General features: G+C 37.6%; 3 protein-coding genes, 4 long non-coding RNA genes and 3 pseudogenes across 29 annotated transcripts; 5 read left to right on the top strand and 5 right to left on the bottom strand.

Moving 5' to 3' along the window:
- Positions 1-14,260: 14,260 nt before the first annotated feature.
- On the bottom strand, positions 14,261-46,673 carry LOC118534507 (uncharacterized). Its single transcript, XR_004916716.2, has 3 exons — positions 46,531-46,673; positions 29,498-29,576; positions 14,261-16,311 (listed from the first exon to the last, which is right to left on the bottom strand). It is a non-coding gene; the product is annotated as an uncharacterized LOC118534507 (long non-coding RNA).
- Positions 46,674-59,042: 12,369 nt separating this feature from the next.
- Positions 59,043-59,353, top strand: LOC144381544 (acyl-CoA-binding protein pseudogene; annotated as a pseudogene).
- A 49,199-nt stretch (positions 59,354-108,552) lies between these two features.
- SLC38A11 (solute carrier family 38 member 11) lies at positions 108,553-161,653 on the top strand. Of its 3 annotated transcripts, XM_036090444.2 has the most exons (12): positions 108,553-108,686; positions 109,189-109,306; positions 111,476-111,550; positions 117,601-117,735; positions 118,627-118,692; positions 121,889-121,995; positions 124,201-124,280; positions 144,668-144,738; positions 145,820-145,981; positions 149,221-149,333; positions 151,881-152,012; positions 160,624-161,653. In XM_036090444.2, the coding sequence occupies exons 1-12, from the start codon at positions 108,648-108,650 to the stop codon at positions 160,915-160,917; spliced, it is 1,392 nt and encodes a 463-aa protein (XP_035946337.1). In that variant the 5' UTR covers positions 108,553-108,647; the 3' UTR covers positions 160,918-161,653. The 3 variants fall into 3 exon arrangements, with proteins under 3 accessions (XP_035946337.1, XP_035946341.1, XP_035946340.1); XM_036090448.2 differs by lacking the exon at positions 109,189-109,306; XM_036090447.2 differs by lacking the exon at positions 145,820-145,981.
- On the bottom strand, positions 157,153-235,960 carry LOC118534506 (uncharacterized). 2 transcript variants are annotated; one of them, XR_013447194.1, is made up of 5 exons: positions 235,485-235,960; positions 200,422-200,687; positions 190,607-190,742; positions 188,651-188,770; positions 157,153-158,347 (listed from the first exon to the last, which is right to left on the bottom strand). It is a non-coding gene; the product is annotated as an uncharacterized LOC118534506 (long non-coding RNA). The 2 variants fall into 2 exon arrangements; XR_013447195.1 differs by lacking the exon at positions 200,422-200,687.
- Positions 178,107-178,238, bottom strand: LOC118534513 (U4 spliceosomal RNA; annotated as a pseudogene).
- On the bottom strand, positions 223,617-225,077 carry LOC118534509 (complement component 1 Q subcomponent-binding protein, mitochondrial pseudogene; annotated as a pseudogene).
- Positions 234,187-393,859, top strand: COBLL1 (cordon-bleu WH2 repeat protein like 1). Of its 12 annotated transcripts, none has more exons than XM_078070908.1 (16): positions 234,187-234,274; positions 235,296-235,413; positions 332,832-333,017; positions 346,348-346,549; positions 348,626-348,854; positions 349,878-349,916; positions 354,601-354,698; positions 354,811-355,047; positions 371,215-371,368; positions 371,878-371,952; positions 373,112-373,249; positions 377,443-377,677; positions 378,713-378,807; positions 383,105-384,666; positions 386,562-386,738; positions 392,571-393,859. In XM_078070908.1, exons 2-16 carry the CDS (start codon positions 235,346-235,348, stop codon positions 392,655-392,657), a joined length of 3,582 nt encoding a protein of 1,193 aa, XP_077927034.1. In that variant the 5' UTR covers positions 234,187-234,274; positions 235,296-235,345; the 3' UTR covers positions 392,658-393,859. The 12 variants fall into 12 exon arrangements, with proteins under 12 accessions (XP_077927034.1, XP_077927032.1, XP_077927031.1 ...); XM_078070906.1 differs by lacking the exon at positions 234,187-234,274 and adding an exon at positions 234,343-234,585 and having other exon boundaries at positions 373,130-373,249; XM_078070905.1 differs by lacking the exon at positions 234,187-234,274 and adding an exon at positions 234,343-234,585 and having other exon boundaries at positions 383,108-384,666.
- Positions 393,860-422,716: 28,857 nt separating this feature from the next.
- On the bottom strand, positions 422,717-454,774 carry LOC118522298 (uncharacterized). Of its 6 annotated transcripts, none has more exons than XR_013447191.1 (4): positions 454,683-454,774; positions 453,509-453,564; positions 424,910-425,003; positions 422,717-423,453 (listed from the first exon to the last, which is right to left on the bottom strand). It is a non-coding gene; the product is annotated as an uncharacterized LOC118522298 (long non-coding RNA). The 6 variants fall into 6 exon arrangements; XR_013447190.1 differs by lacking the exon at positions 454,683-454,774 and adding an exon at positions 454,566-454,648 and having other exon boundaries at positions 453,509-453,568; XR_013447192.1 differs by lacking the exon at positions 454,683-454,774 and adding an exon at positions 454,266-454,402 and having other exon boundaries at positions 453,420-453,568.
- Positions 454,497-567,755, top strand: GRB14 (growth factor receptor bound protein 14). Of its 4 annotated transcripts, none has more exons than XM_036071207.2 (14): positions 454,500-454,865; positions 456,168-456,300; positions 524,395-524,551; positions 542,815-542,936; positions 544,882-544,956; positions 547,983-548,120; positions 552,627-552,737; positions 552,930-553,025; positions 558,490-558,570; positions 563,484-563,600; positions 563,691-563,763; positions 563,911-563,998; positions 566,155-566,248; positions 567,512-567,755. In XM_036071207.2, exons 1-14 carry the CDS (start codon positions 454,675-454,677, stop codon positions 567,656-567,658), a joined length of 1,623 nt encoding a protein of 540 aa, XP_035927100.1. In that variant the 5' UTR covers positions 454,500-454,674; the 3' UTR covers positions 567,659-567,755. The 4 variants fall into 4 exon arrangements, with proteins under 4 accessions (XP_035927128.1, XP_035927100.1, XP_035927159.1 ...); XM_078070916.1 differs by lacking the exons at positions 454,500-454,865; positions 456,168-456,300 and adding exons at positions 513,188-513,230; positions 515,191-515,883; XM_036071235.2 differs by lacking the exon at positions 566,155-566,248 and having other exon boundaries at positions 454,497-454,865.
- LOC118522303 (uncharacterized) lies at positions 509,766-512,041 on the top strand. The gene is made up of 3 exons (XR_004910564.2): positions 509,766-510,440; positions 510,936-511,022; positions 511,883-512,041. It is a non-coding gene; the product is annotated as an uncharacterized LOC118522303 (long non-coding RNA).
- Positions 567,756-568,947: the final 1,192 nt, after the last annotated feature.

Genomic DNA, 568,947 nt, shown 5'->3' with positions numbered 1-568,947 from the left:
AATTACTTCCCTTGGCTGTAAGCATTTTAATCTCAACTCCTCTCAGTGTTATTGATACCATCGCCAAATTTCTTGGTAGGTAGCAAAGGTTACATACTTTGTCATTTAAATGTGTTTTATGAACTCCTATTTACATATAAAGTATTAATGATGCAGTGATTGAGAATTTATGTTAACTTTTTTTTTCAGGGCCCTTGGATTTATGTCATCTCAAAACAAAATGTTTATTCTCAGTGGAAAACCCCTGTTGTTAAGGCGAAGTAGATCTAAATATGCATTTCATGATTTCCTCAATGTAAATGATATAAACTGACTTCAGAGGAATTCATTGGTTTCTTTCTGCTAAAGTCAATTTTCAGATCTCACCAACACCACAGAGAAGCCAAGTATAACTTTGCAAAACCCTTAGCCTTTTTAGGCATCCCATCATATAACCTTAGCCAAGTATTCTATTAATTGATATGCATTATAGCTAAATGATTATCTTCTAAAATAATCACAAGAGCCTTCAGCTGAAAAAAAAATACTTTAAAAAATATACCTATCTAGCTAACAGATAATCTGAAAATACTGTTCAAATATAGAGCTGTTAATATAGTTTAATAGATTTTTTAAAAAACTAATTCCACAAGAAAAATCCTTCTATTATTGAACTTCATGACAAAATTGTTTAAAATAACATACTAGAAAAAAATTTAAAAATAAAATAACATACTAGAAATAATCAACTTAGACATAGAAATAATAATACTATGAAATTAAGGAAACTTAAACTCACCAATAAGTGATACTGAATGGCTGCCCTTTAGTGAGGGAAGAACATTTGTATGGAGGAAGAAAATGGGCATTCCAGTTTTTAAATATTATAGCCAAAAGATAATGGCTATATAAACTTATATGTTTACTAATTTCCAAATAACTAGAATACAATAAAATAACATGAAAATCACTCTTGTGCATTTCAAACCATTCAGTAGTAATCATAAAGAAAGTTCTTGCTGACCACTTTTGCAGAAATGGAAAATACCAAAAAGACTGAAACAAGAGTTCCAACACTTGTCTTTCAATATCAGTTCTGGCATCAAATTAGCAATGTTAATTCAGACAAATCAAATTCTGGCCCCTCAGGTTCCTCCTCTGTTGAATGAGGCTATTGTCTCTAATAGGTCTTTAATTCTAAAATCCTATGTTCAAAGTCAACTTGTCTATTCAAAGTGATTAATCTTCCCTATACGGGTAATACTTAAGGAAAAAAATATGAATTGTCAATAAACCTTTAAAATATTATTCAGATAAGCTTAAATAGACAGAAACACATTTGGCTTTGACCTTAGCCCCATTAAGAAGAAAGTTTTCTTGTCCTCAAAGATTTTATGCCACAAAGTGAAGGATGCGTTAAATAAATGAAAGAACGGCTATCATTTCTTCTTTATGGTGTTATAGATTTTTAAAAGACAACACCTGATATATAACAAAAATGAGGGGCACCTGGGTGGCTCAGTCAGTTAAGCGTCTGCCTTTGACTTGGGTCATGATCTCAGGGTCCTGGGATCGAGTCCTGCATGGAGCTCCCTGCTCAGTGGGGAGTCTACTTCTCCCTCTCCCTCTGCCACTCCCCCTGCTTGTGTTCTCTCACTCTCTCTCTCATATAAAAATATAAATAAAATCTTTATATATATGTGTATATATAACAAAAGTGATTAAAACAAAGCTACTAAAAATTTACAACTTTACTTGTAAAATTGTCTAGAACCACAAGTGTACTTGCTTCTTGTCATTAACATCTGCCACAAAACTTCAAGACGGGCTTAAGTCTTATATTCCCTAGAGTACTGTTTTTATTACAAAAGAGTAAAAGACACACATCATTTTCTTATACTAACATCTAAAACATTTTATTTTTTTCAAAAACTTTTGTTGTTACTGAGTCCTATGGATCCTTTTGTCAGCAGAGTTTCTCCCCTCCTCTTCTCTGCAGAATCTCTCTGTTCTCCATAATTTAGCCAGATGACATACTGAAGTACATATCTGAAATCTAAACCTGACAGCACCTCATTGCTCAGAAAATCAACTTCCCCTTCCATTATGGAGTAAAAACAAACAAACAAATCCCTGTGTAATCTACCCCTTACCTATTCTACTGTAACATCCATCATTGGCCACCACTCAACAACTCATGCCTCCTACCCCTCAGAATCACACACTCTCTAGTTACATAATGTTTTGACATCTCTCCTGTCTTGGACATCTGTCTACTGTCTTTGCCTGAAATGTCCTACCTTCTCTTTTTTCCCCTGGCAAATCATTGCTTATCTTTCAAGAACTGTCTCAAGTATCATCATCATTTAGGAAGCTTCCTCAGAGTTCCCCAAGTAGAAATAAATCATTTCTCCTCAGATTTCCTAATGTGATCATACTGTGCTGTATTACCTCCTTTACATTTATCTCTTCTTAATAGATTGTAGCATATCCAATGTATGGGACACATGTCATTAATTTCGTCACCTTTCTTTCCTTTAGGACTAGCAGAATATGTGACTATCAATGTTCAGATATATTGCTAGTATAATTGATTCTTGCAGAAACACACAAATATATTTAAGTGCCAAACAAGAAATACTAATAAACTTTTTCAGGCCTTATGGAGGACAATTCTCAAATTTAGTAACATGTAAATTCAGACAATCCACCTTTATAATCAGCTAAATATATACAAATATCTTGGAAATACCATACACCTAGTAACTATGTTTACAAGTAATGTTTTTTACCTAACAAAAACTACTGAAACAAAAACTCTTATCAGTGAAATAATTAACTCTATCAGTGAAATAATCTTATTGAGTTATCTTCAATAGATACATGTTGCATAGATAAAAACAGACTCAGGTTTTATCTCACTATCTTGATGTAGATAATCTTAACTTTAATAATTCATGAGTACACTGGTAATACACTAATAACTTCAGGAATTTGCTGGATATATGTATATTTCACCATATATTGGGACAACTATCCTAACCTCCCCCCATCATAAAATATCTAAAAATGGAGGGTAAAATATTGTTAAAAGACCATTTTTAATGTACAGTTGGGCTTACAAGAAAGCAAGGGAAATTCCCTGGGGCTAATGGAGAAAGGCAAGCAAACACTGAAGTCAAATGACACTTGGTGGGCTTCTATTGATCCCAGTGACCTACAGCTTGGTTTAAATTGCCTACGTACAAGAAACAGAACACAAAGATTTGGCTCCAGTATGGGTTAGAGATCCTGAATAAATTCAAGGCACATAAAAGCTACACGCTTTTTTTCCCCAAAAGTTACACACTTAATAAAAGCATTTTCAAAAATCAATATTGCAAAAGCAGACAGGAAGGCAACTTGGCAAGCAAATTTTTCTGTCTTGCCTTAGCTCTGAGTTTATGCAGAAGAGCCTCTCTTCAGACTCGTAGCTATTGGTCCAGAATCCACCTGGGTTTATGGCCCAAATTTATATTATCTGCCTAGTACAGAATACTACAAGCCAAAAATTCAAGTTGCTAGTGGTGCCAGGCTTCTGTGAGAAACTAACTGAAATCCTTTCTGAAAGACCACACCTCAGCCCAGACCTCAAAGATTTCCCACAAATAAAAGTTCAAGAAACATGAAATCACAGTAAGAGAAATAACCAAACAATGAGAAAACAAAGCTGCCAGATGAGAGACGGAGAACTTATCAACAAATTCTTCAGATATAGGATATAAGTATATTTAATAGCATTTTAAAAAGAGGAATTAGGGGCGCCTGGGTGGCTCAATCAGTTAAGTGTCTGCCTTTGGCTCAGGTCATGATCCCAGGGTCATGGGATGGAGCCCCACATCAGGCTCCCTGCTCAGCGGGGAGCCTGCTTCTTCCTCTTCCTCTGCCTGCTGCTCTGCCTACTTGTGCCCTTTATCTATCAAATAAATAAAATCTTTAAAAATAATAATAATTAAAAATAAAAAGAGGGATTAAAGTATGAATAATGGTGAGAAATAAAATTTATAAGACATACTTGAATATTATGCCATTTCTAGAAATAAAGAAAGTAAAACCATCTGTAAGACTTAAATATCGGGTTACATGGAACTGAAGAGAGAAATCATGAATTAGAATCTGAAAAATTTACAAGCAAAACAGCAGAGGCAAAAAGGTAAAATGTATGAAACCCTTAAGAGAATTTCGGTAAAGGTGAGAAGGTACAAAATACCTGGAATTCCAAAAGAAGAATTAACATATTAGGTAGAAGTGAGTATTTGATTACAAAATGATTAAGAATTCCTTATTATTGATAATGGACACAAATCCTAACATTCAGGAATCACAAAAATCCTAACTAAAATAAAAGAAAACCATATCCAGGCAACTCTTAATAAAATTTCAAGACAATAAAGTACAAGAGAAAACCTTAAAACTAAATAGGATAAGAAGACACAACAGAACAATTCAACTATAACAGCAATAACAAAAATATTGTAAGAAAATGTCTGTTAAAACTAGTATTTTATGCCCAGAAAAAAAATATCTTTAAGAATAAAAAAAGAGGGGCGCCTGGGTGGCTCATTCAGTTAGGCGTCTACCTTCGTCTCAGGTCATGATCCCAGGGTCCTGGGATCGAGCCCCACATCAGGCTCCCTGCTTGGCCGGGAGTCTGCTTCTCCCTCTCCCTCTGCCCCCTCTCCACTCACGCTTTCTCTCTGTCTCTCTGTCTCATTCAAATAAATAAATAAAATCTTAAAAAAAAAAGAAATGAAAATATTTGTTACTGGGAGTTCAAGAATTCTAATTGTATTGTTCAGGAGGATGATAAAGATAGTAACTTTTAATTTTGCTTAGAATGCTTACTAAAATTTCAAGGGTATACATGGAAAGATAAATGGGATAAAATCATTAAAAGGGTACAGAAGAAAAATGAAATAGCTTGACATTTAATAAACTTAAAAGCACAAGGAGGAGAAAAATATGAAAAATAAGACAAATGGAAAGTACACAATAACCTGGTAGAAATTAATAATAGCCCATTAGGAGTGCTTACTATGTTCTAATCATTTTTTCAAATACCTTACATGATAATTCTCACATTATCCCTATTAAGATAAGAACTATTTGAAGAAACTAAGACATGGAATATTCTCAAATTGCCCAAGGGATGCATTGCTAGGAAGAAGAACAATAGGGATATTAATCCAGGAAATTTGGCTCCAGATACAATCTTTTAATCACTGTATCATAGTACTTGACACCCAGAATGACTGTGTTACACAACTCTACATGAAAAATCACACTGTAAGGGATGCCTGGGTGGCTCTGTCGGTTAAGCATCTGCCTTCAGCTCAGGTCACGATCCCAGGGTCCTGGAATCAAGTCCTACATTGGGCTCCTTGCTCAGTGGGGAGCCTGCTTCTCCCTCTGCCTGCCACTCCCCCTTCTTATATGCTCTCTCCCTCTCCCTCATACACAAATAAATAAAGTCTTAAAAAAAAAAAAAGAAAGAAAAATCACACTGTATTTTAAAAATGGTACACTCTGGAGAACAGCTCCAACACAGAATACAATGTAACACCATGGCATTGGTGATATCTATAAAAACATATCAATAATATGCCAATAATTACTAGTAAGTACATTGAACTGTTCAATTAAAAGGCAAATCAGGTTGATTTTTACAAGGCAGCTATTTAAAACAAATAAACCTAAAACATAAAAATTCAGAAAAGTGAAAAAGTAACAGGATTGGAAAAATATCAGACAAATACTAACAAATATACTAAAGAAATTGAGAAAGACACAAAGAAATGGAAAAACATTCCGTGTTTGTTTCTTTTGCTCTGCAAAAGCTTTTTATTTTGGTGTCATCCCAGTAGTTCATCTTTGCTTTTGGTTCCCTTGCCTTAGGAGACATATCTAGAAAAACGGTGCTATAGCCAATGTCAGAGAAATTACTGCCTGTGCCCTCTTCTAGGATTTTTATGGTTTCAGGTCTAATATTTAGGTCTTTAATCCATTTTGAATTTATTTTTGTGTATGGTGTAAGATGGTGGTCCAGTTTCATTCTTTTGCATATAGCTGTCCAATTTTCCCAACACCATTTGTTGAAGAGACTGTCTTTTTCCCATTGTATATTCTTGCCTCCTCTGTCATAGATTAATTGACCATATAGTCATGGGTTTACTTCTGGGCTCTCTATTCTGTTCTATTTTTTTTTTTTTTAAGATTTTATTTATTTATTTGACAGAGAGAGAGAGAGACACAGCGAGAGAGGAAACACAAGCAGGGGGAGTGGGAGAGGGAGAAGCAGGCTTCCCGCCAAGCAGGGAGCCCGATGCGGGGCTCGATCCCAGGACCCTGGGACCATGACCTGAGCCAAAGGCAGACGTTTAACGACTGAGCCACCCAGGCGCCCCTCTATTCTGTTCTATTGATCTACATGTCTATTTTTGTGCCAGTATCATATTGTTTTGATCACTACAGCTTTGAAGTGTATCTTGAAATCTGAGATTGTGATACCTCCAGTTTTGTTCTTCTTTTTCAAGACTGCTTAGTAATTCCCCTACTGGGTATCTTACCCAAACACAAATTCAAAAAGATACATGTACCCCTATGTTTACTGCAGCATTATTTACAATAGTCAAGATATGGAAGCAACCCAAGTGTCCATTGACACATGAATAGATAAAGAAGATGTGGTATATACATACAATAGAATATTACTTAGCTATAAGAAAGAATGAGATCTTGCCATTTGTAACAATATGGATGGATCTAGTGGGTATAATGCTAAGTGAAATAAGTCAGTCAAAGAAAGATGAATACCATATGATTTCATTCTATTGTGGAATTTAAGAAACAAAACAAAGAAAGAAAGAGAAAAAGAGACAAACAAACAAGACTGTTAAATATAGAGAACAAACTGGTGGTTGCCAGAAGTGACATGGGTAAGAGGATGGGTGAAACAGGTGAAGGGGATTAAGAGGACAATTATCTTGATGAGCACTGAGTAATGCATAGAATTGTTGAATCCCTATATTATACACCTGAAACTAATATAACACCATATGTTAATTATACTGGAATTTTTTTATTAATTTTATTTTATTATGTTATGTTAGTCACCTAACATTACATCATTAGCTTTTGATGTAGTGTTCCATGATTCATTGTTTGCATATAACACCCAGTGCTCCATGCAGAACGTGCCCTCCTTAATACCCATCACCAGCCTAACCCATCCCCCCATCCCCCTCCCCTCTAAAACCCTCAGTTTGTTTCTCAGAGTCAACAGTCTCCCACAGTTCGTCTCCCCCTCCTGTTTCCCCCCCTTCATTTTTCCCTTTCTACTATCTTCTTGTTTGTTTTTTTTTTTAACATATAATGTATTATTTGTTTCAAAGATACAGGTCTGTGATTCATCTATACTGGAATTTTTTTAAAAAGTACAAGTCTTATTTACTAAAATTTACACAACATTGCTGAAAACAAAGAGGATCTTAGTAAAAAATTTAAAAATTTTTAAAAATGAAAGCTAGAAAATAGAGTTTGATAATATAAAATTACTACACAATAGTAATTGTGAAATGAAGCTAAAGTGGTACTTAAGAGATAAATTTATAAATAGAAATCTTTTTGTTAGAAAATAAAGATGGCTAAAACTTAGTGAGCTGAGGAATAATTTTAAAACAAGGGAATAATTCCAAGGCAATTAGAAGCAAGATGACTGACAGATAGATAGAAAGAAAGAAAACTTAATGAAATACAAAAAAAAATATGTATTAAAATGAACAAAAATAAAATTGGTTCTTGGAAATAAAATTAATATAATTTAGGGCGCCTAGGTGACTCAGTCAGTTAAGCATCTACCTTCAGCTCAGGTCATGATCCCAGGGTCCTGGGATCGAGCCCCACGTCGGGCTCCTTGCTCAGCGGGGAGCCTGCTTCTCCCTCTCCCTCTGCCTGCTATTCCACCTGCTTGTGCTCTCTCTCTGTCAAATAAATAAATAAAATCTTAAAAAAAAAGTAATATATTTTAAACCTCTGGCAAGACTGACCAAAAAAGGTAAATGATATGAGGAATAAAAAAGGCACAAAATCACAGGTATTGCTGATATTAAAAATAATAATAATAATGGAAAAAAATGCAATAGACTGCTTTATACAAAAGTTTTGAAAAATAGGCAAAATAAATACATTCTGAGAAAATTAGCACACCAACAGTGAAAATAAAATAGTAACAAAAAGTTTTGTAAAACTTCTAATTTTTAAGAAGTTTAATAGTTAAAATCATTGCCCCCCCCAACCTACAAAGAGACTAGACACATATGGTATCAAATTTCAAGTAAAAGATAATCATATAAAAACTCTTCCACAGATTAGAAAAAGAAAAAAACATGCCCAAACCCATCCTAGAAGCTAAACTAAATGTTGATACCAAACCTAGACAAGGACAGTAGCAGAAAGAAAAATTACTGGCCAATTTTACTCTTAACATAAATGAAAAAAAAATAAACACACACACACACACACACACATATATATATATACATATATATATATAAAATCCAAATGCATCAATATATTAAAAATGTAAAATAGATGCATCTTTTAGAATGGCAGAGTAAGAGACTCAGAGGACTCTCTCACCAGCAAAACAACTATTTAAGTGGTGAAAATTATTAAGAACAATTATTTAACTTCTAGAAATTCTCTTAAGAGTAAGTATACAGTGAAGTGAGAAACATTTCTTCAAGAAAATCTACTAAATATCGTTAAGAACAGTGAGGGTCTGTGGCATTTGAGCCACAACTCACTGTCTTCCCCTGCTCTCAGTTCCATGTTACAAAAGCTTTATCCTGGGCACTCCAAGAACACAGGACTCCCTCTGCCCCAGTGCCCGGTCAGAGGAACAAGCTGCCTTTATTTCTCATCCCCACCCCCATTCCCACCCCCCAGCCACATACTGCAGAAATTCTATTCCAAATAGGCCTAACTGAGAGGACTGGATAACTCTTCCCCAACCCAGTCCCATCTGCAGAGTGGAAGTGCTACCCCATGCTTGGCAGGCCAAAAATCCTGGTGTCCCAACAGCCCCCACTACAGCTTATTCACAGGGCACTGCTTCCTCTCCAGGTGGGGTAAATCTGTAAGAGGGGCTGCCACTCACCATAGAGTGCCCACTCCTCAAGCAGGACTCTGCCTCCAATTCAGTTGCAGTGGTATGGGGATTCTGTCCAGAGGAGAAGGCAGGCCATAGGAGACAAAGAGCTCCACAACATTCCTGAGAGGACTGACTTTATTTGGAACAGAAAGTGCAGAACTCCATGTCTAAGAGTGTTATAGAAAACAATAGAAGATTATCTTGGTGGACATTTATTAAGAGAATGCTAGTAGCTCCGTGTTATTAGAAGTTAATTGGACAGTTAGGTAGTCAGGGCCAGGGTCCCCAGCAAGAAAATATGGAGTCAGGACAGCTAAGATAAAACAGCACTAACATCCTGTTTTACAGCTAAGACAGGACCACACTAGAGTTCTGTTTTGCAGCCTCTGCAGAAATGACTTGTGCAAAACATCCTAAAAGAAGACAATTAACCGCAAGGCATTTGTCCCTGTCACAGGCAAGGGGCAGTTAAAAGACATAAACCCCCAGATGACAGCAAAAAAGACCATCAGCACGTCGACATTAACCTAATAGGTAGACAGATACCTGACCAAAACCCTGATAGCACAACTCAGCACACCCTGATTGCTTAAGATAGTTCCGCAAAAGAGCTCATAAAAACCCCTACGCTTAGAAAATCCAAGGGCAACCCTCTCGGGCGCCCCGCTCCCTCTCCAGGAGCTTTATACTATCCCTCAACAAACTTTGCTTTGCTGCCCACCACTCTTCATCTGGTCTACCTCTTCATTCTTCAAAGCAGCGGCCTGACCAAGAACCACCCCCACTAAAGGCACAGAGTTCCTGCAACAATGTTACAAGCAAAACAGCAGAACAGCCAGAAGTTTAATAGAGTGAACCAAGGAAAAGAAAGCTGAAAAGAACCCTCTTGAGGTCACAGCCAATTCTGTGGGTCAAGAAGGCTATATGCATGCACTAGGCTTCAGCCATTCAGGAGAAACAGAACAAGACATGAGGCACACATTAAAGCCCCCAAACTACACACAAACCCATCAACACAGGACAGAAGGCTCACCTGCATAAGGGTTTTAAATAAAACCTCTGACCAAATACCGAACAATATTCTAACCCAAGGGTGACTCTTATTTACTAAAAATAAATTCAGAATCATTCCTAGCAGTCTGAAAGACTGTGTGCATGTCCAAGGTTGTACTCCCTCAGGAGCAGAGAGGAGAATTCCAAGTTACTAGTCCCTGTCTGAACATGAAGCCAAAACCCCAAATTCCCCGAACGGGGACAACAGCCTCCAAGCTACATTCAATGGCAAAAAGTAAAAATCTAACAGGATAAGGGGGCTTAACTACAACCTTTAACTAATAAGTAGTTAATGCTGACCCAAGGGCAACACCTACGTATCCAGGCTAAGAGAGAAAAATAAGGGAAAACAATCAGAGCCTCACACTATAGAGGAAATAGACTTTACAAAACTTGTTCAGCCAAATTTTAAAAATTAAAAAACAAGCAACCAAACAAACAGTAACAACAAGCTCAGAGGGTAGGAGGGATCAGAAATTCTAGAGTCGAAAGGCACAATAACTACAGTGGAAAAAATATTCAAGGGGTTCAACAGTGAATCTGAGCTGGTAGAACAAAAAAGTCAGCAAAGATTAAAGATTAAAGATTAAAGTGAGGGTCTGTGGCATTTGATTAAAGATTAAAGATTAAAGATTAAAGATCAGTAGCAATTATACAAACTGAAGAACAGAGAGAGAAAGAAATGAAGAAACATAAACAGCCTCAGAAAAATGTGAGACACCATTAGGCACACCAACATATGTGTAATGGCAGTGCCAATAGGAGAGAAGAAAGAGAAAAAGTAAAAGTATTTGACGAAATAATGGCTGCAAACTTCCCAAATTTGATGAAAAACATTAATCTACACATCCAAGAAGACAAGTATTGGCGAGCACACAGAGAAATTGAAACTCCTGCACAATATTGGTGGGAATGCAAAGTGGTGCAGCGGCTATGGAAAATAGCATAAGGTTCCTCAGAACATTAAAAATAGAACTACCGTAAGATCCATCAATCCCACTTCTATTTACCCAAAAGAATTTAAATCTGGATCTTAAAGATATTTGCACTCCCATTTTTATTGAAGCACTATTCAATATAGCCAAGATGTACAAACAACCCAAATGTCCATTGACAGATGAATGGATAGAGAAAACGCGGTATATAAATCCAATGTAATACTATTCAGGAATTAAGTTCTGCATTATGAGACAACATGGATGAACCTTGAGGACATCACACTAAGTGAAACAAAGGCAGTCACAGAAAGACAAATACTGCATAATTCCTCATTTATGAGGCACCTAAAAATAATCAAATTCATAGATTCAAAAATTGGAATGGTGGTTGCCAGGGTCTGAGGGAGAGGAGAAATGGGGAGTTACTAATCAACAGGCATAGTTTCATTTAAACAAGATGAATAAGCTCTAGGAATCTGCTATACAACACGGTACCTACAGCCAACAATAATGTATCATACACTTCAAAATTTGTTAAGCACACATATCTCACGGTAAGTGTTCTTACCCCAATAAAATAAAAATTTAAAAATAAAGCTTGTTGAGACTTTATAAATGACATATACACTTGACCCTTCAACAACACAGGTTCGAACTGCGTTGAGTCCACTTATATGCATTGTTTTCTTGTTAAATACAGTATAGTACTATATATAAATGCATTTTCTCTTCCTTATAACTTTCTTAATACCATTTACTTTTCTCTAGCTTACCTTATTGTAAGAAGACAGTATATAATACCTATAACGGGCGGTTTTATGTTATCAGTAAGGCTTCCAGTCAACAGGAGGCTATCAGTAGTTAAGTTCTGGGGGTATCAAAGTTACACACACACACACATGACTTGGGGGGGGGTGTCAGGGACTCTAAGCCCAGAGCTCTTCAAGGGTCAACTATGGTCTTTTTCAGTAAGTGATCTGTATATATTTGAAAACAATGTCTATTCCGCTATGGTCTATTCTGCTCCGGTGAGGTAGTGATCTATATATTTAGCGTTTAATCATCTCTGTTTTTGCTTGGTTTTTGTCTGCTTATTCTATTAGTTACAGAGAAAAACAGGTTAAAAATTCCTATGCAATTATGGATGTCTATCTCTCTTTTAAATTTGGTCACACGCACCTGGCCCAGGATTCAGAAAAGCCAGAGGAGAAGCTCCAGATGGTGGGTGAGATGTGGGAGAAGCGAGCCCCCTGCGACACGGAGATGCATAATCAGCCTGGTCCAGAACCCAAAGAAGGTGAAGAAGGAGACTGCCGGTGGCTGGAGGCGTCACAGGCCCCAGGGATACCCTGCGCCCACGAGTCGATCAGCAACACACACAATTTGGCCCATTGCTCCAGGCCATCCAGCGCCCTCAGAGCAAAATCCGGCAGCCTTCCGTTTGCGCGTGCGCAACGCTGAGCCAAGGGCATACGGAAAAGGGCATTCTGGGAAACGTAGTTCTACCTTATCTAAACTCATTCTGCATAAAGCCACTGTACCCAGCTAAGGAAGGATCCAGGACAATTATGATACAATTGTAATTCATTTGATTCAGGATGCTAGTTGAAAACCACAAAACTATAAGAGACTGTTTAGAGACAAAGTATAAAGAACAGAGAGGCAGGAAAAAAGAACAGAGGGAAGATTATGGTACCAGCCCACGACAATTACCAGCTATAGCCACAGGGGGGAAAAAAAACAAAACCCACAAAAACCAAAAATCTTATTTTCTAGGAACAGACCTTATTTAAAGGAATAAGGATATATCTAAAATGTTGCTGACAATTTGCAGCAAATGTAAATCAAATACACACCCCTAATGAACTAACTTGATAAATTTAGGCGTGATATAATGCATAGGGCATACATCTATATTGTCTAATGGTAAAACAGATTTTTTTGTGAGGGGCTACAATTTACAATTATGCTGGTAAGGCCGTTAAAACAAAGAGCAAAGAAAGAAACATTTTTCCCTTTCAAATATTCATAATGTATAGCAACAATATTCCCAGGCTAAGGCAGTGTTTGGCTTTCCAAAGATCATTAACATTTAGATCATTTCAGGGAATTGGAGAACTAGAGACAAAGTTAAAAAGTTAACACAAAAGGGGTGGGGGAATGTGAAACTATGTACCAGATGCTAGAAAAATCCTTGTGATGTGGGCATTTTTGTTAATAAAATAAGGTTTTCGGTGTGTGGCTTTTGGGTATCAGCATTATGTAGAAACACAGTAAAAAAAGAGAGACAGACAGACAGACAGACCGACAATTAAGCAAATTACGCTGGAAAGAGGGAAAATGAGGTGAGAATTTCCTCAGAAAAGGCCCCTCCCCCAGCTCTCAGAAGGTCTTTAGCTACGAGCAGCTTCCCGGAGGACGTAGGGTTGTCATGGAGACAGAAGAGGCTTCCTCCTCTGCCCTGGAGCAGAAGCAGCAGGGCTGGTTGAACAAGCAAAGGAACACAGTGGTGAGCCCTTTTCGCTGCTCGCAGTGGACATCAAGCAATAACCTAATCCACTGAAAGAGAGAAACGAAAAGGTATCAAATTCCACGTCCCCCTACCCCCAACACACACGTCCACACGATGATATTAGGGACAATAAGGATACTCTTTGATCACCTATTTACTTAGCTAAAATTTAAATAGATCAAAAAGCTGTTTTTAGAAAAGTCATTTATTTCTTCTAAGGTTCAATAAAGGCAAAACTATTACTATTCCAGTATAAATCAATCTTTCTCTATAATAACAATAGTTACTGGTAATAAGAATAAACAAATAATGTTATAATAACACGTAAATTCTTCAAGAAAGTTGTATACCATTTTAGTTACAGGAATCTTTTGGTGAATACCAGTAATGTGTACAAAAAGATAAGCACAAGTTAACAAATTTCTTAAAATTAAAAATGACTAAAACAGGCACAAATAGAATTATAGAATCCATCAATATTTATAAAGAATCTGTTCTATTTTATAAGATTGCCCTATTTATATTATAAAACAGAGCAAATTAATTCAACTGGAATTCAAAATGTAATTAAAAGTGAAAATATGAGTCAGTGATCTATAATAGCATTCTTTATATTTCAATTGTCTGAATGAACAAATAACATTTCTTCTTTTATTCTGTAGTTTTATTAAATACAAAGCACAGTTACTTTGTCTAGAAAATCTATAGTCACACCTTCAATTTATGTTGATATCTTGTATTCTTTAGCAGAGAATGAAAACAGGAAAAAAAGTATGTAAATGAAAAAGTTAATAATAAACAATAAATTTACATGTAAATTATTCTTGCAAGCTAATTCCCTTGAGAAAATTTACAAAAGAAAATGAACACAATCACATTCTTGGAATTTTTAAGTCCTTATATAAAAATGCTGTGAATGCCTTGGTTTATGTATTATTCATGAACTATATACAACATTACAGTTACCAGTGTGTTTTTTTAAAACATTTACATGATGGATAATACAGATGGAATTTTTGACCTTTATATAAGGAAACAGATATTTATTCACTGGAGAGTTTATGCCTCTGGATTCTGAGAGCACAATCAAGCATGTAAATAGAAGAATTTATAACATAATGCCATTCTGTTTGTTTCTGGGGAAAAAAACATGGGAAACAAACCAGAAATGAATAAATGTTACATAAAAATGTATCTTAAGCTATATGAAAAGGCAAAATGCGCTTCTTAAGGGATACTCATTCTTGCCTAACTTTCTAAAAAGGGATCTCCTGATCAATATTTAAGTTCTTCATGACTTTGGTGACATGACAATAATGTTAATCATCACAATAAAAGATCCATGTAAATAGATATGATGATGGCAATTTATCTTCAGCAAATTAGCTGATGTTCCTGGACTTTTAGGACTACCCTAACTTTTTACTCTGAAGCTTGAAACAATTGAAAATTTTCCTTCTATTGTCTGTTTATTCCCTCTGTCCCCCTTTTTCTCTCATAAGGAGTATGTGTGTGTATGTATACATCTAAACATTAAAGAGAAAATACATGTATGTATATAAACATGTATATAATGTGTGTATATAGAGAGAGATTACACAAAAATATGTATTACACAATAGCGTTAGGCAATATAACACACACACACAGGCTTCTCGTGTTTTCACAGAGGAAATTCCAAACCATTCTCCCTGAGGGAAAAGTGTGGAAAGAGTATTGCTCTGTTCACTTCTTTATTCCTTCCAGGGGAGGAGGAGTGAGATACCTGATAGGGGTTTAAGAGAAGAAACCATGAAAATGTGCTTCCACCTTCTGGGCTCTATTTCTTGGTCTTCCTGCCTGCAGGGAGATGGTCTGATGTGCTGTGAGCTGCAGTAACCCTTGCGGGCTGGCTTTGTTCCAGCCAAGAAGACCTGCGACTGTCCAGCTGTATCTGTGACTGAGGAGAGCAAATTTGGCCCCGAAACGCAAATGTGTGTGTGTGTGTGTGTGTGTGTGTGTGTGTGTGTGTGTTATTTTCCTCTCTTTATTTTCAAATTGCACTTCAAGAAGTGAACCCAGCTTCAAATATTTAACGATTTCTCAATTTGTAGTTATCATACAGGGAACAAAACAGCAGAACTTAATCAACTCTCCCAGATTCTATTTTTAATTAATTCTGAAGCAGAGAATGCTATAGAAATTTGAACACTAGAATTAGGCTAGTTGTTTTGCTTGTATTATGTGCAAGATTATTTTGAGTTCTAATTTCCTCATTTACATGGAGATGTAACGATAAAGCTCAAGAACCAGATTTTTAAAGGCAATTCCTTTCCAACCTAGGTCTCCACTCCAAATAACATGATTTCAATACTGCTTTTTTAAAAAATAAAAGTACATATATTAAAAGACTTCATTTCCAACTTTAAATATTGTGCTTTGAAAAGTATATCATTAAAGCAATCATTTTCCTTAAAATAAAATGACATATCCTACATTCCAGTTTAAAGTGGCCGACTCTCTTTAACTTAAAGAGGAATTTCTGCAACTCATTTTGGATTGGAACTTCTTAGTGGCCAGCTGATCGAAAGCAGGCTATTTGCAGAGCTGTATCCTTCTGACGTTCTGGTCCGGTCTCCGGATTTCTCCATCTCTGGAAGCTGCAACATAAAATTCACTTGTTTATTGTACATACTCCTATATGCCCAGAATTATAAAAACCTGGAAGGCTTCTATATTTATTTAATATCTCTTTCTTGTAAAAGGAAGTAAACCAATAAATATATAGGCACAATATACGAATGTGAAGAATCTCTTATTTTATCTTAATAAAGACTATAAATTGGTCAGAAAGAAAATAGTAAAACAAATACTATAGACCACCGTACTATATGCCCCATGTTTATCAAATTTTATCCTATTTGTTCCTCATAAGACCCCCAATGAAGTGAGTTGTATTAGTCCCATTTTAAAGATGGAAAAAACTGAGGCTCAGGATCACAAAGTCAATGTCAGCGCCAACATTCAAATTTAGGTTGGCTGATGCCAAACCTGCCCAAAACAAGCTCTACTTAGTATATTGCCCTATTAGACATGTTTGCTTTTCCACTGCTAGCTCCAGTCAATATTTTCTCTGAAATCACGTTTTCTATTACTTAGTATTTATTGCATATACTGTTACGTAGAGAATCCAAAGGTGTGAGAGAAGAAAAAACTGTAGTTCTGCCCTTGAGCTTAAAATAATTTAATTTCAGAACCAGTTGTTCTGAGTTTAAAGCCTTGATCACATGAACTGTTCTGTTCTGGACATGGGAAAAGACGGATGAAATAGACAGTGTCTTACCCAATTAGGGTCAGGTGGCATGGACATATACACAGAAGAAATCATTAAACACAGGCACCAGAAAATGAACCAAAAATATAAATAGGAACAGTGGAGAGGTCAAAGCAAAATTCAGGCAAGCTGGTCACTGATTCAGTTAACATATATATTGCACATCTACTGTGCCTGGCACAGCGCTAAATGCTGACGAAAGATCAGCCAGGGATATACACCCCCTGCTCTCACGGAGTTTACTGACTAGCAGGGGACACCAAGGCAAACAAGCAATGTCAGGGCGGTGTGATGAAGGTAAAGGGGGCCTTACAGAGTGCTCTGTGAGCAAAAAGTGGGCACTTAAGCCATTCCTCACTGGTTTCCTGTACCAAGGGAAATGTAAGCGAACTTGAGGGATAAAAAGGAGTGAACTAGGTGGCAAGGCTAGAAGCGAGGGAACAAACCATATAATACCACAGGGCCCAATTCCTGGCCCAAAGTAGACATTTGTGACTCACCAAACTACCCCAATAAGTGAAGAGGGAGATAATCTCGATTCAACCAAGGAAGGAATGATAAACTGCTTGCTGTAAGAGCTTAGGTTTGAGGAGACAGTGCTAAAAGATTATGTTTTAAATCTACTTGTGATATTTTAAACTCAGAATAATTAGCTACCTTTTCCTACTACAAACAATGCTGCAATGATTAATCTTGTACATAGGTAATGATGTTCTTCTGCAGGATATCTGTAGGATAAATTCCTGACAGCATATATGTTTCAATAAAACAGGCAGGGTATAAAATAATATTACTTTATGATCAGAGTCTGGCAAACAAATGCACATAATTTCTGCCTTTGTGTACAGAAACATACATAAGCACAAACATTCATGTACATGAGAATATCTGTGGATCGGGATTTAAAAGAAACTGGTACTATTAGCACCTACAGGTTTACAAGAGTTATTTTTTCATGTTTATTTCATATTTCTGATTTTTAAAAAATTCCGATAATGAGGCTCCTCAAAACACACATTCACACAGAAGATGTATTCAGATACGCATGCTGATATTGATGAATCATGATAAACAGTCTGCTGAAGAAGAAATATATTCACTCAATTTTAAGGTTTTAGTTAAATTAAATAATATAAATGCCTCCTTTTCTGACAATGATTATTGTAATTGTATATAAGAAAGGGAAAACTATCACTGATAAGCGTATAGAAATGGAGGTATTCCACATTCAACTTCAAAATTATCTTACTTAGTGTTTTAATTTTGTAAGTTTGCCTAGCTAACATGTAGGTCCCAAATCCATACACTTGGTGCTCTAAATGAATTAAGTTAATTCTCATAGCAGCCACATGACAGAGGCACTATTTTTATCCCCACTTCACAGATATAGAGACTGAGGTTTAGGTTTAGAAACAGAACCAAGATCACATAATCACTGGAGGGCCGGTATTTAAAGCTAGGTGTTTCCTGAGCCCATGGTTTTAACCACCAGACTAAACTGCATCTTTCAGCTTTCTCATAATGCTGTAAAATTAATTTGACAAGATATAAAGTAAAACAAATTGTGCTTCGAAGTGCATAGTTTATGCCATCTAAGATAATGTCTGCTTTTATCTCTGTATCTTAAGGAATGTATTTAAGAAAATGCCAATTAAAGGGGAAAATAAGATAGCATTTAGTGTTTTTAAGTAAAGACTTAAATCTGGATTAAATCAACTTGATTTCATCATATTTGCCCTATATGTACTGAATATATGTATATATATGCATACATATATATACACACATATACATATACACATAAGGTCAGCATGCCAATCAAACAAGATTTTCATTTGATTGTTTGCAAGTACCTAGTCTTAGAAACTGTCATCTAAGTTCTGTTACACTTTAAATGAAGACTAAATCACATTCTTAGAAGATAGATAAATCCACTCCAAGCTACTAGAGAAGTAGAACAAATCTTCTAAGAGCATTCTTTCATTTGACCAAGCCCAGTACCCCTATTATCCTAATTAACAACTTCCCAAGTGTGAGAGATCTCTTGGTAATACTTAAGCACCCAAGAGTGTGAGATGGCAACAGAAATGGGATGCATGCCTACAGATGGTTTCTGACTATTTGTGAATATCCAAAGGTTGGCATCTAAATAGAAAAAGATTTATTAGCTATTTTTCAAATAGTGGAAGACTATTATAACTGGTGACACTGTTAAGAAGGAAACCAAGATTATATATTCTGGAAACATTTTCAAAAGTTGCTTTAACTGACGGGAAGTTTTCCTAACAACTGTGGTTGTTTTTCACTACCCAAATAAGGGCCAATTTGAAAATTAGAATTACTACTACTAATACATACAAATGACATTTCCATTAAAAGTCTATTCTAGGAAAGGAAATCTTACAGTAGAGGCTGGGTGCTGCCTTGCCAGTTGGCAAGAAGTCGAACATTTTAGCCTTGGATTAAGTATTAAATGAGACCTGGAGCGGATGGTGCTTGTTAAGCCACACTCATCCCTACCATTTGGACCAAGGTTAGTAAAGATGCACTGGAGCATATTTTTGAAAGGTAGTGATATTCTTTTATTCTATACAGTTTCTTCATTGCTTATGAATCACAAATTTTGTTTTGAACATTTTGCCAACATTTACATTCTGCTTTTGTCTCTTCATGAAAGAAGAAGTACAAACTTAACCGTACTTAGAGATGTAGTGCTCAAATATACCAATGAAAGTGGTAAGAGTTATTTTGTCCAGCAGAGGAAGTTTAAATGGGTTGTTTCCTATGTTTTTCAGTTTTGAAAAGATGCTTTATCCATCCTGGTTTGTCACTCACACACGGTGCAAGACTTGTTCTTCACTTGATTTTGGAGCTTGTAGGAAAGGTTAAAGAGCAGAAAGAGGCTGCTGAGTTGTGGTATGTTAGCATCATACTGTGAAATGGCATATTAATAATAAAAATTAGGATTAAAAAATATAATGATAAGGGCATTCTTGGGAGGGTTGTCCCAAGAGGGCAAGAGGCATCATATACAAGCTCTAGCCCGCTAGTCTACAAAGTTTATGATTGGAAACTGACCCAGGCAGCAGTTTCTGGACAGAGACCCAGTTTCTATTTAAAGGTTAATACAAGGTCACCAACAGTGAAGTGCCACCTGGAGAGAAGCCTGTTCTCCTGCATTCCAGCCCTCCTCCGTATTCTGTATCTCCACTGGAATAACTGGTATAGAAAACTGATGTGACCGTGACAGCTGAGCAAAGGAAGAAAAAGTTCAATTCCAAGAAGCTCAAGCTGGTGAGATTTTAAAAGGATAAGCTGAATTGAAACCATAGAAAATATTGGCTAATTTTTGCCTAGTGGGAAATAACAGTATAAAAATAGTAACAGTAAAAATGATTATAATATCTAACACTTAATGAACTCTACGACTTGGGAGGCACCATGTTAAGGCTGGTGTAATTGGGTCATTTAATCCTTGTAGAGACCCTATAAGGTAGGAGCAATTGCAACCTCCATTTTACAGACAGGGAAAATGAGATTTGGAGAAATCTAAGAAGTCACTCTCTAAGATCACACTGTGATGAAGACAAATTCCTTTCACTCCTCCCATTGAGAAGTGGGTCTATGAATCTGTATGGGTTCTGCGATTGCTTTGCTCAGTAGATCACAGCAGAAGTGATATGGTGCCAATTTTTGTACTGGAGCTCACATTCCTGTCTCTTAGAAAACTCTTTCCAGGGAAAGCCAGCCACCCTGTAGGAAAACCAACCACCCCAAGACCATTATGCTGTGAGGAAGCCCAAGCTAGCCAAGTGGAAAGGCCACAATGAGAGCAAGATCTTCAGTCGTCCTTCAGCTGTTGCAGCCCAATCACCTCAAGCAGACATGTGAGGGAGTGTGATGGTTAACGGTCTGTGTCAGCTTGACTGGGCAAAAGGATGACCAAATAGCTGATAAAACATTATTTCTCAGTGTGTCTCTGGAAGAGATTAACATTGGAATCAGCAGACTGAGTAATGAAGGTCCCCTCACTAATTCGGGTGGGCATCATCCAATCCATTCAGGGCTTGAATAGAGCAAAAAGGCAGAGGAAAGGTGAATTCTCTCTTTCTTCTTGAGCTAAGATGGCCGTCTTTTCCTGCCCTCAGATGTTGGTGCTCCTGCTTCTCAGCCTTTCAAACTCGCACCAGGACTTATACCATCAGACCTCTGATTTTCACAGACTCTGACTGAATTTCAACACTGGCTTTTCCAGTTTTCCAGTTCACAGGTGGCAGACTGTGGGACTTCTCAGCCTCCAAAGCACGGGAGCCAATTCCTATAACAAATGTCTTCCTACATATATCTATACATATCCTACTGGTTCTGTTTCTCTGGAGAATCCTGACTAGCACAGAGAGGAAGTCTTTGGATGACTCTGCCCTAGCTGATGACCTCAACCATTTTAGAAACCTTAAGTAAAACCCTCCCTTCTGAACTGAATTGATTCACAGAATTATGAGAGAAAACAATAAATTGTTGTTTTAAGCCACTAATTTTTCAGGTAGTTTCCTACATGGCAATAGATAACAAGAACACTGTTATTAAGTGGTAAATTTAGACAGTAGCACGCAAGACCTCTGCAGGTCTACCATTTTCATAAGAATACTAAGTCACCCAATAATATAAGATGGTATTTGCCTTTTTCACCATGTTGACATTTGCACTGATGGTGCCAAAGCATTGGTAGATAAAATTGGGGGCGTCGTAGCCTGAATCAAGGGAGTGACACCAAATAACATGAATAGGCATTACATTCTCACTCAGCCACACACAATTTTTTTTTAAATCCAAGTTTACTTTAAAATGTGCTAGATGAAGCAGTAAAAATTATTAATTTTATATAATCTTGACCACTGTGTATATGCATTTTGAGTATTGTGTGACAAGATGGGAGGACACAAAAAAACCTCCGCTTTTTACCTGCCATTTTGAGGAAAAGCAATTGGTGATTGAGCATGGAGATAAACTAGCTGCATTTTTCATGGAACACCATTTTTACTTGAAAGAACAACCGACAGACAAGCTATGGTTATTCAGGCTTGGGTATTTGACAGGCATTTTCTTGGAAAGGAATGAAATAAGCTTGTCACTTCAAGTCAAATAACTGACACTATTTTTGCCAGTGATAAAATTCAAACTTTCAAGCAAAAATAAAAATTTTGAAAAACTTATATCTGCCACAGTGAACTTGACAGTTTCACAACACTTAAAAACTTTTCTGATGAGTTCAGTGATGTTATAAACACATGTAATTTTTCTGTATTGAATAATGGAATGTGTTAACATTGGGAAGGTCTGCGTAATTCAGTGAAGTGATATTTCCAGCTGGCCAAACCCCCCCAAAAAGCAAAAAAAAAGTCACATAGGAGTTAAGATACATTCAAAGTATAACAACTTTTAAATGTCAGAGAGTGGGGTGCCTGGGTGGCTCAGTTGGTTAAGAGACTGCCTTCGGCTCAGGTCATGATCCTGGAGTCCCTGGATCGAGTCCCCGCATCGGGCTCCCTGCTCGGCAGGGAGTCTGCTTCTCCCTCTGACCCTCCCCCCTCTCATGTGCTCTCTCTCATTCTCTCTCTCTCAAATAAATAAATAAATAAATAAATAAATAAATGTCAGAGAGTGTGTAAAATTTACTGACTTGTTTTCAGAGCCCACATTGCAACTAACCATAAGAAATACCCACTTGTTGAGTTTTAATGTAGTATCAAAGAACAATGTCCATGATTACCTGTTAAAACATTCCTTCCCTTTCCAATTATTTATCTATGTGAGGTCACACTCTCCATACACTTCAACCAAAACAACAGATTGCTATAGATTGAATGTAGAAGTAGATGTGGGAATTTAGCCATTTTCTATTAAGTCAGGCATTAAAAAGATTTACAGAAGTTTAAAACAGCGCCACTCTTCTCACTGAATATCCTGTTTTGGAAAATAGAATTGTTTTCACACACATAACACACACGCACACAAATATGCTATTTATGTTACCATGTAACTGTTTTATTATAATTATTTAAAAATAAATACATATTTAAAAAATTCTTAGTTTTAACTTCTCTTTTTTCTTAGTTTTAACTTCTAATATGGTAAATAGCAATACCTATATAACCCACATAAGTGAAAACACATTGGGGTTTTCAGTAACTTTTAAGAGTATAAAGGAGTCCTGAGATCAATTTGAGAGCCACTCCTCTAAAATAAAACATCACTTCACTCCACACACACATTGATCTGATTACACATCTACTATGAGGTAAGAGATCATATGGCCCAGGCGGCAAAGAAATGGGCCAAGAATCAGAAACAGGCCTATTAAAATCATCTACAGATGGCATCATAAGAAAAATTACAAGCATATTCAATGTAGAATGGCCTGATGGTCACATATCAGAGGCACACCCATAGTAGTGCTTTTTTAATTGTTGCATTTACGATGCTCTTTATTGCTGATAAGCCCTTTGTACTAATTATACCCAAAGACTTCACAATTTATATTTATACCCAGAAACATACAGTATTATGTCATGGAGTTGTTATCAGATGTTAACATAGAAATTTTATCTTTTGTTGTACCCTATTGTCACTAAGCAAGAAAACTAGATAATAAACCTCTGCTCCACATTTATAACAATGTCATTCTTGGCTTGACAGCATGTCTCCTGAAAAATGTCACTGTTAGTTCCTGTCTGGAGAGTGGATTTACTATTCTCTGGGTTCAGACACTTAATGCTCCATAACAACATCCTTATGACATTTTTACAATCTTACTATTACATGAATGGCAAGAGTAAGACTACCAGTAATAGGATGTATGGGGGGGGGGATTAAGTAATTAGAGAAAGATATTAGAAAAGGTGCAATTCTGTGTTATGCTTGGATTCTTTTTTAGAAAAATTTCCAACACAAATTTTCATCTGAAGCTTTTCTGGAGCAGGGCCCTTGGTGAAAATGCTGTTGGTAACTCTGCAATCTATTTTTAGTCTGAATTATAGATAATCCCTTTGTTCTGTTTACAGCCCACACATTCATGAAACATTCCCTCTTTTCCTAACACAAGAATCAGTTGAGGCAGTGCTCTGGGAGGAGAGTCGTATTGTCACTACCGGAAGTATGACTCATTTTGATAAGGAGTCTGCAGCATTTCATCAAGATAGTGTTGCCATGGCAAATAGGTACAGTATCTAGTTCCCTGTGAATCAAGGAGAATAGAATTAACACTTCAAGTTTATATGCAGTTATATTGATATAAATGCATGCATGCATGCTAAGTCAAATACTACTGGAGTTATGTCTTCCTTCTCTAAGGGGCTTATAGGAAATGCTATAAAAACATTTTTTTTTTCTGGTTGTATGAGGAGGGTCAACTGTTTTCCAAAATGACAAAATAACACTATTTTAAACATACATTTTCTTACTCCTTCTGGCAAGTAAAGAATATTTCTTACTAATGGTACTTTCACAGATATAGGGAATGACATACTTTTAAATACTTTATGCTCCTTAAAAATTCCCATGGCTACATCACCTACTCTGTTTCAAATGTGTACTACTGAAAGACCCTAAGGCTTTAGGCTAAAAGCTATACTAATTTAAAAAAGAGTTTTCCATTTTTTTCATGAATAAAAAAATGTTTATGAGAAAGCACTGACTAAATTTGTGCTCAAAAAGAACTGTATATTAATTATGAAAAATTGGTACTGTATATAACCTAAATGTTTCTTTCAGCTCATTGTAAGTATTAGCCCCTTGTCCCTTCGTATCTACTTTCCCACAGGGACATCCACAGACACTGGAAATTGAATTTGGTTCCCTGGGGATGTTAAATAGATCCAACAATGACATGGTTCAGATTATCTAAGGAAGTAACATGTGAAGTAATAAAATCCCAAGGGGTAACTTTCTCCATTAAAAACATTGCTTTTAATGTAAATAAAATTGCTACATTTTGAAATTAAGTTTGTCTCAGAGAAACAGTAATATAGTCAGTTCTTGATTCACTGGGGTAATGGCTATAAGGGGGAGGTGGAATAAGAAGGTATAAGAAGGTAGGTATAAGACCAAATCAGAGTTAAAATATGAACAGATTTAACGTAAATACATTTGGTTAAAATGACATATATCATTTCAAAATGCCTTTACAGCTCTATAAACATTACACCAAAAAATAAAAATAACATGGAGGTTTAAGTACACTCATTAACACAGAAATTATTTTAAAAATGGCCAAAAGCTTACTACCTTGTCACAACTATTCTGTCACCATTTTTTACTTTTTAGCTTTCTTTTTTTCCTTATGGGTCCCACTTTGGTCCCAGGCAAATTACCTTTCCTCAGCCTTTTCTCCAGAGCCTAATTCCCCTGTCCTGACTCTGCAGTGTTTGTATGCACAAAAACACAAGCTCTCCTTTGCCTTGAACATGCATTCAGTTCCAGGGTCTCCCAAAGACGGTGTTGGCCCAGAGCAGAAGCTGCTCAGCGGCTACTAATTTGGCCAGAGAATGACAAGTCTGTGCTGCGGTAAACATAATGTGGCATCTGTTGATCACTCTCTAGTCCCAAGCAACAGATACATCTTCAGTTATTGATGATTTGGGGTCTTAATTTTAAATGATGTGTCCCCAGATCGTTGGAATTAAACCCCAAACAGTGCATGCCATTAATTCACTCATATGTTCATTCGGCATTTACTGAAGGCCTATTACACGCCAATCACTGACTTCAATGACTTCATAGGTAAATAAGAGACCCACACATGAATATTGATCATTTTAGGTAATGTAGTTTGAGCGTCATATTTAAGGGTTTTTTGGTTTTGGTTTTGGTTGCAGAATAATGGCAATCAATTTCGGATAGCTCAAGCAAAAAAAAGGGGGGGGAATTGGAAGCATAATGAAGTGGCTCATAAAATTAAAAAAGAAAAAATCTTGAACAAGCAAGCTTAAGAAAGTAGAGAAACCAGAATATCCCAGTAACCAGCGGAAGTGTACAGATGTCCCTTCGAGTCAGCAGCCTCTGCCTCTCATAGTTCAAAATATCCCATTTCCAGGAGAGAGAGGCTGATTATCTTACTTGAGTGGACAAGGTCAGGTTGTACAAGCACAGCTGTTAAAAACTCATCTGGAGGACCTAGTTGTATCTGGCCATGATCCCTAAATGCAAAGTAGACACTTTAAGATCAGAACTAGCCCTGGACAAAAATCAATACACAGAGAAAAGCCACAAACAACTCAGCCTGGGAGCAGGGGCTGGGGGCAGAGGAATTGGTTAGTAAAACGACTGAGTTTAGAAACACTGCTGGTTGAGTAGTAGTTTGCTAGATGGTTCATGACATTAAAAAAAAAAAAAAGCATTGAGAAAATGAAAAAGGTAGCACTTCTGGGAAAACTTGGTTCATTGTATCTACATGGAAGAGTACTTGTTGAAAAAGTTGGGAGATCCTTAGGATGGATCATCATTAGGATGGAAGGATTCTGAATGCTATGAAGAAAGTCTAAATTATATTTGCACATCCTAGTGCATTTGCCCAGAATATACTTGAAAGAATCCTCTAACCCATCCTCTTGGGAAACTTCAGCTAATCTTTGAAACCAGATGGAAATCCTCGAACTGTGTACTGGCTTCACAGATAAGCTATGTGCTACCTATATATATTACTCATTCATACCTTTTATTGCACTTATTTTGTTTTATTGTTATAATTTTGTTTATATGTCAGAGTAAACTATGGATATGTGAATGGCCCCGCATCTAACTTAATTTCTTGTATACAGAGGTACTCACCTAAAGTTTTCTATAAATGAACTGAAGGCAAAGGGGAAATCAAAGGATTTTGAGCTGGGTCTGACAGAGTCAGATTTGTGTGATGTTCTGTAATCATAGATTAGAGCAGGGTAAGACTAAAGACAAACAGGTTATTGGAAGAGGCTGCCTAAAAACGCTACGAGCAGCTATGAATGCAATGGAGAAGGGTGAATTGTGAATAAATCATATTAAAACTTAAGAGGTAAAGAAATGCAGGCTTGAAGATGAGTTTCAGATTTCAGAGTTGGTGAGTGGATAAAAATGGCAGTAACAATGTTTAAAGTAGCAAATATAAGTAAGGGGGAATGTTGATGCGGAAAGCAATAGGTTTCATTTAGGAAATGTTGTATGTGGGATATAACTGGGACATCATAGTAGATTCAAACCCAGACCAACTGGCTCCAGAGGGTGTGCTTATAACCCCTAAACTGTGCAGTTTAACTCCTAAGGGATGTTGTGAGCATTAAATGTGCTAACAGTTATAAAGGACTTAGTACAGAGTTAAGGAATTGTCGAATTTGCTGTCATTGATCTTAAGAGTGGGAGGCTGTAAATCTTCACCAAAAATATCAAGATTGTGTTTCCACTGCTCAAAGCCAGCTTTTGATGACTTTGATCAACAAAGGGCATGATGGGACTTCTTTAAAATCTGGCCCCAGCATACAGCTCAAAAATGCTTTCTCTTTTACCTTAAGTTAGATCCATCTTCAAGGACAATGAAAAGTTTATCAGGTCAGAAGGTGTGACCAGAAAAAGAAACTCTAGAAATGATGAAGTTATTTTTATAAAACTTTTCCTTACATGATATTTCTATTATATTCTAGAAACAGGAGTATTAAGCAGTTAAGCATAAACATTCAAATATAAGATCTGGGAATGTGGCTCAACTAAAATTTTCAAACTTTTATGATCATTAGTTTGTACTGAGCTTCTATTTCACATTTATAAAATTCAATGACGAAAAATCAAATGAATGATTCGGTCAATCTTTCCTTGGAAGCAAGGCTTATGTGTTATTCATATTAGTAATTCTAGTGTTGGCACATGGTTATCACATAGTAGGTACTCAAAAAATTGTCTTTGAATTAAATTAATAGTATAAATTAGAAATATTTTTGAAAAATCCTTTAAAAAGTATATTTAGTTAGCTAATTTGTTATGCCCTGCTTTTACTGAAATTTTCTCTGAAAAGTATAAAAGTTCAAATAATTTAAACACATAATAACTGATAGTATAACTTTGTTTGACAACCTGCTAAAAATTATCTAGTTAACAGGGGACTCGGGCAAATTCACGTATTCCTGCCATTGCTGTGGCGCTCACATAAGAATAAATAAAAACAGGCAAAGAAATACTAATAACTAATAAATGATAAACATAATAGGCCATGTCCAGTTTGGTCTGACATTGATCACAAAAAGAAAGAAATTTCTCTGATTTTGCTCTCTTCTTGCCCCACAGATATTAATAAAAGAAAAAGATGGTTAATCAAAATGGGTTGGCTTAATATAAAGGAGGCAGCTGAAAGCTATAGCCTTCTGCAGGGCCATATAAGGAAATGAGTTCAAAGTCTACATTTTCAATTAACAGCTCTAGCAATTATTCATGAAACCTGAGTTCTGAACCACCTGAACCAAAGCAGGCACCAAAAAAGAAATAATCCATAAAATGTGATAAACAGGATTAATCCATTTTATTTAGCATAATAATTCTCTGGCGCATTTTTATTGACTTGCTAAGCAATAGGAAAAAAAAGACTATTTACATCATTTCTCATAAACACTGATGTACAGTCCTAGTGATAGAGTTTGTGCACTCTGATGACCCAGATTTTCAGATCTGCAAATCTTAACTACAAGCTTCTTTCTTCAAAATGCAATAAAAATTTAAATAAACATGTGGAAATATGCCCTTTTGCTTTTCACTTTCTGCAAAACACTGTGGTATGAACAGTCTAATATTCAATGCGCATTCATTTCACAATCTAAAATAGCCAAATGCAATTAACTCTAATATGTTTGGTGAAGGGTTTCCCAAGAGAAACAAATATCATCCTACAGATTAAGGGATGTAAAATGAACCACCAACCCTACACAGAAATACGCTGATTTGATTTTTTTTAAAGTTTAATGGCATTTTATTGCAATACTAATCCTTGTTCCTTTTATTACCTTTAAATATTTAACTGTCTTCCATCATGAGCTCTCCAATTTCTTTCAGCTTGGCCTCAGCACAGCTGGGCCACTCTAAGAGCTCCCAGTTGTATAACTAATGAATAAAAACCATAGGAACAATGATCTCGAGAGTATATTGGGCTGCTGAATAAAGGAAATAGTCTCAGGGTCTCTAAGGACCTATCTCCCTTCCATAGTACTTTCTGGACTATTATGTAAAGAAGAAATTTAGGTTTAGAACATGGAGTTCAAAGGAATCCAGGCCAGGCCACTGTCTCCAAAAACCCTGCACTTCCTATCTATTTGCCTATATGTATTTCTATCTTATGTCGTCATCTCTCTATCCGTAGAACTACTCTACCACCAGAGTTTCGATATTTGACACATTATGGGACAAAGCCTATTATACAGACAGACAGGTATTAGGTAGATACTAAGGTAAATAAGATAGTCTCTGCCATAGATGGCCAGTGTTTAATGTGGAAAACTCACGTAAAAAAAGTCACAATACTCTACAGGATGTAAATATAGGCTTTATTGTGTCCCAAAGGTATCCATCTTTCTTCTCATCCTAGAAAAACAAAACAAAACTAACATCATCTACAAAGTCTTCCTCATGAAAGAAAAAGAAAAGTAAAAGTTCTCCCTAATCTAGTGACCCATCCACCTCTCACCAAGATTTTAATCACTCAACTAAACACATTGATATTCATGGCTTTATTAATTCAGCTCTTGGTTGTTTGGTTCTGTGTATACTTTTACTCTGTAGGCTTTTTGGTCTTATTTCATAGTTGCTCACTGTGCATGTGGCATATACATAGCATGACAGTTAAAAACGGAGTCTCTGAAGCTTTCCTCTCTGGTTTGAAACCCAGCTTAACCATTTCCTAACTGTGTTCCCTTAGGAAAATGACAGCATTTCCATGCGTCCATGCTCATCTGAAAGTTTGTGTAATAGCAATTCCTACCTCATGAGGTTGGGTGTTAATCGTATTCTAGAAAACATTTTCAGTATTTTATACTTTGACATCTTGGGACCTTGGGGACCCAGGAGGGGACTGACTCTCCTAAGGTTAGCTAATTCTCTGAGAGGAAACAACTTGCCTGCGAGCACAACTTTGATATGCAAACCAGCAAATCACAAATCCATACCTCCACCCACCTCCTTTGATCAGGCTCCTGCAGTCCAGAGCACTATCTGCCTGCCTTAAAACACCACAGGGCCAGGTCCTGAACAACTAGGAATCACCCCTAGAGCCCAGAGCCTACAGAAATTATTCAAACTCTCCAATCCTAAACCTGCTCGGTCTGTTTTACCTTGCCTCGCCGATTCCTTCCTGTGAAAACCATGATAAAAGCTGTTGACCATGCTTTCCCTGCACCCCTCTGCCTCCTGACTGACCTTTGTACCATCTCATAGGGCCCTAAGTGGCATTGTGTGTCCCTTCCTCCTGGGAACTGTGGGTAACCAGTTATATTATCAATGACAGTCTTCTGATCTGTTGGCTTCACAATACCTGAATAATAATAAAACCCACATTTTAAGTAAGTTGTTACAAATATTCAATTATATATTATATTCATTGCATATAAACGTCTTAGGACAGTGCCTCACATTATAAACACTCTAATATCAATTATTTTGTTTGGTCTTATTTTCATAGAAGTACATGCATATAGACATTAAATAGCCAGCACTTACTTTCATTTATTCAACTTACATTAATTCAACATTTCCTATTGCCAAAAATTATGTTAGACATGGAGGCAAAACATTGAACACAGAGTATGGTCCTTATCCACATGCTTACAATCTTGTTAACAAACGTAATACTCTACGCTGTTTCCTCTTGTTCTTCAGGAGTAATTACAACTGTTGGGTTGATAGGCTATGCTTAAAAACTTTTTTAAAAATCAAATCAACTTTAAAGCTTACATCTTTCTAAATATTCTTCTTCGCATTATTCTAAGTACAGTTTTCACAGTATTAATTTTTGTTATTCATCTCTACATCAGTCTTTTCTCTTTTACCATTTGATGATAAGGAGAGGAGCCTAGAGCATTATGGCAAATGATGACCATGGGAAGTAGTTACATAACATCCTCCCACTCACATATTTCAGACATTGAACTTTCAAATGGCAGCATCACACCACTGACTCGCAGCTAGTCATCGAATAGAATCCAAATAATTTCAAGCCCTCATTTTTGCATGGTCAGTCAATCTCCATCTGTATAGTTTGCTTTTTGTTTTTAAATGTCTGCTACATATCTGTGAACTTCTCAGCTCCTCCTATCTGGTTACCAACATGTTAAGTATACTTGAGAGTATCTGCCATGCCATTCCCAATGTCACTAAGTCTCCTAAGCAACTGTCACTCCTGCTGAGTAAGCCTCACACCCAGTAACCCTGACACCTCCATCCGCAGATACAAAAACATAATGCAAGAGTAACCAAATCAGAACCTTTCTCTTCTCTCTCCCTCTGTCTCACACATACAAAGACTACAGCCCGTTGGTTCTGGGTAATAATGATGAGTAGCCCCTAGACTGGTAACCATGTTCATTTATTCAAAAAGATTTACTGAGCACATAAAGCAACAAACAACACATGAGCCATCCAAAAGCCTTCCTGGTGAAGGAGTGTGATCATAAGCAAACAACTGCATGAGGAATTATTTCCAAATCTAGATGAGGCTTTCCTTTTCTAGGACCTTGTACCGGAGAAGACTAAGAAGGGATGTAAAAGGACTGGACGTGGGATATGTTCTGCATTCATGCCTATGTGTTTTGAGGGAAGGAACTATAGAGAAGGGGTCCCTCAAAGAAGTAACTCCAAACTGCAACTTGAAAAATAATTAGTTGGCCATGCAAAGGGGGAGGGAATAAATAGTTTAGGCAGGAGGCACCAGATGTGTAAAACCTCTGAGATAGGAAGGAGTTTGCAACAGGAGTAAAATGGAAGACCAGGAGGCTGGACCCTGGTGAGGAATGGGAAGAGTAGGGTGGACCAAGCCTTGAAGGCAGACAGGGGCCAGATCATGACCAACCTTATAAGCTATCGTAAGGAATTGGAACAATGTATAAATAAAATGAATCAGTAGAAAGAGAACAAGGAAGAATGAAGCAAAAATAAGAGACCATGGGGCCCCTGAGCCATGCCCAGTTTCAGTTCTCTGCAACCTCTCTCCTCTTCAATCTACCCTCCATGCTACCACTACTGTGATCTTTGTTAATACACATTTTTTTCTTTTAAGATTTTATTTATTTATTTATTTGTCAGAGAGATAGAGAGAGCACAAGCAGGGGGAACGGCAGGCAGAGGGAGATGCAGGCTCCCCGCTGAGCAAGGAGCCTGATGCAGGACTTGATCCCAGGACCCTGGGATCATGACCCAAGCCGAAGGCAGACGCTCAACTGACTGAGCCACCCAGGCACCCCTGTAAATATACATCTTGTTTTACCACTTCCCTGTTTAAAAAAGTATGATGACTGTCCATGTCTTAAGGATATAACCCCAGTATACAATATACTTTTCTAGAATCATCTTCTGCCACTTCATCCCATACACCCTGCATTTTAATCATACCAGACTATTCATTGTTACTTAAAAATGGCATTATATCTCCTTATTTTTGCTTATGTCCCTTCTCTTGTATGTCTTGTCTGCATTGGAAATTATCTGCAAGGTTCAGATGGCATCTCATCCGTGAAGTCTTCTCAGACTATATTTTCTGTACTCCAATAGCATTTTATCCATGTTATTTATATGAAATACAGCATTTTAATTTTTATTTGTGCATTCTACCCTCAAACTATGAGTATTGTATGTGTATTTCATGTTGATTTTTCACTGTACCTAGTAACTAATACATAGTACCCAAAATGCTTAATGAATGAATACAGATATTATGTTTTGGTTAAAACCAAGACATTTTATTGCACTCCCAAACTGAATTTTACATATGATTAATGGTCTTTTTTCCACTGAGTCATCCAGTCACTAGACATTAAGATGCAATAGAAGAGAGCTCTAAATTATATATTACAAATACATAATTTTTACTAGTTATAGATTTTTCTTACCTAAACTATATGACTACATTGAAACTATTTATATACTTAAAAAGATGAGGTAATATATGAAAATGTTAATGAATCCTTTTCTTTAAAATAAGTGGTTCAAGGAAAGTAGTGAAGCAGAAGACAGGTAAGAGATAAAGAAAATCATTTTCCTTTTATATTTAAGTGACAGAAACAACAGGCTATCCTAGGGAACTTTAAAGTCAATAAAAAGCTACCTGTCCAAAATAATCTTAGGAAACTTCTACTAATGGGAAATAAAATGAAATAAATAACTTTTAAGGAGTCCTAGCAGGCCTCTGATACTCAGATTGTGATCCCTTACAGAAATCAAATACTGGGGTGCCTGAGTGGCTCAGCTGGTTAAGCATCTGACTCTTGATTTCGGCTCAGGTCATGACCTCAGGGTCGCGGGATCATACCCTATGTCGAGCCTCACGATGAGCCCCATGTTGGGCTCCTTGTTCAGCAGGGAGTCTGCTTCTCCTCTCCCTCTTCCCCTTCCCACCTATCCCCCTCCTGTTCGTCTCTCTCTCTCTCTCTCTTGCTGAAATAAATAAATCTTGGGGGCAAAAAAGAAATCAAATACTGTCAGAACCAGGAGGCTTTATTCTGGACACAGTTCTGATACATATAAACTCCTGGATCTTGGAGTTCACCCATCTTTCTTGGACCATTTGTCTATTTGCTAAATAATGAAGACAGATTACACAAAATTACTTGTAGTTCTTATATAGTCTATGATTGTACATCTCAAAGACAATATTTTTGTAAGACCCAAATATAAACTACTCTCCATTAAAATGCTGATAAAATTGACCGTAGGATATTGTGATACTGTCTTACACATATGGATGATATTGACACTACCCTTTTTTAAAATTGACCTTCTTTGGCATCATCATTCCACACTCTGCTAATGCCCACCGGTTGTAACATAAACAAACATGCTGGCACTTACAGTATGCTCGGGCAAGCTGTTTCCCTAAGAATGGCTCCTGGGAGCATTTGTGCCAGGATTATAACTCTCTTTGCAGAATTCCAACAGCAAATTTTCCTTCCGGCTTAGCATCCTGCTGACCCAGTTTTCCACACAATATTGCCCGCAGCTCCAGACAGTCTGCTGAAATAATGATTGCACCTCTATCACCTTTCCCCTACTAGGTGAGGAGCTCCCTCTCTGTGAGGATTGCTGTTAATGAGAGGTAACGACGTGCATATGTGCTCCCGCTTCCCACAGCCCAGGCCAACATCTTTAGTCGATCTTTAACAGAGAACTATACCAGACTCACAGTTCTCCTTAGCAGAGCCTTACACAGAGCCACTAATAATCAATTAGGGTTGGGATCTGAGATGGAACTTGCCACCCTAGGCCAGATGGTCTCAACATCTACCTCCTACCTTTAATATAAAATAACCGGAGAATATATTTTAGAATCTATTCTAAAATCACTGAACAAGTTCAGAAATATGTAGAAAAAACTAAGCCTAATTTGAGCTGGTTCTCCTGGTTTCATTAAATGTGTATAATTAGAGCTTATAGGATATTAAGAAATTTTAAAAAGGACTATCTTTTCATCTTATAACCCGGACTCAGTATTAGAGGAAGATAAGATCCAATTGCCTTCATTTCCTTCTTTAATGATACTGTTATTGACTATATAACGTGCGGGGTTCATAGGTCTAAGGCAGAATTTCTAAAATTTAGCAATGACTAAGGAAAAGCTTGGCAAGTTTCTGATATCCATTAGGATCACAAAACAAATATCTCTATGACCTAATCCTAGTTGTCTGGGGTATAGACAACTGATGTCAAAATTTGAAAGCATTAAACTTAAGCTACCACCATTTTGTATTTCTTGTTGTGATTAAAAACCTCTTGAGCAAACAGTGTTTTCAGACCAAAAAAATAAAAGGATGACCGAAGAATCAAGGTTGCTCTCTAGCCCAGAATAATTTGTAAATACAGGCTATGTTTAAACCATTCATTTTTTTCCTAAGATTTACTTATTTATTTATTTTAGAGAGAGAAAGAGAGAGAGAGAGAGAGAACCCATGAGTGGGGGGAAGGGCGAGAGAGAATCTCAAGCAGACTCTCCCCCTGAGCAGGAAGCCCAACACAGGGCTCAATCCCAGGGCCCTGAGATCATGACCTGAGCGGAAATCAAGATAATCAAATTATCTGACTTAGCCACCCAGGAGCCCCTACGTATAAACCATTTAAAAACAAGTGAGCAATAAAAAAAAGCCACAGGCTTTCCTAGCTGTATGCATTTTGGCTTGGTTTCTCTCAGCAAAATGGTTGAATAAAACCTTACATATACACCAAGTTGTTGATCAATGTTGTGGATAATCCCAAATATGAGATAAACTAACATCCTTTTACTTCATCATCTAACTACAATATCTGACTTCACAAAGAACTCACAGATTTGGAAACTTTGAATGAGTATGTGAAATAAGAAAGAGGAAAAATTATCATCGTCTTCTTGGCAGAGAAAAGAACCAATTTTGGGAGGTACCTATCTCTTTGACTTATTCCAGCACCAGTCTAATGCTGGGCTGTCCAACATGGTAGCCACTAGCCATCTGTGGTGACTGAGTTCTTAAAATGTGGTGAGTACAAATTACATGCGGGACATATAAGATACACACTGGATTTTGAAGCCTTATTACAAAAACGAATATAAATAATGGAAAACACTTAGGTTTTAAGATCATATGCTACATACTTGTCAGATCTTCTCAACAACCCTGTAATAGAGTGACCAGTGGTCCCAGTTTGTCTGCACTGAGGGGTTTTTAGGATGTGAAACTTCAGGTGCGAAAAACCTGAAAACATACAGAGGAAAACAGGATGAGCTGGTCACCCTACCTATATATTAAATATCAATAACCCCATTCTACAGATGAAAACAATTGAGGTTCAGAGAGTTCCAGTAATTTGTTCAAATTCACACTACTAAAAAGTGGCAGAGAAGGGATTCATGTTGTGCCTGGTCTGCATTACACAGTATAAAAAGTGTATTCTAGGGGTGCCTGGGTGGCTCAGTCGTTAAGCGTTTGCCTTCGGCTCAGGTCATGATCCCGGGGTCCTGGGATCCAGCCCCGCGCGGCGGGCTCCCTGCACAGTGTGGAGTCTGCTTGAGATTCTCTCTCCCTCTGCCGCTCCCTCTGCTTGTGCCCTCTCTCTCTCTCTCAAATAAATAAAAAAATTTTTTTAAAGTAAAATAAAATAAATAAAAATAAAATGTGTATTGTACTCTCTTCCCATCAGAGAAGATTGTTATGTGGTTTTTTTATTCATTTCTCTAATTTACACACGTAAAATATATCATAGTAAGTGTTATTTCGAAGTCTGAAATAACAATAGCTAATGTCAGTGTCTGTTGACTTATTTACTTCTTATTAACTCTATGAGACAGGTACTGCTATTACCCCCATTTTACAGACAAGGAAACTAAGGCAGAGATAGGTTAAACAACTTTCTCATATAACCAGATTTTCGGCAACTGGACTTAACCAAGCCAGTCAGGCTTCAGTGTTGTTAAGCTGTGTTGTTAAGATGGCCCTTCTGAACGGCTTGTCAGTGAACATTGCAGGTGCTTCAGATTTCCTGGTACTGGAAAGGGATAGGAAGAGCTGGGGGGAGTACGGAGAAGTAGCACGCTAACCGGGACTCCAAATCCACCTGTAAACACTAAATTCCACAGGATTAATATATTCGGACTCCACAAAGAGTAAAGGTCGGGCCCTAAATACTTTTCATGTAACATTGTCATTTTTGAATTCTTAATTTTTGATTTGTCTTCTGGTTCACTGATGTGTATTTTCCTGTTACTTTTAAAAATACATGGGTGATATATTTTCTGAGAATTTCCTTATGTAAAAATAAATTTTGCTGTCTTTATTCATAAAAGAATTGGTTTTCTATAAAATTTTTGAATTAAATCTTTTTCCCCTCTGAGTTTTATAGAAAATTAGTACTAAGTTGGTTGTTTCATTATCTTTCTGCCAATATGTACATAGTGGAGGAGTCATCCAATGTCATCATGATTTTTTTCTTTTCTTTTTATTTAAAACCAATTAATTAACATATAGTTTCAGAGGTAGAGTTCAGTGATTCATCAGTTACTTATAACACCCAGTGCTCATTACATCACGTACCCTCCTTAATGCCCATCACCCAGTTACCCCATCCCCTCAGTTTGTTTCCTAGAATTAAGAGTCTCTTATGGTTTGTCTCCTTCTCTGATTTTGTCTTATTTTATTTTTCCTTCCCTTCCCCTACGTTCATCTGTTTTGTTTCTTGAATTCCACATATGAGTGAAATCACATGATATTTGTCTTTCGTGATTTTCATTATTACAAAGGAGCTGCTTTTTATGACCTCAATGTTTTTGAAGTATTTTATAAATCTACTGGGAATTTTTTTTAAAGTATTACCAAAATGTGCCTACCTATAGATCTCTTTGTGTTGATTTTTGTCTGGAACATAGAGAACCCCTTTAACTGCCATTATCAACCCAGGACATTTTTCAACAATTATCTTTTATGGGTGCTTCTGATCCAATTATTCTAGTCTCTAGAACATGTATAATCTTGAGATTGACTTTCCATTTTTGGCTTGTCAGATCTATCATTGCCCTCCTCATCTTTTTTTACTATTTTGCCTTTTTCTGTACATTCTGAGAAAGTTACTCATTGTTCACATTACTAATGCAATTTTCTGCAGTGTCAAATCTGTCTTTTACTGTCTCCAGTGTGAATTTTAATCCAGATATTGAATTATCATTTCAGCTTGCATATATATGAGCAGGTAGCCCGATGCGGGGCTCCATCCTGAGATCCTGAGATCATGACCTGAGCCAAAGGCAGACGCTTAACTAACAGAGCCACCCAGGTGCCCCTTTTTCTCTGAGGTCTTTCTTTCCCAGGTAATTTTTCATAATTTCTAAGATGGATTTCTTTTTCTCTTCAGTTATTCAACACTGAGTAATTCATGCCTGTCTAGATTTTCAACATTTATTGATAGAAAACATTTAGTGATGGCAAATAAGCAAATTAACCCTTGCCCCCACCCTCAGCTCTGTCCTAATACAATCTCTCTCTTATGATCTATAATGTTATGGCAAGTAAATAAATATGTTCTCAGACCCACTCTCGGTATACTAGTAGCTTTTAATCTAGTGAGATCCCTCTGCATTGAAGTGGGACTTTCCACTACCCATCGTGTTCACTAGCTCTCCCATCCTATTCACAGTGGAGTCGGGACACTACAGGTCACAGAAAGGACTGATACCAGGGCTCCAGGCATCCTCTCTACAGGACTTGACTTGTATGGAGCATGGTTGCTAGAATGCAACATGAAATCTCCAGTAAATACTCTACACAACCACCCTCCTCCTGCCTAATATCCCCTCGACTGCCTTTACCGTGTATATGGGACTTGGGGGGAGACAAGAAGAGCAGTTTAGTCCTGCCCCAGGTTTTTGTGGGTTCAGACCCTCTCATGTGAGTGCATCTGGAGGGAAGAAGTGACAAGGTGGCCTCAAGAAGAAAAAAAAATCATTTTTCTACCCCTTTCAAGGAGATAAAATCATAGTAAAACATCATAAAAGTAGGAGTCTATTTCTCGCACTTTAAAATCCCTTTTCGGACGCCTGGGTGGCTCAGTCAGTTAAGCAACAGACTCTTGGTTTTGGCTCAGGTCATGATCTCAGGGTCATGAGATCAAGCCCCATTTTGGGCTCCCGGCTCACTGGGGAGTCTGCTTCGCCTCTCTCTCCCTCTGCCCCTCCACCTGCTCCTGTGCACGCACGCGCACACTCCCTCTCTAAAATAAATAAATAAATCTTAAAAAAAAAAAAAAAACTTTTGTGTTTCAAAGGTCAGCATCAAGAAAGGGAAAAGACAGGGGGCACCTGGGTGGCTCAGTCGTTAAGCGTCTGCCTTCGGCTCAGGTCATGATCCCAGGGTCCTGGGATCGAGCCCCGCATCAGGCTCCCTGCTCAGTGGGGAGCCTGCTTCTCCTGCTCCTTCCCGCTTGTGCTCTCTCTCGCTCTCTCTCTCTCAAATAAATAAATAAATATTAGAAAAAAATAAATAAAATCCCTTTTCACCGTTCTTCCAGTTACCAAATCTTCCTCTCAGATTTTGGCACTAGGTTAAGTTTTGGTTTCATACTGTGGTGGCATTGTGAGAATTCCTCTTCATCTGCATCTTCACAGGGACTGAGAGTCAGGAGCATCGCAGGGAGGATGAGCTGGAGAACTTTCAAACAAGAAAAGCTTTAGTTCAGCCGAGACTTTACGCCTTCTATTTTTCAAGAGTTCCTGGTATTAAATATAAAATATTTTTCATTTAACTTTCTTCATGATTTTTTATTAATCTTTGAAGTTCAGTAGAATAACCAACTCACAATGCTTTTGATCTCTGATGTGGCTGCATAGTGACTCTTTGAACACGCTGAGCTAGGTAATTTACATATCAACCTAAAGAGCATCAAAGATTCATGAAGCAGTTTTGAGTGTTGTACAGGCAGTTTATGTGGTTTTGACACCTCTGCTGAGTCACCTAACAGGTAACTGGGTTACCTGAAAAGGACAATGGTGACATTTGACCCTACCGCTGTGTTTCATAGGACAATCACATCAGAATAACTACCTTCTACATTAAAGCACTATTGCATTTGACCCAACAACGTTAAAGCAGTACTGTATGAACAAAGCCATCATAAGCGGACTTCAGGAGTCTATTTTGCACTGGCAGGAGATGATGTAACAGGACATTTCCATCTCTGCTATTACAAATAAAATATTTGCATTAGCAACATTATACATGCAGATTCCAAAACAAATTCAGTTTAAAGATTCATCATAATTGGAGGCACTGTGTTATTAACTACTGTAATTTCCTGTAAATTCTCTATAATTCAGCCTAGATACTACTTCTAAAATATTGTCCTTTTTCCTAAGTCAGCTGTACCTCTAGCACTGCCATCCTAATGATCCTCTGATGAAATCTCTTCTTGAGAATATGTTTAAACATCTAATTCCTAGAATCAAGGTACATTATTTAAAAATGTTTACTTTGTACTATCATTCTTATGTAGTACCTCCCTTGTGAGACCAGACAGCATTTTCTCCAACTTCTCACTTCACTAACACGAAGTTTCCATGAATTGAGATCCCAGTACCTCAACCACAAATACCAAATAAATCAGGATAATAAGTCAATGATAAAGGCTTTAATTCTATTTTCTTCTAATTAAATTGGTATATAAATAGGTTTTTTGTTTTTTGTTTTAAAGAAAAGGAGCACAGAGAAAAACTCACAGGTTAATTGTGGTCAGTAGAGCTATAATATTTCTAATAATAAATTGAACAAAAATTCAGGTGGTTTTTGTAATATGCTTGCTGATGCATATCTAGTGCCAGTAAAAATATTATGAACATCATAAATTCAGAATTTTCCTAGCTACACTTTAGAAAATTGATAAATTTCATATGTATCACTACACTAAGCAGCCTAGGAGACTGAAGAAATAAATTTTAAACAGCATATACAATGCAAATGTCTGAATTTAGTTCAAAGACCTACTTGTTTGGAGCATTTTTATGACTACATTTCTATTTGATATATGGGATAAGTGTACCATTTAGAAAATCTGAAAAATAATGACAAAATGAAAAATAAAATCACCACAGGGAGATAATTACAGTACATACTTAAACTATGAATTATAACAGGTAAGACTATACAAAAAGTTCCCATTACAATAATGCACTTCTATTAACCACATATTTTATTTTATACATAGGTATATCTCAGATACATGGATCTGCATAAGGTTTTTAAATCTTCTAAATGTTTTGCAGTGTTTGAAAGTCCTTTGTATGATGAACCAATGATTTACATAGAGATGAAATGGATGACTCCTGTGTGTTTATAAGTTTCAGACAAGCTTCCCACTCCTACCCATCATGCTCCTTACTTACCTACCTCTACTGCCCAGCTGGTGGATACTTGGGAAATAAAAGTTAATTTTAAAATTTACCTTAGCAGAGCATTATTGGAAAAAGAGATCTGCCAACAAATTCATAAAGTATGCCCAAAGAAGTTTTGAGTTAGTCACTACTATTTCAAATTATATATTTCTCTCTTAATAAGTAATCTTTCCATTTTAAGACAACTGACGGCTTATGGAGATGTCAAACATTAATTTCACATAATAGTTTGAGTTTAAGTAGCTCATTTTATCAGCAAATCAAGATTATTTTTGCCATTAGACAATAAAAAAGAAGATATTTTATGGTTTATACAATTTTTATCATTATTGTATAAACGCACCTTCTATCAAAATCTTATTTATATTTTCTTTTCAACATCTGCTTCTAGAATATGATCAAATCTTAATTTTTGCCTTCATTCTACTAAAATTTTAGCAAAACGTAGAATGTAAAAATGTTGAAGATAGTACAAGAGTATTACTTTTTTGTATTAATCTCTGGATTTTTATTTTCTGAATTTCTAATGCTTTGACATCTTGCTGACACTAAGGGAACTGATCTTTGAGGGTTAGCTAATTCCTAGAGATAGCGAACAATTTGCCTGGGACATGCCTTTCATAGGCAAACTAACACATCCAGTGTCCATACCCCAACTACCTTCTCTATTGGCTTTCCCATTCTGGGCCTCTATCCGCCCCCCCCACCCCCACCCCAGGGATATCCCCTACACTTCAGGGCCTGCTAAAACCATTCAAACTAACCCATCCTAAGCCTGCTTACCCTGCCTCACCTATTTCTTCCCAAAGAATCTAAAAAAGCCTCTTTTTAGAATCTAAAAAAGGCTCTTTTTTTATATATATAAATTTGATTTATTTATTTGACAGAGGGAGAGCACAAGCCCGGGGGAGGACAGAGGGAGAGAGAGAAGCAGCTCCCCGCTGAGGAAGGAGCCTGACGACGTGGGACTCATCCCAGGAAGCCGGGATTATGACCTGAGCCGAAGGCAGGCGCTTAACAGACTGAGCCACCCAGGTGCCCCCTAAAAAAGGCTCTTGCCCACATTTTCCCCTGCTCCCTCTGCCTCCTGACTGACCCCGTGGCTTCCCCACGTGCCCTCTCCTCTTGGAAACTGAGTAATTATCCTTTCAATGACAATTGTCTCCTGAACTATTGGCCTGGCTATACCCGAGTAATAATAAAACATGCACATTTTGAAACACATTTCACCTACGTGTAAGTTTTTGTCTATAAAAATTTCCTGTTAGTTAAGAAGCACATAATGTGAAATCTGGCTCAGTCATTAAGCGTCTGCCTTCGGCTCAGGTCATGATCCCAGGGTCGTGGGATCGAGCCCCGCATCGGGCTCCCTGCTCAGTGGGAAGCCTGCTTCTCCCTCTCCCACTCCCCCTGCTTGTGTTCCCTCTCTTGCTGTCTCTCTCTCCTTGTCAAATAAATAAATAAAATCTTAAAAAAAAAAAAAAGATCTTCAAGGGGTCAAACATTCCCCATCTTAATTCACTGCGATCAACAAGTCTCAACACTATTTGTACTCCCTATCAAAACAGGTGATTGCCACTCTGCTGACAGCATGTCCTTACTCTAATTCAGATCTGTACACTAGAGTTTCTCAACTAGTGTGAAGCTAACGGGTTATGGTCTGAGAAGGGATCCATCTCTTTACCCCTCATGGCTCCCAAAGCAGCCAGGACTCCTGTGCTGGTGACCTCTGGCTATCAATACCCTGCCCAGGCTCTCCCAGTTTGCTATATAAATATTATTATTTAATCTGTGTGTAGCATCTTGAAAAAATTGGCAGCACTACTTTTAAACTAATAATCATTAAGGAGTTTGGACTGTGGCGTCCACTTCCAGGTGATCCCCAGGCAGATTTAAAATGTAGACTCCAGGGGCGCCTGGGTGGCTCAGTCGTCAAGCATCTGCCTTCGGCTCAGGTCATGAGCCCCATGTTGGCCTCACTGCTCAGTGGGGACCCTGCTTCTCCCTCTCCCACTCCCCCTGCTTGTGTTCCCTCTCTCTGTGTCAGATAAATAAATAAAATCTTTAAGGAAAAAATAAATAAATAATAAAATGTAGACTCCAGTGTATTTTCCATTTTCATTTTAAATATTGAACCACAATAATGTTTCCTTACCAACACCAATGCCCAACCAGATTTTTTATATTAGACTGAAAATCTCTCAGGATGCCTTTCCACATACAAGATAAACTGAAACTCCTTATCATGGCCCAAAAGGCCCTTCACAGCACCATCCCTGTTTTTCTTTGCAGACGCCTCCCAGCAAGCCCCAGCATTTACTCTTTGCTCGACCTATACCGAACCCCTAACATTTCATAAACATACCATGCATGCTCCTTTTGTCTTTGCTGCTCGCTTTGCCTAAATGTCCTGCTCCTTTGTTGACCTGACATTTTCCTATATATTTTTCAAGATTCAGTGTACACAGAAGTATCACTATATAAAGGCTTCTTAGCAACAACTCCCTCCTCTTCCCTCCATGTACACTTCCTCTCACTTCCTATCTCCCTATTCCTAGGAAAGTTGGTTCACCTTCTCTAAAGTCCCAGATAACTATGTGAAAACTTTAATTATTGTACAAGTGCACTGTATTAAAGGTATCAGTTTATAAACCTGTTGTCATGAGATGTTCCGCTCCTTATAGGCCCGGAGTATGTCTAACCCACCTTTTTCTCAAAGTACAAGGCAAATGATGGAGCAGTGGTTACTTCTAGTTTTATTTGCTTCGTACTCCCCTCCTTGAAATCCACTGCACCACCATATTCCTCCACCATTGCAGAACTGCTTTCTTTCATTTCTCTGCTCTCATGGCCACAAGATTTGGTTTTCGAGGATGTATGTGACCTCAGATTATCTTTCCTGGGATATAAATATTAGTCACTTAGAACACTTTCCTTTCTGTTTAAACTAGGAAGATATGGTCTAGGAAGCTACTGAGAGTCATGGGTACAGACACAGACATAAAGATAGGGTAGGAGAGTGAAGCACGATCACAGAAGCAGGAATGAGAGAAGGAGAAAAAGCCCTGAGGCACTGCAGACCCTGGTTTGGGGTTATTCAGGTCTACCATAAACAAACCTTTTTTTTTTTTTTTTTGCTTAAGTTGGTTCAACTGGAGTTTTATTATGACCCCAAAATGCTAACTAGCAGAGAAAGAAAATCAACAAATGTGAGGGAGCTGACAGATGAAGGAGGGAGGGAAAGAAAATTAAAAAGCCAAATGTCACAGGAAATCCTTTCAACTTCACTCAACTCACTCAGTATGCAAGAGTTTTTCAAACTTCTCGTGAGAATTATTAGCGTTGGGTGGCAATCATATGTCAAATCTCCAGGATGAAAGATAAAAATCTTTGTAATAAACACAAGAATCTACTCTGCAAATCATACAATAACAATGAGAACAGAACTTTAAAACTCCTTGGTTTTAAGTTAAAACTTCTCTATTTATAAATTTAGAAATCTTCCAGAAAAAAAAAAAGATTAATAGTATGTGGTTATGTTAATTTGGCCACTAATTTCCAAAAGTTTGTGACATTATTATGAGATAAGAATAAAAGCAAATTGCAAATTTTGCTCTCTAAATTGACCAACAATTTAAAATATTGAAAAGTTAATATAAAAGGCTTTTAGAGTCTGATGGATATTTTGCAGTTTTGAAAAAGATAATTATTCTATATTGATTTTTTAAGTTTTAGAGTCTAACAAACCATGTGTAGGATTTTCAGTACCAACCTGTCTACACTTCCTTTAAAAAATACATATTCTTTGAATATTGGCCCATCAAATTGACAACCCATTAGATTTTATCATCATGGAATATGCACTAAGAGCAATATGCTAGGTGCGGCCTAGAAGCTGCCGATCCGAAGTAATTTTTCAAATGGAAATGAATTCAGCAATCTAGGGAAATACTACCACAAAACAATGCCTTACTGAATCTCATTAAATCAATTTGGAAAGGCATATGGGTGGAAAGGTAAAAATAAATCAGCAAGATTAAAAAGGAAGTATATTGCTTTGTAACAAAGAGAGAGGAGGTGTAGCATCTGGTTGCCAAGTAACAGGATTTTAAGTAGGAATCATTTGTCTTCCTTATAGAATAAGGCAATTTTGAAGATTAGAGCAAAATACTGTTTGCATATGGTCCAGTTCACACAAATGGCCTTTCCCTCAACAAGACCTACTCCATCTTTCAGGAGGGAGATGAGCTTTCGCTGGAGGAGCTATTGCCTAGCAACAAGATGCTAAGAAGGCGAGCTGAGTCCTCTCCAGAAAGAGCTCCCTCTCTCTCCCCACTGCACTGCAATGACCTCTAGCACAGACTGGTGCCCTTGAGAGAACCACCTTAACAACCAGAAAGCTACGGGAGAAGAGCTTTGCTAAGATCACTACAAGGTCTAAGCCGCTGCTTTTCTTTTTAAGCAGATCACAGTGCTCATGCTTCTGTGCTTAGAGCTACACAAAGCATTTTCACAGACATGCCTTCACTTCGTTTAAGCCCCTGGCTCTCATCGGGATTGAGGCACATGACTAACTACCTGACTGACTCCAGGCCTCAGGTCTAGCTGGTCTTACCTGACTACCAAATGTTTGCTGAAAAGAACTGAAGGAACTCCATCATCTTTGCCAGGGGCTCGGGTGTTAAACCCACCAGCCCCACCCTACCAGACGCAGGGTCACAAATCCTCTTTGAACCTCTTCTTCCCAGTGTGACTAGTCCTTTGCTCCTTTAACCCTTCAATCTCACCTCCTTGATAACGATTTTAAGTTTTTTTTTTTTTAATTGGGCCCTAATAAGCACACAGTGCTAGGTGCTGGAGATAAAATTAGGAACAAGACATAGTTCCTGTGGGAGCTTATAGGACCCCATGGGCAGGCTGCCTGGAGATAATACCTCCACTGAGGAAGCTAGTGGGGCAAAAAGGTGGGAGTGGCTGGAAAGCGAGGTGGAGTGGAGGCGGGGAAGAAATCGGGCAGAGAGAACAAAGGCAACAGGAAACAGGGATCCTGAAGCCAGGGGACTATGTTACCCTCTATCCTTATAGCTCAGTATTTGTAAATTTTTAGTTACGAGTCAGATTGACTCAATAACTTCTTCTTGCAACCTAGCCTACAACCAAAAACAGCTCACACGTCTATTACAAACACTGTCGTATTTCACCAGTCTCCTATTCAAATTACATTTAATCAAAATGGACATCCACATGTTTCCAAACAGGGGACAGGGCTTGGAATGCACTCAAAATAATCATTCTTAAGGCTATAGGACAGTACAATAGAGTATTTACTTGTAAATCTTTTGTCACATTGCAAATATCCGAGAAAAACCAAGAAATGTATTCTGAGCCATCCGGGTACTACCCTTGCAAATGTCTGTATTCACATGTACTCACCTGCTCCTAGATGCAGGTCTTATTTTTCTTTCAAAGGAGAAAAAGAGGCATGCCAATTGGCTATGCTTGTTTCAAAAATAAAACGTTTAATTTCTGAAGCAGTGTTTCTGAAAACACTACGCCCAGAACTAGAGCTTCAGGCTTCTCGGATTTGCTCTTTAGAGCTGGGCGTCTACTCTGCCTCTCTGCTGCCCCCGTGTGCGTTGACAGAACAAAGCAGCACAGCAAACCTTGTCTCAGAACAAACCTGCCAAGCCGTAGAACTTCAAGAAAGGAGGCACGATGCGAACAAGCACAAGTTTTCTCGCAGATTCCAGGAATCCGGATTTGTTGTGACTCAATCACTGTGCAGATGGGTATCTATTGACTAATATTTTCAGGACTTGTTTCGAAGAGAGGAGAATTTTTTCAATATCGGAAGACAGCTCAAGATATATATTTAAATCATATGAAGATCAAGAAAGGAGGATTTAATTGGCTAATTAAGGCTCCAGCTTGTACAATTACAGAACAATTACTGCTCAGCCGAGAACCAAACTTCACTGGGGTTTTTTTTTTTTTCACCTTAGAAATGCTAAACCATTCCTTGCTAGTGGAATGGTATACATCAAGGACTTCATCAAGCTTTCTTATCTTACTAAAGCTAACTATATGTATTTCCTTTAAAAATAAGCTATTTTCAGAAAGTTGTATTACATACAAAATGTGAAAGAAAATTTCTATTCTGGGGCTAACTTTTCTAGAGTGCCCTTCAAATATGCCAACCCTCTCGTCTTTATTTCTATTCTGTGCCTTAGAGATTACAAGTATTCCTATACCTTCACCTATCATTCCTCGGCAGATGGTTTGCAAATGGTTCCCTAGCTTCTCTTATATACTAGAAATTAACCTTTCAATGTTTCACCCGTCTCAAATTAAAAGGATAACTTCTTCTGCCCCCAAACTTTCTTCCATACTGATTTTCCTATATTTGGGGTTTTCTTACCATCTTTCCAGTCTTAACACTCAAAATTTATTTTTGAATCCCTTTCCCTTTCCTCTGTATTCATTTTCAACCTGTCAATGCTAGGAACCCCACCACAAGCCTGCTTACCACTAGCTGGAGGCTCCTGGTGAAAAGTAGATGCTTAATAAAGATTTATAGATGGATTTTTGATGGATGGATGGATTGATAAATGGATTGGGAAAAAAAGATATTAGACAATCAAAATTTTGGGTGAAAAAAAGGCTGAAAGGATAGGTATGCTATAACAGGGAGATGGAATCTAATTCAAGGTACAAAAGGGATAGGTTATCATGATGTGATTTTAAAGCTAATCTTTATAAGATAAGAAATGGTTAATCAAGTAAAAAGGAGAAAAGCATTCCAGCCTGAGTGGTGTTCTTAACCTCTGAGGTAGGAACGAGCCTGACATCTTCATATAATTGCAACATGCATAGAGGAGAGAGGAGGGCAAGATGATGAAGTATCCAGAGTGGAATGCTGGTTGAAGGTTTTTTTAATCCCCCTTTGGCATATTGATAGCTTTTTTTAGCAGGTGAATCATGCATTCATGCCAACTGCCTGTTCCTCATTTGAGATTTGAAATTTGAGATTGAAATTGGGTCTTACAGCACATGTGATTAGATTTTTATCCTAAGAGCAAAGAAAGCTGTGGAAGAGATTTAACCAGGGAAGTGACACATTCTGATCTGAGCATATAAAATACACTAGAACCCTTCCATAACACAGTAAGTGTGGTCCAAAATGCTCACTGCCACGAAATGTGTTGTTGTGTTATGGTTAGGTTAATGAAGTGACCAGGATGAGCCTACTAGGACAGAGTGGGAGTCCAGAAGTGCTGTCCAAATTTCTCCAAGTCAGGGCCCGGGTTCCAGCCTCATTCAGCACCACCTTGTGGCAGCTGTTCGTCTAGGTTAAATATTGGTAGGAATGATTCTGAGTGCTACAGCTGGGATTTCCAAGACAGTGGCAGTAATATCAAGAATCTCATGTCTTGCTGACACCATGTAGGGAAACTGAACTGGAAGAAAACTGAAGACATGAAAGTTCCTCATCTACTTCCCAAGACATGAGTTCCTGGTATTTCCTCAATGGGCATTACCTTCCTTTCTTTGGGCCCCTGCACCAAAAGATGACAACTTTGGCCTCCTATTTGGGAGTGGGGGGAAGATAGAGAATAACAACCAATCACAAATTGCATTATATCCAATTTCTCTTAATTGTTGGTGGTTGTCATGGACTTTTATGGTAACATTCCAACTGTTATATGGAAACTGGATTATAGGTGGAAAAGAGGTGGTTTAGTTAGCAGATCAGTAGGAGGCAATTGCAAAAGCTCAAATGAGAGATGAAGGTTTCTTTTATTTTAACACTTTTTTTTTTTTTGAGTAATCTCTATGCCCAACATGGGGCTCGAACTCAAGAGTCACATGTCCTACCAACTGACCCAGCCAGGAGCCCTGACAGATGAGAGTTTCTTAAACTAAAGTGGCAGCTGCAGAATGGAAGTAAGGGGGCATATCTGAGGTATTTAGGAAGCAGAATCAGCTGGCTCAGTGATTGATTGGATGTCAGGGAGTAGAGGAGTAAAGTGTCAAGAAAGACCTGTGATCACCCAGGTTTCCTCCATGAAAATATGGGCAGATGGTGGCTTAGTATATGGACATACTTGGGCGGAAACATTTTCAGGAAGAGATCACGAGTTCAGTTTTGAACATATGTTTGACCCGAGACACTGAAGTGGATCTGTTCCTTAAGCAAATGTCTCTGCATGTCTTGATCTCAAGCAAATAGGTCTGACTAGAGGTAAAAATTTGGGACCTATTGCTGTGAAGGTGGCAATTGATGTGATTGGAAAGAATATGATTGCATAGGGAAACAAGGTAAATTAAAAAAGAAAAAAAAAGGGACTAGGACTCAAGAATGAGAAAAGTAGGGAGAATGTGGTGGTATCGAAGCCAGAAGAAGGAAATGTCTCAAGATGGGATGAATAGGAAACCATGCTGAAAGCTGTTTTGAGGTCAAGCAAATCAAGACAGAAAATGATCTGACCCATCGATTTGGAGAGCAGGGTGACCTTAGCAAGAAGAGTTGTGTGGAAGAAGTCAGAATAAAAACCAGACTGGAGTTATTTGCTAATTTATTGAGAAATTTTAAAAGGCAAAGTGGCATGTTTAATTTTTTATGATTGAGGAGGTATAAGCAGTTAGCCTAGATATTTCTTTGAAACAGTTTAGTAGTAAAGAAAAAAAGAGACAGGGCTATAGGTGAGAGGAAATTCTGTTTTTAAGATGGGATAGATTTGAGAATATTGAGAGGAAGGTGCCAAGAATGATGGAGGAAGCAATGACAGAGGATAGGGAAAAGATCCAAAATGTAAGATTCTTGAGGAAGTGAGAATGAGTGGCATTGAGAATACAGGAGAGGTTGACCTTCGATCAGAGGAGGAAGAGTTCCACTGTTGCCTAGGACGGGTCGGGGGGCGGGTGTTGCCAATGATGGCGTTCTCACAGATTCTGTGGTTGGAAGTTCCCACAGCCTGGGTTTACACTCTTTTGTTAACCTCCAAACCGGTCACCCTGTGTTGGACCACTTTCTACTCCACAACATTCAGCACAGTTTGGCAAATGACATATCATAAAGAACTACTTCAATAAGGTCACTCCTCCACTTAAACATCTTCAGCCACTACAAAGAAGGATCCGGGAGAGGAGGTGCTGGATGCTGAGTTAAAACCAGGTCAATATAAAGGACCTGGCCTTAGCTCAGCTGTATATTCATGCAAATCTTTTCACTCCTCTGTCCCTGTCTTACAAACTCCTTTCTTTACACATCCTGGCTTCCCTGAGTTGTTGCCACTTACATCATGACAGATCATCAATGATCAAGTTTCGGTTCCTTTTTATTTCCTCCACAACTTACACCAATGACTCTCTCGTAAGAAGCCTGCAACACTCATTTGGTTCTCTTCCTGTACTAATTTATATTGCAGTTGAAATTCCCATGGCTTTACCCAAGGCTTCACAGACAGGCACCATTGGTGGTTATATCTAAGAGACACTAGCAGAGTACTTTTTGCATTACACACACACACACACACACACACAGATTTGTAATATTTTGCAACAGTCATAGGAAACAGACATAGGAAAGGAAAACAAGAAACGAGACAAGAGGTCTTCAAGAAGTCACTTCTGCCACAGTATCATGCTAAAACTCATAGTCACATTTCCACACGAATGTTCAAAGCATATTCTCAATGGAAATATGCTCAAAAGAAGCCACTTCAGAAAGTCAGAAAAATTAAATCGAGTCTAGTGCCCTAATTGTTTGACTTTGAGCAAGTCATTTCCCCTTTGGGTCGCAGGGTCCTCATTTGTACAAAAAAAGGGAGAGAAACCAAATAATCTCCCATTTTTCTTCTAGTTATAACATTCTATAAAGCCCTTTTTGAGAATGAGGCTGATTATGGCTGAATAGGCATTTTAAGATTACAGAGATAGCTACCACAGAGTGATGATCTTACAATTCATAGTCCTTTCTTTGCATTTACTATGGAAGGAAAAAAAAGTGCTGAGTGGTGTTTTCATTCTCTCTGAGCCACATCGTCCTTCCTAGGGAAAGCCGACTACCACATTTAGAATATGAAGTGATTAAACCATAACACTCTTCAAGTGCTTGCAATTTGAGGCAATGTTTGATGATGAATGATTACACAGATAGCCCCACGGTACAACCTAATATGAAAAATTTGCTTTTAGGTCAGACTCTAAGCATCAAACTATTCCCATAAAGAAAAACAATTCAATGTCCTTACTGTTAAACAGCAAATAATGACTCTAGCAACAATAACAATTATTTCACCCTTGCAACTTAGAGCAATTTCTGTGTAAAATAATCAGCTAACATTTTCCTGAGTTTCTTGAAAAGAAGCAACACTTTCAAATAAAACACAGACATAAGACTCAGTTTATTGATTACATGAAGGAATGGACTCTTGAATAAATACACAGAGCTAAACTCTATTCATCTATTCACTAATAAATACGTAAACAAAGACTAAGATTAGTCATTGTGTGGTTAGAAATTAAGGTCCTGGTTCAAAGAGCAATAGCACCTGAAGGAGGAAGGTCCTTCTTCTAGTGCGGTAGGCATAATAATGGCCTTCTAAAATGCCCACATCCTAATTCCTCGAATCTGTGACTATGTTACCTTCCATGATAAAAGGGACTTTGCAGATATGATTAAATTTAAAATTTTGAAATGAGGGGTGCCTGGGTGGCTCAGTCAGTTAAGCGTCTGCCTTCAGCTCAGGTCTTGATCCCATGGTCCTGGGATCCAGCTCCAGGTCGGGCTCCCTGCTCAGCAGGGAGCCTGCTTCTCCCTCTCCCTCTGCTGTTTCCCCTGCTTGGGCTCTCTCTCTCTCTCTCTCTCTGTCAAATAAATAAATAAAATCTTTAAAAAATTTTTTTTGAAATGAAGAGATTATCCTGGTGGTTCCAACATATTCAAAAGGACCCTTATAAGAGCAAGGTGAGAGGGTCAGAGTCAGGGAAGACACTGCACCAGTGGAACTAGAGGTCAGAGTGATGTGGGCGCATGAAACAATTATTTACCACAAACTGTTTTATTCTCCTTCTGTATCAATTCTACACACAGCTTTTAAAAGAGGTAAAGGAGCAAATGCAAAATTACATGAATATATTTGTATTACTTTTTAAATGGCTCTGATAAGTCTTTTCATGGTTTACTTTTAGGTAAACATACTAGTTTCCTCTTGTTGCTATCACAAATCGCCACAGACTTAGTGGATTATGAATACTGTTAAAGATTTTCATGGAAAGAGTCATAGTGTTTTTCACTGTGTGTGTATGTGTGCCTAAGTTAACTGAATAGAAAATGCCTAAAGTTCTCACAAGTGTGGTTCAGTCCATCTCAACAAATTCCTTCATCGTTCTTATAATATGCTGAATTAAAGCCTCCTCTAGATGTTGTTAAATAGAGAAAAATGAGCCATTCATGTCCACTTATCACCAATAAATAATACGCAATTTTCTTCTGAATAGAAATAATTCACAGCTATCAATTTCTGATGGGATCCCACGTTGTGGTTGGTGCCGCGCACAGCACTGGGAACTCAGAGACAAGGATGATGTCACCGCTGGTCTCAAGGAACTCAGGTCACCCTACAGGAGGGGGTGATTTCAATTGTTTTATAATTTTTTATCAGGCTAGTGTATCAAGCTATTTCTACCCAACAACAGGTAACATTTTATCTGCCTCAAAATATCCTATGTGCCATTGTTTCAATAATACAAGTCCACTTGGACTATTTTATTTAGAGACACACTGTATCTTTGAATAAAAGATTATAGCTCCTAATAAAGATGTAATATTTATAGAGCATTAATTTTGAAAATGCTTCTTGACAGTGCATGACTTTCTTGCATGGCTGGATATGGAACTCATGTTAACGCCTCATTTAGTCTCCAAACTTACAGTGGAAAATATTTATTTTACTTTTTTCACTGAAACCATAAAATTAAGCATTGTTAAATGTTAGCTGCTGAGAGATTCTATGTACCAGATCACCCAAAGATAGGAGCTCTCTCTCATTTCCGTGGAGCCAAGGGTCTTAGGGAATCCAGGAATCTGTAGAAGAGTTTCAAGGAATTTGTTAACCCCTGGAAACGGCAAGCAATGGGGTGTGTGTGTCCTACGTACACCTGTGCACCTGCATTCTTTCAGTGATAGGGTCCGTAAATGTCATCAGCGCTTAAAGGGGTCTAAAAAGAGAAATATTGCCTCTCGGTGGGCTAACTTCAACAGGCTTCAAAAGGTTAGATATTTGCAGTTTCCATTCTTACCCCAATTACACCACCCTCATTATACCATGGTCAAATCATTGCATCTTTCATTGCTTCACATTTTTACTTCCTAAAACAGGGCTAAATCTGATTCCCTTCAGCCCCATATTATTCAGGGCTCCACTTGGAGACAGAGGGAGGGAATAAATATCCAGACCTCACTCTCTTCTCCCTCTGACCTCATGCCAGACCTCTCAGCAGCTGAACCTAACTGTAAGCCAAAGTGCAAAGTTGCTTGGTGATATCCTCCTCATAGCCTATCCTTGCACAGAAAAAAGAAGGGTGGAGATGCATAGAGAGTAGATCCTGGGGGATGAGGCATGGTGAGTAAAAGCAAGCTATCTGGCACATGCCCTTAGGTATGAAGTTCTTAAAGTGACATGTACTGAAATGTGGTTTTACACTTGCTCTTTCACTTCTTCAGGTTCTTATCATATGCCACCTCTTCGGTGAGACCTTCTCTCATCACCCTATTTGAAGTAGCAAGCTGCCTTACCCCTGCCTCTGACTCCCCATCCCCCTGCCCTGCTTGGAGTTTGATGGGAGCACTATCATCATGACACAGGCTGTGCACCTCACTTTTGTTGTTTTTTGTTTTTTTGGTCAGCCTTTCCCCCACTAGGCCATAAGCTCCAACAGCCTTTCCCCCACTAGGCCATAAACTCCAAGAGCCTTTCCCCCACTAGGCCATAAGCTCTGTCTCTTAGAACACTGGCTATCTTCACTGCTGGCATCAGCAATATCCTATACCCAATAGATACTCAGTATATACTTATTAAACAAATGAAGGAAAGTATAAACCAACTTCGGAAAGAAAATCCTCGTGCTGTGTTTTAAAAATGGAAACAGGCCTATTAATAATAAAACTGTTTTTCTTATTTCAAAATCACTACAGATGCCTACTGCTAGTTTTCATTATCTGACCTTGATTTCCTAAATCATTCCTTTTCCAAATTTCACTTTCTTTCTTTAAACAGCTCAGATATCCTTTTCTATGTAGTCTTTCCTGTTTTGTCAAAGGTGATTGTTGTGTCTGATGAGCTTAGGAGGAGAGTATCTCTAACCTTTATAACTCTCCTCACAGTTATTTGCATGCATATCTTACCAGCAAAACTGCATTCCAAGTTCTTCAAAGGGTTTGTGATTTGAGCAACGTCCATATTCTACAGCCCTGAGCACAATCCGCTGCCTGTAACGTGTTGAAGAGCATTAGCCCTGGAGTCAGGGGACCTGCATTTAACTCCTGCCTCTGTGCTCGCCACAACATGCTGCCATTTAAGGTCTCTAAGCTATGTCATGGGGTAGCTACAAGGGTTAAATGAGATGATACATTTAAACCATTAGCCAATAAATGCTCAATAAAGCATATCCATCATTAGCTTAGTGTGTGTTCAGTGTCTGTTAAACAAACGAATGGTTATAGTAGGATGTGGAAGAATGAAATCTGTACAAGATATAATCTTCCCATGGCCTTGTTTAGTGATGTATGGTGGGTCCTTTATGTGAGCTAGAAAAGAAATCAGGGTCAAGAGTACAGGTTCTTGAGTCAGATTGCTCAGGATCAAACCCATCCTTACTATCTGTGTGACCATGACCAGTTATTTAACTTTTCCACCCTTGAGTTTTCTCACCTATGTAACCGATTGAGAACAGAGCCTGGAAGTAGTAAATGATCAATATCACTAATTATTATAGACATTAAAAAGGACACCACACTGAAAAAAAAAAGTTTTCTTTTAATCTGATAGGCTGTTAGACATTCACAAATTTTATGAATTTAGTTTGCATGCTAATAAATAAAGAGCTATAATTAATCTTTTTGGAGCCTCTCATTGCCATGGTCTTTTCTTTTCAAGATAGGATTATACCATAGACATTTAAAGAGAAAATTACTTCAAAACAAGCAATGTTCCAAGGAGGTAAAATATATCTTCAAAAATCCTTTTATGTATTTGTTAAAAGTAATCCTCAAAGCAGCTGTTATTAAAACTTTCTACATTCTATCATCCAACAGGGTTATTTCACAATCATTAATAATTAATCATAGGCTTCTGATTCATTCTTGTATACTCTAAAAATAGATACCACGAATAGGCTTAGAACCTTAGCAACAGAATATTGAGTATGCTATCAGCCTAACCTAGGTACCTACTCACATTTTGCAAACAGATCTGTCTCAGAATTGCTAAACTGCAAGGTATTTCGTGGCAAAATCAGACAACATGTTTTTCCTATTTGCAGTTATTTCAAACTCATCTCACTAAAAGCCTCAACATTTCTTCTGCTCTCTATTTGCCTGGCAGTAGGGAACAAAGAGCTTGTGCTACCATCTTGAGACCCTGAACATGGATCCCATCACATATGAAGCCTACTAAATCAGTACCAACCTGGCCAGTCACCTGATGGTGTTTCTGATGTCTACCACGTGACAGATACTTGAACAAGCTCTGATGAATGAGAAAATGTCATTAATACTGGTAGCATCTAATCTTTAATTAATTTTAATTTAACTTGTTCAATAAGCAGTGTAAAGCATTATTCTATATATTTTACAACTATGAGTTCATTTAACCTTCATAACAACCCCATGGGGAAACTAATACAAAAGTTAAGTATGCCTCCAAGAGTCACACTTCTAATAAATGGGAGATCCAGAATTGAAACTCAGGCAGCCTGAGTCCTGAATCCAAGAAACCTAGGCCTTAAACAATCCAACAAACCAGTAAACTAAAAGTCTGGTTAATAAATTTCTAGATAGCTCTTGACTTAACATCAGGACAAATATGGGGATGGATTTGGTGTGTGTTTCATGTGAGTATATGTGTTCCTTAACTTAGTTTCAAAATACTCAACCAACCAAGTGATAGTCTACGTATGGATTTCACTAATATGAAAGAGTGCAAAGAGTTAAACATAAAGGTGGATATCATAGTCTGATACAAAGCTGCAGAGGCAACAACTGAAAAGACTCAAAACTTTACAACAAGTAGTCCTGAGCTCACCTAAGAGTAGAAAATAGCATTTCCTCTTTTTTCCTTATGAAAAAGTAGTCACTTGCTCTTTCTCAGATAGATGGATAGATAGATAGATACGTAGATACATAGATGATAGATAAATAGATAAACAGATAGATAGATAGAGTTGCTCAGGCCATTCACCACATGCGGCTGGTAGCCATCATTGGACAGCACAGATACGGAGTATGCTCACCACCATAAAAAACTTCTTCTCTAGAGAAAGATGGGGGCCACTATCAGTCCCATCCCCTGAAAGTGGTACTGATTTATCTTTTCTGATTTACTTTATTTTTGTGTCCTCACAGAGCCACACAATTAAGTTTAAGAAACCATCTACTGTAAACATTGAAATTATTTGGCAACATTTACTTTATCAGATACTTCGTTCAGTCTGCCAACATTCTCTGATGAAAATCATTGGCGAGGTTTCATGGATTTTTTTTTTCTTATATGACATCCTTCCAAGTAGCTGAAAGTAGAGAGCTTAATATATGTAATTTTTTAACCAAAGAAAATACAATGCATAGCTTATTGTTTTCTTTACCTAAAAGTTTCATCTAGCCTCATTCATTATTAGGAAAGAAAATCACCTCTACCATGTTGTCTATCCTGACTTGTGCTCACCTCACTCTGTCTCTCAGAATTGTATCCAAATGCATGAAACGATTTCTGTATTTAACTTCCATAATATATCACTGATAGACTGGCAACAATTAAGCCACTGAGTTAGCAACTAATAAAATTTAGGCATGATTATTTTACCATAAATATTAGAGTAGTTCCTCCATAATTTCTTTTGTTAAAGTAAAGTGAATTATAATATCTATTAATACATTCCTCCATCAGATACTTAATTATCACTTATTATATGCCTGATAATGTATTAGGTGTGCCCTCAAAGTTCTTACAACACAATTCAACTCAAATTACTGAAATAAAAAAGTGGTATCTGTTGCGCTTTGAGTTCCCATAGGATGATGGTGATTGCCTAAATTCAAATCTCTGCTCACTTTCTCCAAAACCACACAGATCCCAAAAGGGAGCAAATAAAACTAGCCATAACCCATGCCTACCACATGACTGGGAGACAGAGATTGCGACAAATATCAATTTACATGGAAGTAGGGTCTAAGCATCCAAAGCTGGAGAACCACTCCAGGGCCTCGGCCAGATCAAAAACAAGGAGAAGAGAGTGGGGTACAGCAGCAACAGAATCCACAACGATATAACATCACTCCCAGGAGGAGAAAGTTCCACATGGACTGGAGAAATGCCGGGAATAAAGATAAGACCTGCTAGATCAGAGCACTGGCTCCTGGAGAACTGAAAGGAAGGGGCAGAAAAGTGCACAGGAGTGGAAGCAACAGTCCCGAAAAAGGTACGGCCTCTGGGGGAAAGAGAGAGCTCTTGGTGGACACATCCCTTGGAGGCTAGGTGGTAAAGGGAGCAGCAGGTGTTGAGATTAAGGAGAACTAATAAACCAAAGAGACTGAGAATCAGAAGATACACCAACTTGCTTCTCCACAAAGAGGAAATTGTACTTCTCTGTCCAACAGAATAAGCCATTCTCAAACCAGAAATCTCAGTGAGCCTCTCCAATATCTCACCTTTGCATGGGGAACCAAGGGGATAGAAAACAACTTCAAACATGTAACAATCCAGAGAATACAGTCCTCATGAGGCTTCCCTGAGGAATCTACTAGAGGAAGACCTTCAGCCAGCTTGATAGGAATTGAAAAACTTCAACAAAAGGACCTTTGGTGAGCACTGAAGATATTTAATATACATATTTATTTATTTTTAAAGATTTTATTTATTTATTTGACAGAGAGAGCGAGAGAGCACAAGCAGGGGGAACAGCAGAAGGAGAGGGAGAAGCAGGCTTCCCGCTGAGCAAGGAGCCCGATGCGGGGCTCTATCCCAGGACCCTGGGATCATGCACTGAGCCGAAGGCAGACGCTTAACCATCTGAGCCACCCAGGTGCCCCTTTAATATACATATTTAATTACAGACTTAAGACTATAATAAAGGTGGGGCAAAGAGATGAAAGAATAGTATGTACCTGTTAAATATTCTGACAGAATTTAAAAATATAGCTAAGTAAATGGGAGGAAAAACAGGAAAAGGAAGGAAAAAAATGAAACACATTTTCTGAATACTGTATACTGAGACCATCTTAAGCTGACAAATCAAATAGTAGAAGCCTAAATAAGGAATAAAGGGACTAAGGTAATAAAGGTAATCATTAGAAAAAATACAAATTTTCCTAAACCAAATTAAATACTCTGTCCACTCCAGACCCCTTAAAAAACAAAAAAGCAAGGAAACAGACCACATGGTGAATCATAGTAACTATCACAATATGTACAGTAAATATAAAAAAATAATAAGAGTTCATTACTGATGTGACCAAACATATTAGTCATATCAATGTATGTCAATGAGGTTAATTTACTTATTAAACAGATTTTCAGATTGATTCACAAAGTAAAACCCAACTCTATGCTACATACTATCAACATCCTTAAGGGGTTTAAGGAATGTTAAAAATAAAGAGATGGACAAAGTTTTATCAGACAAATATAAATAATAAAAATGCAGGGTTCCCTGGAATCCTTGCAACCCTGCCAGCATGTCTCAGGCTGAGTTTGACAAAACTGCTGAGGATGCTAAGCACCTCAAGACCGAGCCAGCAGATGATGAGATACTGTTCACCTACAGCCACTATGAACAAGGAACTGTGGGTGACACAAACACAGAGCAGCCTAGGCTGCTGGATTTCAAAGGCAAGGCCAAGTGGGATGCCTGGAATCAGCTGAAAAGAATTTCCAGGGAAGATGCCATGAAAGCTTCCAACAACAAAGTAGAAGATCTAAAGAAAAAGTCTAGGGGCACCTGGGTGGCTCAGGTCATGATCTCCAGGTCCTGCGATTGAGCCCCGCACCGGGCTCCCTGCTCAGCTGGGAGCCTGCTTCTCCCTCTTCCCCTCCCCCTGCTTGTGCTCTCTCTCTCTCGCTCTCAAATGAATAAATAAAATCTTGAAAGAAAGAAAGAAAGAAAGAAAGAAAGAAAGAAAGAAAGAAAGAAAGAAAGAAAGAAAAAGAAAGAAGAAAAAGTATTGAATATAAGAGACTGGATTTGGCTGCTAGCAGTGCATTTCATCTAAACTGCTATAATGCCTTGTTTTCTAATACTGTGGATGACATGAAATAATGAAAATAACCTGTTAACCTAGATCCTGAAGACTGTACAGGATATGGGTCTAACAGAGTAGGAACTGAAATGGTTACTGACCTTCGCTGAGTAGTTTTTATCTGTAGATCAAAAGTGCATTTGTTACTTTAAATACATACACACATACATATATAAATGCAAGGTTGACATCTTGATATTGGACAAGGTATAAATCATCACAAAAAGTATTAAATGAAACAAGGAAAGACATGTTAGAATAATAAAGATCACAATTCATAACAAAGATAATATTCTTAAATAGCCATGAATACAACTACCACATTTATAAAACAGAAACTCCAGGAAATGCCAGGAGAAACATTCAAAAACAAAATAATATTATAAGACTTTAATGTATCATTCCCAGACCAAGAAAATCAAGTGGACAAAAAACAAGAAAGGATAGAAGACACTTCTCACATCATGAATAAAGTTGATCTTATGAATCTATATTGAATTTTAGCACCAATAATAATTTACATACCTTCTTCTCAAAGGCATATGGAACATTCACGTAAGTTGAGCATATATTATATCACATAGAAATCCTCATTTTCATAATAGAGAAATAATTCAAATAACATTCTCTGATCAGAGCACAGTATTAATAGAAATTAACAAGAAAATATCTAAAGTGTCTTTTCCAGCTGAAAATGTAAAACTTTCTATTGAACAACTCTTTGGTAAAAGGAAAATGCTAAATTAAATGTCAGAATTTCTTTTAAAAATAATGATAATAAAAACAGAATGTATGGGATATAATAAAAGCTGTGATTCAAGAAATTCATAGCCTTAAGCACTTAACATCAATAAAAATGAAAGGATAAAAGTAAATGAATTAAAATCCCAACCTGAAATCCTAGGACAAAACAAACACACAAACATTGTAAAGCACAAGAAAGGAAATGGTAAAAATAAAGCAGAAAATAATTATTAGAAAAATATTAGAATTAATAAGTTAAAATGCTGGTTCTTCAGGGTAGAAATCACTTGGTAACTTACTGAGGGATAAAAAAGGGTAAAGGGAAAGCATAAATATACACAATAAGAAATAATCACTGAAAGAGAAGAAATTAAAATACTGAAGAGAATATTTTATACAACTCTATGCAAATAATACAGAGATGAAATAGTAATTTCCCAGTAAGTTTAATTGATCAAAACTGATACCATTAAATAGAGGTGGCTTAAGTAGATTAATTTCCATAGGAAAAAAAAAAATAGAAAAATTATCCAAATCCTACCCCCTTAAAAAGGCAACAGGCCCAGACGGCTTCACAAGAGAATTCCACCAAACCTTCAAACACCAGATGATTCTAATTATGCTTAAATTATTCCAGAACACAGAAAAAGAAAGCATACTTCCCAACTTTTTTTTTTTTATAAAGCAAGTAGAACATTGCTAATTAAACCTAATGAAGATGATACCAGAAAAGCACAATTAAATCCCTCACAGCCACGAACACGAGATTGTACTTTCCCAGCCCCAAGGCTTGGAGAAGGAAAAGTATGGAGAGCTCTGAGGTCAGCTGCCCACAAGCACTATCTTGTATCTACAGGTATCTACACTGCCCTTGCTTTTCCTGCTGGGGAGACCTGAGCCAGCTTTCAGTTGCTGCCAGCACAGGGCCTGGCATTGCAAATCCCAAAGGAAATGAAGGGAAAAGTTTTTATTTTAGCCTCCTACAACCAGGCTGAGTTGCCTTCTGCCCCAGGCCAGAGCTACCATCCACATGTGTTCCAAACAGCTCCCTTTTCCCCATCCCTCGACTCAGGGCTTGCTCACCATTTTCTCCATATTTTTCTCTCCCTTGTTCTTCTGGAGAGGGGGAGGGATTTCGGAAGCGGAAGGGGAAGAGCCAGTAGTCTACTAGGTCCACCTCTTGGGTGGAACTAGAACTTCAGCAGAAAGCGGACATTTGACTAGTTTGACTAAAACTCAGAGTTCTTGAAAGGGAGTGGTGGAAGATAGAAAGTTTTTTTCAAAATTAGGAAGGCAGTGAATGACTTGATTTGGGCTTTAAACTAGACTTGGTAGATCCCTGAAGGTTTTCCAACAAAGGAAGACTTTTATTAAAATCATGTTATAGAAAGATCAATCTAATGATAATCATTTAGGGGGATGTTGCAGTATTCCAGTGTCCCTTCCTAGTCAAAGCACAGGCTTCACGCCAACAGCATCGGCATCACGGGGAACTTGCTACGGTGCAAACTCTCAGACTTAGGGAGTCAGAATCTGCGTTTTAATAAAATCTTCAGGAAATTTATGTGTATGTTAAAGTATGAGAAGCAGTGTCCTAGACATCATAAAACACCACCTGAAAAAAGAAGGGGTAGATGCCGGGGAAATTGTACTTCAAAAAAATGGTTAAGATCAGAAAGACAATCAGGTTTCAAGATTGGGTCACAGTTGATATGTGAATCCTGGCCCCAAGAGCAAATTCATAATGACTTTGACTGTAGTTAATGGCTTACAGCTGCATCTCTGCTTATTTTCAAAATAACTGAAATTGTTAAATTATAGTAATATTTCAATTTGGAAAAAAATCAATAGAAATCCTGCTATTATTCCTTTAACTCTCGAAGATTTTACACGGCTGTGTTTTTAATGAAGCTATCCATCTGATTTTCCATTTTCTCTCTTACATTCTGGTAGATTTAGAGTCTTCCCCCAAAGTTCCCTTTGTCACTAACCTGGGCATTTTTCCAAGCCCAAAGATAGTAGTGAAAATTATAGGCTCTTCCTACATACTTTCCTTTTTTAAGCAACTAGAACTGGGTTCCATATTAGCAAGCCTCAATCTTTCCCTATTTGTAGAGTTTTTTTTAAAACATCTCCTTTTTTTAAGCACCTCCACAGTCTTGATCAAAACACAAAACCTTCCAAAGAAGCTAAGTTCAATAGTGTGCAATTAAGGGTGTTGGTTTATATAGTTTCTATAATTTCTTACTGAATATGCATGCAGTTTTATAAATATCATAATAGAATTACAGAAATGTGAAATCATCTTATACAGTCAAGAGCTGAAAAAGCTACTCATTAATACAGAATGCTATTGATTTGGTTAATATGATATCAATAATATAGAAGTAACAATATAGAAATAGAAATAATAATCATGATGAAAGCTGAGTCCCTCTGTGTAACACAAATGTACTCTTGGAATGCTGTACCTCCATGCTAAAGTTAAAATTAAGAAAATTATTTGACCTCAGCAACATCCTGGTTCACTCTCAACAACAACAGAAAACTTACCTACAGACATGTTTAATAATTAAATATAAGATTATAAACTGAATAGTAATAGAAAAAAAAGTTTTAAAAGTATCTCAGTATTTTTAATGCCCTTCAGAAGAGAGAAAAATTTCTTGCAACCTAATAATTTTTATGTTTTAATAATGACATATTCTCTTCCTTTGGAATCTTAACCTTGCTCTTAAAGTGTCTATCCTTTTTTTAAATTCAGTGTAGAAAGCTTTAATATGAAAGGTGATTCCTCACTTAAAAACAAACTAAAATTAAAAGTTTCTTATGTATTCTTCCAGAATTTTTTTCTATGCATATACTGGTGTCTACATAAAATGTCTATTTTTTTTTCTCTGAAATTCACTATCACTTCTACACTCCTCTTAAGCCTCTGCACCTCTTTTTTTCCCCTCATTTTGTGTTCATGATCCACAGCAAATACATTTTCATATATCTCTCTGATTAAAAACTTAATTTCCAATATTTCCAGTTTCAAAAAACTAAAAAAAAAAAATAGGTGCATGGAGAGTGTTCAAAAACTCTGTTGGTCTCTGTAGTTCTTCTACATAATTAATCTTATCACTTGTCTAAACAAAGTAGGATACATGAGGATACATGATCTTTTCTCCCTGAGAAACTGATGGGCACAAACTCCTTCTTTATCCCTTATTCATGAATTTTTCTCAAAAGCGTACATGTGCACATCCCATTGGGATATACTGCTTCAGAGCAATTATGAAGACTCTACATGGAATAGCTCATTTTCCCTTATGCTGATTGCTCAGACTTTACATTGCTTTTGGACTATGTTAATGTCTTTACTTCACAAAATTCTTTGCTGTACAATATTAAAGAGACACTATCAATTCAAACGTTTGTTATTAGAACTGCAATACTCTTACAGAATGATTGTGACTATAAAGGAGATGGTTTTGAAATTACAGTTAAACAGTTGTTACCAGAATAGACTTTGCTCCTAAATTATGCAAAATAATTAACTTCGTCATATAAAAATCTCAGTGGATTCCGGAAGTTTTAATTGGTCAAGGCAAAGAAAAAAATAAACGAAGCAATATATTCTGGATGGGAGTCCTGGGACTTGTCTGTTGGATAATTAATTTTCAATTAAACAGAAAGCAAAAGAAATGCTATTGAAATCCAACTGGGTCAATAGGGGAAAGGATTCAAAGTGTACATTTATGCTGACATATGCTATGATCTTAGAGAATGAGCCAATTATGAGCAGGTTATTTTTTATGGTCAGTGATGTAGGTATTTCATAAATAAATAACTTTTTAAAAAAGATTTTATTTATTTATTTGACAGGGAGAGAAAGCGAGAGGGAGAGCACAAGCAGGGGGAGTGGCAGGCAGAGGGAGAGGGAGAAGCAGGCTCCCCACTGAGCAGGGAGCCCAATGTGGGACTCGATCCCAGGACCCTGGGATCATGACCTGAGCCAAAGGCAGACGCTTAACCAATAACTTTTTATCAATCTCAGTGGAATGGATCTAAATAGGAGCCACTCTCACTCTCTCTCTTATCCCAAATGAAGTATTAATCTCTACAACTCTGTGCTTATCATGAAATGTGTGTGGATGTACCCTCATATTCAAGCAACCTAAAACTTTCCCTCTAAGTTTAATTTCCTTGGTTAATTTTAAAGATTTTATTTCTGTAAAGAAAACTATGGTGGTAATTGTCTTTATCTGGTTAGTTCTTATTCATGTTTCCTACAAAATTACCTTGTGAAAATGGTCTGAGGCTTAGCACTTTCTGAGGAAAAATAAACATGCCCCTTTTCAATTATGCCCTACTTGTTTTTTTAGGGCAGAATGAAATTTGAAAAAAAATTTAATACTAGCAAATGTAATATCCCTTCACATTCTTTTTAGCACATTAACACAATTATATTAAAATAAATTGCATTTTAAAATCTTAAAATCAGATAATCTGTTTATTATTTAAACCATTCCATACAACAGAAAAAGACAGTTCCTCCAAATTATTTTATGAAGATATGGTAATCTAAATTTTAAAATTCTGATAAAATAGTTTTCAAATGTGTAGATCAATGTCTCTTATAAATATGGATGCAAAATTATAAATGAAGCAATAACAAGTCAACTCAGCAGTATGTTAAAAGACTAATATGATGATAAAGTAGAATTTCTATTAGAAATAAAAGTATTGTTCATAACTGGAATATGTAATAGTACATACACCAATATAAGCAAAAAAGCTTATGACCTTCAAATTAGCAACAATTAAAAAAATAAAATGTAACATCCCCCCCCCCCCCCAGTGCTGGCAAGGATGCAGGGAAATAGAATCTATTTACATCAAAGCTGAGAGTTTAAATTACCTCAAACATTTTAGGAAGAAATAATAAATTATCTATTAAAATTAAAACTTCACATACTTTTGAACCAGAAATCCTATTTTTAATGTAGTTGACCCAAAAAAAGCATCATTGTAGTGGTATTTGTATAATGATGTTTATTGTAGTAGTATTTATAGTGATACAAATAAAAACTGAACAATCAACCCTCTAACACCAGCCCAGTCAGAAGAGATACCAGCCACCCAGCCATAAACATCTGTTTGAAACTGAGAAATATCAGCCCTTCCTAAAGCTTAAATATGCTGGCACATTATATCTTTTGAAGAATTCAAATATTTAATGGGTATCTGGGTGTCTCAGTTGGTTAAGCTTCTGCCTTTGGCTCAGGTCATGATCCCGGGGTCCTGGGATCAAGCCCCGTGTCAGGCTCCCTGCTCAGCGGGCAGTCTGCTTCTCCCTCCCCCACACTGTGTTTTCTCTCACTATCTCTCTCTCTCAAATAAATAAATAAAATCTAAAAAAAAAAAAAGAATTCAAATATTTTACCTGAAAATCTTGCACCCCACTAAATCCAATATCCTACTAATTAAATCACTTTTTTTTTAATGAATCACTTTTGACAAATGATTTGGTTGCCACTAAGAGCCTAGCTGCTAATGGATATGGCATCATAATATTTATTTGACAAAAATAATACTAATAGTAGAATTTAACTGACTTACAAAACAAAGTGCTTTTACGTATAGAACAAGAAATATATGCATCTACTCCACAGATATTTATTAAATGCTTCCTACTTGTCAAGTAGGTACTCCCCTACCTTCTGAGCATGTTGCAAAAACAGATTTGATGCTGACCTTCAAGTTCATGATCATGAGCAAGACAGACATCAATCAAGTAAACAAACAGATGAGTGTGTACACAATTAGAAATTGTGAACAGGATGCTATGAAACAGAATAATGAGGAGGGGTTTCATTCTATAGTTTAGGGAGTCAGGAATGGCCTCTCTGGGAAAATGACATTTCATCCACTAGGGTTGAGAAGTCAGCCTTACAAAAGTAGGGAACAAGTCCTCCAGGCAAGTCAAATAGTCTGTTATTTATTTATGAGACTGGATCGTTTTTCTAAATGAATCACAATGTCTAATTGGTACTTCATTAGTGCTCAATATTTACATGCTGAATCCAACCATGGATGCATGTTATTCCATCTCTCTTAGCAAAGGGCTATGTGTTGAATAATGGTACAACGGGGCACATAAGAAACACTAAAATATTTTGAAAGTGAGTACCACATATTTATTTGCCACTAACACACTGATTATAAAAGATCTAAGGCATGCGTACAAAAATTGACATAATTACACATATATACAATTAACCCTTTATATAGCCATGTCTTTGTGGCTCCCATCTCTTCTTTCCCCATGTCCATAATAGCCAACGGTTCAAAACCTCCCCCTCCATGTCATCTCTAACTACATGGAATGATTCCCATCTGGGAGAAGGAGTTGTGAGGGTTCATAGAGGCCTGAATCAGAATGAGTGAGGATCCTCTGAAGTTTGAAAAGTATTCCCCAGTTCTAGGGAGCATATCCTTCTTCCCCCTCCCTATTTAAGAATAAATAAGGTGTTTTATGATCACTATCATGCAACTCAGTTCAATGAGTAGAGCATTCATTGTGTGCGTCCCACATGCTTAACACTGTATCTGGCTCTGTGGGGAATCCCAAAGCATGTTTATTCTCAGCTCACTACGAGCCATGTTCTATGGCTCTTTGGAATCTGGCCTTCTAGTTGCATAATTCCAAGTCTTACCTTTCCTCTCAGACCTCCTGTTAATGGAGCAATTTTGACCATGCCTTCCTCTTAAATCTATCTTCTCCCTTAACCACAGTCCTGGACACTTTGCTTTTCTGGCTTATCTTCCTCTCCTCACCCTATAAATCGCTTTCCCCAAAGTTTCATAAGTGGTCATTTAATGTGGGCCATCTAAACCCACTTGGAATTTCTACCATCAAGCTCAGATGGGTCCCAACGCTGTGTCTCTGGCCCAGATCTCTCTCCAAACTCCACATTCTGATCTCCTACACCCTCCTGACATGACATGGATGTCTTACAGACAGCTCATGATAAACCCAGACTCTTTCACTTGGCCCCGGATCTGTTCTTCTTCTGTTTCCTGTACTCATAATGACTCCTTAAACCATTCAAGAATCTGGAAGTTTAGTTTCTTCCCTCTTTTTCACCTTCCATAACCAAATTGATCACTAGATCCCGACAGTTTTGCCCTCTTAATATCCCTCCATTCTTCTCTTCCTCTCCTTGGTTGTTAGGCTCTTAGATCTTGCATGGAGAAATTCAATAGTAATTATTTAACTCATCTCTGCCTTCCCTTTCACTCTCTCCACAAACCATTCAATGTATCCGCCATAATTCCATCAAAACAGCTGTATTAGAATATCAAAGTACAGTATCAAGTTAAATGTAGTGTTTAATTACAATTGTAAGAGGTTAAGAAATTCAGGAAAGAGAAAAATATATCCATTTTCCTTCCCATGGACTCCCTCTGAAAGCCTTAGGTTTCTAAGAAAACATGTCACCTGAAATATCTCACTTGTGAACTCTCCAGAAATTTTAGCCAAGAAATTCCCATCACTAGGATTGGCTATTTGGAAGGGCAAAGATGTAGAGAAGAGGACAGTGTATCTAGTAATTTACAGGAAATCATACAGGTATGTTTCAGGACTAGTTTCCCCACTAGTGCCCTAATTTGGGTCCTGATAAAATGAGACACAAAACAGGAAAATTGGAATAGTGATAAAGAATGGCAAGAACAGGCTCTAGGAATGGAAATCAGGGTTTTACATATAAGGTTTTTCCCAAAGATATCCTTCAGGTAATTTACCAATAACTCTGTGCTTGTCCTACTGGTATCACCTCCCACTTCATTTGATTGAGAAAGTTTCCATGGAACATCTCTTCTATGTCCTATCGTGAGCACTGGAGGGTATGAAAAAGTAATGTAAAACACAGCCCCTGTCCTTAGGGGCTTACATTCTAACTGCAGAGATAACACATGCAAACAGCCATGAAAATATACTAAATGAGAAGCTACAAAAATAAATGGTAACAGGGGCGCCTGGGTGGCTGTCGTTAAGCGTCTGCCTTCAGCTCAGGTCATGATCCTAGGGTCCTGGGATCGAGCCCCACATCGAGCTCCCTGCTCAGCGGGAAGCCTGCTTCTCCCTCTCCCACTCCCCCTGCTTGTGTTCCCTCTCTCACTGTGTCTCTCTCTCTCAAATAAATAAATAAAATCTTTAAAAATAAATAAATAAAATAAATGGTAACAGAAAGTAGGCAAGTGCAGTAACATGGAGAGAGAAGAGGCTGAGGTAGGCAGGGTCCACAGGCAAGTCTTGGTGAAAGGGAATGGGGCCTATTGTTGCCAAAAGATTTTGTAATAGATACACATTTGTGTGTGCAGCGTGTTAGAAGTGCCCCCACCCCCAGAAGGTGATAATATAGGCCCGAAAAAAGTGCATAAAAAATGTACTTAAAAGCAAATCTGGGGCACCTGGGTGACTCAATAGGTTAAGTGCCCAACTCTTGATCTCGGCTTAGGTCATGATCTCAGGGTCATGAGATCGAGCCCCACGTTGAGCACAGAGCCTGCTTAAGATTCTCTCTCTTCCTTTGCCCCTCCCCTGCTTTCTCGCTCGCTCTCTCAAAAAAAAAAAAAAAGCAAATCTTCACGTGGGGCTCTGTAAGGGATACATTTAAATCCTGAAAACTTCTCAACCATGAAGACAAACAGCTTGGTCAAATTCTCTCCCTAAGGATTGGTGAGTCACATGGAATCATTTCTTCAGCTCTGTGAAGATCAGTCAGGGAATGGCGGGTTTCACGGCAAATATCTGAAGATTTTCCGCACCCACAAAGCCCTCGAGCTACAGCTCAGCATTTTGTCCAGCAGGACCTTCGATCTTAAAAAAAGTAAAACACTGCCCTCTAGTGTCCAATGTCCAAAACTGAAAATTCAGCATGCTCCTTCCTGTTAACTCAACGGCAGCCATGGCCTAGGCCGAGAGCAGTATCCAGTTTTCAGGTTTTAAATGGGTTTGCAATGAGTAGGACTAGAGCAGCTTGATATGATACAAGTAAATCCTTCAGGAAATGAAATTCAGACTCAGACCAGATTACAGTGTTTCAAAATGGGGCCTCATACTCTAATTACCACCGTGACTCTGCACATATGCAAATTTTTCCTCTAAGGTGTTCAAAATTTGACTTGAAATCCAGAAATCGTGATTTCTGGTGCAATCCTCACCATCTAAAGAAAGAACGTTCATTAAGACTAACTTTTCAGTAGGAAATTTATTAGAATCCACCTCTTCTTGCCCACAGCCTCATGTGTTTTTTCCTGCTCCGAATTCCAAGAAGACTCGACGTTACATTTGTTCAGGTCTTGTTTCCTGATGGTAAGGAATATTTTTAGTCGCTTTGTGGCCCCTGGGGTGGGCATGGCATTTAAAGTGTGCTTAATAAATATTTGAATGCATGAATGAATGAATAAATGGGAATTGAATAATGAATAGAAGATGGGTATGTGATAGGTGGTACAATAATCGCCGTTATTTAAAGCAGAGGAAAAAGAAATACTACTCATTGTGCAAATACAAATACACCCACAAAGCTCACTGCATTGGCTCAGAGGCCAGAGCACGCAACTAGTAAAAAATATCAGGAAGGCAAGAATGGCTCCAAATCAAGCCTGGGAGCACTCCTGGACTCTGTGGCACCAGAAACGGACACTTGGGCTCTGCTGCTCCTGGTGTAGGCCCTGTAAGCCTTACACAGATGCTTGAGCACAAAAGCAGGAGAGAAGAAAACTTGAGAAAGTTGGAGCAGGTTCCTCACCCCGCTACTCTCAGGAAATGTTCTTCGGTGGACCGAGAACGAAACACACAAGTCAAGGCTCCCTTGGAGCTGGGTAGAAGCGTCATAAACAATGGCTCCTGTCGGCACCACAGAATCAAGCAATCCTTGAGTCTGGTTCAGTCACTATTTCTGGTTTAGGGGCTCTGTGAATGCTGGCTGGGAATGGTCAGTGATGTTGGTGGTTGAGATGTAAAAACGCAATAATATTAGATGCCTGCCTGGTTCAGACTCTTGAAATGCTCCCCCGCTTGCCCTTAAGGAGCAAGCCGAGGAAGTGTGAATGTATGCAGTAGGTATTTATAGTTGCCTAGAGACCTCTCCAGACAAGCTCCCACCTGGTGAGCTGCTCAAAGCTCTCTGCTCTTCATTCCTATTCCTCCAAGCGGTATACCTCCACTCTTGTTTTCTGAAGAGCTCTTTTACAGGTACCTTGACTCAGTCATAACATGATAGACTTTGGACAAATGCTTGTATCTACTTCTGCCTTCCAGGACCATGAGTGTGAATAAGGAACTTACCGCGGTGCTCTGTTTGGGTACCCTGACGATTAGATGACAGGCCTGCCTTTTGGCCAGGATTCCATTTCCCTAGAGAATAGGAGGAAATGGAAGAGGTAGGAAATAAGAGGCAAAAATAAAGAAACTAAGGGAAAGTGAACTACACTCACAACACCTACAAAACAAGCAGCAGACAGACACGAGTGCGATTCTAACTGCCAAACTCTCCTCTAAAGGATGTTCGAGACCGGCGCCATTTTCTTACCATGTACTAATTCCCTGAGCTCTTTTTACCACAATACTCAGACCTCTCCCTTAAAGAACTCCAGTGATCTCCTCAGTGAATACCAGGACCTTTTCTCAGTGCTTATTCTCTTTGGCCTTTTTCAACTTCTGACATTTCTGATATTTTTGATTACCTATTCCTAGAACAGTCTCCTTCTGATTTTCTTCCCAAGATTATCATTATTTAGTGGGAATCCAAGCCACTTCCTTTTTTTTTTTTTTTAAGAATCCGAACATTTTGGAATGTTTTAAATGTGTACTGTTACTAAATTAAAATTTTAATACCTACTCACAAAATATGGTGATTTCACTTAGAGAGCATGTCAAAAATCTAAACTTGAAGCTACGTGTGACTGTGGGGGTCCACAGTGGTAGGACAGTGACAGGCTTTTCCTGCCTCTCCACCTGGCTTCTACATCTCTTTCATCAACCCCTCTTCCTCTTCTTGCTGCAAGCTTCAGTCTTCAGTCCCAATACCTCTCCACTTACTTTCCTTTGGCCTCCTGATCCTGTCTCCTAAGGCCAATTGTCATTTTATATTAATAATTACCCACCTGATTTCCCAAACCTATTCCAAGTCTGCTACCAATACCTCCAGTGTCCTGCAAAACATCTAAATCTTTCCATCTGCAAACTGAACACATCACCCTCTCTCTGGGTAGCAGACTAGCTTTATTCTTTCTCCTGTCTTAAATCTCATTTCAGCAGAAGCTGAGGGTTCCATATAGGCTAGCTCCAGAGAAGGTGCCCATCCTATCTGAGCTTTCAGAACTGGATATGATGGTCTGAAACTGAGGTTAATCTGAAGGAGTTTGGCAGATAAAGCTAGTTATAATGTGATGGATAATAAGCTGTTATGCCATTCTAGCACAAGAAAAACCTCAAAGTAAAGGACAGACTCTGAGCTTTACACAGAAACTGGGGTATATGGGGCACCTGGGTGGCTCAGTAGGTTAAGTGGCTGCCTTCAGTTCAGGTCATGATCCCAGGGTCCTGGAATCGAGTCCTGCATCAGGCTCCTTGCTCAGCGGAGAGCCTGCTTCTCCCTCTCCCTCTGCCTGCCTCTCTGCCTACTTGTGCTCTCTATCTCTCTACCAAATAAATAAATAAAATCTTAAAAAAAAAAAGAAACTGGGGTATATGTTATGGGTAGAAAGGAAGTCTTTAAGGTTGTTCAGCTTAGACATTTCCTTCATGCCATAGATCTAAGTCTTATTCATTAGTTACATGCATATCATGGTAATAAGCTGAAAAATATAATTTTTAAGTTACATTTAATTTTTGTTTATTCTTCCATAAATTATTGACTTTTTTGTAGGCAATTTTTAATCCCAGTATTACAATGGTCTCTCAGGGATCTCTTTATGTTCTAAGATCATCCATAGCACCATATACAATCTGTCCCTCTATACATGGAATCAACCAGTATGGATCCATGGCATTGATCCAACCAGTGGATAGCTTTTCTTAAGCAAGTTATTACAGCCACCTGAGTGTTTTCATGAAAGACATGCCACGCATATTACAAGGAAGGAAATTATGATAATTTGGCAACTTCCCTGTGAAAAGCCATCCTTAGTTTAGGCATTATGATTACTTGCATTCTGAGGCTTGTATTTAATAGAAAAATGTGTTCCTTAAAGTCCTAATGAGTACCCCAAAGGAAGTAAGATGATCATGATTAGACATCACCATTGGACCACAATTTATGTCCTAAGAAAAGTAATGAGAGAGGTCAGAACTTCCCCATTTTAGAAGAGTCACCCGGTCTTACTGTTAGAAACCCAGCTGTAGGAAGTGGACGCTCTTTGTAATCTGCCCCAAAAGTGGAGTGTACTAAAGCACCAATGAGATAAGAATCCAGACTATTCAGATAATTGGTGACTCCTATTGTCACAGAGGCAGCAGAAGCAGTGCATGAAATGTCTGAGAAGGACACGACATTGCATTTTGGAGATAAGGGTCAACTGAAACCTTTGTAAAGTCTCTATCTCTCAGTGGACTGGAATTTCTTTATTCCGTTGTAATAAAACAGATCTGAACCAGAGAAAAAAGTCACCCTAAATTTGGGCATTTCCTAGGGCACCTGGACTGATGTTCCCCAGCCAAGGAGGGCTACATCATCATCATCAGTTGCTGTATAATTAAAAGCACAACAACCTTTAAGTATGAGCAAGATATGATTATGAAGGGGAATTTCCTTTTATATATGACAAATTAGTATGTTCTATTTCAACACTAAAGATAATTTATTTTTAAGCTGTCCATGTTTTCATGCTCTGCATAAATCTCCCTGTAGTACAAAATTCCAAAATATAAAGCATTGATTCTATTTACAAAGCAAATATACTACTATATTAAACATATATATTTAATATGCAGGAATATGAACTGAATGAAAATCAAATTTCACTTTTATTTTTTAAAAGATTTTATTCATTTATTTGAGAGAGAGAGAGAGAGAGATCACGAGCAGGGGGGAAGGGTAGAGGAAGAAGCAGACTCCCCGCTGAGCAGGGAACCCGGATGCGGATCCAGGATCATGACCTGAGCCAAAGGCAGACACTTAACTGACTGAGCCACCCAGGCGCCCCTCAAATTTCACTTTTAGACAACAGATATTTTTCCAAGAGACTTATCAGGATTACAGAGAGGGTTAAGTGCCTGGATTCTTCTAGAAAATGGTGTTCTATTCTCACAAAATTTCTATCAAGGAATTTTTGTTTTGTCTTTATTCTAACCTTAGCAAATTTGTAACTCAATTTCCATCACAAATCGGAAAGAAGCTGTGGTGGATTTACCTTTTAAGAAGAAAACTGGTAAAAAGAAAATAGTATTATATAATGCATAATTTAACATTTGCCAGGAAAATTCTGTAAATTCATTCTCAACTGCATTATATATTATCAGCTCGAATATGTTTTTCTTTACTCTTCTATTTTTTTCCTATTCTTAATATAACTTATTCCTGCAAATATGCCCAAATCTCCACCAGCCAACCTAAAATGGTTTCTTGACACTATCTTAAATTGCCATTTTATCCTCATTGATCTCATCATATGTAAACTTTTGCAAAGATACTGACACTTCAGGGGCGCCTGGGTGGCTCTGTTGATTAAGCGTCTGCCTTCAGCTCAGGTCACGATCCCGGGGTCCTGGGATGGAGTCCCATAACGGGCTGCCTGCTCAGGGGGAGGCCTGCTTCTCTCTCTCCTCCCTGCTCATGCCCTCTCTTGCTATCTCTGTCTCTGTCTCTCTCTCAAATAAATAAATAAGATCTTAAAAAAAAAAAAAAGAGATACTGACACTTCACATTTCCTTCCTCAATTTCTACAGTTCCCTTATTCCCTGGTCTGCACTCTTACAATTCATTTGAAATTTGTGCAGAGCCCGACAACCTTATCTCTAATTTCATCTCAGTCGATTTTAATCGATATTTGACCCTATTAATGTCCTCCTTCTCCTTGACACTTTTTTTTTTTTTGGCAGTTTTATTCTGGCCAATCTCCTGCATCTTTCTGATAGCAACCCAAATGTCCATCAATGGATGAATGGATAAATAAAATACGGCATATACCTACAGTGGAAATCACTCAGCCTTAAAAAGTAAGGAAATTCTGGCACATGCTACAACATGGATGAACCTTGAGGACATTATACTAAGTGAAATAAGCCAGTCACAAAAGGACAAGTATTGTATGATTCCACTTACATGAGATACCAAGGGTAGTTAAACTCATAAAGCCAGAAAATAGTGATGGTTGCTAGAGGCTGGAGGGAAGGAGAACTGGGAAGTTGTTTTTTAAGATGGACAGTGGTGATGGCTGTACAACAGTATGAATGTACTTAATACCACTGAACTATACACTTAAAAATAGTTAAGATGCTAAATTTTATGTTACGTGTATTTTACCACAATAGAACAAATTGGAGGAAAATTATTCTGGTGCCGTATTACTCATCCTAGGACAGGTATATATCTTTCCTTCCCAATGCAATGTTTTCTCATAATACTAAAAAGTACTCATCTTCTCAAACACCCATTCACGCTGCATAATCTTGGTTATTTCAAATATAATCATTCCAGTGGTGGATAATAGTTTCAGTTAATTCCACCTGCTACAGGTTGAAGAGATGGTTTACCAAACCTTCAGATAACAAAAGAAAAGCAGCAGAATCCTAAAAACCTAGCTGGTGATCACTTGCCCACCTGGTGTTTATGTTTACTCACCTCACTGACTAGCCATCTGTCTTTTGTCTAATGAACCTCAGCCTTGTTAATCCACCTAGCAGTAAATATGCTCACAGCCGGCTCTCATCAAAAGGTGCTCCAGCTTTAACAAGGCAGTCTGCATTTGTACAGAGCGGTAGGAGTCCAGACCTATACTTGGAAGCCACTCTACTATATGGGAGACACAAAAAACACTTTTAAAAATATAATTTATATTCTCAACAAACTGAGGGTTCTAGAGGGGGGGAGGGGGGTGGGAGGATGGGTTAGCCTGGTGATAGGTATTGAGGGGGCCACGTTCTGCATGAAGCACTGGGTGTTGTGCACAAATGATGAATCATGGAACACTACATCTAAAACTAATAATGTAATGTATGGGGATTAACATAACAATAAAAAAATTTTAAAAATATATAATCTATATTCTCAACAATATATTAATATTAGTTACAATTGCATTACAAAGATTTGAGAATCACTAAACCTTTTTAAAGAAACATCTGAATCGTGAAGATGAACTTCCTAAGCGGAAAAAATGTGTATATCAAATTTAGAAAGCAAACAGCAACAATGAACAGTAAATTGAGTCCTTTAAAAGAAAAAGGGTGTGGGTGGGTAATTTGCAAAGTCAACTTGAGAAATTCTTTGAGAACTAAAAGGATAGAGAATGCGGTTGAAGATAATAAAGAAGTTCAGAGCCTCGCCAGACTGTGGTACATCCGTACTTGGGAAGACTATTTAGCAACTTAAAGGGAATGAGCTGTTAACACCTCATGGGCAATTCAGATGGATCTCAAGGGCATTACGATGAGTGAAATAAGCCCATCTCCAAAAGTCACATACTATTTGATTCCATTTATATAACAATCTCAAATTACAAAATTACATCAGTTGAGAACCAGTTAGTGGTTTCCAGGGGCTAGGGATGGTAAGGGGTCAGGGGCATGACAATGAAGAGAGGGAGATCTCTGTGTAGATAGAATAGTTCTGTATCTTGATGGTGGTGGTGATCACACAAATCCATGCATGTGCCAGAATGGCACAGAACTATGCATACTCCCTGTACCAAATTCCTGGTTTACTACTGTAATACAGTTAAGTAAGGAATAACAGCAGGGGCATATGGATGAAGCACACAGGACACTTCTCTGTTCTATTTTTTTTTTTTTAAGATTTTATCTATTTGACAGAGAGAGAGCACAAGCAGGGGGAGCGGCAGGCAGAGGGAGAGGGAGAAGCAGGCTCCCCGCCGAGCAGGGAGCCTGATGCGGGGCTCGATCCCAGGACACTGGGACCATGACCTGAGCGAAGGCAGATGCTTAACCGACTGAGCCACCCAGCCATCCCATCTCTGTACTATTTTTGTAATACACTGTGAATCTATAATGATTTCAAATAAAAAGTATTTAAAAAAGACATGTTCAGTAAATGGAAAAGATCCAATATGTACATAAAGAAGGAAGAAGGGGAAGAAAGTAATAATCAGGAAGGAATAGAAAAAAATATGCTAAGCCAAAGAAATATTTGTTTCTATTTTGAAAGGGCCAATCAGGCAAAACCAATGTAGTATATAGCCCACAGCTACAAATATCTTTGAAATTTATGGTTTTCAAGGATAATAAAAAGCTGTATAGGCAGAAACTACAAATAATATGCAAAAGGAAAAATAGTTGGAGTTAAAATTACACTTTCTTTTTATAATACTAAATTTTGGTAGTGTCAAGAGTGATTTCTATGCAAATAGTTCTGAAAATGTGAAATTACTTCAAAAGCTTTTTAAAATGCGTATTCCTGGACCTTATCTCCACAGATTCTGAGGCAGATGGCCCAAGAATCACATTATTTGAGTAAGACTGGTCTACTGAATTTTGCAGAGAAAAGATTTAGGGTGAAAAAATCTTAACCTAGCCAAGCTTTTATTAAAGTGAGAAGGAATCAGAAAGTGTAAATTTCCATTGACCCTTTTTTGGGGAAAAAGGTACTTATATCTGAAAAATACTACAACTGATGAAAAGAATACCTAAAAATTATAAAACCTCAAGAAGAGATATGGTATTAAAAAATCGGTGATGTGTAATGCACCCATTACAATTAGCATTAAATTTTAATCAGTAGTTTTTAACACAGCTACGTTATACAATTTATCTATCAGAAATATTTCTTGGGGGGTGCCTGGGTGGCTCAGTCACTGGGCGTCTGCCTTCGGCTCAGGTCATGATCCTACCCTGGGATCGAGCCCCGCATCAGGCTCCCTGCTCCTCAGGAGGCCTGCTTCTCCCTCTTCCTCTCCCCCTCCCCCTCCTTGTTGTTCCCTCTCTTGCTGTGTCTCTCTCTGTCAAATAAATAAATAAAATCTTAAAAAAAAAAAAGAAAAATATTTCTTGGGAAAGAAAATACACAATATAAAAAAAGGAAGTCTTAATATCAAAGAATTTAAATAAACCTCAATTAATTAATTAATACATGTTGGGAGGGAGGAGAAAAGGGAAAAGTAAGTATTACGAGTCTCATCTGATACAGGAGAATCAATAGTATCATATTTTTGTCATTAGTTTAAAATTATACATATATATAGGAAACTAATGCAACAGTGTGTATCAATTATACTTCAATAAAAATTACATATTTTGGGGACGCCTGGGTGGCTCAGTCGTTAAGCATCTGCCTTCGGCTCAGGTCATGATCCCGGGGTCCTGGGATCCAGCCCCGCATCGGGCTTCCTGCTCCGCGGGAAGCCTGCTTCTCCCTCTCCCACTCCCCCTGCTTGTGTTCCCTCTCTCGCTGTGTCTCTCTCTGTCAAATAAATAAAATATTTAAAAAAAATAAAAAATAAATTACGTATTTTGTCTATTGACCTGTGTATGTATTAAGTTATACATGTATATAATATGTATAGAATATGTATACAATATATGTATTTATAACTATTCATATATTAAAGCTAAATACTATAGAACACAAATGAGACAAATGTACTGTACATTCTATAAATACTTGTAGGACAAGAATAACTAAAAGGAAAAAAGAAAATCCTCAATGATGTATATAATGCATAGGGGAGAAGAAAATAAGTATAAACCAGAAATTATAAAATAAAATGGCAAAAGAAGATCATATATCACTTTTTATGGTAAATGTAAATGACTTAAAAGGAAAATACCATCAGATTGGATCATAAGAGAAATCACAGTCACTGCTTCTTAAGAGAAGCATACACATAAACAAATCAACAAAGAAATGTTGGAAATAAAGAGGTTCAGAAAGTATCTCCAGTCAAAATGGATACTAAAAAGTCAGAGGAGCAGGAAGGTAGGAATTAGAATCAAAGAATCATGTATGTGGCAAAAAAATATGAAATGGAATAAAATAATTATTATACATCTATGAAAGTCAATGCAAAATGCAAATACAACAATTATGAAAAACACATATAGCAGAAAAATATATAAAATATATTAGGAAAGAAAGGAAAAATTCACTTAAAATTTAACATAAACGTTGAGGTGCCTGGGTGGCTCAGTTAAGCATAAGGCTCTTGATTTCAGCTCAGGTAATGATCTCAGGTCCTGGAATCAAGTGCTGTGTAGAGCTCTGTGCTCAGTGGAGAGTCTGCTTGAGGATTCTCTACCTCTCCCTCTCCCTCTGTCCCTCCCCCTGCTCGTGTACTCTCTAAAATAAATAAATAAATTTAAAAAAAAATTTTTTTAACATAACTGTTAACTTTTAACAGGTACATGAAGGAGATGAAACAGAATTTCAAAAGAATTATAAAAATTGTAAGAATTATAAAATATCATTCATAGGCATGATTAAACTTTATATAGAGAACACACACTTTTCTACAACATCCACAGAACAAATATTAAAATTGACTCCATCAGTTTTGATAAAATAGTATTTTTACTCAACCACCCCAAAGGGTATATTCTTTCCATATCTAGTATGCAATCCAGGATGTTAAGAAGTAATCAATATTCTCTAATTCTTAAAAATTCTTAGCCCTATGGATAGGCGTTATACCTGATTTAGTCACTGTCTCATAACAGTGTTAGAGACTTACAAATAAAACCTTCAGCCTCTCTATACACTTTACCTCACTATACTAGGCTGAGTAAAGGCCTCCAAATATGCTCCAATCCTAATTCCTGAACCTATAAATCACCCTATATGGTGAAATGGACTGTGCAATTAGGATAAAGGATCTTGACATGAGGAGATTATCCTGGATTGTCCAGGTAGGCCAGAAATGCAATCACAAGTGTTCTTATAAGAGGAAGGCAGAAGGAAATTTCACCACAGAAGAGGAGAAAGCAATGTGACCATAGAGGCAGAGACTGAAGTGGTGTGGCCACAAGCCAAAGAATGACACAGCCACCAGAAGCCAGAATAGACAAGGAATAAATTCTACCCTAGAGCCTCCAGAAGGAGCATGGCCCGGCTGACACCTTGATTTCAGTCCAGTGAATAACTTCAGACTTTTGGCCTCTAGAATTGTGAGTGAATAAATTTGTGTTATTTTAAGCCGTCAGGTGTGTGTTTTAAACCATCTGCCAAAGGAACTAGGACACCGACATTCTCAGTATGCCCACCTAGTTCCCTCTCTGGGACTCTCAATGTATCAGCAATGGTACCATTATTTTCCTTGTCAGCCAATCACCATGAATTTCTCCCCTTCTTACAACTATATCCAAAATGTGGGAGAGGGACGAAACAAGTCAATTTTTATCTCATCTCCAAATTAAAGAATATCTCCACAAGAGAAGTATAACTACATACCATTTTAAAGTAAAATTACCTCAGTTTATATTCTTGTCCTCTCCTGATGCAACTGCTAGAAATGAAGAAAGTATCTCAGCAACCTATAGGCAATGGAGATAAAAGAAGTGTCAGAAGAGCACAGTGCCTAAGCCAAGTCTTTTTTTTTTTTTTTTAAAGACTTTATTTATTTATTTGAAAGAGAGAAACACAGCGAGAGAGGGAACACAAGCAGGGGGAGTGGGAGAGGGAGAAGCAGGCTTCCCGCTGAGCAGGGAGCCCGATGTGGGGCTCGATCCCAGGACCCCGGGACCATGACCTGAGCCGAAGGCAGACACTAAACGACTGAGCCACCCAGGCGCCCCTAAGCCAAGTCTTTTAAAAAAGATTCCTGGGGGCGGCTGGGTGGTTCAATTGGTTAAGTGTCCGACTCTTGATTTCAGCTCAGGTCTTGATCTCAGGGTCTTGGGTTCAAGCCCTGCAAAAGAGCTCTGTACATCTCTTTCTCTTACCAAAACTTTAAGTTGCTAATATATTTTTCACCATAATTTTATTTTTAATTAGTACTCTTGGTGGAAAAGTAATGCATTTGATTTAAGTAGAGGCTATAATAAAGTCATTTGTCCTAAGAACCATGCAGTTCTTCCTTAAGGAGTTCTCCCACCTTGATTTACAATGGGCCTTAACTTTCAGGAGATTCAACATGGCAGCTTCAATAAAAAAGTAGATCCTGTAAGTCCCTCAATATTTGACCCGAAGGGACATTAAACATTTCTTGTGAGGCCAATGTCCACTGTAGGAACTAGACTGGGCCAGTTAATGTTTCCATGCTTATGTTTTTCTTCCTCAGTTTTTAAAGCCCTTTCACTGCTCTTGAGCAAATAGGAAGTAAACACTATGGACTGTCATGGTCTAGCTACGAAAACAGAGATCATGTCCAGTGTTCACAGAAGAATGGAAAGCACAGTTGGTCCATGGAGAATGGAGAGGCTAAGAGTTGCACCGGGAACTGTAAAATAACCCTGGACATTGGCAATAGCAGGAAGTCCTTATCATCCTGAAGCTGGAGGGACCATGGGAAAACATGCAATTACTGGAACCAAGAGGCCAGGACAGCCCTATGGAAACTAGAAATTACTGTGCATCTGGATATAGTGGGGGCTGGAGCCACAGAGCAGATAAAGCTGCAAGAGAAGCCATCCTAGGCTGAGGGGGGAGAGTATCTTGATTTCCCCCTCTCCCTTCTCATGCCCTCCAGTCTCCCAAAACCGACTTAATCCTGCTGATACTAAGCCTGGAAAAGTCAATCTGCAGAGGATTATCTGCACCCTCATAGTACAGAGCAGAGCAGGAGAGAAGCAAAGGACAGATCTGAGGGCGATCAGGCCCAGAAGCAGGACACTCTCAGATAAGATGATTTTATAGTGTTAGATAATGTGAAATATAATTTAATTCAACCTTTCCGTTTTACACAGAGGACATGAGGTCCAGAGAGATTAAACCATTAACCTAAATGCACACACACAGCAAGCTTTTAGGTCTCAGCACACAGCGTGCTTTTATTAGGAAACCATTTATTGTGAAACCATTCTCTGTTTAATTTAAGCCACATTATGAAGTGCGTGGTAGCTGGGTCCATTTCATATTCATTCCCAGTGTACGATTCAGTATTTGGTGACTGGAAAACACTCAAGAAAATATGTATCGAACTGATACAAATTGAAAGAGAAAACATAGCCCATAACTGATTTAAAGTAGCTTTAAATAATTTCCAGTCAAATATGGGTCACTGAACATGTTAAACAAAGGAGACTGCTAAAACAATGTCTCGTAAGTGTTTTAAAAGAAAACACACTTTCTCATTGGCCTGTGGTGGTTTACACTCTCTACCATTCAAAATGAGGCAATGATATGATCCTCTTTCAACTATCAGACGTTCTTTCATTTGAAACAATTGATAAACAAGGCAATGCAAGGCTGTAGAGGGTGTATAGGACAGATACACAAATAAAAAACTAATAAATAATTTATGTGGTTATGTGTGGAAGACATTGCCTAGAGCATTTCCTCCACAGTCATGACTATGGAGCAGAAAAGGAAACACAGGAAAAAATATACCCAAAGAGGGATATTTAAATAGCATGGTGGGCAGCTGGGGGAGTGATGACTAATCCTGCTGCTAGTAGTGGTTTAGAAACAAAAGACACAAGTTGGCTAGAGATCTTCTGTTTTCTTCTGTTACCATTCCTCTTTGAAGCTAATGCAGGAAGGGAGGGAGTGGGAGAAGGATAGATGGAGGGAGAGAAATCAGGGAAGGGTAGGCATTAGAGAGAATGCAAGCCAAAAACCCATGTCTTGTCTTTGCTAAACAGAATATACATGTTTAAAAGCTCATTTAGAAGGCAACCCAATGGGAGCGCCTGGGTGGCTCAGTTGGTTGGTAAAGTGTCTGCCTTCGGCTCAGGTCATGATCCCAGAGTCCCGGGATGGAGACCTTTGTGTGGCTCTCTGCTCAGTGGAGAGCCTGCTTCTCCTTCTGCCCCTCACCCTGCTTGTTGTTCATGCTCTCTCTCAAATAAATAAATAAAATCTTTAAAAAAGAAAAAAAGGCAACCCAATGTAAGTGGAATTAATGAAACTTCTACATTACTTAAAATTTGAACATTAGCTCCCTTCCCTTATCCATAAAAACTTAACATGCATTGAACTAATATAATAACATCTGATGGAAGTCAAAGAAACTACAGTTCAAAATTTAAAGGAAAAGAAACTATCAAATAATTTGAAGTGAAGAGAACCTGAAAGATGAAGAGAGAATGGCTAAATAAATAGAAAGGGTTTCCTTAGAAATTTACAATTATTGGGGACTATTTTTCAGGAAACATCCTAGGGATGAGAGAAGCTTTGACTCTCCCCCCCCCATCATTGGCCACCCAAACAAAGGCTGCTAATTTAGGGTGAGTGGAAAAGAAAGAAAGAAAGAAATATGTAAGAAAAACACTAAATTTTTTTAACTGAAGACTATTTTTCTAGGTGTCTAAAATAATATGAAATTTTAAGTAGTTTAAATGTTAAGTAAGTTTGTTTTTAGCAATTTATGTCAGTGGATTTGTGTCAGACGAATATACATAATGGGATTAAACAGAAGGAAATTAATATTAGACCTCAAGGTACAGTACAGGAGATGAGTAACTTAGGGCAATTTCAGCCAAATCAGAAAGACTTTCCCTTTCTTTTCTTATGAATAAGAATATAATTTTATTATCCTGTACACAGGTAAATAAACTTAAAAAAAATCAGGAGAGAACATTTAAAATTTGCATAAGATAGAATAAATTCAAGTAAAAAAAAAAGTATGTTCATATTTCATTTGAGTGCTAACCAAAAGATAATGGCATTTCTTAGAAGAAAGGCAATATTAAAATTTAAAATTGTAGAAGTCTATATTAGAATGATACATCATCATTGTAGTATTTTCACCCAAAATATTTTGTCTAAATGTAATCTTTAAGAAATAACCAGACAAATCCAAATTAAAAATTAGCTGTAAAAGGAATAACCCAGATTCTTTGTTAATATAAAAAAGGTAGAGAAACTGACTCCCACCTGCCCCCTTGAATCCATACGGTAGGACTGAATTCCCTTGGCTCTTGTGTGGGTGGGGCTAATCCTAGCCAATCAGTGATGAGTAGAAGTGACAAGCCACTTCTCCACCAGAATATTTCATTGTGGAGAAATCCACCAGTCTTCTGTCTTCCCCACAGTAGACCTGTAATTCTCTAGGTAGTAACTGCCCTATCAAATTAGTTCCTGATTAGTTCCAATATGTCAGTTCTGAGCAACTAGAAGATATACTATTTATGAATATAGTATCTCAAAAGGAAAAGGAAAAGTTCTATTTTTTTTTTTTATTTTTTTATTTATTTGCAAGAGAGAGAATGACAGACAGAGAGCATGAGAGGGCGGAGGGTCAGAGGGAGAAGCAGACTCCTTGCCGAGCAGAGAGCCCGATGTGGGACTCGATCCCGGGACTCCAGGATCATGACCTGAGCTGAAGGCAGTCGCTTAACCAACTGAGCCACCCAGGCGCCCTGAAAAGTTCTATTTTGTAGAAGGTATTAGTCCCTTTGTCGATCAAATGAAGATAAATTATTCATTAGAATTTAATCTAAAGGAATCCAAGAACTAGAAGCTAATGGACAACATGTGACTAACGAATAAATTAGCTGAGCTTTATTCCAAGAGTTGCCACCAAGAACTGTAATTTTTGCCAGGTCATCCAAATGCTTTGAATTTTTTTCATGTGTGGATAAGATTACTTCAGGACAATGAGGCCTAAAAGAAGGATCAAACCCTTGTAGTCTTTTTACCTAAAGTGCAAAATTACCATGTTACTTGGATTATTTATTTATACTCCCACTTTGTTTCAAAAAATATTTAAAGTAGATTCCATATTATTATTTTATTAACACATTAAAAATCCCTGAGTAAATCCATGAGGATTATAGAGGTTTCCCCCTTTATACTTCTCAAGGTATTTTAAGCATATTGTAGAATTTCTCTCATGAATTTTATACAAACTGAAGTGAAAATCTCTTCTCTAGAATCCCATAGTACTTAGAAAGCATAGCAACAAAGAAAGAGGAAGATCATAATTAGAGGAAGTAAGTGTGTGTTTGACTTCCAACATGACAAGTTTTCTGATGCCCTGTTCTAAATATCAAAATAGTTGCATTTACTCAAATATAAAATACTCAATCTATGTATTAAGGATTATGATTTAATTGTATGTATCTTAGATTATTATAGAGTATGTGTGAATTAATGATATCTTTTTTACCAACTAGTAGAAAACATTTAATATCTGTTATGGTTTTAGCCTTCCAATGTATATGTATATGATCTAAAATATAAAAATATCATCACTAACCTTACACTATAATTAAATATAAAAGTTGATTAACTTTAGCCAAATACATTTTAACAGCCTAATTTTAACTCCTCAAAAACTAGATAAATATTTGAAAATTATTCTTTTTTAAAGTACAATTTTATAGGGTGTTACTAACTAAAAATCTCTTATACTTATGGATTTTCAGAGGTCTTCGCAAGTATTAAACCATAAATTATTGTGGATTTCCCAATTGTTAAATGTTTCCTTTCATGAGGTATTTTGTAAATTTTGACCAAAAAATTGTATTGGATAGAGCATGGGCTTCAGAATTAGCCAAGCCTGGGCTTATCAGTGATGGGGTTCAGGACACACTACCCCAAATTATGGCATCTTGGCATATTGAATATCTTAAACCGAAGGAGTTTGAGAAAATGGCAGAAGCAGGAAGGTACTTGGATCTCCCCACCACCTCACCCTTCTTCCCTGAAACAGGTCATAAAACTCCCATGTGGAAGATACCCTGCCTGTACCAGGAAGAAGGAAGACATTCTTATCACCAAAGATGGGTAATTGGGGGCTGAGAAATCCATATAAATGAACCTTGTTAAACTAACCGTTATCTTCCTAGTTACTTCTTTACCATTTGTGAAGACTCCCATGTACATGTAAAAATTCAGTAAAACATATATGGTTTTCTCCTGTTAACCTGTCCTTGTCAGTTTAATTTTTAGAGCCAGCCTGGGACCCTAAAGTCCAGGAAAACTTTCCTGTCTCCTAAACCAGCTTAACTAAGCAAATATTGTATAACCCTGGATTATTTATCTACGTAAATTGAAGAGCTTCGTCATCATTATTTCTAAATTGGGGTGGTATTAACTACCTTTAAAAGATATTGTAAACAATAAATGAGGCTATTCAATTGCATTCAATAAGTGAACAACCACACTGTAAAAAGTGCCCATGATTCAACAGTCAAATTATATAGGTAAAGTGCCTACCAGAAATCAAGCAACTGCTAATTAGGTGTTGCTTCCCCTTTCCTCAACCCAAAGTTCTAGTAAATGTAAAGAGAAACAGGCACATTTAAAGAAATTTTCTTCAACTAATATAAAACAGAGTATTTGAGGATTTGCTCATTTATCTTAGTCTATAGCTTGGCCCACAACTATTTTCATGACTAAGGATACCAAAACTAGACATTATTTTTATCTCTAAATTTCAAGTCAGTTGTTAAGAGTTGTGATTAGACCACTCAAGTCAAAAATCTTGGAGGAATAGTGAACACTGACTACAAATTAAACTGATTATCACATATTCTATCTGGTGATTTGAGAGTCCACTTCTCATTGTACACTGTAATTCAATGAAAAGAGAGAGTACAAAACAAAACGAGTACTTAGGAGTAAGAAAAATTCAGACTTCAAACAGGCTGTCAGTATAATGTGCCATGTTAGAGATGAATAATAATTAAAATGTGCCTCAAGGGCTCTTTCCCTCCCTCTTTTTTTCTGTTAAAAATACTACAGAGGAGGGTTTTGGGTTGTTTTGTTTTGTTTCGTTTTTTTGATAAACAATTCAATCAAAATGGCCAAATCAATGATGCTTACAGGAGTTTCCTGTTCTTGACATCTAAGCCTTATTATAATGCTCTATTTCCGGTATTTCCTTGCTTAAACAGAATCTTGCTTCAGGCCACTTTTTATCTGAATTTCTGTGTGTAGAAACCAGGGACTCTTATTGAATTGTTTCTCCCTGGCTACTTGATCTTCACAAAGCACTGAAACGGGACTGATGCCCTGGGTTGTGCAATGGGGTGTCCCAGCCTATCAGTCAGCTGCACACCGCACACACACAGCTCACGTGCGTCAGGGCTAAATGCAATTAGAGGACCCAGAGCTAATACACAGAACACTTCTCTTTTAGCAATTCACCTCTGAATACATTAACCCTTCACTCTTTATAAAGCAATAACAAAGTAGGAAACAAAGAGAGTACCTAATATGTAGGTCTCCCAAAATAGATACTGGTTTAAAGGTGCATTTTTTTCAAAAAGTTACCTGGAACCTTCTCAGGAAGGGAAAGAAGTCTTGAGCAATGGTTACTTTTATCACAGAGCTAAAGTTGCAATAATAAGCAGAAAGAAATAACTGTAACAAAACACTAACTGAATAAAACAGAAATTCAATAAAATGATACAGAAAAATCAGTATTTTAAATTTATCCAGATTTAAATGTAAAGAGAATTAAATTGAGCATGAGAACATGTGGTTTCTAATCTTTGTTCTGCCACTAACTACTAATGTTGCCTTGAGCAAGTTGCCTGAAATCATATTTGGGAAACATGAGAATGAACAAGTTCTCTTTTAAATTCTTGAGAATTATTTTTTAGCTCTCCCTTTCGAAACTTGCTGAGTAAATTCTCTCATAAATATGAGGGAGTTATTTAAACTTAACTCAAATCCTTTATGAGCTATATTTTCTGTATCTAACTTTTGTAAGTTCAGGAAATATTTATTGATATTTTTTGACAAATCATAAATTCTTGTGGAATTCCCAATTGCTAACTGTCTCCTTTCATGAGATATTTTATAAATTTTTGTGATGGTGTCTTGGACAGAGAATTACCTTCCAAATGAGCCAAATCTGGGTCTACCAGCTTAATTAAATACACTTGTATAATCTTGGATAGTTTATCTACTTAAACTGAAATAGTCCTTTTAATTCCTTTTTTAAAATTCTGGGTCTTTTGTATCGTGAGTACTGTAGCTGGGTAAAATATTTTAAAAGGTACTTCATAAAAGAAGATACGATGCTCAGTATCATAGTCATCAATAAAATGCAAATGACAATCAAAATGAGCTATCACTTTATATCCACTAGATTGTCTAATATTTAAAAAGCTGTCAATATCAAATATTGGGGAGGATGTAGAGCACCTGAAACACTCATGCATTGTTGATGGGAGAGTAAAACATTGCAACATTTTATAAGGCCTCAACATACATTTACCATATTACCCAAAATTACCAACTGTTCACTAAGAATAAACAACTGCCTACACAAAGACTTGTTTATGAATGTTCACAGATATTCAAAATAGCTGAAAATGGGAATTAGCCCCAATAATACAAGCAAATAGATAAACAAATTTGCCCTATCAATTGAATGGAATACTCTTCAACAATAAAAATGAATGAACGAATAATACACATATTGATATGGATGTATCTCAGAATCATTATCCTAAGTTAATGAAGCCTGGCACAACTAATCACATACTCTATGATTTCATTTGCAGGAAGTTTTATAACAGAAAGCAGATTAATGGTTGCTTGGACTTATGGGTGGAGGGAGACTGACTATAAAGGTGCACAAGGGAATTCATTGGGGTGATGAGAATATTCTGTATCCTAATTGGAAAGATGGTTATAGGGTGTATATCTTTTTCAAAACTCATAGAGCATAGACTTAAAAGTGGACCGCCAGATTGCCAGGAGCTTCTGAGGGAGTAAACAACCTTGAGTAAAATGATCAGAACTTGAACTGATGAACTCCACCAGTGATGTCAGAGTTTTCAGAACCCATGTTATCATTCACAAGAGAAACGGAAAGCTTTCATCTTTAAGTCCAGAGAGCAGAAGCTTGCTTGCAATGACACCAGTCATATATGAGCTTGAAAGAGGCCTTTCCCAGACTCTTAAGTGCCAGAGTTGCCAAATTCTGGGTGTAGCAAAATAAAGAGGGCAGAGAGGTCAAGGAAGAGAGAAAAAGCCCACCAGTGCTCCCGCGACCTCCCAGACCAAGGGTGCCCGCCACTTCCACGGCAAGCTTTAATTACTGAACCAAGACCCCTAAAGGTCTATAATCTAATTGTTATGGGAGCTATTGGAAATGTCATTTGGCAAAAGGGGAATATTTTCCACTGAATAAATGCTAATGGTAGATATAAGAAAAATAAAATTGTGTTTTAATTATAGTGTCCTTGCTATGCCAATGCAACTTCAAGACAAACAAGGTACCAGAACCAACCACCCCCAGCAACTCAACCTCTTTATTGCTGGTCCCAATCAGATTGCCTAGAAAATCTTAAAGCTTCCACCACCTAAATCCATCAGTTATGACTGGCAACAGAGTCATTTTGTAAAAATGCAGGTGCTGATGCTCTTTTCTTTGAAGTGTGTATGGAGAGATGGGTAGATACTAAAAGTTAAAATGATGAAGAGGGAATCTTAAAATGAGCAAATAGAAACTATGCACATGAGTTAGGCTGTAGGTAGAAACAAATAATCTTAAAACGAGTTAGCCTTTTTCTTGTTTCATTGTGTTCAATGAGAGGGACCTACGTTCTCCTACTGACAAATAGTAGACTCAACACAAGTCCCTCCAGAATGGAATCTAGTCTCTGGGAAAAGAAGAGGAAGAAAAGATGGAGGAAATTGGTTGAGAGAAGATGTTAAAAAAAAAAAAAGAAAGAAAGAAAAGAAAAAAAGGAGGAAAGCAAGGAAAAAAGGGAATTAACAGATTTCTATCTGAGGTAAGACTTTATTTGGGCTGGCTGGTGACATGATGAGAAAAGTTTTTCAATGTTTGCACCACCCTCTGGTGTAGCCAAAGTAACCACCTAGAAGGTCTGAGCTCCCCACAATATTGATCCCAGGACATGAGCTTCCTCCTTCTTCTGCTTTATTGCCCATATTAAGGACCGGATCACTGGATCTTGCAAAATGAACAGTGAATCATTTAACTACTAAGGACTATGTTTCTCTGTCCGTGAATATTTTTATAATCACTGAAACTACTGAAGGAGTTAAGTTGCAGCCTTCGAATCTTTATCAGCTGACACATCACACACAAAAGGATTTCAGTAGCATACCAGAAAAGTGACCAAAGATAACCTGAACCAACACAGAATCTATCAGGATTGTGGAATAATAATGATTTCAGAGTCCGTTAGGTTTTCCATTTCACTTTTTACACTATTTTATAATTTACCTTTCCCCATTAGTATTTGGGGAGTAAATAACAAAAGAGACATATAAAAACAAGTATGTATAGTCACATGATACTTAAAACAGAAAATTTTTCCAAAAACACACAAATTAAAAATATATAGTTTTTTTTTCCCTTTAGCTGAATCAATGGAGTATGGTGCCCTGCTATCCACCGGCTATTTAAGTTAAAAGAGAAAAGTGTACGTGAGCTAGTTTCACTTCCCCCAACATGCAACATTGAGTTTGGAGTGTGTGTGGGCCGGGGTGGGGGGGGGGGGAGGTATATTAAGCTTATTAGATTGCCCTTATTTTTTTCCCAAAGTGACCTGAGGGGACATTCTACAGGCTTTTACATAGGATATACTTCACCCCAGAAAGTTCTCAGATTTTTATGATTACATTTTAAAACACATACACACACATACAAACACACACAGTATGTCTTCTTATGGCTTATTTACTCTAGTTGTTGCTACTATTCTTTAAGTCCATGGTTTCCTCCTTTTAGATAATTTACATTTTTAAATGCAGTATGTTTTATATTATTTAACTGACATTTTTTCTGCCTTTTGTAGCGAGGACATTTAAGGTCAGGCCAACGTCATGCAGGCAAAGACTCAATAAGGGCTTCACTGCCCTGTACTTCCTGCCACATCTAGGTCAGGTCCCAGCAAAGCAAGGGCGTGAGAATGTGGCTGCAGTCTGCTTTGCTCCTTCCCTAGTGCTTAGGGAAATGCAGGTCATTTTGGACATGAGGTTGAAGAAGGTAGTAGTAATTCAGAACAAATACACATGGATTCTTATCATTCTTGTCCATACTATTTTAAAACTACTTTTTATAATAAGGCTGAGTTCTTCACTGGCAAGAGGCCACTTTGTTCACACTGACATTTTTCTAGAAAACGACTTACATACGGAGTGTTGTGGTGAGAACAAGATAGGTTCAAAGAGCTGTGAGAAGCGAACACAGCTGGGGAAAGGAAAATGAAAGTGAAATGAACTGAAATTAAAAACAAATGTCTTTTTTAAAAAGGGGGGGAAGAATCAAGTAAAAAACAATGCTTGCTTCATTCTTGCTTTCACTTCATTTTCCCACATGGCTTTCTATATAGAGAAAACAGCCGCCAACAAGAATGAAACCGCTTATTACAACATACTATTTTAATTTCATGAAACACTCTTATATATTTATAATATTTTAAAAAAATACTTTACATCTTTGTAAATTGAGCACGTCTTCTACTTTCTGTCTAGTAATACATCACCGTACCTGCACAGTTAACAGGAAGAAAGTACGTAGTAAAAGGCAATATTACAAACCAAAAAGTAAAGAGAAATAATAATAAAACTAACTGGAATCTACCTTACTATTTCTAAACAACCTTTTCTCTTTCTTATTTTATTTAGCTCAGTTATACATGTTTCTTAATACCCATCACCAGGCTAACCCATCCCCCTACCCCCTCCCCTCTAAAACCCTCAGTATTAAGGAGGGCACGTACTGAATGGAGCACTGGGTGTTATACGAAAACAATGAATCGTGGATCACTACATCAAAAACTAATGATGTATTGTATGGCAACTAACATAACATAATAAAATTTAAAAAAGGGAAAAATACATGATTCTGCTTTATTGCCCATATTAAAAATTGCCATAACCTCCCCTCATCTTACTTTCAATGATCAAGGTCCAACTCAAGTCCTACATAGGGTGATGGAATTAGAGAGTTACAAATTCCAAAAGAAACTTAAAATTACTTAGTGTTTCTATATATGCTAGTCATGGTTCAGGCCACTGCCCCAGGCCCACCTTTAGGTCAAACCGCTTTCCTCAGCCTTATTCCCCAAAGCTTGAGAGGGAAGCCATAGTAGCTGGTCCACTGGTCAGGCTATTGACTGGATGAGAGATTGGAACCTAACCCAAGGAGATCGCATCCCTCTGCTGGCAGCATCCCAGGAAGAGGTGTGGATCAAAGGGCTGTGCTCAAGAGCTGAAAGCATTTAGCTGAGCATGTCAGATTCACTTCCTCTAGAATTTGCCTTGGAGAATTGAGTGACTTGCTGGTCAGTTGCCAGAGAAGAATGGATAAATCCACAGAGAGAAGCCAAAATTCTGTGAGATAAAGATTAAGCTGGCCATGATAGAGAAAGCAAATGTCCAGGGTTATCTGGAACCCTGCCAAGTTTTCTGGTCCTGGATCCAGTATATAAATTTTTCTAACAACTACCCGTCCCCATTCCTAAGGAAGCACAAGTTAAGTTTCTGTTACTTATAAGCAAATCACATACCCAGTACCTTTCCTATCCCTCATCATCCCCTACAATATTCATAGTACGTTCCTGCCCCTTGGTCATGCCTACATTAAATTACCACACAAGTTATCCCAATATATTTCTAGGTAATGAGATTCTAAAGCTATTTCTTATATTGAGTAAACCCTTAATCCCCTGACTCTTAGATTCTCCAACTATTTAAGCTTCATGAAACCTTTCATCATTTTGATTCCTCCCTTCTGAAAGTGTTATAGTTTATCTGTAAATTTTCCAAATTGTGGCTTCTGTAGCTGAAAATAATAGTCCATGGTGATGTAACCAACATAGATGGTCTTGAACTACTACTTTTCTTGTTCTGTGTAAATATTTCAAGTACTGTTTCCCACGACTGCAGTAGACTTTTTTCAATGACATTGCAGAATCATTTTCAACTTATTGTTAATTACAAGCTAACTTGTTTTGAAATGAGTTTCAGACAACCCACATGTTCCCACCTTATACGTATGCAGTTCATTTTTTAGATCTAAGGTTAGGATTTAGGTTGACATTTTAAATTTAAATCTTTGCGAGGCTAAAACTTTTTCAGTTTCTGGTCTTCCATCAAATGTCCCTCACCACCAACCCCTTTTTGATCACTCAGTCTTCTGAATTTCTTTAGCAAATGTATCTGTTTCACTCATTTGTTATATCACTTATATTACCTAATCAAGTTATTCATCTTTTAATGAAGGTTGGCTCCAAAGAACAGAGTTGATATACCTTGTTCTCATAATCTATAGTGTGTGATACACAAAAAATTTACTTGTAAGTAATAGTAATCAAGCAATGAGAAAAAAAGAGTATATCCAGTGGCTCATACACTCTTTTTCTAGTCAGTACTTGTGAGCTCCTGATATGTGACCAAAGTGGGGCTGTGCAGTGCAGCCTGGTACATTCTTTCCTGTCCTTATATAGGATGAGTGGACAAGCCTCTTGAAACATGAGTGGATAATATGTACCTTCAACTTTTAGTATTTGGGATATTCTTGGAATCTTTTAAAAATATTTCTAATAAACATTTGTTTTTTTTTTTAAGACTGTATTTATCTGAGAGAGAGAGAGAGAGAGAGAGAGCACAAGCAGGGGGAGGGGCAGAAGGAGAGGGACAATAAGACTCTGCACTGAGCATGGAGCCCAATAAAGGGCTCGATCCCATGACCCTGAGATCATGACCTGAGCAGAAATCAAGAGTCAGACGCTCAACTGGCTGAGCCATGCACGCGCCCCTTTAATAAACATTTGTAAGACAGAGAGTGCCTGTCGCAAGTTGACAGGGTCGTTTGGCTTGAGTCTTCAATGCTTGAAGAGTCTCAGATTTAGACCTTAACTCTAAATGAAGTTATGCACACAGTTACAGACATACACTAAAGAGATTAAATCATGTCACTAAAACAATTTTAAACTCATGTCCCATTAAAACACCACTCCATTGTTACATGTTATGGATAAATATATTTTAATATATCCTATAATTACCATATGAACAGCAGAATGTATTATACTGTAATGGGGGATTAAAATCAAAGCATTAATTTGTTAAACGAAAACATTTAAAACTGTGTGTCACTATTTTCTATAATTTCAGTATTGATTCGATATTCACATTGAATATCAATATCAATATTATTTTTAAATATCCTGATTGCTATAATAAGTGGAGATGAATCAGGCCTTTCTCAGTTTCTTAGAAGCCCTATCAGCAAATGAGCATCATAATCTCATTACTGAAATGTTCTGATGGCCCTTATTTCCGGCCACATTAAACTTACTCTCACTTAACCAGGATTTTTACCAGCTGATTCCTCTTGAGGTTGTTTCTTTTATTTGGGACATGTTTAATGAGCAGCAGTAATTGTATGAATCACTGTGCTAAGTTCAGTGAAGAAAAAAATAACATCATCAGTAGAAGACTATAAATGTGATCCTTCCCCTCAAGTAGCTTCCCATTCCTATAGACAGTCCACAGTTACATATAGCACAAAGTAAAGGAATAGGAATCACATTTTAAGAATAAACAAAATTATCGAAGACCAGAAAGAAAAAGGACATAGTCGGGTTAAGAGATGTGGAAAAAGTTTGCCAGCCCTTCATTTCTACACTGTGGGCAATCCTGGCTCTAGTCACAAAGTTCTTTTTGGTCCCTATAGTCCCGTTTCCTGATTGCAGCCCCACTTGCCATTCTTTGTGACAAAGAGTATTCCTGGCACACATCACACACGAGAAGGCAATGTTCCAGCTAGCAGAGGATACACAGTCACAGTTGTCCCTAACGCTTCCTCTGCCAAGGTTCCACCCCACTCTGCTCCAGTTTTGCAAGTTCTTGAGCTGATATAGTTAAGAGCACTATCTTGCCGAGGCTCCACTCTTCCTAGCCAGCCTACCCGAGGGGTACACAATATCATTTCTCCCAGTTTATTTCAACTGATCCAGGGCTTCAACATGGCAAATGGAACTTCATTAAAACCAAAAAAAAAAAGAAAGATCAGAATAGGTAAATGAGTTCTTACTTATTCTAGGGTAACTGCCATCGATTACCTTGACTAAAAGCACTAAAGAGTACACATCACTCAATTTCATTTCTTCAACCCTGTCACCTTAGGCGTGCTTGGAAATATTTATGAAACCGGTGCTATCTGAGAATAAATCATAGCTCGCTCACCTAATGTTTTGCATCATGTTCACATGATCGTGGGCATGAGGTGACTAAGTTGTAGTAGCCACTAACCTCCAGCTTCTGGAGCTTGGGAAGTGGTTCTGATCTTACAAAGTAAATATTATAAGCTGCAAACATGAAGGACCAAATTTGAATTTGTATGCCCAGTAGAAATATGTTTTCCATAGAGACATAAAAGTGCATTCTGTCTCACGTACGCAGAGAACACAGGTGGGAGGACAGAAGATCCTGAAAGTCACCTCAAGTCTGAGTCAGAGCTGCAGGTTTCTGGGTCAGTCCTCAGGTTAATAATCAAAGACTGTCTGTGATAAGTGATGTAGACCCCAAAGCAAGACATGGGCAGCCAGTGCTGACCAGACACCTAAATATCTAAAAATAAGACCAACATGGGACACACAGAGGGAACCCACATCATATGGACAGAGAGAGTATTCTCCTAATCATATCAGTCAAGGTTCTTACCAGTTCATAGTGAGGCATAACTAAAAATAGCAGAATCTAATGACTTTTAGTTTTTTATATACAAATATAATAAGAAACTGTATACATTTATAAGTACAGAGTTTAAGCACAATGAACTCTCTTCTGACTTCCACAAGGGCCTCCATTGAAGAACCCCTTAGGTGCTAATATACATAAACATCTGAATTGGTTGAATCTTATTTGACCATTAGAGTCACAGTTTTGGTACCCATAGGAGGTGTGTTAATTAATAAGGATTAAATTTGTCCATAAATGACAGAAAACCCCCAAATAACAGAAGTTTAAATAAGACTACAGTTTATTTTCTCCTGATACTACCTGAACAATCCAGATCTGACATACCCACCAGGGACCCAGACCCCTTTGTCTTGTTACTCAGCCATCTTCACTATGTCCAACAGGCGATTGTTCTAGGCTAAAGTTCCAGCTTCAACCATCGTGTGTCTGCACTCCATCTAAGAGGAAGGTGCAAGAGAGGTAAAAGTAGTACCCTTCTCTTTAAGGACATGCATTCTACCTATATCCTCCTGGTCAGAACTTAGCCACAACCAGCTGCAAATGAAGATGTGAATTTTATTCCTCTTTCTAGGTGGCCATAATCCAGACAAAAATCAGAGGCTCTATCATGGTAGAAGAAGGGAAAACAGCTATTTAGAGCCAAATGGCAGTTACTACTATAGTAACCAAAACTCCCTCCATATTATACAATTTGCCCTAACAAAGTTTTTTATTTTTTTTAAATATTTATTTATTTATTTTTAGAGAGAGAACACAAGTGGGAGGGGCAGAGGAAAAAGGAGAGAGAATCTCAAGCAGACTGTGCACTCAGCATGGAGTCTCAGGCGGGGCTTAATCTCAAGACCCTGGGATCACAACCTGAGCTGAAACCAAGAGTGGGATGTTTAGTTGATTGCGCCACTCAGCCAGCCCCTAACAAAGCATTTTAAAATATCATTATGAATTGAATTGTGTCTCCATAATAAGATATGTTGAATCTTAATTTCACTATGGACTCAAAATGTGACAGGACTCAGTACCTCAGAATATGACTTCATTTGAAAATAGGGTCTCTGCAGGTGTAGTTAAGATGAGGGCATTAGCGTGGCCCTAATCCCATGTAACTGATGTCCTTACCAAAAGGGGAACTTGGGAAGCCTGGGTGACTCAGTCAGTTAAGCATCTGCCTTCAGCTCAGGTCATGATCCCAGGGTCCTGGGATCGAACCCCGCATCGGGCTCCTTGCTCCTCTGCCTGCCGCTCTCCCTGCTTGTGTGCTTGCTCTCTCCCTTTCTCTCTCTCTCTCTGACAAATAAAGACAATCTTAAAAAAAAGGGGGGGGGACTTGAACAAAGACACAGACATGCACAGACGGAAGAGTATGTGAAGGGACACAGAGAGAATGCCATGTGAAGATGAAATATTGGAGTGATGCATTTACAAGCCGAGGAATACTAAAGATTGTTGGCAAACTACCTGGAATTAGGAAGAGGCAAGAAAGGATTCTTCCCCATAGTTTTCAGAGGGATCATGGCCCTGTTGATACCTTGATTTCAGACTGCGAGCTTACAGAACTGCAAGAATAAATGTATGTTGTTTTAAGTCACCCAGTTTACGTACTTTGTTACAGCAGCCGTAGGAAACCAATACAAATAGGTTCTCACTTAATCCCCACAACTACTGCTATGAAAGAGGTACTGTTTCCTTCTTCCCTTTGTATAAATAAAGAAATTAAGGCTCAAAAAGTTAAGCAACTTGCCAAGATCCCTTGAGCTTTGGTTCAAACTTAGGTTCTTCTGATTCCAGAGCCTGAACTCCTCATCTGCTATACTAACCAAAGAACTAACAAAAAATTGTGGTTTTGGATCTTCCATCCCATGTTAGCTAGGACATCACTAGAGAAAACTGTGAAGTGCTATGCAGATATTAGGTGGTTTTATTATTCCCCAGGTACATTTTAGCATGATGTTGGAAACTATTTTCCAAACTGGGACACTATTGAGAATGAAAAGGATGCTATTCATAATTACACTGGAAAAAGAAGCTTAAACCAGCACTGTCTTGGGGGAAACCAGGGCTTATCTTATACTATTTTTAACTCATTCCTCAGTGCCCCCTCCCCCTGACTCCCAACCAGAAATGACAATATAGTGACTTTACCTAATTCTAATAATTACAGTTAGGAAACATCAAAAATACTTTATGCAATAATAATAACATGGCACCACGAAAATATTTCTTGATGATGAGCAATATACAGATCATAAAAGATAGTTATAAGAATGGTTTCGTAAGATGATTAATCCATAAAAAGAAAGAATACATCTTGATTATTTAGCCAAAAGTATCTGAGCTGTCCTTCCAGACTTCTAAAGACTGAACACCTCTATGCCTGGAAAGATAAGAGAGAAAGAAAGGTCTCTCTTGTTTGAGACTCTGCATATTAAGGCTCTAATTGTTATAGTAACTAAGCCAATAGTCTAATATCATGGAGAATATCAATCATACAGTTTTACATAAAAACAAAATTGCCCCTCTTCCAGACTCCTTTCCAAGGTTAAGGAAAAAGGAACTTTCCCAGAGATGTGGGTTGAAAAATTGTTATTTCTAGTCTTATCCAAACTTGAGCCTTAACAATGAGAGAAAAGAGTCAGATTAGCCATCAGAACTAACTCTATAAATTTGGGCTTCTGCCAAGATAGAGCCTTCTCCGATTATTTCTAGGAGAGCTAGGTGCTCTTGGAGGTCACCTAGTCTGGACTGTAACCGAATAATAAAGTAATAATCCTACATGAGCATAGTATACTATTACATAATTATACAATCTGATAAAAAGCTCAAATTAAGGCTCTCTACATTCCTGAAAGTCTGGCTCCCATGGCCTTTATCTGAAGCTAAGATGGACTCAGTAAAACTGTTTATGTGCATGTAAATATGCACACATCAAACATTGTATAATCTGAGTAAACTGTAGGTTTCTAAAAACATTAACTGTGTTTACCTTTACATGGGAAGATTTCCAGTAATTCTGTGTTCCACTTTCTTCATGTTTTCTCACTGAGAATATAGTACTTTTGAAATTATATTTTAAAAAATAATACTTTTGAAATTAGAAAAAAAGATCTTTAATAAAGATCATAAAATATGCATAAAGAACTTCCAGTTTCTGGTCCAGCATATAAAAAGCTGGAATATGCCACTTCATCCTAAAAATAAGTAGAAGACTGAAAAATCTACAACTCTTCTTAGATCCTTAAGAGAAGTGAGGTCACAGGGCAAACCACTGCCCCCAGAATTAGACAGACCAACAGACAAATACAGATAATCACTAACCCCCATGGGAACCAGTGCCAAAGGAAGGAAACTTGAACTGTAATGGATGAATTCCTGGAGGCTTAGCATTACATGCCTGAGACGTAAGTCCAGGGGGACCCAGTCATCAGGGGTCCCTACGCTTTTGTGAATTTTGCCTCCAGAAGCTCAACCAGGTTTTCACAATAAATACTAGAGAAAGGTCTCCTCTTGTTTACTGTAAGAGGAGGGGAAAGGAATAATCTTTAAATACTCCAGAGCATTCTGTTCTTCCTTAACAAGGTCCACCCTCAGGAAAATCTATTTAACCAGAGCCTAGCCTGCTGTGGTTTTATCTGAGCCTAACTGACCTGGGGGAAAGAAAACAAATAACTCCAGCCTCCTCTAACCATCCTATCCCACCTAAGGGGGAAGGGAGTACTGAGAAGCACATGTGGAGTTCACAATCCAGAGGTATAGACTCACTAAAAGACAGAGACTTACTCATAGAATTATAGAATGCTTCCCCTCCACCTTCTTCACCATCACATTACTAAAGGCTTATTTATAGCAGTTCTTTTTATCCAGTAAATCATGTCCAGCTATCAAGAAAAAAATATAAGACATACCAAAAGACAAAAAACACAGTCTGAAGAGACAAAGCTAGCATCAGAATCGGACTCTGATACAGGAGGGATGTTGGAATTCTCAGACAAGGAATTTAAAACAACTATAATTAAGATGCTAACAGTCCTAGTGAACAAAGTAGAAGGCATGAAAGAACCAATGGACAATGTAAGCAGAAAAATGAAATCCTAAGGAAGAGCCAAAATGAAATGGTAGAGATAAAAAACACTGTGACAGAAATGAAGAATATCTTTAATGGGCTTATTAGTAGACGAGATTTGGCTGAGGACATAATCTCTGAGCTTGAGGATATCTAAATAGAAAAGCCCAAAATTGAAAAGCTAACAGAAAGAAGACTGAAAAAAAAAAAACCCTCAAAAAACCAAAAACAAAAAACACAAACCCAGAACAGAGTATCCAAGAACTAAGGGACAACTATGAAAGGTATACCATATGCATATTAGCTATACCAGGAGGAGAAGAAAAAGAGGAACAGAGGAAATACTGAAACAAGAATGACTGAGAATTTCCCCCAAAATAGTATCAGACATCAAACCACAGATCCAGCAAGCTCAGAGAACACCAAGCAGGATAAATGCAAAAAACAACAAAACAAAACAAAACAAAACAAAAAACCCTAGGAATATTATTTTCAAACCATAGAAAATCAAAGATAGAGAAGAAGTTCTTAAAAAAAAAAAAAGCCAGGGGGAAAATACCTGGCCTATACAGGAACAACGATAAGACTTACCATACCCAGCTTCTCCTCAGAAACTACATAAGCAAGAAGAAAGTAGAGTGAACTCTTTAAAGTATAGAGAGAAAAAAACTCATCTACCTAGAATTCTGTACCCTGCAAAGATAACCTTCAAAAGTGAAAGAGAAATACAAAATTGAGGGAATCTGTTACCAGTAGACCTGCCTTGCAAGAAATATTAAAATGGCTTATTTAGAGGGAAGAAAATATGTCAAAAACTTGGATCTATATAAACAAGAGAAGAACATTGGAGAAGAAGTAAGTGAAGGTAAAATAAAAACTTATTTTTCTTATTCTTAATTGATCTAACAGATAACAGTTTGTTCAAATAGGAGCAACAACAATGTATTCGATCAAATATGCTTATATGCATACTATACATATGTATGCTTATATGTAAGTAAATGAATGGCAGAAATGATACAAGAGATGGGAGAGAGGAATTAGGATTTTTAAATTATTATAAGGTACTTGCAATACCTGTAAAGCAGTAGAGTGTTTTTGAAAGTGGACTTGGATTAGGTATAAATGTACTTTGTAAACTCTATGGCAACCACTTAAAAAAGTAAAAAAATAAGTACAACTGATAGGCTAAGAAAAGAGAGAAAATGGAATCATGCAAAATGTTCAAATAAAACCCTAAAACACAGAAAAAGTGTGGGAGACAAAAATAGGAACAAAGAACAGGGACAACAAACAGAAAACGGTAAAGAAATGTGATAGATATTAATCCAGCTATATCGCTAATCACTTTGAAAGTCAGTGAAAAGACAGAGATTACCAGAGTGGATCAAAAAACAAGACTCAATTATATTTTATATACAGGAAACCCATTTTAAATATGAGTACATGTATAGGTCAAAAGTAAATGAATGGAAATATGCTATGCTAACATTAATCAAAAGAAAGCAGGAGTAGCTATATTAATTTCAGACAGAGCAGACTTCAGAACAAGGAAAGTCATCAGGGATAGAAGAGTATTGCATAATGATAAAGGGGTCTCTTCTACAAGAAGTCATAACAATCCTTAACATGTATGTGCCTAATAATGGAACATTAAAACACGTGAGACAAAAATAGATAGAACTACAAGAATAAAACAGATAAATATACTATTATAGTTGGAAATTTTTGCTATATCAGAGATGGATATATCCATCAGGCAAAAAACCAGTAAGGACATAGTTGAATTAAAAAATACAATCAATCTACTGGATATAGTTGACATCTATAGACTACTTCACCCAACAAGAGCAGAATACATATTCCTCTCAAGCATGCATGGAACATTCATCACGATAGAGGGCATTCTGGACCATAAAACACACCTTAACAACTTTAAAAGAATAGAAATCATACAAGGTCTGCTTACAAACCAAAACAAAATTAAACTAGAAATCAATGACAGAAAAATAGTTAGAACATCCCAAATATTTGGAAATTAAACAACATGAAAGACTGAAAAAATCAATAAGCCTACAGGTAGGCTAACTAAGAAAAGAGAGAAGGCACAAATTAGTAATTTCAGATATGAAAGTGGGGACATCACTATAAATCCCATGGACATTAAAGGATAATTAAGGAATATTATGAAAAACTCAATGCCCATAAGTTTAATAATCTAAATGAGATGGACCAATTCCTTGAAAAATACAATCTGCCAAAACTTACAGAAGAAATAGATAATGTGAATAGGCCTATATCTGTTACATACATTAAGTCAATAATTAATAACCTTCTCAAACAGAAAACACCAGGCCCAGATGGATTCACTGGTGAATTCTACCAAAGATTTAAGGTAGAAATTATACTTGTTCTCTACAATCACTTGCAGAAAATAGAATCAGATGAACTACTTCCTAACTCATTCTATGAAGCCAGCATTGACCTAATACCAAACTAGAGAAAGACATTGCTAGAAAAGAAAACTACAGACCAATATCTCTCAGGAACATAGATTCAAAAATCCTCAACAAAATAATGAATCAATTCAATATTGTTCAATTAAGTATTATTCAAATTCAATTAAATTGAGTCTAACAGTGTACAAAAAGAATTATACACCACAACCAAGAGGAATTTATCCCAGGTATGCTAGGCTAGTTCAAAATTCAGAAATCCATTAATGTAATCGATCACGTCAACAGGGTAAAGAAGAAAAAAAATCACACGATGATATCACTAGATGCAGAAAACACAGTTGACAAAATCCAACATTTATTCATGATAAAAATTCTCAGAACACAGGAATAGGGGTCCTTCCTTAACTTGATACCGAATATGTACAACAAACCTTCAGCAAACATCATGCTTAATAGTAAGAAACTCAAAGCTTTCCCACTAAGCTAGGTAATAAGGCAAAGGATGTCCCCTCTCATCATTGCTTTTTTAGCATCATACTGGAAGTCCTAAATAATGCAAGCAAGACAGGAAAAGGAAACAAAAGGTGTACAGATTGGGAAGGAAAAAATAAAACTGTCTTTGTTCATAGGTGATATGATCATCTATGCAGAACACTGGAAAGAATTGGGAATGAAAAATCCCTGGAACTAATAAGTGATTATAGCAAGATTTCAGGTTACAAGGTTAGTAAGCAAAGCCAATCACTTTCCTATAAACTAGCAAAGAACAAGTGTAATCTGAAATTCAAAAGCACAATACATTAGCACCCAGGAAATTAAATACTTAGGTATAAATACTTAGGACTGACACTACCTGACTTCAAGATTTACTATGAAGTTACAGTCATAAAGACAGTGGGGAAATGGTGAAAGACTAGATAAACAGATCAGTGGAAGAGATAAGAGAATCCAGAAATAAACCTACATAATATAGTCAACTTATCTTTGACAAATGAGCAAAGACAATACAATGGAGTTTTTTCAACAAATGGTGCTAGAACAACAGGACATGTACATTTTAAAAAAAGGAAACCAGGGCGCCTGGGTGGCTCAGTTGGTTAAGCGACTGCCTTCGGCTCAGGTCATGATCCTGGAGTCCCTGGATCGAGTCGCGCATCGGGCTCCCTGCTCAGCAGGGAGCCTGCTTCTCCCTCTGACCCTCCCCCATCTCATGTGCTCTCTCTCTCTCATTCTCTGTCTCAAATAAATAAATAAAATCTTTAAAAATAAATAAAAATAAATAAAATAAAATAAAAATAAAAAAAAAATAAAAAAAGGAAACCAAACACCAAACTTGGCACCCTTAAAAAATTAATTTAAAATGGATCACAGATCTAAATGTAAAATGCAAAATCATAAAAATCTTAAAAGATAGCATCCAAAATCTAGATGATCTTGGGTTTGACAATGACTTTTTAAATACAACACCAAAGGAACAATCCATAAAGAAGCACTTGATAAATGGGACTTCATTAAAATTACAAACATCTGCTCTAAAAAAAAAAAAAACTGTCAAGAGAATGAAAAGAAAACCCACTGGCTGGGAGAATATATTTGCAAAAGATAATACCTGATAAAGAACTGTTATCCAAAATACACAGAAACTCTTAAAACTCAACAATGAAAATCAACCCAATTAAAAAGTGGCCAAAGACATTAACAGACACCTCACCAAAGATACACAGGTGACCAACAAGTACATGAAAAGATGCCCCACATTATATGTCATCAGGGAAATGCAAATTAAAGCAATGAAATACCAGTACACATCTATTAGAATGGGCAAAATATAGAACTTTGACAACATCAAATTCAGGCAAGGGATATGAAACAATAGGAAATCTCATTCATTCATTTTACCATTCAATGCAAATGGTACGGCCACTTTGGGAGAAAGTTTGATGATTTCTTACAAAAGTAAACATACTCTTACATAGGACCCAGCAATCGCACTCCTTGGTATTTACCCAAAGGAGCTAAAAACTTTTGTCTACACACAGATGTTTATAGCAGCATTATTCATAACTTCCAGAACTTGGAAGCAACCAAGATGTCCTTCAGCAGACAAATGGATAAACTGTGGTACATACAGACAATGAAATATTATTTAACACTAAAAAGAAATGAGCCATCAAGCCATAAAAAGTCATGGAGGAAACTTAAATGCATATTACTAAGTGCAAGCAGCTGATCTGAAAAGGCTACATATTGTTTGATTCCAACTATATGACATTCTGGAAGGCAACTCTGGTCACCACTATACCACCAAGGCACATATATATAATATTCTGGAAAAGACAAAACTATAAAGACAGTAAAAATATCAGTTGTTCCAGGGATTAGGAGGCAGGAGGACAGGGATAAAACAGCGGAGCACTGAGAATTTTTAAAGCAGTTGAAACTACCCTGTATGATACTGTAATGATAGACACATCGTTATATATTTGTCCAAATCCACAGAATGTGTAACATCAACAGTAACCCTAATGTAAACTGTGGAGTACAGGTGATAATGATGTGTCAATGTAGGTTCATCAATTCTAAAAAATGTGCCTCTCTGGTGGGGGATGTTAATAATGGGAGAGGCTATGCGTATGTGGGGTCAAGGAGTATAAGGGAAATCTCTGTACCTTCCACTCAATTTTGCTCTAAACCTAAAACGGCTCAAAATAAAAATAAAACATTCAATTTTTAAGATATAAATAAAGACTAAACAGCAAAAAAAAAAAGTATAGGAAATCCTTTCTTAGTTATCTATCACTGTATAACAAATAGTTCCAAAACTAATGGTCTAAAACAAAAATAAACATTTATTATCTCACATTTTTGTGGGTCAGGAAGGCGCAGCTTGGTTGAGTCGCCCTGGCTCAGGTTGCAGTTGGAATGGTGGCTGGGGCTGCAGTCATCTGAAGGCTTGCCTGGGGCTAAAGGATTCCCTTTCAATGTATCACTCACAAGGCATTGGCAGGAGGCTTCAGTTTCTTGCTATGAGGACCTTGAATGCATTCATGACACTGCAACTGGCTTCTACTAGAGTGAGTGATCTGAGAGAGAACAAGGCAGAAACCACAATGACTTTTATGACTTAGAATCAGAGGTTATACATATTGCAATTTATTAGAAGCAAGTCACTGAGTCCAGCCCTCATTCAAGGGAAGGGGAAAGAAGCTCCACTTCCTGAAGGAAGGAGCGTCAGAGAATTTGTAGACATATTTTAAGCTACCATACAGCCCACATTCACAAAAAGAAAAAATGCACACACATACAAAAACACATATAATATATTGAAAAAAGTCTTAAAGATAATTAAAGGTACAAATACAATCATTTAAAATTCTCCTTTTTATTTTATTTTTTACTTTTTAAAAACAAACTTTTTTTGTAATTAAAAAAGGAAAAGTTTACAAGTTTTACAAATTTACAGTCCTAAATATTTGTGGTCATTATAGTGAAACATTATACTTAATCAGTAAGTCAACATGGACAGAATCGATATCTTTATTTATCCTCCTTATCCATTAATTTGATATTTTTTCCACTTATTTAATTTCTCTTGATTATTGTAATTTTCTCTAAAGAGACTGTGCACATCTTTGGTTGAATTTCTTGCTGAGTATTTGCTATTCTCTGACACTATTAAAAATTAGTTTCTTTTTATTATAATATCTATTTGTTTGTTGTTGTTTTTGAAAAATTAATATATTTGCAGGTAACTCTTTTATCTAGTCAACTCCCTAAAGTCTCTATTACTTCTAATATTTTCCCTTCTAATATTTTATTTTGATTTTTTTTATATAAACAATCTTATTATCTGAAAATGATGGTTTTATTTCTACCTTTCCAATCCTCATATCTCTAATTTCTTTTTCTTTTCTTATTGCTTAAGGCCACAGACTCCAACATCATCTTTAAAAAAGTCATGATCATGGGTATTTTTGTTTCATTTCTTAATTAAATGAAAATACTTCCAAAATTTCCCCATTGATGAAAATATCTGCTATAATTTATTAGTTTAAGGAAGTTGTCTTCTATTTCTAATTTACAAAGAGGAATTTTTCAATTGTGAATTCAACATTATCAAACTTTTTTCTGTATCTAGTAAAATAATTACATGGTTTTGGTTTTCTCTTATAATCTGTTAATGTGGGAAATTACATTTATAGATTTTTTAAGTTAAGCCACCCTTTCATACTTGAGGTACACCCAACTTTGTCATGATATTGTTAACCTTTCATACACTGTTGGAGTCAATTTGCTAGTATTTCATTTGGAATTTTTGAATCTGTATTTTTTAGTAAAATAATGCTGGGATTTTCTCTCTTATTGCATTTGTATTAGGATTAAGATTACTAATTTTGAGTATATCAAAAGTATATATTTTGCATAATTAAAAAAATGCCACAAATAGTTTTAAAAGAAAGAAGCTGGGAGAAAATATGTGCAAAATATGTAACTGACATAAATTGGCACCCCAAATACATAAGTAACTCTCACACATCGATAAGAAAAAGACTAACAACCAAAATCAAAAGGGCAAAGGATATAAAATGAAATTCACAAAGAGGACAACCTAAATATTTAATTACATTCATCAAATATTATAAAAAGATTCTCAACCACACTATAGATTGGGACAATACAAATTTGTACAATAAGTATATACCATTTAAGAACCCATCAGAACAACAAAACTTAAAAAAAAAAAAAAAAAAACCAAGGAAGTCCTGGTGTTGTAGGCAATGCAAAAAAACCAGGAATTCCATCTCTGCTGGTGGGAGTGTTATTGATACTACCATTTTGTAGAGCAATTTGGGAATATTTTGTGAAGTTTAAATATGCATGATTTATTTCCTAACAATTTTACTGCTAGAGAATCTGTCATTTAATATGCTCCAGGAGGGTGTAAAATTAGAACCTTAACAACCTTCAGTAGGAGGATAGCTAACTGAACTGTGAGAGATAAAATGAATAAACTCTACCTACTTATATCTATATAATATATCTTGAAAACTGTATATTAGGTAAACAAACACTAATGCTAGTGGGAAAAATAACATGTACAATATGGAACCATCTTTTGTATATCTTGAAAACATACAAATCAATGTCATATATTATTTACGGCTACAAATGAATGAGTTAAAATATAAAGCATGGATAGAAAAGATATACACCAACTTCATGAATTAGATGACTTCAGGGTGAAGAGAAAGGAATGGGGATGGACAAAGGGGTTTCCATTGCAATATTAAATATTTATTTTTGCGGTAGAAGAAAATGTGACAAAATGTTAACATTTGTTGGGGCATCTGGGTGGCTCAGTCAGTTGAGCCTCTGATCTTGATTTCGGATCAGGTCATGATCTCGGGGTCCTGGGATCCAACCCCAGGAAGGGTTCTCTGCTCAAAACAGATCTGCTGGAGATTCTGTCCCTCTCCCTCCCCTTGCTCAAGCTCTCTCTCGCTCTCTCACTTTCTCTCTCAAATAAATAAATAAATAAAATCACATGTTAACATCTGTGGGGGCACCTGGGTGACTCAGACGGTTAGGCATCTGCCTTGGGCTCAGGTCATGATCCCAGGGTTCCGATGGAGGCTGGAGGAGGCTCCCTGCTCAGCGGGAAGTCTGCTTCTCCCTCTCCCTCTGCCCCTCCCCCACCCCGCTCGTGTTCTCTCTCTCTCTGAAATAAATAAAATCTTTTTTAAAAATGTTAACATTTGTTAATTTGATATAGAGCTTATTTTATACTTCTCTTTAGCTTTTTTCATATTTTTAAATGTTTCATAATTTAAAAGAACTTCTTTAATAAGTATTTGGTAAGTACGGTATTATATTACCACTCTTACTGTCCTTGAAACGTTTCTCTATGTATTCTCTTTGTGATTGAATATTCCCTGGGCCAGTTTCTTCATCTGTAATATAAGAAGGGTGTATAGGTGATCATTGAAGATTCTTCCTACCTCAGATATTCTAAGTGCCTTCCCTTTCCCATCCCCCTTACACTTCCCTCCTCCCTGCTTTTAAGATTCACTACCTGAATCCATCATCAATCCGTCTCCTTTTCCACTCTTTAAGTCTGCTTTTCTGAAAAGTCATTAGGAAACATTTAACGTAAGCATGCTCAGTATTCAACTTTGCTAAAACTCTAGAAAAGTTTTTTGTTTGGTTGGTTGTTTTCCATTTAAAATAAAAGTCCTATATTTTCATCTAGCATCTCTGACACAGACGTTGCGTAGGGAATGGGAGGAGGTGGTAATAGAAACCATGCTCCATGGGAGCAGCGGTGCTACGGCGTTCTTACCTGGGCATCAGACTCCAGCCAAAGAGCAGCTAACTTTGGAATGGACTAAAATGAAGGCATCGTAACTCTTTTTACAATCTGGGCAGGGCAGTGTAGGGCGGAACACACTGTGCTTTCCAACTGGAGGTGGGGTGAAAAAGGAGGGTACAGGGAGAGAGGGCTGCCCAGATCAGAAACATCCTGTAGCATCCTGCGGTAGAAGGAGGGTGCATTGGCTGGGCAAGCTCCCGTAGGAAAGAGCTCCGGGCTGCGGCAGCCAAGTGAGCTCTGGGCTGCAACCCGCGCCCCGGGGCGGAGGGGAGGGGGGGCTGAGGAGGTGGGGCCAGGGGCAACCGCGGGACCGCTCGCTCCCCTCTCCCGCCGCGCGCAGACTCCAGCTGTAGGAGGTCGCCGAGGAGGCTGGGCAGGCTTGAGTGGGCTATCGAGGCGCTCGAGCCCTCCACGTACTGAGGACTCTGTAGCAGCCATGGGCTACCAGGCACAGGGGCCCGTCATCCCGCCGCAGGTAAAGCTGGGACGTGGGGCAGCTTCTGCAAGCCAGGTCCTTTCCAGTTTCATTCACCCTGCAATAGAGAGCAGCTAACTTCACCTGGGGTCTTGGTTTAGCACCGCGGAAAGTTCTCCAGGAGAAAAAGTTTTGCCTCCATCTGACTTTTTTTTTTTTTTCTTGGCAGGCACTTTTCAATATAACCCCTTTAATCTCACAAAATCGCATCATTGGCTCCCTAACAGATCCTGTATTCTGGGATTCCATGCAGCAGTCCTTGAACTTGGCGCAGCTGTAATTGGGACATTTTAGAATGGAGTTTGTTTACAATGCTCTGTTGAATTACCTGTTATTGTTACTCTTTATTGTATTATACTAATCATTATTTTCTTACAGTTACTGACATTAGTAATTATTACTACTAATGTCGTGTTGGTGTCCTGCGTTGCATATTTGTCTAACACTTTTCTAACTTTTTGACCTAGTGAATACTTAATTGCCATTTTCTATATTAAAACAGAGCAATCTAGATGACAGAGAAACCCTCGTTTCTGAACATAAGCACAAAGGGAAAACTTATCGTCAGTTCACAGCTGTTTTTAATGTTGTCAACTCCATTATAGGATCTGGTATAATAGGTAAGTGTTGTTTTGTTTTGTTTTAAATTTTAAGTGAAAAGACAAAATTTAAAACTCTTATCATGTTGCTTGTATTGATTATTTTTAAGGAAAAAAATCTTAAATAATAGAATTGGTAAATTTTTCCATAAAAACCATCCTTTTTTCCCAATGTAACTATGTGCATCACAACAGTGTCTTTTATGCTGAAGATGGGGTCGTGATTCAGACTTTTTCTTCATTTGAGAGCATCCCCCATATGTGGTAGTCTAAGGTGGAACTGCATATGGGATATGCTGAATTTATTTTTATAGGCTATATGGTCAATTGATAATGCTGCCTAATATACTTTTTCCCCCTTCCTGAAGGGTCCACCATTATTTAAACCACCTTTCTATGACCTTCTAGAGTGTAAATCTCCAGATATTTGGTAATATGGAAGGTACATGAGTTTAATGTGAAAACAACAATCTTGTGAAAAATTAAATCATACAGTATTTCCTTACCTATCTATCCAGTTTTAATTTTAAAGTACAAACTTATTATGATATATTAATTTTAAGTATCATTCAATCAATAAGTAGATATTGGTTGAATGAAAATGCATAGATTTTTTTAACAAAGGAGCCAAATAATCAGAATTGAAAGAAATGAGCAGCTCGTATTTTCCCAGTTTGAACCAAGGGGAAAATTCTGACAAAATAAAGTGTGTTGCATTATAGTAATTAAGGCAATGACTTTTTCAGTGCTGATTATTCTTTTTTTTTTAAAGATTTTATTTATTTGAGAGAGAGAGAGCACAAGCAGGGGGAGCAGCAGAGGGAGTGGGAGAAGAAGGCTCCCTGCTGAGCAGGGAACCTGATGCAGGGCTCCATCCCAGGCCCCCTGGATCATGATCTGAGCCACCCAGGCACCCCTAATTATTCTTTTTTTTTATTTGAAAACATCCAATTTAAGAAAAAGCAAGGACAAAACAAAATCCTGCAATATGCATTGAGAATACTTTTTCCTGTAAAGTTTTGACATTTTAGTTACAGTCATCATTGAACATTTATCTGAATTGAGTTACTTTTTTCACCTTTTACAAGCTGATGTGTTTCTTGATGTTACTTGTTTCCATATATAGACAGTTCTTTTTAATGGCACATAAAATAGAGGTACGTGAGGCAAAGTAATCAAGTAGGGGCAAAGATTTGTTTGAAACTCTACCTCCATGAACTAGGGAGATGTGGACAGCTCTACTTGGCAGAATTCCAGAGTTAATTCCTGAAGTGAACACTTGAAGCTGATTCATGTCAGCAACATTAAAAAATAGCTCTTAATTATGTTCAGCAGATATTTTAAGGGAAAATTTTCCAGAGAATAAAAATTCTGGCTGGATATATTTTAAATATGTTTTATCTTAAGTATTTTATTGCCCATAATCTAAAATTGACCATTTCCAAAAAAATTCATAAGAAATACTTTTATATACCGCTTCAGCTTTATAAAAAACACTTTTGGTGTGCCCAGGTGGCTCAGTCGGTTAAGCATCTGCTTTTGGCTGAGATCATGGTCCCAGGGTCCTCGGATCGAGCCCAAGGTAGGGCACCCTGCTCAGTGGGGAGTCTGCTTCTCCCTCTTCCTCTGATCTTCCCCCTGCTCCTGTTCTTGCTCTCTCTCTCTCAAATGAATAAATAAATTTTTTAAAAAATACATAAATAGTAAAAAAATTAAAAATTAATAAATAATAAAAAATATTTTGCCTTCTCATTTTTCTATCCTGGTTACCCACTGGATTCTGGAGTCAGTCTTTTTTCATATCCCATAATCCTTTTGTGCTCTTATTACCCTCTCTGCTTTCCCAGCTAGTGTGTAAGGAAAGCTTTAGGTCATTATTTTCCATATATTCAAGGTCATATTCCCTCCTCACCCTGAAGTGAACTGGCATCTGTTTTTCATTTGCTGCTTTCTTATTCTTATTCCATCATCTCATAAACTTGCTCTCTTGACGTGTCCTTAGCTTGCATTCTATTCTGAAATAGTATTAATATGCTAACATTTAATTTGAGTAGTAATATGCACTGTTTACAACCATGTCCTATAAGTATGTCAACTTACTTAGCCTGTTATATATAGGAATTGGGGGAAGCTTCTATATCTCTATATGTTTTATTAATATGATGGGTGGGGCATTTTATATTTTTCCAGGATTGCCTTATTCAATGAAGCAAGCTGGCTTTCCTTTGGGAATATTGCTTTTATTTGGGGTTTCATATGTTACAGGTAAAATACTATGTAATTGTTTTTTCCTACAACTTAAATTGTGCAATGATGATTACACACACACACACACACACACACACACTAATTGAAATTCCTAATTAAGAAGTGCAACAAATAATCCTAAAGAATTCAGACATTTATGTCTGAGAAGATTTACTTTTCCTGCTAATCCCCTGAACAGATTAGAAAAGCATTATATATTACCAAGTCTAAATCCTTTTCATGTGCCTTTTTCACTTTATGCAGAGAGTGGTAGATGGGAGTCATTTTAAAGGCTGATTAATGCTGAGACTGCTTTGAAAGGGTAGACATCAGGCCTTCCCTTCCCACAAAAAACCTTAAGCAGGTGTACACAAATAAACAACTTTTTCTAGCTATTTTTGTGCAAGTAGAACTAAAAGGCCTGCTGCTCAACCAGCAGGGTTCACCACCCACTCCCCACCTCTCCTGTGCCTGCCCAGCCTCCCTGCCTGCCACTATCTTTAAGTGCAGCAATAAGGTGCTTCTATATCACTTCCCTTCTGCTTCCCCCTTTTCATGTAACAAGTTCGTTCACACTCACGTTTTGCCATTCTTCCATCTGAGTACAGGCTTTACAACTTATAATCACCTCCTCTTCCTGCGGTTCTCCTCCCTGCCCTGTCACCCCACCAGCTCACCTCATGACAATCACAGGGTCCTTCCTCTACCTTGGGATCAATGTGAAAAAGGCAGTGATCACAGATACCCCCTGCAGTGGGTGTTTTTATGGTGGCCACTATATGTGGTCACTTAGATGCCCTTTTACCGGGGAATGTAAAACACCTCAGCCTTGTTTTTTCAGTATTGACCTGGCTCTCAATGGCACCACCTTTCTGTGAGCTTATGATCCCCAGCCACCGTTTCCCCACAGCCTTCAGCCAAAGACTGACTGACAAGGAACACAAAAGCTGTGCGTGCTTGTGCGCACACACACCTGCGCCCCTGGCCCGGAGAGACCAATGCTTGTTGCAGGTGCAGCTAGTCTCCACCGGAGACCACCTCCGTGCTGAACTGTTTCCCCTGCCCTACCCTATCACTCCCATTCTCTTGAAGAGCGCTCCCTCAAAGACCCTTGTCCAAAAATCTCTGACCCATCTCCGCTTCCGGAGACCCTGACCGAGATGCCATGCCCTCAAAAAATCTCAGGTTGTGAAGACCAGCCTGTAACTCTGCCATTTTTTTCCCTCAGGCTGAGGAAGAGAGAGTAAAGCATGCCATAGATACCAAAGTCAGAGCTGCAGAAGCACTGGACTGCCTTCCTCCCTCCTTTGGTCTCACCGCCTGTTCTCCCCAAACCTAAGCTGCTTTGAGCTTCTACAGCTCTTACTTTGTAGCTTAAGACCCATAACATAGTAAGGTGGGACCCGTAACATTATGCTTATTCAGGGTTGGTGGTGTTTAAAAACTGCACTCCATTCATGAGAACATTCATCACACTAAAAAATCCCATTCAAGGATTACCCTTGTAGTTTTTAATTTCCTGCTTCCCAGTCAGCCCTAACAATTAATTTCCGCCCAGGCATAATAACCATGGCTTATTTAAGTACATTGTAAACATTTATGCACACTCTAAGCTAGTAGATAGAAAAAAATTAAAAAATACATATCACCTAAGAATTAAATACTTGAGGTGAATTAAGTCACATTATACACAAATAAATCATAATGTGAATAACTTTCTCAACTAATGTTATGCATAAACTTACAGCAAAGAGTGTAAGCAGCCCTTTGCAAAGTCGTATACTACAAATTTATTAATCAGTAGAAATTAGTTACTCTTGTTCAGTTGCAAGATCAAAATCTTTAATTTTGATGACGAAAGGATGACCACACAGAAGCAAAAAAATTTATAGACTATGATTCATTTTATTTCTTAATTAGGCTTTTAAGAGGAAAATCTACAAGTAGGGTATAATACTGAGTTTTTCTTTAAATTGACACTGTAATTACACAATGGTTTTTCTCTATATGCTTTTGTGTTTTTAAGGCCTCTAATGAGATATGTCCAGCTCAGCAGGTAGTTTTTCTAAGTTCTGTTTCCATGTTTGTGAAATGTTGGGGAATAAGAAAAAATTACTGATTTAAAAGAAAATTTTTATGTTGAATGACATGGACTCATTCATGGATTTATCTAAAATTTTCATGCAATATATTTAAAGTGAGATCAAAATGTTGTATTGATTGATATTTCAGATTCCTAAAGCTCTTAAGATATATATTTATAGCTTGTACTTTACAAGTAGAGAAACACATTTATTACTGACTAAATTCTTAGCAAATTGTTAACTTTAAGCAACGTATTTTGAACTTTTATAAAAGTCAGCATTCTCATCCCAAACATACAGTTCTTCACCAAAACTTCACAACGTCTGTGAAACTGGTTACCTCCTCTCTGTGACTGAGGTCCTCATTCTTTCTCTTCGTTGGTCAGTAAGTTGCTGTTGAGTTTTCCTGCCGTTAGCATCTGACCATTTCCTGATGAGTCTTCCATATCGCTGCAGAATTACCTTCATAAAACCTCAGTCTGGTCTCTCTCATGTCCCCAATCAAGGCATTCCATTACTGTATAATGACAATAGAAAAAAATTATTGCATTCAAATTCCTTCATAGCTCAGCCACAATCTGAACTTTTAGTATCATCTCCAATTAATCTAACCTCTCTTTCACATAGTGACCAACATTACCATGTGTAGAAGTTATGTTTTAGCCATTCTGGACTATTCCAATCCCTGGAGAATGTGCTTTCTTGCTGCCTTCCCATGGATAGTCTCCCTACTTGACATTTTTTTCTTCTCTACCTGGTGAAATCCTGTATCCAAGACCTACTCCTCTGTGAAGTTTTCCCGGTTTAAACAAAGGCAATATAATTAATTGCTGTGTTCTCTGTACTTGCAGAGTATTTTAAACTATGCTCATTAGGCCATTTATCACATTAAATTTTAATCAGATATGTAGACATCTAGCAATCCTGCTATATTGACTTATTCAACAAATATTTAGTGACTTTGCTGCCATTATATCAGTGAAGAACATTATTCCTGCCTGTTGAAGCTCACAATGTAGTGTCAGGCAGACAAAAACAGAATTATAATACTTTATGAAAAATACCATATTAAAAATATGGGCAAGATGATAGGGATATTGGCATTTAACCCAGTCTCAAAGGAGCAGGCATATTTTGGGGACAAAAAGACACCTCTACTGACTGTTTATGAGTGAGCAAAGAAAATGGAAGGGTACTCTAAGCAGATGGAAATGTGGAGCTGCAAAAGGGAACTTTGTGAGTGATTCCATCTGCTTAAGCATAGGGTTGATGTTTGTAAGTGGAAAGGGAGGAAGTTAGAGGTTTGCAGAGGCATTTATGAAGGCTCCCATGTAATGATAATCATTACCACTTCCTGAGGACTGGCTTGATGCTGAGCGTAATGCAGCCACTGTACTTAATCCTTCTGACTCTATGAAATAGGTATTCGTGTTCCATTTTGTGGAGAAAGAAATTGAGACTTTAAGAGGTTAAAATGACTTGCCCAAGCTTAGCAGTTACTGACAACAGAGTTGAGACTTTGATTAAGTGCATGGATTTTGGAGCCAGACTACCAGGATCTGAGCCCTGACTCTTCCTTTCTAGCTCTGCGAAGTTCAGCGATTTGCTTAACCTTCCGAGCCTCGCTTTTCTCATCTATTAAAGAGGGAGTGGAGGGTAATAATTGCACCTACTTAGAGTTGTTGAGAAGCTTAAACAAGTCAATATGCATAAAGCACTTAGGAAAAAGCTCGGCATACAAAAAGTGTTGTGAAAGTATTTGCTAGTATTTTTGCGGTTCTTCTCATTGTTATTATTATCAGACTCCAGATACAGTACTTTTTCCACCACCAGATGCAGCCTATAAGAAACAGCCAAAAGTAGCACAAGCTCTCATTCATTGTGCCAGGCATTGTGGTAGACACGTAAACATTAATCCTCACAGACTCATCAAGGTTTGGTGTATTGTCTTACATTACAGATGAGACTCAAGAAAGTCAAGTCTTTCACCCAGGATCACATAATAAATCATTTTTCCTGCCTCATGAAAAGGATTTTTTTTTTTTTTATCCAAAAGTATTAGAGGATTCCCCTGGAGGATTTTAAGCAGAAGACAAGATCAGATTTATGCTGTGGTCAGATCCATCTGGTACAGGAGGGATGTCAAGAAAATCTTGGTAGGGTGGGAATGTTAAAAGTGTTTTGAAGAGGGGCCAGATTTGTAGATGTGAGAACTATTAGGAGTTTTTGCAGTAATCCAGGTGAGAAATGATAAAACACTAAAATAAAGTAGATTAGAGATTAGAAGTGAGGGGACACCATCGAATAATTTATGATGCAATAGTTAATGGATTTGGTGACCAAAAGAATGTAGCAGGTGATGGGTAATGAGAAGTCTAGGGTGATGCTCAAATTTTTCCTGGTACTGTTCACAGTTTGGAGAAATATAGATGGAGAAGCGGGTTCTAGAACAAATATATAAATCAGAATTTGGACATTTAAAATCAAGATGTCTATGAGATCTCCAAGATAAAATGTTTATTAGAGAGTTAGATATAGAAATTTGGAGTTTTGGAGGAGTCTAGGTTGAAGATACAATTTTAAAAGGGTTAATAACATCTGTGTGAAAATTAAAGCTGTAGGGATGAATAAGCCCACAGTAGGACATTTTGAAGAGTGAGAAAAAAGTCCAAGAATCCAGGTTTTAAACAGAGTAAAAGAAATTGGTGAAAAACTGTATATGATTGGTCAAAAAGGTAGGAGGAAATCCAAAAGAAAGTGATGTCACAAAGGCCAAGGGAAGGTGATTGAGGAAGAGAATAGTGAACAGAAAAAAAAAAAAAACAACTGCTATGAAATAGCAAATTAGATTAAGATTTAGGAGGTGTCGTTTGGATTTATCAAATTGGAGCTCACTGGTGAATTTGTTGAAAGAAGATTCAATGATGTGGGAGGGAATCAAGGTGGAAAGCACATTGCAATGATTTCTATTTTCTTCTTTGTATTTTATTTTATTTATTTATTTATTTTTATTTATTTATTTTGACAGAGAGAGACACAGCGAGAGAGGGAACACAAGCAGGGGGAGTGGGAGAGGGAGAAGCAGGCTTCCCGCGGAGCAGGGAGCCCGATGCGGGGCTCGATCCCAGGACCCTGGGATCATGACCTGAGCCGAAGGCAGACGCTTAACGACTGAGCCACCCAGGCGCCCCTTCTTCTTTGTATTTTAATGCATTTCCAAATTATTTAAAGGATAAAAAAAAAATCAACTGTGATGGAAGCATGAGCGAGAGAAGAGAAAAAACAAGAATCACGTAACTGTGTACCCAGTACAACTTAAGTGTCATTCATTAAGTGCTCAAAAAACATTGAGTTAAATGAAAAAAAAAGGAGAGATTAACTTTTAATTACATAATTTCTGTATATTTGCATCTTCAATTCCAACTCTAAAATGAGAGCTTAAGTCTTAAAAATGTAAATTTAAAAAAATTCTTGGAGTTCTCTCTTAACCATAACTATAAAATAAAGTTACTAATTGTACGTTGTTATAAAACAAATGATCTAATTCTCCTCAATCTATTTTTTTTCTGAATGCTTACATCATTTTTCATTCTCGGTTTTCACACATTGAACATCTATGAAATATTTGATTACCTACATTCTGCTGCTTGGACCGTTGAGCCACATCCTGTTAATAGTCGTTACACTAGTTAGGTTAGGAAAGTAAAACCTGATGCTTTGACTCTAGTCTGCATACCCTCTTCTGCCCAGTTCATTGCACAGATATGTTAAGTGTATTTGCATCTCAGTTGAAAAATATATAACTGGAAACAGTACTGTTTCATGAAAGGTAATGTTTTATGAACAGAAAGTAAGCCTTGCCAAGCCAATTGACTATAGCATTAAATTAAACTCGTTAAAGTTTCTCTTTCTTTAAGTCAAAATACAAAAAGTTTTTGTATTAAATATAATCTGACATTTGTTTAATGGCTGTTTTTGCCACAGACTTTTCCCTTGTTTTATTGATAAAAGGAGGGGCCCTTTCTGGAACAGACACGTACCAGTCTTTGGTCAATAAAACCTTCGGCTTTCCAGGATATCTCCTCCTCTCTGTTCTTCAGTTTTTTTATCCTTTTATAGGTAAGTTGAATGTGAAAATGAAAAGTGTAACTCTTTCATAAACATACAACTATTTCTGAAGAAGGTAGTTTTAATAGGAGATTAAAAGTGAATAGGTAAAATAATAGATTTCTTCCGCGGCTGAAATATGTTTTTTTGAAAACCTAAGGGTTTGTGGAAGCCATGTACAAGGCCAACATGTAATTTAAAATCTGTACCCTAATGGTGAACATGTCCCCTAGCACTTCTTAGGTAAATTGTTAACATTCACCAATGACCAAATTGACATCATTTTTTAAATCAGTAATACAGAATCTATTGGTCAAACCATTAGCTCCTTTTTCAAATAAGGGGATATTTGGGAGCCTTCACAATTTTCTATTATTGTTCCTCACTTTGAACAATGCATGTATGCCTGAAAACATATGTGGAAATTGAACTTTTGTAGCAAAACAAATCACATTTTAAATGACTAAGGAAACTCACTATTATTTAAAGTTGTTCTGGAAAGAATCAATTCGTGAAGTGAAAATGTTCTTGTAATATAAATTGATATTCTCCCATATATTTGTTGTCTAGTTATTTTTTGAAATTATACATATTTGTAGTCACAATATATATTTGAAAGAATTAGGATTATGCCAATATTTTGGAATAACTGATTACTTTCAAAATAGTTAATGGGTATTAAGGAGGGCACTTGTGATGGGCACCAGGTATTGTATGTAAGTGATGAATCACTAAATTCTACACCTGAAACTAATATTACACTGTATGTTAACTAACTGGAATTTAAATAAAAACTTGGGGGAAAAATAAAGTGTATTTAGCAAAAAAAAAAAAAATCAAAATATTCAAGATGAAATATGTGATGGCTTCTTGGTAACTGTATTGTTTTAATTATGTTTTTAGCTATGATAAGTTACAACATAATAACTGGAGACACTTTGAGCAAAGTTTTCCAAAGAATCCCAGGAGGTGAGTCAATGTATATATTTTATGTATTATTCATAGTTAATGCCGTTCATAATAATTTACAAGCAAAATATTTGCAAGTGGAAGAGTTGGATGACTTCAAGTATCTGGCAATATCCATGATCCATTCTGATCCTAAAGCATTAATCTACTTTTATATATAGTTTAGTTCTTACTTAGCTGTTTAAAGGATATCATTACTATTCATATACTTAAAATACTTTGTATTTTAAATATCTAGTGCTACATATCACCAACTCTATGTAGTTAACATTTTTCATGTCTTCTTTTTACAATGCCATTTCTAAAATAAGCAAGCTGACTTTTTTCTCCATTATTTGTATTAAGATATAATTTAATATAGTAAAATTAGCCCTTTTTAATGTTTAGTTCTGTAACATATAGTTTGACAAATGCATATATCGTCATATATCCACAACTACAATCAAAATACAGAACAATTCCATCACCCACCCTCCAAAATTTTCCTTATTTCCCTGTGTAGTCAAACCCTCCCTAATCTACAGCTCCTGGCAACCACTGATCTGATTTCTCTCCCTAGTTTTGCTTTTCCCAGAATGACAAATAAATGGCATCATATAGCATGGAGCCTTTCAAGTCTGGCATCCTTCCTTTAGTATGGTGCATTTGAGATTCATCCAAGTTTTTGGTTGTATCAGTAGTTTGCTCTTTTTTTTTTTTTTTTTTTTTTTTAGCTGCTGAGGAGTATTCCACCATATGAATGTACAACAGTTTATCTATCCCCCAGTGGAGGGACATTTGGGCTGTTCCGTTTGGCATGATTCTGAAAAACCGTTACGAACATTTCAGTCAGACCTTTTCAACATGTGCCACAACCCTGTGCCCTATTCAGCCTTTTCCCATATCATGGCAATTTGAATAATTCAGACATCATGAGTCTTTTTGTTTTGAAGAGCTTCTCACCCAAGCCACACAATCCTCATTTCATAGTGACCTACTCGATAGTTGTTATCTTCGTTGAAAGTGATGCAAAAACACCTTTCCTCTTAGTGCTGAATCACTCCTTCTAGAGACATACAAACCAAAATAAAACAAAACCTAAAACTAGAAATTGCACCTACTCCTTTCACAGAGTTTAGTGGAAAAGGAAATCAGGGAGACTTGACCATCAAATCACAGACCCACTGCTTGCTTGCTCGCTATGTGATCTTGAGAAGGTTAATGCCCTCTCTGAGTTTTAGTTTCTTCATCTTTAAATTGTGGGGTATAACCTGCTTCACAGAATTATTGTGGGAAAGAGCAGAGGTAATACAGACAGTGCTTGGCATATCGTAGACTCTCCCAACACTGTTAGCTCTTAGCAGCCGCTTCTGTTCTAGCCCCCAACTACAAACCATGTTTTCATAAACAGAGATCATGTGAGTGGATAGAATACTCAGGAAAAATGCAAAGAATATAATGTCATATATAAAATACAACCTAATCATGTAAATTTTCTATTTTCATAAACAACTAAGAAAAAAACAAGAAAAAATATATTCACATGTAAACTGTGATTATCTTTTAATTGCAGGAGTCATGAGATTTTTTCTGTTTCCTTTGTTGTTTTGGTTTTTCAAAGGAGCATATATTAATTTAGAAAAATCTTTTTATAACTTTATTTTCGTTTAAAATGCTTATTAAGGTGTATTTTTTTGTTAGAAGATCAGGATAAATAATGGATCTCATCATTAGATCCTTACTTAAAAATGTCCCTTATGGTAATAGAGATCCTTTGTTAGTAGGCTCCTCTCTGCTATTCATAGCATTTTATTTCAGTGTTTTTCTAGGACTTAGAATTTTCCCAGTGAAGGAAATCTATATTTTCTACCAAAAACATTGGTAAAGCAAATGATTTGAAAGGGTAAACAGAAACAAATATACAAATAATTTAATTCAAATTATGCTCACCAGAAATATGTAAATAGTTGAGTTCAAGTTTTCGGGAACTTGAACTTCCTGTTTTAGTGTTTTGATTCGCAACTTTATGGTGATTGCTTAGTTAGATCTGAGTTAAGCAAATATTCATGAGATTATTTTATTACAGTGTATACATATGCATGTCACATTTATACCACTTTGAAATTGTATCTGGGAGCTTCCCTGTGAGTTTATTAACCATACAAGAAAATTAGTCTCACTTACTTTTCCCGGTAATAGCTTTCTTTTTCTTTTATCTTTTTTTTTTTTTTTTAATCACACTCACTCGCTTATTCTACAGACTTTAGACTTTGCAGAAATTAATGAACAAAGACTTGGTACCACTGGGGACATTTCAAAAACATAATGATATGATCTCTGAAGGAATTCAATACGAGCTAAAAAATGTAAGCAGTGGTATCTTCCTTGGAATAGATATATAGCTCCCAAAGTTAACACTGTGATTAGCACAGCCTTAAAAATATATAAATCCTGGGAAGTATGTCTTATTTTATGTTTACAGCTTTTGCTTGTATTTGATGATAGGACACATGCACACACACTCCCCCCCCCAACACACACACAATTATGTACTCATTGTGATAGCAAAGACTCTGCAGCAAACGCCAGTTTCAGCACTCCTTCCCGATGGCTTCCCTATATTGCTTCTGTCTCCTTTTCTTCAGGGAAACCACTTCTTTCTCAACAAAAGTATAGAAATAGAATATTTTTATCTAAAGTTGAGTCTTGAAATTTCAAGCTCTACTGTTCAAGTCTCTCTAGGATACAGAAGTTTAAAAAGAAGAAAAAGAGCCTCAGAACATGTCCTCTCCTCATGTAGCTTACTTCCTAGAGAAGGGATTTGCCAGTAGAGGGTTTTGGACAGAGTGACATTGTGTTTTTAGCCTTGGGGAAGGATCTCTGTACCTTCCAGATTAAAAGTATATTCTAAGGGGGATAAAGGAAGGGTAGAAGCAGGAAAACTGATTAGGAGGCTATTAAAGAATTTGAATGCAAAATATTATAAGATTATTTGAACTATAGGTTCATCCTTAAGTTCTTTTGTATTTACATTTTTGTGAGTTATTTCTATTTTTTACATGGTTTTAGGGGATTTATTTACTCGAAATCTTTGTTATTTTGATAACATTTAAAGTTATTTAAGTCATTTTTGCACTTAAATATTTGACTGCTTACTTGTATCGCTGTTGTGTTAACTCATACCTATAAAGACTTTATAATATTTATTGTGTTTTAGTTGACCCTGAAAACTTGCTTGTTGGTCGCCACTTCATCATCATGCTCTCCACAGCTGCCTTTACTCTGCCTTTGTCCTTGTATCGAGATATAGCGAAGCTTGGAAAGGTAACTTACATCTAAGGCTCAGAAATGCACTTTGTTACCTGCACTAATTTTGTCAAATGACTGTCTACGTAGCCAAGTTCTTAATTACAGTATTTATCTTAGTTTCTTTCTTACCTTTCTTTCTAAGGTAGATACTCTGATGTCAGACACCATACTTCCAATTTAGAAAATAAAAAAAACTATACTTACACCAAGTCTAATTTGCTGAAAAAAATGTTCTATCATTTTTTACAGATAGTAGTTTAAATAATTTAAATTTAGACTAAATTTAAGAAGTAAGGATGAGGGGTGCCTGGGTGGCTCAGTTGGTTAAGCGACTGCCTTCGGCTCAGGTCATGATCCTGGAGTCCCTGGATCGAGTCCTGCATCGGTCTCCCTGCTCGGCAGGGAGTCTGCTTCTCCCTCTGACCCTCCCCCCTCTCATGTGCTCTCTCTCATTCTCTCTCTCAAATAAATAAATAAAATCTTGAAAAAAAAAAAGAAGTAAGGATGAATCACTTCACTGGCTCAAAATTTTTTTGTAAACTACAGTGTGTTTCATCCAGTGAATTATGGATATTATTGTGTCATTGATTAATTCATGAGAATTTGGCCAGTGTATATGGTTCTTATTACTAAAGAGAAATGATGATGCATTTCTAATGAAACCAACCAAATAATTATTCAACTCACCATATAAGCTCATCTGCATAGGTTAGCCTTTATCTACCTGTATTTTTATTTCCTTACTCTCAAGGAGTGTTGGAGTGTTTGTATTTTATGCAAAATATTATTGGCATTATATTTACACTATGCCAAGCATTCTGATGAAAAGTTTTTAAAAAGAGCTATTTATATAGTTTTATGTTCTAATTTGAAAAGTCCAACAGTTGAGTGAATTTTACTTTGCACTGTGACGTTTCATATGTATTCACAGTTATGGATCCTTCCTTAAGGATCTTGTTATGGATCCTATTACCCACAGTCCTTCCAGGTAAAGCTGAGAGTGGAGATGATATTCCAAATATTCTGACCACTCTACCTTTGTTCCCTAACAGACTTCCAGAAATAAACAAGAGTCCATCAAAAGCGGCTTTTTTATGAATTATCTGAAATGCTGAACAATTTTCCATTTCCCATGTTGTAGACATAAATGTTATCTTCGGAGAGCAGAAGGCCAGGCATTCATGAAAAGAAAGCTAATATTCTATCATATTATTAATACCTGAACATTTTCCCCTAAGTCTCTCTTAAAAGTGTCATATTGGAATATTAAGTAAATCTCCCAGTGAGCAAACCCAGAGTAGCTAGGAGCCCTGATCTGGAGTCAGGGTGCTTGCATTTGAATTCTCCTTCTGCCACGTTCTAGCTGTGTGACCTTGGGAATGTTACTTAAAATCTCTTCCTCAGTAGAGGACTCGTAACAGACCCTTCTTTCTAGTTAAAAACTAACAACCCAGGAAACAAGGTTAATGATAACCAAAGAAACAGAAACTATTTTACATTATGTTTTTTCTTATTAGAGAAAGAAATCTAAAATGTGCTTATCCATTAAAAAAAATTAAGGGCAGAAACACAGATCTAATAATGAGTGCACAGAACACTCTATACACACAGACCAGTTTATATTTTAACCAGTTGAAATAGTGACCGAATAGAAAGGAAAAAGCAAAGACTTTAGAAACACAGACCAAAGGGCAAAATCAAATAGGAAAAATAGACTAACAGAGCTAGAGAACAGAAAGAAAAAAGGAGAGGCACCCCAAAAATGTGTGTGAGTGAGTGTGTGTGGGGGGGTCCTGTCTTGATAGGTAGAGGGTAAGGTAAAGACAGAAGCAGAAGAAGCAGTTATAGATAGAAAAAAAGCACAAGTCAACACCAAAATAGGACCTGAAGAAGAAAGAAAACAACTTCCCTTTGACTTTTATAACCTAAAATCACCAGTTTTGTATTCTATTCAGTAAGCCACTAAAAACATTTAAGGCTATGTCGCAAGATTAGTTATATATACTTGCCTCCCTGTTTGGGGAAAAAAATAATGCTGTGGTCTGATAAAAAGTTACATGTCTGAGATTATCAACAGTAGTCTGTAAGAAAAAACTACTGCAGGATTATATAAACAAAAGCTGTATATGTGTTTACTCAAGTAAAAAGAGAAACACCTAATATTTTCAATTCAATAATCTCTCTTCCAAACTGACCATATCTTTACATTTTCTTTTGCAGATCTCTTTTCTTTCAACAGTTTTAACAACTCTGATTCTTGGAATTGTAATGGCAAGGGTAGTCTCATTGGGTCCATACATGTAAGTTTTGTTGCTATATTGGTTAGTCTTTAATTTATAGCCTTCACATAGATATTTATATGACATATTGCAAATGCTGAAGTATAAAGTAATCATGGTACCAGAAGCACCATTTATCTTAAGTATTTGACAAGATGAGAGAAGATGATTACATCTAAGTGGACAGGCATTTTTCACTTGGCCCCTCCATGGCTGATGAGATTAAACTGAGTTTACTTAGCATGTTAATGACTGGTCCTAAGAATTAGAATAAGGAAGAGATCTAGAATAGTGAGAAATAGGAATGAAGTAGAGCACTCGGGAGGGAAAATGGTAAATGGCAGAAATTTTTGTATTATCCCAGAGATGGATTTGTTCTTAACAAAGTTTCACCAAAATAGGCTGAAATGAGAAGAGTAAAGAATATAATAGAAGTTTTCTCCATTAGAGGAAATGTAATCACTTTGCAAACCACCGTTTATTCTCTACTAAGATTATATTCTTTGATTATTTTGTGTTAAAATGTTTGTCATTTGTGAACTGATTGTGATAGCTTGTGAATGTTACCTGTGAGGGGGGAAAGAAAAGGAAACCTGTTGAGTAACTATCTGTGATAATGTGGTTCCCAAGGTAACTTCTTTTTCCTATTGATTAACTGTCCTGCAAGATCACATCATTTTCAACTTCATGTGCTTATGTCTGGCTTCTTAGTCTACCAGGAAAATTCCAAAAATTATGCCTCAAATTTATTTTGAAGGAATTATGAAACATCTAGTCTAATTGCATTTGATACAACCTTTATTTTGAAAAAAAAAAAACACCTATTTTTTTAAAATTTTTTAAATTGAAATAAAAGAGAAAAGCATAAATATCTATCATGTTTATATTAATGTTTTCAAATAACTGAATCCCAGTTCATGGTTGTATTAGCTCGGGCTGCCAGAACAAAATACATATAGGGGTCTTAAACAACAGAAATTTATTTTCTCATAGTTCTGGAGGCTGCCAGCAGTCAGGTTTTGGTGAGAGGTCTCTTCCTAGTTGTAGAAAGTTACCTTGCTGCTGTGTCTTCACAGGGCAGACAACGAGAGAGACAGCAAGCTCTCTGGTATCTCTACTTATACGGACACTAATCCCATCAAGCATGCCCTGTCCTCAAGACCTCCTGTAAACCTAATTATCTCCCAAAGTCTCCATCTCCAGATACCATCACAAAGGGGCTCTGGCTTCAATATACGAATTTTTGGAGGGGACACAATTCAATCCTTAGCAATAGCAGTTTTAAAACGCACCCAGTTCCCTTCACTGTGGCCATTTATTCTCTCATTTAGTGAACGCTTACTGAATGCCTGTTGTTTCTAGCTATTTTGCTGCACCCTGAGAGAAAAAGAGCAGAGAGGCAAAAGTCAGCACCTGTTGCAAGTTGTTCACAATCAAGTAGTGAACATTTTAAAAACAAAAAAGAAGAAAAAGAAACAGCAGTGCAGGGCACCTGGGTGGCTCAGTTGGTTAAGTGACTGCCTTTGGCTCAGGTCATGATCCTGGAGTCCCAGGATCGAGTCCCACATCGGGCTCCCTGCTCAGCAGGGGGTCTGCTTCTCCCTCTGCCCTCTTCCCTCTCGTGCTCTCTGTCTCTCATTCTTTCTCTCTCAAATAAATAAATAAAATCTTAAAAAAAAAAAAAAGAAACAGCAGTGCAGTAGAAGTGCAAAATAGAAGGATTAGAGCAATAGCAGTGCCAAAGAAGAGAGTGCTTAATAGGAAAAAAAATACGATCTGGGTGTTTTGAAAGATGGATCTGAATTGTTTCAGATAGAGAAAAGCGTAAAAGGCATTCCCGGCCCAGGAAAGGTAAGCATAAAAGCACAAAAGCATATGTTAAATTCTACTGACATTTATTTAGTATCTATTGTATTGGTACTGTATTCATCTCTGATTTTCAAAAGCTGAATTTATACAACAAAAAGCCATTAAATATATTGAACAGAATACAATAAATAATTCTTGGTTAATGGTTTCAATTGTGTAAGGCAAATTTTTTTTAAAGATTTTATTTATTTATTTGACAGAGAGAGACAGCCAGAGAGGGAACACAAGCAGGGGGAGTGGGAGAGGGAGAAGCAGGCTTCCCGCGGAGCAGGGAGCCCGAAGCGGGGCTCGATCCCAGGACCCTGGGATCATAACCTGAACTGAAGGCAGACGCTTAACCGACTGAGCCACCTAGGCACCCCAAGACAGAACTTTTTTATTGGAGCTTTTATTATGAAAAATAATATATAATATATAATAATATATATAATATAATAAAAGATCTTATAGATTTGGCAAATATAGTACTATGAGGCAATATTGAGGGAAAAACCCAAGTAGCTAAAAGTTGGAGATAAATAATAATTAACTGAGCCCCAAGGGGTTAGTTTAAAACAATGATTTTCGACTTGAGCATCATATTAGAATTACCTGAGTAGCTTTAAAAAATACTGATGCCAGGGCCCACTTTGAGAGATTCTGAGGGATTTGGTCTAGGAACCAATTCATTATTGAACAGCTGTGAGTTTGTGAGCAAGCATCTAGAACCTCTTGGTTTCAAGAGATTAAAATCATGAGTACACATTTGAACTGACATATCATTTCTAAAAATAGACCATAGATTTTGTGTTATTTTAGGCACTCTTGTGCTGTTATTTTTCATGATTCATTCTCCACTTATTGTTTTGGTACCTTTTTTTATACAACCTGTGTGTGAGATACTATTGTGAATACAAAGAGAAAATATCTCTGCTCTCAAGGGGCTCACCATTTAGTGAGGAAGATAAGGTTGCACAAATGACTGTCATATAGGTAAGTGTATCTTGATACAAAGGAAAGAGAAAGGAGAGGCCACTTCCTGGTGGTGCTAAATGAATTGATTTTATGGCCAAAGAGCTATTAATTTCTGTTGTAAACAAAATGTGGTCTGTATCTTTCTAACCTTCCTCCAGCGGTGATATCAGACTTCATCTGAGCCTTTGAAATTTTTCTAATAACAGGGATTATTTACTTAACTCTTTCAATATTTAGATGTTAAAGAAGTGTGTATTTTTTTTTTTTTTTTTAATGCTGGGCCACCGTTTATTTCTGTTTGAATACTATGGCAAACAACTTCTGTTTGTCCAGATTTATAATCAAGTTAATCAAATCCCATGTTCAAGGGTTGGCATAATAGCTAGTCAGGCAGGATTCTTTCTGAAATATGACAGCCACGAATGCTTATAATCCATAAAACATGAGAAATTCAATAGTCCATGTGTGTTTTTCCTCATTTTTGGTTCAGAGGAATAATAGAAAAGCTGTCCTTTTTCATAGGGCTTTTAAAATGGTATTTGGAAAAGATCTTTAAACCTGCTATCAGAAAAGAGGAAGGTCTATAATGGCTACTGGTGTTGACCTTGTTACTATGGAAACATCTTTTTAGTAGTTGTGTTTTAAAAATAAAACACACAATTCAATTTCCTTTTCCATAACTCATAAGGCTGTAAATTCTGCTTTTTTGATATGATTTCAAATATCTTATAGTCCAAAGACTTTCAGTTCTCTTTGGAAATAATGTTCATTTTTATTGTATTTTCTAACCTTTTGCTTTCTTAAAAACTGAGGTGGCAAGGCAATTTAATTGCTTTCTAGAAAGTGTGCTAGTATCAAAATGCAATGACAGTTCTTCCTTTTTTTTCAAACTACAATTGGGGGCATTATCACTGTGAAAATCTTCATTCTGTGCCTCATTAATATTCCATTCTTTACATTCAGAATGGAAATGATAACATGCAATCCAAATTTACAATTATTTTCTCTTCATCTAACATCTCTCTTACAACATTTTAATCCTTAATGTGGTATTCCAAACATAATTCCAAAAAGTGTGTCCATACTTTCAACAGGCATTTATGAACATAAAATGTGCCATCTCCAAGGATCTCAAGACATATTAGTTTCTTTACCCCTTATCTATTCTAGCCCTGAAATTCTACAGTTTGATGCTATACATAAAGAGGATCTAGAGGGGATTAAAGAAAGGATCAGGAAAAAACAGGTAAAGACAGAGGAATAGTACATATTTGAAAAAGGGAATAATTAGTTCTGTCAAACACTAGCCGTTGATTTTTTTATGATTAAATTATTGCCTTTTTTATTACAAAACACAGCAACCATAGAACCCTAACTGCTTAAAGCAAAAGAAAATTTATTGTCTCGGGGCACCTGGGTGGCTCAGTCGTTAAGCATCTGCCTTCCCCTCAGGTCATGATCCCAGGGTCCTGGGATCGAGCCCCGCATCGGGCTCCCTGCTCAGCGGGGAGTCTGCTTCTCCCTCTCCCACTCCCCCTGCTGTGTTCCCTCTCTCTCTGTGTCTCTCTCTGTCAAATAAATAAATAAAAATCTTTAAAAAAAAAAAAAAGAAAATTTATTGTCTCACATAACTTTAAAGTTCATGGGCATTCCTGTTATTAGATTTGGTTGGGTTTAGGAGTTTAATCAATGAAATCAGACATGGTTTCTCTTTTTTCACTTCTTGGCTTTGCCTCCTGTTTTGGCTCCAGTTTCTGAAAGGCTCTCCCCTCATTGTGCTGAGATGACAGTAGCAGAACCAGCCTACATCCATCCATTCAGGTCCAAATCTATAAAAAGAGAATGAGCTTTCTCTTTTAGATTACCTCCAGCCTTACTTGGACTGATTAGCTCCAATGAGGACCCATTATGATCCCAAACCTAATATCATGGCCTCTGTTGACTTGCTTGTGTTTATGTTACATGCCTACTCTTGATGCTAAGGATACGGTCAGCCCCACTCACTAAATCACATGGACAGAGAATAGAGGAAAAGGCGATCCCAAACAAAGTCAAGGCAATGATGCCAGAAGAGGGAGTAGCCACTTGCATAGTAGAAGCTATAGATGTCCACTTCAGCTGACAGGAGGTTACTGGTAATGGTATGGATGGACACCAGGTTAGAGAGAATTAAGATGCAACTGAATGATAGGGAAGTGAATTTGGCAAATACCCACCTCCTTTTGTTTTTAAGAGCATCAAGGAATGAAAATAACATGACAAAATAGTGGCTTGAGACAGTAAGATCTCCAATAAATACTTTGTGTTTTTTTTTACCATGGGAGATATTGAGCACATTATAGGTCAAGCCAAAAGATGGAACCCAAGTCCCCCAGGAGATCTTGAAAAGTTGGAATTTATAGTATAGAGCAATCTTTAAGGAGGAACTGGGATGCTTCTTCTTCCTCTTGGCACAATAAGATCATATATAGAGAGTAAAATATGATTACATTCTGAAGACCAGTGAAGGGCATTTGAATGTTCATACCCAGTAGGCTCTGTTTTTTCAGAGATGAGATTTTTATCTGAAAGTGTGGTAGACAAAGGTATGTTCAGAAGCTGAATATTTTAGTTGGTTATATTTGCAAGTTTCACCATAGGAAATGAGAAGGGATCTACACAAAGGAATAAAATAATCACACTATATGTTAAATTATCTTAATTTGTATTTTATGTGTTTTCTTGTGTATTTTATGCCTTTCAGACAATTGTAAGCTCCATGAGAACAAGGATCACATTTGTTTTTTCAGCATCATATACCCATTATTCAGCACAGTGCCTAACACAGAATTAGAATTGCAGCAAAAAACTGTCAAATGATCACTTGAATAAACCAATGGTCCCTTGGGCCTTCTGCTTTTGGTTGATTCAACTTGGAAATTAACTAACCATAATTTTGAAGTAATGAAACAATAAAAACTATCCTGGGATGATAAAAATTTCAAGAGCATTCCCTGTCAAAGAAAATTTTCCTAAACCTACTTCCATGCTAGCAAAATTAGCTAACTCATTTGCTAAAATACCATTTGACTCCAAGTTCTGCAACACTGTTAGAATTAGTGGTACATTTAACTAGACAGATTACCTACATGAAGGAACAAATAGAACCATCGTTTGACTTAAGTCTACATGCAAACAGGAAAAAACAACTGCAAGACAATATATTCTCAGAGAAGATTAGTCTAGTCACTGTGCTAGTGGAGCTGGAGGAATAGTCTAGACTACTCCGTGTTAAGAACCTATTCCACTCATCATCAATTATTTTTATAAATGGCTGCCATAGTGAGGTTTGCCACCTGTATGTTATTTCCAGCGAGAAGCCAGACTGGTCTGTGGTATAGATTCACAACCAAAGAGCAAAAATAGTCAACAAGCATTTATGAAATATCTAGCTGATGCCAGTCATTCATCTAGGTATTTGGGCTATGAAGATGAAGAAAGCATAGTCCCTGACCTTCGATACCTATAGTTTATGGATGGGAAGAATAGACATTTGGAAGATAATTTCAATATAATAATTCATAGAATTATGAGAAAGTGCCTTGGAAACAGAGAAAGGCCCCTTAGCCCAACCTGGGCCGGCAGGTAATAATATTTCAAGATAAGAGAATATGTGATCTGCTGCTTGAAAAAATGTACCAGTGTTAGTTGGATCAAAAAGGAAAGTGGAGAGAGATTGGAAGCTATTGTTGGCAGAAGTGTGTGAGGCCTGGACATGTGATGTGTAATAATAGCAGAAGCAGTTCAAGGTTCTAACACTGGGAGGGACCTAGAGAGGAGGGCTACTGCCATTGGTTTGGGAACTATCAAATGAAAATAAAGTGCTGCCCTTGAGAATTTTCTCAAAAACTCTATTTTGCTTATATTACTCCTCAAATATATATTTTATTACAGTTTTAACAACAGCCATGTCTCCATGTTACCTCATTTGAAAAACTAATGAGGATGGTACTTTCCTAACCCACTGACCCCCATTCTCCCGTCACCACCACCTCTGTAGCTTCTGTGTTTAAGAAGTAACTAGACTTCGGTGATTCTGAGCTGAAGGTTTGGCAAGACTGTGCAAAGAAATGATCGTAAACAGGTTGGCAGAGACCAACAGGAAGGAAAGCTTCATGTGTAGCACTAAGAAATTTGAATTTGTTCTTTAGCCCATGGTGCATTGGTTTTGCAGCAGGAGAGCAACTGGAGCAAGTCTCCGTATCAATGGACTCATCCTACAGCAGAAGTGAGGATAGATTGGAAGTGCAAAGACTTGGAAGGAAGCTATCTATAGCAAGCAGCCAGGCAAAAGACAACTAAACAGTATAAGCACAAGGCTGGTAGAAATGAAGAAGAGGAAGGTGATGCCAAGGTGTCCAGCTTGGACCACCAGACTGTTAGATGGTCCAGAAAGTATAAGCACAAGGCTGGTAGAAATGAAGAAGAGGAAGGTGATGCCAGGGTGTCCAGCTTGGACCACCAGACTGTTAGATGGTCCAGAAAGTATAAGCACAAGGCTGGTAGAAATGAAGAAGAGGAAGGTGATGCCAGGGTGTCCAGCTTGGACCACCAGACTATTAGATGGTCCAGAAAGTATAAGCACAAGGCTGGTAGAAATGAAGAAGAGGAAGGTGATGCCAGGGTGTCCAGCTTGGACCACCAGACTGTTAGATGGTCCAGAACTCACGATCAAAAGGAGAAAATGGGAGAGTCTGTTCAGTCAATTAGCATTTGCTTACTGGGTCAGTCACCTTTTTTAGGATCTGGGGCTGTGAAGACCAATATAACACAGTCCCTTTCTGCGGGTCTCTTATAACTCATTGTGGGTGAGGTAGGGTGGATAAACACATAAAAGATAACCTCAATAAACTGTTTAATAGAATTATGAGCATGGTGCTATAGAAACATAGAGGAAGGACCCTAGCTTCTTTTAAGTTGTTAACTAGGAGAGGAAGCAGGTCTGGGAAAATCATGGTAAATGTTTAATATTTTAGTATCTTGATTTTGAGTAACTCTTGGAATGGGGAAGAAAACAAAGAAGTCATTCAATGTTTTGGAAATGCGAGTCGAGTTTAAGAAGAGTCTGGAAGATTGTATAGGAACAATGCATAAGAAGAAAGGTGTAACCCAAGGAGAACCCACTGAAAAATAATTATCTGGAACTCATATCTGAAATTCACATTGTATTTTAATATTTTTTTAAAGATTTTATTTATTTATTTGACAGAAAGAGAGAACACAAGTAGGCAGAGTGGCAGGCAGAGAAAGAGGGAGAAGCAGGCTCCCCACTGAGCAGGGAGCCTGATGCGGGGCTCGATCCCAGGACCCTGGGATGATGACCTGAGCTGAAGGCAGACGCCCAACTGACTGAGCCACCCAGGCGCCCCCACATTGTATTTTAATTTAATAACGTTTTGTGATAAACATAGTAGAGAACCAAAACAACACTCATAATTCTAACAAGTTTTCATTCCATTAAAAAGTGAAGTGTGCCCCCTCTCACCATTCTCTGCCCTTTCGATCCCAACTCACAGAAACAGTGAACACCAACTTTTAAAGAGTTCACAGAGGAATTGGAGACAATACTGGGAAAAAAGGAAAAAGTAGATAACTATAAGAATCAAAGTTTTTGGTGTCCCAAAAGGAAAACAGGAAGTATTTGTCATGTTTATAGTGCCAAGTTGTGCAAACTTTTTATATGATTCATATTAAAAAAACCCAAAATTGTATTTTTGCAAAAAAAAAAAATCAGCATAATGTTTTATGTAAATTTTAATTCCAGATTAGCTTTATGTAAAATTTGTTTTTTAAAAAAAGAATCAGCTTTGACATTTCGAGTGATTCCCAAGAAGAACTTTCCTGAACAGCTTTCTATGTTCACATAAACCACAATTGTTTATAGAAGAGAATCAGAAGAAAGGCGAGCTGGGAGCAAAGAGGTGGCAGAGAGCTGTCAGCTGATGCCCAAGCTGGGGAAATGGGCAGACCTACCAATGTGATTAATAGCTTGTGGTGTGACAGGAAATGGGGAGCTTTTGTGTGCCAGCCAGACCACTTAACTCGCAGATGTGTCTGGTTGAAGAGGTTAATATGTAAGTCTCTCTTAGCGAAAACTCAGGCTCCGCTGAGATTATATGATCCAGGAGGTGCCCATGTGTAGCCCAAAAGAGTTTGGGCAGGTACCACAGAGAGGTGGCTGTTTGATCCTCCTGATCAGAGGTCTGACGTTCTGGGGATCAAAAGCAAGCCCCTTGAAGCTTGTTTTCATAAGTGTGTGAAGACGAGATATATTTGATAGGACCTGCTTTCTGCAGCTTTGCCTTATTGCTACTCAGCTGTTGTGGAGATAAGGTGGAGTTTGCCTTTCAAAATAGAATGAAATGTCTGAATCCAAATTGAAATAATTTTGCAAAGTGAATTTATCTCCCCTAAAGTTCCCCACTCCCATCCACCCTCACACCCACAAAAGGTTTCTGAAAAGAATATAACAAGCATCTGACTGGATGTTTTAGAGTAAGGGAAGCAGTCATTCTTTTGAAAGTAATTTACCATACAAGGCTGCAAAGCTCTATAAGCCAGTCTCTATTTTTGTTAATAGTAAAATACATTAAAACACTTGAAGCATTGCGCCTTAAATGATTTAAACCTTATAGTAAACCTTCGTTCTGTTACTGTGATCTATTTGAAATTTTGTAAGACATTTTATAGGATCCTGCTTCTTCCCAGGATTGCTTTATCTGGATTTATTTTTTTCCCAAAAGAACACATTAGCATTTTTTTATAAACTCAAATATTACAAACGGCTTTTAATGAAATAGAGACTCCTCATACCAAATCCTTTTCTATTTCAGCTGTGTCTTTTGACATTTACATCTTTACTTCTGCATAATATGCTTGTAACTGTTACTTCCAGATTCTCACTCTTTTCTTATATAGTAGATGAAGATTTCTCTCTCTCAAATTATCTTTCCTTTTAAAAATGAAGCAAGATGAAACCAGAGAAGGAGACAAACCATAATCTTAATCTTAGGAAACAAACTGAGGGTTGCTGGAGGGGAGGGGAATGGGGAGATGGGGTAACTGGGTGATGAACATTGGGGAGGGTATGTGTTCTGATGAGCACTGGGTATTATATAAGACTGATGAATCACAGACCTGTACCCCTGAAACAAAAAACACATTATATGTTAATTAATTGAATTTAAATTAAAAATACTAAAATAAATAAATAAAATATAGAACACTTAAAAAAAAAAGAAGGAAATATATCCAAAGAAAAGATGAGTACAGGATGTCCACAACCGTGGCCAACTAATCATGTACAAAAAAAAAAAAAGAAGAATAAAAAAAATGTATCTTTCCTTATTTATTTATTTATTTATTTGACAGAGAGAGACACAGCAAGAGGGAACACAAACAGGGAGAGTGGGAGAGGGAGAAGCAGGCTTCCCGCTGAGGAGGGAGCCCAATGCAGGGCTCGATGCAGGACTCAATCCCAGAACCCTGGGATCATGACCTGAGCCGAAGGCAGACCCTTAACGACTGAGCCACCCAGGCACCTCTTATCTTTCCTTTTTGACCATACCCTAATATGTGGAGATATAACACCATGTTCAAAATTAGTTGTATTTCTCTTTTGGTACACCTTTTTTTCCTAGAATGAATACTTGCTTTTGACTGTGGTTTTTTTTTTTTAAGATTTTATTTATTTATTTGAAGAAAGAGAGAGAGGAGAGAGCACAAGCAGGGGGAGCGGCAGTGGGAGAGGGAGAAGCAGGACCCTGGGATCATGACCTGAGCCGAAGGCAGACACTTAACCAACTGAGCCACCCTGGTGCCCCTTTGATTGTGTTTTTAACCATGTTTAGCTGGATGTCCAGTTTAGCTTTTTTTTTTTTAAGACTTGGAGTTTTTTGAAGCAGTTTTAGGTTCACAGCAAATTTAAGAGGAAGCCACAGAGATTTTCTATATACTCACTACCCACACACACGCATAGCCTCCCCCTTATCCGTATCCCCCACCAGAGTGGTACGTTGGTTGCAATTGATGGACCCAGATTAGTACATTATAATCATCAAAGTCTATAGTTTATAATAGAGTTCACTTTTGTGTTGTACATTCTGTGGGTTTGTACTAATGTATAATGTCATGTATCCATCATTATATTATCATGCAGAGTATTTTTGCTGCCCTAAAAATCCTCTGTGCTCCATCTGTTCACACCCTTACCCCAACCTCCAACCCTAAGCAACCACTGATCTGTTTTCTGTCTCCACAGTTTTGCCTTCTCCAGAATGAAATATCGTTGGAATCATACAGTGTGCATGTAGCCTTTTCAGAGTGGCTTCTTTTACTTAGCAATATGCACTTAAGATTTCTCCACGTCTTTTCATGGCTTAACAGTTCATTTCTTTTTAGCACTGAATAATATTCCATTGATTGGATATATCACAGTCTATCTATTCACCTACTGAAGGACATCTTGGTTGCTTCCAAGATGTGGCCACTATGAATAAAGCTGCTATAAACATCGTGTTCAGGTTTTTGCATGAACAGAAGATTTCAAATCCTTTGGTAAATAACAAGAAATGCAAGTGCTGGATTGTATGGTTAGAGTACGTTAGTTTTGTAAGAAGCCACCAAAGTGTATTCCAAAGTAGCTGTATGATTTTGCATTCCCTTCAGTAAAGAATGAGTCCCTTTTACTCCCCATCCTCATCAACATTTGGTGTTAGTGTTCTGGAGTTTGGCCATTCTGATAAGTGTGTAGTGGTATCTCATTATTGTTTTAATTTGCATTTCCTTGATGACATATGATATGGTGCATCTTTTCATATGCTTATTTACTATCTGTATATATTCTTTGGTGAGGTGTCTGTTAAGGTCTGTGGCCCATTTTTATGTGGATTGTTTGTGTTCTTATTGTTGAGTTTTAAGTGTTCCTTGTACTTTTTAGATAACAGTATTTCACGAGATGTGTCTTTTGCAAATATTTTCTCCTAGTTTAGCTTTTGATTTTGATCATTTTTGTTACTCCTTCACCAAATGCTCAAACATGTAAAGTAATCTACAGATTTTATTATTTTTCTTGGAGACCTCCCTCCCAGAGTCTTCCACCCCCTTGCTCCTTTCTGAATGGATTGATTTCCGTTTGCTGCCCCACTGTCATTCTAGGCTTCCTTTTACCTCTTTTTTGTGTTAGATGCCTTATATCCAGGATCTCATGTCTTTAATTTTTCTTTATTTTCTCCATTTTCCTTGGCATCTGACATAGCTTTCTATTGTCTGTGAGTCTTGCACACACGGGAGTTTGAGCTCTTTTTTCATCATTAGATCCCTCTCTGTGCTTGTTACTTCCACCATTCTCTGCAGTTACCATGTAAGCATCTACTTTCCTGTTCCCAAAATGTCTTTTCCACTGATGTCTCTTTTCCATTATCCACTCCCCCATGGATTTATCCCCATTTTAAATTCCTTTAATATCATTTTAGTAAGGTCTGAGAAGGGAAAGATAGTAAATGTATGTGGCCCATCCACTATGTTTCATTGGATGTCCAAGTTTAACTTTTGATGGATTAATTTGCCTGAGGATTTAAGTACAAATTCAAACATTTTTTTGAAAATATATTTGTCTCCTTAGAGAAGTTTTTTGTTGTTGTTGTTGGTTTTTTTGGGGTTTTTCTGTGGGGCTTGCAACTGTGACCTGAAGGGAGTAGAGCTGCTGTAGCTGTGTGCAGGTGGAGGATGATGAGCAAATTCTGTCTCAAAATTTATCCAATTACTGGATTATCTAATCCCCGTCTCTAACTCTTAGTTTACAGCTGCTATTATGGGTTGATTACTGGATTGAGAGATTAGGAAAGAAAAGAAAAAACAACTACCATCTGTATTGGCACTTAATTTAAAGCTTTGGGAGGAGATAGCTATGAAAAACAATGACTAAACTAAGATTTTTATCTTGTTTTGCTGGGTATTTCTTTATTTAGCACCCAAAATTGGGAATTGATTATTTCTGCCTGTCCTTTATGCATTCAGCAAAAGTTACTGTGTCTTCTATATGGAAAAAATCATGAGAGAATATTTCCTGTTGCTTCCAAAAACTATTAAACACACACACGCACGCACATACACATGCCTCAAGATTTTATATGTGTAAAGCCGTTTTACCTTATTAAAACAAAATGCAGAACTTCCAAGTAATTCATGAAAGTGAAACTCTTGTCTCTAAGAAGGCAGTGCTAAGTGTTCAAGAAATGAACTTAAATGTCACTGTACTTATATTTTATCAATGCCAATGATAAAATATAAATACATTCTTTCATAATCTTTCTCTTTGGTAAAATGCAAAAGGAAGAACTTTTATCTTAGCAATACTGACAGAATAAAAACCCTTTCTATAATTTGAAATTGATATAACAAAAAATAATAAGAATAACCCTTAATTTGTGTATGTGTGCCTGCTTGCGTGTATGTATAGATAGAAGCTTTAAAATGTAAAAGGGTAATTTTAAACTTTTTTTTCTTTTAAGTGATTAGTCTAAGATATTATCTGGTGATTAAATAATCAGGCAGTTTGCCTCTCTATTCATTTTAGATGTCAAATATCTTCAGGTTTAATGAGTGCCCTCTTTTATTGAAACATTTAATTATCTTCTCTTGATGGTAATCTCCACACCACTGCAGCAAAATTTATCATATCAACACAGAGCTACAGCTCAGCCAGGGAGACTGATGGCTGCGCGAAGGTCTAAACGCTGGAGTGAGGTGAGCAGCTCCACATACCCTGAGATTGTCAAAAATGGCCTTATGCGGCTGGAGGTTGCACCAATTTGACAGACCCAATGGTGCAGAAAATTGGTCTATGGAATAGAATACTAAATATTTACTGTGAATATCCAAAGCATAAATGAATCATTCCATCTTTTTCATCATTATCAACCAAAGGACTGCCCGTTTGCTAGCATGTATGTCTACTCTCAAGATTAATCATTCATTTATTTTAAGTAAAATAGCTCAACTTCCTCAAGGTCCCTTCATTCTCTAAAAGAATATGAATACCATGATGAAGATTGTGTTTTGTGTACTTGCAAGGTCCTTATAGCTGGACTAAGACATGTTTTGTTACTTTAATGGTAACATAAGGAAAGGGAGAGAGAGTGGAAGGAGGTCTCATCCAACTTCTGTTGTCCACTATATAATACACTCTTTCATTCATTTTCTCATTTAACCCTATGTCAGATATGTAGATAGAATTATTAATATTGTCTCTGTTTAACAGAGAAAACTGGGACCAGAGTCATTAAGTAATCTGCCCCAAGGCACTCTGCGAGTTTATCAGAATGCTAAGATTTAAATCCAAGTCTGCCTGACCTCAAAACCTGTGTTGTTTTTTTTTTTCTATTACAGCTTTCTGTATCCCATATGGTTTTTCTTAGTCATGAGAAATGTTGTCCTTCACAGAGGAAATTAAGTTCATTATTGTTTTCGTTGTCCTTTATTGATATTAACCACAGTTTGGTCTGTAGTCAGCAAATAATCACAGTAAATAAAAGAAGCAGGTAGGAACCACATAGAGGTAAAAAGCTAGTCCATTCATCAGCAGGTAACATTAACACTTGCTGAAGAGACGCTATTGACCTCAGCTGGACTAATTTCAGAACTATTGGCTTCCATTGCAAACTCTAGACACACACCAGTGAATGCAGTTGGTTTCAGTTCCTCAGGGAAATAAACTTCAACAGTAGCAATCGAAGAATCTAAAACAAAGAGGAATTGGAGAGTAGTTCTTATTCGGGGATTTCTTCAGAAGAAAACTTGCCTCACTTTGTACAAAATAAATACTCCAGAAGAGTTGTGTGTTAATTAATGTGTTAGAATTTGAATGATCATTTGAAAACCATTTCCTGTTTATAGGTAATTTAATGTGAATTATACTTTAAAATTTAAAAAAAGCACTCATCCTATAATTCAATTATTTAATACAAATTAAATTTCAATTATTTGACTCATATTTTATAGTATTTCAATTATGACTATTATGTACTATGTGTTTTCTGCCAGGTCTCTATTCATAGTAACAATTTCAGTTTGTTTCTCCCAGTTTGTTGGGGTTTTTTTGTTGGTGGTGGTGGTTTTTTTTTTTGCTTTTTTTTTTTATTTTGAAGACTCTCTGATATCCATGGTTCTTTATAAGTTAACAAAGTATTTTCTGTTTATTGTTATACTCAACTCCTCCATTCTTCTGTTTGCCCTTCAGAAAACTCAAGTGGTAAACAATACTGAAATATATAGCATAAGCTACACTATAGCAAAAAAATTTTTTTTTAATTTTATTTATTTATTTGACAGAGAGAGTGAGAGAACACAAGCAGGGGGCAGGGGCAGAGAGAGAGGGAGAAATAGGCCCCCTACTGAGCAGGGAGCCCAACAAATGGGGCTTGATCCGAGCAGCCCAGGATCATGACCTGAGCCAAAGGCAGACACTTAACCGACTGAGCCACCCAGGCGCCTCTACACTGTAGGAAATAATTAAACCTCTTTAGGTAATTTCTTTAACTCTTAGTTAAAAACTCTTAGTTTTTACTAATTCTTTAAGTCCTTAAGTGTCTGCCTTCGGCTCAGGTCATGATCCCAGGGTCCTGGGATCGAGCCCCGCATCGGGCTCCCTGCTCAGCGGGAAGCCTGCTTCTCCCTCTCCCACTCCCCCCTGCTTGTGTTCCCTCTCTCGCTATGTCTCTCTCTGTCAAATAAATAAATAAAATCTTAAAAAAAAAAAACAAAACACTATAATACAGTGGTGTTCTAGATGATATAGAATATACACCAATATAGTCCAAGATAGTTGATTTGTTTCTTTTGTCTTTTTTTCTGCAGTATCCTCAGAGATTTAGAACAGTGATTGCTACATTGGTAGTGGTCAACAAATATTTGTTGAAAACTGAATGAATTGAACAAGGGATTGGAAAGCAGGAAGAATGTAGTTTCAGTTGTAGAGTATATATGGAAATTTAAGGCTAAAAATTAGGTTCAGATCCAGAAAGTTTTTATGTAGAAAATATTGTATAATCATAAAAAGTTCAGGAAGCAGGAAATTGGGCTAGACCTTTTTGAAATAATTTTCTATATTTACTTCAATATTTATCAGCAATAGACTATCATATTTAAAAGTCAATTCATTTCTCTTTCCCTAGAGGTAACTATTATTCTTAAATTGGTTTAAATCATTCCTATTTATGTTTTTATACTTGCACTATGCATTTATGTATTGACAACAATATCTAGTATTGATTAGTATGTTTGTAAAATATACATAAATAACCACTATGGTAAAAAAAGAAACGCACATTCTCTTCTATAACTCATGATTTTTCCTTTAGCTTTGTATGCTGTATATTTCCATTTTGTTACAGTTAGCCCTGAGTGACTCTTTTTAATTGTTCTTATGGCACACAATTTTATGATTATGTCATGTTTCACTTAGGGATTTATTTATCAATTCTATTGCTTGAAATTGAGGTAGTTTCCAAAGTTTGGCTAATATGAACAATGCACTAGTGAACATCCTTATCCATATCTTTGTGTGCACATGTGTACTTTCCTACCCTAGGATATATATGTAGAAATGAAATTGTTTGCTTACAAGTTTTGAGTGCCTTCAACTTTACTAGATACTATCAAACTCTTCTCCTAAGTGCTTTACAATTTACAGTTCCCTCTGTAATAATTTCAAGTTCTTTTTTCCCAGCAATTTATCAACTTTGCTATTGTTGAATTAAGTGTGAAATGTCTTTTTGTATGGATTTCATTTGAGTTTCTCTGATTATAAAGGAAAGTGAGCAACTGATAGCATAAATGTTGACCATTCTCATTTCCTTTTCTGTCAATTGACTATTGTTCATTGCTTATTGGAATATCTTCTAGGCATGACAAATCTCATTTACAAGTTTTTAGCTTATCTTTATATTTTAACTTTGTTTATGGATTATTTTATTATACAAACATTATCAGGTTTATCAATCCTTACTATTATGTTGCTTTTACGGGTTTTTTAAAAAAATATTTTCTCCTTGAATATCATATTTTATTCTTTGAATTTAAATATTAATTTGGGGGAGAATTGACATCTACATGATATTGAGTCCTCCTATTCATATATTGGATATGGTATATCTCTCGATTTATATGTGTCTTTCCATACAGTTATATCATGCCATTACGATTATGCATATCTTTAAAAATATGTAGTGTTTTTATTGCCACTGCCATTTAAAAAACATTTTATTTGGTTATTATTTATGTACCTCAACCGTCATGATTTTCATGTATCAAGTATATATTTCATATATCCAGTAACCTTGCTAAATACTCTTATTAATTCCAATAGCTTGTCAGCAAATTCCCCTGAATTTTCTGTGGACACAATTCTGTTGTGTTCAAATAATTTATCCATTTCCAATGATTAAGTATCTTATCACTTCTTATTTTATTGCATTAGCTAGGAATTCCTGTGATATAGTCTGGAAGCAGTGATAGTAAACATCCTTATCTGGTTTCCACCTTTAATTGTAATATTTCTAAATTTTCACTTTTAAATGTGTCATTTGCTATAGATTTTGGTAGATATTCCTGTCAGATTAAGGAAGTTCTATTTTATTAATAGCTTGCTTAGCATGTTTTTCAAAGTAAATACTGTATTGTAGACTCTTCTACATATTTTGAGAGCGCATAAGCTTTTTTTCTCCATTAATCTGTTGATGAGATGAATTACATTAACAGATTTTTCTATTATTGAACAACCCTTGCATTTATTTGAAAAACTCTTCCTAGTCATGATTTTTTCTTATACACTGCTTGTTGCATTTGATATTTCATTTTGTATTTCAACATCTATAGTCTGAAATCAGAACAGTATATAACTTCATTTTCTCAATCGTTATGGGTATCAAGTTTCCAGAAATCTCTAAATATGCCAAGGAACTTTCTCTCTCTCTCTCTCTCATGTGTGTGCGTGTGTGTGTGTGTGTGTGTGTGTGTGTGTGTGTGTGTGTAGCTGGTTGATTCTGCAACTAATTCTAATTTCAGGCTATTTTATAAAATATTGGAAAGCCATATTCAATGTCCTTTTCCCTAGATTTGGATGCACATGCTTTCCTATCTGCAACATCTTTTTTTTATTATTTTCCATCTTACAAAATCAGCATCATTGGGGTGCCTGGGTGGCTCTGTTGGTTAAGAGTCCGACTTGATTTCAGCTCAGGTCATGATCTCAGGGTGGTGAGATTAAGCCCGGAGTCAAGCTCTGCACTGAGCCTGAAACCTGCTTAAGACTTTCTCTCCCTCTCCCTCTGTCTCCCCCCCCCCCGCCCCCCACCCCGGCCTCACATCACTTGCTCGCTCACTCTCTCTAAAAACTAAAATAAATAAATGAATAAACAAATAAATCATAAAATCATGCATCATTAAGGTGAACACAAAAACTTCAAAATTATGGGGCGTCTGTGTGGCTCAGTCGTTGGGCGACTGCCTTCGGCTCAGGTCATGATCCCCGGGGTATTGGGATCGAGCCTCGCATCGGGCTCCCTGCTCCGCGGGAAGCCGGCTTCTCCCTCCCCCACTCCCCCTGCTTGTGTTCCCTCTCTCGCTGTCTCTCTCTGTCAAATAAATAAATAAAAATCTTTTAAAAAGGGCGCCTGGGTGGCTCAGTCGTTAAGCGTCTGCCTTCGGCTCAGGTCATGATTCCAGGTCCTGGAATCGAGCCCCGCATCAGGCTCCCTGCTCAGCAGGAGGCCCGCTTCTCCCTCTCCCGCTCCCCCTGCCTGTGTTCCTTCTCTCGCTGTGTCTCTCTGTCAAATAAATAAATAAAATCTTAAAAAAAAAAAAATCTTAAAAAAAAATCTTACAATCTTACAAGTTTCTGTAATTTTTAGCGCTCCTTTTCTGAATCATTTTTTAAAGACCGTGGACAAAATCTGCCTTTTTCCCTGGTAACCTTGGCATTTGACGCGTACGCTCTTCTCGGTTAATGTTCACAGCAGCGAGAACAGTGGAGGCAGGAGGTGGGAGCAGCTCCCCCTCAAGACACGGGAGTCACCGCAAGCCTGTAACAGCCTGAGGCCTCCCTCCTAGGCTGGCTCATTCTCGAGGGCCTGTAACCACTCATTTCAAATATGGAATAAAAAAAAAAAAAAGATACAATGTATAAATTCCACTAACTTTGACAGAGCAAACGAGACTTTTTGTGTGTGTCTGTTTTACATGGAGTATGAATAACGAGTTTATGAAATAGGTGCATTTACACGAATTGCATTTATGGCTTTCTACAACCCTCGTTCCCCTTTTCCCCTCTGCTATCTTAATGTATTCTTTTGGGTTTCACTCAAGCCTTTCCTTTTCAGGGAAGCTGGACATCTTTGAGCCATTTTGCCTACTTTTTATTAAATGACAATAGATAATATTAATAAATTGATGATATGAGTGATCAGTTATTGAACACTTGACTATATGCAAGGCTCTCTTCCAGAAATCTTACATATTTTATCTCATTTAATTCACACAATAACTCAATGGATTAGGTACTACTCTTATTACTCTCATTTTATAGATATAAAAACTGAAGCACAGAAAGGTTCATCACTTGCCTAAGATCACACAGGTGGAAGGGGCAGAAGACTAACACAGGCTGTCTGATCTCAGAACCTAGCCTCTTCACTATTACTCAGGGATATATGGTAACCAGGGAGACCGAGCTCTGCCAATAGACAGGCTGGCCAATATTTTAATTCCACTAAGAAATAGGATGCCTCGGGTAATTTAAAGTTCATATCTTTCCAAAACCTCTTTGAGAAGTATTTCCACAGGTGGGAATTTGAGGTCACTTGACAGTTCAGTGTAAAAGAGATACTGGGATGAACAGCAAATCTCAGCTTCACTTACTATCTGTGGAAGCTTGACAAGTTTTATCACCACCCGGAGCTTAACTTTCCTAATGTATTAAATAGTGACAATAATACGTGAGTGTTACTGGGAAGATTGAGATATCAGAGGATAATTCCCAGAATACAGTTAAGTACATCCTCAATTAATATTAGCTCATGTCCACCTTCTTCAGTCAACTGTAGTGCCAACTATGAATTTCCCTGGGGTAGGATGAGCCTGGGGAATGAGCTCAAGGGGAAGGAAGGAAGTATTGATTAGCCGAGGAGGAACATTGCATTATTAATTTTTGTATCTCCCTCAATCAGTATCTTCAATGATGAGTGCATAACAAATGTTTGTTGTTAAATTGGTGAGTAAAAATGTCATAAAATTAAGTAGTCAGTGGTTATTTTAAATATATAAGAATAAAGTCTTTCCAAGTATTTGACATGCATTTTAGAGGACTGAGGTAAACATAACATGCATGTTCCTGGGAAATTATTTACAATTAAGGAAGATTGATGGGGACCCCTTATTAATTTCTGACTTAAAGATACTCAGTTTTTACTGTGACACCATTTCTTGTTCTCTGACATGCTTAGGCTCGCATTTGTTTGATCATTCATTAAATTACCTGATTTATCTTCTAGACCAAAAACAGAAGATGCTTGGGTATTTGCAAAGCCTAATGCCATTCAGGCTCTTGGTGTGATGTCATTTGGTGAGTATATGATTTCACAGGCCCTTTCTCAATATGGAGTCTTCGGTATAACGAAAAAGTTTCTTATTTGTGTCTGGAGAGCAAATGTCCAAAGTTTTAGACTTCCTATTAGCACCATATGGTCTAGTTTGCGCCAACATAAAATTAGGCTCAAACTTTTCTCACTCATCACTAAAATTTGATTTAATATGGACAAGTCTCTTTCTCATGCAGAAAACTCATTACAGTCATCTTATTTTTTAACTTGTAAATCTAGCAAGTGTTATGTGCTTATTCAAAACCTTGCACACAAAGTATTACAAATTGGCCAGATGTCTAAAGCTACTCTGTTATATCCCAGATTGGAAAGGAAGCCAGGGACTGAAAACATAGTGTTGTTTAGATTTCCCTTAAGATTGGAAGGCCACTAGGAAATGGAAAATGGGAGAGAAAGTTGGATAGGGCTGGTTTATATCAAGAGTGACATGAAGAGACCACATAAGCCTAATGTGAGTGAAATTTCTCATTCCTACAGTTGTTAAAAAAAGTTATTTTCGGACATAGCTAGTAAATTAATGTATTTGAACTTCAGTAGCATTCCAAAGTCACATACATCTCTGAATTTTTAGAAGAAAAAAGAGAACCTTAGTGCTTGTGATGAAGGACAGTTGGAAGGCAGGCAGGCAGGGACAAGGGGCCCCTGCCCTAAGAGGAAACCAACCTTAAAAGGATTTTACATGGCCCTGGAAAGGGGCCTCCACCCTTTCCCATGTGATAGATAGATGACAAAAATCTGATTGCATGACAGGTGCAGGGAGGGTTAATCAGATTAAAACAGCCCTCCAACAAGCCCATAAAAACCCCTATAGATTTAGAAACTCCAATGGCAACCCTCTTGGGTCCCCTCCATCCTCAGGAGCTTTGTACTATCACTTTGCTATTGCTCAGTAAACTTGCTTCGCTGCCCACCACTCTGTCCGGTCTACCTCTTCATTCTTCGAAGCCACGTGACCAAGAACCATGGGCACCGAAGGAGAAGGAAATCCAGTAACATTTGCTTTAATGGTGCTCTTTTTTTTTTTTTTTCTTTTTTGTATTGCAGCATTTATCTGCCACCATAACTGCTTCTTAGTTTATGGTTCTTTGGAAGACCCCACAGTAGCTAACTGGTCCCGCATCATCCATGTGTCCACCTTGGCTTCTGTACTTATCAGTATTCTCTTTGCTACATGTGGATACTTCACCTTTACTGGCTTCACCCAAGGTAAAATGAGAGATTCACTTCTCATCATATTTCGTTATTCACATGGACTGGTGCTGTCGCTTCTCATTTTGGGCACAATTATACCCAGTATTCTACTTCAGAGTATCATTATCTCTTCTGTCCATTCTCTCCTCTACCTTCCCACCTCTGCTGTTTCTGTTTTCCTGATTTTCTCCCTTTTGAACTGCTAAACTTGTTTCTGTAGTTCCTTTCCTCTCTTCTTCCATGCTTTCACTTAAAAGCACTTGAAATCTGGCTTCCCTCTCCACTGCAGCTTCACTTTCAGAAATACCAGCATCCTCTCACTCTTCAAAGTGAATAATCTTGGTTCTGATTCTCATGCACCTCTGTGAATCACTTAACAGTTCTGAACATCCTGTCTTTCCTCCCATAGGAGAAGGAGCACTACCATATCATCATTCACTCTTTCTCCCTGAGTGATTGCTCTTTGCTTTCTCTTACCTTCTCTCCCTTTCTCCTCCCACCTTCCATTAACTGGCTCAGGCAAGTTGCCTTCTTTTCTCTCAACAAATTCCCTGGAGATTGTCATTGTTTTATAAACTCTAGTCCAGACCTTTCTTTTCATCTCCAGCCTCTTGCCTGCAGGACATTCCTACTTAGTTATCCCATTCTTGCCTTAAACACAAAACATCATCTTTCCCACAGAACCAGCCCCACCTCTTCCCTCCCCTCCTCCACCACCTGACACTGAATTTATTTTCTTTTCCCTGTTCACCCAGGCCCAACAGCTGAGTGGCTATCTCTTCTTCCTTTGACCTGTGCACTCACTCCTCTGTGTAGTATTAATACCCTGGTAAATGCTGTGATTCAAACATGTCACAGCTTTTGCAGGTCTATTATCTCATATGACCTTGAAACAACCCTATGAAGGTAAGTGGAATAACTAGTTTTACCCCCTGCTTAAAACACAAAGAGGTGAAGGAACCTGCCCAAGCTGGCTGGTGACAAAGTAGAAAACAAGTCTCCTGACTTCCAGTTCAATTTTCATTCCATTCTCTCTTGCTGTCTACCCCACTTTGGTCAAATGAGACCCATTAAAAGCTCTCTTATCCTCCAGCTCCTCTTCACTTAGTTTTCAGATGATACTAGGTACTCTTGTGTGTATTGTTTCAAATAGAGGTTACAGGTAACTATGATTATAGGCAGAGATTTCTCAAGAAATAAAGAAAAAAGTAAGAATGGCTTCAAAACAAAGGGTTTAACATAATTCCAATGCCATCAAAAATACAATCTATGTATGTGCCAGTAGAGTGCAGCAATGAAGTGACCGTGAAAGTCTTGATAAAAATTGTGTTTCAAAACACTGCCATGTATCACTATTGCTACATCATTTGCCAAGGTGAATGGCCTGTAGGCTCCAGTCTGTACAAAACCTTGGTTTTTAAATGCCTTCCCTGTAAGACATAAGCCCTTTTTCTTAGTCACACCTTCCTAGTGTTGTTATTGGTGGTAATTGCTTAGATATAATTAAATCTTTATATAACAAAGCTGACGGGTTGGTTTTGGTTTGGGCTTTTTGTTGTTGTTTTTTTTTTTTAACCTAGCTATAATTCCTGAAAATATACTTAGACTCAAGCTGGAATAAGCTGACATTGTTTCTTCAGACCATTTCATTTTAGGCAAATCTGGTCTTACCTGTGCAAACTGCTTGCTCCTTTTTTTTTTCCCTTTTAGTAGAGACATTTCAGCTTGTGAGGCAGTAAAGAAGTCGAGGTTGTTCTTGACATTCTCAGTCACTTTTTACTGAAGGTTAATGAACAGGGACCTTCTGTCCTCTTTTCTGAGTGGTAGAACCTTTTCAGTCAACCTTGAAGCAGGTGTCTGCCACGACTGCTTGTGGTTTAATCCCTTTCTGCCTAAAAGGGACCCTAGAAAGTAATGTGCATTTGTTCCAGTTGATAGGAGGAGGGGAGAAGAGTCATTAAAGTAAGTCTTGGCAGAGGCGGGTCATTTAGCTTTTTAATTAAAGAAAAAAGGACAGAAGTATAGTTTTGTTTTCTTTTTAAATAGTGAAGTAGTGTGTGACTTTGATCTTATTTTTCTATTCAGTCTAACTGGAAAATGTGACCCAAATATTAAAATGTAAGCATGTTATATTTAGGAAATAAATAGACCTGGGGCACCTGGGTGGCTCAGTTGTTAGGCGTCTGCCTTCGGCTCAGGTCATGATCCCGGGGTCCTGGGATTGAGCCCCGCATCAGGCTCCCTGCTCCGCAAGAGGCCTGCTTCTCCCTCTCCCACTCCCCCTGCTTGTGTTCCCTCTCTCACTGTGTCTTTCTCTGTCAAATAAATAAATAAAATCTTTAAAAAAAAAAAAGAAAGAAAGAAAGAAATAGGCCCAAATATTGTTTGTTTCAGTATTGGGAAACTTTTTGCTGACATGACTTCTGGGCCCTCATTAGATCCCTCTATTTCTTTATAGATGTCTGAGAAAATGTAGTCTCTAAATAAGAATTGGTTCAAGGTGTGCATGGTCCATTGTTTAGTTTGGAACTAATTAAATATAATGCTTTACCTCAGAAATAACCATATTTTCACAGTTTTGAATCAGTGTACTTGCACTCGGGTTCATCAGATACCATGAAAGGTGAATCCTTGCTGTGGCCCCCAGTCTGGGATTAAACCCTATAGCATGATATACAGGAAATTCAGCTCCCCAGATGTACTGGTCTACTCTTCCTTTCAGGATTGCCCTTGATCTAAGAATAACATTTCAAAAGGAAATTTGTTTATTTTAAGACTTTTTTTCTTTTTAATAACGAAGTCACTTATTTACCAGAAACAAAGACCAGAAGCAAGTTTATAAAGCTAGTGCACAAGAATTTAGGGAGTTGGTTCAGGTGTCAGAAGACAATGGATGAAAGTATTTTTCAGAAGTTGATACAAATTTAAGGCAGATCTACTAAAAACAAACAATGAGAATAAGAGAAAAACTGTCACTGATGAATTCATCTCAAGTGGAAAATGTACTAGTTTTAATATCAGTCAATAATTATATAGTTATATTGTATGGTGACTAACATAACATAATAAAATAAAAAAAATAATTATATAGTTATTGAAAGCAAAAAACCTTGTATTTAGACTTGGCAGTCTATTCTATTAATTAAATGGAGTTTATGGAGCTCCACTTATACAATAAATATCCAGTATCTGATTTGTTAGATATTTATCTCAAATATTCAGTTGAAATAAATCTATTTTATATTATTCTCTAGGAGACTTATTTGAAAACTATTGCAGAAATGATGATTTGGTAACATTCGGAAGGTTCTGTTATGGAGTCACTGTCATTTTAACGTACCCAATTGAATGCTTTGTGACTAGAGAGGTAAGCACAATTCCTTTCCAACATTTTACCCAGTCGATTCCTCTACTACATTTAATTTAGGAAGATTTGTGAATAATTTAAATCTGCAAATTCACAAGTGCATGACAAGTCATACAATTTATAAGTCTCTTTTTCAACCAGTTTAAAGATAAATTTATATTCAAATGTTTACAAGTTACTTTTTCAAAAGTTGGATTTGAAGATCATGTTTGGTGGTTTAGTTTATATTAGCATAAGTATAAATATTTATACAACTGCATTCCAAAATGAATGCCAGCCTTTAATAGAGCCAAACTAAGTGGTTTTTTCTTAAAAGCATTCTTACAAAGAAATTAAGTACTAAGATTTAAAACGTGTTTTACAAAATCGTCCTTTTGCTAAGATGTTTTATAAGTCAATGTGTATTAAAGGCAACTTTGAACAGATTTTGATCAGTTTTGTTATTTTGAAAAAACTAAAATGTCTTATTATCTATGGAAAACCAAAATTCAATTTAAACCACTAGTTTTACAGATATATTTTATTTATATATTTATACAAATATACTTATTTTTACACCATGTAAAATAATAAAGATAGTATATCACATATATATGTATTTGTGATGTACTTGTACTATATATATGGATTTGCAAAGGACGATTAAGTGAAAAAGAAATCATTCTTTTTCTGTAAAGCTGGATAGCTTGTCGGGAATCCCTTATACAGTCAGCGAAAAATCCACTGTACCACTCAGCAGAAAAACATGATCCTGCTTCACAGTGGTTCTTTCAGCAATCACACTGAAAAGGGCTTAGTTTTAGGATCTATTCCTAGAGGCTGTTTACACAGTGCACCATGTGAATGGGTCTAATGTGTGAAGTGAACCGCCTACAGAGCTTTAAATACGCTAACTAATCAGCAGGCTTCTAGAGGAAGACCAGTGCTTTCCTTATGCCAGTTCTGGGGGTAAGGAACTGCTCAGGGAAATGGAATAAGGAATTGTTCAGCACTATGTATATCCTTTACAATTAGCACTTGTCCTCACTTACAAATGTGTAACTCACAGGCTAGTTCTCTACCTTGAATATAAGGGAGAAGTAGACTGAAATTTACTTTATGAAGATTTTTCAAATCTAAGAAACTTGAAAAATTTTTTGCTCTTGTTAGATGCAGGAAATGGTTTTATTTTAGCTTCTGCCCAGTACTTTGGGTTCAAATCTGATCTGTAGGTCAAGGGTAACAGATGCTACATTCTCATGTGGCTTCTGGTGAACTGCTTGTGGACAGTCTGAGTCACTCCACCTGCACAGTTTATGTCTTTAGTTCTTGGAACTTGTTTCTTTTCTAGCTGCCATGACAGGAAGATAGAACTAACTCAAGATCTCTGCCATGATAGCAAATACTAGGCAGAGGAACCTCAAATATACTTCACTCATTCATTTCCTTTTTCTCTCCTTTCTACACACACACACACACACACACACACTTAGCATAAACACAGTCAAAGCCATTTCTACTCATAGGTAAAGTAGCCAGCCACATACGAGGGTGCCAAAAAGCCTGTCCATACCCCTAATGAATATCTCTCAGTAGCCTGCCACACACAGTGATTTTCTACTATTATAATCATATATTAGAGGCTTCTATAAGAATGAATTTTAAATATTTAAAAAACATCACCAACTGTAAAACCATAAATGAGTAAAAGTTATTAATATTCCCAGTAATTATTAGCAGGGTTATGGCAGTGTCCAGTCTGTGAGGAATGTTTCTTATCTAGGAACGTTAGGTAAGTAACAGCTTGGAGGGTTGGCTTCATTAAGGTCCCCCAGCATCTGACCTTCTACCATTTCCAACTCTTGTCTCAGGGTTCTCTTGCAGAGTCAACCCTATTCAGATTGTCTCCTTCTTGTCTTCCATAGGTATCTTTCCTGTTCTTCTTTCTTCTTTTGCTCTTTTCACACTGTTGTCTCAGTCTCTAATTCTGCTCTAAATCCTACCCATGTTTTAAGCCCTACCTCAAGCCAAGGTAGAACAAGGACATTTCAGGATTGCTGTAAAGCTGATCACTGAAGAAAGATGGATCTAGGTAACTAAAGCTCTTCTAGTTCTAAATTCTATTTGATCTTTTTTATCCAGATCACTATTTGTTTTCTTAGATTGGTTGACTCTCTCCAATCTCCTCTCATTCAAAAATCTAAATACCATCCATAGATTCTGTTAGTGATGACCTTGTTGGACTCAAATACCTTATAAGGCAACTTCCTAAGATCTTTCTTACACTTGAGAAATATATTTTTCACCCATTATATGCCATGTTTTGGGTCTGTAATATAATATACCACCTGTCTAATAATTTGGCAAAGAATACATGTTATTGAAATGTGTGTTTGTCTATGTGTAAGTACTTTGGAAAAGATAGGACATTCGTATGGCTTAAGATTTGATCGATTGCCTTACTGGTAGCGTTTTATACAGTCCTAAGTGCTATAATATGATATACTTTCTTAATAAGTCCTGCATGCCTCTGAGAATCCGTCTCTAAATAATGTGTTTCTTTGGCAGGTAATTGCCAATGTGTTTTTTGGTGGGAATCTTTCATTGGTCTTCCACATTATTGTAACAGTGGTTATCATTACTGTAGCCATGCTTACATCATTGCTGATTGATTGCCTTGGAAAAGTTTTAGAACTCAATGTAAGTATATTTAAAGATTTACACCTCCATTTCTAAAAATCCCTTTAAAAATAATGTTTATATTTAATGAAGGATGTATTTTCCCTAACAAAGTATCAGTTTCTGAAATGAAATGAAAATGTGTTTGTTATGTAATAATAAATATTACAATGATGATTTTGTGTACTTTATAAGACTATATACCTTTAGAGCAGTGGTTCTCCAGTGGGGGAGATTTTGCTCCTCCTCACCAAGGGAACATTTTTGTTGTCACAGGTGGATATGTGGGTGCTACTGGCATCTATTGGGAAAGGCTGAGGACGCTGCTGACGTCCCTACAATGCACAAGACAGCCCCCATCATAAAGAATTATCCAATCTAAAATGTCAGTAGTGCTGAGGTTGAGACACCCTGGTTTGGAGCACTTTTTCATATTTTATTTTCTATAATACATAAACATTACTAAAAACAGCTACATATTAAGTGGATCTGGAAGTTGCTGCATAAAAACAGGTCTAGAGGGTGTCATTAAATACGTGTGAATGAAGATAATTATATCCATACCCCACATTCACTTACCACAGCCCAAGTTCTTTTTCTTTAAAATATTTCGTTTCCCTTTCTAGACCTTTCCCTCATAATCTCTACTGCTCTCTCCCAAGTCTAAGTCCTCGTTATATCACATCTGAATTAATACTGTCTCTTTGTTTCAACTAGCACATATTTAAGTTCTGCTTCCAGTTTATCATGACAATACTTAAAAATCTCCACTTTCCTACCAGAGCAAGCATAAACTGTTGCCTCTATAATCTGACCCCATGCCTTCTATGGAAAATTATTTACCATTTACTTTCCCAAATCCACCTTTAGCTCTAGTCAATCTTATTTTTAGCCTATGAGTAAGCCATAGTAATTCTTTCTTTTATCCTTTGCCTTATGTTTATTCTTTTACAATTATTATTTTCCTTTCATTTCTGTCCAAATCTTACAAAGATTTAAGGTCTAGTGCAACTTCTAACTCATTTATTTGTTGATTAAGTATATATTATTACTATACAATTGAGATACAATGATGGGAGGAAATCAGAAAGGATCTATGCTTTCATGGAGCATACAGTCTTACAAATAAACATGAAAAGTTCAGCTGCTACGTAAATCAAGAAGAAGAGAAAGGAAAGAGATGGATTCCCAAAAGACATTTATGAGAAAAGATTAATAGGATTTTGTGACAAAGGGGGATAGAGGGACACATCAAGAATGACTCCTTGGTTCTACTTTGTGGAGCTGGGACAATGATGCCATCTGGTGAGAAATGAATAGAAATGGATCTACCACTTCAGAGTCATTGATCTTACTCTTCTACAATCTTTATGGAATTTCTATTCAGAATCCCACCACTTAGCATTTATTAATTATGCACCACAGGGAGGGCAGACTTTTACAGATGGGATCCCAAGTCATTATTTACTCACTCCATTGAGAGTTGAGGGATAGGTGAAGGTATTATTGTCAGTGCCCAAGATACTATTCCCTCCAGATGCCATCTGGATTTGAAGTTCCAGACAAAATAGATTCAGTCAGTAATACACTTTTGGGGATGTTCTCATAGCAGGGTGTATGAAGAGTAGGGAGTAGGCTCTTTCCCAAAACCACAGGAGCCTGGGGAATCATCTATTCCACCAGCATTGGAAAGAAAGCTCATAGGAGAGATGCATAAATATCAAAGGTAACTTTCACCTACTTCTCAGTTTTGCATAGACCAAAGTCTAGAAGGTTCATACAAAATCATTTCACATTCTAACCTTGATCTATGTAAGTGGATGACTGCTACCTTAATGCACTAACTTGATTTATGTATTGTCATCATGTATCATATACTGTCTGGATTGTCCATAAGCTTGCCTTCCCTACCAGAGAGTAAGTTCTTTGAAGATGAGAATGATATTTAGCTGCCTCTTCCATCCTCCACAGTATATGGCATAGTGCTAAGAACACAGTGCTCAAATTACTGCCTGGGCAATTGCCCCTTAGGACCACAGATCAGGAACTATTTCTACAAATGTTCCTGGACATAAAAGACATCCTTTAGTGTAGCACTGGGATAGTAAGTGTTACCAAAAATTGATGGCATTGATAATGATAGTAATCTTTTATCTGTGCTGAGGTATGATCAACATAATGATTCCCAGATCTGTTATTTCTTTGTTAAATGTCTCATTTGAGTTCATATTTGGTTGTGTGTTTTTTTAATATTGTAAAATTTTGATATGAAAAAATGTTTATCAACTGCCTGATAGCTCACCACATGTTGATAGCCTAACAATTTTTTATTCCCTTTAAATTAAACAAGCACATACATATTGCTTATTTTTTAGTAATGATATATTTTTGTAAATATTACCCTAACTTTCTGTTAATTGCTTATCTCTCTGACACTTGCACAACAAAACTGTAAGCACTTAATTACATTAAATATTCCCTATTGTACTTATGTTGAAAGTTTTTTGTGGTTAAGACAGAATTCTGGGGGCGCCTGGGTGGCTCAGTCGTTAAGCATCTGCCTTCGGCTCAGGTCATGATCCCAGGGTCCTGGCATCGAGCCCCGCATCAGGCTCTCTGCTCAGCAGAAAGCCTGCTTCTCCCTCTCCCACTCCCCCTGCTTTTGTTCCCTCTCTCGCTGTGTCTCTCTCTGTCAAATAAATAAATAAAAATCTTTAAAAAGTAAAAAAAAAATTAAAAAGACAGAATTCTGGTATTATAGAATAATAAGGGAAGAATATTGGGTGAATGTCTATTATAAAGCCAAGATCTCAGCTGGTTGTGGAAGACTATTTTAAAAAATTTAAAACATGATTCTAGATCCTTAGATTTTTTTAAAACCTGATTATAGAGATATTCATAAAAAGACAATTAAATAAGATTTATTTTAAGTTGTCTGTTACGATCTAATAACCCAAGACAATTACACTAGGCTTAAAGAAATGAGCCCATAACTATTTGGTCAATTAATTGTTATCAAAGCAGGAAAGAATATCCAATGGGAAAAGACAGTCTCTTCAACAAATGGTGTTGGGAAAAGTGGACAGCCATATGCAGAAGAATGAAACTGGGCCATTGCCTTACATCAAACACAAAAATAAATTCAAAATGGATTAAAGACCTAAATGTGAGACTTGAAACTGTAAAAATCGTACAGGAGAACACAGGCAGTAGTAACCCATTTGACATCAGCCATAGCAGCTTCTTGCTACATATGTCTCCTGAGGCAAGGGAAACAAAAGTAAAAATAACCTATTGGGACTACATTAAAATAAAAAGCTTCTGCACAGAGAAGGAAACAATCCACAACACTAAAAGGCAACCTATGGAATGGGAGAAGATATTTGCAAATGACCTCTGATAAAGGGTCAGTATCTAAAATATATAAAGACCTTATAAAACTCAACACCCCAAAAATGAATAATCCAATTTAAAAATGGGCAGAAGACATACAGAGGGCCAACAGATACATGAAAAGATGCTCAACATCACTCATCATCAGGGAAATACAAATCAAAACTACAATGAGATGTCATCTCACACCTGCCAGAATGGCTAAAATTAACAACACAAGAAAAAAGAGATGTTGGCAAGAATGTGGAGAAAGGGGAATCCTCTTGCACTGTTGGTGGGAATGCAAACTGGTGCAGTCATTCTGGAGAACAGTATGGAGGTTCCTCAAAAAGTTAAAAATAGAACTACCCTATGACCCAGCAATTGCACTACCAGGTATTTACCCAAAGAATACAAAAACACTAATTCAAAGGGATACAGGCACCCTAATGTCTATAGCAGCATTGTCTATAATAACTAAATTATGGAAACATCCCAAATGTCCATCAAGTGATGAATGGATAAAGAAGATGTGGCATACATACACAATGGAATATTACTTAGACATAAAGAAGAATGAAATCTTGCCATTTGTAACAACATGGATGGAGCTAGAGAGTATTATGCTAAGTGAAATAAGTCAGAGAAAGACAAATATGATATGATTTCACTCATTTGTGGAATTTAGGAAACACACAAGCAAAGGGGGAAAAAAGAGAGAGGGAAGCAAACCAAGAAACAGACTCTCAACTATAGAGAACAAACTGATGATTACCAGAGGGGAGGTAGGTGGGGGATGGGTAATACAGGTGATGGGGATTAAGGAGTGCACTTGTGGTAAGCACCAGGTGTTACATGGAAATGCGGAATCACTAAGGGCATTTTATGAGAATGTAATAAAATACAGGATCTCCATTCTTTTACAGATGACCTGAGCATATGTTTTTCCAATCAACAAAAGTCTTTTGGCATGCACAACATATTCAGATCTTTACTCATCTCCCTTCTTGTGGCATTTGTCATGTTTAATAGAGCCAGATGAGGCATCATTTCTCTCCGTAACTATTGTAGGCTGGATCACGCAACACTTTAGAAGTACCTAAAGCATACTGTGTTCCACTTGCGAATGACAGTGTGAGCTAACATGTATCGATTACTCTGTGCCAAGTGTTTTGCATGCGTTATCTTCCTTAACCTGTATTAGTTTTACAGATGAAGAAACTGAGGCACAGAGTGATTAAATAGAGTGATTAAATAGTTCACACTAGCTGTAAGTGGCAGAATCAAGATTTGACCACAGGCTTTCAGCCCCTATAGCCCACATTTTTAATTATTATGCTAGCCTAAGGTTTCCTAAATAGAAGGCTTTAAATTATATAAAATAAGCAGATTCATTTCTCTATCCAATTTTTAAGTTAAAAGCCTCTACATTAAATTTACCTATAAGTGAGGTTAAGAGTAATCCATAATATATATGGCTAGATTTTAATAATGAGTTAAAATCAATACCAGGAGATGAAATAACATGGAACTGAAAGATTTTCATCTAAATTAATTTTTAGCTAATAGCTTTTATCTTAGTTAACAATTGTTGTACACTAAGAATTCTTTTCTACTGTGGTGTCTGAATCATTGCTAAGTAGAATAATGATCTTCACTAATGAGATGTGTAATAGAATCAGACCTTCAATTTGTGAAGTTAAGGAAATGCTGTTACTTATTATAACTAGAATAATATAGGATAAATTATTTGGAGTTTTATTAGTACCTAATAAAAAGCAAAACCCCATTTAGAGCTTAGCTTCCTTTTTATTTCATTGTTTTCATAGCAGTAGACAACAATGACATATTTTCCAAAGGAAATGCACCCTCCATTTTAAAGGATTCATTTTAGAAGCAAATAAAATAAACAGAAGTCCCATTCTTGGTATTAAGAATCCAGGATCTGGGCACTGATGTTGCTATTAGAGAAAAAAAGCATCTACAGCAATTGGGCCCTATGGGTTTTTTACTCACAGTACAAAGAGAAAAGATGAAGCAGCTGGGGCCTGTGGCCAGAGTAACCAGCCCAAAAAGCGTCGTGCACGGCTTAAAGTAGAAGGAAGCAAGCAAGCCGATTACCCAGCGCCAGCCCACACAGAGAGATACATCAGGGCGAGCAAGGCATAGTCCAAGCTGCCGAAGACCTCCTGAGTTAGTGAGAGTGTCTCTTTAAGGTACAGGAATACATTTCATGAATCCAAACTGATTACAAAGTAGAAACTTAGAAGAGGTATAAGCATTCTTTTGTTTAGTTTTCAGCTTCCTTGTATCCTTTGAGAGGTTTTCTATTCTGGTAGGAGAATTCAGTTAAGTTCCCAATTTGTATTGCCAGTAAAAATCTTCAACACCTTCTGTTATTTCCTTACAGCAAATTGCAGAATGCCCTGGCATCAATAGTATTATTATCAAGGGACAGTGCTGCCCTGCCTTTAAAATAAGGCTATATTTTATTATCCCTTTAATGAAAGGATATTTACATCCTCTCAAGCAATTCCAAAAATTATTCCAAAGCCAGTGGTGTATTCTCACACAAGGCTATATTTAGTAGATCTAATAAGCAGGACGAATTTATAGGAAAAAGAGCAGATGGAACTGCTGTATCATTCTATTGATGATCTTGGGTCCAAACAACAACTTCTAGCAAGACTGCGCTTTCAAATATTAAGAAAGTAACTGCTATCTAGACAAGATACTCAACTGGACTTCTTCCAGTACAAACATCAGCTATATAGTTTTCCCACTAATTGCTACTTTCTCAACTCTTAAGAATTATAGCATAAACAGAACACCCATTGCTTTGGACTGCCCAGCAAGTTAGGTTTGGAAGTGTCCCAAAATGCTGACTGATGACAGCTTCTTAGCAGCAGCTGGTGGCGGTTTTCATCCTGATAGCACTTTCAACACTCTGAAGTTCCAGATGAATTAATTTCACATGTTTGTTCCTGTAAAGAGAAGAGATTCTATACATATACACACCCCCACACCCACATACATATATTTATATCTTAATTATTTTTTCATTGTTTTCAAAATTTTTTCAAAGAAATCAAAGGATAATAATTATTATAAACAAAGATGGAGTTCTACAGTATTTTTCTTAAAAGAACATTGTCAGTTTCAAGTGTTTCGAGACAGCCAAAGAAGTCCATAATTCATTCAATTCTTGCCATGTGAAAACTAATTCTTTATATCTGTGTACCTTTGTAGGTATTCATTTGTATGCAGGTACTATGAATGGCAAAATTACATTTTCCATATATTTCAAATTAGAATACACTTTAGCACCTCTTTTCTCACTCTTATATCTTTGGCTATAGACGTATTTTCTATGAAGTGTGGTCTCTCTTATTCTTCCCCAAATTTTTAGATAGTGCCTCATTAGTCATTTCATACCATATTCCAATCAACTGCCATTTCTCTGGACTTCTATTTTTGTAAAAGCTAAAAAAGCTATATTTTTGGAATCATAGTTGTAATATTTCTGTTCTGAGGATGGCACTGAGTATAACAGTAATTTTAGTAAATGATGATATTGAGAAAATATTTCTTGTAAAACTATTTTAAGTTATAATCTGTTTTTTACATCATCCAGCTTCAAAATCAGTTTTCTGTGATTTTTCCCTGGGGAAATCTACCAAATAATGTGTCAAAAAGCGTTTAAACCTTAGGTGATAGGTGTATAGGCTTTCATTATACTATTCTTTCTACTTTTCTGTATATTTACATATTTCCATAATAACTTTTTGAAATATAGCAAAACATGTATTTTATGGAAAGCTTCCTTTTAGTTTTAAACCAATATCACATTTGCTATTGTCTGTTTTTAAAAACTTGTGTTTTATGGCTTAAGAGAATGTCATTTGTTATACAATTATATTTAATATATTTTAATAGTATGTTATATTTTGTTTAATATATAATTAACATTTAATATAATTTTAAAACTATATTGCCTAAAATGTATTACATTTTAACATTATATCATTTGCAAAGTGTCTAGTGCAAATTTAGCCTCCTCAAAGGGAAAGTATCTTTTCTTTGAAGTCAGTAACTCTGGGTATTTTTTAAATTTTTTTAAGATTTATTTATTTATTTGAGAGAGAGTAAGAGAGCACACACACACAACGTGGCGTTGAGTGGGGGAGGGGCAGAGAGAGAGAGAGAAAGAGAATCTCAGACTCCCCGCTGAGTGCAGAGACTGACATGTGGCTCCATCTCACGACCGTGAGATCACAACCTGAGCCGAAATCAAGAGTGGAGGCTTAACTGACTGAGCCACCAGGCGCCCCTCTTGGTATTTTTATAATAGACAACACTACTCCCCGTAAGTTTCAATCTGACATGCCCCCTCAGGTTGGACTTACCCATAAGCTAACGTAGGTGAGGGTGAATGAGTCATAGCCATTTAGTTCTGCTGTCAATTTTCTAGGGTACTTAACATGTTTAGTTTTACTTGAAAGAGGATTTAGAAATGCTATTTCATGTTAAGTGCCCTCGGGGTGATAGTTTTCTTTTCTCATACAGAGGGGCACCTACTTTCACACCAACTCAAGAAACAGGAAAGATAATATCCCCTACATGCTTCCCGGAAGTCAGTCCCCTCTTGTACATATATGTCAAATAGACTGCTCACATTTGAACAGCATAATAGTTACTCAGCAATTTGAAATAAGAATGTAAGAAAATGTGATGTGCTGAAAATATGGGACATTTCAAGCGTTTGCCAGAAGTTGGTCTTACCTTCTGCTTTATTTTCTAAATTATTATTTTCTGATCATTTTTTTCTTAAGTCTGATACACTATTTTATTCTTCTCCTTTGTAAATATATCATCAGAAAGGGGAAAACCTATTCCTAAGTCTTTATTGGGTTATTCTTCTTTCCCTTGGTTGATTCAACTAAACCTATTTAGCTTTTAACATGTACAAAGACAAATACATTTTGTAAATCTATTTCAAAAACTGTCCAGGGACACCTGGGTGGCTCAGTCGTTAGGCGTCTGCCTTCGGCTCAGGTCATGATCCCAGGGTCCTGGGATCGAGCCCCACATTGGGCTCTCTGTTCAGCGGAAGACCTGCTTCTCCCTCTCCCACTCCCCCTGCTTGTGTTCCCTCTCTCGCTGTGTCTCTCTCTGTCAAATAAATAAAATCTTTAAAAAAAAATGTCCAAAGAATGCTCCATTTGGTAACATACTGTTATTTCTTGTTTTCAATATGCAGGGTGTGCTCTGTGCCGCTCCACTAATTTTTATCATTCCATCAGCATGCTATCTGAAACTGTCTGAAGAACCGAGGACACACTCAGATAAGATTATGTCCTGTATCATGCTTCCTGTCGGTGTCATGGTGATGGTTGCTGGACTCGTCATGGCCATCGCAAATCCTCAAGACTGCTCCCATGGGCAGGAAATGTTCTACTGTTTTGCTGACAATCTCTCCCTCACAAACATCTCAGTTTCTCATCTTCAACTGACAACACAACTTTCAGTTTTAAACAGCAGTACCTTTCAATGAGTTGACTACTTTCAAAAGTATATATGTTTTGAGAGACTTCTAAACCACATCACATTCACACACGTTTTAGTCTGTATATTATAAAATTATTATTTCGACATTTATCAAGACTTGGTTTCCTTTACTCGTTAGTCCAATGTAAAAGATAAAGAGGAAAAGAAAATTGAATGTATTTTTTTGTTTTATTGCTTTATTTTAAACAAAATTAATATTTTGTTTTAATGACTGTGCTGCCTTAATCTCAGCTGCAGGAGGAAAAGTGAAGCCCTCGGCCCTTGCTGCCACCCTCTCAAAGCATTACTCTTTTATTCAGTAGGTGAGCCAACATACTGCACTCCAAAATAAGTAGGTGATTGTGGGTTGGAATTTGGTGTGTGTGTATCCTTTATGAGAAAAAAATTTTTGTGTCTTTTAAAGTTTATGAATCGAAGAGAAGGGAAACTGAAAACTATTAAAGGGAATAGACATCCCAGGAGAAAAATGAAAGTCTCCATTACAATTTCAGCAGATCCCTTGTTTAGAGGGGAGTGAATCCCTGGAGAAGTGAGTAAAGTTCTTTCCATGTTAAGAAGCATGAATAATAGACTGTACAGAGCAAGATGTGCGGAAAATCAAAATTACCTCTCAAGTTTTGATCTGTGGGAATACAATGGTAGTGCCATTAAATAAATTATAAAGCAGGGGGGAAAACCACAAGTTGTTCTCAGACACAAGCCCAGGAGATGGGTTATGTGTCAGCTTTTTTTTTTTTTTTTTTTTAAAGATTTTATTTATTTATTTGAGAGAGAGAATGAGAGAGAGAGAGCATGAGAGGGGGGAGGGTCAGAGGGAGAAGCAGACTCCCTACTGAGCCGGGAGCCCGATGCGGGACTCGATCCCAGGACCCTGGGATCATGACCTGAGCCGAAGGCAGACGCTTAAGGACTGAGCCACCCAGGCGCCCTATGTGTCAGCTTTGGACCTGTTGAATTTCAAGTACTGATGGGAGTATACAACCGGAAGCTGAACTTTGAGACTAGAAGCTTGCAAGAAAAATCAGGGCCCCAGAAGAAGGATTCTCACTCCTCTGGGATCCTCAGAGAGATTCTCGAGAGTGCTTGTTGGCTGGATTTTCCAGAAGCAGACACTGAGATGGAGTTTGGCATGAGGGGTATTTATTAAGGATCATCGCTAATGGAAGAGAGGCAGAAAGCAGGATCGAGAGGGCAAGATGGAACTGCAAGGCAAGGCAGGCCAACGAAGCCTCAGCCAAGTCCACGGGAGACTGGAACATATGTGGCCCATTAGAGTTGTCCCTGTTCGAGTGAATAACCAAGTTTTAATACCACTGCCTCCCTCTGTCCTTGAATGTGGGTACCTATGGAGGCCGAACCCTTGGCAGCTCTTTGCAGCTGAACAAACCCTAAAGGAACTGAGAACTGCATGCTGTCTTCTGGTGGCTGGGGCACCACATGCTTCCTTGTAGGGGAACTGGTAGGCACAGCTGTGTCCACCACAGTGGCACTGTTTTTTAATGAGGATTTTTTAAATACCTTTCATGAGGATTTCACATCTGATGCTCTTTTTAAAATAACAAGAAAATCTGGGACCATCTGGACAGCTAACCTACTTCAAATCACCCCCAATTTTCTCACCTTTTCATTTGTATTTCAAGTTGACAATCAGGAGCACTGTATTAATTGTTGCCAAATAGAAAATACTGCAAGCGGAGTTAATACACACATCATGTGTTTGTACAAATCACGGCAAAAGAAAAAAAAAACCCACAGGAAGTGTATAAAGGATAGTTTCACCGTGGTTTGAATAAAGAAGTGGTGAGAGCTGAGTCATCATGTGACTCAGTAAGAAAGACCTGTTGAAAGCACAGAAAGCTGCACCTCAGGCAGAACCATGCTCGGGCTCGGAGTATGATTTTTTGCTTCAATAAAACATGATCCATGCGCCTCAGTTAGTTTAAATTCTATTGGCTATATAACTTTTTTGTATTTAATTTGTAGATTTGTTTTTTATAGTTGTTTAAGAATCATAAGGTTAAGTGGTTTGTGCCTATTTTTAGACTGATACATGTTTTGGTAAAATCGTAATAAAAATACTTTCATTCCATACTGAGGGAATGTAAGAAATTTTTGCAGCAGTCTATCCCTACATTACTCAAGACTGAGAAACACTGACCTACATAGTTATTAGATAAAATCACAAGAGATGAGAGTTCCAAGAATGTCCAAAGAGAAGCACATCAAGGATAATGTAATTTAGCACTTAACCATCTATTATCTTGTAGTTTGGGTATTGCTTCAGATACCAAAAGTTAAATTAACCTTGACTGTTCAAGTAGGTTAAAAAACAAAAGAAAAACAATTCCTGGTAGGAACCGAGTATTGCATTAATGCCTAATAAATATTTGTTCTGTTTTTTTTTTTATTCCTAATCCACTGTAGAACAAAACTGCCTTACGTGAATTACCAACATTTCTAAATTATGATAGAATAAATCTTAGAAACTCACATCTATTTTGCAAGAATACTTGTCTCTTTATTTCACCACCATGCAAAACTTCGAGAACTAGCCCCCATCTATTTTCTGCCTCAATTTAATAAGAGATTTCTACTGAAACTCGTTCCCTCCCTGCCACTTCTTGCTCCTAACAAAGCAACTTGAGGATTTAAAACCAATTTCTGAGGTTGGGTGATAGACATTGGGGAGGGTATGTGCTATGGTGAGTGCTGTGAATCGTGTAAGACTGTTGAATCACAGACCTGTAGCTCTGAAACAAGTAATACATTATATGTTAAAAAAAGGAAGAAGATAGTAGGAAGGGAAAAATGAAGGGGTGGAAATCGGAGGGGGAGACGAACCATGAGAGACTATGGACTCTGAGAAACAAACTGAGGGTTCTAGAGGGGAGGGGGTGGGGGGATGGGTTAGCCTAGTGATGGGTATTAAAGAGGGCACGTATTGAATGGAGCACTGGGCGTTATACGCAAACAATGAATCATGGAACACTACATCAAAAACTAATGATGTAATGTATGGTGATTAACATAACTTAATAAAATAAATAAATAAATAAATAAAACCAATTTCTGAAGTTGTCACTACATTTGGATTTATAAAGTGCTTCTTAAATTAAAAAAGAAAGGAAGGGCATAGTATCTTTACACACTAATGTAAACATCTAGCAATACATTTCCATCAAAGGTACAGATTGGATGACACCCATGTAACTTGTGAATTGGATCCTTGTTCATGTAACAATTTATGATAGGATCTTTTATGTCGACCCTAACTTGAACCATCTTCAAATATCAGGGAAGGTAGACCTCTTGCCTCTGCCTGTTTCCAATGGTGTCAAGCAGTAATGGTTGCCTCTTGTCTTTCCTCTAAGAACCCTGAAATCCAGGTTATCCAGTTAAGAAATTCCCCACTAGTCATCTGCTGAAGACATACTGCACACATCAATTTAATTAAAGATTAACTTATTGGACAGGAGTAGGCCTCTTTCTGGTTTATCTTCTGCCATCTTCTCAGGAAAGCAATATTAGTCTGTGTGTTTTGTTTGTTTGTTTGTGTTGTTGTTGTTGTTGTTTTTAGGAGAGCTGGCCACTGAGAGGACCTGGTGTTGCAAGGTATTCCAAAAGTGGCTCAAGCACGGGCCAGCCAGCGACCATGAGGTAGGGTACTCATAAGTACTAACTGTGGTGGGGGTAATAATTAGCTACACCAGTCAGATAAGCTCCTTTAAGAATGTATAATAATTCTGAAAAGTGTATAAAGAATTTACCCTGATAACAGAGCAAACACACTAATGTAAACATCCATGCAGAATGGACGAGAAATACCTTGAGTTAGGGACCAGCTAGACTGGGAGAGAGAGGAAAGAGCACATTCTCTGGAGCAGTGGTTCTCAAACTTCCACATGTGTCTGAATCCCTAGAAGGACTAGTTAAAACACAGATTGCTGGGCCCCCTCTCCAGAGTTTCTGGTTCAGTACTCTGGGGTGAGGCCTGAGAATTTGCATTTCTGGAAAGTTCCCCGGGTGGAGAGGCTGCCGTTGGTTCAAAGATCACATTTGAATAAGGTTGGAGGTTGGACATAAGAGAGTTGCTAGATGGTGCCATCTGTTTAGAGGCTGGGCAAAATAAAAGCAAGATGTAGAAATGCCATGCTGGAGCTCAGGGAGGAGACCGAGATTAGGGACAGCGGAAGGAGAGCTATTGGCACATATTAAATGTCCGTATCCTTTGTCTCTTTGAAAAATCATTTGGAGAAGCTTACAGAGGGAAGAGGAGAAACCAAGACCAGAAGATTAGTGAAGAGTAATGACAAGGGAGGGGAGGAGAGTTAACAACAAAAAGAAACGGAGATTACAGTCTAAAGTCAACACAGCTGCAGCGCTGAAAGCCTGGTTTGGAGCCTACAGGCATTCAGGGAAGATTGCCTGAGCTTCATAGGAAGAAAAGAAGGAAATATTCCAGATCCTCAAAAGTACACCAAGTTTTCCTAGGACTAAACTCTCACTGGAAAGTCTTACTTGGAAAATTACATAGGGAACATGAGTATCACTGGGCTGGATTCATAATAACATCATGCAGATAAAGAATTCCTGTAGCAGTCTTGTATAGGACACTTTAATAATCATTCCACTAATGTTTGCTCAACCACAATGAATATTATCAATAAATTTAGCTTTGGAGTTTTTATTATATTATTCATTTATAATAATATGCTAAGTGCTCTTTTAAAACACGTGCGACATACACACACACACACACACACACACGCAGATTTAGTCTGACATTTCTAACTTCCACCTGATTCTGGTCCTTACCAACTCACACCTAGACTAATGTCACAACCTCTTACCTAAGTACTCTGCCTCTAGTCTGTTCTTCCTTCAAGGGATTTGTTTGTGCATCACTCTAAGAATCATCTTATTAAACTGGCATTATTAACCAGATGCTTGATAACACCATTTGCTTGTTTAAAAGCTTTCCAATGAACTCTTGCGCCTATAAAATAAAGTACAAACTCCAAACTTTCATAATAAGGCCTCAAAAGGCATTCTGGCCTTATCTCCCGTGACTCCAGGAATGGACTCTCTAGTCTAACGTAAGAAAGCATTCCTTTACACTGACACTGCTCTGTGCCGCTTTTGCCTTTGCCCCTGAATTCCTGGCATTCTCTCATTTGAATATCCAACCCCTTTCTCTCATCAAAATTCTATCAGTTCTTCTATGTTCTCCCTGTGCCCTACCTAACAACTCGAGCTGCAAGTCAGTTCTTCCACCTTTGGGAGTTCTGTAATTCTTATATTACATGAGGAAATCCTGCCTGTCTAACCAGACTGAAAGCTCCTTGAGGACCAACAGTGTGCTTTAAAGCTTCTTTTTGTTCAAATCTCATGGCAAGGAGCCTTGTAGTAAACACGTATTTGAAGGGAGATTGATGGTGTAAAAGGGAAAATGGTTAATTGTACTAGTACCATACACATTATTTTATTGGATTTTTTTCAGCTATAATGATTGTCATTATAAAGTATAATAGCATTTTAATGTGATGTAGTCAATCATCCAACAAGCTGGTTTAGATAATTAAGTTGGGTTTCTTATTTTGCTGTATTATGCATTGAACCTTCAGAGAAATTATTTGGGATATTCTTAAAAGGACTCTTCGAGTAAATACCAATCAGGACATATCTTTTCATTTGTTTTGACTGCTAAATAAACATTTGCTTGTATCTTTCTTAATTATAAGTTCCTTGAGACCTAAGACCATATCATGTTTAGTTTTCTTTTTTGCCAGTATACACTCATATCTTATTCATAATGCTTGATAAACATTGAATGACTTGACTTTATCTGATTTACATATATTTAACTCAAATTTATAACCCACTAAGAAAACTCACATTAACCCCTTTATTTAAGATTATTTCTTGGGGCATCTGGGTGGCTCAGTCGTTAGGCGTCTGCCTTCGGCTCGGGTCGTGGTCCCAGGGTCCTGGGATTGGGCCCCACATCGGCCTCCCTGCTCGGCGGGAGGCCTGCTTCTCCCTCTCCCTCTCCCCCTGCTTGTGTTTCCTCTCTCACTGTGTCTCTCTCTGTCAAATAAATAAAATCTTTAAAAAAAAAAAAAAAGATTATTTCTTAAAAAATGAAGCGCCAAAACTTTAAACCAAATGTGTTCATGATTTAGGTACAATTATCACCTTGCATAATCTCAGCAGACAGCTCAGTAATTTCATAGAGCACTGAAAAGAAGAGGTGATTTAGGAACATACAGGCAAAATTTAAGAACAACACTTCAGGCAACATATCAGTTTGCAGTTTTAAGTTTGAAAGGCTTTGGAAAGGTTTATATCCAAGATACAGTGGCAGCTATGTATTTATCATTTTTTAAATTTCTTTTTGCCAGAGGACAAGGCCAGTTCCTGAAAAACAAATCCAGCCCAGGCTTCTTAGAGTCAGGTCCCATTGCAAAACATTGTTCTTTAATCTTTATGTTCTGAGAGAGAAAATAGTAAAGCATCCACAAAAAAAGTCACCGTTTGGGTGACTTCTGACTTTTCTTGCACAAGTTTGCATTCTTGTCAAGTCTTAAAAAAGAATTTTCTAAGTTACAACCTTTAACTATTGTTCCTCCATGTACAAAATGTAGATAAGCTGGAAGTTGAATAAAATGACCTTGGGTTTATGTGCTCTGTCTCACAGCATTTCAAAATGAACTTAGATTTATTTAAAAAGCCATAAGAATAGACAAGGGAAGGAAATTAACTTTAAACATTTAGAAAAACAGGGCTTAGGAAACCCTGGATTTTCTAGAAGGGGCTGCTTGACTGCATAAACACAGTAGGATGGGCTCCCTATTCTAGAAAACAATGTGACCTTTTAAAGTAGACTTTTTTTTTTAAGATTTTTTATTTATTTGTCAGAGAGAGAGAGAGAGCACGCTAGAGAGAACAAGCACAAGCAGGGGCAGTGGCAGGCAGAGGGAGAAGCAGGCTCCCCGCTGAGCACAGAGCCCGATGCAGAACTCGATCCCAGGACCCTGGGATCATGACCTGAGCCGAAGGCAGACGCTTAACCGACTAAACCACCCAGGCATCCCTAAAGTAGACATTTTAAAATGAGAGAATAAGAAACTAAAAATATTGGCTTCAGGTGGAAAATTTCCTTGGAATAAATGCTTTTATATGCGTAATCTAAATGGCACCTGAGAATTTCTTGCCTCCAAGTGATCTGGTTAAACTTGATATTAAACCCCATTCTGTAGTCAGGTGCTTACTCCATAATTTCAGCAAATTCTTCTGGCTTACTTTCTCATGCTTCTCTATGCCACCATAAACCAGTGTTCTTTTGCTCTTTATCTGTAAAATTCCATGATACTGTAGATGCAAAACACAATCTCTTCATCAGTTTCCATAAAAATCCACTCACATCATGCATTGTGTAAAGTTTTAATTGTTGTTGCATCTTTTGAAGATTTAGAGTGGTTATAAGGAAGGGTCACATCCTGGAGCATGGCTTTTGACCAATCTTTAGGCTTCACCATCTAAGTGCCTCCTTTACTCCTCTCGTTTTCCATCTCCTTCTCCAGATGAACAAGCAACTGAGGGAATTCAAACTTCCTCACTGAGGTCCCAGCATCTTCAGGCCTCTAGAAGACCTCTCTCCCACTGTATCCCACACCTCGTGATTATATTTTCCCAATACAACTGCCGTTCTCTTCCTAAGAAGAATCTAGATGGAAACTGTCAACACACCCATACTTTTCCATTTCCTAACATATATGTGCCCTGTGATTTATAATCTGAATTGCATTTCTGGTCACTTTGCTCTCCATAAAAAGAGAAGCCCAGAAGACATCTGCCTTGCATAAAATTAAAACGTGGGCTCCTGGCTTTTAACTAGGAGCTGTTCCATCTGAATGGGTAACAGAATGGTGACCACTGTGGTTTCCCAACACAGCCAACCCACATTGCTTAAAGCTGTCCCCCCTGAAGGCCTCTACTTTGTGTCTTCAGCCATTGTAATTTTTCACTTCAACACCAGTACTATTCTCCAAATAACAGCTGTGTGTCTGCCCACTTCCTTTGCACTCTTGATAAATCTGGTCTTTCAGAATTACATTAGAGCAGGCCCAGCAATAGTGGGTGGATAATCCTCTGCTTTATAAGTAAGGAATATCTGAAAAGTTTCTCTACTCACTTTCTCAAATATCTTCTATGGAATGATACCAAGGTGTTTGACATAGTGTTGATTGCCTTTCAGTATATGGGACACAGACATCCCTTAACACTGGGGCATAAATTAGAGGATCCAGATTAACAATTAGGAAGAGTAGCTCTAAATTCTAAGCTCTAAGGGTGGCTCATGAGAATGCTGCCCTACCCACTCCTTTCCACCTCCCTAAATTCCAGCAGAACTTCAGATTTTGCCCAAATGCCTCCTCCCCTGAAAGGTCTTCCCAGCCTTCTCCAGCAGACCATAGCTTTTCTTCTTCTGCAAGACTATGGGTATAATCTGATGGTTAATAGAAAGAACAATCCAGTATAAATAAGAACTTCCTAACAATTAGAGTTCACTAATGTTGGCATGGTCTACCCTGGGACTCAGTGAGCCTTTTGTGCCTGGAACAACTTAGAGGTTGGAAAAACAATTGCCCACAATGTGGTAGGGGCAGTTTATTGCTGAATAAAAACTGAACTTGATGATCTTCAAGGTCTCCCCTAATGCTGAGTTTCTAGTTACTGCGTTGTTCCGCTGATGAAATAAAATACAGAGCTGTTCTGCAACTACTTCATTATTTTTGCATGTCTTTTAATTTTTTTCTAAGTAGATATGAAACAGCTCAGGAGCAGCAATCTTGTCATTCATTCCTTTTCAGTACTTAGACCACCTTGTACAAAAAAAAAATTATGAATTGAACCACAAGAGCTGGTTTTGAAGGGAGGTTAAGAAACGGAAGGGAGGACAACCTGGAGACAATAAAGGAGATACGGAGCTACACCACAGCATGACATTTCTAGGGATCCGGTCCCACTGAAGGACGGGAGCTCACAGGGCATTAGCACAATCCTTCAACAACCTCAGTTATTCTACCACTAGGTCCATGCAGAAATTATTGCTGCCACTGCTGACCAGCATGCAAAAGCAGTTCTCATTCTCTTCCTTCTTGTCATCATTCCTGATTTTCTACATATTGAGAAAGATATTTGCAGGAAACACTAAACAAAGTGTTTAATAATTATGGCAAATATATCCATAAATTCTTTAATTGCCCCCCTTTGATTGGAGGAAATTCCATAAACGAAGAATAGAACCCAATCACAGACAAGATAAAGACAAGTCCATAGTTGGGTTCACAGATGTGCAGCATCTACTGGTGATTAAAAGCTGGGAGGTGGTTATACTGCCTTGTGCTGAAAAGAATGGTTTGTGGATCACCAGCATTGGCACTGCCTGGGAGCTCTTTAGAAATGCAGAATTTTAGGCTCCACTTCAAACTTACTGAACCAGAATCTGCACTGTAACAGCCCAAGGTTTTTCCTGCCCAAGTTTGGAAAGCACTAGCGTGCAGGGCCTTGTCTTTTGGGAGAGGGACTTATCAGAATCAGCTAGGAAAATTGGTTAAAGAAAAAGCACCTCCTGGAGAGTCTATAATGTCCACACTAGTGCTTCTGTTACTGATGAGAATTGTGATAACATATTTCTGGGGATTTGGGGAGGAAAAAATGATTGTAAATCATTGACCTGTGGCTATAACACTGAAGCCCATTTCTGTTTATTATGTTTTTTGCAGAACAATCATGCAATCAAAAATGAGGGTTTTTTCCCCAACATTGTCTAAGACTGAAACAAACTAGTCATACCTTTTCTTTAGATCAAAATGGCAATTTCTTTTTAACAATGCTACAAATGAAAAATTTTAAGACATCCTGTTGACCTCTAGTTAGTATGTAAAAAGCACTAATGAGTAAGTCAGAAAGTTTTTAGCATGGGAATGTGCTTTGAATTTATGAACATATCTGGGGAATGGAGAGTGGAGAGGATTATCACTGCATTAAATATTTAAAGCCTGAACATAGCATTTATATTTGCTATAATTCGTGGAGAGGATAACTTAACAGGTAAATGTATGAAAGTCACCAAAAATACTCTTTATGTTGTTTCTAGATTACCCAGTTGATTAAACAAAATACTCACTATCATAAGACATGTTCTCCAATTGAAGAACAGCTTAAAATACATTTCTAAAAATAAAGATGAGCGTGTAATTACTTTGTTAACATTAAAATGTTAATGGAAAAATATGCTCTATTTTGAAGCAAAAAATAACTGAACAATATAATGTAATTTAAATTTAGTTAGGGTCTGGTATTCAGAGAATGGAGAATATTCCTCATTCTAACTTCAAGAACTCTTGACTATGAGGGGGAGCCACAAAAAAGTTCCCATCTAGGTGACAGCCACTCAGATTTCCTCAGTCATCGGTGTGAGAGATCATGAGGTCTGAGTTCAAAGTTAGAAGAGTGAATCTCAACTTTGTCCTTACTCATGTAAGCAAGTGATTTAACCTTTTTGATTCTCACTTTTTTATCTGTAAAATGAAATCATTATATATGATTTCTATGAGAGTTTTTTCATATGTTTATTGATAACATGAATTACTACATATATATTACATTTATTTATTGTCTCTCATTGTGGCTTTTGCTTTTTTTGGATGAAATGATATCATGCCTTTATGAACAATACATGAAATAATTCTATAAATTTGGTATTTACCTTTTAATTTTGTTAATCATCATTTTACCTAACATATTTTTAATTTTATATAGCCAAATATATTGTTTTTAAGATTTTTCAATTGTTTTCATAAGTCATCCTTTAGCTCAAGAGAAGATAATACTTTATACAAATAATCTTCTAGATTTGAATTAATTATAATTTACTCATGTCTTTAAAGTACTTTTATTATAAAATTATAAAGTGCACATTGTAAATAAAAATATTTTGGTTTTGCTAATATTTTGCCATATTATGGTTAACATTTTGGTTTATTTCCTTTTAGTCATTTTTCTATGTAGATTTTGTCCAAAATTAGGATAATACTATTATGACATAATAAGAAATATATATTTGGTCTCGGCCTCCCATTACTGACAGAGTTCCTAAAACCCTCATAATATTTTTTATGTGATAGAGATGCTACGAGCATCTTCTCTTCTAATATTTGGTCTTTGACCCAAATTCCTGACACAAGAGCTTTTAGACCCTTGGAATTTCTGGGGTGATGAGTCTCTTTTTGTATGCTAATGAGATGACTGGTGGCTAGGGGCCTCTAGATAGCTTCAGGTTGGGGATTGTTCACCAAAAAGACTAAGGCATGAGTAGAAGGTTGAACTATCATCTCTACCTTCAACCTTTGGGGAGGGGAGACAGGGTAGACTTAATCACCAATGGCCAATGATTTAATCAATTATTCCTAAGTAATAGAACTTCTATAAACACTCTAAACAACAGGATTCAAAGTGCTTCCTGGTTGGTTAACACATGGAGGTGCTGAGAAGTTGGTATGCCTGGAGAGGGTGTGGAAGCTCTGTATCATTCACCATCTCCAATAACTTGCCCATGCATCTCTTCCATTTGGCTGTTCCTAAGTTGTATCCTTCATTATAAACCAGTTATAGTGAGCAAATTTTCTTGAGATCTGTGAGTTATTCTAGTAAGTTATCTAATCTGAAGAGGGGATTATATATATTAAATTGAAGCATATATGTTAATATATGCTTCAATTTGAAAGTATTTTATCTTAAAAGACTTAAAAACTTATTTCCTGGCTCTGTCCACTGCAAAGGTCTAGAAGTAATGACCAATACATAACATATTGGGCACAGCAATGTCAAACTGTGGTCTCCAAATACCTTTCCCACTAAAAGGAACAAGGGCTCCTTAGAAAAATGTCTCAATGCAGAAGTGGAACAGAAACGTGCAAGGTAAAAATAGAGCATCATTTGATAACAGAAAACAAACAAGCAGAACCATCAAAAGAACTTGGAAGTCAATTTAAGGGGCTTTTTCCATTGGTCAAAGATGAGACAGCATGAGCATCAATCAGGATAATAGCAGTGGTTTAAAAAAAATCCTGTATGTGTTTAAAAAAACAACAACAAATAACTCATTTATCATCTTTGGAGGACTGGAAAGAATGAATGTATTATTTGAAAACTAATAAACAAGGAGGAAATCAAGTATTTTTGTAGTCTTTCCTTTATAAGCTGCATTACTGGGTAACCAAAGATTCAGTGGGAGAAAATTTCTCTTTATTAAAGTATTCTAAATAATAAATGAAAAGGAAATAATATAATTAAAATAGTACCATTTTATGACTTCTAATGAATGAATAAATGCAAGCAGTGATCATCAACAGTGGTAATATCACAAAAAAGGATAACCTGATATGGTTTATCACCAATGGAAAAACCACAACTCCACCTATCTAGTGCTCAAAAAGAATAAATAAATTAAATAATTGAACCTGAATTATCAAGACTCTAATATCTAACTTCTAATTTTTAGAAAAGAAAAAGACAGAAGAACCTATTAAATGATATCATCAGAATTCAATTGGCAAAATTCAGACTATGGAAAATTCTTCAGAGCAAATAATTCAGTTTCTTCAACAAATTGTAAAAGGAAAAAAACACAGGGAGAGAAGGAGGGAAGGAAAGGGAGGAGGGCGAAGAGCGAGAAGAGAAAAGAAGAGAGCCTATTAATTATCAGAAACTGAAGAGACATGTAATATACTTCATTTTTTACAGATACACACTGAACTATTTATGGGTGAAATGATATCTGAGATCTGCTTTTAAAATAGTCTATCAGGTAAAATGGAAGTAGATGAAGGTATAAATGAACCAAGATTGTCCAAAGGTGATAATTTTTATATAACTGGGTAACAGTGACATGGGCCTTTATTATACTAATCTCTCCTTTTGTATGTGTTTGAAATTTTCTACAATAAAAATATCTTAAAAAGAACAAAACACTCTTAGAGTATTCCCCATGAGAAGGGAAGAGGGAGTGAATCTAATCACAAATATCCTTCCAGACCCACAGAGAAAAAATTGCATAGTCTGAACTTTTTTGAACTATTTTTTGAGCATTAAAAAAAAAAATGTGTGAGCTCATAATCTTCTGCTCTTCGTGAGAGAAATGTTATCCTTGAGCCAAAATGTGTGCCCAACTTGAAGAATAGTATAAGACAATGGAGATAGCTCTTAAGAGCTCAAATGATATTTATTAATGATACTTATTTTCTTGAGTGCAGAAATGAAGTAGAAGTGAAAATATGGTCATCAAATATTCTCCTTTCTTAGCTCTCTATTATTTCTTTTTTAAAATTAAAAAATAAGGGTGCCTTGGTGGCTCAGTCGTTAAGCAATTGCCTTCGGCTCAGGTCATGATCCCAGGGTCCTGGGATCGAGTCCCGCACTGGGCTCCCCGCTCAGCGGGAAGCCAGCTTCTCTCTCTCCCACTCCCCCTGCTTGTGTTCCCTCTCTGCTGTCTCTCTCTCTGTCAAAAAATAAATAAAATCTTAAAAAAAAAATAGTTTGCTAGGAAAAAAAATTGTTTGCTAGAACACAGACTAACCAAGCTTATCCTCTATGTTGAAGACTTACAATTATTACCTGCCGTGAATTTATTTTTTTAAACTGTTTGCCAGGGTGCAAATCAACTAAAAGACATACAGTTTCCAAATGGAGTGCTCAAATTTGAGGCACGAAAGATGTCTCTTCAATGGGTTCCCTCCAACACTTGCTTTGAATAAGTTTCTGGATAATCACAGGAGATCACGGTCTTTCTTTTCTCACTTTTCTTCCCAGCAATACCCAACCTTGTGCTGTCCCCAGAAACGCGGAACCCTCAGGATGCATTAACATACACAGAACCATAGACCAAAATATCTGAAAAGGCTCTGAATCTCTGTTACAGGGTGAGAAAATTTCAGAATACAAATTATATAGTGTTGAGGTAATTTACAAGTACAGAGTCTCACATTCCTCAGTTAACTTGTCACAGGTTTAAAGCCTTATCAGTCTGTTGTTGGATGGCTTCACTTGTATTCTTCTTGAAGGCAGCTGGCCCCACCTTTGGCCTTGACTTAGGGTCACTGTCCTTTCTTGATAAGCAAACCATCACCCCAGGCCTCCTCTGAGTTTTACTTCTACAGGTTTCCTAGGACTCCAGAGAGGCAGGCTACTTTCCAGCCTAAAGCCCAAGTCAAGTTCTCTGCACTCACATGGAAACTGTTCTGGCAGCTCCAGATATGACCTAAGAATTTTCTGACCAACCTTCCTCTGGAGTCTGGGCAATGACAGTTTACCTGAGCTAAACATCCTCCCTTAATGAATATGTTCTACATATTTTGTAATTACTTTACTTTTTCCTCTCCTTCCTATGCTTCAAATTTTTAAAGACCTTGTATTATCCTTTTTTTTCTATTCCTTATCACATACACCTAAGGGCTCCCTACCACCATTCTCCACTCCAACTTCAATCACAGTTTCCAAGAAAATGCCCAAGCTCTAAATATATCCTCGGACTTGTAAACTCTCCCTCACAGTTGAACCATTATCATAGACACTTTGGCCCAGCAAAATGGAGAATCACATTTCCCAACTTAAATGAAGATCTGTGATAGTCTTGGGTAGCAAATACCCCTGGGAATCACCTAGCCCCTTGGATCCTTTCTTCGGAGAACTGACCTTGAACTGGCAGAGCCCCTTCTGCCCTTGCTCTTTGTACAGAAAACTGGAAGTGCCTGAGAAGCATTACATTCCTGGGAAAACCCATAGCCAAGTACTGACTTGTGTAGGAGTTTGACAGCCTAGACTTTGCCTCAAAGTGGGACACATCTGAGATGTAATTTATGTTCCAGAGTACTCATGAAATCAGTCTGAGGCTGAGAAATAACTTGAAATTTCTCTCTTACTCATTTCCTTCCCCCTTTTCAGTCCTGCTTCCTCTATTCCCTTACCTGCTTCTCCTGGGAGCACTTCCTTAATAAATTCTGAATATTTATATATGAATCCTTATCTCAGGGTCACCTTCTGGAGAATTCAACCCAAGAGATCATTCAACCATGCCATAAAAACATTTTTTTAAAAGATTTATTTATTTCCTTTGAGGGAGAGAGAGAGAAAGAGAACACACGAGAAGGGAGAGGGTCAGAGGGAGAGGAAGAGGGAGAAGCAGACTCCCTGCTGAGCAGGGAGCCAGATGCAGGACTCCATCCCAGGACCCTGGGATCATGATCTGAGCTGAAGGCAGATGCTTAACCAATAGAGCCACCCAGGTGCCGCTATGATATAGTACAGACAATATAACCAAAGAAAATAGCAACATTTCTTAAAATATGTAAGCTCCCTTAAGTTTTATTGATTTCCCAATACATCTTCTATAGCCCATAAAGAAAATTTGAGAGGATGGTTGCTTATATTGAAAATCACAAGCTATACTTCCTCCATCTAGTAGATGGCCTGATACTGGAACACAATTCATATTTGCTAAATAAATGATGCCTTATGGTTAAAAGTAGCTTTTATTTAACCTTGTGTTCATCAACTGATTAAGCAAGATATCTGACAATGAGTAACAACAGGTGAGGCAGGCTTTTTGGTGCTTATATTACATACAGAAATTCAAAATTAATATTCACATGTAAAACCGGCTAATTTAAAAAGGAACATCTCTACTCACATGAGCATATTGAACATTAAACAGAAATATAAGAATTTCATGTTTGTATCCCCTAAATGCAAACATTAATGTGGTAATAATTTGTTTGAGGTTTATGTTTATTGTCATAATCTTGCTATCATTTCAGTATTTAGTCACTGCTTTTAATATTGCAGTTCTAAGGAAAGCCTTTAGTTTTGAAAGTGCTTTATTGACTGTTGAGCACATTTGACTTCAATTTCAGGATCCTCATACTTCAAATGGAACTTGCCTTAATCCACTGGAAACAATGTGGAGACTTATGGAGCCAATTTAAGAAGTCGAGCACTTTTACTGGAAAAGAGTTGTGTTCTCATATCAACACTAGATAAAAAATGGCTTAGTGTTGATGTAAGAATTTCAGTCATTTGCAGGAGACTTTCCACAATTATTCTTCCCTTACATTTTTTTCAAATATATTAAATATGTGACATCTTTATATCAACACTCGAAAAGCACTAAAACATCTATAATAACAAAATATCACCGAAGTATAGCACCCCCTGAATTTTCACTCAGTCATCACTGTCATAGCATTTTTTTGGTCCAGCTGTTCTGTCTTCCAAGAGTAAAACCATAGCAAGAATGGGTTTAATTTTCAGCAACAAGTAAAAGCGTTTCTAAGCATCACAGTAAAAGCGGTTCTAAGAGGGAAGTTTATAGCAACACACGCCTATCTCAAAAAGCAAGAAAAGTCTCAAACAAGCAACTTAAACTTGCACTTAAAGGAATTAGAAAAAGAACAACAAACAAAACCTAAAACTAGCAGAAGGAAGGAAACAATAAAGATAAGAGCAGAAATAAATGATATAGAAACTAAAAAAACTTGGGGCACCTGGGTGGCTCAGTCGGTTAAGTATCTGCCTTCAGCTCAGGTCATGATCCCAGGGTCCTGGGATCGAGCCCCATATCAGGCTCCCTGCTCAGCAGGGAGCCTCCTTCTCCCTCTCCCTCTGCCTGCCACTCCCCTTGCTTCTGTGCTCTCTCTCACATGCTCTCTCTGTCAAATAAAGAAATAAACTCTTAAAAAAAAAAAGAAACTAAAAAAAAAAACACCATAGAACAGATCAATGAAAACAGAATCTGGTTCTTCGAAAAAAATCAATAAAATTGATAAACCTCTAGCCAGATTTATTAAGAAAAAAAGAGAGAGGACTCAAATAAATAAGAGGAGAAATAACAACCAACACCACAGAAATATAAACAATCATAAGGAATTTTATGAAAAATTATATGCCAACAAATTGGACAACCTAGAAGAAATGGGTAAATTCCTAGAAACATGTGAACTACCAAAGCTGAAACTGGAAGAAATAGAAAATTTGAATAGACTGATAACCAGCAAAGAAATGGAGCCAGTAAATCCCAACAAACAAAAGTCCAGGACCAGATGGATTCACAGGCAAATTTTACCAAACATTTAAAGAATTAATACCTATTCCTCTTAAACTACTCCAAAAAATAGAAAAGTTTTCAATTAGCAATAATCGCGCCTTGGATAAACCTCATTGGCTACGATACTGCCACTGCGCAAAGCTACTCCAAAAAATAGAAAAGGAAGGAAAGCTTCCGAATTCATCCTATGAGGGCAGCATTGCCCAGATACCAAAGCCAGATAAAGACACCACAAAAAAGGAGAACTACAGGCCAATATCCCTGATGAACACAGATGCCAAAAATCTCAACAGAATACTAGGAAACCATATTCAACAATACATTTAAAAAATAATTCACCACAACCAAGTGGGATTTATTCCTGGGTTGTGAGTGTGGTTCAATATTCACAAATCAATCAATGTGATACATCACATCAATAGGAGAAAGGATAAGAACCATATGATCCTTTCAATAGACTCCAGAAAAAGCATTTCACAAAGTACAACATCCACTCATGATAAAAACCCTCAACAAAATAGGTTAGAGGGAACATACCTCCACATAATAAGGGCCATCTATGAAAAACCCGCAGCTAACATCATCCTTAATGGGAAAAAAACTGAGAGATTTCCCCTAAGGTCAGGAACAAGACAAAGATGTCCACTCTCACCACTTTTATTCAACATAGTACCAGAAGTCCTAGCCATAGCAGTCAGATAAGAAAAATAAATAAATAAATAAATAAATAAATAAATAAATGGAATCCAAATCAGTAAGGAAGAAGTAAAACTTTCACTATTTGCAGATGACATGATACTATATATAGAAAACCCTAAAGACTCCACCAAAAAAAAAAAAAAAAAAAAAAAAAGACAAACAAACCCTGCTAGAACTGATAAACAAATTCAGTAAAGTCACAGGATACAAAATCAAGGTACAGAAATCTGCATCTGTACACACCAATAATGAAACACCAGAAAGAGAGATTAAGAAAACAATCCCATTTACAATTGCACCCAAAATAATAAGATATATAAGAACAAACCTAACCAAAGTAGTTAAAGACCTATACCCTAATACTATAAAACACTAATAAAAGAAATTATGACACAAGAAATGGAGAGACATTCTATGCTCATGGATTGGAAGAACAAATATTGTTAAAATGTCTATACTACCCAAAGTAATCTGCACATTGAATGCAATCTCTATCAAAATACCAACAGCATTTTTCACAGAACTAAAACAACCAATACTAAAATTTATATGGAACCACAAAAGACCCTGAATAGCCAAAGCTATCTTAAAAAAGAAAAGCAAAGCTAGAAGTATCGCAATTCCAGACTTCAAGTTGTATTACTAAGCTGTAGTAATCAAAACAGTGTGGTACTGGCACAAAAATAGACACAAAGATCGATGGAACAGAATGGAAAACTCAGAAATAAACTACAATTATATGGTCAATTAATCTTTAAACTACAATTATATGGTCAATTAATCTTCAACATAGCAAGAAAGAACATCCCCAGTAGGAAAAAGACAGTCTCTTCAACAAATGGTGTTGAAAAACTAGACGGCAACATGTAAAAGAATGAAACTGGACACTTTCTTACACCATACACAAAAATAAATTCAAATGAATTAAAGACCTAAATGTGAGACCCGAAACCATAACTATCCTAGAGGAGAACACAGGCAGTAACTTCTTTAACATCAGCCATGCAACTTCTTTTAAGATATGTCTCTCGAGGCAAGGGAAACAAAAGCAAAAATAAACTATTGAGTCTACATCAAAATAAAAAGCTTCAACACAGAAAAAAATTGAAAGAAACAATCAACAAAACTAAAAGACAACCTATGGAATGGGAGAAGATGTTTGCAAAGGACAAAGGATATCTGATAAAGGGTTAGCATCCAAAATATATAAAGAACTTATCAAACCTAACACGCAAAAAACAAATAATCCAATTAAAAAATGGGCAGAAGACATGAACAGACATTCTCCAAAGAAGATGTCCAGATGGCCAACAGACACATGAAAAGATGCTCATCATCACTTATCATCATGGAAATGCAAATCAAAACTACAATGCGATATCACCTCATACCTCTCAGAATGGCTAAAATCAACACAAGAAACAACAGGTGTTGATGAGATGTGGAGAAAGGGAAACCCTCTTGCACTGTTAGTGGGAATGCAAACTGGTGCAGCCAATGTGGAAAATAGTATGGAGGGTCCTCAGAAAGTTAAAAATAGAACTACCTTATGATCCAACAATCACACTACTGGGTATTTACCCAAAGAATATAAAAACACCAATTCAAAGGGATACACGCACCTCGGTGTTTATAGCAGCATTATTTACAACAGCTAAGATATGGAAGCAGCCCAACTGTCCATCAGCTGACGAATGGATACAGAAGATGTAGTGTCTGTGTGTGTGTGTGTGTGTGTGTGTGTGTGTGTGTATGTATGTATATATACTATTCAGCCATTAAAAAAAAGAATGAAATCTTGCCATTTACAATGACATGGATGCAGCTAGAGAGTATAAGCTAAACAGAATAAGCCAGTCAGAGTAAGACAAATACCATATGATTTTACTCATATGTGGAATTTAAGAAACAAAACAAACACACACAAAAAAAAGAGAGAGAGAGAGAAAGAGACAAAGCAAGAAACAGATTCTTAATTATAGAAAACAATCTGATGGTTACCAGAAGGGGGTGGGGGTGGGGGAGATGGGTTAAATAGGTGATGGGGATTGAGGAGTGCACTAGATGATATATGAAACTGAAACTAATATATATACTAATATATTGTACACTTGACACTAATATAACACTGTAGGTTAACTAACTGGAATGAAAAATAACTTTAAAAAATTCAGCATCAGATAAAGCTTCATAGAACAAAAAACAATGAAAAAAGCTGATTTAATATGAGACAGGCTACCATAGCAAGAAGGTCTGGATAGTCGGTCTCAGGGCATCCGAATAACAGAATAACTGTCAGCATGTAGTGGACATATCTGGCTTCATGCAGAACTATGTCATTTCTTTTCTTTTTTTTTTTAATGTTTTATTTATTTATTCATGAGAGTCAGAGAGAGAGAGAGAGAGAGGCAGAGGCAGAGGGAGAAGCAGGCTCCCCGCCTAGCAGGGAGCCCGATGCGGGACTCGATCCCAGGACCCTGGGATCATGACCTGAGCCGAAGGCAGACGCTTAACCATCTGAGCTACCCAGGCGCCCCAGAACTATGTCATTTCGTGAAGACCCTTCCAATTGCATGAGCTTGTGATTATTCATGGAGGAAATTCTTTTGTATCATTTACAAAAAGTTTGACCTCTACAACTTCAGCTTTATGGAAAAAGTGAGACAAAACTATTTTCCAGGCAATGATTTAAGAGGGAAAAATATTTACGAGGTACTAGATTGTGATGTCTTGCAATGTAAGGTGCAATAAAACAAATGAGTTTTTTCTTCATCCAAGAGGTAGTTTTCATTGATTCAGATTTTAAAATATATAGTTAAGTACATATGTACATTACTGAAGTATTTGAAGGGAGAGTTAACATTTTAATAGTACATGTGATTAATGATGTCTTGCATGAAGTCAAAGCAAGAAAAGTCAGTGCGAATGACCTCTGAATTGAAAAAAAATGCAGGCTGAAATGTCTTCAGTAATTATTTTGGCTGCATAAAGTCTGAAGCAATGAGAGAGGTTTCAAAGTTCTTTTATAGAACCCATAGGACTTAATATATCATAAGCAATAAAGTCTTGGGAAGAATTATGGCTACTTATTTAGATTAAAGTATGACAACTAGTAATAACATTATTCTAGTTGTAGTCATCATGCACAGCCCACCCTTGCCAAATTCGCGAAGCAATGAAAAACGAAAACAAAAACTTTTTCTTGAGTTATTCTAGTAATTTTGAACAGCTGCAACTAGTCTGTGAGAGCATAATCTTGCCAAAGATATTTTGTCATGCCCTTTATTTATCATCGAGTCAAATATTCCTTATATTTCAATACCAGTTAATCTTCTTTCTTATTTCTCAGAAATATGAATGCAACTAGCCAGGCCAAAGATGGTGTCAAGCTTTTCATACTGTCTCTTATTCATTAATCATACATATGAAACACCTAAGATATTTAAGTAGTTAAGATCAACACTTAGGTTGAAGTCCTGGCATGGTTCATTGCCACAGGGATGAAATGTAGAGCACCCCAGGGACTAAGCATTTCTCCCAGTGTGTGAACGCCCACTGTTGCATTCTTTGGGGTTTTGATGTTTGTTCAAATATAAGCGAGTAAGTTGTGAATTTTAGCTCATCTGTGTCCTTAGCCAGTTTCCTTTGCCCTACATCCCTCTCTTCTACTTAGAGATTCACCCTAGCTGACTCTTCCAACTCTAGTCTGAGGAGTGCCCTCTGTTGCCCTGGCTGCGCACCAAATCTACCCAGGAAAGGCCAAAACAAATAGCACCATTGCGAGACGTTACAAAATGGCTGTCACTTTGCCAGAAGCTCCAGCAGACTCACAGGCCCTCAGGGGGTCTCTGGGGATGAGTTGTGTCTAACACTCAAGTCTCCAGACTTTCTGAAACTCTGCTGCCCAGGGATCAATGCTTTTCTTATAGGTAGAAGGTGAAGATAATTTCAGGATGACTCTTCTGACTCATGTACAGAGCTAGCCCATGGCCTCTGAGTAGAAGAAAGGTAAAGACAATGTCCTTTCAAGTGGAGATGGGTAGGTAAATGGCTGCCTGGTCACACCAGGAAAGCAAAAGCACTTCAAACTCACTGGGTTATGCCTGCCCAATAAGACCCATTATACAGTATTTTTGAGTAATGTTACTAATCTAACAATGGACAACCGCTGGAAGACTTTGAGAAGAGAAAGTGTGTTTTTAAAAGGTTATTCTGGCTGCCCTGCTGAACATAGACTGAAGAGGACAAGAATGAGAGGGACGAGATGAGTCCAGAGTCCACCGTAGTGGTATGGGTAAGAGAGGATGATGGCTTGGTTTAAGGTGCTGTTGTGTGGGCAATGTCTACAAGAAAACAGTGTTCCATTTTAGAAGAATTTTATCTGAGGACCTTTTTTGTGGAAATAATCACAAAGCATAGCTGATTACAAAGGCCACTTCTAGTACCCTAAAATATAACTATGTCATCTATATGTAGTAGTGTGCCTTTAGCCAACCTCTCTGTGTTTCAACTTCCTCTTCCATAAAATGGGTTAATCATACTACTTACCTCATGAGATTGTTTTGAGAATTAAGAGCATTAATATACATAAATCTCTTAGAACAAAGTTTTGCACATAGAAAGTATAAATAAATACAGTTATTATTAATTTTCTATTCTCTATACTACAGAGTGACAAGTGGGAGGGCATAGATAAAAGTCTTTCAAAATTTGCACAAAATCATTACATTTTACATTATAATGTAAAAAAAGGATAAAAAGACAACCTTGCTTTACCACATTGATAAATACTATCTGATCTCTTATGAACTAATCTTTGTATTTACTGACTCTGACCTTGCAGACTGTCACTATTGAACAAAATTCAGTTTAGGTATGGCTAATTCCTGTCCTCAGTATCAAAACACAGAAGAAGTCTTCAAAAGACTAACAGTTCTCCTTGCAGGGAGAAGTGAGGATATTTCTTCTCTTCTTGTGCCCTAAGGAATGACAGTGCCCATGTCTCCTCCATGGCTCCAGCTCTTGCTGGTAGCACCCCCAGCCCTTGTCCCCAGCAATCACTGCTCATTATGGTCCTAGCTCCACCCTCAGTCCAGCTTCTGGTTTCTGGTAACCACATATTCATCTGTTGTCCCTTCAGACTAAGAGTGATTAGAGCTTCTCTGGGTTGCCTTAACTGACCCTTGTTTAGCTTCTCTGCTTTCCATCACCTGGGTGATCAATTCCCTGTATTAATTCCCTCCATCTGAAAGATGGAGGGAGGCTTCTGTTTTTCCAGCTACATGCTGAATGATAGAATGTTCATGGAGGTGATTAAGTAGAACACATTGGCAAAGATCAAATCCCACTACGCACAGAATTACATAAACTTTTGGAGGCAGGAAATTTGGGGAAGATACTTTATCTACCATGAGCTTTCAAAATAATTTTAAATGATGTTTAAAGTTTTGTTATAAAGATATGGCTGCTGGGGTGCCTGGCTGGCTCAGTCGGTGGAGCATGAGACTCTTAATCTCAGGGTTGTGAGTTCAAGCCCCCCATCAGGTGTAGAAATTACTTAAAAAATAAAATCTTTGGGGTGTCTGGGTGGCTCAGTCAGTTAAGCATCTTCCTTTGGCTCAGGTCATGATCCCAGGGTCCTGGGATTGAGCTCTGCATCAGGCTCCTTACTCAGCAGAGAGCCTGCTTCTCCCTCTCCCTCTGCTGCTCCCTCTGCTTGTGCTCTCTCTCTCTCTGTCAAATAAATAAATAAAATCTTTGGAAAAAAAAAAAAGACATGGCTGCTTTTTTTTAGAAACACACAGAAATGTCAAATAAAAACATACCTATTAATTACTATTAATATACCTCTCCTATATTTACTGTGCATTTTACAGTCATATTTGGGGTCGGTGCCAGGGAGAAGCAGTATTTACATTTAACCAACTAAATTATGGCTTGTTAGATCTGAGCTATTTAAGATAGCATAGATACAAATTTAACATTAATTATATGATACCAAAGCTTGAAAGAGGTGGGAAGGAGAGAAATGAGGATCTATTAATCAAGAATTATTTAACCCCCTCTTCTGCTGAATGAAACTAGCAGGACACAGTGGCAGTTACAACAGAGGAACAAGTAGTCTTTGTAATCCAGGGGCTTTCTGCTAGCACGGAACAAGAAAACACAGAAGGAAACTTCCAACTTCATATTTTACCTTAATTCCTAAATAATTTATCTTCAAAGACATATTCTTGAGCTTTCTCTTTTTATCCATGAACACTCTACATCACATATAATACGAGGATGTTGTTCACACGACTTCAGTTTAATCTTACAAATTAATTATATTCTTCATGGTAATTGATATATTCCAAAGATCTCAAAAAATATATATAAATTAAATGTTCGAGAATCACTCAAGTTGAAAGAACTTACTTCTAAAAATATAAAATATTCTAGAATTTGAGGGAATGTAAAGAATTTATTGCATTGATCATTTAGTGAACCAAGAAAGTCTGTATGCCAACCAAGAATCATTATGAATTCATCTATAAAAATCCTCATTAAAATGCATTCCTTAATTTCTCTTCATTACTTGCTTTCTTGTTAATGGCTATTCTATCACCTTAGGATTCCAGGAAGAGGTCAAATAGCAAATGGGGGTCTTGCCCTCAAAGGGAAGAACTTCCTTAATTTTACAAAGGCTACAGACAGCCTGCCTTCTGTGCTGGAGGTCAGAGAAGAGTGAAGCAAACTCACTCTCCTGTTTGTAAGGCAGAGCTGAGTTGGCAGCTCCTCTCTTAATGACTGAATTCCAAGGCCAAAGAACTCGACAACTTCTTGTTGTACTAGCCTCGGTCCCATGGAGCACAATTTGGAGTGTTCCATTTTTTAAAAGATTTAAAATAATAATATGTTTTGCAACTTTCTACTACAGTAGTTTAAAATCAGAATATGTTATCAAAGAGAGGATGTGGAGAAAGGGGAACACTCTTACATTGTTGCTGGGAATGCAAGCTGGTACAGCCACTCAGAAAAACGGTATGGAGGTTCCTCAAGAAATTAAAAATAGAGCTACCCTACGACCCAGCAATTTCACTACTAGGTATTTACCCCAAAGATACACAGATGTAGTGATCCAAAGGGGCACCTGCACCCCAATGTTCATAGCAGCAATGTCCACAATAGCCAAACTGTGGAAAGAGCTGAGATGTCCATCAACAGATGAATGGATAAAGATGTGGTGTATATACATATATATATATATATATATATATATATATATATATGTATACACACACACACACACACAATGGAATATTACTCAGTCATCAGAAAGGATGAATACTTACTATTTACATTGATGTGGATAGAACTGGAGGTTATTATGCTGAGCAAAATAAGTCAATCAGAGAAAGACAATTATCATAAGGTTTCACTCATGTGTGGAACATAAGAAACAGGGCAGAAGACCATAGGGGAAGGGAGGGAAAACAGAATGGGAAGTCATCAGAGAGGGAGAAAAACAATGAGAGACTTAACTATAGGAAACAAACTGAGGGTTGCTGGAGGGGAGGTGGGTGGGAGGATGGGGTAATTGGGTGATGGGCTCTTTAAGAGGGCTCGTGATGTGATGAGCACTGGGTTTATATGAAACTGATAAATTATTAAACACTACATCTGAAACTAATGATATACTATATGTTGGCTAATTGTATTTAAATAAAAAAGCGGGGGGGCTTGGTGGCTCAGTCTGTTAAGTTTCTGCCTTCAGCTCAGGTCATGATCTCAGGATCCTGGGATCTAGCCCCACATTGGGCTCCTTGCTCAGTGAGGAGTCTGCTTCTCCCTCTCCCTCTGCCTCTCTGCCTAGCTGGTCTCTCTCGCTCAAATAAATAAAATCTTAAAAAAAAAATTAAAATTAAAAAAATAAAAGAATATATTATCAAAGGTCATCTCAGTTTGATGTTGACAATAAATTATCAAAAAGTATTACAAAATTATGAACCAACCAGCATAATCATATTTTCTACTGGAAAGCTCTTTTTCTTTTTATCTCTTGCTGCTTCTTTCCTTCTCTTTCTCTTCTTCTCCTTTCTCCCTTTCATTTCACTCCTTCTCCTTTCTGCCCTCCTCTCCCTTCATATTTCTTTATTTCACATAAAACCTGGTCCCTAACACTCCCTCACGTTCCAACCCCATTCCTGACACCTAATTATTTCCTTCTCCACAAAATATCTTAAAATTTTATCTGTACTCACTTCCTAGCTCTTTAAACCACTCGAAATCAAGACTTCACCACCACATTTTAAAATTTAAATTGTTATTTGTGAAAGTTATGGACACTATCCCAGTGTCACCAGCAATTGACAAAATCAACAATGACAATGTTAGAGTATCATTGAGAAAATTCACCAGCTATTGGAAATCAATTGTGATGTGCCATATCCCAAATGTAATCTATACACTATACTCAGACTATAATCAGGTCTTGTATTCATATAACAAAGTTTCTGCAGATATCAGAATAACTCAAATCAAACCAACTTTGAGTGATAGACTAGTCAGGGCCACAGGCATACTAGGGGTGAGACCTGAGTGTCCCTTAAAAGAAATTAATATTGCTGTTATCAATCATGGGAAGTGAGGAAATGAAGCCTGGGGGAAGGATGCCTTACAGTGGGGTGAGGAAACAAATATTTCGTCTTTCTCTAGGGCTGGCGGTCAATGTGGACTCTTAGCCATAGTGAGCTGTGGAAATTCTGGTGGTGGGGGTGAACTGCCCGGGTCATGTGGCAGCCAAGAAAATAAAGCTGGAAGCCAGTGGGCCTGGGCCTAGAATAGTTGTAAATATTCTCTGTGTTTTCCTTCCATTGTATCATTCCCTCCTCTTTCGCTGTTTTTTTTTTTTTTTTAAAGGCATACCCTCATCTTATTTGCGCAATGAGTAATTAGAAAAAGTTCTGTGTCTCAGTCTGGACTGAAAAGGTAGCGAATACAGCATTTCCTCCCCCAAGTCTGGAATGGCAGAATGGCAGTATCAGCAAGAGCAGAGGCAGCAGCTCTGGGGGGAAATGAGGAGGCCTAGCAGAACCATATGGAGGTGGCCTTGTTTCTACAGACCCCTGAGGCAATAAACAGAAACTCAGGAAGAGCAGAGGGTGCTGGTTCCTGACAGAATCAGTGGGAGCTCAAATCAGTGTGGTGTGGATTGCATTTATGTCTATATCAAATTTAAAGACGATTAAAACTAATTCATAGGAAACTCAGGCAACAGAAAACTATACAGTGAGTTTTATGGATTTTAATCCAACATAGTAAACATTCGTTCAGTGTTATAGACTGTGCTTTTGAGAAATTTACAATCCACAATAAAAATTCCAAATAAAGGGGCGCCTGGGTGGCTCAGTCGTTGGGCGTCTGCCTTCGGCTCAGGTCATGGTCCCAGGGTCCTGGGATCGAGCCCCGCATCAAGCCGGGCATTGGGCTCCCTGCTCAGCGGGAAGCCTGCTTCTCCCTCTCCCACTCCCCCTGTTTGTTTTCCCCCTCTCGCTGTGTCTCTCTCTCTGTCAAATAAATAAAATCTTTAAAAAAAAATTCCAAATAAAAGAGGAAATAATAAAGGCCTACAAGTAGCTCAGAATTTAATGGGCATACAGAAGGAAGAAAATTTTATTTCTGAGCTGGGGATTGAGGTAAGGTTTAATGTGTATCATGACAGGGCCGGTGATGATATAATCCAAAGAAGAATCCAGGCGACACAATATAGGTGTGAAACACACTTCCATCATGCACCAGTTGGAAATTGTGCTCAGGTATAAACAACCGAAAACCCAATGTATAAGTTAACTGAATTAAACGTTCATCTTTTTACCCAACAAGAATTTCCGGACAGGTGTCAGTGCAGTGGCTCTCAGACCGTCAACATCCCAGGCTCTTTCATCTTTCTGCTCTACCTTCCTTAGTGTTCCAGTGTTCCATCTCAGCCGGCTTTCTAAAGGATAAGGAGAAAGAATGAGCCATGGAAGAGACAAGAAAATGTTGCCCAAACCCCCAGCAGACTACCATTTAGGTATCCTTGGCTAGAAGTATGTGGAAAGACTTCAGTCCTTAGGGCACCTGGGCTGTTCATTCATTTAAGCATCTGACTCTTGATTTCAGCTCAGGTCATGATCTCAGGGTTCTGATCTCAGGGTCAGGAGACTGAACTCCACATTGGGCTCCGCAGGATTGCCTCTCTCCCTCTGCCTCTGTCCCGCCCCACTCCCCCCGCCCCCGGCCCCTGCTCGCGTGTGCACTCTCACGCTCTCTAAAGAAAAACAAAAAAGGCTTGCTCCATGTTATCAGGAAGATTGAGATATGTACTTTTTGTTTTCTTCTTGTTTTAGCTGATCACACTGTTAATAACCCTTCCAAAAAAATAAAAATCAGGGTTCTGCTACAGAAAAAAAGGAAGAAAGATTATTAAGTTGGTAACTACCCGGATGCGCCAACATCCCACTCATTAACTATGCAGCCTAGGATAAAAATCACTAACATTTCCGTATGGCAGTTTCCTTACCTGTGAAATGGTTATAATAATATCTTCCTAGTATGTGTTTGGGTGGGGATCAGGGACTATGTATTCAGGATGTTCAATGTAGTCCTGACAAGTTAGGAGAGTATGATAAAGTGTGACTGCTGTTACTGTTTGGTTAATTCGTTGGTTGGTTGGTTGGTTAGGAATTGAAGGAGGAGTCAGGTTTCAATAGGTAAATATTGGAAGAATAAAATTTTAGATGAAGGAAACAAGAATGGAAAAACATGGAATTAGAAAAAAAATATGTAAGAAAGTTTAAAGTGTGTTCAGGAAATTTTATATAGTTCAGGAAGACTGTCACCCCTGTGAAAGGGAAAAAGTGAATGGTAACGCTTGAAAGTTAGGTTGCAACTGGGTCATACGCTGAGTGCTGGCAGGTAGTGGGGGGGAACAGGGGTATAAGAGCCAGGTCAAGGGGTATGGATGCCTTGGCAGATAATGTGGAAGCAGTGAAAGTTTCAATGCAGGATTAAGTGCAAGCTGTGCTTCATGCTGACCACTCTGACAGCAGTGCATAAGATATACTTGGGAGCTGGAGGGAAACCAAAGCAAGGAGAAGAGTAAGGAAATTAATTTATATCCAAGCCAGACATAGTAAGAGCCTGAAGTGAGACAGCAGCAACAGAATGGAAAAGAGGGACTGATTCCGGAGTCATTTTTAAAGCATTAATTACAGAATTTGGCATCCAACAGAATAGGTCTGGCATCCAACAGAAAGGTCAGGGAAAAGATGGTGCCAAGGTAATGAGCTAAAATTTCAAGCTTAGTGGTGTCATTACCCAGGGTGGAGGGTAGAGAGGAGGCCAGGGAGAAAGAGGACCACGTTTAAAAAAGTGGAAGGAAAGAATGGAGAGGGAAGTTGAAGGGAGGGGAGAGATGGAAAAATACTGAGAGTAGAAAGATTTAGTCATGTAAAATAAGATGTATAAAAATGGTTATATTGCAAGGGGTTGTTTAATCCATAGAAGGAATTTTCTCAGGCAAATGACTGAATCTGTAGCAGCTAGATGCCTAAGCCGAGTCATGTGCGAATCCGGCTGTGTGGGGAGGCACCGCCCCTGTACGCTTTAGAACATCTACTTGCTGTTGCAACGACATTAGCATAGAAATAGTCCAAAAGTACGCAAACAAGTTTCTGAAGGAAATTCCCACTACTTAGTCCTTCACTCTCATTAGGATGCAAAATTATTCCTCTGGAAGTATTTGGGCACAGTTTTCCCTTCCTAGAGGCAGAGGGATGAGTTAATTTACCTCTTTAGGATCCCTTGCAACGTTCAGATCTTGTGATCAAGGGCTCTGGGCTCAGTTTCAGCAGTTAATGGTCACAATGGAAACCCAAGGCGAGAGCAGACGGGGGAATCGCTGCTGGAATCAAGGCACTTTGTCACTTTAAGAAGAAGAGAGTAAGGAACATAAGTGGTCTATTGACAGAATTGTTTGCTTATCATTTTTGGCACCTGGCATTTAAAACTGGGCAGGAAACACCTTTGAAAAATGATCATCCCAAACAGTTTAGACTTAATACAGTACTTTCATCTCCATTTCTGGGATTTGGGGTCATTTGGATTTTAACATTGTAGCCTTAAATCATCTAAATACATTCTTAAGTTTGCAGAAAGGGATAATTAGATTCTAGGATCATATTTTTGAAGAATTATTCTGAAAATGCTTTTAGTGAAAGCTTTTATACAGAAATCTTTTCAGTAATTATTCAGCATTATTTCAAGTAAAATTCTAGCTTGTTTCAAACTTCAGAAACCTCTTTGAAAAACATTATGTGTTTTCTTCTAGTATTTTGGTTTGCTTTAGAGATAATCATTTCTCCCTAAATGAAGTCACTGGAATTTACTACAGTATTTAATTTGGTACCTGCTCTGCCTCAGGCACTTAATCAGCCCTGATGTAAAAAGGTACAATTTGATTATGCTAAATTATCTCACTTGTGATTAGGACTAGCTAGTTTCAGGAGTCAAAGTGATTGTAAATAAATTCATATTAGAGGGCTGAATGATTGGAAGTCATGTTTTTCTCATCTTCCTGAATTTTATTACAAGTGAGGTTACAGATCCCATGAGTTTATGGCACTTAACCTAAAAGCAGTAGAAGTGCTAAGCTGGGTATATAATGATATTCATAAATCACCTTATAATAGAAAAAGACTGTTTGTAGCACATCTTCAAGTTGGTAGCTATCTGCAATGAAACTAAGCAGTCCTCTTTCCTCCTTCATATTCATGGAGGTACTCTGCTGGTTTGCATCTCACTTGAGGTTCCCAACTCCTTTTTTTTTTTATGTTATGTTAATCACCATACATTACATCATTAGTTTTTGATGTAGTGTTCCATGATTCATTGTTTGCGTATAACACCCAGTGCTCCATTCAATACGTGCCCTCCTCATCACCAGGATAACCCATCCTCCCACCCCCCTCCCCTCTAGAACCCTCAGTTTGTTTCTCAGAGTCCATAGTCTCTCATGGTTCATCTCCTCCTCCGATTCCCCCCCTTCATTATTCCCTTCCTGCTATCTTCTTCTTCTTTTTTTTTTTTTAACATATAATGTATTATTTGTTTCAGAGGTACACGTCTGCGATTCAACAGTCTTACACAATTCATAGCACTCACCATAGCACATACCCTCCCCAGTGTCTATCACCCAGCCACCCCATCCCTTCCACCCCTCATGACTCCAGCAACCCTCAGTTTGTTTCCTGAGATTAAGAATTCCTCATATCAGTGAGGTCATATGATACATGTCTTTCTCTGATTGACTTATTTTGCTCAGCATAATACCCTCCAGTTCCATCCACATCACTGCAAATGGCAAGATTTCATTCCTTTTGATGGCTGAATAATATTCCATTGTATATATATATACCACATCTTCTTTATCCATTCATCTATCGTTGGACATCTTGGCTCTTTCCGCAGTTTGGCTATTGTGGACATTGCTGCTGTAAACATTGGGGTGCACGTACCCCTTCGGATCCCTACATTTGTATCTTTGGGGTAAATACTAAGTAGTGCAATTGCTGAGTCGTATGGTAGCCCTATTTTCAACTTTTTGAGGAACCTCCATACTGTTTTCCAGAGTGGCTACACCAGCTGGCATTCCCACCAACAGTGTAGGAGGGTTCCCCTTTCTCCGCATCCCCGCCAACATCTGTTGTTTCCTGACTTGTTAATTTTAGGCATTCTGACTGGTATGAGATGGTATCTCATTGAGGCTTTGATTTGGATTTCCCTGATGCTGAGTGATGTTGAGCACTTATGTGTCTATTGGCCATTTGGATGTCTTCTTTGAAAAAATGTCTGTTAATGTCTTCTGCCCATTTCCTGACTGGATCATTTGTTCTTTGGGTGTTGAGTTTGGTAAGTTCTTTATAGATTTTGGATACTAGCCCTTTATCTGATATGTTATTTGCAAATATCTTCTCCCATTCTGTCAGTTGTCTTTTGGTTTTGTTGACTGTTTTTTTTTTTTTTACTGTGCAAAAGCTTTTATCTTGATGAAGTCCCAATAGTTCATTTTTGCCCTTGCTTCCCTTGCCTTTGGCGATGTGTCTAGGAAGAAGTTGCTGCGGCTGAGGTCAAAGAGGTTGCTGCCTGTGTTCTCCTTTGGGATTTTGATGGACTCCTGTCTCACATTTAGGTCTTTCAACCATTTGGAGTCTATTTTTGTGTTTGGTGTAAGGAAATGGTCCACTTTCATTCTTCTGCATGTGGCTGTCCAATTTTCCCAACACCATTTGTTGAAGAGGCGGTCTTTTTTCCATTGGACATTCTTTCCTGCTTTGTCGAAGATTAGTTGACCATAGAGTTGAGGGTCCATTTCTGGGCTCTCTATTCTGTTCCACTGATCTATGTGTCTGTTTTTGTGCCAGTACCATACTGTCTTCATGATTACAGCTTTGTAATAGAGCTTGAAGTCCGGAATTGTGATGCCACCAGCTTTGCTTTTCTTTTTCAACATTCCTCTGGCTATTCGGGGTCTTTTCTGGTTCCATACAAATTTTAGGATTATTTGCTCCATTTTTCTTTGAAAAAACTGGATGGTATTTTGATGGGGATTGCATTGAATGTGTAGATTGCTTTAGGTAGCACTGACATCTTCACAATATTTGTTCTTCCAATCCATGATCATGGAACATTTTTCCATCTCTTTGTGTCTTCCTCAATTTCTTTCATGAGTATTTTATAGTTTTCTGAGTGCAGACTCTTTTCCTCTTTGGTTAGATTTATTCCTAGGTATCTTATGGTTTTGGGTGCAGTTGTAAATGGGATCAACTCCTTAATTTCTCTTTCTTCTGTCTTGTTGTTGGTGTATAGGAATGCCACTGATTTCTGTGCATTGATTTTATATCCTGCCACTTTTCTGAATTTCTATATGAGTTCTAGCAGTTTTGGGGTGGAGTCTTTTGGGTTTTCCACATAAAGTATCATATCATCTGCAAAGAGTGAGAGTTTGATTTCTTCTTTGCTGATTTGGATGCCTTTTATTTCTTTTTGTTGTCTGATTGCTGTGGCTAGGACTTCTAATACTATGTTGAATAGCAGTGGTGATAGTGGACATCCCTGCTGTGTCCTTGACCTTAGGGGGAAAGCTCTCAGTTTTTCCCCATTGAGAATGATATTTGCTGTGGGTTTTTCATAGATGGCTTTTATGATATTGAGGTATGTACCCTGTATCCCTAGACTCTGAAGAGTTTTGATCAAGAAAGGATGCTGTACTTTGTCAAATGTTTTTCTGCATCTATTGAGAGGATCATATGGTTCTTGTTCTTTCTTTTATTAATTTATTGTATCACATTGATTGATTTGCGGATGTTGAACCAATCTTGCAGCCCAGGGATAAATCCCACTTGGTTGTGGTGAATAATCCTTTTAATGTACTGTTGGATCCTATTGGCTAGTATTTTGGTGAGAATTTTTGCATCTGTGTTCATCAAGGATATTGGTCTGTAATTCTCCTTTTTGATGGGGTCTTCATCTGGTTTGGGGATCAAGGTAATGGTGGCCTCATAAAACGAGTTTGGAAGTTTTCCTTCCATTTCTATTTTTTGGAACAGTTTCAGAAGAATAGGTATTAATTCTTCTTTAAATGTTTGGTAGAATTCCCCTGGGAAGCCATCGGGCCTGGGCTCTTGTTTGTTGGGAGATTTTTGATGACTGCTTCAATTTCCTTAGTGGTTATAGGTCTGTTCGGGTTTTCTATTTCTTCCTGGTTCAGTTTTGGTAGTTGATACATCTCTAGGAATGCATCCATTTCTTCCAGATTATCTAATTTGCTGGCATAGAGTTGCTCATAATATGTTCTTATAATTGTTTGTATTTCTTTGGTGTTGGTTGTGATCTCTCCTCTTTCATTCATGATTTTATTTATTTGGGTCATTTCTCTTTTCTTTTTGATAAGTCTGGCCAGGGGTTTATCAAGCTTGTTAATTCTTTCAAAGAACCAGCTCCTAGTTTTGTTGATCTGTTCTACTGTTCTCTTGGTTTCTATTTCATTGATTTCTGCTCTGATTTTTATTATTTCTCTTCTCCTGCTGGGTTTAGGCTTTATTTGCTGTTCTTTCTCCAGCTCCTTTAGGTGTAGGGTTAGATTGTGTATTTGAGATCTTTCTCACTTTTTGAGAAAGGCTTGTACTGCTATATACTTTCCTCTTAGGACCACCTTTGCTGCATCCCAAAGATTTTGAAAAGTTGTGTTTTCATTTTCATTTCTTTCCATGAATTTTTTAAATTCTTCTTTAATTTCCTAATTGACCCATTCGTTCTTTAGTAGGATGCTCTTTAGCCTCCACGTATTTGAGCTCTTTCCAACTTACTTCTTGTGATTGAGTTCTAGTTTCAAAGCATTGTGGTCTGAAAATATGCAGGGAATGATCCCAATCTTTTGGTACCGGTTGAGACCTGATTTGTGACCTAGGATGCGATCTATTCTGGAGAATGTTCCATGGGCACTAGAGAAGAATGTGTATTCTGTTGCTTTGGGATGGAATTTCTGAATATATCTGTGAAGTCCATTTGGTCCAGTGTGTCATTTAAAGTCTTTATTTCCTTGTTGATCTTTTGCTTAGATGATCTGTCCATTTCAATGAGGGGGTTGTTAAAGTCCCCCACTATTATTGTATTGTTGTCGATGTGTTTCTTTGCTTTTGTTATTAATTGGCTTATATACTTGGCTGCTCCCATGTTAGGGGCGTAGATATTTACAATTGTTAGATATTCTTGTTGGATAGATCCTTTAAGTATGACGTAGTGCCCTTCCTCAACTCTTATTATAGTCTTTGGTTTAAAATCTAATTTGTCTGATATAAGGATTGCCACCCCAGCTTTCCTGTGGTGTCCATTAGCATGGTAAATGGTTTTCCACTCCCTCACTTTCAATCTGGAGGTGTCTGTGGGTCTAAAATGAGTCTCTTGCAGACAGCATATCAATGGGTCTTGTTTTTTTTATCCAGTCTGATACCCTGTGTCTTTTGATTGGGGCATTTAGCCCATTTACATTCAGGGTAACTATTGAAAGATATGAATTTAGTGCCATTGTATTGCCTCTAAGGTGACTGTTACTGTATATTGTCTGTGTTCCTTTCTGGTCGATGTTACTTTTAGGCTCTCTCTTTGCTTAGAGGACCCCTTTCAATATTTTTTGTAGAGCTGGTTTCGTGTTTGCAAATTCCTTTAGTTTTTGTTTGTCCTGGAGGTTTTTATCTCTCCTATTTTCTATCACAGCTTAGCTGGATATAGTATTCTTGGCTGCATATTTTTCTCATTTAGTGCTCTGAAGATAACATGCCAGTCCTTTCTGGCCTGCCAGGCCTCTGTGGATAGGTCTGTTGTGAATCTAATGTTTCTACCATTGTAGGTTACAGATCTCTTCTCCCAAGCTGTTTCAGGATTTTCTCTTTGTCTCTGAGACTCGTAAGTTTTACTATTAGATGTCAGGGTGTTGACCTATTTTTATTGATTTTGAGAGGGGTTCTCTGTGCCTCCTGGATTTTGATGCCTGTTTCCTTCCCCAAATTCAGGAAGTTCTCTGCTATAATTTGCTCCAATATACCTTCTGCCCCCCTCTCTCTTTCTTCTTCTTCTGGGATCCCAATTATTCTAATGTTGTTTCATCTTAGGGTATCCCTTATCTCTCAAATTCTGCCCTCGTGATCCAGTAGTTGTTAATCTCTTTTTCTCAGCTTCTTTTTTTTCTATCATTTGGTCTTCTGTATCACTAATTCTCTCTTCTGCCTCATCTATCTTAGCAGTTAGAGCCTCCATTTCTGATTGCACCTCATTAATAGCCTTTTTGATTTCGACTTGGTTAGATTTTAGTTCTTTTATTTCTCCAGAGAGGGTTTCTCTAATATCTTCCATGATTTTTTCAAGCCCAGCTAGTATCTTTAAAATCATCATTCTGAACTCTAGTTCCTACATCTTACTAATGTCCATATTGATTAGGTCCCTGGGAGTCGGTACTGCCTCTTGTTCTTTTTCTTGAGGTGATTTTTTTCTGTCTTGTCATTTTGTCCAGAGGAGAATAGATGAATGAGAGAACAAAATGCTAACAGGGTAACAACGACCCCAGAAATATATACACTAAACAAATCAGAAGAGACCTGAAAATGGGTGAAAAGAAAGGGAAAGAAAGAAAAAAAAAGAAAAAGAAAAAGATAAAAACAAACAAACAAACAATAAAAAAACAGAATATGATCAAATATGATCAGGCTGGTGCATAGATCAGTGCCACACACTACATTTTGGGTGTATTTTGGTCTGTTAGAAGAAAGTGCCACCCAAATTTTTACAGAAAGAAAAACATATATGTACAAAAATAAGGGTAAAGACGATGAAGGGATGGAATATGACTGTAAAGATGAAAATTATAAAAGATTTTATAAAAGGAATTGATACAATAAGAAGTTGGTTGAAAAAAGAAAGAAGAGGATTTTTAAAAAAAAGGGAGAGAATGTGATCAGGCAGGAGACTGGAACAAAGCCATACACTAGAGATTTAGGGTATATTTTGATCTGTTAGAAGAAACTGTATCCCAAAATTTTAAAGAGAGAACAACTTATATATATACCAAAAATAAGGTTAACTACTATGAAGGGATAGAATATGACTCTAAATATGAAAAATAAAAAAGATTTTTAGAAAAGGGATTGATAAGATGTTGGCTGAAAAAGGGAAAAGGAAAAATTCAAAAAAAAAAAGAAAGAAAAAGAAAGTTAAAAAAAAGAAATTAACTTTGAAAGACTAAAGAATCATGGGAAAAAAGCTGTGAATTCTATGTGCAGTATTCCCCTAGCACTGGAGTTCTGCCGTTCTCATTGATCGGTACTGGTCTTGGCTGGCTGTTCTTGCTATCTTCTGGGAGAGGGGTCTGTCGCAGTGGTTCTCAGAGGTCTTTGCTGGAGGCGGAATTGCCCCACCCTTGCCGGGTCCGGGCTAAGTAATCTGCTCGGGTTTGCTCTCGGGAGCTTTTGTTCCCTGCAAGCTTTCCGTACAGCTTTGGAGGACGAGAGTGAAAACGGCGGCCTCCCAATCTCTGCCCTGGAAGAGCCAAGAACTAGGGGCCCCACTCCTCAGTGAGCCCTCAGAGAAAAGCAGTCAATCACTCCCGTCTCCCCAGTCTCCAGCTGCCCTCCGTGCTCATCCGGCCTGTCACCGAGCGTTTCTGTCTCTGGCACCTGACTCCGTGTGGAGTCTCCAAACCCAGCAGATCCCCACAGTGCGCTCCCGTGCCACTTCTCCCAGGGGAGAAAGGGGAGTCTCCCCGGATCTGCCACTTGTTGGGTCCCTGCTGGAGGAGCAGTGGCCTGACTGTGCCCCGGATCATGGTTTATGGCAACCCCGAGCTGAGAGCCCACTCCTCGGCTCCTTCTCTGCAGCCGGCTTCCCCACTCTGATCCCTGGGAGTTCTGCCGCACTCAGGCACCCCCGGTCTTTCTGTGACCCCAAGGGTCCTGAGGCCACACCGTCCCAGCGAGGGTTCCACCCCTCGCTTAGCCACTGGAGTACATCCCTCAGCAGAGCCGACTTCTAAAAGTTCCAATTTTGTGCTCTGCTGCTCTATCACTTGCTGGTAGCAGCTGACGGAGGCCCCCTCCCCCGCCGTCTATCTTCCTAATTATCGCCTTAGATTCACTTCTCCACACGTCCTACGTTCCAGAAAGTGGTCTCTTTTCTGTTCAGAGAGTTGCAGCTATTCTTTTCTTCGATCTCCTGTTGAATCCATAGGTGTTCAGAATGGCTTGATCCCTATCTAGTTGAATTCTTGGGACCAGACGAAATTTAGGTCTCCTACTCCTCCGCCATCTTGCTCCTCCAACCAGAGGTTCCCAATTCCTAAAGTAATAATGTCTTGACTGTATGTAAGACCTTCCTTGCAGAGTTTTTTTTTTTTTTGGCAAAAACACCAGTCAAGAAAATAGGAGATGTCTATTATAATCTCCTTTTACATCCCCATAACCACATATTTTATAGACTTAAAAAGTGAAGATTAAGTCAAGGTCATCCAGTTAGAGATTAATTTTTTAACACAAAGTCTAGTGTTCCATTCATTACCTTATCTTTATTACCTTAAAAATCACACTCAGCATGTATTATGTTTAAGCTTTAAAAATCACAGGTTAGTATCTGAATCAGGGTATCATGCCTTATAAGCAGCTTTCTTAATAAATCCATTTGCTCAGTATATAATGCCAAGTTAAAAGAATTTAAAGAACTCAGATTAGGTTGCTTTTTTAGTAATTCTCATTGTGACTTACTGAATTAAATTACAAATTGAAATGCAGCTGAAATAACTCTGTAACTGGTGCTGTTATGGTTAATGAAAAGGTTTCAATCTCTAACACCCATCTCTGGAACATTTATTTTCATGAAAGTGAGTTCTGTTCACCAAGTACTAATGAGACATTTGTTGGGCTAAAACTTTGTGTTCGAATCTTCTTAAGAAAATCACAGCAACAAGCTCAGAGAAGTAGGGGGTATGGATGGGATTCTAATTAGTGCTATTCCAATTAGCATTGATTTCAATTAGTGCTATTGATCTTCAACTACATGGCAGAGCCTGTGCCAGCCACCTTCATGAATATTATGATGTTTAATTCCCCCTCAAACATGATGAGGTAGGCATGGCAATCTCTATTTCACAAATGATAAAATTTCAGGTTTCTGAGATTTAGTTTGATGTTCTGTCCATAAGCTTCACAGTGGCAAAATAAGTTGTCTGAACCTTGCATTGGGGCCCAAGGATAGATTAGTATATAGTATTTATTATGATGATAATATTTATCATGAATTGGTTAATTCATTTATAAATTGGGCTGATATTATTGGCAAACAAATGAAGCTATACTTGAATAAAATGGAACTTCAGTAGGGCTGTGGTAATGGAACATATTGTGGAACTTTATATATTTCTATATTGCTTAAATGTTTATTAAATACTAATTGTAACTAAAAACAAGCAAAATATAAGAAAATGATAAGAAAACTTTGGTTAGATTTACTTGAAGTCTGGGGATGTCCACTTATTTTCATTTGATGCTGGGTCTCCATAATATGTGTGGTGGGAATCAATAACAACAGCAACAACAAATAATAATAATTGCAAACATGTATGTTATATATAATCGAACATGTTACTGCATGGCTTGTATGTTCTACATATATATATTTTAAGATTTATTTATTTATTTTAGAGAGATTGTGTGCAAGTGGGGGGAGGGGAAGAGGGAGAGGGAGAGAGAGAGTCCTTAAGCAGACTCCCATGGAGCACAGAGCCCAAAGCGGGGCTCAATCCCAGGACACCGAGATCATGACCTGAACCGAAATCAAAATCAAGATTTGGCCACTAAGCCAACTAAGCCACCCAGGCGCCCCTGTTCTCTCTATATTAACTCATTTAATCTTCACAACATTTTGAACTGTAGATAATTATCCCCATTTTAGAGATGAGGTAATTACAACACAGAGAGTTTAAAGAATTTTTCAAATTTACACATATAACAGGTAACACACATCCCAAGCAATATGCCTCCTAAATACAGGTCCTTTAACACCTACCCTCTGTTGCCGTACTTATTTGAACTCTCCTATGGCGTAGTTCAACGACTATTAGGTAATGTATCATTTCAATAGTTTTACTTTGGCATTGAAATCACAAATTCCTGGGAGACCTGGGTGGCTCAATTGGTTGGGTGTCTGCGTTTCGCTCAGGTCATGATCCTGGGGTCCTGGGATCGAGTCCCACGTTGGGCTCCTTGCTCAGTGGGGAGCCTTCTTCTCCTTCTGCCTGCTGCTTCCCCTGCTTGTGCTCTCTCTCTTTCTCTCTGAAAAATGGATAAATAAAAATATTTTTAAAAAAATCATAAATTCCTAATCCTTACCTGATTTAGTGATTAAAGAACCAAATTACTTTCAATTCAATTAAGTACATATCTGTTGAGAGCTTGTCAGATGCCAGACAATCTTCTGGATGCTTAGGATGTATCAGCTACCTTCGGGCAGCTGAAGCGGTAGAAGGAAAAAAAAATTATGTGCCTGAATTCTCCATAAAGTAGAGCCTGTAATCAAGACTTATGTAAGTATAAGTGGATAATTTAGAAGTATGATCTCAGTGGACAAAAGTTAGGGACAGGGAGAATAAAAGAAGGATGGTGGAAGAATCAATTATTGGATGCAATAAATTGACTGCCACTCTTATTCTATAACCAACGGGATACTTTGTAAAAAGTATCCAGGAATATCTGCCTGAGGGAATAACACACCCGCTTCCCTTGGCCAAGAATAGTCCTGCAGGATCAAGTCCCCCCACCTTCAGGTTACACTAATTTTGTACCCCGCAGTTTCCTAAAGGCAGTCTGCCCTGTCAGAGAAGCCCTAAGACAGGACTTTACGATGTGAGTCTGAGGTACGGCACTACATGCCTGAGTGAGGCTGCAACCTCATGAAGCTTGTCAAAGCCCTCAGGGAACCAGCTGACTTCTGCCAAAGCTGGAATCATAGGTGAGGCCAGCAGGATTGAAAGCCATATACAAGCTAAACCATGTAATAATGAACAAACGTAAGTAAATCACATAATATTAAGAAAATGACAAATGCTATTGATAAACAAAAAACAAAATAAAGCAGTTTAAGGAGATTTGGAATGAGGATAGTAAAGGAATTAGGCTGAAATCCAAATACAGTGGTCAGCCTTGCCTCATTAAGAGGGAAATAATTGAGCAAAGATTTGAAGAAGGTGAAGGAACAAGTCACGCAGATAACTGAAACTTAAAAATAATCTGAATACTGGCAATTATTAAGAACTGTTGAATAAGTTCCTTCTCTAATCTTTTTACTTCAACATCTCTAGTTGGAGAGAGGTTTAAAGCGTTTATTAAAATCTACGATTAGTTAGAACTTTTGGTTTGGTTTTCAGGCATTCCATTAACTTCTTTCAATTTACTGTTTTTGTTTCTTTCCTCTCAAGTAAGGCAAGCTTTTATTACTCTTAGGTAAAAAAGACTATATGGTAATGATGTAAAAAATGTACACATCCAACCTAACTTCTCTCTTGGATGGCTGACCCATAGATCGAACTGCTAATGACTTAACATCTTCACATGAATGTCTAATAGACATTTCAAACATATCATGTCCAAAATTAAGCTCCGGATATCCACCCACCCCCTTACTTCAAATGTGCTCATTTTACTTTTAGTTGAGTACAATTCCATTTTTCACGTTTTCAGTGCCATGATTCTTTTCTTTCTCTTACTTTCTATATCTGGTTTGTAATCAAATTCTGATGTCTCTAATTTCAAAATATAGCCAGAATTTAGCCACTTCTTCACAGCCAGAGGCTTGGTTTAAGACACCATCATCCCTCATCTGTATTACAGCAATAACTTCCAATGGTCTCCTTTTCTTGCTTACTCTCCTACAGACTGTTAAAAACTTGCTTCAGATCATGTCATTACTCACTTAAAAGCCTCCAATGGCTTCCTGACCCACCCTAAGTAAAAATCAAAGTCCAACTCTGACTTACAAGGCCCTATATATTCTAACTGCTCATTATCTCTGTGCCTCATCTCCTACTACTTTCTTGTTCCAAGCAGACACACTACCTGCTCTTAAGCCTTTGAACTTGCTATTTTCCCCCACATATCAGATGACTAACTCCTTCTGTTCCTTCAGATTTTTCTCAGCAGTCACTTTCTCAATGAGACCTTTCCCTCACTATGGAGAATAGCACAACTTCCCCACCCAACACTTCTACTTGTCTTTCTCTGCTTTATTCTTCTCCATAGCATTTATCACTTTCTAATACCTTCCCTATCTCTCTCATTTATTGTCCACCTCTGCCACTAGCATAAAAGCACCTGAAACTGTGCTGAGCACATAACATATGGTCAATAATTTTTTTGCTGTATGAAAGAATAAACAAATGATTTTGGAGGCATCCATTCACCTCCAGAATAGTTATGAGGATTACAGTAGGAATCCAAAAACAAGAAAACATTCAGCTTTTGAAAACCAAAGTGTAATTTTTCAGCTAGTCGATAGGCTTGAGTATCAAAAGAAGCAAAATATTTTCCAAATTTCTTCAGCTCCCATTAATATATTAAGAACAAGGTTGTGCAAACTGGCTGTCAAGATTTTATTATATACCACAGGGAAGAGGAAATCTATGATCTGGCATCAGCAAATTTCTTTCAGAAAGGAAGGAGCAGAAAGTCTTTCTCTTCCAGGAAAGGTGATATTGGGAAGGAAGAGAGGCAGAGAAAACAACCCGTTGGATGTGTGTTTTCTGCCTACACCTCTCATGGTTAACATCACAGGAAGTGGGATATTAATTAAGTTAAAAGGAAAGCCAGAAGCAGGAGCTTTGGCCCATCTCCCACTGCGTACCCTGCGACCATCTTCACACTGATACTGCGGCAGGGAGAGGAGAGTTGTAGAACAGTGCTCAAGCACTTGGGGGAAGTGGTTTAAAAAGTGGTTACAATGAGGAAATCAAAGCACTCCTAGAATAAAAAACTTCAGTGTAGGCAGACCAGACCAACCAGAAAGCATGTGGGAGACTCACACATGGGTGTGGGAGACACACCCAGAAGAAATAGGGGATCTGTAGTGCCATCTAGGATCAAGATAGTACATAATTGAGGGGAAACAATTAAGTTCTGGTTTAGTCAAGATAAACAAACCATAATTTCTTAGCCATAGATTTCAATGATGAACACTAGCAAGACTCTCATGGACTGGACCAGATTGAGCACAAGTCAGTGGTTATCAGTATCAACCATTGTAAATCCAAGAGTCAGACCAACACAAAAACCATCATGAGGCACTCCACCCATCTGATGGATCCTAAACTTTCCCCTCATCTAGATTCCCTCTTATGAAGGGGGCAGGCACAGGACAAATAGTCCTGACAACGAGTGGGTTATTTAATTGACGAAATGTTTACCTAATCAAATTGTTTTTAACTAGAAAGGAATTGTGTAAACTGAGAGAAAATGATGTATACAATGAATGGTAAACTGAAGTTTTGATCCCTACCACAGTTACTCCTGAGAGTAAATTGAGGGCTCAGGACAATTTTATCAGTTATAGATAAATAAAAAGCCACACACATTCATTGCATGTCTGTATAATAATGAATTTTTTACCCTACAACCACAGCAAATACATCATCCCTTGCCTCCCTAGCCAGTCCTGAATTAAAATACTATGGCCAGTCTGAAACCAACCTAATCAATTTTTCACTTGCTACTTCACACTGACCATTCTAGGACAGGATAGAATTTCAACCCTGTCTAGGCCCTTTAGTCCACCCTTCTGAGAAAACTTATTTAGACAGGAAAAATAAGCTTTTATAACAATGGAAATGTTGGTTCTCGACATAATTAGGAGTGCATTAAATACAAAAATATGTATATAGAAAAAAGATATCTACATAGTTTAGTCAACTTTCTTCTCCCATGGTTCCAAGGAAATTCAGGACACACTTTCCTCCATATTCATCATGCAGTCAACCAATATCAAAACTAGGAAATGACACCCTAAAATGTTTCCAAATGAAACACCAACCAAATATATAGTCATGTGACTTCAGGTAAAAAGTATAAATAAGGATATCCCTTAGTAAATGTAATACTTCTGAATGAAAATATTTTCTTTGAAAACAATGTAAAATACCTTGTTTTTATTTACAGGAAATTTCTTACTTTAATTCTATGTTTATCTGGGAAATATTAGTTCAATGTCATCTGTAACAGGGTCTCAGCTTTAGCATTGATCATGTAATAAAAGAATTTAACCTGTCATTTGCTGAATTTAATTGCTACTTCTGAAATAAAAATTAGGAGTTATATCCTGTTGTTGTTTTTGTTTGTTAGTAACTGGCTAAAAGAGTTTCTTGGCTAAGCAATCAAGCTAATTCCATAGTAATTACTTAAATTATAGATCGGTGTCTAAGACTTACTGGGGAAAACTGATGGTCATGAAGACTTATTGACTAATCAAGACCAACAATTCTATCCATCTTATAAAATCTCGCTCCAGCATAAGACAGGTAAGAATAATTGACATATCACTTAACAAAATACAGTGTAATATAGGTATTCAAGTCATTTAAAATACCCTTACTGGTTTTAATGTGTACATCAAAACAAAAGACATTCTGTAATAAAACTAAAAATAAAGCAAGAAATATACATATTTTATATGTATATTTCCCATGTGCAATTTACTAAAAATAGTGTGAAAAATTAAAAAAAAATTTTACTGCTAATACCACTATCTAGCGCTCCTAATGATCACATTCTATACTCAACCATTGATATTTACTCCTCTTTCTCTAGTGCTACCCTCTCATTTACAGTTGCTCTTAAATAGTAGCACATCATACTTCCTATAAGCATGATCTCTCAGGTTTCTTTAATGTAAAAATGACTATAAGTGAGTGTAAATATCAAAGTTATCAATGAATTTACTGATTGGAAAACACTATTACAAACTTAAGACAAGCAAGGAAACAATAAATTACCAAGAAACAGATATGATTTTTAGGTTCAAAGAGAGTGATAATCTAAAATAACCAGTTGATTTAGAGAAATATAATCTTTTACTCTCATTTAAAATCACAGAAATTTCCAGAACCAAGAGCAAGGTAATTATTAAGTTACAACAGTGTTTCCTTGAAGATTTTAAAAGTTAATTGTTTAAAAAGAAAAGTTAAGCAAACTTTATGTCAGAGTAAAATTCCAAAGTTAAAAATCATCAATCACAATAAAATTATGAAAAGTTAGGTATGAAACCTAAAGTGGATTTAATTATATTTTTGATAATGTGTCATTCTGAAAAAGCTGAAAACATTACTCTAACACAAATGTAGAGTCAACATGTGCCAAAACTTTATTTAGCTATTACATAGGGAAACAGGATGTTAAATCTGGTTCCAGTGGCAGAAATACCCAAAATTACTAGTACCGATAAAAAAAAAATGTGTTCTCTCCAGTGGGCATAAAATATTTTCCAATTCATTTGGACTCACAAATATACAAACAAACACCAAACAAATAATCCCCAAAGATTATTCTTGAAGACAAGAGAAGGCTGGTCTCATTTTATCTTGACATGTGGGTAGTAGAAGGTGTTAATTAACCACAAAAGCCTCCTTGCTGAGGTGAGCTCATCTAGAGCCATATAGTGTTGAACAACTACGCACGCCAGGAAATTAAGTTCTGTGTAAATTTCATAAAGAATCTCATATTGCATTTTCAATAACCTCTATTATTCCAGATACAGTTTTTGAATTGTTCTTATTGGCTGTTTTATTCTGAGACCAAGAAATTCATCTCAACAGAGTTTACCAGTAGAATCTATAAATTTGGGTAGATTCTTCTCTCCTCAAGGTCCCGAAAATACAATGAGATTTCTGGGCTGCCAAGGAGTGACGTTATTTACAGCCTGTAAGCTCTGGAACACATATCAGACCAATTTTCTGGGACTGTTTTATGGGCATTGGTTTCACCTGTGAAGTACAACCTTTATTCCTTCATGGTGAGCTTGTCAGAACTGATGAAATGAGATTTATTCTCATACAGTATGATACTTCCAGGTATGGTCTTGGTTGCATAATCAATTTATCTAACTGTGTCCTGGTAAAAAGGAGGACGGATTCTGGTACTGAACTGGTACAGTTAATTATCATTGCCATAAAAAAAGCTAGAAGACTCACAAAGTATTTGTTCCTGAATTCTGAAGCCTCAAGGAGAATAAATTACTATTTAGAAAATGTTTTATTTCAATTTGCAAAAGCAGAATCTACTAAATTGAGGGCTAGGGAGAGATCAAGAAAAAAGAAAAAAAGGTTTTCTCATCTACCCAATCAGAAAAAAAGAGCACTAAAAATATTATCAAAATTAGATTTCCCTCCTATTTGAATATTAGAAATTAGTTCAACAGTCCTGCTTTCATGAGAGGTCCTCTTCAGGACTAAAAAGAGTATTGATAATCCTGACTTGGTCTTTTAGTGTCTGACAGTTGTCTAAGTAGTGACATTTTAAGATTCATATCTTATACCCATAAGTGTGCATCTTGAAATATCAATAGTTAAAGGGTGCCTGGGTGGCTCAGTTGGTTAAACATCTGGCTCTTGATTTCACCTCAAGTCATGATCTCAGGGTCGTGAGATCCAGCCCCATGTCAGGCTCTGCTTTCAGTGTGGAGTCTGCTTGAGATTTTTTCTCTCCCTCTGCCTTTACCCTTCCTCCCACTCCCTCTCTTCCTCTCTCAAAATAAATAAATAAAATTAAATAAATATATATGAGAAATATCAATAGTTGGGCACCTGGGTGGCTCAGTTGGTTAAGCGTCTGCCTTCAGCTCAAGTCATGATCCCGGAGTCCTGGGATTGAGTCCTGCAACGGGCTCCCTGCTCCACGGGGAGCCTGCTTCTCCCTCTGCCTCTGCCTCTGCCTCTCTCTCTCTCTTTGTCTCTCATGAATAAATAAATAAAATCTTAAAAAAAAAGAAATATCAATAGTTGAGTATATGGTACAGTCTGAATTTGTTTTCTACTACTACTACTACCACTACTACTACTATACCCAAGTATAGCAGCTTAAAACAACTTCCACTTATTATCTTACAGTTCTGTAGATCAAAAGTCCTGGTGGGCCATTGGGTTCAATGGTCAGGGTCTCACAATTCTGAGGTCAAGGTTTGGCTGGGATGGGCTCTTAACTGGAGGCTCTAGGAAAGCATCCCACTTCCAAGCTCATGTAGGCTGTTGAGAGAATGTAGTTCCATGTAGTGGTAGGTCTGAGGTCTTCTTCTTTTTTTTTTTTTAAGAGAATATTAAATCGTTTATTGATTACACATGATAATGGATGATACACAAGCTTTAATCCCATCTATAATTTTAACTGATACCATAATTCAATTTACAGATATTGCATAGGATGTGCCAACAATCATATTAATAACCAAATAAACCCCAGGACTTTGCTTGGGTGACCCTTTTAATGGTGAACTCCATCACAACCCATTAACTGTCAGTTCAACTACACCAAGGTTTGTGGAGACATTGGCTTCTGTTCCCAAGCAGGTTGCAAATAAATTTCGAATGGAACCTGGCATCACCTTGAAGGAATTCTAACTTCACATGGTTAGGGTAGTTTACTGTTCCAATTTTAGTGTATATGCTGCCGAAGCGAGCACATGTTAGGGTAGTTTACCAAGATGGCTTCAGAGTAGACTAACTTTACACAGTGCATTTTAAAAAAAGACACATTTATTCAGCATCATGATCAGACTATCACATTTAACAATCAACAGCATGGGTGCAAAAAAAAAAAAAAATCTACATTAAAACGCTTTGTTGGAATGCTTTACACTTTCCACAGAACAGAAACTAAAATAACCTGTTATACGATTAGTCACAAATACAGTCCCCGAGTTTTTTGCCCATACACATGAGTATTGTCTAAAACATGTCTTCTTTGTAGCAGCTAGGCCCTGCCACCACTGTGCTTGGCTGAGTTCACAAATCTGTTGTAACCTGTAGCTTCCCTGTCACTTCTCTGGCTCTCCTCTCCTGCTAAGCTTTGTTTCCTGGCAGTAATTAAAACCTTCTGCCACTTCCATAGCTACTGCTGCTGCTGGAACTGCCATAGTCAGCTTGGTTTCATGGTTTGGCAACGTATTGACCTCCACCACTTTGGAGCTTCTGCCTCCAAAGTTTCCTCCTTTCATGGGTCCAAAATTTGAGGATTGATTGTTGTAATTGCCAAAATCATTACAGCTTCTGCCACCTCCAAAGTTGCTTCCATCATTACCAAATCCGTTATAGCCATCCCCACTGCCACCACATCCACCGCCAAAGCCACTTCACCCACTGAAATTCCCTCCACAACTAAAATTGTCATTCCCACCAAAACCACCTCCACGACCTCTTTGGCTGGATGAAGTACTAACCATCTCTTGTTTGGGTAGGGCTTTCCTTATTTCACAGTTGTGGCCATTCACAGTTTGGGATTTTTGAATGACAATCTTGTCTACAGAGTCATGGTCATCAAATGTTACAAAAGCAAAACCTCTCTTTTTGTCATTGCCCCAGTTAGTCATGATCTCAATCACTTCAGTTTTCCCCATACTGTTCAAAATAATCTCTTAGATGATATTCTTCAGTGTCTTCTTTCATGCCACCAACAAAAATCTTTTTCACAGTTAAGTGGGCACCAGGTCTTTGAGAATCTTCTTGTGAGACAGCCCTCTTTAGTTCCACAACTCTTCCATCCACCTTGTGTGGCTTTGCATTCATGGCTGCATCCACCTCCTGCACAGTGGCATACATGACAAACCCAAAGCCTCTGCAGCACTTGGTGTTTGGGTATCTCATTACCACACAGTCTGTAAGTGTTCCGCATTGCTCAAAATGGCTCCTCAGACCCTCATCGGTTGTTTCAAAGCTCAAACCTCTGATGAAGAGCTTCCACAGCAGTTCAGGCTCTTTGGAAGATTCTGACTTAGATATGGCGGCAGTGGGAGAGGAGACTTTAATGATGCTTACCTGGCAGCATCCATGCGCAGAAAGGAGTAATCTAATGAATGTATCTCTGTCTGAGGTTTTCTTGTTGGCTGTCAGCCAGGGCCCACTGTCTGCTCGTAGAGGCTGCCTGTATTCCTTCTCACCTCACCCCCTCCATCTTGAAACAGCAACCATGGATTGAATCCTTCTCACACTTTATCCCTGGCTTTCCATTCCACTACCAGCTGGAGAAAACTTTTTGCTTTTAAAGAGCACCTGTGATTCCATTAGGTCCAACTAGATATACTCTTTATTTTAGATCAACTGATTAGTAACCTTAATTACCTCTGCAAAATCCCATTTGTGGTGTAACAACATAATCACATGGCTCATCATAGTCACAGTCCTGAGGATTAAGAGAGAAACCTTGAAAGCTGGGGAGGTAGCAGCATTTTAGGATTCTGTCTACCAGGTAATACTTTTCACAAGGCTCTTAGACGGTCTTTCCAGCCTATAGTTTAGAGCAGAGTCTGCAAAGAAGAAAGAGGGGAAAGGAGAAGCTGCATGTTGATGATATACCGAATGAGGTTAATTTATTAATAACTAACAATATCAGAATGGAAAAGATCCTCTATTGGGGTGTCACTTATAACTATTTCATATGGATTTGATCAATGTTTCTCTTATGAAAAAGAACATATTATGGACAATGTGGGAATTGGCAATTCCACATAGAAATGTTCTGAGTGTTACAAATAAATTACTCCTTCGTGATTTCAGACTCAATACTTCATATCTACAAATGATATTTTCAGGTTACTTGGAGTCATTAAAAAAGTTAGTATGGGAGATATTTACATGTTTCACATTGTTCTTAAACTTCTCTCAAACACACAGAAAATGCTGATTTGAACTCCAGCCTCTTCTGCAAACCCCACAAAAGATGTTAAAAGAGAAAAAGCAGTTAAAGGCTACACTCCATTTTCTTTTTCTTTGAGTTCTTGCTATTCTGTCACACCAAATCATTATTTCCTTTTGAAAAACCATCCAGGTAATAACAACATCTGTTCTGGAATAGCTTCTTTGTTAAAAGAAAGAAATGTTGCCCCTCAGAACTCCTATTTAGTAGTCCTTTGTTCTCTTCTTTTCCTGTTTGTCTCTCATTTTTAATTCACAATTGTATTATCCCTCCACATCATCCACAGAGCACAACATGCCCTACATTAGAATAGAACAAATACTGTTGTATTATTTTCTCAGGCCTTTTAAAAGGTTTGAAATGCCCATATTTATTGAGAGCCCACATGGTAAGAGGTTCTACAAAAAAGGTGTCATATTTGTTTTCAAACATGATGCTATTTATTCTTCTCAGTAGGACAGTCAATAGTAAATTATTACTCAAACAATGCTGGGGAAATTCTACAAATCCACCTACAGAATTTTACCCTATATTTTTATGACTACTGCCAAGAATTCACTATGACGTTAGAGATCATGAAACAAAGCGACCCATGTGATGTAGAATCTGTAGCCTAGTAAAACAATGTGTGGCACTGGATTTGATCATTGTCTCTCCCAGGAAAGTATATTCTAAACCATTGTGCCTATGAGATTGTTTTTTCCAGATTTACACAATATAAACGTTAAAAGAGAAAATTTGATGTTTCATATTGATGTGATAATTCACTCTATCAGGGATTGGCAAACTTTTCTGTAAAGGGCTAGATGTTGAACATTTTTTAGGCTTTTCGAGTCATACAGTTTCCACCACAGCAGCTACTTGATTCTGTTGTCCCATGAACACAACCACAGAAAATATGCAAGCAAATGAGTGTAGCTGTGTTCTAAAAAAATCTCTTTATACTACATTTTTAATCTCATATAATTTTCACATGTCTCACATTACTTTTCTTTTGCTATTTTTCAACCATGACAAAATGTATAAACCGTTCTTAGCTTGCAGTTGTTAAGCCCTGCATTATATCATACATTAGGCAAACTCTAACATTTCTCAAGCTAGTACCTAGGAGTCGTGGGGACAGCTGCTGTCATGGAACACTACAGCCACACAACTCAACCTCTTCTTAGGGTTGATAAGAATAAACTATAGAAAGTCTGTCACCTCCATTTCTTGGGTCCTTTTCTCAAGGGAAAAAGTGGTATATGTTAGTAATTGCTGTTATTATATTTGTCACTCATTCCCGACTATTGTTAACACCTACTATGTACAAATTACTCTGATAGGTATATTGGGTGCCTGACATTACGGGTATGCATATATCAAAAAGGAATAAAGGAAGAACAAATAAAGACAGAACCAGACATAATAAACTAAGAGACCATGCAACTAACAGGAAGGCAAGAGCTCATATATTTGGGGATGGTGAGTGGACTTTTTTAAGGAAGGCTATCAGATGGAGGAACAATTTTGATCTGGCTTATAAGAGAGGTACACTATCAATATTAAATACTGAAAAAGGACATTCTAATTGTAATTTAGCTAAAGAAGTTACATTAAAAGCCCTGTGCACAAGTCCAAATCACCTCTTTTCTTAACAAGTGATACTTATTCACTAATAATCTATGAACTCAAATATTAGAAAGCACAAAGAAAAATACTTTAGGCACCCTAAAAGCCTTGAAAGTTTCGTATACTTACAAAAATCACCAGTATTTACTAATTATTAAACCCAGAAAAATCCATCTACCTCTCCACTCAATTCAATCCAGTGTCTAAACCAATGAATTTCCATTTTGTGTCTATCTGTATAAACCTGCATAATACCGTGTTTTGATTTGTGCTGTGAACTTAGTATGTAAATAGTACTAGCTATATGGAGATGTTTGTACTAAACAACAACAATAAGCTAGGTGCTGTGTAAATAGATAAGATTTTCTTTTTTGTATGTTGTATATTTGATGTTGCTTTATGCATTAGATGTTATTCCATTAAATGCTCACAAAAAAAAAAAAAACAATGGAGTATGATATCACATTTTTTTTCACTGACTTACAGGAAAATTTCAGAGATACTTAAACACTGAAGAATTTATTTCAGATTATTGTTACAACACATTTACTTTAAAATCCTAGCATTTACTTTATTTTTTTTTTAAGTTTTTTTTTTTAATTTATTTGACAGAGAGAGACACAGTGAGAGAGGGAACACAAGCAGGGGGAGTGGGAGCAGGAGAAGCAGGCTCACCGCTGAGCAGGGAGCCCAATATGAGGCTCCATCCCAGGACCCTGGAATCATGACCTGAGCTGAAGGCAGACGCTTAAGAACTGAGCCACCCAGGTGCCCCCCTAGCATTTACTTTAAAAATCCCTCATGGGTGCCTGGGTGGCTCAGTTGGTTGAGCAACTGCCTTCAGCTCAGGTCGTGATCCTGGAGTCCCGGGATCGAGTCCCGCGTCAGGCTCCCTGCTCAGCGGGGAGTCTGCTTCTCCCTCTGACCCTCCCCCCTCTCATGTGCTCTCTCTCTCCTCTCATCCTCTCTCTCAAGTGAATAAATAAAATCTTTAAAAAAAAAAAAAAATCCCTCTTTATACATGGGTGCCTGGGTGGCTCAGTCGTTAAGTGTCTGCCTTCGGCTCAGGTCATGATCCCAGGGTCCTGGGATCGAGTCCCACATCAGGCTCCCTGCTCCACAGAAAGCCTGCTTCTCCCTCTCCCACTCCCCCTGCTTGTGTTCCCTCTCTCGCTGTGTCTCTCTCTGTCAAATAAATAAAATCTTTAAAAAAAAAATCCCTCTTTATACACATACTCTCAAGATTTGCTTACATTTCTACCTACATTTTTCTCTAAATTAGAGAAGCCAGCTAACCTTTGAAAAAAATCTGATCAAAACCAGTCACCCTCTGTTATCCAACTGTTGGTAAGAATATTAATTTCCTGTGAGCACTGCATTAGCTGCAAACAATTTCTCATATGATGTACTTTAATTAACATAAAGTTTGAAATATTTCCTAATTGCCCTTGTGATTTCTCTTTTCACCCATGAACTACTTAGAAATGTAGTAACTTAATTTCAAAGTATTTAAGATTTTCTCTCAATATCTAATTGTTACTAATTTCTAGTTTTATTCCATTACATTTAGAGAGTATACTCAGTATGATTTTATTACTCTTAAATATACTGAGTTTATTTCATAGCTCCATGTATGGCCTATACTGGTGAACATATCATGCAGTTTTAGGGTATACTGGGCTATAAGTGTTAATTAGGTTTTAATGGTTTACTGTGTTGTACAGATCATCTGTTTATTTTTTGCCTAGTTAATTAGAATTAAATATAATGCATCTCCCTTTTTTTTTTTGCTCCAGTCAAGTTCTTATAGGTATCATGTTAAAAAAAAAAAAAAGGAAGAAAAGCAATACAAGAGAGCAATAACTAACTTTAGAAAGAGTTGAGTTTTTTTTTTTTTTAACTTTTTTAGAAGGCATTTAGAATAAAAAGGAAAAAAGGAATGATTCATACATTTGATGAAAAGTGGCATTTTGGTTTTGTGGTTTGGTTTTTTGGTAAAGAGCAGGCAGCTGGTGGAGTGTTTCTTAACTGAAAAAACCTCTATGATCAAAGACATCAAAGATAGCCATCTCTGTGTTCTCAACCACACCACTCCCCATCTACAGCCAGCCAAATTGTCAAGTTGAAAGAGGACAGTTAAAAAAAGAGGGTGAGGATGGAAACAGTTGCACAGAATCAGAGGATTGGGTACGAACTTCCTCACTCTTTTTTCTCTCTCAAGACTGAATCAAGCAGTGGTTGATCATCCCTCTCTCTGCCCTGTCAAGAATAAGCACATTACGTTGGATGGCTCTGTGTGCTTAATGGAAGTTTTGGCTGAATCATCCTCATCCTCATGAGCTACCCCTGTGAGTGACATGGCAGGGGGTTGATGAAGTAATCTTACTGCCCTGTGTCACTTTTAAATGATTCAGTCTCTTTCAAGTACATGTTCAGTTTTTCAGATTCCTATCTCCATAACGTGGCCTCTGGGCATATAGGGGCTTATGTGAACTCATGGAGGAAAGTGATAATGGTGCCAGAGATCCGCATATGCTATCTTCTGAATCTTGCTGGGCCTGGAGGATCCCTGTACTTGTTACCATTATGATGCAACTGATGCTTACTACATTTGAGTCATCCTCGTACACTAATGCTCTTTGTCCTGACCCCAGGCCAGCCTATATTAGGCCCCTAGCTCCCTTAACACCTTCTAAAAGTTCCGGCTAAGGAATATGCATGAGGGCAGGAGCACTGTGTTGAGCTCGCTCATCTCTCCAATCCTTTTCACCATTGCACCACATTGGTATGTCACCAAGCTGGCTCTTGCTAGAGGCCTCAGGATATAGGTCACATCTTTAGTGTTCTCAGGTTATCCTGTACTTATCTGAGTGTTTCTAATAAATTCTACTTCTGGAATTTCCACCTTTGAAGTGGGGAGATGAGGACACACAGATCTGACCTTCTTCCTCTGCCGCTAAGTTTTCCTTACTCACTCCCCTAGGCTGAAAAGCTGTTTTCTACATCCCTTTCCTCTCTGCTAACACTTCAATTTAGTCACAGCCTTTTTCTTCAAGGAACACTTAGCCTGTTGACTTAGCATTAATGGCAGGTGCTGTTTCTCTACTCAGTGGAAGAAACTGTAAGATCTGGGCATATCAGCATGTGTTCAAAATGCAAGATGCTGCATCACCAGGATCTGAAGATGCCTAACTGTAAAAATGCATTGGTGCATTATGTCAAATACAGTATTTCTATGATGGATGTCTAAAAGTTTCCAACATCTGGGAACTTACTTGCTTTTTAAAGCAGGGTGAAAATATTTGTGGGGAGACCATACAGTTGATTCTTTCTTTTCCTCCTAAATCATGAATGAGGTTATGGATTATATGAGAAGGAGAACTTTTTTTATATAGACAAAAAGATACACATTGTGTGTGTGTGTGTGTGTGTGTGTGTGTGTGTATCTTTTTCTGTATATATCAATCTTTTTTGTATATATATCACTTTTGTATATACACATACACACACACATATACATACACAAATATATATATATCAATACCCCTCAAAGAGTCAAATCATACAGGAATACTTATATCAGACCAAACAGACTTTATTTTTTTTTAAAGATTTTATTTTATTTATTTGTCAGACAGAGATAGAGAGAGAGCACAAGCAGGGGGGGTGGTAGGCAGAGGGAGAAGCAGGCTCCCTGTTGAGCAAGGAGCCCAATGTGGAACTCCATCCCAGGACCCTGGGATCATGACCTGAGCTGAAGGCAGATGCTTAACTGAATGAGCCACCCAGGTGTCCCTAAAATAGACTTTAAAGTAAAGACCACACCAAGAGACAAAGGAGGACACAACATAATCATAAAGGGGACATAACAACTGTAAATATTTATGCACCCAACCTGGGAGTACCTAAATACATAAAGCAATTATCAACAGACATAAAGGAAGAAATTGACAGTAATACAATAACAGTAGAGGACTTTAACACCCCGCTTACATCAATGGATAGATCATCTGAACAGAAGATCAACAAGCAAACTGCGGCTTTGAATGACACATTGGACCAGATGGATCTAACAAATATATTCAGAACATTCCATCCAAAAGTAGCAAAATACATATTCTTTTTGAGGGCACATGGAACATTCTCTCAAGTAGATCACATGTTAGGGCACAAATCAAGTATCAATAAATTCAAAAAGACTGAAATCATATCATATGTCTTTCTGACCACAATGGTATGAAACTAGAAATGAATCATAAGAAAATATGGAAAGAACACAAATACATGGAGGTTAAATAACATGGTATTAAACAATAAATGGACCAACCAAGAAATCAAAAAATACTTGGAGACAAATGAAAATGAAAACACAAAGTTTCAAAATCTCTAGAATGCAGCAAGAACTGTTCTAAGAGGGAAATTTATAGGAATACAGTCCTACCTCAAGAAGCAAAAAAAACAAAACAAAACAGGGGCACCTGGGTGGCTCAGTCATTAAGCGTCTGCCTTCGGCTCGGGTCATGATCCCAGGGTCCTGGGATCGAGCCCCACATCGGGCTCCCTGCTCTGCGGGAAGCCTGCTTCTCCCTCTCCCACTCCCCCTGCTTGTGTTCCCTCTCTCACTGTGTCTCTCTCTGTCAAATAGATAAAATCTTAAAAAAAAAAAACCAAAACCAAAACCACAAACAATCTAACTTTACACCTAAAGGAACTAGAAAAAGAAAAAGAAACAAAGCTGAAAGCCAGTAGAAGGAAGGAAATAATAGAGATTAGAGCAGAAATAAATAAAATAAAGACAAAAATAAAACAAATAAACCAAAAAACCAACAAGAGAATAGAGCAATGAAACAAGAGCTGGTTCTTTGAAAAGATCAATAAAAGTGATAAACCTATAACCACACTCATAAAGAAAAAAAGTGAGAGGACTCAAATAAATAAAATCAGAAATGAAGGAGGAGAAATAACAACCAATGCCACAGAAATACAAACAATCATAAGAGAATATTATGAAACATTATATGCCAACAAAATGGATAACCTAGAAGAAATGGATAAATTCCTAGAAACACATAACCTCCTAAAACTGAATCAGGAAGAAATAGAAAATTTGAACAGACTGATTACTAGCAATTAAATTGAATCAGTAATCAAAAATTCACAACAAACAAAAGTTCAGGACCAAATGGCTTCACAGGGGAATTCTATCAAACAATTAAAGAAGAGTTAATACCTATTCCCAAACTATTCCAAAAAATAGAAGAGGAAGGAAAACTTCCATATTCAGTCATTGAGGACAGCGTTTCCCTGATACCAAAACCAGATAAAGACACCACAAAAAAAGAAAATTGTAGGCCAATATTGCTGATGAAGATAGATGCCAAAAATCCTCAAAAAAATATTAGCAAACTGAATCCAATAATACATTAAAAAAATCATTCAACATGATCAAGTGGGATTTATTACTGGGTGGTTCAATATACACAAATCAATTAACATGATATATTACTTTAACAAGTGAAAGTAAAAAAAGACCCATATGATCATCTCAATCGACACAGAAAAAGCATTTGACAAAGTACAACATCCATTCATGATAAAATTCTCAACAAAGTAGTTGTAGAGGGGACATACCTTAACATAATAAAGGCCATATATGAAAAAGCCACAGCTAATGCCATACTCAAAGGTAAAAAAACTGAGTTTTTCCTCTAAGACCAGGAACAAGACAAGGATGTCCACTCTCACCACTTTTACTCAAAGTAGTACTGGGAATCCTAGCCACAGCAATTAGACAAGAAAAGGAAATAAAAGGCATCCAAATTTGTTAGGAAGAAGTAAATTTTTCACTTTTTGCAGATGACAATACTATATATAGAAAACCCTAAAAATATTATATACAATAGAAAAATCACACTCATTCCCATTTATTCATTCACTTAAAAAATATTCAAAACCTATGATTTGCAAGAAAATTTACATTTTTAAAATTTTTTACCTGGAAAGAAAACTGTCACCAGCCAATTAGTGGGTTACCCCTGTACCATCTCCCATTAGTTGGAGCAGAACACCTGGACTTAGGAAACCCAAGAAAATTAGAGGAGAGCCCATGTTTGGTTTGCTTTGGGCAATGGTGTTCCTGTAGCTTCTTCCTGCTTAGGCTCTTTCTGCTATAGAGGAGAGTGGTTCCTCAGTGTGAGCCAGGGGACAGGCCCACAGGTTCTCTCCCGGCACTGTTCAAAGTGCTGGAGAGAGCAGTGTAAAAAGCAATTAGCACCTTCACCCTTATGGAGCTTTCCTGTAAGCCAAGGAAATGTACACTAACAAGCATATAGGGGTAAAAATGATATCCTCAGAACTTCATTACTATGGGAACCATGTAGAGATGATTTCCAAGGCAACATTATTATATTGCCTTATAGGTGACACCGTGATCCTTATAGTGGAGTTAAATTGCTATTAAAAAATATTTGTTGATCTTTTATCTTAGTGGGAATGAAGACGTTATAATGTCTTTCCTGACCACTGTAATGATTATAAAGTCATTTCCTGCCTCCAGACGAAAAGGCTGGCACATGTTTTCCTAGGTGTTTTTACATTATTTTTTTTTAAGATTTTATTTATTTATTTGAGAGAGAGAGAGAGATAGTGAGAGAGAGCACGAGTGGGGGTGGAGAGGGAGAAGCCGGCTCCCCGCTGAACAGGGAGCCCGATGCGGGGCTCTATCCCAGAACCCCGGGATAATGACCTGAGCCAATAGCAGATGCTTAACCAACGGAGCCACCCAGGCGCCCCATTTTTACATTCATTTTGATGAAGCACACCCTACTATGAGAATAATAAGTGCTTGCTAAATACTAGTTTTGATTATTTGTGCAATGACATATGCGAGGTGATGTGAACCAAATAGTAACAGATTTAAGGGTTGAAAGCTTAAAATATTCCTGAGAATTGGGAAGTCAGTAAAAGTTAATGAGATTGGAAGGAAAAATAATGACATAGATTTCAAAAGCTAGAGGTCTATGTTATTCAAAAGATAATGACATATTAGTCATGAGAAAAGTATGAAAACAGTGATGAACTCTGATTTCAACTTGTGAATTTTTACAATTTAAATATCCAATATATTAAGTAATTTAAATTATTGTAGGTGTGGATGTAAAATTGGGATAACTATTGGTGTAGATTTGGGTGTTATTAAAAACAGAGGCTAGGCGACGTCATAAAAGCAGATGAGTTTCCTCAAAAAGTTTGTATGAAACTGAAGAATATGGGTCCAGCATTACTACTGAACTCATAAATGGGAAAAATAAAGTCAGCAAAGATATTTTCACTCATTTGGAAGTAATTCTTTAACTGCCTGCCAAACAAGGTTGAAGTGCTAAAAAGAAATCCAACCAAGAAATATATAGCAATGAAAATTTATCAGAAATGACATACTTCTGAACTTGTCTAAACACTTCTGAACATTAGTAGAAGTAGGTAAAAAGGACAGCATCATTTTACTCTTCAAAAAACCTGCTTTGGCAAGCTAGCAATTTACCTTTGCTCTCTGTTGGGTATATGTGAAACCCTCAAGGCTGTGTGCTGAGTATTTGTTCAGTTACACATTTTTAAAATTATCATTTATAAAATAAACTTGGCCTTTTATATGATATACACATCCCACCTTTAAATTCAAAGTTGCCCCTGAGTTTCAAATTTCATTCTTCAGTTTTGTAATCACAAATGTCCCCTTAAATTGGGTCCACGTTGTCTTTCAGATTGAGAAATCCGTTCAGTGACTGCATATTAGGTCAAGCAGCTTCCACAATCAGGAATGTTTGTGCATCTGCATTTTATCTATCCAAATTTACATCTATTGAGGGCTCTTTCTTTAACAAAGCCTTACAGAGATTTCCTCCTAGTCAGAACTTCCGGAGTTTGCTTTCTGAGCACCTGTTGCAGTGCTGTCCTTTTCTGTGGGCATGTCTTATCACACCCAGGAAAAGGAGCAAGCTGCTAGAAGACAAGAAACTTGTTTATTCTTTATGTTTTTACTTTGTCAATTCAATAAATGCATGATGGACCTTATGCCCACTAAACTCTGTGCTAAGCACTGGGGATAGCGACATCCTTAAGGAGTTCTGTCTACAGTCAGGAATCTCACAATTATTTGGTATATCCCCCAGTTTCTGTCTCAGGAGAGACAAATGATGGGCAGTAGCAGAATTTTTTTTTTTTTTTACTATGGCTTAACCAAGAGGTTCTCATATTTTGAAAGGAGAGTACTTTACACTTGGGCCGTACACATGGAGGCGCAGGGTGAGAGGAGATGGGAACACTAGGAATCAATATATATATATTTTTTAAGATTTTATTTATTTATTTGACAGAGAGAGGCACAGCGAGAGAGGGCACACAAGCAGGGGGAGTGGGAGAGGGAGAAGCAGGCTTCCCGCTGAGCAGGGAGCCCGATGCGGGGCTCGATCCCAGGGCCCTGGGACCGCGACCTGAGCCCAAGGCAGACGCTTAACGACTGAGCCACCCAGGCGCCCTGGAATCAATATTTTTAACATGTACAACAAGTCACTATGCTGCTCAGAGAGGTGTGAAGTCCTCTGTCACTGATAAAGACCAAATCCTAGAAATGTCACAGAATTATTAAATTCCATAATTATAGCCTTATCTAAAAGATAGATATTTATCTTTTATCTCTGCTTTTGCAAGATTTTATTAACATAATTAGTGGCCAATGATTAATTAAACATTTTGAATTTGCATTTTAAATATTGGCTCTGCACCTTAATCTGGGAGTTTGGGCATGAAATCTTAACCTCTCTGAGAGTCAAAATGGCGATTAGAATAGGAATGCTTCAAGACTTTTGTCAAGATAGTATTTGGATCTTGACATTATTTATTGGTGCAAATCATTACAATAAACATTTATCAAATAACAAATAGTGCATTTTGTTTAGGTCAGGATATTACTTTCATTAATATATTTTTATTAAATATCTAAATAGTAAATATAAATGAATAAGTAAACAAAAGTAAATAATACATGTATCATAGTAAATGTATAATACTACTATAACACTAAAACATATACATAAAATTAAATTAATAAATAAAACTAAATGGATAATACTAAATAGTAAATGTATACTACTGATAATGTAGAAATACCACACCCTGCAAATATCCCTCCCACTCACCACCCAGCTTTTGTTTTCAAAGATATTTATTTATTTATTTATTTATTTATTTATTTATTTATTGTGGGAGAGAGTGCTTCAGCAGGGGGAGGGGCGGAGAGAGAGGGAGAGAGAGATTCTTAAGGAGGTTCATAGCCAGCATGGAGCCTGATGTGGGGCTCTATCTCAGGACCCTGAAATCATGACCTGAGCAGAAATCAAGAGTCCAGCGCTTAACTGACTGAGCCACCCAGACACCCCCCAGCTGTTGTTTTAATAGCTCCTCAATCTCTCCCCATTCAGTATCCAAAACTCAAAAGTACTAGGTAGTTAATATCATCTCCTGTGAGCTTTTACACAAGAAAGTTGGCTTTAGTAAACTTAAATAATATGACAAAAATGAACGGCATTTTGATATATTCTTTTAAAAAATGATTTATCCATTCATCCTTTTTTTTTTTTTTTTAAGATTTTATTTATTTATTTGAGAGAGAGAGAGAGCACACAGAGGGATAGTGAGAGGGAGAAGCTGACTTCCCAGTGAGCAGAGAGCCCGCTGCAGGATGGGATTCCAGGATCCTGAGATCATGACCTGAGCGGAAGGCAGAGGCTTAACTGACTGAGTCACCCAGGCGACCCCCATTCTTCACCCTTTCTTAAAGGATTCCAATATATACAGTTGATGTGGGAAACAAAGGCAGAAGGAAATGTAGATAAAATTAAATGTCCTTATAACCTGCAGCCAAGTACTTGAGACAGGCAGAGTATAATGTTCCTCCAGAAAACTCTTAATGTTAATGCCTTGCTAGAGGGAAAAACAACTTTAGCTTAACAATAGAAGTCCTCCAGTATCCTGGGAGTCTTCTTTAGCATACGAAAATCCTTTTTGGAACTTCCCTTATCTTTTTACTTCCCCCAACCCCAAAGTATATAATCGGTTGCTCCTCACAATCCTGGGGTAGGAGCTCTTTCTGCCCATGGGTCCTGTCCCTGTGCTTTAATAAAACCACCTTTTTGCACTGAAGAAGTCTCAAGAATTCTTTCTTGGCCATCTGCTCCAGACCTCACCAACATTCCAAAACACATCAATAATTACAACTTTTTTAGAGATTGAGCAAGTAGGGTATTATCAACTTTATGTCGACAATTTTGAAAACTTATATAAAATGATTAAATTAAGAATTTACATGAAAAGGATAAATATACTCAAGGAGAAATGAAGAAGCTTAAGATCTTTGGGCCACAGTGACCTCATAAGATAAGGCAAACTCAAGAGCCCCCAGGCTTCAGTTTCAAGGAAGCCCCCTAAGTGATATACCCTGTCTTTCTGTAACTGAATGTGTTAGTGCCAAAGTCTTGCATTTAAGTTACTGACAAAAGTGAATACAGGTTACTTGTGGTAATAAAAATACATTATAAAATAAGTGATAATCTAAAACATCACATTTAGGTACGAATAGGGCCATAAGATGATACTAAATCTAATTCTTATCTTTTCTTAGCCAAGATTTTACTTAAAAATGACTTGAATTATTGACTAGAAGTATTCAGAAACATGCTTTGAGGAATAGCTGCTATTCAGCTCTAGTTAACAGTGGTGATCAATTGAGTTTCTTATGTTTTAGCAAAAAATTAAAAAAGAAACTGATTTGTAAATGTAAGCGCTTTTTTTAAATTCTGAGAGAATAAAGTAATTCAGAGTTTGGTAACTAGAGTCAATAGATTCAAAGCTTTCCATTTTAAACAGTTACATTGTTTCCAGTTTCTTATGAAATTATGGTTATGAAATATAGCTATTTTCTTTTCTAAAACATGCTACTATAGGGGCGCCTGGGTGACTCGGTCAGTTAAGCATCTGCCTTTGGCTCCTGTTGTGGTCCTGGGGTCCTGGGATTGAGCCTAGCGTGGGGGTCCTGGGATTGAGCCTAGCGCGGGGCTCCTTGCTCAGTAGGGAGCCTACTTCTCCCTCTCCCTCTAGCCTTCCCCTGCTTGTGCTCTCCTGCTCTCTCTCTGTTAAATAAATAAAATCTTTAAAAAATAAAATAAAATAAAATAAAACATGCTACTATATAACAATCCTTTGTAGGAGTGTCTGTAAACTCCTTAATTGTTCAGATTCTATTCCTGCCTCAGCATTTAGTTAGCTATATGCCTTTTGAAAAGAATTATGACACCTTTAGTGTAGGATTGCCAGATAAAATACAGGATGCCAGTTAAATTTGATTTTCAGATAAACAACAAAAAATTATTTTGCATAATTAAATATTGCATGGGACATACTTATGCCAAAAATTATTCACTGTTACCTGAAACTCAAATTTAACTTGGTATCCTGGTGTTTTTGTTTTTTTGTTTTTTGAGGAGATAAACCAATTTTATTGTCCATTACTATGTTATACAAACATCTAGGAATAACAGATGGGTACAGAAGAAGTAAATGAATAGTAAATAAGAGGGCAACAGAAATTTTTTAAGTTTGGATTATTTTCCAGGATGTTAGGCTGAAAACCATCTCAAAGCATGTGTGTGACTGATTTCAGAGTCGGTCTGTTCCCTGGGCAAGGCCTGCCATAAATTTAAGATGTTCAATGTCTTTGTGTGCTCTAAACTGGCTCTTGACAAAACTTTTGAGATCTATGAGAAAAGTAATGTATTCCTGGGCTCCAGGGCTGTGCTGAGCTCCAATAACTCATCTGCAGAAGTGTTAATCCACCCCTCAGTCTGCCAAGAAATCCATCAGGTGGTCATATAAGGCTTAGGTCATGGAATTGGTGTTGAGTGTCCTTTCACACAGACTCGCCAATGGACTGAAAGTTCATTTTCCTGATAGAGAAAATGTCACTTTTGTCCTCCTCTTCTAGCCCAACCTCATCTTCTGGGCTCCTCCTCCCCATCAAATGTTGGCAGGATGCTCTTGTGAATGTTGAAAGAGGCAGTGATCTTTTCTCTGGCAACTTTCTCCAATAATTCAGCTTCTGTCCCATTCACTTCCAGCTCCCAACCTCCAGACATCTTGGGAAGGGACTTAATGCTCTGTATCTTCTTTTCCTCTTTAATTTCATCATTCAGTAATTCAACAAAAGTTTTGTCCTCCTGGGTGTGCAGAGCGTCGCAGCTGCACCAGGCCCACGTGCACACAGAGTAGTCCAAAGGTCTGCACGCACTGTCGGGGCGTGGGGGTGCGTCTGGCACGGAGTCAAGCCCCAGTCAAGCCCAGCCTGAGCATCATGCAGCGCCGCAGAGGCAGCATCCCAGCCGCAGACAAGTGCAGGTGCGAAGGATGACCCAGGCTGAAGATCCTGACCCTCGCGCCGGGGGAAGTCCTGCCCCTGGGCATCCTGTATTTTTATTTACTAAATCTGACAATCCTATTTTTTTTTAAAGATTTATTTATTTACTTGAGAGCGAGAGATAGCGAGAGAGAGCACGAGTGGGGTGGGAGGGGTATAGGGAGAAGCAGGCTCCCCACAGAGCAGGGAGCCTGATGTGGACTCTATCCCTGGGACCATAACCTGAGCCAAAGGCAGGAGCTTAATTACTGAACCACCCAGGCTCCCTGACAATCCTATTTATAAGTCTCTGTTTTCCAATAAATGTAATGGATGGTTCTTTCTCAGATTTAACATCGTATAATTCCTATCTGTGACAGACTTTTTTATACAGTACAATCATTTGTGTTATTATTCATAATTCAAACTTTCCAACTCTAGAATATCAAAGCAATTTATCACTGTCTTATTGATGAAGAAACTAAAAGTTATGAAATTATTTTCCAAACTTTCCTTCAGATATGGGGATTATGAATTCCCACTAATAAAACTGTAACTGTAAAATGACTAACTTCACTGAATTGCCTTGACTTTGAAGTTTAACGACATGCTAATGCTGAAATAACTAGGTAACTTACTGGGTTTTTTGCTAGACTTTTACAGCCAATATCATTTGAAGCACAGAACTCACAAATGGAAGGATTGTATTCCAAAACTACCATTAGCATGTTCTACCAACTCACTTTTTAAATTCCTCAACTTCCTCTAACATTATAAAAAAACAAAAAGTGAGATATTTCAGAAAGAATTGGAAGGAAGCTCTTGGGTGTTGAAATAGTGTTAGCAATAGCTCAGCTTGTTCTATAGCATTGACAGATTGCAAAATTTATAACATGCACAAGAATCATGCCTGCAGCTATGAGGCAATACTTAATCCAAATCAAAATATATAGAAAGTAGCCTCATAATTGCCTGACATAAAACTATGTTTTAGTAACATTCCAAATAAAAGGTCACTGATAGTCATAAATAGTTCCCATGCAGTCAGGGAATTCAGAGGTTAAAACTGATACGGTTGTATATCAATCCTTCGCACCCTTGGAAAGAACATCTTAATTCCATTTTCATGTTTTTATTCCAAAGATAACTATACATTATTTACTTAGTATATTCCCAGATCTCTGTATGAGAATATTTGTTCTTGTTGACTCAAGTTATCCACCTTATTTATTACAACAGAAAACTGTAAATACAGATCTAGAAAATATATACTAACTGAATTTATACAGTAGCTCCTATAAATACATAATCATACAAAAACACACCAAAGAAAATCACCTTATGCAAATAATCTTCTACCTAAGTATCTTATAATATCTGATAAATGCTATATACCCAGAAGAAAATATTTTAGTCAACAGTGATCTGCATAGCTCCTTCTACTACCTTTTTTTTGGAGTACTTTTTCTTTTTTTTTTTTAAGATTTTAGAGCACAAGCAGTGGGAGTGGCAGAGGGAATGTCAGAGGGAGAAGCAGGCCCCCCACGGAGCAGGGAGCCCCGATGCAGGACTCCATTCCAGGACCCTGGGATCATGACCTGAGCCCAAGGCAGTTGCTTAACCTACTGAGCAACCCAGGCATCCCTGGATACCCTACTTTAAAATCAACCTTTGAGTACCTTTTTAATTCAGACTTAGACTTGTATGGTCAAAGCTGCCTGAGTACCCTCGATGTGCTAGACATTCTGTTCAGTCTGTTAATGAAATAGGTATTATTTTCTCCATTAACATATAAAAAGGACTCAAAGTTGATACACTCACATATATACAGTTTATAATTCCACCCTGTTCTGTTTCCTATCACATTTTTCCACTTCTACCACAGTCACCAGCGCAAAATAGTTAAAATAGCCAATAATTAATGATCAAAAAATGAAAAAAACTATACCTGATATGTGCTAGATATAGTAATTTCTATTACTTTACTTGGACTTTTAGTAGTGTGCTCTTTCCATCATACCATCCATATTCCAAATATATAGTTTGTGAGTTATTTTCCTTGACTGGCTGCCTTTGATATTCCCAGGTAATTTTTTTTTTATTTATCTTGTAAGTAGAGGGAAATATACAGTGTAATTAATTTAGGTCAAGGGTAGCTCACTCCAGAATGTATCTGAATTTCTGATCATCTTTAAATTTTTGTGTTTTGCCTTTCTGACCTTCATATTTCTTGGATGAAACTGGAAACATTGACAGTCTCAAAGTCTCCCCAAACTAAAGTAGGTCTTTTGGGACAAGGCAGGTTTAGGTAGCCAGTACCTTTGACCTAGGATTCAGAGATGGGAAAGGATATTCAGCATGATATTTATATAATAGTAATTTTCTGTGGACTAACCCCTTGCAGCAAGGTAACTGTAATGTTACTAAAAATAATAAAACAGCAAAAAATAACTTTTGCTCCTCATTTTGCCACTTCACTAGTATTGAGTCCTCAGGCAAGTCATTTGCTTCAATTTGCAGAACTGTAAAATAGAGATATCTCTGCAAACTCTTAAAGGACTCAAACTAGACTCAGTGAAAGAAAGCACTTTCCAAGTTGTTACAACATGAAGTTTTGTTATTAATAGTCCGTATACATAAATTCAATAGTTTTTATTGCAATGAACTTGATTACTCAAGTAATCAAGATGGAGACTGAGACTCATTATAGAGATAAGGAAGTGAAGATTCAATAGTTGAATGACTTGACCAAGGTCATCACAGGCACAAAAATCCAGAAGCTCCCAGCGTGAAGCAGGAAGAGTTCTGCTTTGCAGACTAGGCCTTAACCAAGACAAAAGTGGCTCCCATTCTTTAAGGGTTTCCATCACCCTTACTGGATGCTTATTTTGCCTTCACTGAATGCTTATTCTTTCCCAGAAACAGTAACTCTTCTAATGTTACCCAGATAGGGAGTAGCCAAGCCAGGGATGTGAACCCAAGTCTGTCTGGCTCCAGAGCCTGAGCTCTTAACTGCTGTGGTACTTAGTTAACCACACACATGCTCAGCCTCTCAAGAGAAAAGGCAGAGGAGTTGGATGAGGAGCTCCTGGCAGAATGAAATATGCTGAGACTTGTTAGGTTTTATGTCTGGAAAGCCAGAGTCAGTGGCTGCCTCGGTCAAAGTTGTACATTTTGAGATATATGGAAACCGACAAGTATTTAAGGGCTTACGAAGCTCCTTAAGGGAGAAAAGTAGCTCCCATTTATAGTTACAATTCAATAGGCAATATTAAGATATAATCAAATTTACTTTTTTGTCCTTAGCCTATTTTTGTTTTTTAAGAAAAGGGAGAAAACATCCATATAAGAATGGTGTTTAAATTATAAATCATGGGGCGCCTGAATGGCTCAGTCGGTTAAGCGTCTGCCTTCGGCTCAGGTCATGATCCCAGGGTCCTGGGATCCAGCCCCACATCGGGCTCCCTGCACAGCGGGAAGCCTGCTTCTCCCTCTCCCACTCCCCTGCTTGTGATCCCTCTCTCGCTATGTCTCTCTGTCAAATAAATAAATAAAATCTTAAAAAAAATTATAAATCACAAGGTTAATTTTAACAGAGCTGATACTTTTATTTTGAACTTCTAATTTCTTTTTCCATTTTTTAAATTCAATTAATTAACATATAATGTATTATTGGCTTCTGAGGTAGGGGTCAGTGATTCATCAATCTTATATAATATATCCAGTACTCATTACATCACGTGCCCTCCTTAATGTCCATCACCCAGCTACCCCATCCCCCACCGCCCTCCCTTCCAGCAACCCTCAGCCTGCTTCCTATGATTAAGAGTCTTATATGTTTTGTCTCCCTCTCTGATTTCGTCTTAGTTTTATTTTTTCCTCTCTCCCCCTATGATCCTGTTTTGTTTCTTAAATTCCAAATATAAGTGAGATCATATGATAATTGTCTTTCAAACAGAGCTGATACTTTAACAACATAAAAGGGCTCACTGTTTTCCAATGAGTTAGACAATTACTGCTAATAACAGAATTATAGAATCTAGAAACAGAAATTCATTTTGACAAAAAGACATCTTAGAGAGGGAGTAAGAAAATGGATTTTAGAAAACTTGGTGTTGATATAGCAGAATCTGTAGCTTGGAATTTGGATGGGCACTGAAAACTCTGCCCTCCTGCATGCCTATAGTACGAAATATTTTACATGTCTGCATGACCATGCATGTTTCCAGAGGCCTCACTTCTATCCTGGAATGTGTGCATGTTAATAAGAGTCTTTGCTTAGAAATATATATGATATTATAGAAATATAGTGCCATTTATAAGAGCCATAGCATACTAAACTCAGGTATTTCTTCTTTTGATAATTAGGTTTGAAAAAAATGTTTTATTTTATCTATTGGAAGAGAGGTAGGGATCCTACAAATGACTATTGACCAATTTTCTTTAGATTTTCACTTGATTGAGTCCCACAAAAATATTACTGATGAACCTAGTGGTCTGTCAGCCCCTCCAGGGCAGAGGCAGTATCTTTGCCATCTTTGTTTCTCAGACTCAATGCTAGGTATTTCAGATATTCAATAAATACTCCTTTTATTCAAAATTTAATTCATAAATATATAATCTACTTGGAAATTCTATGCTAAGAAAATATACAGAGATTTTCTAAATTTTGAAAGATAAAATATAATAAAATTGACAAGAAATCATATTTATTTTGGTATTTTAATTTTTTAATTTTATTATTTTTAAATTTATTTTATTATTATTATTGATAATTATTATTTTTATTATTTATTATTATTATTATTATTTTATTTCGGTACTTACAGTCTCTAGAATGCTTGCATATTAATGACCCCCCCAAAAGATAAATGATATAACATGATAATATAATTATAATTCCAAACATAAGGCCATGAAAAGCACAATTTACACTTTATTCTATAAATAGTACTATTCTTATTTTCTTTAAACTCTGATATAAGTAAATGTTAAACTTCATAGAAGAAAAATGGATTTACTAATATTTTGGAAATGGTATAGCCAAATATGACCTCTTCTGTTTACTAGTATAAAAAAACCTATAAAAAATATAACATCCTCCACACGCAAGCACCCTCCAAAACCATACGTGTGGACTACAATACTTAAATAGGAAATACGTATTAAACACTTAAAAATATAATCATTATATTACCATTTCATTTGAGTATGTTACTTATTTCACATATTATAAATTTTATGAGCATTCTTTACAAATAAAAATGGCTATGATTACCATGGTTATTAAAAACTACATAAACAATACAACCTTTAGTTATTGTATATGCTTTTAATTTTTTTTAAGTAAGCTCTATACCCAGTGTGGGGCTTGAAATCACGACCTTGAGATCAAGAGTTGCATGCTCCATGGACTGAGCCAGCCAGGTGCCCCTGTTTTGCTTTTTTTTTAAAGATTTTATTTATTTATTTGACACAGAGAGAGAGAGACAGCTAGAGAGGGAACACAAGCAGAGAGAGTAGGAGAGGGAGAAGCAGGCTTCCCACCGAGCAGGGAGTCTGATGCGGGGCTGCATTCCAGGACCCTGGGATCATGACCTGAGCCAAAGGCAGACACTTAACGACTAAGCCACCCAGGCGCCCCCCTGTTTTGCTTTTAAATAAATATAATTAACAATTGCTCCAGAAGTAATTTCAATGGACAAAACTAATCTGTAAGTTTTACATACATTAGACATTAGACAAACACACAATCATTTAAAAATTTAATCATTTTTCACAAATTCCTGCAAATATATTTCTGTCTTCAGAGCAGAGTGCCCCCCCCACTTGTGCTCTCTCTCTTTCAAATAAATAAATAAAATCTTAAACATTATATATATATAGAATTTATTTTCACCTTTGAAACAATTACTGGGCAGTTTGAAAATGAAAGGCATTAAAATAAGATGATAAATAAGAGAAGAAGGAAAAGCAGTTATGCCAATGGTAAAGATAGAGACAGTGGTGACTAAGTAGAAAACCTGTCAAAGAGTCCTGGCTGCCAGAGGAAAAAAAAAAGATTTGGGTACTTTAGGATAAAGCTCTCTCATGGAGTATTTATATGGAAGACACTGACTTCTAACAACACTATGTTTTAAGTCAGTAGGAGTACTCTAAATTATAAGAACACGATAAGAAGATAAAATGATAATAAACTATAATGTATATATTCCAGACTTGGGAATAAAGCCATGAGCCTGACTTAGCTCTCTGTTGTCATCAATAAACTCTCATAAAGACCTTAATAATAGGGGCGCCTGGGTGGCTCAGTCGTTAAGCGTCTGCCTTCGGCTCAGGTCATGATCCCAGGGTCCTGGGATCCAGCCCCACATCGGGCTCCCTGCTCTGCGGGAAGCCTGCTTCTCCCTCTTCTACTCCCCCTGCTTGTGTTCCCTCTCTCGCTGTGTCTCTCTCTGTCAAATAAATAAATAAAATCTTAAAAAAAAGACAATAATAATAATAATAAAGACATGCTTGCCTGAGATTAAGGGGCTTCTCTGAGATACAGAGTCTGAAGAGGTTCATTAAAATTGAATACTACCTTCCAACATCTCTGATCTTGCTATATAAAACCTCACACACAGGGGCACCTGGGTGGCTCAGTCGGTTAAGCGGCTGCCTTCGGCTCAGGTCATGATCCCAGGGTCCTGGGATTGAGCCCCACGTCGGGCTCCCTGCTCGGTGGAGAGCCTGCTTCTTCCTCTCCCTCTCCCTGCTGTTCTGCCTACTTGTGCTCTCTTTCTCTCTGTCAAATAAATAAAATCTTTAAAAAAAAAAAAAAACCTCACACACATGCACACACATACACAATCTAGTAAGACATAAAATAAGCACTTTCTTTAGGCTATACTATGCTAAAGTGAAGTGCACACGAAGATATTTATCACCTCTGAAGTATGATTTTTTTTGTTTTTTTTAAAGATTTTATTTATTTGACAGAGAGAGACAGAGCAAGAGAGGGAACACAAGCAGGGGGAGTGGGAGAGGGAGAAGCAGGCTTCCCGCAGAGCAGGGAGCCCGATGCGGGGCTGGATCCCAGGACCCTGGGATCATGACCTGAGCCGAAGGCAGATGCTTAACGACTGAGCCACCCAGGCGCCCCTGATTTTTGTTTTAAATAAATCTATTCAGTGGCACTTATACTCGAATATTTAAACATACTTAAATATTAAAAAGTTTTTCATTGTCCCAAATAGTTTACAAAATATTTAGACAAACTCCAATTCTATTTCTCCAATAATTTTTGCATTGCCCACTTTATACAGTGTTGTTTGCTTTTTATATGAGCACATACGTATTTATTAAGTATGTAAACCTTTCTCCATTTCAATACTCTCCAAGCAGAAATCTGAAACCTAAACTATCATTCAAAGAGATATATAGCTAAATGGATCTTCTTTCTACCTGGTGATTTTGAAACTAACCCCATCAGGTAGCTAACCATGTGGAGAATAAGTCTCTCCCAAAAGGGACAAACTCACCATCTGTTCCATTTAAAATGGTCTAACAGTTATTTAAAATTGAAAACACCTGTCCTGATTTAAGTTTCCACCCGCCTCTTAAAATTTCACTGAGGAATGGAGTCTTTTTTTTTTTTAAAAGATTTTATTTATTTATTTGAGAGAGAGAATGAGATAGAGAGAGAGAGCATGAGAGGGGAAAGGGTCAGGGGGAGAAGCAGACTCCCTGCTGAGCAGGGAGCCCGATGTGGGACTCTAGGATCATGACCTGAGCCGAAGGCAGTTGCTCAACCAACTGAGCCACCCAGGTGCCCAAGGAATGGAGTCTTAAAGGATTTCTTCACTCCTTTATTCATTCCACAGATAGCTGCAAAGAGCGTTCAGTGTTCTGGGCAATCCTTTCAGGTCGCAAAGGATGAGACATGGACCCTTAAGTTCACCCCCACTACACACCCCATTATTGTGTAACTGAAAACTAAAAATATCATGGGGCCCAGGCCCCACCTAACAGAATTTACTGGGGCTAAGAAAGGGAAGTGCTAATTCTACCCATGTAGTCAGGAGGTCTTTCAGAAGAGAAAATACCTAAGTACACGCATTAAAAATGGTTGGATGGAATGAAGGGAGGGAGATTTCCAGAGAGAAATTTACCAAAATCTTGGAAACTTGGGTAATTTTGCAATAGTTGAGCATAACCAGAGGAAAGGATTGGGAGGAGGTAGTTTATAGCAACTGTGATTACTGTTTTGCTAATGAACTATGTATGTAACAAGCAGACTCTAGGGAGTGTAGGTTAGTACCATATTAAAAGAACATCAGGTCTAGCCTATTAGTGATTCGGAAAGTTGTCAACCATGATTATACCTAAGGAAGGCTAAGTAATGCCTGGAATGCCTCCAGGATACTTCAGTCCCGTGCCCTTCCATCTTAATACTCAATTCCACGATTGCAGCAGCTAGGAAAGAGAGCATAGAGTCAAGCACTGGCCCTTCAGTGATTCCACCAGGAAATGAAACGTTTCATGTCTGTTCACATTTACTTCCTAAAACAAATTACATCGCTCTACCTAATTTCAGTGGGGCGGAGAGTGTAATCCTACCTACGCCTAAAACTAGGAGGACAGGAAAAATTGGTGATCACTGAAACGTTATGAAAATGTTTGATGTTTCAGGTTAGACTAACGGAGTCAATATTTATTAGCATGTCATAAATTAAGATCGAAACTAATTAAAGTTTAATTTTGATTTTTGTGATCGAAAGTCAATAGACTAGTTTCACTGTTACTCAATGCTTGCATTACTGTCTGTGCAAGCAACTGTAAGTCATTTAGAAGCATGATTAATTCATGAAATTGTTTAACCTTATTTAGAGACTAAAAGCCAGACATATTTAATTTAATTGATTAATATTTAAATCAGGTAAAATATTAAAATGCAACTTTTTCTGATTCGGTTTCATTATCTAAATAAGCTACTTCCCCCCCCCTTTTCCTATGTAAAGATACATTGAAAGGAATGTATTATGCACAGAAAGGAATACATAGTAATGAGTGCCCATAACAGACAAATGGCATATTGCTAGGTATTTAGTATGTTAGTTTCAGCAATCTTTTTGATTGCTACAATGCTTACATACTAAGGAGCATTTAGTCAAGACTTAGTTTTACATATCAGTTTAATTTTTACCATCTGTCAAACGTTATCCTATCACTGGGGTGAAGTGGCCAACACAGATTTGTTACATGATGCTAATATCATAAGAGGCCTCCTTTACCATGCTTTCACCTAGTCTCTGCAATAGTTCATTGAAATATTTTTATTCTTAAACTGTAGTCTGAGGTTAATTTCTTAATTTCACGTTATTTTTCTGAAAGCAAGCCTTTGGGCCCATCAAAAATGGCTTGCACCTTACAACTGGCATTTATAATATACAAGATATGCAAATATACCTATTTGTCAGGTGTAAAGAACCATCTACAGAGCAGGCGCATGGGAACTAAAATGTATAAACAAGCACGCAGCTGCGTCTGTGATTCTTTTATTCCTGTAAAATTTCCAAGAGGTGAATAAAATCGATCATTTGTTCTTAGTTAATAGATTATCATCAGACATTATTTTCCAGTCCTCATGTCACAGCTGTTATATGCTTAAAAAGAAAGAAAGAAAGAAAGAAACACCCCTCTGAAGACAGGGCAAGCTTAAACCTGCCACCGATTAGAAAAATCAGTGTCACAGGTGAGCTTCTAAACGAATAGCAACCTTAGAGGTCAAGTTGGCGGGGGGGGCGGTGGGGGGAAAGAAACAAACCGCCCTGGATGTGGAAGGTCGTACCACAGGGAGAGCGAGCTGCAGGCCCAGTTGGGCGAGTTTCTCCCCGCACTTCCGCGGCAGCCCAGGTCCTCCCCTCCGGTCCTCGCAGGGCAGGTACCCTCCCTTCCTCCCCACCTGTTCGGCTCCCGCGCGCCGGGCTTCCCGAAGCGACGCCCTAGCGATGGGAATGGGAACTCTCTGCACGGGAGTTTCCTTTCCGTTCCGCTCCCCCAGCCGAACCCCAAAGACCCGAAATCGGGTGGGAGGGAAATTCCTACCCGGTTCTCGCCCACCCCCGCCCGTTTTTGTCTCCGGCTCACTGCCTCTCTCGCTCCGATGCCACCGAGCCTCGTCACCACTTTTGGGTGGCCGACCGGCGGAGGTGGCGGCGAGCTCCGGGGCTCTGGGCAGGGAAATGGGGCAGGGTGAGTGAGCCGGCTAGGGGAAGGCCCCGCGGCGCCCGGTGAGGGCCAGCCACCCCGCCCGCAAGGCAGGGGGAGGCGCTGCCTCGGCCCGGCCCGCGCGGGGCTGAGGCTGGGAGAGGCTGCCGCGCTCTACTCCTTCAAGCCCCGGCTTGAGAGACCAACTACGAGCGCGCGGTCCGGGGGAGGGAAGAGTGGGAGAGGAAGCCGCGGGAAAGAACAGGCGAGCCACTGTCTCTTTCTGAAAAGAAAGTAGGAGCCCTGGGTGGGAAAAGAGGAATTAGCCCTCCCAACTTTTCTTCGCGAAAAGTTTTCCCAGGGCGTTTTGTTTGTGCAAACTCGGCCAGGGGAGCCCGGAGACGCGCTGCCGGAGTGGCGGCGGTGCCTGTGAGCCTCGCTTCTTGCCCTTCTTCTCCTCCTTCCAGCCTGGGCAGCTCCTCTCCCGCCCCAAGAGGCGCCAAATGGCTACCCAGTAAGCCCCACGGGGCGGGGGCTGCAGCGCCGCCTTCCGCCGCCGCAGCAGCGGGCGGCCACTAGGACCTGAGGCGGGGGGCCTCGCGGGCTGGGAGCCTCGGCCCGCAGGTGGGAGCGCACCCGGAGGCCGACCGGCCCGGGGCTGGGGGGCTCGGGCGGGCTCTTGACGCGCGGCCCGCCCCGCTCAGGCCTCCGGTAGCGCGCGTCCCGCCCTGACCAGCCGGCCTCTCCTACTTTAGTAGTGACACGCCGCCTCGCTACTGGAGTCCGCGCCGCGACCCGCAGGGCGATGGACAGCCGAACCCCGCGCTCGCAGGACGCCCTGGCGGCGCCCACGCCTCCCGCCGCCCCAACCCGGTAAGCCTAGAGCGCCGCGCCGAAGTTCTCCCGGGAGGGCGAGGGCAGCAAGGCCGCCGCAGCGCGTTTACCTGGCTGGCAACTCGCTGCCCTGTCAGCTGCCTGACTCACTGGCGGCGGGATAGGCAGCCGAGGAGGCTGCTTCCTCCCGGCCTCCTTGGAGGCCGCCCGAGCGCGGGGGCGAAGGGATATGGTAGTTTTGATTGCTTTTCTGCTGGGGCTGCTCTGAGTTGCCGAAGGGCAGCTGAATGCTAGGAATTGGGTGAGAAGTCCTGGAGCAAAAATTGTAACAAAGAGCCCCTTGTTTGGCGCTCTGGAAGAGCGGCGGACGATACCTGTATGTGAGCTCTTGGGAAGGGGGAAGAAAGTTTCTTTGGCTGAGGGCCGAGGCCCAGGCAGGTGAGCAGTGTCAAAGTGACTGTAAGGAAGGGGCTTTCTGCGAGCGGTGGAGGGCCGCGGGAGGGCGTACCAGCTGTCAGCCCGCATGACAGTTCCGGGACCCGGCAGGGTGAGCGCCTCTGATTGGGGGTGTGCGTGCCTGTGGCCAATTGCTGGTGCCAAAGCGTAGCGCAAAGTCAGACTGCAAACAACCATACTTTCTTTTGTGTCCTCACGTGTTTGAAGAGAGATTGGAGGGAAGGGGCTGTCACATGGTGAGTTAATATTAAATGAAGCATGTCTTCCTGCCAGATATGCTAATAATCACCTTGCTAAGCGTTTGGGTAAACAGTAATGAGAACAGGTAGTTCTGCAAGAGATGGGGAGACCCTGAAAATAACCTTCGTCTTGGTAAACAGTGAAGGCTGTTTGGGCGCTCTTTGAGCTTCTGAAGTGGGAACCGCTTTGATGTAGTGTAACTTTTCCTACACATGTTCCCCCAACTCAGTTTCTTTTGTGATAGTTAATCTGAAGGCTCTAATGCCCTAAAGAGAACACAAATATTCCAGAAAAGAAACGTTAAGGAAAAATCGACTTTGTAACTAATGAATGAGAGTTGTGCAGTTTCCCTGACTGAAGAGTAGAGAAGTCATTTTTCCCTGGAACATGACAGGCGTTTCCTTAGAAGCAAGTCACAGCATGTTTATTCATCAGAGACCATGCGAACATTGGCAGTTGTCTAGAGGAAACATGGAAAAGTCTCAAAGCAACATGACTAATATAAAAGATATTTAGCATAATGCTTACGTAGAGGAAACATGTAGTGTATGAATTCTTTCATTTGTTCGAATTGTCTTCTCCCCTCTGCAAATAGCCCTGTTACTCTTGACTTCCGTTCCTATTTTCCCAGTGTTTTCATTGTTCAGTATTATATATTCTTCCATTTATTCTCGCATCAGGATGTGTGAGTAAAGAAATGTATTGGTAGAAAGATCTTAATTATCAAAGCATGGGCCTCTAAATGGAACAGCCGAGATATGTAAATTGAAGATGAAACTTTCAGGAATACAGAAATGTATTTGAGTGCCACAAAATAAGATAGTATTAAACCGGTGGATTTGAAAATGTATTAAGTTAAGGGACAATTAAAAAACGACAGCATATGCATATACACGAAATATACTTACTAGTGTTCAGAAATCAGTACTTTTGAGTAAAATAGGTGAGATCAGATGGCTTTGGGATGAAGGAGTGGAAAGAGCTATCTAATGATAAGCATGACTTCAGATTTCACTTTTGAGAATTTAAAGCTTAAGCGGATACATTCTTGAAAATGTACAAAACTACTTTATCTAATTCTTCAACTATGAAGAAAATACTTTTAAGGAATTTGACCCTCCAAATTTAAGGTGGGACATCTGCAAAAATGCTTCAACATCCTATCTAGAGTAACACCCTGGCTGTATCATTTTACCTTACATTCTATTTAGAGAAGTGATCAATATCTGCAAAGTATAAACAAAAAAAATGTCATCTTTCACTTTTCTATCTTGTCCCTTGGCATATCCCAAGTGCCTGTTATATTTGTTGAATATTCAGTACAGTATTGCTTTTGTTCTTTTTCTCAATCCCAAAACGTTAAACATGATTTAATTGTGGGGAAAGAAGTATCCTAGATATGGGTTTATGGGAGGTGGCAGGGAGCAATCTCAAAGTGTTACAATAAATTATTGGGTTTGGGAAGTAAATTCCTTACTATAAAACTAATTAAACCATGACTCATCACTCTAATAACCTATGAGGCCTAGTTTAGTCCTCCTTGGATATCCCTGCTGTAAGGAATCCCTCTGTAATTTTCCAAGTTTTACATTGTTGTAACAGGTCATTTTAAAGAAATCTAGTGCAACTCTATATTTTACAAATGAGAATCTGAAGCCTGGAGACACTGAGTGACTTTGCTGAAGTCCCAGAACAAATGAGTGGCAAAACCTAAAGGAAAACCCAGGACTTTGGTTCCCTAGTTCATTGCATTTTTTTTTTTTTTTAATCTTTAACTGACCACTGTAAGATACATATAAATTTCAAAGAGTCAATTTGGGTACATTATCTTCAGAACTACTACTGCTTGTGTTTTTTACTTGCCCTGAACAGATAGCCCCCCCTTTGTTTTTTAATTTATTGAAATTTAAATGTCAAAACTAAATGTAGTTAACCTTGCTTTGAGAGACCTTAATGTTTTGATTCTGAAACAAATTTTTAGGAATGGACCGGGGTAAAAAACCTACTTTATAATTTTGCAGCTTTGGAGCTATGGAGTTCATTGCAGGCATAGAAAAAATTAAATGATTTAGCAGTTACTTTTTTAAGCTACTATTTGGATGCACTGCTGGCTCTAAAATTTTACTGATTGTATAAACTGAATTCTTGTTAGCTAACATTGATTACTTAGAAGTTGACTATCTTAGCTGAGGTTGCAACATGAGAATTACCTAGGGATCTTTAAAACTAACACCCATGGTCTCACACCTGCTACCGATTCTGATTTTATTTGGCCTATGCTGGGACAAGCTGTGGAGAGGTTTTAAATGCTGCTTCAGTGATTGTAGTGTGCTATCAGATCTGAGAACCATTGATTAAGTGTCAACATCTGAGATGGAGGTGAAGCCATAAATGGAATAGGGGTTGCTATTAATCATTTTTAGGCAACTCAGGATCCTCACTTCCAGCTTTAGTTTGCTTCTTTAAAGATTCCATTTAGGTGCTTTATAGTAATATCTAAAAAAAATTGCTACTCCTTTCTGAGGAAGTATATTAACACCACTTTGCACTTGTGGAAACCGAGGCTCTGAGAGCTAAACTAACAAACTCAGAGCCACACAACTTTAAGTGATGAAAGAGTAACAAAAACAAGATCTGATCCCCATTCCTGTGCTCTTCCTCAGTAGGCATGTTGGCACCCAATGTTTGCCACTATGGATTACTCTGAATGGCCAAAGTATTTTTATTTAGAGTGGCTTTATAAATGTCTTGCCCTGACTCTTTTAAAAATCATGTTTATATGTTTAAAAACTCCTACAAATTCTAATGCATATGAAAAACCCCAATGCCTAGGATTTAAAAGGAACTTAAATGTTTGGTTTATGTCTTCAAAATATTGAACATTTTCATGTGTTCGGGATGATATAACACATAGTTAACTGACAGCCGCCTTTTGTCATATGACAAACTACTTATTTTTGCTATTAGGTGGCTATTAAATTTATAGTATACTTTCAAATTAGGAATTTTTGATTACCAAATAAAAAAATGAAATTAAGATAATATTATAACTTTTTGTCCAAAGTCTAATTTCCTCTAAATGTGTTAGAGGATATTGAATAATGTTATGACCTTATTACAGTATTGAAATGCCAGGTGTATTTATATAATACACGCTTCATGTTATTGAGACAACTGCTTTCATTTAATTAGTCAAAACTTGGGAGCCCTTACGTTATATAAAACACGTTTTCTAATCACTAGGAGATTGGCTGCTGATGTTAAGAGCTTTACCAAAGAAACTCTCTTAAGTCTGCAGGAAAAGAACATGATGTTAGTATAGAAATGGTACTTTCATGTTAGCTTTAAAACATTATGTTTATGCTTCAAGCTTAATATATAATAGCTTAACTCTGATCAGCAAACTATGGCCAAGCAAAGTAAGTCCAGAAGGCTGAAATTCACCTATTTGGTTTTAATTGTAATTTGTTGTTGTTGGTAAAATGCATATAACAAGATTTATCTTAAACATTTTTAAGTGTACAGTTCAGTGGTACATTCATATTGTTGTACAGCCATTGCCACCGTCCATTTCCAGAACTCTTTTTTCATCATGTAGAACTGAAACTTCATACCCGTTAAACATAGCTCCCCCTCTCCTCTCCCCCCCATCCCCTGGCAGCCATCATTCTACTTTCTGTCTCTGTGATTTTGACCACTCTAGGTAGCTTGTATAAGTGGAATCAAACAGTCTCTATTTTTTTTCTTTTTTTTTTGTGATTGGCTTATTTCACTTAGCATAATGTTCTCAAAGTTCATATTGTAGCATATATCATAATTTCTTTTTTAGGGCTGAATAATATTCTACATTGTGCTTATCTGTGGATGGACACTGGGTTGCTTCCTTATTTTAGCTATTGTGAATAATGCTGCTAGGAACATGGGTATACAGATATCTTTTTAAGACCCTGCTTTCAGTTCTTTTGAAGTAGAATTGCTGGATCAAATGGTAATGCTATTTCTAATTTTTTGAGGGCAACCATACTCTTTTCTATATTGGTTGTACTACTTTAACATTCCAACAACAGCGCACAAGGGTTGCCAACCCTTGATGCTTCCTGTTTGTTATTTTTTTTTTAAATAGTAGCCATCCTAGTGAGTGTGAGGTGGTATCTCATTGTAGTTTTGACTTGCATTTTCCTAGTGATTACTGATGTTGAGCATCATTTCATGTCCTTATTGTTTATTTGCATATCTTCTTTTGAGAAATGTCTAAGTTCTTTGCCTATTTTTTAGTTGGGTTTGCTTTTTTGGTTGAATTTTAGGAGTTTTGTATATATTCTAGATATTATTCTCTTATCCTCTGTTTCTGTAGAGTTTTACTGGCACACAGCCATACCCGCTCATTTGCCTATTGTCTATGACTGCTTTCTCATTATAGCTGAATGGTCCAGACAGAGATCATATGGCCTGCAAAGCTAAAAATATTTACCTTGGCCATATATAAAGTTTGCTGACCCTCCTGGCCTAACTTATGAAATCGATAAATGAAGTAGTGATTATTATTTAATTCAAGTTTATTTACTGGCAGGATGACTTTTAAGTATTAAACTTAGATAGAAATTGGAACAAAATGATTAATGATTAATGTTCTGTTTGCATATAACAAAATATATCTTATAGTAAGAGATTTTGCAGAGTGGTGATTAGTGATTGATTTTTTTTTTTTAAGTGAAGACAGGCGTGGTCCCTTGGCAAGCATTGCAGAATTTTAACATATGATATTGGAATATATTTTATTTATTTTTATTTTTATTTTTTAAATATTCTATTTATTTGAGAGAGAGAATGAGAGAGAGAGAGCACATGAGAAAGGGGAGGGTCAGAGGGAGAAGCAGACTCCCTGCTGGGCAGGGAGTCCGATGCGGGACTTGATCCTGGGATTCCAGGATCATGACCTGAGCCGAAGGCAGTCGCTTAACCAACTGAGCCACCCAGGCGCCCTGGAATATATTTTAAAAAGAAGTTCTAAACTTCTGTGCTGGAGATACTTTCATGAAAAATGACTACTACATAGTTAAGATGTTTAGGAACAAAGCTGAAAGAGTTCCTATCTAGGTCTATTGAGTTTATACCTACTTTATGAGTTAAGTCAAACTGCCTTTATAATTTCTAGCAAGTATTTTTGTTTGTTGTGAAAGATATTTCATATCTGTAAGCTTTTAGTGTTCTAACATTAGTATGATAGTTGTTGTAAGGCTTTTTTTTTTTTTTAATGACTGCTTTGCTAAAATTTTCCCCCATCTGTTACAGTAAAAATAAACTAAAAGTATGGGAGAAAGAAGTTTCCCAGGACTATTTATAAAGGGCCAAATGTCTTCAGTTTTGCATACAAACTTCCATATCTGAGGAATGAATCCCTTGGAAAAGCTTCTTAAAGACTGACTAGTCTTAAGAAAAAATAATGGAGTGAGCGTGGGTAATTTATTATTATTTTAATATAGTTTAAGTTCACAATGCTGTTTATAAATGTAAATAAGTTAAAACTACTTAATGGCTTTACACATAAACAAAGCTGTAGAGTTGAAATGTGGAGTAATTTGACAAAGTACTTTAATTGGGATGGTCATCTCAGGATTAAGACAGCAAAGAATGCCAAGGCAGGAGAAAAAGTCTATTAAGCTCAACTCCTAGAATGCTGAAAACTTGGTACTATTTGTAAGTTTTAATACATTTTAAATCGCGATAAATCCTTACGAAGGTCAGAATTTCCAGGTTTCATTGGCAATAAATTAAGGTATTTGGGTTTCCAATATGTGTTGTGCCCTATGTTGGGCAATATCCTGATTATATCCATGCTTTTTCATGCTATATAACTCTGGGATATTGCTCAGAAACAGGCCTTCAGAAATTTTGTGGGAGGAGAGCACATATACTACTGAGTCAGGTCGGTTTCTTAACTGCCCACTCTTCAGAGAAAAAATAGAGCCCCATTAAGGCTTTCAGGCTTGTGGTTATGAGGTGGTGACAATGGAGATGCTAGGGAAACAGGGAGAAGAATTGCTTCAGAATCCCTCCTTTTAATTCTCCCTGGTTACTCTTGTTCTCTCCCTGTTAGAAACACTCTGCGCATTGAAATTAGAGCTTCAGAGATAATGTAAACAATTATACATAAAGTACTGTAGTCTTCCTCCCCCTCCTTTTTCCATGGGGGGTATGTTCCATATGTTCCAGCCCCCAGTGGATGCCTGAAACTGGGGATAGTACCGAACCCTATATATACACACCGTTTTCTCCCCCCTACGCATACACACCTGTGATAAAGTTTAATTTACAAGGTGGGCACAGTAAGAGATTAACCACATAACTAATCATAAAATAGAACAGTCATAACAGTTATATGTAGCGGGCACTTTTGGGCAACAGGTTGGAGCAATGGAATGTAGAGCGGGTCCACAGAGACCGCTTGGCTGAATACAGACAGGCCCTGCAGGGGACCCACCTCAAAATAGCCATAGGCCCTAACTAACCAATGGGCTACTTACAACCTGGCACAGTTACCAGAAAGGGAAAATTCCGTACATCCCCAAACTTCCTCACTTTCCCTCTTTAAAAGCTGCCCCTACCCCTTGCCTTCTTGCAGTCAGTCTCTCCCTGGCTGTCCTGCCCGAGGCTCCCTTGCTGCTATTCAGTAAACTTTCTCCTTTGTTCTGCCTCAGGTGAATTCTTTCACCGCGCCCAGCCACTGGCTTCCACTCGATCCTCGCCCCACATTTGGGGGCCCCCATCCGATGGGGAGAGACACCACATTATATAATATGTAATAAAAGTTATGTGAATATGGTTGGTCTCTCTCACTCCCGCATGTGCTCATGCGTGCACTCTTTATCCCCCCCCGCCCCCCAAAATACGGGACTGTACTCACCCTTCCAGTGATGACGTGGATGAGAGAACGCCTCCCTGAGGAGGTGAAGCGAGGTGGGTGACGCAGGCCCTGTGACGCAGGCCCTGTGACGCAGGGTGAGGCTACAACTGACCCTTGTGAGGATTCCTCAGAAGGGGGGGTCGTCTGCTGACCGCTGGCAACCGAAACTGCCCAAAGCGAAACCGCTGATAATGGCGACTCCTACTGTCTGGGTTAATAGGAGAGAGGTTTTCTTCTGTAATTGCCTCAGACTTGTAGAAAATTACTTTGGACAGAATTAAGAGTGAAATGCCATATTTTGGGGGGAGGGGGATTGACTTGTGAAAATAACAAAAGTGATTCAGAGGCGGCCCTTTGAAGTGGGGTTGAAAAAGCACCTGAATTATAATAGTTTAGGTCCATGATATGGTTAGGTTGACTTTAAACAGGGTTGAAGGCCAGTGACATCAGAATGTATTTTTAAAATGGTAGTGTCGTTGGAAAAAGTGCTTTGTTTTTCAGTGTGATTAATTTTGGAGGATTAACACCAAGGTATGCATTCCACTGTACTTTTTAAAATTATAACATTTTACTTTGTAGCCTAATATTACAGCTTATGCACTTATACCAAGATATATTTATAAGGAAGTAGAGTTAAGATGCTGAAACCTAAATGGGACATTTATCACCAGTCCTTGGGGATTTTCATCTCTCTAACCTGCATGCACATATGCTATTATTTCTGGAGAAATGGAAGTGAGGAAGTATGAGATGACCCCCAAGGGGAGTAGTGGTGACAGGAGCCAGAATTTTAACAGCTGCTACAGTTGTGTATCAGTTCAGATCTGCTGGAAAAACAGGAAATTGAGTTGCTAAATCGGAACATGGCTACCACCCTACCATTCCCATGTCTAATGGACATGCTGTAGTTTCTAGGACAAATTAAATCAACAGTGGTCAAGATAATTATAAGAGCTGCTGAATTTATTATTTCCCTTGTGCTAAAGTGGAAATGTCAGAGAGGAGCAACCCTTAGTTTCTCTCTTGTTCTTTTATGCCTGCCAGTCAAGTATCACTGCTTTAATAGGAAAGAGACAGGGTGACTGTCTTAAAGGACCTCCTGGTCTCAGGCAGCCCCCATATTCTCGGGCGTTCATGATTTGGTCATTTGCTGACAGCAAAACTCCTGAGTGAAGTGCCTACTAGATTATGGGCATGGTTTCTTCCAGTCTTCACTTTTATTTAAGATGTCCATTCCCAGAAAGCAGCTAGATGCTTTAATTTCAAATGAGTATCTTTTTGCTCTGCTTTAGGAGAGCAAAGCTGGAGGTGGCAGAAAAGAATTTTAGCATATGAAAATAAACTAATTTTTTAAATTTTATGTTGTGATCCCATGCTACCAGCCTTCTATCTTCAGTTTCCTCTTTCTCTGAAAGAGGGTAGGTAATAGTTTTATTACCTGTGAACATTTCCTCCTGTAGGAAAGTTAGGTATGACTTCATTTGAATGAAAAACATGAGTGCTCTGAAAGGGGAAATAGACTGATTTTCCCCTCACATTTTAATTGGGACAAATTTTTATCTAGAACTTATTCCAACCTGTAATTTACTCCAGTTTACCATATATCATTTTTGAAATACAACCTTGTCTGAAAGGAGCAACGTCTAACTTATGTCTAATCATCTGTGATCCTGTGTGTATGTAGAAAAACATAGGAAATTCATTCTTAGATGATGCTAAGAAAATTTAGTCCTGAAGTTTGTGCTGGTATCCTTGTGAAGCCTAGGAACATGTTTCCAACTAACTTGGTAGTTATAAGTGGTATAGACTTGAATTTACTAATGAGCGTTTTTAGAGTTTTTCTTCTTTTTTTTTTTTTTAAGATTTTATTTATTTGACAGAGCACAAGCAGGGGGAGTGGCAGAGGAGAGGGAGAAGCAGGCTTCCTGCTGAGCAGGGAGCCCAGTGCAGGGCTCCATCCCAGTACCCTGGGACCATGACCTGAACTGAAGGCAGATGCTTAACCGACTGAGTGAGCCACCCAGGCATCCCTAGAGTTTTTCTAATCAAATTCAGGATTTCGTATATAAGTTGGGGATGCACCACTTAGGGATTTTCATTTTTTTGTGAATCATAGTGATTTAGGACACTAAGCAGATTATGCAAGCTCAGATTAGTGGCAATTCTAAGAGTTACCTGAAGGTGTTGAATGAAATTTGCTATTATTTTTGGTAAACCAAACCATTTATTTTTTGTATTCTTCCAGATATTGAGCACATCAAGTTGGTGGTGATCAATATTTGACTATCACGGATTTGGATTAGTTAAACTTAGGCAAGGTAGAGACCAAGTTTCTGGAACCACACAGATAATTGGAATGGTTTGAACACCAAGACACTGTTGGTATTAAAAGAACAGCCATGGGATACTAAGAAATGATGGGCTTGCTGAAGGCATACACAGCTTAGGAGGCAGGGGAGCAGTACATTGATGGCTATTTAATTCCATCTTTTACCATCTGTTGATCTTCACAGGGAATTTCATAAGATTTCCTGTCAAGAAGCAATTTAAAAAATTCTGCTGGCACTTGGCCATTTTAATAGTTAAAGGCTATCTAGAATGCCTTGCTCTCTGAATTAAACCTAGTCAAAACCTCTGCTTATTGTGCTGATGATTCATTCTGGTGTGTGGTCTGTGTGACGGGTGAGGAACCTGTCTTATTTGGGCTGAGTTGTGGATGGCTTTGCACACATTCTCTCTGTGGCCTTAGGAGTATTTCCTCAAAATGATCTTTATCAGTGCAACCCTATGTCAGACATTCTTGAGGAGTAAGAAAAGGAGGGGTGTGCTTTGCAATTGAGAATGGTGGCTTTTTTCCCCCCCTTAAACTTAATACTGCTAATTAAAAACAGTTTTCATTGATATATGCATTTTAAGCTCTAAAATGAGCTATGTCGGGGTGCCTGGGTGGCTCACTTGGTTAAGTGTCATCTAGCCCGCATCAGGCTCGCGGCTCAGCAGAGAGTCTGCTTCTCCCTATGCCCCTCACCCTGCTCTTGTGCGCTCTCTCTCTCAAATAATATCTTTTAAAAAAATAAAATCAGCTATGTCAAAGCGGAAAAAATTTCTGAAGTATTGTTTTGTTTTGTTTTTTTAAAGATTTTATTTATTTATTTGACAGAGAGAGAGACAGCGAGAGAGGGAACACAAGCAGGGGGAGTGGGAGAGGGAGAAGCAGGCTCCCCGCTGAGCAGGGAGCCTGATGCGGGGCTCCATCCCAGGACCCTGGGATCATGATCTGAGCTGAAGGCAGATGCTTAATGGGACTGAGCCACCCAGTGCCCCTGAAGTATTGGTTTTTAAAATGGGAAAATTTGAAAGAAATAGTAATACCCTGTACATATGCAATCTGATTTTTCATTTTATATTTAAATACATTAAATGTCTCTCAGTCGTATATAGTACTCATTTACTTGAGCCCTTTGTGATCTGCTTATGCTTTTACACTACTGCTTCATGGGAAGAAATTAATTTTGTAGGTTGTGAAAGGGAATATTTCCTGATTCTTCCCCCCCCCCCCCCCCCCCCGCCTTCTTCACCTAGCCAAGTAGATGCACTCAGTGCTAAATGGAATTGTAGAGATAATTAAGTTCTTAGTTGGGGATATAAATGAAGAAAGGAACAAGAAAATATATTCAATGAGTGGAAAAATGAAAGAACACTCTCGGGTGGTGAAAGAAAAGGCAGTGGTGTTAAATGCTAGATTTTGCTAGTTTAAGCAGTTTGAGGCTTGACATCTTTAATCTCTTGTGCTCTTATGCTCAGTTGGTAACTCCAGTTTGTGAAACACTTCTGTGATCTTAGGTTGTTACAGAGCATTTTCTGCCAAAGACCATGTATAACCTCTTCAGAAGTACCAAATATGCTTTTGGGAGGAGAGATTCTATCCAAAATATAATTCATAATTATTTTAATGTCAATAATTCTTTACATTGGTGTTTATAGGTCACACCACTTATTCATTATTTTTTAATAGGCAATATATCCAAATGGCACAAAATTCAAGAGGAATATGACCAAATAGCGAGAGACCTCTTTCTAGTCCCTTGGTTCCTGGCAGCCAGATTTTCTCCCCAGAGGCAATCAGTGTCACCAATTCTTTCAAATCCTGGTAGGATACTGTTTATCAGTGCTGTCCAGTGGGAATATAATGGGAACCACAAATACAATTTAAAATTTTTTAGGCACTACATTAAAAAATTCAATTTAAAAGATATATTACATGATGCAAATTAACATGATTCTAGTTCTACAAAACACAAATGTTATCTTTAACAAAATATTTTGCACTGAGTCAGTTTTGAAATGTAATTATATAAAATTGAAACTTAAATTCTTAGTCACACTAGCCACATATCCAGTGCTGAAAAGCCTTATGTAATTATTGGCTAGCATATTGGAGAGTGCATCTCCTTACACTCAGGAGGAAACGAGTGTATGTATGTATATTGTTTCTCTCTTATACAAAGTTAGTGCTGCTTTGTACCTTGCTTTTTTTACTTAATCATAATAAGTTGGTAATTATTCCATTTCAGTACATAAAGGGCTCTGTTTTTTCCCCCTAGTATTATGTCTTTGTAGGGATGAACCATGACTTATATAACTAGTCCCCTATTGATGGATACTGGATTTATTCCCCCCCATACCACTCTTTGCTATTATTAGCTGGTCATTTTAACATTCTTTACACAGTTTACAATTTACTGTGCTAATACTCTTTGCTGGTTTTTTTTTTTTTTTTTTCTTTCCTGGTATGTTTGATTAAGTTAACTAGATTGTGAAAACCTAGAAAGCAGAGGCCATGTTCTTGACTTCTTTTGTGTATACTGCTGGGTTTAATTGAATTTCCTGCACGTACCTAGACACCTAATGATGAGTTATTGGATTATTTGAATTTGTGTGAACCTGAGCAAGAGGTCAGTGTTGGGGATGAAGACCAGTGGATTACTTGTTCACTAGAGGGGTAAAAGCTCATTTACACAAAGCATCAAACTGAGTATTTAACATTCATTTTTGTAGCCGTTAATCAAAATGAATTGTTAAACCACCATCAAATGCTACAGCATTAAAAGAGCTGTTGTAAATCTCTTAGCACTCTATTATAAAATTCCATTCTTGGTCTGATAGGATCTTTTAGCATTATTCCCTGCAGTGGTGTTTATAAGAGAAATATGCATTTCATTAGTAGTATAAGTGAAAATTCTGAGTAATGTTTCCATCTCAAACTTAGACAAAACCAAGTATTTGGCTATCATGGGGAGATTGTTTAACAGGACATAAGTGGTATATGGTTATATACAGCCTAAATATTCCTATTTGAATAATGGTAGCAGAGTAACATTTGATTTATAGAATATAGGTTTTGAGAATGAAGCAATTAGTCATTAATTGCATGATTAATTAGTGCATAAGAATTCCACTCATTTGTGTCAAGACCCTAAAACCTAAATTGTCAAGAGCCTTGCTATTTTGATTCAGTTATTCTACTGGTATAAGAAATTAGCCTTTTGATGTGAACAATAGTAGCTAAAGAAAAAGAACAAATAATAAAGGGTGTTTATTCCAGCTCATGAAAGAAGAGTTTGAGAATTTAAACGTATCATGAGTGGAAGAAATTAAATTGTCGAAAAATCAGTACGAGTGCTCTTTCTCCCTAGTGTTTTTGAAAGTTATATTTCAAGATGTGTACAAAACTATAAATTATAATAGAAAACAAGTTTGCTCATTTTATTTTTCTAAGAATATTTTTGGCAGCAAATCGACATTTTACATTGTCTTCAAATAAAATGAAATTCTAAGCCAGAATTCATCAGAAAAAAAAAAAAAAACCCTTGAAAAAGTAAAAGTTTAATGTGTGGCCAGGTGTACAGCATTCCATAAAGCATTTTAAGTGAGGCTAATTTTCTCCATTTAACTCTGCAGTCTACTTTATAGTTGTCAAGTGTGGTGAACCAGTGTGCCTTCCAGAAGCCAGAATAACACTCAGCAGGTAGCTGTTGCAGAATGGACTTGGTGACAGAGATTTGGAACCCAGTCTCTATTCTGCCACTTGTTGGCTGGGTACTTTCTTTCCCTCATTGGGCCTCCGTTTCCTCTGTGGTGGAAGAAGATAATTATACAGCATGAAAGTGTGGAAATAACACCAGCACGTATCAGGCTTTCAGTTTATGCTTGTTAAATTATTAACATTACCTGCTTTTTAGGAAACAGCTTTGTGTAATGCTGACTTTGTTACCGTACTAAATGGAAACCAAGGAGCGAGAGAACGTGTCTGTTCTCATTTTTCTCTCCCAGGAAATGGAAGATGGGGTTGGTTTTCTTCATTGGTCCCCCATGAAATCTCTGTGCCAGGTGCAGGGAAGTTATTCTTGGAACACTGAATACAAAATGGGTACGAATCTTAATGAAAATCACATTCCCTTTTAGAGGAGAAAAATGCCCCCTCTGAGATTAGGAGTATGTTACCAAGGTGATTGCAATTCTGATTGTTTCCTCTCTTTGCCATTGTGGGAATTGCCTTATATTTTAGTATTTCACTTCTCTGTAAGATGAGAGTAACTCTAACTGCATTTCTTTGATTTTGTTAGGACTGATAACATAGTGACTGAAAATTTTCTATTGTAATGTCATGTACAAGAACATCATTATTCAAAAGAGGGAATGGGAATTTGAGACGCTCTTCTAACCATAGGCTCTCACATATCGAAGAAAATCTTTTTTTACGTAGTGATGACAGTGACTATCATTTAGGATGGGAGGCTAATGGGCAGCATTTGTTCTAGATTGTATAAAGCTATAGCTCTTTAGGTTCTGGTGGCAGCATGTTAGCATGGTCTGAAAGTTAACCCTACATACCCTTGACTAAAAGCCTTTATTAGAGCAAATACAATTAAATAGTCTTATTAATATTTTTCTGGATTTGCTTTTTTTTGGTAATATAGGAATATTTTTCATATTCTTGCAGATAAGTTTGGATGTCAAAAAGACTATTCAGAATTTCTTAACATAATTAAGATCAGCTTTTTCTTAGTATAATGAAAAATTTTAGACAGAATGAATTATACTTATGCATAGACTCTGCACTTGGAAAGTTTCTTGAGCATTAAGGTGTTCCCAGTAAATTTTCTTTTAAATAATGTGTTTTATAAGAGAGTAGGTAAAATAATATGGAACCTTAGTTACTTCAGGGATTGAACAAATATTTTTAAATTCAAATTTCCACTAATTAAAAGGATCAGAGTTATAGTAATTTAGGAACAATGGGTAGTGGCTTATCGGACTCTGGTCATACAAACATTGAGCATTTACTGAGCACTGACTATTCGCCAGGTACTGTGTCAAGTGCATGACAGGTGCTACTGCATTTAATGGTCATTAATCACTCTGTAAAGTAGATGTAGTTGTTATCCAGATTGTGTAGAAGACGAACTGAGGCTTACGGTGTAATTTGTCTAGGGTCACATAGCCAGGCAGTGGCAGATCTGAGTGGAACCCAGATGTCATTTGAAATCCATATGGTTTGACCACTTTGCACCTGCTCTCCTGTTCCCCACACCCTCCCCCCAGAACTCCAGGGGTGGCAAAGCCAATATAATAAATAATAGTAGGAGTGACAGTAAATGGGACTACACACTTTTTTGCCGATATTTTTCTGATTACAAAATTGACATGCTTATCATAGAATATTTGAAGGTAATAGGAATGTGTAAAGAAAAATCATCATCTAGGCTACCTGAAGAGATTACAGTTGTTAACATGATTTGAATTTTAGCATTTTCCAAGGTGCTGCCTTGCGCACAGGGAGGGGCAGAGGGAGAGAGAAAATCTTAAGTAGGCTGCATTCCGAGCATCGGAGCCCACCAGGAGGATTGAGGTCATGACCTGAGTTGAAATTATGAGTCGGAGGCTTAACCGACTGAGTCACTCAGGTGCCCTTCCAAGATACCTTCTGAATAAGATAGAAGTCAACTTGTTTCCTGTAAGAACAACTTCCATGGTCAAATAATTGTGGTTGTATGAGTTAAACAAAATTAATCTGTTTTCTTCTCTTAAAATCTCAGGGATTTTAATGTAATATACAGAATGGACTTCCAAAATGGAAACATTGAAAATAACATTTTCCGGGGCGCCTGGGTGGCTCAGTCGTTAAGTGTCTGCCTTCAGCTCAGGTCATGATCCCGGAGTCCTGGGATCGAGCCCCGCATTGGGCTCCCTGCTCGGCGGGAAGCCTGCTTCTCCCTCTCTCACTCCCCCTGCTTGTGTTCCTTCTCTCACTGTGTCTCTATCAAATAAATAAAATCTTAAAAAAAAAAAAAAAAGAAAATAACATTTTCCAAATTTGTTTATCAGAAAAACCCTGATTTATATCTTAAAACCAGTGTTCTTTCAGATATAGTTTAGGTAATGCTGTGGTGTGGATAGAATGCATCCTTCTAGACTTCTAAATGTTTGGATTTTTAACTATGTATTATTTTCATATTCTTTTTCTTCAGGATTATATGTTATTTGAGTTATTTGAAATGCACTTAAAAATGCTTTTTGTGTGGGATGCCTGGTTCGCTCAGTCGGTTAAGCGTCTGCCTTCTGCTCAGGTCATGATCCCAGAGTCCTGGGATCGAGTCCCGCATCAGGCTCCTTGCTTGGCAGGGAGTCTGCTTCTCCCTCTGCCTGCTGCTTCCCCCTGCTCGTGCTGGCTCTCTCTCTCTCTGACAAATAAAATCCTTAAAAAAAATCTTTAAAAAAATCTTTAAAAAAATAATGATTTTTGTGGGGCACCTGGGTGGCTCAGTTGGTTAAGCGTCCAACTTGATTTTCGGCTCAGGTCATGATCTTGTGGTTATTGGGCTCTGCCCTCAGCAGGGAGTCTGCTTGAGATTTCTCTCTCCTCTCCCTGTACCCCTTCCCCAATTCGTGCTCTCTCTCTCTAAAATAAATCTTTTAAAAAATTGCTTTTTGAAATAATTGTGCAACAAACCTTTTGCTTGCCTGTGTGTATATTTACATTTTTTTTTTTTAATTTTCACCTGTTAGTGTTAGACATTTCGATTGTTTCCAGTGAAATCATTAACTGTGCATGATAGGGTATAAGTTTTATATTTGGGTGAATGCAGTTCCAGAACTGAGAGACTGCAAAGTCTGCAGCAGTGAGGAAACCAGTCCCAGAGTTTTTTAGTTAGAAACTGAAAGCCTTTGCAAGTTTCAGAGAAATCTGTGTGGAAGGTCCTGTGACTTGAGAAATACAGATTTTCTTAGACTTAGGATAGGGTTATGTCCCAATAAACCCATCATAAATTGAAAATATAGGAAGTCAAAAATGCATTTAATACACCTAACTTACCGAAGATCATAGCTTAGTCTAGCTTACCTTAAAGGTGCTCAGAACACTTACATTAGCCTACAGTTTGGCATAATCATCTAATACAAAGCCAGTTTTATAATAAACTGTTGAATATCTCATGTACATTTAAGATTTATTTATTTGAGAGAGAGAGAGCGCATAAGCCTGGGGAGCAGTAGAGGGAGAGGGAGAAGAGCGGGAAGCTTGATGCCCGGCTCGATCATGACCCGAGCTGAAGGCAGATGCTTAGCCCACTGAGGCATCCCTCTCATGTAACATATTGAATACTGTACTGAAAGTGAGCAATACAATGGTTGTTAAGTGTATCAGTTCTTTACACCTGTGATCACGTGGCCGACTGGGACCTGCACTGCCCCTGCCCCAGAGAGTATCTCTATATTGCATACCTCTAGCCTGGGAAAAGATCCAAATTCAAAATTCAAAATACGGTTTCTGCTAAGTGTGTATTGCTTCTGTACCATCATAAAGTTGAAAAGTTGGAAGTCGGGGACCATCTGTAGTCAATTATTAGAGTAAGCTGGGAAGTTGAGTGTTTGTGTGTGTAATTACCTACTTGGTTTGAAAGTACTGTATATGTTTTTTCAAATGCAGTCTGTGTGGTCCCTGGGCCAGCAGCACTGGGGGAGATCTTTGCTCTGGTCAAGGAGGATGAGGGCCGGGAATCTTGGGCTCCACTGAAGGATGAAGAAGGTGAGCTTTAGGACAGGTATGAATTTTGAGAGGGGGAGTTTTGAATTTGAATTAGTTGGGGAGGATTGGGTTTGAAGCTACTTAAGAGGTAATCAAGTGTAATAAGAATAAGGCATCTTCCTGAAAATATCAACAGCTCATTAATTTTGTTTTCATTCAACAGATACTTATTGAAAGCTTACTATGTGTCAGGTACTCACCAGGCTGGACACTGGCAGCTAATTGTATTGAAAATATTACTATATGTGGGGCTCCTGGGTGGCTCAGTTGGTTAAGCAGCTACCTTTGGCTCAGGTCATGATCCCAGGGTCCTGGGATCAAGCCCCGCGTCAGGCTCCCTGCTCAGCGGGGAGCCTGTTTCTCCCTCTCCCTCTGCCTGCCTCTCTGCCTACTTGTGCTCTCTTGCTCTCTCTCTGTCAAATAAAAAAAAAAAATATTACTATATGTACATGGAAAATGTATTCATGGAATAAAATCCCTTTGGATTGAAAATATGATTCAATCTTATTAAAAATACACATCTTTGAACAATTTCCAAGGCAGTGTAAACAATACTCTCTCTGTTTTAAAATAAGGAAAGTCCAAATCTCTGAAATGCCAATTACTATGCAATTTCGGGTTTTTGGTTTTTTTTTGTTTGTTTTTTTTGCCTTGTTTAACATCATGTCTGGTTTCTCAGATGCCTTAATGAACCTTTTCAGAATCTTTATGCAACTATAGAAATTGTAAATATCTATGTGCCCTTTCCCCAGCCCCTTAGCACTTCCCCCTGAGATTAGTTCTCATTGGACTCTGGGAAGTTGCTAGCACTGACTTTTCTCAGCCAGAACCAAGTATCAAAACTGTCTTTCTCAGCCTGGGATTATTAACGTGAGTCTGGAGAATGCTGCCCTCACTGGCGCAGTGGATTGCAAGGTCCATTGAGGTGCCAAAGGGAAAATTCTTAAAGGGAATATCCAACAACCTAGGAGGCCTGAGGATCATTGCTATGGCAGCAAGAGGTGGTTCTGGCCTATTCCTTTCGTGGCTGGGCCTTCGAGGGCCCCTGGCTCAGCAGACACAGGGCAGAGCTCCAGTTTGATCTCAGGCGACAGTGGGGGTTATTCTTCATCTGACCAGACCCCAGCAGTCACCTTTGTTGCCTTAAGCTAGTAAGTTCTCTGTGTGAAGTGACAGTCAACGACATTCTAGGAATAGTCTAGGGGCTATAGGCTTGGCATTTCAGGGAGACTTGGTGTTCAATCCTGGCTCACCCATTGAATAGTTAGGAAATTTTGGACAAATTAACTTCTGTATATCTGCTTACTTTTTTTTTTTTTTTTTTTTAATCTGAAAATGAAGATACCTATCTCATAGACTCATGTCTGGGATTAATTTATACTTAAAACCATGAAATACTAATACAACTCCTTGCCTGTGATAGTAATTTTACAATTAACGATTTTGAACATCAGCATATGAAAGTTCGTAAGATTGGTTTAAGCTGCCCACGCTCAGTTTTTATTCAGTACATTAGTAGTTAATATTTGGTTAAGGATCATTGTTTCCCAAATATAAATAATGCTGTTTTGTAACTCATGAGTTCATAGAATATGATTCTTTGTAAGCAGATTTTCTGGCCCTTTACAATCATTAGAAAAGACTCTACCTGGTAGATGTGGAGATAGTGAGCACACAATGTGTATATTGTAGACCTTTATCCCTTTTTCCTCTAGGGAAAAAAAATAGCCAACTAACCACAGATGTTCTTTCGCTGAATTTTATTGTTGGCAGTGGTTCCTAATGAAAAGACCTTATCTTTGAGACCACAAGACTGTCCCTCATGTATAAGAAGACTAGATTTTTATTTTGTAACTTCCCTATCCACAGCTCAGATTCCATTCCTTTTTCAGGAAGCTGAGTAGCAGAATACAGGCCTAGACCCTCCCACTATTGGTCACATACTTTTCACATCTGTAAACCATAATCAGCCCCTTTACATTAAAAATGGTACCTAAGATGAGACCTGCTTATGGGTTGTTTGTTGATAATACATGTCGTAAAACAAAGTGAGTCCGTTTGAATAAGTTATGCATTTCCTTTCTAAATGCTTGATGAGGTTAGCTCTTTTGACAGCACACATTCTCCTGGGTATGGAGTGCGAGGTGACATCTGCATGAAGGTGTTCTTTCTCATTGAGCCTTTTGGTGCCATATTCTTGTCATGCCGATTCATTTCCACACGGATACCCATTCAATTAAAAATTGTTAATGCCCTTTCCAAAGAAAGGCAGGTTATTACTTTGGTCATAAAGAAGCAAACAGCTGCATTTTTTCTCATTAAGGTATTCTAATCAGGTTATCACTGGTCATAAACTATTGAAAATTGGTGAGAACCATCAAGGTCATAGAGAAACAATTTGTGGTCATAGAAGAGGGTAGCCCACTATAGTATGTTCACATTTTGACCTGGTGTGTATTTTCTAATAAATACAAGCATTCTTACTGAGACTGGCTGCAATTTGAACAGTATGAACACTTGTCACGCATATTATCAGAGATGTAGACAGATTTTAAAGATTTGTTGAGCATTGTTGAGTTCCCTGACAGTACTTGTATATTTTATGAAATAGTGTATATTTTATGAAAATAACAGTATCTTGTTCTTTGCACTAAATTGTTCCAAATAGGGAGAGAATTCATAGTTAAAAAAAAAAAATCTAAGGGCAAAACTAGAGTTCCTACCCACTGCCCCACTCCACCACGTACCTACCTCTGAAATAACTAAAGAAAAACCTTTCCAAATATTCCATCTTTTTTTTTTTTTTTTAAAGATTTTTTATTTATTTTTTGACAGAGGGAGACACAGTGAGAGAGGGAACACAAGCAGGGAGAGTGGGAGAGGGAGAAGCAGGCTCCCTGCTCTGCAGGGAGCCCGATGCCGATGCGGGGCTTGATCCCAGGACCCTGGGATCATGACCTGAGCCGAAGGCAGATGCTTAACGACTGAGCCACCCAGGTGCCCCAAATATTCCTTCTTTTAAAAGTCAAGGACACACTTTAAATGAGAGTTAGTGAAAACCTGTCCTCAGGATTATACACAGTAGAAACATATCAAGTGTCTGAACAATTGTTTCCTTCTCTACTTAAAGTGCACTTTGTGTTTGACACTTTGGCACATTTCCTGACATTGCTGAGCATTCATTGCGTTTTTCCAGTTTGATTAAAAAAAATTTCTACATTGTCAACCTTGATGGTTTTGTCTGATAAGGGAAAATGATTTTGATTATTTTAAATTTTTATTAGATCATTACTGAGTTTGAGAAACTCTTCAAATGTTTAATTTTCATTTGCTTTTCTCTTAAAAATTCATTTCATACTTTTGTTTCTATTTTCCTCTTACTGATTTTGTAAAAGCTCTTAATATGTATTTTACACTAAATATGTAAAACCTTTTGTGTCTTCATTCTAAATATTCCCCCTGTTTTATCATTTATCATGCAGCTTTGTTTATGGAAGCATTTTTAGTGTTCTAGTTCTATATTAGAGGCAATTCTGTGTGTTTTCCTTTGCCTTGCTTAGAAATGCATGTACATTATAAGTCTTTAAAATATTCTCTTATCTTAAATTTATGATAGATTAAATATTTGACAGAAACAAACCAAAGTTTATTCTTTTGTGGTATGAGGTAGTGTCTAAATTAAAAAAAAAAAATTGCCTCAACATGATCTATTGAACAGTTGATTTGAGATGGCACCCTTATATATTAAATTTATTTTTATTCATGTGTTAGTGGGCTTTGCATTCAGCTCCATTGATTTTTCTGCTTTTCTATCCAAAATGTTTTGCTTGCAGTGTCTCTATAATATGTTTTAATGGTCTGGTAGGGTAAGTCATAATGGCCAGTGTTCTTTTTAGAAATTCTCCTGGCTGCTCTCAGGCGTTTGTTTTTTCACATTGAAGTTAGAATTGGAAATGAGAATTGATTACTTGCATTCAGTTTTCATATAAATTTCTGGGGAATTGGTATTGTAACTACCTTTGGTTGAATTTTCTCATTCAAGAACATGTCCCCAGCACTATTTTCTTTCCCTGTTGTCTCACTTCTGTCACGGAACTCGAGATTTTACCATTAGGAAGGTATGCCTTCATAGTTGCACCTGTCAAGAGCAAATCATCTTGAGGGCTACTGAATTATCCGGATGTCTTCAATGAAGTAATTTACTTTGTTAGGGTGGTATAGTGTAGTGGTTTTCAAAGTGGGTCCCCGATCAGTATCAAATGGGAACTTGATAGAAATGCAGATTTTCAGACCCCCTCCTGACCTGCTTAATCAGAAAGTGGGAGGGGGGAACCCAGCAATCTGTTTTAATAAGCCCTCCAAGTGATACTGATGCATGGGAAAGGTTGAGAACCACTGGAGTACTGGATAGAGCATAGCTTTGGAGTCATATAGTCTACAATCTCACTTTAGGTCTTTATCCCAGTGTAATTTTGGGTACGTGACTTGTATATTTAAGTCTAGATATCCTCATCTGTAATATGGGCTGTTACGAGAATTATCTATCGTAAAGAGTATAGGCAATGAGTAGCAATTGTTATCAGATTGCTTCCTAATAAGGGCTATAGTAATGTACAATATGAGTTCTAGATAGTAGTGGTAGTGTGCAGGGGAATGGAGGGAAAGTCTGGAAAATAAGGGGTATTGTTGGTTTTGATGGGTTCTGGATAATGGGTGGATACCCAGGAGGGCATAAAAATGCCTGGTCTGGGGTGGTGATGATAAACACTCTGTTTTGTTCAAGGCTGGCACTTTTTAAGTGGGCAGACACAGTAGGCTACTGTTACTGAACTCCCCGGATTTCATTTTAGCAATATGTGTGGGATTAAATTATCATAGTCCCACTGTTACATTGAATAAAATAAAATTCGGACCTATTTCTCTAGTTTTAAAATCTCTATCGTAGCAAATTTCTAAGACATTGAAGGAAGGATAACTAGAATACGCAAGTGAAATAAGGATAAATACCTTCATTCAAATGTAAAGATTAATACACAAAAGTAAATACATAGAGGGGTGCCTGGGTGGCTCAGATGGTTAAGTGTCTGCCTTTGCCTCAGGTCATGATCCCAGGGCGCTGGGATCAAGCCCCACATTAGGATTCTGGCTCAGCAGGAGGCCTGCTTCTCCCTCTCCCTCTGCCTCTCCCCCTGCTCATGCTCTTGCTCTATCTCTGTGTCTCAAATGAATAAATAAAATCTTAAAAAAAAAAAAAAAGTAAATACGTAGAACCTTATCAGTCACTGGGAAACTGGAACAATGTTGATTTACTCAATGTATCAATAAGTTACTTTATGCCAGAATGTGGGCTAGGTAGAAGCCATAAAATGCTGAATATAAGTTTTAGCTATGGCTCTTGAACTGCTTATGATTGGGTGGTAGAAATTGCCAAGTGATGTGATACAGTTTATGGCAAGGCTAGGAATAAAGGCAGACATGGATGTCTGCAAGAGCCCCAAAGCTTCTTGGAAGAGGGACTTCTTGAGCTGATATTGAAGATGCTATCACAGGAGAGATATGTAGAAAATGCTCTAAGAACTTATTCAGTGATTAGTTCTGCTTGAAGGCACTAAGGGGTCTTAACAGTGTAGGTGACTTGAAGGATAAATGGGCATTGCCAAGCCAGAAAAGGAAGATGTATATTGTAAATGGAGGCACAAACACACCAGAGTACCCTGAGTATTAGAGAATGTAGAATAGTCCTGGGCAGAGACAGGTAAGGCTACAGGTAAAACTGGGCCCAGTTGTGCAAGTTCTCCTAAGATTATGGTGGACTGAGAAAGACTTTTTGTTTAATATTTTGTCTTGTTTTTGGATAAAAGTGTTTTATCTTAGTTGGTGCTAGGTTTTTTTGTTTTTTGTTTTTTTTTTAAATATCCTTTGCCATTACACTCACATTAGATAAGCAATTTAGATGAGTTCAGAAAACATTGTGATACAAGTTCATGCTCATGTAACACAATTTTATTTATTATTTTTTTAAAAAGATTTATTTGTCAGAGAGAGAAAGCACAAGCAGGGGGAGTGGCAGGCAGAGGTAGAGGGAAAAGCAGGCTCCCCACTGAGCAGGGAGCCCGAAGTGGGACTCGATCCCAGGACCCTGGGATCATGACCTGAGCTGAAGGCAGATGCTTAACTGACTGACTCACCCAGGCATCCCTATAACACAGTTTCAGTATGGGTCTTATTCAGCCTTTTCTCAGGATTGAAGACTTTCTAGCTATGGGTTCAAAAATTGGTTAATCTAGACAAAGCCTCTTCTACCAGTGGCCGTGGCCTGGAATTATTCTTGTTACCTGAATCTCCATTGTTAAGTGTCCTCTCAGCATCCATTGACCAGGTCTTCCCCACTGAGCCCATAGATGTTTCTTATACTTCCCTGGAGCCCTGCCCTGAACTTTAGGCAATTTGGCTGGGTCCTGACTCCCTGGCTAGCTAATTTTTCTTTTGGGGCCTGGATTTCTGTGGCCTCAGTAACCAGCTGTGAGCCTGCTATGAATTAGAGCAACGCACCCCACCCATCCCCAAACATTGACCACATCCCCAGCCTAACTTCTGCACATACCACAAGTGCCTTGAGACCTTGGCTCTTGTATTTCATCTACCAGATGGTATCCCTTTATTATAATATAGATGCTCCTTATAACCAGTATCAAACCTGTATTTAGCAAATTTGGGGGAGTTACCTTGACTTTGGGCCACACATCCTAGTCAACCTTTTTTATCCCTAAATCCCAACTCTGTGTACTATTCACTTTTACCCTGAGTAGAAGAAATGTATTTGTATATTATAAGGATTATAAATTGTTTAATCCTGTGGGCTCTTAGAATATAGTGTTCTTTTTAATTTCCTTTTTTTTTTTTTTTTTAAAGATTTTATTTATTTGACAGAGACACAGCGAGAGAGGGAACAACAAGCAGGGCGAGTGGGAGAGGGAGAAGCAGACTTCCCGCAGAGCAGGGATCCCGATGTGGGGCTCAATCCCAGGACCCTGGGATCATGACCTAAGCCGAAGGAAGATGCTTAATGACTGAGCCACCCAGGCGCCCCTTTATTTTCCATTTCTTGATGTTGTAGTTTAGGCCTGGACTATTTTGATAGCCGCTTCTTGCTCCTAGTTTTTATTTTTAAGATTTATCATACTACAGGGTTATTTTCAAACCATGAGTCAGTTCCTATCAGGCTCCCCTACTCTCCCCATAAAGGTCTTTTTGCCCCTATAGTAAAAGCCAGACTCTGGAGTAGGCATTGGGAAGGCATGGATACCTCATCCTAACTTTCCTTTCTGGCCTCATCTCCCACTGTCTCTTTCCACCTAATTCTTTTCAGACTTGGAATATGGACTGTGGCTCTTACGCATACTGGGGAGTTTCAGCCTCCTTGTTTCTGTTTAGAGTTTCTTCAGTGTGGAATTCTACTGGCGCAGCTCACTGCCCAAAGGAATCCACACATTTTTCAAGGCCCAATTCCAAATTCAACCTTTTCCTTGAAGCTTTTACAGGTCCTCAAGCCAGATTTATTTCTTCTTCCCTTTTACTTTCATGGTCCTTTACCTCTAAGTCTGTCAGAGCAAGTATTACCTTGTCGTCTTCTTTTTTTTTTTTTTTAAGATTTATTCATTTTGACAGAGAGAGAGAGGGAACACAGCAGGGGGAGTGGGAGAGGGAGAAGCAGGCCTCCCACCGAGCAGGGAGCCTGATGAGGGGCTCGATCCCAGGACCCCGGCCGGGATCATGACCTGAGCCGAAGGCAGATGCGCAACGACTGAGCCACCCAGGCGCCCCACCTTGTCTTCTATTTGTGTTTTGTTCATAAGCTTGTTTTCCTCACTAAGTTGTAAGATTCTTAAGAGCAAGGTTTATTTATCTTTTTGTCCACAGTAACATTTGCTACTTTATTGCATCTTTTTATCTACAGTAGTACTTGTTCACATTATTTTGTTCTATATAATGGGTTTTTTAATTGTTTTGTCCATATTAGGATTTTGGTGGTCTAAGAAAGTTTAGGCATAGAGGGATGCAATGGAGGAAACTGCCTGTTTCTTCTAGCCCTTTCTTTTCCTTCTCTCCCTCATATGTATCAGATGGAGGAATCTGGATGAATTCTAGGGGCTGTGTGAAGAGGAATGGTTTGGGATAGAATATTCCCCATGGATCTTTAACTAGGGTAGTTGTAATGCTTTGTTTAAAAATTGTTTGAAAATCATAATCCTTATCATTTATTAATATTAATACCATATACTGAGGCAGCACATTCACATACACTAACTCAATCCTCCCAATACCACCATGGGGTTCATGTTTTATCTCTTTATACAGGAGGAAACACTGAGGCTCATGCAGTTTTCTTAACTGAGATTAATTAAGGGATAGAACCAGGTTTTCATGGGAGGTCTGCCTGATTCCAAAGCCAACATTCTTCATCACTGTATTCTCCTTTATAGGAGCATTGGGAAGTATGCATTTCTGACCCCACCTTCCTGTACAGAGATCAAATCAAGGTTAGCTTCAAGATCAGCTCATAGTAGAAAAAGTGGTTTCAGTGTGTGCCTTTCTTCAAACTAGTGCTTATCAGCTTGTAGATGCTTAAGATGTCAACAAGGTAAATTAGCCTATCAAGTTGAATTATAAATAAGAGAAGTTAAAAATGTAAATATTGACTTCAAGACATTTATATAATATACAGTCAGGAGTGGACAAACACAAAGAATTAATTGATTTTGGCATTTCCTTCTTTGCTGTATGACTGAACTGGTAATTAAGAGAGCCTGTTGAAGAGTGGCAGATTTCCGAGAACAGTGAGAATTTATCTGTTTTTCCAAAGTTGGGAGTGGATTTACTTTCAAATGGAGAAGAAATGGAGATATATGAATTGAGGTATATTTTGCATGCATGTCTGCCTAGTTTTCCTTTCCATGATACACAGAAGTTCTGGATCCCCCCGCCCCCGCCTCTTTCTCTTTAACCTGGGACTTCCTATGAGGATCTTTTGTCTTCCGAGAACTTTTGATTCAAGGCATTATTGTGGGAAAAAGATCAGCAAAAGAGATACAATATTTTTTGACTATCAATACTTACACATTGAGATAAAAATGAATGGAAAATTATTAGATGATTTATTTCAGTATTTGTTGAGCACTTACTATATTCCAGACTCTCTATTAGGACAGGGGATAAGATAGACCCAGTAACTTCTTCAGAGAATGCTCAGTTGATGATCCAGCAGAGACTAAAGACTCTTTAATTTTACATATGACAGCAAGAGTAATAATACAAAAATTGACCAATATTAAGTTCTTCTTTAGATGCTGGGTTTTATGCTAAGTACGTTAAATATATGAGAGCATTTTGTCTTTATAACAACCTTGTGTGAGAAATAGTACTTTCTTTGTCCTTATCAGATATAAAAAACAAAACCTGAGAGAATGAGAGATGAAGCAGCTTCTCCAAGATTATTCTTGGTACCTTGCTGCTGTAGTCAATCCAATCAAAATACATATGATTTTAGCATGTTCCATGTGAAAGACTTTCTTTAGAGATTAGTTTTCCAAAACATCTTAGAAAATAGCATTCTGTCTTTACTGACTTTGTCACATAGACTCGGGTCTGAATCAGAGATGTGCTATTTTCTTTTTTTTTGAGATGTGCTATTTTCTTATTGGGTAACCTTTGGCAAGCTACTTAATCTCTCAGAGCCTCGGTTCCTTTGCCGATAAAATGGGGATTAAAATACATTTTGGATGTATTTGAAAAACACATGGTCGTAGGGCTCTAAAATTTTAGTTCGCATTCATTTTCCTCTTTTGCTTTTCCATAAAATGACTGAAAACAATCATGTGATCCTATAAAAAAGGTATCAGTGAGTTTTTCGGCTTGACCACCAACAATTTTCTTGTAAACAGCTTGAGGAGTTCCGGCAGACTAATAACGTCAGTTGTGATGCTGGAGAGTAAACACTGGACTCGAAACTGTGTTTGGTTTGCTACCTTATTGTCCGTTTTTTATTTTAAGAGGGATGGAAATGCTTTCATTCAATAATTAGCTCATGACTTTTTATTGTTGATACTTGAAAGGGCTACCAATCCTGTAGTCAGACAAAGAGAAATAATCAGTACCTTCAGTGTTCCACCTGGGAAATGGGAGTCAGTTACATAATGGGAATAATGCTGTTTCTATCTCTTTAGCTAAACTAAACAACCATGATTCTAGATAAAATATTTCCACTGATAAGCTTCTTGAATGCCTAGTTTGACTTTATAATTTCGTAACATTTGGTTACCCCCATGAGGTCTTTTGAAGGTACATAGTTGTTTATTCAGTGGTTAAAGTAAATGAATGACTATGAAATCTTTGTTGTTGATTAAACAAAGATGTCATAAGACAGTGCGGATTTTCATTAGGGTATTGTTCTGTTTAGGTGTGCTGAAAAACTATATTTAAGGTAGCAAGTGACAACAATAAAGATGTATAATACTGTATTTAACATTTCCATGTACATCAATCCATTTGATGATTTACCTATATAAATCATAATTAGAAGTATATGTGACTTCCTAAAATATAAGTCTGGAAAAGTTGTTTCAAAATCAGTTTTTAAAAATTTTTTTTTTAAAGATTTTGTTTTTAAGTAATCTCTATGCCCAAAATGGGGCTCAAACTTAGAACCCCAAGATCAAGAGTCACATACTCTACAGACTGAGCAGCCAGGTGCCCCTAAAAATCAGTTTTTTTAAAATTTGGAAATGTAGGGGCACCTGGGTGGCTGTCATTAAGCGTCTGCCTTCGGCTCAGGTCATGATCCCAGGGCCCTGGGATAGAGCCCCGCATCGGGCTCCCTGCTTGGCGGGAAGCCTGCTTCTCCCTCTCCCACTCCCCCTGCTTGTTTTCCCTCTCTCACTGTGTCTCTGTCAAAAAAATAAATAAAATCTTAAAAAAATTGGAAATCTAATGTTTGGTCTTATGTACTGAAAGATATTATTTCAAGGAACTAATTGTGAAGTCTTTGAGGTGAATAATCAAGCTCAAATTTATACAAATTATATAAAAATTTGCATTAAATAAAAAAAGACTTTCTATCTCAGTATACAGTGGATTGTAACCACATAATAACACTTAAACAATAAATTTTTAAAAATATTTATTTGTCAGAGAGAGCACAAGCAGGGGGAATGGCAGGCAGAGGGAGAAGCAGGCTCCCCGCTAAGCAGGGAGCCCAATGTGGGACTTGATCCCAGGACCCTGGGATCATGACCTGAGCTGAGGGCAGATGCCGCCTAGGCATCCCAATAATTTTCTTTTTATAAGATCCATTCTATGTTAAAGTAAATCATGGCCCTACTTTTTAACATGAAAATCAGCTAGCAATTATCAAGTATTTACTATAAGCCAGGCATTGCACCAAGACCTTAATATGTATTTTATTTTTGTGGCAACTCAGAGATGGGTGCTGAGATGCTTGTTTTACAACTAGAGAAATTAGGCAGAGAAAGGGGAGTTCTTTCCAAAGTTAGAAATTTGGAAGGTGGTGGGAGTAGCAGTGTGGACCCTTTCACATTCATTAACCACTAGTCTGTTCTCTAGTATTACAGAAATGTTTGTTCACCTTTTTATGAAGAGTTTTTCTGTGTAAATAAAATTTATCTTTAATTTATTCTAGAATATAAATAATAGATGTTAACTTAAGTAGATTATAAAACCGGAGGAAGACCGGGACAATGTATACCTTACGAAATCCCTGTATAAATCATAAATGCCTAGTACACAGTAGGCTGGTTGATTCATTTGTAAGTACTGAATCAATTAAAATGTTTTTGTAGAATAGTGATATGAAAAAAATCACATATATATGATTTAAATTTTGTCTGTTAGTCACAGTTGAAAGGCATTCAAGCATTCTTGACTGGTCTAGAAATTAAAATGGTTTTGTTCTCTGTGGTACTGGGTGTTGGTGAAAATAAGTCTCAAAATACCTTTAGGTAGTTGTGATGTCTTATAAAAATGCTACCACAGAGAATTATGAGTTTAGATTTATAGTTGTGAGTAGATTCATTTAGAATTTGACTTGGAGAATATAAATGAAACATTTTTTCCCCTTGAACTTTTGTAGAATATTGTTCAGGTTCTTGATTTATTTAGTCTTAACTTGGTGACAGAAACCTGGATGTACTTTTTGGGTGTGCCATTTTCTAAACTCTCTTGTTGATTCCATCTTTAATGTTTTTTAGATAGGTTTTTTTTTTTTTAATGTAACATTTTTTTTTTTCCTGGAAGTCAGAATACCTTTTAAAAATCAGTTGTGGGGGCACCTGGGTGGCTCAGTCGGTTAAGTGTCTGACTCTAGGTTTTGGCTCAGGTCATGAGATTGAGCTCTGAGTTGGGCTCCATGCTCAGTGTGGATTCGGCTTGTCCCTCTCCCTCCCTCTCTGTTCCTCCTCTGCTCCTCCCCCCCCCAAAATGAATAAATAAATCTTTTAAAAAAATAATACAAATAAAAATCAGTTGTGATAGAGCCAAGAAAATTGAGAAACTGGTGCACGTATTTGCATTTGAGTATAGAAAATCTAACCCACTATAGAACACTGGTCACACATGTTGGATTTTACCCCTCTACCAGAGTCAGTATTTAGACATTTTGTATTTCACTGAACCTAAGATGCCATCAAATTTTCAACTCACCATTATTTTATATACTACTAAAAGAAGAAAACTGCCATTTAAACTGGTACAGTAGTCTTAAAAATTTTTATTACGTGATAATTTATGGTAAAATTTACCTAGTTTAATGTTCGGCAAGTTTTGACAAAGCTCTGTAGGTTATAACATGCAGTCATAAAACACCTTCACAACCACTGGCAAAATTCAGATATAGAACAATTCTTTTTTTTTTTTTTAAGATTTTATTTATTTGACAGAGAGACAGCGAGAGCAGGAACACAAGCAGGGGGAGTGGGAGAGGGAGAAGCAGGCCTCCTGCGGAGCAGGGAGCCTGATGTGGGGCCCGATCCCAGGACCCCGGGATCATGACCTGAGCTGAGGGCAGACGCCTAACGACTGAGCCACTTAGGCGCTCCAGAGATATAGAACAATTCTATTATCACTTAGTTTTTAAATTACATTTAATGAAATTGAAAGGGATTTTAAATTAATTTGACACATTTTCATTGTATCCTTCTTGCACAGTCATAAAAAGGAACATACAAACAAAATAAAATTATTTTCGTAAACTTCTTATTCAGATTCTGACTCTTCTTTTAAACTCACAGTTGTCAATGACTTCATTCAGTCTTGTCCTCTGTAGTCAGGAGCATGGAAGGTGATATAGCACTTCTAGATACAGCATGGAAGGTGATATAGCACTTCTAGATCGTTCTGTTGCTTCTGGGATTTTCTTTCAAGTTGATAATGTCCATTATACAAGTTTAGACTACCATTTTCTTATTTGACTAACTTTAGTTTTTAGGTTTTTTTTTTTTTTTTTTTTTTTTTTTTAAGATTTTACTTATTTGAGAGTGAGTGAGTGAGAGAGCATGCACAAGCAGGGGGGGCGACAGGCAGAGGGAGAAGCAGGCTCCCCACTGAGCAAGGAGCCCGATGTGGGACTTGATCCTAGGACCTTGGGATCATGACCTAAGCTGAAGGCAGACGCTTAACCGACTGAGCCACCCAGGCATCCCTTTAGTTTTTCCTCAGTTGAGTAACATGCCACTGGAAGTTAAGCAGCTTCTGTTCAAAGTCAGTAGAAACTTTCTGACTAATTGACACTTGAAACCTTAATGTTAGTCTTGCTGGAGGTATAAAGTCATCGTTCTCATCAACTGTTTGTTGCTTTAAATGTCTTCATCATCTCCAAGAGATTTGGCATTTTCTTTGCCTTCTGTTGTTTTGCTTGGTTGGCAGTACCAATATGCATAGCAGCAATGATAATACATAATTGCCTGGAGTAGATGACAATGTAGACACTGGGGACCACATGTGGGCATGCCTGCGTCATGATTGTCACCTGGACAACGGCAACTGTAAGATGCCATTGAGTGTAAGACACAACTAGATTTCATACTTGTTGAAAAAGTGAAATGAGTGTGGATTAGAATGGATAAAATAAGGTATTATGTCCACCACTGCACGTTTTTATGCATGAGGAGATTGAGGGTATACAGGTATCAGTTTAGGGTCATAGAGCTTGGGAGCTGGCTTTCTGTCTGCTAGCTTTAAGTTATTTTCATAATACTCCTGGGAGAGATGTTCTGATCTCGCAGGAGGCTGGTGTGGTAGCAAAAGTATTAGTTTGGTGGTCAGACTAGTTGATTGCATTCTGGTTTTTGCTTATAAACTTGTGGCTCTGGAAGTTATGTTATCTCATTTTGACTTTAGGGTGTTTCCTTTAACCTTTTTTTTTTTTAAGTTTTTTTTTATTTGTCAGAAGGGGGGGGTGCACACGCAGGGGGAGTGGCAGAGGGAGCAGCAGACTCCCTGCTGAGCAAGGAGCCCGATGCAGGACTTGATCCCAGGACCCTGGGATCCTGACCCAAGCTGAAGGGAGATGATTAACTGACTGAGCCACCTAGGCATCCCTCTTTTAACTATTTAAAAATTTTAGCTCCTGAATTTTTATTTTATGATAATTGTAAATATTTTTGTATTGCTACAATCTTCATTAAATTTTTAATACCTATATCATATTCAATTGCATTGATGTGTCATTTATTTAACTCTTATATGGCACATACTTCATTATATAATTTTAGATTATTTTCTAATAACTTGGATTTTCATTTATCTAATTTTTCTGATAACTTGGATTTTTAGAAATGAAAATTTTTAAAAACCAGTTTCCTGATAAATATTTGTTCTGAAAATATGGTATGTAAGACATATATTTTTTAAAACATAATACCCCAACCCCAAATCCATTTTTCAAATATCTTAAGAAAAAAGATTTTAAATTTATAGAATGTGTCTCAAATATCAGAAAAGGAAAATATTCCATACCCAAGCATCCAAAGATATGTTTATTTTCATTAGAAAATGTTAGGATTTTAAGATGATACAGATTCAGACTAAGATCTATAAAAGTGAATAATTCATTTTTTTCTTATTTTATCCTTATATATTTTTTCTTTCTTTCTTTGAAAAAATATCTGATGATATGAATTTGATATTCTTCTTTTTTTCTGAAATGAGTACAATTTTCTGAACATTTGGCATTTATTTTAAAGACTTGACTTTTTGTTAAAATTGTTTACTGGAAAATATCAGTGAATATTACTAGAATTATGTGACTTTAAATATAAATATTCTAGTTATATGATGTGAATGTCATGCAAATATATTATGGCACAAAATTTTGAGCTGGAGTATGTAAAGGTACCTATGTTTGAAAGATTACATACCATGCTCAGAGCAACTCAATAATAGAAAATGGTAACCCTGAGCATTTCAAAAGTAATACATTTGTGATATAATTAATGAAAATGAGGATGATAGTGTGTAACTGGATAATTTATTTAGATATTTACAACATGGTATTTGTTTATAACATTGAAGTTCAATTAAAAAACAGCTCAAGAGAATGCTGTATCCTGTTATTGGTACATCAATACATTTCAGTCTAAAATTGGTAAGTGACCAGTCTCTGGACTAAAGAGTTGCAGGTTTGTTTTGTCACTGTTTATGTTCTTTAGAGAAAAAAAAAATTGGCTATGATAAAGTCAGTTACTTAGAGGATAAATGTTGTCTTCTCATTGTCATCTTTGGATTTCTTAATACTCTGAGGCTTGTCTGTTAGTTTTTGAAAGACCAATTCTGTAATTTTGATGTTTTATATTTAGCTTAGGCAACTAATCCTGTAGAATTTAAGACCATGAAATGATGTTTATATTTATCTTCTGATCTTGCAGATGAAAAATTGGGACCCCCAACATGACTTCTTCAGAAATAAGGATTTTGCTGTCTAGGGAAATTTTATTATATAATGTAGAAATAATCAGATTTGTTATCTAATAATGAATTTTTAATTCCTTTGTAGTCTGCCGTTTATACCAAAATGGTTTCTATGAATGTTATTTAACATACCTACCAGAATACTAAAATATATCACAGCATATATCTTTCAACATCACGGTTTCTACAGAAATGTGGCAGTAGGTTCTTGCTGAAGGCTAATTCTTAAAATTCATCAAGTGTAGATTTTATTTATATCCAATTGAAATGATATGGGTTTATCCTCTAAGTCAACAAAATACTGTTTTAGATTAGCATGAGCATATTTGAACTACTTAACGTATTGGTATTTTTTGAGGAGAATATAGTCTGATAATTAAAGAATTACAAGTGTGGGGGTGCCTGGGTGGCTCAGTCGGTTAAGCAATTGCCTTCGGCTCAGGTCATGATCCCAGACTCCTGGGATCAAGCCTTACATCGGGCTCCCTGCTCATCAGGGAGCCAGCTTCTTCCTCTCCCTCTGCTTGTGCTCTCTCCCTCTCTGTCAAATAAGTAAATAAAATCTTAAAAAAAAAAAAAAAAAAGGGAATTACAAGTGTTTTCTAATGCTGTTGACTAATGTACATTGAGACTATTTAGGGAATGTTGTAGAAGGTACCACATTGTTTAGCTATAAAAAGAAACATTGTTCTTACACTTTAAGACTATGTGAGTAGAGCAACAAACTGGCTATGTCTGGTTGAACAATTTCACTTTACTTAGTCTCTTTTAAATGCAGTGATATAGAAAACACAATACTTTAAAATACTGTGAACTTTTGTGCACTATACTTAAGACAAAATTTTAAACTTAAAAAAGTCTGTTTTTATTTTTTCAAGTGTCTGAAGTACTTTAAGAATCTTTTCTGGGTGGCTCAATCAATTAAGCATCTGCCTTTGGCTCGGGTCATGATCTCAGCATCCTGGGATCGAGCCCCACGTTGGGCTCCTCACTCAGTGGGGAGCCTGCTTCTCCCTCTGCCTCCCCCTGCCACCCTGCTCATGCTGTCGCTCTCTCAAATAAATAAAAAAATCTTAAAAAAAAGAATCTTTTAAAATACTTAAGTACTTTAAAGTATTTTATTAATATTAAATACTAAAGTTACACTGTACCTTGGAAAACTGAACTGAAAGCAAGGAAATAGGTAAATATGGTCAGAGGAGCTAAAGCAGATGTCATAAAGTTCAATCATTTTTCTCAAAGATCACTAACAGATTCCTTACTCAAATTTCGGATTTTACTTAATGTTTAACCCTGACAGATATGACTGATTTCAAAAAGCAACACCGATCTCTTGTAAATTTGATGAAAAAGAGAACAAAAGTGTTATAATGGATTCCAAAAGTTTTTATAAGAATAATAGATAATGATTTATGTTAATAGGTTAGAAATTCCAGATGAAATGGATGACCATCTAGAAAATATATAAACTAAAATTTTGAATCAAGAATTAGAGCTGTTCAATCAATGAATTATAGAAAAAATGAAAAAAGTTACCAGAGGTCTATCTTCTAGAAGGTTCTGGGATTAGTTATGGAGGCAAGACTATTTGGTTTTCTAAGGGACAGATAATGCATTCTTTTTTTTTTTTTTTTTAAGATTTTTAATTTATTTATTTGACAGAGACACAGCGGGAGAGGGAACACGAGCAGGGGGAGTGGGAGAGGGAGAAGCAGGCTTCCCACAGAGCAGGGAGCCCAATGTGGGGCTTGATCCCAGGACCCTGAGATCATGACCTGAGCCGAAGGCAGACGCTTAACGACTGAGCCACCCAGGTGCCCTGATAATGCATTCTTTATAGCTTTACAGAGCACAGAAAAAGCTAGGAACTTTGAGTTTATTTTACAAAATTAGCACATTGCTATTGGCATTTTATAAAGAAATTGCACAAAGTGAAAGAAGCTATCTTATGAGTATGGCTATAAAACGCAAAACTTAAAATGCAAAATAAAATTATGTTCATCAGTATATTACTCTGTCACTGAGTAGGATTACTGCAGGAATTTTATTTTTTAAGATTTATTTATTTGACAGAAAGAGACACACAGCGAGAGAGGGAACATAAGCAAGGGGAGTGGGAGAGGAAGAAACAGGCTTCCCGCGGAGCAGAGAGCCCGATGCGGGGCTCAATCCCAGGACCCTGGGATCATGACCTGAGCCGAAGGCAGACGCTTAACAACTGAGCCACACAGGTGCCCCTACTGCAGGAATTTTTAAAAATGGCTTAATGGTAGAAAACTATTCATATATCACTTTAATAAGTCAAGGAAAAAAAATCAGGCTCAAGGTTACAGAGTTTGTAAGTGGCAGAACTAGATGTCAAACTCAGTGTTGTAATATACAAGGTAGCCAGTCATTATCCAGTCCTGGGAAGTCACTCTTCTTTCTCCTTACGAATTAAAATACTTATCCTAGACTTCTCTGAGGTCACCTACCCTATCTCCCAGTTTTAGCAAATGACCATCTCACTCATGCTGAAATAACTCCAAGGCTAGAGGCTAACAACCTTCTCAGCAAATCTAGGTCCATGACTTCATGGTTGTCCATTTGTTCTGAGAGTGTTTATTGAGTGCCTGCTCAGGACCAGCCACTGTACCAGTGTGTGGGGAGACAAATGTCAATAAGAGGTGGATCCTGCCTGGAAAAACTCCTGGTCTCTGAGTACTTCTCAATATTGTAATAAACTGTTTTTGAGAAGATACACTTTTTTTGCCTTTAGTGATCATTTTTATTCTACCCCATTAGAAAGCAATATAAATTTATGGGTTTGATGTTATTGCTTAGAACGAAAGTTGATTAAAATATATATAAAAAACATTAATAGTACCCTAATATGACAAGTCGGTGGGTGGGTGTGGGAATATGAAATGACTCACTGGTATGAAAAAGAAAATATTAGAACTTCTATTAATATGTAATGTAAAAGAAACAGAAGTTAAGCTTTATCAGTATTTTTTTTTTTAAGGTTTTGTTTATTTGAGAGAGAGTGCAAGCATGAGTAGGGCAGGGGGGGCAGAGGGAGAGGGAGAAGCAGACTCCCTGCTGAGTAGGGAGCCCAACTCGGGGCTCAATCCCAGGACCCTGAGATTATGACCTGAGCTGAAGGCAGCCGTTCAACCTACTGAGCCACCCAGGCCCCCAAGCTTTATGGGCACTGAGGACATCCCTCATGTTGTTGGTGAAAGAGGCTATGTGTGATGTTGGAGATGCATTGTGGGAAGAGGGTGAGCATGCTGTGCTGGGGCCACCTCGCTAGCCTCCCCTGGTTATTACCTTTTAGTATATTGCAGTTTACCTGTGCCTGCCAAGTGTTCTACGCATCATATTATTTATAAACTAATCTTCATGATGGTCAGGTATGCATGCATGCAAAGAAATCACACATTGAATATGATTAAAAATACAAGCACAGTGAACCACAAGGAAATAGCAAAGCTGACAGTTATGGTCTTAGTATAAGCGTTTTGTCAGACATACAAGAAGCAATCAGATAATAATAAGTGTAGCCCAAGTCAGCTTTTTCCTTTCACTGATGTTGGAGGTTGCTGGTCTGGATTATTCTACCTGGTTTTCCTGCTTCTGGTCTAATTTTCCTCCAATCCATTCTCCATATCAGCCAGGAAATGCACCTAAAATGCAACTCTGATTGTCATTTTCTTGCTTAAAACACTTTTTTTTTTTTTTTTTTAAATGCTAAGGGCCAATTCTGGTTTTTGTTAGATATACTGGTAGGGGTCCTGCCTTCCTCTCCAGCCTTACCTCCTCCCCTCCCTATTTCTAAAGGATCTTTTTCTCTCTTACCTGTGCCTAGAGGACTTGCATCTCTCCCTTCACTAGGCTGTATCCTTCTCATTATTCGGGTATGCTGAGCTATCACTTCTCCCAAAAGATCTTTTCTACCTCTAACCCAGGTGAGGTGTGTCCTGATGCAGCCCATCGCCCAGTCAGCTCGGCGTAGACTTGCTCTATGGCTTCTCTCCATTTTGATAAACTTTAGCAAGTATCTCTAGGACTTACCTCCATGACCGTCCTGATGTGTGTAATACATATTTATGATTAAATTGATTAAAACTGTGTTTTGGAAGCAAAGTGAGATGGGAAAGGAGCCTGTACAGTATTAATTGATAGAAGATATTATAAGTTTTTTTTTATCCCAAAATATAGTGAAGGATTATAAGCAATGCTAATTTTGTTTGATAAACTTTGTTTTTTAACTTTTCTGTTTTACCACTTCTTTTTTTAAAGATTTATTTTTTTGACAGACAGTGAGAGAGGGAACACAAGCAAGGGGAGTGGGGGAGGGAGAAGCAGACTCCCCACTGAGCAGGGAGCCCGATGCGGGGCTCGATCCCAGGACCCCGGGATCATGACCTGAGCCGAAGGCAGACACTTAATTACTGAGCCACCTAGGCGCCTCTGTTTTACCACTTTTTAAGGACAATATTACATATTGTTATTAATAATACGTTTATTGAAAGGCAGAGAAGTGTGCAGTAACTTAATGTAAAATAGTTAAATTAATTTCTAAATTCTTCCACAGGCTTTGGTTCTTTTTCTATGACCAGGTTTACAATCTATGATAAGATCACGATGGTTTTAGATACAGGGAATTTTTTTTTATTGTATTTAAAGAAATATTTATGTCCTTTAAGTGAATTAAAACCCTGTACAACCTTTTTTATTGAAGTGTCAATTCCTGTTCTTCAGAAAGAGAAGGACCATTTAGCACTACTATGTTGCCTGATTATTGTTTGATTTTGGACACCTTCTAGTCCTGTCTTCCCTTAATTATTCATTTCTCTTTTTGCCTCCCTCTCTCCTGTCCTCCCTTTCCTTCCTTCCTCCCTTTTTTGAGTTTGATTTTTAGATGTTATTCCCAACTTGTTGGTAGAAAATGTAATTGGATATTTCTCAGGTCATTGTACAGAATTTAAAAAATAGTTATATGCCAAAATACTGGTATTTCAAAGAATAAAACCTCTTAGTATTAAAATAAACTATCTCCGAATTCTACTTTAAGTTTTTGCAAGATTCCTTTAGCATATGTCCCTGAACATAATTATGTTCTGACGTCAGCACATCATCCAGTGGCCCTTACTTGGAAAATCAGTCAACACTGCCTGATGAATAATGGAAGCTGGGCACACAACCTTCTTTTGACTTTAGTAGTCCCCATTCCTTGCTTTTTCCTGCTGCCCTAGGCCAAGTGCACTTTGTTTTCCACATTTAGATCATTCCCTGCCCCTATATTTATTACTGGTGGGTGCACAAATGTTTGCATGCATGAATTGTTAAACCTTCAGGGTAGAGGTGAATGTTTGATCTATTGGCCTGATGGTCAATATTCCTGTTTGATGATATTAGATGATACCATGTGGAATTCTGGTGAGTGCTTCCCATATGCCAAGAATTACGTTATGAGATTTAAAAAATACAAATCTCTTACATATATATTTTGCAGATTCTAAACTGTAATTTCCTCACAAACATACTTTTCTTTTTGTTACTAGCATTCATTTGTGAAAATCTGTTGTCTAGATAATTGAGAGTTGACTGTAAATAACAAACATAAAAGATGTTAAATATTTTATGTCTTTTTTTGGCATAAATTTTGATTTAGTTGCTAAACTGTATTTCTAGGTTCTAAGCTAAAATGAACTTTTACCTTTACGTCAAGTGTAACTACAAAGAATCAGAAAAGACGTTATGCTTATTTTTTCCTTTTGAATGCTCAAAAAATATGAGATTCAAATGACTCACTGAGTTTGTAGGAGTTTGTACTATCCTATCTCCTTTTAGCCCATTATTCAAATATACAGCATGTTCATCGATAATGGAAGTAAATATTTGTGCAATTCCTTTCTCACTTTAAAGTGGAATGGAGGCTGAACAAAAAGAAAATTATGTGTCAATTCCACCCCCCCCCTTTTTTTTTTTTAAGTAGGCTCCATACTCAGGCATGGAGCCCAATGCAGGGCTTGAACTCACGACCCTGAGAGCAAGACCTGAGCTGAGATCAAGAGTTGGATGTTTAACTGACTGAGCCACCTAGGCGCTCCTTAAACATTTTTGATTAACATAGGTAAATTGACTTTTATTGGATGTACAGTTCTAGGAATTTTGACCCATTTAGAGTTTCTTGAAAACTCCACCCCAATCAGGGGCTTTTTTGCCATTTGTAGACCCTCTTTAGTCAACTAAGTCTTTTGCTGATTTTTAAATTGGGCTGGTTGTTTTGTTGTTGAATAGTTATTTATATATTCTGGATATAAGTTCTTCGTCAAATGTGATTTGTAAATATTTCCTCCAGACTGTGACTTGTCCTTTCATTCTCTTAACAGTATATTTTATAGAGCAAAAGTTTTTAATTTTGATAAGGTCTAATTTATGAAATTTTTCTTTTATGAATTTTTGTGTCTTATCTAAGAACTTATAATACCAGATCATAAAATATTATATTTTTTAAAGTTTATAACTTTTCATTTTTATATAGATCTATTATTCATTTTGAGTTAAAATTTTTTAAGGTATAAAGTTTAGGACTAGGTTCCTAGGTTCCTTTTTTTGGTTAGCATTCACATGTCCAATTATTCCAGCATCATTTGTTGAAAAGACTCTCCTTTCTTTATTGAATTTGAACCTTTATCAAAAATAAGTTCTTCACATTTGTGTATTTCTATTTCTGGACTCTGTTGTGTTCCATTGATCTATGTGTCTGTCAAGACCATACTGTCTTGATTACTGTAGCTTAATAGTCTTGAAATCTAGTAGTGTGAGTTCTCCAGCTTGATCTTCTTTATCAAAATTGTTTTCTGTTCTGATTCCTTTGCTTTACTGTATATTTTAGAATCAGCTTGTCTGTATCTACAAAAATCCTGCTAGGGTTTTGACTGGAATTGTGTTAAATGTATAGAACAATTTGGGAAGAATTGACCTCTTAATACTATGTTGAGTCTTCTAATCTATGAACATTGCATGTCTCTCCATTTAGTTCAGTTGTCTTTGATTTCTTTTATCAGTGTCATGTAGGTTTCAGAATACAGATCCTATATACATTTTGATGGAGATTCACCCAAGTAGTTCATTTTTGTGGTATTTTAGAATTGTTCATTGCTATTATATAGAAATACTTTTGGTTTTTGCAAAAGGAAATAAAAAAGGCATTTTTAATCTTTCTGTGCATTTGAAACCCCTTTCCTGCTCCTTGACTCTGAACCACAGGGCTTTTTCTTGCACTCTGTCTTTGCATTCATTGTCTGCTTCTGAGATTTGAGCTGCCTTGAGTCCTGGCTGCGGTATAGTGGAGGGAAAAAGTCGTTAACTCACTGCCAAATCAGTGGTACTTTGAATTCTGGTCTTCTCCAATCCACTTACCCCAATTTAATTTCAGAGACCTCAAATTGTTTCTTCATGAATTCTGAGTTTCATAGCTGTATTCTAGTTTGTGCTTATCTTTCCGAAACAAGAACCAAGATCACTCTCTCTCTTGCAGAGACTAAAATTAAGTCTTTATAATCACATCTCAAATTTTCTTTACTTGTAGCAGGCAGTCCACCTATGTGTTGAGATCTTGTAACATTTCTTCCTTGTCTACTCCCTGTTAGGAAAATTACAGTCCAGCTCTTTTCCCAATTCTGAATACTCAGCTTTTATTTATAGTCTTAAAATATTAAGGGAAAATAGAAAAAATTTGGCTTGAGTAAATTATAATTGAAGATGAAATGTCAGAGTAACATACTTGTGATGATTTTCCTTAAAGAAGAGAAGCCATGGTTATATCTGAAAAATTGTTTGAATTCAGACTGCTTCTGCTGGCAGCCTTGGCAAACTTTAGAAAGGATTGGAGGATTGATATTTTAAAAACAAATTTGTGTGTGTGAAACAAATTGTGTGCAATTTGATATTACACATTTAAAAATTTTTATGTAAGTGATGAGACATAGAGGCAGATATTTTAAAGAAGGAATAAACTCCCCAAATTTGCATGAGCCTCAGATTTTATTTTTTTTATTCACTGCTTTAAAAAATGCTGATTTATCTAGCCAGAAATTCTGCAGTGAGAGCATTGAAAATTTTCATATTAAAATTAGGACAAATACATTTTCTTTTCAATTTGTTGGCCACTTTTATGCTTAAGATTTGTTTTAGGTGTGCCAGGCACAAGTCAGTAGAACCATGCATTTCTGACCTCATCTTCAGGAATAACTGATGCTTTCAATGTAAATTTTAATAATTCTGTAGCCCAGCATAATTATTTAGTGTTAGAATTATATAGCTTCAGTTTCAATCTTGTTGTGCCTGAAACTGAAAATATTTAGTAACATTTGTATCTATTATGGCATGTTCTTGCATGGGGAAAAAGGAAGCAAACTAAAGGTCAATTCTGTGGTAGAGGAAGAAAGTACTCACCTGCTTTTAGAAAGTGGGTTAAGAGTGCTCTATATTTCCTCTTGTTTTTCTTGGAAAAGAAATGTACCAAAGTCCAAAAAACAATCAAAGCCTTGAAAAGACTGGCTGAGAACATATTTCACTTGTGCCTGCCTTTGGTGAAGGATAGGAATTGGAAGGGAGGAATGGGTATGTGGTCATGATGAAATGAAAGAGCATAGATTTTGGGATCAGAAAGATCTGGGTTTGAGGGATGCCTGGGTCGCTCAGTCAGTTAAGCAGCCGACTTTTGGTTTTGGCTCAGGTCATGATCTCGGGGTCCTGGGATCGAGTCCCATGTTGGGCTCCATGCTCGGGGGGGGGTCTGCTTGAGGATTCTCTCTCTCCCTCTGCCCTTCCCCCTGCTCTCTGTCTCTTGCACTCACTCTCTCTAAAACAAATAAATCTTAAAAAAAAAAGAAAAAAAAGAAAAAAGATCTGGGTTTGAATCTAAGCTCTGTCACTAAAATGGTGGATATATTGCTTAATGCCTCTGAGTTTCTTCTCTTGATTACAGTTGCTTTACCTCCTTAATATGTAGACTTGTTTGATGAATTCAGCAGGAACAGTTGTAAAGGGACGCAAAACTATGCCTGGTGATAGTGGTGTACTCATTAAGAAATCGAGCCTTGGGTGCCTGGGTGGCTCAGTCTGTTATGTGTTTGCTTTCGGCTCAGGCCAATGGAGCGCCACTTCTGGCTCCCTGCTCAGCAGGGAGTCTGCTTCTCCCTCTGCCCCTCCTCCCACTCGTTCTCTCAATCTCTCTCTCTTTTTCTCTCTCTCAAAAAAAAAAAACCAAAAAAACAAACAGAGCCTTTATTGTACAATAGCTAGAGCAAAAGAGGAAGTAGTTTAATAGCTGAGAACTTTTTCTCTGAAAGAGCATGTGCTAATGTTCAACCTTGATGAAGAGCAAGGAAAATGATTAGCTTATTTAATAGGGTTCCTAGTTTTTGGCCTGAGTACCCAGGTTTGCATACATTCCTTAAGACTGAGACACAAGATAGTAATGGGTTTAGAGTAAGGTTTGGGCAGGATGGTAGCCTTGCATCTGTGGGTTAGCAGGCTCTTTTTTTCTTTTTTCTTTTCATCTTCCTTTAACTTCTCTTTTGAGTACGTAAACACATATGTTCTCAAACACATCTCATAAACACAAATTTTTTAGCCCCATCTCATCTGTCTCACATGATAGTATAACTTGTGACCCACAGAGGATTTGTTTAGACATTTCAGTCTTTAAGGTGAGCTTGTGATGATGTTAGATTGTTAAGAGAAGCTGTGGCAGAATAAAAAGTAATGGACTTACTGGTGATGATATGAATTTCTCACTGCATGTGTCTGAGAAAACTGACCATATTATATGGCACCTGGAATCTATAGCTGTGTGGGTCCAGTTAGGAGCTAGAAGCCACATGGTAGGTTTGATGAAAAACTTAATATAAAGAATTACTATAAGAAAAAGAGTAAATATAATATATAAAGAAACACTATATAGTACCCTAGGCTGAGGGAGAGTAACCAAGGAAGGACAAACTCATAAAGGGTGCAAGACCTCCTTAGAGAATAGTATGGTTCAGCCCCCCCAAAACAGAGAATCCTCCTAGTTTAGCCAGGTTGGAGCTGCTCTGGAGTTGGTAGGCAAATAGGCCACCCTTTGTAGTGCAGGTGGGGAGCAGGTATAGACGTGCCGTGGAAATCTGAGTGGTAGTGGGAGGTGGGGGAGCAGAAGTTTTCTCCATTGCATGAGTTGGTGGGGATGGGGAGAGTCAGGTTGGTAAAGGTTGGGGAGAGGTGTTGTAGAAGGAGCCACTCGTCAGGGTGTGACCTTCCAGGCCATAAGTGACTGTGTGGAAGCTGAGAGGGGCCCTGCCAACAGGCTCTGCACAGGCAGGAGGCATTCAGAGCATTCAGTCTGTGGAGGGGCTCTGGTTTCTATGTCAAGAGGAACTCAGGTTATTTCCAGGAGGAGAGGCTGCAGAGGGATGGTGTTCTGTGCCCATGTCTGGGGAAGGCTTTACCAGATATCTCTCTACACACTCACACTCCCGAACTCCAGCCCAGGCAGCGAATTCCAGGAAGCCCCTCTATAGTGTCTCTCAGTGCTCTCTATACAAAAGCTTAACATCGTCTACTTTAAAGGAGAAATGCTTAATGGTTAATGGAATCCCATTGTTTATCATAGGGCCTGAATTGAAGGGTATATTTGGAAATGAGATGCAGTAAATTGGTAACTCATACGGTATCTTCTTTTTTGAAAAAGTGAGGGTTTATGCCAGTATATAGAATCTATAAGCTATGTAAATGTTAACTTGATCCTCATTTTGCCTTACATACTACTTCCTGTCTTCTGAAGGATTGATTTATAAAACTAATGAGAACTAAAATCATACCAGTGGTACATGAAGGACTTGCTGAACTTTGATCATAACATCCCTTAAATCTGCTGGAATCTGTTTAAGTTTGCAGCAGCTGGTCTCAAGTTACTGATAGTCATTTCGTGGCAGATGGTGTTTTGGGTTGTAGTTTAAGGGGAGAAGCTGCAGGTCTGATTTCCCCTCTTTATTACCCCATCACTTTCTACTCCTACCTCACTTGGCAAATGCTAGCCAGCAGAAGGGACTTAACATTGCCTAGGCTTGGTGATGCTTGCACATGAAAGGACTTTCCGTTACAATGATATTTTACCTGTAACTGATGACATCAACAGGATTCCTAGGAGTAATGCCTCATTTTCCTTCTAGTCTCCTGAATATCGTTGACTTTTAGAATCTTTACAGGCAATACTAGATGTGAAAGAATTTCAATTAATTTTTTTCCTTCAGACAATTTTTTTTTAAAGATTTTATTTATTTATTTGACAGAGACACAGCGAGAGAGGGAACACAAGCAGGGGGAGTGGGAGAGGGAGAAGCAGGCCTCCCGCCTAGCAGGGAGCCCGATGCGGGGCTTGATCCCAGGACCCCGAGATCACGACCTGAGCCGAAGGCAGACACCCAACGACTGAGCCACTCAGGCGCCCCAGAGACAGTTTTATTAACTAAACTCCTTTCCCTTCTTTTTCGGAGGCCAGCAACTCCATCTATCATTATGCATATAAAATAAGAAATTGCCTGCCTGGACAGAAACCCAGCCTCTTTTTAAGGCTTTTATTAGTTATAATGAGTTCATGTTAATATTGCCTTATTATAAATATCCATTGTAGAAAGTTAGAGGATATTAATAAGCAAAAGTAAGAGAAAGTAACATTCTCTTGCCTAGAGATTATCCCTATTTATACTTCAATATGTAGAATTCAGGATCTGTTTATTTCCATGTGTATCAGTTTTTACCCAAATGAAATGCTGTTTTGGGCGCTTGGGTGGCTCAGTTGGTTAAGCGACTGCCTTCGGCTCAGGTCATGATTCTGGAGTCCCAGGATCGAGTCCCATGTAGGGCTCCCCACTCGGTGGGGAGTCTGCTTCTCCCTCTGACCCTTTCCCCTCTCATGCTCTCTCTCTCTCTCCAATAAATAAATAAAATCTTAAAAAAAAAAAAAAAAAATGCTGTTTTGGTCATGCTGTTTTATCAACTGTCTTTCTTTTAATGCTTGTCGCCTTTCCATGTTGATAATCTTATGTAATAATTATGTAATCTCAATCCATTGTCACACTGGCTCAATTGCCTCAAAAACATTTACAGGTACTTTGTTCTAATTAGGAGCTAATAGGGACTTTGCTTGGCATCTGATTATGTCCTGTAAACTTCTCTAAGTAATGGCCCTGACTTTGAAGAGAGCAGACAATTTGCCCTATACAGTATTGCACTTTCTGGATTTTTCTGTTGCTTCCTTTGGCGGTGTGTGTTCTTAGATTCCTTTTTTTTTTTTTTTTTTTAAGTTAGATCTAAGCAACATGGATTAAAATTAAATAGTATTTGACTAGAATGTACTTTAGGTAATGTCCTATATTTCACATGTCACATGAGGACCACCATCCCTGTGCTATGTTCTTCAGACCACAGTGCCCATGCTGCTTCCTGGGTCTGCCCAGCTTCTAGTTCTTGTATTTGGTATTACTGCATATTGAAAATCCTAATTTTTCAGCCTCATAAAAACCTTACACATTTCCTTTAAAAGCGTTTTTAAGTGAGTGAAACTTTGAAATAATTTTTAAACAAAATGTACATTTTAAGTTTTTCAGTACTTGCTTTTCAGAGGTTTCTAAGATTAAGTATGTATTATTTTAGACTTTTTAATGTAGGATCTTTGGTCTCAAGAAATTAGGAAGGCATGTTAGGTATTTTAGATATATGTTCTGTATGATTTTCTAAAAAGGCCTACTATGGCAATGTATAAACGCTGTAAGAGGCTGTGATGAAGATATTGCATACAGTCCTGGAGAGAGTGAATGTAATCAGGGGGTGGCCATTGGTCAGTCTGTTTCTTCTCAAAGCAAGGAAGGTTTAGGAGATAATTGCAATGGTAATTTTAGTGAAATATATGGAATAAATGGAAATGATTAGTAGTAATACCATGAAAAATATTTTAAGTGGCATTTATTTTAATTTTCTAAACCTTGAGGAACTGCAAGTTTTTATCAAAAGTAAAAGGTATCATTTTCCCATTGCAATTTCTGTTTCTCTCAGTATCTCTCTGTGTACGCACACACGCACACACGCATCATATTCCTCTTTGGTTTCTATATCCTTTCAGTCTTCTTAGTGCTTCAAAATACTGTGTTGCTTTAAAAAAATTTTTTTTTAAAGACTTCTCCTTCTAGAAATGTTGTTATAAAGGAATAACTTTAAAAGAAGCATCTAGGGTAGTTTCCCTTTCAAAATAAATATATTTGATTACTTGTTAGGTGGAAGCAACTTTTCCCTAGAGATGAAGAGGAGAAGAGTCCTAGAAGGAAGTGGGCTTAGTGAAGACTGGTAACTGTGATAAGTATTTCTCACAAGTCACTTTTGTTTGTATTGGCTCTTGCTGTTGGCATTGATTTAGAAGACTTAAAAATTCATATTCCTCACTTTTCTTAACAATAGTAGGTCTTAAAGACTCGCACATGTTGGGTGGGGAAAGGATTTGTGAGTTTAACAATGTCTTTTGCTCTTATATATAAATGGTGTTGACTTAATAAGAAAACACTAGAGCAACCCAGAGCAGGGAGGGTAGGGGAAGGGGTGTGGTGGGAAGGGGGTTGTCTCTGTCTTTGACCCATCACATCAGCCTTTGTGTTGAGGGATGAAATTTCCTTTTGCTTCCTGGTGAGTTCCTGTACCTGTGCTGTACTGGTACTGAGTCCCTGTTCTTTCTCTTCTGCTATCACCGCCTGTCGTTCAGTACTGAGCACCTGACTGAACAGCGGAATTTACCAGATGGTATGAAGTTCACTGGGCCATCACTGTGCCTAGTAAAGGGTCACTGAAGTGTCAGAGTTCTAAATATGGCATTGTATAATTCTTCACTGTGTGTCTGCGTTTTCCCTCACCTGATTCGGTACCTGCCCTGCCCCATCTCCTCCCCCAAAACACCCGAAAGGAACTTTTCTTTGTATATTTCTGAAAGTTCTAATCGGGACGTCCCCCAGGTATAAGCTACGTCCCAAACTCAAGGGCGTTCTTTTTACTCCTTGTAAGTAGCATTTACACAAGTACAGTTTTCTTTTATCGTCTATCTATGGAATGCTTTATGGTATGCATAATTTAAGCCTTATAATAATGCTGTGAGAATAGGGACTGCTCTCACCAGGATACAGATGAGAAGCTCTGGCACAGCCTCTGCTCCTTCAGTTTTGAGTTTTGGATTTTTCAGAGCGATTAGCACATTAAAAAGGCAGACAATTCTTTAGCTTAACACAGAGAGCTCTGCCGTTGATTTCCTCAAATTCATTCTTCCTCCTTTAAGTATGTAGGACCTGGTGCTTGCAAATAGAAAGTCAAATGATTTGGAGGGGGGTGGTCCTAATTATGTTTAAATAATTTATATAAAAATTGTTTTCATCATCTGGCAAAACTTTTTATAATGCGAATTTTAAGACACACACACACACAAATCTTTATAATTGAAAAGTGCTTTTCTAGTACATGACCCTAATGATTTTCATACTTCGTAACTGTTTACAAAGGGAGATACTTATGGTCTTATTAGTATTCCAGATACACAAAATGACACTAACTTGAGCCTGCTATAAAATAGGTACTTATGTTTGGTTTTGATTGTTGAATGGTTCCTCCTACAAATATTTGTCTTATTATATAACATACTAGGATATTTTTATTTTTGTTTCTTTGGATTTTATTCTTTGCTCTATGTAGATCCATTAAAATTGGAAAGGAATTTCACATAGAACTTAACATGGAAGCTATAAAAACAAAAGTCTCAAAGTACAACATGCTTCCAGGTCACTAGTGATTTCAGTCATAAGAATCTGTGCAAGAACATAGATAAATTATGGCAAAACATTATAATAGTGTCCTATTTGTTTTCCTCTAATATTTTCCAGCAAAATAAATGTCAAAATTACATGTAAAAATACTTGAAATTAAGTTTTGCTTACTAAAATATATGACATTTATAAAATGTTGATTTTTGGTAGTGCTGGAAATCTTAAGTTGGTATGAAATCCCCTCTTTTTTATTTTTAAAGAAAAGGCTACAACCTTTCTTTAACGGGTTTATAAACCACTGTCATGTAGCAGAGGTTTGTTCCATCTGGAAAAGATGTCCCATTTATTTCTACAATTTAAGTGGTGTAGAAGTCACTCCAGAAGGAATAAATTGAGTATTTTAAAGGTCTGAATCATGCTATGGGTTGGGTCCAGCCCATAAGGGTAAATTTAAGAGTTTTTGCTCCTTGGTGGGGGGACTGCTTTTTGGAAGTAAGAAGCAGAAGATGAACTTGGTAATTTTTTTTTCTCCCAAGCTGAGTAGTGATCCCTGTTTGGAAATTTAGTAGAGTTTTGTGGTAAGAATGTTTATGGGTGGGAACTGTAGGGTGTGTCTTCCAATGGAATGTCCACTCCAAGGAGAGATTTCAGGATATAGTCAGCCTTGGAAGGGAATTAATCTGGGGGTAGAGCAGCAGCAGGTCACTTAATCTTCCTAAATATTAATTTTTGGGGCAGGAGTGTTTGAGAGGCAAGATCTTCACAAAGAAAGAGTATATGCTCAAAAGTGTTCTCTCTGTATACAAAGCATTAGTAAAAAATTGATATTTCAAAAATTTAAGTATTACTAGAAGTCTCTTTGAGCCAAAAAATTTTTAAGTGACTTGAAAAGGTAAGGAAACTTTTTTCCTCATGACATCTAGTATTTGTCTAGGTACTTTACATAGGCGTTTTTAATACAAATGCTATAGTGATTTGTACTGCTCAATTTGAAAGTTGAAATTGAGGCTTAAGGAGGTTAAATAATTTGCTCAAGGTCACGTAGTGAGTAATGGAGTCTGAATTTGGTCTTAGGTTTTTTGAACTTGGGTTATATGTTTCATAATCATGATCCTATGTGAAAAGTTGACCATTTACAATTATGAGATAATCAAGACCCTAACTCTTCTTTTAGGAGCCCATGGCAATTAGCTCAGGAAGTGTATCTAAAATAGTATCTGTTATGTGTTTATCAAAGGTGGATTTGGGTTAAAAAATAAAATGAGCACTTATATTTTTTGATATCTTAATATAAATGTGTATTATCAGTTTTTAGTTTTAGAACAGAAAAACTAGCTGTTTTAAACAAAAAAATACAATGATGCTTATAAAAATGTTGGCAATTTGGAGAGGCAGTTCAAAATGGCAGTATAGGAAGATCCTGAACTCACCTCCTCCCAGGGATACAACAAATATACAACTACATATGGAACAATTCCCTCTGAAAAGAATCTGAGAACTAGCAGAACCCCTACACAACGAAGGATAAAAGTTCCACACTGAGATAGGTAGGAGAGGCAGAGACACACTTGTCAAAACCCCACCCCTTGTGTGGCAGCCTTCAATAGGGGTAGGGGGAAGGTGTCTCAAAAAAAAGACAAAGAAGCAACCAAACGAAATATAAAGGGTAAAGAGTAAGGGGTTTATACCCCATATCATTCATCCCAATCCTTGGGTCCTGCACTGGAGAGACAAAACCCAAAATTTCTGGCTTTCAAAACCAACAGGGATTATGTTCAGAGGAAACATAGGGCTATAGGCAATGAAGATTCTGTTCTTAAAGGGCTTGTGCACAGACCCAATCATCCCAGGACCCCATTGCAAAAGCAGCAGTTTGAAAACAGCCTAGACCATAGGTGAAGGAGGTTCACTTGCTAAGCTTAGTGTCTGAAGAAGAGCAGAAGTCTGTGGGGACTCTTTGGGGACTGAATGCTGACAGATACCATTTTTATAGGCTCCCTCTACCTTGCTGGCCCTGGTGCTGGGTGGCCATCTTTTGTACTGTCACTGTAATCACTTAGCGGGTAAATGGCCCCATCTCCATGAGCCACTGGAGCAGCCCTGCCAGACACAGCCTTCTGAACTGCTTGTGCAACACCGCTAGCTGTAGTAGGTGAGCAGTCCTTCCTATCACTCCCATGCTATTTGCACAGCTCAGTCAGACAGTGGGCAAGCAGCCCTGACCCTCTGTGCCACTGATGCAACCCCACCAGAGCCAATAGGTATATGCAGGTCACACAGGGGATGCCCCTTGAGCACCAGGCTCAGGTCACCAGAGAGGATTGTGTTTCTGGACCCAAGGGGTCTGAAACAATCGAGAGAGAGAGTTCCGATAGACAAACAAGGACTAGGGTAAAGTTAAATGACAGGGTTCATGTCCTACACAGAGGTACTTTTTCAAAACAGGTAGGGATCACTGTTTCACAATATATAGAAACAAACATAAAGAGTCAAAATGAGGAAATAGGAACATGTTCCGAATGAAGGAACAGGATAAAACCCTAGGGAAAAAAACCTTAATGAAATGGATATAAGCAATTTATCTGATAAAGAGTTCAAAATAATGGTCTTTAAAGATGGTCATTGAACTCTGGAGAAGAATGGATGAATGCACCAAGAACTTCAACAAAGAGATAGAAAATATTAGAAAGTACCAAACAGAACTCACAGAGCTTAAGAATAGAATAATTGAACTGAAAAATATGCTATAGGGAATCAATAGCAGACTAGATGATACAGAAGAACAGATCAGTGACTTGGAAGGCAGGGTAGGGAAAATCACCCAAACCACAGCAAAAAAAAAAAAAAAATAATAATTTAAAAAATGAGGATGAAGGGATCTGTGGGATAGCATCAAGCATACTCACATTACATTATAGAGATCCCAGAAGGAGAAGAAAGGAAAAAAGGGCCAGAAAACTTCCCTAACATGGGGAAGGAAATAGACATCCAGGTCCAGAAAGCACAGAAAGGTCCAAATAAGATGAATCTGAAGAGATCTACACAAGACACATTATACTTAAAATGTCAAAAGTTAATAAAAAGAAAACCTCAAAGGCAACCGGAGAAAAACAGCTAGTTACATGCAAGGGAAACCCCATAAGACTCTAAATAAGTTGATTGTTTTTTGGCAGAAACTATAGGTTAGGAGGGAGTGGCATGATATATTCAAAGGGAAAAACTTCCAACCAAGGATACTCTACCCAGCAAAGTTATCATTCAGAATTGAAGGAGAGAGAGTTTTTCAGAGAAGCAAAAGCTAAAGGAGTTCATCACCACTTAACTGGCTTTATAAGAATTGTTAAATGGACTTGTTTAGGCTAAAAAGAAAAGGCCATAACTAGAAATAAGAAAATATTTGAAAGAAAAAAATCTCACTGATAAAGGCAAATATTATAGTAAAGGTAGTAGATCGACCACTTACAAAGTGGGTATGAAAGTTAAAATACCAAAGTAGTCAAATTAACAATCAGGAAGGAATACACAAAATACAGAGATGTAAAATATGATGTCAAGAACAGTAAACATCAAGGGAGAGTAAAAATGTATTTACATTTTTAATATTTTTTATGTTTAAAGATTTATTTATTCTAGAAAGAGCTCGAGCAGGGGGAGGGGCAAAGGGAGAGAATCCCAGGCACATTCCCTGCTGAGCATGGAGCCCAACATGGTGCTCAGTCCCACAACCCCGAGATCATGACCCAAGCAGAAATCAAGAGTTGGGTGCCCAACCGACTGAGCCACCCAGGCACCTCAAAATGTAGTGTTTTTAGAATGCAGTCAAACTTAAAGGACTATCAACTTAAAATAGACTGCTGTATATATAGGTTATTATATATGAACCTCATGATAACCAAAAACCTATAGTAGATACACACACAAAAAAATACTGAGAAAGGAATCTAAACATACCACTAAAGAAAGCTGTCAAACTACAAAGGAAGAGAACAAGAGATGAAGAAAGGAACAGAAAAGAAAATAACCAGAAAAAGTTAACAAAATTTCGATAAGTACATACTATCAAAAAATACTTTAAATGTAAATGGACTAAATTCTGAAATCAAAAACATTAAGTTTGGCGAATGAATAATAAAAAAAAAATCCCTCTATATGCTTCCTACAAGAGACTCACTTCAAATCTAAAGACACACACAGACTGAAAAGAAAGGGATGGCCAGAAGAAATTCCATGCAAATGGAAATGATAAGAAAGCTGAGGTAGCAAGACTTATATGAAGCAAAATAGACTTTAGAACAAAGACTGTAACAAAAGGCAATGAAGGGCATTACATAATGATAAAAGGACCAACCCAACAAGAGCATGTAACATTTGTAAACACTTATGTACCAACATAGAAGTAACTAAATATATGAAATAAATATTAACAGACATAAAGGGAGAAATTGACAGCAATACAATAATAGTAGGAGACTTTAATACCCTACTTATATCAAGGGATAGATCATCCAGACAGAAAATCAAAAAGAATGATTGATCTTAAATGACACATTAGACCAGATGGATTTCATAGATATCTATAGAATGTTGTATCCACACAGCAGAATACACATTCAAGTACAAACAGAACATTCTCCAGGATAGATCACATGTTAGGCCACAAAACAAATCTCAATAAATTTACGAAGATTAAAATACTTTCAAGCATCTTTTCCAACCATAGTGTATGAAACCAGAAATCAATTACAAGAAAAAAAAACGGAAAAAAAAATACAAACACGTGAAGCCTAAACAACGTGCTACTAAACAACTAATGATGAAAAAAATTAAAGGGGAAAAAAAAATCCTGAGACAAATGAAAATGGAAACACAATATTCCAAAATTTATGGGATGCAGCAAAGGGAAGTTCGTATTGATATAGCCCTACCTCAAGAAACTAGAAAAATCTCAAATGAACAGTCCAACTTTACATCTAAAGGAACTAGAAAAAGAAGAGATGAAGCCTAAAAGTAATAGAAGAAAGGAAATAATAAAGATCAGAGTTAAAATAAACGGAATAGGGGATGCCTGGGTGGCTCAGTCGGTTAAGCGTCTGCCTTCGGCTCAGGTCATGATCCCAGGGTCCTGGGATCGAGTCCCGCATTGGGCTTCCTGCTCCGCGGGGAGCCTGCTTCTCCCTCTGCCTCTCTCTCTCTCTGTCTCTCATGAATAAATAAATAAAATCTTAAAAAAAAAAAAAATAAACGGAATAGAGGCAAAAAAAGAAAACAGAGAAGATCAGTGGTAATAAGAGCTGTTTCTTTGAAAAGATAATCAGAGTTGACAAACTTTTAGCCAGACTCATCAAGAAAAAAGGAGAGGACCTAAATAAAATCAGAGAAGTTACAACTGGTATCACAGAAATACAAAGGATTGTAAGAGACTTTTGTGAACGATTATATACCAACGAATTGGACAACCTAGAAGAAATGGATTCATTCCTAGAAACAGTTTTCCAAGACTGAATCATGAAGAAAAAAAATAATTTTTGAATAGATCAAGATTACTAGTGAGATTGAATTAGTAATCAAAACAACTTTTAACAAGCAAAAGTCCAGGACCAGATGGCTTCACTGGTGAATTCTATCAAACATTTAAAGATTTAATCCCAATCTTTCTCAAACTGTTCCAGAAAATTGAAGGAGAGGGAATGCCTCCAAATTCATTTTATGAGGCCAGCTTTACCCTAATGCCAAAACTAGACAGACGCACAATAAAAGAAAATTACAGGCCAATATTCCTGATGAACAAAAATCCTTATCAAGTTATTAGCAAACCAAATTCAAGTACATTAAAAGGACCATACACTGTGATCACATGGGATTTATTCCAAGGATGCAAGAATAGTTCAACATCTGCAAATCAATCAACGTGATACACCACATTGATCATTTCAGTAGATGTAGAAAAAAGCATTTGACAAAATTTAACACATTTATGATAAAAACTCTCAAGGTATATGTAAAGGGAATGTACCTCAACTATTATAATAAAGGCCATTTGTGACAAACCTACACCTAACATACTCAACATTGAAAAGCTGAAAGCTTTTCCTCTAAGATCAGGAGCAAGACAAGGATGTCCATTCTCGCCACTTTTTTTCAACATAGTTTTGGAAGTTCTAGACAAGCAGTTAGGCAAGAAAAAGAAATAAAAGGCATCCAAACTAGAAAGGAAGAAGTAAAACTGCTATTTGCAGATGATATTGTATATAGAAAACCTTAAAGACTATACCAAAAATGGTTAGAATTAATAAACATTCAGTAAATGCAGGATACAAAATTAACATACAGAAATTTGTTGAGTTTCTATACACTTAAAACGAACTAGCTGAAAGAAAAATTAAAACAATCCCATTTACAATTGCATAAAAAAAAAACAAAGTACCTAGGAATAAATTTAACCAAGGAAGTGAAAGACTTGTACTCTGAAAACTATATGACATTGATGAAAAAAATTGAAGACACAAATAAATGGAAAGATATATTGTGCCTCATGGATTGGAAGAATTTATTTTGCTAAAATGCCCATACCATCCAAAGCAATCCTTATCAAAATACCAACAATGTTTTTCGCAGAACTAGAACAAGTAATCCTAAAATTTGTATAGAGCCACAAAATGCCTTGAATAGCCAAAGCAATCTTGAGAAAGAAGAACAAAGCTGCAGTTATCATGCTCCCTGATTTCAAGCTGTTCTACAAAGCTATTGTAATTAAAACAGTATTGTCCTGGCAGAAAAACACATAGATCAATGGAGCAGAATAGAGCACCTAGAAATAACCCATATAACACATATATTATTAATCTATGACAAAGGCAAGAATATACAATGGGGAAAAGACAGTCTCTTCAATAAATGGTGTTGGGAAAACAAAACAGCTATATGCAAAAAAAATGAAACTGGACCACTATTTTACAACATATGCAAAAATTAACCTAAAATGGACTACGGACTTGAATGTAAGACCTGAAACCATAAAGCTCCTAAAAGAAAACAGGCAGTAAGCTCTTTAACGTTGAACTTAGTGATAGGTGAGACCTTACTTTGTTTTACATGGCCACATTTCCTGACTTTCCTTACCCTCAGCCCTCATTAAAATATCATCTTTGGTTCTTTTTGGGGTGATTAAAATGTTCTGAAATTGATTATGTTGATAGTTGCACAACTCTGAATATACTAAAAAACATTGAATTTTGTATTTCAAACGGGTAAATTTTACCGTATGTAAATTATATCTCAATAAAGCTGTTAATATTTTTAACATCTAAAAAAAAATCACCTGCTCATGTGTCCTGTGGAAGATTTTTTAACCCTTCCTTTCTGATGTTTCAAGATATATAGGTGACAGTTTTTTTTTCCATGCCTCTAGAGACTTTCTCAGTGAATAAATAAATATATAAATATTTAAAATAACTTGATTAATAGATGCAGCTATACTTTTTCTTTCTTTTTTTTTTAATTTTGAGAAGTTAGATATTACAGCAAGTGTAACAGGGAATGCTAGAGCTAACCTCTAGTTCTTAATTCCCAAATATCAGAAAAAAATCGCAGATATAACTCTGGGAGAGTGTTCTAAACCTATTATATCTCTGGAAGAATATTTTTCAGAGTACTTTTTTAGAGATAAGCTGCAGAGAATCAAGTGTGAGTACACAATGTAAACATAAGTTTATAGTTATATACATTTTTTTCTGAATGGAAGTAATTTTGATATGCATTTTCCTGGGGATTTCTGAAGGGAGTTATCCTGTAGAAAGTACACTAGAAGGTAATAGTTCAAGTTTTGCAGAGTGTGGAAAGGAAGTAATTTCTAGGCTAGTGTTCTGTCTTTTAGCATTGTTTTTAGTTCAGGTGCTTAAACCTGTCAAAAGTTTAACTGGTTTCTAGAGAGAAGTAGAGAGTTCTCCAAAGCACTTTCCCCTCACTGATGGATGCTATATTATGTAAACCATTTTTTTCTTGAGTTTCTTGTGTAGTCGCTCCCTTTTTTTTAAAGCTTTTATATTTAGTAAGCAAATATAATACCAGTTATTAAAGGTTAAGGGAAAAAATTGAAGGAGTCTCTTCGTTCATGTTTAGTTACAAAGGGTATTTATATTTGATATTTTTATCTTGATATTTATATTTTTGTCTTCATCTGTTTTCTCTCAAAGCGTTTGAGTATAAGAAGGAAAAAAAAAAAAAACTGGTAAGCTTAAAACACACACACACACACCAGAAAACCCCCAGCTGGCTGTTTTGGAAGTGTTCACAGTTATATAATCAGGCCAATATGTGTAAAACATCCATCAACTTAAGAGCAAGAAAGTAGTAATCTTAGCAGAGAATTATCCATTTGTCCTCAATTATTAGTTATTTTTGAAAATGTCCTATAAAAGAGGTAATTGCAAAGAGAATATCTGCAATCACAATCTAGATTTTGATATGAGAAGTAGGCTTGCTGATTATAGGTTTTCAGGTAGATATTTAAGTAATAATTAAATTACTCTTATATTTTCACCTGTTCTGAAATTTGAATAGAAATAATACAAGGCTAAAAAAGAGAGTTTTGAGAATTAACGGGTTAGCTACCGCTAATGGGTTGGCTACAACATACATGGCTGTTGTCTTCTGAACCTGTGCTCTCTGACAGACGCGGCTTCAACTTCCCATTTCCCTTTACTTCCTCACATGATTCTTGTTTTTCAAAAAGATTGCATCCTTTGGAAGATATTTATTCTCCTGGGCACAGAGGTAATATTAATATTGGTTTTTCCTTATGCCCTCTTTTTTGCTTCATATTTTTCTATATTCTTGGAAGAGAGGGCATAAAACTCAAGAATGTCACTGCCTTGGAGCTTCATACCATCTGGCCAAATACTCTCGACCACATTCATAGCTGCCCATCTCCTACAGTTTTTTCTCCGTCCCCTCTACCCTGTCATCATGATCTTTATTAAGTAGGGTATTTGACCCATCTACCACCCTGTTTTAATGTTTTTGTTTTTAATTAGAAAACCTCTACTGTACTCCTGTAAACCATCTCTCTTATTAACAGGAATTAGCATACCTCTGATACAATAAATTCAGAAACTCCACTCTACAAATTCTTATTCTCTTTTCTTTCCTATTTAACCTATTCTGCTCTTTATATGTCTTTAACATATTTTATTTTTCTGGTTATCTGGCTTCTCATGCATTTATTTCTCTGTTCTGTCTAAATTCCAGAATCAGTCATTTTAACTTTCTTCAATAGCTGGCTCGATTTCAAGCTTTCTCTTTTCCCTAGACAGACTTTTGTTCAACATGCCACCAACCATAAAACTGAATCAGCCTAAACTGTAGTATGTCCCATTTCAGTTCTCCAGCTAATGGGTGCTACTGAAGGGAGAAGGTGGGCCTAGATAACCCAGTGGTAGAGTGTTTGCATATATCTTTTGTAATTTTCATAACTTCCATGGAAGCTATCATTATCACCTTTTTTTAGATTAAAAGAAGGGAGGGGAGGGAGAAGAGGAAGAAGAGGAAAGGTGGGTTTGAACCCAGGCCTTCTGATGCATGATCGCACAAAGGATGCAGCAGTTCCAGATGTGACATCTGCACATCAGTGTTTCTTCAAGATTGTCAGACTCCTGGGCTACACTCTGGACCAGCTTTAAGACAGTCTCCATAGCAATGCTTATGGCTAGAGTAATGCCAGCCTCTAATTGATTTGGTCTTGAGTTATTGTCAATCTCAGTAGTAAGGTTGTGAGATTTTGCTACTGGTTTTAGGGTAATTAGGGCCCACTTATGTGGCTAGTTAATGGGAATCAATCCCAACTAGTCACCAGGACAGCTAAACTGTGTAAGAAGTATGAAATTGATGCTAGGGAAGCAATTGATAAGCATTTGTTATGGTGGCTGATACTTTTATTCAATATAAAAAAAGAAACATTTTCAAATTCTAATAGTTTATTACCAGTTTGCTTACAGAAATTTAGAAAACTAAATCATAAGAGGAGACCGTCTGAAATCAATGAAATAATTTTATAGGGTTTACTTTCTTGAGACAACTCATATGGGAGTAGGGAAGATATTGTTATTTTAGTAATTCCAGTTTGGGATTTTATGAGCCATATAAGCTGGAGGATAAAGAATGCAAAATAATAAAGATTGTAGTTGAAAGTGTAACGCAGGTGATTTCCCAAGTAGTGTATGGTGGATGGCAAGTAAATGAAGCTAGGTTATTTATTTGAGGGGTCAGGTTCATGGGATGCAGAGGGTAGGTACAGGATTTGAAAGGTGTAAGAAATTATAATCAGGATAGGATATTAAAGTTTGACATATATGATGTGGTGAAATTTCAGGTAATTACAAGGTCCTGTGGTGATGGAGTACAGGTGTGAAGAAGTCAATGAAGTAGATAGGGTGTTGAATGGACCATCAATATGAGCTCTGAAATTTAAGTGAGAGCAAACAGAGGGTAAGTTTACTATGAGCCAGATGTCAAGTTCCTCAATGTTTGTAGAAGGTGACCTGAAGTTAAGTGATTAACATGGATAAAGCAGCAATATACCTAGATGGCCACCCCCTTGGAGGAAGAGGAGTGTTGCTCTTGAGCTAGAGTAATGCATTCCTGTGGAAGGTGCAGGAGGGATTTAGGAAGATGCTGACTCTGCTCCCTTCCCCTGATCTGCCATTTGGAGTTTGTGATGGAAATGGCGTAACTGAAGAAAAGGCAGTCTACATAAGCTTCTTGGGCATCAGAAAGCAATTCCAGAATTCCTATTGAAAGGGCTATGGGTAGGAGTTGGTGAGAAAGAACCTGGAAAAGTGACATGTAAGCCACTTAGTGGCAGTAATTACGGATCTGAGGCCGAGAGTACGGTATGGAGTTAGGAAATAGACTTCATTCAGGGTCATTGTGCTGTGATTTGAGACTTTTTTTTGTTGTTTGTTAGTGTTATCACTGGCTATTTGAGCCATTCCTGCTAGACCACCCATAAAATGAGCTACTTGATATTTTCCAAGTCCCTCTTATGCCTGTCTCTGCTCATCTATGCAGTTTTCCAAATGTCTCTCCCACTCCATCTCAACGTCTGGAATCAACCTCCTGTAAAACCATGTCAACCCTCACCTTCTCTGGGATGTTTTCTTCATAGATATATATTCTCTGTTTTATTTGGCATGACTCTTGAGATGCTTTGTGTGTATTTATTGCAGGACTGCATATTTTAGTTCATTTCCTGTACTACTGAGCATGAGTCCATTCTCTGTGTGTGTGTAAAATACCTTGTTGAATATGGCAGTCAAAAGGGACTCCCAAGTGTAGAAGGAGCCCTCCAGGTTCCTGGAGTTTTAATCCATGTTATTCCTGATTCATTTCTCCATGCAGCAGGGTCAACTTTGTTAACAAGAATTATTTGTATACTTAGAAAAACTCTAAATTGAACCTAAGACATATATGCGTCTGAAAAGCTAGATTTATTTTTATAATGTCACTGTTTCATTTCAATCTCTTTATCTTCAGCTGCCTTTTTGGGGGGTGGGGTGGGGATTTCCTCTAGCTATTTATTAATCAAAGAAGACTTCAGCTGTAATTCATATATCAGCTTCCTATTTTCTTCCTGGAGAATAAGCCACAGATTTTTTTTTTTTCCCCCTTTCTTGGGCTCAAACACCACTGAAAACCCCCAGCAAATAGAAAGCATAGTTAAAGGATGACTGTAATATCTGTACAAGGTTTATTTTTGCTACCATAGCAACTACCAGCAGTTACATTATCTCTCACTTTTGGAGCTCCTAGCTCACATGAAAAATGTTCGGTGTAACTGGTGTAACTTTCGGTATTAACCCCTGCTGGAAGTTGTGGCTCAGTCCCCGGTTAATCATGAAGAGCTTTGCCTTTAAAAACAACAAAACAAACAAAAACCAACCAAACAAAAAAAAGCCCCAACTCTTTAAATCTTTGACGACTTCAATTCATCATGGGATTCTCTAGAAGTATTCTCATGAATATCTGACTACTTTTCCTTAGATATCAATTTAGTCTTTATATTCATTATTTTAAAAATCACTTATTGACTCTTCTAATACCAGTGGAATAAAAAAATGAAAATCACAAATTTTTTGCCTTAAATAATCCATAATGTAGGATGGGAAATAGATGATGTGTAATAAGTGAGTGTCCTTTTCTGCGTGTTCGGTGAACACAGGACAGGGAACTAGGGTATTCAGTGGGAGGAAGGGGGAGAGAATAGGGGTGTCTTCTCAGAGGAATTAACATTAGAACTGGCCTTTTTTGGAGAACCAGTGTTTTGGACAACAGATGCGCATATATCACTAAGGGTTTCACAGAAGAAGCTGTGCAAAATATGTGTATTGGGAACTGGGTATATGCTTTAGCAATGTGTAAGGAACTTGTGGGACTGAAGAAATATCTGTGAATTCTTTAAAGAAGGGAACTAAAATTTAATTAGAGATTCAAAATACAGACAAAAAATAGATCAGTAAGACAATCTAGGATTATATACGTAGTGTGTGATTAGCTGCCACGGGCTGTGCCTATGGTAATAGCACTCCCTTCTTCAAGGATCTTGTTTGAGCATATAAAACATGCATAAATGAAAACTTAGCATTTTAGTCAGTCTATAAAATTAATATGAATGAAGTTAAGAGTTAAGTGCTGTGAATGCTGTGAAATGAGAGAAATCACCAGAACCTGAGGAGAGAAAGGAAGCCATAGAAGGTTTTGGTGGCCCACTTGGACCTGCTGCTTCTCTTGCCTAGATCCTGGTCTTGCCCTGGATCCTGGTCTTGCTCCTACCACCCCTTCCGCAAGGCTACCTTGGCACCTGTGGAGTGTGTGACAACATCCACTCCCATGATTGCTGTTTGATGTTTTTTTGGTTTTTTTTTCCTTCTCTAGATTCTATATTTGAGAGAGAGAGAGTACACCCAAGCGGGGCGGGGGGGAAGGGCAGAGGGAGAGGGAAAAGCGCAGTACCCACTGAGCTTGATATCCCCCACATGGGGCTTGATCCCAGGACTCTGGATCATGATCTGAGCCAAAGACAGACGCTGAACCTACTGAGCCACCCAGGTGCCCCCAGTGTTTGGTGGTTTTAACTTTGTATCTCTTGCATTATAATGTCTGATCTACATCTTGGGTGTGTTTGGAATGTCTGGGATGGAAGAAGAGATTTTAGTGTCTGGATTTTTAGTATCTAGATCTGGCCAGGCAGCCAGAACACGAGTTCCTGACACTGCTGAGGGCCACGGCCCACAACCCAAGAGGCGTTGCTCCTCCCCCAACTCGTGTTCTCTCTCTCTCTCAAATAAATAGTCTTAAAAAAAAAAAAAAAGATTATTCATACTTTTGTAATCTGTGGAAATCTAAAATTATAAAACATAAAAGGCAATACAAAGTAACAAGGGAATTAGAAATGAAAAATGTCCTAATAAATTATAAGGATAAAAATTCCTTTTTTTTTCTTTTTTTTAAAGATTTTATTTATTCATTTGACAGAGAGAGACACAGTGAGAGAGGGAACACAAGCAGGGGGAGTGGGAGAGGGAGAAGCAGGCTTCCCGCCGAGCAGGGGGCCTGATGTGGGGCTCGATCCCAGGACCCCGAGATCATGACCTGAGCCGAAGGCAGACGCTTAACAACTGCGCCTCCTAGGCACCCCCAGAATTCCTTTTTTTCTACTGGATAGTCTTCTCGGAGGTTAAAGAAAAAACACCATTAAGAAAATAATGCATGGCTTTGTTCAGTTTAAAAAATATATACACTGATAATGTCATCAATTATTTAGGAAATAATTTTTACATTTTTTCTAAAAAGCAGAGAGATTTGAATACCTTCTTATGCTCTTGGTATCTGTTGAAAATAAGTCAACTTTATTGGTTTTTCCCTGTGCATGTAGTTCCCTCATGCTTTTTAAAAAAAAAAAAATGTTTTGAGTATGGAGTGCCTATAGATAAGTCATTTCACAGTTCAGGCCTTTAAAATAAAATCAGGTTGGGGCGCCTGGGTGGCTCAGTCGTTAAGCGTCTGCCTTCAGCTCAGGTCATGATCCCAGGGTCCTGGGATCAAGCCCCACATCGGGCTCCCTGCTCAGCGGGAAGCCTGCTTCTCCCTCTCCCACTCCCTCTGCTGTGTTCCCTTTCTAGCTGTCTCTCTGTGTCAAATAAATAAATAAATCTTAAAATAAAATAAAAATAAAATCAGGGTGGAAAATTTAATTTGGAGCACATTTGGAATTAAATTAGACTTCAAGTTTAATGGATGGAGTATAGCTTCTAGATTCAAACACTGCCTCCTAGGTGCCTCATGGACTCTCTAAATAGTTCCTCTCCTTAGGTATCTCACACATGAGCAGAATGCCTGTTTGGCTTATTGTGAGAAAGGATGAAAGAATGCTTGAGAAGCACTTTACAAAAAACCTAGTCTGCAGTAAGTACACAATGTGTGGGATCGTGATGATGCCAAAGCATTCTTTTATCTAAAAATTAAAATGATAGGGCTCCTGGGTGGCTCAATAGGTTAAGCATCCAACTCTTGATTTCAGCTCAGGTCATGATCTCAGGGTTACGAGATCAAGCCCGTGTCCGGCTCATGCGTTGGGTGTGGAGTCTGCTTAAGATTCTCTCTTTCCCTCTCCCTCTGCAGCTACCCTCCCCTCCCCTGCAAAATGTTAGCTCAATACTGCTACAATTTGTTAATAGCAAATTTATTTTTAGTGACCTTTTACAGAACTGCTCTAGCCTTATCCATTAGTATCCATGTACCTTTTTTTTGGGACATAGGGCATTATTGTGCCTTTTTTGTCCTATGGATATAGAGCACCTAAAAAATAAAAGCCTTTCTGATAAAAAAAAAAGTCTAATAAATCACTGCAAAAAAGATAAATGTCTGTTTTTCTCTATGTGGTATTCATTATGATCTACATGTAAGGTGCTGAATCTTTGTACTTTTGATTTTAAAGTAGTGAAAATTACTTTCACAATTAAAATGCAACATGAAATTCTGAATATTATGGAAGGAAACAGATTGCTCACTGCTGGTAAAATTCTGGAGGGGGCAAGTGTCTATTTGAAATTCTCCCAAGACGAAGGAAACGCCCAGGGGAAAATATGCACATCATAGGCAAGGTATTCTTAAAGGGTGTCTGTTCTGGAGTTTGACTAAGTGGAAGAGCAAATTATTGACTGAGAATTATATTTACTTCTTGCCCAGAGACCTCACAAGGCGACAGCATGTCTTCATGAAAACATAGCATCTCCACTGTGTCTGTTGCTTACTCTGCCTTTTGGATTTCCACTTCACCCAGCAGAGACACTGGCAGTGCCGCCCAGGGCAAACATCATTTGGTTTCTAAATAAGGCACAAAGATGAAAATACACAAACGTAGAGTGGTTGCTAAATGAATAGGAGTACTGCAGCTTCTGTCCGTACTATGCAGTGATAATATCTGTGTCTTTGTAGAGCTTATAACCCAATATCCTAGGAAGCAAGGAAAATAATCATATTTAGCTTTAAAATTAATGTTTAATTAATTATTTTCCAAGAGGAAGCCACGCTAAAAAAGTTTATCTAGAAAAACCCCTCATGAAAAATCTCATAAAATTTTTCCATGCGATTCACCCAGAGGCCTTTAAAAAAAAGTGTATGTGTCTATGTTTATGTTTGTATCTTTAAGTGTAAATTGACTAATAAGTTATAGATTTACATTTTTTAAACTGATATACTTTTTTTAAGGGATTGCATAGAATTAATTTCACTGTCAAAAATGTTTATTGCAAAGGCCTGCTTCTGTTTTCTTTTGGGTCTTTAGAATGCTAAGTATTAGCGATTTCTATGGTGCAGACACTGTGCTGAGAACTTTCTTTTTTTTTTTTTTTTTTAAGATTTTATTTATTTGAGACAGAGAGAATGAGAGAGAGAGAGCACATGAGAGGGGGGAGGGTCAGAGGGAGAAGCAGGCTCCCTGCCGAGCAGGGAGCCCGATGCGGGACTCGATCCAGGGACTCCAGGATCATGACCTGAGCCGAAGGCAGTCGCTTAACCAACTGAGCCACCCAGGCGCCCGAGAACTTTCTTTATATTAGCATATTAAACCCCTGAGTAGGTGTTATTATTACCCCATTTTACAGAAGAGGATTTAAGATAGAGTGAGGATAAATAACTTGCTCTAGATCACATGACCAGTTAATGGCTAAGCTAGGAATCTGCCCAGGTAGTTAGCACTATCTTGCCAGACTGCTTCCGCATTTAAGCGAAAGTAGCACTTTGCTTGAATTGTAGGGTGGTAGACTATTTAAACTACAGAAAGAATAATTATATCATATTTCTGCCTTTTAAAATATAAGAAGTGCATGAAGCAAACTGTTCTCAGTAGGCCAAAGTGCAGCCTAGAGAACCTTCCCACAGATGGGGGCCTACCCCGTATTTCCTTCTTAACACATCTCTACTCTCCTTTCAATTTTGCATCTATACTAGCGGAACTCTACCATCTTAGCTCTTCTTTCCTTCTAGACTGGTTTATTGAAACGGTGGCTAGTGGAGGAATCCCAGTCCATGTGGTCTCTGCTGCAGGAGCTAAAGGGCCTTGTTGCCACAGGAGCTCCCAGGGACTCTCCTGTTCGGACAAGATAATCCTGCTGGGGCCTGAGTGTCTATGGGAAGCTGGGAGACATCCTGCAGTGGAAAGACTAGTGAGGTACCTCTTCCCAGAATTTTGATTCTAGGGAGTGGAGGAGGGATGTGGTGGGAGCAGGGTTTTGTGAGAACAGCCAGAAAAAATAAATAAAAGAAAAATAACAGTGATAAATGCTTTGACAGAATTAAAATCGGATGATGTATGATTTCACTGATATGAGGAATTCTTAATCTCAGGAAACAAGAGGGTTGCTGGAGTGGTGGGGGGTGGGAGGGATTGGGTGGCTGGGTGATGGACATTGGGGAGGGTATGTGCTATGGTGAGCGCTGTGAATTGTGTAAGACTGTTGAATCACAGACCTGTACTTCTGAACAAATAATACATGTTAAACAAAACAAAGATAGTAGGAAGGGAAAAATGAAGGGGGGAGAAATCGGAGGGGGAGACGAACCATGAGAGACTGGACTCTGAGAAACAAACTGAGGGTTTTAGAGGGGAGGGGGTGGAGGGATGGGTTAGCCTGGTGATGGGTATTAAGGAGGGCATGTACTGAATGGAGCATTGGGTGTTATACGCAAACAATGAATCATGGAACACTACATCAAAAACTAATGATGTAATGTATGGTGATTAACATCACATAATAAAAAAATGCAAAAAAAAAAATAGGATGATGTAATAGCAAATGGTTTGCTGCTTTAGACAAGATCCCTGAAAGTCTTATGAGAAGTTAACATTTAAATTGAGATCTGAGTGATGAGGAAAGAGGAAAGCACAGGGGGAAAAGAATTCTAGGTCTGGGGAAGAGCAAAGGCAAAGCCCCTAAGGTTGGGAGGCTTATGAATGACAGACCTACAAGAACGTCCGCGTTGTTAGGGCACAGAAGGCTAATGAAAGGTGTGCGAGACCCAGATAGGGCCAGTCTGGTTGGGTTTTATGCACTGATGAAGCTTTGGGATTTTCTCTTAGAACCATAGGAACCCTTTGGGGGATTTACAACAGAGAATGAGTTGACTGAGTTTATATTTAAAAACGATCACTGTTGGGGTGCCTGGGTGGCTCAGTCATTGAGTGTCTGCCTTCGGCTCAGGTCATGATCCCAGGGTCCTGGGATCGAGCCCCATATCAGGTTCCCTGTTCAGCAGGAAGCCTGCTTCTCCCTCTCCCACTCCCCCGCTTGTGTTCCCTCTCTTGCTGTGTCTCTCTCTGTCAAATAAATAAATAAAATCTTTAAAAAATAAACAAACGATCACTGTTGAAGTGTTTAGAAGAGATTGGATTGCCCCGTGAGAGCAGAGGCGGGGAGGCTGTACTGTGGTATGTGTGGGAGGGGTGGCAGGTTGACCCGAGGTTGTAACGGAGAGTGAGTGTATGGATTCAGAACCAATTTTGGACTACATGTGAGGAGAAGAAGCAAAGTTAATTCTTAGATTTTGGGCTTTCCTGGGGCTGTTTACTGAGATGGGAAAACTAAGGGAGGAGAAGGGAAGATTTTGCTTTTGGCATTGCCAGATTTGACACGCGTAATTAGACAGCCAAGAGAGATATAAAGAAAATGGGCTGGAGCGTCTGAGTGGCTCGGTTGGTTAAGCATCTGCCTTTGGCTCAGTAATGAAGTCAGAGTCCTGGGATTGAGCCGCAAGTCTGTTTCCCCGCTCAGCTGGGAGACTGCTTCTCCCACTCCCTCTACTCCTCCCCCCTGCTCATGCTCTCTCTTAAATAAATAAATAAAATCTTAAAAAAAAGAAAGAAAGAAAATGGGCAGTAATACCCCAGGTAGGGTGACCATGTAATTGATAATGCAATGTGGGACACCTTTGAAAATGAAGCAGGGGTGTGGTGGGATTTGGGTTTTACTAAAACTCAACTACTATACTAAAGCAGGGACAACAGAGGCAAATTGTGGCTCTCTTGGCAAACCAGAAGGTATGATATGTAGGAATCTAGTTCCAGGAAAAGATTTCAGGATTGGTAATATCAGATGTTTAGATTAGTGCTAAGAAGTCAAGTGAGATAAGAACAGAAACAAGGTCTGTTCTTACCCAGAGCAACATAAGGGTATTTGGTGATAATAAAACTATAGGACAGTTATCAGTAAGGTTAGGAATGCCAGCCAAATGGGAGTGGACTCATGAGCCGATATGAGCTTAAGGAAGTAGACATAAAAAGTATAGACATCCTTTTAAAGAGGTTTTGCTGTGGGAGAGGGATGTAGGTGAAAAATAGCTAGGGCTCTTTTGGAGACCATTGATTCCCATCAAAACTGGAAGGGAATTCCAGTGGAAGTCCTTGGTTTATTTGAGGCCGTAGCTTGCATCAAAGACAATACTGCACACGTGGAAAAAGAAATAATGCTCTGTGAGTGAAAATAATGGGACATGTAATTTTGGACCACAGTTTCTGTTGCTATTATTTGAATAATCTGTATTTGATTTTGAATATCCTTAAAAAATCTGAATTGTTACAAAGATGATCTTTGATTTATAAAAGGACTTTAAAATCTAGCCTTTCAGATGCTACTTCATTCACTTCAGGGCCATAGTCTTCTAGTCTGGTAGGGGTAAAACCATGTAACTCAAGTATCAGCTTCCATTGGCTGTATTGGGTTTTTATGATGGGAAATGGTGTTTGCCTTGAACAAACTGAGAGAAGTCTTAGGGCTTCTGCAGGAAATATGCCTGTTCCCTTTTCATTTTTACAAAATCAAATACCTGAGCTTTTCTCTGAATTTTAGTTTTTTTTAATTTACCCAGCTTTCTTCAAATTACCATCCTACAAATAATTTTAAGATTTTTCTTAAATATCCTACAGATGTGTTTCTGAGCACTAACATCTAATGATAAATTATCTAGTGAGGTGTTGCTTTAAAATTTAAAGAATCGTATATGTTGAGAATCTGCAAGAATTTGTAACTTTATATAAACAGATAAAAACAGTGAATACTCTAGTTTTTAAACTGCTAAATAAGGAGCAACTTTTTAAAACTATATATAAAACACATTCTCTTTAGAAAAGGAACCTGTGAAAATGTTACATGATCATTCCCGGAATGATTTTGAAAGACCAGTAAATTCCTTCTTTTACGTATTTGCCAGAGGTAAGAAGTGCCTGGCACTGACACACATGATAAACAGTAGAGTCAGTAACAGAACAGGACAGTTGGTGTAGCATTCTCTAAGAGTACATAGCCAAAGGAACGGTACCATTTCATAGAGATTTTATGAAAGAATTGTAAGTACCTATGATTTGTAAACTTATAATAACGTAAAATTCCTCAGCCTCTGCTTTTAAAAATGGTCTAATGTTGTTCTTTGAGCTATTACTACTTTTAAACATTTTAATATATCTGAGGACTCTGTCAGTCAGAATTTTTATAGAAAAAGCTGAAGAACTTAATGGTTTTGGGAATTGACATTTTAATTTATACATTTATTTTCCTTGACACATTAGATGTATATGCAGTGATGTAATTTATGCTTTTTGGAAAAGAAGAAAAATTTAAATATAATACTTAATCCATTAAACTCTGTGTGTATATATAATTACTGTTGTGTATTATGTTTTTATTTGATATACTTTCAAGCTTTAAGCCATGGTGACGTTCCTTTCAAATTATGAACATTTCAATAAATAATATGATGATCATACTTGTCTAGAGCTTTCAGATTTACCAAGTACTAATCACTATCTCTTATAATACAAGAACCCTATAAAGCATACTTAAAATATTTTCTTCATTCAATGTCAGTAAATAAGTAAACTGAGATTCAGTGGTATTACGTTACTTAACAAGAAATTCAAACTGTAATTAGCATTTTGGCCCCCAGGTTGGTGTTCTTTTTTTCAAGACCATACTGGCATGGGTTCTTTCTGTATTAACACCTCTTTAGTGAGTAAAAATAGCATTCAAATTTGCCTAATTAAACAAACACAACCTGTCCTTAATACATTACTCTTAGAGCAGACCCTGGGTGTAATATTAACTCTGTCAGTATGATCCACGAGTAAGAAGGTTGTGAGTGGAAATTATGACTTGGCTGGTACTTGATTGTATGATTTTGCTTACTTAACTAACCAAAGAAAACAACCTGACTCGTCATTTTGCTCAGAATACTGTATTTCCTTTGTAAAAATGTGTGTGCTAAAACTTCATTCTGTTTTTAGGGACCACACTAACCTCATCCTTTAAATAGATGCCTGGTGTAATGTAATCTTAGATGAAATGTGAAAAGTCGTTTTGTGTATGCTCAAATTTTGGGGTGGAATATCTGTGGATAATCAAAATGCTCCCTTTAATTGAAACTCCAAATGGTTCCCACTGGAAGTCTGGGGACTTAAAAGAAATAATAAGGTAAAGAAAGTGAACTAACGTTGTCTTGTGGTATAAAATATTTTTTCCCAGCTTTATTAAGATATAATTGGCATATAACATTGTATAAGTTTAAGATGTACGGTGTGTTGATTTGATACACCTATAAATTGTGAAATGATTACCACCAGAACTTCAGCTAAGTTCACATCACATAATTACCACTTTTTAAAAAATATTTGAGAGAGAGATTGAGAGACAGAATGGAGCAGAGGGAGAGTGAGAGAGAATCTTAAGCAGATTCCACACTGAGCTTGGAGCCCAATGCTGCGCTCGATCCCACAACCCTGAGATCACTACCTGAACCGAAACCAAGAGTCGGATGCTCAACTGCCTGCACCACCCAGGCGTCCCCTTTTTTTATGGTTAAGATCTCCCTTAGCACCTTTCAAATATATAATACAGTATTATTAAGTGTAATCACCCTGTTATACATTACAGTCCCGGAACTTATTCATCTTGTAATTGGAAGTTTGTACCCTTTGTCTAGCATCTCCCCATTTCCTCCACCCCTTAGCCCCAGAAACCCCCATTCTAGTCTGTTTCTGAATTCAGCATTTTTAGATTCCACATATAGTGATATGATACAGTATTTGTCTCTGTCTGACTTATTTCACTTAGCATAATACCCTGAAGTTTCATCCTTGTTGTCATAAATGGCAGAATTTCTTTCCTCTTTTCATGCCTGAGTAATATTTCATTGCATTTATATGCCACATTTGCTTTATTCATTCATCCATTGATGGGCACTTAAGTTGTTTCCATGTCCTGGCTATTATGAAATAGTGCTGTAATGAACGTGGGAGTGAAGTTATCTCTTTGAGATCCTCTTTTCATTTCATTTGATAATGTACCCAGACATGGGATTGCTGGATCATATGGTAGTTCTATTTTTAATTTGAGGTAGCTCTATACTTTTCCATAGTGCCTATACCAGTTTACCTTTCCACTAACAGTGTGCAAATGTATTTCCTACAGCTATTCAGCATTTAAAGAAGTCTTCCTAGAAGTTATAAAATTACAAAAACCTTAGAGAATGGAGAAGTAACAATTGTTTGTACCTAGGAAAGATTCTAAGTGTTGAAATTATAAATGAACTTGCTGTTATAAAATAATCTAAAACCTGGAAAATAATTAGTTCATTAGGATCAGAGTGGTTACTTTTTTAAACGGGCTGTGTTTCCGAATACCTTGTAGAAATCTGACTTGTGTAATTCAGATTTAGTTTTCCTATAGAAATAAATACATGAGATTTATGTTTTTCAATTTTAATCACAAAGAAACCTTACCACATTTAAGACACACACATATAAAAATAGAAAATGCGATCTCACCATATTTTATTTTAAAGATCAAAAAGATGTATCAAGTTATTATCTGTCTGGTTAATTGCTGCTAAGCACACACTGAGGATTATAAACTAAGCAAATCCATTTATCCATGTAGGCCATGAGGTCAGATAGTTGAGACTATAAATAGGCAGATTTAATGATGTCATTAATAAGAAAGAGGAGAATATACCTCTGTGGTATCTTATTTACTCCCACAAAGCGTACGTTCTTTAGAAAGCAAATTACTGAACCAGATGGAATAAGGAAAAAAACTAAGGTGAGTAGCAGAATTATTTAACACAAACTCATTATACATTCAACATCAAGAGTATAATTATATTGCATTTTCATATTTGAAATGATTATGCATCAGTCTTTAGGATTAAATTTGGGTGTTTTCTACACAATCTTGGAGTTACATAGTCATGACTTTAAATGGAATGTTTAGATGCCTTCCTAGTGCTATTTAACTTTGTCAAAGGAAAGAGGTTATTTATTCACACAAAGAAAAAAGGCAATGGTTAGTCCAAAAGCTGTACATATGGAGATACACAACTAGAAACTCATTCTTTCGAAACCCCAACTGTTTTCAACCTTCCCACAATGCTGTACTTAGTAATGACTTCCCCTCCCCCCTTTCTTTTAAACCTTAGCCTATTGTCAATTATGTCCTAAAACTCTCAAGTCATCTGGATGGTCCACTGGTGATTCCATTTGTTGGGGTAACTTGTTTTTTAAAAGTTTTGACTTTTTGTGAAAATGTAGCTAAGTTCTATTGTTTTTTTTTTCCCAAAGAGAAATGCTAGAAAGCAAAATAAAACTATTGTTTAAATAAATAAAAAAAACATTTGAAGATTAATTGATGAGTGATTGCATTTGGCTGTTTTTTTTTTTTTTTAATTCTTGTGGAATCACAGAATCATGCTTTTCTGATTTTCATAGTTGGAGAACAGGTTGGTCAAAGTTAGCTATCATTTCTTGAAGTGCAGACATAAGATATCCCATCAACTTCATGAAAATAAGCCACAGTCCATCAAAAAGAAATAAAGGATTAGTTTTGCTTTTGTGATAAAATATAAGTAAGTCTTTATATTTTCTAATTTTTATTTTTTTATTTTTGAACTTTTCCTTAAGAAATGTGGTAGAAAGAGATTAAGACACTAGAGTAAGAATAACATGTGAATGATGCTTATGAAATTTTCAGGACAAAAAGTAGCATATAATGATCTTTTTGTGAGAGCATTGCAATATATCCGATTGGTTTTTATTTTAGGATCAAAAAGTGAATGTCAGTTATTATTTTAGCTCCTTTATCTTGGCATTCATAATACAGGACACACCTATTATACCAGAATTCTTGTGCTAAAGTTGTTTTAATGGCTTTGATATTCTGAGAGCTATTTTTGAAGACTTTGTGCTGTATTGACCACCAGTACTTGGCATGTTATATATGCCTTTGTTTCTAGGTCCGCCTATTTCCTCAGGGAAAGTTTGTATAAATGAATGAGACTACTGTATGTTTCTTTGTCATTTCCTTCTGTTGTTTCTTGGGAGGAAGAATTGCAATAGGTTTTACAGTATTTCTACCCTAAATTAGCTACCTTTCTGTGAAGCTGAAATATATGGTGGTTAGGAGGGCTGGAAATAGTATTTTAGGTTGCTTAAACCAGGCGGATGACACATAATTTACTTTTCAGAATGTGGGTGATTTCCTTTGCTTGAAAAGACTAACTGTGGTTTTATAGATTGTGAAAGCATGGTTCTAATGAATTAGTCTTTAGCATCCACGTCTCATGGTTTTCTTCTGGTGAGCCAGGGCTTCTTTTAGAGATTGTTCCAGAGAAAATAATAAATTATATTTATTGAATAGGTTCATACAATTTTTTTTCTGTCATTCCAAATGGAATTTTAAGACCTCAGATTGTTGTTTCAGCAGTCCCGGACACACATAGTAGGAGATTCAGTAGCGGAATGGCAGGGGGAAAGGAAATGGGTGTAGAAATCAACTACCCTGGTTTAAAACCTAGATCTGCAGTTTACTGTGACTGAGGACAAGTTAATCTTCCTCTCAGGAATTCATTCCTTATGCTGTAACATACAGAAAACAGCAACTCTGCAAGGTGGTTGTAAGAATTAACTATAATGCATACATAGTTTCCCACCTATTGTAGCTTAATGAGTTGCACTATTATTACGGGTGCTTCACCAGTGCTCATTGATTGATTAAACTGAAGACACAAAGGGAGAACAAGGTAACATCTGGGACTTTTCAATTTGGGACTTTTCATGTATAATTGAGTAAAATAATAAGCTATTAATTTTTTGAGTGCAGGAAATGCTGTTTTTCTTTTTCTACCCAAAACTAGTGATGGTAGCTTAATAAATGCTGTTGTGTGGTAGTGTGTGTGGGAAAAACTCATATTACCTCCTGGTTCAGAGTTCTTTCCAAAGTATCATTACTTTTTTTTTTTTTTTTTTTTTTTAAGACTTTACTTATTTCAGACAGCAAGGGAGAGAGAAAGAGAGCGATTGTACACATAAGCGGTAGGGAGGGGCAGAGGGAGAACCAGATCCCCCTCTGAGCAGGGAGCCTGACACGGGGCTCAATCCCAGGACCCTAGGATCATGACCTGAGCCAAAGGCAGACACTTAACTGACTGAGCCACCCAGGGGCCCCCTAAGAAACATTACCTTTAACTTTATGTTTACTCTATCAGTGAGCTCATTTTAATTCATCTATCATTTGACCTTTTTCATACACAGGAATATAAAATATATGGCTGATATTGGGGAGAATATATATAAAATTTGGGGGAGTTGTCAAACTAACAATGTGAGAAAATGTTAGTAAAAGTTAACGATTCTTTATGATAGATGGGAGGAGGAAGAGAACTCTTATATAGATGTTAGGAATACTAGTGGTTGGTTGGTTGTCTCCATTGCTTAAGGACAACCAGATTTTTTATGATTGAGAATAATTTATTCCTTTGCAAGTTCTCCTTGTTTTCTGAGAATCAGGGTCAGATGGTGAAACTTTCATTTCACACCAAATACATCAACTGTCATATTTCAGCATGTTATTAAGGAATTAGGATTTTTTTTTTGATTGGGAAAATATTTGAGCACCTGACTTAGTGTGTGTGTATCTGAAGAGACATCATTCATTCATTCAACAATATTTTATTAAGCATCTTCTCTGTGCCAAAAAATATTCTAGATCCTTCAGGAGATAGCACTAAACTAGAGCATTAAAGTACCTGGACTCAGCAAGCTTCCAGTCATTAATCAGATTTCACATATTTGAACTAATCTATAGTCAGAATTGTGAACATTTACAGTAAGCCATTTGAACATTGTTGCTGTATGAAAAATATATAATATGTAAACAGGGATTGTTTTGCTTAATGTGCCATTCTGTGCTTGCAATAAAGAAACACCAAAAAATAAGGAGATAGGAAGGCAAACTCTTTCCTAGAATCCTTTCTTCCTCAGTAAATATTATTTGGTTTTCAATTTCATTGTGATTTTTCAGTTCTGATGATGCATGCAAGATTTTATTTCTAGTTTTTTTTTTTTACTTTTTATTAGATTATTTACTTTGGAATTGAGAATAGTTATAAAAGCATTTAATTACTAAAAATAGGATAGTTCCAGATTATTCCTTCCCCAAATAAAAGGGATTATTTCTATAGAAGGATAAAAATGATGGTTTCTGGAGGGTTACACTTTATGTATTTATATCGTAATACTGCTTGGATTACTATCCTATTGAGAGAATTATTAGTATAATTTCTGACCTGTGATCTGATCCAGTGTTCTCACTTTTTACTACCTTTCTTACAGGATTAAGAGGTAGCTGATGTGTTTTTTGCTTAGCCTGCAAGTGTTTGGATGAACTATAAAAATGAGTTTGGGGCCATGATTTCTTAAAGATTTCTCAGTGTATGGATCAAAGTGCTCCAGCAATCTTATGTCTAGTAATACTGTAGAAGCTCTTAAACTTCAGTGAACTCCCTCACAGAGTCAAATAAGACTTCCACCTCCTTGGTAAAACATGCTGAAATGGCTGTGCTTGGCACAATGAACCCCTAAAGCCAGTAGGCTATTTTCTAGGTTGCCTGCTGGTACCTCTTATTATATTTTATAAAAAATGTACTGTTGAATTTAATGTGAATGAGACCTGAAAAGAATAAAATAAAATGATAAAAATCAAGGAATTTGCACTCACATTGCTTGCAGGTGTCTTGAAATCCTTAGGTCACTTAAAAAAGACTGAAGTGGAAGGCAAGCCATTGTGTGCTACTTATGCAAGACCAACAGGGTGAAAATTCAATCAATGTGTACATTTGCAAAGATAAGCTGTCACTCTACATCAAAGATCAATGAATGAATTTACATCTGTGTATTTTAAGTCAAAATAAAGTGCTTAAAGTTTACTTGAACTTTTGATTTCACATTTTAAGTGGTGTTTTAAATGAACTTCTGATTAGATGGAAGGTTTTTCTTATATTTGTGTTCCTTCTTGATCATTTTCCAAATCATTATTCCCAAAGTGTTTTCTTTGTCAATACCTATATATATATTAATACATATATTTGTTAATACCTATTATAGATATTAAATATATATAATAATGTCAATACCTATTATATATTAAAACTAGAAAAAATTTTCCCCAAATGAATTTATTAAATATGTAGGAAAAATATAAAAACATTTGTACAGTTCTGAGTTTAAAAGTATAATTTTGAACTACACATTATTGTATAAGCAACACTCATGGGGGAATCCCATCTTTTCTGGGTTTAGGTAGTGAAATCAGTACAGAAATGCAGTTATGTTGTGTTTTCATTATACCAGCTATCTCTTTTTTTGTTAGATGTGCTAGTCTATTCATTGATTGCTACTTTGTATCTTGCCTTAAAACAAATTAGTTTCATTATATTCATTATTTATATATATTGCACATTTAATATGCTAACTCACTGATCTGTAGTTGAAAGAAGAATGGCTTACGGAAAAGCAGTTCTTGAACTGTTTGAATCTTAATCAAAATGTTTCTTGGATAATCAATTTGTGTCTGAGGTTGTGTTTCGTATAGTCTGTGTGGCTAATAATTCTTGAATATCTGTTGGTCTTTAATGAATATGTTGTACCTTTAAATGCCAGTGATGTCAGATAACTGGGGAATCATGGCTTTAAATTATTTTCGTGCGCATGGAGGGATCTGGGAGGAATTACACTGAGTACTAGGTACATGCTATATTAGTTTTGTTGTGAAATCTTAACAAGAATGATATACCAAAAAGGGGTATGTGCAAAGACTTGCCTGTGAATGTTTATAGCAGCATCATTTACAGTAGCCAAAAAGCGGAAACAACCCAAATGCCCATCAATTAATGAATAGATAAATAAAATGTAGTATAGTCATATAATGGAATAATATTGGGTAATAAAAAGTAGTAAAGTACAGTTACATGCTGCAACATGGACAAACCTCAAAACTATTATGGTCAGTGAAAGAAGCCAGAGAAAATAATATTTTATGATTCCATTCATATGAACTATCCAAAAAGGCAAGTATATAGAAACAGAAAGTAGATTAGTAGCAGCCTAGGGCTTCAGAGGTGTTAGGACTAGGACACAAATATAAAAAGAAAAATGATGATCTTCGCTTATTTAAAGCACTTACCGAGAATGTTAAGAGTGGAAGAAACTTCACAAAGTTTTCAGCATAGCTCCTCATTTTGCATACAAAAAGGCAGAAGTGACCTTCATTTAGGAGATCAATATATATTTGATCTAGATATATTCTAAATATGCATTTTTGATTAGCCTTAGTAATTTCTTTTTTTCCCCCCAATTATTTCTAATTGTTTTGTTCTTCTGTACCATAGGACATAAGATTGGGGGGGTCTATATTAGTAATTTGCAAACACAAAAGGAGAGAGTATTCATTACTCATCACTCAGCCTCAGAAATCACTTTTGATCTTGCTTTAGCTATCTCCTTCCCTGCCTCTGCTTTCTTCCCCTTTTCTCTTTTGAAGAAAATCCCACCCAAAGCCTTTTTACTCATGAGTATTTTATTATAAATGTATGAGTGATAAGGACTTTTGTTTTTAGACATACCTTCTGTGGTATTATTGTATCTAGCAAAATTAACATGTCCTCTAATACTCCGTTTTAATTCAAATTTCTCTAGCAGTCAGTCTGTCCATACTGGATTCAATTTGCCACATTTCTTTGGTGGTTATGGCACTTAAAATCTCCTGTTCTATGTCAGTTCTTGCCCCAGTCCCATTTCCCCACTTTCCCCCACCCCCATTGTCGATTTGTAGGAGAAACTGAGCTGTGGCTATCCAGATTCTAGATTTTGCTTATTATTATATTTGCTAATTATTATATTCAACTATTCGAGCATAAGTTAAAAAATGGCTTTATTTTTTTCATCCAAAAGAATTTTTCCACAGAATTGAGAGCAATTGAGCTAGCATTAAGAATTTGTAGTAACTCGGGGCGCCTGAGTGGCTCAGTCGTTAAGCATCTGCCTTCGGCTCAGGTCATGATCCCAGGGTCCTGGGATCGAGCCCCACATCGGGCTCCCTGCTCCGCGGGAAGCCTGCTTCTCCCGCTCCCACTCCCTCTGCTTGTGTTCCCTCTTTCGCTGTGTCTCTCTCTGTGAAATAAATAAATAAAATCTTTAAAAAAAAAAAAGGAATTTGTAGTAACTCTTAAAGATCAAGATTAGCAGGCTTTCAGAAATGGTGTTCCAAGACTTGATTTATTCTGTTTTATTGCTGCATTTCGTTTGGTAAAAAGATGAAGGGGGAGACTTTGGGAAACTGAATCATTCCTCCCTGAGGTAAGGTGAAGCCTAGTAGCTGCTTAGGACAGAGACACCCAATGTAAATGTAAAAGCCCTGGGTCTGGGGTTTGAAATGTGCTTCTCTTACCAGTCCCTGTGAATGGCCTCTTAGGGGAGAATAATTGAATGATGTTTTAACAGATTGGGTTTTAATTTTTATTATGTTACATATGGAATAAAGTCTGGGTCTTTTCATGTTTTTTTTTTTTCTAACAAAAGAAGCTTTTAAATCAAATGCCTTGATGCTTGTTAAATGTGTGTGTGATTTGCCAACAATAGTTTTTTTTATATAGAAGTACAGGTAAAGGACCTTTAATGGACATTTAAAAATGTGGCCCTTGTTTCTTATTGTGGATATGTTTCCTCTACATCTCTTTGTTTTAATAGCATGTATTTTTTTCTTATAACAGCATTTTCACTTCTTTATTGATATATCAGATTTGTGTTATAAATAATAGTATTTGTGCTTTTAAAATAGATAAAGAATTAATTTCATTTGCATGTCTTTTACTGTGTCTATAAATGAGAACCTCTTAGTTCAGTTAGTCTATGAATAAGGGTCTGTGTAGGTAGGACTTGTTTAGTAATTGGCCATTAAATAGAACAATATGTATTGAGGGGATCATATTTTTCCAATACCTTTGCCTTTATTTTAGTCCAGTGGTTCTCAAAGTGTAATGTGCTGGATTACCAGTATATATCACCTGGACCCTATATATAGATTCTATTAAATAGGTACAATGTGGCCCCACTCAAGCAAATCTAATTAAAAACAAGTTCCGTAGGTGATTCTAATGCCTATCAAAAGTTTGAGAATCACTATCTTAGATAATCTATTTTTGTTGTAACTTTGTTTTTAAATAGTTTGATTTGCTAAAAGTTGCAAAAATAATGCAGTTTCCCTATGCCTTCCTCCAAGCTTCTCCCGATAATAATATCTTACATAACTATAATACATAATACATTATTAAAACCAGGGAAGTGACATTGGTGCAACACTATCAAGTCAGGTACAGACCTTATTTGGACTTCATCAGCTTTTACAGGCATTCTTTATTATGTATTGTTATTTGTTTTTATTTATAATTCTGTGACTTTTTACTACATCATGTAGATTTGTGTGACATCCCACAATCAGAATACAGAACTGTTGTGTTGCACAGGAACCCCTTTGTATCACCCCTTAACAGTCACACCCTGCCTTCAGTCCAGGCAGTCGGTGATCTGTATTCTGTGACCTTAAGTTTGTCACTTTAGGACTCTTACATAAATAGAACTTTACAGTACATAACCCTGTGAGACTGGCTTTTTTCACTCTGCGTGATGCCCTTGAGATCATCTGAGATGTTGAGTGTATCAAGACTTTGTTGTTTTTTATTGCGGAATTCATTATATGGATGTCCACAGTTTGTTTTATTCATTCTCACACTGGAGCACATTTGGGTTGTTTCCAGTTTGGGGTTGTTACAGAGTCAGCTGCCATAAACATTCATGTGCAGGTTTTATATGAACATAAGTTTATTTTTCTCTCATGCAAATACCAAGAGTAGATTGCAGGGTCATATGATATGTGTGTTTAGCCTCATATTACACTCCCAATCTTTCCCAAAGTGGTTGTACCATTTTGCGTTCTACAAGCCACCAGTGAGAGATCCAGTTTCTGCACACTCTCGTCTGCACTTAAAGTTGTCAGTAGTTTTCGATTTAGGTGCATTGTGGTATCTCATCATAGTCTTAATTTGCATTTCCTTGATGGAGAATAATGTTAAACATCTTTTCATGTGCCTGTTTGCCATTCATATCCTCTTTGGTAGTGTTCAGAGCTTTTGCCCATTTTATAATTGGGTTGTTTTCTTTCTCTTGAGTTTATATTTTTATTTTTTAAAGATTTTATTTATTTGATAGGGAGTGTGCATGCACATGGGTACACATGGGAAGCATCACGCAGAGAGAGAGAGAGGGAGAAGCAGGCTTCCCAATGAACAAGGAGCCCAATGCAGGGATCGATCCTAGGACCCTGGGAACATGACCTGAGCTGAAGGCAGACGTTTAACCAACTGAGCCACCCAGGCGCCCCTCTTTCTATTGAGTTTGGTGGGCTCTCTATATATTTTCTGGATATAAGTCATTTGGGTATATGACTTGCAGGTATTTTCCCCTATTCTGTGGCTTGTCTTTTCATCCTCCTAACAAGGTCTGTTCAGACTTTTAATAAAGTCCAGTTTATCGATATTTTAAAAAAATCTTTTATGGATTGTGTCTTTAGTGTCATGTCTAAGAACCTTTTGCCTAAGCATTGGTCCCAAGTATTTTCTCTTGTATTTTAATAAACACTTTATAAGTTTATATTTTACATTTAGATCAGCGTTAGGTCAATTTTTTTTTATAATGTGCTACTTTAGATTTTAATATTTCCAAAGTTTGAGACACTATTTCCAAGTAGTTTTTCTAGCCAGTATTTGATAAAACCTCTAGTTAGGAAAATTCATTCCAAGGACTTTTCTTTTTTAGTATGCAGTGAAAGTTTTGTTTGAATGTGGTTCACTCTAACACACCACTCCCCAACAAAGATTTAAAACTTTAACAGAGACTGACTAAATGCTGTTTAATATTTACCAAAGTACATACATACATACCTTGTTTTATTGTGCTTCACAGATACTGCCTTTTTTTTTTTTTTTAAACAAATTGAAGGTTTGTGGCAACCCTGTATTGACCAAGTCATTGCCATCATTTTTCTAACAGCATTTGCTCATTTTGTGTCTCTGTGTCACATTTTGGTAATTCTTGCATTATTTCGGACTTTTTCATTATTATTTGTTACAGTGATTTGTGATCAGTAATTACAACTCACTGAAAGCTAAGATGATGTTTAGCATTTTTTAGCAATATAGTATTTTTTAAAATTTAATTTTCTTTAAATTCAATTAACATATAGTGTATTATTAGTTTCAGAGGTAGAGTTCAGTGATTCATCAGTCTTATATAATACCCAGTGCTCATTACATCATGTGTCCTCCTTAATGACCATCACCCAGTTACCCCATCTCCCCATCCCCCTCCCCTCCAGCAACTCAGTTTGTTTCCTGTGGTTAGGAGTCTCTTATGGTTTGTCTCCCTCTCTGATTTTGTCTTGTTTTATTTTTCCTTCCCTTCCCCTATGCACCTCTGTTTTGTTTCTTAAATTCCACATATGAGTGAGATCATATGATAATTGTCTTTCTCTGATTGACTTAATTCGCTTAGCATAATACCTATCCTCTAGTTCCATCCACATGACTGCAAATGGCAAGATTTCATTTTTTTTTTTTCATGGCTGAGTAATATTCCATTGTATATGTATATACCACATCGTCTTTATCCATTCATCTGTCAATGGACATCTGGGCTCTTTCCATAGTTTGGCTATTGTGGACATTGCTGCTATAAACATTGGGGTGCAGGTGCCCCTTTGGATCACTACATTTGTATCTTTGGGATATGCTGAGGCTAGGACTTTTAGTACTATGTTGAACAGTAGTGGTAAGAGAGGACATCCCTATCATGTTCCCGACCTTAGGGGAAACCTCTCAGTTTTCCCCCGTTGAGAATGATATTTGCTGTGGGCTTTCATGTATGGCTTTTACGATACTGAGTTATGTTCCCTCTATCCCTACACTGTGGAGAGTTTTAATCAAGAAAAGATGCTGTACTTTCTCAAATGCTTTTTCTGCGTCTCTTAAGAGGATCATATAGTTCTTGTCCTCTCTTTTATTAATATGGTATATCACCTTGATTGATTTGTGGGTGTTGAACCACCTTTGCAGCTGAGGAATAAATCCCACTTGGTCATGGTGAATAATCTTTTTAATATACTGTTGGATCTTATTGGCTAGTATCTTGGTGAGAATTTTTGCATCCATGTTCATCAGGCATATTGGGTCTGTAATTCTCCTTTTTGGTGGGGTCTTTTTCTAGTTTTGGGATCAAGGTAATGCTGGCCTCATAGAAAGAGTTTGGAAGTTTTCCTTCCATTTCTGTTTTTTAAAGCAGCTTCAGAAGAATAGGTATTAATTCTTCTTTAAACGTTTAGAATTCCCCTGGGAAGCCATCTGGCCCTGGGCTCTTGTTTGTTGGGAGATTTTTTTTTTTTTTTTTTTTTAAAGATTTTATTTATTTATTTGAGAGAGAGAATGAGAGAGAGCACATGAGAGGGGGGAGGGTCAGAGGGAGAAGCAGACTCCCTGCCGAGCAGGGAGCCCGATGCGGGACTCGATCCAGGGACTCCAGGATCATGACCTGAGCCGAAGGCAGTCGCTTAACCAACTGAGCCACCCAGGCGCCCCTGTTGGGAGATTTTTGATTACTGCTTCAATTTCCTTGCTGGTTATGGGTCTGTTTAAGTTTTCTATTTCTTCCTGTTTCAGTTTTGGTAGTTTATACATATCTAGAAATGCATCCATTTCTTCCAGGTTGCCTAATTTGTTGGCATATAGCTGCTCATATATTCTTATAGTTGTATTCAGTGTTGGTTGTGATCTCTCCTCTTTCATTCATGATTTTTTTTTTTTTTTAATTTGGGTCCTTTCTGTTTTCTTTTTGTTAAGTTTGGCTAGGGGTTTATTGATCTTATTAATTCTTTCAAAGAACCAGCTCCTAGTTTTGTTGATCTGTTCTACTATTCTTTTGGTTTCTATTTCATTGATTTCTGCTCTAATCTTTATTAATTCTCTTCTCCTGCTAGGTTTAGGCCTTATTTGCTGTTCTTTCTCCAGCTCCTTTAGGTGTAAGTTTAGGTTGTGTATTTGAGACTTTTCTTGTTTCTTTCTTTTTTTTTTTTTAAAGATTATTTATTTATTTATTAGAGAGCGAGCGAGAGAGAAACAGCATGAGAGGGGGGAGGGTCAGAGGGAGAAGCAGGCTCCCCGCCGAGCCGGGAGCCCGATGTGGGGCTCGATCCCAGGACTCCGGGATCATGACCTGAGCCGAAGGCAGTCGCTCAACCGACTGAGCCACCCAGGCGCCCCCTTTTCTTGTTTCTTGAGAAAGGCTTGCAATACACTATTTTTTAATTAAGGTGTATACATTGTCTTTTAGACATAATGCTATTTATTGCACATTTAGAATACTATATAGTTTAAGTATAACTTTTATATGCACTGGGAAATAAAAAAATTGACTCGCTTTATTGCAATATTGCAATATTGTGGTGGTCTGGAACCAAATCCGCAATATCTCTGAGTTATGCCTGTATTTGAGAGATTATTGAAATTGTGACTTGAAGGTGACTTTTGCTTTCATTTTATGATTGGTTAATCTAGGGGCACCTGGGTGGCTCAGTCGTTAAGCGTCTGCCTTCGGCTCAGGTCATGATCCCAGGGTCCTGGGATCGAGCCCCACATCGGGCTCCCTGCTCTGCGGGAAGCCTGCTTCTCCCTCTCCCACTCCCCCTGCTTGTGTTCCCTCTCTCGCTGTGTCTCTCTCTGTCAAATAAATAAATAAAATCTTAAAAAAAAAAAGATTGGTTAATCTATTATTAGTGTGCTTGCTTGGCTAACATCTACATCCCCACTAAGTAACATACGTTAAGTGTATATATTTTAATAATTATAATATCCACATTTAAAGGTTCTTAGTTCCTTACCTAGCATACTTGAAAACCGGGAAAGTATTCCATCTAAGAACTTTCTTTTAAAGACTTAATTTTTTTTTTTTTTATAGCAGTTTTAGGTTCACAGCAAAGTTGAGCAGAATGTACATAGGGTTTCCATATGTACCCTGTCCCCACACAGGCACAGCCTCCTTCATTATCAACATCCATCACCAGAGTGGTACATTTGTCACAACTGATGAACCTACACTGAGACCTCATAATCACCCCAAATCCATAATTTATATTGGGGATCACTCTTGATGTTGTACATTCTATAGGTTTGGACAAATATATAATGACATGTATTCATCATTATAGTATCATTAGAGTATTTTCACTGCTCTAAACATCCTCTGTGCTTCACCTGTTCATCCCCCCCTGACTTCACCCCATAATTCCTGACAACCACTAATCTTTTTATTATCTCCATTGTTGTGCCAGAATGTCATATAGTTGGAATCATACAGTGTAGCCTTTTCAGACTGGTTTCTTGCACTTAGAATACGCATTTAAGGGTCTTCCAAGGTTTTTCACGGCTTAATACTTAATTTCTTTTTAGTGATGAATAATATTTCAGATGTACCATATTTTGTCTGTTTACCTATTGGAGGACATTTTGGTTGCAACTAAGAGCTCTTGAACTTCCTTTTAGTGGTGAAAATTTCTCTATTTTATTGTTTCAGAGACATAATAAGATGAAACAATCTGTTGATAAGTTTTTATCTTAAATTTAATCAGTAACTCTAAGTTTTTGTAAGCATTTAACCTGTTTTGAGAAAGTGGAAATATATAGGGTTTTTTATACTTAATTTCTATGTGGCAAAGAAAAAGGAGGTCCAAGAGGTGTTGCATAGTTCTCTGTCCCCATGTTTTTGTTAATCATTTTTGAATTTTTTGATTGTAGTGTCAATCACATTTTTATTACCTTTTCAGACTAATTTTCATAAACTGCATTGACTGTCCCATATACATTGCCTGCAAGGTAACAATTAACAAGGTTCAAAGGAAGCTTTCAGTAGATAATGCTGAGCCCGGTTGCTCCTGACATTTCTTACTTACTAGGCAGACGGCTATCTATGCATAGAGTAAATGGAGCAGCAAGTGAGCCCTGGGGCATGGATTTAGAGTTTCAATTTGTTTTTGAGGGAAATTATTTGCTAAATAAATTTAGTTCTTGGAGCTAGATAGGCATTCAGTTAATTTAGTTTTTTTTTTTTTTTTTTTTTGTAAGGTTCTTTTAGGTTATCTTTGAAATTGTTCAGGTGGACTCATTTCATTTTTAAGTTACTGGTATCTGAGGACCTCCTGGTATTTCTTTAATCTACCCAGTTTCTTTCTGTAGCACTGAGCACACAGTGGGTGCCCAATAAATGTTGTTGACTGTCTTGTGACTCATTGTTTATATTGCTTTCAAGTCTGTTTTTCAACTTTGCTCATTTGTTTTGATGAATTTTTTTATCTCTTCCTTTGATATGCACATTTCTACTGGAGGCTTTCCTTATCCTACCGCTTGTTGATGTTTGACTTTCTTAACTTTGCATAAAATAAACATCCCCATTAGGTATTTAGAAAAGCCCAGAGACAAACTGAAATTGCAGCAACAATTATGGACCAGGTGAGAAATTAAATATTTAATTTTTAATTTATAGATACATTTTTCTAGTCTGTCTTTGTGTGGTAGTTCCTTGAGTGTGTATATATGAAGAAGAATGTATTCACTTAGGGGCACCTGGGTGGCTCAGTCGGTTAAGCGGCTGCCTTCAGCTCAGGTCATGATCCCAGGGTCCTGGGATTGAGCCCCCCATCGGGCTCCCTGCTCGGCCGGAGGCCTGCTTCTCCCTCTCCCACTTCCCCTGCTTGTGTTCCCTCTCTCGCTGTGTCTCTCTCTGTCAAATAAATAAATAAAATCTTTAACAACAACAACAACAAAAGAATGTACTCACTTATATCTGTACATTTTTCTGTATTATACCTCAGTGAAAATATCAAGGGAGATTTAGGCTTTCTTTTGTATGGAATTTCCTTATTTGATAAAAGCAAGCAAAAATACTATGGAGGTTTAGATTTAGAAAAGTTATTACAAAACTTTTTAGACTACTTTTAAGATTTGTTATATTCAGTGATTCTGAGACCTTCCTAAATTTATACAAAATGGATTGACCTAAGTAGCAGCCTTCAGGCAATGTTTCAGCATTTACAAAGTTCTTATGAAGGTATATCCTCAACGCTAATTGAATACCTATTATATGTCAGGCATTATGGTAGACTGGTGGTTCTCAAACTTGGCTGCACTTTAGAATCACTTGGGGAGATTTTAAAATTCCCCCAAGCCAATTAAATCAATTTCTGGGAGGGGGACCTTTAGGCGTCCGTGTTTTCTAAAACTTATCAGATGGATTTATCATGTAGCCAAGTTTGAGAACCACTGGGCTAGACAATATGCATTACCCATTTAACCCTCTCAGCAACCCTGTGAGGTGGGATATATTGTCCAGTTTTGTGACTGAAGAAATTGTTTCAGAGAGATTAATGACCAACTAACTAATAAGCGCAGACCCAAGCACAAACCAAGATCTCTGACTTATTTCAAAATCTGGAACTCTATCAGTACCTCTTAGTGATTCATATGTAGGTTCTTTTTCCTTTTTAATTGCAAATGTATACTTTTTTCTATCCCCTTGTTCTTTTCTACATGTAGTGTCTTAATGTTGTCACAGGGAAATTATACTATATGCATCTAGTGAGATATTTTTGTTTTCCGCCTGCCATACCACCGATACCCACCCCTCCAACCAAAGAAGGTGAAAACCAAATTATGCATTTATGATCTCAAGCATCACGAGTGTGTGTGTGTGTGTGTGTGTGTGTGTGTGGATAAGACCTTGGCTTAGAAACAGTAAAATTATTGTCCTAGCGACTTTGATAAAATGTGATATGTTGTGTGGTTTTTAGCTATTTTAGATATATAAACAAAATACAGACTAGAAATAAGGCTTTTGGTATTGAGAATGTTCTTGGATATCACTAAATGTTGAAGAAATTTCTCAGAAATCACCTGGTGATAAGTAGAATGGGAGTGGGGAGTGTGAATTATGTTATTTAGCATTTCATTAGCTGGCTACCATAGTGAATATTAAATGTTTCCTCACTAGAAATAACTTCTGGAAGTTTTATTTCTGCTATTGTAATGGATATCTGATTAAAATAGGAGAAGGGAGCCCCTTCTGTTTCTGGGTATAAGACAGCTAAGCCACAAAAGCTTCATTTACTCATGCTGATTTATCCTGGAAGACCTGGTATTACAAAGAGATTCTCTTATGTCCCTGAACCTCACTTTAAACAATTGCGAAGTTCCTAAAAGTAGTAAAAAAAAAAAAAAAAAAAAAAGGAAGACTTGAGAGGGATATAATAAAAAATGAATAAACCGAATGAAAACTATAGTTGAATAGTTCATTCTTTAAGAAATAATTGAGCATACTCTGAAAAAGGTGATGTATTCATCAAAAATACAAAAAAATATATTCATGATTTCTGCTCTAAAAATCTGTTCTGGCAGATAAGGTGGGGTACATTGAAAACTATGCTGTAAGACACAAGGCAGCCTGGGGTACTTTATTCCTCTACTGTAATTAGTTATTTGGCTTTCTCTTTATTCTCTCTACCATACTGTTAGTGCTAGAAGGGAAAACTTCTTTGGATTTACCCCACTTCATCTACGTAGTGTGTTAAGTGTGATAGCTCATCATAGCTACTTATTGAACAAAAGGATCTGTACAAATGTCCTACTATAAATATAAACAAGATACTGAAAGATTTTAAAGTAGAAGAACTTCCATGTGTAAAACAAGAAAGGGTCTTGAAAGACAAGGCATCCAAAGAGAGGTTGATTGCAAAGAGAATGTCCTCTTTGTGCATTGCATGACCAGTGGGTGCTTTTGAGCATAGCGGGTATGTCAGATCGCCTGATGCCGGAACTGAGGCGGAGGGTTTATTTAGAATCGTACTTCTCTAGATTCGGTTAGGGAGGTGAGGCTGTAATCAAGAGGTCATCTGGGGCTCAAGTCTCAGCCTAGGTGGGATCAGCTTTCAAGCTCACAGTCATGGCTGTTGGCAGTTTGCAAGTCCTCCTTAACTGTTGGCCAGAGACAAAGGGAAGCTGAGAACATGGTAGCGGGCTTCCCTTAGAGTGAGTGAGAGTGTCTAAAACTGACACCATAGTCTTTTGGTAACCTAATCTCAGAAGTGACATTCTTTGCTACATTCTACTCACTGAACATGAGTCACTAAATCTAACCCACATTCAATGAGAGGGGATTACACAAGGAGCCAGGGTTACTGGGGGCCATCTTAGAGGCTCTCTATCACAGTAATATATGTCATTTAACAAAGCATGTAAAAAATTATTTAGTATGTAATCGATATATAAAAATATTACAAATAGATATTTAATATTTTGGTACTTAGCCTACAAAATGCAGTGTGTATTTTACACTTACAGCACATCTCCATTCAGATGGTATATTTTCTTTTTTTTTTTTTTTTTTTTAAGATTTTATTTATTTATTTGACAGAGAGAGACACAGCGAGAGAGGGAACACAAGCAGGGGGAGTGGGGGAGGGAGAAGCAAGCTTCCCACATAGAAGGGAGCCTGATGCGGAGCTCCATCCCGGGACCCTGGGATCATGACCGGAGCCGAAGGCAGACGCTTAACGCCTCAGCCATCCAGGCGCCCTCTTTTTTTTTTTTTTTTTTTAAAGATTGTATTTATTTGAGAGAGAGAGAGAGAGAGAGAGATCACAAGCAGCAGGGAGGGGCAGAGGGAAAAGCAGACTCCCCGCTGAGCAAGGAGCCCTACGTGGGACTCCATCCCAGGACCTCAGGATCATAACGGGAAGGCAGACGCCCAACCCATCGAGCCACCCAGGAGCCCTAGATGGTATTATATTTTCATTCGAAGGACTTGATCTGTATTTAGTTATCATAAAATTTATAGTTAAAAAATAGATCCACACACCTGAGTTCCAAATATACTTAAATGCAACTGAATCAAGTGTCGGTTTTGAAGTAGAAATTAAATTGAACTAAAAGTATAATCCCTCAGTCACACTAGTCATGTTTCAAGTGCTTAATAGCCACATGGCTACCATATTGGGTATCAGAGTTCTGGAAGTTTGGCTGCAAAAGGAAGGAGGGAAATAAAATGATACTTGGAAGGAACAGGAAAGTGGAAATTAAGATAATAGAAATCAATGCACTTTGTGTGTGTGTGTGTGTGTGTTCTGGGGAGAAGGGAAAAAATCTAGGGTGATAGAAACCCAGGATATTTGGATTATTTGGATTTGGATTATTGATTAGATTTGAGTGGAGGTGCAGTGAGTACAAAAACCCTGAAGTGATGAATGGCTTGTGGTAGGTACCTTGTATTCTGAGTGTTGAAATGTGAAAGCATTGAGTGTGGGAGACTGAAACCAGAGGCTTTTCAAACTGTTTTTTGAGTTTGTCACTCTGTTCATCATTTTTTCCTAGTGTGTATGCCAAGACAGAGAAAGGCACTTGGATATGGAACCATTTCCTGTGAACTCAGAGGAGAGAGACCCTTTCCTGACCAGGACCAGAGTGTTCTCAGAATAGAAAGAGCTCCCTGGGCATGGGGTTTCTGTCCATGCCACTCTTTCAATCAAATGTTATTTGTAAATTATCACAGAAAGTTTCTTTTCCTTCTCCATTTTGGTGACCAATAGTACTACTGTAGTATGCAGGCTAGATGGCATGCAAAAATACTACGTGTGCCCTGCCCTCAGGTCTAAGATATCTGAGCTGCCATTTTCCGGTCTCCAAACATTATTATGCACGGATCTCTGTTATGTTAGATGTGGAAAGGGGCCTGAGATCATCTAGTTTGATACCTGTATTTTGTAAATGAAGGAATGGAGGACCAGAGAAATAATTAACTTAAGGTGACACAAGTAGCATTTAGGACCCTCCCCTGCTTTTTGATTCCCAGTACATTGTGTCCACAACTCCACCTGGAGAAGTAGCAGTCTCTGTAGGTGTGAGTGGGCATTTGCACATCTAGCATCTGCATTCCTATTTAAATATCAGGGATTAACCTTGTTAAGGTTATCGAGAGGGTTTGGTACCATGTTCTGTGTGCTTTGGAGCAAGTTTCTTAACCTCTATAAACCCCAGTTAAAGTGCAGTGACCACTGCCTCATGAAATTAAATGTAGCAAAAAGGCTCCTGCACAGTGCTTAGCGGTAGATACTAAGTAACAGCTCATGGTTTTCTTCTCTACCACTTGGCTTTTGCTCATTCATTTTTTGTTGTTATTTTGTATGAATGTTTCAGCTCCCAAAGGGATGATATAGTATAAGAGTTAAGAGCACTGGCTTTAGAATCCAACAACTTGGTTTTAGATCTCCATTCCAGCAGTGATAGTTAAGTTCTTTAAACACGCTGCACATCAGTTTTCTACATCTGGAACATGACAATGGGCACACTTACTGTATACAGGGCTGTGAGGATGAGTTAGTAGGGCAGTTTCCACCACCAAGTCAGCACTCGAGTGTTCTCTGTTGTTGATGATGTGGTAATAAAATAGGATGAAGCTATTTTATTTTTCTGTTGTGTCCGTTGGAGGCATTTTGGGGACATGAAAGCACTAGCATTTAATAAGTGCTGACTTTGATGTGAAGAATACCTTTGCCTCTTTATTTGGTACATTATGGCAGACGTATCCGAGAGAGGAGTTCCATTAAGTTATTCTTCCCTCATATTAATCACGGTCCTCACTGGTCACGTTAAGCTATAGCTATAAACATCTGAGTTCTGACCCACAGCAAGTTACTGGGCAAAATGGAGATTTCTTTCCAATCTAGAATTCAGTCTGTTCCAATTTAATCCTGTCCTCCCACCCCCTCCAATAGGGAGGAGATTTAAAGTCTTACTGAGGATTGAATACTTTTACCTATGTTGGTCTCTTTGAACTTCTTATATCTCTGACTGGTCACAAAATAGTTGATTCTCAGCAATCCACCAAGCTGTCATTCTCCTGTGAACTCATGGAACTGATATAACCCTCCCTCTTCTCTTTTCTTCCCTCAATTAAATGATAAACACTTATAGACCACCCTGTCTTGCTGCACTTAACATTCTAGGTGCTAGCAGAGAATGAGAAAGGCCAGGTCCCAGCTGTCATGGAATTTTCATTCTAGAGGCTACATCAAATAATACACAAGTGAATACATGAATGAACAGGATGATATCAGATAGTGATAAATGTGATGAGTACAAAACAGTTACGTGACAAATAGGGACAGATGGGTGGAGATCGGCACTGGCTTGTCTTTTGTGTGGTCAGAGAATACCTCTATCAGGGGAAACATTTGATCTGCAGTCTGAATGAGGTCAGGGAGCAGGCAATTTGAAGTTCTATGGTTAAGAGCACTTTGGATAGAGGGAGCAGCCATGTGAATCCTCAGAGAGGAAGGGTTTGGCCTATTTTGGGAAGGAAAGGATGCCAGTGTGAATTACACGTGGAGTTGAAACAGAGTAATCTGAGGGGAGCTGTGTGAATTACACATGGAGTTGAAACAGAGTAATCTGAGGGGAGTTCCGAGGTTTGCAGAGGCTAGGTCAGTGCTTTTGGAGACTCCCATGCATCAGAATCACTTGGGAGTTGTCAAATGCAAGTTGTAGGGTTCTACCCCCAGTGTTTCTGTTTATGTGGGTCTGAGGCAGGGCCTGAAAATGTGCATTTCTAACAAGGTGCCTGGCGCCACTGCTTCTGCTCTGAAATCATACCTTGACAGCCACCAAGATGGCTCATCTAGGGCCTTGGAAGCCAAGGATAAGAATTTGGGTTTTATTCTCAGTGCATTTGGAGGCTGGTGAAGGATCATAGGTGGGAGGTGATCAGATTTACATATTTAAACAATCACTCCTGACTACTGCAGAGAGTAGATTTTAAGGCATAAGAGGAAAGGGTGGTAACAGAGAAGCTGGTGACAAGTACACAGATTCAGGGTGTGTTTTAGAGTTAAGAGCCCACAGGACTTGATAGTGGCTTGGAAATAGACAATAGTGACAGAGAGGAATCAAAATATACCTAGGACTTTTGCTTGAGTTAATGGGATGTTTAGTGTAGTGCCATTTACAGGCATGGGGAAGAGTGGGGGAGGTTTGGATGAGAATGAGGATGAGGGGTGGAGAGGAGAATCAAGAGTATGGGTTATGAGATACATATTGAACATCCAAATGAAGATGACCATGAAACTATTGGGCGTATAGATCAGAGTTCAATAAACAGGTCAGGATTGGGAAAATGAATTTGAGAGAGTCCTCAACTTAAAAAATGATAGTTAAAGCCTTGGAGTTTGATGAAATCATCTGGAGGTGAGAGTTGTAGAAAGAGAAAAGGGCAGGAAAGGAGCCTGGGCAGGGTTAGAGACTGATAATGGGGCTCCACACTGGGGATGGAGCCTGCTTAAGATTCTCTCTTTCTCCCTCCCTCTCTACCCCTCCCCCACTCCGTGTGTGTGTGTGTGTGTGTGTGTGTGTGTGTGTGTGTGTCAAATAAATGAATCTTTAAAAAAAATGGGCATATGATTTTGAAGTGCTTTATAAATCAAGTGATAAAAAAACCAATCAGTAGTAATAGGATACCGATTGAATTCTGTGTTAAAATTATGTTTTGATATTTTAAAAATGTTATTGCCTAGTGTGAAATTGTACCTTAATTTTCATTATGAAAATTGAATATAATATTGAGATAATTTTAAGGAATAAGGCAATATTTTTTGGGGGGGATGATGTATATGTTTATTACCTTGATTATGGCAACACAAGTGTATGCATATATACAAACTTATCAAATTGCATACATTAATAATGTGCAGTTTTTTTGTATACCAATTATACCTCTAGCTGAGGGGGGAAAACAATTATGTGCTTCAAACAGAAACATGCATTCATATGTAAATCAATTGTAAATGAGAGTATAGATGTAAATAATACTACTCAGTTCACCATATTCATTTGTGATGTTATGTCTTGTTATTTTTAAGCCTTGATTAATGAATTTTTATCCAGACCTAGAGGAGTTTTCTGTATCTTTTTAGTATAACTTCCCCTGCACCACCCTTGTGTGAAATTTGCTATTGTTTTCTGTTATGGGTAGCAGGCTCTATAGTGTGAAAACTGATAGTCAACCTAGGCCACTGGTGAAGAAGAGCTTATGTGAAAATCCCCTGGGTAGGAAAACTGGCTCAAACATTCCTATTTAAACGGGATGGGATGGGGTGGGGGTGGGGGGTTGCCTGAGTGGCTCGGGTGGGTAAGCATCTGCCTTGGGCTCAGGTCATAATTTCAGGCTCAGGGTGGATTCTTGTGGATCAAGCCCAGTGTCAAGCTACTCCTTCAGCAGGGAGTCTACTTCTTCTCCATGGGCACTTTCCCCCCACCCCCCCACCACACACACACCGCCCTGCTCCTGCTCTCTTTCTCTCAAATAAATAAAGTCTTAAAAAAATAAAAGGGATGGGGGCACGTCAATGACATTTACTGTGATTTTAAAATATTAATGAAAACTAGTATTCTTAAGCAGTAAATTATAATTGTTATTGCATGTTGATGTCTTTTTTTTTTTTTGGTATTACCAGAATTTCCTACACCTGGATTAGGTTATAAATTTTGATTATTTTCACTATACCTTTGGCTTTGGGTGACATTTAATTTTGTTATTGCTTCAAAGCATCTCAATCAAAAAATTAAGAACATTGGAAGAGATGTGAGTAGGTAAAAGGTATTTTAAAATTTTTGCTGGTGAGTAAAAGGCTGTTAAAGTCTAAAAGCTTCTCAGGATTCAGACCAAATCCAGGCCTCGACCCAGTATTCTTCTCGCTAGACTACATTGTGTAGTAAGCAAACTTTAATTTGCAGACACATTCCCAAATTTAATATAAATGGATCACAATAAAGAACCAACATATAAATGACCCTACAGGTTCTGCCTGCCTAAAGTCTACTTTTCTTTCAAGAACTGAGTCACATATCTCTTCTCTATGAAGTATACCTTTCCACCCCCACAAAGCTAGTTTCAGCATACTCTCATTGCTATGAATTTTTAAGGTTACTCATCTATTTTATGACACTTAATTTTTCCTTTGAATTCATTATTTAATTACTTAGACATTGCATCTACCCCAGTTGAATTTCTGGTTCACTGTAGGAAGGTCTTGGTCTGATGACCAATATGCTTTCCAATTATTATGGCCAAATGTGACAAATACTTTATTATTTGAATAATAGGGAACACCAAGATTTTTTTTTTTAAGATTTTATTTATTTATTTGACAGAGAGAGACATAGCGAGAGAGGGAACACAAGCAGGGGGAGTGGGAGAGGGAGAAGCAGGCTTCCCGTTGAGCAGGGAGCCCAAAGACATGGGGCTCGATCCCAGGACCCTGGGATCATGACCTGAGCCGAAGGCAGACGCTTAACTGACTGAGCCACCCAGGCGCCCCCAAGATGTTCTTAATAGAAGTTCTGTGTAACTACTATTTTAACTAGTGCTTTGTTCTGCTCTCCCTTTATAAGGAGGCTTATCTTTAGTAATTGAAGATGAGTTTTCATCACAGACTCAAAGTACTTTAAGAAATAAGAGTCACACATAGAACGTTAAAACTGTTAATCAGAGTTCATTGTGGTGTGCAGTAGAGAGGAAAGACATCCCAAGGAATTTGACTCACTCTGGACCTTGAAGGATAAAGAATATGTGTAAAGGTGGAGAGGATGGGGAGGGCTTTCAAATGGAGACCGGGATGGGCCACATTTGGAGATGATAAAGTGCCTGAGTGATGAAAGCCAGCCCTGGGCAGAGGATGGCGGCAGCGGGAGGTACCTGTCAGACCCCAGTGCTGCCACTCTCTGAATCCAAGTCCGCTGTGAACAGTTGTCCCGGCTGCTTTACCTCCCTGCCTGTGGCAGTTGGGCTTCTCTTCAGCCTTCCTGATGAAACCCTTAAAGCCCTCAGTTTCCCAGTTATTTCTTGCTAATAAATCCCGTGTGTATTTTTTAGTACTCATCTAAAAAATAAAATATAATCAGTGTCTAAAAACCCAACAGGTGATTCTGATGTAAAAACTCATTCTCTTCCTTGGTGGGGCAACTTTTTCTTCCCAGTTATATGCATTTAGGTACCTCTTCTTTTGTGCGGAATAATCACTGATGTAAACATTCGTTCATTCATTCAATAAATGAGTGTCTGCTGTGTGGCAGGCATTGTTCCAGAAATTCTGTGCATTTGCAAATATGTGTGACACAGGGCAGTCCCTACTGTCATGTAATTAATTACTCTTTAATAGAAGAAGACATGATAAACAACTATGTTACTAGCTGATAAGCCCTAAGGCAAAAAGTAAAACAAATAGAGGTACTATCTTAAAGTTAGGAGCAGACCCTGTGAGGATCTTGAGTCAGGAATGTTATAGGAGTAAAAATAAAGGAGGTGGGAATAATCCTAGGTGTATTCAAGGAAAGGGCAAGAGACACAGTAGTGGAGGGCCATGAGCCCAGGGAGAGAGGAAATTGGAGAGACCAGAGGTAAGAGAGGACAAATTATAGGACTCCAGGTCTTATTCTGGGTGAAGTCAGAAGTCATTGGAGGGAATGAGAGGGAGTGTGGTGATCTGACTTAGGATTTCAGAGGATCCCTCTGGCAGCTTTGTTGAGAATAGAATGTAAAGTGGCAATGCTGGGAGCTGGGAGACCGCTTAGCAGCTTGAACAGAGGTGTTTGTTGATGGATTGGATTGCCAGCTCTGTGTTAGGGGATTTTTTTTGGCTTGAGCAACTGGAAGAATTGTGATTTACGGAGATGGGAAGACTTGGAGAGAAAAGGATTTGGTTTGGAGGAGCTGGGAAGAGGACTCGGAAGTTAAATTAAGTTGGAGATTCCAGTTAGTCATATGACTCCAGATGTCAAGTAGGCGTTGGATTTACAAATCTGGATTTGAAGGGAGAGATCCAAGGTGAATATTTGGCATTTAAAATTTTCTTCATACAGATTTTGCAAAATTCTTGTTATATATATTCACAATTTTTAAGATTCATTTTTGTTGCACTTGTAAAATAAGTTTTTTTTTATTATACTTCCTGACTAGTTTTGCATTTGTTTATATAGGCCATTGACTTTAGCGTGTTTATATACCAAGCTGCTTTATTGAATTCTCTTGTTTATCAAAGTTTTAAGAAATTGATTCACTGATTTCCCACCTCCTTTGACTTTTCTGTGGATTTTTACCAAACTGTTCAGTTCTGTGAAGTACCAGTTTCTTTCATGGCTCCATTTGATGTCCTGTGCCTGAAATATCAATTATTTCTTGTTTTATTTCCTGTGAGTTTCTATTCATTCCCCTAAACTCAACTCATGTTTCCCATCTGTAAGACATTTCTGGGTTCCTAGGAAAGTTTCTCTTTCCATGAGCTTCTCTTTCCATCACCTGTGTACCTACATTGGAGGAATCATCAAACTTTATCATGATTTTGTATCTATCTATTAGTCCGTTGGAGGTTTGAACTCTTTTGGGGTAGGAACTGGGTCTTACCATTTTTCATCCCCAGTATTTAGCTGAATCTGCTACATAATTGTCTGTTACAGGGTAATTGTATGTTGAATACACGAGTAGTTAATTTCTACATATTAAAAACATTTTGAAATTGGATAAAGTTTTTCTTTATATAGATTTTATAAATGTGTTAAATTTATTGTAACTTTTAAAAAATTCATTTTTGTCACTAGTGTGAAAAGTATTTTCTCAAGTGCATTATATCTCTGCAATTATACTCGTAAAAATTGAAGGCCTGTTATTTTAGAAAATTAACGTACAGTGTAGGAAACTTGTTTCTGCTTTTCGTGCTGTCAAGTGCATAAAGGTGCTTGGATTTATGAGACCTTAAATTTTGAAAATACTAAATGGGTGGATGTTACATACTTATTATAAAGAAGCTCTTTTATCTTGTTTGGTTTTTACTTTGTGTAAGAAATGGGGAGAGGGAGGAATTAAACTTTATATTTTTCTGGAAAGCGGTAGTAGTTATTCTTTGAAAAGCAATTAGCTTTTCATAAAGGCAACATTTTCAAAAGCTTTAATTTGCATTACTTAAAAATAGGTATATGTCATTACTAGTAGTTACTTTATATTTATATTTATGTTTTATTTTTTCAACCCATCAAGTCATTGAATTGGCCCATGTGAATTTTTTCAGGATGTCTACTACCTGTTTCTGTTATAAATAGGTTAAGAGGTAGTCATAGTGACACTGTAACATTTATTAGAGTAATTATTGATAGAATTTTTTTCACTGAAGCAGAAATATATTTTATCAAATAACCAATCACAGTTCATTGTTCATTGCGAAGTGCAGTGGAAAATATAGCATTCTTCTTTCTTGCAGGGAATTATAAATATGGGCAGAGAGAGGAAACTGGTACCCAGGAAAAAAATGGAAAAGATGTTAAATTTATGGAATGTGTTGTATATGCTATATAGGGAGAGACTGTCTATGTTGAGGGGTGAGGGGAGGGTAGTTTCAGCTAGACCTCAAAGAGTAGGTAGGGGTTATCTGGATAGAGAGGCAGAACACAATAGATTGGAAACAAATAGAATGAAAGGCACATAGGTAAGAGCTGTTATAAGGTGTAAGAATTAGATGCTGATCTCCATCCTGACACAGTAAGGATTTTTACAGTTTATCTCATCAAAGAAAATGTTACACTCTTGCTTTACTGTAATAAAACCACATTAATTGAACTTAATGGAGGTGAATATCAAATCTGTTTATTATCATGTTTCTTTTTATTACCAAATGATGTAGTCATATTGTTGAAACAAAAGAAAATGCCAATTAAAGAAGGCAAAAAAAAAAAAAAAATCCTTAATTCCAACATCCCTAATACACAGTAAACATTTTGGTGCACTTTTTTTTCTAGATGTGAAAAACATGGACACACACATTGTGTTTTTATTAAGTTAGATCATATTAGAAAGTTATTTTAAAAATCGATAGATTTTATTTTCTGTGTTTTGTTTTTATTTAAGGAGAAAACCAAAAGCCAAGGCACCACGTCCTCCAGCTGAGACCAGATATGTTGATGCCTCTTCAGTTGATCCTGTAGAATCCTCTGCTTGCATCATGGAACAGAAAGAAAACACGATAGATAAAGACATTGAACTCTCAGTGGTGCTACCTGGGGATATTATCAAATCGACTACTGTTCATGGCAGGTACAATGCAGTAAATGAAAGAGCAGGAGTTCCTTTTCTTCTTCTGTCATTGATACCCTCTGTTATATATGTACTTCTTGATTTCTTCTTTGACAAAATACTTCATTCATCACTCAGGTATCTATTCAATATGCTAAAAGGTGACAACTTGTTTCTAATAATATTTTAGCACCAATGCTATGAATTCCACAATCCCAGTCAAGTGACTCTTGAAATTTAGAACGATTTTTTTCTTTTGCTACTTATTTAATAAGTTTTCTTTAAAAAAAAAAAAGTCTTTCCCAGATGAACAGTCATTGGTTATATTAATTTTGTTCAGTCCAACTTAGAAAGCCAACCAGACCTATAAGAAAATTCTTTCCCTTCCTCTTCAAATTATTCCTTCTTTTTTTAAGCTGCATCTCTGAAATTTGATTTTGCAGAAGTTGCTAAGTACTCTTAAAATGTCATACTCTTCTTATGTATCAAAAGAGAGAAATCTACGTGTAAAACTAGTAGGATTTTTTATTTCTTTGAATGATTTCATTAATGTACTAAAAATGTGGATAAGTTTAATAGAAATGTAAAATTAAACTTTAACCTAGCAAGAAGTGAAAATGTGATTTGGGAGACTGATATTTTTAATAACTGCATAAAAATTGGAAAAATGGAATAAAGCCAAGTGTAATTTTCCATTTCATTTTGAAGTGGAAAGTTACATGAGTTGTATACTTGGTCTTGTTCCACCTTTCACCTTCAACTGCCCGTTTGTTATCAGGAGTCCTGTTTTAGAAATCTAAGCTGATTTGACCTTTGTATATAGAGAGAGAATGTGTGTGTGTGAGTTTGTGTAGAACAAAAGAATAAGTAAGCAACATATTGGGTGTTGCATTCTTACAGTGTGGTTTTATCTAGAAGAAACTCTCATTCAAGATAACCTTAATCTTAAGATTTACCATCAAGTTTAGGTGTAACTTCACAAATTATTGAAAGTATGTGAAAATAGAAAGGTTCAGCATTAACAAACAATACACAGTATTGTGTATTAAATTCTCATTAAATTTAAGTAAGTTGCATTTTGCCGTTTATTTTGTATGGAGAGTGGTTTTGGAGATCATGCATTGAATTGTATTGAGGAGGTTGAGAAATCTGTGATTGTCCTTGGTGGGCTTCCAGCTCAGAGGCAGGTAATCACCTGGGTTGTGCTTCGTTTAGGTAAGGAAGGCATCTTGTGAGTTCGAGACTCTGGCTGTCATCTTCAGTCCTTGAAATAATATTACCCTGGTTTAAAAATAATAATGATAATGGATGTGACTAGGGGTAATAAAGGCAGTTCCTCTTATTTCCTCTGAAGTCAAAGTCCTTTTTAAAAAAGTCAGTATTTTTCCTAGTTCTTTACTGATGCTGAGAGGTAACAATGGTTTCCTCACCAGTATTCCTCAGACTTTCTTCTTAGGTAGAATTTTCCTTCCCTCCTCCCCTTTGAATATCTTAAGCTTCAGCCGCAGGATTCTTTTGTTCTAGAGTCTACTTTTCCACGTCCACACCTTTTTGAAAATGTTTCCATCTGGAGTACCTTACCACCCACATTTTCTCCAGTTAATTTATGTAGCTCAAGTGAGATTTTTATTTATAAAGGCTTCCTAATCTTCCCAGAATGAACAGTTACCCCCAACTCCAAACTCTCTTGACATTTTATACCATTGAGTTAATCATATGTTGTTTTGTGCTATAATTAATATGCATGTCTTGTCTTCTTGAGTAAACCACAAGATCCATGGGGGTATCATTATTTCATAGTGCTAAGCACAGTTTCTTGCAATATAATAGGCATTTAATAAATACATTAAAATGAATATTGTCTCCCTAAACTCTTTTATTTTTTTTAAAGATTTTATTTTTTTATTTGACAGAGAGAGACAGCGAGAGAGGAAACACAAGCAGGGGGAGTGGGAGAGGGAGAAGCAGGCTTCCCGCCGAGCAGGGAGCCCAATGTGGGGCTCAATCCCAGGACCCTGGGACCCTGAACTGAGCCCAAGGCAGACACTTAACGACTGAGCCACCCAGGCACCCCTCCCTAAACTCTTATGTAGTTGGAGGTAACAACTTAAATGGTATGTTCTGAAGAGACATTTGTTTGGATAGTCTCTGGTTCCTTTCCTAGGATCTTTTAAATAAAGACAATTTTTCCACGTAGACAGCAAGGAAGTTATGTCCCAAATTCTGATTGCTTTTTAAAATTTGTTTAGGGCCGAAAAATCTTCCTGAGAGCAGAATTTGTTTCATATTGGTGTTTTCACTAGGGGGTTTGATTCAGGGACTTGTTCTTAATTGTTTTATCATTCAGGAATGACTTAAGTTGTAGATGCAGTGACTCATTTTTTAATATTAAGTGTTTATGATTAAAAGTGGTTGTATGATTCGGGATTTCTTAGGAGTGATTATAAATATTTTAAGCTGCAATTTGGGATATCTTAAGAGTATAATTTGGAGTGGAGCGCCTGGGTGGCTCAGTCGGTTAAGCGTCTGCCTTCGGCTCAGGTCACGATCCCAGGGTCCTGAGATTGAGCCCCACGTCAGGCTCCCTGCTCAGTGAGGAGTCTGCTACTTCCTCTCCTTCTGTCCCTCTCCCTGCTCATGCCTGCTCTCACTCTCGCTCTCTTTGTCTCTCTCAAATAAATAAAACCTTTAAAAAAAAAAGTATATTTTGGAGTATCTTGAATGTTGTAGCTATGGTTGGCCCATGCTTAAAAAACAAAACAGTGTTTAACTATAACAACAAACTGTGCAAAATACAAATGTTAGCTACTGAAAGTGAAAACCCATGACATGGATAACTTAAATTTCTTCTTGGCTTTGTTACTATAAATGGAATAGGGAAAGTTTCAACAAAATAGTACAAGAATTTGGTGGGAGATTAAGGAAGAGTAATTTTAAATAAGTTTATATATGTAATGTTTTCTTAGATAAATCAGAGTTCCATATTGTCACTGTGAACGGTCTTTAATAGAATTTTTTGGGACCATCTTTTCTTAATTTGTCTAAATATTCCTTGTGTATGATATTTATTTTGATAGTATTATTTATATGCATTTCCTTTGAAGAATAATATTAGTATTAGACTGGAATAAATATTTAGAAAACTTGTCATATGCTTCATTTAACTTTTCAGATATATATATATTAATTATATAAATAGATATATATATGTAAATATATATATTTTTTCCCCCAAAATGTCTTCTTGGGGAAGATTTTTAGAAAGTTTCCCTCTGTCTTCTTATACAACTTATGCAGAGGTATGCTCAGAATGTTCCATTTGGAGGAATTTGAACGCATAGCATTATCTTCAGGAGAATGCCCTTATTTGTACATTGATTTTTCACCAAAGAGCTTATTCAGATTAGGGAACACAATGAGGTCAGAGGTGGTAATAGACTTTATGCTCAGGGGGAAACTAAAAACTTGTCCTGAATTAGGTCGATAACCTTGCTCTGACTTACCAATCTTTTGGTACTAGAGCTTAATGATAATGCTTCTTTAAGGACCAAAAGTCACCCTTTGTCTGCCATCTTGCCTTTGCAATCCTTTGCTTACACTGAGGGTAGCTACAGTGCCAGCCTGCAAACCCTGGGCATTTCTGTGTTCCTGTCATGGATGATTGGATTTAAGGGAAATGGAATTAAAATATTTACTGTAGTGTGTGTGTGTCTGTGTGTGTCTGTGTATGTAGCATATATATATATATATATAATGTGTATATATATATGTGTGTGCATATATGCATATACACACATAAACATATCTGTGTGTGTGTGCACACGCGCGCGTGTGCTGGCAGAGTAAACAACCTTTTTCACCAGGCAGAGCTGCTCTGTGCTTTGCTAAAAGTAAGCATTAAAGGATACTGCTGTTAGAGATAAGCTGTCTAGGGGTTGCCCTCCTCAGGAAATGCTGCACTATGCAACAGCATAAGTAATGGTGTCTACAGGTACTTGGCAAAGTGAATTTTTAATGAAAATGAGCTTATGGGCTAAACTGTTATAGACACTACAGAGAAGAAGGAAATATGTGGGTATGTTTGCCTATCATTCTGGATCCTTACCTTATAGTCATGTGTCTGTCCAGTATGCAATTAATCCTCACTAAATAAGTGTTCCTTTTTCCTTTGTTCTCTTTGGGACACTTTAAAAATAGTTTTCATTTGGGAGATTTGGTAAAAGATTGACATTAATCCCCTTTTTTTAGCCGGTGGAGAGAGCATCGTATAGCTCACACTCTCTCTCCTACAACAGGGAGGAATGGAATCAACACCATTTATGATAGACAAAGATACATTTTTCTTTTATGCTTCTACCATAAGTAGAAATTTGTTTTGATTTGAGCAAATCTGAGAATGAAATGAATGAAAACACAAATAAAGAAAGCATAGAACTTGAAGTTAGAAATCCTGGGCCCTATAGTTGATTCCGTAACTTGCTGTGTGACCTCAGGCAAGTCATCTCACCTTTCTTGCCTTTGCCTGTAAAATGGCCCAGAGGCACGATACACATGATTTGTGACCTGATTTACCTGTCCAACAGCACTGGTTTATAGCAGAGTTAAGAGTAAGCCCAGTTTTGACTGGCACTGGGTGGGTCAGATAACTAGCTCAGAAATGGTTTACGTGGATTACAGTGCCACCTATTGGAAAAAGTAGACTATGAAAATTGACAATACTGGATCAATGTGGGTCAGTTTTGTTTAAAAAAAAAATCAATAACACAACAGTATGGATCTCGGAAGAGTTTCACAATTTCATATTATACTTACATTTATTGAAAAGTGACAAATAATGACACGTGTAGTAAATATATAATAGCTGAATAGATTTCAAGAACACACTGCTAAAAATCCATTCCATGGCACAAATCATGTTGAACTCCCTAAGAATTCTTAAATTTTGGTTTAGGTACTGATTCAGTTGTAGCTGCTTAAAATAACAGAATTTTAACTGTTAAAGTATTTTAGTATACCAGAGCTGCTTGAGTTTTTATTGGTGAGACTGAAGAATCCTGTAATCTGGGCTCCAGTTCTGCCCTCCACAGCCCTGAGCCAGGGAGCACATAAGCCTCTGTGGGCTGATTGCTCTCCTGGTTGGTTGGGAAAAGGTGACAGAATACTCACAGATGTCCTCTGAGTGTCATTCCTAGGTGGACTACCCTCTTCTCCTTTCTTTCCTGGTATCCCCACCTTATAACAATGATCCTTGTTAATTTTCTTTTTAATTTTTTATAATTACAAATGCAATACTTGGACACTATTATATACAGTAGGAAAATGCAGATAAGCTAAAAAAGTTAAAACACCATGTCATTATTAAACAGGCAGCTTACAACTATTAACATTGTGGTATATAACCTTTTATTCATACACACATGCACAGACACACACAAATGTATGTGTACACACATACCTATATAGTCACTTTTTTTTTTTACCGATATCATGTTGCACATGCTATCTTGTTAACCTATCCTTTTTTCAGTTAATGATTTCTAACTTTTGTGTCAATACAATTTTATCTTATCCTTTGTCCATATTTGAATTGTCCCAATTGCAGTGAGATATATTTATAGTACTCTTTTTTTTTTAATAAGCGGTGTGTATGTGTGTTTAATAGGTATGTTATTAAATCACGGTTTTTGCGAAGGTAATTATTTATGACTGTGAATGTAATATCCAAGATAAATGACCGAGTAGATTTAGCCTAAAGTGGTGAATTTCATTTTTTTTTTTTTACTTTTAGAAATAACCTATTTTTAGCATTTGATGTAAGAACTTTTGTCAGTTTAATACTGATCTAATCTATTATTGTCTTCAAATCTTAATTCTATTACTTTCTTCAAAGTGTTTCCTATAGCATAATTCAGTAAGCATTCTCAATTTTGAGATTAGGTTTATTTGTTTTATGTACCTGATCCCCTTCATTTCATGCACATAAGAATAGTTAGAGAGCATTAGTTCATTTGTGAACTCATTACTGAACTAGGTTGGTTAGCATACGATAAATAAATGTCAGCCCTGCAGGGAGTGTTCTAAAAGTTCCCATACTATCATTGGTAAGTCTAATTGGGTTGTTGGTATACATTTGTAAGGGGCAGCGAGAACTAATTCAGCTCAACTCAGTTTTGAGGATGCATTGAAAATGGTATAATGCTTTACTGGTTACTAAGGCGGATTTAAAGAATCATAATAAGGAAGAATCTTATTCATAGAATTCAGCCCCTATCAGATACTTGAAATCTATCTATTCATAATAAGTCCTTATCATCATGCATCCTCATTTGCCTATGACAGTCCCTGTTTATACCTATTATCCCAGGTTAATTACAAATAGTGCCCCCCTTTCACTCTCAGGTGTCCCAGATTGGATGATAAATTATATAGCCACCCTATTGGTAAGTGGCTTTGTTTAAACACTTCCAGGGGTTGGAAAATCACTGAGGCAGTTATTAGACATCTTGCTGATCTGAGAGCTCTTTGGTAAACCATGACCTTCATTTTTGATATCCAGTTGGATCTTTGAAACACAAAAACGGACATCTTGCCTTATCTAGCAGGTAGCAAATCTAGGACAAGATTACCCCAATAGGTGTCATGAATGCAGAAAGAGTCACCCTAGGATTTAGGGGGTGATTTAGTGATGTCATCATTCTTTGAAGTAAAACTGTAGCAGATAGCAGTTAGCCTGTTACAAACCATCCACTCCATCCTGAATCCTGATTTATGGTATTATGAGGCTAAAATATAGATAGCTCTGTCAGGACTCAGGAAATTCTAATTTTGACTGCACCTTAATTGTGTATATGTTCTTCATTATCTGGTCATGTAACTTCTCTAACCTCAACTTTTTTTCATTCGTAAAGTGGGAGTAGCTTTTGTGGTGGTTGTGAGCTCAAATGAGGTAATAGATATGAAATTCATATGAGGAATTGTCATTTATTTCTAAAGGGAGTAGGAAATTTCATAGGGATTTCTCCATTTCAAAGGAGAGTTTTTAGAGTCTTAAAAAAAATATCTGCCCTCCAGGAAATTATTATTATTATTATTATTTTTTTTTTTTAAAGATTTTTTATTTATTTATTTGAGAGAGAGAGAATGAGAGAGAGCAAGCACATGAGAGGGGGGAGGGTCAGAGGGAGAAGCAGACTCCCTGCCGAGCAGGGAGCCCGATGCGGGACTCGATCCAGGGACTCCAGGATCATGACCTGAGCCGAAGGCAGTCGCTTAACCAACTGAGCCACCCAGGCGCCCCCAGGAAATTATTTTATAAGAGAAAAAAAAATCTGAAAATAATAATGCACAGTAGCCTCTCAAATAATAGAATAAACCCAAATTCAAAGTGATGGGGTGATATGGAGGAGGACAATACTATTTCTTATTTGATTGAAGAAGTGATGACCAAATTCAGCCAATCCTTTTCTACTTTTAATAATTTGGCTCAAGTTTTGGGTGGACTGTGGGCATGTTTTCCTGCTTTAGCAAATAGGAGCACAGGCATCTTTCCTGGGTTGATTCTGGGGTAGAACCTGTTAGCCAACTGCCGTTTGGTACGTCAACATGGGATAGTTACCCTCAAAACAGAATTGTTGTTTTTGCTAGAAGTAATTTGGCTTCCAGGGGGATAATTCTAAACTATACTCAGGAGATGATTTTGTTTTCTGTGGTGCAGTTTGTGACTGGCAAATCCTCAGCAGCCCCATTGCATGCAGAGCCTGCTTAAAGGTTAATGCCCTACTTTTATACTGCTAAGGCTCCTTTATGAGAGATTCAAGACCGTAATTCCCACTCTTAAAATCAGCTAGGTCAGGATCCTCTCTTCTGTGCTTTTAATGCCAAATGCTGAGGCTTCAATGAAATACTTGAAGCATTTGAACTAGTCTGAGGTTATTTTTGGAAAAGGTCTTAACCCAACTTAATGCTTATATCTCACCTCTGTGTAAAGATGTCTTGACTTTAGATACAACAAGGCTACTCGTCCAGTTTGTAAATTAAGAAAAAACAGCTTTCATGGCTATGTGTGTGTGTGTGTGTGTGTGTGTTTTTAAAGCATATGAATCTCTTTTCAGTGACTTTGCCTTTGCATATATCCAATACCACGCAGAGAACTCATATATATAGAGTTGTGTGTGTGTGTGTGTGTGTACTGTTGTATATTGTCTGCTATGTGTTTGAGATACCAGAATTAAGAGATAAATAATCACTGGTTCCTATAATATCCTCATTCAGTGATACTGACCTCACTGTGTACAGACATTGTATACATTGTATTAGGTCCTGGGAATAAACATTGCTAAGAGCTGGTCCTGCAAGAAAGGAGTTCATATCTGGGTATAAATGGAGCCCAGGTAACGTCTTGAGGCCACTCTTTTCCCTCAGGTCTAGATAAGATTGGCCTGAACCCCTGTTCTAGATCTTGTGGAAAGTTCAGTCTCCTTTATATTATTGTAAATTCCCATTTACAATATTATGTTAATGTTCTTGGAGCCTCCTCTGGCTCTGACTTTTTTTTTTTAAGATTTTATTTATTTGACATAGAGCAGGGGGAGCGGCAGGCAGAGGGAGAGGGAGGAGCAGACTCCCCGCTGAGCAGGAAGCCCGATGCGGGGCTCAATCCCAGGACCCTGGGATTATGACCTGAGCCGAAGGCAGACATTTAACCGACTGAGCCACCCAGGCGCCCTGGCTCCTTTATGGTTTCTTACTTTTTAGTCTCTACCTTATGAAATTTCCTTTCTTTTCTTGATTTAACACCTCCCCCTGGAGCTACCAGGACCTTAGTGATGGTCTATTGGTCACCAGGGAAAGGTGAGTAAGGGTATCACATAGCAAACCATTTAAATTAGCACTTTAGGACTCCTGTTGGGTCCTTTCAGCAGCCCTCCCACGTTCTAGTGTTCCTGTAGTCCTGGCCTCTTCCTACTGCTTAGCTCCTTTTTCTGTTTCTGTGTCTTCTTACCCTTTTCTTCTGGCATTGGCTTTAATCCTATCAGCACCTCACAAAATAATCTGAAATCTGACTGAGTCCCTATCTCCCCCCAAATTTTTGCAATAGCTTTGTAGCTGCTCCCCCAGACTATTCTGAATATAACAACAGCAACAAAAGAAAATTATCCTTTAAGCCACACTAAATAAATAAATAAATAAATACAGACAGTGGCTTCTTAAATCATGTATAACCCCTATTATTTACATTTGCTTTTTAGTTTTACTTTAAAAATAAAACATGCCTTTTTCTCAAGTCAAAATAAAAAATGAATACAACAATCAGCATATAATCCTTTTAGATGTAAAGTAGACCCCATTGCTCCTCAGAACTCCAGTGGTTTTCTCTCTCACTTGGTAAAATCCCAAGGCACTCTGGTTTCAGTCTACCACTTTCACCCCAGCTTCCTATTTTCCCTTAAACATGTAGAGCCCACTACTGCCTCAGGTCCTTTGCAACTTGTCAACTCTGCCTGGAATGTTCTTATCCCAGTTAACCCATTCCATTCAACCCATTCCATTCAGCTCTCTGTTCTAGTGTCATTTTTTTTTTTTCACTTAGAAATTTCCTAACCTCCTTTGTTATTTTATTTTTCATCATAGCATTTATCATTGTCTGATATACTATATATTTTACTTGTTTCTGTATCCTCTTTTGATCGCAGGTTGGGAAACTGTAGCATGTGCATGAGAATTGGCTGGAATGCTTGTCAAAGCACATACTGCTGTGGCCCACTCCCAGAGTTTCTGATTCAGTGATCTGGACTAGGGCTTGAGAATTTGTATTTCAACAAGGTCCTAGAGATACTGATGTTGCTGCTCCATGAATCACACTTTTAGAAACCAATGTACCAGAACTACTCTGGCCAATACAGTGGCCACTTACTACATGTGGTTATTTAAATTGAGTTTAAATGAAAAATTTAGTTTGTCAGTCCACTTTGTCAATGTATTTCAAGTGCCTAATAGCCACCTGTGGTGAGTGGCCACTGTATCAGCCCAGATATGGAAAATTTACATATTGCAGAACAATTGAACAGCACTGCTCTAGAACGTAATAAACTATATAGAGATGGATTCCTATTCTGCCACCCGCCCCCCAGAGTAAGATCCCAATATTTATATATCTGGTCCACTTAGCATTTACTTTAGTGTAAGGCATAAGATGGATACATAAATTTTATTTATCAGATGGCTAGTCAGTTTTTCATACCCTTTGTTGAAAATTCAATTCTTTTTTTTTTTTTTTAAAGATTTTTTATTTATTTATTAGAGAGAGCACATGAGAGGGGGGAGGGTCAGAGGGAGAAGCAGACTCCCCGCTAAGCAGGGAGCCCCATGCAGGACTCGATCCAGGGACTCCAGGATCATGACCTGAGCCAAAGGCAGTCGCTCAACCAACTGAGCCACCCAGGCGCCCTGAAAATTCAATTATTTCCCCAGAAATTTGGGATACCTTTATCATATGTAGTATTAAATTCCCATCTGCATTTATAGAACTTTCTGGTCTGTTGGATTTGTCTGTCGGGATATAGGAATATTTTCAAGAGAGAATTGGCTTCTGGAATTATTGAACAAAGAAACAGAATTATAGAATGAATCAAAGAATAAAGTCATAAACCAGTTCTATGATTTTTAGTTGACGCTTAAAGAGACATTTTTATTAGAAAATATTTAGGTGGTGTTGAGTTCAAAAGGCATGATGTAGGTCTATCAGCATGCAGCCTTTTTGCCATGAAGTCTGATATGGTATGCAAAGATTATAGATGACCAAATTGACTGAAGGAATAGGCCATTATTATAATATTGTTGGCCCATTATGCACTTATTTTATTAAGTTAGAAAACTAATGTCACAGATAAAAATACAATACTTCATTAAGACATATCGAAAAGGTTAAATAAGTGTATATAAAGAGTGTTAAATTCTTACCTTTTAAAAATGGAAAATATCTTTTTCCTTAAATGTTTATATTTTTGTACATAGGGAGATGAAAAATGGTAGCACTAATAAATATTTTTATCTTAACTTTTGTGTTTTTCTGGCAGAGATTCTAAAGAATGTACATTTAAGAGGTAAAAGATGTTTAAAGTATAAGCGTTAGTGGTTTTTACATTTATTACTTGGCACATTTATATGTGTAGAGAGAAATACAATCTGAACATATCACCATTTATTCATAGTTGTATTTACCTAGACATTACCTAATCTTTTTTAACTTTATTTACTATCAGAGAAAGGTGGTACCATTTCCAAGTCAAGAATTTGTATGTAGCATCAAATTTTTAAAAATTTTTATTTTTTGTTACCAAAAAATAAACTTGAATAATACCATTATGCTAGTCTTGATGTGGATGAAATTTAGTATCTACTACTCAATGCCAAAACTTGGGCGATTATAGATGAATTTACATATGAGCATACTAAGTAGCTCAAGAGGACATAAATCTCGTAAATTATTATTGTGGAAGCATCTAATAACGATATAGGGAACATATTTTGAGGACTGAAACATATTCCAGAGAACATTTTTTTTTTTAACTGAGGCACTTAGGTTTTTATTATTTTTCTTGATATATGTATAGTGGGGTGCTACTTGTAGGTGGGAGAGGAGAAGAGATGTTAAGGGATGGGCAACAGCCACAGAATTCGAGGGTGAGGTAGGTGGGTGAACACAGGCGATGGTTTGAGGATCCATATAAAGTGTTATTTAACCTCAAGGCCACACAATGTCAGACAACTAACCTCTTCCAGGAGGAGACTGCCTCTGTGGAAAAGCTAAACCAGAGAGGCTACAGGTCAGGGAACTCCACTAAGAAAGTAGGGATGAGGTGCATATGAAAACAGATGTACTAAATTAAAAATATCATACTGAATGGTGAGATTCCTATCCTCATTTCCCTGTCAAGTTCCTGAAAGCCAGTAGCTAGGTTCATATTATGTAGTCAAGAAACTGGAGAATTTTTTACCGACATTTATATTTCCCCATGGGAAAAAAAAAACTGGCCACCTGATTACCATCAAATGAAGCCCATCAACCTATACCTTAATTCATGAAAATAGGACTTTTACAGAGTATTTTAGTGCCTCGGTCTTGAATATGAACTAACAGCTTAAGATCACCAGACATTTGAGGAAAGCACATACCACAGAACATTTTTTAGTGTTCTTTTCTTGAGGGCTAACAATTAAGAAAGACTCAGAGACCACATTGTTCTGTTGTGGGTGTGAATGGAATTTAACACTTAATCACTATTTGACATTATACATTTACTTGGTTACTTTTTAATTGTCGGAGCGCAAGTGCCCATAATGTTTTTCTGTCAAGGACCAGATAGTAAATATGTTAGGCTTTGTGGACCATTCAGTTTTCATCACATCTACTCAAATCTGCCATTGTAACACACAAGCAGCCCTAGATATTATGTAAACAAATGAGCATGGTTGTGTTCCAATAAAACTATTTACAAAATACAAGCCATGGGCCCACTTTGACATGCAGATTGTAGTTTGCTGACACTTGGCCTAGTCTATCTAGTAGTGTAGATCTCTGAGAGCATAACACTTTATTGTGTCTCCAAGGGCCTAGAAAATATTAAATGTCCTTTGAATGAATTAAGAAATCTAAACTTTTCTTGAGAATTTTGTGGGCTTCCTTCTGTAGATACTCACTGTGCTTTCTAAAGCCCAAAGAGTGGTGGTAGTTCGTTTGTTTGTTCTTTCTTTTTTTTTTTTTTTTTTAACACCCAAAGCAGTGCTTGATCTCATGACACCAAGATCAGAGTCCCATGCTCTACAGACTGAGCCAGCCATGTGCTCCGGGGTGGTGGTGGTTCTTAATGCTTCATTTTTATGCGATCTTTGGAATATAACCAGTTTATAAGCCAAAGACTGCTGGTATTCAAAATATTGTAAAGGGGAGCATATGCTGAACTAAGTGCTCTTGGGTAAGGAAAGGACTTTTCTTAAAATTTATAATAATAGGATGACAACTTGGCAGATAAAAAATACAGATAATTATTAAACCAACACTAGGATCTAAGCTGTTTGAATACTAATCAGGACTTGTTAACTATTCTAATTCTGTCCACTTAGATACTTGGAGTCCAGGGCCCAGGCTACCATGTATATATCTCCTCCTGCAGTGGGGGAAAAAATGATCTTGTAGCTAGATTTTTAAGTTACTTTCACACATACTATTTTATAGCCTTGTTTTATCTGCTGAAAACAAAAAGGCCCTAAGAAAAATGCTAAGAACAATAACTTTCAACTTAATGAAATTGTTTTATGGACTTTTATGATCAGTATTACTTCTGTTTTACAGTAAACCTATGATGGACTTGTTGATATTCCTCTGTGCACAGTATCACTTAAATCCATCCAGTTACACAATTGATCTGCAGTCATCTGAAAATAACCCCATTAAATTTAAGCCAAACACACCAATAGGAATGTTGGAGGTGGAGAAAGTCATTTTAAAGCCAAAAATTTTGGATAAGAAAAAGCCTGCGCCTATAATACCAGAGGTAAGAATGTCACTGTGATTTTGATGTCTTCTGGCAAAAATACTAAATTGATTTTTCAGTCATTATCTGCAGCTTATATTTATTTCAAATGAAATAAAAATGGACTTTCCTGGTTAAATTTGATGTGAACATGGCTATTTTGCTTGCCTTGGCCACTTTGTTTAGGATTCATTTGGTTTTCAATCTTTGGATTAACTAGAATTTGGGGAATACTTTTGATTTTAGACACTCTTAAAGTGATCTATAGGACCATATCAGAATCTGACAATTATAAATGATCTACATTTTAACTTACTCTTTTAAAAAGTATTTTTTTAAAAGATTTATTTATTAGAGAGCATGAGTGCACAAGTTGGGGCAGGGGGAGAGGGAGAGAGAGAGAGAGGGAGAGAAGCAGACTCTTCACTAACAGCGGAGCCTTATGTGGGGCTCGATCTCATGATCCTGAGATATGACCTAGCCAAAATCAAGAATCATACACATAACCAACTGAACTGCTCAGGTGCCCCAGAAAGATTTTTTATTTAGAGGAAGGTTTTAGAATCTTTTAATGAGAATTTATTTAAGAATTTATTAAAATATTTTTTGGCTTCTCTATACTTGGTAAAGTGGTGGTTCTAACTTATTCTAAATTGTTAATTCAAGCTATATAATGACTCAGTTTTCTGTAATATATGAATTTTAAGCAAAAAATATTTTTTTCAAAAATTTTTAACCACAATCATTCTAATATCAATTATTTATAAAATTGTTCTGTTTCTATAAGCTATAGAGGTAGAATTTTACGGGTTTCAAGAAATATTTTTCTGGGCGCCTGGGTGGCTCAGTTGGTTAAGCGACTGCCTTCGGCTCAGGTCATGATCCTGGAGTCCCTGGATCGAGTCCCGCATCGGGCTCCCTGCTCGGCCGGGAGTCTGCTTCTCCCTCTGACCCTCCCCCCTCTCATGTGCTTGCTCTCTCTCATTCTGTCTCTCTCAAATAAATAAATAAAAAATCTTCAAAAAAAAAAAAAAAAAGAAATATTTTTTCATTAGGAATGTCAACTTTTTTAACTTCAGGAAATATATAAAGGCCAATATATTAAATTAAAGTTTATTTACATGGCTTGAGTGTATATATTCTCATATTTTCTTCATATTGTTATGCAGCTTTTTATAAAGTTAAGAATTCTTATCTACAAAATACTGATATTAAGAATTAATTAGGATATTGGGCTATTACCCATCTAGATACATATGTATCTAGGTGGAAATAGTATTTATTTTACAGCATGGGATTATACATGGTGTTTTAGTTTAATGAATACATGTTAAGCTTTAAGGATCTGCATGCTGTAGATTTCGCTTAGCATGGTAACATGTTTCTAAGTTCCATTTGTATATAAGAGTTAATTACATTAAAATGATATGTTTAAAATCCTCTCAATAATTTTAATTAGTACTAGATATCTAAATCAGGGTTTAAGTATATTAAAATTAGCCAAAGTATTGTCAAATAATAGAGACAATAGGTAATCACAATAGCTAATGTTTATTTGTTGGTAGTTTACTATGTGCCAGACACTATGCTAAGTTTTTTTATATGGGTTATCTCATTTATCTTCTTTTCAATAGAGAGAAGCACAAAAATTTTATATTTTAACCAAAATACTCTTTTTTTCATCGAGACAACAAACCATTAGATAAATATTCCTCAACTAAAGCATAAAATAGAACATGTATAACTCTGTATTATTATGGGCGTTTGCTCATTTTATAATAAATATTTTAGGGAACAAACAGAAATATCAGTAGTATCAGATATGAGGCTTTTATGTTCCCTTTTAGATTTAAAATCTAATACCTTACAGGGATTATGGATTTAATCTAGATTATTTAATCAAATTATTTCATATTCTTAGAAATAATGAAAGAATATGCTTCAGGAAAGAAAAATAATAATTTCACACCAAAATAGAAAAATACTGTTTATTGTATGACTGTATAATTGTAGATTGATCTCTTATTGTAGACATCATTGTAGAAGGTTTTAGTAAATAAATTATGGTAATAACTATGGTTTTAATCTGTGTTTCAGAAAACTGTGAGAGTAGTGATCAATTTTAAGAAAACACAGAAGACAATAGTGAGAGTTAGCCCTCATGCACCACTCCAAGAACTTGCCCCCATTATATGCAGCAAATGTGAGTTTGATCCACTGCATACACTGTTGTTGAAAGATTATCTATCTCAGGAGCCCCTTGATTTGACAAAATCTCTTAACGACCTGGGACTAAGAGAATTATATGCCATGGATGTCAGCAGAGGTAAGTAAGACTTTTTGTTTTATTCATTTGACAGGATGTGCATATAAAAGCATGTATTGTATTTATGTATAGGGTTTCTGAAGTTCATAATGGTGAGTTAATGGATCCTATAAATAGAAGTCAATACGTGTCATTGAGAACAAGAGACAATGAAATGTAATAAAATTCAACTTGATTTCAGTTTTTGAAATTAGAATAAAAACTTGTCTTTCTTAGTTGTCATTCACTTTTTACACTTTTCCATCAATCTATGAATATTTTTGGTGGGATTTAACTTAATTCTTTGTGGCTGTAAGATTTAAACAGAAAATAAAGATTTACATTTAAATTCATTGTTGTTTTAATCAAGTGTGAATTACTGTAGACTCACCATGGTTTTGTCTGAGTCTTAATTGTCATTCAAATTTCTAAGTTTCTTGACAAATTTTTTTCTAGGTTCACCCAAAATCAACTAGCTTATAAAATAAATCTAACTCCAAAAAATTTTTTTTTTTTTTTATAAAGATTTTATTTATTTATTTGACAGAGAGAGAGAGACAGCGAGAGCAGGAACACAAGCAGGGGGAGTGGGAGAGGGAGAAGCAGGCTTCCCGCCGAGCAGGGAGCCCGATGTGGGACTCGATCCCAGGACCCTGGGATCATGACCTGAGCCGAAGGCAGACGCTTAACGACTGAGCCACCCAGGCGCCCAAACTCCAAAAATTTTTAAATAAAAATAGCTTGCAGTATTAATCTATAGAAATAACTGAGTGTATTAAAATTTGGAGATCTTAGATAATGTTTGTTTCAATGCTAATAGACAACTGCAAGCTTATTTATTCAGTATGAATCTGTTTTATTAGAAAAAAAGTTTAGTGAAGGATTACTTACTACATCCTTTGTGCATTGAGCCCTTCAAACTTTATCCTGAAATTGTGGATTTATATAATCCATAGACAGCTATTTCAACTCAGTGATGTTTTATACTTGAACAAACATCATCTTTACAGTCAATTTACCCTCTTTTACCCCCTCCTTCTGTAGCCACTTCTGTTACTGCCTTCAATAAATCATCTTTACAAGGTAAGACATATGAATCAGTAGAAAAAATTGTAACATGAAATTTCTACTTTTATTGGATAAATTGAAAATAAGCTTCTAATTTTACCTGTTTTCTTAACATTACTAATGTGTACATTCTATAAGAAAACCTTCGGCTTTTATTTCCTGAAAAATAATTTATAAGCCCTCCCTCTTGATTTCTGAAATTAATACAATAATAATATTTCAATAATTCATTAAAAATATCATCCTAAGAATGTGAAAAACATTTTTTTAAAGATTTATTTATTTGAGAGAGAGAGAGAGCATGAGCAGAGGGAAGAGGCACAGGGAGAGGGAGAGGGAGAAGCAGGCTCCCCGCTGAGCAGGGACCCTGGTGTGGGGCTTGATCCCAGGACTCTGGGATCATGACCTGAGCTGAAGGTAGATGTTTAACTGACTGAGCCACCCAGGCGCCCAAGAAACATATTTTTGACTCTCAGACAAGAAAAAATGATTTTGCTGGGTTCTTTAAGTATAGTTCCTGATAGTTTGGTGGTACCATGGAAGGATCTCAGATTATTTACATTGAACAGTTATTCAGAGTAATCAGGGTATATTCATCATAGGAAATTATTGCAGCGTTAAATTGTGAATATTTTATAATAACATGGAAAATGCTTATGCCAGCTTTTAAACCATTTAAGTGTGTTTAATACAGTATGTAAAAAAATTTTTACGTAAAATTTCTGAAAGGAAGTACATAAAAAATTTTAATACTGGTTACCTTGGGTGGTAGGGCTGTGGATGACTTTTTTCATCCTTTTTTTCTTTATATTACAGAACTTTATAATGGGAATTTAACTTTATTAAAAATTAGCCAATAATAATAAAGTCTGGAAGCCTTTTTCCTCCATTAAAAAAGGATAAGCTCAGATAATTGATTACTATAATAATTACCACTCTACTAAAAAAAATAAATAAACTATACACATTATGTGTTATTGGAATCTTCTTTCTTTACCACTTCCAATTTTCCCATAACACAATAAGTCTATATGAGTAATAGTGTGATTATTTATTATTAGTGGCTTGATTCATGAAGACTAGGTTAATCAAAGGAGCTGGAAATTGTTATGTTCATAAAGCATATACTGGCTAATAATCAGAAGATAGACGTTTTAATTCTGAAACTGCATTAGCTGTCAAACTCATTTAACAAGCCGATAGGGCAAATAGCTTTTTATCTGTCTGCATCACACTTTCCACTTCTATAATAACAGATTGGAAAAAGTGGTCTCTGTGCTTTTTTTCCAGTAGCAACATCCTGGCACTTGTACTTGGTTTTTGCTCCTACCATTGCCATTCTCTATATACATTACTCAAAGCAAATTCCATAATCTTATTGGCCTCATTTTGAAGGTGTTGAATGCATTGGTTTGTAATAACCCTTCCAGCCAAGAAAGTATGTATTTATTTAGAGTACTAAATGTTGTGAATGTAACCTTACGAGATTGGATAAGAAAATTAAGAAAGCTCCTTTTACGGTGTCAGAATCTACAAGATCAATCCAAATGCTGTAAATGCCTCTGCCTCCTTATTTTGTCTAATATTATCAGAAGTCTTAGTACTTTGTATGCAGTTACTTATAGCCTCTCTTCTGGAAACAGGAAACTATAAATTTGAGTTGTTTTCTAGTAAGCTCAAGCCCTTGTGTTTCTTAGTGTTTAACTCTGACTTCTGGTGATCTCTGCCATAAAGCTGTAAGTGAAGACTTAGCTTAACTAGTATGGAGGATGACAGGGTGCCTGGAAATTGCTTTACCAAAAATAACTTTGCTTATATGTATTGCACTGTACTACCATGTGAAATATCTACATTCAGTCTTCATCTTAAAATGAAATAACATTTCTTAAAAAAAAAAAAAAGGAAAAGCCAAAGGTATTATATATCATCGATGAGTAGATATTATATTGAATTTTACCACTTAAGGCCTGTGTGTCTTGGTGCAAGTTATTTAAACTGTGGTCACCAGGGCTTCAGATGTATAATGGGACAATACTATCTGCTTCCATTTCTTTACATTCCCTAACTTAGAAAAAGGACTCAGAATGATAACTTGTGATAATTTCTGATAATCCTCTTTGGATTGTTCTAGGAAAGAAATTAGGCATGTGAAAAAATCTGTAACCATAAAGTGCTATCCACATGTTCATCATTAGTATTGTCAGTAAACTCATTGTACAGAATGCATACTGCTTATTTAAAATTTAAAGCATCAGATTTATGAAGTTTTAATTTGTGAAATATTCTTTATCGTGTTATTGAGGCATATTGCATTGATATACTTACTAGCATTAACAATCTTTGCTTTCCTGGAGTAGCCCCTATTTTGTCATAATTTATTTAATTTTTAAACATTTTTTTAAACAAAAAGACTGTACATACAGTCCTAAAAAAGGGGTATATATTTAAGATTTAAATGTACTTAAGACCATACATTTACTTCTAAGTGCTGCTTTAGACATATCCCATAAATTTCAATATACAGTACTTTGTTTCCAATATCACTGAAATTATATTGTGATTTATATAAAACACATATGTGCTCCTTAGTAGAAATGTTTTCAAAATTGATATATTCCCCACTCCTTGTTTCTCTCTTTCTCTCTCTCTTTTAAAATTTGTATTTTATTTGTTGAAGAAACTGGGTCTTTTATCTTACCGAATTTCCCACATTCAGAATTTTGTGGATTGCATCCTGTGGTGCCATTTAATATGTTTTTCGATTGTCTCTATTTCTTGTAAATTGATTGTTAAATCTAGAGACTTGATCAGATTTGGGTGAGATATTTTCAGCAAGAATACTTCATAGGTGGTATTATATATTTCCATTAGCAGCCATGTAATAGCAAGTTACATTTATATATGTATGTATGTATATATCTCTGCACCCAATGTGGGGCTCAAACTCATGACCACAAGATCAAGAGTTGCATGCCCTACCAACTGAGCCAGCCATGCACCCCACAAGTTATCTTTTTTGATGTTAGCTATCAATAATCATTGCCTGGATCTTGATTAGGAGTTGGAAAATAATCATTATCTGCAAATATGCCTTTAATTATAAATTGAGATATTTCAGAAACAGCAAATTTCCCCATTCAGCTACTTGTCTACCTAGGTAGAATTCATTCAGAAGAGGCAGGAAAAAAGTGTGATTCTTTTCCTTCATCAGTATTTATTTATTTATATAGAGAATTTTTTTTAAGATTTTATTTATTTATGTATTTTAGAGAGAGTGAGTGTGGGTGGGGTGGGGGAGGGGCAGATGGGCGAGGGAGACCATCTGAAGCAGACTCCCTGCTGAGTGCAGAGCCCAGTGGTGGGCTCGATTTGGGGCTTGATCTCAGGACCTTGAGACCCAAAACCAAGAGTCAGACGCTTAACGGATTCAGCCACCCAGGCGTCCCCCTTCATCAGTTTTTAAAATAACAGACTGGTTCCTTAGCAGTACATAGAGGTAAACAGTAAGGATCAGTTATTTTTTCAGCATCACTACAAGTCATGGAATTAAACATATGCAAAATGTTTCCATTTATTGAGTAGTTCTATGATGCCCAAACTGTCCTGACCTTGGCCAGTAAAAACCATATCTGATTGATTCCTGTGCCCTTTTAAAATGATCCCAGTGGACTCTGATTTCGTTCTCTCTGCTATAATTAGATATTCCAGACTCATCTTTACAATCCTTGGTGTGGACAAAGAATCAGCCATTCTTATGCAATCGTGGTCCCTTTTTAGTGGGAAAAGGTGTTTAGAGACCATCTGGGCCAGGGCTACTCAGCACCACTGGACTTGTCATTGTTTGTAGGCCTTTTCAGTTGACATTAGGAAATACTTTTTGGAAAATGGAATGTTAATATGTAATCATGAGGTTGACATTTGCCATTCTGATTAAAATGTGGTTTCTTAATTTTGACACTATTGACATTTGGGCTTGGATGATCCTTTTTTGTTGGGGGGCTATCTTGTGCATTGTATTGTGTTCAGCATCATCACCGGCCTCTACCCAGTAGATGCTGGTAGCACATTCTCCTGCCCTACCCCTAGTTGTGACAATCAAAATTGTCCCCAGACATTGTCCAGTGTTCTCTGGAATGGGGGTGGGGCAAGATTGCCACCTAGTTGGGAAACATCGTATTGAAGAAATAATCTTTTGGAAACACTTAATAAAGTACTAAGTAATTATAGTGAATCATGCTTTAGAGAATAAAATATTTCATAATTGTTTAGCTCTGTGACAAAATAAAAATTCAAAATAAAGGGACAAACTGTTGATAGCTTCATATCTCATTTAATTCAAAGTGTCCATTTTACTTCTGAAATGTTGGTAATTATGGATAGAACAGACTCTGAGTAACAAAGAATTGAGTTTCTGTCCTATCTCTGTCATTGCTTGATGGTTGGCCCCAAGTATGTATATTCGTTTCTTTCATCTTCAGATTGCTCTGCTGTGAAATAGGAACAATAATACTAAACTTCCTTGTTGCTTTGAGAATTAAATAAGATATAAGATGCCTAGCGGAGTGCATGGTTCATAGTAGACCATAATTAGTAGCTTTCATCATTGTATAAATTTTTCAAGGGAAAGAAACTGAGGGAAAACTTGGAGGTAAATCTACAATTCCATGTACAAAAGTAAGAGGCTTTTCTTCTATTTTAGAATCCTGCCAAATATCACAAAACCTAGACATTATGAAGGAGAAAGAAAATAAAGGGTTTTTCAGCTTTTTTCAGCGCAGTAAGAAAAAGCGGGAACAGGTGAGTATTTTCTTATGTAATATTTTATAAGATTCTTCTTATCTGTTTTTAATTGCATGTGCTTTTTTATCTTGAAATGACCTCTAGGTTTTGCCTTTTCATTCTTTATTAGACTGCAAGTGCCCCTGCAACTCCTCTAGTAAATAAGCATCGCCCAACTTTTACAAGGTCCAATACCATTTCCAAGCCATATATTTCAAACACCCTGCCATCGGATGCACCCAAGAAGAGGCGGGCCCCGCTGCCTCCAATGCCAGGGTCTCAGAGCGCCCCCCGGGACCTTGCTCACATCCAGGAGAGGCCAGCTTCTTGTGTAGTGAAATCCTTGAGTGTGGACGAAACAGAGAAGGTACATAATTGTGTTTCGTTTTGTGTTTTTAGGATGGGGCAGAGGACCATCTATTTTTCCTCTTGGCCTTTTCCACATAGACTGCTAATAACATTAGTAACAGTCACTAATATGTAATGAGATGAATAACTTGTTATTGATAACATTGGCACTGGGAAGAGATTACATATGTATGGTTCTGTGATGCAGTAAAGAATAAATGTGTCAATTTTAAGTAACTTTTATCTTCAAGCAAATAAATCACCCATAAACCTTAAAGTCCTGGCTTACTAAGGCCCAACCAGAGGTGCTTGCTTGATGCATGTATTGGGAATGCAAATACTCAATTTTGAACTTTTTTTTTTTTTTTTTTTTTTTTTTATTTTATTTTTTTGAACTTTTTTTTTCATGGCACCAAAGTCTTTATGTTGCATTCATGGGTTTCTAACTAGATGTATCTTCTTGACCTGACTCTGGGATTCTCACAGGGAAATCCAGGTGTCTTGTTGGTACATAGACACTCTATAGTTTAAAAAAAAAAAAAAAAAAGTCTTTTTATATAGAATATATTGCAGTTACTTTTATATACTCTTATGTTCAAAGCAGGGTTCTGGGTATGTCTTTTCCCCATACTGACTTACTATTGCTTCTGTGTACTACCACATTTCCCTGGAGTATGCTGTTTTGTGGAAATCCATTTGCAAACTACTTTTCATGCCTATAAAATGTGTACATTCTTTGCTTTTTTCATGTGGACTATAAATGAAGTTTTAAGTAAATGTGATTAAACATGAGACTATATATTTTGTTGCTTGTAATCAGACAAATTATTCAAGTAACTTTGAGAGCAAATTTTATTTTGAGATATTTGAGACACTGAGAAGTTTTCTTGTATCTACTTGAAGGGTTTTTATTTCCCCTTGGAAGTTCAGTAAACTAAATGCTTAAGTAAACTAATGCCTCCCAACCAACTAATAAACATTTCTTTGTTTTCTTAACTTTAAATATTTTAACTATAGTTTTTTTTTTTTTTTTAAGATTTTATTTATTTATTTGACAGACAGCTAGAGAGGGAACACAAGCAGGGGGAGTGGGAGAGGGAGAAGCAGGCTCCCCGCCGAGCAGGGAGCCCAATGCAGGGCCTGATCCTAGGACCCTGGGATCATGACCTGAGCCTAAGGCAGACGCTTAACGACTGAGCCACCCAGGCACCCCTTAACTATAGTTTTTAATTGTAATTTATAAACTATCATATATGCCTTTAGAAAGTAAATAGCAAGGTGGCTGGGTGGCTCAGTAAGTTAAGCGTCTGCCTTCAGCTCAGGTCACGATCCTGGAGTCCCAGGATCAAGCTCTGTGTCAGGCTCCCGGCTCAGCAGAGAGTCTGCTTCTTCCTCTGCCTGCCCCCCGTGCCCCCCCATGCTCATGCTGTCTCTCTCTCTCGTTTGCTCACTCTCGCACACTCTCTGTCTCAAATAAATAAAATCTTAAAAAAAAGAAAATAGCAACCAGGGTAGAAATGAACAAAAAAAATGCTTAAACTCAGTAGTTATTTGAAAAATCATCTATTAAGCTGTCTTCTTATAGAAATAAAATTTTCTTGTCTAATGTCCCTGGTATAAAGTCTCACCTTAAAAATCAGGAGGATAGTTATATTTTCAAATGATAGAATCATTTGCTACAAAGTTTTCCAAAGTAATTACTTGGTAGTTGGGTGAAGTGTTACAGAAGAGGCGATTCTTGGGTTTAGTATTAACATCTGTGTGGGAGTACCTTAGGCAACAGGAACCATGTTCAAAGACACAGGAATGTGAAGACTATGGCATGCCTGGGCATGAACAAGAATCAGAGACTGAAATTGAATGAGATAAGCAGAGGCCAAGTCAGGGTCTCCAAAGACTTCATTTTGTGGGTGTAACTCCTTTGCATTTCTTCATAGTAAGTCATTTAAAAGGTAGCACTTTCAGGATTGTTTTAAATTTTTAATTACCAAAGTCTGTCTTTTCTTTATGTAGAAATAAATCTTAGCTCCTGGTCACAAATTTTTATTCCCGGTGACCTCATGCATTCTATTTCAGTAAACTTACTCTGTGCTTGGACCTGAAGAGGTCTACATTGTCCAAGAAATAGTCTGCTTCTTAAAATTCTAGACTGTGTTTCCAGTGGCCTCACCAAAAGCCATTTCTTTTGATTCTCACCCTCTGCTCTATGACCAGTTGATGCTCCCATGTTAAGTAATCTTTTTTTTTTTTTTTTGTATGTTGCCTTTGGCAAACTGGACATCTTTATATAATTTTCCAATTATTTTTTTCTTTTGATCTGGACATCTGGGTAGTTCTTTGATGTATTGTTAAGTAGGACCCAGAATTATTTGTTCCTCCCTAGAGAAGCTGAAGAACCATTTTTTATTTCTTCATTATAAAAATTCTTAACAATTAAGCCGTGGTTCGGGCGGTGTGTGTGTGTGTGTGCATGCACGCGTGTGTGCATGTGAACTCATGCTTTCCTAGGCATCTCTGCACTTATTTCCTTAACTTCTTCACCATATTTGATGTGCTAAATCACCCCTTTGGTCTTGATTTTTCTCTCTTCCTTGGTCCTGATTCTCTTTTTGTATTTCAGCTCTTTTTTTTTCTTGCCCCCACTTCCTTTACCTGTTTTCTAAATTTGGAGGTACCTGAATCCATGGTCTTAGCCTATATTTACTGTACTCTTTCAGAGAAGATGTGTTCTTTGTTGAGTTCTCAACTGTAGTGGTTTGAATAGTGTCCCCCCCAAAAGATATGTTCAAGTCAAGGATCTAGAGATAAGATCATTGTGGACTTTAGGCTGGGCCCAGATCCAAAGACTGCTGTTCTTGTAAGTGGGGAGGCACATGCACAGAGATAGAAAGGAGGAGGTCATGTGCTAACGCAGGCAGAGATTGCAGTTATGCTGCCATAAGCCAGGGAATTCTAGAAGCCACCAGAAGCTGGAAGAGGCAAGGAAAGATTTTCCCATCATACTTTCAGAGAGCTATGGCCCTGCCAACAGCTCGATTTCAGACTTCTGGCTTCCAGAACTGTGAAAGAATAAACTTCTGTTGTTTTAAGCCACTCGGTCCTGGTAAGTTGTTACAGCAGCCCTGGGAAACTAGGATATCAACTTTGTAATTCCAGTCCCAATATTTTATTCCAGTTGCAGACTGAAGTCATGGTTACTTATTTACTCATCACTACCTGGAAATCAGCATATTGAAAATCAAGCTTATTTTTGTTCTCCCAGATTTAAAAGCTCAGGATAATTTTCAGTGTGTTTTCTTTTTATTTTTGCGTCCAATTAGTGAGTCCTTCATTCAGTCTCCCTTCCTTGTCTTTCCTTGTCCCCTTCTTTCCTTCTTCTGTAGTCATGCCTTAGGGAAATCCAGGGTGCGGAGTAAGGAGAAGACCAGTACTTAACTTGTCTTCCCAGTTCAGGAACTTTGATAACTGGCAGCTATTTTTGAGGCATTCAAGGCCCTCTACAAACTGATCAAAATGGGGGGGGGGGCAGTTCTACTTTTGTTTCTTTCTTTTCAGCTTTGTTGAGGTATAATTGGCAGAGAAAACTATAAGATAATTAAAGTGTACATTGTGGTGATTTGAAATACATATACATTGTGAAAGAATTCCTGCCATCTGGTTAATTAACACATCCGTCACCTCACATATTTATCTTTTTTTTTTTTTTTTTTTTTTTTGAGAGAGAGAGTGTGCGCACCCGAGTGTGAGTGTGCACACAAGCCTGGGGGAAGTGGGGGAACAGAGGGAGCAGGAGAGAGAGATCTTAAGCAGGCTCCACGCCCAGCTTGGAGCCTGATGTGGGGCTGGATCTCACGATCTGGAGATCACGACCTGAGCCGAAGTCAAGTGTCAGTCGCTTAACTGACTGAGCCACCCAGGTGCCCCTCTACTGTTTGTTTATGTTTAAGATAAAAAATAGTCATTATTACTATAGACATTTTATATTAAACAACTTAGTTTTGAAGTTGAAGCTTTAAAAAGGCACTGTTTTTGATGATTGAAAGTAATAGACTGGGAAAAAGTATCTGGAAAAAAATTTTCAAATCCCTGAAGAATTTTGGATATATTCTTATCCTAGAGATTTTTATTGTTCAGGAGTCAGAATAAGCCACAAGGGTGCGCTGTTTAACAGACCTACAACAGTCTGATTTTTACACTTTCTTTCCCCCACCAAAGCATCCTTTAATAGAGCAGAAAGAAAATAATGGAAATAGTTACATTATATTAGAAATAGCAAATGCTTATCTCTTGTGTGTGAAGTGTCAGAAAATAGAGCTAGAGAGATAAATAACAGTAATGCATAACAAAGTGATTTCTAATTAATGCAGTTTTCTTCATTTTGAGCTTTCACTTCATGTTAGTATCCTCTCAAGTAGTCGTTGATATTCTGTTTGCCTTACATGGGCTTACAGATAAGTCAGTCTACCTGTAGCTTGTAAAAAAATTTTGTTCACCACGTCTATTTTATGCTTTTTGGCTGTCAGTATTTAATAATTGATCTCATTTCTGTGAGGCATTTCTCCATACTGGCAAATTAAAGTATTGGATAGTGATTTTGGAGCTTAAACTGAAACTCTTCACATAAAAGGCTGTTGGTTTTCTGGCTAATTTTGGCAACTGATTGTGCAGTTTCCAAAGAGGATTCAATAAAAATCCAAGTCAGTAAAATAATTTATCCTAACCTGTTTTTTTGGGACAGTTTTGCAAATAAAATTATTTGATCCACCTAAAGAATATATTTTAAAGAATACATAGTTTACTGTCATTGCTATCGTGTTTTTTTTCATGTCCCTAAATTTCTGTGTACTCTTTTACATTTCAAGCCTTGTGTCCTGTTCCTTATAAAGGTGAATATACTGTCTTCTATGGAAATGTTCATTTGCAGAAGAAAACTATCCAATTAGAAATTTTCTGGCAGTTTTTCTCCGATCTCTTTGAGCATTTTGTGAATATGATTCCGCCTAAAGGTTAGAAATGCCATTTATGCAACAACATATGTAATGGATGGTTCCTACTCTTTTTTACCTAAACCATATCACATGTATTACTGTATAAATGCATAGTTATTTACAATAAGATTATATAGTTATTTACACAGATTGTCATTTATTTCACCCATGACAGAAGTCAGAAATGCAATGACATTGACTTAAATTGAAAATCACTTAGAATTCTGGGATTGAAACTGAGTTCAGAAATCCAGTATCTGTACCATGTTCGCTGACCAAGTTTCTGTGAGGAGCACATTTAATAAAATCTGTGGCCAAAGGATGTCCTCGTATTATTGACGAATCAGCCTTTTATGAAGGCTGATTTTACAGTTGAAGAAGAGGAGAAAGAGTTGGACATGAGTTGCGGATCATCTTGACCCACAGAATCCACAGAAACTTTTGGAGAATTCTTTATTTTTGCACATTTGGTATGGTTTTGCTCTTTGGAGTTATGTGTGTACATCAGTAAAGCGGCTTTTCCCTGGCTGCTAGAATGGTACCTCACTTTCTTTAGGATATTGGCTTTTGGCCAACACAATAAGGAATTACCTTGAACTTTTTATTTCATCTCATTTTGCATTCTGGTGCAAACACTCAAATGTTGAGAAATGGAAATACTTTGCCATCCAGTATTATGCAAGTGAAATTTAATACTTAGAGTGTGTTCATTTTTTAACAGCTGATTTAATTGTTTTTAAGAAATATTTGACATTGTTCATTTTTTACTCAATTTTACCTTTTAATATTTATCATGGTTTATAAGCAGGTAAGATGATAGATTGTCATATGTTTATAAAATGTGCAAGAATATATTTGGTCTTAGTTTCACTTAATAAGTTTTAATCCTAGATGTTTTGTGCAGAGTCATTAAGGTTGATGTAAAAAGAACATATTTGTAATCTTTAAGTAATCTTTTTGTTTTTTTTCTCTAGATTATCACACAACATTTGATTTTCCCCGCCACTTTCCACTTATATTTATCATATAGAAAGAAAACCACACACATAATTCTACAATTGCCTAGGAACAGTGGTTGCCATGGCATTTTTAGTTTGATATACGGGATACAGCTGTCTGCATTTCCAAAAATAAGACTTGTTTCATTCAGTAGAGAAATGCACCAGTGCAGCAGAATAGAATATGATCTGCTTCCCCCTTTTAAGGCTTTTCCATATATATATAAATATACTTAGTCTTGGTAGTTTTAATCACATTTTCAAAGGGTCTTAATCACAAGAGCAAAATTAATGACTAATGCTCATATAGCACTTACTAATGTTTGAGACCAGGTACTAAGCACATTACTCATTTAATGCTCTTGAAAATCCTCTGAGCCATTACTTTTTAGGTTCCTGCCAGCTTTACCCCTGACCCAAATGTAAGGAACTATGCTCATTATGAAGTTGTTAGACTTTAAAGAATTGTACTATTCAAAGAACAATAGGTCTTAAATGGAGTTAATGTGGATTTCTCTCCTTTATTTACCAGTACACAATCATTGTGTCTCTCTGAAGCACATACTGAATTAATAAAATATTTAAAATAATCAGTGTTAGGAATCTTCCTTTACAAGTTCCTATAGTATGAAGCTTATTTAGGCTTTCTACCACTGTGACATTTGGGACCTCTTGGGGGAGAAAATGCCTTTCTTTGGTAACCAGCATGTACCAGAGACCAGGGCAGAGAGAAGCAGGCCTCTTTCCTGGAGCCATGGGGATAAAACTATAGGTTCACTTGGATAATGCCTGCCATACAGCCTTGGCCCCCTTTCTGAGATGAACTGAGTTGATCCCAGTTTGTTCCCTTGATTGCTACTTTACTCTGGTGGGGGCCCTATACTCAGTTAATCTATAGATGTTCACTACTTCCCTACCCTACCCCTAGACACTTCTTTTTTTTTTTTTTAAAGATTTTATTTATTTATTTGACAGAGAGAGAGAGACAGGGAGAAGGGAACACAAGCAGGGGGAGTGGGAGAGGGAGAAGCAGGCTCCCTGCTGAGCGGGAGCCCGGTGCGGGGCTTGATCCCAGGACTCTGGGATCATGACGTGACCCGAAGGCAGCCACTTAACCGACTGAGCCACCCAGGCGCCCTCCCCTCCCCCGACACTTCTTTTTTCTGATCACTGACCAGGAGAACCTTGATTACCACCATCATCTGTCTTTTTAACTTGACCTGAGCTCTGATTTCTCCTGATTTATCTTCTCTTTTTCCATCTGAGATGTATTACTGAGTTAGGCCCTCGTCTTTGGGCATTTAAAAAATGTCATTAGTAAGGGATTACCACTAATAAGACTTGGTTATATGATATCTCAAAGTATTATAGCGTTGATGAAATGAAAGCACAGGTTACTTTAGGGAGAAAAATTTAAAAACCTTGCAAGAGTATAACCCAGATTGTAAAATTTGTGGGTTTTTTTCTGATCTACATGGAGAAGGGCTGAAAAGAAAGTATATTATGGCAGAAGCAGTCCTACTCTGGCTTGAGAGAGAGTCTTGAATCTACCAATAGGTCTGTTGTTGTCATGATTTTTCTCATTGCCTTCTTTTGTCTTCTACCTTGAAAAGCAAGCTTTTGAACTTCTTTGTGGCTTGGGTTTCTCCTCTGTACAATAAGATTTTGTAACTAAATTTCCAAAGGTCTCTTCCAACTCCAGTGTGATCAAATTATTTTATTCTTCTGTTGTCTTTTAAAATTGGCCTTTAACAGATAAAAGTGCTTTGTTACATGGATCTTTGGTTTGATCAGTGTTAATCAGATAGTGATACCTAGTCCTGGTATTACTTCTCTGAGGATTTTTGAAACTCCAAAGTATAATAATGAAATAAAACATTGATTAACTGACATCTTTCTCCCTGAACTCCTGACTATAACACAAAAGTCAACACAAAAGTACTTTGGGCATCAATAAAAAGAGGTAGAGGATACAGAGTTTGAGGAAGATATGCTCAGGTTAATGAGTTTGTTAACTAGAGGATGCAGGTGTTATCATTGACGAATGAGGAGTTTGAATCTAGAACATTTTGAGAGAAATCTAGTGGCAAGCTTGGCCACCCAGAATCCTCTGAAGGGATTATAATTTTAGTAACCAAAAAAGATAAAAGTTACAAGTGGTGGTATTTGGACACCTCTAAGTGAATCCAGCTCTAATCTCATTACTTGATGTCATAGAATTTATTTCAGCAAATTGATAGGAACACCCTTAAAATTGGCAGAATAGATGACTGCTTACATGGTGTGGCTTTAATAGCTCCAGGCCCTGATACCACTGTCCTGTTTCTCCTTACCCTACATACAGTAGTCTGGTACTGGACATATCTCCTCTGTTTCTTACACCCCTTCACTGATAGGAGTTTTCTTCATCTAAGTTGACCTAGACAGGCTAAGACTTTCAGTGCTCTCAATGAAGGATCTTAAAACAGGTTTATTGAGAGAACATGAAAGTAGGATATATAAGTCCTAGATTTTTAGGAGTCAGAGAAATCTATTTAAGGGGGTGGGGAGGGTGTGGAAAGAGATTCAGGGCAGCAATACAAACACTCCCTAGCTTCACCAAAATAGCGTTTTATTTTTAAAAACTTCATAAAGAAAGAAATTGGCATATAGGCCTTCATTCAATACAAGTCAAAAAAAATGCGTGTGTGTGTGTATTGAAGTATAGAGGATATGTATAAAAGGTTGAACACCAGAACTTCTATGAGGTAACCTGTATTTGTTGGGATTTATAGGGATTTTTCTTTTTTTGTTTCCTTACCATTGTATGCATTGTTTGCATCTTATATGAGATTGTGCTAATTTTATGATCAAATCAGTAAAACTGAATTCATTGTGATTGAAAAAAACTTCCCTTTACAGCTTTGCTTACTTTGCAAATTCATTATAATACCTCATACTTCTATATTTACTTTATTATAATTATGCATTTTGAAGTTTAAGAAAACTGATCTGTTGTCTAAGTTGTAAAATTATTTTAGAAAGAATTCTTCCATCAAGAGTTAAGAATTCAGACTCAGGGCCACCTGGGTGGCTAAATCAATTGAGGGTCTGCCTTTGGCTCAGGTCATGATCCCAGGGTCCTGGGGCTGAGCCCCATATCGGGCTCCTTGCTCATGGGGAGCCTGCTTCTCCTTCTCCCTCTGCTGCTCCCCCTGCTTGTGCTCTCTCACTCTCTCAAATAAATAAATAAAATCTTAAAAAAAGTTAAGAGTTCAAACTTGACCTTTGGTTAGTTATGTAAAAGGTCACTCATTGGGGTATAATTCATAGTAAATTAAATAGTATGTTTTTAGTATTTATAGAGAATATCCAAGTTGGAGAAGGATAATGGGATTCTGGCACTTAAGAAGAAAAAAAAAAACGTACGAGTTTTTAGACAGTTTCAAGGGGTGGCTTAGATTTTCTCCTCTAACCCATTCCTCCCCACATGTGGAAATCATAAACAGAAATAAAAAGCCAAAGCTTCTAATAGAAACATTTAACAATGTCCTTGAAGTTGGGCTACTGTATTTCTGTCCTTTGATTCAAGTTGTTTTCTTATTTTTCTATTTGCAATTTTTCCTTTACTCTTTTCTACAGAATATATTGATTTCAGTGACCCACATCGTATAATTCAACTGTGATTAATAAGTGATCTAATAACTTGTACAGAGCTAGTACTCAGTAAATCTACTGAATGCTGTTCAATTCTATTTTCTTCAGCTAAATTTAGTTCCATTTTGAACCAGTAAATCCTGATTTGGGTGTGAATTCTGAGGGATTAAGTATCTGGCATGGTTTTCAACTTGACCTTGTCACTTTCGCTGGAGTGTTCTCTTCTCTGTGCAGTATTTTCCTTTTCACAGACTGTAAAACTCAGTGATGTGCATTCCTGTTAGGCTGCAGTTTTCACTAATGGTAGGCAGACTTAGTGACTCTAACTGAAGTAAATAATTGAACATCTCTAATCATTAACCAAAGCGTTTTCCCCTAGTAAGTAGAAACCTCTCTGAGTTCTTGTTTTGTAAACCCTTTGGATTTAAATACAGTTTAATCTCAACTTCTTTTAAAAAATTTCAGTTATAATTTGGCCAAAGGAAATGTATCTTGGTGCTGAAAGCTAAAGACTGTTCTAAAGAGTTTTTCAACTTTAATTCTTTACATTAAATTTATGAAATATTCAAATTTATGTATTATACACATCCATATACCCATCACCAAGATTTAACAAATTAGTGTTAAGTGTTGTGCTTTTATTAAATTCCTTTAAGGTAGGGTGGAGCTGCCTGAGGTGACATAAAGGTGGCATTTTTACACATAATGAATTACACACAATGAATTTGGCTTATGCAGTGGACTAAACACCAGTTCCTGAATGCTGGGCACTGTTGAGGTTTTAAGGTTGATCATAATGGAGATGGACTGTACGTACTAGGACTCTTACCACCACCATCACTGCAGACAAAGTACAATCTTAGAATAAGTACCTCCTTTTATCCATACTTTTCACTCTACATTAGAACCATCATTTGCTTATTTTATTTACAGATCACGCTCACATACTTAAAAATAGATGAGCTGCATGTTACATTAGTTAATATTTATGGAGCAGGTACTGTATACTAAGCACTGTGCTGAGTTTTCACACGTCATTTCACATAAGCATCCAGCCCCTTCTGAGGTTTAGGTACTCTTACTTTTCCCACTTAATAGATGAGGAGGCTGAACGTTGCAGAGACACTAGATGGCCATGCTCCCTGGTTCAAGCCCTGACATTATCTCCAAAACTCATTTGTTTGGTAAGCATTACACTAGGCCGCCTTCCAACTTGCAAACCCTCTAGAAGCCTCTCTCCAGTTAGACACAAACTCACTTTCAAAAATACCGGGTGGCTCATGCCTGACTAATGCAAGGGTAGAGCGGTTAGGAGACTATTAGGCGTATACTCCTGAAAGGCACAGGAAAACTAGGGCTTGTGCGTGCAGCTTAGTTAGACACTAACGGCCTTCCTTGCCTTTTTTCTTTCTTTCTTTTTTAAATTTTTTAGCATTTTATTTATTTTAAATGTTTCAAGTTTTTATTTAAATTCTAGTTAAATGTAATATTAGTTTCAGGAGTAGAATTTGGTGATTCACCACTTACATATAACACCCAGTGCTCAACACAAGTGCTCTCCTTAATCCCCATCATCCATCTAGCCCATTCCCCACCTCCCCTCCAGCAACCCTCAGTTTGTTCTCTGTAGCTAAGAGTCTCTCGGGGCACCTGGGTGGCTCAACGGTTAAGTGTTTGCCTTTGGCTCAGGTCATGATCCCAGGATTGGCTCAGGCCATGAGCCCGTGGTCTTGGGATCAAGCCCCAAGTCGGTCTCCCTGCTCCTCGAGGAGTCTGCTTCTCCCTCTCCCCCCGCCCCTGCCCACCCCACCCCCTGCTTGTGCACTCTCTCTCAAATAAGATCTTAAAAAATAAAAGCCTTTTTTATATGCCTCCCTCTCTTTTTTCTTTCCCCTATTTTCCATCTGTTTTATTTTAAATTCTACATGTGAGTGAAATCCTATGGTATTTGTTTTTCTCTGGCTGACTTATTTCGCTTAGCATAATACACTCTAGCTCCATTCACCTCCACATCATTGCAAATGGCAAGATTTCATTCTTTTTTATGGCTGAGTAATATTCCATCACACACACACACACACACACACACACACACACACACACCACATCTTATTTATCCATTCGTCAATGGACATTTGGGCTCTTTCCATAATTTGGCTATTGTTGATAATGCTGCTATAGACATTGGGGTACATGTGCCCCTTTGAATTGGTATTTTTGTTTCCTTTGGGTAAATACCTAGTAGTGCAATTGCTGGGCCATAGGGTAGCTCTATTTTTAACTTCTTGAGGAACCTCCATACTGTTTTCCAGAGTGGCAGTACCAGGTTGCATTCCCACCAACAGTGTAAGAGGGTTCCCCTTTCTCTGCATCCTCGCCAACATCAGTTGTTTCTTGTGTTGTTGATTTTAGCCATTCTGACTGGTGTGAGGTGGTATCCCATTGTAGTTTTGATTTGTGTTTCCCTAATGCCAAGTGATGATGAGCATTTTTTCGTGTGTCTGTTGACCATCTGGATGTCTTCTTTGGAAAAATGTCTATTCATATATTCGCCCATTTCTTAACTGGATTATTTGTTTTTTTGGGTGTTGAGTTTAGTAAGTTCTTTGTAGATTTTGAATACTGACCCTTTATCAGATATGTCATTCGTAAATATCTTCTCCTATTCTGTAGTTTACCTTTTAGTTTTGTTTCCTTTGCTGTGCTTCTTATCTTGAAGTCCCAGTAGTACACTTTTGCTTTTGTTTCCCTAGCATTTTGTATGGAACTCATGATGTGTTTACTTAAGCATCTGTGGTGGTTTAGTGAGTCTGCTTTCTAGAAGTAGTCATTCTTGGGTTAGGAACCTCTCTATTCTTGTGTGCTGACTACATATACTCCACCCACAATCCTCAGTATACACCACTTTTCTTGTTGCAGTCTATTTAGGAACACCTAGATCTTCTAACTTAAATGCTTCTTCTCCTGTGGGCTTTTACCAAGAAAAGGATGTTTGCAGTAGATATAGAACATCCCTTTCTCAAGGTCCAGGGGTTCCTCCACTTTGGTCTTAATAGTGATGTTTTATTTTAACACAAAGTAACTCCCAAGTTTGATTTCTGTTACCTTTCCTTCCTAGCTGATTGAAATTATTTTCTAATAGCCTTTAAAAAAGAAAAAAAAAGCAGGGGCGCCTGAGTGGCTCAGTCAATTAAGCATCTGACTCTTGATTTTGCCTCAGGTCATGATCCTAGGGTCATGAGGTGGAGCCCTGTGTCAGGCTCTGTGCTGGGGATGGAGCCTGCTTAAGATTCTCTCTCTCCATCTCCCTCTCCCCCTCCCCCACGCTCTCTCTCTCTTTAACAAAAACAACAACAACAACAACAACAAAACTCTTGTCTGTCTTGAAAGACAAGAAATATATATTAAGCTATTTCCTTGAACACTAACACTAATATTATTGTACCCTAGGACAAAACTTCCATTTCCATCATTAATCTTTTGCTGATGATCTAAACTCACCATTCTTATTCCTTGAAAACTCCTGCCCTTGGCCCATCCTACATAAGTTGTTAAATTTACAGTTTTGTCATAAACTTAATAAGTTTTAACCATTAATTACACCATGGAATCTAGTTATGACAGGTCATGTATATCTTTCTGGTACCACTCAGTGACAGTCATGCTGTCTTAATGTCTTCTTAGTCTCTGTGATCCAGTTGCAACTCTAATAATGTGTGTCCATTTATTTTCATGTTACACCTGCAAAACAGGGTAAAGGGAGTTAAGTTCTGTAGGATAAAGTTATAAAAGATGTGCTCCTTCAAAATGTTGTGTCTTTTCTTTTCCCTTAGCTGACTTCATAAATGCTATTGAAAATTTTTTAGTAAAACTAAAATCTGGGTATTTTGACAAATTTTAAATTCTTTATCCATAGAAATATCCTGTACAAAAAAAGTTTGCTTATTTTAAGACCTCTAGGGACACAGATGAAATATGTGAGTCTATTTTTATTTTGTCTTTGAGTTATGGATAGGTTCATATAAACTTGTGAGTCTGCAATATAAATTCCTCCCTTCTAATTTCTGTACCGTATATTTTATTATGACCAAAATTTAAGAGCTCTAACTCCTAAACAGATACTGTCATTTGAGAAATTCATGACTAATTCAAGTCATGACTGCTTTTATCAGGTAATAGAAAAGACCAATAAATGACAGTGATTGGGAATCTGGCCTAACGGGGAGCACAAGTTTGTATTCTAGACCTCATGAAAGCAATCTGTCTAAGCATGGGAAACAAGTTTTCAGCGTGGAAGTAGGAGGAAAATCAAATGCTGCCCTAAATTTGTGCATTCAGCAGTTACTTATTGATCACTTAACTATGTTCTTACTGGTAAAGTAAGTCTGTGAGAGGAAAGGAGCATGCCTTAATAGGGCTTTACTAAGTAAATTCATCTGAGAAATAAAAATGACATATTCTACTGCTTTTGATACTTACGTCATTATTTTGAAAAGTGAAGTGCTGCATTGTTTTAGGAGAATTTTTGGCCTTTTTCCTAATGACTTCTAAACTTGTTAATTTTATAAGATAGCAAATGAAAGTTTCCAAACACAGAGATATATAATTAATCAATAAGAAGAAAACTTTATATTCTGCTCAAAATGACATTTAAATACTGCTTATCCAGCTGTATGATACGGTGCATTTCCTCCTCAGCCCTTTATTGCCAAGGGTCCTTCTCTTGATTGTTTCAAAAGTCCAAACCGCAGTTGAGGATCTGTCCCCACATCCACTCTGGAGCGGGTGGGGGGTGAGGGGTGGCCCTTAGATTTAATCAGACTTGGCTTTAGTGACTGAATCAGTCTGGGTTTGGGTGGCAGGCTTTAACTCTTTCCTTGATGGATTAGGCCTGAAAAGTTCTGGAGGAGGGACCACAGTACTGAGGGGAGAAGAGGTTGGTGGCTGCAGCTGTTCCTCAGTTGGTATGGAGGCCATTTAATGGTTTGACTCCCCATCAGGTCAGCCAGGTGCCACCCTGTCTGCCCCCTGTTAGGAGGAGTTAACCTCAGTGAGAGGTGTTCCATCAAGTGCCTGCCATTGTGGACCTAACTGTGCTCTGTCCCTATGAGATGACACTTAGGGAAGGAGGTAGTCAGAGAGATCTAGGGGCTAGGCAGTTAACTGCCTTAGAAGCCCTCACCCAGACTTTGGCCTTTCCATGCCAACTCGGAAACTGTTATTTGGTTTTGAACAAAGTGACCTAAACAAACTTAGGTTTTGATAGGATCCTTTTGCTGGTATGTTGAGAAAGGGCTGTAGGGACACAGTGTGGAAGCAGAGTCCATTTAGGAGGTTCTTGATGATAATCCAGACCATGTGGTAGGAGTCAAGCTGGATGAGCCAACGAGATGGACTTCCTGTGGAGTGTGAGAGGGAAAGGAGATGGGGAGAACTCCAGAGTCACTGGCCTGAACAGATGCTCCTCCCTGAAACAGGAGACACTGTGGGAACAGGATTATTTCTGATGGGAGAGGGGAAAGGAGGGATTATCAGGATCTCAGTTTGAGACAGGCCATGTTTGAAATCGCCTTAGATATTAAGTGGAGATCAGAAAGAGGTCTAGGACGGAGGGATAAGTCTGGAATTAATTAGCATATGAATAATACATAAATCCAAGGGAATAGAGGAGATTACCAAGAGAGTGAACATAGATACTGAAGAGAGTGTATGCAAGGACTGAGATGAAAAAGGACCCTAAAAGAAAATGGAGCATTGGGATCTGTGCAGAGTAGGAATGTGGTAATCTGGAAGTAAGAAAAAGAGAATTTTAAGAGGGTGGTCTATTCTGTCGAATGCTGCAAACAGATCAAATAAATGAGTTCTAAGAATTAACCACTAGTTTAGTTGTGGTGGTCATTGATGACTTTGATAGGAATAGTTTTAATGGATCAAAAGTTGGGAAATATCTGGGTGAAAGTGTTCAAGTGGGGGATGAGAAATTGGAGACCAAAAACTACGAACAGCTCTTTGAATCAGGTTAGATGATGTGGCAGTGTGCCAGGAGGCACCAGGCGGCCTGCTGAGGCAGGCCTGTCTCCGGGTCTGCTGACGGTCACATGCCAGGCGTGTGAGCCTTAGCCGTGTATGGAGTCGGTGACCTCAAATGACCTTGCCGTGGGTAGACATAGAAATTTTTGAGATGTTTGTCATTAATATGTTAGTACTAAAAAAGAAAGATTAATCAAGCCAGCTGTTTTAACATACAGATATTCTTCTTTTTCACCTCTTACTTTACATCCATATTTTCTCCATATTTTTCTCTGACAGCTAGTTTTTAACTATTATGCTTACGAGTCCTCCACATGATAATTGGTTGTTTGTATGCCATTCTTCCATCCTATTTTATTTTACTTTACATATCCATCTCCTGGCACATGGCAGATGCTCCATAAAGGTTTTTTGAATGAATGACTCTTATGTTTCATATTGGCGTATGAAGCAGTTGATGTAAAGGTCAGCGTCTTCCTGAAGTTCGCTATTAATTTCTAAATGGAGATCGTGTCTGGTCATTTTGTTTCCCAGAGTCCCTGTGGAGCAGGCATAGTGAGAACTGGCTCACTGCAGCTCAGTAGTACATCTGTTGGCGATTCATCTTTGAAGAGGACAAAGCGAAAAGCACCTGCCCCACCCTCCAAAATACCCCTGCATCCAAGTGATGAAAGTAGTCCTGTCACTGGTAATGTTACTTTTCCCATTATGTGTGTATTAGGTCTTGTTTCATATAGACAGTAAAGTGATACAGGTTATAAATCAGGTCTTTTTACTAAAAGACAATACTTAAACTTAGGCTTTTAATAAATTTTAATCATATGAATTTAATCAATTTTATTATTTAATGAATTTTAATAATATTTAGATAGTCCCTGGTTATTCTCACTTAACTATCTTTTTAAAATCTGCAACATAACAAAAAAGAAAAGAAAAATTTGTATAGCTCCCTGATCCTAAAATTGAGCATGTGATCATTTGTGAATCTCTTCAGGACACTCTCATTCCAGGACTGACTACCTGTAGGAAGGGGAAGCTAAGTCGATTTTAGTTGTATCAAAGCTGGACGGTGAAGTGGCTTCTAACAAAGTTAGGGCTCTCTCTTCCCAAATTATATAAAAATAAACTAAGCTACTAAGGAATTGCTACATTTGTGAATGTGACTTGTTTGTAAGTTGTGCTGCTTCCGTCCCCCAGCCCCACAGGCAGGACGCACGGTTCCTTCGGATGGTGTTTTGGAAGCAAACTCTCCCAAGGGGCTGCCCAGCCCAGGTAGGACACCTTTATTCCACATCATGTAGCTCCTGAAGAAGACCTTTCATGGCAGTTGAGGAATGAATCTAGTTATAATGCTCTGTCTGTGAAAGGGATACAGACGCTTTGACTCTATTTCCCAAATTTTATATTATGAAATGAAAAATTTTCCACCCTGGGTTGAGTATGAAATTGGCAGAATTCAAAATTTTAGTTCTGTGATGGTACCTTAAGAACTTTCCTTATGCAGTGTCAGGTTACCACTTATTAATGTCCTCCCCAAGAGGGACACATATTAGTCAGGAAGGTACCTTAGTGTGTTCAGAAGAAACTTACACCAAGGTGTAAGGTACCATTATTTACACAACTGTCCTAGGTATGAATTTGACATACATAGTGTCCTAATTTAGTGGTAAAAATTTATCATGAAGTATTTTCTCTTACATGGTCTCATTTTGGATTCTCCAAATAAATGAAATGCCAATAAAAATAAAGTAATTTAATACTGTTTCCCTATATTTTTAATAGTAGCTATTATAAGAATAAATATAAAATTTCTTAATTCTTAGACTTAATGTTAGGTATAAATGAATCTGACAGACTAATGTCTAACCAAAAATAGAATATTACTATGCCAGTACTTTAGCATGGAGATAATTTTATAGGTATGAAAATTGCTCAATATAACCCTACCTAATTTTTATAATTAATATTCATAAACATGGGAGAAACTCAGGACACCCAAATGTTCCTAAATCTTTAATCCTTAGGTGATTTTTAGGAATTTGAAATTTTGACACATCTTATATAAGAATTCTCCTGTCCTCTGTGATTAAAAACATTATCATTTTATACCGAGTCATGATTTTTCTTATTTCTTAAGTCTTACTCAGAATAATATCAATGATACTATTTTGTTCCACAAGGAATTTTATTTAAATAATATCAAACTATATAAGTGAAATGAGAAGATGCGGAAGTATTAGAAAGAAGGTGTGAATGCTATTCAAACTTTGCTTGATACCTGTTTCTCTCTCTCTTCCTTTTTGCCCCCCCCCCCCAGTTACCTCTTCTTGTTTAATGCATGGATCATTGTGAGCTAACAGATCTGATTTCTTTGAAATGCTTCTTGTTCTCTGCTTGCCTTAACTCTGTTGTCTAAGTGCCATTTCCACAGATTTTACTTCTTTGGCAGAAGCCTCTCTTGGCCCCGGGCTCCCCAGTCTCGAACACTCCACTGTGCCCAGACTACTGGATGAAGCTTCCCTCTCCGAGTGCTCTCGAGCGGCCGAGACAGCCGTAGCATCTCTAACATGTAGGTGATGGGGCCTTTCCTGCCTGGTGCTTTGTTTAATGCAGATTAGGATTATCACCACGTCAACATTTCATTACTTGGTCATCCCTTGTGTAAAAAGGTCTCAAAGAAATAGTAGTTTCCCCCTTTCACTTGAAATTCTCTTACAGGTTTGGAGTTTGATGTTTTCCCTAACCAAATAGATGACTATTACAAGGCATCTTTTATAAGATGAAAAAATAAGTGGCCTTGGAGGATTTCAGCATTTTCTTTTATTTGGCTTTCTGCTTTTTTTGGCAAAACTCTTTGAACTCTATTATTTACAGTGTTTAACTTTATGAATATAAAAGAATATATATAGGGCGCCTGGGTGGCTCAGTTGGTTAAGCAACTGCCTTCGGCTCAGGTCATGATCCTGGAGTCCCTGGATCGAGTCCCGCATCGGGCTCCCTGCTCGGCGGGGAGTCTGCTTCTCCCTCTGACCCTCCCCCCTCTCATGTGCTCTCTCTCATTCTCTCTCTCTCAAATAAATAAATAAAAAATCTAAAAAAAAAAAAAACCATTTAAAAAAAAAAAAAAGAATATATATATATTTATATATATATTTTTTCTTTCTTGGACTACTCTTTTGTTATCTAGGCATGGCTTATTTTCTATAGTATTGCTTTTGATTGGGATTTTTATGTTAAATTATTGGAATTATTTTGTTACCAGATGGCAAAAATGTATAGTTAGGTAATACTTGTATTTCATGGGGCGCCTGGGTGGCTCAGTTGGTTAAGCGACTGCCTTCGGCTCAGGTCATGATCCTGGAGTCCCGGGATCGAGTCCCGCATCGGGCTCCCTGCTCGGCAGGGAGTCTGCTTCTCCCTCTGACCCTCCCCCCTCTCATGTGCTCTCTCTCATTCTCTCTCTCTCAAATAAATAAATAAAATCTTTAAAAAAAAAAAAATACTTGTATTTCATTATAAATAATTTTATTCAATTTTTTATTAACCCAGAATGAGTCCTTATTTAAAATTATTTAAAATTAATATATCACATACTGCTTATAGTAATGCAAAATTGTGTGGCCAATCTGGAAAATAGTTTGACAAGTTTTTAAAAATAAAATTTAAGCTTTCATTTTCTGTATAACCCAGCAATCCCACTCGTAGGTATTTTCCAAGAAAAATGAAAACCTCTGTGTACACAAAAACTTAACATGTACATTATTTTAGGATTTTCATTCATAATTGCCCCAAATGAGAAACAACCTAATGTCCCTAAACTGAGGAATGGATGAACTATGGTCAATCCATACATTGGAATGCCACCTACCCATACAAAGGAATGAATACTACATGCAGTGATGCGGCTGAATCTCAAATGCACTATGTTAAATGGGGAAGCCAGTCTTAAATGGCTAGATGCTGAATGATTTCATTCATATGACATTCTTGCAAGGGTAAAACTATAGGGAAAATAGTTGCCAGGGTCTAGGGTTAGGGGGAGGGGATGATCACCAAAGGGTCCAGGGATTTTGGAGATTGATGGACTTGTTCTATATCTTAATTGTGGTGGTGGTCACCCAACTATATATCTATCAAATGAAGCATTCCAACATGGATTCCAAAAATGAATTTTACTCAGTGTGAACTGTATCTCAATTTTTAAAAAAGAAAACTACGCTGTCTGGCAGCAACTGCAATGGTATCTGACACAGCAGTTTTTGAATGAATGAATGAATACAAAAAAGTAGTTCACCAGAATAGATGTAATTTTTTTTAAAAGATTTTATTTATTTATTTGAGAGTGAGAAAGAGAGAGCATGTGCCTGAGCAGGGAGAGGGGCAGAGGGGTTGGAAAACAGAATCTCAGGCAGACTCCGTGCTAAGCACGGAGACCGAAGCGAGGCTCAGTCTCACAATCCTGAGATCATGACCTAAGCTGATCTAAGTCAATGACCTAAGTCATTGACGGGGAGCTCTACAACGAGGTGAAGGTGGAGGAGAGCTTGTAGCTCATTGAGGATGGCAAGGTGGTGACGGTGCATCTGGAGAAGATCAACAAGTTGGAGTGGTGGAACCGCTTGGTGTCCAGTGACCCTGAGATCAATACCAAGATCAACGCTGAGAACTCCAAGCTGTCAGACCTGGACAGTGACACCTGCAGCATGGTGGAAAAGATGATGTACGACCAGAGGCAGAAGTCCATGGGGCTGCCCACCTCAGACGAGCAGAAAAAGCAGGAGATTCTGAAGAAGTTCATGGATCAGCATCCCGAGATGGATTTTTCCAAGGCCAAATTCAACTGTGTTTGCCTCCCTGAACTCTTGGGGCTGAGCCCCCAGACATCCACCTTCTTTTCCTACCCTCCCCTGGGACTTGGGGGCCTCAGGGCTGGGGCAGGCACACGACTGGCTCAGGTACACTGGTCCCAGGGCATCATGGGAGAAGGGCTGGGGCCTTGTGGCGGGTGTCTTATCTTCCCCAGTTGGCCTACTGTTATTCATTAAAACTATTTACTCCAAAAAAAAAAAAAAGTCAGATGCTTAACTGACTGAGCCACCCAGGCGCTCCTATGTGAAATACTTTTCATGGGCAAGAGAGAAATAGGGATAACAGTAATTTGCTAAGTGTTACCTCAGTTAATCTAATTTGTAAAGAGCTTAATATATGCCAAGGGGCCATTTATAAAACACATTTGCATCTAAACCAGAACAGACATTAATTTTCTGTTTTCAAATTATATAAATATACCCTTACTGCACAAATATATGCTATTGTAGACACATAATATTGTACATTGGTATCATAATGATGCTTTCACATGTCATAATAAAACAAGACTTGCCAAAATACATTTTTTAAAAATTCACTTAAATTCAGATTCCTTAATATTTTTTCTGTTGAGTAATCTCCTCTTTTAATTCACAATGAAACTGTCATTAAAAGTCTCCATATTTGTTTATGAAATAGCATAAATTGCATACTTTTCTGCCTAGAGATAAAATTAAAGACATACATTACTTTAAATACTCTTCAAATATGTTGAAGTTTTTATTAAATTTTGTGGATGTGCTGATCACTATAATGCTATACTATCCCCCCCCCCATTGTGGTAAAATTAAACTTTGTTCAGCTGCTATTGTGTAAATGGAAGTGTTAAATTATACTTAAATAAGCAAAGATTCAGAACCTCATTCTTTGGTTTAAATTAAATTTCACAGCTAGTGTGTACACCAATTAGGATGTCTCCTCTTTTAAACTGTTGGCCATTTGTTGCTGGTACTAAAGGAATAACAATAGAACACACTCTTATACAATGAAATATTAACTGCAGCTTTTGAAGGAATCACACACACACACACACACACACACACACTGATATGGGATGATTTTTCAGACATAGTTAAGTGGAGAAACAGAAGGTGAAAAACATCAGTTATAATATGCTTCCATTTATATAAAATGAACCAACATAAAAGAAGGAAGCATGAGTATGCATATCTGCTTGTATGCTCATTATACTTTCCGATAATATATAGGAAAAACTGTTAAAGGAAGTTGCCTCTGAGAATCAAGCTGAGTGGGAATAATTTTCATTGTATAATACTTGTTTGTATTTTCAAAAAGTATATTAAGCATCTAAGTCAGTGGCTTTTAATCCTGGTTTTATATAGAATCACCTTAGGAGCCTTAAGAATTCTTGGTCCCACCCTTCAGAGATTCTGATTTAACAGGTGTGGAGAGGGTACGAGCACTGGTATTTTTGAAAGGGGCTCAGATAGTTCTCCATTGTAGTTCTCATAACTACCGAGTCAGATTTTGTTAAGTATACTTGTATATATAAAACTTAAAATTATAAAATCTAATGTTCTTTTAATTAACATTTAGAGCTGTTATATGAATGTAAAATCATTTAAATTCAAAGATATATAAATATCTCTCAGAGATATGTAACTTGAAGATCATGAGTTTCAATAACTTTTTTCTCTATCATGAATAAAACCTAGCATGATAGCATATTATTTTTAAAATTGTGTATGTCTAATTTGACTATATGTTAATATGGTTAGTCACCATTAGAAGAGTATTTTCTTATTAGTTTTGGACCAGCATTTAAAAGAGTCCAGCTAATTATTATTTTAAAAATTCCTTTCTTGCTAGGATTGCATGGGATGAATGAGGAGGCAAATTAATATTTAGGATTATATCTTCATTTCTTTGTAGCTGGAATAAGCTCTGATCATAGCCTTGAAGAGATAGATGAAAAGGAAGAACTGAGTGAAGTGCCTAAAGATGAGGCTGAAAATATTTCTCTGAAGTCACAAGATATTCCTTCTGGATCTACTGATATAATAAATACACTGAAAAATGATCCTGACTCAGCCCTTGGCAATGTTACTGGAGAGTCCTCACAAAACTCCAAAGAAGAAAAACAAGAAGCTAGAAACACAGATGGACAGTAAGTAGTCTATGTGCCTGAAGTGTTGGTGATAGTTTGTTTAATGAATACTAGGTCTCTGAATTATAGATCTGATATTGTAAACACAAATATAGTAGTCCCTTTAGTTTAGACTCTCTTCACCATCATTATAAGAATGCTTACTTATAAAGTATCCATTTGCATATTTTGTTTTTAAATAAAATCAAATTCAACAGTTCTGATACCCTGTGTGAGATAAACCATAGCATTTAGTTAATTTGTATGACTCAAATATAAAAGTATCTGTTTGTTTGTATTGTATGGGTTTTGCCTATTTTCTGTTTGATCTAAATGAAACATTTAATTTTTAATTTTCACCAAATGCTTCTCAAGAATTTTCACTGACATATAAAACAATTCTGCACATTAGATTATGATGTTACTAATATTATTTTTGCAGTCAACTTTATAATGCAGAGAGTGCACTTTCCACTTGATCCTAGGAACTGAAATCTATAGTACAGTACACTTATATTGTGTTAGAAATGCCACATCATGATTAAAGATGAAATCAAGTAGGCAAACTAAACCATCTTTATCAAAGTTTTACTATAATTTGCATGGGATTGTCTCCAAATTAAACCCTTCTATTACTTAAAAAAACCCAAAAACCAAAAACCAGTTGAGGTCAGTCCATATCCTGATTTGCCAGAAGTTGGCTTTGCCAGATGCAAGACTTAAATGTTTCATTTAGTTTCCTTTTTCTTTAAAAGACAAATAATAATAACAAAAATACACTGTGTCTGTAAAAGTGTCCATTTTACTGAGCTTCTTAGATCCTTCTTTGTAATAGGACTGCTCTTTGAAAGCTAATGGTTCATAGCAGCATTTCCTCTCAGTTGTATTTTTTCTTTGCTATTAAATTTCCAGTATTTGGCAGAAAAAAGATGGTTTAAGTCCATCTGTCTTTGGAAATTATTGCCTCTTTTCTCATCGTGTGTGTGTGTGTGTATGTGTGTGTGTGTGTGTGTGTAAATAGTATCAATATATAACATACAATATCCTCTTTTGCAGAGGGCTACATATAATGGTATATAATACAAGCAGTGAAGAGAGGGTAGTTGACAGTGTAAGAAACTTGAAGTCATTGGGCCTAAACCAGGAGAATGGTGAGTTCCAAAAACACTAAAAGCCAACGTTTTCATAACACTTACTATATGCCAAAGGGCCATTCTTAAAACTTTATATATGTCAACTCATTTAATCTTGTATATTAACTCATTTATGGGTCTTATTATTTTTAGTTCCACTTTATAGTTAATTGAACCACAATGATACTATGTAATTCGCAAGAGTCCCCATAATCAGTAAGTAGGGAACCTTGGACTTGAACCCTGGCAATATTACTCTCACGTGTGCTATTAACTACTATGTGTACTATTTTTCTTGTTAAATCTTAGAGGTTGTCTAACCTAGATCTTGGATCTTAAAGATGTATACTCTATGCATCTACTTGTGATCTATTTCTTTTTTTTTCTTTTTACTGACTCCCAAGTCCAAACCTGTTCTGCTTCATACTCAAGTTGTTTTACTTGGGTGAAACTTGTCAGCATGAGTTTTAATCTAATTATGTGATGTTTACATCTAATTATGTAATGTTATTTACCAGTATCTTCCACACCTCCACCCCCAAGTCAAGATAGTTTCTTCTCTTTGTTATATCTCACTCAGTTCTATCTTCAGGGCTATGCTCATTTTTTTTCTTTGCAAGGAATATAATTTTCCACCTAACTTCACCCATTCAACTACTATCCAAATCCTGCCACTTCACTTAATTTTGTTACTTGATTACTCGAAGCCATGTATTTCTCTAAAAGGTCTTGTCTCCTCAACCAGATTGGACAGTCTTTTGGATCAGAGAAATTATATCCAATACTTTGAATTCCTCATAACACCTAGTAGAATACTGACCTATTGTTAAAACATGTAAGTCATCAACTTAAGATTTTTTGACTTTATGATGGTGCGAAAGTGATATGCACTCCATAGAAACTGTACTTTGAATTCTGAATTTCGGTATTTTCCTGGGCTAGCGATGTGCTGTATGATACTCTTGCATGATGCTGGGCAGCAGCAGCTGCGGCCCCCAGTCAGCCCCCCGAGGGTAAACAGCCCGTACACCTGCAACCATTCTGTTGTTCACTTTCGGTACAATATTTAATCAGTTACATGAGATAGTCAACACTTTATTATAAAAGAGGCTCTGTGAGAGATGATTTTGCCCAACTGAGGCTAAATGTGTTTTGAGCACATTTAAAGTAGTATAGGCTAAGCTATGATATTCTTAGCTTAGATGTAATAAATGCATTTGACTTAACGATATTTTCAAGTTATGATGAACTTAATTGGGATGTAACCCCATCATAAGTTGAAGAAGATCTATACTTAAGGTTGAATTTCAGAAAAATGATACTACACAAATACAAGATACAAGGATGTACAACGGTATTTTAAGGAGATACGAAAGAATTGGCTTATGAATTCTCAAAGTCCAGTCTGTTATATTAATATGCAAAACTAGGTGAAGATTCTTAGAAAACATAGGGATATGCATATTCATATTTGGATAAAATGTGCATTATCCCAGTGTCACAAATCGATAGACAGATATAGATATGTTGTTTTACCTATGTAGTATGTGTTGGTTAATTCGAATAGGTCTCTGGTTCATTTTCCCCATGGTCAATGCCATCCTGAGATAAAATACTGAGAAGTTCTAAAAGTATATAATTTCCTCGTCCTTTTCCTCTTGATTCAGTTCTTCACAACATATACTATGATAGCCAATAGAATTTTACTGCGAAATCATGCTGCTTCCTTCTTTTAAAAATGATAGTCAAAAATCATTTTTGCTAAGATTTTGGCATGAAGTTAGTGCTAGGGTCACAGGTATATTTCTGTAATATTTTTTTGATTTACATTTGATTTGCAATGACCTTTGTCGACTCTAGGTGGGTCTTTTTTTCTGTTTTTTTAAATTAAAGTATTTAGGTGATTTTTAAAATAAATAATTTCTATTATCTTAAAAGTAGTTTTATATACGTTTTTTCCTTCTTTTTTACCTACACTATATACTTGTTTCAATCATCGTTTTGTCAGATGATTCATTTTGTAGATGTTATTGTCAGTTTTGTGTAGGGAAAGGACAGGATAGCACAAAATCTACCTTTTCCTTCTACTGGCTATCACTGGAAAATGGCCTAACCATTCATTGACATTTGGTTAGTGTCATTATCAGGTATGTATGAGGATGAATTAGCTACAGAATTCAGCAGTGATTCTAGGTTTCCAGGCCTGTCATTGGGAATAATTGTGAGATTTTGATGAGAAATTCAGAATTAGAGAATAGCGAAAAATAGACATTTGGAGTTCTAAAACCAATTAGTTAGGGTTTATAGGGGAATGAATTTAAAATATGTTGATTTACTTTGTTTTGGAAAATATTTTTATTGTGTAACTGGGCTATCCCTGTATTCACTGGAAAATGAAAGAAATAAGCAAGAGAGAAGGAAATACATTTACATTCATTTCCTGGTACCAGGGACCATTTCTTTTGTGCTCATACCAGTGTTGACAATAGCACTTTTCATATAGATATTAAAAATGCTTCCCAACCAAGTAAATAAGACCATAGGCAGAAATATGTCTTTTTGATGATTCTTAATCAAATGTGTCACAAAATTTAATAATTATGAGTCATTGAGAGGTCATTTGTATAGACAATAAATATTCTGATAATCAGTTGCATTTTTTAGGAAGAATAAAAATGAATTCCATTTAAAAATTAGATATGTAATATAAGAACCTTGCAACATAATAGAAAATATAACAACCATGACCAAAAAAAACATGCAATTCATCTTCAAAGATGAAGATATATATATATATTTTTAAAGATTTTATTTATTTATTTGACAGAGAGAAACACAGCGAGAGAGGGAACACAAGCAGGGGGAGTGGGAGAGGGAGAAGCAGGCTTCCCGCAGAGCAGGGAGCCCGATGCGGGGCTCGATCCCGGGATCCTGGGATCACGACCTGAGCTGAAGGCTGACTCTTAACTGACTGAGCCACACAGGTGCCCCAAAGATGAGGATATTTTATAAAAAATTGTTTGTATACAAATTTACCTGGCAACAACATACTTTTGCATGCATATTTTTTCTTTTTTAACAGAGGAACTATTTAAAAGAGCTCATGACATTTTGGGCAGTGAAGTTGTTTCTTTATCTTATAACAAAAGTGAGTGATGATACAACTCCAGAGAAACACTTGACATCCTTTCACGATTTGACTCCCAAGGCCCACATTTCACTTGCACTGTGCAAACTACCGTATCTGGAAGAGGAGGCCACTAAGGATTTTGAAGATGAGGGCTAGTTGGTCATCCAGGAGAAAGAATTCTTCTGGGCATTTGACTAGAGGAACCCAGTAGATAAATCTCTTCCCTGAGGACTAGACACATGGCGCACACTCACAGACCTGTGTTTCCTTCTACGTGCCTCATTCCAGTTCTTTGCCATCATGTTGCTGGCTGGCAACCATTGCTTGTTAACCTACACACTGGAAAGTGACTTTTGTTTTCAGGAAATCTGAATTAGAATTAAGAGGAAAAGTAATGCAGGGGAGAGAGAAGTGGTTTTCTCTACATGGACTCTGACATGAGAATAGGGTATCTTTTTCCTCAGAGAAAAATCACAACCCACATGATTGTTTTTATGTAGTTGAAATCACCCATATTGTGACTAAAAAACAAAGTCCTCTAAGAGTCTTTAGCAAAGATACCTAATTAACAAGACAATCAACTTAGATTTTGTTTTTACTTCAACTCTTAAAGGCAATATTTCCATTGTTTGCCTTAATTAAAATTGGTAACATTTGCTGGGATTATTTCTCTTTTAATGAAAGGTGTTAAATATAAATACACTAGGGGTTATAGAAAAAGACCAGATCAAAATAGGAAAAAAAAATAAAAATATATTTTTGGAATTTGTCAATTTCTTTTGCCATTCTTAACATTGACTGAAATATGAAGTCTACCTATTAGGAGAAATGTAGCTATCTTCAAAAGAGTGCTTGTTCTGCGGAGTATCCTATCTGAATTAGCATGTTATATAAATGGCATATAAAATATAATACATATTTTTCACCTTTATACATCTGAGGAAACTGGGTTTGGCTGGTTAAGTAATGTGTAAGTCCAGCTGGGTCCTAGACTCAGGTTTCTATGATACCAAAGCCCATGCCGTTTTTTTTTTTCATAATGCTACTATCTGCTTTTGTATAATTAGTGAGCTGAAAATTATCTGTAGAATTTAACCTATTTCAGTTTGGGGGAGGCACGCATTGAAAACTTGAGGTTTTTCTACTTTGTTCACATTTAACTTGACAATATTTTTTTCCTCTCAGTAGATCAAAATGAAATAATTGTCATTCCACCGAACACAGAAGATCATATGAAAAATGGAGTGAGGAGAACAGAAATCAATGTAGGAGGTGTTGCCAAAAATAACAATGTGGACATGGAAGCTGACAGACTATCAAACTATCAGGCACATAAAACTGATGCTGCTGAAAGTTACAAGGAAAATCATCTAGCTGCTTCATTAGTACAAGACCAAAAACTGAATCAACCCGGTGAGGAAAAGACCAAAATGCAAGACACAGCCATTCAGACAGTCCCCTCCACTGAGAGCTTTGATGGGAATCACCGAGATCATAATTTGTCTAACTTCAAAGTTAATGAAAGTGTGCAAACTCCAAGTAACAATAAATCAACTCAACACTCATCTTCAAGTCCCCAAGATTCTGTAGATGCCTCAAGGAAATTCAGGAGTCAGGGCCCTGTAAAGGTACATTCAGAAAATCAACTCACCATAAAAGATCCAATTTGTACACATGGTAATGACCGTCTTTTCCCTCCTATAGATGGGAATGATAAAAATTCAGCTTTTTCTCATGTAAAGAATTATCCACTTTATAGACAAGACTATGATCCCAAGCCAAAACCTTCAAATGAAATCACAAGAGAGTACATACCCAAAATTGGAATGACTACTTACAAAATTGTGCCTCCCAAATCCCTGGAGATATTGAAAAATTGGGACTCAGAAACCACTGGCTATAACGATGACCAGGAGATGCATACTTTAGGAAGAAAGCCCACTGATGAGAGTGTGAAAGAAACTGCAGTCCAAACAGAAGATCTTGTGGTCTCTGAAAGTCCAAGGGAGCCACAGGCAGACGTTCAACTGAGGCTTACCCCGAGAACAGAGCATCAGGTGCTCCGCCTGGAGAGCTCGCCCTGCATCGCCACGGGGAAGCCTCTGAAACCTGCTCCCAGAATGATGAAAGACCCTGGCACAGCTCCTTTTGTGCCGAATTTGGAAGATATAAACAATATTTTGGAGTCAAAGCTTAAATCTCGGGTTTCAAATCCCCAGACCAAACCAAGTTCTTTTTTCCTGCAGATGCAAAAAAGAGTTTCGGGTCACTATGTGACATCTGCAGCGGCCAGGAGTGTCCACGGGGCCCCTAACCCCGCTCCAAAAGAACTAGTAAAGAAAGAGGAGGAGAAGGACGCGCCAGCCCCTCCGGGGCAAACTCTCTGTCCCATCAGTGAAGCAGCTCCGCCTCTTCCACAGCCGCGTGTTAAACACACCGAGGAGGAGCGCAGCGGCCGGAAGGCGGCCGACACCTCTCCTCCTCCCGGAGCTCCGAGCCCTGCTCCTCTTCCTGCGAGTCAGTTAGCAGCACTAAATTTGAAGACTCTGAAAACTTTTGGGGCCCCGAGACCTTACTCGAGCTCTGCGCCATCCCCCTTTGCCCTGGCTGTAGTGAAACGCTCCCAGTCCCTCAGCAAAGTGCGCCCGGAGCTGAGCGGCGAGGGTGCGGCCGCGCCTCCCGCACCTGACACAGAAGGAGGGAACGCTCCGTCTGTGCGTAAATCTGTGGGCATCCCACAGCTCTGGGTGAGTGAGGAGGTAACGTTACCTTCTTGAAAATAAGGGGTTCTGCTACAGCGTGGTTTAAGTGGGGCTTGACAGGCATGTTGGTATGTTTGTCTTAGCTCTGAATTCATACTAATCTAATAGCACGCTACCATAGGGAAAAGAGAGTAGTGGTACATAAAGTCTGATTATTTACTCTCAGAGTTACTATAATTCATGTAACGTGATTGGCTAGTACTGTAAAGGTCATCATTCTAGAATGGTATCATCAGCAAATATTAAAATTTAAAGTTTCTTTGCTCATACCTTTGCATAGTGTATCAGCTTATAGTTCTGACTCTCTATTTTCCTGTTTTGCTTATCTCAGTTTGTTTACAACTTTTCTGGATGCTCTGGTTTCTTTTCTTCTCCAGTTCTACATAATAGCAAAATAAATAGTTTTAATTATATAGAAACATAAGCTGTGTTTAAAGACTAGATAAAATAACCAAACATTTCTCAGCTAGGCATTTTCGATCACATACACTCAACCTCAGTTACCAAACATTGATACATATAAATAATTTAAACTGAAACCAGAGTTTAAATATGTAATTTTCTTCATTTCCCATTTTTGTTAATTCAGTGTTAACTTTTCCAGTTACTGGTATGTTGACTAAAGTATCATTTAACCCCTGTCTAACCTTAATAACTTACATAAAAAGGGACATTCGTTGACTTCGTGTTTGGTCAACTGAGTGTTATAATTTGCTAGATTCAAATAGTATAGTCAGAGGAAAGGATAACATTTACAGTATGAATTACAATAATCCCCTTGCAATTTTTAAAAAAATGTTTTGTGTACCTTTACTCTGATAGTGTTTAAAGAATACTTTCAGATTTGTGTGACAGTTCCAGAAGTATTTTATAGTACTTTTTCAAACATTCCTAGAGTAAATGAATGTTAACCACACTGCCAAGTACAGATTTTTCCATAATCTCAAAGCAATATTCATCTCGAAGGATATTTCTTCATATATTTCACATTTATGTTTCTTAGCTTTGATATAATGTCAGGAAGAGATGTAGGATATAGAAATTAATTCTTGGGAACAAAGTCTGTGTTTCTTCTTAGGATGGAATGCCATTCCTAAACAACAGAAGTTTGATTTAGATAGTACAGTTTTTGAGTCATTGCCTGAACTCTGTTTAGCTCATCTTTTGTAAAGATGTTTGGCAGTTTAAAAAAGACATTTTTAAGATTATTTGATAATAGTTTCCAGTTAAATCAGTTACTAAATAGTCTTTCCTAAGAAGTTTAATTAAATTTTTGATTCTTAAATTTGGAAATTCCTAATATGTATTTTTAGTCCATGGGAAAAATAAAACATGGTCATCATTTAGCCCCTGTGACTTCCCGAAACACAAAATAAACTGTTACATGTAGCATAGTCATTAATATTTCTTTATTGGAAGATATGTTAGATTCAACCAATATAAAATTGTCAGTTTGTCCATTTTGTACTGTCAAAAGTGATAATTTCACCACCTAATATGTTGTAACTATAAAAATGTGTTATTTTGTAGTCTGTGGAATTTTTGTTATTATTAATTTAGCTCTTCTAGCCAAGTCTTACTGGCAAAATCATAATCATTTGACTCAAGGACAGTAAAATTACCACTGTTATTCATAAAGCAAAGAGAGGTACCACTTTTCTTCCTTAGCCTCATAAGTTCAAGAGAAGGGAAAGTAATACCCTCATCTTCCAACTGAGCTCTGGCAGCAGAAATAATCCAGTGGGTAAGGAAACTGAGCTATGTCTAAAACACCAGTGTGGCGAATAATGATTCTTAAAGAATACTGATGATGAAATTTTTTTTAAATGGCTCATTCTTCACTTGGTATTCATATAAATATCTTGCATTTATTTTTATAGGGAAATAACTCTGCACATAATGAACAGAATTCCCAAATACCATCTCCAACTGACTGCCCATCACTCATTCTTAAGAGACAAAGTTCTTTAACATTCCAAAGCTCTGACCCAGAACAGATCCGACAGAGTTTGCTGACTGCAATCCGTTCTGGAGAGGCTGCTGCCAAATTGAAAAGGGTAAGTTTTCTTTATCAGATGGGTGACAGTGGGTCTATTTTCAACATTGTCAAACTAATACTTAGGGGAAATTGTTTTCTGGCTTTGGAGTCTGAATAGGGAGGATGCCAGAAGTTACTCTTTGATGTCAAGGGTCATTTTTGAAGTATAAGCTGAAAGAGTCCAGAGTCTTACACATACTTAAAAATATGTCCGGTCTATTTTCCACACCATGGTCCAGGTGCAGAACATGGGTTTTGCTCATTATTATATGACTATACACAGAAAGTACCCTGGACTCTTATTTTATAAATTATTTCAGCACAGTAAAAAAAAATTCTTTCAGAAAGAAAATCCCTCCTTATTCCAGAAAAGTGGCACTAGCTATAGGAACCTGCAAGGTTTCAGTCATAGCTTCCACAATGATCAAAGTTAACTACCATATGCGGGGGGGGGGCGAGGGGGGGGCGTTGTTTTATAGGTTAAACAAAAAAATGTAGGGAAAATCTAAGGAATTTAGATGACATCGAATACAGAAATTCTAGTCTACTAATGCCCTGCCTGAGTGGCTAGCTCCTCCTTACTGAGATGTGGGAGAACTTCAGGAGAGGAGGTATACTTCTTTTTGGAGCAAATGCCAAAGAAATGTCACAGGGGATTATTTGTAGGTGAGTTTCCTCCCTGTGTCGCTTTCATCCACTCAAAGACGACATACGTGGTGAAGCCTGGAGCCTGGCATCCTAACTTGGACTTCCCAGAAGCTGTCCTTCATCTCCCTAAATGTCTTTCTTGTTCTCCCCTTAGTTGTCTTGGTTGCAAGTTCCTCAACACCCAAGACAAGAAAAGTACTCATTATTCCCCTGACTCCCTAGGCATTTCGTTTTGTGAATTCCTTCTCTAATCATTTTAGAAGCTATTTAGAGAAGAGTAAGAGACTTGTTGAACAAAACACTGAGCTCGACAGAAATGAAATCTGCGAAGGGACAGGAATGCTGCAGAGAGAAAGAATGGGGAGGGCATCTCGGGCACATCTCCACGGCCGGCCCTGCCGGCCCGCACTAGCCCGCACTAGCCCGCACTAGCCACTTTCCTCCTAGAGCCACAAGTGACCGCCGTTTTCACGGAGGGCTTGGCGCTCCCAACTGGGCAAACAGGGAGACAAGGCAAAATATTGCCTGCTGTCGGGAGTGGAGGAACTGTGAAGGGGTAATTTAGGGGCTTAGGTTTGAATTTTGTCAGGTATTTGTAGAGTCTGAATTTAGGTGCCACGTGGCAAAAAAAAAAAGTGTAGTTTTGAATATTAAAACTGGTATTTCACAGGTCATGACATTTATATTTTTATGGGGAAATATGCCTATACAAATAAATTGTACATTCTCGGGCGCCTGGGTGGCTCAGTCGTTAAGCATCTGCCTTCGGCTCAGGTCATGATCCCAGGGTCCTGGGATCGAGTCCCACATCGGGCTCCCTGCTCGGCAGGAAGCCTGCTTCTCCCTCTCCCACTCCCCCTGCTTGTGTTCCTGCTCTCGCTCTCTCTCTCTCTGTCAATTAAATAAATAAAATCTTTAAAAATAAATAAATAAATAAATAAATTATACATTCTCACTTAATGAAAATATTCCTGTATTTCTCTTTCTAACCTTGTAAATTAAGGTTGAGTTTCTGATCTAAAGCTTTCTCAGTTCAGTGAACTTGATACGCATTTTTTAAGCACAATAGTACAAACACTGTACTAGATACTGGGGAGAGGAAAGTGAATAAAATGAAGCCTCTGCCTTCTGGGTGTTGGCAGCCTGGGACTGAGAAACAGTGGCCCATCAGGTCCACGGGAGAACCCAGTAACTACACGGAACACAGCTGCAGTGCCTTTGTACTCAAGTCAGTGGATACAGTAACCCGTTTCAATGGACAAGGTCGCAGAAAACAGTGCATTAAGTTGGGAATGTCTTTTAGGCCAGCAGAACTGCACAGGCAAGCAGCTGTGTGCTTGGTGTGATGGGCTCTGAATTGGCAGTCTCTTCACTTATAAAACTCTCATTGCTTCCAGAATGAGCTGGATGTGAATCAGCATAGAAAGCAGGCCCTAAATGATGATCCTATAATTGTATCCTGTTTATAACTCATTACTTTAGGTTCTCTCAAGGCTAAATGTTATCTCTTTCAGTAGGAGATTATCGATAGCTCTGAGTCTTTACAGTGTCAGTTCCTAAATTTTGTTTAATGAAAATTCCTTACATAATCCATTTTATTCCACTAAAAATGGACACAGGGTCTAGCAAAGTTAATAATATCCACACTCCATGATCAGTATTTTCACTTCTAATTATATACCCTAAAAAGGTGTGTGTTATGTACTGGGACTCACATGTAAGAATATTCATGAGATATTGTTTATAATAGCTCCAAATAAATATAACCTTAATATCCCAAAAGAGGATAAATAGTATATTCAAAGAATGGACTAGCAAATAGCAATAAATTGGGCAAAATGCAGCTAAACACAACAGTGTGTAAAGGCCTATAAAAATATATGTGTAAAGTGTGACAACATGCGTAGGTGGCAATTATTTTTAAAAGCGAGGAAGTAATTATACAGATCATGATAGGGTTACTTCCATAGGGAAAGAAAAGGGGTTACTGCGGGCTTGTGGGAGCAAGACAGGCACATAATTTAAGAGGGAACCAAAAATCTAAGTAGTCAAGATAAATATTAATGCAGTATTTTTTAAATGTCTAAATGATAGACATTTAGTGATAGAGAAAATGTCAACATTTTAAAGACAAGCTCAGTAGGGAGCTGGAGCTATTCTTTTCTTGGCCTGGGTGGTGGATTATACATATGTTTGTGTTTGTTTTCATTGGGCTGTGTATTTAAGTTCAGGGCACTTTACATGTATTATATTTAAAAAAAAATTATATTGCAAAAGGAAGTAGAAATGGACACAAGAAGCTCTAATTCCTTGCAATCTTTGCTTAAGTCCCATATTTCTGTCCTGTACTGAACATTTCTCCTGGTTTGTTTTAAATTCTAACATTTCTTTTATAGAACAACAGCAAGAGTGCCAAATAAAATCTTCAGTGATTTTGACAGTAGGTTTAGATTGTTCATCAGAAAGTTGGCTCCAGGTTTGCCTATATTTTGGCACCCAAATGTTCAATTTAACTCCAGGTACCAACCTGCCTTATGGCTCTGGTTCATACCCGAGTAATTAACCTTCATTATAATAATTGGTTCACATTAGAACAATTATCTGGTTGACTGCTCTAGCATAAATGTAGTCATGAACATGCCATGTTTTTTCATATTTCTTAAGACTTTTTCCACACCTTACCCTTATTTGACCCCAGTGTAGTCACAGAGATCTGTCTTGTCTTCTTATAAAGTTTTAATAAATCCAGTTCAGTATTTGATAATATGTGTTTAGTGTTAAGATTTATATGTGAATCAGCAAATTGTTTTCAGAGAGTAAGAGATTAAGTAACCTATTATCATTGACTTGTGTTGAGACAAGAACTTCTTTGGCTGCTCTTGGTTCTTGTTGATGCTTCAGTTACTAAAGGTCATTACACTATTACAAGTAGAATATAGGTTTGTAAAAATAAAGTGGTTGATATTAACCATTTCCTCAGAATGTAAAATTTATCTTTGGCTACATGGAAATCTGGAAGGAAGAAAAAACTGGATAAGTCACCCAGAATCTTGCAGGCTTGTTTTATTTGTTTAATTGGTCTGCTTTTTATTCATATTTCCTTGATTGGAATTTGAACAACCTAAAGGCTTTAGGTTGGCACTTCTTTCTTTATATTTTTAAATTAAAAATGAATGATAGTTTCATAGTTAATGCTCCTCACAAGAATAAGAAAGCTACATGAATATTCCCAAAAATTCTTTAAAGGATAGACAGTCAACTAGCAGATGCTCTTATCAGTAAATTCTTTAATGTTGCTTTAAAAAATATTTTTATTGTGTCATGTTCATTATTCAAAAAACTCAAGCAGTACTTTTTTACTTTATAAATGTTTATAAAAAGTTACCATATTCCATTCAAGAAATATTCATTGATCTACACTGTGCCAGGTACTAAAATAAACATGCGTATAATGTGGTATTAAAATAGACAAGGTTTCTGACCTCACATTACTTATGGACTAGTCTATAATGATGTCTTCTCATGCTCAAAAGTTTAGTATACAAATTTTTTAAATATCAAACAAAATGCCATCCCCCACCAAAGTAACTGCTCGTGATAGATTACTGTGAAACCTTCCAGAACACTTTTGCAGTATATAAACATATTTAAATACATACAAAAATAGAATCCTGTAAAACATTCAGAAATATCTCTTTGAAGTTTTCCATCTTATTACACACACACACAAACACACAATTCTTTTAAGACTACATAGTATTTGACTCTATGAATGAATCATGGTTTATTTGTTCCTTATTGATGGACATTTAACTGGATTCTAGTTTTTCCATTCTATAAATGGTGCTACAGTAAACATCAACAATAAACATATATTAGAGTCATCAGTGTGTTTTTTAAATGCTTAAAACAAAATTTCTTTTTTTTTTTTTTTTAAATTTCAGGAGGATAGTGTCAACACTCTACTCCATTCTGGATTCATAGACAGTCAAGAAAGCTGATTAGTTTAGATGATCAATCTTCATTTAATAAAAGGCAACAAATGAAGCACAAGGAAATCAAATCCAAACTAAATTCGCCCATTTTATTTTCCTTTTCACTAACTTACTCTGTTGCTAGGCAGACTCTGTGGCCTTTTGTACTTTAGTTTTCTTCTTGTGTGAGAAGATGATAATGTTTGGTTACAAATCTAAACTAGCCAAATTGAAATCTAGAGATTAACCATTTTTCTTAAAATATTTGTCATGTTTATGGTTAATATTTCAAAATATTATACCTATTTACTATCCAGAATGCATATGACTTTTTAAAAATATTCTAAATAATTTGGAATTTCAAGCTAATATTTAGGAAATTTTTAGTGTATTTCATTCATTTACCATTTATAAATAACGAGACTTTGCCATAGAATTTTGGAATTTAGGAGTTTATTGGGAGAAAAAAACTACTTTTCATTCTGCAGTTGTTTTTGCATAACAGTCATAGGTTTGACTTTTTTAGCCCTTTATATGAAAGCATTTTATTTTATTTTAAAGACTGTATTTATTTGTGAGCGAGAGAACACGAGCAGGGGGAGGGAGAGAGAGAGAAACATATGCCCCACTGAGCAGGGAGCCATACACAGGGCTGGATCCCAGGACCCCGGGATCATGACCTGAGCCGAAGGCAGATGCTTAACCAACTGAGCCACCCAGGCGTCCCTATATGAAAGCATTTTAAAAACCAAAGCTGTATTTTCTTACAAATAAGGGGTACCTGGGAGGGGAACTTCAAGTTAATATATGTCATCAATACAATTTTAGAATTTGTAAAAAATTCTTTGCTTTGTGGAATTCACTTTATTTTTCTACATTCTCCAAGGCAGTTTTGGGGAGCCAGAATTAATTTAGCAAAAAAATGCTCTTCAACAGCTTGGCCTGCAGTCTGTTTGTGCTCTTGTCCTTTGAGTTGATTTGGTAATTTTGTAAAGACTAAGATATGTTAATGGATTATTTAACTTGTTTGTTGTGGAAATAACAACTCTCTCATTTTTAATTTTATGGTAGAGTGAACATTTCTTCTTGATTATTTGTGATTTATTGAATACTAAATGCTAAATATTCTCATTTACAATTAAGCAGAAGTTAAAATGTGGTAATTGTTGAAAATTAGATGGCTTTCCCATTTTAAATTGATGGGTGCAAAATGTGTTTCTTTCTCTTAGGTTACTGTTCCATCAAATACAATATCTGTGAATGGAAGGTCAAGACTCAGCCATTCCATGTCCCCTGATGCCCAGGACAGCCATTAAATGTTGCCTGTGATAATGCACTTCACTTCTACTTCACGGAACACCTTCATCCTAATGGAGAATGTTGGCAAATGTATATTCAGATGTACACTAATATATTGTCTATTAAAGTGTAAGAATTTGTGCTGTGGCTTTTAATGCCAAAAGAAGAATTACAGAATTTATAAGTTATGATATTTTTGGCCCTTTTTTTTTTTTTTTTTGCCTTAAAAGCTGAATATGCTGCTGTAGAACTTTAAGACAAGGTGTTAATGACTTTCATTTTCTTTCAAATGAGAAATAGTCACCTTTTGTTGATTTCACTTGCACATTCTCTACAGTGGTGACTTAGACAAAAGGATAAATTGAGATTCATAGACTTATATTTGTGTGACACCTATATAGGTAAGCAAACATAGATCTGACATTTGCTGCCTTAATGTTACAGTTTAATTGGAAATGTTTGTAAGTTATATTAAGGTCTGTTTTGGCTGAAAGTACAATATAGAGAACTAATATCAAGTATATTTGGTTCAACAGTTAAAATGATGAATCACTTAGTGTGCAAGTCTTATCTTGTATGTTGTTCATGTAATTACAAAATCAGTGTCAAATTTATGGGAAGCTCATAGTATTTTAATATTTTATTAACATGGAACATTTGTTTTTTTAATCTTTAGAACTTAAATTGCACAAAGAACATTTTAAATATTTTTTGTATAGAATCATGACATTGTTGTCACACAGATATTATACATTTATGTGCCAGAAGCCTTAGAAATCACCTTATGACAATGTTGATCTATTGTGACAATTATTTCACTTTTGATATGTAGCAAGGAATAGGGGTTAGTCCGTGTTCATACTGGAAAACTTCAAAGGCTACTTGGAGGTTCCAGAAATCCTGGTTTTAATTAAAGTAAAATGATAAAGTCTTTATGTAGTTCAGATGCTAATATTCTAAATAATAATATATATTTACATTAAAGCTAAAACCGTTAAGCAAAACAATGCCTAACTTGTTGGCTTATAACCGTACTGGGGTCTAGAGCTCATTCATGTTCTAGTCCTAATTTAAGAATCTAATAGCTCATTTATTCTAAAAGCTTGGTCAAACAAGTGAATGTTACGTTGGTTTTCACTAAAGCTCTTGGGATGTCTGCCTCTTTGGAAAATGTGTTGATTTTTTTTCCCCCTGTTTAATAAAAGCAAGTTATATATTTGGTTTGTGTCAATCAGCATATTTATGAATTTCACCTGACGACCTATCTCTATCAGCCAGTAAACAAAAAAGTCATAGTAAGGCCTACCATCCATCAGTGTACATGTAAGCCCATTCAGATTCCAAAGTGCATGATCTAAGCATATAAAATGCTTAGCATAGTCCCTGATACATGGCAGATGCACATTAAATGTTAAATGTTGCTGTTATTTCCTTAAATCAGACTTGAAGAGACCCTCATATATGGAAACTTAAGTTCTATTATTGTAAACCATTAGCCAAAGGAGTGACTTTTTGTAAAATTATAATTAATTATCCACTTGGAAAAAAATAAATTTGGATCCCTACTTCAAACCATAAACAAATATATTTGAGTTGGATTAAAGACAACTTTTATTTTTTTTATTAAGGATTGATTTATTTGAGCGAGAGAGTTGGAGGGAGGGGGGCAGTGATGGGGTGGAGAGAATCTCAAGCAGACTCTGTGCTGAGACAGAGCCTAACTCAGGGCTCAGTCTGGCAACCCTGAGGTCACGACCTGAGCTGAAACCAAGAGTTGGACACTTGACCAACTATGCCACCCAGGTGCCCCTAAAGACAACTTTTAAAAGAATATTTTAAAACTTAGATGAATATATTCAAATATATTCAACATTTTTCAGACCTCAGCATGCGAAAAATTAAATAGGACACAAAGGGACATTCATAAAAGTATAAATTTATATTAAAATTTAAGACTTATATGTACATTAAGTACTATAGAAGTGAAAAAAGCCACAAGAATGTTTTTAATATAATGTATAAAAAAATTCCTAAAAGTCATGAAACACTACCCAATAGAAATATGCACACTGAAAAAACAAAGATTTCTTACAAGAGTAAATCTGAAAGGCCAAGAAATAAGGAAAGAATACTGTTCACTAATCAAGGAAATACTGGTTAAGACACAAGGAAGTACGACATCACACCCATCAAATTAGCAACAATGTCGGTTTCAAAATAGCAAGTGTTGTCAAGGACAACAAAGCAGTGGAACTCTTTCACTGTTGGTGGGAAAACATACTGGCACAACTATCAAATTTGCAATATCTAATAAAGATGTATTACCATGTTACTTTAAGCAAGTACTTCTGCATGTGCATAAGGAGACATTAACAACGGGGCTCCTGGTGACCCAATGTGTGGGGCATGCGACTCGATCTCGGGGTTGTGAGTTTAAGCCCCGCGCTGGGTGCAGAGATTAAAATACCTTAAAAAAAAAAAAAAAGGTATGGCAGCCTTGTGTACAACAGCAGAAAGGAGTCCTAACCAGCACTCAACATTAGTACATTCATATGATCGACTTCTGTACAACAATCAAAATGAACAAACCAGGGTTATGCATGTCAACATGGATGCAGCTCAAAAATGAGCAAAAAAAGCAAGTTGTGGAACACTGCATGTCTTATGACACCAGTTATATAAAATATGCAAAACAATACCATATATTATGGCTGTATACATAGGAAAAAAATACACAGGTTTGCTAGTGGGTACCAAGAAATGAAGATTGGACTGGGGAGATTGACAGGTGTCATCAATTGTGTTTGTAGTATTTTATTTTATAAACTGGTTTGAAAACAAGTACATTTGACCCTTGAATTAGGCGTGCCAATCCCCTGCACAGTCGAAAATCCACATATCAACTTTTGACTCCCTCAAATCGTAATAGCCTTCCGCTGCCTGGAAGCCTTACTGATAACATCAACATATTTTGTATGTTACATTATTATGTACTGCGATTTTACAATAAAGCCAAAAAGAAAATGTTAAGAAAATCATAAGGAAGAGAATACATTTACACTACTATACCGATAAAAATCCGCATACAGGTGGGCCGAAGCAGTTCAAACCCATTTGTTCAAGGGTCAAGTGTACTTGTATTACTCCAGATTTTAGCATACTTGAAGTAGTTTATTATTCAAATATTTTTTAAAGATCACATAGTACTTAAGGGGATATGTACATGAACCATTAATACACATACATTCTGAAAAGATTGCCTTATCCACACTGTTTCAGGAGAAAAACATGTGCTAACCTCTCTAATCAATTGGGAAAGAAATTTGAGACAAGTAGTTTTCACCAGCCATATCCTTAAGTAATAGCAGAATTAAGATACAGAAATGACTTAGAACCAATTTTCAGTTTTCATATTTAATTTTTTGCATATAGGCATTTTTCTTTTCCTTCCCCCATCAAGTTATTTCTTTATATTACATATTTTTAAGTTATCCAGATTCCATATAAATTATAGGGTATGAAATGAAATACTCTTTTCTGTCTCCAGCATCCCACTCCCCTCTCCAGAGATAACCACTGTTACTGTTTTTGGGGTTTTTTTTTTAAGATTTTATTTTTTAAGATTTTTATTAAGATTTTATTTTAGAGAGCGCATGTGTGCGAGCATGCGGGTGGGAGGGGTGAGCAGAGGGGCAGAAGAGACAGATAATTTCCAGCACACTCCATGCTGAGAGCAGAGCCCAACTTGGGGCTTGATCCCACAACTCTGAGATCATGACCTGCACCAAAACCAAGAGTCAGATGCTTAACCTACTGAGCCACCCAGGCGCCCCAAGCATTGTTAATATTTTGATATAAATCCCTATATAGATTTACATCCAATAAAATGTATTTATACCCAATACATACAGGTATATTTATATCGTGTTTTTGCATTTTCTTTGTTTTTTTCTTGTCATCGTTATTACTGTTTGTAACATTAAAAAGTCACTCTAATATCATTTAGCAAGTTGCCTTTTACTCCAGCAATGTTTAGGAAGAACTTTTTGCACATAGAAATTTACCCTATCATATTTCAGTTCATAGTTCTACTTTTTTCTTGCTGTGGTACACAGTCAAAATACCTGGGCTTGAATCACAGGTCTGCCACTTACAAGACATGAGATCTTGAGCAAATTACTTATTTTTTCTGTGCCTCATTTTAACCTCTGAAAAACTGCATTAATACTACACCTTCCTGGAGCGCCTGGGTGGCTCAGCCGGTTAAAGCAGCTGGCTCTTGATTTCAGCTCAGGTCGTGATCTCAGGGTCTTGGGATTGAGCCCTGTGTCTGGCTCCACCATCAGCCAGGAGACTGCTTGAGGATTCTCTCTCTCCCTCTGCCCCTCCCCCTGCTTGCATGCACACACGCTCTCTCTCTCTCTCTCAAATAAATAAGTAAATCTTTTAAAAATATAATACACCTTCCTCATGAAATTGGTTGTAAGGATTAAATGAATTTTGAGTTTGGCACACTATTCATTTTTTAAAGCTATATATATTTCTTTAAGATATATTTATTTTAGAGAGAGAGAGAACATGTGAGTGGGGGAAGGGGCTGAGGGAGAGAGTCTTCCAGCAGACTCCCCGCTGAGTGCAGCACTGACCTGGGGCTCCAGGTGGGGCTCGATCTCACAACCCATGAGATCCTGACCTGAATGGAAACCAAGAGTCAGACCTTCGACCGACTGAGCCACCCAGGCACACCTAAAGCTATTTTTAATACAACTATTAGTGAACAGGTATTATTTACCTAATATATTCCCCATCCTTCTGAAGAGTGCTACCCTCCTTCCCACTTTAAGGCCTGATCTGGCCTTGACCACCAGGCATTGGCAATAGAATCCATACGCTGCTACCTGATCCAAGTCCTTAAATGAGACCAATCTTTTACCTGAGACCTGAAGTTGCTTGTACCTGAAACCAAGAGTCCCAACTGATGCAATTATTTGTCTAGTGCCAGTTCATTTTCTACCCACCACCAGTAGACACAATAAATGTAAAAAGCTGAGAATCAAATTCATCATTTTTACTATCTATTGATTCTGATAAATGACTTGAAAGAAAAGAACTGGCAATTAGAGGTCACAATGAAGACTTCCATGGGCAGAATGCTTTTTTCTTAGATTATTTTTGATGTAAAAATAGCTCATTTATTTGGTGTGTTAGAGTTTACACATAATTTTTATAGTATTTGACCGACATACGGAACAAAAAAGTACACAAAGAGATTGCTACTTTACAAAGTTCACACAAGCAGACAAGTGGCAGATTCCCACATCTAATGTTCAGTATGCTCTTTCCAATTGCCAAACTTCGTAAATGACGAAGAAATGTTACTAGAATTCAAGGGACATCAACACTGTAATCTACTTATTCTGGATCTTTAGTTGGTCTTCCTTTTCTCTTCAGTGTTACCACTTTCTTGCAAGTTTTCATTTTTAACACCTCAGACTCTTCATATGGATGGATAGATTTTGTTTATGGCAAGAAAAATGCCACCATGTGCTCCCTCAGAAGAACTTTTCTGACAGGTATTTCGAAAGGAATTGTGAAACATTCTGGTAATTTGTGTAGAGCTGTTGGCATTTCTGCTTCACAAACTGGAGAAATTCATTTGGAAGTCTTGCAAATTACTCATCTTGGGGAAAGAAAAGTGCTACATTCCAAACTTATAGTTTTCAAAACAAGCAACTTCTTTACTTTCCAATTGATTCTTATGTCCCTACCCACCCTTGTTCCTTGGGGTACACCACTGTGGTGGCCCCAATTCTTTACCTCACCTGCATCCATACCTTTCGCTGTTTGCACTTTCTCTCACTAAAGAGACAAAGCCCTTTCCCCACCTCTAGAAGTAGGTTTTGTGACTAATAGAATGAGGTGGAAATTGACTGCACCAGTTGGGAGACTGTGCCTCAAAATTTTGCATGCGTTTGCATGCTCTCCCTGTGCCTGGAATGTTGCTGTGAGAAAGACATCTCTGAACTAGCTGGATGGTCCTCAGAAGAGAGTGAGAGATGTGTGGAGCAGAGCTCCCAACCGAGGCCAGCCTAGAGCTTTCAACAGTCAGACCCCCAGACCTGAGCAACTTCAGCCAACATCAGAAGGGCCACATGGCCACCCCCTCACTGACGCTCATGTGTGAGCCGTAAATGCTACCCGTTAGCTATGCCCCTGAGTTTTCATGATTGGTGCATCTACAGAATTAATGTGGCAATAGATGCAATACATGCTCTTAAACAGACTCATACATGCATGACTTTAACCCTAATCATAAATTCATTCAATCTGTTCAGATTCACATACCCTATTTTCCCCCAGAGTCCCATGGACTATTTTATTTACTAGATCTGACACAAATCTACCTTGGACACTCTCCCAACTAGCTCAAAACAATTCTAGCTTGGGTTAGCCTGGTGATGGGTATTGAGGAGGGCACGTTCTGCATGGAGCACTGGGTGTTATGCACAAACAATGAATCATGGAACACTATATCTAAAACTAATGATGTAATGTATGGGGATTAACATAACAATAAAAAAATTAAAAAAAAAAACAATTCTAGCTTAATCATCCCCTTATGATTTGTAGTGCAGAAATATTTTCTCCCTTTCTCTATCTCTGTCTCTCATTTTATCTTCAGACCTGTGAGCCTAAGAGCCCAAATATCAAAGAGATCCACAGCCCCCTCAAAAGCTCTTTGGACTCATCTATATTTCACGAAGTTGCCAGATAAAATACATATTTCCCAGTGAAATTTGAATTTCAGATAAACAATGAATTACTTTTCAGTATATATATATATAATATATATAATTACTTTTCATGTCCCATGCAATATTTGTGTTATACTTAAACTAAAAAAATTAAAATTCAAAAATTTTTAAAGATTTATTTATCTATTTTAGAGAGGGGGGAGGGGCAGAGAAAGAGAGAGAGAGAGAATCCCAAACAGACTCCCTGTTGAGCACAGAGCCTGATGTGGGGCTCAATCCTAGGACTCTGAGATCATGACCTGAGCCGAAATCAACAGTTGGATGCTTTAACCGACTGAGCCACCCAGACACCCCAGAAATTCAAATTTAACTGGAAGTCCTGTATGTTTCTTTGCTAAATTTGGCAACCCTACTGTTTCATGAAAATTTGGGAGGAGTAAATGGAAACAAGAAGGAGTATGTACCATCTGGAGAAAAGAGAAAGAACAGGCCCAGGCCCAGCTAAGTCAAGAAACCAGGAAGTGGCATTATGGAAAAGGGTAGCCCAAACTTCATTCTCCTTGATAGTTCACCATCTGAAAAACCCTCCTGTAATGAATGGGGAAAGGTTCATTGAAGAGTCCACAGCGAAGAAACCCTTTGGGTGACTTCTGTTGGTGGGTTTTAGATACCTTCAAATCATCCGAAAATAACATACATAAGAAATTATTTTAATGCCCTCATTAACCTCAGCATTATTATTATGATAATTATTAGAACAATTGTTAAATCTAGGTGGGACGTATATGGATTATAATTATACATGGTTTTCACTTTTCCTGTATTTTTGAAATTATTAATAATAAAGTTGGGAAATGAATTACTGAGATACTTGTAGCAACTAGCTGCACTACACACGTCGGGGGAGGGACAGATTTATTTTTGGTCATTTGTTTCCCTTTCACCAATCAAGTTTAGGCAAGTCAGGGGAGATGATATAATGCAAGTATTCATTTGATAAGAGCAACTTGCTGTTCGCAAAGTTTACTGATGGGCTTGATGGTTAAGTGTTAACTAAAAAAAATACACTCCAAGATCTGATTGAACACAGCATTATTTGTAAGAAGGAGGAGAGAAGTAGGGAAAATAAAATGTGTTAAGTACCATCTATGCAACACTAATCCTCTGGGTGATCTTTGAGGTAAGTTTTCCCATCCCATTTTACACATGAGCTTAGAGCAGCTAAGGAATGCCCTCACCTAGGGTGGTGCTGAGGTTAAAGACAGATATATGATTCCATGGCCCTCATTTTTTCCACTATGCTCAGCTGCTTGTTTCCGGTCACAAATTTGTGCTTGAACAATCAATCATCACCAAGTTTTTGCGTGTTTTTTTTTTTTTTTTTTTTGCAACAAGCTATCTCTTATAGAGTATATCCCTAGCCTTTGTAACCTGATCTCTAGTGCCTGAAACTGGGAAAAATCACAGTGAAGTGACCAGTATTTCTCTGAGAACAGTTATTCTGCCATTTTGAAACATGAAGGATGGCTGTAAATTTGTACTCGATATTGTGACACATCCCCACTAAATATGAATTGAGCACCTCATAGAACTGTGAGAGGTACTTTAGAAGAGAATGACCCTTACCCGCAAGGAGTTTAGAATCTCAGAGAGAAGTGGCACAGAGGTAGAAATATGGAGTAATACAATTCAACAGTGCAGAAGATGTCCCAAAAGAACATCTGGTAGACAGAAGAGGCAGTGAAGGCTTTATGATGTAAAGATGGATCATGATCTGGACTTCCAAAATTAGACAGGAGTTGGTAATGTAAATAAAGGAACAAAGGTGTCCAAGCTGAAAATGTGAGCAGAGACTCTGAAAGCGGTATGCATATGGTGAGTCTTGTTAACGGAGCTTACGTTATTCCAGAGAGGCAAGCCTGTTAATTTATTCAGTGAGCATTTGTTGACCATTTTCTTTCTACCAGGCACTGAGCAGAGTGATAAGGAAACAAAGATAACTAAGACACAATTACTGTCCTCTAAGAATTATAAACTAACAAGTGTTCGTGAAACATGGTCATAGAAGAAAAGGGTGCTAGAAAATTATGTTGCCTATTTTTCCATTATGTCATTTGTCCTTTTATTTTTGATTTTTGGGAATTCTTTACATATTCTTGACACTAGCTGTTGTTCATTATATGCATTGCAAATATCTTTCTCATGTTTGTAGCTTATTGTTTCCTATTCTTTTTTTTTTTTGAGGAGAGAGAGGGGTGGGGAGGGGCAGAGGGAGAGGGAGAGAGGGAATCTTAAGCAGGATCCATGGAGCCAGACTCGGGCTCAATCTCATGACCCTGAGATCATGACCTGAGCCGAAATCAAGTGTTGGCCACTTAACTGACTAAGCCACTAAGGCCTCCCTGTTTCCTATTCTTTAAGTTCTGTTTTTAATGAAAAAAAAAATCTTATTAAAGTAATTGAGTCAGTTAGTATTTCCTTTTATGGTCAGGATTTTTTTTGTATCATATTTAAGAAATCCTTCCCTACCTTAAGGTCAGAAAAGGGTATTCATTGGAATTTTTCTGAAAACAGTAAAGTTATTAAAGTCTGTATGCATTTGAAGTTGATTTTTTGTATGGTGTGAGACAGCAATCTATTTTCCGTTTTGTCTTCTATATGAAGAGTTCATATTTTCAGCTCTATTTGCTAAATAACCATGCCTTTCTCCAGGGACCTAACACATCATCTTTACCATTTTTTGAAGTTCCTTAATTAATAAGTCTCTTTTGGGGTTCATTTTTTCTCTTCTATCAGTCAAGATGTATATTCCCGCACCAATATCATGCTCTCTTCCCTACTATAGCTTTATAACAAGCCTTCATATATTGAAAAGAAGTCACTCCTTTTCTTTCTCCTTCAGAAATGTCTTGGTCATTCTTGACTCTTTGCTTTCCTATTTAAATTTTAGAATAAACTTGTTAAGTTCCACAATACATGAATGGGAATTTTACAGAAGAGTTGATGTGTCTGGTTAATAAACATGAAGAATAGTTTAGCTTCATCACTAAATGAGGGAATACACCTCACAACCACAAGGAGATACCATTTGAACCTACTGACAAAAATTCAGAAGTTTAACAATACTAACTTTTGGAAAGGATATGATCAACAGAATCTCTTCTACACTGTCATTGGGAGTGTAAATTGGTACAAACACTCTGGAAAATACGATGGAATTATGTAATGTTTAACATTTGCATATATCCTTTTACCTCTCTAGATCCAGTGTCCAGCCTTCTCCACCCTGCTCTGTATTCTTATTATTATTTTTTTTTAATTTTTTTTAAGATTTTATTTATTTGACAGAGAGAGAGACAGCGAGAGAGGGGACACAAGCAGGGGGAGTGGGAGAGGGAGAAGCAGGCTTCCCACAGAGCAGGGAGCCCGATGCGGGGCTCGATCCCAGGACCCTGGGATCACGACCTGAGCCGAAGGCAGACGCTTAACGACTGAGCCACCCAGGCGCCCCCCTGCTCTGTATTCTTAGAAGCTGACCTTTGTAGACTTCATCAGTGGGTTCTCCTGCATTCTGGCTTCTCACTGGGCTCAGCCAATGAGAGATCCTGGCAAAACACTGGAGAGAAGGGTAGAGAGGGAGGTCTGGGTTTTTAGTGAGATCAGCTCCCTCTCTGCCAGGCTGTTGTTTGCCTGAAAAAAGCTAGAGACCTCTGTTGGGTAGTCCTCTCCTACAGCTGCTGCCACCCCCTTTAGGCTCGAATAATCACTTCCTCCCCTTGCCTCTTCAGGGCTAGACACTGTTATGGCTCCCTGCCCTTGCTAGTCCTAGTGTGCTTCATCATCCTGTAATAGATCCTTTCTTAAACTTTCCTCAATTACACAATTTGATCTCGTTCCTGCCAGGATCCTTACTGGTACAGCCTAAAACTCCACAATTTCCCTGTCAGGCACACACCCAAGAGAAACTGGAGCAGGAATGCTTTCCAGGAGACACGTTCAAGAATGTCGGCAATACACTTTGCACACTTTGGTAATTAAAAAAAAAAAAAAAAAGTAACCCCAAAGCCAATTGTGATATATTTGCCCAATAAAGCATCATACAAAAGTGAAAATTAATTAACTATAACTACGTGCAATAACACAAATGAGTCTTAGTAACCAAATATTAAGGGGAAAAAATTGAAGCAAGCCATAGAAGGCTATACATAGCATGATAACCTTTTCATAATATTAAAGATTATTTATTTATTTATTTATTTATTTATTTTTAAGTAGGCTCCACGCCCAGCATGGAGCCCAAAATGGGGCTTGAATTCACAACTATGAGGTCAAGACCTGAGCTGAGATCAAGAGTTGGATGCTCAAGGGACTGAGCCACCAAAGATCTATTATTTATATGTACATACATGTGCTAAAACTTTTAAAAAGTAAGGCATGAAAAACACCCAAATTAGAACACAGCCGGGGCATCAGAAGAGAACAGGGAGGAAAGAGAGGCAGGGCTAAGAATTGATAGTAAGTTTGGTGGAAACACAGAAGACAAAAACAGAAGAGAGTTGAAACAGGGGCCAAGATAGATTTTTCTAAAACAGAATTTTAAAATTTTAAATATTGTCTTTTAAGGAGATATGAAGAATTTTAAACCGTTTGATATTGTCTCTGTAGTAGCTAAACAAATACTGAATAGCTCCATGTAATCGGCTCTTCCCCATCCTATTTACTGGAAATTGAATTCAAGAGCAAAGCTGCAGCACTCCAAATCACTGCTGGGTTTGAGCTACCTCGGCACGATCAGTTATATCTATCCATCTGATAGAGAATATCCAAGTTTCTTTGTTTCTTTTTTTGTATATTTGTTTCTATAAAAATGGGAAGAGTATCATTAAATGATATAAAGAGACATCCTGGCTAAAAAGGTTAAAGAAACCCTATTCCAAATAATAGTGTAAGTTATCATTGCTTGAATGTCAGTCATTTTAAATTCAGAATACACTCTATAACCAACATTTCCCTTAAATATCTAAATGGCACGTGATCTTTTGCATTCCCATAAAAATAACAGATCTTATTAGTGAATTCGATCCTGTGGGTTGAGTTGTTAATCCTGGTACTCTATTTATACAATTATTTTTCAAGTTTATTTCCTATTTTTATCTTGTCCTTCAACTGCAGGATAGTTCAGGGTTACCTATTTTTAGTGCACTCAAACACCACACCGCAGAATCGCTTTAACACTTCACTCTATAACCCGGGCAGTCCTGGACTGCACCTCCCCGCCTTGCAGGCTGCCTGAGCTTTTGTAATCTGTGTCTTCCACTGTAGAGGGTGAGTCCAAAGTTTCCTATTCACCTATCATAAGGAATATCCATGTTGTTACAAGAAGAAAAAAAAGGCAATAAAATATTTTGACCACCCTGTATCTTGGAAGAGACCATCCCTGTATCTTGTCTAAGGAATAAGATAAGTCATGAATACAAATGTTGAAGGTAACGTGAATAATTTTTAGTAACTCTGGGACTTGGGCTCACTCTTTGTCCAGTCTTGATTTGGGGAATCCTAATTAGTGAGAATCGTGTTGTTTTATTTTTTAAGAAAAGAAAATCAGAGAAATAAGCTTGACTTCTTGAAGATGCTCTGACAGCTTTCTTTTCTTGTTAAAATCCTTGTCTAGATGAGCTCTCTGTGGAACAAGCTGACATTCATTTAAATCGGAATCTAAAATCTGCCTCAAACATCTTTGATATCTGAGTAGGGGCCAAAATGCCAAGTGCGTTTAAGGGATATCTAGTTAATAGTTTTGCAGATTATTCCAGTTGGCTCATTTCTAGAAGGCTGAGCAGTGGGATGAGAAGAAGAAAAGAAAAGAATATGTAATTCTGCCGTGGTGTCGTGGAGTGAGCGAGCAGCGGCGGGGTGAACGGGAATGTATGTTTCCTCCTTCTCCGCCATCAGGCTGTCCATGCCATCTGTTGCATAACGTGAGGAACAACTGAGTTCCTCTTCAACAAACACTGGCAGTTGCTCTTTTCATTTCTTCCCAGAAGTACTTGCCTTTATCAGGACAAAGGTCTCGGGAGCATCACAGAGAGTTTTGCTTTAAGGAATGTAGCAACACGAAATTAGGAATGCTTTCTTAAAACTCTAAGTTGTCATAAAGAAAGGAGAATAAAAATGGAAAAATGCATGATTTCAAGGGTATCTGTCCAACACAATGTTCCTGATGTGAAATGCCGCCTGCTGCTCACTTGAAAGGGTATGATTTACCCTAGAAATATCAAAGATGTTGAGACTCAGTCACCAGGGTGTGGAATATCAAAGTGGAGTGTGGTTTCACTTGATTGCAATAGAAGAAAATGACACATGAACACTTATTTAGAGAGATGTTACATCTGTGTTCTATTATTTGCACTATATTGTCCTTAGCACTTAACGTAAGTGTAAAGTTATAAAGTTGTTCAATTATTTAATGACCATTTCCCTCCTACTAACCCTTTTCTCCATGAGGACAGAACCACATCTATTATATTTATCCTTCATCTGTAGTCCATAATGCAGAATACTACCAACAGCAGCTAGCATTAATTTGCCCTTACCATATGCTCTTCTAAATGCTTTATCGATATTAATCACTTAATCTATAACAATAGGTATTAATTATTACCTCCATCTTACAAATGAAGAAACTGAGGAACAAATTCTCCAAGATCACATATCTAATAAATAGGAAACCAGAACACGAACCTACATACTCTGAGTCCAGAGTCCTCATTCTTCCATACTACCTGTCGTATTAAGCATGAGATACAAATATTTGTTGAATGAATGAGAAATTCACTAAACTATTTTTTATAGTTTGCCTAAGTGAGAAATAGATCATTTAATTTTTTTCTTCTACTCTCTCATTAGAAATATTGATCCAGGGTCGCCTGGGTGGCTCAGTCGTTAAGCGTCTGCCTTCGGCTCGGGTCATGATCTCAGGGTCCTGGGATCAAGCTCCGCATCGGGCTCCCTGCTCGGCGGGAAGCCTGCTTCTCCTTCTCCCACTCCCCCAGCTTGTGTTCCCTCTTTCGCTGTGTCTCTCTCTGTCAAATAAATAAAATCTAAAAAAAAAAAAAAAAGAAAGAAAGAAACAAAAGAAATATTGATCCACGTCCCTACAAATGTTGTACGTAAATAGTGGTAGCCAAGAGGATTGACGGCACCAAACCATGACAATAGCCAAGATTCAATCTCGATACAACCATTACAGGATTTCCTCAAATTCAAAAGAGACATCAAGGAAATTTTGGTTATTCAGATTAAATTTGCTCAAAGTTGTCTTGATTTCCATTTAAGCATATTATGCCATAAATATACATACGTACATTAAAAAAGCACAGAATCTCTCAAAGCACTTGTAAAAATGGCTTACAAACTTAGAAGTTCCTTTAAGTGAATTCATTTATCGAATTTAAAAGCATTCATTAAGTGCCCACTCTGTAAAGTGCAATGGCTTCTAACCATTTCCTCACTTCTCCCCAAGGCCTTTATTATTCCTTCTATAGAGTAGAGTAACTGAATGGTCACTTTCTCCAAATTTGTATTCACTGTGTATTTTAAGTTTGGCTTGACTATTGCTTGTCTCCATTTTAATAGGTTTTCACAAAGGAATAAATTTCACTGTTTCACAAATAAGTCTTTAAGAATCATAAGGAATAGCAGGTATGTGTATTAATAAATACATTTGTTTGTTCCAAAAGTCTACCTCATGGTAAAACTGCAGTAACATTTCAGGAGGAGAGATTTTACTGCTTTTGCTAAAATCAATTTCATTCGGGAGTGCAAAGGGTCCTGAGTAAGGCAGTGAGGTCTGCGTTCTGGGCCAGAACATCAGAGAGCTGGGTCCCAGTCCCCATAATGCCATCAGTTCACTGGGAGAGCCTATCCAAGCCACTTAACTTCTCAGAGCCTCAGTTGCTTCATTAGTAATACTAAGGTTCTATTGAATGACCCTTGTCTCTTCTAGAAAACATATATTTTAATGAATTATCACACCAGTATTGTGAATTTAATAGTAACATGTTTTAAAGTAGCCATTTTTTGGGGGGGGGTGGGGAACCTGTCCTTTCTTGAAATCTAGGTTCCATCTAAGTGATATTGTTTCTGTATGAAGAAACAGAATGAGCTATGGTGAAGTGACTTGTGTAAATGATCTCATTCGGGAGGCACCGAGGGGACAGAGACTTGTCATTGCCAAGTAAGTCACATTTAAATTCCCTCAAGCCTTGAGAAATAATGTGAGGGAAAGAGCAAAAATAGCACAGTCATTCCTTTGGACCAAGTCGACTCCTAGGTCTCCTGAGAGCACCACAGCTGTGTATTCATCTATATGCAAAGAGAAATAATAAGAATCATCTATACTTGGCACATGGCGCTTTTCTATATACCAGTGCACTCATCTATTAATATATTTTATGCTGAGCCTTTCGGTAAGGAAAGATACACCATGCACACTGCCTCATGCACAGACACATATTGAAGATGCTTTTTTCCCCTGGAATACAGAAAATTGCAAGAGCACACAGCCCCACGAAACCAACCAGAATGAAACTGGAGGCAGCTGTATCTGATTGAAACCGTGGAGAGAATTGAGATTGACAGAGTTGCAGGGCTAGGAGGTTAATGAGTCCATAGTCCTGCCTCCAGGCAGAACTGTCCTGAACCATTCCAGGCAAATGACAGCTCAGCCTCTCGGAAAAAAAAAGAAATCTTCATAACGTGCTTCAGTAACATATTCCATTGTCTAAATATCCTTAACCTTATAAAGTTCTGAAAGCAATCTAAGTCCACACTCTTCTCTCTGTAATCTCCATGTTGACAGATATATAGAATAATAAATTGACAGAAACGTCAAAGATGATGAGAGCCTTAGAGATGGGTCACAGGATTGGTTATCCTTACCTTTCCAGAGACCTCCTAGGAGAAAATAATTAGCAAATCTGTGGATTGTGGTTCTAGTTACAGTAATACAGTTTTTATAAATAAGATCTATTTACCATCGAGTCACTAAATGAAAATTTGCCTTGTACCTTAAAGCAAGGACCTAGGTCTAGTAAACACAATCCTGAGCTGAAACATGCAATCAAAGAATAGGTTCTTTTTTATTTTTATTTTTATTTTTTTTAAAGATTTTATTTATTTGATAGAGAGAGACACAGTGAGAGAGGGAACACAGCAGGGGGAGTGGGAGAGGGAGAAGCAGGCTTCCCGCAGAGCAGGGAGCCCGATGCGGGGCTCGATCCCAGGACTCCGGGATCATGACCTGAGCTGAAGGCAGACGCTTAACGACTGAGCCACCCAGGCGCCCCCAAAGAATAGGTTCTTACGTTAAAAAAAAGCAAAGGAAGTACAGAGCTACAGAGCTGATGTGCACACAGACCCATACTTCTTTTTTTTCTAATTCTTTTTTGTTACAGTATTCCAATTTATGGATACTTTCTTACGCAAATGCTAAATAACAGATTACTGCCTCTTTTTTTTTTTTCTTTCACTTCTGGGCATTATGAGTGATGAATGTGTTGGCAGCCTTATATAGAGGAAAAGAGTAGGGTTAAGACCACGTTTCAAATCCCTTGTCTACTACTTATCAACTGCATGGTTTCAAGTAAGCGGCTTGATCTCTGAGCTTTACTGCCCTCACGTGTGAGACTAATCATATTTACTTCGCACTGGTCTTGGAAAACAGAATGGGATAACACTGGTAAAAGCATCTAGGACCTAGTAGGCACTAGAACAAATGTTAGTTGACCATGAATCTGATCTGCCACACTCTGCCTTTCTTGCCTCTTCTCCATTCCTTATAAGTTCTGAAAAGTGACTGAGGGACAAACCAGCCTCCTCTGTGTGTCACTAGACTGTTCCTGCTACCATTCGGCCTCTCTTCTCTGTTGCTGATCCCCATGTGAACTCATGAGGGCATTTCCCTTAGAGACATAAAGGGGAAGAGCAAGGAAACTTTCTGATGCCAAGTTAAAACGAACGCTGGATTTTAACTTGAATTTTTAAAGGATCTGTGCATATTACATTTGTGCTAAGAACAAGTAGATGAAATTCAAATTCTAAAACACTATATTCATTTTTAGAAAGCTGTAATAGAGCTGCTTTGTCCAAAGGATAAAAAGACTGATTCAAAGATAGACTACTTTTTAGTTCAAAGGAGTGAGCAATAAAGTAACTATTACTCATTTTGAAGTAGAAATGCTAATATCTACACGATTTGAAAGAGATTTAAATAATGTTATCAAAGTAATATGTTCTTATTACATAAAACAGAGATAAATGTAGAGACATTTTATAACATCACTCCTAATTTTATGATCCAGAGAAAACCACTAGCAATATTTGGATACATCTTCTCTCTTTTTCTGCACATATTCTGATGAGCAGGACTGCTTTCAAGTTCAAGCTCTGCCACTTACTAGTTGGATTTGGTCAAGGGTTGTTCAGTTTCTCTAAGCATTTGTCACTGCATCTGAAAACCAGCATCAGCTTCAAAGAGTAATTGCGATGACTAGTGAGATAATATGCATGAAGCATGTGCATGGTACATAATAAGCATTCAATTATGTCAGCTACTGTTATTAGGATTCTGGCTATGTATTATATTTTAAATGGAAAAATGGCAATTCAAGGAGAGAAAATGAAGGTCACTAACAAGCTACTGTGATCTGGGTTTTGGAGTCTGTGCAGTACAGAAGATCCGATTTCTCACATAACAACATAACAGACAATTCATTGAATGCTTTACTATGTGGTTCCAGACACGATGATATCATAGCTCATTTAATCCTCACAGCAGTCCTTTGAGACAGGTGGTAGTATTATTCTTACTATTACTATCCCCATTTTACAGATGGGCAAACTGAATCGGAGAACAGGTGAAGTAGCGTGCAAAGTCTCACAGCTAAGTGACGAAGCTGGCATTTGAATGCAATCAATCTAGTTCCAGAGTCCACTCTTGTAAACAAATATAGAAGAGTTTAATATTGAGCAGGTATTTTTGTAAATATTACAGTTTAAGTCAAACATTCTAAAAAGCACATGATTTGCAATTAATTAGAAAAACACCAGATAGAAAAATACCAAGTAAAGAATTAGATGTCCTATTCTTTTAGATAGCATTTTTTGCGATGTTCCCAGTTGGGCCCTTATGCCCATCCAGCAAAACTACAGGACCTCACATTCGAGCCATTTCTTCTGAACTTTGTAGGTAGCTAGAAATGGTTAGGCAGCAAGCAATGTTCTTGGAAAAATAGATTTGTATTACCCTTGGAAACAGACTGTGTTGCAAGAAAGTCTCTGGCATAAAACAAGGCCGAGTATACACAGTTGTCTCTCAGATGGTGTGGATTTGGAAACATAAGTGGACAAGCCAAACCCTTTAAGTCTTCCTTATCCTTTGAATTGAATTCCAGAATGTGTTTTTGATGTCACTATGTAGCATTTCTGTTTATCCTTATTTATTCCTGAATGATATTCCACTGAGTGGCTGTAACAATGAATACTGAACAGAAACAAGTTTCCTCAGTCATTCCAACCTGAGTGAAAGCTCCGTGCTCTCCAAGTTCATCTACTCATCCCTTTTGGATAGTGGGGCAAAAAGAAAAGAAAAAGCATCCCAAAGCCCAAGTGTGGTCAAATGATAAAGCAAAACTGCTGTCCACTTTTGGGTAAAACTGTTACATTCAGATATTGCTGATGAAAGTGTAAACTAGTATATTCCTTTAAAAAAACAATTTAGCAACACTTATGGAGTGTATGGGAAAATGTTCACCCCATTTGGCACAGTTCCCCCTATTCCTGGGAATTTATCCTAAGGCAGTAATTAAAAAGAAAAAAACCCCATAAAAGTAGAGAGAATTCAAGTGCAGTGTTAATTATAAATAAAACCTAAGGAGCAAACTGATTGTTCAACAATAGACAAACAGATAAGTAAACATCCATGGAATATTTTGTTCCCTCAAATAATTATAAACATGGACTGTATAATAACACAGAAAAACAAAAAGTTGAAAAACAGAGCACTAAGTGATCTGTGTAGTTTGATTACACCATAGGATGTAAATAAATGCGAAGGTAGCAGTGAATAATGGAGGCAATGATGCGAAAATAGAAAAAAGGACTGTGCGATTTTTTCTTCTTACATTTCTTTAAGTGTTGCTTGAGATTCGCAAAATAATTAACAAATAAGATTGCTGAAATGAAGAGGCTTCTTTGTCATCAGAAGAGCAAGTCAATCAATCGTCCTCTTCCCACACCCAGTGACTGAAACCAAACAACCAAATGCATCAAAAACTAAATTCTTTGCCTTCAAAGAGAGCTGGTATGTTTAGAGATTATATATGAAATGGCCCGTCTAGTTGAGAAAAGAGATTGAGAACTTCTGGAGTAGGGTCTTCAATTGGCAGTAAGATTTCCTTCAAAAAATTATATTCTTCCTTCCTTCTTTCCTCTTCCTCCTACCTCCCTCACTTCCTTCCTTTCTCTCTCTCTCTGCAAACTACAGCAAACAGAGATATGGCTCCTTTCCTCCTTCCTTTTACAAAAGTGCTTCCCATAGGCACCTGGGTGGCTCAGTCGGTTAAGCATCTGCCTTCGGCTCAGGTCATGATCCCAGAGTCCTGGAATCGAGTCCTGCATTGGACTCCCTGCTCAGCGGGGAGCCTGCTTCTCCCCCTCCTTCTGCCACTCTCTGCTTGTGCTCGCTCTCTCTCAAATAAATAAGTTTAAAAATAAAAAATAAGATAAAATACCCAAGTACTTCCCATAATCATCAATGTGGCTTTAAGGCTTCCTTTTTAGTACCTATTCATTTTTTTTCTTTACTTTCTATCTTGCTATGACTATTTCACCTTTCATTTCTATTTGCTATGCATAGTTGATTCTCCAATATTCTTTTATTCACTCTCAACCTGTTTTGTGTCTCTTTTAAAGGATACCCTGGCTGACTGGCTATATTTTCATTGTTGGAAGTGGACAGCTTTAGGTCTTAAATAGCACTCTATTTGGTTAAATAATTTCTCAGAAGAACTAAATGATAGTGACTTCATGTCACTAAGAATATCCAATTATTCCTGTCTTTTATTTCAATTCTCTGTTGCAAACAGAGGAAATGCTTTCAATTTATTTACATTTATTCTGTATAAATAGATGCCTCGTGAGGAAATTAAAGGCTCTTTTTCACCTGTTATTAAAATAGTTTCTGTTACTTAGGTTATATAGTTTGTTGTATGGTTGATTAGTATATTGATTTTTCATTCATGTTGGGGTAAACTAGCTAGGCATCTACAGATTTAGTCGGTCTGCAGTGATTATACCCTCATTTTGTGTTGCTAGTGATTTATTTTCTGAGTTATCCACACCGGAAACATTTTTTTCCCCCCAAGTGGATCATTCATTGCCCTAAAGCACTTTTCAAACTTAATAAATATAAGTATAAATTGGGCTTTTTATTTGTCATGAGTCTTGATTACAGGCAAGGACTCTATTGTGACTCTATTTTTTGACTTAGATCTTTTAGCATTTGAAAATGCCACATATTCGTACAGAAAGTTATGCTTCTCAAATGGGAATGTAACACCATAGGGCGATTTCTCTGCTTTCATAGGTGACATGTAAATGCACTTCTGAGGCCGCACTGAACCATCGCAGATGGATCCCGGAGCAGCGCCATAATGGGACACTAGCACTGAGCCCTCATTTTACAGTACTCGCTGAGAACCTACTATGTGTTAGGCTCAATGCAGGGCCCTGGGACACAAAAGGAAACAAACCTCACCCTCTCTGCATCCTGTGCTCTTCACCTACAAAATGGGAAACGTAACTTATGTATAAGGCCCCTTTTAAATATAAAGTCTCCACTAAATCTAATTGTTTTTATTTTAAGAATCATAGGAGATACATTTTAGTACAAGCAAAACTTTTTTAAAAGATAAAGATATTTTAAATGATGCCCGGTTCAATATTTAGAGTTTGGTAGACACTAACAGGGTAGACCCTAACTAGGGATGGTTAGGGGCATCTTTGAATATGGCCATAGATATGTGTATTTATATTTTCAAATATTTGTGTGTTGCAAACAAAAATTTAAATGTGGAGGCTGCCCCGTGCCCTCAGAGACTTGAGCAAGGCAATGAAACATGACCAACACAACACAATACGGCAAAGCAGAAGTTATAGGTTTTCTCATATAAGGTAAAATCATTGAAAAATTCAGCATACCTATTGAATATTTCTACTACCATGATACTGAGAAAAAAGGACAGTCCCAGAATATTATATACTGATTTCAGAAAATCCAATCTTGAACATTCCAAATGCATAAGAGAAGTAGGTCTATTTGTACCATGTTACACAAGGAGTCATTTGTAGATTTTCTTTAAAAGGAACTCTTTAGGATCCTTCCACTAGTACATTTATAACATGATCCGTGTGCAAAGTTTCCATTTCTGTCCAGTTTCTCAGTAACAAGTCTATTGTGTAAAGCACAGTCTACTTTCAATCTTCTTATACCATACTAAGCAAGGCTGAGCAACCTCAAGGTCATTCAGACTGGTTGTTGGCTTCTGTAGGAAGACAGCCCCAAGCTATTTAAGGAATATCTGGCTGCTGGAGAGCTTGGAGCCAAATTTGTGGCTCATCACTAGCAAGTGTATGTTTTTTAGATATTAACCTTACTCCTGGCTCCATTTAACTTTTCCATTCTTAATTTTCCTTTACCATGTTTAAAAACACTTATTAATTTTAAAAATTTCTAAATCTTTTTTTAAATCCAAGTCTTTTTATTTATTTATTTTTAATTTTTCTCTAAATCTTTCTATATGAAAAAAAAATCTCAGTAATCTGCCCTAAATTGTTTTTTGGTGCATATGTGGATGTAAATAAATAAATAGGGATCAAATAATTTTTGTGATTATTGGGAAATGCAAAATACCAGAATTTATGAAAGAGCCCGTTGCCTTAATTTTGTTTATGCCAATATAGAAAATAAAATAACCATTAAAAAGTGTCACTTTTTAACAGACAGTAACTTGTGTTGGTGAACACAGAGCTAGCATGGGAAAGTGACTTATTTAAATATATGGTTCTATTTGAAGTAATCCTAATAGTACTTATTTATAAATTAAATTCTAAACAACATATGAATCCGCATAAATAGACTATGACATTTTGACAACTCTACCTCAGTCTTTAAAAGGGTGTATCAAAGTTGACTTACAGCATGATCCTCATGAAAATACCTATGACATCTCCATTAGTAAACACTGAAAGCATAATAATCAGTGAAACTTCTGTGATTTCCACATGAATCAACAGTGGTGCATTGCTTAATGTAACACTCAATTACATCATGTTTAATTTATGTGGAAATGTTTGGATATGCTTAAAATGTCTGTGGTAAATCATTTTGGGATCTCAATTGAATATTTTTTGGTGATAAATTACTCCTAAATACTGAAATAATATTCTGACATAATGACCAATTTATTTTGAAAGTTTCCAACAACCTCAAATCGTTATATTAATCTCTTTGTAGGATCCAAAGCTTGCATCCTTCAGGAATTTATTTTACTATCCTGTAGCAAATAATTCTAACATTTGTAAAATGCTTATTTCCATCCCATAGTTGGTTATCATTTTTTAAAACCCATAATAATTTTGATATTTTAATATATTAAATATCATGGTGAGCTATAGTCTCTCCAATATGAAAAATGCTTAGAGTTAAAATTTGACACTCTTCTTCCCAATAATAAGCTACTTAATTTAATATACTAAAGTAGTAATGCTCTATTTCTAGACTTGATTACTTTATTATCAAGAATATTTAGGAAAGCAGTTCAATTTCACAGTAGAGACTAGTTGAAATGTCACTCTTATGATTAGCACAGAAAAAATTTTATGTGAAGTTGAGAAATAAATCTTTTTAATCATAAAAATATTATCTAAAAACCAATAACTTCCCAGGTACAATGTCCACAACTATAAAATCTAGAAATGAGAAACTCTCTGGGGCCTAAATAACTACCTGATGAAACATTTAAGTCAAATAAACTCTATTTTGAAATTTTTATATCTATGTACTTGAAATGTAATACTTTAGAGTGATAATTCCTTTAAGAAATGTAATTTAATTAAAATAGATACAAATTTATATTATTCCAATAGTTACAAACTTACATTGATCTATGGCCTTTTGTATCATTTTCCAGAAAGTGAATCAACAACAAATTAGGAGACTGTGTCTAGTCAGAATTCTTGGTTGAAAATAGGAGCAAAAACAAAGCAACATGATTCAGCAAAAAGGGAACATGGGGACTAAGTGGGCTTGTTCTGTATTGCAGCTGAGGGATTAAATGAATTTTATGACTCCCCTCCTCCACTACATTCTCCTTTGCCTTCAGCTTGAAACTCAGTGGGTCATGATTCTTGACCCAATATGGTGAGGGATACAAGCCCCTGGTGGCCTTGCTTAAATAAGGCAGCTGTACACGACATTTTCTTCCTATCCACAAGAGTTAACAGTAACTCTACTTTCCCTGGAGGGGAACAAGCAAACACAGTAACACAGTGACAACAGTAACCATCTTTTCTCTTTGGATTTTTGTTTTTGCTTGCTTACATAGGACACGAAGAAGCAAATTAATTAGGTTCAGCCTTAGCTTCTAGTTCAGTGGAACCCCTATTCTCATGGGGCTGTTAGAATCCAAAATCAAAAGGATAGAAAGCAAACAATTGGCAAAAGAGTCAGTAAGTATAATCCTAAGAGCCTCCATCACAATTTTGAACCCTAGGATTCCAGACTTGTATATTCTGGCCAAGGGGAAAAAGAACTCTTTGTGACGGTCATTTGTGCAGAACATAAACCATACCCTGGTAGCACATCAGACTCCCGAGGTGTTGACTCTTGGATAAAGCACATTTGAATCTTCGAGGATTCGTTCCTTCTGAGTAATGGGGCATGCAATAATACCAATGAATTCCTTGAACATTAGCCCTTTGCCTTGTTTCTTTAACAAAATTAGTTCCTTTAAACTGAAGCCATTTTGCTTGGGATACCTTGGCCTTGTATAAGGCAACCAATTAATCTAGGGATCGTGTAATGACAAAGAAAAATGACCAGGGAAAGCAAAACAAACCCAAACTAAATAATCTACTGCAATAAGGAAAAAACTGCTGTTCCCCACACTGCATTGCCCTAAAGATAATAGGATAGTATCCCACACAGACAAACTAACACCAGATAGTCCTTTGGTTCCACTAGGTATCATGGTTTTCAGGAGTTCATGATCAGTTACCGATAATAGAAAATGGAGCATTCATCAAAGCCTTAGCCAGATGGCCATTGCTATACATAATCTTTATTCCCTCCACAGTGGACACCTGGTTCATGAATCCACTGGCCTTGCTGAGAAAGGAGGCTGGCCTGTATCTACTTAGGGGGTCATCTTATCCACAATAGAGGCCTTGTGGTGAACATACAACTTCCTGAGAAATATACTCACATTCTGGGCTCATTCTGAGAGATCATATCCATTCAACGTAACCTTTCCCCAAACTCCCTCCACAACCCTCTGATCCTGCTTTTCCAACTACCTCGCCATCCAACTAGTCCACTAGTCACTGAATTGGGTGTAGGTTCCTGTTCTGGTTATCTTTGCTGCATAAAAAAATTAACCCAACTTAGCAGCTTGGAACAATTATTTTATTATGATCATGAATTCTGCAGATAAGGAATTCAGGTGGGCCACTGGAGATGGCCTTTCCCTGCTCTCTGATGTCTGCTGCCTCAGCTAAGAGTCTTAAAGCCTGGGGATGACTCAGTGGCTCTATGGGCTAGAGTCCATACCTGGCACCTAGACTGGGCTGACTCAGGGACTAGGACTGGGGACTGGAGCACTTACATGTGGACTCTCTTGGTGAACACACAGCATGATGCCACAGGGTAGTAGGATTTCTTTCCCAGGGATCACAGAAAATAATTTAATTGGATGTTTCACTTTTATATAGTAGGATCAGGCAAATCAAAATTCCCTTCCTAAAATGACTAGGATTTTAAATTCCTTCACCCTCAACCAGGCCAGATGAAAGTGCTGGGTTTTGCCAATTTCACTGAGGTTCTGTGCTACAACTCACTACTGGTAACAACTTCTTTTAAATTGGGGTCTTGGGTGCATAACAAAAACTGACTCTGGTTCTACTAAGCAGAAAAGGACTCCAGTGGAATAATACCAATGAATTCCTTGAACATTAGCCCTTTGCCTTGTTTCTTTAACAAAATTAGTTCCTTTAAACTGAAGGGATGGCTTAGATAGTCCAAAGGAGGGCTAAAGAACCAAGCTCAGAAAGTGGGTCTGAATTAGGCACTAGGAAGTACAGAACATAGCCAAGCTCATATCTCATGATCAGCGTGGAGGGGACATGGCCACCAGCAGTGCTGCCATTGGATCTGTGCTGTCCCTGCTGACATGAACAGCCACTACCACCGTGACTTAACTGCTCTGTTGTCTCCAGAACAACCCCTACCTACCTCTGATTCAGTTACTTCCTCCATATCCAATATTCCTGCACAGAGCTTCCTGCCGGCCCCAATCTAAGTGACATGCCTGCATCTTACTTAGCTCCTGGGGTGAGAGGAGGGGATGAAGGATCTTACAGTTCCTTTGAGGGAAATGGGGCTTTGCCTCACCACATTTACACAACAGAACTCCTGCCAAATAGGAAAGGGGCTTGGATTATGGGCAGTCAACAATAAAGCAAATACCCATTGAACATGATTATCTGATTATTTAATAATTAAAATGAATGGGTGAACTAACAGTAAAGTTTAATTAGTTCAAGCAATGGCTTTAATAATAAGAGCCCCCAAATTCTAGCTTTGGTAATGGCGCCAAACTGGGTAAATAATTTAGCCTCTCTAGTTCTCTTTCTCATACATAAAATGAAGGTTTGACCTATGATCGCTAATTTTCATTATAACTAACTTCTTCTTCTTAAAAATTATTGTCAGTGTTATTTGCAGAGGCTCATCCACATGGTGGAGCCATATGCCTAGGACTCGGCAGTACCCATTGCACTAGTTTTTTTTTTTTTTTTTTTAGATTTTTATTTATTTATTTGACAGAGAGAGAGAGAGAACAAGTAGGCAGAGAGGCAGGCAGAGGGAGAGGGAGAAGCAGGCTCCTCGCTGAGCAGGGAGCCCGATGTGGGGCTCGATCCCAGGACCCTGGGATCATGACCTGAGCCGAAGGCAGCGGCTTAACTGACTGAGCCACCCAGGTGCCCCTGCACTAGTTTTATACTATTAAAGAAACTCTTAGTGAACCAAATGGGCTAACTTTTGAAGTTACAATGGATTGCTTTTATGTGTGTATATGAAAGATTATTGACTGAAGTTGGTTATATTGGATGGTTATGCATCTAGTTTTCCATTGTGTATGCAGAAATTTGGGGATTTTTTAGACATAGTGTCATTTTGTTTTCTGAACTCCAACACAGCTTGATTGTCTGGCGATAGCCTATAGCTTGGAGAATGGCATACTCAGGAAACACCCTTCCCAAGAGAGTGTGGGTTCTTGGTACAGAAATCTTTTTATGAGAGATTTGGTTCCAAGGTTCTCTATGAGGAAATTTGGGGACTTTCCATTTAATTCACCTCATCTGAGTCATTCCTTCAGTGGCCTCAATGTCACCTCTGAGGATGATCCAAACTTTTCAAGACAATACAGAATCTTCTCTCTCTCCCCTTTGGGAAAGATCACAAGTATTCTTTGGAGAAAAAGATGATAGCACTCCAGAGTTTCTCAAACTTACAAGGAATGCCCTGGATGGATCTTCTGGCAGTCCAAACCAAACCAAACCAAACCAAGACCAAATCTTCAGGAAATATTTCATTTGCAGTGGCTTCCCCCATCCTCCTATTCGTGAACAGGACGACACTTTCAATCTAGATCAATGTCTTATAAATTCAGAGAAACATGTATGCCTTTTGAACAAAAAAATGATTTGCCAAAATTCTGCATAATTTGCTATGCGGTTTACCATAGGATGGATCCAAACTTCCCAACAGTGGTATGACAGAGAAATCAGACAATTGAATAGGCATTCAGAAATGGCTATTCATCCAGCAACATAAAATTCTCATTCTTAGGAATGTTTGGTTTTATTTACCCAACCTGAGTCATGCCTGTGTTAAAGGGAAATTCCCAACGAGGTCCTGGATGTGACCATTGGGTGTGCTCCAATTTCCTCAAGCCAACACCAGACCAAAACAGGACCTCATTCAGTGAAGCTTACAGTAGGACTGGCTCCCACAATCTTGCTGTGGGACTGGCTCTTTGGTTACAGGGAAGTTCACAGAGCAGGAATATGCATCCAGAAGTTGCTTTTTGACCAGCTACCCTAAATTCCCATATTATGGCAGTCAGTGGTGGTTGTATTTTATCATTTATCACATAGGTATGACTAAAGGTTACTGGTTGTTTGAAGACTTAATATGGACAGATGATGGGTAGATTTCATAAGTGACATAGAGTTGTTTGAAACATTTTAGTTTTCTCATAATACACCAAGATTATTAAAAAAAAAAAATCATAGCTGAAGAGACCGAGAGTAAGGATCTGCTTAATAAACTGATGGAAGGGAAAATCAAGAAGATGGTAAATGTTCATGCTTGTATTATGTAAAAGTTCTTCACAAAGGGCCTGGTGTAAAATGATAACAATGAACTAACATTTGTATTAGTTAACTTTATGACATGAAAATATTATTGTATCTACTTTCTAGGGAGAGAAACTGAGGGACAAAAACCAAAGGAGTTACATTGTCTAAGTACATCTGGCTAGCTAGAGATGGGGTTGAGGTTTAAACTCAAATCTTTACCTTCCACAGCCTATGTGCTTAGCCACACCACTGGCTGTGATGGAGGCAGGCTGAATAAATACCCCTATTCTTTACAAAATAAACACATTAAACACATGAATGATAGAACACCTAACTTCTTCTTGGAACATTAGTTTTTAAACCTCTCCTCCATTCCTTTAATAATTAATAAATAAATTATTAATTTATTTCATGAGGGTCTAAAATTCAGTTTATCAAACTGAATCAGTTTATCAGTTTATTCTGCCTAAACTTTAATAAAATCTGTTGGTTAACAGAGACATGACCTGCCTTGTGATAATTTTTTATACATGTGTTTACCTGTGATGTATATACTGTGTCATTGTCTTAATCCCCAAATTTATGAATATGTAAACAAAAACTAAAGCTCTTGTATTATTTATTTATTTATTTATTTTAAAAGCTCTTATATTTTTTAAAAAGCTAAATGAGGTTATTGAGTGCACTGATGACCTAGGTAGATAAAACAGATTTGCTGAAGGAATTGTTTCAGTGGCCTTTAGAGATCAGGGGTCAAGTTCAATTTAGTGTGGTAAACTTGTTCCAAAAATACATGTCATTTTAGGGGTCCTATTAATTGCTGAAGGGATATTCTTATGTGCTGTAAAAATGGCATTTTACATAGCTTCCTTTATCCATTTGTCACTATTCTCTGTTCCTTTTCGGGATTTCTAAGGATTTTTATTTCTCATTATATGTCCAAAGCAACCTTACTGTTTTCCTTATAAAGAATTTTTCAGAGAAGTATACAGGAGTCAATAAACAAGCACTAAAATATTTTAGATAACTTTTCTAGGTTGTTCAGCTGTTACACATGCCATAAAAATAACTGTTTTTGTACGACTGGTAATTAAGTAACATGATCATCTCTATAGGAAATGGCTTGTTTTATTCACTTCCAAATTATGTCATTATATAGGCATCCATTGGTTTGGGAATGAATACTGAGAAACTACGTTGGTTAAAAGATCTTTATCAAATAAGAGGAGATTTGTTTGAGTCATGAAATCAGGGACTGGCAAACTTTTTCTGTACATGGCCAGAGAGTAAGTCCTTCAGTCTTTCCCAGCCATATGGTCTCTGCGACGACCACTCAGCTCTGCCGTTAGAACATGGAAGCAGCCACAGACAACACAGAAACAAATAATGGGGCTATTTTCCAAGAAGACTTTATGGTCACCGAATCTTAAATTCCATTTAATGTTTCTGTGTCATGAAATGTTATTCTTATGATTTTTTTCAACCCTATAAAAATACGAAAACAGGGGCGCCTGGGTGGCTCAGTCATTAAGCATCTGCCTTCGGCTCAGGTCGTGATCCCAGGGTACTGGGATTGAGCCCCGCATCGGGCTCCCTACTCAGCGGGAAACCTGCTTCTCCCTCTCCCACTCCCCCTGCTTGTGTTCCCTCTCTCACTGTGTCTCTCTCTGTCAAGTAAATAAATAAAATCTTTTAAAAAAATTAAAAAAAAAATACGAAAACATTCTTAGCTGGTGGGCTTGCCAGCTATAGTTTGCTGACCCCTGCAGTGAACTGTGAAATCAGATGTAGGGTAAACAACAAAAATTCACCAATGGACTGATTTCTAAAATGTTGATGATAAAGATAGAAAGATAGTAGCATTTTAATCATTCTAATTTACTTCTACTTTTTATCTCTCCTGGCAATTTTTATCTTGAACAGATAATTCACTTTTCTTTTGTTACTCCTTCTGCACTTACAATGCATTCCAAATCCAGTATCTTTTGTTCCTGTCAACCAACCATTTTGCCCCGATCCTGTATTATTCAAACCTTACTTGATTTGCTATATCCTTGTTATTCACACCAGAGAAATAAATGATAACAGATAGAAATCAAAGAATAGGTTAGCTTCTTCTTTATTCTTGCCCCGATAAAAGGCATCATTTTCTATGTTTTTATGTTTAAGGTTTTTATAAATGCAATTTGTGTTCCTCTGTCCTTTCATCAATATAAAATGTTCTTCCCTCACCTTTCCCTTTACTTACAGGTTATCTTTAAAATATGGCTATGGTACTCTCATAATTTTGGCTGTTCTAATAATAATTTAATCTAAAATGAGGATTAATGGCTGTTTATTACATTGGCTCTGAACATTGGCCCTAGTGGAACTGGACAGAATCTGGAAGATCAGAACCAAAAGTACAGGCAGGACTATAAGTTGGGCGAAGACCTGAAATATGAATACACAAAGATAATTGTTTTAAAGATAAGGAGGTGGAGATAATAATATTGAACGAGAGTTCAAAGCTTGGCTCTACAGCCAAGGAAGAAGGACAGGCATATCAAGAAAATAAGTGACAAAAGTTCTAAAAGTTCAAAAACGTCTTTTCAAAGATGAACTAGACCACTGGACACAGCTAAAGAACACAAGTTAGTTGGCATTTTAATACAGATTATGGGGAAGATTCGTAAGCAACACAGTGTTTGAAAGATGTTAGTTTTATCATAAAATTACCAATATTACAAAAAATTGCAAAAGAGAAGAGACCACTTAAATATGAACAAGTTAATGAGCTAATAGATAGGTTTGGCAGCTGATAATACGGATCCCGAGCTGGAGAGGCCAGGGTTCAAAGATATGCGAATGGCAGGCATTGCGGGGAGCAGAGCCCAAGTGTAGACATTGGTATACGAAGCAGGATAATCAGAAAAATGGATCAAAGAAGATACCCTAGAATCTGAGTTATCAAGAATGGACTGAAACTTGCAGCAAAATTATCTGAATTTTGAGTTCCTGTCAACATTGAGAGAACACAGTCATAGATGAAGTTCTTCTGCTGGGGAATTAGAATTGGCAGGAAAATAAAAGAGAGAGACAGAGAGCTGTATTATAAGTAACATAAGAATGAAGTAACACCATAGTTAGAAGACATAGTATTTTTTATGCAGTGAAACCTAAGTCTTTCAATTTCTTCATTTAAATTATGCCACTATTCGGGGCGCCTGGGTGGCTCAGTCGTTAAGCGTCTGCCTTCGGCTCAGGTCATGATCCCAGGGTCCTGGGATCGAGCCCCGCATCGGGCTCCTTGCTCCGCGGGAAGCCTGCTTCTCCCTCTCCCACTCCCCGTGCTTGTGTTCCCTCTCTCGCTGTGTCTCTCTCTGTCAAATATAAAAAAAAAAAAAAAAAAAAAAAATTTAAATTATGCCACTATTCAAATTAATTTATGTGTCATCAGTTAGAGATTAGTTAATATTTATTTTAGTCATTTCAATTACAAATATGGTCATAGGAAATGCATATTTGATTGTATCTGTCCTAAAATCTGGTACTCATGCCCTATTTGGAGAAGCCCATTTGGTCACATACTTGGTCTCACATCTTACTGACCCATCACTGAGTCCTACCACAGCCCCTGAGCATCTCTCTACTTACCTATTTCTTTCCTTCCCCATTGACTCAACTTAGCTCAGGTCTTCAGCTTACTTTACGTGGGTTAATGAAATGTCTTCTCAAATTCTATCTTCGTACTTGAGCCAGAATGATCTTCACAAAACAAAAATTACATCATGCCCCCTCCCATTGCCTTTAGCTAAGAGCCCAGCTCCATTACTGCCCAGCTGTGCAACTTTTGTAAAGTACTTTTAGTCTTTGTGCCTCAGTTTCATTACCTATAAAGTCACCAGCTGTGAAGACTAAGTGAGGTAAGTTTAGAGCAATATGGCACCCATATAAGCACTAGGAAAGCATTACATATTACTCTTATTTAGAATGACATCCAAATTCCTTTGTATGGTATTCAGCACCCCTCAGGATCTTGCCCTTGCTTTCCTATCTGACATTCACCCTCATCACTCCACAAACCATTCCATCCCTTGCACCAGTAACACTCTGCTCTAGCCATACTGAACTACTTAACAGCTATCTCCAACTTTTTTTCATTCTTTTTCTTGGATCAGGGCCTTTGCACATACGGCTGTCCTGTCTGGAAAGTCCCTCCCCACATAATTTGCCTGATTAAATTCCATTCTTCTTCGGGACTTAGCTTCATGGTCATCTCCTTTGCAAAGGCTTTTCTGGTCTCCCAAGCCTGGACCAGGTGCTCCTTCTGCCTACATGTCCTGCAGTTAACTGTGTTTACACCTGCCTTCATAAACTCATTGTAACTGCTTACTTCTTTGGCTAGCTCCCCTCCTTAGTCCACAAAATTCACGGAGGCAGAATTCCGAGGGCAGAGCCTGTGTCAGCGCCCGGCACATACAGCAACAAATAATTTGTTGCCTTCGTTACTGAATTGGCCACTTATGGCGTAATACGGTTGTTATTTCAAAAGCGAAACAAGCAACGCAAAACATATTGGTGGCAATTACATAATCATCCTATTTGTTTCCTTCCCAAAATATTCAGACACACTGGAAATACATAAGTAAATGTGGCATTTGGAGTATAAATATGTCTCATTCAAAACGGAAGCTTGAAACCATTATATGCATGTTTAAAATGTACTGTAAAAATATGCTTAATGTTACAAGCTACAAATTATTGCACCAGGTAGAAAAAAAAATCAAATTGGCAATTGACTAATTATATTCACATTTATAATTATTTCTTACCTTTTTTTGTTTTTTAGTTCAGGCTTCTCTCTTAACTCTGAGATAAACATGATGTTTCCTGAGCTTGACTTACTGGACTGTAACCCAGGACCGCCTGAATTGAACAAAGCACACAGGGGAAATACAAATATATTTTTATTCATTATGGCAGATGCTCTTTGAAACTTGACTTGTGAGAACAGAAGTTCAATGAATGTGTTTCACATTTGTTCTTCTGACAGAGGCCAAATGACACAGTGTAAAGATCCTCAACTAAGTATCAAGAGAAAAACTTCTTGTGTCCTGGAGTCCTCTTTGTCACTTACAATAGCCTTATGACTGTGAGGGTGTCCTCCCACATCTCCTACGTTTAGAATAGAGAAGAAAGATGTTTTAAGTGGCACAGCATGGACGGTAGAAAGGATCTGATACATAAGTGCCAGGGAGTCCTGCTTTTGCCATTACTACTTGGGTGACCACTAAACCATCTGTTCCCATTTTCTCCTTCCCTCCTTTATATACTGTTAAGTGTTCAGCAGACACTGTCACTTTGTTAGGGGATACAAAAATGAAATGTGTGGCTCTCATCTAGAGGAGCTAAGAACTCAATATAAAAGACAGAACTCCAAACCTCTAATCATATCGCTAGCCACACAGCTCAAATTTGTATGTGCATAAGAATCAGCTGGAGATCCCCTTAAAACGTAGGTTGTGACTCAGTAGGTCTGGGGTGGAGGCCAAGATTCTGCCTGTCTCAGAAGCCCCCAGGCGGTGGAGACTGCTGACCCCTGGGTGCTGGTTGGAGGAGCAGGGGCCCTGAGATATAAACCGAGAGGCTCTAGAAAAGCACAGAAGAAAGGAAACTACGACAAGGAAGACCCCACAGAGCAGTTGGGATGGAGAAGAAAGGAAACTACAACCAGGAAGACCCCACAGAGCAGCTGGGATGGAAGCAGTTGATGGAGTTTTCACAGAAGGTGAAAAGGGAGGTAGTAAACACATTTGAGTAGAGGGATTTTTTCTATAGGACACAGAAGTGTGAATGGCCATGCTGTGGGTGTGGAAAAAAAGAGCAAGTTGAGGGAGGCATGTGGTAGGGAGACCCATTTCCAGGAAGCTAATAGTCCATGTGGACGATGATGAGGCCCTACGTAACTTTAATGTAGTCATCTGATTATTCTAGCTCAGTTTTGTAAAAGGTGTGTGGTAGACAGGGCCTCAGGAAGGTGGGGCCAGTGAGGACAGAGAAAAGGAGAGAGATTTCTCCCAATATAGTTATGAGGTAAAAAATGACAGGACCAGATCCCTGACTGAATGTGGCTAAGGCATGCAGGATGTTCTTGGCTCAGAGGACCAGAAAACAGGTTTGTTTTTTAACTCGGGGAATCCACAAGGAGAAGCAGGTTTGGATTTGGTGGAGGAAGTGAAAAATAAAAATGAAATGATTCTTAAACACAAAATGTAATGATTGAGGGACAGAGAGGTCTATTTAGGTCTGAAGATCTACTGTTTCTCGCTTTTGTTAAGTCCATTGTCCTTGAATACTGTGTAGAGTTACCACTTTCTATTTAGTAATAAATAAAACAACAATTTTGAGAAAGAATTAACATTTTACCCTCATTTCATGATTCCCCTCAGGGATTTTTCTCTGCTCACTTATAAATTCTCTTTGTGTATTTCTTAAAAGTTGACTGTTAGGACTTTTAATTGTATTAAAATCTTTTTTTTTCTGAACAGAGCATCTTTTTTATCTTGCCCATGGGTGGGTCACATAATACAATTCATTTTCTATGTCTCTTCCTTTTAATTATTGTCAGCATCGTTTCAGCTGCTTTTGTTGAAAAGTGATTATTGACCTTTTCTCCTTTGACACCATCTTTTCATTTCTCGTGGGCTATATCTGATTATATTCCAGACTCCTTAAATAAGTCATTCTGAAACAATTGGTCATGAATAAATTATTTTTGGTAGTAAATGATATCGTGAGTCTTAAAGAAAGACTATACAATGAGATGAATTTAGTAAACTTTTTTCTCTATCGGTAGAACTGAATTTTTTTCATAACAGGAGTTACAAAATCGTAAATCATCAGGGCCAGAGAGGTAATGTAGTAGATAAAGAGTGATGAATTTGAATTCTGGCACTCTGATGCTGTCATAATTCATGTTCAGTACTAAAGATGAAACTTGGCCATGGAGGCATTAGTGATCAGTGGGGGGTGTGGCAAACTGGAAAGCACAGGCCCCAGAGGGAGGGAAAGATATCTGCTAGTGACAGGGGATTGATCCATGGGGGAAGGCAGATGCTCTCTTTCAAGATCATCTGATTTTTCAAGAGAAGTAGAAATCTAAGATTTTTATTTTAAAAATACTACTCATAGTTGTTATGGGTTGAACTGTGTCCCCTAAAAAGATATGTTGAAGTCCTAATCCCCAGTACTTTGGAAGTGACCTCATTTCAAAACAGGGTCTTTGTTGTTTTTTTTTTTTTTTAAGATTTTATTTATTCATTTGACAGAGAGAGAGAGAGAGAATGCGCGCAAGTAGGCAGAGTGGCAGGCAGAGGGAGAAGGAGAAGCAGGCTCCCTGCTGAGCAGGGATCATGACCTGAGCCGAAGGCAGATGCTTAGCCGCCTGAGCCACCAGGGTGCCCCCAAAACAGGGTCTTCGCAGATGTAATCAAGTTAAGATGAGATCATCAGGGTGGGCCCTGATATGGTATGACTGGTATCCTTACAAGGAGAGAGGAGAGATGCACACAGGGAAAAGGTCATGGGAAGGAGGCAGCGATTGTAATGGGGCCTCCGCAAACCAAGGAACAGCAAGGATTGTCAGCCATCACCAGAAGCCAGGACGAGAGGCATGGGGCAGATTCTCCCTCATTCTTGTTGACTTCTAGCCTCCAGAACCCTGAGATAGTATATTTCTGTTGTTGTAAGCCACACAGTTTGTGGCACTTTGTTACAGAAGCCCTAGGAAATTAATAAAATAGTAAATAAACATGCCTGTGAGTTTTATATACAGTCTACTGCTGTGTAATATTAAGTAATTTCATTACAGATTAAAAAAAACTAAGGCATTTGTAAAAAATACTTCTATTTGGCTATACTTTGCTGGAATATGGCAAGTTACTTTGTGTCATTATCAACATTGCCATTTTCATCGACATCTTAATGCGGCAGACGACCACAAGTATTTAAATTTATCCCCTCAATAAATATTAAGCAGTTACCAGGTGCCAGCTATTGAGCATGGCACAAGGAGTAAAACCGTGAATAAGAACAGCCTTTTCCCTGAAGAAACTGACCACTATACTAGGAGTTACAATACAGGAGCTGTGATGAGAGAGTAGCACAGATTGCTACAGGAAGACAGCAACAGGCTGGGAAAACCATCTGATGATGATGTGCACAGTTTAATTGTGCAGAAGGAGTGAGATGTTGGCTGATCTGTCTTACAACCCAGTATATATATATATATATAAACAGAGCTGAGGTTCCAACCCAGGACCTCTGACCCAAATCTCTTTTTACCTTACCACACTACTTTGGTTTTCTTCATCTGCAAAAATGAGGACAATATTACTCCTTCAAGCTTTCCTGAAGATTAAATAAGACCTATGAAACACACTGGCCCCCTGCCTGGTCATGGCAGAACTTATTAGTGCCCCCCAGATCCTGGTTCTCCCACCTGTCCTGGGTACTTGGAGGACTATATTTCCCAGACTCCTCACACCTGGGTGGAGCCACATGACTAGTTCTGGCCAATGGGTCACAGCACAGCACGTAAGAGCCGGTGTGCCATTTTCCATGCTCTCTTCCCCTGATGCTAGGAGCAGGGAGACCATGTGTTCCAGATGGTGGAACTGCAAATGATGAGGTTTCTGTCAGCCTGGGTCTCTGAGCAACTATCAGAACAGGACCCCTGCCAACCCATGATGGAAATAAATCTTTGTTTTGTTAAACTACTGGGACTTGAAAGTAAATTTTTTCCAGCAATTTATCTTCGTTCATCCTGACCAAAGCACTGGTTCATAATACATGCTCCACAAATTTTCTTCTTTCTTCTTCTGTCTATCACAGGGTGATAGAAATAAGACTGGTATTAAAAAATATCAAAATTTAGGGCCTGTATTACCTAGCTGAATTTAATATATTCTTATTCCAGATCCTGAGACAAACCCAAAACAGCTTATGACAGTTAAGAAAGTGTGTCCTAAGACTAGCTGAAATGAAAAATCCATTTGCTGTCAGAAAAGTCACCTCCCATTAAAGATCATTTCTCCCATTCCTCCCAACCAAATTATTTAAGCTTAAAAATAGCAAAAGGACCTTATGAAAAAAACATATAAATGCAAAAAATCCCAGTTTGAGGTTTCAGCCACTATTCTTAACATACCTTCAGAGGGTTTTGACTGTCATTACTACAAATAGAAGACTTCCAGGAAGGAATTATTCAACAAAAAGAAGTCTTTTATTTTCTCTACAAATTTGGGACATGAGGAGAAAGATGAGAGTAAATATAATTCCAAGTTTTCCGCTCAAACAAATCTAAATGCTTCTGTCTACATTCAATGTCTTGATGATATGTTCTCATTTGCTAACTAACCGCATTTCCCACTTTTTTCCCCCCTAACATAGAGTCCATTTTAATCAGTCTCCTTAAAATCCACAAACAAGCCATATTCATCCTTTCTTTATGCCTTTTATCCATTTGCCTGAAATGCCCTTCTCTCTTACTTGGAGAATGAGCTCTAGGTCTACTTCCTATGGTTGTATTTTGTCCTCTAAGATTCAGTGCTTTTTGTTGCTGTTGTTGCTTTTACTTTATTTTACCATTATTCATATATATATATAATATATATAAACAATATAATAATATATATAAACTCTATATATATAGAAAGAGGGTGAGACAGTTGACATATAACATTATATTAGTTTCAGGTGTACTACACAATGATTCAATATATGTATATATTGTGAAATGATCACCACAGTAAGTCCAGTTAACAGCCATCGACGCTTTTTTATGCCTAGTAATTTTGTCTCTTATCTGTACTTTAAGTTCTCTAAGAAGTGCAATGATTTTTTTTACACTTCACCTCCATATCCACAAAGCTTTGACACAGTCCTGAGCACACCATCAGCAGTAAATAAATACTTCCTGGTTGATTGGTTTGTGAGTTTGTGTGGGGATGGATGGGTAATGCTGTCTGGTCAGGAAGAACAGAAAATTGAAGAGATTCCAGAAGGACTCATGACTGAAGTCAAAATCGGTGTTTGGGGACGGGAGGTGGGGGACTTGAAAATCATCTTTGGTAGTAGTTTAATTTTAAAGTGAGTATTACCAATTAGTGACCGTTTGACAATAGGCTTACCACAAGTGTCCCATTGGGAATGAAAGTAGGCAACGAAACACTTAAAAACTTTGCTGCTTGGGAATACCTCTAGAAGGCTGGAGAAAGAAGGCTTAAAAATGATGCGAGATCACATTTAAACATTAGGCATCACACTGTCCGCTGTTGCCTCCACTGTGAGAAACAGATACATGATCACTGGATACACTGCATTATGTCATCTCACCCAAATTGTCACCTACGTTATAGACATAGCACAAGATGTCTCATGTAACAACAGGGAGTTTCCATTAGCTAATAATTGTGTGATACATAGTCATGTGAAGTGAAGTATATTAGCACCAGTACATACGAGTATTTAAGATGTGTGGGGAGGTTTTTCTCAGCTGCGGAGTTATATACTATGCCAACGCGTATCTGTTATGATTGTTGTTTTCAGATACATTAGGTTAAACTAGGTGTTGAGTTTCTGAAAGGGGACATTCCTAAAAAGGAAAGTTCACATCGTAGACAGTGCCATGAACTGAGCTGCTTGAATGAGAGTCGAGGAGGGAGGGATTGAGGTAGCTGTTACATTGAGCTCAACTGATTGATTCGGTAAGTATTTCTTGAATGCTAGGCATTGTTCCAGGCACGGATGGGCTACAGGTAATCCAGACAGACTTGTCCTCTGCAACCATGGAGCTTATATTCCATTTGGGGTGGTAGACAATGAACAAATGAATAAATGATCAAGATGGATTCAGACAGAGGTTAAGTACGATGAAGAAAATACAACAGGATGATATAACAGAGTAGTGAGGAAAGCGATGGCTAGAAAAGTCTGGGGAGGTGACATGCAGCAGAGGCCTCAGTGACACAAGGGAGTAGCTTTACCATCATGTAGAGAAAGACTTGCCAGCAGAGACCGTTAGGCTGGAGTGAGCTAGTACGCTTGTGTATGAGGACAGTAGAAAGGCCATCATGATGAAAGCATGGCAAAGAAGCAATGTGGGATAAGATGAGACAGGAAAGAATGGGATGGGTCAGACCTCTAGGCCATGGGAAAGAGTTCAGGGTTTAATATGATTGTAGACTGGACCCCTCGCTTCCTGCTTGATCAATTCTGGTCGTACTGCATGTAGTCTGTTTTCATTGTCCACTTGTTCCTAGGTTGTAGCTTCAGGTCCATCTTCCCTCCTTTCTCTCCTCCTAACTCCTGTTCTGAGGAATCCACCATCTTTCAAAAAGGAAGACTTCATGTCTGAGGGATTATTTGGAGAAAATACATACCCTGTGGTGCATTTGCCCTTCCTCAAAAAGTATAACTGTTCCTTATGTGTGTCTATTTTGCAACTAATAGAGTACTAGTTCTGAAACTAAAACCTAAATATGAGAAGCTTTATTTCCTCTCTTACTGTGTTGGTGCCAAGATCAACTTATCAATGTGGCACAGGACCTTGGGCCATCCATACTTCTAGGGGTTCACAAAAATGTTCTAACTTATCTTAAAATTAGAAGAAAAAAATGAACTTTTAGGTTAGAGAAAATGAGTAATATTAATATATTCATCTTTATACCATTGCAGTCATAAAATTTTAAATTTTTTTTTTTTTTTTTATGGAAGAAGAGTCCCATGAAGGCAAAAGTGCATAGGGCCCACAAAAGTAATAATATAGCTCTCACTGGTGCTTTATATGGTAACAGATACTAAGGTAATCTTTACTCTTCAATATAATTATTATTCTCACAGAAAAACATTTTATTTTGTTCAATCTAGTTCATTGATTTAGTGAACTGTAAGCTATTTGAATAGTAATTTTTTTTAAGATTTTATTTATTTGACAGAGAGACACAGCGAGAGAGGGAACACAAGCAGGGGGAGTGGGAGAGGGAGAAGCAGGCTTCCCGCGGAGCAGGGAGCCCGATGTGGGGCTCGATCCCAGGACTCTGGGATCATGACCTGAGCCGAAGGCAGACGCTTAATGACTGAGCCACCCAGGTGCCCCTGAATAGTAGTTTTTTGAAAAAGATTTTATTTATTTATTTGAGAGAGAGAGAGAGCACAGAGGGAAAGGGACAAGCACACTCCCCACTGAGCAGAGAGCCAGACGTAGGGCTAAATCCCAGGATCCTGAGATCATGACCTGAGCTGAAGGAAGACGCTCAACTGACTGAACCACCCAGGTGCCCCAGTAGTAATCCCTTAATAGTGAAAAAATTTTGTGTATCCCATAGATGTATATTAATTTATAAAAAAATATACAGCTACTAATGTACTATTACATTGTATGAAATACAACATAGTTATATAAGTAGATAAGTTAAAGGCTAGATTAAAGATGAAATAATGCTTAAATAATTTTTGAAGTTATTAATGATATATAAAATGTTCATTCTTTTTTTAAAAGATTTTATTTATTTATTTATTTTAGAGAGAGAGAGAGAGCAGGGGGAAGAATAGAGGGGGAGGGAGAGGAAAGAATCTCAAGCAGACTCTGCGCTGAGCTTGGAGCCGACGTGGGGCTCAGTCTCATGACCCTGAGATCAGTACCTGAGCCAAAATCAAGAGTTGGACGCTTAACTGACTGAGCTATCCAGGCACCCCATAAAACATTTATTCTTAATAAAGTTATTGATAATTGTTTTTAGTGAAAACAATATAAGTGAATATGCTTAATCTCTACGAAAGTCTTATTTTTACATTTAGTGAGCTGAGAATTAAAGTTTCAGTTTTTTAAACCTGGTTTTAAGGACTAACATAGATGAAAAAATACTCCACAAAAAATCTATATATTCCAATGGAATGAGTACATCAAGGGAAGCACTTAGGAAACTCTGATACTCGTTTTTCAGTTGCATACCAATTATGCAAACATTTTGCTGAAATTCAGCAACTTGGTACCTTCTTGGGTACCAATCATCTGTTTTTGAAACCTAATCAGAAGTGGTTGCACTGTTACACTTTTAGCAGTGTGTTCAAGATCCACTGAAATCATCATATAGAAGATTTTTAAACAGATTATAAAATGTTAATTATTTTTTAAAATTAAGAAGCTGTTATGAGAGTATTTATAGAAGACATATTTACATCTGTTAAAATGCAGCAAAATCACATAACAATGGAAACATCTCTGAAGATTCATTTTTAAAATGCTTTTGCTATATTAATATTAATGAGAAAGAGTGAATCACTCATTATTAAAACATCAACTTAATCTTGATGGGATGAATTAAAAAGTATTTCTTTTTTCAAAAAATATCTACTAGGTAGCATTCTATTGAGGTCCACTTACCACTACAGCAAAGTTCAGCAAATTTTGAGCACTTATCTAACTTGTAAGAGAAAAATGCATAACCTACCTTTTAATTCAACAACCATTTTAAGAACCTCAACAAGATAACCAGTGAACTTCTTTATATGACAAAATGATCATGGTCGTTGTCTTCCTCATTATAAAATACTTAAAGGTTATAACACTTAGAATAATAAATTTTAAAATTCACTTAACGGAACAAGGAAACTGCAACACATTGCGAAATACTGAAAGGGAACCCAAGAGTGATGGAGGAATTCTTAAAGAGCTTTGGGTGATAAAATCTACCATTGGTCTACCTTACCCACATCGTAGGATCCATGCCTTCCTGATATACAGAGGCGGTGAGGGCGCCAGTGTAAATATGTATATTAAAGATTAGTACAGCTTAACTTATTTTCTATTTTTTAGACAAGAAATAGGAGGCTTGATATTTTCCCCTTGCAATAATGAATTATTAGACTCTGGAAACCACTCTGTTAAACTGCCATTGGGTGTTTCTCATCTTTTTTTTTTTTTTTTAATTTTTATTGTAGTGTCTTTTCCTAACATATTTACTATGACATCGATTCCTTTTCTTATTTTTTGCCAATCAGAATGTTCTTTAAAAATGACAACAAATAAACACAGAGATTACAATTTCTAAATGGTTTATGCATTTATACAGATTCTTCTCAGTTTCTCATACCAGTTGAAATTAATAATAGAGATTAATTGAAGAAAAATTCTTTCTGCAATTAAAAAGCAATTTTCTAGAGCCTTTATTATTCAAAAAGAACTAGACTAAATTAGCAAAAAATATTCAGAAAGCTATGAAATATGCACATCCTTAAGACTGACCAAACAAGTTTTGATCCTGAACAATAAAGATATTTTTTCACTTTTTGTTTGCTTCTATAAAAACACTGCATACTGAAACAGTAGAAATATGTTGTATGCTTATCAACCAAAAATATCAGAAGATAGAATAGTATTTCTATGGCTTTAGCAGTATGAAAGGCTAGAGAAGCAAATGTTACTTATGTCAAATTGGAAATTTTAAAAAGTAAAATGGCATTATCTAACTTACTGAAGATAGGAAACCAGAGGGCAAAGAGGGATTAGCATTTCAGAGACAAAATATTAGAAAAAGTGTATATTAATAGCTGAGATAAAGTCATTCAATTGACTACTTTCATTTCAAAGTCTGCTATAACATTAATTGCTAGGAATTCAATTCACATTTGAATCAAAGCTTGGTGTAGAAGAATATTCCTGAATGTTCTAAGAATTTACTAGGAATCCATTATTCATTAGTATTACCTATTACTTTTATTCAAAATAGCGGGAGAAAGTTTGGGAAAATAAGGAAGTTTTGCAGTAGCATTGTAGATTTTTTTTTTTTTTTTTAGTAAATGGCCACAAAAAAATTCTATTCAGCTCATCAAATTTGCCTTGGCCTAATCCATATTTACCAACTTACTTCCTCCTAGCTATTTTCATCATTTTCTATCATTAAACTAAGACAGTAGTTCTCAGTCTTGAAACCAGCAGAAATAACCCCCTGAGGCAAGTAATAACTACCTACCTCTTTGACCGCGCCTTCTCTGTCTACTTTGAGGCTTCTTCTTCCTCCTTCTGCACCCGAAATGTTCCTGACTGAGGTTAGTTCAAGTCTTTACTCTTTACTTTTCGTACCCTTGCCTCTGATAATCTCATTTACCCTGTGATTTCAATTATTGCCTCCCTGAAGAAGAATCCCAAATAGTTGACTCTAGCTGAGACTTTGCAAGCTACAGGCTCACATTCCAACCTTCTGCTCATCACCTACATGTGGATACACTACAAGCAATACAAACGCAGTGTCTACAAAACCAAACGCAAGGTCTTCCTACATCATCAGTTTAACTCCTCTGTTTCTGTTAATGCTGACTCAACTCCCCTACCTATGTTGCCTTGATACTCAGCTCTTTGAATCCTCTGTCTCCCCTCTTACTGTCCCATCCTTACTAACATCACATGCATTATTTTTAACAACATCTTAACTAGTCTCCTTACTTCCAATTGAGAAACAGGTCAACTTGAATCATCATTCTGAAGCATGGCTTTAATCATGTTCCATATCTTCTTTAAAAAAGCTTTGTTTGCTTCTGACTACTTTCAGAAGGATGTTCAAATTCCTCAATCTGCTATTCCAGAATTTAATGATGTGTCATACTTCTCTAGATTCATTTCCCATCATCCTATAACTTTTAGCTTATACACGAAAGTTGAATTTTATTACTTTGTGTTTCCCCAGTATAACATTCAATACCTTGCTCCTTTACCTTTGCTCATATTGTGTATCCTATCTCTAGGTTGAAGTACTGAACAACCTTTAAATCCTAGTTCAAATTAAACCTTTTCTAAGAAGCTTTACCTGATGGCTCCAGCTTAGCTGTGATCTCTGATTTATTTAGTTTGAATTATTCCTATGGGCTCCATGATGTAACAGAAAGGGTATGGGCTTTGAACTTCTCTATATCTATACCAAAGTCATTCTCTAGCTTTGTGACAATAGGAAACTTATTTAACTATTTTAATTCTTGGTTTTAACATCTATAAAATGAGAATAGTACAGCTTACCAAGAAGTTCAAAAGAAATCCTGTGTGATATGATTCATGCCACCAAGAGAGAAGCCAATTGAGTGGCTACTTCTCAGGATAAGAAGACAGAATTTTCATTCATTCAGATATATTAAATGCCAACTAAGGACCATGCACTTTAAAATAGAGAGTGATGAACAAGATAAATATAGTCCCTGCCTCCACGGAGCTAATAGTCCTAGAGTCTAATTTCACTGCAGCCCCAAGTCTAGTCTTCTACTTTGCAGAAAGACCTGAAATTGATTGGATTAGTAAATATGACTCTTGCTAAAAATATCACTAACACTGATACATAAAATCAGAATAGCAACTTCTTATTTATACTGAAGACGCAACTGTCAAACAAACTGACTACTTGACATGGTTTAACCAGGTAGCTACATGGAATCAGAATGAGAAGGGGGAAAGACTCAAATATTTGATGGTCTTGAGCTCTAATAGCCAGATGGGGCAATGTCTCAAACAGGAAGATAGACTCTCTTTCTTCATACATGTCTATAGAGAGATGGCACCTGGGATATCAAGCACAAGAGAGACCCTAGAATGATAGCCCTCTCCTATTTTCTTCAGCTTCCTGAATAATTTGCAGACAAGATTCCCAAATATTCCAATGGACCTTAAAGGTAGGGATGAAAATGCTTGCCACAGATCTCTGCACAAGGTATGCTCATGGTGAAGCTGGTGGTAATGATGAGAGAAAAACATAGAACTATGAACTAAATTTTGAGCAGGACTTATGAATCCTCAAGTGGCAAAGAGAAATCAGTGGATAGAAAATGAACTCAACTGAGTATCTGCCATTAAGCAAAATAGCAGCTCAGGGTCAAAGACTAGATTTCAGTGTCAAGCCAAAAGAAATGTCATTATTCCCACACCTATTTCTAAGTTGTCAATTGTACTCCTATAATATCATGTGCTTGCTAACATATCATCCAAATTTCTTGAAGGCTGAGACAAGGCCTGGTTTGGCTTACTATTAGGACACCATCCCCATTAGACGGGACATTCTGCATCAATGCTCAAGAAAGGAACAAACAACCCATCTTATCCTTAAACAAAGGACATATGTATCTAGGCATCATCTTCACATTGGGTAAATCCTCCTATAAGAGAGACATTTGGGGATTCGAAGAGGATATGTGAAGGAGGCCTTAGATAGCCTCAAGTGGTACTAGGTTGGCAGTGGAAGAGAAGTTGAAATCTTATCTCTAGCTTCCTCCTATCCCTTCGGTATTCAAGCGTCTTCAATAAAAGAGAGATTCCTAAGACATAGCAGCTCGGCGTAAGTAGAAGGGAAAATACAGACTCAAAATAGCCTTAACAAAATAATGTTTCTCTGGCTTTGTCCATACCCATTTTGCAGGTCATTTAGCCCTTCACAAAACTGTAGAGTACACGGTAATCATTATAAGCTATTAACTATTGTTATCATATATTCATCTCTCCAGCACTAGGTTCATTCCAAAAACATACAGCAAGATAACATTAAAAACAACAGCAACAACCAAAATATACAAAAAGAAGTCAAAGCCAATGCTGAGGATAAGGAAAGGAACATAAACCAAAACCAAACAAAGCATTTGTACACAAAGTGCATAATACTGTAAATAGACTACAATAGTGACACTGAACTTTCTTACACAAGCATTTGAACTTTGTAGATATATTCTAATCTTCTTGGAAAATCCAAGTTCCTTAGAACCATGAGCAAAAAGAGAATCCTTAGGGAAATAAGGATAGATCAGCATTTCTCTAGGTATACTGGTCAGATTTCCTCAGGCCAAAATCCATAGTGCATTGCTGGTTTAAAAACTGTTACCTGAGATTTCAATTCCTGCAGAATGTTCCTTAAGTAAATTTTCATGTATATTTTATCCTGCCACAATTTCCTTCCTTCCTTCCTTCCTTCCTTCCTTCCTTCCTTCCTTCCTTCCTTCCTTCCTTCCTCCCTTCCTCCCTCCCTCCCTCCCTCCCTCCCTTCTTTCCTTCCTTCTTCTCTTTTTCTTTCTCTTTTTCTTTCTTATTTAATCCTGATGTTCATTGAAGACATTCTTTCAAAGGCTAGTCTTCGGCTGTACTGGCATTGATGAGTAAATAAGAGACCCCTAATTTGTTTACATTAAAAAATAATAACAATGAGAAAGGCACTATACCAAGTGATGGAAAGTAATAAAAGTTGAAATATAAAATAGCTGCACTTTACACTTCCATTTAAAAAGTTGGTGGCAGAATCTCATGAGCCATCTGGAACTCAGGAGACTAAGAGACTGCACATTTTTTATCTAATAAAGACAGGCATGCACAGGTGTGCTGATAGGCACTCACTAAAAGTTATGCTTTCAGGGTTGGAGAATGAAGCATGCTCCCTGGAGTACTGTTGTGGTTTTCTTTTCCACTTTTTAAAAAATGATATTATATTGAATATAGTAGCTCATAAAAGTGTCAGACTGATAGTTTTGGAGTTCCAAATTTCTTCCCACAAAGCAAGAGCAACACAGGCAGGCATATCACAAATTTGCTAAAACATTTTTAGTAATGGGACTTATTGGGGCATTATAGGAACTTATAAGCATGCCAAAATTTTTACATGAATCAGATTGAACATCTGAAGGCTATGGTAGGAGACTAATGAATAAATTCATAAGAAGTGCAGGTAGCTTTGCATGTCAACTCAATTCTTGCTACAAGAAACTTAATTTTTAGGTGCAATTTTAGGTGCAAAGATTATTTCAAAGGGCCATTTGTGGCAGAAGGCTACTTACCAGAAGATAATGGGATCTCCAGTAGATTGTGTTCCTAGGAAATAGGTCCAGCACTAGCTGGCCACAGCAGCAGCCCCTATCTTAGAAGAACTTACACTCAGGGGTGGACTTTAACTTCTAAAAGCCACTGAAAAAAACTGTATGGCTCTTAGTTCAGATAGATAATTAAGGCTTTTCCACAATTTACAAACTGCTTTGCTAGCACAGCTAGCATTAAGTTGGGGGGGGGGGGGCATGGAGACTACAAAAGTCCTATTTTAATAGGTTAAGATTTGATGAAGATGCTTGATCAAATGAAGCATTTTGTCAATTCTAGAGGATAGTGGAAAGGTGGAGCAACTTTTTATGTTCTCTTGAGAACTAAGATAACAAGGCATGATAAGAGTGGAGAAAGGAGACTTGGTTAACACTCTTTGATGTGGGATGGGTCACCAAGAGGATGTACTCTAGCAGTGATGGAGAATCAGAGTAGGTAAGTCTTTAGGGGACCTAAAGCTTAGCTTTGACTCATATCCAGATGAGGTAACTCCATAATGCTAGTTCCTTCAGGAACCAGGCAGAAGCAAATAATAATCCTTTCTAAAGGAAGCTACTAGTTGGTTAAGTGTCTGCCTTTGGCTCAGGTCATGATCCCGGGGTCCTGGGATGGAGTCCTGCATCTGGCTCCCTACGCAGCAGGGAGCCTGCTTCTCCCTCTCCACCACCCCCACCCCCGGCCTCCTGTTCTCTCTCTCTTTCTCTCAAGTAAATAAATAAAATCTTTTAAAAATTTTTTAAAAAATAAAGGAAGCTACTAGCATCATCCTAGGCCTACAATTATTTCTAAAAGTTATTTTGCAAATCAATGCCAGGTAAGCAATAAAAGTAAATAACCAGGTGCACAAAGAGACAGTAAGGCATGAATAAAATATAATAAAAATAGCACACAATAGAGAAACAGGGGCTTCAAATATGGGCATTATCAAACACATATTCCAAATAACGTCTATTATTTTCAAGGAGATAAGAGACAAGATTGAGAATCGCAGCAGGTATTTAGAAACTAAAAATAGGATAAGCAAAATTATGTATGAATGGATGAGTTCATCAATATCTTGGACTCAGCTATCAGGAAAAAAATACCTAGAATAAAGCATGGGGAAATAAAAAAGTTGGCAATACATAATAAAGGTTAAAAGACAAGGAGGGCACCATGATAAGGTCTAAGATATATATAATTAGAATCCCAGAAAGGGAGAAAAGAGAGAAAGAGGAAGAAGCACTATTTACAGAGAGAATGTCTGGAAACATTTCCAAATTGATAAAAAACATTATGTCACAAATTCAAGACCACTTACCAATTGTAAGAGAAATAAATAAAAAGAAATCCTCACCTAAGTACATCACAGTGAAATTGCTAAAAACCCAGAAAAAAAAGAAAATCTTAAGAGTAACGGGGAGAGTGGATAGAAGTCAAATTACTTTTAAAATAAATGACAATTCAACTGAGTCAATTTCTCAATATAAATAATTAAGCTAGAGCAATAGAAGGATACATTCAAAGTGTTGTAAGAAAGTAGTGCCAACCAAGAATTCTACAGCCAACATGACACCCTTTAAATAGGAAATTGAGCAGAAAAAACCTTAAACAAAATCCTATGCTTCTTCATAATAAAAACACTCAAAAAGTAGGAATGGAAGTTAACTTTTTCAATTGATAAAAGGCACTTATGACAACCGACAGCTAACATCGTACTTAAGGCTAAAAGGTCGAATATTTCTCACTTAAGATAATAAACAAGACATGGGGGCACCTGGGTAGTTCAGATGGTTAAACATTTGCCTTCGGTTCAGGTCATGATTTCCAGGTCCTGGGATCGAGCCCCATATCGGGGCTCCCAGCTCAGCGGGGAGTCTGCTTCTCCCTCTCTCTCTGCTTCTCCCCCTGCTTGTGCTCTCTCTGTTTCTGTATCTCTCTCAAATGAATAAAAAAAAAAAATCTTATAAAAAAAAGAAAAAAGATAATAAGACATGGATATTTGTTCTCGCTACTTCTATTCAACATTATACTAGAGGGTCTAGTCGGGCAATTAGGTAAAAGAAAAAACAAAAGAAGGAGAAGGAGAAGAAGAGGAGGAGGAAGAAGAGAAGGGAGGGAGAGGAAGAGAAGGGAGGGGAAGGGGAGGGGCAGGGGAGAGAGAGGAGGAGGAGGAGGGAAGAAGAGGAAGAAGAAGAAGAAGAAAAGAAAAGAAAAGAAAAAAAAAGACAAAATAAAAGATATCCAGATTGGAAATGAGAATTAAGTTGTCTCTATCTGCAAATGACATGATCTTATATGTAGAAAATCCTAAGGAATCCACTAAGAACAACAACAAAAAACACCCCAAAACTATTAGAATAAATGAGTTTCATAAGGTTGCAGGATACAAGATCAATATACAAAAATTAATTTATATAAACTAGGAATGAACAATCCAAAAATGAAATTAAGAAAATCATTCCATTTATATTAGCAACAAAAAGACAAAGTACTTAGTAATAAATTCAAGAAAAATAGTATAACATTTATAATCTGAAAACTATAAAATGTGTTTGAAAGAAACCAAAGAAGGCCTAAATGAATGGAAAGATATCCCATGTTCATGGATTGAAAGACTTGATATTTTTAAGAGGACAATACTCCCCAAATTGAAGCACAGATTCAATGCAATCCCTATGAGAACCTCAGCTGGCTCCTTTGTAGAAACTGACAAGTGGTTTTAAAATTCAAAAGGAAATTCAAGGGACCCAGAATAGCTTAAAAAATCTTTAAAAAGAACAAGTCTGGAGGACTCACAATTCCTAATTTCAAAACTTACTACAAACCTATCATAATGAAAATAGTGTAGTAGTGGCATAAGAAAAACATGTAGATCAATGGAATAAAACTGAAAGTCCAGAAATAAACCCTCATATTCATGGTCAATTAATTTTTGACAAGGATCTCAAGACAATTCAATGAAAAAAAAATTAGTCTTTTCAATAAATGATGCTGGAAACAACTGGATATACAAATGTAAAAGAATAAAGTTGGACTCCTTTCTCATATCATATATAAAAATGTATCATAGACTTACATATAAAGGCAAGAACTCTATAACTCTTAGAAGAAAATATAAGAGTATATCTTTGTGACCTTGGTCCTCTTAGATATGACACCAAAAGCATATGTATCAAAAGAAAAAAAATAAGCTGAACTTCATTAAAATTAAAAACTTTGTGATTCAAAGATATCATCAAAAAAGTAAAAAGACATCCACAATGGAAGAAAATATTTGCAAATCATAAATATAACACTTTTATGTAAAGAATTTTTATAAGTCAATAATAAAAAGACAAATAATTCAATTAAAAAGTGGGGAAAGGATCTGACATATCTCCAAAGAAGATATACAAATGGTCAATAAGCACATGAAGGATTGTTCAACATCATTAGCCCTCTGGGAAATGCAAATTCAAAACCATAATAAGGTATTACATGGTACCCACTGGAATGACTATACTGAAAAGACAGATAATAACAAGTGTTAATCAGAATGGGGAAAAACTGGAACTCTTATACATTGCTGGTACGAAAGTAAAATGATACAGGCACTTTGGGAAATATTCTGGCAGTTCTTTGAGTGATTAAACATGGGAGTTTTCATATGGCTCTGCAGTTACAAGGAGAAATGAAAAACTTGTATACAAACGTTCATTGTGGCACTAATCACAATAGACAAAAAGTGAAAAAAATCCAAATATCAATCAACTGATTAATGAATAAACAAAATGTATATACATGCAATAGAACATTATTTCTCAATAAAAAAGGAATGGAATACTGATACATGCCACATGCACGAATCTTGAAAACGTATGCTAAGTGAATGAAACCAGTCATAAAAGACCACATTTTGTATGATTCCTTTTATATGAAATGTTCAGAATAAGAAAATCTATAGAGACAGAAAGTAGATTAGTGATTACCTGGGTTGCATGGGTAAAATGCAGAGTGACTGCTAATGGGTATGGCTTCTTTCTGGGGTGATAAAAGCATACTAAAATTGATTGTAATGTTGGCTGCACAAATCTGTGTATATATTAAAAGCCATTGAATTGTACTTTGAAGTGGTGAATTGTATGGTATGTGAACTATATCCCAATATAGTTGCTATATATAGAAAAGTAAAGGTAAAATAAAAACATTTTCAGACAAACAAAACATAGTCATGAGGAGACTCATCAGTAGAAGAAATTGCAGATTAAAGTTCGATAATTTCAGAAAGAATGAAAACTGACAATAAGGTAAATATATGAATAAAAACAAATGAGTACTGACTGTGTCAAATGATGTTAATGATACATTATGAAGACACAATACACATGAACATAGGCAGAGATTCATATATAAAACAGTGGCATAAAAGTTGAGAGGAGGGTAAATAGAGATAAAGTATTCTAAGATCCTTGCATTGCCTGGAAAGCTGGCGAAATTAAATAAATATACTTTGGTTAATCAAGGATATATGTTGTAATCTCTGATATAATCACTGAAAGAATAGTAAAAATGTACATTACTCCCAACTTAATAAAGCAGGAAAGAGATGGTATACTCAAGCTGGGTAATTTGAAGAGAGTTTAATAAAGGAGGTCTTTATAAAGATGTGAACAAGTTTAAACAAAACAAAATACAAACAAACAGAGATAGTACAGAACTCCATTGTGTCAAGAACTGTGAAGGGTGTAAGATTTTACTTGACTGACTTGCAAGCTGAAAAGGTATTCAACTGTAGTTTCAAGGACCCTGGCAGAAGTCTCAAGATTCTGGGTCAGAGACAAGGGACAGTTTGTCACTCACAGCAATAGCAGTAGCCAGAGTTTCAGCATTTGTTCATTGTCGCAGCCTGAAATTTCCATATAGTCCTGTGAAAAGGGTCCGGTAACACCTACAAAAGCAGTGGACTGCATACAGGAGAGCAACTGTGCAACTTGGCAGATAGGGGACAAAGAGAATAAATATCCCAACTTCATATTCTTCCCACTGTTCATTGTCCTGCTGGTGCCTTCCAGTGAATAAAACCAACCAGAAGTCAAAGAGCAAGGAAGCACTTTTATGTCATCCATAATACTAACCTTCCTGTAGCCCAAACCTGGTGGAAAAGGATGGAAAGTGGATCTGGTGGGACAAATGGATAAACAGAGGGGAAAAGATGAATTAAAATGAAATAGTCCAAAAGAAAATAAGTAAAAAGGGTTAAAGGAACACAGAAATAGATAAGGAGACAGCACTCATTGGGATAGAGATTTAACCCAAAATGTTTAAATGTTTCAATTAAGAGTAGTGATCATGTGATTGGATAAAAACCAAATGAGCAAAAAGCCCTAATCATATGCTACTTACAAAAGACACTTCTAGGGACGCCTGGGTGGCTCAGTTGGTTAAGCGACTGCCTTCGGCTCAGGTCATGATCCTGGAGTCCCGGGATCGAGTCCCGCATCGGGCTCCCTGCTCGGCAGGGAGTCTGCTTCTCCCTCTGACCCTCCTCCCTCTCATGCTCTCTGTCTCTCATTCTCTCTCTCTCAAATAAATAAATAAAATCTTTAAAAAAAAAAAAAAAAAAAAGACACTTCTAAAATATGAAGTTAAAAAAAATTGACACCAAGTGTGGAAAAAAGATGTACCATAAAACATCAACCGAACTGTATTAACATAAGACAAAGACTTGAAAACAGAAAAGTTACTAGAGGTGAAGGAGGCCATCTCAAAATATTAATTTCTTTGATTTACCATGAAGACCTAATCATACTAAATTTGTAAAATAACATAATAAAGCTAACCTCTAAAAATACAGCCTTAAAACAGCAACCATAGAACATACAGGGTAAAAATAAATTTAAAACTCACAGAGTGGGAGACTGTAGTATAACATCTTTCAGAAAATGATAGAACAAACAAAAAATCAGTACAAAAACATAGAATTGAAACAACATGGTTGACATGTTTGAGCTGACATATTATATATATAACAGTCAATCCAAGGACTGCAAAAAACGCCTTCTTTTCAAGCACGCATATAATATTATGAATATTGGCCATATGCTGGGCCATAAAGTAAATTTCAACAAATTTCAAAGGACTGAAATCATATAGAGTATATTCTGTGACAACAAGGTTATTAAGCTATATATTAGACAAAGAACAAAATAAAAAGACAGCCAGAGAGGAGCAAGATGGCGGAGACGTAGGAGACCTAAATTTCATCTGGCCCCAGGAATTTAGCTAGATAGTTACCAAACCATTCAGAACACCTACAAACTCAACAGGAGATCGAAGAAAAGAATAGCAGCCATTCTATGAACAGAAAAGCAATCACTTTTGGGAAGGTAGGACATGTGGAGAAGTGAATCCAAGGCGATACTCGGGAAGATAGACAGCGGGGGAGGGAGCCTCCGTCAGCCATCTACTGGCAAGTGACAGAGCAGTGGAGCACAAAATCGGAACCTTTAGAAGTCTGCTCTGCGGAGGGACGTCACTCCAGTGTCTAAGACAGTGTGGTCTCAGGACCCTCAGGGTCACAGAAAGACTGGGGGTGCCTGAGTGTGGCAGAGCTCCCAGGTATCGGAGTGGGTAAGCCGGCTGCGAGAACTACAGACCAATATCCCTGATGAACATGGATGCAAAAATTCTCACCAAAATACTAGCCAATAGGATCCAACAGTACATTAAAAGGATTATTCACCACGACCAAGTGGAATTTATTCCTGGGCTGCAAGGTTGGTTCAACATCCGCAAATCAATCAATGTGATACAATACATTAATAAAAGCAAGAACAAGAACCATATGATCCTCTCAATAGATGCAGAAAAGGCATTTGACAAAGTACAGCATCCTTTCTTGATTAAAACTCTTCACAGTGTAGGGATAGAGGGTACATACCTTAATATCATAAAAGCCATCTATGAAAAACCCACAGGGAATATCATTCTCAATGGGAAAAAACTGAGAGGTTTTCCCCTAAGGTCAGGAACACAGAAGGGATGTCCACTATGACCACTGCTATTCAACACAGTACTAGAAGTCCTAGCCTCAGCATTCACACAACAAAAAGAAATAAAAGGCTATCGAATTGGCAAAGAAGTGAAACTCTCGCTTTTTGCAGATCTGATACTTTATGTGGAAAACCTAAAGGACTCCATCCCAAAACTGCTAGAACTCATACAGGAATTCAGTGAAGTGGCAGGATATAAAATCAATGCACAGAAATCAGTTGCATTTCTATACACCAACAACAAGACAGAAGAAAGAGAAATGAAGGAGTTGATCCCATTTACAACTGTACCCAAAACCATAGATACCTAGGAATAAATCTAACCAAAGAGGCAAAGAATCTGTACTCAGAAAACTATAGAATACTCATGAAAGAAATTGAGGAAGACACAAAGAAATGGAAAAACATTCCATGCTCATGGATTGGAAGAACAAATATTGTGAAAATGTCTATGCTACCTAGAGCAATCTACACGTTTAATGCAATCCCTACCAAAATACCATCAACTTTTTTCAAAGAAATGGAACAAAAAATCCTAAAATTTGTATGGAACCAGAAAAGACCCTAAATAGCCAGAGGAATGTTGAAAAAGAAAAACAAAGCCGGTGGCATCACAATTCCGGACTTCAAGCTCTATTACAAAGCTGTCATCATCAAGACAGTATGGTACTGGCACAAAAACAGACACATAGTTTAATGGAACAGAATAGAGAGCCCAGAAATGGACCCTCAACTCTATGGTCAATTCATCTTCGACAAAGCAGGAAAGAATGTCCAATGGAAAAATGTCTCTTCAACAAATGGTGTTGGGAAAATTGGGCAGCCACATGCAGAAGAATGAAACTGGACCATTTCCTTGCACCACACACAAAAATAGACTCAAAATGGATGAAAGACCTAAATGTGAGACAGGAATCCATCAAAATCCTTGAGGAGAACACAGGTAGCAACCTCTTCGACCTCTGCTGCAGCAACTTCTTCCTAGAAACATCGCCAAAGACAAGGGAAGCAAGGGCAAAAATGAACTACTGGGAATTCATCAAGATAAAAAGCTTTTGCACAGCAAAGGAAACAGTCAACAAAACCAAAAGACAACCGACAGAATGGGAGAAGATATTTGCAAGTGACATAACAGATAAAGGACTAGTATCCAAAATCTATAAAGAACTTATTAAACTCAACACCCAAAGAACAAATAATCCAATCAAGAAATGGGCAGAAGACATGAACAGACATTTTTCCAAAGAAGACATCCAAATGGCCAACAGACACATGAAAAAGTGCTCAACATCGCTTGGCATCAGGGAAATCCAAATCAAAACCTCAGTGAGATACCACCTCACACCAGTCAGAATGGCTAAAATTAACAAGTCAGTAAACGACAGATGTTGGCGAGGCTGCAGAGAAAGGGGAACCCTCCTACACTGTTGGTGGGAATGCAAGCTGGTGCAGCCACTCTGGAAAACAGTATGGAGGTTCCTCAAAAAGTTGAAAATAGAGCTACCCTATGACCTAGCAATTGCACTACTGGGTATTTACCCCAAAGATACAAATGTAGTGTACCTGCACTCCAATGTTTATAGCAGCAATGTCTATGATAGCCAAACTGTGGAAAGAGCCCAGATGTCCATCAACAGATGAATGGATAAAGAAGATGTGGTATATATATACAATGGAATATTATGCAGCCATTAAAGAAATGAAATCTTGCCATTTGCAACGACGTGGATAGAACTAGACAGTATTATGCTAAGCGAAATAAGTCAATCAGAGAAAGACAAGTATCGTATGATCTCACTGATATGAGGAATTTGAGAAACAAGACAGAGTATCATAGGAGAAGGGAGGGAAAAATGAAACAAGATGAAACCAGAGAGGGAGACAAACCATAAGAGACTCTTAATCTCAGGAAACAAACAGAGTTGCTGGAGTGGAGGGGGTGGGAGGGATGGGGTGGCTGGTGATGGACACTGGGGAGGGTATGTGCCATGGTGAGCACTGTGAATTGTGTAAGACTGATGAATCACAGACCTGTAGCCCTGAAACATATAATACATTACATGTTAATAAAAAAAAAAAAGACAGCTAGAAAAATTTCTACCACAATGGAAATATAAACATTTTGAAATGAATAATAATGCAAATACAACTGATTAAATCTTCAGGGATACAGCTATGGTCATACTTAGAAGGAAATATATGTCTGGAAATGTTAATATTAAAAAAATATGAAAAGCTAAATATCAATGAGCTATACACATCAATGTCAAAAATTTAGGGGACAAAAAAGAACAGCAAATAAAAACAAAGAAAGTAGAAAGAGGAAAATAGGAAAGATAGAGATAAACACCTGTATTGTTTATATTGCTTATTTTTATTCTACATTGTTTATTATAGAACACAAACAAACAATAAGATCATTCCTGAAAAGCTTTCGAATTGATAAATTCTGGTGAATATAATCAAGAAAAGAAAGAGAAGGCACAAATATTCAATGTTAGGAATAAGGAATAGGGCAAAACAATAAATCCTTTATGTATTAAAAAATTAAAAGGAAAATATGAATAGTTTTCTAATAAAATATTTGAAAATTTAGATGAACAAGATAGATTCCTAGAAAATACTACTTGTCAAAATCAACACGAGAAGTAATAAGAATTCAGAATAGCCCTATAACTATTAAAGATATTAAGTCATTTATTAAACATTTTCCCACAAAGGAAACCACAGGGTCACATGTTAATTATTCAAGTAAATTATATCAATAATTAAGAAACAAATAACACCATTGTTATATATACTCTTTGAGGAAAGAAAAACAAAAACCACTTCCTATCTCTGAGGCCATCATAACCCTATACCAACAACTCATAAGAATATTATGAGAGGGGGATGCCTGGGTGGCTCAGTCGGTTAAATATCTGACTTCAGCTCAGGTCATGACCTCGTGGTCCTGGGATTGAGCCCCAAGTCGCCTCCACACTTAGTGGGTAGTCTGCTTGTCCCTCTCCCTCTGCCCCTCCCCCTGCTTGAGCTCGCTCTCTCTTTCTCAAATAAATAAATAAAATCTTAAAAAAAATATGAGAAAAGAAAACTACAGACAAATCTGACTCATGAACATAGTTGCAAAAACTGTAAACAATATCAGCAAACATCAAAAATATATAAGCAAGAATGAGTAAGGTTTATACTGTGAATATAAGTTTAGTTTACCATTTAAAAAACATAATTCATTAGTTTAATAGAACCAATGAGGAAAACCATCAACTCAGTAGATACAGAAAAGTTGTTTAATAATATTCAGTATCCACTCCATAACAAATCATAGAAAATCAATTTTAAAAAAGGTATCTAAAGTAGTGAAAATATCATCTATCTAAGAACATGTCTAACAATACGTGCAAAATATCTGTGCAGAAAACCATAAAACATCATTGTAACAAATTAAAGATATAACCAAATGGAAAGATATAGCAATTTCATGGATTGGGAACATTATTTTTTTTAAATATTATTTCTTTCTAAACTGATTTATAGACTAATTGCAATCTAATCAAAATCCCAACAGCTCTTTAAAATTTGTGAAGCTAATTCTAAAATTAATAAATTGAAGAAAAAAATGAAATGCCTTGCTTTACTGAATATTGAGAATTTTTATAAATCGTAATAATTGAGGCAATGCGATTTTGTTATAAATATTGATAAATAAACCAATGGAGTAGAAGAGAGGGCCCAGAAAAGTCCATGGACAGGTGCATAATTAAATTATGACAAAAGAGGCACTGAAAAGTTGTGAGGAAAGGAAAATCCTTTCAATGAATGAAGCTGTAAAAATTATCTATTTATACGGAAAAAAAAAATCTCTACACCCTCACATCTTCACACTTTCGTACCCTAGGATAAAAATATCCGTCTTGTTGGCTCACAAATTTAAATGTGGAAGGCAAAACAATAAATTTCTGGAATATATATATATATATAGAAAATTTCTAACAGGATATAAACAAATAATCATAAAAAATAAATTTGGCTATTTAATACTTAAGAACTTCTATTTATCAAAAGATACCATTAAGAGTTATAAGATGTCAGACACAGAATGAAGGAATATACCTACAAAACATAACTAACAAAGAGCTGGTAACTAGAATATACAAAGAACATCTATAAAAGAATAAGAAAAAGACAGACAACATAAAAATGGGCAGAGACTTGAATTGGTACTTACCAAAAGAGGTTGTCCAAATAGCAAATAATCACCTGAAAAAGTCCTCAACCTCATTAGTCATCAAGAAAGGTCAAGTTCCACCCTGAGATACGGCTACATACTCAACCAGAATGTCTATTGTGAAAATTTGAATAATATTCCAATCCTTAAGGATGTGAAGAACTGGGGAAGCTTATGCTGCTGGTTGTGAAATTGGTACAATTATTTTGAGAAATTGGCAGAATCTACTAAAGCTGAACATACACATACCATGACTTCACAATGCTGCTCATATATACCATCCAGAAATGTTTACACTTGTGTATCAAGAGATGTGTACAAAATGTTCACTGCAGCAGCATTAATAATAGTCAGAAGCTGGAAATTGTCCAGAAGCTTATCAGTAGTAGAATGGATAAATAAACTGTGGTATTTACATACAATAGAAGAATGAAAGAGCTACAGCTATGTGAAAAAGAATATTGTAAATAATACCTTAAAGGAACCAAGTCTAGCACAAAAGGGTCATACTGTATGATTCCATTTATATAAAGGTCAAAACCAGACAACCTATTTCATTGTGCGTAGGGATGGATACTTATGGTTAAACTATGAGTTGATTACCATAAAAATCTGGATTGGAGGGAGAGGCTTTTAGAGGACTGACTGCAATTCATGACCTAACATCAGTATTTGCCTTGTGATAGTCGTCATACAATTTTGTCTGTGAACTTCTTTTCCGTATATATGTTATCTTTCCCAACATAAAGGGTTAAGAAATTTGATTTGATGAGTAAGGAAGGGAGAGAGTAAAGCAGGGAGGACACCTTTTCCTTGAAGGGTAGAAAGGCTAGGATCCCTAGGGAGAGACAGGAAAAGGAGGTACAAAGGGGCAGACCATGCTCAAAGTGGGGGAGGGGCCAAGAGACAAACCACTTCCTTTGCAATTTTACAGGTTCAAGTCAAAAAGGACAACAGCCACTCAGGGGAGGATCTGGTCTTTGGTACCAAGATACCTGCCTGCCTTGGTGTTTCAGAAATCTTGGTACCAACATATCTGCCTCATTCTTTCAGAAATCTTTGTCAGTTATGGGAAAGAAAATCTCCCTTTATAACTTCCTTTTTGATGAAAAAATGCCTCTGTATTCTCTTAGACTGTACTAGGTCTGCTAGTATCCTGCTTTTATATTGCATAGTTCTTTATTTAGAATCATTTTTTGTAAACCTTTTAGATAGAAAAACTAGCTCTTTTGTTGGCTTGCTTCAAAAATATGAATGAACTAATTCTAATAATTCTTGGTATAAAGCCTCAAGGTATCTAGATGTAAATTCATCCAACTATTTAGGTCCCATTCCTCAGAGGCTTGTTCTTTTTGCTTTTGCCCCTGCTGACTGCGGGTATTATAATTTTTACCATGGGGTTTAGAGAAGGAGCATAAAGCCTGCAAATGGATACTCCATGGATTTTCACTAAAAGAAAATGCCTGGAGAGGGGAGACACCATTGAGATCTCATTTCAATAAATGAATACTCTTTCTTTAGATTAAACATTTATACTGGGAAGTGGAGCAGGACACACTATTGGGAAATAGTCCTTCCAGTGATTCCGAAGATATAAACAGTTTTCACCTATCCTTTTCTCTGACAAAAAAGACAGCCTGCTCTGTGTGTGTGTGTGTGTATGTGTGTGAGAGAGACAGAGAGAGAGAGAGAGAGAGAGAGAGAGAGAAGGTGTTGCTGGGAGCAGGGCAGGAACAAACTTTAACCACTGATTCACCCTCCTGTTAAAAGCTCAGAGTATTCCATTTTATTTTTTTTTACCTTTTTTTTTTAAAAAGATTTTATTTATTTATTTATGTAAGAGAGAGAGCGAGAGAGATAGGAGCAAGGGCAGAGGGAGAGGGAGAAGCAGACTCCCCTGCTGAGCAGGGAGCCCGATGTGGGCCTCGAACCCAGGACCCTGGGATCATGACCTGAGCCGAAGGCAGACGCTTAACCGACTGAGACACCCAGCCACAGCCCCACCCCAGAGTATATCATTTTAGAGGAGAAATGGGTGCCTCCAAGAATTTTGGAAGAATATAGGGATGAAGAAGAAAGAAAGAAGAAGGAGGAGGAAGAAGAAGAAGAAAAAGAAGAGGAGGAGGAAGAAGGAAGAGGAGGAGTTGTTTCTTTATGTTTTTAGTTCAAGTTATCTGCAAATACATAACCTCTTTTTTATTTTGCTGGAATGGCCTCAATATATCTGTATGCTTTTACATGAAATCCTCTTAAAACCCGCATGTAGAATCCAGACCATATTCAGGGACCTGGATGTGAGGGCTTTGCCTGGCACACAGCATCAATACATGTTAACTTTCACCATGAGGAGTACTATTATTTTATCCGTCAGGAGAACTACCATTTTGTCCTTCCATGGCTATTGCATTGTAGAAAGTCTCCCAGAGACCACACCCACTGTGTGACCCAAACCGATACCGCTCTTTATTGGGTATTAATTTTGACATCAGAAAAATGAAGAACCTAGATTCCATAAGCTCTTTGACCCAAAGATTTTCCTTCTGTGGAGGACTCCCCGTTTCCACACAAGCTGGGAGTTAGTGACCCCTGTTTGGTAGTGGCTGGTGCTGTGGTGTATGTGTGTGTGTATATATGAAGAAAGGGTTTTGCCCACCTCTTCAGGAGGTAGTGTTTGCCTTGCCCTGGGCAGGTGTTGTGGAGGTTAAGAAAACCTGGTGAAACAGATGCCAGGGACATGTGTTACCTAATTTGGTCAAAGAACAAAGAGTGTGTAAAACGTTTGGAAATCCTCTACAGTGCACTGGGATGGGGGAACTTACAGGAAGAGCAGAAACAGAGCAGCACCCAGAATTTCAGAGTAGGATTGTTGCACCTCAGAGGGTGAGCATAATGTAATTATGGTAATCCACCCTTATCTGCAGAAGTATGTTTCAAGACCCCCCAGTGGATACCTGAAACCATGGATAATACCAGACTGAACCACCTATACTGGTTATGTATATAATATATCTTATATACATATATTATATACTATATATACCATGTTTTATGCTCTATATACATATCTATGATAAATTTTAATCTATAAATTAGGCATAGTAAGAGATTAACAATCATAACTAATAATTAAATAGAACAATTATAACAATACACTATAATAAAGGTCATATAAATGGGGTCTCTCTCAAAATATCTCACTGAATTGTACTCACCCTTCTTCTGATGATGTGAGATGATAAAATGCCTACCTGATGAGATGAAGTGAGGGGAATGAGGTGTGCATTGAGAGGATGCTACTGACCTTCTGACTGTATCTTAAAAGGAAGGTCATCTATTCCAGAAGGAGGCTGACCACAGCTAACTGAAATGGAGGAAAGCGAAATCACAGAAGGAGGCACTACTGTACTATTTCAAATAGTCTGGGTTTTTAAGACCGGATCTTCTGAATTGGAAGCTTAACTGCACTGATTGCTAGGGCTATGTTGGGCAAGCTATTGAGGCCCATTTTCCTTATCTGTAAAATGGGATAAACATTTAATTTGCGAGGCTGTTGCGAAGGTGGAATAGGACAAGGCGGAGTGTGGATTCATTACACGAGGGCTGCTCTTATTAAAAGAAAATTAATATTTTTTTCTTATTCCCAAGACACCTTCAGGATTATTCACGCCTTACTAAGAATTCTGAAACATCTCAGTAGTTTCCTATACTGCATGGATTGTACTCCCTGCTCCCTCATCCACCCCTTGCTCCCCCCCGCCCCGTCTAAGGCTGCCGGAGTGGAAGGAAGAAGAGGCACGTGGGGGAAGGACTGGGGCAAACCTAGCCCCATGGCCCCTGGCCTCCGGGCACGGTGGGGCCTGTCATGGCGGCCCAGCTACAGCTTAGGTGATCTCAGAGCCAGAAGAAAGGAAGGGTCTGGGGGTCAGCGCCTCCCAGACCCCAGCCCCGCCTGCGCTCCGCTAGGCAAGCCCTGCGGGAGCGCGGCTCACATGGGTCCCCGCCTCCGGCGGCGCGGGCCCGCCCTGACCCTGGACTCAGCCTCGCGCTCGGGTGCCCACCTGGGGAGGTGGCGGCCCGGACCTCGCGCGCGGGCCGCCGAGGGCCGAGTCCCGGCGACGCGGGACCTCCGCCAGCGCCCCGGCGCGTCCCGGGCCGGGTGCGGGGCCGGCCCGGCGCTCGGCGCCCTCCCCGCCCCCTCCGCGCCTCGCCCCGCCGCCCGCGGCCCCCACCCACCGGCCGCTCCTCCCCTCTCCCCACCCTCCTCCTCCGCCCCCTCCCCTCCCCCGCCGCCTCGCCGACTGCTCGGCCGCGCGTCTGAGCCGCCCGGGCCCTGAGCGCAGGCGGCGAGGCCACCGCACCTGCAGCGCGCTCGGGCTGCCAAGCAGGCGCTTCGCCTCCCGCCGCCGGGCTTCCCTCTCCCCCCGCGCCGGGTCTCCCGTGACACCCGAGACCCCCCGGCCGACGACAATGACCACTTCCCTGCAAGATGGGCAGAGCGCCGCGGGTAGGGCGGCTGCCCAGGACTCGCCGCTGGCCGCCCAGGTGTGCGGCGCTGCCCAGGGGAGGGGCGACGCCCGCGACCTGGAGCCTGCCCCCTGGTTGCACGCGCGGGCGCTCCTGCCCCCTCCGGACGGGACCCGCGGCTGTGCTGCAGACAGGTAGGCAGCCCTCGGAGGGCGCGGGGGAGTGTCCTGGGTTGGCAGCCGGCGAGGGGCTGAGGAGGCGGTCCTAGGGGGTGAGCCATGTGCCCAGAGCTGGGCCAAGTTTGTGAAAGTCTCTGAAGACAATTCCCTTTGAGCTGGCTCCTACCGGCTCAGCAGGACATTGCGATCTCCCAGCGCCTTATAAATAGCATCACCGTTTCATTGAGAGCTCCTGGTCGCTCTCACCTCTGCCCATCCGTGTGAACTAGGAGGCCAGGCTGATCACCCCCTTTTCCTCTCTTCGTGGCCCTGTACCAAAAAAACAAAAAACAAACAACCCCCCCAAAACCAAACCAAACCAAACCAAAACAAAAAAACCTAATCCTTTTTATTTTATAAATTTAAAAAATCATCGCATAAATGAGTTCACCTCCCACATAGAGTCTTACAGCGACCCTGGAGAGGCAAAGCACGGATTGACATTTGAGCAGTCTTGCTGTTCAGCAGGAAGAATAGAGGCTTTAAAAGGTTTCCCAAGCTCCATAGCATTCAGCACTAAGTGCCTTTAGAGTTCACAATTTTGCACATACTTTAGGAAAGAAAAAGACTGCAACAATACAAAAATCTGTAGTCCTTTATATTCATACATTGAAATGGTACTTTTTTTTCCTCCAGATTTTCAAAGTGCTTCAACTTCACTGAAGTTAAAATTACTCTGCAGTGGACTAGAGTACATTTATACTAGCAAGTTCTATTCACTTACCTCTTCAAAAACACTGCCTTGCGGTTTAGTATCTATAAGCACTTGAAAAATCAACAGACTGTGTGTGGGCAACATTGTGAATGAAATTTGAAGTGAGATGAACCACAGCTATAATTAATAAACCATAACTTCCAAAAGTGATTAGTAAAATAGCATAGGGATGAATTCACTAAATGTTTGTAGACTTTGTCGATTTAATGGATCCATAGAAATGTCTAACTTCTCAGGATGGTTTTTGCATCAATAATTATATAGTGTGTATTTCAGGTTAGGAAAATTATCGAAAATGCTGGAAATGGGGTTTCTATACCTAGTGATTTTTTTAAAGGTCCCCCCCAAAAAAGATAGGAATACTATAGAAAATTGGTTTGTATCAATTAACGAATTTTATTTTGGCCCCCAGAAAGTACATCACAGACCTTTGCTGTATACTTTATATAATATTAGTGTTGTCACAGAGTGGTACATGTTGGCCCTTAACTTCTTAATCCTGTCAGCAATTATATTTTACATTCTGCTTTATGTAAATTACCTCCTATGTTCTCTTGGTGTAGGAGAAAAAAGAAAGATCTTGATGTTCTGGAAATGCCATCTATTCCAAACCCTTTTCCTGAGCTATGCTGTTCTCCATTTACATCTGTGTTGTCAGCAGGCCTGTTTCCCAAAGCAAATTCAAGGAAAAAGCAGGTATGCATTTTAAAATTTTCTAATTCAAAAATCTTAGGAGTTCTAAATCCATATAGTTTTTTAAGATATTCAGTAATTTATAATATTAACAAAGGAGTGGTATGGCCTATTTTAAATGACTATTAGCTGACAAAGTTTTTGGCATCATTTTCCTTTGAGGCCTCAAGTTTTCACAGCTGTAAAATGGGAATATTAAAATTTACCTACCAGGCTTTTGGGATGGGTTAAATGAGAGAATATATGTAAAGTACAGAGTCTGGGAGCTATTATTATTTACAGGGTAGGCAGTAGAGTTATATGTGACAATAGATTATCAATGTTAGTCAGAAATTGGAGGAGGGTATGGGGTGAGAAAGGGATTGGCTGATTTCTTTAATACCTTCTTTAATGTTCCATATTTTCAACCCAAGCCAACCTCACTTACTAAAGGAAAATGGTATAGTGATTCTGTGGCAAAAGGTAATGGGAGTTGAGAACTCAACATGACTTCTTCACCAGTGAATTCTTCAGTTTGGAGGCTTCTGGCTACAGTAGATGACTTCTTAGTGATGATTAGAAGATGGACTTTACTTCTATGATTTTGCTTTCTTTCTCAGTTTCTAGTTTGAGACTGACTTAGGCAAATTATATTTCAAGGGCCCAGCAATTATGGGGCGATCCATCATGATTATACATTTTGAAAAAAAAATTAGTGTATCCTAGAGTAATCCTATCTCTTCTTAATATATTCCCTCCCAATTCTGAATCAGCAAAACAAAGAGAGGCTTCACTAGGCAAAATGTACCTTGCTCTTGCAAGGATAGAAGCAATAAATTTAAACAGTCAGATACTTGCAGTGAGGAGAGGGGTAATGAGTGGAGAGAAGACATTTGATCATTTCCCCACATCTATTGTTGTCTTTCCTTTTTTCTGTACTTTTACTACCTATGATGGGTTCAATAATGTATGTTTACGGTTTTGGGAATGAAGGAAATACCCTAGGGAATGGATGGGTTCTTGATAACATAAAGCAATAATAAAGACAGGAGGGCAGCATTCCATGGACTGTTGGGTTTTGATAGAAGTCTGGTATAACAAGGCATATATATATATACATATATATATATTTTTTTTTTTTTTGAGGGGGGCGGTTTGAAGTTTAATTGGTGCATGTGCTTTTTGGAAAAGGACTGGAGAAAGTGGGAGTAAATATTCCCGGAGCAGAGGTATGTTCTCAATTAGAGACTTTGATGGGGGAGGCAAGTCCTTAAGTGGGCGGGACTGTGACTTTGGATGAGGAGATGAACAAGGAGGAGATTCTTGAGAGCTTTATTATCAGGATGAGTTTTAAAGTCAGAGCCCAAGCGAAAAACAGCCCTGCTGAAATGTCTGGGCCTTTTAAGAGCTTGGCTTTTGGGTCAGGATATAAGATGAAAATATGGGTGATAGATTTGATTGTGTGTCATGATGGTAGAAAAATTGATGATTGCCCTTGGGATCCAGAATGGGAAAAGGAAATGTCTGATGATGTAATAGTCAGCTGGGGAATTTAAGAGATTATTTCCCTATTTATGGAGGGCCTGCTGTGTTCCTTGCACCATCCTAGGTTCTGGGGCACTGAGCTAAGCAAAAAATGCCATACAAAGGGTGCTTACCATGATGGGGTTTTGATTTGGAGTTGGGTTATGACTTAGGAGATGAACAGTGGAAGGGGAGTAGAGGAGGAGAGGCCTGGGCTTATTCTCACTTTAATTTCTGGAATGAACACTGGGAGAATGCCTGTGTCTAAGAGATGTCAATGGGGCAAGGTTCATTTTGAATAGAGACAAAGTATGTTAATAGAGGGAGGAAAAAAAGAGAGGGTGGGTATGGGTGTCAGGGTGTGCCCTAAGGGTGTGTAGTCATCATCCTGGAGTAAGACATCTTGTCTTGGGGAATGATAGCATTTCTTCAGATCTGGTTTAGCAAATTGGCAAAGTGGGAAAAGGGTGCTATGTTACTCTTGACTCCGGCTGGTTTCCTGCTCTGGCCTTGTGTCCTATTTCCACAGTGACCTTCTCAGAGAGCACTACACCCACACAGACAGCAGTGCTGTTTCATGAGCAGGGAGTTCTGGCCTGCCTCCTGGAGGCCAGTCCCAGAGGGGTGTTCTCACCCAGGAAGGGCCCTTTGCCCGAGGGTTGGGATCTCTATGAAGAGGTGATGTCCCAAAGTTGGGGAAGAGGAAGGTTCCTTTTTACACTCTTTCATGTTTCCCACCTCCACTTTGCATTTCGAACAGATCCTTTGTTTTTATTCCTTTCTAGATGCTCAGTTCTTTGGACTGAATGATGCTTTGGGAACAGCTGACTCTTTGTCAGTAATTTCCCAAGCTCAGTATCTTTGTGACACAGATGACCCTTTTACTAGATGGTATTTCTGGCCCGATTATCTCTGACCTTCACTTGAGATGATGTACATGACTGGATGTGATAGGTTTCTATTGACTATTATTTATGGTTGACACATTACAGGGGCTGATGTCTCTTTTCTTTATATTCTCTCTTTCATTTGTTTTGTTTAGCCATTCCAGTCATTTTAACAATTCTTTCCTCCCTGTAGAAAAAGTGAAAAATTGTGCCTGTTATTTACGAATAATTGACCAGAAAGTTTGAAAGAATCCAGACTAGACATGTTAAATTTCATGTGGCCTTTCAAAACCACAGTCAAAAATCATTTTATAGGCCATAAATTTTTTTTCTTTTTTTTTTTTTTTACAATTTGAGACACCTACATAATGCATGAGTGGTAAAGCGCACTGAAGCCACAAATAGGATATGCTTTATCTCTGAAAATAAAAATGTCTCAAAGTATATAATACTTACTGTAGGCTTCCAGTGTTTTTCTTTTAAAATAAGAGCTAGAATGAGATAGAATATGGATTCTTTATTCTCTCTCCTTCTTGTTATAGTACTGGCCAGATATATTTCCTAGACATATTTCCTTGTGTTTACCAATAAAGCAGATTTAAAGTAGATTCCTTTATATATGTGGTCCAGAAAAATTACTTGCAATTTAAACTTTATATTAAAAGTGACTTACTTATGAATTTAGATCTCTCTCTCTCTTTTTTCTTTATTTCTGATTGAAATTTACCAGGAAATCATCCCTTAGCACTTACTGTTTGAAGAAAGGGAAAGAATAAGAGATCCTTAGCCCTTGCAGAAGAATCAGTTCTAGTCTTGTTTGTCTACCCTCAGGTAATTTTTGTGCTGGGACTCAGCTTGTGCAGTAGGTGTGGTTAATTGCTTCCCAGGCCTTTGTAGTGCAACTTACTCAAAATAAAGTATCTGAAGATTTTAAAGATAAAAAGATACCCACGAAAAACTGTGTTGTGGAATGTTTGAGCTGGAAGAGAACTTTGAGGTCATCTAGTTGAATCCTCTTTTGCAGATTAGTAAACTGAGGCTAAGAAATTCTATGTGGCTGACGGTGGCATAGCGAGGGCCTGGAATCTGCATTTCTTGAGGCTTTAAAGAGTATTTTTAAGGAAGGTCCAATTTCCTCAGAAGTCAAAAACTGTTAAGAGTAGCACAAGGAATAAACATAACAGAGCAGGGTGACGGTACCATTAGTTAATACTCATTTAAGGACCTAGATTCTTCTTTTTTTTTTTTTCCTTCTTCAACTCTATCTCTATTTTTTTATCCTTTAGCTTTCTTCTCCATCTTCTCCCTAAAATTGATTTGAAAAATTTACCAAATAATTGGCTTATTACCAAATAGGATTTACTAGTTATTACTAATAACCAGCTTTTGCATGTAGTTTACGGTCCACAGTTAGAAGAAACCAAAAAGTGGTCTCTTATCCACGTTTTATGATTTTTTTTTTTTTTAAAGATTTTATTTATTTATTTGACACAGAGAGAGACAGCGAGAGAGGGAACACAAGCAGGGGGAGTGGGAAGAGAAGCAGGTTTCCCGCCGAGCAGGGAGCCCGACGCAGGGCTCGATCCCAGGACCCTGGGATCGTGACCTGAGCCGAAGGCAGTTGCTTAACCAACTGAGCCACCCAGGCGCCCCAGCACATTTTATGATTTTTTGAAAAGTGCAAAAACCAGAAATGATTTGCCCGTACTCTTACAATTTAAATAAAGGAAGCTCAAAAAGAGTATCATGTCTGAATGTGCTTTGCCCCTTACCACATTGTTTCTGATCTATTCTGTATTGAATTAAACCTTTTTGTACATCTCAGAAAAACAAAAAATATCTTTCAAATAATTAAGAAATTACTTTTCCATATGTTCTGCCTTTGACTTCTTTTTTCTCTCACATATCAGGAACTATCAAAAGACAAATTCATCTCTCCCCAAGTTAATGGACCTCTGATGTCATTCCTTTGTGTTGCTAGTAATTAACCCAATTTGCATAGTCCTGTAGGAATCTTGCATGGCTGCTACATTAACCAAACTCTCGTATACTCATTTCTCCAATATTCACAGAAGTAGAGAGCGATAAATTATAGTCTCATATTCCCATTTTCCAGATTCAGTAATTAGCAAGATTTTGCTTCATTTACTTTATCTATTCCTTTTTGAAATTTTTATTGTCTTTGTTGAAGTATTTTAAAATAAATCCTGAACATCCTCAATTTGCATCCCTGCCTAGTTTTGTATGCATCTCTGAAAAATATATTTTCTCCTATAACCAAAATGCCGGTATTGTCTAACAAAAATAACAATAATTCCTTGGTATCATAATCAAATTGTTTCAGTTGGAATGATACATAAAATCCTCAGATGATAAACTGGTTATATTTCAAAAGTCCTTAAATTAGCTCTTTGGAAATTTAGATTCATTTTCAGACGGAAACAGCATCATAAGTTGCATTTCAGCTCCCCCAGGCCGTTTTACAAAATCCCATTTAATGTGAAATGAAATGCAAATATCTTATATGTGCAGAAAAAAATAAATAGAAACAATACTTGCTCCTATTAGGGTTTCAAACAAATATGTCTTTCCAACAGCAATTTGCTACTTCTGAATGTTGGCACTTGATGAATATCATTTTTCTTGGGAGGAATTTGAAAGTACACAGATCTTTGTAGCAATATTGAAGCAGGCTTTAGAGGAGTACTTCTTAAAGGGTAGTCACTGGACCACCTTTCCAAGATGCTTGTTAAAAATGTTGATACTCAGGCCTCTTGCAAAACCCACTGAACAGCAATGTCCTGGTGAAGGGCATAGGGATTAGACTTATTTTTTTCTCTTTGACTTCTGTGGAAAATCAGGGGTATTCATATTCCCTGTCACTTTTAGACTCTGGGGCAATCTGACCTTTCAAAATTGTGGACAATATCATTTAGTTAAGAAAAGTAGGAATATTACAAATGGACTTTAGTTGGTATTTTATCCAGGGATTGATTGTTTGGAGGAAACAGAGCCTCACATGAACTAGCCTGAAAGGTTATGTTATAGTATCCGAAGGCCAAAAGTTCACTGATCTCATGAGAGATTGGAATCAGGGAGTAGAAAGTCAGCCAAGATCAAGGCAGCCACTTTCTCTGTTCTTCCACAAGCACAGCACATAATCTCTGCTTCTCCTTCTATGTCCATTTCATTCTCACATTTGTCTTCAGTCTTGCTTGTCCTGATTGCATCTCAGTGCACCTGGCCCCTGATGGCTGCCCATTGGAATAAATCTTTCCTTCTATTTGTGGTTCAGCATTTGGTAAGTGACTGGAGTCTACATCTGGAGAGAGCTTTTAGCTCAGTGTGTCCAGCTCTTATTCAGTCAGCTGTAGCCAAAGGGGCACAAGGGCCTGGACCACCGCTCAGCTGAGTTTGTGAGAACAAATTCTATGAGCAGGAAGTCCAGCTTCAGTGGGTATGGCGTATGAAGGTGGGGAAGAAACAATGGGCGACTAGTGCCCCAGGAAAAAAAGATCTCAAACAAACAACAGTGGACACAAAATCAAAGCCTTATTATATACCTATGATATATGGTGATCTACCAGTTAGTTTGGCTGTGACTGGCCCAGACAGTTACAGTGTCTACTTCCTTTGCTTCAGTTCACTTAATTCAACTGAAGCATATTTACTTGACGGTGGTTTCAGTGAATGCCACTCTTTAATGATAGTTATCTTTCTTGGCCATTGTCTTGAGCTTGCATTTTAGTGATGTCCCTTAGCCTCTGATGACAGGATTTACCAACTCAGGATTCTCCCTACTTCATGCTAGTTACTTTCATTTGTAACAGAAGACAGCTGTCTCTTCCTATTTTAAAACTTAAATCTCCCAGCAGATCTGCTTGTCAAGGTTTTATTTCCAGTTTGAAGGTTGCCTCTAATTCTTGGTTAATTTGCAGGGTACATTTGCAATCCAACCTTTATCTGCAATATGGGTTTTATTTTTCACTTCTCCTGAAAGCTCAGCTTCTGGTTTGTTTTTCCCTAGGGGCATATATTATGTTCTTTCAACAGAAGGAAAATCGGAGCCATTCATGGTTCAATATAAATGTGGATCTTAATTAATATAAAAAAGCTTTCTGCAGTCTTGTGGATGTTGCTTTTAAATATGTCAGCTTATATAGAATAGTAAGAAATTCCACTGTGTAAGAATACACTGATGTGGGATGTGAGGGCGATCTGGCTGTGACATCTGTCGCCCCATTGATCGCCAGGGTTGCTTCGGCTGATCTGGCTGGCTAGGCGGGTGTCCCCTTCCTCCCTCACCACTCCGTGTGCGTCCCTCCCAACAAGCTCTCAAGAATACAATGATGTGTATTTGAGCGGGGATAGGCAGACTTGGGCATTGTCCTTTTGGAACTCTAGATAAGGAATAGCTCAATGGAGAACCTAGGAAATGACCACAAGTCTTTGCCAAGGCAAGGGAGCAAAAGAGAGCCTTTCAGAATCAATTCAGGAGAGATATGGGAAAGCCGATATAGGGAGAGCATCCTTTACCTCTTGTCCTTCCCTTTGGTTCCACTCATTTAGCATTTTTCATAGCCACAGAGAAAATAAACACAAGTAGGAGGAATAATATTCTTTTTTTAAGGTTTTATTTTTAAGTAACCTCTACACCTAATGTGGGGCTCGAACTCATGACCCCAAGATCAAGAGTCTCATGCTCTACCAACTGAGCCAGCCAGGTGCCCCAGGAGGGTTAATATTCTTAACTAGTTCACCAATTCCAAAAGATCATTTATAAGTGGACTGTTTATTCACATACCTTTGTCCATGGATGTAATGTTACATGTGGTGGTTAGGTTGTTAGGGAGTCAGTAAGAGTTTTTTAATCTGTAATAGTTCCAAAGAATGGTACATTTACAACATCCTGGGCACCACGTTTAATATTGTTTCTATGGAAAGATATGAGTCAGTATGATGTGATTAAAAATATTGGACTGGGAATCTGCAAACCTAGTTTTTAATAATATTCTGCTGCTGCTGAGTGATGTGATAGGAGCCTTTTGCCCATACTTTCTAGGCCCTGAAAGTGCTACAATTTTATTCTATTCTTAGAGTGAGTGATTCTGGTGGCTTTTGAAGTACTAATGAGTCCATGTAGTAGATATACAGGACTTTAGGAGGCTTGTTTGGTCCCACTGGCCCCAGAAGTTTCCTCTTAGCCTTTGTTCCGATCCTCCCACATGGTCACCACACCTCCTGTGATGAAGGGCACATTAGGGTGTCATGGGACAAGGAGCACAGGAGCCAGCTTTATGGAGATGTTAGGGGCAGGAGGGACTAGTTAAACTAGAAATTGCACGTCAAAGTCAAGGTCCAAAGAGTAGAGAGTCAGAAAAGGTGTCATATCTAAGAGGGGCCAGGTTAGGTGGTAAATTCTATTTAAGCTTAGAAATAAGGATGTGACATTAGATTTGAAACATTTGAGGCTGGTGTAGGTCCAGTGCACTTGGCTTAAAGGGTTGAGGTGGTGATAACCTCTCAGTCCTTCTCCAAATTCCTCTTGCTCCATCCAAATAATCCATTTGGTTGCTCAGGCCAAAATCCAAGGAGACCTCTTTCTGGTCTTTTGTCAAGTACTGCCACACCTTTCATGACAATATTCTTGAATCCATAAATGTCTTTCCATCTTCACTGTTACACCATCCCAACTTCAGCCACTGCCTCTCACATACAAGAGGCGTAAATGGCCTTCTTCTGTGTTAGCCTATTTTGGTCCATTCTCCATACGCTTGTTAGAAGTGAACTCTTAGAAATGTAGATCACATCATGTCACTGCCTGGTTGAAAACTTTTTGATAGATTAACATGAAGTTCAACTTTGTACCTTGGCCTACAGGATTCTGCATGATTTGGCTTTCTGTCTACCTCATAAACTTCTTCTGCATTCTACCTTTTGTTGATTATATTCCAGCCACAGTGGAGCGACAGTCCTACCAGTTTGTGAACTTGGCATCTTTTATTCTACCTCAGAGCCTTTGGCTTGACTGTTTTCTCTGCTTGGAACCTCTTTTCCTTGCTCTTTACATAACTGACTCCTCTTTATTCTTTAGGTGGGTCTCAGTGTAAGATGACTTATCAAGTAGGCCTTTTGACTAGACTACCTAAAGTATCCCTCACCCTTCCACACGTATTTTTTTATCTTATTTTCCCCCACTCCATCACCTTTTCCAGTGCATTTCCTTGGCTGTTCTTAACATAATATGAATTGTTGCATTTATCTATTTGGTCTAATTATTTATTGTTTTTTCCTCCAAATGGAGTATCTTGTGTTCCTTGTTCTTGGGTTCTTTCATGGAAAGAATTAATAAGTGGATTATTGAAGATAAATAGTACAAGTAAATTTTAACAAATTGCATTTTGACATACTTATTCTAATCATGATCAATTATCTTCTTCATCACATTTAAAAAATATTTTTAATTCTATTAACGGTTTTTATTAACAAAAATAAAATTACATGCTAGGATCCTGGGTCAATAGGATTTTTAACAGTATATATCTTTTGCTTTTATTACACACATAGGACATTTTGGTCATGTCTCCTTAACAGAAATTCATTCATGGCATAAAAAGACAGGAACCCCTTCTGATTTGTGGTGCTTTGATTAATCATTAAAGGAAGCTCTCCCTGTGTGTGACACCCTGGAGGTTTACACGCCCCAGGGGAATGCACCAGGTGAGAATGTTATTGCGAACACAGAAGGGTTCTCAGAAAGGCAAGTTTTAGGAAAAAGTACATGTGGAACATGAGGATCCGAAAACTGATTCTCTTAAACCTGTGAGTTTGCACATCCCTTGGAAAGTCTTATATATTCAAGGGGTATATGTCTCTGCATTTCTACACCATGAGTGCTGGCCCAAGTCATTCACCAATGATATTAATAGTTAACAATTAAAACATTTGCTAACACCTACTACCCCTTGCTCTGAGAGACTTGTATTATGAGCCCAATTGATATTTCCACTTAATTTTTTCTAACGTGGGGATTTTTAAAATACACAGTAAGCTGGAAGTAAGTATAGCAGTCCACCAAACACTTTTTACTTATAATCTCATTAAATAAGAATAATGTACAAAATCAGAAAAATATCCATTAATTTTGTTACACATGACCTCATGATGAGGAACGAGAATTTTGGTTAGTGTTGAAATGTTCTGAATTCAGATATATGATTGTGTGATGGGACTGATAATGGTTTTCACTTTTTATTTTTTCAGTTTTTAATTATTGACTTTAATTTCTCTCTCTCCTGACTCTTGTCAGAGAATCCATAACCTTTGAGGGAAAGTTTCCTAAGAACAAAGTAAATAGCGCATCAGCGTGAAACACTGAAATGGTATTTTGTCACGTATTTAAATGTATTTTCTGCTATTTTCAATACTTGGGATAAACCAGTAACTGAAAGAAAATGTGCCTGGGAACACCTGATGTGCTGTAGGTTAGTGCTGCAGGTGAGGTTCCCTGGGAACCTGACTTGGAGCACAAGTTGGCCTGCAGGGAGTTTACTGGGGAGAGCTCTTGAAAACTGCCCCTTGGGCACACCTGGGTGGCTCAGTCAGTTAAGCATCTGTCTTTGGCTCAGGTCATGATTCCAAGATCCTGGGATTGAGTCCCACTTCGGGCTCCCTGCTCAGCGGGGAGCCTTCTTCTCCCTCTTCCTCTGCCTCTGCTTGTGCTCTCTCTCTCTCAAATAAATAAATAAAATCTTAAAAAAAAAAAAAAAGAAAGAAAGAAAAGAAAACTGCCCAGTGGAATGGACAGAGGGAGAAGCTGGGCCTCAGTGCAGTCACCGCAGAGGCCTTCACCGATCCCATAGGAGCTCTGGAGCTGGGTGGGCCTTACAGAATTGTGCAAAATTGGGGCAGAGGGGCTGGGCTCCCCAGGAAGGGCTTGGCCGTGGCAGCTCTCTTCAGCTGAGTGCAATGGCAAGAAGGGAGGACTTAGCTCGGAGGGCTTGGTGGCTGGTGCTAGCAGGTGGGAGGAGGAGTACTTTAGCCCTGAAGCAGGTAGGCCTGGACAGGGTGCCACAGCATCTACAGTAGTTAGTAATTCTGATTCTTCTCAATGTGACAGAAATCCTTTCTGAGGCTACAAGATTTTTTTTTTTTTTTAAGATTTTATTTATTTATTTGACAGAGAGAGACACAGCGAGAGAGGGAACACAAGCAGGGGGAGTGGGAGAGGGAGAAGCAGGCTTCCTGCCGAGCAGGGAGCCCGATGGAGGGCTCGATCCCAGGACCCTGGGACCATGACCTGAGCCGAAGGCAGCTGCTTAACCGACTGAGCCACCCAGGCGCCCTAGGCTACAAGATTTTTGAAGATGAATTGGATAAACTCAAGGATCTATCTTGTACATGATTTCTTTTAGATTTTGTGTTTGTTATTCAATATTGTGTTTAAAACCTATTTTGTAAAATCATACCAAATTGTATGAAGTGTGTATTCTAATAGGCCAATCAATTCCCATCCCATTTAATCATAAAATACTTTAATATTTTCCTCTTTCTTTTAATAACAAATATATTGGCTATTAGACTAATTTTTTTAGCATATATACATCATTTGCTTTCATTAAAAACATGAGAAATTTTTATCTTGATGCATACTGCAATTAATGGAGCTATTTCTAATTTTATACTTGGTTTTTATTTTATTACATCCAAAGGCTGAAAATCAAGGTAGGAAAGTACACTTACACAATTACAAAAGGAATTCCATGTCATTCTGGCCACTTCATCATACGCCTCAGAGCTCTTAGTTCTGTATTATTTTAATTTTGACTGTTTTCAGCTATTTCTCTTATAAGAGATAATCTGTAATTTTCAGTGTTTTTAATATATTTTTTCTCAGAATGCATACCTTTATTTGAATTGAAAAGTAAAGTTGGATTTATCTGGTAGAATATAAGTCTAATTTGGCTGACTGATTTGAGAGTGAGGACTAACTTTTCTAATTATAAGGTTGACATTTTCCTTAGATTAAATAAACTAAATTTATAGCTCTAAACTTTTGATGAAAATGTATTTAAAGCATATTATAAGACAATGGCATTTTATTCAAAAAATTGGGAAGAAGTCATGCAAAAGCCTCACTTTTATGTTGGTTTGGCCAAGGTGTGATAAAATTAATGCTTTACCCCCCCCCCAATTTTTCTGAGTGTATCAGTTTGAACAAACTGTATTTGAGAGAGTAACATATCATTAATAGTAAAGCCTCATTGATAAACCATCCAGAAATTGAGAAAGTGAATGAATCTGATTGGTAACAAATCTTTTTCAACTCAGATGGTGTTTCCAGTTCATTGTTTTCAGTTACATTATAAGAGGCCCTAATTGATTTATTGGATGATGATGGATCATTAAAAATGAATTTTAGCTCAGATGGAATTTGAAGATCGACATTGCTTTCTACCACCTCTGCACTCTCTTTTCTCACCTACCCAGCTTAATTTTTCTCTATGGTACATATCATCTGGCATATTATATGTTCACACATGTATGTGTTTATTCTCTGTCTTTTCCCACTAGAACATAAGCCCTGTAAGGGCAGGAACTTTGTTTTATATACTACTCAATCTCCAGCAGATTGAACAATGCCTGGCATTTAATAGGCCCTCAGTAAATTTTGCTGAATCAAAAAATAAATTAATGAATTAATGAGTGGGGGAGGAGCAGAGGAAGTGGTTATTATTAAGTGAAAGAATGAGGGAATATTTGGGAATGTACTAATAATTTAATATAAAGGATAAAGAGTTTGCAAGAACACTTAGAAAAGTGAACTTTAGTTTAGTTACGGGGAGGGGTCCAGTATTGTTAGATGTTAAAGAGATCCGAGTCAGGATAAACGTTTGAGTATTGATTTACCACTATTAGCACATTCTAAATTTGGATTACCCTTACTCAGAATAAGTTCTGTTCTTTGTCTCTTTGGTCCCCTTGTGGGCGTTTTCAGTCTTACCAGCCTGTGTGTGCCAGTTAAAAAAAAACGTATACTTTATGGGGCTGAGTCCAATAAAAGCTTTTCAATCAACCCACATTCATAGTGGAAGATTACTTTCATTCTTGGGAAGGGTGACATGTGCGTGTGAAGCCCAGTATTCGGATGAAAGGAGTACTTTGGTATTATTTAACTGTGTATTGGCAAGACTTGAGCCAGTATCTAGTTTCTCTTTAGAGACATTTTGCATTATATTACAGTACTGTTACTGTGCTGTGCCAGGGAAATTAAGATCGGCTGGAACACTCTGTAGGTCATTGGCTTGGAATCTCAGGGCACTGGGAACTTGATGTTTTGTTTTAATGACCTCATTGAGGCTGAACCTGTCTTTGTCCCAAAGGCATAAGAGCCTCTTTACAAAACCATGTCTGCACCTTGGGAAATAATATGGGAAAGTTTTGGAGAAAAGTGACTAAATATTTGAAGGCATTGGGTCAACCTCCATGTACAGAGTACTTGATAAATGATGACTCGTTAGTTAAGGAAGATGAAGAGGGCGTATAATTCAAGTCCCTTGAACAAAGTTGTAGCCATCAGATTCCATGATGTCTGAAACATACTTTGAAGGTTGAAGGGGGTATTTTTAAGAAAAATGAAAGGAAGAAGTGTTTACAGGTCGTGTGGCAGTTCATGGGACTTCGGTTCTGGCAGATGCCTTCTACAGAGATTGCCAGAGGATGTTACTCTTGTGGAATGAAGCACCTCCTCCATAGTTCTCAAAGTGGGAGTACATGATGCATGTATGCATACGGGGTGTGTGAGGATTGTGGGAGGGCCATATGGGAAGTCACATGATAAACGTGGAACACCTTTCTGGAACAATCATTTTAATTGAAAATAGGGGGAAATATTTTTATATTAAAATAAACACTCCTGTTTTTATGAGAAGAATGCACAATTTACATGGATTTTTAAGAACAAATTTAATACCTTAGCGTCATTGCCTACCCGGAGATGGAAAGGGCTGTGTAAGTTACTTTCTTTTGCATTTTCATTAGTTCTGGTGGAAAAATTTGAGAAACACTAGTGTTGTTTTCAGTTTTGTGGGAAGTGGCTTTTTGTAATCCTTGGAGGATTGGTTATCAACTCTCTTTTCCTTCCCCGCTTTTCTCTAACCAAAGTTCTTTCTCTCTAAAGCTTCTCTGATTTTATTGATACCTATATCATTTAATATTGAGGCTATTGGGTTGTTAACCATTTGAAGTGTTTTTTTTCCATTCTGCTTTCCTGCAGCTTGGCAGGAAGTGGCTCTCATCAAAGTCTCTGAAGACCATCTTGTTCTGAAGACCTACTTCTGTGCTTATTTTGATACCTCAGCAGTTTGGGCATTTTTAACGATTTTTTCTTCTTGAAAGACTTTCTTGACTTCTTTCTCTTATAGGCCTCTGTTGTAGGATCTCAGTGTTGGTTTCCTTAGGGTTTTATCCTAGAACTTCTTGTTTTCATCTTAGTTTCCTTTTATTGCTCGGGTGATCTCATCATCTACTCCCATGGCCTCAACAGCAATATACGTGGAAGTCTAGACCGGTTATCCTGGGCTGCCTGCTAGATATCTTCACTTACACAATCCATTGACGTCTCAAACTCTGCATATTCCAAACTGAATTAATACTTTTCCTCTTCAACTTGTTCCTTCTGTGTCTCCTTTCCTTGAGAGTGGCATATTCTACCCATACTAGAAATCAAAAGTCTTAGTTCTTAGTTTCCTCACTATTCCCCTCTCTCTTCATCTGATTGGTTATAGAGTCCTCTTGGAAAAACAAGTCTTGACTTTACCCACTCTGCATTAGGTGTCCTGCTTGGAGATAATCTACCAGGTCAGTTTTGTTACATTATCAGTCTGTTTACTTATCAGTGTTCTGCTCTCCAGGAAGCTCTCTAGAGATAGCAAGAGCCAAGTCTGCCTTGGACATCAATGCATTTCCAGACATTAGCGTTGTGTCTGGTGCATTATAGGTCCTCTGTAAATACTTACTGAATGAACAGATGGTCCAGATATCGGCACTTTTACCCCAAGTAGGATTCATTTCTAAAATATCTGATAGGTGACCATCCAGATAGTCTCCTTGAGCATTTTCAATGATAATGAGTTTATTTTGCTTGTGATCAATAAAATCCCTATATAAATGCCTTCTTATGAACTGCATGAAAACCAAGGTTATATATAATTTGTTAGAATAAAATTTAATTGCTTGATTTTTTTTGTAGGATTTTACTTTTCCCTATTTAAATCTTAATTTTGATCTATCCCAGCATGTGAGGATATTATTGAATTGTATTCTTCTGTTACACTAATTGTTCCTCTTAGCTTTGTTTCATATGCACTTAGGAATAGATGACATATATGTCTTCATTCAAGAAAGGAAGACAAAGCTTGCCCTGTTAGCCTGCCCTCAAGGGTGATGCTGGGGGATTAGTCAACACTAAGTTTTCTCAACATGTTGCTAATCCATTCAACCACTATTTATTAAGTGTCTTCTTTGTACTAGTCATTGTGTTTACATTTGTCCCTTGAACAACATGGATTTGAACTATGTGGGTCCACTTATCCAAGGATTTTTTTTTTCTTTATCAAACTGTAAGCGTATTTTCTCTGACTTAAAATTTTCTTAATAATATTTTCTTTTCTCTAGCTTACTTTATTGTGATAATGCAGTACATAATACATATAACATCTAAAATATGTGTTCACCGACTATTAATGTTACAGGTAAATCTTCTGGTTAAGAGTAGGCTAGTAGTAATTAAATTTTTAGGGAGTCAAAAGTTATATGTGGATTTTCAATTGTTTGGGGGGTTAGTGTCCCTAACCCCTGCATCATTCAAGGGTCAATTGTATAATTATGTTATCATACTGGTCCTACTGTATCTTGTCTATCAGCAGCATTATGAGGCATTTCTCAGTTATTCTTTAGATATCAAGATATCTTCAGTTCTGGATATTCCTTTGACCTATCAATATAGAGGCTTACTTAAATAGCAATAACTTAGCGATTATTACAATTATCAGTAATGTTTATTTAGTTCTTACAATGCACCAGGTGCTGTGCTAAGAAGATAATAAGTTTTATAATATCCCCTTTTCCCAATACATCAATGAGGTAGACACTATCATCATATCCATCTTAAAGTGGAGGACATTTAGGTTTAAGAAATACTGTATTATTTGATCAAAATTACGCAGCCGGGAAGTGACAGAGACAGGATCTAAACTGAGACTGCCCTATATCAGTAAGATTTACAGACTCCTATTAACCCTTTCTTCCTTCCTCCCTTCTTTCCTTTTTCCTTTCTTTTTTTTTTTTTTTTGACTTTCAAAAACATTTTGAAAACAAAAAAGGAATGTTTTTAATAGACCAGGCCCATACTATGAGTAGTATTAAAGGGTGTACTTCTAGAGGTGGACATTGCTAAGACATCACTCTTTTTTTTTTTTTAAGATTTTTCTTATTTATTTGTCAGAGAGAGAGAGAATAACACAAGCAGGGGGAGCAGAAGGCAGTGGGAGAAGCAGACTCCCTGCTGAGCAGGGAGCCCGATGTGGGACTCCATCCCAGGACCCTGGGGTCATGACCTGAGCCAAAGGCAGACGCTTAGCCACCCAAGCGTCCCACTGAGACATTACTCTTATGTGGCATAACCAATGTGCCTGATGGAACAGAACCAGTTTTAGATTATTCCAAAGGTTCCTTTCAGTAACATTAGCTTGGACTTGATTAGCTTATTTCTAGATATATAAAATTATAGTAATCACACAAAATTTAAATATAAAATTGCTTTTTCCTTCTTTGAGAAAAAGAATTCATCAAAACTAAGCAGACTGTATCGTGGACTGTGGAGGTCCGTGCAGTTGTAGAACAGTCTGACTTCTTTTCTCCTACACTGGTTTCTAAGGGCGCATATATCTTTCCTTTATATTAGCGATGATACAGTTTGCAAGGTACTTTCAAACATGTTATAATTTTTATCCTTTTAATGTATGGCTGTTGTCAGTATATGAGTTAGTTTTATTCAATTTTATAGATGGAAAGAGATAGGGTCAAAGATCAAGAGTTAAATCATACTGTATTGCATGACGGAGCCAAGACTTGAACCCAGATTTTCAGATTTCAGTTCTAGCCCTGAGTACCTAACACAAAATTGATAGGTAACATTCTGTTTAAAAACTGCATATAAAATACCTCCTTTCTATTTTCAATGATCAGAGATTTTATGCAGTGAAACATGGTCTGTGACAGTAGTAAAGAGCTGTCTTTTCAACTGCATGTGAAACCCAACTTTAATATATTCTGATCTTCCTTTACCTCTAGTTTTTTTTTTTTTTTTGTGGTATTGGTAAATGCTTTTAGGAAATATCAGAAATCCTTTTTATTATTGTTTCAGGAAACGTCCGAAATCCTTATTATTATTTTTTAATTTGTAGAATTTTGAATGATTTTTTTGAAACTACCAGGGAAATTGGATCATTCTCAAATCAGGATATATTCTGACTGAAAGAGTTCAGCTGTACTCTGGGGTGTTAAATTAATTTTCATTGACAGACACTTGCCTGGGATTTAATTGAGATTTAAGTTAGTAAAAACCCTGCCTTGTGGCCTAGAGAACAATTGGACAAAGTAGATGAAGTAGAGAGGAAAGTATTTTCTCAATCTTTTTTCCCCTTGGACAGAACCCAGGTCACCTGCAGAGATAGGGAAGCAGATCTGTCCTGTCACTACACGGTCACCATTAATAAATCAGACATGCATCATTAGAATAAATGCAAGGCTATAAATATCAGTGCAGAGATTACTGGTTTATAACATATGGGATTAAAAAAATGATTCAAGTATTTAAAGATTGAATTAAATTCCATTTAATAAAAAGAAGTTAGCAATCCTTCACCTAGCAATATGACTACCCTTTAACCTTATAAAAGTCTTTTTATATACATCACGTGTTAGGGTGGAAGTTCTCAGACTTCAGCGGGCATGACACATACCTGAAGTATTTGATATAAGTGCAGGTTCCTGAGCCTCATCCCTGGGGAATCTGTTTCTGTAGGTCAGTATTGGGTCTGGATTTAGCTTTTGCTTGAATTTTAATTTGAGTTACCTTTAAAAATAGAATATTCCTAATTTGAAAAGATACAAGCACCCTTATTTTTATTGTAACATTATTTATAATAGCCGAGATATGGAAGTAACCTAAATGTCCATCAATACATGAATAGATAAAGAAGATGTGGTTTATATATATATATAGTGGAATATTATACAGCCATGAAAAGAGGATGAGATCCTGCTATTTAGTGACAACATAGATAAACCTAGAAAGTATTATGCTAAGTGAAATAAGTCAGATTGCAAAAGACAAGTACCATACGATTTCACTCATATGTAGGATCTAAAAAAAACAAAATAAATGAATAAACAAACAAAAAGCAGAATCAGAACTATAAACACAGAACAAATGAATGATTGCCAGAGAGAAAGAGTGTGGCACGCATAGCATAATGTATAAAGATGTTGAGTCACTATGTTATACACCTAAAACTAATGCAACATTGTATGTCAACTATACTCAAAAACAATTTTTTTAAAAAAAGGTTTATTGTTTAATAAAGAATCTCTATGACAATGGGAACTGTCAGGGCTCTATGAGTGCAAAAGTGGTTGTTGAAGTAGACCACACTCGGGGGCGCTCTTGAAATATGTTTTTGTCTGTGGTTAGTTCCAAATACAGACAGCAGAGGGGGCATGCTTTAGATGAACCAAAGAACCTGTTTACCTGATTGTTTTAGTATGAAGTATTCTAGATTGCATTGTTAATTTATTTTCACTTAGACTATTAGAGAAGTATCATTTGTTGAAATAAATTATCTGGTTTTAGAAGGGACCATGTGATTGGAAGTTTTTATAAGTTAATTATTTGAAGAAAAATAATTATGTATTTAAATAATTCTGGTTTCTTTGCACATTTTCATATTATGATATGAACAATAGCTCTAACTAGTATCTCTCTCTCTTTTTTAAAGATTTTATTTATTTATTTGACAGAGGGAGAGAGAGAGCACAAATAGGCAGAGAGGCAGGCAGAGGGAGAGGGAGAAGCAGGCTTTCCGCTGAGCAGGGAGCCCAGCGCAGGGCTCGATCCCAGGACCCTGGGATCATGACCTGAGCTGAAGGCAGCTGCTCAACTGACTGAGCCACCAGGTGCCCCAACTAGCTAGTATCTATTATAGGTTGGGTTTTTATTTTTAGTTGTAAGAATTAGGAGTCTGATATGCTAAAGAGTTAGTTGATGGTAAAACTAGAATTGACAGATGTCTCCTACAGATTGTTTGTTGAATAAAGTTCTGTAATATTTTGCCTAAGAATTGAAGATATATGTCATTCAGTCCATATTATATCATTAAAAATTGGAAATGAGTCCCATATCCTAGAACTTTTTTCTCTTTCCTTCCAGACTTTGTGCATATATAGATACTTTGGTTTATAATTTGTTGTTCTTTTTTATATGGCATTTTTCCATACTTGCTTTTATCAATTAATGTTCTATTAGTAACAATGGAATAAATCAACTTGAATTAGGTTAAGCAGAAATGGAATGCCTCCTTTGCCATTATTTTTGTCAAATTGTGACTTTTTTTGAAGGCAGAGACTGTTGTTTTTTCTCTTCAGTTTCTACTGTGAAACATTGGACAGAATAAGGAGTGTCAGTGCTGGTATCAATTCCTAGATACAGGCTATGATGGATTAAAGATGGCTATAGATTCTTTGCTGTGCCTCACATTCCTCCCTTGTCCTTCAGAATCTTGGAAGGATCTGACTCTTTGACTTATAATATAATGGAGGTGACACTGTGACAGTTCCTGGTCCAAGGCTTTAATGGACTGACAGCTTCCATTTCCTGTTTCCTGGAATGCTATCTTTGGGAAACCTGAGCTTTCTTATGTGAGCCTTGTATGACTGTATTGAGACCACCGGAGAGGCCATGTGGAGTCTCTCTGATCAGTAGTCTCAGTTAAGCCCATCTCTTTAGCCATCCCTGCCAAGACGCTGGACATGAGAGTGAGGCAGTCTTGGATCCTCCAGACTAGCCCAGCCACCAGCTGAATACCTTGATACCATGTAGAACTGAAGAATTACTTAGCTAAGTCTGCCCTCCTGATCCACAAGAGCATGAGATACAATAAAAGAGTTGTTGTTTTAAGTCACCATGTTTTGGGGCAGTTTGTTATGCTGCAATAGGATAACCAGAACAAAGGCAGAGCACTTGAGAGAAGAATAGATGGTGGCAACTGGAAGGAACCTTGGAGAATATCTCATTTAACCATCCCCCTTTGTAGGGAAAAACTGCATTCCAGAGAAAGGAAGTGACATTTTTTACTTCAAGGTCATCCAGACAGACAGATATTGTCACAGTCAGTATTCTAATCTGTCTTTGTTGCTCTTGCCTCTGGAGGACTCTGTAAGATCATTAATTTTGCACTTCAGAACTGGAAAGTAAAGACCTATAGATACAGCCCTGAGATCATCTAAAGAACTACTACCATGACAGAAAGAATGTGTGCAATCTCAAAGAGGTCCAGACCCCAAAATGGTATTTGTTCCAGAAGTACTAAGTCTATTTTTTATTACTTAACTGCTATGATAAAAAGTTACATTCTAGTATAAGTGTATGTTTTACATAATATTCAAATATAGTAAATAATACTAGCAAAATAAGCATGCACACAAATAATGAATGCTCACTTTTATACAGGCAATCTCAACATTTATGCAATTTGTATTTCAAAAATTCATTGGTAACTTTGGAAATTTTGAATGCATTTTTCCATAGGATCAATGATTTTAAAAAATTTAATATATAATGTGCCTAATGTTTAAATAATCACCTTATTTATCAGTTTTCTATGGGAAAATGCTTTCCAAATCCCAGCTTGGTGTCTCTGAACCCATCAGTCCAACCTCCCCCTTTATTTGTCTTTGGCAGAGGAACTGGGTTCTACTCTTTCTATGAGCAGTGGGAGTGAGCACTTACCTTGTTCTTAGCACCTGCTGGTGGCAGATGTCTCCTTATGATTAAGGATGAAGGAGAGAAGGTTCTGGGACCTCCATGCAGTTGGAGAGTGTGCTCTACTTGGTGATGAGGAGAAGAAAGAGAGTGTGGTTCAGGACTTATTGTTGGTTAAATTTCTTAGTTGAGATCAGCTCCTGCAGTTTTCCCTCCCCTCTTTCTTCCAAGTATCCTAGAGATTGGTATGTACTCGCTTTCATTTTCATCCTTTCCAATAGCTTCCTCCTTTCAAGGTATCAATTCTTAAACTTACTAGACAACAAAATGAAATCTTTCCATTTTTCTATATGTTCCTATTTCTAAAGATGAAACAGTGATTTTCTCTAATTTTCTTTCTTTCTTTCTTTCTTTTTTTTTTTTTTAGAGAGAGAGAGCATGCACGCACACGAGGTGGGGTGAGGGATGGAGGGCAGAGAGGGAGAGGGAGAGAGAGAATCCCAAACAGGCTCCACGCCCAGTGCAGAGCCCAACATGTGGCCTGATCCCATGACCCTAGACCATGACCCAAGCCAAAACCAAGAGTCAGGTGCTCAACTGACTGAGCCACCCAGGTGCCCCTCTTTAATTTTCTTTTATTTCATTTTCTTTTCTTTTCCTTTCTCTTCTCTTGTCATCTCTCTTACCTTCTCTCCCCTCCCTTCCTCCCTTCCTTCCTTCCTTCCTTCTTACCTCCTTCTGTCCTTTCTTCTTTCTATCCATCTACCCACCCGCCCTTCCATCCTTCCTTTCCACCCATTGTCTTATTTTTCTTAAAATCAACCTAATTTCTTCTATGCGTTGGGAGTTGTTAGTTAGTATATTAATTAAATCCTTCAGTTTATTTTTAAATTCAGGGAAAGTGAGTGGCACCTTTACTGCTTGTATAACTAAGACAAATTATGGGTACTTCTCCTGGATTGTAAGCCCTTGATAGGAGGGACTACAGCTAATTTTTCTCTATAATCCCTTTCCACATAATTTTGAAATGCTTAGCAATATTTATTGTGTAAATGAAGAAAAATTAAAGATCACAGTTATGACCTCTCTCTATGATTATGTATCAGTACCATGAAAGAGGGTGAAATGCACTGATGAAGATTATTTTAAAAACCCATGAATGTATGCATGTTGTCCACATTTCTAGCCTGTGTGTTTAATGCAAGTATATGTGATATTTTGGAGTCAAATTTGGACTTTGGTTTTCTCTTTTCCCTGTATTTTTCACTTTCACTGATGTTCTGGCAATAGTGTTCGGCTTTCTTGTTACGATACCATCAAACAGTAGAACTGTGTAAATCCATAGATGGGGTGTAGTTAATTCACTAATAATAAGGGGAATATCTGACATCACTTCTATCCCTTAGTAAGATTAAGTAAATGAAGGTTTGGAGTATATTTCGAGGATTAAAGACTAGATCTACAAAACATTTTTTTTTTTTCAGCAGTATTTTTGATGCCGAGTGAACTCTAGTTCTTTACTCAAGTAGAATAATTTGCACTGTGACAGTTCCAGCTTTCTTCAGGATAAGACAAAAATTGTACTGGAAAGTTCAAGGTAATTTTTGTGTTTTATGTTTCCTTGAGCCTGATTTGAAAGTGTAAAAATAAGATGCCAAAACGTCCCAACTTGAAGAACATATTATTCCACCAAATGTTATCTTTGTGTATTTATCAGTTTTTTGCTCTAGCCATTCTAAACTATTTGCTATTTTTATCTTCTTAGACCAAATGTACTTTAAATAATCCCTCAAGTAATCAAGAAGGAAAATATGTGAGGAGAGAATTCCAAATAGTAATTTTAAGAGAAACTTAGAATAATGTGCAAGGAAACTTTTTATGAAGGATCTTGGTTAATTCTCAGGTTTTTTTTCTTTTTTTTTCTCCCTAAAGAGAGCTGGCATTTAATAATTTGAGAGGTATTAATTACCTTCTTTATGTTGGGGTTCAGGATTCTTCAGACTTTTGTCAGGGCACAAATTTATTAGAAACTCAGTGTTTCAAAAGATGAAACAACACTATTTGCTTTACTAAAACTTAATGTTGCAGATTTTATTACAAGTGTAACTGTGTCCTTCTATTACAGTTTAATCACTCGTGTTTGGGAAAAATTTATTTGTAATCGTGGATGGAGTGGAGTAGCTACAGTATACTGCAAGTTGGAAGTTTATATGTGGGTATCAAATATAGAATGTGGCTTTTGTTTAAATTTTCTACTCAGCTTATTCCTCTTAGACTCATGATCTTACTCTGTACTATTGCAGTAGTCTCTAAATGCCATCAGCTAGTCTCCCAGGTCATACCTTTCTTTTCTTCTTCTGTTAGTGCGGGAGCACTCTTTCTAAAACCCTAAATCCAAACATGACATTCTTCGGTGTTAATTCCACTACCTACAAAATGGAGCCTGAGCTCTTTCCTGTCGTTTACGGGGCCTTCAATGATCTGTCTTCTGACAACGTTGCCCTTGCCGGCTGTCTCCTCTCCACTTCTTGGAGGGAGGGCTCGGGATTGTAAAGGCCCCTTATACAGACTTACAGGCCATGACCTTTTTTCTTTCTTTTTTTTTTTTAATATCTAATAACACATCCTCTGTACATGGCTTATGTTTCTAATTTCTGAGTATTTCAGGGATTGCAGGACATACTGGATTGCTTATCATTGTTTCTGCCCTCAGGTTTGACCTCCCTCCATTCTCCTAAGTCATTTACCACTCTTCCAGCCATTTTATGTTTTCATATATTAAAGTTTATGGTTAAATTTGCTTCCTAGTCTCTTTGTAGATGGCCATAGTGTTTGTGCTCATTGTTCTTGTTTGGGGGGATTTGAAAAGGAAGAGAGAATGCATTATTTTAGTCTTGAAGCTTTAAATACATTGGAAACACATTAATTAATTAATTAATTCATTTAATTTTAATCTTTTTTTTAAGATTTTATTTATCTATTTGTCAGAGAGAGAGAGCACAAGCAGGGGGAGTGGCAGAGGCAGAGGGAGAAGCAGGCTCCCTGCTGAGCAGGGAGCCCGATGCTGGACTCGATCCCAGGACCCTGGGATCATGACCTGAGCTGAAGGCAGATGCTTACATTGTAGAATGTAGTTCTACAATGTAAGCTGACTGAGCTACACAGGCACCCCTTAATTTGTAATCTTACTCTCTTGAGTAGGTATAACATGTAGTTCATGATATAAACATACATTAAAATTACTCATTGAGAAGACTTGCTCCCATTCTTGAATCCTTTGGCTCACGATGTCTCCCCCAATCCCTACAGGGATCCACTTTGACCAATGTCTTTTATATATTGCCCTGTATTCATTCATGTAAATATTAATAACTATATATAGTTGAATATGTAGTTATATATAGTTGTGCATATATATGTATACACACACAAGCCCTATTTACTTTGCTTTTTGGCTTAATTGTTTCTCTGGATATCTTTACATGAAAGTACTTTAAAGGAACAGACTACTATATAACATAAAGTGATTTGTATTAATTTATGATTTAGGATTGGTTCTTGCACAGTTGCAATGACATTTCTATGAAACTGAAGGCTTATCACCAGGAAATACAAATGACTGGAGAGTAACAGATCAAGAAGGAGCGTGGAGGCAGAGTTGAGATGCTATGAGGGAAGCAGCATGATGTTGAAAGAGAAAAAGAAAAAGAGAGGTGGGAATTTAGGACAACTTTCATAAACTGAGGACTATTTCCACAGATGGAAAAAAAAGGTCATAGAGAGAGCACAGTGCTCCACCACATACAAAGCCCTTACAAAGTAAGCAGAGAGAAGAGAGTTAGTCTTACCATATGCCTCCCCAAAGATCTGTAATGAGTAGCAAAGTTTGCTTCACAGTGTTCTGTCACCTCCAAAAGAGAATACATCTGTACACATCTGGAAAAGTTTTGATAGACTTGAGACTATTAAAGGGTCTCTGACTTTTGGCTTATTTATGTATATTCAGCAATGAATATGTATTCAGTGATTCAAAACAAGGAAGATGCCTTCAAGGGAATTATTTTCCAAGCATCTATAACTACATTCTACAAAAATAATTATGCAGAGACTTTGCTGGTTGGACTTGAGTTAATGATGCTGAATAAATAGTTCCATCAGGCTTTGTGTATATGTAAATAAGAAAGCTTTACTAAAATACATAATACAAAAAAGTTCAGTGATTTAGAAGAATCCTACCTGAGTGATCTTACACCTCAATCTTTAGTTGGAAAATAATACAATTTTATTTTATAGTTTAAATTTTAAATAAATGTTTACATTTAAATCATGTGCTTAAATAAACTATTAAATATTATGGAAAACTATGGGGTGCCTGGATGGCTCAGTCGGTTAAGCGTCTGCCCTCTGCTCAGGGCCAGTGGGCTCCCCGCTCAACAGGGAGTCTGCTTTGCTCTCTCCCTCTGCCCCTCCCACGGCTCATGCTCACTCTCTCTCTCTCAAATAAATAAATAAAATCTTAAAAAAATATTCTTTAAAGAATAAACATTATGGAAAACTAGAAATTATGTACAAATAAAAGATAGACCTAAACCACTGACCAAAAACTAAAAACACAGTCCCATTGCTCAGAAATAACTCTTGCTAACATCTTGGGTACCTCATCTTTTAATAACTTTTTAATGCATCTGAACATAATTTTAAAAATTTTTGATCAAATACTGTACATTGATCTAAAATCATGAGCTTTTAGCAGTAAGGGTTCCTATTAGTTATTTGTTTTCTTGCTTTACAAATGTAGAGACCGAGACCCAAGTGAATTAAATTACTTACCAGTACTTGGCCATAATTCTTTATGAGAGGCAGAATAGAACTCATGTTTTCTAATCTTTCTACAGTGTCACTGCATGCAGGTCCCACTCTTTAATTTCTCAGATTTTTAGCAGGTTGCTCTGTGCATGAGTGCCAGACTGAAGACGAAGGCTGCATGAACACAGTGTGCCTAGAGGCTGGTGCCAGCCACCTGCTTGGATCCCAGGTTGGCGGGGCCCAAGAGGCAGGACCTCCAAGTGAGAGCTGGCTTGTTCAGCGTTGGGTCCCAAAGGCCTCACGGAGATCAGTAGCCTATGAAACAGAGGCTCTGGGCCAAGCTTATCAAGCATGTCAGCCCAGTGGCCCAGAATAATAGATACTGCTTTGGAGAAGGCAGTGGGATCAGGAAGTAGCTTCTGAGGGTTAGTGAGGAATGATAGGGAATTAAAGTACCCTGAGGCCTTTGGAAACCTCTGGTCTTCAGACCAATAACACGGAGGATTGGAGGATACTAGGCCTTCATATATCCAAATTCTCTGAAAATTAACAAAATCACAAGATGGGTGTTACAGGACCCAGTTGGACCTGGACAGAAGAGCCTTTTCTCTTTCCTGCTTTCATTGAAGAATGTAAGTACTGTTAAGATACCCTGAGCCCGGGGCACCTGGGTGGCTCAGTCCATTAAGCGGCTGCCTTTGGCTCAGGTCATGATCCTGGGGTCTTGGGATTGAGCCCCACATCCGGCTCCCTGCTCAGCGGGGAGCCTGTTTCTCCCTCTTCCTCTGCCTGCCACTCTGCCTACTTGTGCTCTCTCTGTCTCTCTCTCTCTGTCAAATAAATAAATAAAAATATCTTTAAAAAAAAAAAAAGATAACCTGGGCCCAAAGCTCTGCTTTGGTTATTATTAATGTTGGGGTTGCGGGGGGAACAATAATTATTCTATTTATTCTATTTATTTATTTATTTATTTATTTTGGCAGGGGTAGGGGGCAGGGGCAGAGGTAGAGGAAGAGAGAGAATCTTAAGCAGGCTCCACGCCCAGCATGGAGCCGATCTCATAACCCTGAGATCATGACCTACACTGAAATCAAGAGTCAGATGCTCAACCGACTGGGCTACCCAGGTGCTCCTATTTATTTATTTATTTTTTATTTTATTTTATTATGTTAGTCACCATACAATACATCATTAGTTTTTGATGTAGTGATCCACGATTCAATGTTTTTGTGTAACACCCAGTGCTCCATGCAGTACGTGCCCTCCTTAATACCCATCTCCAGGCTAACCCATCCCCCCACCCCCCTCCCCTCTAAAACCTTCAGTTTGTTTCTCAGAGTCCGTAGTCTCTCATGGTTCGTCTCTCCTCCCGATTTCCCCCCTTCATTTTTCCCTTCCTTCTCCTAATGTTCTCCATGCTATTCCTTATGTTCCACAAATAAGTGAAACCATATGATAATTGACTTTCTCTGCTTGACTTATTTCATTTAGCATAATCTCCTCCAGTCCCATACATGTTGATGTAAAAGTTGGGTATTCATCGTTTCTGATGGCTGAGTAATATTTCATTGTATATACGGACCACATCTTCTTTACCCATTCATCTGTTGAAGGGCATCTCGGCTCTTTCCACAGTTTGGCTATTGCGGACATTGCTGCTATGAACATTGGGGTGCATATGGCCCTTCTTTTCACTACATCTGTGTCTTTGGGGTAAATACCCAGTAGTGCAATTACTAGGTCATAGGGTAGCTCTATTTTTAATTTTTTTGAGGCACCTCCATACTGTTTTCCAAAGTGGCTGTACCGACTTGCATTCTCACCAACAGTGTAAGAGGGTTCCCCTTTCTCTACAACCTCTCCAACATTTGTTGTATTTGTTTATTTTTAATTAATTAATTAGTTTGCTTGTTTTAGTCCTGAAACATTCCAAGACTTTTGTCATTCTGTAGATACTCTCAATGCAATACTTTAGTCAAAACCCTTTACTTCCTGGGGTGGAAGGCACCCCTTTGAGATGCAAATGTCAGGATAATCTCCCTGTGCACTCTTTTTCCATCCTAGTCTTAGAAAGTCTACATTCTACACAGAAGACTGGTGGGGAAGAGTATTTTTAAGTGCCAATTTATCTCATTAACCACTGTGTTTGAGAGGAACTCTGAATTAAATACACAGAAATGTCTATGTATTATCTCTAATCAGCTTAATATTAGAGCTGAAAGCAATTTCTTAGGGCTAATAGAAATTCATAGGCCAAATAATTTTACTAGGTTAACAAACTACATAATTGATATAGGATTACAGCCAAGTATTGCCATGTTATTACATATACGATGGAACTGTTCACAAAATAAATCAAGGGGCAGTTTTGCAAATGTGGATTAGAATAGAACCAGTGCAGCTGTGAATTTAGAGCACTCTTAATAAACAAGTAATGGAGTTAATACTTTCTTTTCATGTAGTGAAGAATGTGATTATGTCTTGTTTGTGAACTTTTTAAAAAGTGAAACTACTTCTACAAAGCATAATCAAAGTAGTTTCAGCCATGTGTTCAGATGAAACTGCTATGAAAGACATGTTTAGTCTTCATCTTATGCTATGTGGACCTTCATCAAGGTGCTATGTGCCATGTGTAGCGCATAAATTAAATGTCAGTTTGCACCAGTTTATGATCTCAATAATAGTTTTGTTGCTTCCCCCCCCCCCACAAACTATTGGATTTAGCTTCATTTGGGCGTGGTTTAAGGTCATGCAGTTTATTTATTTTACTCCAGAATTGATACATCCGAAAGAGTGCAGTCTCATTCAATTCACTGGGAGGCAACATTGTTTCTAGTTAGTGGTGGTGTTACTGCTCCATAGTTTTGGATCAACTAACTTGTTCTTGGGAAATTGATAATCATCTTTTAAGCATTCCCATTGGTGACTGATCTTAATTCCTTGTGACTATCTGATTTTAAGAAAGAGTGAAAAGTTGTTTCAAGCCAATTCTAGAGAATGACATGAGCACTAGGAAATCTCTGAGGTTAATGAGGCTCTGAGTTTCTTGCTGGACTTGAGCACTTTGGTATTCCCTAGGAAGAATATAAAAATCGCTTGTGGACAGGAACATTGTTAGAATAAGGATATAGGGTGTCTGAAAAATTTTTCTGTGACATTTTCTGTGGAACTGCAAAGTAGAATATTTTAACTGGGATAGTATTTTTTCCAAGGGCAAGGTATTATTATAGCTGTAATTTGACCTAAATACATCCTAGTAGGGTAGTTTTGTGAAAGCAAAAGCAACAGTAACCACAAATCATTATAAATAACATTTGAGTATATTCTTATATTCCAGCTCCTGTAAAATGTCTGTAAATGTATGCACTGATTCCAGGAAAGACTTCTATGTTCTGTGATGTGTTCATTCAACAAACAGAGTGTACTTCTACCTCGTCAGTTTTGTCATGGAACTGATATGTACCTTTAAATGAATGCTATCCTAAAGAAAGTTTTGGAATGATTTCTCTGAATTGGGAATTTTAATAAAGGTGTCTGAGAGGTTTAAACAGAAACCATCTTTTTCTCAAAATAGCTTTCCCTGCAGCAAGCTGAATATTCAAAACTTCTGCTTTGACTTTAGAACCATGTTACTTAAAATAGCTTGCAACCCCTCCCATTTATGCCAGAAAATAATGGTCTCTCATTTGTTAATAAACTGTGAAGTGGATAAAGGTGGCTGAAAATAAAAATACAGGTTTGTTGTAAACAGTTTGGAATGAAGCTCCACATGATGAGATTTACCTGAATAACTTCTGAGACAGTCACTTGTGAAGGATCTCACCCATTTGCTGCATCTATATATTCTGGTATATTTGTTAAATCTTTATCATTATTAGATAGTCACTCCTCATAACTATTTGAACTTGTGGTCAGAAAACACATATTCTCCTACACTTACAGTTAAGAATACTTTTCTCTCTCCACCTACATACAACTCTATAATGATGTCCACATTTGCTTTCTCAAAGTTTCTGCTGTGACCACTGGCAGAAACAGCATAGCAGACCAGATGGTCTGTTGATTTGAGTAGAAAAATTTTTTGGCCTTTATTTAATTCAGTAGTTGTACTCAATCTGCTCAGGAGAGTCTAATGAGAGAACATACGGATGCTGCTGTTAAGATGAGGTACGTTGGCAGCATTTCTGCATTTCTTGCCTACCCTTGGCTGGGCATTGTCAGTAGTTTTCTTGTCTTTATAAAACCAGGAAATGGATCATTTAAATAATAAAAGCATTTTCCACGTGGCATAATTTTTTTTTTTTTAAAGTGGCTCGAGGTTTAACTCTTCTTACTGGTAGAAAATTTGTGAAGGTTGGAAACAGATTTATCTGTTAACAATTGCCGAGAAGCTGACCATCTCATTTGGCTTAAGAAATATTTTGGTAACCACTGCGGTTTTAGGGTGGAAGGATCAGAATGAGTAGGAGTGAAGCCCCACACAAATGCGGACACTGTCTTTGGAACTGGAGGTTTACATCAGAAGTAGCTGTGACAAACACAGCATTTGGGAAGACCCTTGGAGTGCTCACCCCCTTCTTGTGCTGTCTACAGCAATTCCACGTCACTCCCTGCTGATGCAGTGCTTTTCCTTCGGTGAGAAAATTTTTATGTCAAGGGCAGTTTTCTTTATAATGGTTCTGATATCTAGAATGAAAATTTGCTTTGGAAGATCGTTTCAAATGTCAGTTTCTGATCAGTAAGGTTAGACTTTGAATTAGGGAAAATAAAAAAGAGTCAAGATCTTTGCCTTGAGGTGTTTTATTAGAGTTTCAACTCATTGACCGTCCAACTGACTCCCTCCTTCCTTCCTTCCTTTTACTGTCAGTAAAGTTTTTTGTTCGTCTGTGGTATGAGAGTTGGTAATATAAACAATATTACATTATTGTGTCAATTCCAGTATTAAAAATACCTCATCTGTAAAAATATTGGAATTAGCATGTTCGGGGAATACAGTGTTCCAGTAAATTGATTTTTTTTTTTTTAACACTAAAAGACAACTTTTTTTTTTTATGGAGAGAAACTGTCTTGAATAGAGTATTGCACCTGAGAGAATGAATACCCAGCACCATACCTGAAATAGAAAGGGCGTTCACCTATAGTACCGGAGAAAGGGGCTCTATTTTTAAAGATGTCTTCCCTTAACCCTCAATCTTTTTTAATAATTTGGCTAGTTATAGCACTCTAGGTTCAAAATAATTTTGCTGTCAGAACTAGAAAGATATTAATCCACTGTCACTCAGCATCTAGTTTTGAAGATAAAAAGCTTGTTGCCGATCTGATTCCTGTTTATTTGTAAGTAAAACTTCTTGTTTTGATTTGTTTATTTATTTATTTATTTTTAAATCTTTTTTCTGGAAACTTTGCAGTTTTTCTCTTACTGTTGGGATTATGATATTTCATTAAAATATGTTAGAAATTGTCTTTAAAAAACACACTGTTTTGCTCTGTACTTGGTAGGCTCATTTAATCTCAAGCCTACAGTCTTTTATTCAGCTAAGAGAACATTATGTGTTTCATTATTTTCTCTCTTCTGTTTTCCCCTTCTGGGTCCAAATTTTGCCAAGCATTATGTCAGCCTTGTGGTTTTGAGCAAGTTAACCTCTAACATCTTTGATCATCAATTGCATTATTATAAAGTGGAAATTGTAATCCCCAGGAGGCCCGTACCCAATATGGTAATTATTCTTTCTCCTTCAGATGGCTTGCTCCCCTAAGCTTATCGTTTTGATCAAGGCACTTGAATCTAAATATAGACTTCTGGCTCTTAAAGTGATGTCTGGGCTGTTTTTAGCATGAAGGTTATTGAACATGACTCTGGTCTTCCTCAAAGTAGCACTGGCTCACTTCTGAAGGTTTCTTTGAATATTGTAGCACGTGTTATATGGCAAATACAGAGGTCAGCACAAAGAGAAGAGTCAAAGTATATATGAAAATGCAAGCTAGAAAGTTAAATACAAGGAGACACTTAGAGTCTGTTAGAAGGTAGAAGTCTGTAAAAGCAAACGGGACCCACAGTATTTCCATATGAGTTCATCTGATGAATGGCTGCCAGATTAGTCTTCCCAAAGAACAGCTCTGGTCATGTCACACTCCTTAAAAACCTTCATTGGATTTTATTGCCTATAAAATTAACATCAGACTCTTACACTTAATATTCAAGTTGTCCAAAAGATTGGCTCCAGGGAAACTTCCCAATTGTATATCCTGCTATTCTTTATATATTCCTTCAGTCTAATCAAAATATATCACTCTGTTTCCCAGATCTAGACCATGCTGTTATGCTGTTCTGTTGAGTGTGGTTCTCCCTGCCACCTGTGTATTCCAGTGAAGTCCTTCTCTTTTAAGGTCCAGCTCCACAGCCTCTTCCTTTACAAAGCTTCCTCCAATCTCTGTAACTCCATGTTCTGTTTCCCTGTGTGGCCCAACGCACATGATCTGTGCATCCCGTGTAGCATCTAACACACTGCATTGAAGTGATTTTAGGTAGGAGCTATGTCACACTCATCTGTGATCTCCTGAGGCCTAACAGCGCTTCATTTGTAATTTGGCTCAGTAAATATGGTTGAATGAGTAAGTGAATGGATGCATTGCTGTCGTGTTGCCCTGTAATGTTTTACATGGAGCAAAGTAAATTTGGAGTGCTTTGTTTATTTTAGTGGAGCTGACTAATGACCAAATTGTGCTTTGTTGACTATTTTGATTAGAAGTTTTTATATTATCTATATGACCACTTTTTGATTTTTATCAATAGCTGTAAGCACTTTGCTAATGGAACAGGAATACTATCAGATATTTGGGACATACTTACTTAGCTTTTAGTCCTGTACTTCTAAGAGTTTATATGAAGAAAAATGAAAATAAAATATAATACAGCTGTGACTGAAAATATTGTGCATTTTAATGAAATTTCTTATATCATCTAACTTATTTTGCCTGTGGAAATAGTTTGAAAAGAAACTGACTTGTTACTTGGGATCGACTTAACTCTCTGCTGAGAGTTAAGGTCTCTTTCAAAATGCATTCTCTCTTCTGCTTCTTTCCCACTGATGAAATTGAAGATAGTGAAATATCTTATTCTTTAAGTTGTAGCTTTCCCTATAAGGAAGCACGTAACTTTTATAAAGGTATTAGCAGTTCCTTGATGGATATGGGGAAGAGAAATAGGCAAGACATCATATGGCAGTTTGTTAGGTGTGATTTATATTTGGGAGAAGGGCAGCTTTAATTTTGTGTCTTCAGTCATCAAGGTGACATTGATTTGTGGCAAGTCAATATATTCCTTTGTATTTTTGCAGTAATAATGATAAGAGAAAAATACTTAAGTCTCCTGAAAAGGACTTTTGAATTGTAGGGATTTAATTCTCATCATCTCTCTGACAAATAGACAAATATTTTAGTTTCTTTCAGGAAGTGAGTGTTTTCAAGTTTGTATTAAATTTTTCTCCCTTATAAATGGAAAAATACTTAAAGTCCATTTTGTAAAAATGTATTTTGCAGATAGGGATATGTGCTCTGAGAGTTGGTAGAGGACAAGGGATGAAAACTCAAGTCTTCTAACATAATATCAATAATATTAACAACATATATAATGATACTAGCAGCTAATATGTGTAATTCATATTATTTCCATGTACTATCATTATAAGGAGACTGAGCATGGGAAGTTAAGTACCTTACTTGAGGTCACACCATCATTCAGAGGGTTCAAATACAGGTTATCTCAGTATAACCCAAAGATGTAGTAATCTGTGGTTTCACCTTTCATTATTGATTAATTGATTGAAGATCTAATTGGCTTTATTAAACAATTCATGAATCAGGCAGCATCACATCTAGTAAGTAGAGGTGGTTCCACTCTTTCAACAAAGCTTTTGAGTAGATACAAATTCTCTAAGAAAATAAGGATTAATTTTAAACCTGACATCACAACATTAGTATTAGTTCTGATCTCCTAAATGTTATTTCATTTCATTGCAGAGCATATCTGTGTCACAATCATAAAACTAGAATAAAACTCTTTTATTATTGGGCCAAATAAAAATTTCCTATTTAAAATAAAAAGATGCTGAGAATTGAAATTGGGTTAAACCTTTTGTAGTTTATAAAATGAGTTAAATGTAATCCATTCTAAACTCTGGATGTTAACACAGAATTTGATTTAATGCTGAAGTGCAAATGAGGACAACTAATTTTGTTAGATTCACAGCAAGATAAAACAAGTATGATTTTCAGCACCAGTAAAGAAGATACCCTCAAATAAGAAAAACTCTGCTTCATGAAACTTACCTAGAATGTTTTTATGATTAGAAAATCTGTGAAGAAATTATTTCAACTTTAATGTAAAACTGAGTACAATGTTTTACAACCGCAAATGGTTTATTGTATACCCTTTCACTATTTTTCCCACCTATTTTATGTTACTTATTTTTCCTTTTCTGCCTTCTTTTGGACTAATCAAGTATTTTTAAATTATTTAACTATTTCACTCTTTTATCTTATAGTTTTACACCATTTTGTAATTCCTTGGTGACTGTCCTTGACTTTATAACATGCATCTTTGACTTTACCCAAGGGGTCCTGTCACCACAACTCACATCACTTAGTTCTATTATTGTCTTCCCATCCTTTTTGTGAATGCCATCATGTATTCTAATTATACACATATTTTAAATTTCATAAGATGTGAGGTTTATTGATATGTTCATTCAAAATTCATTTTGAATTACCAGTATATTTACCTTTTCCATTGCTATTCCTTATATTATGCAATTAAAAAAAAACTTGAATCAATTTCTTTTTGCCTGAAGAATTCCCTTTAATATTTATTTTAATGCTATTCTGCCAGTAACAAATTATCTCTGATTTTCTTTGCCTGGAAATGTCTATATTTTGAAGGGTATTTTTACTACATGTAAACTTCTGGCATTATTTTCTCTTAATATTTCATAGATGTCTTTTCATTGTCTTCTGACTCCTATCATTTTTGTTAAGAAATTAGCTGTCAGTCTTGTCACTGGATTTTCAAAGATTTCCCCCCAACCCTGCCCTGAGGCTGCTTTTAAGATTTTTCCCTTATCTTTCCTTGAGCATAATTATTGTTTTTAGATATTTATCTGCTTAACATGTATAGTGCTTCTTAATTCTTTGACTTGATGGCGTTCCTCAGTTTTGGAATGTCTTGACCAAGTGAAGAAAGTTCTTTAAATATTGTTGTTCTAGTTCTTTCTCGGCTGCCATTATGACCTTTTTTCCTTGCCTCATACATACCTTACATATACATATGTTCTTTTTCCCCTTCTATTCTGCTCTTCTTATATTAGTCTGAATGTTTTTCCTGAGATATTCCAGTTCACTCCTCTTTTTGTCTATATCCAACCTGCTATTAAGGCCATTTTGAGTTTTTAATTCCGTTTTTGTCCTTTCCAATAATATTTTAAAATATTATTTTTTAAAATATTTTAAAAATATGCATGTTTTAAAATAAATGTTTAAACTCCTTTAAAATATCTATTTCATTCATTTTTATAGATTATATCTTATCTTTTTCCATGGTCTGTTTCCCTCCTGCCCCACCCTGCCTCTGTTACTTTGGATGCCAGTGGATTTTTTATCAAATGTTGGACATTGTGTATGAAAAATTAAAGCAATTCTAGATGAAGTCTCATTCTCCCTGAGGATATTCACTCTATGATCTGATGGATAACCTTAATCCATTCATGAGAGTAGCTTAGATGACCAAAGATAACTGCCATGAGGAGGAATAGTGGGTGGTATAGTTTAATGATAAAAGATTTAATAGTAGGCAAATTTAGAAAAGAAGAAGGGAGATCTGTCTAAAAATGAGCAATGAGGAACAAGAAGACTTCTGCCCACCTCTGGGTCCAGGGCCATTAAATACGGAACAGTGATCTTCATTGATAATCAGGGTTCAGTTAGAATGAAGAAGAAGTTGAGAAAAGTGGTTGAATTTTGTGGGATTTTGTTCATGATTGTTGGGGAGATCCAGAGGCATAGTAAAAGATTTCAGTAGTTGGGGAATGTGGGTGTTAAGGTGAGAGGAGGTGATGTACATATCCTAAGCAGAGAGTGTGGGGCCCAAGAATGGATGACATAGGAGTTCTGGACCTGGAGTGACTGATGTGAACAGGGAAAAGGGCATAAAGAGATTAGTTTTGAGGGACTCAGATAATCATGGTGAAAACTGTAAGGAGGGGTATCTGTGTTCTCCTATTAACTATTCCAGTGACCATGGGGAAGGGGAGGTGAGTGGTCATGGAGATGAGAAGCTTCCACTTCATTCGTAGAGTGTGTTATAAGAGATAAAAATAAATAGATTGATTTTGAAGATATTTAGGAAGTAAAATTAGCAGGATTTGGTAAAAAAAATGGATATAGGATGTGAAAAGTGGGGCATGTCAGAATTACTATGAAATTTCTGTCTTATGCAACTGGATGGATGGTGATTCCATTCACTGAGCTGGAAACACTGGAAGAGGACCAGGTTTGGGTGGTAGACAGTGACATCATGAGTTTGATTTGGATTTTTTTTTAGTTCAAGGTGCATTTGAGTCATTCAAATGGGCATATCACACAGCCAATTAAATATAGGGGTATACTGCTTCATAGAGATATCTGAGCAAGAGATGTAAGTTAGTGAGTATCTGCCTATAATGTGGTCATTGAAATCTTTGATTTGAATAAGCTGGCCAAAGTAGAGCCAACAGGGAGAGGCTAGCCAAGACTGTCCACATGATACTGAAGGGTAAATGGAATGCAGGTTAAAAAATGTCCATTTTCCTTAGCTTCAAGGAGATCATTGGTGACAGGGTGGATTAAGACCTTCAAAGTAGGGGTGCCTGGGTGGCTCAGTTGTTAAGCGTCTGCCTTCGGCTCAGGTCATGATCTCAGGGTCCTGGGATCGAGCCCCGCATTGGGCTCCCCGTTCTGCGGGAAGCCTGCTTCTCCCTCTCCCACTCCCCCTGCTTGTGTTCCCTCTCTCGCTGTGTCTCTCTCTGTCAAATAAATAAATAAAATCTTAAAAAAAAAAAAAAAAGACCTTCAAAGTAGAGCCCTTAGATTAGATTTAGAGAAGTTTGTTGGTGAAAGAAAGAAAAGATAGATGTTTTAGGTGGAGGGAAACTTCAGCATCCTTTGTTTTCAAATCTAGGGGCTTCAGTATGTTTAAAAGCCAATTTGGTTGGAATTTGGTTAAGAAAAGCTTAAATACTGGAAGAGAAAGGGGAATATAAAGTAAGGCTGCTAAGAAGCTGGGAGGGAAAGAGGGATGTATTACTTACCTATTGTTGCTGTAACAAATTACAACAAATTTAGTAGCTTCAAACACACATTTATTCTCTTACAATTTCAGAAATCTGATGCCTAGGTGTCAGCAGGGCCTTATTCTTTCTGGTGACTCCATTTCCTTGCCTTTTCTAATGTCTAGGGGCCGCCTGCATTCCTTGGCTCTTGGTCCTGCATCATTCTGACCCCTGCTTCTGCATTTATATCTCTTTCACTTTCTCACTGCTTCCACTGGCACGTAGCCTTCCCTGACTCTGACCCTCCTGCCCCCCCTCTTATAAGGACCCTTATGAATACTTTGGGGCCACCTGGATAACTCAGGATAATCTTCCCTTAATCAAGATTTTTAACTTAATCTCACCCGCAAAACTCTTTTTACCGTGTTAAGATAACAGCTTCCAGGGATCAGACTGTGGACTTTTTTGGTGGTGGTAAGGGACATTACTCAGTGTGCCACAGGAGACAAAAGGATGGTCTTTAGAAGATAGAAGGGAACAGTTTCTAATTTAATTAGAAAGAAGGAAGAACATGTGCAAGATAGAGGTGGTATGTATGTCTGGTAGTGGAAATATATTTTATGGCTGCTATTCACTATTCCCTCTTTAAAATCAAGCTTGTTTCATTTGCTTGAGAGCAGAGGGCACAGACTGAAGAGATCTGTACCAGAAGTAGGTACCACCCTAAAAACTAGAGTACTCCTTCATTTAGCTAATAGTTAATAACCTGCTGGGAACACAATGGGCACAGAGATACAAAGATACCAACACACAGTGGTTATTATTTTTCTGTAGTTGGAGGTTTCCAAAGTGTGCTGAATGATCATTGGGGCCAGAGGAGTTTAGAAAGGATTCCTGGGTACTAAGTTATGCAAGATGACCTCATAGACAGTTCTAATATTTGCTGATTGTTGAGTAGTCTTATAGCTTTTTATATTTTAATTTTACAGAATAGTAACTAATATAAAATTATAAAAATAAATACATTGAAAATAACCACTTCATGATCATCTCTCTCCTCAATTTCACTTTCCTCTTGAGATTGGATTGTTAAAATTTTGGTATGAATTCTTCTAGGTCTTTTTCAATGTGCTTACCTACACTTAATGTGTATATATAAAAGTATAGGTATTTTCTTTGTTTTTGCACAAATGGGGTGATACTAAATTAATTGTTCTGTAATTTAAAAATTTCAGCAGTATAGTTTTGCAGTCTTTTTTGTTAATCCATGCCTTAGTACTATCAATTGCTACCTAGTATTCCATAGTTTGAATGCAATGTATTTTATTAATATGCAACCATTTTCAATATGTCAGTTGTTTCTAATTTTTTTTCTGGTAAACAGTGATGCGGTGACCATTCCTCCAGATGCCTTTGTAAATATTTATGCTACTTTGTTGGTAGAGCAGAAAGAAAGGAGTAGTTATTTCAAAGGGTGTGGCTTCTTAGAACTTTTTTTTTAAAGATTTTATTTATTTATTTATTTGAGAGAGAGTACGAAAGAGACCCCGAACAGGGGGAGGGGCAGAGGGAGAGGGAGAAGCAGACTCCCCGCTGGATTCACTATATATAAATTATATTGTCCTAGAGAATCAATCATTTCATCCATGTTTTATTTGTATAAAATTGGAGGAAGTAGTTTCTTAATATTCTTTTAATTATTTCTTCATTTCTTTGGTATTATTTTTTCTTTTGTATATTGGTACTTTATTTATTATCTCCTAGATTTGTTTCCCCAGCTATCTATTTTATTTTTGTCCCCAGAGAACAGATCTTATTTATTAGTTCTACCATTTTGCTTTTTTCCAAGTTTTAATTTCTACTTCTGCCTTTGTTAGTTTATTACTTCTGCTTTGCTCAGGTTTAATTTAATGATATTTTCTAATTTTTGGTTGCTAATGAATTTGTTTCCATTCTTACTTATTAATAGATCTATTAAGGCTGTGAATTATAATATGAGAACTGTTTTAGCAGTATAAGATGTGATTTATAGTGTTTTCATTATATTCATTATTATTATTACATAGATATTCTGCAATTTCAACTTTTGTTTTTTCTTTGGAAGAGTTATGTGAAGAGTCTTAAAATTTTTAGATGCTTCCTAACCCCAGATTTAGTAGTAATTTTCATTTTGTTGTACTGTGATCAGAAACTGTTGTTTGTATTTCTTCCAGTATTAGAATTTTGGGGGGTTTTATCTGTGACCTAAAACATGACCAAATTTTTATTGTTTAAATCACTTTCTTAAAGAGAAGTCATAATCTCTGATTTAACCTGAGAATTCAATATGTATCAGTTAAATCTTTTATTAATTATATTAGCCTACTTATATTTTTTATATTTATAGGTAATTTTTAATCTGCTTATTCTTTGGGTTTCCTGGCTGGCTCAGTTGGCTGAGCCTGCAATTCTTGGTCTCAGGGTCATGAGTTCAAGCCCCATGTTGGGCGTGGAGCCTACTTAAAAAAAAAAATCTGCTTGTTCTTCATGGTTTGAGAGGGCTGGTTAATAATGTTTCTGTCTGATTTTCCTTTTATCTCCTATAATGTATGCTTTACAAATGCATATTATATGACACCTAGATATTCATAGTCAACATATTTTTATTGTGATTCACATCATTCAGCATTATAAAGTTTTCTTCATTGCTTGTTTAGTGCTCTTCTGTCCTTGAGTTCAGTCTTGCATGATTTGACCACTGCATTCTTTTCTTCCTTCCCTCCCTGTCTGCTTCTCTGTTCTTTCTCCACCCCTCCCTCCCTTTTTATTTTCCCTTTCTCACCACCCATTCTTTTGTTTTCAAATTTTCTCGCTTAGTTATAGTGATCTCTTTCCCACAGAATAGACTGGAATCTGCTTTATAATTTAAATGTGGAGATTTTTTTTTCTCCTTTCAGTAAGTAAGTTTGGTTCTCTTAAATACTGACAGAACATAAAAGTTTAGTATGAATACTGTTCTTTTATTTTACATTATATTTCTTATAGGTTTTGGAAAAGAATTCACAATGTGTTCTGCCTTTTTAGCATTGTGTTCTTTTAATTAGAAAGGTTTATATTATATTGCAGTCATGACTGCAACAATACAAAAAAACCTTAATCCTCTTATTTATTTAAAGATTATTTATTAATCTCCTCTAAGGAGCAATAATAAAATTAATATTTTTCCTCTTGATTCTCCCTTTTCTACTAGCTGATTTTAACATTATAAAATAATTTACTTAAATTCTTTTGTAATTTATCAATTTTAAATAATATCTTTTGATCTGAGTAACGTTCCATGTTTTTCCTCCTTCATCTTTCATCTCTTTTTGTTTGTTTTATCATTTCTGCACTGTTAAGGCTTATACTACTTATATTTTATTATAGCAACATAATGACATAGGGAGTTAGGACCATAAGTAGTGTTGGTATTTATTATAGTCCTTTTACTCTGATTTTTTCAGCCATCTATTGGATGACTACAGTTTATCTTCTAGTAAATTCCTCAAGAAGATCCCATGGGAACAAGATTTTATGTGTTTGCATATGTTCAAAACTTTTGAACTTCGGCTGTTGCTTTTATAATTAATGAGTTTGGCTAGATTTTAAAATCTCATTTACATTTCTTTCCTCAAGAATTTCGCGGGCATTGGGGCGCCTGGGTGGCTCAGTCGTTAAACGTCTGCCTTCGGCTCAGGTCATGATCCCAGGGTCCTGGGATCGAGCCCCACATCGGGCTCCCTGCTCAGCGGGAAGCCTGCTTCTCCCTCTCCCACTCCCCCTGCTCGTGTTCCCTCTCTCGCTGTGTCTCTATCTGTCAAATAAATAAATAAAATCTTAAAAAAAAAAAAAAAAAGAATTTCGCGGGCATTACTCCATCCAGTGGTGTAACCAGAGGCAGTGAGGTGCACCTAAGCCTGTGGTTGGGTGGTGTTGTGGAGAAGTACTGCAACTGATGGATTTACCCCTTAAAGCTACTAGAGCTTTTTTGTCATGATGCCCAAGAATTCTTTAAATTTGAAGTCTAGTAACTTTACTGAGGTAACTTACTGTTGACTCTTAAAATGAATTTCTCTGGGGAAGTGTACCCTTTCAATAGGTATTTTATTGCAAATTTTTTTTTTTTTTTTTTAAGATTTTATTTATTTTTGCGGGCGCCTGGGTGGCTCAGTTGGTTAAGCGACTGCCTTCGGCTCAGGTCATGATCCTGGAGTCCCTGGATCGAGTCCCGCATTGGGCTCCCTGCTCGGCAGGGAGTCTGCTTCTCCCTCTGACCCTCCCCCCTCTCATGTGCTCTCTCTCTCTCATTCTCTCTCTCAAATAAATAAAATCTTAAAAAAAAAAAGATTTTATTTATTTTTGCAAGAGAGAGGGAGAGAGAGAGAGAATGCACACAAGCTGGGGTGAGGGGAGAAGCAGAGGAAGAAGAAGACTCCCCGCCGAGCCAAAGGCAGACGCTTAACCGGCTGAGCTACACAGGCACCCCCCAAAATTTTTCTTATATTTTATCTTAATACATGTATTCTTTTCCATTATTTTGATTTTCTTCTGTGGAGATTCCAGTTACAGGTGTAGAGATCTCCTTAACTTTGTCTCTGTTTCTAATGCTTCTTAAATTTAAAATAGTTTTTCTTCTCTCTTTGGCTGCTTTTCTTGTGGCTGTCATTTGTTTACCTTAACTCTGATTTCAAGTGATTCCGATACAGCAATTAAATCTCTTGACCTCTGCCAGCTGATGTTTCATCTCTTGCTGTCTTATTGTTTCTTCCATATTGCTTTTCATTTTCTGGGTAAACATACATGATTTCGCTTCATTAATTCTTTTTTATTCTTGGTTTAATGTCTGGTCTTACATCTAGTCTTAGCAGAACTTTTCTTCCAAGTAGTCCTCCCACCATTTGTTTCTCCTGTACCTTTACTCCTTTCTCGCCATTGTTAGTATGTTTGTATGGATTCAGTGATGGTTCCATTTTATTATTCATCTTCAAGGGGCGGGGAAGGTTCTTGGAATGTATTTATGAGAGTTTCACGAGCAAGAGAGTCAAGGTACAAGTACTAAATTAAGAAGCCTTTTCATTTTTGTGTTTGAATTTGGTTTTTCAGTCTCTCTTTATTCTGTGTTAATGGAAATGGGAAATTGTGAAGTTTTCTTAATATAATGACTTCCTACTGCTACAGGGGTATGATGTCCCTGCAAAGATGGATTTCTGACTTCCTTGGGTTTTTATTATTTTTTTCTCTGCCTTTTTATTTTATTTTATTTTTTAAATATTTTATTTATGTGAGAGAGAGTGAGAGAGAGCACGAGAGGGGGAAGGGTCCGAGGGAGAAGCAGACTCCCTGATGTGGGGCTCCATCCCAGGACCCTGTGATCTTGACCTGAGCTGAAGACAGACACTTAACTGATGAGCCACCCAGGTGCCCCTTCTCTGCCTTTTTTAAAAAAATCTTTATTTATTTGTTTTTTAAGTGATTTCTATGCCCAACGTGGGGCTCAAACTCATGACCCCAAGATCAAGAGTTGCACACTCTACTGACTGAGCCTGCCAAGTGCCCCTGGTTTTTATTATTTTTTTGAGGATTTTTGTGCTTACGTTCTTGGAGGATATTAATGAGAAATAGGATTATATTTTGATACCAGTCTGGTTCTGAAGTTTTAGGAATTTTATCTTTTCTCTTTGAAGTTGTCCCATTTGCCACTATTTATTTGTCTAGCATGATTCCTTTTTCATTCAAATTACTTAGCCATCTGTGGGCCTTTTTAGTCTATGGTTTATAACTTTCATTAGCTCATGGGTCTTCTCTTCTGCCTTTTCTTTCTTATTTCTTTTACTTTATTTTTTCACTCTTTCTGTGACTCATATTTTATGTGTTGATCTTTCTGGATTGTTCCTCCATGTTTTTTTTTTTCTTCCTTTTTTTTTTCATTTCTTTGACCTTTACATTATGGGAGACTTTCTTTCATTTTTATCTTCCATACCACTTATTAGCTTTTAGTTTTATTATAATAATATATTATTATATTTCCATACATTTATAATATCCAAGAATGGTTTGTGGTTCTTTGATTGCTCCTGTTACACGGCGTGCTATTTTAGCAGTGCTGTAGCACCTTGAATCTTCACCTGATCCGAGGGGTCCAATTAGACATTTTTTTTTTTTAATATTTTATTTATTTGACAGAGAGAGACACAGCGAGAGAGGGAACACAAGCGGGGGGAGAGGCAGAGGGAGAAGCAGGCTCCCCATGGAGCAGGGAGCTGGATGCGGGGCTCGATCCCAGGACTCTGGGATCATGACCCGAGTCGAAGGCAGACGCTTAACGACTGAGCCACCCAGGCGCCCGCAATTAGACATTTTAATATTCTAATTTTCTTCTGAATTATCTCCGATATTTTGGGAGAGGGCTTATTTTTTTTCATATTTATATCCTTTTCCCTGTTGTTTGTTTTCTTCAAATGTTTAATAATCCTTGGCTGTCTATTTATGTGGAAGTAGTTATTTAGATTTGTTTCCCCCGTTTTTGGTCTTTTTGGGGAAATTTTGGGTTGCCTCAGCTTCTGCATTCCTTTACTCTTAAGGAATGGTATTTATAATGAGCTTCTATTTTTTTTAAACATACTCTAAACTTACTTTCTTTTAATCTACTGATACCATCATTCCTCTTATACATAAATTCCTGCTATAATCGCATGTACTCTTATCAGTCTAATCCCAATGACTTTCTAGCTTCTAGAAATTATTTTAGTGCATGGTCAACTGAAGTACCTTTCTTATATCCCAGCACAGTTAAAAAAAGAGAAAGGATTTCTTCTTTCTTACCAAGGAAATTACTTCTTTTTTTCCGGCTCCTCTTTCTCCTTGTTGTTGTCAATTTAAGGTTTTGGGAGCATGAAGAAAGGTGGGTGCTTGTTTTCTGTCTGTTCTGTTGATCTTATCTCCCCAAAATTTCAGAGACTATTTTTCTTAAGAAAACCTTAAAGTATATGAAATATGAAGAGTGTAAGCAAGGTGTTTATCTTTTTATAGCCTATACTTATATAACTTATGTTGTAAGCTCATATATAGGAAACAATGACTTTTGTATGTATTTGGCCACTTGATCCTGCTGTTTCTGTCTCCTGGTTATCTTTGAAATCTTGACTTCTTTCTAATCTGGTAATTTCCATTTCTCTCTTGGACTCATTTAGGTCTTTCTGTTTTCCTTTCTTCTAGTTACCACTCTCAGAAACAACACACTTCATCTTCCACACTGAGATAAAATTCACATCTTATCAAATATTGCTCCTTTCAAGGATGAGAGTCATACTGCTCAGTGTGACAGAATGACCATTCTTGCCTAACTCTTCCCTCCATGTTTTCCCAGATTCATCTTTGTATATGTTTTCTTTACCTGGAAATGCCTTCATTCTTTTTTTTTTTTTTTTAAGATTCATTTATTTATTTTAGAGAGAGCAAGAGAGAGCGAGAGCATGTGCACAGCAGGGGAGGCAGGGGCAGGGGGAGAGAATCTCAAGCAGGCTCCCTGCTGAGTGCTGAGCCCGATGTGGGGCTCGATCTCATGACCCTCTAAGCTGAAATCAAGAGTCGGACACATAACCAACTGAGCCACGCCGGGCGCCTGGAATTATCTTCATTCTTGAATCTTTTTTTCACTTAGGGAACTTGTATGCTCTCTCATGGTGAAGTTAGCTCTTTTACTTTTATCCTTCCAGCACTTTATTTATGCTGATTTACAGAACTTAACACTTTGTCATAATTAGTTTTAAGGGTCCATGTGCCCTCCTGTAGATAGTAGTTCCTTGGTAGGCAGGCATAATGTGCCTCGAAAACTATGTCAGGTGTAGAATACATAAACACTTTCAAATACTTGAATGAACTGTGGATTGGTAATATTTATCATCAGTAGGGCTTATAAGTCATTCAGTAATTTCTTTGAAAGAAGAAATTTTCTATTAGACTTTGAATCGCTATAAAAAAAAAACAACAATATAGCCATTCCTGACAGAAGGAAATAGCTGTCAGAGTGGAGGGGGGAAATAGAATAGAGGTAGATCAGTTCAGGCTCATCAAGTGAGATGCCTGATGCCATGTCACATACATAGGGAAGCAAAGCACCTTAGTGTGAGCTGGTAGAACTAGATGTACTGAGTTTATGTCTAAAGATCTAGACATTTAATTGCTATAATAAAATATTTTAAGATTTTTCTGAAATCAGTGTTCTTAGGACAACAGTTAAATTTGTGTTTACATTATTGACCACTAGTAGAACTATGCCAGATGGCAAAAGAATATCCAAATGCTCTTGTGAAGAAGACTTGTGCTTTTGTACAGGATAAATCATAAGGCAAGCAATTGTTAAGATGAGAAAGGAGGCTTGTCCGCTATGTAACCGGAGCGACTCGTCTTTCCACAATGACTGTGAGTGAACATAATGCCTACTGTGTACAGAAAGCACTCTGCTAGGTATTCTGGGAGCACGAGAGGAAATAAGAGACCTGGTCCCACCCTTAAGGACTGTATTTTCATTAGGCAGAAAACTAGGGCCTATGGAAGGATTTATTAGTTATCAAAACAATGTATTAATATGTACAGAGCAAGACATGAGCAAGGGAAAAATTTAGATTTGAAAAATGTGCAAAATAAAGAATGGTATAATCTAGATGGAGGAATGACTTCCTTCTCCACCTGTCAATTCGAAGGTAGACTTGTGCCCACCCCCCACCCCCCCACCAAAAAAGAGAGATGTTTGAAGGAAGCATGATCAATGACACTTTCAGAAGAGGTGTGCCTTGTTTTGGGCCTTGAAAGATTGGTGGGGTTTAGTGAGTGAACATTAGAAACAAAGAGGTGGACATATGGAATGTGCCTTTGAGAACTATGAGAAGCTTTTGTTGATGTTGAGTGGGGGAAGAGGTTTGAAAGGCAGGCTTGGAACCCAGAGGCTGGTGGGTGCCTATGTAACATTGTCTTCTGCTTGGATCCTACCTTGTACACTACTTTGACTAATTGTTTACATGTCTTCATGGGTCAGCTCCTTTGGCAAATAGGAATCAGGAGCTATCAACTTTGAATTCCTTTCAGCAAATAGCATAGGACTTTATACATAGTAGGGCCCTCAGTACATATTTATTAAATTAGGAGAACTAACAAATGCTTAGTTACATCAGAAACAGCACTGTATGATGACATTTTATGCTAATATTATATCAAATTATATAGTACAATGTGGGAGACAATATTGTAGAGTAGAATAGTGGGGTGTTGTGGAGGGGGCCGAATCTGGTTTTCACCATGGCTCATTGACTTATGTACTTTGTGAACCCGGGCAGGTTCTTTTGCAATATGTACTTATATCTGAGACCATTTCTCAGCTGCCTGTTCTTCTGGCCTTTGTTCCCTCATCTACTGAAGAGCTAGTGCCTCCCTCATAGTGTTATAAGGATTCAATGAAAACTAGCTCAGTGCCTGGCTCATAGTGGGTGCTCATATAACTATTATTAATAATCATAGTAATGGTTTATTTTTTGTTATTCTTAATTCACATTGAAACCTTGATATGCGTGTTTTGAGTGGCAAATGCACCCTTTAGATCAAAGTATTGAGCAAGAACCAAAATATTGTACAATGCTATCCTACATATTTCATTGTTGAACCTGCTGAATTAAGCTCAAAGCCTTGTTTTATCAAATTTCAGTTTTGGAAATAACGACCTGTGACACCGTCTAAGGAGAACGCATCGTAGGCCCCATCCTTTGCAGCAGCAGGGTTTTTCAGCCCCTGCTTTGGTCCCTTCCAAGCCCTATAAAACTTGATTTCCTTGACCCTCATAGCAGTTCAAAAATTGTTGGCTGTGGCTCTTTATCCTCATTTTGCAGAAGCTGAAGAAATTAAGGATCAGGTGACAAGGTTAGTGAGTGTGAAAGTCATTTATAATAATGGTAAAAAAAAAGCATAGGCTAAAGTTAAATTTTGAATCAGTGTCTACAATAAGTGGGAGGTAAGATAAAGCAGTCAATATGAACACTTGGAAAGATCACTGAAAAATGAGACTCTGCCTGTCATAAGCGTGAATGTCATCTCATTAGTCTTTCAGCCTATTGACTAGGAAAAGTGTATGCAAGTCTCATTTTTCAAAGACGATGACCTTTTTGGCAACATAGAGTCACAAAATGCCACATTTTGCTCTTCATGGTTTTCACTGAAAATTTATAAACTTCAATTTTCAAGTGTTCCAAAGAGATGACCTATCACACTAGTTGTCTGTCAAGTGTTTTTTAAAGCCCTTATGGGGTAGGTATATTGCACTGTAATAGATATAGACCCTGGACATCATTTTGACTTGAAGGATTCATTTTAGTGTGTAAAAAACTCTATAGTGTGAAGTAAAACAGAGTCTTTGACTTCCCACTTGCCTAGACCTCCAAATGTGGAATCAGCTTTGGGAACCTCACTTATCTCCGCATCAGGCATCAAGTTTGCATAGTCTTTTCTCCTAATCACTTGTCAAAGAAAATCTCATTTCCTCCTTGAAGTGGTGATCTCACCTATGATGTGTAATTTCTTCTACTTTTGTGCATCCCTGGTACTTGAAGTTTAATCACTATTAGACTCACCTAGCCCACTGTTGAGTGTGATTTTTTAAAATTAAAAATGAATTCTCTCTATTCCACTTTGAGACAGTGACCATATCTTATTCAACAGTATGTTCCTACCACCGAACACACCGCCTCACACATAGTAGGGACTTTGCCTCATTATTTAGTGAAATAAATTGCTTTGATTATGGTGGAACCCCTTTCTTGAGACCAGAGATAACACTTATTTGTAATGTCCAAGACTAAATTGAGAAAAGAAGGAAGAAAAAGCCAAATATTGCAGGTAATAATCTCGAAATGATGTAGTTACTGTGGGCTTTGTTATTGTTGGTCTGCCAAAAGAGTGACTTAAGGTTAACCAGAATCTTCCACTTTACAAATGGTAACTCCCTTCCCAGTACTAGTAGGTTTTTACTGATAATTTTATTTTAGAAGGCCACGATAGGGGCGCCTGGGTGGCTCAGTTGGTTAAGCGACTGCCTTCGGCTCAGGTCATGATCCTGGAGTCCCTGGATCGAGTCCTGCATCGGGCTCCCTGCTCGGCGGGGAGCCTGCTTCTCCCTCTGACCCTCCCCCCTCTCATGTGCTCTCTCTCTCTCTCTCTCATTCTGTCTCAAATAAATAAATAAAATCTTTAAAAAAAAAATATTAAGAAAAAAAAGAAGGCCACGATAAACCTAATTGGATAAGGATCAAATGAATACCCCCAAACCAGATCCATCTGTGACTTTTTATATTAAGTGAATTTCCCCCCCTAGGTACCACTGTGAGGGATCTATGCAGGTTTTGAAATTCGAAGTAGGGAACTCTATAGAGTTTGTAGTGTCTCTTTTCCTTTTGAAGAATATGAGATCATCATGCATAGAAAACACTCCCAAAAGCATCAAGTGTACAGCGGTTAAGCAAACCCTGCTTAGTAGCAGTCTAGATAATGCAATGGAAAGTTTGTGTCTGAGTTGCCTAGAATCTTCCATTTTGCCCTGTTACTACAACTACCTTGTAAGCTAGAAATTACAAGGAGTTTCCCTCGTACTGATTGCAGTGGGTCATTCCATGTGCCGCCGTTGAAGAGCACAGAGTAGATTCTTGTGATGTCATCAGTTTAGCAGGGATCTTACCATCATAATAACTCAGATTAGTTTTAATACTACAATACATTTTTGTCATGTTGAGTGTTTCTTTTGCTCTTTATTTAGACACATTGAAATTTTGAAAACTTTGTTAGCCACCAATGGTTTTAGTTGTGACCCTCCTCCAATCCCCCCAAAATATTAGAATACAGTTTTCAGTTATTAGAAGAATAAAGACAAAATGGTTGTTAAAATTTTGTGTTTGCATTGAGCAATGATTATTGTCTAAATGCTTTTAATTGAGTGAAAGATGCTGAGTTACAGAGATCTGTACTTTTTAAAAACTGATAAGCATTTGAAATTCATATATTGTGGTTTAATGCCCCCTTTATATTTAACATTATTATTTTGAGGTTGATTGTTAAGGTAATATTTAACAGAAATACTTACGTGTGTAACCTTAAGGATAGCTTAAAGGTCCATAATACAAAAATTTTAGCTGTTTAAGAAATGAAATGTATCAATGAATATTAAAAATTTTTTATTATAATGCGTAAATTAATACTTTGAGACCAGTTCTAACCTCAGGATTATTTTTTGCACCTTATATAATATGTTCTAATCAACCCATTTATCAAATTTATGAGTTGCATAAGTAAATTTAGCTCATCTGCATATTTATGTACTTTAAATAGATCCGTGTAAACAGTTTCTTATCTGCCATATGTTGAAATGTTTTAGTAAACTGAAGACATAGCTGCTTAGTCAACAAAGATGGCATTAAATTGCACTGTTTTGGAAAAAAAAGTTAAGTGAACTAGATGCCTGTTAATCTGGTTCTTTAAATATCATAAACAAAAGTATCAGAATGTGTTTCCAAGGACAAAGGCAGAGTTTTCCCGGCTTTGATTGGTCGCTGCCTTGTCCTGTCCCACAGCCATCCTTAATTGGCTTTGGGTAGATTGGAATCACATAAGCAGAGTGACATTTATTACTTTCCTAGTTTCTTTGCACTGAGCCCTGAGATTCCCAAGGAGTAACTGTAAAAGATTTCTTTCATTTCGTCCATGATCTATGAGAGGGGATCCTTCTACGAAGAGCAGGCATGAGTCTGAGTGCGAGAAGAGTCACTCTGCCGACAATAACGCCAATAGTCCTACAGAAAAGGGTATGTGACTTCTTTTGCCTTTTTCTTTCCTTTTTCTTGCTGTTTTTCTTTCTTCCTGTTACTGTGTGTTTATTAATATGTGGAAACTTTAGTTACATATCCTGAGAGAGACTGTCATTCATTGAGGCTAGAGGTAATTAAAGGGCATATTAGTGAAATTAGACAAAGGGGGAAAATGCCGTGCTAGAATAACTCTGTCGTAAAAAAGCTCCACGTAAAAGCAGTTTGGTCTCGATTTCAGGGCATTGTGATTTAGAGAGTATATTGAAGCTTTTGCTTTTTTTTTTTTTTCCTTCTGTAACTTCAGGCCTCTTTGCCTTTAGTTCAATACGAAATCTGCTAGCTATTATGTTTTATATTTGTTTACTGAGAAGAAGTTTCTTTGTTTCACTATAATTCATAATACATCCATCTTCATTGTTGAATGGACTATATAATTGTTTTTCTGTTTAAACATATGGCACCAGTTTATTATTCTCTGGTTTCTACCAATTTCTATTGAATTGCTGCCTATTTGCTTAAGAAAAACTTTCCATTATATTCCCTTGTGAAAGAGCTTTCTGTTAATTATTAATGCAATCAATCCTGTGTATGAAAATATTGTATCTATTAGTTTTTTTGTAAAGCTTATTTCCATGTCTTACTTGCAGCATCATATTTTTTATAAGGTAATAATAAATACACCATGCAGTGTAGCATTTAAGTAAAACTGAATAAACTAAACTTTTCTTGTAAATACACCAAATAAGAACAATGTCTTGAAATCCTTATAGAATCAAATCTCTAATATAGAAAAAGAACGCACCAAAACACATCTTTGGCAATATGCTTTCTGAATGGTTTTGGTGACACTAGAAATTGGAGTGTTTATTCCGTACCTGACTTTTAATAGTTAACTGTTAGTTAACTATTAGTGTATTCCCTAAGTCAAAGGTCATGGTTTAATTTGTTTGAAAATGACAAATGTAACAATTAGGGTGTTTTTTAAAAAAAGAAGTATCTCTTTTTTATTGTCTTTAATTTTTAGGTTTACAGTTTATTTTCTTATCCAGTCGACCATTTATTCACTAGGGACATTTTTACTTGGCATTGGAATTGTATATGGTAATTTTGCCAACATTTGTTTTTTATCTTTCTTGATGCCTTTCTCTCATCTTAAGCAAATTTAATTAAAAATATTTTGCTTTGAACTTGAATCTTTATTTTGATTTAGACTAAGCATTAATAATGACCGTAGAGATTCCCTGACTCACTGGAATGTGAAAAGGTATACTAATATATATCAAATGTGTGTTCTTAGGTCTGAGTTCTTCTTTATGCAATTAATACTGCACTTTAGAATAACCAAGAAGCTTTCATCATGTCCTTTCAGATGACATGTCGGTGTGGTAGGAAGCATAGCATCTGGACTCTCTGTTTACTAGCTGTATGACCTTGGACAAGTCACTTAAACTTGCAGTCATTACTTCCTCACCTGTAACATGAGAGCTGAGAGATTTTCATTAAATGCTTTCTGCAGTCTTATTGGTGTCTATAATTCTGTGACTCAAATAATATATTTTGTATTTTCATAGTTAAAATATTTAGACCACTTTTTATTAGAGTGTAAAACATTAGGAAGAGATGCTGTCGTTTTCAAGGACTTTGAGCACTTAGTCCAGGGGCAGTTGGTGTGAGTGAAACTCAGCTAGAAAATCCAGCACTGACTGGTAAGTAGCAGAATAAGAATACTCTGGAAAGCTGTGATTATAATTGATGTTAAATCTGAGCTGCTGATGGTCACGTCATTGTGATTTCTCTTGGTCTTTTATAATAAGCTGCTTGTCAGGTTTTTACTGTAATAATTACGTAAGTCAAAATTCCCTGTGCCCGGGTCCATGCTATTGCTTTCCAGTGAGTACACATATTAAATTTCCATATAATTTAGGACATCACCATTTAGTGAAAGTACTTACACTGTTTCTTTCTCCTGGCATTTTAACCCCCAAAGGACCCCTTATCTAGAAGACTATTCTGAAAATCTTAATATCTCTTATTTTAGGAATTGGGCATGTTTCTGACTAAAAAACATCCATCTGCTCTGGTCACACCATGACTTTTTTTTTTTCTAAGATAGAAAATTATTCCATACTTGTAATTATCTTGTCATTTTCTATATGCACCGTAATTTAAGATGATCTGACAAATTAGTACAAGCATCTCTTGGAGTATTTCGGGGGCAGCTTCTCATTTTCCCAAGAAGGCAGCAGGTGCTTTTTCTGTAAGTTTGGCATAAACTTTGCTCATCCTGAATGAGTGGCTCTTGAAAAATAATTTGCCAGCTGGAATCCTAATCATTTGAAAGGCTGAGGGCATTTCTGAAAATGCTTAATAGCACTAGGGAGTAATTTTCTTATCACCCTATGTATCTGATCTGAATGGCCATGAGATTCTCCTGAGAGTGGCTAGGAACTTGAACTTTAAACATGGCTCCTTAACACAGTATGGGTCTTTTTTGTAGAAGATCAAATACACTTTGATCTTCGAGGAACAGAGACTTTTGGTAGATTCTCTATCAAAGTTTTAGAAAAAAATTTTTGGTCTCCTCCAATTCTGTTAGAGTTTGATTTCCTTGATTCTGGTTAATCATGGTTCTAGCAAAGATTTCATCATATCCGACATGGTTACATCCTCACCAAATGCCCTGAATGAATCTTTTACCTCATAGCATTTTTCTCAGATAACTACTCGCTTATATCTTTTTTTTTTTTTTTAATGAGAGAAGTCTGAGTCTCTTGGGTGTTGAGTGACTTATGCAAGGTCACCCAGAAGGTCACTGGAAAGCTAGAAATAGAATCTAGGTCTTGTGACTTCAAGTGTGTTTCTCCTAGATATGTGTTACCTCCTGAAATTAATATGTTAATGACATTGCCTTATGGGATGTTTAATTGCCATTCAACTTCTAGTCTGGAATTAGCTTAGGCAAATCCTTTCATCTCCCTCTGCACCTCCACCAACTCCCATATGTTCTAGTGTAGAAAACATTTTATTCAGAAAGCAATTGTAAGCGGCAAAGTGTGTGTGTGTATGTGTGTGTGTGGAGAGAGAGAGAGAAAGAGAGAGAGAAAGAGAATTTATACCCAGCAGTCTAGATTGGTACATTATATCAAGAAACTATTTTAAGGTCCCAGAGAATTAACAAAAGATTCAAGGATTGTAAAGTATACATTAAGTGTAATATAAAATTCATATTCTTTTTATAGAAAGCCTTCAAGATCAGAAGGCCAGATGTCCATATTCTGATTCTGTGAGTAGGCATGTTTCATGCCTCTATCAGATTTACATTGTTTTGCAAATTATGTTTACAAGCATTTCTGCATTTTTTATCCATACTACAATTAAGAGAGATATTCATAAGCACACATGATCCTGAAGCATCTTCTGAAATCTCAGGGAGAAAAAGGGATAACTTCTTGAATACATTTTCCTTAAGATTCGAATCCTTTTGAAAATCTGAAATTCATGAGTTGTATATGGAGCAATGCCATTTATCAGAAGATTCAATTCTCTGTCTATATGAGAGAATAGTTTATGTTATATTCATTTCCTTCCTCATACAGTTAGAATCATTGCTATGACTTTCTAAAAATAATTTTGTAAAGAATGAAAGAATACAGATTATCATATCACTATTTTGCCCAGAAACTTTTAAATTTATATAAAATCAGTCCAAATGGTTGTATTGCCTGTGCTTTAGGGCCTGTGTGCCCAGTGGCTTCCCCAGCCTCGTGTGAAGCCTCCGCTGAGTACGTGGCTTTCTTCCTTGTGCTCGAAACACTGTTTGATATTTGTCCCTCTGTACTTCTGCCCCCAGTTTTATGCTCCATGGCCTGTAGACAACTCCAGGATTCAGTCTGCTTTTCAAGACTTTCTCAGCACGTCTTTCTTAGTGGTGTCTTGATTCAGTACCCGTGGACATGCCTTAATTCCCAATTTCCTAATTCAGTAGGTACTGCCATGTGACAGCAGTTTTATTATTTATTTATTTGACAGAGAGGGAGACAGCGAGAGAGGGAACATAAGCAGGGGGAGTGGGAGAGGGAGAAGCAGGCCTCCGGCCGAGCAGTGAGCCTGATGCGGGGGCTCGATCCCAGGACCCCGGGATCCTGATCAGAGCCCAAGGCAGACGCTTAATGACTGAGCCACCCAGGCGCCCCTCACAGCAGTTTTATGATTACCTTTTCTGATAACTGAAGTCTTACTAGCCTTCATAGTTGTGGATAATAAATATGCTTTCTGGTGACTCAGATTTGACTTCTGGCTTTTCTGTGTGTCTGGTTTTGTTTTGTTTTTGTTTTTGTTTTTTATAAATCCTGTACTATTTGGTTTTCAAAATGTGTCTTTTTTTGTCTTACATCCAGATTTTAAAAATTTAAGATATTGTTTAAATAAAGTGCTTTGTCAGTTACGAGCTGAATTTTTATTTCATGTACCCAGAAAACTGAAATGACAGCACATTAAACAGGGAGATTTATTTTTCTTTCACTTTACAAGAAGACTCCGTCCAAAGCTAATGTAGCAGCCCGACAATGTCCTGAGGCAACCAAGCTCCTTCTTGCTTTCTGTTGTATCTTCCTTAGTGTGAGTCTCTTTTCCTTTTATGGAAAGATAAATGCAAATCTCCAGTCATCCTGTTCACATTCCTGGCATACAAAATGGGAAGCACCAAGGGCATGCCGGCTCGCTCTATCAGATGTTAACATGGCACCCTGAGGTAACTAGGAGCTTTTGCTTACATTTTACTGGCTGGGATTCTGTCACGTGGCCAAACCTGGTGACAGGGGAAGCCAGGAAATGTAGGCCTTGAGCTCCACATTCTGCCCTTCTCATCAGAGTCAGGACTCATCAGGAAGGGAGAGGGGAACAAGGGTTCCTGTTGGGCAGCTCACTATCCCCCAAGTGCCTCCAACATATTAGGCGTTCAGTAAATATTTGTCCCTTGGATTTTTATTATTGTGTTTCCAGATATACAATATGTTTGTGCTTTTTGGACAAATGTATTCTGATACTTGTATGGGGATAGTAGAAGGTATAGCAAGTGGGGAGAGAGTAGATTTCCTGAGGAGGGGAGGGTAATGGAGACCCACAGATGGCTGGCTGGCTTGGGAGGGGGTTGTGATGTGGTAATGAGTATGATTATTGCTGTTTACCTGGAGTTCTCATTCTTGCTAAACCTTGATCTTTCTTCTGTCCTTTTAATTGTTTACAGGGTAACTTTGCTGCATATCCATCTAGGAAGGGTACCACACGGACAAATGGATTTTGTGTTTTCACAAAAAGTTTCTTTTCCTGAGAAGTGAGTTTTTAGGAAGTGTGATACGGTAAAGATTGTGTGTTTTAGAGCCAGAAAGCTCTGAGTTTGAGCTCAGCTCTGTCACTGACCAGGGGTGTGACTTTGGGTGCCTTCTTTTAAACATTTCTGAAAATCAGTTTCTCTGTTCTGGGGATAATGATGCTTCCTCACAGAACAGTTGTGAGGATTAAATAGGATGAGTATTTAGAAGTACTTGACACATAGTAGAAGATCAATAAATGTGAGTTCCTTCTCTCCCCCATCTATGAAATGGCATGTTTTACTGGTTTCATAAACAGTTTAAAATCTCCCTATTACTATGAATTTAAATTTTTTTGTGTGCCCTGTCCTATTGAGGTAGTTACCTAAAAATTCCCTTGTAACAAATAAATCAAACAAAAAGTAGTTGTCCTTGATATAATGCAGCCAGGGAGAGAAAGACCGTGTACCTTTCATGTGCTGGTTCCCTCAACTCCTTTTCTGTAACTTTAGGGGGGCTCTAATTGAATTTAAAAAAATTAATTTGACTATTAAATGCTGGTGAATTTTTAAAAAAAATCTGGGAACAGATTTAATTATAGTAAGATAGTTTAGCTTATTTGTCTTTTCATTGTCCTGGGAAGAATCAGGCAGGGTTCTGTATTTGAAAGAGGTAAAGTTGTGCCTAATATGAAGACATTGTTTCGGTAGACAAAGGTGACATTACTGGAATGTTAACTGTATGATGGCAGGGACTGTGTCACTTGATCGTCTCTGGACTCAAGTGCCCAACATAGGGAAGGTACAAAGTTGGTATGTAATTACTATTAGTTGATACATTTGTCTTCCTGTTGCATTCACTTCATTCTCCCTTCATTTCACAGCTGTGGTGAAAAGGCATACACTCAGGGTCCACCTCAGCTGGTCCACCCTGCCTCTTCATGACCTTTATCCAGCTCCAGCTTGCTGCTGTGGACAACTTGGTATACTCACTGCCCGTGACACACACCTATAAAATAAAAACAGCTCTAATGTGTTCAGCACTGATGACACATTCTCTTTAGTCCTCATAAGAACCCAAACCCAGTTTGGGATGAGGAATGTGAAGCTTGGGGTGGTGGTGGCGGGGGAGAGGTTAGGTGTCCTGCCCAAAGCACATGTCTGGTCAGTGTCCAGGCAGGACTGAGCACCGGGTCAGCACCGTGCCTGCCAGAGGCTGCCTCTCCCAGCCTCATGGGCGTGCCTGCTGCAGGGCCGTCTGCATTCACCACTCGGTGCACTCTGCCCTCTCCTCAGTCCTCTCGTTGGACCAGTCCCACCTCCCTGCATCTCTCTTTCCCTCTTGTCATTTTTCCTTGTTGTGCACTCAATCTTGCCTCAGAGATGTAGTGACTAAACCATATGTCGGAGTTCCTTAGAGCTCAGCGGGACTGTAGGAGTCTCTTGAGACTGACTAAATGCCTTATTTGCTTTCAAAAATTTATAGTAAAAATCACATATATTAATTGAGTCCTATGAGTTTGCCAGCTATTTGCCCGTTCTATAGAATGAGGAATCTAGGACTCATCACTGGTGATCTGGTGGCTTAGGATCTGATCACAGAGCGGACTCCAAAGTCCACCACCACCATGAGCACCTGGGCTGAAACTCTATGTGAATGGGGGCCATAACTTGTTTTTTTGTTGTTGTTGTGTTGTTTTCTTTAAAGACTTTATTTATTTATTTATTTATTTATTTTTTTATTTATTTATCAGAGAGAGGCAGGCAGAGGGAGAAGCAGGCTCCCCACTGAACAGGGAACCCGATGTGGGACTCGATCCCAGGACCCTGGGATCATGACCTGAGCCAAAGGCAGATGCTTAACCGACTGAGCCACCCAGGGGTCCCAACTCATGTTGTTTTGTAAACCACGATGCCTGGTCCGCATTTGGCAATGAAAGCAGATTAAAAATCGTCGGGCTGATCAACAGTCTCACTCTTGCTTGGGGGCAGTCTCAGGGCTGGCTCTCCTGGCCGTGCCCCAGGACCCCAAGTCAAATCTAGAAAATAACAATCTCTTTTTGGCAGAAGAAAGAAGAAAGACATTTGGTAATTTCAGATATTAAACCCTCTGAGAGGGTAGGGTAAAGATTTTCTACCCCTGGAAGATAGAAATAAATAATACTTGCTCTTCAGACAGTTCCTAAAGAGGAATTCGAAAATCATTTTTGGCACACATGCCATTGTCAGAAAGTGAGTATAAATGCGTCCTAATCAGCATGCGTGTTTGGACATATACATTCAATTGTGTTTGTGAAAATATCAGGAATTTTATTTTATAGTTTCAGAAGTCAAATTCATTTGGGTAGTTCTATCAAGATTCAAAGAATTATTTTGACATCATCTTTCTAAAATACTAGGGAGAAACTCCAGCTTGAGTTCTAGGAAAGGTTGTTACCGAGGTGACTTTATATACAGTGTATGTGTATAGTATATATATATACATATATATATATGTATATATATATAGCCAAAAAAAAAAATCCTTATTGAAGATGTACACATGGTTTATCTGAAACATTCAAATTAAGAATATTTTAAAATGGCTTTAAACTTTTTAAAACTCTTGTAATTATAATAGGACGTCCATAGGGTTAACAATGTTAAAATTGTAGTTTTCAAAACATCCTGTTTTCTCTGTTTGTGCTCACTGAGAAGTAAAGACTCCCTCTGCTGGCTGTTTCAGAACATGCAATTTTTCGGGCAAGTTAATGCTGCAAAAAGTGAAACCCAAAGAACAACCTGTCTTGACATTCAAAAAGCTGGGTGCCTGGGGACATATGTGCATTTCTATGCTGTGGTTTTTAGTTATCTAATACTTTTATCTGGGATGCCATATAGAAGCAGCGGCTTAACAGCAGCATGAACGTTGGAGGAACAGAGCGGCAAGAACAGGGTCAGGGAGGGGCCCGGAGACAGATTCCCTGGCTGGCTCTGCCAGGGGATAGCTGGGCATCCCCAAGCAAGTCAGACCCTCCTCAGAAGTGGCTTCTTTGTTTGTAAAATGAGAGGATTTCAGTGGATGTTCTCCAAGAGTCCTTTTGACCTTTACTGTTTTGTGTTTCGAACAGTATTGATTATATTTCTTTTACAGGAATATGTTCTATATGTGTTTTGCACCAATATAAAATAAATATTTAGAAAAACGAAGAAAAGGTAAAACGACCAAAATGGTTATAAATCACTTGCTTCTACTTCTGTCACAGCATGGGAATGTTAGGCCTAGAAAGTGATATTTTGTATGCTATTGTAAGTTTATACTGATGTATATATATATATATATATATATATATATATATATATAAAATCTATATATACACTATTATAATATCTCCCAAATGTCCCAGAAACACTGAACACAGCATATTTCATTAATCCTATGGTACCTTAAATTACAAGAAGTGTCATTATTTTATATGTTTCCAATTATATCGATCATACCACTGATGGCAAGTTACTTCCAAGTTTCAGAGAAGTTAAATGTGAGGAAACGTGCTTTTAAAAATTAGTAAAATAAGGTAGTTCCTAAAAGTGCTTCACTTGACACCAGGCAGCCCAAGAATTGCAGTAAAATGTCCGATGTGCCCCGGGCACTAATACATATTTTCTTTCCTCTCTTCCTGTTTGCCCCCCTCTCTTCTTAACCCTTCCTCCACCCCTCCCCAACTCGTCCTTCCCACTGTGTGACACCGTTTTTAACTTTTTTTGCTTAGATGTGTCTTATGGGTATTCTGGGAATACACGATTGCTTAAAACCTGAAATGAGATACTGGAATAACATTGTGTCCAACATAAGCATGACCAGTGGTTTTCTGCTTTAAATCTGAATAAGCATTAGCACTTGTGAAGGTTTTTTTTACTTCAAAGATGAATTAGCACTGGCATCATCACAGGAATTACATGAGTTTTAAAAATACTGAGGCTTCAGAGAACACTCCTTTGATGAAGTCATTGGAAACATGAGTATGGGATTTGGGATTTGACCATCTTTATTCATATTGGATTTAGGTCCTAAAATAACACGTCTATATACATATGTAGATATGTGTGTGCGTGCTTTAGGGTAGCTTTAGACTTCGTTTTTAATGTGTGCCTTCTTTTATAATGAAATTGGAGCTGTTTCTTTTGCCTTTTCCCCCCTGCCACATAACAGAGCATACGGAAAGGGCTCCCAGTTTCTTCTTTGCAAAACTGAACCCATACTTGAGTCTTTCTTGCCACCCTGGAGGAAGAAAGGAAGCCCAAGGAAGGAGCAGCCTGTGGGGCTCTTGGCCTGAGAAGGAGAGCAGAAACGGTCAGGAACAGAGTTGGAGGCTCAAATAAAGTAGAGGGGCATCAAGAGGACTTTCTGCCTGCCCCTTGGCCTGCAGACTGGCTTTCTTCACTTGGGTGGAAGCCTGGCCAGGCCACGATCTGGCAATGTCGCTCTTCCAAGCTGTCAGGTGTGACAGTGCTCAGTCTTCTGCCATCTAGCCGTGGGGCATTGCCACACTGGGCCCCTTTGGCTCAGTGCTGCATAGGAAACAAATTAACACATCCTAAATCTCCATCCTTACATTTTGAATTTATATCCGAACTCCTGGAGGTTCTACATGGATCTCCACTAACACAGGTCCTTCAACTCGATTTGTTTATCTATGTATCCAGGCATACCCTGTGGTTTTCCTGTTGAGATGAAATGACATACAAATGTAGACACATTCAGAGTTTTTACAGAGATGCTGTGGGGATGATCCAGCTTGGGACCCTGAGGACTGCAGACTAATGGAAAGAGCCTGTCTCAGCCAGTGGTGACGTGATGGACCTGCCTCAGCGAACTCAGAGCCGTCTGCCTCTGCTTTTGAATGTGAGAGAAAAATTAGCCTCAGTTTGGTCAATAGGCCATTGTAGGGTAGGCTTTCTGTTACTTATAGAACCTGCTCCCAAATGGTTAGGTCATCATGTGGTTATTTATCATTATTCTCTTACCACTTTGTAATCATATTCTTATAAAATTACCATTTAAAACTTAATTCTCTGTTTCCAGCCATTGAAGAAAGGCATTCTGTCATTTGTTTATCTAAAAAATGATCCCATCTGTGGTGGCCTCCTCACTGGTTTGCTTTGATGGAAACCAGTGTCCAGGAGTGCTGGGTGAGGACCCGCCTCCTGCAGGCCTCCTGACCCCCGCGCTTCCTCACCTGCTCCTCATAGCTTAGTGCCTTTGATCTCGGTAAAGTGGTCTATCGTTGCATGCATGTGTTTTTGCTTCTTCAGCCCTTGGTGTCTTTGCTCATAAATATTTGTCCTGCCCAGAAGTCCTCTGACCTTTTTTTTTTTTTTGAATTCTTACAGAATACCAGAATTGAAATGGGCCAGAGAAATCACCTTATCCACCTTTGTTCAGTTCACAGATTTCATGAAAACTTGCCTATGTTTTCTCTTTGGTCTCAATGTATTTTTTCCCCCCTTGGGGGTTTTCAAGCCCTATGAGGTTTCAAAGCTACTGTTTAGGAATCCTTAATGTTGTCTTCTCCGGGCCTGTGCATGATGGGCTCATTCATCACTAAAAGAATAGTTTTGGTTATCAGCTCTGTGCCAGGCATTGTGGCACCTGCTGGGGCCACAGTGGGACGCAGACATTGACGTCATTCCTGCAGCATTCTGAGCATTGGAGGCTGATGGATAGTCATTTACATAGTTGTGGACACACATACGTGGAACAAAGGGCCTGGAACTAAACTGGGAGGGTCATTGAAATTTCCCCACAGAAATGATGGTTCATCTGAGGGATGGAAAGTAGAAGGTGGGGGGGGGGGCAGTGTACAAAGCAGCTCTAGTAGTGTATGCAAAGACCCTGTGTCAGGAAGGAGCATGGCTATTTCAAGAAACTGAGAAAAAATAGTATGTTCGGAGTTAGAGAATAAGGAAAGGATTACAGGGCATACATTTGACAAGAGCCACAGGATATGGAATAGACCTGTTTGTGCCGGTTGGTTTCTGTAGTTCTGAAATTGGTGGCAGTATCTATTTTGAATTAGTATCTTTCTATTTTGAGTTAATATCTTATAACTTATAATTGAACATATATACTCTTTATGCTCAAGTAAAATGTGTTTTTGAAATATTTTTTAATGGAGAGAATTTAAGACACCCTACAACCTGGTTTCTCTAAACTCTGTACTATTTTGCTCTTAATAAATATTTGACAGCTAGAAAAATAACACAAGGTGGCAATAAAGAAGCAGTAGCTTTCCTTGAGCTGTTAGGGTCTTTTGGAACAGAATTTGTTTTTAAAATATACCATTTTGTTAGAGATTTGGAATAAGTAATAATGAATATATTATTTTCCATTTCCTTCAAGGGAACACACTGAGTTGCTTAATTCAAAATATCTAAGAATGTCTTCTTTTATCTTAGAACACTGCATTCCTTATTTAGAAGAATGTAAAAATCCAGGGCTACTCTGACCTTGATATAAAAATATTTCTCATGATTTAGGTCCATTGCCTATCTGTTGAAAATAATAGGAAAAAAAAAAAACCCGGAAACATTAAAAGATTGCTTTATAATCCTACTGCACTTGGATGGCAAACTTTTAAAGAAATAAAACTACTTTCTACTGTAGAAAGCTGTAAAAATAAGCTTTACTTCGGGACCTAGGTGACATCACACCTCTGTGGGCCTTATTTCTTACTTCCTATTAACCGTATGTGAACAACATATAATTAATAGATACAATAAATTAATGTTTCTTTTTAGAAGTTATATACTTTTCATCATGGGAAGGCCTTGGTATTTAAATGTGCTGTTTAAATTATTTTAAACTAAATAGTAGTAAATAAAAATCAATGTTTAATTAAATATTAAGTGTAGTATTTAAATGTAGTTAATTTAAAAATTAAATTTAAATTTTCCCAAAGTAGAAACTTTGACACAGAAGATAACCATGTCCCAATGATCTTTTTTCTTCTCTTTTCCTCTTTCTTTCTTTTCCTTCCCCTCCTCCTCCTCATCCTCCTACTTCTTTTCTTTTAATTTTTCTCATTCTGTGGATTCTTGGTCATGTATGCTTAATCCATGCTCATTTTTTACCTGCTGAATGATTATTCCTGCTCCCTCCTCCCATCTCTGAAATGACAAAGGATAAGTGGGAGAAAGCTACCCTGTAGCTAATTACTTACCAAGGGGTCCACTGCCCCCCTTTTGCTCTGTGACATTGACCCATGACCGGATGACAACCCTGAGTTTGCTTCACATGTTCCAGGATGAATCCAGGTTGGGAAGGAACTAGCTTGCTCTCCCGTGCCCATCGCATTCCTGGGGGCTGCAGGGAGGAGGAGGAAGGCCGACAGTCTGGCTCTTGCCCAGTGCTTTCCGAAGGCTTTTCGAATAGTCTGTTCTGAGAATCAGAATTTCTGGTGATTGTAGCAGATGAATCCGATGCATACTTTGGGGGGCAAGGTGATACGTATTGAATTGACTTTCAAATTTGATCTCTTTATTTTTCAGAAATAAACCGTTGTCTTATATTTTAAATATTTTATCTCTTTTAGTCTCAAGGCTTTAGGGACCTCAAGCTTTCTTCTAAAAAGTTAACTATTTCTTGCCACCTCTATATATTTGAACGTTGTTGTGTCTACTGCTTTGAATATGGGTTTTTAATCTCTTGCCTCCACTTTTATGGAGGGCAGTCGAGGGGAATTGAAGTATAAAGTGTATAAACTACCTCGATAAGGATGTCAGCCAAAACAGAGATCATGTTCCACCCACGTTCGAGCACGTCCCCTGCAGGGGTTACTATGTCCGTGTAGTGCATTTGCTCTGCTAGACACCATATGCTCCCAGTGCAGTTTTTGAAGCTGTAAACCCCTCCAAAGGCCAAGGTTGCCCTGACTGTCAGGATTACAGTGACATGGAAGGGTTGCCTAAACACAGCCCGTGTGTACACTGTTGGCTGTCCTTGGGCGCTTTCTCTGTTTATGCTGCGGGGATGTTATGGACAGACCTTATCAGTGTGTGTCTCTCTTGCTGGTCAGGTATCTATTCATTGATGAAACGGAGAAAGTTCCTATTCTTCTTTAGTGTCAGGCAGCATTTCTTCCTACTGGCATATAATTTCAAATGATCAGTTGGTATGAATAATATTTTCCTCCCCCTATTTTTCGCTTTATAAAGCAAGCTGGGAATTGGGACCACCGAACTGGAAATTATAATATCCCTTTATTAAGTATCATAATTATATGATTTTAAGATCTCTTTTTTACCACTCAGTATGTAGAGGAGACAGGATACCACTATTTTGCTCTAATGATTAAGAACAGCCCTGCTGTTTGTTTGTTTTTACCTAATCACAAAAGTTTTTAACTTAGTTTTAATCCATACTAGCCATGGAGGAAATGACTTGACTTCTTTTTTTAAATAAGACGGTTTTGTGTAATACTTTTGGCAAGAGGCATATTCAACTCTCCTAGAGAGTTAAGGCCTAGATGATCTTTCCCCTTTTCATAGATTTTAAGGAGGAAAAAATAGTAAAAAAAAGAAAGAAAAAAATAGTAATAAAATGAGACTTTTTAACAAGGCACCCCTTTGTAGAATAAGGAATTTTTCACAATTATTGAGTAGATTTGAGAGATGACAGGGATTTACTGCTGTGGAATATCAATTAAAATATAATTTTATCATTCTTAGGTAAATGTGTACTTGGGATAAATGTCAGAATTAAATAAGAGTTTAAGAATACGAGTTTGAAATGGAGCTCAAAAGAAAATATTAAACTTTTCTTCGAGCAGGTGTTATTTATTTTAAAATGAATACATGTACCTATTACAAACATTTGAGTTGGCCTAGCCCTTCTAAATGTATGTGTTTTGATTCTTGGAAACCTGTGTCTTTCAAATTCGCAACAATGTAGTCTAAAGAAAATAATGGCATTTCCTAATTGGTTAGATACATTTTTCATTTTCCCCAAATTTACCTCTTGTTCAGTTCTTGTCCACTTCTTGAATTTGGTTTAGTCTTCAGAATGTCTCCAGTCTTGTTTTGTTGTTGTTGTTGTTGTTTGTTTTTTTAATTTCTCAATTCCTCTGATATAAAAGAGCACGAAAAGTAAGAGCCCAGGTGATGGGAGTTTACTGGAAGAAAACATGGGTAGTCAGAAATTACTGGGAACCTTCCCAACGGCCCCCATGTCATTCTCATTTCCCCTCCATCTCCTGGCATGGGATTTGCCAAGTGGCCTCTGAGGAAATTGAAACAGTGGCTCATCATTGTACCACCTGAAGGAACAGCCACAGGCTCAGATCCTCTTTTCCTCTCAGGAGTGGTCGTCTTCACATTGCTTTTGTCAGGAGCGTGCACCAGGGCCTGATCCAGTCAGTGTTCCACAGCACATGGACATAGACCAGACAGCATCCCTTAGAATCCCACCAATTGTCTAGCATGGATACAGATCCTCAAGACACACACTTAAGAGCACTAGCCTTCCTGCATGCAATCATGGGAAGCACTGAAATTCCAAGCAAATCTTGGGATTTTAGTGAACCACATGTGTTAACCAGAAAATGAATGAATTGAAGTGAAAGCTCAAACAATTGCGCCTGATTTTGGCTGTGTATTTTCATGATCTTCTTCATACGACTCCATGTAGCAACCTCAGTGACTTCACAACTCAGAACTGCCCACAAACAGCGATACTGAGTCAATTCTTACCTGGAACTATATTTATAGGAAAACTTGTTTATTTTTTGATCATTGAAAATAATTTTAATTTACCAAGCATAACAATTTAATCACATACTTTGTGACAAAATATTTTTAAAGTTTGTAAATATGTATTGAGTCCCTCCTATGTCAAAAACACTTTGATTGGCACTACAGGGGTACAAAGTTCATTTGTTCCAAAGATCTTTAGTAAGCCATACACTGCCTTGGGCTAGGTACCTGAAATATGATGTCAAATGATAAGTAAACAGAGATTTTCCTTGAAGGACTTTATTATTAGTACAGTTGAGGAGAAAGACATGCAAATAGAAAATTACAAAATAAGAGCATGGAAAAAGGGCACTGTAAATTACAAAGCCTTGGGTAGTCAGGGAAGCCTTTCTCAAGGCAGAGCCATGGAACCTGGGGCCAAATAATGAGTAGGAATTTGCCAAATAAAGCATGTTGTTGGAGGCTGAAGTGTTGATTCCAAGTAGAGGATAATTCACATGCAACTAAGAAAGAACAGGTTGCAAGTACCTGTCATATTTGGCTAGGATCACAGAATGTCCTGTTCTGCAGGCTGGTTTCCTGGAGAGGGTCCATGCTGTGTGCATGCTAGAGTTTGGGCTTTATTCCATGGGTTCCCATTTTCCTGGTTCCCTTTCTACCTCACTTGATCTTTCAGACTTTCTTGCCTCTAAGTCACCAGTCAATATTGGTATTTCTCAGGGTTCAGTTTAGATTCTGTTTTTCCTTTGTTCTTCCTCTTCTCCCTCGCCAGATGTATCCATGTCTATGTATTTGTTTACTACTTAAAAGCTCGATGGTTCTTAAGTCAGTTCTGAACTTAGGACCATACATCCCTATCACCGCCATCCTACCTACCACTTCAGTTTCCTTAGGACCAGGCTCCCTGTTTGCCTCAACTGCCTTCCCTGACTCCTCTCAGTCTTAGAACCTGCCAAATTCCTTCTTTACCAGTGCACCCAGGGACTTCTGTTCCCTTAGCCTGAAGTGCGTTCACCTTCCCTTTGCCTAGCTATTGCCCACTCTTACTTCAGGTCTTGGCTTAAATATCGCTTTTTCATGGATATCTTCCAGGTCTCTCTTAACCTCATTTTATGATTAGTAATATGCTGCATTTTTATGCCCTAGTTTATAATTATTTTTTTAAAATACTGCTTTCCCCACTAGACTTTAAGCTCTCTGAAGGAAACAACAGTCTCTGTCTGTGTCAGCCTTGTTTTAAAACACTTAGCAAAGGATGTGTACCTTGTAAGAGGTCTCCGTAAACATGATGAGCTGCGTGAGTTAGGACAACGAGGAGCTATTGAAGAACTTTAGTAGCAGAATGACCTGATTGGATTGGCAATTAGCAAGTTTATTCTGCTAGCAGTATGGAGACTGAATTGGAGGGGGTCCATGGCTAGAGCAAGAGAGATAAGTAGGTGGGTGTTGCCACTAGACACTTAGAGCCTCAGAGCACATCTATGATAAAAACACAAAGAAATCAAATTCAGTTGATCCAGGAGCTCAGAGATATTCTCAGGACTCTTTCCATCTCTTAGCATGGCTTATTCCATGTGGACCTCATTTTCCCACAGTCTTTCTCTTTGTGAACAGTAACAGCTTCATCCTACATCTGTCTAGTAGGAAAGAGGGTCCACTTTATGGTTATGTGAACAGATATCCAGACTGCCTTTCTGACTGGTTCTGATTAGGTCATGTGCCCTTCTCTGAAATAACTACTGTCACCAGAGGGGTTCTGGGTGCTGGTTGACCAGTCTGGATAATAACTATCGGATCTGAGGCAGTGGTGCACTGGCAAACTGGCCCTAAAAATAATGTTGTTGTTTTTTTAAAAAGGCCTATTTGTAGCAATTACCAATTTCTTTGGTATCCAAGCTCCTACTGTGGCTGATTTCAAGATGGATGCCTGGCTTGCAGTTCCTGAATGTTTAACAACTGGCTCTTCCAAGCCAGTCCCCACAGCTCCGGCTCTCCATGGCTGAGCTGACGGCAGAGCTGCCAGAATCAGAAAGACTGATGGCGAGGGAGGCAGTGTGCTCTAAAAGGCGATCAGAATATTGTTAGAAGATAGGTAGGTGCCTCGTAGCCAGTCCAACAAGGAAACTTGCCCTGTACCATGCAAAATATACTTTGATGTCATGATTTTATTTTACCTAAGAATTTTTTGAAAGTTCCTGTATCATTTCCTTGAATAACATTTGTAAGCACCATGTAATATTCCATTCTAGGAAAATACTATCATTTACCATTCTTTCATTGTTGAATATTTAGATTGATAGAATTATATGTAGTGCCTGCTGGATAGGTCTATGCCTGAAGCCATTTTCCACATTTAGGACGGAGTTGAGATAATTTACACTATGTGGAATTACTGAGTCAAAGGAATGGACATTTAATGCTTTTGAATACATTCCAATAGGTGTACAAAATAGTTTTACCACTTTATATCACTTCTATCACTGTAAGAGAGAGCAAGTATTTCATCGCACTGTTATTAAGTGTAATTAAAAAAAATTAGTAGGATAGAATTAATATGTCATTTTAATTTGCATTTGTTTGAATTACTAAAAATGTTGAAATGTCTATATTTTTGTAACAAGTGTATTTCTTATAGTGAATTTTCTTACCATTTCCCACTTGTGTTATGCGTATATGTTGCTTTTATTATACTATTATCATAGGTATTTATCTTCTTATAATTAATTAATGTAATTAGTGGAATAATTATATGATTAATAGTGGAAATTCTAGCACATAGCACAACTTGGTAAATGTTGAGGGGAGTGTTGTGTATGAAATTCTCCCTAATTCTGTGTAATTACGGTAACATTAGCTGCCTTAATAGATAAATACAAATTCACAGTATGTAAACACAATAAAAGTTTATTTCTTGCTCATGTCAAAGTTCCATATGGGTGTTCTTATTTGGGCAGCTTTCATGTGGTCATGAAGGGACAAAGGCTCCTTCTGTCCCAAGGCTTTTCTCCCCTCTGGATCCTTGTCATTTCTATTCAATGGGAGGCTGACATTAGAGAATGGGGAACAACACGTGGGAGGTTTTTATGGACTAGGCCTGAAAGTGCAATATTGAATGTGCTTACATTCCATTGACTAAAAGTCAATCCCATGGACACAACTAATTGCAAAGGAAAAAAGAAAAAGAATCTGGTATACATCTAACCAGTCTTTGCCAAAATTTCCATAACCTGAAATAAAGAAATCTTTTCATAAAGGCTGATTCTACTTACCGCTTTTACTACCTGTATATATCTGGGAATAAATTGACCATATTACTTGGATAATTTATAAGATATAAGTATGGAATGGAACATTTTACGTGTTGTTAAGAGATATGTAGCTTTTTAATAGACCAGAATGGTAGAGCAATGACGTCGAATGGTCATTGAATGTCCTCTCATCTAGACACTGAAGAGAAGAGGGTGGAAGTTATCGGACAAAGTGATTTTGACCGGCGATAAACAAGTCTTAGATAGGCAACATTTATTCAGTGTTTTAGAAAATTTAATGTATAAGAATCCATATAAGGACTTTGTAATCAGCTCAACCAATAAGTTTGATGACTTACTACAATGATATTTTTAATAGGATATGTTAGCTCATTTTCTTATTTCTACCTACACAGGTAATTAAAGTATACAGTGAAGATGAAACCAGCAGGGCTTTAGAGGTACCCAGTGACATAACTGCCCGAGATGTTTGCCAGCTGTTGATCCTGAAGAATCATTACATCGATGACCACAGCTGGACCCTTTTTGAGCATCTGCCTCACATAGGTCTAGGTAAGGATACAGAACCATAATCCACATCATTGCTTTTCTGTTTGTTTTAGTTTCATCATATGGCAAAGATTTTCTTCAGACATAGAAAAATAGAAGAGAATTATGAATAGTCCTTTTCTTTATTTTGGTGTTGCTAGTTGGGAGAAGATTGTAACACAAAATGAAAGTAAGGGTAGAAATATTACACATTTCCCACACTTCTTTGTTTAAATAATGCTCTATGAGAATTTGGGAGCCAAAACATAGAGTCCAAATTGATAGATAAATTTCGTAATAATCTTTGGTGGCACAAGCAGCATTTTTTTTGAGAAGTTAATAAAACAAGCTGTTATTTGAACTACTTTTTGAATTGGTTGTCAGGCAGACATGGGAAGTATCCACACTGGTTCTCTTCATGGGTGTGTGTACCCTAAAATTTTCTTGAAGAATTAAGTATCTCCTCTATATTTTAAAGTCATAAACATAAAGAGTATTCTTTCAAAACATTTTTTTTAAAGATTTTATTTATTCATTTGACAGAGATAGTGAGAGCAGGAACACAAGCAGGGGGAGTGGGAGAGAGAGAAGCAGGCTCCCTGCTTAGCAGGGAGCCCGATGCAGGGCTCTATCCCAGGACCTTGGGACCATGACCTGAGCTGAAGGCAGACGCTTAACAACTGAGCCACCCAGGCGCCCCTCAAAACATATTTTTTAAAATGCATTTTTTAAAAAATGCATCTCTGTGTTGTAAAATGTAGAGGGTTTCTCCCCCAGTTTTTTTAAATAAGGTATAAATGATTTTCGTCCTTCTACTAGAGTGAGACAGAATTTGGCACCAGTTTTCTTTCACCTTTTCTTATTTTTACAGGTATGAGTGTAAAAAAAAAAACATGTTTCCATAATAAGTAGTGAAAAAGAAAGGAGTTTGTGATGGTAATGCCATTCGATTCTTTGGAATTCCATATGCGTTTCCTGTGGCTGCTGTAACAAACGACCACAAACCTGGGGGCTTACAACAACCAAAATTGATTGTCTCACACTTCTGGAGGCCAGAAGCCTGAAATCAGTATCACTTGATTGAAATCAAGGCATTGCCAGGGATGCACTTCCTCCGGAGGCTCCAGGAGAGTCTGATCCTTGTCTCTTGCGGCTTCTGGGGCCGCTGACATTCCTTGGCTCCGGCAGCCTCACTTCAGTCCCCCCTCTGTGGTCACACTGGATTTCCCTCTTCTGTCTGTGTCAAGTCACCCTCTGCCTCTCTCTTATAAAGATGGTACCAGTTAGAGCTCACCCGGATAATCCAGGATAATCTCTTCATTTCAAGATCCCTTAATCATATCTGCAAAATCCTTTTTTTTTCCCCCCTTCTTATCAAGTAACATTCACAGAAAACCTAAATTCTTGAAGGTGTGCCATTCCCCGCCAGTGTGATGTGCCTCGCCTTCCTAGGGCAGAAAATGTTCAACATATATTTTCTGCATTGCTGTTTGTCACTAATTTGACTTCTATTCATGACCATTCATCTCCTAAAAGTATAGTGTTAACTCTCAATAGATAGCTGCCATAGTCTAAACTAGTTTTACATATGCTTGTGAGACTACAGCTCTTAATTAGCATAATATGTAATTACAGTATTTTATACCCTTGATCTTTTTCTTTTGGAGCAACTTTACATTTTTTTGGTTATAGTCACTATAGTTTATTGCTAACAAATAGCTTGAAGTTTAATAATAAAAATCTACTCTGTAAATCAAGCCCCAGTTTTTACTGAGACCACAGCAAGTTATATTAAGGAATAAAGTGCACAGGTTCTTTTAATGTGGAGGCTTAAAGTGGAACATTGAGAATTAATTTGAGTTACATACTAAATTTAAACTTTTAGGCATCAAATAGAAATATATTTCTCCATTACTGTATTTTCTGGAAATGCTGAAATAAAATCAAAGATGTGAGATATTGTCTCCTGGCTTCATCAACCATGCATTTAGACCAAAGGTTATGAGAAGGAAATTGAGTTCCACAGCTTTCTTGTGTTCTTTTTCTTTCCTTTTGTTTTCACTCAGATTATATCTCTTTTTAAAGAGATTTTATTTATTTGAGAGAGAGAGCATGAGCCTGTGCACACGTGAGCAGGGGAAGGGCAAAGGGGGAGGGGGGGACAAGCAGACCGCACTGAGCACGGAGCCGCTGTGGGGTTCAGTCCCGGGGCCGCCTAATGGACTGAGCCCCCCAGGCGCCCCTCAGATGATATCTTTAAACAGTAGAAAAATTGCTGACATAGTGCTCTCCAAATACTAATGCATATTAGATTTACCAGCTTCCATTTCTTTTATTTATTTATTAGCTGCTTTATTTCTGTAAGGATACACTGAAATGTTAGATGTTGATAGCTAATGAATATCTCTATTTTCCTTACTTATTTTTATTTAATTTCTCTGTTTTAACATAACCTGTTTTTACTTTTGTAGACTACCTTCTTTGTGTGTGTGTGCACCTAAAAATACATCTTGAGGGTTTTTTTTTCTTTTCACTTTATAGATTCCACAAAAACTAGGAACTCTTCCTGCCTTTTCCTGTTGACTTCCTCACACAGTTTAGCAGATATTTACTGACTGTTTTATACCAAGCCTATTTTGTTTGTGGATCTTGGGGGTACAGTATGAACATAATAGACAAAAAACACTGCCCTTGCGAGTTTGCATACTTCTCGGAAGAGAAAGAGATGAGACACATGACTAAAATCTGTAATCCCTTAGGTGATGATAAGTACGGGTTTCTCCAGCTGTCTGAAAGTAGAGCACTCCTATGAAAACTTTCGTAAGCTGAAATGGTATAAAGCAAAGAGGCATTTACCATTAATTTATATGGGAAAATATTTGAGCATTCCCAGACCCCAGAAATAACCTCTCTTAGCATTTTCGGGTATCTTAGGACACATCTTGCCAATAGATGCACAAAATAAATCAAGATAAAGCACAGATGCTCACAGACAAAATTCAAAGCTGCGGGGGCTTGATGCTTGAGAAGCTGAATGTGGTTCCCTGGAAGGAGCTTGCCGGGACCACTCTCGCTGCGGCTCCGTCGTGCACATGGCCTTTATAAGAGCTCACTGCAAAGCAAACACTGAATGGCATTTTCACTTTTCACCTTATTTGTAAAAACAAAAATCCTCTTTGGATTTCTTTTTTTTTTTAAAAGATTTTATTTGTTTTAGAGAGCATGAGAGTGAGATTGAGAGAACGAATGGTGGGGAGAGACAGAGGGAGAAGCAGACTCCCCACTGAGCAGGGAGCCTGACGCGGGACTCGATCCCAGGACCCCGGGATCATGACCTGAGCTGAAGGCAGCCGTTTAACCGACTGAGCCACCCAGCCCCCCCTTCCCCTTTGGATTTCTGTTGGTTGGCAAAAACAGATACTAATGTAGGTCTTTTGTAAAAGCAAAGAGGTGTAATGTGAACTTTTGAAAAGTTGGAGTTGCCTGTATTGGGGAGAAAAGGAAGGCAGGGCAGAAGAAGGAAAGAGCATGCTAGGGGTGAGTGAGAGATGCACTTTAACTAGAGGGATCAGGGAAGGTGTCCCTGAAGCATGATATGGAGGAAAATCTTTGTGGTAGCGTGCTTGTGTTCAGGCCACAGCCCAAGGCCAGCACTTCTGGAGTAAGGTGGGGGGTGATGGAGTGGACTTCAGTAGGGCTACTGCAGAACCAGCTCGTGTAGGGTCTCAGAGGCCCCAGAGGGCCTTGACTTTTACACTGAGTGAGAGAGAAAGTGAACGGAGTTCTTTGAGTCAGAGAGCAATATGATCCTGATTTAGTTTTGAAAGTTCAGTTGACCCTTGAATAACATGGGTTTGAACTCCGTGGATACACTTATATGTGTTTTGGTTTTTTTTTAAATAAATTCCATCCAGTACTGTAAATTTATTTTCTCTTTCTTATAATTCTCTTTATAACATTTCTTTTCTCTAGCTTACTTTTGTAAGAATATAGTATCTAGTACATGTAACGTCACAATATGTATCAATCGGCTGTGTATGTCATCAGTAAGCCTTCCAGTCGACAGTAGGCTATTTACTAGTAGTTAAGTTTTAGGGGAGTCAAAAGTTTCATACAGAATTTTGGCTGCAAGGGGAGGTCTGCACCCCTATGCTTCACATTGTTCAAGAGTCAACTGTGTACTACTCAGAAGGCCAGAATTCAAACTTTTAGAGGCTAAGCAACTTTGTTTTGCTTCTATATCCAACTACCTGTGGCTTCCTGGATCAATCCTGGCCAGTATGTCATTTCTCCTAGTTGCACATGCCCTGTTGGACCATCTTCACAGGATAGTCTACCCTGGTATGAGGTGTGGTATTTGTGAGACCCTGAAGCCTTATAGGCGAGATCATTGTGACTTGTGGGATAGATGAGAGTTAAGTGTTTTCTGCACTTGAGGTCACATTAATGACCTAGATAAGCTTAGGAAGGTGTCAGAGACATTTTATATTGTTAATAAATGTGCTACCATTGTTGCTTGATCCCTTAAAACACGTCACAAATTTACTAAAGTCAGATGGAGGAGCACTTGACATTCAAAATATGGTAGGTTTATGGAATCGAAAGTCTGTTTTCAGAGTGACATTTTCTGTGGCAAAGGAAACTTCAGTCTTATTAGTAGTTTTAATATGAATGTATGTGTGATGACTACTATTAACGTGTATCTTATATGTGCAGGGCACGGAGTGAGAGGTTGAACATTAATCTTGATAGACGCTCTCATCCCTTAGCCTCATAGCAACCCTGCAAGATGTGTTTTCTAATCTCCCTTTGACATACAGGAATACAAAAACTCAGTGATGAAATTCCTTGCCTAGAGTCAAGCATTGCTCAAATGTAGGTCCTTTCAGAGTCTAAAGTCTGCATTTTCCACTGAAGTGAGTTTTTTCTCCTCATGTTCCTGGGATCCCGTAGTTGGTTTGTCTCTTTCTCACTCTCCATCTTTGTCTCTCATCTGTGGTGTGAGAACAAGTTAAAATTTTGAACCCTCAAAAACATTTGAGATAAATTTTTCTTACCAGGGTGGTACTGAAATTACCAGGGTCCAACTGATCTAACCCAGTTCACTTTCTAGCAAGAGCCAGGTATTGCTTTTGGCTGAGCAAGAGGATCACGTTGGAAATGACTTATCCTTGAATTTGTACACAACATAAATGGTAATATGACATTTGGAACTCTGAATACAATATCAATATTTCATCTCTTCTGGCAAATAATTATTAATAGTATTCTGCTGGGAATTTTAATAGCCAGAGTAAATCATCAGAGGCAGCGAAACATCCTGATTTTGTTACGAATCTCTGATTTGCATGACTTGGGATCATGTCATGATGAGGTTCTACTTGCACACAGCTTTATGGACATTGAATTTAAAATATCAGTACCTCAACAAACATTAGCCCTTCTCTCATATAATGATGCTTTGTAACTGGTGTGTTCTAGTTCGTGGCCACTGGATGTCACTGTCGTTCCCCAGATGGAGCCCTCTGGGTTTCTAATCAGCGTGAGGATTGGGGAGGGAGGGAGTGGGGCGGGGGCAGAAACTTCAGTTTTAAGTCCTCTGGAACTTAATGGGATCCATGTTTATCTTGCTCCCATTTTGATTCCTAATTGAAGCCATGGTATGAAGCAGCGGCAATTAACACAATACCTCCAGCGCATACCTATAGACTCCTCGGGAAGAGGAATTAATTGTATTTTAGTGTCATTGCTGGGGACAGCTGAGAGTTCCATTGTGAATATCATCGTGAAGTGGCTTTAATAAGCAAAATGAATGACTGGAGGCTTTTAATGAAACCGTTTTTATGTGTGCAGCTATACCCACGTGATCTCTTTAAGACAGAAGCGGTGCACAGCCGTGCCAAGGAAACGCTTCACGGCTTTGAAGTGGCTCCTTCACTTTTTTCCTTTTCTTTTTCTTTCTTTCTTTCTTTCTTTCTTTCTTTCTTTCTTTCTTTCTTTCTTTCTTTCTTTCTTTTTTTTTTTTTTACAACAGAGGCACAAGTGTTTTTCCTATTGTCTGGACCTTCAGTGCTGTCTGTAACCTCCCAGCCATCAGAGTTGCGACCACCCTTATCACCAGCACAAATAATCGTGAAGCTGTAGGATATGTGGCATTGGGCTTCCTTCTCTACTTAAACTGACCTGAGCTTCGAGGACGCACGGTGTCCTGGTGGCACACTAAGGCTGGTGGCATAAAATATGAACCTGTGAAGAGTGCTTATAACTAAATCTGCCTCCTGGTGCGACTGATTTTTCCTTCTTAGTGTCTCTATAGCCTGAGTTTGGGTCTTATCATTTCTCTCCTCAGGGATTATTTTAGCCTTGTAACTGGTCCCCTTGCCTCCGGTCATATCAAGGTTATCCATGGGAATGCAGACCTGATTCTTCATGCGTTAGGGTCCGAGGTCCTTTGCAGGGCTTGTAGCACCTGTGACCTGCCTACCCCTCCTATCTCCAGTCTTGTGTCTCCCCTCTTCCTCCTCTAAGTTTATACATGAAAGAAGTGCCTGTAGTTGCCTGCATACACTACAGTTTCTACGCCTTGGTTTCCTTGCTCATGCCATTAGGATTCTCAGTGAGTTCTTTCTCACCCATCTTTACCTGGCTATGCCTTTTCCAAGGCTTACTTGGAATTTTAGTCAAAAATGGTAGCAAGGTACAACTGCTAGCCATTTCCTAAAAATATTATGAAAACCCTCAACTGTCGAAGCTGACAGCCAGCTAACGTAGTGCCACAGTCTTAGAGGAGAGAGAGAGAGAGAAGCAACTGGAGGCACCCCATGCTCAACCTTATGAAGGAGAGTCGCCCCTTCCATCGGAGAGCAGGTAGGCAGACAGATCTGTCTCTTGTAGGTTCCAAGCAGCTGTTCCTTGAGACAATTAGGATACTTGCTGGCACCACCATTTCTAATACATCCTTTGGGAAATTGCAAATCCTGAAAATAACAGAAGCACCGGGAGTCAGTGATGAGGTGTGTCCTGGGAGGGGATGTTTCCGCAAGTACATGCTAGACTGGGGTGTGGAAAACAAGTGATTTGGCCAAGAAATAGATATAAGGCTGTTCAAGCAGGATTATTTACAATATTAATTAGAAAAATAAAACCTAATGATATAATAATAGTGGGATGTAATAAATTACATACATCCATGGGATATAAGTTATGCAGCTTTTGATCACGTTTTTGGAGTTCTTCCTTTGAAGACTGATGTGGACAGATACAAGATTTTAAAGCTGATTGATTGAAGGTATATATATAAACATATATACAATGTTTCCTAAGTTTTGTGGAAAATATATACAAATACATTCATATAGACCCAGAGAAAAAATAAGAAGGGAATATACTGAAATGTTAAGTCCTAATTCCTGATTGATAGATTTAAAGATGGATTGTGATTGTCCGCTGTTCATGGTTTTCAAATTTCCAATAATGGAAATGTATTATTTTAGAAATCAGAAAAAAGGAAGCAAATGCAATTTTAAAAACTTAAGAGATTTTTAAAGACTTAGACGTCTTCCTGAAGCTCCATGTTGGGCCAAGTACCCATCTTCTGAGCTGTTGTTAACATTTTCTGCAACTATCTTAATAGTGATCATATTATTAAAACTAGACAGTAATTCCATGAGAGATGGAAATCTGTGTATACTTTTTTGTAATCCGGGGTCTAGGACAAATAAATGGTTTTTGAACTAAACTGTACCAAACTGTAAGGTACTTATATTGAGCAGTTCAAAGGATGCATTACAATGTACATAGAAGGAAGAGACTGGGAAAAGAAGCCAAAGAAGCAACATGCCATACCTAGATGGAAATTTGCTCTCAGTCTTTAAAGGATGCATTAGGTAACTTAGGATTTATGGAAGGGGTTTCTAAACTCTTTGAGTATTTATCAATCAGCTTGAGGTGATGTGTATGCAAATACTTTGCGGAAAAGTAAGGATTTCTATGAATACAAGTTGTGATCGGTGAGTCTGAGTTAATATGAAGACTACTTCAGTTTGTTGAAGAATGATCTGCAACGCCTTTACACCCATCAAGCTAAAGTGTCAAGATTTTCCTATTAATTGCACTTAGGGAGCTGAATATGGTGCTAACAATTTTTCCAGGTGAGCTCGCTGGTATTAGATAGTTTTCTTAGGTTAAGGAATCTTTCAGAATTGAGCCCTATTTTTATCCTTTGCTTCTCCAGTTTTTGTTTTGCTTGGTCAGAGGCTGTTCATTTTTATCTGAAAATAAGATTGACAAAATGTATGTAGTTTCTGCCTCGCCCAGAGAAGTACAAGGACCATTTGTCTCCTGGAGTTTCCTGTAACAAAGGTATACAAAGAATTGTTTTCTGGGCGAATTAGAGGTAAAAGCCACTTTTGTTTCTTCTCTTATCAAGTGATGAGAAGAGTAGGGACTCAGGTTTCTATTTAAGCCCCACGCTGTACTTTCAGTAGATTCAGCGAAGAAATCCAGGCAGAAGGTCACAGGTGAACACTTTCCATTCTGGGAGGATTGAGGGTTTTTCAAAGACTTTGAAGTGAAATCAACAGTTTCAGAAGAAACTTCTTTCCTCTTTTCTCCTTCTCTCTCTCTCTCTTTTTTTTTTTTTTTAAGAAAAAGTTTCTGGAAATTAAACAGAAAACAGAATTACATGTAATTATTATTTGGTCATATTTCACTGCATTGCTATGACACTTCACGCTGGTCTGTCAGAAACAAAGATAAAACTTCAAGTGACATGATAAAACTTTTAGTTTTAAGAAAGCTTTTCTTTACTCCTTTGGAGGGTTTTCCCCCTTTTTTCTCCTTTTTGGATACGGTTTTGAAGTGATTTAGGAGGGCTTCTCTCCTCTTTTTCTGCCTACATAGAAGTGGCATACAGTCGTTGTCATTCACTTTCCAATGCCTGACAAATACTGCAGAATGTTTTCTACGTAGACTTGTCTCTGTAAAGTTTTGATAGTATATTTTAATATAGTATTTTATGAAGTCTTAAAAATAAGGTCTTTAAAAGAATCATGATGAATTTCTGAGAAAGGTACCTAGGGTCATTTATCACATGGTAATCCAGAAAGTATTTGAACTCATTCTGGGTGACAGTTCTTAGTATCATTGTTTTTGAGTATTGCAGCAGAGAGCCCCCAGTTACAGAATTAATTTGTTTCTTTTTGACGTTTAAAACATGTATTATAAGTTACTTAGTAGGATCATTAGTTGGTTAATATCCACTTGGTTTTAGAATGACACTGAAGAGGAAGAATCAATAGAAAGTTAATTAGAAGCCGTCTAGACTAGTATTTTTTTTGTTTTTCCCCCATTCTCATGTCTCGGTGATGATGTCCCAGGCCTAGCCTAAGCAAAACAAAGCTGGTCTTCAGCAACTTTTCATCTCCCTTTACGCATTCTTCTTTTCCTCTCTAAGTTATCCGTCTAGGCATCTTCTATCTTCATGTTGAACTCTTCCCTATTAAGGTCTGTATTTAGTTAGTTACCTTTAAAAAAAGAAACCAGGGGGCGCCTGTGTGGCTCAGTCGTTAAACGTCTGTCTTAGGCTCAGGTCATGATCCCAGGGTCCTGGGATCGAGCCCCGCATCGGGCTCCCTGCTTGGCGGGGAGCCTGCTTCTCCCTCTCCCCGTTTGTGTTCCCTCTCTCACTGTCTCTCTCTCTGTCAAATAAATAAATAAAATCTTAAAAAAAAAAAAAAAAGAAAGAAAGAAACCAGGAATTTTCTGCAAGACGTGATTAACTGATAATCAATCATGCCTTTTAGGGTTATTTGGATTATTGTAACATTAATCCTTTAATATAATGAGACTTAATTGGGGGATAGTATATGACAGTACATCCAAATTGGGATAGTAATGTATACATTTGATAAGATTATTAATATAATATAATTTTGAAAAGCCAGATTCTGTGATAAGGAAGTTGTAGCTCCATTACCACAGGAGTATATGAGGCGAGAACCTGCAGCTGCATCTGATCCTCTGGACTTTGCTCTTTTACTTCCTTATATGTTATCTGAATTTTCACTAGAATATCCAGAAATCATCTTTGAAGGAATGAAAAATATGTCTTCTGCTTTCTCACATACTCTAGTTAGTCTAGCTTTCTTTGAAGAAATTTTTCTCCTTAAGATTACCAGGATATTTTCCCCATGCTAGTTATGTGTTATTTAGACATTCAGTACTACATTCTGTGAAATTTTCTGTGAATATTGTACATTATCTTTCCTTTCTAGATTGCTGTGCTGGGATTTGTTTGCATGTAGACTGCCGCTTGGTTGGTGATCACAGAAGTGCTTTTCATTATACATTTGTCCTAACTGTTCAAATACAGCTTGGTTTTTCTGCCCTTTTTTGTTTTATTTCCTTTTTTGGTGCAGCCCAAATTCAAGTGATTTATGTTACTTTCATTTGAGATTAAGATTGATATGATTTGAAATACTGCCCATTATTTTTGTTCCCCTTACACTCAAAATGTGGTTGTTTATTTTCACTTAATTAGCAAATATTTATTGAACACATTTCAAAATAAAAGAATTTGAAGCAGTTGAAACGTAAGAGCTGCAGGAACATGAGAGAGGATTTTAGTTGATATGGAAAGAATGAGCAGGATATAAATAGGCTCGGCAGAGGCAGCAGGGGATGCCCCTCCAGTGGGAGCTGGGGGGGAGGCAGAGGCTGCAGGGGATGCCCCTCCAGTGGGAGCTGTGGGGGAGGCAGAGGCTGCAGGGGATGCCCCTCCAGTGGGAGCTGTGGGGGAGGCAGAGGCTGCAGGGGATGCCCCTCCAGTGGGAGCTGTTGGGGGGGGAGGCAGAGGCTGCAGGGGATGCCCCTCCAGTGGGAGCTGTGGGGGAGGCAGAGGCTGCAGGGGATGCCCCTCCAGTGGGAGCTGTGGGGGGAGACAGAGGCGGCAGGGGATGCCCCTCCAGTGGGAGCTGTTGGGGGGGGAGGCAGAGGCAGCAGGGGATGCCCCTCCAGTGGGAGCTGTGGGGGAGGCAGAGGCTGCAGGGGATGCCCCTTCAGTGGGAGCTGTGGTGGGGGGGGAGGCAGAGGCAGCAGGGGATGCCCCTCCAGTGGGAGCTGTGGGGGAGGCAGAGGCGGCAGGGGATGCCCCTCCAGTGGGAGCTGTGGGGGGAGGCAGAGGCTGCAGGGGATGCCCCTCCAGTGGGAGCTGTGGGGGGGGGGGAGGCAGAGGCAGCAGGGGATGCCCCTCCAGTGGGAGCTGTGGTGGGGGGGAGGCAGAGGCAGCAGGGGATGCCCCTCCAGTGGGAGCTGTGGGGGAGGCAGAGGTGGCAGGGGATGCCCCTCCAGTGGGAGCTGTGGGGGAGGCAGAGGCAGCAGGGGATGCCCCTCCAGTGGGAGCTGTGGGGGGAGACAGAGGTGGCAGGGGATGCCTCTCCAGTGGGAGCTGTCGCTGGGGGGAGGTAGAGGCAGCAGGGGATGCCCCTCCAATGGGAGCTCTAGGGGGGGAGGCAGAGGCTGCAGGGGATGCCCCTCCAGTGGGAGCTGTGGGGGAGGCAGAGGCTGCAGGGGATGCCCCTCCAGTGGGATCTGTGGGGGGAGACAGAGGCGGCAGGGGATGCCCCTCCAGTGGGAGCTGTGGGGGGAGACAGAGGTGGCAGGGGATGCCTCTCCAGTGGGAGCTGTCGCTGGGGGGAGGCAGAGGCAGCAGGGGATGCCCCTCCAATGGGAGCTCTAGGGGGGGAGGCAGAGGCTGCAGGGGATGCCCCTCCAGTGGGAGCTGTGGGGGAGGCAGAGGCTGCAGGGGATGCCCCTCCAGTGGGATCTGTGGGGGGAGACAGAGGCGGCAGGGGATGCCCCTCCAGTGGGAGCTGTGGGGGGAGACAGAGGTGGCAGGGGATGCCTCTCCAGTGGGAGCTGTCGCTGGGGGGAGGCAGAGGCAGCAGGGGATGCCCCTCCAATGGGAGCTCTAGGGGGGGAGGCAGAGGCTGCAGGGGATGCCCCTCCAGTGGGAGCTGTGGGGGAGGCAGAGGCTGCAGGGGATGCCCCTCCAGTGGGATCTGTGGGGGGAGGCAGAGGCAGCAGGGGATGCCCCTCCAGTGGGATCTGTGGGGGGAGGCAGAGGCAGCAGGGGATGCCCCTCCAATGGGAGCTCTAGGGGGGAGGCAGAGGCTGCAGGGGATGCCCCTCCAGTGGGAGCTGTGGGGGAGGCAGAGGCTGCAGGGGATGCCCCTCCAGTGGGATCTGTGGGGGGAGACAGAGGCGGCAGGGGATGCCTCTCCAGTGGGAGCTGTTGGGGGGGGGAGGCAGAGGCGGCAGGGGATGCCCCTCCAGTGGGAGCTCTGCGGGGGAAGGCAGAGGCAGTGCTTGCAGACGAACAGCATCGACGTGGGATCAGACATGCGGATGCTGTTCAAATCTGAGATGTTCGCTCTTCTGAACTTCAGGTTCCTTTTCTGTAAGATGGAACTATAACTTGCTCATTAGACAGTGTTATTGCTTTACCACAGACCTGGTGGCTTCAAACAACAGAAATGTAATCTGTAGCAGTTCTGGAGGTGAGAAGTCCAAAATTTAGGTCACTGGGCTGCACTCAAGATGACGGCAGGCTCTTTCTGGGGCTTTAGAAGGACTCCATTCCTTGCCTCTTCCAGCTTCTGGTGGTTACCGTCATTCCTGGGTTGTGTCCGAGTCACTTGAGTCTCTCTCTGTGGTCACATTGCCCTTTCCTCTTCTGTCTGGGTCACATCTCTTTCTGTCTCTGTCTTATAAAGGTCCTTGTAATTGGATTTAGAGCCTACCTGGATAATTCAGGATAATCTCTTCTCTCAGTATCTTTAAGTTAATGACACCTGCAAAGACTTTGCCATATAAGGCAACATTTATAGGTTCCAGATGTCTTTGGGGCCATTATTTAGCCTACTGAAAATATTATAAGAATTAAAGCACACCTCGGTGGTTCAGTGGGTTAAGTGTCTGCCTTCGGATCCTAGGATTCTGGGATCGAGCCCCACATCAGGCTCCTTGCTCAGTGGGGAGCCTGCTTCTCCCTCTGCCCCTCCCCCTCTCGTGCTCTCTTTCTCAAATAAATAAAATCTTTAAAAATATTATAAGAATCAAATATAGCAATGAAAAAGGTCTCAGATGGAGACTTGCAGAGATGTAACTACTTTTATTTCAATAACTTAAATAATTTTTGATTCTCATTCTCTTGCCTTATTGACAGCAGATAGTTTAATCTTCTATTACTTGTTTTTTTATGGATTCTTCTCGGTGTTGTTGGGGTAAATAATAAATTCAGGTTTTATAAATGAGTTACATACAGGTTTAAATATTCTCAATTGAAGGTTTAGACCTACTTTCACTTCTGCAACATGCTGGTGAGGCATTAAGTCCCAGGACGGGTGTTTGCCTAACCCTTGTCCAGCCCATGTTCTGGAAACTCTTGTTCCTCTCAAATTTATTTGAGTACCACAAAGCCACTTAAAGTTCATGCTCTTCTCTTAGCTCTTCCATGTTCCTGATGGGGATGTGGTACTGTTGCCGTGCTCTTTCTCCATAATGGGATGCTATGGACTCATCTGCCTCGATGTTGCCCTCAGTTATGGCTTCTCCATCATGCTAGATGTAGGGTTTCTACTGGAAGCTGGATGTCTCCTAAGGCTATCCTCTGGTTTGAGCCACATAGCATCATTAAACTTATCTGGTGTTTTATCACCATCAACTCGTCACCCTGAAAGCATTCTCATTCTGGAAGGGGATAGGATACAGTGTCTCTTGGGCCTACACTGTCCATTTTTTCTAGCTCAATCTCTATTCCATCTTTTCCTCCACCAACCTCTTAACTGCAGCAACTTTCTCAGAAGACAGAAGGTGGGTCCCTATATAAGGCAATCAAGGATTGGCTAGGCATGATTCTCCCCAAGCACTTATATCTGTCAGAGATTGATAAAGTCTATTGTGAAGCTCAAAAGTAAATAAAATGCATTTCTGTAATTTTTTTTTCTCTCTGCATAGCATATCTTGAGGGCAGAACATAGGATTCTTTAGTGGTAGAGAGAGGTAATGGGTACAAAGAAACACAGGTTGGTAAAACAAGCAAACATCTTGCTTACTGCCTTGAAATTGTCTTCCTCTGCAGTTAAAAAAAATGTGGATATCATGCTTAGGATATAGTATGTTGAATGTGAAACTATGTTTCATAAGCCTGAAAATACCAGCTGGTTTGTGTGAGAAGTAGACAAAAGTAAGAATAGAGAGATTGTCAGGGAGGTGACTTGCTGCTGGATATCTCAGTAACCGTTTACTCTCCCCAACCCACTTCTCTTACAGTTTTTCTTTTTTTTTTTTTCCTCTATTTATTTATTTCTTTTGATGTAGTGTTCCATGATTCATTATTTGTGTATAACACCCAGTGCTCCATTCAATACGTGCCCTCTTTAATACCCATCACCAGGCTAACCCATCCACCCACCCCTGTCCCCTCTAGAACCCTCAGTTTGTTTCTCAGAGTCCATAGTCTCTCATGGTTCGTCTCCCCCTCCAATGTCCCCCCCTTTATTTTTCCCTTCCTACTATCTTCTTCTTTTTTTTCTTTTTTAACATATAATGTATTATTTGTTTCAGAGGTTACAGGTCTGTGATTCATCAGTCTTACACAATTCACAGCGCTCACCATAGCACATACCCTCCCCAATGTCTGTCACCCACCACCCCATCCCTCCCATGCCCCACCACTCCAGCAACCCTGTTTGTTTCCTGAGATTAAGAATTCTCTTACAGTTTTTCAAACTCATTAATAGTAGCACAATCCTTCCAACAGCTTGGGTGGAGAACTTGGTGTCTCCCTTAACTACCCTCTCTCTTCCTCTTCGTGTCCGATTGGTCAGCAGATCCTGTTGGCCCCACCTTCAGAGTATATCCAGATTCTGCCTGCTTCCTACATTTCCACTGCTACTGCTCTAATCCAAGCCATGTCATCTCTCCTCTCATTAATTGCAATATTCTACCAAATGGTCTTCCTGCTTCCACCCTTTTACCTTTTAAAATCAGTTCTCCACAGCCAGTGTGATCGGATGAAAATATAAATCAGTTCGTGTTATTTCTCTGTTCAAAATGACTTCTCATCTGACTCCAAGGAAATGCCAGAACCTCACTATGAACTGAAGGGCTTTCTCCAGTCCTCCCAGCTCATCACCATTGCTTCTCTAACCTCTCCTAGTACTTGCCCCTTTGCTCACTCAGCTTCGGCCACATTAACCTCCTTGTGGTACTTCAAACATAGAGCCTTGCTCTTGCCTCAGAGGCTTTGTTCTTGTTCTTCCTGTTGGGATCTGCTTGGCTCACGCCCCCTTCTCCTTTGGGTCTTTGTTCAAACATTACCTTCTCAACGAGACCTATTCTGGCAAGCTGTTGAAAATGAATTCTTTTCCCCTACGGCCTCCTCTCTCCCTGTGCCCTGCTCTGTTTTTCTTTGTTGTGTTTATCACTGCCTATTAAGATTTACATTTTATTTATAGTCCATGTCTTCCCATTAGAGTGAAAGCTCCCTGAGGCAGTGACTTCTGACTGTTTTATGCACTACAAAATTCCAAGCCCCAGGATGAATGTCTGACACATGGTAGGCCTTCAGTAAATATTTGTCGAATGGATGAATGATTAGTATAACTGCCAGACTACATGGATGTATCCCACAGCAAGTTGGGAGTAGAAAGTATTTTGAGCAAGGGTCACATTGACACACATGTTCTATGAGGTTTGCTCTGGTATCAATGTTCAGGTTGGATTGGAAGAAAGAGAAACTAGAAGTTTGGAGATTAGTTAAGAAAAAGTGAAGGTCTAAATTGGAATTGTGACAATGTGAGGGGTTGTTGAGAGACATTTGGAGGGAAAATCCCTGGTATCTGGGTATAGTGGAAGTGGAGCATAGAGGAGTGGCTATAAAGATGCAATGGAGATAGGAGAATTTAGGAAAAAGCAGTTTGAGAGAGAAAAGGGAAGATGACTTTGTTTTCAGGTTTATTTTTCATTTTGATAAAATGGACATAACTCAGAATTTACCAGTTTTAAGGGTATAATTCATTGGCATTATGTACATTCATACTGTTGTACAACCATCACCACTACCCATCTCCAGAACATCTTTATCTTCTCATAGTGAAACTCTGAGCCCATTAAACAATAACTCCTTGCTCCCCAGTCCCTGCAACCCCCATTCTACTTTCTGTCTCTACGAATTTGTCTATTCCAGGTATCACATATAAAAGGAATCCTACAATATCGGTTCTTATGTCTTCTTATTTTACATATGATATCTTTAAGGTCCATCTGTGTTGTAGCATGTGTCAGAATTTCATTCCTTTTTAAGGCTAAATATTCCATTGTATGTGTGTCCTACATGTTGTTTGTCCATTCATCTTGATGGTGGACACTAGGTGTTTCTACCTGTCATGAATAATGCTACTATGAACATTGGTATACAAACATCTGTTCTAGTCTCTGCTTTCGTTTCTTTTGGTTATATGCTCAGGATTGGCATTGCTGGAATTGTTTAATATTTTGGGGGAACCACCATACTGACTTTGGATTTAGACAAACTGTTTGAGGTGGTGGAAAGTCTAACAGTTGGGACTAGAGCATGAGTAAAATCAACTGTAGCCAGCGATTTCATCTCAAGGAACTCAACAGACGGGATGGCTGAAGGAGAGTGAATTAGCTTAAGAAAGGGAAAGAAAAGATTTTAGCTAAGGATTGCATCTTAGGAGGGAGGAGGAGCTATGCGAGCTCGTCAATGAGACAGAAAAAGAGCAATTGGAGTTAGAAACAGAACCCAGAGTGTTGATGCACACTTAGCTCAAACTCATCCATATTCATTGAGAACTCTTTCAGATGAATAAGCTTCTATTTAAGTATGACATTACTTTCAAGGGTTCGGGTGTTGTAAGTCACAGATCACTACTGAGTGTTGAATGTTTGAGACACAGATACTTTTCAAAAAGGTCCTAGAAGTACCTAAAAAAAGCAGAGGATTTCTATATTCCTTAGTTGGCTGTTCTTCACTTCCTGTTTTGCATTAGTAATTTCACAGTAACTTTTCTTTAACCTTTTATTGAAATATGATATACCTTAAGAAAAGTGAACAAGCCATATGTGGACAACTCAGTGAACTCTCAGATGTTGCATAAACTTGGATATCCAATACCCAGAACAAAACAGTATCTCCCACACCCAGTTGTTCCCCTCATGCCCCTGCTCCCTCACCCACTCTCCCCATTATCTTGATTTCTAACACCATAGATTTATTTTACCTGTGTTGAACTTTATGTAAGTGTAAGCGTGTAGTATGTACTCTTTGTGCCTGACTTCTTTCATTTAATATCATGTTTGTGAAATTCACCCATACAGTTGTGTGTTGTTGTAGTATGTATTCCACTACTTATTACACTGTTTACACTATTCATTCATTCTTGTGTTGATTGGCATTTGGGTAGTTTCCAGTTTGGGGCTATTATGAATAGCACTACTATGGACATCAAGTTTCTTATTAAAATGGGAACTTTGCATGTTATGTTCCCCTCTGTAAAGTTGTTTTTGCTTATTTCATTTAAGTACCTTTCCTCCCAAGCGCCTTTCTAGACTACCTAAAATATATTTGCCTGAACATTAGTTTTGAAAGGATAAAGTGCCACAAGATATTAGGTTTCTTCAAAATTGTATGTTCTTGCATAAAAATTTTTCCTTTTAAAGCATTTAATTTTTCTGAACTATCCAGACTATGTATCTTAAATGCATTTTGAACCTGTCAAAATTTTTCATCTCTTAATGGGGTGAATTGTTCCACTTTGAGGCAAATATTTTAATTTTGGCATCATGACGAATTGGAGAAAAAAGAATAGCTCCCTCATCCTTAATGCAGATTTATTATCAAACTTAATTATAATTTACATAGCGATAAAAGGAATTGGCAGTTAGCAAAAAGTGCATTGTGATATTTTGTCATTTTTCTCCTCAGGTTACAGTCTGCTTTGGTATAAAAAAATCAACATTACTAATTCAAAATTGCTATAATAGTATCAATCTGGCTATTCTAGACTTGAGTTGAAATTTGCTATATTTAATAAAGATACATACATAATATGATTTATAAATTTGTATGGGTACATGTGTCCATATATATTTCTTTCTACCTACATGTTTGTCTGTCTTTTCTCTCTATTCATTTGTCCATCCATCCATCCATCCATCTATCCATCATTCTGTTGACATACTCACGGAAACATTCCTTACAGAAAGAACAATGGAAGACCATGAGCTGGTGATTGAAGTGCTATCTAACTGGGGAATGGAAGAAGAAAATAAACTATACTTTAGAAAAAATTATGCCAAATATGAATTCTTTAAAAACCCAATGGTAAGTGAAATCCCCATTAATAGTTATGGGAAATAAATGAATTCATTAAATGTTATTTTACTTTATGTGAAGAAAAGAGTCACCATAAATCAAGTACAATTCTCTATTCGGTAAATTGTAGGTAAAAATTCTGTTCCGTGAACATCATAGTTACATTTCTTCGTACTCTAACAATGATTAGTTAGCATTATCACAGAAATTCAGATTAACCATTTTGGGGAGCTATTTCTTCTTTTTCTTTTTTTTTTAAAATTTCTTCTTGTCTATTTTTTTTAATTCTTTTTTTTTTTATTATGTTATGTGATAGACATTGGGGGGGTATGTGCTATGGTGAGCACTGTGAATTGTGTAAGACTGTTGAATCACAGAACTTTTTCTTGCTTTTTAAGAAAAAGAAGATAGATACATTTAATTTGGGGAATCAATTATTAGATATCCTTAAGCAGCTCCAAAATATTATAGTTTAACACTTTTCATAGAATTTAGGAAATTTAAGTAAGAAAATTTCTAAAGTAAAAACAGATTGATGATTGTTGGGAGTGCTATAGCTTAGCCAAAAATTTCAGATTGACATGAATCTTGCTGTTCCAAAATATTTTTTCAGTGCAGTAATGACTGAGCTAAGTAGAAATGAGTTAAAGACCAGAGCATTATCTAATAAATACTACTTTCATGATAGTTCTCTTTAAAAGAAAAGAAATATGTGTCACATTCTAGTGAAGATCTAGGGATCTGGAAAAGTCAGAATAGCCTCTGGGCTCGTTATTTTAAATTGTTTTTGTCTCTGCAGCTGTAGCATATTTTTACATGAAGTTTTGGATAATTGGATTGAAATGATCCTTTATGAAAAATATATGATACATACTATAATAGAATATTTTCAAACCCTGAAAGACCTCTTACGTTCTCTTTTATTTGAACCTATTAATAAAAACATAATGGGATGACCTTTGACAAAGAAAATAAAAGAGTCCTAATAAAAATCAAATAGAATTAGAATTTGAAGGGAAACTATTTTCTTGTTGTTAATCTTTGTTAAAAGCAAGAATTTAAAAGTATAGTTAAAGGCATATGGTTTTAGTGCTTGTTTTTGGTTATATTTTATTATTATTATTATTTGAACAAGGCTGTACACTCATTTTGTAGACCTAGAGCTGTGGTTCTCAACTGGGGGCGATTTGATAATGTCTGGAGACATTTTTGCTTGTCATTCCGGGGGTGGAGGGACAGGGGGGCTGCTAGTAGATAGAGGCCAGGAATGCTGTAACTAATACTGACCACAGTATTAGACCAAATGGTAATAGAACCGTCGTAAAACCCCATCCTTGGAGGAAGTATAGTAGTCTATATTTTCCCAAACGTGTCTGATCATAAAAATTACCTGGGGGAGGAGAGAGGACCCAGACCTACTGAATCAGACACTCCAGGAACCAGGCTTGGGAATTCCTATTTTAAACAACTGCCCTAGGTGAATTTTATGATTGAACGACATTGAAAAGGACCTGACTTTTAGTCCTGGCCCTACAAGTCCTGGTTCCTTTACGTGTGGCTATGACCTTGGGTATACCCCTTACTTCTAGGATCCTTGACTTTGTGACATGGAGTCGATGGTCCTTTATCACCTGCCAGAGTGCCCACAGGGCTCAGGGAAGACATAGGGGAACAAGCACGCTGTCATCCTGAGGGCAGTGTTTTGAACTTGACGAATGTGGCGCTCTCTGCATCCGCATTATCTGAGGGTGCTTGCTAATTTTGGGGCCCTACTCCTACCTTCTCATTAAGATACCTGAACGTAGAGTCCAGGGATTGGCATTTTGAGAAGGACTTTAGGTGAATTTTCAACACACTGATTTAAAGAACTTTTGCTCGAGCTTACTGTATTGGTCATAATTGAATCTTTTCTAACATGGCTTTTGAAATAATATAACCTGTATCTTTTCGTCAGTATTTTTTTCCAGAGCATATGGTGTCTTTTGCAACTGAAACCAATGGTGAAATATCCCCCACACAGATTTTGCAGGTAAAATATATTTCCATTAAAGTATGTAAGTAACAGTGTAATAAAGGGAAGCTTTAAGGTCCATATTTTTACATGCCCAGATTTTGAAATGTTATACCTCGATGGATGAATTTTTGCTGGAGGTGAACCTGAAAGAAAAGAAAGAATAGGGAAGAAAAGAACAAAACCTGAAAAAAGAAGTCCCTAAATCAGGAAAGGCTCCTAACACCAGTATTCTTTCTAGTTTTGGCCAATTGTCAAAGGATTTTCAGTGTTTAAAAAATGTGTTCAAAAAATGTGTATCATGAAAGGAAACTTGGAGAATTTTGCTCTGTGATGTGTTTAAAGACTATGTTAGCCTTTTTGAAAAATCAAAATCCCCAGTAAGTTGTAGACATTTTGCTAACAGATATTTAGTATTAACCTTTATAACAAATGCTCCCAATCCTATTTGTGATAAAATATTTAGCAACTAAGTGAAAGGAGAAAAAAAGATATAAAAAATATATATTTTGTACATTGACGTGTCATTAGCTATGTTGGATACTTGAGCAGAATTCTGAAATGTCTTAGCTGAATTAAGAATACTAGTTATTTAATTAAAAATCACCTTAGTTTTGCATCTTTGGGGCTCATTCTTTCCAAACTGGCAGTGGCTTTATGTGATCATTTTTAAAAGATATTTTCATTACAATAAAAGGATGATTTTCATTATTTTATTTTTTGTAGATCAGTAGATTTCACATCAGAAGCTCCGCAGTTGTTAACAGGTTAATGTTCAGCAATGTCTTTATAATGGTTACTGTTTGATCTAAGCCTGCGGATATGGTCATACCCATTCAGTATTCTCTGATCTTTAAAGAAGACAGCTTTTAATATTTCCTATATAGATACTACTTTAAATATATGGGTATTTAAACATATAGGTAAATACATCGGGTGGTACGGATCTGTTTTCTATGGGCTTTTTAATAGGTTATATTTCATTTTTGCTCTTCATAATATTTTAGCAATATGATTAGTCTCAAGAGATTTTCCTAAAAGTGTCTTCTGTGCTACCGGGTTTCGCAGATACCCCATCAGAATACTAGGCTGAATGGCAGGGGCAGCAGCAGCTGTGCGTGAGGACCCCCCGGCTCCCAGGCCCTCTCAGTGCCTCACCACTGGATTGTGACAGGGTGGTGGGTTGGAGTTTTTATTGCACCTCCTTCCCCCAGTTCTCCTCTAATATAGTTATATTACTTTAATGTGAAATTACAAAAACAAGAAAAATCATAGCTTTGGAATCAGATATCCCTGCATGTGCCTCTGACCTTTTCTCTCCACTGAGGCAATGTTTCCACTTTTTAAAATGTTTCTTCTCTTTCTAGTATGACCTCTGTGACTCCCTTTTTAAAATTTAATTGGTTTGGTTTAATAACTTGGAAAGCACTCAAACTAAAAAACCTACTTGCCTGTTTTGCATGTCAATTAATTAACTGTGGCTCATTACGTTAAAAAAATTTTAATAATTTACTTAAAAACATACATATCTCTTCTCAGCATTTCCCTGAGTAGCCTTTTAAAATATGTCACATCATTTTAGGTAGTAATTTCTCTTACTTTCAGTTTTTCCATTTTGCATTTGTTTATTCATAGGGATTTCTGTTTTCTTCTTTTAATGAGATGCTAATGCATTTCCACTGTCTTATTAAGGATGCTGAGTACAACCACTCATACAGAGCTATTCCTTTTCATTCTCATTTTCCTGACCAGCACATGCCTACTGTCTCAGTTCATTATTACTTTGTAACAAACTATTCCAAACCTTAATGGCTTAAGTACCCACTCACATTTTGCCAGCAATTTTGTGGGTCAGGAATTCGGAGAGGGTTTAGCTGGGTGGGTCATCTCTGAGGCACATTGACTCTCTGGGGGTTGAGGATCCCCTTTTAAGATGGCTTTTCACTATGTGTCCCTGCTACCCCTGGACCTCTCTTCTCTCCACATGGGGTCTCCATCCTCACGGGCTTTAATAGTGCATTGGCCTTCTCACAGCAGAGCTGTCTCAGGGTAGTCACATTTCTTATGGGACCGCTAGCTTCCAGGAGTTAACTAGTGGAGGCCATCAGGCTAGTTAAGGACTAGAACTAGAATGAGCTGACTGTCACTTCTGCCATATCCTATTGGTTAAACAGTCATAATAAGCCTTGCCCAGATTCAAAGGGGGTAGAGAAACAGACTCCAGCTCTTCATGGTTAGGTGGCAAGGTCACCTTGCAGAAGAGTATGTGGGATGGGAGATAGTGTTGCGGTTCTTTTGGAAAACACAAGGTGCCATAGCCACCCCCCACTGAGCCCCACAGAGGACAAAGAAAAGATTGTTTGCTTTACCTCATCAAGGAGGTGAACTCGGCTCAACTTTCTTCTTTTTTTTTTTTTTTTTAAAGATTTTTTATTTATTTATTTGCGAGAGAGAATGAGACAGAGAGAGAGAGAGCATGAGAGGGGAGAGGATCAGAGGGAGAAGCAGACTCCCTGCTGAGCAGGGAGCCTGATGCGGGACTCGATTCCGGGACTCCAGGATCATGACCTGAGCCAAAGGCAGTCACTTAACCAACTGAGCCACCCAGGCGCCCCGTCGGCTCAACTTTCTAAACAATTGAATAATTGAAGTCAAGATCATGGTCTTTTACTTATACTGTAATGAAGTTGATAAGTGCCCAGGGAAAATCATAGAAAAGGATGAAAAGTATCAGGACTTAACTCTTAGATGAAATCTAGCTTTCCAAATAGACATTCAAATAACTTATCATTTTGGTGTTTGGCTAAGTCCTGACCGCTTAGAATGTATATTTTGTGAACAGATTTTCATTTGGAACTTGCCTCCGGTTATCGAAAGACTGATTTATTTTCTGTTGTATTTATATTGCCATGCCTGTAATGATACGTTTAAGTGGTATTGACACTGTTAGAGTTTACATGTCTATATTTGAAATCTTAGGTTACTATAAGGCTACAGTGTTATCGATTCAGAAACAGCATGAGGATGTCTAACTTTTCTTGCAGATGTTTCTGAGTTCAAGCACATACCCTGAAATCCATGGCTTCTTACATGCAAAAGAGCAGGGAAAGAAGTCCTGGAAAAAGATTTACTTCCTTCTAAGAAGATCTGGTTTATATTTTTCTACTAAAGGGACATCAAAGGTAATTGAAATGTCCATGATGTGTTATGAATTATAAGTGAAAGTGGGTTTTACTTTGTTTTTATTAGTATATTACTGGATATCAAGAGTTGGTACATTGATTTTAGATCCCAAACATTTGCCATAATCTGTTTAAAAACTGACTATTCAGCTTTGTTCCCCACTAATTTCAACATACATCCTGTGATAGAATCTATAGACGCTCTTATTTCGGGACCACATACTGTGCTCATTTCTTCTCCACTCCGAATTCACCTCCTCTTCCTTACCCTCGGTTGCAGATTGTGAGGTCTGGCACATGGTCTCCTCTTTTACCCCAGGTCATCCTGCTGATCTTGCCCGCTTCTGAACTCCTGTTTTTGCTGATGCAGTTAGTAACACTCAGCTGAGTCTGTAATTGCTCTTTAATTCCTTTGTGTGTGTGGTAGTTTTATCTCCTTAGCTAGATTATACATTCCTTAAAGGGAGTTAGTTATATTATGACCAGGGGTGGATGCATGCGTTCATTTGTGTGCTGGAGTGCATATACTTGTGCATACAGTCACATAGACACACTTGTGCAGATGCTCCCACACACCATCACTCGCCCATGTCATTCCCACCGTGCTCAGCACCGTGTTGTCTGTGTGTCTGTGTGGTCTAGTGTGTCAACTACGCCGTGTTTTATAAGTGCTGACGTTTTATGCAAAGCATTGATCTCTTTCAAGTAAAACTACTTTTGAGAGTTTTCATGGGTGGCTATTTTAATTCTGTTTTCATGCATCTGTTGTTGTCAAACAACATTGTTAATTCTTTGTGGGTAATCTGTCATTTTTCTCTGGAGGTTTTTCAAATATTATGATAATCATTGGTGTTCAGTAATTTCCCTGACCATATTTCTAGGTGCATTCAAATGTATTCTGATACATCTTACTCGATTCTCAACATATGCGTTCAATCTGCAAATTTCTCTTTTTCTTTTATGCTGGAAATGTTCATCCATTATTTATTGCTCCCTCTCATTATGTGATCCTTTCAATTTCTGTAGGCTTTTCTGTCTTGGCTAGTCGTGGCTCCAGGCACCCCTTTGCTTGTGACGACCTCCCTCCAGGCTTTCTGTCTTTACATGGCCTTCTCTTTCTCTGTCTCTTAAAAGGACACTTGTCATTGGATTTAGGGCCCACCCAGATAATCTGAGATGGTCTCATCTTGAGATTCTTAACTTAATTACATCTGCAAAGACCCTTTTTCCAAATCAGGTGGTATTCACAGTTTCTTGGGATGGGGGCAGGGATATATTTGGGAGTCACTCAATTCACTGTAGAAAGCCAGTGAAATATTTTGAGCAAGAGAGTGAGATGATCAAGTTGTAAGATTACTATGGCCATAGGGAGCTTAAAAAAATCAGGTGGGTAGAGGGAGAGAGAGAAAAAAGGCAATGAGGGGAAGGGAGCAAAGGAGGCAGGGAGTGGGGGGACAGAGAGAGAGAGAGAGATTGACTAGAGGCACAGATGCTAATTAGATGGTCATTCAGTAATCCAGAGTGGAGGTGATGGGATTTAACCTAGGATGAGCAGTGGAGGGGGAAGAAAGGGATGGATAGAAGATTAAATGTCAACTGGCCAAGTTTTGTTGACTGATTGATGTGAAAGGAGAGGAAGCATTTTATGTTCCTAGAGAAAGAAATAAGAAATAGGCAATGATTTAATACAGTAAACAGGAATAGGAGATTTGCTATCACATTATCTTAGAAGTAGGATAATGATCTTAGTTGTAGATATATTGTGTTAAGGGTGAAGCATCCAAATGGAAATGCCCAGAATACAGTTAATGACAGCGACCAGATATTCTGGTGATAGGGAGCCACAAGGAGTGACAGTTGACTCCTCCAAACTTTCCTCAGCTTCCCCTCATACACAGTTTTCCTTCGTTGCTGTTCACATGTGTTCATGTCACATGTGTGTGTCTCCTTGAAGTGTAAGTGATGGAACAGGGCTCTACTAATTTATTATCACATTCCCTTACAGAAATGTTTTGTTTTTTAAGTATGTATCATTTGACGAGTAGTATTCAACTAATTTTTCTTGAACGTTTAAACTAGTTTTCAAATTTTTCTGTCAGGACTAATGTTAGGATAAATAATTACCTATTTCTGTAATTAAGGTTTTAGACTTTCTCTAGTCTAAATTTTAGTGAGATTGCTCTTTTCCCTGTATTCCTAAGTATAAAATTACATATGAAGGTGTTTTTTAAATAAATACATATCTTTTATAGTTTTAACATCAGAGAAAAGTGGCTCCTACATCCAGTAATCATGTTGATCCTACTCTTTCCAATGAACCTTCCCTGGAAGATATGATAATGTTTCTTTAATTCCTAAATTCTTATTTCTTCAACACGTTTCTCATTAAAATCAACTGCCCATTATATTTTTACTTCAGCCTTCACCTCCTTTCCCTGCCCACCCGTTATACAAAAGACAGCTCCTTATTCCTTCTACTGGATCCACGCTTTTATCCTTGCAATGGTCTTCCCCTTGGCCAGGCAGAATTACAAGCATCAAACTTCTATTCTCAGTCCATATCTTAGCTCTTTTCAACATAGTGTCTGACTTAGCTATACTTCAGTACGTAATATTCTTCTCTCTAGCCTGTGTCTAATGAGCTCATGTTCCACAGTCTATACATGAAAATGATTTTCAGTTTCCCCTCAAAAAAAAAAAAAAAAAAGAAATACAAGGTATTAGGTAACCTCAAGGATTATGACCTTGATATAAATTATGCATGTTATCTAATGTCTGATATGACATTTCTGCCTGGGAAAGAGACCATTTCCTGTCCTTTTTCTGTGAGAAGGTCTTGATTTATTGTACTTTCTGAAGATGTGGGCTGCATGGGAGTTAGTTAACCACTGCTACAAGCCTTGGAGATGTGGCTCTGACTTTTATTTACAGAGAAACGTCTAAGTACGCCTTTCTCCCACTCTCCCCTTGTATACACACATGCGTGCGTAGCCTTTGCTGACCATGCCAGCCCAGGCTTTTAGTCTTACAGTATCATAAGCCTTGCTCTGTCTGCACTAATGGAGCAAAAATCAGTCAAGAGATGAGATTCATCATGCCTTCTAGAGTTTCTCAAGCTGCCTTTTCTTCTTACATCCAGAGGACTCAGCTACATTGACTTCTACAGTGTCAGTGGACAGGGCTGGTTTTATCTTTTCTTCATAGGAATCAGACATTTTTACTAGCAAATCAGTTTCTATCAAAAAATAGTTTTAAAGGCCATGACAGTAAGAGTACCTTTCTCCTTCCTCTTCCCTTGTTCCAAGGGCCCTAGGCTGGGTCTCTTTCAACAGTTTTCTTTTCTGCCTTATTCTCCCATGGAGATGGGAACTGTAGTCATTCATTAGATCAAAATGCCTAAGAACAGTGACACACAGAGGACAGTGACATACACAGAAACTCTCGCTCTTCCGATCATCAGGGATGGAATAGCCCGCTGGTAAATGACTGAAATTTTTTTGGATTTGGATTTGAATGGGTTGCTCAAATTGCTGAATGTTCTGGGTTTTCTGTCTTTTCGGTTTTGTTTTGTTTTAGAGCACTGCTTCTCAATTTTCAGTGCCTATGAATCACCTGGGATCTTGTTAAAATGCAGATTTTGATTCAGTAGGTCTGTGGTGGGGCCACAGATTTTTGCATTTCTAATAAGCTCCCAGGTGATGTCTGTGCTCCTGGTCGGGGACCACACTACTAGTAGCAAGGTTCTAAAGAACAAATGCATTTTGGTCGGTTTTGATTATACAACCAACCCCAGAATTAAGCACTTCTCCAAGTTATTAAATCACAGAATAATATGACCCAGTGATTTCCCATGGCCAGCTTTAAATCTCATGGATCTCCCAGAGAAGAAACAGCTGTTCATGATTCCACTTTACCTTGAAAACCAGACACATTCCACTGCCAGGTAATTTCCCGGAACTCATCTGTACAGGCCTCCTTGTTTTCGTACGGAAGGTAGTGACGCCGCCTATTTCATTGCCGGCTGTGGTGTCCTGGGCGGTGCCCACGTGTGAGCGGGGACCTTTGCTAAACAAAGCCGGAGTCCTCGTCTCTTTCTTCTTTTTCTTCTCTGACTGCTGTGGAAGCTCAAACCACCCTTCTTGTCTTTGCTGAACTACCATTATTTGAAACCTGGACCAGGAAAACATTTTCAAAAGCCATTCTTTGCTGCCTTCTCTCCCTGAGATTCCTGAAATGGTGGTTAAAGAGAAAAATTTTAAAATAGGAAGATAAAAATTTTTGCATATATTGGCAGTTAAATGATAAACCACTTTTCAAATAATATTGTATCAAGCTCCTGGTTCTTGACGGATATAGTAACTTCATTTTTCTTCCCTTTTTGTTTCTGTGCCATTGTTTGGAATAATTTTTTGCCAAGGTAGAAATTGTGTAATATAATAGAAATACAAAAGAGATTGTGCAAAAGTATGGATTCATTTCAACACTCACATCTGTATCTTTTTAAAGGAACCCCGGCATTTGCAGTTTTTCAGCGAATTTGGCAATAGTGATATTTATGTGTCCCTGGCAGGCAAAAAAAAACACGGAGCACCGACTAACTATGGATTCTGCTTTAAGGTACAGGCTTAATATTTTGATAGATGAATAAAGCAAGCCTCAGCCTTTTAGGTAAGCTTGGGTTTCTTTTAATTTCTTTTAAAAAAGAGACAGCTTTCTCTTATATATAGGAGAATTTTAGTGGCTTTTATTTCAACAGGTGTTACCTTCAAGATATGCATTAACGATAAACAATGTGCTGTGGCCTTCTAGCCTAACAAAGCGGGAGGGCCCCGAGACCTGAAAATGCTCTGTGCAGAAGAAGAGCAGAGTAGGACGTGCTGGGTGACTGCGATTAGATTGCTTAAGGTAATCTCACTGCGGGCGTGAATTTCTATTAATGCTGTGAGTGCCATCAAAGTTTGAAAATGTCTGTATTTCAAAATGCGAAGACTCACTATAAGTCCATGTATCCAAATGTATGTATTTTTTTTTTTAATCTGAAAGATAAACATTAGTAGAGTGGAAGAGCCTAAATGCATTTATCTTGTGCATGTAGAGTAAGTATTCCATTTTTAGAAATGCTCTGAATTTTATTTTTTTCAAGTTATTACATATTATAGCTAGTATAACTCATTAAAACTTCTATACCTGACTCAGTCTACATTTTTAAGATACTGCGATCAATCCAACATGACGTGTATTTTAAAATGTGCGCACCTAGCTATGCTTAGTGCAGTTGTTTTACATTTCGTTTAAGTGTTGTATAAATTGCTTTCTAGTTTACTTCAAATTATTATGCAAATTTTACTGTAATATACTATTAAAACATCAACCTTTGTGTTAAGTAGAAATTACAACTTAAGTAAGCATAGTTTACTGGGGAGCATGTTGAAGGGAGTAAGAATGTTCTAAAAGTTACGTGGGGAAGAAAGACATAGAATGATTTCTTCTAGAACGTACAGAAAACACATTTAATTTCAAAACTTGTATGTTAGTAAATTTAACTCAACTTCATAATTATAAAAATTATCAACCATTTCCCTTTGAAGAAGTGCAGAATAATCAGAATCAGAATTATTAGTTGTCATACCAGGTTGGGAAGATCGTTTTAGTTTTTATTATTTTAATTTATTTAATTGAGGTGAAATTCACATAACATAAAATAACTGAATTAACTATTTTAATCAGCTGTGCTAATATGATGAGCATATTATTAGCTGTGTTCATTTTAACTGTGTGAACAATACAGTGCCATTTAGTTCATTCAGAATGTCGTGCACCCACCCCCTCTAGCTAGCTTTTAGCTCCAAAACATTTTTATCACATCAAAAGAAAACTGCATACCCATTAAGCAGTTACTTCCAGCCCCTGGCAACCATCCATATCTGTGTCTGTCTGTATAGGATTTCCCTATTTTTAAATGGCTTAAAGGAAGCTTTTGGATTAACTCTGAAATTTGCTTTCTTTTGCTGTTATAGCAGATAGCCATTGTAGTTACCTTTTTACAACAGGTTTGTTTTTCAAATAGTCTACTGTTAAATGACTGTCATGATTTTGGTTTCAACAAAGCTTAGAAGTCTTGATTCTTTGAAACCCCCATGGTAAGTAATTGCTTCTATGTTGCTCTCATTGTCATAAAATGTAAAAAAAAAGAAAAGAAAAGAACTTTAGAGAGTGTTGGGAACCAACCAGTCAAGTAGGTAATAACTAGTTAACTCAGGATGTGCTTTGGAATCACCTGAGGAGTATTCTGAAGTTCTGTGTCCCCAGCCCCATCCTTGGGGATCCCGATTTAGTGAGTGAACTCCAGGTGTTTGTCTGACTAAGAACCAGTGACCTCATCCAGTCCTCTTCTTTTGCAGATGAAGAGGCTGACACGTTTTGGAATACTTAAACCCGACATAGTTATAGTCAGAAAATACCTTGAGGTCTCTGGTTTTCTCTTTCCTTCCAGCAGAACTCTGGAAATCAGGCTAGGCTAGTAAAGAAGATGCTTTCCAACCTGGTTAGTCAAGGCTTCCTCCCTCCTAGTTTGATCTCAAGGTCAGACACCCAACTCCGAAGCAGGTGGTAAGAACACTTCCTTTAATGCCACTGATTTTACGAGGATACCATTATTTTTTGTATAAGTAGAAAGAAAAGAAATATGCCAATAAAATTATGATATGATGCTTTCATATCCCTTGTGATTTTTATTTTCATTTAGTTACTTTAGATTTATTTAGGTCTATAGGTGTAGATTTTCATCGTTTATCAATTTTGTGTACACACACACACACACACACACACACATATATATGAAATAAATTATGAGAGGCATCTCTAAAACTTCATGTTCTAAGTCTAGCTTTCCCGAATCATTTTTATCTCAGATCCATGGCTACCCATATTTCATACAGACTATCTCACTCTGTGCTGCCAAGAGCTTCAAGGAGGCCGAACTTAGACAGGTGCGCTGCCATGGTCTCTGGAATTGTCTTTCTAGCCCTTCTGCAAGGTTTGATGCAAATGATTTCTTGATCTCACCAAACATTTCAGGCAGTGACAAGTCACTTGGTCCACAGTGAATATAAGATGCTATAGTTAAGGCAAATTTTTATGAATGTTAAATTTGAAAGGAAGCATGTGTCCAAGAATTGGTGAAATATACTAAAAGCTTTTTTTTTGATCCTTCCATATCCAGAATGCTGTTCCTGGAAGATTGTCCCCTTCTCACTTTTTTTCTTTTTTCATTTGATCTTTTTGAAGCCTCTTTCAAGGCACAAATGTCCAACTCAAAGATGGTCTGTTGTATTAGTTTCAATGGCTTCTGTAACAAATGACTACCACTTTAGTGACCTAAAACAACACAAATTTATTATCCTACACTGTTGTCATTCAGAAAGTCTGAAATGGGACTTATTGGCCTAAATGCAAGGTGTCCAAGGACCTGCAGTCCCTTCCGGGGACTCTGGGGAAGAATCCATTTCTCATGCCCTTTCCAGACTTTACAGGCTGCCTAGATTCCTTGGCTCATGGTCTTTCTCTACCCTCAAAACCAGCAATGTCGAGCTAAGACCTTTTCATGCTGCGACTTCCTTCTCTTCTCTGCCTCCCCCTTCCACTTACTAAGGGCCCTTGTGATTATATTGGATCCACCTAGATAATCACCTAATTTCAATATCAGCTGATTAGCACCCTTAATTGTATCTGCCACATTAATTCCTCTATGCCAGGTAACCTAACATATTCCCAGGCTCCAGGAATTAGGATGTGGACATCTCTGGGGGCCATTATTCTACCTACCCCATCCATTTTCCCTGTGTTTTTTTTTTTTTTCCTTTTTTAATTGTGGTAAATCTTTTCCAGGTAAGGCAGAGAGGGAGGCAGGCATCAAGGAGAACCTTTATCCTGGAGGCAATGATAAACCACCAAACACTTTCAAATGGGAAAGTGATATGATCTGCTTTACCCTTTAAAATATCCAGATACAGGAAGCCAGGGCTTGCTAGCACAGACACATTTGAAGGACTCTAATAAGGGAGTCAGGTGGTTTCCCCTGCAGCTTGTCGTCAGCCGGGCACTTGCTTCATCCCGCTGGCTGGTGCACTGGACTCACATGGTGTTAGAGGTATCTTTGGATTTTCGACTCTGGTTGTCTATTGTATTTCCAGTTTATCACTGTGCTTAGTGGGAGGTGCAGGGACAGACGAGTCTGTTATGTTGACTGGACTGAAAGGGCCCCGGATTTTCTTCACACACTATTTACTAGATCCTGCTTCCTCCAAGAATTTGGCCTCTTGTTTTATTTTTAGTTCCTTTTCTTGTTCATACACACATGTGAACTGTTCATGTAGTAGCAGAGGAAGATCCTCCTGTCCTCTTTGGAGAAATAACAGTTATATGTAGATTCATAGAAAATCTGAGAATTGTTCACGTACAGTGTCCTGGTTACATGTTGTCTTCTTCCCTTCCCTTCAAGTAGAACTCTGCTAGCTTCTTCCGTAATTTGGTCCCTTGTCTGCCCCTCTGTAGGACGGGGCCATTTTAAGGCGATTCATGCCCTACCCCTCCGCCAGAGTTAAATGCCCCCTAAAGACTACCAATAGCACAGAAGCAACTACCTAACACTACAGGTATCAGGGACAATACATCTTTGAAGGAAACAGGCTTAATAGTAGGTAGCTGGCTTTTCACTGCAGATAAATAAAAGGCAACCAAACAGCATGCATGTACCTTGTGAAAGAATTGGTTAGAGGTTATTGTATAGTCTCCAAAATGAACTTGACTAGGAATTAAACTCCTCTCTCTTCTTTTGATAGTTATGGTTGGTTTAGGGTTGATTTAAAGTAAATTTCATTAGGTCCCATTAATGTCAATCAAACTGTAATAATTTTTATAAGTTGGGAAATAATTGGATAAAGAAGTCAATAGAGAGAATTTTAAATGAATGTGGGTTTTTGTAGTCATGTTAAAAGCAAAATCTTGGAAACAGTGACTCTCCACGCCACCCTCTGATTTTTCTGCCTAATTACCAAATAGATCCACTTTGCTGGAATTGCTTTTAAGGAAATAGTCTTCAGTAGAGAAACAGCTCTGTTGGAATGTTTAAATGGAATTCATCCTAAGGCTGAGATTGGATTCCATGGTGTCTCCTCAATCTCTTTTATATAGGACCTTCTTCCAAGTTCATTGTGGCTCTGTGAAATAGAATGGTTGAGGGTAGCCAGAAAAAAGAAAAGAAATGTAAAGGCCTCTCTGTCCCATTGTGGTTTTGCTTTGTATTCTTTTTCTTTTGTTTTTTGTTTTTTAAACAAAGTGGATTAAATCTGAGGGGAGTACCTTATAGCTTCAGATGGTGAGCCCTCCACAATAAGTTTGGTCATGGCAGTTAGCATTCTTAATTTTCTCAAACCTAGTAATCCACATACAGTCCAGACCCACTTTCCAATAGTAGCCTGGCAGCTGAGTCTTGCGATGCTACTTCCTGAAAATAAAGATGCTGCATTTTTCTTCTACTGCAGTTTACATTGTATTTTGTGACCCTTTGTGTGAGATCCCTGCCATTTTGATTTCCCTGAATTTAAAGCCAAAAATTAAACAATGCGCTGAGAGTATTGTGAGTAGAGGATACTGCAGTGTCAAGAATCTTTAACGTAGGGCCAGGTTTATGGATTTGCCGAAGAGATGATGTAATTCGTCAATCAGTCATTGAAGAGTTATGGTGAATTTTACTCTGTTTTGCTTAAGATGCGTGTAAGGTTTTCAGACTCCTTGTTCCATAAAGTCTGACATCCTTCGCAAGTGAGCTCTCTTTTCACTAGGTGATATACCATTCCAAGTGGTTTTGGTGCTAAGAATGAGTAGGAATGTCAGTTACAGATCTTTATACTGGCAAGCTAGACCTTAAGTGTGGTTTCAAGTAAAAAACTCTGTCTTTTTATTTTATTTTATTTTATTTATTTAAGATTTTATTTATTTATTTGTCAGAGAGAGCGCCCAAGCAGGGAGGGTGGCAGGCAGAAGGAAAAGTAGGCTCCCCGCCGAGCAGGGAGCCTGAGGCGGGGCTCCATCCCAGGACCCCTGGATCATGACCTGAGCCAAAGGTAGACGCTCGACCGACTGAGCCACCCAGGGGCCCCCCAAAACAGTCTTTTTAAATGTATCATTGTAAGGCAGTAAAAGCTTACCTTTCAAAATTATGGTTGCCTTACCAATTTGTTTTAGGGAAAGCTTAAAATTTTTGTTTCTTATATTATGATATGTAACCAATTCGAGTATTGAGTTTTTTCCCCCGAGCTACCTGTGTAGTGAAAGTGATGGGACTGTGTTTTTATTTATTTGTCTGCAGTATGGCATGCAGCTGTACCAGAATTACATGCATCCCTATCAAGGTAGAAGTGGCTGCAGTTCTCAGAGTGTCTCACCCATGGTAAGGACCATATTCATTAATCTATATATTTTATATTTACATTATATCAATTTGCAATAATATTGTATTATAAATGTACATTGCAGTACATTTACGTACTTTCCTTCTGGTCAACTAAAGTAAGTCTTTGACACCATCCTAACATAATGCTACTGAATTATTTATTCTTGGATTTCACAGGATTGCAGCCTATGTGATCGAGTCACAGCAGTAGAGTATCATGAAGTATTCGCTTAAAATAGATAATGTCATATGTTAAAGAAAATCTGTAAATATTTGAAAGTGTTATGTGAATCATTCTGTGTCATTACAACATTTGAGGATTAAATTTTAATATAATTTTTAGAATGTTTTCCTTGGGATTGTAGATGTTTCCTTAATTATTGATTTTGGTTGTGGGTTTATTTTAATATTGATTCTGGAATTGTCATAGCCTAGTATAAACCAAAGCCAGTGGTTTGGAATTCTAAAAGCTGCACTATACACAGGTGAGCTCTTTTGCATCCTGGGCTTCTAACAATAAAATTTTTTAAGGTCTAGGTCCTTGAAAAGCAAACTGCTCTTCAGGAAACCCAAAAACCGCAAGCCAAAATATAGCTTGTGTGTTACATTACATCTAACACCATTTCTCAGATTTATACTAACTGCAACTTGAACGTTTATTTGCAGATACACACAGACGTATCTTTTCCCTTCTTTAGAATTTAATTTTAATTTATTGTGCATTAACACAAGAAATTTATTTCTGCACTTAAAAGTTAAAATGTTCAGCTATTTTTGCTCTTGCTCTTTAATACTGAGTGTATTAGGAATTTGGGTGTATGTGCCTGTGTTACAAATCAGCTAACACGCAGCATTTCCACTTAGGTTAAAAATGTGCTCCTCATGGCTGTGACCAAGGAAGGCGCATTTCCCCACATGTAATGTAGCAGGTGAAATGCTCAGTTCTAGGAATGAGGCATGAAATAATGTTGATTACAAAGTCTGATAGACTAATAGGGAAAAAAGAACACCAATTCTGGAGTTACGTTGCTTTAGGTTATGGAAGAGTAACTTTTCATCTTTGTATCATATTACTTTTAAGCCCTAAAATAAGAAACTACAGACTGGAATGAATTTTTATAAAAGCAGTGGCTTTAGGTGAGTATTTGTATAATTTGTCAGCTTACCTTTATCTTTCAATCCACATGTATATAAAGAATAATGGATTTTATTATCTTAATCCTTTTCTAAATCCTTCTAAATTTCTTTTAGAGTCTAAAGTTATTAGGATGAGCATGTTAATAGCAGCCATACGTTTGGAGGCAGTTGCCTAGTGTCCTCTTAATCATAGGGAAAAAATGTCATAAACAAAGTACTGTAGAGTCTCATTGCTGTCGTTAGCATATAAGCATGGTATTAGTCTTGCCACTTTCCACTGAAAGTGGCCCTATTGTTGATCACTATGTACATGGCAGTTTGGTTAGTGTGACTTTGCTTGTTCAGCACCATGTATAGGGAAAGACACTTCTTGAGTGAATCTGGTTGGCAATTTAGGGATTTTGTAGGGGGCCTGTGTAGTAGGACCTGGCTGTCCTGTATGGCAGTTGTCAAGATCAAACAGAATGGCACTGGAGAATTATATCTCCACTCTTCTTAACTTACATGAAGGAAACTGAGATATTTGGGGAGGTATTTATGTTTACTTTGATGTCTATACAGAGTCCCACCTTTCTCGGTTATCACAGAAGAACCAGTGACCTATATAATGGATGCCAGTGTTCCTCACCTGCGTCGGCTGGTTTTCTTCCAGACACTGTCTTCAGTGAGAATCATAGAAAACTGAGTATACTTCAGTTATATATTTTTAAAGGAACAGTATTCTTAATTTCTCCAGGGATACATTTTGAGAAGGGAAATAAGAAAAAAAAAAGTCTTACACCACTATATACAGCGCATCATGGCCACCCCTATCTGCCTTTGAAATGAGAATCATCAGCAGTTGTTTCAGGAAGCCAAATATGTGGTCCTTTTCAGCACAAAGGAGCATGTGTTAGTATGGCCCTTACTGGAGAGAGGGGATGGGGAAAACTAGTCTACTCAAGTCCTTATTACTCCTCACTCTTGACCCTGAGGTAGACGTTGAAAATTGCACTTTCTTCCCTGTACCTCCCCCTCTGTGGTACACAAAAGAACCTGGAAAGAGTCTATCTGTCACTGCTTTTACCATAAGCTGCCCATGTGACCTTGGTTTAGTCACTGGTATCCTGCAGTGTGAAACAAGGGGGACAGTTGCATAAGTTCGGGGATCGATTACATCTCTTATGTCCTCTGACACCTTATGAAGCAGACAGAATGATATCAGGAACTCCTGTGCCCTCTTGCTAAGGACCGTGCTGCAGGTTTATCTACATCTTTCAAATGGGGTGACAGAGAGTGTTGGCTGCTCGTCGCCACCAGCCTACACTACCTGAAAAACATTTCGTGTCCAAAGCTCGCTAGGAGTGACTGGATCTGATCTCAGAGTGTGGCCTGGAGAATCCAGGGTGCACCCAGGCCCCTTCTTTCTTGAAAAAACAAAGATGTCATTAAAATGGGGGATGTCATTAAAATCATGGACCCTTTTCCAGGGCTTGCCCTGTTCATTCCACCAGAAGAAAGAGCTAGAAAAAGGGACCAATATTTGAGAAATACACTGATTCTGAATGTTATCAACACTGCTTTCTTATGTGAAAGAAATTGAGCTGAAAATGACCTTTTGAGTTCAAGTCAGATTCCGCTTCACTTCTATTTCTTTGTCCACCAAAGGTAAACTATTAATTTTTCATCCACCACCTGCTATTCAGTAGGAGCCATTTGGTATATTCCTGTGTTTTCCCTGATGTAGTTAATGTAGCAAATGAAAATATTTATTTGTATTGTAGACTCCCTACTAATGTCAAGTAATTATGGAACATGGGACCTCGTTTTACGTTCTATCCTGTTGTATAGTAGGCAAACAAAAACAACCAGTTATGTTAATTTTTCTTTCCTAACAGTATCTTTATGTTATCAGGACCTTGTGATTACGACGCCCATCTTGGCATGTGAAGTAGAGATCTTATAAGGACAAAGCTATCATTATGATTGAGATTAGTTACTCTGTGGTTTGGACAGGTGAGGGCTTTTCATTAGTGTCCGCAAAGCAGCAGTGTTTCTGACTAGTCTCCAGCCCCGCACAGAAGATCACGCGGGGAGAAGGGCAAACGAAGGTGTGACAGCGGATAGAGATTACAAGGACAGCATCTTTCTGGAAAGAGCAGCTGTCTGTTACAAAGGCTCCTGTAACAAATGAAAGATTGCCTGCCGGATCTCTGGAAATACAGATGAACCGTAATAAGACTGTGGGCCACTACAGCAGGGTTTAAAGAGGAGATAGCAAATGCTAATGACATAGGATGTATGACGCAGTGATAAGTGAGCCCCCCAATTTTTTGCGTGGACGAGGTGTTCTTTTAAGCATACATTTGACTAGTCTTTTAGACCAAGCTAGGAAGGTCTGAATCCATGTGGAGAGATATGAAATGGTCTTAAGCCACGAATCTCCAGGGGCACACCAGCTCTTCCTTTACCATTAGAACTCCATTCTTGGTTTCGCTCCTCTGTTAATGAGTGGGGAGTAAGCGTTAAACATTGTCCATTGCTGGTTTTGAATGTTTTTTCCTTTGGGGGAGTGTTACTTCTTACAAACTGACTGAGACTCTTGACTGGAGATTTGATAATTGTCTTTTTTTTAGGATGCATGACTGGGAATGGCACTCTTTTTAAAAAAGATGGTTGCAAAGTAGAGCCCTAAACAATCAAAAAGTAAAACTAAAGTCCAGGTTTGGACATATTCCCCTTCAGAGAATATGAAGACAAAAAGTAATGCCAAAGGAAGACTGTATTATTTGTTTAAATTAGGTTTGCTTGGCGTTGTCTTCCTTCTATATCAGTTCTTTTTTTGTCAGTCAGATTTATTTTTGCAGCTCTCCGTTTTCCATGTGCATCCTCACCAGATGAAAATATATTCATATAAGTAAATCATAGAAATTTTAATATTATGGAATTAGTAGAGTCATTATTTCACTAAATTTTCTTTTCTTCTTTTAAAGATGTATTTATTTATTTGAGAGGGAGAGAGAGGATGCTAGCACATGTGCATGGGCATGAGCTGGGGGAGAGGGGAGAATCCTCAAGCAGACTCCCCACTGAGTGTGGAGCCCATCACGGGGCCCCATCCCAGGACCCTGAGATCATGACCTGAGCCAAAATCAAGAGTCAGAGCTCAACGGACTGAGCCAGCCCGGCACCGCTAAATTTTATTTTCTAAGTAAGATGAACATTGATGTGATACAGTTTTAAAATACATATTGTAGTTTGTTCCATTATACAATATGAGTACTCTTTCTTTCTCAAGAAGTGATGTAAGTCAATCTAAGTTACAGCTTTTGTCTATTTTGAATCTTATAAAAGAGCTGCTTTGTCAGTAGATAGGGTTGACATTTAAATGATAATGGGTGAATCTCAAATCATAATAGAGATTAGTTCAGAAGTGGTGGGTCTTTTAGCCACAGGAAGAGTTACTCCTTTCTAAATTGGTGTTTTCCCATTTTACCAGAGAATATGAAGAGATAGGGTTCTTTTAAGAGAAAGACATGCTAACTCTGAAAGCTTTTAATCTCTTTACTCAACCACTTAATTCAGTGACCTTAACAAATAATTGTGTAACTTATTTAACCAAAATATTTCATAGCACCCTTTTTATCTTAAATATGCACTTGTGACTTTTTAAATTTCCTACCAGCCACCTTTGGAATCACATTCTAGAGTGGAAATGTATTGCCAGCAAAACATTGAGAGAGAACATTCAAAGATATTTTCATGGTAAAAAACGTGTGTTTTTTTCCCCCCAGAGAAGTATATCAGAGAATTCTCTCGTAGCAATGGACTTCTCAGGACAGAAAAGCAGAGTTATAGAAAATCCCACGGAAGCTCTTTCAGTCGCTGTTGAAGAAGGACTCGCTTGGAGGGTACAAATAGCTTCACATTCTTCACAATATTTATGATTTGAGTTTATCTCACCCCAAAAGTTGAAATTTGTTTCCCCTTTCTTTGCACAGAAGAAAGGATGTTTACGCCTGGCCACCCACGGTAGCCCAACTGCCTCTTCCCAGAGCTCGGCCACAAACATGGGTATGTTTGTGCCTATTCACGGGGACTGCATGTCTGGATGGATGGGCACTTGGGTGAGGTGACTGGGTAGCTCTGGTAGAAAGTATATGTGATTAAATTGGGAGGATTTCAAACAAAGCTCTGTATTCCTCCATTTTACTTCTTCAGCCATCCACCGGTCCCAGCCATGGTTTCACCACAAAATTTCTAGAGATGAAGCTCAGCGATTGATTATTCAGCAAGGACTTGTGGATGGGTAAGTTTGATTTTGAATGGTTGTGATTTTGATTTCTCTTAGAATCGGTAATTACTTAATACACATAGTTTTTACTTCAGCTTATCGTAAAACAGAAGTGACTTTGTTCTAGAGGTTACCATCATATCCTAGCCATATCTATATAATACCCGTTACATCGTGTGTGCTTAGTACTGGTGCATAAACGAACAGATAACTGAATAGGATGCTCTGCTGTTAACTAATAATTACTAATATTACTCATTCTGTGCTTACTAGTATCTCAGTTAAAACTGAACTTGTTTTGAGGTGTCAACAACATATGATTCCAGAGTAAGGTTTGTGTCATGACATAATCTTACATGTTCCATATAGTTTTAAGTTTGATGCAGAGTGTATTCAGTTAAAACACTCTTTTTTATATATTTTGACTGCTTGTTTTATTTTTTTTCTCTCTGTTTACGTTCCTATTTTCTCTAAATTTTCACAGCTTAAAATAGTGTAAATCTATGAAAAGAGTACTTCTTGAGTGTTTCTCATGTCATCTTTTAGTGGGGGTACCACGGGAGATACAAGAGAAATGTAAATTGTATTACAAAATATTTACAATCTGAAGGGCTTTCTTTTTCTCAAATGACTCGGTATTTCAAGTACTTCCTGGAATACTGGCTAAATTCCCTTTTCAAATGCACTGCAAATCAAGGAGGTTGTATTGAGGTTTGGATGAGAAATGAAACCAGCATCAATTTAAACAAGTGGTGATGGGGTCTTTTATCTTCAAGGGTTGGCTTAAGATGATGGCAAGATTTCAAGGTGATTTAATACTGACATTTGGATAAAAATGCATCTTCACATGGACGATTATTAATAGCAAGTCAGCATTCACTAGACTCTAAATAAGAGATTTTAATATACTTCTCTATGTGGAGCACAGTCTCTTTAGATGTAAATTTCAACAATCAGCACAATTACAATCTGATGAGACCAAGAAGAGAAATAAATCATGAAGAATCATTAAAATGTTTTGGAGGATTATAATTTCCCTATTTTCAGAGCCTAGTTTTTATAAGTTGAATGAAATAATTGCAAAAAGAAGGGTAATATCTTTATTTTTTTAATTTTTTAATAAAAAATTGGGGTGGGGGTTGGTGCAGAATCCTTTGGAAAGATGTGATGATGCCAGGCAGTCCACTAGATGGTAGTGGTGATCCGCTTGGGAATGGAGAAGGAATTACAGCTTGCTTTATGAGTGAACCTCCCTTTTGTCCCATCTCCCAGTGATGTAATGTAGGAATCTCACACAGTACAAATGAAATGGATAATCTCATCCGACATCTGTGATGGCTCAAATTCCATGCCCAGGCACAGTGAGATTAGTATTGGAGTCACCAGAGGGGATTGTTTGCACAATCTGTTTGCCAACAATTAACACGAAGCTGGTTTTGCACTGTATTGCCAGTAAATAAGAATCCACGCCTGGCAGCGTTTTTCTCTTAGGCCATTAGGCCATGTCTTAGATTTTGCTAGCCTGACATTATAGAGGCTTTTCTGCTGCATTCTTCAAGATTAAAATATGTGTTGTTTGGGTGTTTCTTTTACTTAAAGCACTGTACTCAAACATTTAATAGATGATTTCGGATTGATTTTTTAGAATATATTCATTTCTCACTTTCCGATGTATATGTAACATAGGAACCAGAGTCGGAAAATAAAGGGAGATTAGTGTTGAAGAGGGGTTTAAAATGATTTCGTTCTAAATAATTTTCTCTTTTCAGGGACTAACATAACCCAGAAGTTAAAGTAATAATATGCTAATGCCCCATTCTCTGCACACACGTGTTACATGTGAATACCCAATTCTCCAATGGAAAAAGAACATAACACTAATTATTGATGTCAGCACAGCACTATATTGCTTATTGTGAGTGAACAATCTGACAAACAGGTTGTGTATTTATCCTATTAAAGTGAAATTAGCACTGATGACAGTTTTCTAGTATAAGATTATGTTATACCATATTGTTTACCACATTGGATAATCCCATCATTGAATACACAGTAAAGGAAAACTCTTGGCTACATTTATAAATATATTTCCTGGATTTGTTACATGCTATATTTTTATGAAATACATGAGTAAATATAGAAACATATTGAAATTCCTTCTCTCTCTTTAGAGTTTTCTTGGTACGGGATAGTCAGAGTAACCCCAAAACTTTCGTACTGTCAATGAGTCATGGACAAAAAATAAAGCATTTTCAAATTATACCAGTAAGTAATTTGTAATTTCACATTCGTATATTAGAGATGATCTTAATGCATAAGCTTTTGGAAACTTTGGTTTTCTTTGGATCTTTTATTAAATATAACTGGGGAGCTTGTGCTTTGACTAGACTTAAGTTTGGCAGAAATGGTTTTATGAGCCTGAATTAATATAAGAAATACAGGAATTGTAAAAATTAAATTTCCCTTTTTCCATGAAATATGATTTACCAATATTGTATAGACCCCATGCCACCTATTGTTAAAAGGCCACTAAAGATTCTTTCTGAATTCTACTGGCAGTTCTTTAAAAACCATTATTTTCAAACCCTTCCTCCTTTCTTATCTCAAACATGTTTTTTTGTTTTCTTAGTTTTGTTTTTAATCATTATGGATAGATACCCAGGTGCTGCAGAACCGGAAAACATTTAAACTATTCTGAGCACTTTTCAAAAATTTCTGTAATTCTGTTTCTGGGTGGCACAACTTGGCTTTGGGATTTTTGTTGCTTCTGCTGATGCTCTGTGTGTGTGTGTGTGTGCATGTGTGTATGCATGTGATCTGTGTATCAGAACCAGGTAGTGTGGCATAGAGATTCCGTCTACTTTCAGGGAAGTTTTACATAAGATTGCTACCTTGCTAGTGTTTCCTTTTGAATGGCCTCTTTTTGGAATTATCCAAAGTCCATATGAAGTATCTTACCAACTTCACTGAGTATGTAAATAATGTCCCTGGGTGAATATGAGTTGTTTAATGTCACAAGACCTCACTGCCAGAAAAAAAAAAAGAAGAAGAAGCTGTCATCCCCTTAACATGTTTGATTGCTTCAGAATCAATTTATGGGTAGAAGTTACGTGAATATTTGTTTCTAATATACTAATTGAAGCTGTTAAATAGACAACATTCAGATACGGAAATTAATTTCTGTGGGACCATTAAAATCTTTTGTTTACTTTTACACTGAATAGTGCAGATTTCTCACTGTTGATTCACAATAGTCATACTATTCTAACTACAGAACGTTGGGAGAATTTGAGGTATAGAAAGTAGAGCCCCCTGTGGATCCTAGGGTCAGCTGATATTTCTTCTGTATACAAGTGAAGTTATAGAAAAAAAGTGAACACATCATAAGGTTTTTTTTTTTTTTTTTTCACTATCTTTAGTTTCATCCACTTGTCCATTTTAGTGTATGAAGACACGGTATGTGATAGAGAACGATTGTCCTTGTGGGTTTTTGTCCTTCTTACCAGTTTGTTGTTTTCCTTCCAATAGGTGGAAGATGATGGTGAACTGTTCCACACCCTGGATGATGGCCACACGAGATTTACAGATCTAATCCAGCTGGTGGAGTTCTATCAACTCAATAAGGGCGTTCTTCCTTGCAAGTTGAAACATTATTGTGCTAGGATTGCTCTTTAGCCAAACCAGAAGTGACTTATTAAACTGTTGAAGAAAAAGGACTCACTACAAAAAAAAAAAAAAAGAAAAGAAAAGAAAAAGAAAGACCATAAACAAGGGAGAAAACGTTGCCATGGTGAAAAGAATCTATTTCACCTACAAGTTACAAAAAATAGCTTGTGCATTGCAGATAAGCAAAGATTTGGATTGACATTACATTCATCATCTAAAATTCATTAGTTAAAATTAAACCTCAGAAAAAATGATTTGGTGTGTTCTTGTGTGATTTTACATAACTATAGTATTTTCGTCAAATATGCATATAAAACATCTTTCTGTCCTCATTTACTAGAGTAGCATTTGAATTCTCAAACACAAAATATGAAAAAAAAACTTGAAGGTTCTGGATGAATTGGATGAATTATTTGCAGACTGAATTTCAATTACACTACTTTTTTTGTAACTGAAGAAGAATGATAAAATCTCAAGCTCTCAATTGAAAAAGCTACCCACAACTTGTTAATAAAACTAAAAAGTATTTTGAATTATATATTTTCTGAGTTTATTATAACCTTAAAATCAAATCATATTTCCAAGTATCAACTTAAAATTATTTTGAAATATGTTGGGTTTTTTTCAGGATGACTTTTATTAGGTTGTTAAATTATTAACTATACTCTAATATTTACACTGTTACCTATTAGTGGCACATTATTGATTGCATTTTATTTCATTCTTTTAAAGATTAACTGGAACCATCTTTTCAAAGAAAATGATCAAGATATAGAAGGGCTTTATATAATTTGCACATGGCTTCTTGTGGCCTGTAATCTATGTCGGTTGTCACCTTAATATTTTACATTTGCCCCCTGTTGTAACTTTCAGAAAGCTCTTTAGATCCTTTCACTACTCAATCATGAACCTGATCAAAATTGGTGAGATTAAAGATTCAACATTTATAAAGTTCCTAGTAGGCAAATTTGTGCTATTCTCTTTGCCTAACCCCTTTTCAGTTTCTTACCTGGGCAACATCAATATGGAAACCAAAGGTTTTAAAAACTCAAAACACTCACCTCCCTTATCACCTCTCTGAGACCATCTGGGAAGTTTTTGTTGGGATTCTGTGACTCTTTTTTTCCCCCTACTTTTTGTGGGATGGCTATTCACAGTTTAAGAAAAGAAAAACATCAAATTAAAATCATTTGAAATATGCCTATCTCCTCTAATTGATCCTCTAACAACACTGTGGGAAAGGTAGGAAGATTTTTTATTAAAACATTTCAAAAAGGCATACTTTGGTTTTACATAAA

Source organism: Halichoerus grypus, chromosome 4 (genome assembly GCF_964656455.1).
Source record: "Halichoerus grypus chromosome 4, mHalGry1.hap1.1, whole genome shotgun sequence".
Taxonomy (NCBI): domain Eukaryota; kingdom Metazoa; phylum Chordata; class Mammalia; order Carnivora; family Phocidae; genus Halichoerus; species Halichoerus grypus.
The sequence above is the reverse complement of the archived record's forward strand: the minus strand, read 5'-3'. Positions and strand labels throughout refer to the sequence as shown.

Excerpts from the sequence above, each read along its gene's own strand:
- COBLL1 (XM_078070904.1), top strand. The coding sequence starts at position 234,348 with ATGGGAACTCTCTGCACGGGAGTTTCCTTTCCGTTCCGCTCCCCCAGC. Across the intron at positions 346,550-348,625 it reads CTGCGCCTATAATACCAGAG|AAAACTGTGAGAGTAGTGAT; the intron begins GTAAGAATGTCA and ends TCTGTGTTTCAG. Across the intron at positions 371,953-373,111 it reads CAAGGGGCTGCCCAGCCCAG|ATTTTACTTCTTTGGCAGAA; the intron begins GTAGGACACCTT and ends CCATTTCCACAG.
- SLC38A11 (XM_036090444.2), top strand. The coding sequence starts at position 108,648 with ATGGGCTACCAGGCACAGGGGCCCGTCATCCCGCCGCAG. Across the intron at positions 108,687-109,188 it reads GGCCCGTCATCCCGCCGCAG|AGCAATCTAGATGACAGAGA; the intron begins GTAAAGCTGGGA and ends ATATTAAAACAG. Across the intron at positions 117,736-118,626 it reads GTTTTTTTATCCTTTTATAG|CTATGATAAGTTACAACATA; the intron begins GTAAGTTGAATG and ends TTATGTTTTTAG.
- GRB14 (XM_036071207.2), top strand. The coding sequence starts at position 454,675 with ATGACCACTTCCCTGCAAGATGGGCAGAGCGCCGCGGGTAGGGCGGCT. Across the intron at positions 563,601-563,690 it reads AAGAAGGACTCGCTTGGAGG|AAGAAAGGATGTTTACGCCT; the intron begins GTACAAATAGCT and ends TTCTTTGCACAG. Across the intron at positions 566,249-567,511 it reads AGCATTTTCAAATTATACCA|GTGGAAGATGATGGTGAACT; the intron begins GTAAGTAATTTG and ends TCCTTCCAATAG.